The following is a 576716-nucleotide window of genomic DNA, read 5'->3' as shown; positions in this document are numbered from 1 at the left end:
TATTAACTAGAAGAAACATAATTTGAAGTGCTTAGTTAAAATAGTACTAAGAGTGGTAAGTTCTTTCTTTCTGGTTCTGTTACACTGAACTATAATGCATAGAAACATAAATCCTCACAAAATGAATATACATTGTGTTTGACCCCAATAACATTCTACTGAATAAAATGTCCTGGTGTGTAGCAATAATTTTTTATGAATAAAAGGGAAAAAATGGGTCCATTAGAACTAAAGGGAAAAAAGACACTTTCTGCCTCCCTTCCTGCTTCATTATTGTGATTGCAGGATTGGATGTGAGAAAATGGAAAGTAAACCTTTATCATTATATGAATATTCAGTAGGGGGGGGGAAGATTTCCAATAAATTGAAAAAAACGCTTTTATTTTTTGGAGTTTGTTGGTTTTTCTAACCCTTGTTACAGTGTTCCAGAGCCACTAATAGGGGAGTGACATAATTGGAGCTGTTTCCAAAAGGCAAATCTGAGAGCAGTGTAAAAAAACGGGGAGGGAAAACTGTGAGGGAGGTTTTCAGTCCTGGCATGGTCTCGGAGTGATGAGGGCTTGGCTTGCAACTGTGGCAGCTTTCGGGAGAGTTGGAGTTGTTGTCAGATGGTATGGATGATAGAGGCGGGATCAGGATTGGCAATCAAGCAGAGGCTGCAATACCTGATCTCTCTCTCTCTCTCACTCAAAACATAGACCTTTATTCAACACTCTAAGGGACTTTACCACACATGGTATCTTCCAGAAACCAAAAATCCTCACGATCTTTCTCTTGGCTCCTCCTCAGTTTATGGTTATGTTAAAATCTCCTCTTTCCTAGTAAACATTCTTTAATACTGTTTCTCTGGTAAAGTCTGGGTCTCTTTCTTGTCTCACACATGTTTAACCACAATCTTTCTTTCCTGGCTCATTGTTACAGAAGGGACACATCTGACTTAGGTGAGAAGGATGAAAGGATTATAAACATCTCCCTGACTGCATTTTAGACTTCCTTTGTCTTCTCTCTGGCCTTTTTCAAATATGAAGACGAGGCATAAGTTATTATTTGGGAGGTATATTTACCTCTGTGGCTAGAGAGGAGCCAGCACGGGGATAGAGAACCAACTTGAGCTAGTTCAAGTCCCACCCAGCTCATTAGAGAAAAAGAGAAATAAAGAATTTGAGCCAAGACTTTCTCAAAAACAAAGTATGAGGGGTCAGTGTCATGGTATAGCAGGTAAAGTCACTGCCTACAATGCCAGCATCCCATATGGGTGCTGGTTCAAAACTCAGCTGCCCTATTTCTTTTTTTTTAACATTTATTTTTATTTATTTGAAAAAGTTACAGAGAGAGGTAGAGACAGAGAGAGAGGTCTTCCACCCGCTGGTTCACTCCCCAGATGGCCACAACTGCTGGAGCTAGGCTGATCCGAAGCCAGGAGCCAGGAGCTTCTTCCAGGTCTCCCATGTGGGTGCAGGGGCTCAAGGATCCTCTACTGCCTGGATCAGAAGATACTGAGCTGGATTGGAAGAAGAGCAGCAGGAACTAGAATCAGTGCCCATATGGGATGTCGACGCTTCAGGCCAGGGCTTTAACCCACTGCACCACAGCGCCAGCCCCTGCTCCACTTCTGATCCGGCTCCCTGCTAGTGTGCCTGGGAGAGCAGAGGATGGCCCAAGTGGTCCCTGGCTTCGGCCAGGAAGTTGAAGCCATCTGGGGAGTGAACCAGCAAATGGAAGATCTCTCTTTCTCTGTCTTTCCCTCTTTCTCTAACTCTGCCTTTCAAATAAAATAAAATAAATCTTTAAAAAAAGGTGGGGGGGGGGGAGGTATGTTTGGCTGCAGCAACTCTTTGTTGTGTTTCTGAGTAAACTCGGCCTGAGAAGGCTGGGCCATTCTTAACATCTGGTGTAACTGGAAGGACTGAGCACCAACAGTTAGGAAATTTCATCACTTCCTGTCTCTGCTGATGCAATCTAGCTTCCAATTCTGTTAATTTTACAGAAACAACTCTGGAACATTGGCCTTCTGTCCTTCAATTCCTGTGGACTATCTGCTTTCTGGCTTTCTGGGCGGCTCCAAGGCACTCTTGCTTCTTTGCTTTCTGGGTTATATCTGGTTCCCTCCATCTTTTTCACTGCCCCTGTGTAGCCAGGACCTCAACCTCTTCCTCCTCACTCTTGTCCAAGCCTTTGCCTCTGTTCTGCATAATTTCTCCACTGAAAATCTTAATTCATTATAATTTCAACACCCACATCTACCAGATGAATCTTGAATCTCTAGCTCTAGTTCCAAAGTCTCACCTAAACTCCAGCCTCACATTACAAACTGTCTGCTAGGAATCTTCTGATATTTTGTGACTTTTCCAAATGAATGCACCCAAAGTGAAACTTAAAAGCCTCCCTCCCAAACCTATTATACAAAACCATGCTTCCAGACACTCATACTCAAAGTCTAATTGTTATTCATTCATTCACTGGAAAACAAAAACACTAACTGATCACCTGTCACAAACTAGGCACTATGACAGCACTGAGACAGTTGCTGTGCATATATGCACACATGACAATCACCCTTAACTCCTTTTTTTATTATTCCACCCATTGCCAAGTTCTAACAACTGTATCTTGATAGTAACTTTCAAATCTATCCCTTCCTATGTATTCTGGCTTCTACTATTCAAATCAGACATTTGTGATTGCTTAAATAGGACACTGCTATAGTCGCCTAATGAACTGCCTTCCCTTAATATATCCCTCCTTTCTAATGAATTTTACAATCTCCTTCCAGGTTAATTCTCTGAAAGCATCTTTCAGTGATCAGAAGCCAACACAGAGAGTTAGAAAGACAACTCCATTTCAACTAAATGTGTGCCCACTAACAAACCACTTTAGAGTATATAGTTTGTATTTTGAGCTTTCTGGTTTTGCTTTAAAAAAAAAAAAAGATTTATTTACCTATTTGAAAGGCAGAACAACAAGACAAAGGGAGAGACAATGACAGTGAATTTTCATCTACTGGTTCACCACCCAAATATCTGCAACAGCTGAGGTTGTACTAGACTGAATCCAGAAGCCAAGAATTCCCTCTGGGTCTCCCACATGGTTGGCACAAACTCATGCAATTCAGACATTATCTGCTGCTTCTCGGGTACATTAGCAAAAAATTGGATGGGAAGGAGAGGTAAGAACTCAATCCCAGGCACTCCATATGTGGGATGCCAGAGCCCAAGTGAGGGCCTTGCCCACTGTGTCCCAATGCCTACCCATGAACTTCCTTTCTATCCTAGTATTGCGGTATGTTATTTTAAGTAACACCTATCATTAAGGTAACAAACTTGAACTTTATAGGTAATTGGCACTTGTTCTTCCATTTTGGGTTACTTATTCACTTAATCATTAGTCAAATATTTGGACGAAGTTTCACATTAGATATTTGTTAGCATTGTTACCAGCTTTGCTTATCATGGCATAACTGCTTTGAATTATCAAATAAGTACTTCATTCAGTAAGAGCTTTGTCTCTTAAACCTCTTACCAACCTAAAGCCAAAGCTGCTTTTACTTCCACAATCTTTCCCTCTCCTGCCATAGAAGGGACTAAAGTCTCCCATCCTAGGAGCATGCTCAGCTTCTTTTCCTTTGCAGAGGGACTTAATTCAAGAATAATCATTTAGACTGCTAAGATTTAGTTTTATCTTTGTATACTGAGGCTGGGCATTGCATACATGGGATTTCGTTTTGATGTATGCAACTTCAGATAAAAAGTTGCAACTACATTTGTTATTATAAGCAAAGAATCAAGCATAGGAGTTTTGAATTGGTTCTCAGAGAGTTCCTGCATACAGAGATGGTAAATGTTAGGAGAGCTTTACAAAAATGTTGTCAACCAACCAATTAAGTATAATACAAATTATATGGAATAAAAATACACTTTGCCATATATAACTTTAAAGAATTTTAATACTTTGTTTTGGGCTTTCAATGCTCAAGACTAAATAAATAGTTGGAAGTTTGAGCACTAATGTGTTACCAATTCCTCCCTATATTATTTGTTGCTACAAGTAGAAAATGCATAAAGCTGAGCTGAATGCATTGTCTGTGTTAGAATTAATCTCTGGGCAAGCAGATGGTTCTTTTTTTTTTTTATAAATGGCTTTTTTAGTTTCATAGAATTTATGTGAATTTTTCTCATGTCTGAGGGCAGCTTCATTAAGATTTATGAGCCGTGTAAATAATTCTAAAGGTTTTTATCAAGCCTCAGAGTTACCCTTCGAAATATCCAATTCTAGGTTTTGGGAAAATGATAGATAACTTGGTCACTTCCGTGTGACCTAATAATGACAGGCTGGATCTGTCAACGTATAAGCACATCATCCTTTTTAAACATCAAGTAATTTTTAGCTTACCTAACTGCAGATGACAAGGACATTGAAGAATGAAGCATCTATATTAGTAACTCCACTAAATCCCTCTTTTTTGACTCATGAAGTCAAAGCTTGTGAAATTTTTTGAATAACAACACCCTTATTAGTGGTCAAAGCAATCATAATCCACTGCTCAAAAGCCTCTCAATGGCTCCTCATCATCCACACAATAAAATTCAAGTCCCTATAGCCTAATAAACTATGGATGGCCAGTACCCTATGATCAGTCATATCTCACATGTCCTTCTTGCAGGTATGTTGTAAACCTTAGATGCTAATTATTATTCCACGTAATCCATCCATACCCACAGCCAGCCAGGGATCCAAGTTGTTTTATATTTCTATATCTTTGCTGCTGCTTCATTCTGCCTGGAATCTCTTCTTCCTATTAGCCCAAGATACTACCTACATTTTCAAGAATTAGATTAAGTATCAACTCCCTCAGGCAGCCTCCTTAGGAATTTCTTTATATCCATCAAGAGTTGACCTCTTTCTTTCTCTCTGTCTTTCAAATAAACAAATGAATTAATTACAAAAAAGAGCTGACCTATTATTTTATGTCCCATAATACACTTCATATGTTCTTAATAGATAGGACTGACAACACTTTATAATATTGATTTATTTATACATCTATCATTCACTAAAAGATTACAAACTCCTTGAGTACAAGGATATTTTATTCAGCTTTATACACTTTGTCATTAAAACACAGCTAGGCAGGCCGGTGCCACAGCTCACTAGGCTAATCCTCTGCCTGCGGCGCCGGCACCCTGGGTTCTAGTCCTGGTTGGGGCACCGGATTCTGTCCCAGTTGCTCCTCTTCCAGTCCAGCTTTCTGTTGTGACCTGGGAAGGCAGTGGAGGATGTCCCAGGTCCTTGGGCCCTGCACCTGCATGGGAGACCAGGAGGAAGCACCTGGCTCCTGGCTTTGGATCGGAGCAGCACCGGCCATAGCGGCCATTTGGGGGGTGAACCAACGGAAGGAAGACCTTTCTCTCTGTCTCTCTCTCACTGTCTAACTCTGCCTGTCCAAAAAACACACACACACACACAAAAAAAAAAAACCCCACTAGGCAGACATTAGACAAATGGTGAGTGAATAAACAAAATATTTGAATAATTGAATAAATTTTTTTCTCTACTAAAATTACAAACTAAGGGTGGATGTTTACCCTAGCAGCTAAAATACAGGTGGACACAGGTTAAGACCGGAATACCTGGTTCTGCTTCCTGACTTCAGCTTCCTGCTAATGCAGACCCTGGGAGGCAGAGGAGATGGCTCAAGTAATTGGGCTCCTGCAATCTGCATAGGAGACCTGGATGAATTTCTGGCTCCTGGCTTTGGTCTATCCCAGTCATGTCCATAGCGAGCATTTGGGGAGGCACATGAAAAAATGTTCAAGATCACTAGCAATCAGGAAAATGCAAATCAAAACTACAATGAGGTTTCACCTCACCCCGGTTAGAATGGCTCACATGCAGAAATCTACCAACAACAGATGCTGGCGAGGATGTGGGGAAATAGGGACACTAACCCACTGTTGGTGGGAATGCAAACTCGTAAAGCCACTGTGGAAGTCAGTCTGGAGATTCCTCAGAAACCTGAATATAACCCTACCACTCAACCCAGCCATCCCACTCCTTGGAATTTACCCAAAGGAAATTAAATTGGCAAATAAAACAGCTGTCTGCACCTTAATGTTTATTGCAGCTCAATTCACAATAGCTAAGACCTGGAATCAACCTAAATGCCCATCAACAGTAGACTGGATAAAGAAATTATGGGACATGTACTCTATAGAATACTATACAGCAGTGAAAAAAAATGAAATCTGGTCATTTGCAACAAAATGGAGGAATCTGGAAAACATCATGCTGATTGAAATAAGCCAGTCCCAAAGGGACAAATATCATATATTCTCCCGAGCACCAAAACGGAAAACTTAAAGTGAAATGGAGACTATGAGAAAAAGTGACTTGATCAGCCCTTGCCCTGACCGTTGATGAACAACTTAATACTTGTTTGTTCTACTTAATACTATTGGTTGAATTCTGTAATTAATACAGTTATTCTTAAGTGTTGAAATTTAACTGAAAAGTGATCCCTGTTAAATATAAGAGTGGGAATAAGAGAGGGAAGAGATGCACAATTTGGGACATGCTCAATCGGACTTGCCCCAAACAGTAGAGTTAGAAACTTGCCAGGGGATTCCAATTCAATCCCATCAAGGTGGCATGTGGCATGTTCCAATGCCATCTCACTAGTCCAACTGATCAACTTCTGTTCCCAATTGATCATAATGATAGGACTAAGAGTCAAAGTGATCACATAAACAAGACTAGTATCTGCAATTACTAACCGATAGAATAATAAAAAAAAAAAGGGATAGAACAATCCAACATGGGAAGCGGGATGCGCGGCAGACTTATAGAATGGCAGATGTCCTAAACAGCACTCTGGCCTCAGAATCAGCCCTTAAGGCATTGGATATGGCTGAAGGGCCCATGAGAGTATTTCAGTCATGGAAAGCCAAGACACTCTGGCAAAAAAAAAAAAAAAAAAAAAAAAAAAACCCTAAATGAAAGATCTCTGCAAGTGAGATCCCAGTGGAAAGAACGAAAGAACGGGCCATCAAATAAGGAGGTACCTTTCTCTGTAGGGAGGAGAGAACTTCCACTTTGACTATGACCTTGTCTAAATATGATCAGAGTTGGCGAACTCAAAAGGCTTCCATAGCCTTGGCAACTCATGACAAGAGCCTAGGGAGATTACTGACGCCATAAACAAGAGTGTCAACTGTTAAGTCAACAATAGAAGTCACTGTGCACTTACTCCCCATGTAGGATCTCTGTCCTTAATGTGCTGTACATTGTGATTAAATGCTATAACTAGTACTCAAATGGTATTTTTTACTTTGTGTTTCTGTGTGGGTGCAAACTGTTGAAATCTTTATTTAATATATACTAAATTTATCTTCTGTAAATAAAGAGAATAGAAAATGAATCTTGATGTGAATGGAGGGGAGAGGGAGCGGGAGAGGGGAGGGTTACGGGGGGCAGGGAATTTATGGGGGGGAGCCATTGCAATCCATAAGCTGTACTTTGGAAATTTATATTCATTAAATAAAACTTAAAAAAAAGAAAAATCTATTGCACAGATGAAAGAGGGTGATCTTAGATAGCAGTATAAACAGTTCCTCTCCAGTAGGAGGAAGGAAAGCAGTCTGTGGGCACAGACGCAGCAAGGCAGGTAGATGTGGTGGAGGGAGCATTCGGAAATTCTCCTTGAAGATTCTGCTTTTTCAGTAGAGCAGGAACTAAGGGAATCAGCAGACCCAGATCAAGAATGCTTGGGGAATTTCTAGAAGGAAAAGTATGAAGTTGGGGTGAGTGGACTAGCATGATGTTGTATGATCACAACAAATTTAATATTAGTGGTAATGAATTTAAATGAGATCAATCAGCAGGAAGGGCAAGTACAAAAAAAGTAGAGAGTGAATGGATTTGGGGATGTGGAGAGCAGTGAGGAGCAATAAACAGCTAAAGAGTACCACAGAATAAAGTTGGGAAATGAAATCTGGAGGTAGTATGTGACTGCAGTATTGTAAGCCATTAGGATTTTATATTTGCATCTATAGGATAAAAGAGAGCTAACCTTCTTCAAAGGCAAGGCAAAGGCATAATTTAGTTGGTTTTCCAGTAAGTTAACTCTAGCAGATACAAATAGGGAATACTTAAAAGTTTACTAGTGAATATATGGACTTCATATTACAAAGACTCCTTATAACCAGAACATATAGTTCACTGTATAATGCTAAGCTGGCATAGAAAATATTTCCTTAGAGAATGCTGTTGAAAAACCTGAACCTGTCATGAGTCCCTGTTAAATATCTAAGCTAAGTGGCTTTCTTCACTTTCCTAGGTGCTTCATAAACATGTGCTCTGAAACAAACCAATTGTTCCTGTTCTGTCGTGAGGCCAGTAAACATGACATAAGTGAACCAAGGACATAAAAGATTGATTGATCTGTAAAATGTAAAATAACTGTTTTGGGAATATTTTCTATTTGATAACAATAAAATTAAACTTATATTGACTCATAAAATCCCAAATTTATTCTGAGAAATACCATTTTTAATGATAATTCTCTAAATATAAATGTGATTAAACTCCTGGGAGAGGTCAACAATTTTTCCTTTTTCAATTTAATGATGACTTATGTTGAAAGGATGTCAGTTTTACAAAAAGCAATGTCGCTGGCGCCGCAGCTCAATAGGCTAATCCTCCGCCTTGCGGCACACCAGATTCTAGTCCCGATCGGGGCGTCAGATTCTGTCTCAGTTGCCCCTCTTCCAGGCCAGCTCTCTGCTGTGGCCAGGGAGTGCAGTGGAGGATGGCCCAAGTGCTTGGGCCCTGCACCCCATGGGAGACCAGGAGAAGCACCTGGCTCCTGCCTTCAGATCAGTGCGGTGTGCTGGCCGCAGTGCACCAGCCGTGGCGGCCATTGGAGGGTGAACCAATGGCAAAAGGAAGACCTTTCTCTCTGCCTCTCTCTCACTGTCCACTCTACCTGTCCAAATAAATAAATAAATAAAGCAATGTCAACATATGTATTTGATATCTGAACCATGCTTTATGTGAAAACAAATACAAAAAACTTCATGGAAAACTTGAACAATTTTTAATTCCATTTTTTTCCATGAACTTTTTGAAGTCCTCTCATAAACTAAAGTTATATCATTGCCTCCAAATCACATATCATTTTCCTTTGGAATCCCAGAAACTCTTTTCTCCATAAAGATTATCCTCAAAAATGGTCTATATTTATCTTTTTTCTTTCTTCATATTGAAACTATAGCAGCTGACTTTTTCAGTCTAGCTTGACTATAAGATGATTTTATTTGTTCAAGATCATTTAACTCAATCCTGAATATCCAAATAAAGGCAATAAATCTCATTTATTCTTTGATTGTTAAATAGGTACCTAGCAAAGAAAAAAATAGGCTCATCTCTTCCATGTTACTAAAAGATCAACTGCACTCATTCATATATGGAGGGGTTCCTAAGGAAACAACAGGAATATATGCTTAAAGATTCAGACTACTTCTTTGTTTCAATTATCATTCATTGCAAATGTTTCACTAGCTACAGGTCCATTCTAGACTTATTTTAAATCCATCAACATCAAATTTCAAATGCTTTATTTAGTCTTTAGCTCATTCACAGTGTGTATTTGCTTTCAATAAACTTAAATCAATCTGGATTAAAAAAAAGCTCAGTGTCTTATTTTAAGAAGCTTACATATCTACCAAGAAATAGAAAAACTATAAACTGTCTCCCTATTATATATAGTGTAAGAGTCAGTGACAATATCATCTCTGTACTTCTACCTCCTCACACCAATTTAAAAACCACCATTAGAGACAAGCATGAAACACACTGAGTAAAGCCACCACCTGCAACACCAGCATTTCATATGGGCACTGGTTGTCGGCCTGGCCCAGGACTGGCCAGGGTAGCTGTTTGGGGAGTGAACTGGAGGGTGGAAGATTTCTATTTCTATTTCTCTTTCTCTCTCTCTCCTCTGCTTTTCAAAGAAATAAAGTGAAATGAAAAACAAACGCCACCATTAAATGGCCCTTGTCCACCACCCATAAACTCAAGAACAGTGGCTCAGAAATGCCAAAAGAGAGTCCAAGTCCAACATTTCCAAGTAATCACACTGTGACCTGTAGTATTTCCATCCAAGTATCAAAATGAAAAGTACTGACTGTTTTCCTGTCAACATAAAGATTTCACATCCAGTGGAATAAAGTTTTTAAATACATCATATATACTTTAAAGCAAAGCTCATTGTAAAGTATAAAATCTATAAAGAAAAAATTTAATTCCTATTTTAATTGTGTGTTAAATAGCTACACCTGAAGAAAGAATGATATCCACCTAACTATAAATAACTGGTTGCAAAGCCTACCATGCTTTTCACCAATAACGTGCTGGCATTTCATCAAGAACATATGTTAAATTTTCCTAACAAAAGCAATGACCTTATCCTCTGCATTTTAGAATAAAATTATAAGGTCACTGCCTTGATATTATGAATTCAGTATATAATTCTGACACCCCAATAAGGAAACAAACTTAATATTTTTAGTTAGCTAAATTTTTCAAAGGAAGAATAAATTTAGATGATCATCAAGGATGACGGAAATTGCAGCAATAAAATAATAGTTTATAAAGACCTAAATTCAATCTATGAGTATAATTATTCAGACTCTAAACTTAAGGCTAGTTTTTGAAATGTGAGAACTGCTTCGAGGGCAGCCTTGCTTACAATATAAAAGTTAGAATTGTGGTGTTCCACCATTCATCGTAATGACAGTAAAGAATAGAAGAAAGTGAGATTTTTGAGCCCATGCAATCTGAATTAAAATCAGAATGTCACTATTCACTGGTACTCTGACCTCAGAAAAATTATCTAATCTCTTTGGGCCTCAGACTGTATGTTTTTGAAATGGGAGTAATTGGACTTACATTATAGGGCAGCTATGATGCTTCAATTGAGAATATAAATCAAGGGTTAAAACAATGCCAGCAACTTAAGCATCTAGAGGTGGAAGGAAAGACAGACACTATACAAAGAAATAAATAAATACAGGGGCCAGCATTGTGTAATAAAGCTGCCACCTGCAACACAGGAATCCTAAATGGTCACTGGTTTGAGTCCCAGCAGCTCCACTTCTGATCCAGCTCCCTGCTAATGCACCTGGGAAAGCAGCAGATGACCCAAGTGCTTAGGCCCCTGCAACTTACCTGCAACTCATGTGAGACTGAGAAATTCCTGACTCCTGGCTTCAGCCTGGCCCATCCCAGGCCACTGCAGCCATTTGGGGAGTGAAACAGTGGATAGAAGATCTCTCTCCCTCTCTCTCTCTATAACTCTGCCTTTCCAATAAATAAAATAAATCTTAAAGAAAAAAGAGCTGGCACCGCGGCTCACTAGGCTAATCCTCCGCCTTGCAGTGCCAGCACACCGGGTTCTAGTCCCGGTCGGGGCGCCGGATTCTGTCCCGGTTGCCCCTCTTCCAGGCCAGCTCTCTGCTGTGGCCAGGGAGTGCAGTGGAGGATGGCCCAAGTGCTTGAGCCCTGCACCCCATGGGACACCAGGATAAGTACCTGGCTCCTGCCATCGGATCAGCACGGTGCGCCGGCCGCAGCACGCCGGCCACGGCAGCCATTGGAGGGTGAACCAACGGCAAAGGAAGACCTTTCTCTCTCTCTCTCTCTCTCTCTCACTGTCCACTCTGCCTGTCAAAAAATTAAAAAAAAAAAAAAGCAATATATGAGGGATTTTCAGAAAGTTCATGAGAAATGGAATTAATTTTTTTTAGAACTTCATGCATTGTTTTTTTCATAATATGCATTTTGCACATACTTTTTTGGAGACCCTTCAAATATTTATAAGTTAAGAGCAAAGAAGGAAATTTGTTAAGTCTTTTTTTTTTTTTTTTTTTTGACAGGTAGAGAGAGAGAAAGGTCTTCCTTCCGTTGGTTCACTCCCCAAATGGCCACCACGGCCGGCACTGCGCCGATCTGAAGCCAGGAGCCAGGTGCTTCTTCCTGGTCTCCCATGTGGGTGCAGGGCCCAAGCACTTGGGCCATCCTCCACTTCCCTCCGGGCCACAGCAGAGAGCTAGACTGGAAAAGAAGCAACCAGGACTAGAACCCGGTGTCCTTATGGGATGCCAGCACCACAGGCGGAGGATTAACCAAGTGAGCCACGGCGCCAGCCCTGGAAATTTGTTAGTCTTATGTTGAACAAACAATGGAGGTGAGGGTGCAGTGAACAGAAATAAGCCATATGAGTAAGTAATTAAATAAGTAATATTGGGAGCAACATGTTATGGGGTGAATTATGATCCTCAAAATTCATATGTTAAAGTCCTAATTCCTATTATATCAGAATGTAACTGTATTTGGAAATAAGGTAATTAAGGATTTTCTTTAAAGATTTATTTATTTTACTGGAAAGTCAGAGTTACACAGAGAAGGAGAGGCAGAGAGAGAGAGAGAGGTCTTCCATCCAATGGTTCACTCCCCAATTGGCTGCAACGGCTGGAGCTGCGCCAATCCCCAGCCAGGAGCCAGAGCTTGTTCCTGGTCTCCCACAAGGGTGCAGGGGCCCAAGGGCTAGGGCCATCTTCTACTGCTATCCCAGGCCACAGCAGAGAGCTGGATCGGAAGTGGAGCAGCCGGGACACAAAGTGGCGCCCATATGGGATACTGGCCCTGCAGGTGGCAGCTTTACCCACTACGCCACAGTGCCGGCCCCAGTAACTAAGGATTAACCATGGTTAAATGAAGTGATTAGGATGCATCTTAATCCAATATGCTTGTGTTACTATAAGAAGAGATGAGGGCAGAGGTAGACATAAAGGGCAGACAATGGGAGGACACAGGGAGAAGATGGCTATCTATAAGGCAATGAGAGAAGATTCACAAACTTGTATATATCTTTCTTGACCTTTTACTTTAAGCATTTAGAACTGTGAGCAAATAAATTTTTGTTGTTTAAGCCTCCTAGTCTATAGCACTTTTTTATGACAGCCTTAGACAATAAATAAAAACCCAAATATTCACTCATTCAACAAATAGTTGTCTTTCTATAAACTAGGCACTGTTCAGAATCTGGAGAAATAGCAGTAAACAATGTAGTTTAAATTTCTGTCCCCCATGGAGCTTACAGTCTGGCAGGGACTGTGGCAGGGGCAGGTAATAACCAAAAAAGAAAAATACATGGTCAAGTGCCAGAAAGAAAACTAAAGCAGAAAGGGAGATCAGAAGTAAGGAAGGACGAGAGGGGGCAATGTGTGATATTAGAGTATCCAGGCTAGAAGTCACTGAGGAAAGTGGTATTTGAGAAAACATCTGATGGAAGTTCGGGAGTTAAGCCTTGTGGCTCTCTGGGAGGACATTCTGGAGGGAAAGGAGGAATGTGACTGGCATAGTTAACATGAGAAGATAGTAGGATATGACATCAGTGAGGTAACAGGGGCCAGACCAATCAGGCCCTTTTGATTACTAGTGACTGGTTTTCACTGTGAATGAAATGGCTGCCATGGAGAGGATAGACTGAAATGGGGGAAAGAATGAAAGCCCTGAATCTACTTGGGAAGCCATGGTAATCATCCAGATGAGTCAGTGGTGGCTTGGACTGGAGTGGCAGCAGTGGAGGTGGTGAGAAGTGGTCAATCTCAGGATGAGGTTTGACAGAAATGACAGATTTGCTTAAGTTGTGTGTTATGTGCAAGAAAGAAATGTATGTGGAATGTGAGAGAAAAAAGGAAGATTTCAATAACTCAAGTCTGACTCACTGGAAAGATGAAGATCCACATACTGAGACAGAGGAAGACAAACGGACAGCCAATCCCAGGAAAACAAGAATGGGGGAATAAATATTAAGAACACAGGTTTCATATTATGTGTGAATTAGTTGTAGATAATAAGTGGCCATAATGAGAAGGCAGTCAAGATAATGAGTCTGGACACCAGTAAGAGGTCTGAAGAAGTATGGAAAGACGTTACATACTTAGGAGGTATCTGCATTTGGATTTTGAAGCCTAAGGCTGAGTGTGATCACCAAGGGACCGGATATGGGCAGAAAACTGATGAGTTGTCAGGACCAAGATTTGGGGAGTCCTACAGTGAGGGAAGATAAGGGAGAACCAACATGGAGACTGGAAAATAAGCAGTGCCCAAAGGGGTGGGGAGACATTCCAGACTAAAGAAGGAAAAACCAAGTAACATACAATGCTCTTGAAGCCAGAAAATAATTTTCAGGCAAAATAACCATCTGTAAAAGGCTGCTACATTAGTCAATATGGTCAGTTGAGAACTGACCATTGGCTTTAGCAATGTGAAATTCATAAATGAAATAAGAACCATTTATTTTGAGAAATAGGTGAGGTGTGACCCTAAACAGAATTATAATTAAGAGAGAATAAGAGTTGAGAGTCACTGAATATCTACATACAAAGCCATAACACTAAAGAGAAATGGGGTGGTAGCAGATGGGAATTAATTAAACACTTTAAGAGGGGAGAAAGAAACTAAGTTTTCATGCTGAAGAGAATGATCCAGTTCAGAGGAAATAATGGTGATACAGGGGGTGGTGTGCTGGAGCCCCACTTTTGAGTAGAGAATGAAGATAGGTGATTCCATGGATCATCCACAGCAATGAGATATGAATTGTGGGTACAGATGGTGGGTAATGGATAATGTGATGCTTCTGAGAATTTCTGATGACTTCAATTTGGTTAAGCACAAAGTAATGTCATCAGCAGAGAATAAATAAATGTCTGGGCATTGAGAGGACAAAGTATGAAATAGATAAGATCAGAAGAATGAATTTTACAGTAGATATACTATTGATAACCCACTTGTGACCGATTATCATGAATTTAAAGTTAAGATCAAATAGCATTTTTTTATAGTCATGTTCAGTTTTGCAGGTGCAGGCACAAAAAAAGGGAAGACAATTAGATTGCTTAGCAAAAGAGTAAGAAATGAAGGTTGTATGCAAGAAAAATATTTTAATGTTCCATCACAGAACTTAAGCTGAACTACAAAGAAAGGGAGGATATGAAGGATGAATTAAAGAATCCAGTGAGATTGGAAGATTACTGGAGTTCATGTAGTAGAAACGAGCTAAAAAATAAAAACTGGGGGAGCCGGTGCTGTGGCATAGCAGGTAAAGCCACCGCCTGCAATGCCAGCATCCCATATGGTCACTGGTTCAAGACGCAGCTGCTCCACTTCCAATCCCGCTATCTGCTATGGCCTGGGACAGCAGTAAAAGATGTCCCAAGTCCTTGGGTTCCTGAACATGTGTGGAAGACCTGGAAAAATCTCCTGGCTCCTGGCTTTGGATCAGCCTCCCTAACTCTCCTTTTCTCTCTGTGTAACTCTGACTTCCAAATAAATAATCTTTTAAAAAAAAAAAAAAAAAACTGGGAAATAGCATGAGACTGGGATGTTTGAAATGAGATTATAGAGCAGTGTAGTGATTAAAAAAAAAAACTAAAAATTGTCCATGAAACAGAGTAATATGAGTAAACTGAGGTAATATGAAGAATAAAATTGGAGGAGAGAAGACCAAGGAACAGACAGGCTAGAACACTGGGCTAATCATCTACCACCAAATTTAATGTGATGAGATTATACCAAGGCATTTGGGCACGTGTCTCTGGGATGAGAGATGACTGCAATGGGCAACCAAATGAATGAACTAAGTAGGAGAGGGAGAGTAGTCTGAAGGCGTCACCAAAATACAAGAAGAGCCCCATGCCATCTCCACATTTGTTGTACCACATCTCAGAGGACTAGAGGGGACAGGTTATCTCCAGAGAACCAGGTTTCAGTCAACAGGTAGGTGAAAGGAAAGGCAAAGAAGGTTGAGGATACAGAGTCTAGCTAATACTGTTCCTGCACTCCTGAGGCATAGTAAAAGGGTTTCACCAGATGGGGAGGGTTGGGAGATGGAATCACATATGGAACAAACCTAGAGGTTGAGGGATGGCCTGAGAATTGTGGGCTCCTATGACTGACATGGCAGGCAATGGCAAAAGGGGGCTTCAGTCTGTTCAGTGAGGAAAACAGAAACCACTCTTCTTACTTCAAATGAAAGGAATTCTTTTAATTAAGCTTTTTGGAAATAACTGTAGTCACATACAGCTGTAAAAAGTAGAAACCATTCTTAGCTAGTCTCCCCCAGTAACATCTCACCAAAAAAAGTAACATCTTCCAAAACTATAGTACAGTATCAGACCCAGTAATTTGATAGATACAACTAAAATACATATCAGCATTACCATTGCCACCAAGATCCCTCACGTTACCCTTCTAGTTACACATACCTCCCTCCCCACCACCGCCACCTTCTTTACTCTGGGGGTCACTAATCTCTCCATTTCTTCTTTTAAAGAAGGTTATACAAGTTGACTAATAAAGAAAAGTATCTTTTGGGAATTGGCTTTTTTCACCCAGCATAACTCTTAGGATATTTATCTAATCCGTCGTGTTTACCAATAGTTCATTCCTTTTATCTACTGTGTAGTATTGCATGGTTTGTACATACCAGTTTGTATAACCATTTAGCTACTGAATGACATATTGCAGTAAGCTGAATAATGTAACCCCTGGGACATTTGTATAGCAAAAGAGCTGGCAGATGTTACTTAGTTATGGTTCTAGAAATGGGAGGAGGGCCTGGATTATCTGGGTAAGCCCTATAAGCAAGCAAAAGCATCCTTCTAAGTGACAAGCACAGGAGACTGGACACACACAAAAGAGGACACAAGCCAAGGAATGAAGGCAGCCACTAAGCTGGAAGATGCAAGGAGCAGTTTCCTCCTTAAAGTAACCAGAGGGAGTACAGCTCTGATGACACCATGTTCTCTGCCTGGTAAAACAAACTTTGGATTTCTGTCGTTCAGAACTGTGAGAATAAATCTCTCTTCTTTTATGCCATGAAGTTTGTGATAATTTGTTGCTAACAGCCACAAGAAACTAATACAAATGGTCAGGGATTTTAGTTGTATTTAACAGAAGGAATAGGAGGAAAGACGTCTATTCCATCTTTCCGGAAAGGAATTTAATACAGGTAATTAGGTGTAAAACAAAACAAATTCAAAGTGAATTAAAGTTAGGTCATCTTACTTCTAGCTTTCAATGAATGATAAAAATTGTTCTTTTCACATTCATGTAAGTTCTATTCTCTGTATTAAACTCTATTCCTGGTACTTTCGTAGTGGCTTCGATTTCCTAACAGAATCCTCAAATTGGCAGCCTTAGAAGCTTTGTGGTAAGTGGATTACAGTGACGTACCAGAAAAGGCTATTTTGCCCCCCAAAATTCAAAAGCTCATCAAGGACCATACTGTGATGTTTACTGTAAGATGATGCAATTTTTCTTTTACTTTAGAGGGGATAATCCTTTATTCCCAAACCACTGGCCCTATAGAAAGTCCAGCAACATGAACTTTTATAGTATTTCTCTTCTATTTTTAAAAAATATTTATTTGAAAGGCAGAGTTACAGAGAGGAAGGGAGAGAGGGAGAAAGAAAAAGAGAGAGAGATGGATCTTCCATCTACAGTTCACTCCCCCAAATGGCTGCAATGGCCAGGACTGCATCAGGCAGAAGCTAGGATCCAGGAACTCCATTCCCATCTCCCACATGGTGGCATGGGCCCAGGCACTTTGGACATTTTCTACTGTCTTCTGAAGCACATTAGCAGAGAGCTGGACTGGAAGAGGAGCAACTAGGACTCGAACTGGTGCTCCATACAGGATGCTGATGTTGCAGGAGGTAGCTTAACCCACTGTGCCAAAATGCCTGTCTTCTATTCTTTGGCATGCATGGATCTTTCTACCAAGGTCACCAGAAAATGGAATGTCATCAGTACAATGGATTAACAACCCTCTTGATTACATGGTGATAGAAAAGATGACAGTTATAAAACACTACTACTCCGTAATTATGAAGATACATTGTTTACTGCTTCTGAGTTCCTTTGCTGACAATTTAAAAGAGCACTTGCTAAGTCAGTAGTTTTCATTATGATGCCATGGGTTATACTGACTCACTCTAGTAGTAATATCCAAAACTAGACTCTGATTAAATTGCAATCTACATTTTAAAAAACTAACGTTTTTACCAGAACCAAATCATCACTTTTACATCTCTCAAGCCTCCAATTTTAATGTCTTCAAGTGCTGCAGGGATGCAGTTTAATTCCTTAGCTGTAGGCTAGGTTGAGCAGTTCTATGAGATTCCACTTGGTCCTTCGTACCATAATTTTCATCTCGCTGGACAAGGAGCCAATGTAGGCCATCCAGTTTAGGAAGTTAGTTTTGTAAGTATTTATTCCAGATTTTATAATGGGAGAAGTAACCACATTAAGAAATTGATTTGGGCCAAGACTCCATCTATCCCTGATGTCTAGTTTCCACTCTGACAAAGCAAAACAATGGCAAAGTTGGTCTCTAGTTAGCAGCATCAATTAAGAACAAGTATCTAGGCTGGCGCCACGGCTCACTAGGCTAATCCTCTGCCTTGCAGTGCCGGCACACCGGGTTCTAATCCCGGTCGGGGCGCCGGATTCTGTCCCGGTTGCCCCTCTTCCAGGCCAGCTCTCTGCTGTGGCCAGGGAGTGCAGTGGAGGATGGCCCAAGTGCTTGAGCCCTGCACCCCATGGGAGACCAGGAAAAGCACCTGGCTCCTGCCATCGGATCAGCGCGGTGCGCCAGCCGCAGCACGCCGGCCGCGGCGGCCATTGGAGGGTGAACCAACGGCAAAGGAAGACCTTTTTCTCTGTCTCTCTCTGTCCACTCTGCCTGTCAAAAAAAAAAAAAAGAGTATTCTTATCCATTGGTTTACTGCCCAAATACCAGCAATAGCCAGGGTTAAGCTGGAGTGGAAACTAAAAACTCAATTTAGGTCTCTCATATGGGTGGTACAGACCCAACTACCTGAATTATCACCTGTTGCCTCCCAGGGTCCACATTAACAGAATTTGGAGTCAAGAGCCAGAGGTAAGAACTGAAACTAGGCACTGTGATGTTGAGACATGGTGTCTTAACTGTAAGGCTACCTATTTCCTCACCAACTTTTTGAAAGCTTCTCATATGCATGGATTTTAAAACATTTCCTATCAAAATACAACTTACCTTTTAACTCCATTTTCCACAAATTTTTTGAAGTTTCTTCCTATTTCCAAACCACTGCATGGCAGGAAGAATAAGTAAAAAATCATCCTGCTCTACTTCCCTCCCAACCAAGTCTTCAAAATGGCCCTTCTGTTTGTAGAACCCTACTGAGGAAAAGGGAGCCTGATCACCATAGTGTCCAGAAATCAGCTTCCTGTGTTATGACCAGGATGAAAGTCTCTAGTGGACTTGCAGGGGAAAAGAACAATCATCAGTAGACTTCTTATTCATGTAATTCTGGAAAAAAGCATAGAAAGGGCTTTACTGGTTGCTAAGCACCAACAGAAATCACAGGGGCCTGTCAGGACCATCAAAGTTATGTGCTTTACCTTGCCTAGTGCAGAAGGCTTTTTGGCCAGCAAAAAAGTGGCCCTGCACATAGCACACAGGCACAGTCCTGAAGGTGATTTGCAAAGGAGTTTGACAATACTGCTTAAGTACTCAATAAATGACACTTTTCTTCAAATGATATTTCTTTTCCAATTTTTTCATAGAAAAATTACCCTATAAACAAAGAAGAGTGACTCTATACGTGTAAGCAGGAAAATCACTCTTAAGCCCCAAACTTGTTTTAGTTAAAATATGGGCAAGCTTGCATTTTATTTACTGCATCTATGTGGCTTTCCTGCTAAAGATTCTTTCAAAAAAATTAGGTAAAATGAATGCCAGTAGGTGCCCAATTGCTATTTTGTGATGGAAAATGAACAATCCATTGTTTATCCATAAAAAGTATGTACTTTCCTTTGAGAAGCTTGGACTTAAATAGTTCAATTATTCTGACACTGCTGCCACTTTTAACACCAAGAGATTCCATCTTAACGCTTCAATCCTAATAGCAAAATACATAAACACAAAACACTATGCATTAATTACAGATGCACACACAAAATACTAAGAGCATAATACTACAAATATGATAGAGATTATTACTGAAAGAGTAAGTTTAAAGAAGTGGTGCCTAAGAAATGGGGAGTCTTAGCTGTACATGTTTTATTAAGTAAGTAAGTAAGAGAGAGAGAGAAAGAAACAAACAAAAAAACAAATTGAAGCAAATATGACAAGATGGAAACATGTAAAACCTGGGTGTTTTATACACATGGCATGATTTCATTTGGAATTAACAAAAGTTACAAATAAAGATTCCTGGATCCCACAATCCCTGTCCAGTATTGTTGGATGCTAAGTATTTACTAGCACATTATTATATAAAGTGTAGCATAGCAGTTGAGTTTAGGATTTGGATCTAGGTTGCCTAGGATCAAATAATAAACTCCACAATTCAATGGATATACAATCTTTAGTAAGTTGTTCAATACCTCAATACCTTATTTTTTCCATCAGTAAAATGAGGATGAAAGAACCTACTCCATAAGGTGATAAGAATTAAATAACCTGATACACATGAAGTGCTTCAGATGGAAGCTAGCTCTTATAATATAAATACTGAAAAACCTATGAAGCAACCACTTAACATTAACTGGTAACTAAACATATGACCAAAGACATTTGTCAATCCCAAATTCACAAATACTACTGGCATATTTGTTTTCTCCATAAAAATAAAAGCCATCATTAGTTCTCATCACATCTTAATGAAGAGTATTAGCAGTTAGAATTTATCAAAGAAACGTGTGTGTGTGTGTGTGTGTGTATGTGTATGTGTATAAAAATCAGATGGCAATAGTTTAACCAGTGACAGGCTACTGAGTTACTCAAACCTAATTCATCGGTTTTGGATACTAAATACTGAGAATTATATAGTGAAAAATTAAATGAAAATATATTCAAATGTATTCTATTTGATTTCTGAATCTGCTGTATCAAGGGATATACACAAATATCCATTTTTTAAAGCAATCCACCAGCGTTCCAATGTAGAAAACTTAATATGACCAACAAAGCCACACACTAGGCAGTATGGTACAATGTGAAGAATCTTTTTTTTTTTTTTTTTTTTTTTTTACAGGCAGAGTGGACAGTGAGAGAGAGACAGAGAGAAAGGTCTTCCTTTGCCATTGGTTCACCCTCCAATGGCCGCCACAGCCAGCGCGCTGCGGCCGGCGCACCGCACTAATCCGATGGCAAGAGCCAGGTACTTATCCTGGTCTCCCATGGGGTACAGGGCCCAAGCACTTGGGCCATCCTCCACTGCACTCCCTGGCCGCAGCAGAGAGCTGGCCTGGAAGAGGGGCAACCGGGACAGAATCCGGCGCCCTAACCGGGATTAGAACCCGGTGTGCTGGCACCGCAAGGCGGAGAATTAGCCTAGTGAGCCGCGGCGCCGGCCTGAAGAATCATTTTAAATCCAGCAGATATGGATATGGAAAGTACGGCTCCAGGCTCAGCATTGACAACACCAAATACTTAAAATGCAGACAAAAATATAGAGTTAACAAAGAGGGTGCTGTGTGCAAGAGGGTAAGGGGGTGATTGATGGACTAACATATAGTTACCACTTTGTGTAAGGGGACTGTCCCTTCCTTTCATAAAACTGGAGGATGTCTCTCTGTCTCTACCTCACTCTGTAACTCTGTCTTTCAAATAAATAAAATAAATCTTAAAAAAAAAAAAAGAAAAAAGTTGGGGGATGTTGAGAGCAAATATCTCCCATGTCTCCTTTCTCAGGAAGCTACTGGAAGACATGCTGCACATAAATGAGAGAGTAAATCTAAGAAAGATATAAGATAAAGGAGGTGGGGAAATAGGGAATCCAACAAAAGGGAAAGGCAAGCAATCCTCAGGATGATGGCAATGGAGCACCAGGATGACAGCTGAGTGCTAGCTTGTAGCACACAGCAAGTGCAGACTGAACAAAGCACACTACTCAAGGAGCCGTTTTCTCCAGATGAATGACATTAACAGGATTGCTAGTATGTCTGAACACACAGAAGATACTCAAGAAAATAAGAATGTACTAAAGGGTAAGAATAATACATCACAGGCCAGCGCCACGGCTCACTAGGCTAATCCTCTGCCTTGCGGTGCCGGCACACCGGCACACCGGGTTCTAGTCCCGGTCAGGGCGCCGGATTCTGTCCAGGTTGCCCCTCTTCCAGGCCAGCTCTCTGCTGTGGCCAGGGAGTGCAGTGGAGGATGGCCCAAGTGCTTGGGCCCTGCACCCCATGGGAGACCAGGATAAGTACCTGGCTCTTGCCATCGGATCAGCGTGGTGCGCCAGCCTCAGCGGCCATTGGAGGGTGAACCAACGGCAAAGGAAGACCTTTCTCTCTGTCTCTCTCTCTCTCACTGTCCACTCTGCCTGTCAAAAATAAATAAATAAATAAATAAATAAATAAATAAAATTAAAAAAAAAAAAAAGAATAATACATCACTCAGCTGTGAACAGTGGTTACATCTTAAAAATGTAAATATATTATCACAGGCAATAATGGAAACCCTCAATTAATATATAAGTGAACAGAATAGAACAGAACAGAATGGGGAATAACAGAATACATTGTGTTAAGAAGCGGGGCCAGTGTTGTGGCAAAGCTGGAAAAGCCACTGATTGTGATGCAGACATTCCACATGGCCATCAGTTAGTGTCCTGGCTGATCAACTTCCAATCCAGCTCCCAGTAATGTGCCTGGGAAAAGCAATGGAAGATGGCACAAGCCCTTGGGTAACTGCTATCCACACGGGAGACCCAGACGAAGCTCCTGGCTTCTGGCTTAGGACTGGCCCAGCCCTAGCCATTAGAGCCATCTAGGGAGTAAATCAGATGGAAGATCCCCCTCCCTGATATATATATATTACATATCCCTCTCTATTAATCTTTCAAATAAATAAATAAATAAATCTTAAAAAAGGAAGTTTTGTATTAAGAATCAAAGAAACAACTCCTAATAAATGCAATTAAGCACATTATTTGAAGATATGATAATACATAGCAAAAAATATCTGCTAAAAGATATTGAAAGTGCTTGTCCTGGGGACAGAAAATGAGGGGAGAGATGTCAAAGCAATATTTTAGTTCAGGAAAAAAAAAAACTTTATAGGTCTACTTTACTTTGAAAACTTTTAAGCACGTGGGGCTTTGAGAAAAATAAAAAAACTCAAAATCTAGCACAGTATCTGCTTCATAAACACTCCAAAATAAATGTTAAATCATTTTATTAGTACAATGACAAGACAAATTGTTTTTCATATCACCAACACATTCATGCTAGGAATAACAATACTGCCTCTCTTATAAATGCTACTTGGTATTTTCTAAATACATACTTACTATGCTTGAAATAAGGAGGCATGCTTAATAAAATTAAAAAATTATAAAACATTCCAGTTTTTTACTAAGCAAAGTATACCTAATTTTATATAATTTACACACAAATTTTAATGTTAGTAATACAAAAATGAAATCATTTTACTTCTTGATATTTAACAACAAGACTTCAATCTCCAAGACATGCACTACAACAATTTAGTAGGTGTTGTCATCAATATGATGGTCTTGGCATCTTATATATTATGTTCCCACTTTAAATTAAGTCCTATTAACTAAAACAAATAGACAAACAAAAACAAAGGCAATGAATAGAAGGCTCATAAAAAAGAAATACAGTAAATAACAATGATATACCAACCTTATTTGTAATGAAAATACAAATTTAAAAAATGACATACCATTTTTCAGTTGTAGTGGCAAAGAGTAAACACAGTGGAAAAAAATAATACCTATAGCTGACCAGGAATACATAAGTGGGGAATAGTCACTAACATACTACTATCTGGAGGTGTAAATTGCACAATCTTTTAAAGAGCAATACGGCAATACTTACCAAGCTCTAAAAATATTTAAGCACTTTGAGCCAATTATTCCACTTCTAAAAACTTTCTTAAGGACATAATTAAGCAAGTACCTCAAAATGTAAGATATTTACTGCATCACTGCTAACAGTAATAAATCACAACAACCAAATGTCTAACACAGAGGAAACTGAGTACACTGCACCACATCTTTCTTTTGGCAGGCAATGGACTTTGCCATTTCTGCCAAACCTGCCATAGCTTCTTCGTTTACAACAGTCTACTTTTAACAGAGTCTAAAAATGTTAAACATTGGCTTTCTCTGTGACTTGATGTGAGTCAGTGGAAACTGGGGGAAGTTTTCTAGGGGCTTTTGGAAGAAGTCTTCCTAAATGACAAACAAATGGGGGGAAATGGTATGTCCTGACTTCTAGATGCAGATTTATGAAGATTTAAACCAGGAAATTAAATAGCAGCTCTTGTGATTGGGAGAGGAATGAGACCAAGGTAAAAACCAATAAACTGAGGCCAAGTCAAAAAAAAAAAAAAAAAAAGAAAGAAAAGAAAAAGAAAACAAAAAACCCACATTCTTAATGACAATTTTTTGAATTGTGTGTTACATGAAATAATAATGCCAGTACATTTGTTACCTCTCCCCAAAGCACCCTGATATCAGTTGTACAAGTGAATACTTTAGAATCACTTTAAGTCATGTCACAGAGGTAAACTCAGGAACAGTTTTTGTACAGTGAAAACTAAATTATAAATCAGCATGTTCTCATTTTTTAAAAAATTTTTTAAAAAGTTAATATGGATTCATTTGCCAAGAAAAAGGTCTGGAATATACTCAAGGTCTAAGAGCAGTTATATCTAAATGATAGAATTTAAATGTTTCCTTTTTGCAAATTTGTATTTTCCATTTTTTCTATATTGAGTACAAATCACTTTTAGATTCTATTTCTAGCAATTCAACCTAATTTTAGAAAAGAGATAAATATATATTTTAGTGAGCTACTGGAACTGAAGTTTGCTTTTTAAGAAAAAAAATTTTCAATTTTCCTTAAGACCATTTTCTGCAATAAAATTTGCTACTAATAGGCATCTTTTTTTCTGTGAATATGGAAAATTATACTTTTTGTTTCCCTTTGTTAGGAAATTATATCATGACTTTGTACCATTTCGTATTGGAATTTCTTCTGTGAAACAAAAACAGTCCCAAAATGAAGGATCTTCAGGTGTCATAGGAACAGCAGATGATATTAAATCATTAAAGGTGAGAATAGTAAACTGCCTCTGGCTTGGTTTAGAATCATCTAGAGATGGAACCTAAAAGGGGAAAAAATTACCCAATTATTATAACTGTGTATCACACTCATAAATTTTAAATTATGAAATTAAGACAGACAGAAATACACTTCAATAGTATTAAATTACAACATAGTGGGATTTCTGGAATACTGTTTTTACTTCTCATGTAAGAGTTACCAATGTAACAAATAAAAATAAATGAAAGAGAAAACCTGTGGTATTTATATAACATGTAGATATACTGGGCCTCAAGTCCAGAAAAGTTAGAATCAGTAGAAAGAATTTCAAAGAGATCCCAAATCCTGTAATTTTAACTTGAGATGAGGTATTTTGATAGAGGTTTCCCATAGTGGCTCAATTCTAAGAAATACCAGAGTGGATCCATCTAAAGGGTCAATCTGAAAAAACTGCCATGACTGTACAGAGATGGAACACATTTCTTTAGGAAATTATTGAACATTAAATTTAACTGTATCTTCTACTCTGAAATAGAGCCCTTATTCATGACTCAAGAGCATAGATCTTAACATTCTATACATTGTAGTACAGAATGAACATTCCTGATCTGAAAATCTGAAACATGTAATACTACAAATTCCAAAATTTTTTGAGTGTGGACATGATGCCACAGCAAATATCCCACACCTGATCTCATGTGACATGTCTTATTCAAAAAACAGACACAACAAAAATGATGCAGAAAATTACCTTCAGGCCACGTAAATAAGATGTGTATGGAACATAAACGAAGTCAGTGATTAGACCTGGGTCCAGTCGCCAAGATACCTCATTATGCATATGCAAACATTTCAAAATTTTTTAAAACTCAAAACCTGAAACACTTCTGGTCCAAAGTACTTCAGATAAGGGATACTGAATCTGTATAGAAGTACTTAAGTTTTATACAGTACTATAACTAGGTGTACTACTTATTTAATATAATATATGTCTCATGGTTTTGCTGTAGTATGGTTATCTCAATTCTATATTTGGGGAAATTAAAGTTCAGGAATATCAAATGATTCAATTTGCTTACACAACACGGGGTAAATGGCAGACCTGTACCTGACACCTAGTCTTCCCACTATGACAATGCTGCCTAAATAGATTCTAGCCAGGAAAATAAAGTAGTACTACTGAATGGCCAAATGTTTAGAAAACTATAAACCGCCTCAAAAAATATAAGGTATCTGTAATGAGTTTAAAGCTAAGACCCAAGAACAGGTAAACTGGCTCAGAACATCTTCATAAAAGATACTAATTTTAATATGCCATCCCTTTTTAAGAAACAAAATCTATGAAGAATTTTAATACTTGAACTAATCATTCTATTTTTTTGAGAACTAATACTGCAATACACATTGATCAAGCCATATTTTTTTTTTTTTTTGACAGGCAGAGTGGACAGTGAGAGAGAGAGAGACAGAGAGAAAGGTCTTCCTTTGCCGTTGGTTCACCCTCCAATGGCCGCCACAGCCAGCGCACTGCGGCCGGCGCACTGCGCTGATCTGATGGCAGGAGCCAGGTACTTATCCTGGTCTCCCATGGGGTGCAGGGCCCAAGCACTTGGGCCATCCTCCACTGCACTCCCTGGCCATAGCAGAGAGCTGGCCTGGAAGAGGGGCAACCGGGACAGAATCTGGAGCCCTGACCGGGACTAGAACCCGGTGTGCCGGTGCCACAAGGCGGAGGATTAGCCTAGTGAGCCGCAGCGCCAGCCTCAAGCCACATTCTAAATGTAGCTGTATTCTTCAATCACTTCCAAACAATCCCAACTACTATGCAGACTGAGAGTTTTTTGACCCTAAATTGTTTGACTACTACACAGATGTGATCAAACTGAGACTGATGTTATGCTATATTATGACACAAGGTCTCTCACATTTGAAACTGTAAGTATAAAGATTGAGGGCATTCAATAATGCAGAGTAATTCATTATTCCCCAACCTTAAACTTGGTACCCTTACAGTCAGCATAGCCCCAATTCACCAGGTAATAAATTATTGTTAAAATGACTGAGTGATTGCCTTTTATGTCTATTGAAAATATGAGTACTCTAACAGTATTATCAAATTATCCTGTATAATAATTAACTGTATATGAATATAAAGATGCACTAACATAGGAGTTTTTATGAAATCTCAGATAAAGACTTGATAAACACTTCTTTGTCTACACTCTTAAAATATATAAGCTTCTAGCCTGATATAAGGCAAATGACTGTTTTTATCAATAGAGAATACTGATTTATGCTTTTCAGAATACAGAGAAATCTTAAAATCTTACATCTTGATGTCTAGATCCATCGGGTTTCCTAAGAGCTACTGCAACAAAATGATGTTCATCTATTTTGCTTTCCTGAAAAATAAAAGTAAATATGTAAATTTCAATATAGCTTTGTTTACATTTTCTAAATCTTCTCTCTCCATACACATGCATACACACATATACTCCCCCTCAGGAGCCAAGTAATGAGCAAGAGGCAGTCAAGTACTGCATCCAGTTGTCGTGTCCGATCAGCCTGTCTTTTATGCCATAGTAACTCGCTGTCCTTCACTGGTGTTGTTAATTTTGTACATGCTGAAAACATCTATTTATTAAAAAATAAAATAAAAACAACTTGTAATATTGTTTGTAGTATTTACTGAACTATATACTATAGACTATGGAAAATCAAGTAGAATCATGATAGACTTAATAAACATGCAATTTTCTATTTGATCCTGTGTGTGAGAGAAAGAGGATTGAGGCTTTAAAATATAATACATACAGGGCCAGCGCTGTGGCACAGTGGGCTAAACCCTGACCTGCAGTGCTGGCATCCCATATGGGTGCCGGTTCAAGACCCAGCTGCTCCACTTCCAATCCAGCTCTCTGCTATGGCCTGGGAAAACAGTAGAAGATGTCCCAAGTCATTGGGCCTCTGCACCCGCGTGGGAGACCCAGAAGAAGCTCCTGGCTCCTGGTTTCAGATTGGTGCAGCTCCAGCCGTTGCAGCCATCTGGGGAGTGAACTAGCAGATGAAGACCTCTCTCTGTCTCTACCTCTCTCAGTAACTCTGTCTTTCAAATAAATAAAGTATATTTATATATTTTATATATATATATAAAATACATACTGAGGCAGTTACCAGAGAAAATTATGAGCAACATTTTAAAAAGAATTCTAATTGAAAAGCCATTTTTCTGAGGCATTCTTCCAAAAAACACCAACTGAAACAGTTAACCTCAACAATCATAAATAGAACTTTGAGATCTTTCATATCTTATCCTTTCCTTCATATTTTCACATTTTAGGATATCCATATTACAAAAACTAAAATTCAGTAAGAATTAATTTAAGACAATATAAAGAGGAAAAGACGTAAGACTCAGAGTCACAAGATCTAATAAGACTAAACTTACCTTTTTTAAAAAAATTTTTTTTTATTTTATTTGAAAGGCAGAGTCACAGAGAGACAGAGAGACAGAGAGAGAGAGAGAGAGAGAGAGAGATCTTCCATCATTGGTCTATTCCCCAAATGGCTGCAACGGTGGGGGCCAGGCCAGGTCAAAGCCAGGAGCAAGGGGCCTGGAGGGTCTCCCATATAACGCAGGGGCTCAAGTCCTTGGACCATCCTCCATTGCTTTCTCGGGCACATTAAAAGGGAGCTTAATCAGAAGTGGAGCAGTGGATGGGAAGTGGAGCAGCCGGGACTCAAACCAGTGGCCATACAGGATGCCAGCACTGAAGGCAACAGCTCAACCTGCTATGCCACAACGCCAGCCCTGACTAAACTTATCTTCAAACACACAATAAACTTGAATGCATGGACCTAAAAATATCTGAAGTAATTTTTCAGAAATTTAGCATACAGTTCCTATACACATGGAATATTTCCAGAAGTAAAAATAATCTTTACATATAATTATATGTTAAGGACATCAACGAATACTACTCATGGATGTACTATTTTGAGCATTTCTTAACAGTCTAAAATACTAACAGATACTGTCACTTCCTACCCTGCTCCTAAAGAAAAATATTTTCCCATAAATCAAACACCAAGCTCACAATATTTATTACATTATTATAAACAAGATTATTTTTTGATTCAGGGTCTTCTATTCTCTATACTGAATACATTGATAACATTATGAACACAGAATTATTTTGACTATAATTATTTTTGGAAAATCACTCAGATCAGCAGTTCTGTAGTATCTGTATCAAAAAGTACCAGAAGTAATCACCCAATGGTCAGTTTTCATTCAGCCTTTTGACTAGTATGCCAGATGCCCAGTTCAATCAATCTGTTAATCTTGGAACAAGCCAAAATTCAATGAGATTCATTTCAAAGTAAAGTTTCATCATGTCTACTCAGACCTTACCAGCAAATTTAAATATGAAATTTGACACAGTGAAACTAGAAAAGCTATTTTACAACTGATGAATCAGTTATCAAACTGTGCCATATACTTTGCTATTAAGTGCTGAACCATTGGATGGAAGATTGCTCTGTCTCTTCCTCTCTATAATGCTGCCTTTCAAATAAATAAAAATCTTAAAAGTTTCAGCATTTAGTCCTTTGTTTGCCATACTATCCCAGAAGGAGTCATAAACTATTTACCTTACACTATGACAACTTCATTCTGTTCATAAGGCTCTCAGATTCCATTTCATAGATACACATTCTTCTTTATGTTATCAAAGACACTAAACATTTTTTTTAAAATCTTCATTTTCTTAATAATTTTCATATTCTTTCTTTAGCGTCTTTAGCTCTTTCTTCTCTTGGGATACAGATTTTCTCTATGGCTTATGATGACACTGTTCTTTGTTTTGTTTGAATAAGATAGTATCCTTAACCTCTGCATCATTTTACTAGGGGGCCAGTAGAAATTTCTTTCCAGATCCAGACCTAGAATTAAGGTTGTTATTTACAGTCTCAACCATGTTTCTGAGAAAGATACTGCCCTTTTCATCTCCTTCCATTCCTCACTGTTTTCTATTTTCATTCACATAGATTTTAATTTTTTCATATTTTTTAAAGATTTATTTATTTATTTGAAAGAGTTACACAGAGTAGGAGAGGCAGCAAGAGGAAAGTCTTCCATCCGCTGGTTCACTCCCCAATTGGCTGCAACAGCCGGAGTTGCACCAATCCAAAGCCAAGAGCCAGGAGCTTCTTCCAGGGCTCCTGCATGGGTGCAGGCGCCCAATGGGCCATTTTGTACTGCTTTCCCAGGCCATAGCAGAGAGCTGGATTGGAAGAGGAGCAGCTGGGACTAGAACCGCCACCCATATGGGATGTCAGCACTGCAGGCATTACCACTGCACCACAGCGCCGACCCCTCACACAGATTTTCACACGTGGCACACTGAACAGAATAAAAAAAACTGTTACAGAGTCAAAAACTTAGTTGTCTTCAATAGCTTCCTTCAAATATGTCCAGATAGATTTCCTTTCTAGTTCCTGAATAAGAACCTAGGGAAATCCTAGAACTATTCAGTCACTTTCAGCTATCAAATCCCATTTCAATCCTAAAACTAATGCACTTTCTCCTCTTTGGCATTATCCTCCTCTTCCATTCTTCCTCTTCTTCTCTGGTTTCCTTAAGTTAGGTAGCAGAGAAAGAGATTGGAAGAAACAGGCAAAGTAATAAACAGTGATATTTTAATCCAGATTCAGGAGCCCTGGTCCCTGAGGTATCCAAATGCTACCTTATCTCATGGGGTGAATATCTGTGGAATTTTTGGAGAGCCACTTCTAGTTCTTCAGTTCTGTATCATTCCCTGGAGCTAACAGTATACTTAATAACTGACTTCTTGGTCTCAGTAATAAACACACAGTAGAATCTCCAATGCCTCTTTTTGTGGTTGGGGGATTCCTTTCAGCTGGGATCCTTTGTAGATACTTTAAGCCCAGTGGCTATCAGGTTATAGAGCAGGGGCTGGCAATGTTCAGACCACAGCCACATACTGCTCACAAAATTATACGGTCCAGTCCTGCCAAGGCAACCGCAGGTAGGCTTCAAAATTTAATAAACTAATAGAAGATTAATTTTTAAGTTGGCAATTTTGTATGGCCCATGAGTGATGTTATAAATACCCAAATAGCCCTTGGCCCTGTTCTAGAGCATCTGTTTAGGCCACATGAACTCAGACACCTTCATCACCCAAAGAAGAGCTGATCGGTCTGCTGACTCTTACCTCCTTATCTGCATACTCCAGCCATTATCCTGCCCTCAAATTCCTTTGGATGAAAAGTGTGTATCTTCACACATATGCAGACACACCAAATAGTTCATGGAAAATGCATATTATGAAAACCCTATGCATGAATTACAAAATATTTTGCTCTGAAATAAACGTATCTTTCTATTCCATTTCCACAAACTTTATGAAGTACCCTCCTACCTCTAAATTCCTGGATACACAAAGTACATTTTCCTACAAACTCTCTTAATGTTCTCTACTGTATTTCAGAGGCCACAGAGACTACTAGTGTGTCATCTTACCAAGCTCACATTTCTGTCCCTATACACAAACATACTTCTCTATAAATAGGTTGGCTTGAATCTTGGTCACTACTTTTGCTACACTAGTAACTTAAACTAGCTTAAACAAAACAAAGAAAGGCTATGATCTGAAAAGTAATTCTTGCTAAAGTCAGAAATTTGGTGTTAAAAGAGTTTAACGTTCCTCTAAATCAAAAACTTTACTGCCTTCCACTGCTTCTTACTATACTCCAGAGTGTTTCCAAACAGCTTTTTTTATGTCTACGTAAATGTGTTTTCTAGCTGCAAAGATTATTTTTTACTGAATTTCAGAATATAAGCATTATGCCCATAAAAACATATCTAAGAGCTTTTTTCAGGTCAACAAAAATTACTATTAAGTATAATTAAGACTGCAGTAAAAGGTTAGCTATAGCTTGCTTCTCAATTTTCTGATTTTTTTTCAGTTACAAATTTTGAGGAAATGAGCATGCTGCTAAATAGAAAAAAATGTATAGTAAATGCTTTTTAACTAGCATGTCTGAACATAAAAGATTCCATGTAAGTGAACTTTCATCTAATTTGGTTATATTTTGAAAATCTGTATTATCTTTTCAAATATAGGATCCTAAGTAAAATTCACTATCATTGTCAGAATTAGCAGTTTCTGACAAAGCTCTTCCTCAAAATACCTTCCGCCTTTGGATCCTATTATTTCCCAATGTATCATTTTGGTCACTGTCGCTCAGTCGCCTCCATATTCTCCTTTTAGATGTTAGTATTCTGAAGTCTCTGTCCTAGGCCTTTATCTCGTCTAACTTAAGTAATCTCATGACTTCAATCTGATCTTCTCCATGGATCCAATTTATGGCTGCTCCTTAGGTACTCTTAGTTTCAACTTCAAATCCCATGGCTTTAGCAACCATGGGCATGTTAATGATAATAATTTTTTCAACCCAATCCCTCCATTCTGTACACCAATTTGATATCTACATTTAGGTATTTCTGAGGCATCTCAAACTTAACAATCCTTTCACTTTCTAGTACCATAAATCTCAATAGATCACCCTGCAAGTCAGAGAACTGCTCATAATATCTTTAAACCTCTATTTCCTTAATCTCCACATTCCAGCATAAACAGGACTTAGTCTTCTTAAAATACAAATTTAACTTTAATCACTCCCTATTTAACACTTTTTAAATCATCCTGAGAAAATTAATAAATACTTCCTCTTTTATGCAGCATCTCTAACTCCTTACTCTGAGAACTGCCTTCTTTGTACACCATTCTGGTGATTATAGCAGAAACAGAATTATAACACATTCACAATGGCCACTTCACTTTCACTGGCTACAGTAATTGGTCTGGATATAACACCTAACACAAGCAAGGTCAGGGAGACTCCTCCCCCAAGTTTGTGGGCTCAGAACAGAAAGGAGTTCAGCAGGTTTTCTTAAGCTGCTACATATAAGAGTAGTAGTACACAGCAGTATTTTCTGCCATAAAGTCCAGAGAAACTAAGAAAACTGTATGTAAGACGACAAACGAGAGTGGGGAAAAACAACCTGGGTGTTTTTAAAATGCTAGTTAAGATGCCCATGTCACATATCAAAAAATGTTTAATATCCAGTTCTGGATCCTGTGTCCAGCTTCCTTCCACTGCAGATCCTGAGAGGCAGTAGCATTGAGTTTTCAACTCCTGGCTTTGGCCTGGCCCAGGTCCAGCTGCTGCAAGCATTTGCGGAGTGAATCAGCAAATTGGAGCTGGCTCTGAGTTCTCTGATAGAAGGTGAGTGAATCAGCAGATTGGAGCTCTCTCTGTCAGGGTCTCTCTCTGAATCTCTCACAGATAGATAAACAAACAGATATAGAGACAGAGACAGACGAATGAGTGAGGGAAATGAAACAGACATATAGAGAGCCAAAAGTAAATGAAGAGCTCTGAGTACCTTGTTACCCAATTCTAGTTCACTCCAAAGTTCACTGATGAATCAATCACCTTATTAGCTTATGTCTTTTTAATTTAAGTGAGTTTGTGTTAGGTTTCTCTCACTAGTAATCAGGAATTGCTAGTAACAGAAACCAAATAAAGAAAGAGATCAAAATCTGTAATCCAACCTGTAAGGACCTTCATGAACCTCTCAATTTCCCTTGTTACAGTTCAACCAAAATGGCCACCTTTGGGCTATTTCTACACAAAAAAGCTCTATTTCAGAGCCTGTTTTCCATTCCAGTTCTCCTTAACTCACAATGATTCATCTTTTCAATATGAGCTAAAATGTAACATGCTCTTAAAAGTATCCTTGATTTCACCTTTAGTGAGCAGGATTGTAGTCTAGTTGTATCAATTTAATGATAAGCTCCCCCAAAATTAATCTCACATACATGCATAATATGTGCAAATTCTTGTTCTATTAATTCTAATAAACATCTTACCTCAAATGCCCACTCTTTTTCTTCTTCACCATCCAGGAACAAACGTGTTTCTTTATAAACTTGGCCTATATCCAAGTTTAAAGGAGATATTTCAAATTCAAGCCGCTGTAATTCAAATCCTAGTCCAACACCAATGGCTTTTATGTAGCTTTCTTTCAATGCCTAAAATAGACAAGACATTTTTCTCTTATTCATAAAGTAAAATTGTAACAGAATCTATAGGTTCAATACCTGCATTTTTAACTCCTTTATTACATTATGGTTATGTTTTTTGTTTTTTCTTTACTTTTAACATAGCAAAGAGACAAACCATCCACATGACTATTAAGAGACAAATCAATTTGAGCTCTCTGTGCCTCCATTCCCTCAGGTATAACTTGCAACAATAATAGCCCCTTTCTTATGGTCATTATGAGAATTAAATTAACTAATTTATGAAGAGCTTGAAATGATATCTTCTGGCATATAATAGGTATTACTTACGTTAAATAAGGTTCATGTGTATGAATTCCTTTAAGACAAAAATATTTCTTATAAATGGTGACAAATGAAGTATTTTTGCTTTAGTTTTAAGAATAGGTGCCTTCTAACTGAACATTACAGATCATCTTTTTCTTAAAATGTCACCATCACGTAATACTGTATGCATAAAAATCCTAAGGTTCTTATGTAATCACCCATTTACTTCAAGCACTATACGCACTATTGGGAACTCATTCTTAGTGAAGATAATAGAATACATAAAAAACAGAATTATATAGAAATTATACCCAATTCCTATAAAACATATCCAGCTGAGTCCATTCATCCTTAAAGCTTCTGATGGTTTCCCATTCCTTGTTGGTAAACTTCCTTTTCATAATATGAAAGAATTCTGGAATTGAACCGCGACCTGTTAATTGAGGAAATGAAAAATTAAAGCGCTGTGGCGTAGTAGGTAAAGCCATTGCCTGTGGTGCCAACATCCCATACGGGCATTGGTTTGAGTCCCAGCTTCTCCACTTCCGATCCAGCTCTCTGCCATGGCCTGGGAAATCAGTAGAAGATGGCCTAAAGTATTTAGGCCCTGCACCTGGTGTGGAAGCCCTGGAAGAAGCTCCTGCCTCCTGGCTTCGGATCAGCCCAGCTCTAGCCATTGCAGCTATCTGGAGAGTGAACCAGCAGATGGAAGATAACCCCCTACCCCTCTCTCTGCCTCTGCCTCTCTGTAGCTGCCTTTCAAATAAATAAATCTTTAAAACAAAACAAAACAACAAATCAATTGTTCTAACAGAGAAAAAATCACCCTAACACTGAAACTATTAAAAACCCTAGGGGCTGGCACTGTGGCATAGTGAGTAAAAGCTGCCGCCCACAGCGCCAGCATCCCATAAGCACACTAGGTTCAAGTTCTAGCTGCTCTACTTCTGATCCAGCTCTGTGCTATGGCCTGGAAAAGCAGTAGAAGATGGCCCAAGTCCTTGGGCCCCTGTACCCGCAAGGGAGACCCAGAAGAGGCTCCTGGTTCCTGGCTTTGGAGAGGCGCAGCTCTGGCCATTGTGGCCAATTGGGGAGTGAGCTAGCAGATAGAAGACCTCTCTCTCTCTCTCTGCTTCTCCTTCTCTCCCTCTGTAAATCTGACATTCAAATAAATAAATAAATCTTAAAAAAAAAAAAAAACATGAAAGAGAAAGCCATAAGCTAAACTCACTTTTGAATATAGTCACAATAATCTTAAATACTAAATCAAAGTAACTGGAAATTAAAATAGCATACAATGAAAAATAGGGGTCAGACCAGAAACAGAAGGGTAGTTTAATATAAATCAGAGAAATTCTATGAATTATTAAACAATTAAGTAGAAAAAAAACATAGCTGTATTAAGAGATATCGCAAAGAATTCTCATTAGCAGTCATATCTGTTGTGAATTCCAAATAGCTAAAAGGAAACTTCTTACACATAATACTTATCAGAAATCCACAACAAGCACTCCTAAATAGTGTTGCACTACTTTAGGGTTTACATTTTTACTATGCTATATGAGTCTAACAGAGAAAAAAAGCATAGTTCTTTCACTGCAGTTTTGTGGAAATTGGTAGCTAAAAAAATTTGTTTACGTGGTTACTGTGACTGTATATGTTGATTTCCTCCAATGTAACTTTTTAAAAAATAAGCTTACTTCTTTTTATATATTTGAGAAGCAGAGAGATATCCCCATCCACCATTTCACTCCCCAAGCGCCTGCAATGGAGATGGAATCTGGAAGCCAGAAGTTCAATCCAGTTTTCCCATGTGGGAACAGGGACTCAACAACTCAGCCCTCCTGCTGCATCCCAGGGTGCACGCCAGCTGGAAGTTATATTCAGTAGCAGAGGTGGGAATCACGTAGCTCATTACATACAGCTAAAAAAGTGTCTGATACAACAGTATTTTCATGTACTTTTGAGAGCATCTTATCTAATCCACAAAATAAGCATTTTGTCAGCAACAAAACATTTGTTTGTGAATACTCAGTCAAAGCACAATAGTGCCACACTGTGGCATGATGGTGAAAATACAGCAGGTGAATATTACATTAAGTCTATAGTTTACCTAGGAAATTAGAATATAAATCAGTAGAACAGAAAAATTTGTTGCTCCAACTATCTGTAGGTAATACAATTATTGGATACATAAGGTGGAAAATCTTCCTAATAATATGCATCACGTCTAATACTTTCTCCTATTTAAGCATACAATTTAACACTGAAAAACTTACACACATATACAAAATACAAAAACTACTGAAAAGCATACAGAATGATCAGCCAAGTTTAGAGAAACTTGACTGTTCATCTTACAGCTTAATTTTTAAGTAAAGCAGTGTTAGACATTAACAAAATAATCTATAATATCAATTAACCAAGCCCATGTAGCAACTAAAAACATTTATATCCAACATAATGGTAACCTACAACAAAACATTTATAGCCAATATTCTGAGCTACTAAGCAGGCCTGTGGAAAAAAATCTTACTAATACCAGACCCTCATAGCCCACCTGCATCTCTCTCTAAAACAAAGTCACCAATGTGATTATATAGAATAGCACCTCAGTTAAAATTTAGTATTCTTTTCAAAGAAGATGGAGGGTTTTTGTCTTTTTTTTTTTTTTTTTTGCTGGGGTTGGGGAGGCTCAGGAGGTTCCGGGGAGACAGAACTAAGTAATGTCTGTGTGCTTGCTGCCAAGTATCCAAACAGCTTTAGCTAATAAATCATACTATAGCAAATCATATTGGGAAGTCCAAATTTAATTTTCTAAGTACTTGATTACAAACAGCCAGATTACATATAGTCTCGCTTCTATGGGAGGTAACAGTCTTCTAATATTTGAGTTAATTCCACCTAATAATGCCTAACTTATCAGCTATCAATGTATCAAGATATAAACCCCATATAAACAAAAATGTCTGAGCTGCCAAAATATTTCACAAACTACAAGCTCAAATCCTCTTCCATGTGACTGATAAAGGTTATCTGGAAGTGGTCAGCATTTAACACTAGATTGAAATATGACACTAGAAAAAACATTAGATTCAAATATGACAACTGAATCTTGAGATTTACCACCTATGCAGCACTGAATATCAGTTGCTCTTACTGGGCATATTAAAATGTATGTACATCAACATGTACGGGCATTAATAGACATAAGCAATAAACAGGCCAATACAGCTGGAACTACTTGGATAGGAATGCTATCCATCAAAGATGCCTTCACAGAGCAAGGAAGAGGGCCAAGAGAGAGGTGCTGTTCCAGAGGTATCAAAGGACACAATCTGCCCCTGCTGGGTTTTGAACTTCTTTGGGAACCATGACCCCTTATTCCCTTCCATCTTCTCCCTTTTGGAACAGAAATGTCTATCCTCAGCTTCTACCACCATTAGATGACATTACTGCAAAACATTAATGGAAAATGTAGGGGCCGATGCTGTGGCATAGTAGGCTAAGCTTCCGTGTGCGGCACCGGCACTCCATATGGGCGCCATGTCTGGGCTGCCCCTTCTTCCGATCCAGCTCTCTGCTGATAGCCTGGGAAACTAGTGGAAGATGGTCCAAATGCTTGGGCCCCTGCACCCACATGGGAGATCCAGAAGAAGCTCCTGGCTCCTGGCTTCAGATCAGCTCAGCTCCAGCTGTTGTGGCAATCTGGGGAGTGAACCGGCAGATGGATGACCTTTCTTTCTGTCTCTCCCTCTCTCCGTCTGTAACTCTACCTCTCAAATAAATAAATAAATCTTAAAAAAAAAAAAAAAAAAGAAAATGTAACTAAGAAACTATGTATTTCAAAATTTCTTTACAACAAAATAAATATAATCCCACTGTTTCACGAACTCTTTGAAGTACCCTTGCATTTCAGATGATGACCTGTTTTCTGGTTTCACCAGAGATGGAGAGGAATTTTGCCCCAAGACAGACCATACTGACTTAAAATATTCACATGAGATTTGCAACTTTTTGAGATGGTATTTAGATGAGATTTTAGATACAGAGGTAAATGTGGAATAAGTAAAGAGTCAGGGATACTGAATTGGGATCAAGTTAGTTTATATGTGGGATGGGCGAAGGGGCAGAAGAGTCATTATATACTAGGTTAAAGAGTATCTTCCAAAATTCATGTCCATCCAGAACCTCATAATATGACATCGTAGAGTCCACAGATGTAATCAAGGTCTGTAAGAGGCATCACAGACAGAGGCAGGCAGGGAAGAAGGCCATGTGAAGGGAGAGGTAGAAAATGGACTAATGCAGCTACAAGCCAACAATTGCTAGTAACCACCAGAATCTAGGAAGAGGCAAGAAGAAATCTTTCTTGAAATCTTCAGAGAAAGCACAACAACCCTGCACAAACCCTAAATGACTTCTATTTCAAATGTCAGAGAATACATTTCTGTTGTTTTAAGACATGGAGACATGCCTTGGAAACTAACACATAGACACAATTTAAATTATGTATTAAGTGGATACATTCACACACTCTTTAAAAGCTTCAGAGGAGGCCAGTGCTGTGGATTAGCTCGCTGCTATGGCCTGGGAAAGCAGTAGAAGATGGCCCAACTCCTTGGGCCCCTGCATCCACATGGGAGACCCAGAAGAAGCTCCTGCCTCTTGACTTTGGATCAGCGCAGCTCCAGCCAATGTGGCCATTTGGGGAGTGAAGCAGCAGATGGAAGACCTCTATTTCTCTTTCTCTCTCTCTCTCTCTCTCTCCTTGACTCTGCCTTTCAAATAAATAAATAAATCTTTACCAAAAAAAAAAAAAAGCTTTAGTGCTTGGGCCAGTGATGCAGCACAGCAGGTTAAGCTGCAGTCTGCAGTACAAGCATTCCATGTGGGTGCCAGTTCGAGTCCCAGTTGCTCCACTTCCAATCTAGCTCACTACTGACACACCTGGCAAAGCAGTGGAGGATGGCCCAAGTGCTTGGGCTCCTGCATCTACCTGGGAGACCCAGTGGAAGCTCCTGGCTCCTGGCTTCAGCGTGGTCCAGAGCTCCAGCCACTGAAGCCATTATGTTGGATATAAATGTTTTTAGTTGCTACATGGGCTTGGTTAATTGATATTATAGATTATTTTGTTAATGTCTAACACTGCTTTACTTAAGTAAACCAGCAGATGGAAGAGCTCTCTCTCTCTGTCTCTCTTCCTCTCTCTCTGTAACCCTGGCTTTCAAATAAGTAAATAAATCCTTAAAAAAATTTAAATAAATAAAAAAACAGCTTTAGTACTAATGTTCCAAGAGTCAAGTGGTCAAATGCTGATTCTATCACTTGTTAGTTAAGTTACCCATTTAACATTTAACATTATCTAGGGACAAACTGGGGAGACTGAAGTATAAACATGTAAAATACCTGAGATCAGTACAGCTTTTCACTATAATATGTACTTATATTTTTACTTTTCAACAATTTTAATAAGTTTTCTTAAAAGAAATTAAGGAGACCAACACCCTGAACTCCTTTCTATCACATGTGTATCTAATAACCACTTACTGAGTTCCTGCTATGTGCTAGACTACTCTGCTGTGTAGGAGGTATACTGTGTAAAAAGCACAAGAAAGAATGGTTCCTAAAGAAATCTAATGAGAAGAGAAAATAAGTAACAAATAATTAAGTTATAATTACAAATGAGAAAGGCCATGAAGAAAAAGCAGATTAGGTGGTCCTGTCGAACTACTGGCTACTAACTCATCCTTCAAATTCCACGGAGTAAAGCAAAGAGTAGGGAGAACAAGCAAAAGAATCCGCTTCTGTGCAATGGCCTTGAACATGAAAATTCTCACTGGAGTCAAAGTAATAAAAGAATAGTGTGGACAGAAAACTGTGAGCAAAAAGAGTAACTACAAGCTGTAGACAGATATGAGAATGGTGACAAGATGAAGACAAGACAACAGAGCCATGTTAAAGAGGCTGATTTTTCTTCTATAATGCAATGAGAATCAACTTCTGAGTTAATAAAACTCCCACAGGTCTTTCAAAAAACTACTCCACTCCACATGAAAAATGTACTTACTGGGTGAGAATACAAGAGAAAAGGGAGAACCAATTACGAAACTATTGTGTAACAGGACAGGAGACATGGTGTGGTGGAAGGAGATAAGAAACAGGTTCTATCACCTTCCTGGCTACCATATATGAATACTTAATTTATACCCTCTGCACAGAACTTATACTTTCTATGTGATGACCATTTTAGACAGCAATTCCACAATACAATCATTTCAAATTATTTAAGTTAAAATCATTAATGTATCCTATTGTTAATACTATATCTGGCAAAGTTTTTGATAAAAGATGTAAACACAGAGGTAGGTGTCTGACCCAGCAGCTAATATGCTACATGATACACACTCATCCCACATGGGAGCACCTGGCTCTCCCACCTCCTTTGCTTTACATCCACTTCCTGCTCATGTGCACCCTGAGAGGCAGCAGGTAATGGCTGCTCCCAAGTGGGAGATCTGGTTGAGTTCTGGAGTACTGGCTTCAGCCTAATCCAGTTCTGGCTGCTGCAGGTATTTGGGTGGTGAACCAGTGGACAGATCTCTCTCTGCATTTCAAATAAAATGAAAATAAAATTTTTTAAATTAAAAAAATGTAAACAGAAAACCATAGGGAAAGACCATTACTATTTTCCCAATTTTAGAATATAATTCATACACTACATCTTGGCTACCTTATTTTGCTTTATTTTGTACATATGGCAACAAAACTGAACAATTCATTGAATTATTCCTTCTTTATAACTGCAAGTGCCTTTAATGGTAGATAAGACTCAGAAAACAAAAAGAAAAAAAAAAAGAATTCCCAACTGAGGCTGGCAACTTAGGACAATGACCAAGCAAACTCATTATGCTCATGTTGAGAAATGTACTGTACTGGTAGCAGACCAATACCTTATTCTTGAAATTGGGTTAATTCTATTGAGACTACATCAGTTCTCATGGGAGTGAGTCAAGTCTCATGGATTAGATTAGTCATGGCAAAGTGAATTGTTAATAAAAATCTCCCCTCTGTCTTTCTCTTGCACATGTGCCTCTCCTCTCCACCTACCCACTGCCTCACCATGCATTAGGCACATGAGGCCCTCACTAAATGCTGAGCAGGCTCCAGTGCCGTGCTCTAGACCTTCAGAACTGTGAGCTAAATAAAAGTTTTTATAAATTACTCAGTCTTAGACATTTTGTTATACAAACAGAAAACAAACTGCAAATAGTGGCGTTAATGGCAACAGTCTATCAATACACTAATGATGCAAACCTCCCCCTTACCAGCCCACTCCCAAGCTCTGCCTGGACAGTTGACAATAACAATGCTCAGTAAAAAGTGCAGTTCTTTCCTTGCTGCTATCCTAAGTTTTACTTTCTGCCACTTAGCAAGACACTTAAAAATATCCCTAGTTCAATTTTCTCATTTATTTGGATAAGTAGAACAATTCAAATGTACTCTCACCAAGAAATCATGCCGTTTGTATTCATACTTCAGAAATCAGAGGCACGATAACACTAGTAACAGCTAGAAAATATGTCTTCCTCTTAATGTTGCTGGGCACAGCAATAGTTTCTTGGCAATGAAGCGGTCAAAGAAAAAGAAATGGGGGCTGGCATTGTGATGTAACAGGTAAAGCCACTGCCCATGACACTAACGTCCCATATGGGTGTGGGTTGTATCCTGGCTGTTCCACTTCAGATCCAGCTCCTTGCTAATGAACTGGGAAAAAGCAGTGGAAGATGACCCAGGTGTTTGGGCCCCTGCCATCAGTGTGAGAGACTCAAAGGAAGCTCCTGGCTCCTAGCTTTGGCCTGACCCAGCCCTGGCCCAGACCCAGCAGCTGCAGCCATCTGGGGAGTGAATCAGCAGATAGAATATATATCATTCTCTCTGTAACTCTTTCAAATAAATAAACAAGAAACAGAGAGAGAGAGAAAGGCCTGGATGGTGTCATTGGTCAAATGCGATAGATCAAAAAAGGTGGTAAGTGGGGATGAAAGGTCTAAGAAAACATGTAATAGGAAACTAAGTCTTCAATTATTTGCTTAACTATTTTCCCATCATTTCTTAAAAGCTTCAATTAGTAGTTACTTGTTCATGTACTATTGACCATAAGGCGACAATGCCCACCAAGTCAACTGGTAATAAAATCAGTTTCTGAGAGACATCAATTTCAGGTAGATAGCAACCAACTCAGCTAACCTTACTACATAGTAGTGCTGATTGCAGTCTAAAGAATAATGGCCTTTCTGCTATTTTCTAATTTTAGGAAAAGTTCATGTAGAACAGCAAAAAGCTGTAAAAACACATGGGCTCATTCCCATGCTCACTCCGAGTCCTCTGTCATCAGTGGTTCTTTCAGACCCTGCTGAATACCAGAACCTTTCCTTAAAACATGCAAATGCAAAGTTCAGGAGGTCAAAAAAATAAAAGTATTAAAGTTTATCAATGCAGTCAGGGTCAAGTACCTGTGACAATATTTCTGAAATCTCCTGCTGAGCAAACTTGAGTGAGCTGTAATGGAAAGGTTTATGAACATCCAGAGACTTCACATATTCTGAAGCCTATACTACAGCAGCGCAGTATTCATTCAACACTCTTTAAGTACCATTATGTACCAGGCACCGGGATCAAACCCTGATGAGGTTAACACAAATCCTGCTCTCACGTGGCTTATAAGGACCAAGGAAAAGACAATCCATCCGCCTGATGAATAATTTTAAGTTGCAATAATTAGAATAAAGGAAACATATTTTATAAGTGCCAACAATAAAGGAACCTAGAGTGAAATTTCATAAAAGGTTCCATAAAGTAAGACTGAGGTGAAGTCAAACCAGTAAATAAATTAAGAATTATCTCTATAGAAATGGGGTTGGGTATGAAATAAACACAAGCCTTCCAGATAGAATCACATAAGCAAAGATCCTGTGGAGGCCAGGTGAAGATTAGTAAGTTGTACTGTGAAAGCAGGAGCAGTTCTCCTACCAGTTGCTTTTTTCTGTCTATTATCTTTCGGTAAAAATAACAGCATATTCATTATAGGGCAGATCGGCAGAATTAAAACAGAAAATGTTAGTAAAGTACTTAATAAAAATGCCATGACATATATACTACATGCTCACTAAAAGTTAGTGACTATGATAATTATAGGATAATTAACAGAACTGTACTTAGTGTGTAATATTAAAATAGTCTTTGGTAAACTCAATTCTACAATAAACATTAGCAGTTCCCAAAGCCACAAGTATTAAATTTCTAAGGCAATATATATACAACTTAAATATTTTGGTGAGGCTTGCTCTTCAGCTTATAAAAATGTGCTAAATCAAGCTGTATTTAGATATAGTACATATACATGTATCTCTAATAACTACAATGTGGGGCCAGTGCTATTGGGCAGTAGGCTAAGCCACCACCTGCAGTGCCAGTAACCTTTAAGGGTGCTGATTCAAATACCAGCTGTTGCACTTCTGATCCTCCGCCCTGGAAAGCAGCAAAAGATAGCCCACGTGCCTGGGCCCCTGCATTCATCTGGGAGACCTGGATAAAGCTTTTGGCTCCTGGCTTTGGCCTGGCCCAGCGCTGATGTTGCAGCCATTTGGAGAGTGAACCAGCAGATGGAAGATCCCTCTCTCTGTCTCTCCCTCTCTTTCTGTAACTCTGCCTTTCAAATAAATAAATAAATCTTAAAAAAAAAAAAAAACTACAATGTATCTTACCATTGACAGTTGTTAAATAAACAAACAACTTACATATAAACTGTGGTAAATGCTTAAGTGAAGGTATAAATCCAGATGCCATTCAAAAAGAAAATCCTTATATTTCACTTTAGGAAAAGCATTATATGAATCCCCAGTAATGGATACCTATCATTTATGTGGAAGTCTGCTAAATATTCAATGAAATATACCCCTTTCAGATATATAGTCTCTTACATACATTGCCTGGAGTATTAAGCAAAGCCACCTAAATTTGAATAGCTAGAATTTCTTTCCTAACCTGAGATTAATCAATGGATAAGAACTGAGAAATTAAGACATTAAACTTCTGTACCACAAAAATGCAACATTACCTGGAAAACTAGTCTTCATTATATCGACTCCAACTTGTAGTTCAGGTTCAGCAGCAAGCACCGCAAAGTCCCCTTGATGAGAGATGTTAAAGTTGAAATTGGGGTAAGGATTCAATGAGTCCTTTGCAAGAACTGGTTTTCCTTTTGCAGTTCTTTGCAAACGAATATTATTCCAAGGGATATTCAATTTCTCTGCAACTAATTTCCTTATCATCAGACGACCAGCCTGGTAAGTACACAAAACATTTAGTTTGTATTGATGTGTATTAAAGATACGGGTATGTGGTCTATAATTAACAAAACATATTTTTGGTGTTTCTAAAAGTTTAAGAAGTACATAATCATTAAATACACTGCATTAAGATTTAAGTAATGCTTAAGTAGACATAACATTAGAGACTTAGTTAGCACTCACCTCCATGCACGCATCCTTCCAGTTGTTTCTCTAAGTATTTAAACACATGTACATCTGCCTAAATTTTCACTAACTCTCTCAACAGAAACACAGTTATGAAGTGTTACCATATGTGGTAGTCCATCATGTATTAGCTTTTTAATTTATAAAGTATGAGTATTATCCCATGCACTTTTCTCTGTAGCACAATATTTCATAATACAGCCATGTGCCACATAACTTTCAGTCAATGACACGATTATCACCTTGTGATATCATAGCACTCTATGTTTGTACAAGTGACACATTTCTCAGACCACATCTCTGTCACTAAGTGACCTGTGACTGCTCTGAGGTACAATAAAGGTACTGACTACCTCTGTTACTGGACATTAGGCTGACTCTATACTTACAGGCCTACTGTACATATATCTGTACATATGTACCAATGATTTTTCTAGATCCTATGTACCACAGTGATCACTCAGAACAACTGACAACACACACTCTTGTTCCATTCTCCCACCATTAATTATGAAATTACTATGAATACACGAAAGAATCCAAAGGCATGACAGAAAATACATTCTTTAAAATATAAAATATCATTATACATAAAATATAAATAAAATGTAAAATAGAGTTAGGCTTTAAAATTAATTAAACAAACTCTGACAAACTATTAAAAAGTCTAAAGAACAGTCACCAACATACTTCCAAAATTATCAACTGGGCCCACATTTCAAACGGAAAGTTGTTTCAATATGGGAACACTTTCAAGAAAAGAACTGTCTTTGAAGTGATGGTAACTGGCAGTTGTTTCTAACTGCACTACGTGGCATTTATTTTGAAATCCAGTTTTCCATTTGTTGCACAAAAATATGTAACTAACATTTATCGATCTACTTAAGATACTATTTTCCAAGCTTTCCGGTCAGGAAAGTGAGCCTAGGACCGTATCCTCCCTGGGTCTCCATGGGTGAAAGCAGAGGCTGGCTTCGTGTTTCCCAGTCCCGTGGTGTACAATGCAATGAACAGTCATACGCTTTCTGGGGCCTACCACGTGTAAGGTGCCTTTGGACTGAGGTGGGATATTTAACAGGCAGACTAAGCCTGGGCTATGAACCCAATTAAAAAGAATCTGAGCGTTCTGGATATTTTATAAACTAAAAATATAAAATAGTATGAAAAACACAACGACTTGGCAATCCTTCTCTACAGTTAGGTTCTGGTTCTGTAGCGTCTCGAATTTTGAATTAGAGCGGAGGAGCTCACTTTACAGCAGATGGAGGCCTCAAAGGCGGCTACAAAGACCGAGGAGAATAGGCCGCGAGCACGCCGGGCCAGGGCCGGCCACTCCTGGTCCCGAGTACGGCGAGGACACCAGGCCAGGAGGTCTCCACAACCCGGCCCACCTCCCACCCCAACAGCTGCTTCCTGGGCTCTAAATACCAAAGACCAGTAGTACCATGGCTGCCTTAGCGTCCCGGGCAAAGACGAACTGGCCAATGCGCTCCTTCTCCTCAGGCTGGATCGACCGCACCGCCAGCAGCCATTCGGCTCGACTCGGCAGCCAGGTGCCACAGGAAAAGGCCCAGCGGACGCCCTCCATGGATGGCACCAAGCACAGCCGCTTGGCTGGGAAAACCATACACTAGGACCGGCCCTCGCCGCCACCTCCGGCCTGATGGCGCGGACGCTAACACGGCTCCACCCCCTTCTTCCCGGCGTCTGGCGCAGGGGGCGTGGCGCCGCTCTACGTAGACGGCACGTTGCCCATCCGGAGCACTCCCGGCCCCAACCCGGGCTCGGCCGCTTCCTGTCAGAGAAAGTGGCTGGGGACCAGGATGGAAATCCGCCTCTGCGCTCTGCGGCATCTGTGGCGTCACGTGGGCGTGGCTTCGGCTAGAAGAAGGGAGGGACCACGGCCGCGAGCCTGACAGTTAACGCCACTCACACTTGGGGAAGCGCTAACGGGACAGCGGTGCAAGCCAATCGCAGCCAGTTCTCTGGAGGCAGGGAGTCTGGGGTGGAGACTTCAGAGACTGCAGTTGCAGGTGGGTGAGCTCCGGGGTCTGAGGGAGGAGTGGGGTGGCAGCGCCTTAGTACTTGGGGATGAGCTGGGCTTATGTGACAGAAAAGCGGACCCCCTTGGCTTCAGCTGCTTTTGTTGCTCCTTCGTGTCTGGGTCCAGGGGGAGGTCTCCGCGGCTAGAAGGAGACTGCCGCGGTGGCCCCTGGAGTTGTGCAGTGCTGCGGCCTTGAATCGACTCCTTTCCTCCCTCCCCCCGCCACCATGTCCCCACCCGCCGTCCCCATCAGCCCAAGACCCATCCTGACCCAGGCCACTCTCTGCCTCTAGAAGCTGCCCACCCTGACACCTGCCCTAGCACAGGGCTCCGTCCCCAAGTTCGAGGCTGCCAGCGAGCAGCTAAGCTGATGCTGACTGTCTTCGGGGCGTTGGAGAGACCCAAGTGCTGCTTTGCGGTCTCCAAACCTGGGTTAGAGCCTTAGAATCTCTCTAAAACGAGATTCTGTTGTTGGGGCATCACTGTTCCCATCATAGCACACTGGTCCTTGCTCTGACAGCTACAGAACCGGGTAAATAACCAGCGGCCTTTCAGACTTGGTGCCTTTGCACAGTTTCTCAGACTTTACGAGTGGTCTTAGTGATGTATGTCTCTGTGTGTATAGTTCTGTGTACACTTCTGGTGACTGTTCTATGGGAGCCCGCGGGACCAACGTCCCCTGCAGGTTTTGGTCTATGGGAAAGTGTCTCTGCAGTGAAAGTAGTCAAATGCCTAACTTGGTATTAGATTAAGTGCCAGAAAGTGAGATTCAGCCGACTCCCGACTTCCTTTGGCTGCCAGGAACTATCAGGAAAAGGTCGACAAGAGTAACCAACACAATTGTCAGTTATGTCTGTCTTAAGAAGGATTCTGTTTTATTTTTCTCTGTATATTTTTCCATGAACTTTTCCTGTTATTCCCCTTGGAATCTTTGCAATTTGATGGGACTTTGGAAACACATACATACACCCTCCAAGGACAGCAAAATGAATTACTTGATATGTCAATTTAGCTAATACTTATACAAGCCTAGGTAAGGTACCATATTTAAGATCTACTTAACCACCTGCAGGGAGCTTACAATCTCCAAGGCAAGTGAAGGATACACATAAAAAACCTACAATAAAGCAAAATATAAAGATAATATAAAGTTAAAAGGTACTCTACATGGATCAGCAATAATCATAATTCAGTTTTCCATTTTTAACTATGTAAGCATTGTATCATAACTTTTGCTTTCCTTTTAAAATGTTCTTTTTTCTGATTTTGGTATATTTTGTGTTTCTAAAACATACCTAGGTATATTATCTTAAAACTGTTCTCTGTGGTGGTTATTATTACTGATGGAAAAACTGAGCTCAGAAACAGAATTTGTATATTTATGTAAATGCAGGTTAAGGAATTTCTATTCCATTCTTTTACCATTGAGCTGGACATCAGCGCTAAGGGGCCTAGTATTCAGGCAGATAGTGTAGTGGTTACTTTTACTTGTTTGGTCTGCCTAGAATATTCTATCCTTCCACCATCATATTTATTATTTCTCTGTATCAGGCTCAAATGTTGTACCAACAGAATTTTCCTGCCCACTCAATCTAACATAGCTCACTCTGACTGCTCCCCACCCTCAGCCCCAAACCTGGGACACTAATGAGTACTCTATATAGGTTGATTTAATCCCTTTCCATATTTACTTTTTAAAATCTTACTTGTCCTTCAAGGCTTAGCTTAAACCTTATCTTCTCTTAAGGGCTATTCCAGAGCACTTTGTTAACAATATTGTTTCTACAATTCACTGGGCCATTATCCTAGTACTGCCTTATGATAGCTTATCATACTGAATTATATACTTACCTTGTATATGATTACCTTGCAAATTAGAATGTATACTACTTGAGAAGGAATTTCATATAGACCTTAACTGTTCCAAACATTATGAATAAATGCTACAAAATTACTTTTATGATAGATTTTATTCTCACCACAGTAATACTGATTTTTATATTTTGTCTGTCTTTTTATCCTTACTTCTTTACAAGAATTATAAATATGTAATTAATGACTTCCTACCTATATTCAATAAGCCAAAAATTTTCTTAAAATATTTTTATTACATTGTCCAGGGGGAGAAAAGTAACATTAGAGAGGCTTACCCAGTTAGTGAGTGATGGTGTTCTTTCTTGATTCTAATCTGGGGATTCTTGCCAGGACTCTAAGAGACTTGTTTTCTATTTCTAGTTTTTTGTGACTTTGAGTAAATCACATTACCTCTCCTAAGTATTAATTTAATGCAAAACTATGAAGTCATCTCTAGGAATAAGTGATTTTTATGTAGTATTTACTAGCTCTTCATTGGGTCACAAATTTTATTCTATCTCTAACCTTTTTTTTCCAAGACTTCATAAATAGCTCCATAATTCTCCTAGCAACTGATGATTCTTCTCCTTCACTCCCTATATCCAACCCATCCCCAAATCATGTTGGTTCTATTTATAAAATACAGCTAAATTTATCTATTCTTTTCATCACCATTGTTAACACTGACATCTAAATCCTCATCTGAAATAAATAGTTTCCTAGCCTGCACAAAAAGAGAAGCATTGCCTTCCAATATCTGTCCTCCATGCTGTAAGCACAACCTATCTTCAGAGCTAAATCTGGAAATCCATTCTCCTAATCACTATGATAATATTGCCTCCTAATTAGACTGAGAGGAAGAGCCCAGCAAGATAGGGACTTGAAGAGTGGTGTGGCACAGAAACTAAGAGCTGAGTGTTTCAAGAATGAGGAGCTAGTTAGCTGTGAATATTCCTGAGAGGTAAAACAAGATGAGGAAAGAGAAGCGAACATTTTGACTTCCAGATAGCAATGCGAAAATATTGACAATTTTATAGGATATAAAATTTAATAGGATAAAAGAACTTCATAAACAGACATGATGCTACCACAGAGTGTTCTTTAAAGTTTTTCTGGGCTATGAAGTAGAAATGGGATCACAAGGTCAAAGGAGAGGTTTTTGTTTAAACGTGTATGGTGATGGGAAATGTCCAGGAGAGTAGGTAAAATTATTAATGTGGGAAGGGAGGGGTAGTGGTGTACAAACCGGTCTGCATGTGTTTATCACTCTAAAATGCACTTCAGAGTGGAGGACCTGGTCTGTGTTGTTTTCATCTGTGTCCTAGTATCTGGAACAATGTCTGCTAGCTCACAAACTTTTTTTTAACATTGGCTGAATAAAAAAATAAATTCTACTCTTACCTTCTTCTAGTACATTCCTCCTATATCTGATAGAAATACTTTTCTAAAAAATCAGAACATGTCAGTGTTCAATTTAAAGTCATCAGTGGATCCTGTTACACTTAGAATAAAATCCCAGTTCTTTGTGACCTTAGAATCCTACATGAGTTAGCACCTTTGGCAGCCTTGTCTCCTGACACTTGCTCTCATGAATTACACTGCAGCCACAACGGCTGTCTTTAATTTCCTAACTGAAGGACTCCTTTCTCACTTTAGGACTTCATACAATAGACTTTTAAAAGTTCATGAAAATTTTGTGAATTTTTTATTTTTTAATTTTTAATTACTTTTTAACATATTTAATGTGTTTTATAGATACAGTTCAAAGAACAAAATGATATTCCCTTCCTCCCTCCCTTCCTCTCTCCTTCCTAACCTCCATCCTCCTCCCTTTCTTCTGTTTTTTTTTTTTAGTTTCTGAAATAGCATATTTTAAATTTATATTACGATAAAAAGGCTTAATATTTTGCCAAATAAAAAGTTTAACAAATGAAAAGCAAAAAGATCCTAATTTAAGGAGACTGTAGACAATGGCTATAACCAATAATTGAATGGAACTCCACTTTTTTCCATGAACTTTTTGAAGCCCTGTTGTACATGATTGTGCTCGCCAACCCCATCTCCATCATTCATGTCTCAAATGTCAACTCAGAAAGGCTTTCCCAAATGTAATAAATAGCAGGAAGGGCTCTGAAGCCACATACCTGGGCTCATATCCTGGCTCCTGGCTTACTTGCTGTGTGGCCTTAGAAACTTACATTCTGGAAACCTCATTTTCCCTTTCTATAACTTATGGATAATAATAGTCTCTGCTTTATACAGTTGTTTGGAAGAGTAAAAGAGTATCCAAAGCATGTAGGACAGAATCTGGCACATAGACAGTACTGTATAAGTGTTCACTAATAACTATTATTATTACCTGAAGTTGAGCACCTCCCACTGTTCAATTTCATTTCCATTCACCAGTCCTATTTATAGCAACTTGTAATTTTATCAGTTATTGTCAGTCTTCCTCACTAGATGCTAAACCCAAAAAGATCAGGAATTATGTTTGCTTGTTATTCTCCATGTTATCTCTAGAGCCAAATTCAGGGCCTGTCGTATAGTTAGCACACATAATACATTTATTGAATAGGTCAGAAGTTATGCTGTATATTGAAATGTCACTGTCCAAACTCCTAATCCCAGAAAACCCAATGAAATCAGTGCCCAGATCAGTCAAAGCATAGCTTTAGTTTACTATTCTACTTCTGGCAAGTCATATATGATTTTCTTTGCCTTATTTTATACCAAAGGCTTTATTCTCATACTTTTATTAATTCAATAATTTATATCAAGTTTTAATGGAAGATATTTTTTAAAAAGAGAGAATAGTTATAGAAATTGATTCAGTGTTTTGGATAGAAAGATGTTTCATTGTAACTTACATGTGATCTGATGAAATACTATTTTATGTACTACTAGGAAAGAAAAAAATGCCAATTTATGGGACAATTTTTTTTTTAAGAATTATTTATTTGGAGTCAGTGCCATGGCTCAATAGGCTAATCCTTTACCTGCGGCGCCTGCACACCGGGTTCTATTCCCAATCGGGGCACCAGATTCTGTCCTGGTTGCTCCTCTTCCAGTCCAGCTCTCTGCTGTGGCCCAGGAGTGCAGTGGACGATGGCCCAAGTCCTTGGGCCCTGCACCCACATGGGAGACCAGGAGAAGCACCTGGCTCCTAGCTTCGGTTCAGCGCGGTGGGCTGGCCGCAGCATGCTGGCTGCAGCGGCCATTGGGGGGTGAACCAACGGAAAAGGAAGCTTTTTCTCTCTCCCTCTCTCTCTCTCTCTCTCTCTCTCACTGTCTACTCTGCCTGTCAAAAAAAAAAAAGAAAAGAATTATTATATTTGAAAGGCAGAGTTACAGAGAGGAAGAGGCAGAGAGACGTAGATATTTTCCATCCATTGGCTTACTCCCCAAATTGCTGCATCATCCAGAGCTGGGCTGATCTGAAGCCAGGAGCCTGGAGCTTCTTCCGGGTCTCTGATGTGGGTGCAAGGGCCCAAGGATGTGGGCCATCTTCTGCTAGTTTCCCAGGCATATTAACAGGGAGTTGGATCAAAAGTGAAGCATCTGGGACTAGAACCGGTACCCACATGGGATGCCAGCACTGCAGGTGGTAGCTTTACGTACTACGTCACTACACTGGCCTCAGTACAACACTTTTTCATTGCGATTTTTCATTTTTAAGAAACAATCATATAGCACCCTTGTACACATATAATAGGAAAAATGTAAGTTAAATTAATTGACTGACATGCTCCTAAGTGTCTTCCTTTTTCCATTGGTTCACACCCCAAATGGCTATTTTGGCCAGTGCTGCGCTGATCTGAAGTCAGGAGCCAGGTGCTTCTTCCTGGTCTCCCGTGCAGGTGCAGGGCCCAAGCACTTGCACCAGCCTCCACTGTACTCCCAGGCCACAGCAGAGAGCTGGACTGGAAGAGGGGCAACTGGGACTGAATCCGGTGCCCCGACCGGGACTAGAACCTGGGGTGCCGGCACCGCAGGCGGAGGATTAGCCTAGTGAGCCGCGCACCGGCCCTGATATATGATTTCTTAAGCAAGTGTCCATTATGATCTCCAGGGTTTTCTTCCAAGATATTTTGCAAAATTAATACACATGTACTGACAAATTTGTCATGACTGCTACCCACCCAAATTTATTATAATATGTCTGTCAATTTCAGGTATGTGTGCAAAAATTTGTCCTAACACCCATGGAATATCATAATCAAATTTGAAGAGTATTTGGAAAAATATGATTGCCTTACAAATGCTTTTCCAGGAACTGAGAATTGTTTAACAATACTGGTTTTAATTGTTACTATTTATATATCACTTGATAATATTAATTTAATGTTCATAATATCATTAAATATCATAATAATTCAGTGAGATAATTGTGTTCATCCTATAGATGAGGAAGCCAAAACTTCCAAATGCTGAAGTAGGAGTCACTAGTGAATGATGGGCTAGTTAGGATCCTCTTGCTTTGTTATTTGCAAAATGTACTTATACAAAGAGAGCTTTTTTCAAACCAAATATAAGAAATGGAAAATTTCAGCTTAATTGTCATTCTGTATAGAGTACACATTAGAGTATACATGTCAAGTTTTATTTTTTAATTACTTTTTTTAAAAGTTTTATTTATTTATTTGAAAGTCAGAGTTACACAGAGAGAGGAGAGGCAGAGAGAGAGAGAGAGAGAGAGAGAGAGAGAGAAAGGGATGGATGGAGAGGTCTTCCATCCTCTGGTTCACTCCCCAATTGGCCACAGCTGCTGGATCTGCGCAGATCCGAAGGCAGGAGCCAGGAACTTCTGGGTCTCCCATGTGGGTGCAGAGGCCCAAGGACTTGGGCCATCTTCTACTGCTTACCCAGGCCATAGCAGAGAGCTTGATCGGAAGTGGAGCAGCCAGGTCTTGAACCGGCACCCATATGGGATGCTGGCACTTCAGGCTGGGGTTTTAACCTGCTGAGCCATAGCACTGGCCCCAATTATATACTTTTTGTTTGGTTGGTTGGTTGGTTTTGTTTGTTTGTTTGTTTTTTATTTGACAGATAGAGTTAGTGAGAGAGAGAGACAGACAGAAAGGTCTTCCTTCCATTGGTTCACCCCCCAAATGGCTGCTACGGCCAGTGCTTCACCGATCCGAAGCCAGGAGCCAAGTGCTTCCTCCTGGTCTCCCATGCGGGTGCAGAGGCCCAAGCACTTGGGCCATCCTCCACTGCCCTCCGGTGCCACAGCAGAGAACTGGACTGGAAGAAGAGCAACTGGGACTAGAACCCAGTGCCTATATGGGATGCCGGTGCCACAGGTGGAGGATTAACCAAGTGAAACATGGTGCCGGCCCCAGTATTTGTTTTTAATGATAATACAATTAATTAAGGGTTTTGGTTGGGTTTTCTGAAATTGTTTTTCTCCATACCAATATCATTATGCATAAATATAGTTTTATCATCTTAAATCTTTGATTTGGGTACCTATTTGCTCTTTTTTTCTCTTCTCTACTTTTTAATTTTTTATTTATTTGAGCAGTAGAGAGTTAGAGACACAGACAGAGCTCCCGTTCTTTGGTATTCTTCACTCCCCAGATGTCTACAACAGCTAAGATAGTACCAAGCAGAAACCAGGAACCAGGAACTCAATTTGGGTCTCCCACATGGATTTCTGGGGTCCTAGTACTTGAACCATCACCTGCTGTCTTCCTGGGTGCTCATTAGCAGTAAGTAGAACTGAGAGTGGAGCAGGGACTGCATCCCAGGCACTCTAATATGAAATGCAGGCATCCTGGCCAGCAGATTTACCCAGTAGTTCAAGCACTCATTCTACTTATTTTTAAATGCTGAGGAATCATTTAAAACAAAAATAGAATGATGTTTTCATTATATTTCCTAAGCATTTTGAGCAAGAGCAAAACTAGAATATCAAAATAGTTTTTAAATTAAATTGACCTTTTCATTTTTATTTGGGTACAATTTATATATATATATGTACATATATATATATACAGTTGTATATATATATATATATGTATACACACACACACATACACACACACACATATATATATATACAGTTGCAAAGATAGTATACAGTTCTCATGTAGCTTTGCCCATTTTCCCAATGGTCATGTCCTATATAATTATTATCACTTTGGTAGTGTAGATTTTTGGTATGTTGGTACATGTGATTATGTAGTCCCACGTCATTTTCTCACACATGTGGATTCCTATAGCTCTCACCAACATCAAGATACAGTTCGCTATAGATCACTATAAATGTCTCTCTTGTTCATACCCACTGCCCTTCTCGCATCCTCCACCATCCTCAATCCCTAGAAACCACTAACCTGTTTTGCATGTCTATAATTTTGGCATTTCAAGAATGTTATATATGTTATTATGTGGGACCATATAACATGTAACTCAGTTGGCTGTTTTTAACTCATCACAATGCCATTGAAATTCCTCTAGGTCGTTATGTGTATTAATAGTATGTTCCATATTAAAGGTGAGTAGTGTTTCATGGATGTGCCACAGTCACCTATTGAGAAACATTTGGGTTGTTTTCAGTTTTTGACCATACAAATGAAGCTGTTGTGGAACAGCATGTACAAGATTTTGTGCATATTTAAGTTTTCATTTCTCTAGAATAAATGCCCAGGAGTATGATTATTGGATAATGTACTAGCATATTCATTTTTAAGAAATTGCCTCGACAGGCATTTGATGCAGGATTTAAAATGCCATTTGGATGTCCAAACCCCATATCTGAGTGCCCATATCTGTTGTCCTGGCTACTTCAATTCAGATCTAGCTTCCTGCCAATGCACACCCTGGGAAGCAGTTTGTGATGGCTCAAGCACTTGGGTCCCTGCCACCCATGCTGGAGCCATGGGTAGGTTTCCTAGCTCCCTTTAGGGTCTGGCCCAACCCTGCCTGTTGTGGGCATTTGGAAAGTGAACCAACATATTGAAGCTCTTTCTCTTCTACCTTTCTGTCTCTCTGCCCCTCTCTCAGTTTTTCAATTAAATTAAAATTTATAAACTGCCCAACTATTTCCACCAGCTATATATGGGTGATCCAATATCTCTGCAGCCTTTCAAGCCTTTGATATTACTATTTTTTTTTAATTTTAGCTACTCTTATAGGTGAGTAGTGATATTTCTTTGTGATCTTAATTTGTTTTGGTCCTAATAATTGCATCTTTTCTTCTGAGTTTCCCACATGGATAGCAGGGACCCAGGCCTGCTCTTCCCAAGCCATTCTCAGGGAGCTGGATAGGAAGTGAGGCAACTGGGACATGAACCAGCACCCATTTGGGATGTCAGTGTTATAGGTGGCAGCTTTACCTGCTATGCCACACCACTGTCCACCTTTTACCCATTTTTAAATGAGATTGTTTTGTTTTTATACTGGTGAGTTTTGAGAGTTCTCTGCATGTTCTACATTTATGCAACTTGTTTTACAGATATGTTGTCTTGGGTTGTAGCTTATCTGTTCATCCTCTTAACAAGATTTTTCACCGAAGAAAAAAATTTAATCCTGATGAAACCCATCATATTGTTTTTCTTTTATGAATTCTGCTTTTGATGTCATGTCTAAGAGCTCATTGACTAATAGTGATCATGATAACAAAGATTTTCTCTTGGATTTTCTTCTAAACATTTATATTTTATGTTTTTCATTTAAATTTGTGATCCATTTGAGTTAACTTTGGTCGGATGTATATTTAGATCAAGGTTTATTGTTTTGTCTGTGTATATCTATTTCCTTCAGCACTGCTTTTTGAAAAGATTTTTTTCCTCAGTTGAATTACATTTGCACCTTTGTCAAAAGTGATTGGCTATACTTGTGTGAGGGTATATCTCCATTCCCCATATTCTATTCCACTGATGTATGTGTCCATCCTTTTGCTGATATCACAGTTTTGATTACTGTAGCTGATAAATCTTAAAGTGAATAGATTAACTATGCCCATAGTATTATTTTTTTCAAAATTGTGTTATATTTTCTAGTTTCTTTACCACTCCATCTAATTTTTATAATAACCTCATCTGTATCTACCAAAAAAAAAAAAAAAAAAACTCTTGCTGGGATTTTGATAGGAGTTATATTATACCTGTATATCAACATGAGAGTAAGTGACTTCTTTACTATGATGAATTGTCCCTTTCACAGACGTGGCATGTCTAGCCATTTGTTTAGGTCTTTTTTATTTTTTTGTTGGTATTTTGTAGTTCTCATTATATAAGTCCTATTCATGTTTTGATTTATCCTATTTCCTTGCTGCCTTTTTTTAAGCTGTTGTATTACAATTTGCTTCCATGTGTTCATTGCTATAGAAATACCATTGATTTTTGTGCTTTGCTCTTCTGTCATATAAACTCTCATTCTGCGAGTTTTTTTGGTAGATTTCTTGGGATTTTCTTATAAACTACCTTGACATCTGCAAATAGAGACAGTTTTGTTTCTTCTTTTCCCCTATATATGCCTTTTATTGAATTGTCTTGCTTTAGTGTACTGGCTGAGCTTCTAGTACCATGAAGAAAGGATATCTGGGGCAGGCCCATTTGATACAGTGGTTAAGTTACTCTTTGGAAAGTCCGTATCCCATATCCAAGTGCCTTGTCTGAGTCCTGGCTTCTCCACTTCAGCTACCTGTTAATGCACATCCCAGAAGGCAGCAGATGATAGCTCAAGCACTTGGGACTCTGTCACCCACATGGGAGACCTGGAAGCAGTTTTCGCCTGGCCCAGCCCTGGCAAACTGGGGCACTGGGGAGTGAACTAGCACCTGAGAGATCTCTATCTTTCTCTCTCCAACTCAAAGAAAACGAAAAATAATTTTTTAAAAAAGAAATGAACATCCTTGGTTATTTTCTTTCTCATAATAATATAATAATGATAATCCTTTATCATTTAATATAATGTTGGCCACAGGTTTTTTCCTGCATACTCTTTACCAACTTAGGGGAGAACTTCTCCCTCTAGTCCTTTGTTGCTAGAAGTTTTTCATAGGGATGCTTCTTGCATTCTGTCAATTTTTTTCTGTGTCAATTAATATGACCCTGTAATTTTTATTCTTCAGCTTGCTAATATATATGATTCATATTCTAACGTTGAACAAGCTTTACATTTTGGATAAACTTACTTGGTTACAGTGTATAATTCCTTTTATATATTACTTAATTCCTTTTGGTAATTTTTAAAAGAATTTTTACATCTATATTCATGAGAGCTTTTTATTTGTGGCTGTAGAATTTGTTGTTGTTGTTTTAGTTTATTTGAGAGTTTTGGCTTTATCTAGAGCACCACAGTAATACTGGCTTCATCACATTATAGCCTACAATGTGTGGAATTCTAGACTTTCTATTGCACCTTTACAAATACAAGTGAGTGAAAAGCACTATTTTTTGGTGGTGTTCAGCTTTCCTGGTCTTGTGAGTAAAGAACAAGTTTTTTTCGTGGGTTTCGTTATGTGTGTGCCCACCAGTGCTTCAGGATTGCCTGCTTCTTCAGTTTCTAGTCTCTATCAGGTAAAAAGAAAACCCTAGGAACTAACCAGAGTCATTTGTTCTGCATGTCCCAGGGTCGTTCAAAGGAGTCTGCTTTGTTTTCTCTTTTTTTTTTTTTTTATGGAGGTTATATTTATAAAAATTGAAAACTGTGGACCAGTACCTTGTACATCCTACCATTTACATTCAATAAATATTAACTAGTATTGCCATATATATCTTTTTTTGTTAAGGACGATCTTGAAGGACAAGTATTTGACATTGTGCTTAAGATACTATTTGGGACACTCAAATCCCACTTCAGAATGCTGGGTCTCAGCTCCAGTTCTACTCCAGATTCCAGATCCTGCTAATGTACACTCTGGAAAACAGCTGAATGCCATGAGTTATTTAGGTCCCTGCTGTCTCCCACGAGAGACCAAGGTTGAGTTCCCAGATTTCAGCTTCAGCCTGGTCCAGTCCTGGCTATTACAAACATTTAGAGAGTGAACCAGAGAATGGTAGATCTCTATTTGTCTGTCTGCTTCTTTCTCTACCTCTCTCTTCCTTTCAAATAAAATAAAATTAACATTTTTAAAAAGATCTTAAATTGTCATGGTAACTTTGGGCCCATACATTTATGATTGGATCTTATGAGCACTAAATTTACTTTTTGGGCTTTTATTTGATATTAAAATTGAGTGTTAAAATTGTATTAAAAAGAACATGGACTTTGAGTGAAACAAGCATATGTCTATTAGTTCTGTGTTCCTAGGCAGATTATTGAATCTGAACCTCCAATTGCTATATTGGAAAAAGTCATTAGTAATACTAATCATAAAGGATTATTATAAGCATTGAATGAGATCTCTACAAAATACTTACTATTAATCCTGATACCTCTGGCTTCTTATATTATTAAACAGCTATAAAAGTTTAGAATTTCTACCCATTTGTTAGCCTATGTTTACTTGTTGACAGAAATGGGAGTTTAACTTTATACCATTGTTCTCCAATTTATTGGTTTAAAGTAAAAAAAAAAAGCTTTGTGATATGAATATATATACTGAATTAATTTCTTGAACTTTATTTGAGGCAGAGAGACAGATCCACAGATAATGCCACATCTGCTGGTTCACTCTCAAATGCCTGAAACAGCCAGGACTAGGTCAGAGTGGCAACTGGGAGCTCAGAATCCAACCCAGGTCTCCCACGTGGGTGGCAGTAGCCCAATTACATGAACCAATACTCCCAGACTCTGCATTATTGGCAGAGGCAGGCATCAAATCCACACATTTCTGTATGGGACACAAGTATCTTAAATAGCATCTGAACTATTAATCCAAATGCCTGCCCTGCACATACCAACATTAGATGTTGTAAGAATTTCCCACTTTTCTCCTCAGTGTCTTAATATGCTCAAGATTTTTCCTAAAACAAAGCATGATGTTTCCCACGTCTACATGCTCTTTAATCCCCCCACCTTGCTGAACTTCTTAAAATAATTTATTCAAATTGTGCCCACTGTGTTGTCTTTAATTTATAATCCATTCTCTCCCCACTGTAACAATAAATCATCAGTGACTTCTTTTCATCCATTACCTTACCTAATCTTTCAATACGGTGTAATAAAAAAAAAAACTATATTGTTCATCTAACCAGTCAGACCTTCAGATTACTTCAGCCACAGCTGTCATCTGACTATGGCATATGAAAGCCCCCAAGCAGGAACCGTTAGCAAAACTCTTAAGCCACTAAGTTTTGGCATGATGTCAAGGCAATAAAAAGCAGAACAGAAATGGACTAGGCAATTAATGTTCCCTATTAGCCCTAAATCCCAGTCATCTTTTCTGTTTCCCACTTCTTTGCTTTGGGTGTTGCAACTTTTATGTCTGTAGCTGAAATTTGCAGTTAGAGAAATTCATAATTATCTGGTGATTAACCATCTTGAATTCCTAACTTCATATTTAAAAAGCTTTTCTTAATAAAGTTATTGGGCCGGCGCAACAGCTCACTAGGCTAATCCTCCGCCTTGCGGCACCGGCACACCGGGTTCTAGTCCCGGTCGGGGCGCCGGATTCTGTCCCGGTTGCCCCTCTTCCAGTCCAGCTCTCTGCTGTGGCCAGGGAGTGCAGTGGAGGATGGCCCAAGTACTTGGGCCCTGCACCCCATGGGAGACCAGGAGAAGCACCTGGCTCCTGCCATCGGATCAGCGCGGTGCACTGGCCGCAGCGCGCCGGCCGCGGCGGCCATTGGAGTGTGAACCAACGGCAAAGGAAGACCTTTCTCTCTGTCTCTCTCTCTCACTATCCACTCTGCCTGTCAAAAAAATAAAAATAAAAAAATAAAGTTATTGGCTTTTCTCCTTCCTGCATTCAAATAGGCCGAGTTGGACCAGTGCTTGCCACTTTCTTCCTGGCTAATGGCCATGACTACCTAATACAACATAACAATGATCTTTTTCACCTAATTATTTTTAAAAGTATAATTTTGGAAAACATATAGTCTATGATTCTAGTTCAACATATTAACAGCTGTTTTGCTACCAAAAGAAAATTGATTATAGGAGAATGGGTGATTTGGGAATTTGTTCAAATAATAACTAGAAATATTACTTCTTATGTGAGACAGTAAGATCAGTTTTGTAGTGAGATCTTTTATGAGCAATGTATTTGTACAACTTATAGTTTGTGATTCAACACTATTATGTAGCCTTGAGTGTTAGACCTTAATAATATGATTTTTATTCTAATGAGCTAAACATTCATGTAAATTAAAGAGATTTATTATTAAATGTAATGCAAGCAAATCTTTAGAACAAGATTTACTATATTATGATTGTTCTTCATATTTTTGTAAAATTGTCACTAACAGGGCAAATTCTGGAGTTTAAGTTTTTCATTAGGTCTCTACTATTTGGTGATTTTTTTTTTCCCCTCTAGTTCTAAGAACAGATGAAACTGGCTATGGATAATTCATATGATTTCAACCAGCGAACCTCATGCAATGGAATTCCATCTGAGAAGAAAAACAACTTACTTGTGTCAGAAGATCATGGCCAGAAAATTTTAAGTGTACTACAGAATTTTAGAGAACAAAATATCTTTTATGATTTCAAAATAATCATGAAGGATGAAATAATTCCTTGTCATCGTTGTGTGTTAGCAGCATGCAGTGACTTTTTCAGGTACTTTACCTTGTCTGTGCCTCATATTTTATAATATGTTTTATAAGTACACACAATTTGCCCCCACAGCAGTATGACAGTAATTTTTAGTTCTTAAAGAAAAATCAATTGGAACCAGCAATAGCAACTTTGAAGCAGCATAATTTTTTAAAAGATTTATTTTATTTATTAGATAGAGAGGGAGAGGATGAGGGAAAGGGAGAGGGAGAGGGAGAGGGAGAGCAAGAGAATCTTCCATCCACTGGTTCACTCCCCAAATGGCCGCAATGGCTGGAGCTGAGCCAATCTGACGTCAGGAGCCAGGAGCTTCCTCTAGTTTTCCCACTTGGGTGCAGGGGCCCAAGAACTTGGGCCATCTTCTGCTGGGAAGCAGCATAATTTAAAACTGCACTTTTAAAGGCATGAGTCTCCCTAGACAATCATTTCCCAAAGTTCCATGGAACATTAGTCCTTTGAAATATTCTAGAGGAAAAATTGCTTTTGATCAGTGATTAGCTTTGCTGAAGGTGGGGTGTGGTGTCTGTACACTATATCATTTTAGAAAAAGAAGAACAAGTTGGACAAAATGCAAAAAAGAGTTTCAAAGAAAATAAGGTGGAGAGAAAATTTCAGTTAGGTACTGTACCTATTTAATATCAAAGGAGGAGGAACTCTAACCCAGATAATTTTTAAATTTCTCTCTTCTTTGACAAAGATATGTGTATGGTAAGGTAAATTTCTATAGCTAAAAATATTTCTTTAGAGCATTCAACTGTTCTGATGCTAAAGAACTTTCTTAATATAATTTAATTTCCCTTGTAGATCACCCTATAGGAAATGCTCTAGTGATGACACTGCAAGAATCCACCATGATCCAGCAAGTTTCAGATCCTACAAATTTAAAGGTCAAACACAAGACCTAATAATGCTATGGTAATTATACCAAGCTGATACCATCTTGTGAGCACGCTTGATCAGTAGACAGACAAGCCTACCTTCATGTCTCACAGGCCTTCAGTCCCCATAGTCATACTGCAATGGACCTAAATCCTAATTGCAGTATTTTGCATTATATTCAATATTGGAAGCAATTTTACATTGAAGGAAACTTGTTTTGAATCTCTAGTAATAAACTTGATAAAAACAGATAAATTCAAGTTAATTTATACTGGTTTTAATCCATAATTTAACCTCTATTGTTCTACCAAGATCTAATTATAACTTACCTTTGTTGACAATAGAATATTTCTTATACATTGGATTTCAATAAACCAACATTTGTTGATATTTACTACCTACTCAAAACCTGCCTCTGTAGGATTTCTTACATTGAATTTAGGAGCATTTGCTCAGTGTTGTACCGCAGTTTACTGGTGATACTTCAGCTACAACAGTCTTGAACTAGTTGTTTGCCTAATGAAACTATTCTTTTGTTGTCAGATAGTCTTATTCTCCTTTGAAATCCCTTTGGATCTTAAGTGTTTTTATACTCTGCCACTATCATATTCTACTTGTATCATACTTCCTCTTTTCTAAACTGATTTTTCTTCCATGTAAATCTTTCCTTCTCCTTTACCCTTCATGTCACCTCTTCTTCACAGCAAGCTATGCAATCTAATGTTTAAGGACTTGGTCTCTTAAGGTATATTCTCTAAATCTAAACACAACTCTACCATTTATTAGATATATGACCTTAGGTAAGTTACTTTACCTCTTTAGGCTACAGTTTCCTTGTCTATTAAAAAAAAGGCTAATAAATAAAAAAACTAACTCATAGGTCATTATGAAGGGCAAATGAAATAATTTATAAGTAATGATTAGCACAGTGCCCACTACATTTAATTAATATTAGCTACTATGAATATTAATAGTATTTCCTAATATAGCAAAAATGGAAATAATCTAGTGTGAATAAATAGCTGGATTTTGCTATAATGTTTTCATGCTGATAAGAGGTTCATGTGGCAGTTGGATTTGTAGACTTCTTGTTAAAGTTATTTTTAATTAATTGTATATGTACATAGTTTTTGCCCATAATAATTTGTTCAGCATAATCCTAGTTTTTTATTGGTCTGCTTTTAATTTTCAAAATTATTGTTAAAACAATGTTATTTTCTACTTGTTTTAAAGAAAAAATGGCATATCCTTTATTATCAATAGTAGTTTAGCAAATGAGTACACAGTTCACATAAAAGATATATAAATGTGGTTAGAATTTGACAAATTACATTCTTTTATGATAACTTCACTAATTTATTATATAAAATTCAGTCATTGGATAACTGGAAGGAAAATGTAAAATAAAATGTTAGAAAAGTACACAATGCATGATAAATATCCATTACTTTGTTATTTGGACAATGAAAATTATGATGGCTATATAAAATCAGTCACTGGAGATAAAACTTAAAAGATATCAAACGTATTAACTGCTTTATTATAAGATAAATTTAAAATAGATACTAACTGGATACTTTAAAGATGAAGTATAGAAATATGAACTTATATGTGCCTTCTCAAAATGTGGAAACTAATGATAAACTAAAAATACATAAATCCGATAGAAAACATTTGTTTTCTTGAAATAATAACACTAACAGCTAACACTTTATATTAGTTCACTTATTTGTTCCTTCCAACAATCCACTGAGATACTACCAGTATCCCCATTTTCAGGTGAAGAAGTTGAAGCACAATAAAACATTTCCCCAGGGTCACACAATTAATAACTGGCAGAGGCTAGATTCCTACCCAGCTTGTCAGTTCTAAAAAACCATACTCTTAATATTATGCAAAACTAACTGTAGATGCATTAATAATCTAATTGCCATCACAGGTTAATATTTTTAAATTGATATACATAACTGAAAATCCCTGCATAAGGTATCAAGTGTAATAATTTTCATAACTGCATTTGTTTTATTTTATATTAAGAAGTACTGAATAGCTGTGGGAAGGCACCTTATCATTCTTTTCTTGTGAAAGTATTTTTTATTCGATAAGCACCTCATTATTCAGGTGATCTGTGCTGTTGTAATCAATCTGGTTACCTTCTGGAGGAAACTCTGTTAGGTAAAAATTTTTCCCCCCAGAGTACTTGGGCATCTAGTGACCTTACTTACAAAGATGTCCTGAACAAATACTGGCATAAATATAAACCATTATTAACCAGAACCAACAGTAAAATACATTTTAGCCCATGCCCACACATTTTCCAGATAATCTATATTGTTGTTTACACTGAGCCAACGAAACTCCCTATTGTTTAGATTCTTTTAACTTTACTATGTGGGGATAAAATAGAACTTATTATGAAGAATTTTGAAACTAATTTCATTCAAAATTGAGGGTATATCGCTGTCTTCAAGGGCTGTTACTTATTTTTTGCCACTTGGCCTTGGTGTAATATACTGCTATTCTATGGTTTCATGAAATTATATTCCCTTCTCCCCAAGATGCTGGATGAAAAGTGGTTTTTTTCAGATGTGTGTCTTATGTGGTAGATTCATTGGAAACATCTGGCATCTCACTGTGCTCCATCTTTCATATTGCATTAGTGTCAAATCTAACATGAATTTGGAAAACATCTTAAATCCTAAACCCCAAAGCATTATATTTTGCATAATTTTAGCAGCATAGTTTATACTAATTAACCCATAAAGAAATTCTGCCATTAGAGAAATCTTTCCCTAGTTTTATGGATAATATATAAGAACAGATTAGTATATAAAATGTTTATTTTATAGTTTTATATTGAGCTAGTTGCTATACCTCAACTATAATATGTATATATATTTATTTTTAATATGGAAGTTATCTATTGGCAGTAAATAATATGGCATATTATTATACACATTAGGATAATTTATTAGAATGCTATTAAAATACAATTTTATGAATATGTTTTTAAATTAAGGGTAAAGGAAACTGCTTGAGGGTACTATTGAAAATAATTATGGAATAAAATATTCCTGTTTACTTGTTCTTTTGTGTTCTTTATTTTTACAGGGCTATGTTTGAAGTAAACATGAAAGAAAGAGATGACGGAAGTGTTACCATTACTAACTTATCCTCCAAAGCAGTGAAAGCATTTCTTGATTATGCCTATACTGGAAAAACAAAAATAACGGATGATAATGTGGAAATGTTCTTCCAGTTGTCATCATTTCTTCAAGTTTCCTTCCTATCCAAAGCTTGCAGTGACTTTTTAATAAAAAGTATTAATCTTGTCAATTGTTTACAGTTATTATCTATATCAGATAGCTATGGCTCTACTCGTCTGTTTAATCATGCATTGTACTTTGTACAACATCACTTTTCTTTATTATTTAAATCCAGTGATTTCTTAGAGATGAATTTTGGAGTACTGCAAAAATGTCTGGAATCAGATGAATTAAATGTTCCTGAAGAAGAAACTGTACTGAAGGTTGTCCTTAGCTGGACTAAGCATAACTTAGAATCAAGGCAAAAACATCTGCCTCATTTGATTAAAAAAGTAAGATTACACCAGTTATCTGAGGAGACACTTCAAGACTGTCTGCTCAATGAAGAGTGTTTGCTCAAAAGCACAAACTGTTTTGACATAATCACGGATGCAATTAAGTGTGTGCAAGGTTCTAGTGGCCTTTTTCCTGATGCTCGACCATCCACAACTGAAAAATACATATTCATTCATAAAACTGAGGAGAATGGAGAAAATCAATATACGTTTTGCTATAATATTAAAACTGATTCATGGAAAATACTGCCACAATCACACCTGATTGATTTGCCAGGATCTAGTCTGTCTAGTTATGGAGAGAAAATATTCTTGACAGGTGGTTGCAAAGGGAAGTGTTGTAGAAAGGTTCGACTTCACATTGCTGAGTCCTATCATGATGCCACCGATCAGACTTGGTGCTACTGTCCAGTCAAAAATGATTTCTTTTTGGTATCAACTATGAAAACACCAAGAACAATGCATACATCAGTTATGGCTCTCAATAGATTATTTGTCATAGGTGGAAAGACTAGAGGTTCTCAGGACATTAAAAGTCTCTTAGATGTTGAATCTTATAACCCTCTTTCCAAAGAATGGATATCTGTTAGCCCATTACCCAGAGGCATATACTATCCAGAAGCAAGTGCATGCCAAAATGTGATTTATGTTCTTGGATCAGAAGTAGAGATTACAGATGCATTTAACCCATCACTAGATTGCTTCTTTAAATATAATGCTATAACTGATCAGTGGTCTGAACTAGTAGCAGAGTTTGGGCAGTTTTTTCATGCAACATTAATTAAAGCTGTCCCAGTAAACTGCACACTATATATATGTGACCTTTCCACCTATAAGGTTTATAGTTTTTGTCCAGATACTTGTGTTTGGAAGGGTGAGGGGTCTTTTGAATGTGCAGGCTTTAATGCAGGTGCAATTGGAATTGAAGATAAAATTTATATATTAGGCGGTGATTATGCACCAGATGAAATCACAGATGAAGTGCAGGTCTACCACAGCAGCAGGTCTGAGTGGGAAGAAGTTTCACCAATGCCAAGAGCCTTAACTGAATTTTACTGCCAAGTGATTCAGTTTAATAAATACAGGGATCCGTGGTTTTCTAATCATTTCTAATACTAGTATGTTAGAATGTGCTTAGTCATTCTAAAATTATTCCAGTTCTAGTAACCTACAGTAAATTTGTTTACCATAGAATTGGTAAAAAGGTCTTTACAGCTTAATAAAGTGTTCCTGCTATTAGAAAATCACTATGTATGTTTATTGTATATGAATAAACAGTTCCCAGAAACTTTAAAATATGAAGTACATTTTACCAAAAACTATATTGAATTTAATTTAGCCTTGGAGAATCCAGAATATTTAGTGTTTCAATGTCTAAGTAAAAGTCATTCATCAGCTTTCGACACTTTGCTTTTTAACATACTTTATCCATGAAAGACTAATAAAAACAAATCAATATTTCACATATTCTGTATAGATGGGGGAAATCTTGGAATAAAAATGTGTATGCTCTATATTATATGAAGTGAAAAATCAATTAGAAATAGGTGAGAATCCTACCTTCTTACTACAGGGGAAGAGTTGCTGAATTCATTTCTTTTATGATCATTACTTTATCATTTTGGGGTAAGAAATTTTTCTAAAATGCAATATATGTATTTCCTTAGTCTTCTAAACAGCACAGTAAATGTAATTTAGTTTTTTTTTATGATGCAACTCTTCATTAAGAGCATAATGTACCATGTTATAATGCCCTAATGCCAGTGGCATTTACTTAATGTTTGTAAAATTGCTGATTCTATTAGTTTTTACTATCAGTTAGTTTCAATTTCTAGCAGAATTATCTCCTAGTTTCTGGCTCAAGCTTAATAAGTTAATATTCTAGATTTAATGAGTAGTTCTAAATTAAACCCGGCCTGAGTTTTATTGTTACATAAGTATAAACCATTGAGTGTACTACATTTTTGAATTCTGGGATGTAAACCTAAAGTACATATTCTGTTTCCTTGCCAGGTTCCAGTATAATTGAGGATGTAGAAAAATTTGACCTTTAGATAGGTAGACCATTATCAGTATATTTCTTAAACTTTGTCCAAATTGAGCTACAACAAAAAATTTCTAGGATTTATAGTGCCACATCAATGTTCTATGGTGATATATCCCAATTATAAACATCATATTAGTTCACTACTTCAGTTAAATTACAGTGAGTTACCTTCTAAATTAAAGAGAAAATGACTGGGCTTTTAGTATTGACAGTATTCACACCTCGCATTTGTTTAGATGTTTAGCCTTTAACCCAAACAATGAAAGAACATGGATTATCCTTGTTCTCAGCTAGATGATCCTGCCTGGCAAGAGAGTATGTTTCTTTAATAAGTTTAAAATATGTAGATGTTTTAAGACCCCTGATTTATATCTCAGGTAATACATACGTGGTGGTTCTCTAGAACCAAAATTAGCTTCCTATAATCCCTAACAAATGTTAATCTACATTAAATGTATTTATTCTTAAGTATGTTCCTAAGTGGAAATATGAGGGGTCTTCACAAAGTTCATGAAAAATGCATGTTATTAAACGTCTATGCATGGGTTTCAAAATGTTTTGCACCAAAGCAAATTTACCTTTTAATTCCATTTTCCATGAACTTTTGGAAGTACCCTCATGCATCTCCATGAAGATCCTTTTATTTTACTATATAATATATGCAATCATAAGTTTCAATTTTTCAAAATTAAATAGAATATGAGAGTACATTTTCATGCATTCCAAATTCAGAGATCATATCTAACCAAATGACAGTAGCATGAAGATTATTGTGTAGAATTGATGGACTTCCTATACAAGCACATGAGTTGACTCTGTCCTTCCCTCTGTGTGTTGTGTATTTAAAAAGAAAGTTCTTTAGAGGCTCTTACGTGTGAATATTACTTTGGAGGCAAATGAGAGAATGAACATAACACAGGGAGTGATATACATGTGGATTTACTGAACTGTTAAGTATATATAGGATATATTTAAAATAAATATCATTTTAATCACTGGCTCTAGGAATTGCTCATCTGTTCCAAAAACAGAACTAAAGCAAACTCGAATCCCTCCCTGATACTGTTTCATCTTGATTTCCTCCATTATTCTCATTGATTATTGATTTATGATAGTATTTCTATAAATGTCTAGCTATCAAGGCCTGGGTGGCTCCTTCTGCAGCTGATTAAATATAAAGCAGAGGTTTTCTGCCTTAGTTCCTACAATTCCTGTACTTGCTACTTAATGATTTTCACATATTGTCATTCCTTTACATCTGCATCTTTGTGTGCTTCACCTGTTACTACTACAAGAAAACAATTCAGTCTAATCAGAAAACCCCGAACTCTTCCCTTTTTTACTGTTTTTTGTTTGTTTGTTTGTTTGTTTTTATTTCCTGTTACAGCAGCAGTCTGTGCTGGGCTTGGTTCCATTAACTAATCACTCTAATTCTGCATCTTTTTGTAAAGGTGGTACTTTCATTTAATCTGTCTGCCTTACTGAGAAATAGTATCATCTTCAGAATCCTCAAGGAACCCAACAACACAGACCAAAAGAGGCTATCTCCTCTGATCTTGCCCACTATGTGGCTTCACTGTTTAATCCCACCCATCATTCTGGTCTCACACGCCATTCCGGATTTCTGACTTGAAAATCTCAGGGATCCCTCAACTCCATTCTCAGTGCCTCCAGAAGGAGCTCCTTTCCTGTCTGTAAGATTAGGTAAGAGAAAATCACCTCCTAGGCCTCTTAGTCTTTTTTTGTTGAAGTCTGTTTTCATTTCATTAAATCCTTCAACCAATGCTATAATGTAAGAAACAAAATAATTGTGTTCATTATTCAGATTGCTGTCTTTCCTGTGGAAAAATTGTTTAACATTTCTAAGTCCATTATTATCATTTTTCTTCATTACATGTGGATTATGAATGCAAAAATATTTTAATATTGTAATGTCTTCTAATATTGAAAGTAGTTGTATATGGCATTAGTAAATATAGAAAATGATTAAACTTATGAAATCAATTCAAAGTTAATGGACATTCCTTGAGTGACCCAAAAACGAGTTAGATTGTGAAGCACCTTTTGTTCATCTAAAGCCTTTGAGACTGAGTAGTATGAAGAATATATGTGTAATCAAAATTAACTATATTCCCATAATACTCAGCTCTGGTAGTGCGTGAGAAAGAAATCTTTATCACAGCAATATTCATTACATGTTACCTTGAGAGTTAGAATATTATTTGACAGTGACCATATACTGTAATATGATTCCATTTTCCCCATATACAAAGATAAGCAATTGACTTAAGTGTTCAGTGTTCATGGCTTAAAGGCATGCCTTTGAAAATCAGAGTCAAGCACAGAAGGACATATCTGTTTACACTTTGGTATTTGGAAGCAATAAATGCTTTAATGATTAAATATATAAATATATATACAATGCATGTTACTTAAAATCATTTTTAGTGTTCTGGAAACTCATGTGTAGAATTAAAGTATAAGTCTCAAAAATTTCTTCTGAGGGACAGACAGCTCCAGAGGACAACCTAGAAACAAGGGCTGGAATTTATAGAAAGCAGAGTTTTATTTAGTTTAAGAAACAACTTTACCACACTTTATAAAGTCATGCTTTAAAATAAGATGACTTATCAAAGACTGGCATGTGGCAGAGTATTATTAACATAATAATTTCCCTCACTTGATGCAAAACCAAAGATTTTTACATTCTATTTACAAAGTTTAATCTCAACCATTTTCTGGTATACTGCTAATTGCTTCCTCCAACTTATTTAGAATTTTAGGCATTCTAAGAAACTCAATTTCAATGATTCTGAATATTCAGAATTTCTAAACAGGACTTGAGTTTTGAAACTACATAATAGGAGCATTTTCATTCAAAGGAATTTCTTTATTCACTCAGGAAAAGTTTTAAATGGTGCTGACATTCCAAATGAGCTGCTAATTGGCCTTTTTCCTTCTGTTTGCCCTAAGTACATGTTTGTTTTTTAGTAAATAAAATCCAAAATATCTAAAATTTTGTCCTGAATGATTGTTCTTATTCCCTTGCAAATGTCATTATATAGCCAAATGTATAGATTTTAATTAAGTATTATTTAATTTGAAGAATATATCTTCAAAGTTTAGGTGTGGTTTATTTTGTTTGAATTTCTGAGAGAGAGCCAGACAAAGAGCTTTTTGCTCTTCCATTTGCTGTTTTGCTTCCCAAATGCCTGGAAGCTGGGAACACAATCCAGGTCTCCCATAAGAGTGGCAGGAACCAAACTACTTGAGTGATTCCGGCTACATCCCAGGATCTGTATTAGCAGGAAGCTCGAGTTAGGAGCCAGAGGCAGGAATCAAACCCAGGCATTTTATGTGGGATGTGGGCTTCTTAGACTCTAGGCTAAATGCCTTCCTTTAGATGTATTTACAAATGACATTTGATGACACTATGATATTTGACCAAATTTAATATCAAAATAGTTTAGTCACAAGATGTTATGCACTTATCAAAAATAATTTCTAAATCCTACACTCATATGCAAATTCAAAAACATTGGAATCTAATGCAGCTTCCAACCTAGTATAGAAAGTCCCTCTAGATTCTAATACATAAACTTGACAAATGATATATTTTTCTTTCTATTTTGGCAAAAAAATGGTTACTCTCTCCATTTTTTGACAGTTCTATGAGAAAGTTCTTTACAGTGAGGACAATTCTGCCTCCCTGTAATAACTTCCAGTCCTGGATGCTAGGTTACTATCTGTACATGCCAGATGTCTCATTTTCCTTCATGTTCAAATGCTTCGCATTTTAACATCTTCCACAAGGGCTGGAGTTACACTCTTTCTCCTTGTACAGTTCCTTCACAGAATTTCAGTTCTATCATTTTGGGGGGCATTGAGCCTGATCAGCATTGCAATCTGTATCATTTATGACTCTTGCTTCATTATCCATTCCCAGTGTACCTGGTAACTTAACCAGACATCTCATTCCACCACCTAGCACTCTAGCTTTCATAAATTCCACTCAGGGTAGAGTTCTCTGTGTCTTCCTCCTCTTCCCTCCCCTATCAACATAATCAAACATTATTTTGCATGTAAAAGCATAATTTTAATAAGTTGTTCATTGGGTATGTTTTTCAGAATTCTATTTTTGTGCTCCAAAAAGTTACAGAAGATAGAAATAAACCTTGGTAGTAAATGGGAGTGAAACCAGACATGACCCCCTAAAATTTATACAAAAATGTGGCCCTTTAAAATCCCCCAGAAGTGCTATCTGGGGTGCCACATATGCTACCGGAATTTGGGGTGCCATACGATTTCACCATATGCTTATTAATAAATCCCCAATATTAATAAGCCTGAGAGGGTTGTTGCCTAATATTTAGAGAAGAATTCTAAATACCGGCACAGATAAACAAGACAGCATGATACATTTTAGGCTTTATTTAGTGCGAGAGGTATTTAGGAAAGTGAAGGCTTTAGTTCAGGTTGGAGAGAGGGGAAAGTCTGGAAACTAGGGTAGCATCCATACCACTCAGCAGGCCAAAGCCATGTGCAGCAAGCACCTTGAGCTGCCATCCGCCACTTATCACCGGCAGCAAAGCAGAGAGCAGTTTAGGACGCTCCTTGCCTTTTTATATATTTTCCACAGGGGAGTGGCTTGTGTGCAGGTGGGCGCTCAGGTATGGTCAGGTAGAGCCTGATGTCGCATGGGGGCCTGGTGAGGGTATCAGGTAGGATGTGAGGTCACACAGGGGAGTGGCGAAGGTATCAGGTAGGGCGTGAAGTCGCACAGGGGCGTGGCAAAGGCGTGGTCTTCCAGCTCACAAACCTGATCATTTTTAGCCTACTTCAGGAGGACAATTTTCTCACATATCAATAGACCAGACTAATGGTAATAATAAACTAAATTTAAAGATTCATCTGAATCCAGTTGTTAAGAGTATGATATTTTCATTTTTTAAAAAGGGCCATAGTTAAATAACTCTATGAGTCAGGCAGTTTTGTTCATTTCACCAACTTTGACAACATGCCTAATCATAAAGATCTAATGAGGGCAACAAGTTATGTTATTAGTCTCAAGGGTAATAAGCTTGTTGAAATGACTTAAAGTTTAGTCTTCTGTTAATGAGTATCACTTTCTATGAATATTTCTTTACATGTCTGTCTTCTTCATTTAACAGAAAGTACATATGGTAAGGATCTATATTCATGATTTCTAGATGCAGCAATTATCACAGTGTCTGTCATCTACTTAAGATCCCATAAACTGATATTCAGCTGAGCAAATATGTGAAGCAAAAGATAGATGTTATAGTTGTATTGTTATTGAATGGGTTTAAGTTTAATACATCTGTACTTTTGGCAAACTTTTCATGTACAAAGGAAATTATTTTGTTAGAATTTTATAATTTAGAATGCTACCATATTGTATGTTAGTTATCTGTTAAAATACATGTTAATTATTTTTGCAATATTTTATGTCTTGCTTATAATCAAAGATTGAGAAAATTGCTTTTGATTGTTTATACAACTAACTTCAGGGGGTTTAATTTGGTATATGAAAAAGTTAATCAGAAACATTTTTGAGAGTGAAGTTGCATTATACAGTGTATTGTCCACTTTTGGAGAGCATGTACAGTAGATTGGTTGCTTACTGAAAGTAAAATTGTAGATTTGAAATAACTTATTCATCCAATTTTTAAGTGCTTTAGAATCATTTATTTTCAGAAGTTTAATGATAATATTTGTGGGGTTTTTTAAAGCAATAATGGATACAATTATGACTGCAAGTTTCATTATTACACATGCAGCCCTCATTTCTCCTATAAGAGTCTAATTCCTTCAGTGAAGTTCTTCCCACCTGGAAGAGGGAGGAGAGGGCTCTATGTCCTATCAACATAGGAAACTTAACTTCACTTCTCCATTTAAGGAATGTGGATTTTTGCCATATGCTATGAAAAGTCAAATCAGCATTTTTGCAGGTCCATAGTAACCAATTAACGTGTAGTAAAACATTTCAATCTGTAAAATAATTAATTTATTAAAAATGTATCAGAAAAATATATATTGTCTGTATTTCTTGTTATTAGAAATAAAAGCAATAGAGAGAGATGGATTTCAAGACTCTTGTTTTCTTGCCTCTTCCTTCTCAGATGTCTTGCATTCCTGAGTGACTCTGTTGGATCTCAGAACCACTGAGGGTATGATGGTAGAGGTGGGGAGATTCCCAGAAGGGGATTCTGTAGCTGGAACATATCCAGCAATAAAGCCCTTACACTGGACAGCCTGTTCTGAAAGGAATAGAGTAACAGCCACAGTCTTCAGGGGAGTCACAAGTGTGGAGAAACGTCCCATAACTAAGCTAAGAAAGAACAGTCCATGGCCATGACCCACAGATGATAGCAGCAGAAGCTAACCAAAGGCCCAGAGCCAGGAACTGGGCAACCCGCTTCACCAAGCACACTTCCTACCATTTATACCCAGATGCTTCATGGTGTAATCTAATCAATATAAAATACTGAACTACCAAAGGCACCCAAAGTCTGAGAAACAAAGCAGTACTATGAAAGATCCTTTTTAGTGTTTGCTTTGGACAGATGCCCTCTTTGTTCCAGGCCTTGTAATTTCTCCACTTTCTCTCTATTTTATTTATTTATTTATTTTTATTTTTATTATGACAGGCAGAGTTAGACAGTGAGAGAGAGAGAGACAGAGAGAAAGGTCTTCCTTTTTCCTCTGGTTCACCCCCCAAGTGGCCGCTATGGCTGGCGCTGCGCGGATCCAAAGACAGGAGCCAGGTGCTTCTCCTGGTCTCCCATGCAGGTGCAGGGCCCAAGCACTTGGGCCATCCTCCACTGCACTCCCGGGCCACAGCAGAGAGCTGGACTGGAACAGGAGCAACCAGGACAGAACCGGTGCCCCAACCAGGACTAGAACCCTGAGTGCCAGCGCCATGGGCAGAGGATTAGCCTAGTGAGCCATGACGCTGGCCTCTCCACTTTCTTGACAGGACTCTTTTCTGCTATATATTTTTGTTTTCCTATGTGATGAGCTGTGGTTTACTTACTAAATGACCTAGAGTCCCAAGTCCTTCTTCCAGACAATGGGCCAGGCTGAACCAGAGCTCCATTTTAGAAACCCTATCCTTGAAAAATTAACTATGCCTCCATCTCATACGACTGCACAAAGCCAATTGTCTTCTCTGAAATTCTGAAGATCGCTGATGCTCACTCATTAGTCCTGGACCAGATTTTATTGCTCCAGAATTCCTTCTTTATTACCTTCTATTTTCCTATGTGCCTCTGGTTTTCTGCAGTTGCCTTCAAACATTGACCCATTCTCTTCTTTTTAATGCCCCTGCACAGAAACCTTTAATACAGTGTATTAAAATCCTAAAGGTATCATAGGGAAATGACCTGTCATCTGGTCACTGGGAATGCTTCCAGGAAATCAGAGGTCTCCTCTCTTAGTCAACATTTTTAATATTCACAGACCCAACCAAGTGACACTTGCCTGTTAAGTCTTCAAGCAGGATGTATACTCACCAATCTGATATATGGAAGTTCTTTGCATAAATTCTGAGCCCCCCTGGACTAACCACTTTCCTCCTACTACAGGAGGAAAAAGAAACTCCTCAGTGACAAATTTCAATGTCCATTCCTTTAGAAAATAAACTGTGAAAAACCTTTAAAAGAGGAGTTTGTCTCCTTTCTAATCACTGAGTTATGTAACACTACACTACAGTCTCTTACACATTGACAACTTAAGTTACAAAATGTATTGTGTCAAAAACTGTTTATAGCAATTTAGCCAGTATACAAATATTAACTGATTTATATGTATACCTATTTTTCAGAGCAAGGAACCCTAAAAAAAGACTCTTTCCCCTATAGATCTAAAAAGAGGAAGCCTAAAAAAACTCTTTCCACCACAGATCTAAAAAGTTTCAAAATGTTTATTAAATGTTTTCAGGTGTTTCAAGCATAAAAATCATGGAATTTTGAATTAATTTGGCACTAGATCAATCTATATACTCAACATTAATTATTTAAAACTGTAGATCTAATTATTAGACATTTTATAAAACTCATGTTTCTGCAATAAAGTAGCTTTTTTTTTAAGATTTTTATTTATTTATTTGAGAGGTAGAGTTACAGACAGTGAAAGGGAGAGACAGAGAGAAGTCTTCCACCCTCTGGCTCACTCCCCAGATGGCAGCAGAGCTGTGCCAATCCAAAGCCAGAAGCCAGGTGCTTCTTCCGGGTCTCCCACACGGGTGCAGGGGCCCAAGCATTTGGGCCATCTTCTACTGCTTTGCCAGGCCATAGTAGAGAGCTGGACTGGAAGAGGAGCAACTGGGACTAGAACTGGTGCCCATATGGGATGCCAGTGCCGCAGGTGGAGGATTAACCTATTGTGCCACCGGGCCAATCCCAAGTAGCTTTATACTTATTAAATTTTGTAATTTAAAAAATATAATTTATAAAGCTTAGTAAGCCTAAAACAAGATAGCCAAGTTAATAATGTTCATGAAAAACTTGAGAAATCTGTCAGAGCTATCAAAATAAAATCTAGGCATAAAAATTAAAGAGATCATCCTATTATTTGTGGTGCTAGATTCTGCTGTACCTGATAAATATTTTTACATTGCTTCTAAGTTCAAGGCTAGTTTAACTTGATTTTACTCTGGTGGTAATTAGTAAATCTTCCACAGGAAGTTAATTACCCTTCCTTAACCCAGCCAAAATGTGTGCTGTAAAATGAGTTTAAAATTTTTAATCAAGAAAAGCCTATCCCTGTGGGCTTTTCAGATTTTAAAATCCAATTAGCTTTAATGATTTTCCTTTTAGAGATTAACCACCCTTTTATGTGGTGAAACATTAATTGGAATTCAAACTATTTATAACTCTTTTTTAAACAAATCGTTTAATGATTCAATATTTTTTTGTTTCTTTTACAAACAGTATTCACGTTGAATGTATTCCTAAAGGAGTAAAATATTACCACAATATTCTTCCATTCAAATACAGTTCACATTTCTCTTAGAAGCGCAAATTAATATATACTCTTGTTTCTAAGATTTTTAGGAAAAAATTATTCAATGGTTAAAAATAAAACACCTACTTGTTTATCAGTGAAATATTGAAAGTCTAACCAATATTTTTAAGAGAGACTGTTAACCATGAGTGTACCATGTCAAGCGGTGGTCCTCAAATGATTCAAAAATAAAATAATCATCTGAAGAGTGCGTCAGTTAAAAGTGCCAAATCTAGGACCCCGCCAGTGGAGGCTTTGACTTAATTTTAAACTTCAGGGCTGGGAAGGAAGCTGTGGAATGCATTGGGATGGAGTTTGAGAACCCACCTCTTAGGTCAGACAGAGTGTGTCTGAATCTCAGTTTTACAATGGAAAATGGTTTAGAGGCTTGAGTGAGTTAATTAAACATTCTCTGTTCATTTATTTGTCAGTAAAATTGGACTAAGAGTTGTACCTTTCACAGAAATTATAAGAATTAAATAACGTATGTGACATGTTTGACACGGTGCACAGCAAATAGGAAATGTTCAACAAATATCTCTCTCCTTCTCTTTTCCCTTGTTTGATGCTTGGACACCATTGTCCTCCAACTTTTCCAAATGCTGCCAAAGCCTCTAGTTTCACAATAAAATAAAACTTTAAATCTGAATAGTACTCACATCTGCCTTGGCAGAGGAACCTGATGTGACAAAGCAAAACTTGGTCTAATGCTCAGCTTACTTTTTAGCACTAAACACTCCCTTGTTGGCTCAACTGCGAGTTTATAATTTGTTAATTTATTCATTCAATGAGCATTTCTTGATCTCTGAGTCTCATAATATAGCAATGAGACTATATTAGGTTGGGGGTATAGTGGCAAGAAAACCAGATGTATTCCCTGTTCTCTTGGAATCACTGAGCATTCTGCTGCTTCTGTCACCCTCTTGATTTTGCCTGGTTTCTGTTGCTAACACTTTCAAATTGGCCTCATTTTTTTCCATGCTCATATTTGCTCTGCTTACATGAGGATCCCTTGTGCTCCTTAACCCACAGCTCTCAAACTCCACAAAGACACATATGACTAAAGCCAGATGAGGATTGAAGCCCAACTTGCCTACTCTCCTGTGATCAAAGGAATCCAACAGTTCACAGAGCTCCAGAGTGTTCTAAAATGGGTAGGTGATCTTAGCAATCTACAGGGAATTTCAAATCTACTGAATAATTTATTTTCACAACCTGCAATGCAGAAGAATGTATACATTTTCAAAAGAATGAAATTCAAGAAGTTTCTTCTCAGCAATCTTTCCTACAATGATATGTGCATTCAACCCTACATAGTGTTTTATTGTCAAAGCCTTATATATTAAACAGAGAACTACTTTAACATAGCTTCGCCTGATATATTGAATGAGAATACCATTTCTCATGTGTTTCCCCTTCATAAATACTCATCAAAATAATACAAACTTGAGAGAACACGCAGAGGTCAGCTTATTGATATTAAGAAATACTAAATGAGGATTGTTAGTCATGTAAAAGTTACTTTTGCACAGTGATTCCTTTCATTAATAATTTAAGAGCCTTCTTTGATCCTGAGAATATAACAAGGGAGTGAAGCACACAGATACAAATAGTACAAATTCCAGGTGACCAGGAATATAAAAGGATTTTATACAATGCAGAGTCAGGACCTCAGTAGAGAGGGGACAGTTGAAGGAAAACTACCAGCAATTCTATAAAAGGAGTTATATCAATAGGTGCTGTAGACGAGAACTTACCAGCCCTTCCCAGCTCAGCCGACACCTCTAGCCAAAAGTGTTTTATTCTTACATATGGCCAGGGATTATAGAATCTATGTCATTGGGACAGATTTGTGGGAATAGGAGGTATCTAGATTTAAAGGGTATGTTGAATCCAAAGAAGAAACACTCAAACCAGTGGCTGGGGCCCATTGTTACAAACTTTCATTCTCATAGTGATCTTTCTTTGAGCAGAAATAAGAAGGCTGTACATAAAGACCCTGATGCTTAATAGCAAAAATGTGCTTGATTTCTGACACCTGCTATGCAAGCCTCTTAATTTCTTAAATTGGGGAAGGGTGCAGTTAATTATCTGTAGAATACAATATCACAGTTTTAATGGACACATTATCTGTAAAATAGCAATATTATAGTTTGAATGGATACAAAGCAGCTATAGTTTCCTGGGAAAAACCAGTTACCTGCTTCAGACAGGCGTCATAGGATGGCAGTCACTATGTATATATCAATTACCTACTGCTGCTTAACAAACTGCCTCAAATTTAGTGACTTAAAGAAATCTTATTGCTCATTATTCTTTTTTTTTTTTTTTTGACAGAGTTAGACAGTGAGAGAGAAAGACAGAGAGAAAGGTCTTCCTTCTGTTGGTTCACCCCCCAAATGGCTGCTAGGGCCAGCACTGCGCCGATCCGAAGCCAGGAGCCAGGTGCTTCCTCCTGGTCTCCCACGTGGGTGCAGGGGCCCAACCACCTGGGCCATTCTCCACTGCCATCCCGGGCCACAGCAGGGAGCTGGACTGGAAGAGGAGCAGCAGGGACTAGAACCTGGCACCCATATGGGATGCCGGCGACGCAGGCGGATGATTAGCAAAGTGAGCCATGGCGCCGGCCATTGCTCATGATTCTATAGGTCAGATTTGAGCAGGGCTCAGCAGGGACAGCTTTTCTTTGTTTCTCTTACTATTGGCTGTAGAGAATTAACAAAGAAAAAAGTCAGTCATTGGGTGCTTTCACGCTGAAAGTTAGTTGGGACACCTTAGTTTTCAACATGGCCTCTCTTCATGTGGTCTCCTTCTATGGATTCACTTACAATATGATAAGTACTAGGCATATCTCACTATTTACACTGAAAATTGCATTAGGGGCCTGCACTGTGGCACAGCAGGTTAACGTCCTGGCCTGAAGCACCAGCATCCCATATGGACGCCGATTCGAGACCTGGCTGCTCCTCTTCCGATCTAGCTCTCTGCTGTGGCCTGCGAAAGCAGTAGAAGATGCCCCAAGTCCCTGGGCCCCTGCACCCACATGAGAAACCTGGAAGAAGCACCTGGCTCCTGGCTTCGGATCAGCGCAGCTCTGGCTGTTGTGGCCAATTGGGAAGTGAACCATCGGATGGAAGACCTCTCTCTCCTCTCTCTCTCTCTCTCTCTGTCTCTCTCTGCCTCTCCTCTCTCTGTGTAACTCTGACTTTAAAATAAATAAATCTAAAAAAAAAAGAAAGAAAATTGCATTAAACAAAATTAAATAAAGGTTGAGCTTTAGTCACAAGTAATATTTCAAGTACTCAATAACCACATACAGCTAGTGGCTAAGACACTGGACAATGTAGTATCATAGCAAGAAAAATTTGTTCTAGAAAGCACTGTCCTAGGACCTTTCTCTTTAGCAGGATAGTGTGGACTTCTTTCCATGGTGTCTGGCTTTTCCTCTGAGTGAAAACAAAACTACAGTCTCCAGCCCTGGCCTTGTAAGTCCCAGAAACCATTTCTATTGCATTCTATAGGTCAAAGCAGTTCACAAAAGATCACAGATTTCAAGGAATGGGAGATAGACTGCAAATCAAGTAGCAAAGCCATAGAGTAAAAAGTGCAGAAACAGAGAGGGACGATTCATGGGGTGCCCTTTTTTAAAAGATTTATTTATTTATTTGAAAGGGAAAGAGAGAGAGAGAGAGAGAGAGAGAGAGAGAGAGAGAGACAGCTCTTCCATCCACTTCTTCCATCCACTGGTTCACTCCCCAAATAGCCGCAATAGTGGGAACTGGGCTGATCTGAAGCCAAGGGCCAGGAGCTTCTTCTGGGCCTCCCACATGGGTGCAGGGGTCCAAGTACATGGGCCATCTTTCTCAGGCACATTAACAGGGAGCTGGATCTGAAGTGGAGCAGCTACAACTTGAACTGGCACATGTACGGGATGCCAGAGCCACAAGTCACAGCTTTGCTTTACCCACTATGCCACAGTGCGGGCCCCCGTGGGGTGCCATTTTTAACAACCTACCACCGTATCAAGTTAAACTGTGACATCATGGTAGGAAGTAAATCTCTAGAGGGTTGACTCACACTTCAAAAATTGATCTCTTTTCACCTTTATTTTTCTTTACGCTCTATCTTGCATTCTATGCATGATCTTTGTTTAGCAGCCACATTCTATCATGACATGTGCCTCCATATCCTGTCTCCTTGTCTCATCAGAGTTAAATCCTATTGCCAAACATTTTGATCATTGCATGTTTACATGAAGTCCATTGTCCCTCTCTTGCTTTGTAATACATAGTTAGCAAAATGAAAATTAAATGGGGCTGGAGCTGTAGTGTAGGGGGTAAAGCTGTCGGCTACAGTGCCAGCAACCCATATAGGTGCTGGTTCGATTGGCTGCTCCACTTCTAATCTAGCTCTCTGCTATGGCGTGGGAAAGCAGTAGAACATGGCCCAAGTCCTTGGGCCCCTGCATCCACATGGGAGACCCGGAAAAAGCTCCTGGTCACTGGTTTCAGATCAGTGCAGCTCTGGCTGTTGTAGTCAACTGGGGAGTGAACCAGCAGATGGAAGACTTCTCTCTCTGCCTTTCCTTCTCTCACTGTGTAACTCTCTGACTTTCAAGTAAATAAATAAATCTTTAAAAAATTTTGAAAAGATCTGATGAGAACTTCTATAAATTCCCACCACTAACCGCATCTATACACCTATCAGCATCTTTATCAATGCACTCTGCCCTCACATTTTTTACAATAAATGAACTGTGCTTGTGTCCACTCCAAGTGTGAATACATCACATTCCCCTTCAGTAAAGCAATTCTTTCCTATTGTTTCCTTAATCATCTATAGCCCCATTTTTGTGGCTCATTCCCTTCAGCACACAAATATGTTTAACTCTATACATCCTCCAGAATCACCCCATTTCTCAGCATGTATCCATTTCTTATCTTTTTTTTCTCTCAGGCTTTTGCCAATAATTTCACCAAACATTCTTTTGTCAAAACCACCAGTATCCTTTTGGTACTTCATTTCCTCTCCCTCAATATGATTTCCTTACGTGGCTTCCAGAAGTCAACCTGCTTCTGTATTTTCTTCTGCTTTACTCCTTCTCAATCTCTCGTGCTGGTTCCTTCTCTTTTCCCAAACTCCTAATAGAGTGAGGCAAGATCCAGTTCTTAGACTCCTTATCTTGTCTATTTATACTATCATGGTCATCTTATTCAACCTCAAGGACCTACATGCCATTTATTAGTTGATATCTCCCAAATATTTAGTTCTTTTTTTTTAAAGGAGTTTTATTGATTTTAAAGGCAGGATGACAGAAAGAGGGTCAAGACAGAGAGAGAACGAGATCATCCTTCTGCATTTCATTCCTCAAATGGCCACAGTGACCAGGGCTGAGCCAGGCCAAAGTCAGGAGTCTAGAACTCCATCCAAGTTCCCTACGTGGGTGGAAGGGGCACAAGTACTTTGCCCATCTGCTGCTGTCTTCCCAGGAACATTAGCAGGGAGATGAATCAGAAGTGGAGCAACCAGGATTCAAACTGGTGCTCAAATGTGGTATGCCAACATTGCAGGCTGCAACTTAACCCTCTGCACAACAATGCCAGCCCCACAAACAGCTAATCCATACTTTGAAGCTTATATTCCAAAATTCCTATGTGCTATCTCTAGTTGAATATGTAAGATATCAAAAGCTTAAAATTGCTAGGGCTAATCTCCTAGTATGCTGTCTTACAACCCAAACACCACTAAACAGTATCTTTGTCTTTCTGGTTTCTTAGGCCAAAAAAAATCTGTTGGCACCCTGAACTTTTTCTGCTCATCAGTCCTATTTCCATCACTCAGGAATATCTGCAGGTTTCCCACTCATAAAACGATCAGGATCATCACTTCCTCTGCCCTCACCTTGAACATCACCCTCTCTTATGAGGATTATTGTCATAGCTTCTTGACTATCCTCCCTGCTTCCACACTTGTGACACTTCTATAGTCTTATTAACACAATAGCCACAGTGTATAGGTCAGATCATGCCACTCTTCTGCTCAAAACCTTCCAATAGCTACAAATTTCTCTAAGAACAAAAAGTCACTGAACCCATTTTCCTTTTCTGTCTCTGATCTCCTCTCTTACCACCCTCCCCCTCTCTCAGTCAGCACAGGCAGTCCCTCCAAAGGGTTTTAGCACTGGCTATTGCCTTTGCTTGAAATGCTCTTCCCCCAGTTTTCCACACTGATATATTTCCTCCTGCCTGTTGACAAAGCTCAGCTTAGATGTCACCTTCTCAGTGAGTCTTACCTGATCATCCTGTTTAAACCTGCAACCATCCCTGTAGCTCTGGAACCCCCAAACCACACATTCTTCTCTTTATCCCACAGCACGATTCACGTTCTATCACATATACCATATAATCATATCTTATGTCTCTTCCTCAAAATCAGACAGGGACCTTTGTCTATTTTATTTCACTGATCTACCTCAAGTATCTAGTACTTAGAATATCAAAGGACCCCTAATATATATTTGCTGAATAACTGAATGAAAGAACTTTTAGAAATCTGTATATTTTATCTGTATTAGTATCAGGATCCATGCCAAAACCAATATAAACGCATTTTAAAGCAATTTGATAGCCAATATTTACTGTTCCAGATGATGAAATTATCTTTTGTCTGGTAATCTGAAAATAAATCATGTCTTATTTAATGCAAATTCCAGACCAGACTATCAAACTGTCAACTAAAATTAGCTTTCATTTATTTCACTAATTACCCTTTTTCTCCTCAACTAGCCTTCCCTCCTTATGTGCTACATAAACTAATTGCTGATAATATACCAGTCCATAATGGTTTAAAGTAGGAAACTTAATGAGGAAAATGGTGATAACAAAAATTTTATTTTCAAAATTTTCTTTAAAGGAGTGCTTCTGTCCTGCACTTTCATTGTCCTAAATTTACAAATATTCGTGAAATTTAAAACTCAATTTTGCAATGTAAAATTATTTTTATGTGAACAAGTCATTATTCCTTTACTCTTTATTCCTATCAGTAGGAATTTGGTATAGGAAGCCAGAGGGCTCTAACCCTAAGCTATTTTACCATCTTAGTGATTCCATTTCTTTCTCTGAAAAATACAAATAATGTTAGTGTCTTCATTATTAGGTCAATGTGAGAATTCAATCTGTTAACATATACAGAATCCTTTGGATAGTGCCAGGCTCATATTAGCATTACAGAAGTGTTCATGGTTTGTTTTGTTTTGTTTTGTTTTGTTTTACAGGCAGAGTGGACAGTGAGAGAGAGAGACAGAGAGAAAGGTCTTCCTTTGCCATTGGTTCACCCTCCAATGGCCGCGCACACACAGACACATGCATATACACACAACAAAAACGATTCGCTTTTAATATACTGTTTTTAACACAGGATGTATATTTAAATGTATAGAGAATACTGTGAAGTACAGTTTTATAAGAGTACCTTTCTTTACTCAGTGATCTAGCAAGTTTTAGATTTAATATTAAAAATTAATGTTTGTATTATACATGATGCCTCTTTCCTTATTTCATCCAAAGATTTCTAAGATTTCTGAAAAGAAAAACTGTTCCGACTAAAATTGCAGAGGTCCCAAAATACTTAATAGAGCACAGTCTATCCTGTGGATGCTTAATGAATGTTTAATGCTAATATTTCAAAAAGAGTATTTACTGTTTTGTTCTTGCATCTTTTGGTAAAGGAAATTGCATTTTTGACTATCGTCTTTTAAGCACCAGAGGCTGGGTCCAAATGGTATTTGCAAGGTTAAATCTATTTAAAACCAAGGACTCATTTAGCCTTTCCTCTGAACATTTTATCCCTTGACGATTAAATGCATTCATTAAAAACAACATAGATTTGTAGCTCTGCTGTTTCATAGCTTAATGGATTTTTGTTTGATTACTGTATTGATTTAATTTTAAAGATGCAAATATATGTGGCCTACTTGCTGAAATGTTTTTTCTTAAATGGAATAAAATTCAAGGTACTCTTTTTTTACACCCCCCCCCTTTTTCATCCTTATTCCTTTAACAGCATTAGAATTGCAAATCAAAGAAGGAACATATTTTACCTAGGCTGAATTGGCATGGTCATATGACATTCTCAAAGCAAGTCTCGCCACAGAGATGAACTCTGACTTGATGTCAGAGGTAACTTCATACAGACCAGCAGGTACAGAAGGAGGGATTGTCAGTAAAAAATCATTTACAGATAGTCCAGATCTTTAGATTGGGTATCTCAAGAGGTTTTGAGAGAGTGATTACACCTAATGATAAGTCCAACATTAAGAAAGCTAAGAGAGGCCGGTGCTGTGGCGTAGCAGGCAAAGCCGCTGCCTGCAGTGCTGGCATCCCATATGGGCACCGGTTCTAGTTCCGGCTGCTCCACTTCTGATCCAGCTCTCTGATGTGGCCTTGGGCCCCTTCCCCCGTGTGAGAGACCTGGAAGAAGCTTCTGGCTCCTGGCTTCAGATGGGTGCAGCTCTGGCTGTTGCGGCCAATTGGAGAGTAAACCAGCAGATGGAAGACCTCTCTCTCTGCCCCTCCTTCTCTCTCTGTGTAACTCTGACTTTCACATAAATAAATAAATCTTTAAAAAATAAAATAAAAAGAAAGAAAACTAAGAAACTCAGAGCCGGGCCAATATTGTGGCAAACCAGGTAAAGCCACCTCCTACAAAGTTGGCAACCCATATGGGCACCAATTTGTGTCCTGGCTGTTTCACTTCCAATCCAATTCTCTGATAAAGTACCTGGGAAAGCAGCGGAGGATGGTCCAAGTCCTTGGGTCCCTGCATCCACATGGGTGCTCCAAAAGAAGCTCCTGGTTCCTGGCTTCCATCTGACCCAGCCTTGGCTGTTGTGGCCATTTGGGGAGGGAACCAGTGGATGGAAGAGTTCTCTGTGTCTCCCTCTCTATAACTCTACCTTTCAAATAAATAAAGTAAGTGCTTAAAAAAAAGCCACCCCTTCTGGAGCTTCTGGTGAAGAGAGGGTCTGCCTCTGACCCAATAGGAGCAATAACAGGTTTGGGATTAAGGCTGACAATATTGATGATAGAAGTGACAAAGCTGATATTAGCTGCCCAGGCAGCAAGGTAGCCAGTCCTGCCTCTAAGATAGATACTGAAGTGTAAATTCCAATTATAATTCTGAGACATAAAGAAAATTAATAGGTACTTCATATGCATTTATATTTAACAATAACTATAATAATCTAGATGTAACAATCTCCATATTATGACTTAACATAATAGTAAACTGAAATTTAGATGATTATATACCTTGCTCAAGTAAGGACTATTTTTTTGAAACCACATTGCCTCTCTATGAATTTTTTTATTAACCAGATTATTAACTTGACTGGAATACTCAATTCCAAGAAACCAGTTGGTAACAGCACAGTTTTGCAACTTCATTTGGTCAGTATTTCCTATTTTATTAATGGAAGAAATACACAGTCTTTGTGCACCATTATAAGGTTATTATTGCCAGGGATTATAATTGAAAAATGAGCCCTTTATTCATTAACTAGAATGCCTCAAATTTTGAGAGTGATTGAACTACATTATCGACCCACTCTGCACATTAAGAGTCTCTCAGCTGATAGTAAATTAAAATATGCTGGCTCAGTAGAAATAAAAACAAACATCCAGTATAATTTTACTGCTCTTTTTATTTCTCCTTTGCTTTTCTATTACGTAGAGAAGCAGGATTGATTTTTATTTCCTCTTCCAAATTACCTTACTCAAGAAACAATGAACCATGGAATTCCTTTAAGTATTTGTGATTTGTTCAAATGATTGGAAAATCATCTTGATAATTTAAAAAGGTAATGATTCTTTGCAATCATATGGGATTTAAATGCAAAATATATTTGGAATAAAAATGTCAGCAATTTCTTAAAAGATTATTAGGAAACCATAATTTGGTGATTTCTATGTTTAATAAAAGACATTCTACCCCAATTTGAAATCTGCCTCAGAGTCTTTAAAGGAATATAGCCCTAATCTCAACAACAAGAATGAAAAGAACTAATTAACACATATGATTATAGGCATGCATTTTTTAAGATTTATTTATTTATTTGAAAGGCGAGCCACAGAGAGGCAAAGGCAGAGAGAGAGAGAAAGTCTTCCATCCACTGGTTCACTCTCCACAATGGCCAGAGCTTCCTCTGAGTCTCCCACACAGGTGGGAGACTTGGACCATCCTCCACTGCTTTCTCAGGCCATAGTAGAGGGCTGGATCAGAAGTGGAGCATGCCCATATGAGATGCCGGCACTGCAGGCGGCAGCCTTACCCTCTACACCACAGAGCTGGCCTGGTCATGCATATTAATATCTAAAATGTATCCATCTGGGACCAGCATCCTGACATAGCAGGTTAAGTTACTGCCTGCAGCAGACATCCCACATGAGTGCTGCTTCCAGTCCTGGTTGCTCCACTTCCAATCTAGCACCTAGGAAAGCAGTGGAAGATGGCCTAACTGCATGGGAGACTCAGAAGCAGCTCCTGGTTCCTGGCTCCTGGCATCTGCCTGGCCCAGCTCTGCAGGTTGCGGGCATTTGGGGAGTGAGCCAGCAGATGGAAGACCTTTCTCTGTCTCTCCCTATCTCTCTTTTTGTCACTCTGCCTTTCAAATAAACAAAAATCTTTTTAAAAATGTATATATCTGATTAAGTTTCTAATTCAGCTATGACTGAATTTTGGACTGTTTTTTGTAATCAAATTGAATTGTGCAGAGAAATGGACAGAACATACTTTTGACATACCCTCTGTTGTGAATCCTTGTGTCACTGTGATCCTGACAGATCTCCTAGTCTTCCAGCCTACCCCCTCTCAGATCTGCTACTCTTTCTACTGCTCCTTCACCATTTCCCACACAGACCCCTCCTCCTGAAACTCTTCCTGTAATATCCCTGAGAATTTTGCTTGTTTTTTCTGCTTGCCAGGTAGTTTCCACTGTCCTGTCTACTCTTCTGATCAACTCTCAATGATTGTTCAAGATACTATAACCTACCTTCTTGCCAAAGAGACAAGAACTCATCATTCATTAGAATGTATCCCAGCCTGAAGACAAGGGAATGCCACTATCCTCCTTTGGCTTCTCCCATAAGCAAACTATAGCTTAAAATTCCAGATAAAAGGGATAGGCAGGAGATACACAGCTGAGCTGCTGACATGAAGACAACAAAAGAAATTACCTGGTAAGGTCTCACAAGTCATAAATGATATGTTCATAGGAAAAGAACAAAAAAAATAGGAAGCAAGATAATGGATTCTGGAGGAAGAGGGTGATAAGATAGGCCCTATGCAGTGGCACCGCAGGTGAAAGCCACAGCATGCAGCCTTGCCGTCCCATATGGGTGACAGTTGAAGTCCCATCTGCTCCACTTCTGATCCAGCTCCCTGCTAATGTGCCTGGGAAAGCAGCATAGGATGGTCCAAGTGCTTGGGCACCTGTACCATATAGGAGACCTGGAAGAAGCTCCTGGCTCCTGGTCCCTGGCTTCAACCTGGCCTAGCCTTAGTCACTGCTGCCACAATCACTCTCTCTCTCTGCCTCTGCTTCTCCCTTCCTGTCACTCTGCCTTTCAAATAAAATAAATCTCAAAAAAAAAAAAAAAATGATAGGACCTATGCTACAAAATTAACATTTTGGTAGTGGAAGAGGAGATAAGATTGGAACAGAGAGATTATCTGGGGGGATCATGTATTATAGCCAAAAAATACTGAGAAGCAAATACAGGTGATGGGATGGAAAAGTCTTAATAAAGCACACATACTCTCTGAAGAAGGAAAATAAAGATTGATTCCATATAGGGGTAAAGGAGATGCCATACAACCAGTCATATCAGAATGTTGATCCTTGTTTTCATTTTATTTATGGAAAAACTCTAAATGGATTAGTTTATGTCAAATCAAATGACCTTAATATCCTTGCTTCCTGGCAGAAGTAGTGCCTCATGCTTTTGAAAAGTGCTTTGAAATAACAATTATTATTTTAGTCAGTGATGCTGCAAAACCATTTTGTTCTCTATGTAAAACAAAAAATGCTCAGATTTCTTTATGGCATAATTTAAAATAATGTCCGAAGTCCACTTGCATCAATGGAAACAAGTGTAATCAAATGGCCAAGGGAGAGTGCTAAGGGATGTGGGTTTAGCAATTGACCTCAGCAGCACACTGTTACATTTCGGCAATTAACTACAAAGCAAGGCTTGGATTTCTGCGTTTGTGCATAATTTCTTCTTCTTTTTGTATTTTTCAAACTGCTTGAAGTTAAACCTTTTAATTTTGGAGTTTTTTTTGGTAATCATTGTTGCTTTGTTTTCTAAGACACCTCACTATAATTTTATGTATTTACATTTGTTATGGTTTTTAGGAAGGAAAAGACACAGTAAATACATTTGAATTAAATAATAATAAAAATATTTCTACTTAGAGATGCATTTGTTCTAAAACCCTGGCATTCCTACATAGAGTAAGCTATAAAACCTTTAAAAATTCTCTCAGAATAGAGCAGAAATAGACACCATGTGAATAAGCAGTAGCTTATACAGGGAGCGAATCTGGCAAGAATCTGAATTAGAAGTCAATTTCAAGATAAGTTCAAGACAAATGTAGGACTTACACATTTGCAAGTCAATGATATAGGTCATAGGGTGTAAACTCCATAAAAACCAGGGATTTGTTTACAGGGTAGGCCTTCAATAAATTTTGTTGAATAAATAAATGTGGTAACCAAAAGAAATAAACAACAGGTTAATCATAGTAGACTTCATTAACAGAAGTGTAAAATTTAGAATAAGAAAAATGATGGTTTGGTTATTCTGCCATGAGATTACATTGATGATATTACTTTCATATCTAGAATACCACATACTACATTTTATCCTTCATTTAATCATTTTCAACTATTTGAAAGGCAGAACAACAGGGACAAATTGGGAGGGAGAGACAGAGACAAACCAAAAGATCTTCTTTCCGCCTGTTCACTCCCAAAATGCCCAAGACAGACCAATCTGGGCTAGGCTGGAACCAGAAGTCCAGAACTCCATCCGGTTTCCCACGTAGGTGGCAAGGGCCCAAGCAACTGAGTCATCATTTGCTGCCTCCCAGGATGTGTTAACAAGAAGCTGGGGTCAGCATTGTGCTACTGCCACTTGTAAGGCCAGCATCCCATATGGGTGCTGGTTTGTGTCCTGGCTGCTGCACTTCCAATCCAACTCCCTATTAATGCATCTGGGACAGCAGCCAAAGATGGCCCAAGTGTTTGAGCCCCTGTACCCACATGGGAGACCTGGAAGAAGCTCCAGCCTACTGGCTTTGGCCTGGCCCAGTGCTTGCCCATTGCAGCCATTTGGAGAGTGGACTAGAGGACAGATCATGCTCTCTCTTTCTCTCTCTGGCTCTCTCCCCCTCTCTCTGTAACTCTGCCTCTCAAATAAATAAATACAGTTTTAGAAAAGAAAAAAATAAATAAAAACCAGGAAGTTGGCTCAGCAGTGGAACAGCAAGAATTGGCACTTCCATATAGGATATGTGCAGTTTAACCCAAAGTGCCCTCCCCATATACTTCATTTTAAAAAAGAACACTAGAAGGACCATTGTGAAGAGCATTGAAGTCCTATTATGAGGATAATTTTTAAAAAGTGAGAAAATTTAGGTATAAAAGTTAGTGGTGCTGGGGAGATAGGATTCACATACTCAATTATTTGAGCTAGATCACCTATTAAAACCCTTCTACTCCTGTGACTCAGTGGTTCCTGACTTAATCTTTGAGACGTCTGTTGTCAGTTTTCTGTGGAGTTTTTGGAAAAATAAAGCATATAAATCACACCAAAATCACATTATATTTACCTGGAAGCGTAACTCTAAAATGAAGATTAGATTTAACAACTGTTACGTATATGAAGTGGGATAATGGTATTAGTTTCCCTTATCTTCTAGAGGTACATTTGAAGTATTTATAGATGAAATGAAAAGTGAAAGTTCAGAACAAATTGTCCCAAGGAAAATAATCAATTTATAATGATTCACACATAATGAATGGGACCATCACTGGGGAATCATTCTTTTTTTATTTTTTGATTATTTTTTTCCACTTCTCTTCTACTCTTTCTTATAGCTTTTCATGTTATTACACAAAGAAGGCTTACAAGAGAATTATTATGCACTACTTTTTAATATTTATTTATTTACTTGAAAGGCAGAGTTACAGAGAGGCAGAGGCAGAGAGAGAGAGAGAGAGAGAGAGAGAGAGAGGTCTTCCATCCACTGGTTCACTCCCCAAATGGCTACAATGGCTGGAACTGCACTGATCCAAAGCCAGGAATCAGGACCTTCTTCTGGGTCTCCTGTGTGGGTGCAGGGGCCCAAAGACTTGGGCCATCTACTGCTTTTTCAGGCCATATCAGAGAGCTGGATCAGAAGTGGAGCAGCCGGGACTTGAACCAGCGCTCATATGGGATGATGGCTCTGCAGGCAGTGGCTTTACCTGCTATGCCACAGTGCTGGCCCCCTTATGCACTATTCTTAAAATTTGGTCTCCTACTTGCCTTAGAGCTATTCTAAAACCAATGGCTAATTCTTTATTCCTAAGGATCTATTTAAAATATTTTAATTTTCAGATAGATTAGGGATAAGTTTGAGTCATCTACTAAACGAGTTCTTCAGGGTTAGTAAAATGTCATGCTCATGAACTCAAACTAGAACATCATGAGTTCACTCAGAATCTGATTGCACAAAACGCTTGACTACACAGCAAAGTTTCTCCATGCATCTGCTTGTGAAGATCACTGAAATTCCCAAAGTTTTTCAAAGGTGAAATTGTTATTATTGAATCATCTGTGTTAGTTTAACCTGGTATGGTTTTAGATTACTGTTAACTTATTAATATATTTGTAAAATTTTAATTTTTGCTTTTTTTGTCAGTTAGTTTTAGCCTCTCAATAGTTTTTGGTATCTCTTTAATACTACTGGAGTTCTTTTGCTCACTCAAAAGTAAAGGTAAACATAGTGTGAGAGCTAAAAGCTATTAACTCAATTTTCTTTTTACAGATGTATTTATTTATTTATTAGAAAGTCAGATTTACAGAGAGAGAGGGAGAGACAGAGAGAGAGACAGACCTTCCATTCATTAGTTCACTCCCCAAATGGCCACAATGTCTAGGGCTTGGGCCACACTGAAGCCAGGAGCTTCATTCAGGTCTACCACGTGGGTGCAGGGGCCCAAGCACTTGAGCCATCTTCTACTGCTTTTCCCAGGCCATTAGTAGGAAGCTGTATGAGAAGTGGAGCAGCCAGGACTCAAACTGGAGCCCATATGGGATGCCTGATTGCAGGCAGCAGCTTTACTCACTATGCCACAACACCGGACCCTTTAACCCAAAGTATATGTGCCAAATCAAAAGTATTTCAGAACCGTGCTCTTTGTAAGCTCATTTCCCTATGTAGCTGTTGAAGTTGCATCAGTATCCTATTGCTGCTGCAACAAATGAACACAAACTTGGTGGTTTAAAATAATACAAATTTTTTTGTCTTATACTTCTGAAGGTCAGAATTCCAAAACTTGAATCCCTGTGTTAAAATTAGTTTGCTTAGTATTTCCAGCTTCTATAGACTGGCTTTGTTTCTTGGCTTACTAAGCTTTTTTCAAATCCAGCAATGGCTCGTTGAGCCTTATCATGTTGACATCACTCTGACACTCACTTTTCTTACACCTCTTTTACTGAAAAGTATCCTTATCATCAAATGGAACCCTCTATTGAATAATTGAAGATTATTGAAGATTCTTAATCACATATGCAAAGTCTGTTCTGCAATGTAAGGTAACATGGTCATACATTTTTGGAAACATTAGCATCATTGAGGGAATTTTATCTTACTTATTACAATATAATCACATTACTGGTGCCATAGGAATATTTACTTTTGCCAGAGCAATGATTCTTTATGGATAGAGATAAGCTCCTGAAACCCTGAATTATAAATGGAAGTTAATTTTGAGTAATTTAAATAATTATGAAAGGAGTTTAGAATTATGAAAATATTACAGAATCCACACTGTGGCGTAGCAGGTAAAGAGGCCATCTGCAGCGCACCACGCTGATCCGCAGCCAGAAGCCAGGCGCTTCTCCTGGTCTCCCATGCGGGTGCAGGGCCCAAGCACTTGGGCCATCCTCCACTGCCTTCCCAGGCCACAGCAGAGAGCTGGACTGGAAGAGGAGTGACCAGGACAGAATCTGGCGCCCCTACCGGGACTAGAACCTGGTGTGCCGGCGCCGCAGGCGGAGTATTAGCCTAGTGAGCTGCGGCGCCGGCCAGAATAAATGCATCTTAATCTCCCAAAATCCTCCTCCCAAATGAACTGAAAATACTTGCCATTTCTAATGTAAACTGTGTTTTTTAAAAAGTGATCCATTAGGCATTGCTGCCAATTTACACATTACCTTGAATTTGACATTTCAGTTACCTGTCAAGAGTCTCCAACTAAAACAAAGGATTTTTTATGGAAGCTCATTAATTCAGCTAATATTAATTATGACTTATGATGTGTCAGTTATTTTCAAAGCTGAAAGTGAGCACTTGCACTATCCTCTCTAGGTTTTATTTGGGGGGATAATTACATGAAGAGAAAGAGATAGGTACAAAATAATGTCACTAGTAAGCTGTGTGGTAGGGATGGTCTTGATGGGTTACATCATGAGAAGTTTTGTCAGTGAGGAAAGGAGACAATCAGAGGGACCAAAATAAACTATTTCCTGCTTTAATGATTTTGTTAAGGGCCAGCACAGTTGCCTGGCAGGCATGAATCCTCAAGCGAGACTGCTTAAGAAGAACTTTCCCATTTCAATATGGCAGAATTCCTTATTTTCAGAATCTCAGAGAAAATGGCTTGAAATAGTGTGAAATGACAATACAGACATGCCTGAGACTACCTGATTCAATTTCCCTGACTGTAAGTAAGAAGAATAGTTATTGGAACAGAAACGAGAATTTCTATTTCCCTTATACCTGTGTGTGTGTGTGTGTGTGTGTGTGTGTACTACGAGTTTCTTATTAAATGATGGACAGTGAAACAAATTGCTTTCATCTCCTGAAGGGTTTCTTTCTTTCTTAAATGATTTTGAACTTTTTCTTACATTTGAGTACCCATACAGATAAGCACATTGGAAAAACTGAGCAGAATGGAATAGTAAACATACTTAGTAAAGCAACTGACTATCACTATGGCAACATTGAGTGTGTGTGACATTTAGTCTTTCCATTCTTTCCATTATTCTCTGTTGCTATAGTAATGAAAACCTGGATTCTGACACCATTTCTAAATTCTATTAAAATAAAACCTTTGTAATCCTCCAAGAAGGATGGAGGGATGTATTCTTAATGTACAAAATGTAGTGAGCACTAAGACACAAATGATATAAAACATGCCTTGCTGCACCTCAAACTGAAAAACATGCCTAAAAAGTAGAAAAATAGAGAGAGAAAAATTCAGAAAGAACAATTGTAATTTCTTTGTCGTTGAAAAATTCAACCTTTTAAGTACATATAAAAATTGCTATGTGACATTTTAAATTTAACATCCAACACTAATATATAAAGAAGAGAATCATTTTTGTTTCTTTTAGGATAAAATAACTGCAGCTAAAAGCCAAAAAATGTTTAAAAATTACTTTGCTTTTAAAGGACTTTCAAATTTATGACTAGGAAGTTAATGTTTTTACATTATTATTAAATCATTATATGAAATGGTAGGAACATATTTCAGCTTCACATTTTTTATTGATGAAGAACAACCACATAGATATTAGAAAGTATAGTCAGGGAGAGAGTAATGAGAAAGTAGTGTAGGGGCTGGTGCTGTGGCATAGTAGGCTAAGCCTCCGCCTGTGGCGCTGGCATACTGTATGAGCACTGGTTTGTTCCCCAGCTGCTCCTCTTCTGATCCAGTTCTCTGCTGATGGCTTGGCAAAGGAGTAGAGGATGACCCATGTTGGGCCCCTGCACCCATGTGGGAGACCCGGAAGAAGCTCCTAGATCCTAGTTTCAGATCAGCGCAGCTCTGCCCTTTGTAGCCATTTGGGGAGTGAACCAGTGGATGGAAGACTTTTCTCTCTCTCCATCTCTCCCTGTCTGTAACTGTGCCTCTCAAATAAATAAATAAATAAATAAATCTTAAAAATAGAGACAGTAGTTTAGAAGAATAAAGGGAAATTAAAAAGAAAAGTTAGCAATAATGCAGTAGAGATAGGGGTAGTATAAGAAGAAAGAATAAAAAAATATGGGCTGGCACCGTGGCTCACTTGGCTAATCCTCTGCCTGCAGCACCGGCATCCCATATGGGCGACGGGTTTTAGTCCCAGTTGCTCCTCTTCCAGTCCAGCTCTCTGCTGTGGCCCGGGAAGGCAGTGGAGGATGGCCCAATTATTGGGGGCCTGCACCTGCATGGGAGACCAGAAGGAAGCACCTGGCTCCTGGCTTTGGGTCAGCACAGTGCCAGCCATAGCGGCCATTTGGGGGGTGAACCAGCGGAGGGAAGACCTTTCTCTGTGTGTGTGTCTCTCTCTCTCTCTTTCACTGTCTAACTCTGTCAAATAAATAAAAAAGAAAAAAAAATGAAAAACTAGGAAGAAGGCTCTGAAAGAACGAATGAAAAATCCTGAGAGGGATGTTTTGGTGCTATATGCTTTATTAACATATTATCAATTTTTTTTTAAATTAGGTAGCTTTAAAAATTTTGAAGTAGCTGGGGGCCAGCGCCATGGCTCACTTGGTTAATCCTCTGCCTGAGGCACCGGCATCCCATATGGGCTCCAGGTTCTAGTCCCGGGTGCTCCTCTTCCAGTCCAGCTCTCTGCTGTGGCCCAGGTGCTTGGGCCCCTGCACCCACATGGGAGGCCAGGAGGAAACACCTGGCTCTTGGCTTCAGATTGGCATAGTTCCGGCCGTGGTAGCCATTTGGGGTTGAACCAACAGAAGGAAGACCTTTCTCTCTCTCTCTCTCTCACTGTCTAACTCTATCTGTCAAATAAATAAATAATTTTTTGAAGTAGTTAAGTAAAAAAAAGATGAGATTTCCTGGTAAAATCAGGATCTCATTTACATTTGTGGTTTTTTTATTATATATTGATCATAATCTCTTTTATTCCCAACAGATATATAATATGGCTAGGAAAAAATATAGAACTTTACCTAAAAACAACAGAGGCTATGATGTCTACGTGTCCATGGAAATTGGTAAAGAAGTGAAGTAAAAGCAATAGGTTACATGGGATAAAAACAGTTTTCAATGAGCTGCTAAATAATGATGACTAAAGCTACTGTATAAAGCAACTACATGATCATTGTTTATTCCACAGCCTAAAATATAAATTTATACAAGATCTGTAGTAGGTACTGTAGAAAAAATAAAGACAACTAACAAAAGCCCTGCCTTCAAAAGTTATCAACACAGTCCAAAAAATGCTAGGAAAGAGATAGTGGATTGTGAGGATAGTTTTGTTGTCTTCCAACCATAACCTTTCAAACCTTTTGGCCAACATATTTAAAGCAACCTTCCTGAAGGAATGGATTGCATCCATTTTGAGAGATGGTACATAATGACATTCTTTAAAGAATTATCTAATTATTTGAAAGGCAAAGTAACAAAGATAAAGGGAGAAACAAAGAGAGATATCTTCCATCTGCTAGTCCACTTCCCAAATGCATTTACTATATTACCCTAATCTAGTTACAGGAAATATTATAATTTCCACTTAAAATCAACATAAAAATTATCAATGAGATTTATTATAAATAAATCTTGAAATCCTCTGCATACGTTATATTTATAGTACATCTTAATTCAAGCACTATTTTTTAAAAAAATCAGAAATATTTTATCTGTATTTAGATTACAAAATATTTACAGTACAATATTGCTTTGTTACATAACCCAGCAATCCCAAAAAACAAGAAGCCATTATATCAGAGATTCTTTTTCCACAATGTTCATTGCTGCATTAGTTACAATAACTAAGACATGGAATCAATGAAGGTGTCCCTTACCAAATTCATGGATAAAGAAAATATGGTGTATACATACAATGGAATATTATTGAGCCCTAAACAAGAATGAAATCTTGTCTTTTGCAACCAAATGTATGGAAGTGGAGAACATCATGTTAAGAAAATAGCCATCTCACTGTCCACTCTGCCTGTCAAAAAAAAAAAAAAAAAGAAAGAAAGAAAGAAAATAGCTAAAGAATAAATCTTTAAAAAGGGGGGAGCAGCACTGTGGCGCAGCAGGTTAAAGCCCTGGCCTGAAGCGCCGGCATCCCATATGGGTGCCAGTTTTAGTCCCGGCTGCTCCTCTTCTGATCCAGCTCTCTGTTGTGGCCTGAGAAAGCACTGGGAGACCCAGAGGAAGCTCCTGGCTCCTGGCTTCAGATCAGTGCAACTCCGGCCTTTGTGGCCATCTGGGGAGTGAACCAGCAGATGGAAGACCTCTCTCTCTGTCTTTACCTCTCTCTGTAACTCTGTCTTTCAAATAAATAAAATAAATCTTTAAAAAAGAAAAAGAAAGTAGCCAAACACAGAAAAACAAATACTACATGTTCTCATATGTAGATACTAAAAATAATCTGAACATAGAATAGTGATTACTAGAGGTTGGGAGTGGGGGTAAGAATACAGGGAGTTTGGATAGCTAGTATCAAATCAGAGTTTAGCTAGAAGGAGTAAGTTCCTGGTGTTCCATACATCATGAGTGACTATAGTTCAGAATAACTTATCTATTTTATGAGCTAGTGGAGAAGAAGATCTCCAGGGTTCAAATCACAAAGTAATGTTGATTATCTTGGTTTGGTCAGTACACATTGTGAATGTGTACTTTTTTAATGATTTACTTATTTGAAAGATAAAGTTACAGAGACAGATGTTCCATCCACTGGTTCACTCCCCAAATGGCCACAATTGCCGGAGCTGGGCTCATCCAAAGCCAGGACCCAGGAGCTTCTTTCAGATCTCCCACATGGGTGCAGGGACCCAAGTACTTGAGACTTGAACTGGCATGTAGGTGGGATGCCAAAGCCACAGGCAGCAGCTTTACCTGCTATGCCACAGTGCAGTCCCCTTGTATACATGTACTGAAATGTTACACTGTGACCTATAAATATGTGCAATTATTAATAAAAACGTTTTGAATTTATAGTTTAGGGGCCAGCGCTTTGGGATAGCAGGTAAAGCCGCCGCCTGAAGCATTGGCATCCCATATGGGTGCCAGTTCAAGTCTCAGGTGCTCCACTTCTGATCCAGCTCTCTGCTACGGCCTGGGAAAGCAGTAGAAGATGGCCCAAGTCCTTGGGCCCCTACACCTGCATGGGAGACCCAGAAGAAGCTCCTGGCTCCTGACTTCAGATCAGCGCAGCTCTGGCCATTGCAGCCAATTGGATGCAACCAGTGGATGGAAGACCTCTGTCTCTCTGACTCTCCTCTCTCTGTTTAACTCTGACTTTCAAATAAATAAATAAATCTTTAAAAATAAATAAATAAATTTATAGTTCAAAAAGTACATTTATATAACACAAGTTTTCCAAAATACTTAGAAGTTACTTAGTAACCCAGTCAAGTGTCAGTTTTTCAATTTTAAGTAAAATTAAATACTATTAGAGTTCAGTTATATAGTTGTACAAGCCACGCTTGAAGTACTCATCTGGTCATCACAGTTGAACAGTACAGTTCTAGAATAAGTGCATGAGTACCTCTGGGTCAAAGCTCTAGTCTGAAATTAATATTACCAAAGTTCAAATCAGTGAACAGAATACCAGATTGGTAACGGGGAACTAATACTATTTGGCATTTTGGATTACCCTCAATCTTTACCTTGTTGGTCCACATCCACTTAGATAAGATACAGCTGAGAAGAACCAGAGCAAATATTTGGAAAAGATCCTGCAATAATCAAGGAGACTAAGGTTAAACAGAGGAAGCTTAGAGTTAGACATAATAGCACTGACTTCTTAGTACTGACTCATTCTAGACTTTATCCTTATTACTTAAGTAACAGATTCAATGGTGGACAGACTCAGAGATGGGACAAAGAAAAAGTGATTATAATTGGGACAGATAATTCTCTTACTTTCTTACCATACACAACTAAAAATATCATCCACTAACAAATCGTAAAATAATAAAATACAAATTCTCTATTTTTTCCAAAACAACAAGGTTTCTTTTGTTCTACTTAAGCAGAAGTGTAGACATGCTTTATAAGTACAATTCTGTAAAATTATATCGATCATTACATTTCAAAGCATATATTTCATAAAAAGTTGCTATTTTATGAGAGGAACTTCCTCCGGGAATACCTAGCAAGGATTTATCATTTACTGAGAATATTCTGTCACCACCTAATTTTTGAGTGTGTATTATATTCTAACACTGTACTGGGCAAAGAAATTACAACAGTTAACAAGGAAAATCTCACCCACTTGGAACATGTAAGAGCTGTTAGAGAAAGGATGGAGGTTTTGATAGGAGCTTATTAGAGTAGGATTTCCAGGGGGCCGGCATCGTGGCACAGTAGATTAATCCTCTGCCTGCCATGCCAGCATCCCATATTGGCGCCAGTTCTAGTCATGGCTGCTCCTCTTCCCATCCAGCTCTTTGCTGAGGCCTGGGAAGGCAGTGGAGGATGGCTCAAGTGCTTTGGCCCCTGCACCCACATGGGAGACCAGGAAGAAGCTCCTGGCTGGTGGCTTGGGATTGGCGCAGCTCTGGCCATTGTGGCCAGCTGGGGAATGAACCAACAGAGGGAAGACCTTTCTCTCTCTCTCTTTCTCTCTCTCTCTCTCTCTCTGTAATTCTACCTCTCAAATAAATAAATATCTAAAAAAGGAAGAGTAGGATTGCCAGGTTTAACAAATATTGCATAGGACATATTCATACTGAAAGTTATTTGTTGTTTATCTGAACTTCAGATTTAACTCAGAGTCCTGTCTTTTATCTGGCTCTGGAGAGAAAATTTGGAAGCAGAGTACTTCCTTCAGAGAGCAAGTCTAAAAGGAATCTTGGACATCAGGGAAAAGGTAGGGAGAAATCTTTCTGGGTGGGAAAACAGCAATGCAAACTGCGTGCCCAAGGCCAATGTAGAGCCCAGGAACTGAAAGATGCAAAGGAATTAGGGTAAAGAAGAAGGAAGGGCAGTGACGTGGAGATGAAGTCTGAGGGAAAGCAGAGGCCTTGTCTTTCAAGGTGTCCTAAGCCTCCTGAGGACTTTGTTTTTATTATTATTATTATTATTATTATTAGACAGGTAGAGTTATACACAGTGAGAGAGAGAGACAGAGAGAAAGGTCTTCCTTCCGATGGTTCACCCCCAAAATGGCCGCTATGGCCAGTGTGCTGCGCTGATCCAAAGTCAGGGGCCAGGTGCTTCCTCCTGGTCTCCCATGCAGGTGTAGGGCCCCTGCACCTGGGCCATCCTCCGCTGCACTCCCGGGCCACAGCAGACGACTGGACTGGAAGAGGAGCAACAGAGGGGACTAGAACCTGGCGCCCATGTGGGATGCCAGTGCCGCAGGCGGAGGATTAATTTAGTGAGCCACCGGCGCCGGCCCGGACTTTGTTCTTTATCACTAGATTCCACTGAACTTTCAACAATGTATTTTTGGTTCTAGTGTGAAGAACCAGCTACAGTTGGTCACACAGGATACTGGGAAACAAAGTTAGGAGATGACTGGTGTAATTCATGGGGGAGAAGGGAGAGGCCTGAGCAGAGGCAGTGGAAAGATCCATTAGCAACGCCTGAACAGGAGATGGCAAAGAGGGTAACACAGGACTAAGATTCAAGAAAACCAAGAAAAGCACATATCTAGGGAAACACTGAAGAAACGGCCAGTAAATCTAACGGCTTTTTTCTTTTCTTTTTTTGAGGAGTTGTTTAATAAGAAGTGACTCCTAGATGTGGTCATAAGGAAGTCACCGGTGACCTTTGGCAAGGACAATCTCAGAAGAACGGTTGGGGCCAAACGAGGTCGCAGTTGGTTGAGCAGCAAGTGATGCTAGCCTAGGGAGCGGCTGGAGCAACACGAGCCTCCCACTGACTCTCTGCCTTTACAGGTGAGGGTCAAGGACAGGCGAAGAGTAGGAGATGGAGCTGCCAGTGCCCCAATCAGGCGGAAAAGCGCAGCAAGCTCATCGCCAGGGGCCAATCTTTTCCTAAAGCGCACCTGACTGACAGAGCCGCGCGCCAAAGACTAGCGCACAGCGACAGGCGAATCGCGAGGGGGGCGGCATCCAGGGCACTAACCCGGAACCGGTTTGGGACTCGATTCCCATTGTGAGGCCAGGCCTGGGGCGGGCTCCCAGCCAGAATGGCAATGCCATTTGGCCCAATGCATAAGCCGCATCAAGTGAGCGGCAGCTACTTGAGCCAATGCGTGACAGCAGAGGGGGCGGGCAAAGTTAGTGGGCGGGGAATCGTTGAAGCATCTTTTTTTCTAACCCCCCTTAGGGGCGATCTTGCGGAGGTGCCGCCGGGGCTGCAGGTGAGCGGATCTGTGTGGGAGGAAGCCGCCAGAAGCGACGGGTCTGCGGACGGTGGGTGCTCTCGCAGCGGGGAAGGTCCCGGCGAGGTTAGCGGCAGGTGGCTCGCGTCACCGCTGCGGGCTTTGGCGCTGGCTTTGCGGCGTAGCGGGACTACGTCTCTCGGGAGAAGTACCACAGGCGACTGTCGCCTGACTGGGGAGGTGACGAGGCCCCACGCCGCTGAAACAACACTGTGGAAGTTTCTGGGCACTTAGGACTCTCGTTAAATATCCCGAGAGCGGAATCTCTCCCCAGTTTGCCCCGACTTTCCCCACAGCACCCTCTTCGCTGGGAACGAGTCAGGTGCGCGCCCGTGGCCTCCCGGGAATCTCGTCTTTGCTGCTTCCATGGGAGTGGGCGACGCGAGGGAAGCGGCGGGGAGGGCGTGAAAGGTGCTTTGGTAACTGGCAGCCCTTCGTAAACTTTAGTTATTTGCCTGCCGCAAGTTTTCGAGTAGCCTATTTGGCAGGGAAGTGAATTTCCTGTGGGAATGTGGGGGAGGGGCAACTTCACTTTAAAGAAGGTGGGGCGGGGGGAGTTGGCAGATTTGTGAAAACTTTTCTCTCCGAGCTACTTTAAATCCCCACCCCCCTTTCCGCCCCAATTTACTGCCTGATTTTTCTCAGCTGGCTTAATTTTAGTAACCCATGGGGTATCGAGGAACTTTGTTCTCAGATGTTAGTCCTTGTAAAAAACCGCAGGCTTATACGCTATTGGCAGTAAATCTTCACAAAGGATTCTGAAAGGAGACCACATATCTTTCCTATTTCCAACTGGTGCAGAACGTTTTTGAGATGGGATTTAAGGAAAATGGCTGTTTTCTTTGATTGGGTATGGATGGTGTCTAAGGTGTAGGTATTTCAGTTATTAATTACCTCCTGTAAAGACAGGGACAGCAAGCAGTATAAAAAGGATAGCATATGACATCTACATTTCATGAGGGGCTGTATCCCCAGCACCAAGACTAGTGCTTGGTACATTGTAGAAGTTCAGTAAATATTGTTTTGAAACAATTATTGGGGAATGAACAGCATAGGTACACTGGTATATATGACATGGTTGCATAGGTAACAAAATATAGAGGAAGCAGAGAAAGGCAACATTCTTGGAAACATAGCTCTTCTCTGTGTAAGCATAGCTACCAAATTTTGGTAATTCAAGATGCATTGGCTCTGGGGCTTTCTTGCACTTAATCAAAAAATGTCAAGTTTTCAGTCCAAGGTTTTCACATAAATAAGCCAAGATCTCTTAAGATGGACCTCCGTCTCATTTTCATTGAGGTTAAAAATGCTGAAGTGCATATAGATCAGTTAGGGACAAAGGGATAATACTTTGTAAGGTAGAGGTATGGAGTTGTTGGAGGAAAAATGGGTTTTGCCAACAGCAAAAACAACTTCCAGACTTGACAAACATATCGACTCAGTGGTAGATTTTAAAGGACCACTGTTTCTGCCATGTACCAATAAATTTACAACCCTCTAATTAGTAAATTGATCTCAGATTCCAAGAATGTCAAGATCTGATGGTGGTATCTACATAAGTTAGGATTATCTGACAACTTCAAGTATTTTTATTATATGCTTATATTTTGTTTATATACTAGAGTTTATATTGTAATAGTGCCTCCATATGAAAGAGTAACCTGCTTGAATTTCAAAAATGTGTAAACTGTCACAGATACTTGTTTCTTTCAGCACATTTTCACAAAGTATAGCTAATAATTCCTATTTTTCAGCTTTAATTCTTAACGCTTCTTCCCTTTATTTCTGTCCCTCATTAGTTTACTTGTTTTATTTTTTTTTTAAAGATTTATTTATTTATTTGAAAGAGTAACACAGACGGAAGGAGAGGCAGGAAGACAGAGAGGTCTTCCATCTGCTAGTTCACTCCCCAATTGGCTGCAACGACCGGAACTGTACCAATCTGAAACCAGGAGCTTCTTCTGGGTCTCCCATACCAGTAGACTTGTGCCATTTTCTACTGCTTTCCCAAACCATAGTAGAGACCTGGGTTGGAAGTGGAGCAGCCTGGACTTTAACCGGTGCCCATATGGGATGCCAGCACTGTGGGCAGAGGTTTTACCAGCCATGCCACAGTGTCGATCCCTCAAAGTTTACTTGTTTTATAAAATGAATATCAAATGCTAATTTCTTTCCCAAACCTCCCTTGATCCCATCAAGGATTTCTCCTTCTGAAGACTCAGGATACATTGTTAATACTTCTTTCTTGTTCTTTTTAATATATTTACATTATTCATTCAGTAAAAACTTGCTATGTTCAGGTACTGTGGTAGGGAATGGATAATAACTGACATTAGTGTGAGCTTACTATTATCTTAGGCATTATAAGCTTCTTAATTGGATTATCTTGATGATTCAGTCATCATGAGTATTATTTTTATTTCCATTTACAGATGAGGAAGTAAGTTTAAAAAGTTAAGTAATTTACTTGATCATTGAGCTAGCAAGTGGTGGAAATGGCATATAAGCCTAGGTGGTCTGATCTTAGTTTACAGAGTCCATTACAATTTTTTCATGTACTTTATTTAAAAAAATGCATCTACTAGATATTAATTATTTAATACCAGAAGTAATGTATTCACCTTCGATCCCTTATTGTTTCTAATGTAAAAATAAACCATTGTTATACAGCCTAATAGTGGAAGCATATAGCAAAGACACTGGACTTAACAGTAGACATTTAAGCCTAATGCTGAAGGCCGAATAGGCATTGGCCAGATGAAAGTGCAGATACCATCAGATTTGGGGAAATGGACTAGAAGAATACATGTGTGATAGTCCTAAGGCAGAAATCATGACAGAGCTAAGTTGTCCAATAGAGTAGCCAGTAACCACATGTTGCTGTTGAGCACTTGAAATACAACTAGTCAAAATAGAGGTGTAAAATGTAAAGTATAATATATTCACCAGGGCTGGCGCCACAGCTCACTTGGCTAATCCTTCGCCTGCAGCGCCGGCACCCTGGGTTCTAGTCCCGGTTGGGGTGCCGGATTCTGTCCTGGTGGCTCCTCTTCCATTCCAGCTCTGCTGTGGCCCAGGAAAGCAGAGGAGGATGGCCCAAGTGCTTGGGCCCTGCACCCTCATGGGAGACCAGGAGGAAGCACCTGGCTCCTGGCTTAGAATTGGCATAGCCCGCCGGCAGTTGCGGCCATTTGAGGGTGAACCAACGGAAGGAAGACCTTTCTCTCTGTCTCTCTCTTTCTCACTAACTCTGCCTGTCCAAAAAAAAAAAAAAAATCCACCAGATTTTGGAGACCATATATAAAATAAAAATGTGAAATATGTCCTTAATGTTTATATTGATTACACATTAAAATTAGAACATTTTGAGTACATTGAGTTCATTTTTACTTATTTTGCTTTACTTTTTGAATGGGGCTACTACAGGATTTAAAATTACATGCACAATTCTCATACTCCTATTTCTCTTGAATGGTGCTAATCTAGAATTTTGAGAAATTATAGAATAACTAGTAATGTTTGCACAGAGAAAAGGTAGAGTGGTGAAGTGGTGAAGTAAGTTGGAGGTTAGTGTCAAAGATGATGGATCAACTGGAAAAGGTAGATATATAGGAATATATATAGGAGTCTACAGTAGGACATATAATAGAAAGAACAGGGAGAATAAACTTCTTAAGTACAATAGAAAGTCTGTGAAATGTTTTTAAGCACTCATTACATACGAAGGTACTTTAATAGAAAATGGAATTAGATAAGCTTAGAGCAGAATGTTGGCCTAGTGGTTAAGCTACTGGTTGGGATACCAAATCCCGTATTAGAATTCTTTAATTTGATTTTTGGCTTTGCTTCTGATTCTGGCTTCTTTCTAATACTCACTGTGGGAGAGAGCAAGTGATGACTCAAATAATTGGGAGACCTGGATTGAATTGCTGACTTTGGCCTATCTTAACTCCAGTTATTGCTGGTATTTGGGCAGTGAACCAGTAGATGGTAGTCCTTTCTCTTCCCCTCTCTCCATCTCTCTCACTTCCCCTCTCGGTCTCCCCTTCTTCTCTATCCCCTCCTCTGCTACTCAATTCTTCCCCCTTCTCTCCCTCCTTTCCTTCCTTTCACATTTTTTTAAGAAGATAAGTTTATTTTGGTGCAAAATATTTTGAAATCCATGCAGATTTTTCATAATGCATTTCCAAGAACTTTTTGAAGTACCCTTGTGAAAAAAGCAATCTTAATAGTTGTTACTGATAGATATTCCTAATTCAATCCTAATTCTTTCTAATAAAGATTAGATGTTCAATAACATCATACTCTCCAGAGAGGAGTCCATTTCTTCTGGTTTTTTGTTTGTTTTGTTTTGCTCTGTGTATGTGTTTTAAGATTTATTTACTTGAGAGGCAGAGTTACAGAGAGAGAGGTAGAGACAGAGAAATCTTCCAACTGCTGATTCATTTCCCAGATGGCCACAGCGTTACCCACTATGCCATAGTGCTGGTCCCTCCATGTTTTTTTTTTTTTTTTTTTTAAGATTTATTTATTTATTTGAAAGAGTTACAGAGAGAAGGAGAGGCAGAGAGAGAGGCTCTCCATCCGCTGGTTCACTCCCCAGATGGCCGCAACCGTTGGAGCTGTGCTGATCTGAAGCCAGTAGCCGGGACCTTCTGGGTCTACCACATGGGTGCAGGGGCCTAAGGATTTGGGCCATCTTCCACTGCTTTCCCAGGCCATAGCAGAGAGCTGGATCGGAAGTGGAGCAGCCGGGTCTAGAACTGGCGCCCCTATGGGATGCCAGCACTGTAGGTGACGGCTTAACCCACTACACCACAACATCAGCCCCCGCTCCCCCAATCTTTTTAAGTCTAAATTGACTTAAGCTTGAATTTCTTTGATGGATTTCCAACAAATAGGAGTGAGAATTGGTCCTACAATCAGGCATATTTTTCTTGCATCTGAAATATCAATTTGTTGGGCATATTTTCCCCAAGTTCAACTACTTTTATTTGTACTATAAATTTTTTGTGGCAGATAGATGTTTTCTTAATGATCTCTGAAAGAAAATTTCTTAGCAGCTACAGTAGTTGCACTCTTTGTGCCTTTCTAAACACATTTGAGTAAGTAGACTTAAAGCATTGATTTTCCAACACAGTGACTCTCACTCCTGGCTTCAACTGAGTATTATCTGAAGAGCTTCTTAATCTCCCATTGCCTGGCCCTATTGCAAGGTTGCTTTAATTGGCCAGAGATTGGGACTAGTTATAGATTTTTCTTTAATCTCCTTAGGTGATTTCAATGCACTTTAAATCAGTACTATCTGATAGGTTATCCCCTAGATACATGTGCTATTGCGTTCCTGAAATGTAGACAGTACAAAATGAGATGTGTTGTAGCCGTAAAAATATACACTGGATTTTATAGATTTGGTGGAAAAACAGTAATGGAAAAATCAATCATTAATAATGTCTGTATTGATTTCATACAGTGGCACTTCAAAAAGTTTATAGAGAAATGGAATTAAAAGTTAAGTTTATTTTGTATAAGACTTTGGAAACTCATGCATTGTTTGTATGCATTTTCCACAGTTTCCCAATATCCCCAATGTGCATGCATTTCAAAATTTTTTCACACCAAAATAAACATCTGTTTTAATTTCATATTTCACAAATTTACGAAGTTCTGTCATATTACAATACTATTGAATATATAAAGTAAAATATAATTTGTGAAAATTCAATCGGTTTTGTTTTTACTGTGGATACTAGGAAATTTTAAATTATACATATAGGTACATTATATTTTCATTGGACAGTGCTGATCATCTCCACCTTGTTACAAACACCAGTAATATCAGCATCATCTGGGAGTTTGTCAGAAATGTAGAATCTCTGGTCTCACCCAGACTTGCTGAATCAGAATCTGTATTTAACAGGATCTCCAGGTGATTCCTCTACACGTTAGCTTGAGAGACTTTATGATAACATCTTCAGAATATTTTAATTTCATAATTTTTCATTGCAGAAGTGGGTATATTTGTATATTCACAATTTCCTGTTTCTTCATTTGTATTTTAAAATAAGTTACCCATATGGCTTTTCTGTTTTCAGTTGTCTTCATTTTTATAATTTTATCTCTGTTAATAGTTTCAAGTCACTGCTTTTTAAATTAATATGTGGGTGGTATTAGTATCTATGTAAGGCATGTAATATGTTTGTTAATACTTACATGCTATTATAAACATGATTGTTTTGGAAGGAATCCCACAAGTTTGTTCCTATTAGTTATGTTGACGGTAGAATGAGATTTTTACTTCATTTTGTACCTTTATTCGGGTTATTTAAATATGTTTGTATAGCTTTTTTTTAACTCAATAGATGGGAATAGTGAATTTATATGACTTAAAAAACTGTATTTCCCAAGCCGACACTATAGCATAGCAGGTAAAGTCACTGCTGCAACCGTGGTCTCCCATGCGGGTGCTGGTTAGACTCCCGTCGGCTTCATTTCCAATCCAGATCCCTACTAATGGCCTGGGAACGCTGCAGAAGGTGGCCCAAGTGGTTGGACCCCTGCTACCCACGTGGGAGACCCCAGTGAAGCTCCTGACTCCTGGCTTTGGTCTGGCCCAACTCTGGCTGCCGTTGCAGCCATTTGGAGAGTGAACTAGTGGATGGAAGATGAATCTCTCTTTTTCTCTCCCTCTCTCTGTCTCTCTCTCTCTCTCTTACTCTGCCTTTCAAATAAATAAAATAAATATTTAAAAAACATATTATTTCCTGTAATAAAAATCTCTCATGAGTAGATTTTTAATGTAATGTTAATCACCTTGAAGTGAAATAAAGCAAATGTGCTATGGGCTAATAGATAGCCACATGGTCTAGGCAGAAATGTCTTGTGTCTAAGCTTCCTATACCTAGTGATTGGTGGTAGACAGTAATAAGCTTGTCAAACATAGCATATTTTGGGTCTGGGTTTATTCCTAACTTGAGTGTATAGGTTACATGCCAAGACCTGCACATTTCCTTTCACACTTTTGTTGGCTGCCTTAATTTTGATATCTAAACAGGGATGATGATATGCAGTGATATAGCCATACTCTAATATGACATTTATTGCATATGTGTCATTGTTTAACTTATATAGTTATTTATCCAGTCTCCTGTTGATGAATATTTGTATTTTTACCATGCTTTTATGTTAAAAATATGATAATGGTTTTTAAGTGATTCAAAAAGTTATCTTTTTCACATTGTAGATACTTAATTTGATATGAAATTTGGTGTAACGTTAGTTTTCTGTTCTGTTTTTAGGGACATTTAACCTGCTTGTTCCATTTTTAAAAATTTTCTTTGATAACCTGCTTTTATGATTACTGTTGGTAGATTCTGCCTAAAAAACAGTATTGCCTATTTTCATAAAAACTTTTTATTAATATAAAGAGAACAGATTTTATACATTCTGTAAGTACAGTTCCAAGAACACAACCACAATTCCCTCCCCTGCTCTACTCCAACCCCCTTCCATCCTCTCCTGGCTTCATCAATTTTTGCAAAGACATAATTTTAATCCAGTGTACATTCACAGGTTTAATTTCCCACTAATCATAATATTTACCAAGTAAAAGTAGGCAGACCAGAGTACCACAGGAGTATAAACAAGGGCCAAAAATGAGTCATATTTGAAAATGGCCATTTTATTTCTATCCATTTTTTGTGTTGTATATTAACTGTCACATATCAGAGAGAATATATGTTATTTGTCTTTTGAGACTGGCTTATTTCACTAAGCATAATGGTTTCCAGTTGCATCCATTCTATTGCAAAAGATAGGATTTCATTGTTTCTTCTAGCTGAGTAGTAGTCCATAGTTTAAACACACCACATTTTCTTTATCCAGTTATCATTTCATGGACATCTTGGTTGATTCCATATCTTAGCTATTGTGAATTGAGCTGCAACTAACATGGGGGTAAAAATAACTTTCATATGCTGATTTCAATTCATTTGGTAAATTCCCAGGAGTGGGGTGGCTGGGTCATAGGGGCAGATGTATTTTCAGATTTTTCTCTAGTAATTTGATTGTATCAGAATGTAAAGTTGGGTTCATTTTGAGTTGATTTTTATATGAGGTGTAAGATAGCGTTCTTATTTCATACTTCTGCATTTGTAGATCCAGTTTTCCCATCACCAATTGTTGAAGTCTGTCCTTTTTCCAGGGAGTGATTTCAGCTCATTTGTCAAAAGATTAGTTCATCGTAGATGCGTGAATTAATTTCTTGGGTGTCTCTTCCATTGGTCTATATATCTGTTTTTCTGCCAGCTCCAGACTATTTTGATTAAAACTGTCATGTACTATGTCTTGAAGTCTGATACTGTGATGCCTCCAGCTTTGTTTCTGTGGTTTAAGATTGATTTAGCTATTCATGATCACTTGTGTTTCCATATAAATTTTAGCATTATTTTTTTGTAGCTCTGAAGAGAATGTCCTTGGTATTTTGATTAGGATCACTTCAAATCTAAATTGCTTCTGGTGGGATTGATAATTTGATAATATTAATTCTTCCAATCCATGAACATGAAAGATTCTTTTTTTTTTTTTTTTTGGTGTCTCCTATTTATCTCTTAATGGTTTGTTGTAGAGATCTTCCACAACCTTGGTTATATTTATTCCAATGTATTTAAGGTTTTTTTGTAGCTATTGTAAATGGGACTGATCTTATAAGTTCTTTCGCAGCCATGGCATTGTCTGTGTATGTAAAGGCTGTTGATTTTTGTGTGTTGATTTTTTATCCTTCAAATTTACCAAACTCTTTTCTGAGTTACAGTAGTCTCTTAGTGGAATCCTTTGGTTCCCTTGTAAATAGAATCATGTCATCTGTAAAAAGGGACAATTTGGCTTCCTCCTTTCCAATTTGTATCCCTTTGATTTCTTTTTCTTACCTAATGGCTCTGGATAAAATTTCAGGACTATATTGAATAGCAATGGTGAAAGTGGGCATCCTTGTTTGGATCTGGATCTTAGTGGAAATACTTCCAGCTTTTCACTATTCAATATGATGCTGGCTGTGTGTTAGTCATATATTGCCTTGATTATATTGAGGAATGTTCATACCCAATTTGCTGAAGATTCTCTTCATGAAAAAATGTTGTATTTTATCAGAGTTGAGCCAATCCAAAGTCAGGAACCAGGAGCTTCTTCTGGGTCTCCCATGCGGGTGCAGGGACCCAAGCCCTTGGACCATCTTCCACTGCTTTACCAGGTCATCGCACGGAGCTGGATAGGAAGAGGAGCAGTTGGGACATGAATGGGCACCCATATGGGATTCAGGCACTGCAGGAACAGCTTTGGCGCGCTACATCACAGCACCAGCCCCGGTGCCAATAATCTGTCTGATTGTGTGCATCTAAAACATCACCAAAAATGTGTCCATCCCACATCTTTTTGTTTCCAATCACTCAGGTGAAAAACAGAATCTATCATTTGCTGCTGAAATGGAGGTCAGAGAAAACAAAGTTCAAAACAGTAGAAGATGAACTCTAAAAAACTGTGCTGGCAGACAAGAGAAGTAGACAATTTTGAGCAATATTTAGAGCATTTTACATTTCTTTTCAAAATTATATAGCTTATTGGGTTGGCACATGTTACAAAAGTTGCAGGCCAATTGATTGATTTTACTTTTTTTCCCCTTTAGGAAGTAGCCACCCTGCCTCTGCTGCTAGATGATCGGAAAGTTCAGTGATTTGGACTAAGTGCCAACAAGGGATTTTCTGTCATTGGTTTTTGTGCTTGCGGCATTCCTCAGATTCTTTTCACGTCCACGTGTACTGTAAAAACTACATTCAGGTTTTAAACATGAAGCAATTGAAAAGGAAAAGGAAAAGCAATTTTAGCGTTCAAGAAACTCAGACACTTTTGAAAGAAATTACCAAAAGGAAAGAAGTCATTTTTTCTAAGCAGCTCAACACAACAATTAACGTGATGAAGCGAATGGCCTGGGAGGAGATTGCACAGTGTGTGAATGCTGTAGGAGAAGGAGAACAGAGGACAGGGACGGAAGTGAAAAGAAGGTACCTGGACTGGCGTGCGCTTATGAAGAGAAAGAGGATGAAGGCAAACATTAAGCTGGTTGGGTCAGGGTTTCCCCTTCCCACCTCCGATTTAGATGACTCTCTTACTGAGGACATTGATGAAAAGATTGCCTTCCGAAATGATGCAAATTTTGACTGGCAAAATGTGGCAGATTTCAGAGATGCAGGTGGATCCTTAACAGAGGTCAAAGTGGAAGAGGAAGAACGGGATCCCCAGAGTCCTGAAGTAAGTATTAACCTGTGAGCCTCTTTATGTTTTTTAGTTATAATCCAGGAGTGGTTAAATTCTCAGACTTTCTTTCTTGCTTCCATACAAGGTCATTCCATTTGTTTTCTCTTTATGTCATTAATATTTTTCTTCCCATCTGAAAACAACCTTGAGTTTAAATCGCTTTACTCTTTTCTCTCAGTTTGAAATTGAGGAGGAAGAGGAAATGTTGTCTTCTGTCATACCAGAGTCCAGGAGGGAAAATGAACTTCCTGATTTCCCCCACATTGATGAGTTTTTTACCCTGAACTCGACACCATCTAGACCTGCATATGATGAACCCCATTTGCTTGTAAACATAGAGAAACAGAAACTAGAACTGGAAAAACGACGACTGGATATTGAGGCTGAACGACTGCAGGTGGAAAAGGAACGCCTGCAGATTGAAAAGGAGAGGCTGCGGCATTTAGACATGGAGCACGAGCGGCTTCAGCTGGAGAAGGAGCGGCTGCAGATCGAAAGAGAGAAGCTGCGGTTGCAGATAGTCAATTCGGAGAAGCCATCTTTGGAAAATGAACTTGGCCAAGGGGAAAAGTCCGTACTTCAACCACAGGACATTGAAACAGAGAAATTGAAACTTGAGCGAGAACGCTTGCAACTGGAAAAGGATAGGCTGCAATTTTTGAAGTTTGAATCAGAGAAGCTGCAGATTGAGAAGGAGCGCTTACAAGTAGAGAAAGAGAGACTTCGGATTCAGAAGGAGGGACATTTACAGTGACCTTCTCAGGTCTCCTTTAGCAAATATTTCTAAATTGTAGGTTTTTCTCATACCAGGAGATAGAAAGATGGTTACTGGATTACCTGTTCTCCCCCCACTCCCTGTGTCTAATGTCAGTGTTTTCCATAGGAAAAAGATAATTATACGTGGGTAACTGTATGCTTCTGTAGTATATTATATATTAAAAAAAAAAAACCCTTTTGTGCCCCAGCATAAACAGTATAGCAGAAACTTACTGTGCTAGACTCTAAGTTAGGAATATTATAGTATTTGTGCACCCAGAGTTTACAATTATATCTATGTAAATTCTATCCCAGTGGTTCTCAACCAGGAGTGATTTGGGCCCCCAGAAAATGTTTGGAAATGTCAGGAGACATTTCTGGTTTTTAAAACTGGGGTAGAGGCAGGTTGATACTGGCATCTAGTGTGAAGAGGCCAGTGAAGTTCCTAAACGTCTTGTACACAGCACGTCTCCCTCACAGGAAAGAATTTCCCAACCCAAGATGTCATTAGTGCCAAATTTGAGAAACACTGTCCTTAGCCTAACTGCACCTCTATAGCTATGTTTTATAGTTTTAGAATATTAAAATTTCAGATATATATGTGGGTAGGTATTTAAATGGCTAGAAACTTTAAACTACGAAACACTGTAGTGTACTGAATATGGAAAGTGGTGAAAATTATAGATATTTTATTCCCATGTTTTCATCTTTAAACAGCTTTCTGAGGTTCAGAAAACGGTGTAGGGAACATCCAAAACTGCCTAAAATGATTCACTTTGAGAACCAGTTTGTTCATCTAGCTATGGATGATTTAGAAGCAGTATACGATTTTGAAGCTTTAGTTCCCTGTCTTTTTTGAATCCATTGTCTTAGTTTTAATACAAAAATTGTTATTTCAACCATGTAAGTGAGTCACTGAAGCTAGTGAAAGTGACACCAGTATAAAAATTGTACCAGTAGCCCATGAACTCAAACCTGAGTGAGTGAGTTACTTTTAAAATAAATAATAGCAGCTATTTTGGACTTTGGGGTGGGTCCGTATGTCCTCTGCATCAAATGATAATGATGTTAAAATGATCATCTCTGTAGCTGTGTTATGGATTGTTGGAAGCACTTAGCACACACAGTCTGACATGGAGTAATACATGAGAGTATTATCTTGTTATTCTTGTATTTTCTTTTTGCCCCCCCCCCCCCCTCGAGGAACAAAGTTTGTATCTTAAGTTGCTTTGGTGTTTATTCTGAAACCAAGGGCTTGCCTCACCTGGTGATTTGCCTCTTGTTCCCTGTTCTCAGCAATGCGGGTGATTCTGATGCATCCTCCAATTGACAGTGGCTGCACAAGACCATTTTCTGTTTTCTGATTTACAGGACTGATATGTAGCTTTAATAAATCTCTTCTCTTGAAAGATATTACTTTGATTCTACAGTGGTTCCTTTTTAATTTAAGAATGGCCTAAAATCACGTGTTGACATTTGAGTATACGTATGCAAGGGAAAAAATACACTTCTGCTTATTTACCCTGATGTTGAAATAGTGTTATTTTTCTATAACTGCAATAAATGCTTCTTCTGTAGAAATAAATTTGCCTGTCTGAAAGTTTATTTCATGTGATGCTCATTGTACTAAGTGTAGAGATTAACAAACCTGAGTCCTGTTTTGGTAAGTGGGGCAGGGGCTTAACATTTGTACTAGTATTCAGCTATGCATTAATACATTATTTTATTTATTCTTCGACATAATTCTTTTTTTTAAACAAAGTATATTCTTTTTATGCATTTTTTTTAAAAATATTTGAAAGGTAGAGTTATATATAGAGAGAAGAGACATAGAGAAAGGTCTTCCATCCACTGCTTCACTCCCCAGAGAGCTGCAACAGCTGGACCTGAGCCAGTTTGGAGCCAGGAGCTTCTTCCAAGGCTCCATGTGTGCAGGGGCCCAAGCACTTATGCTATTTTCGACTGCTTTCTCAGGCTATAAGTAGAGAGCTGGATTGGAAGAGGAGCAGCTGACACAAACTGTCATGGATATGGGATGCCAGTGCTGCAGGTGGGGGTTTATTCTAAGCCACAGCACTGGCCCCATCAATATAACTTGAGCTAAGCCATGTTATCCCCACCTTTTATAAGAAAGGAAACGGTGCCTCATCAATTTAATTAACTACCTGAAAAATACCACCCAAACATCAGCATTACCTGAAAAATACCACCCAAACATTAGCATAAGTGCTCAAAGGAGAAGTTGTAGTGGAAATTGATAGGTATAATTTTTTTTTTTTTTTTGACTGAGTTAAGACAGAGAGAAAGGTCTTCCTTTTTCCATTGGTTCATCCCCCAAGTGGCCACTATGGCTGGCATGTTGCGGCTGGTGAGCTGCACCAATCCGAAGCCAGGAGCCAGGTGCTTCCTCCTGGTCTCCCATGCAGGTGCAGGGCCCAAGAACCTGGGCCATCCTCCACTGAACTCCTGGGCCACAGCAGAGAACTGGACTGGAAGAGGAGCAACCAGGACAGAACTGGCACCCCAACGGGGACTAGAACCCGGGATGCCTGCACCGCAGGCAGAGGATTAGCCTAGTGAGCTGCGGCGCCGGCTGATAGGTATAATTTTAAGTATTCTAGCTTTGCTATTTGCTGCTTGTCCGTCATTGAACTTGCCCTTCCACTTGAGTTCCTCACTTGTTAAATGGGATATTGGTACTTGCTATGCTAGTGCTCTCTAATTTGTTTTGTTTGGTGTCTTTAAAGAAAACGATGGTTATAAAGTATGTAAACTGTAAAATGTTACTTAATGCAATGTGATATTAGTGTCAGGTTTTAATTTCCTAGGCAAAGCATGAAAATAACCAATAATTAATTTTCTATAGAGCACTCTAAATTTCCTGGAAGAAACTAAAGAAAACAAGCCAAAAAAGAAGCATAATGTCTACTAGGGCTTTGGCTAAAGTGCCCTGGATTTCTCACACCTGTCCAGGGCAATAGGTTAGGTTGGTTCACTACTCTAAAAAACCACGTTGCTGCATTTCTGAGGTGGTAGGTTTCCTCAAATGAGTCATGTTAGCCATTGCTGTACGTAGAATAATCCCTCCAAAATTGGCTGGAATCCGCTGTTTACTGTGCCCATGCTTTTAAAAGAAATTAGGCTGCGCTTGATGGAACAGTTTTGATCTTGACTAGGTTCTTATGGTCTATCTGCTGGCTGGCAAGTTTGCGTAGCCTCTGAGGCTTATTTGGATATCAAGTGGATGAGCAGCAGGGCTGAACTTCCTCATGATACTTAAATCCTAGCCAGGCTGGGCAGTGTTTGACCTAATGTGGATGGCAGGACTCCAAGAGGTGCTCAAGCTGTCTTGAGGTCTGATCTTAACTGGTAATTATCACACTTTAGTACTGTGTGGCCCCAAACCAATCACCGGATAAAACCAGAGTGAAGGAGCCAGGGTAATAAAATCAACTTTTTGGTAGTAGGCGTTTTGAAGTTGTGTAATATAGGTATATAGGACAGCTTAGGAATTACAGCTGCTTTTATAATCTCTCTACCATGCCTCCATTCTGGTTGGACTGGGATACTCCTGATACTGGTCCTATTTGGTTTAACATTTGTCCAACACAAAAATGCCCTGACAGAATGCTGAATTACATAGTCACCTACTTCATGGAGAACACCTCCCCTTCTCTTTTGTAAAGCTGATTGAGAAGGAAGCCTCATAAATTTTCAGAAAAAAATAATACTCTCAGCCTTTTTCTTCTATATCAAATACCTTGTAATCAAAGAGTTCCTACTTTGCTGCTTTGTCTATTTTATATTACTTTCTTTCTCTTTGTTTTTCTGCCTCTTTGCCATCTGTATCTTATCCTATCTCTGTTCTTTGTTTTTTTGTTTTTAATCAAAATTATTTTACTGTGGTTTTTTTTTTTTTTTTTAAGATTTTATTTATTTATTTGAGAGGTAGAGTTACAGACAGAGTTAATTCCCCAAATGGCCGCAACGGCTGGAACTGAACCAAACAAAAGTCAGGAGCCAGAACTTCTTCCAGGTCTCCCACGTGGATGCAGGGGCCCAAGCTCTTGGGCCATTCTACACTGCTTTCCCAGGCCATAGTAGAGAGCTGGATCAGAAGAGAAGCAGCCGGGACTAGAACCAGCGCCCATAGGGGATACCGGTGCTGCAGGCGGAGAATTAATCTGCACCACAGTGTCAACCCCTTACTGTGGTGTTCTTCATTTGCTTTAACGTTTTCCCAAAAGTACATTTAATTTTTAAAAATATTAATTTTAGGGAAGGGGAGCCTTCATTGTGGCACAGAAGATTAAGCCTCCCCCTGTGATGCTGGCATCCCAGATCAGAGTGTCAGTTCATGTCCCAGCTGCTCTGCTTCCCACCCAGCTTCCTGCTAATACACATAGGAAGACGATGGCCCAAGTACTTGGGCCCCCTGCCACCCATGTGGGAAACCTGCCTGTTACTGCCATTTGAGGAGTGAACTAGCAGATGAAAAATAATCCCTCTCTACCTCCTCTCTGTTGCTCTTTCAAATAAATCATTAAAAACACTTCTAGTACAGATTTTTTCCTCTGTTCTGTGCAGATATTTCACAGCCACCTGAAACTTAGTGCATCTAACAAACAATATTCCCAAATTTAGGAAAATAACTCACTTTTGTACCATAAAGGAAGAAATCTCCATTGTCTTGTTAATAAGTTTATTACTAATTCTTAGCATGGTTCCTAGCATGGAGGAGGTTATTTAATATTTTTAGCTGATCCATCTAAGAAGACACTGTAGTTTTTTTTTTTTTTTTAATTTTTGACAGGCAGAGTGGACAGTGAGAGAGAGAGAGACAGAGAGAAAGGTCTTCCTTTGCCATTGGTTCATCCTTCAGTGGCCGCCACGGCCGGCGCGCTGTGGCCGGTGCACCACGCTGATCCGATGGCAGGAGCCAGGTACTTCTCCTGGTCTCCCATGGGGTGCAGGGCCCAAGCACTTGGGCCATCCTCCACTGTACTCCCTGGCCACAGCAGAGAGCTGGCCTGGAAGAGGGGCACCGGGACAGAACCGGCACCCCGACCGGGACTAGAACCCGGTGTGCCGGCACCGCAAGGCGGAGGATTAGCCTAGTGAGCTGCGGCACCGGCCTGACACTGTAGTTTTTAATTTAATGCACTTCTGTTATTGAGAGTGTATTTAAACCATGGAGTTGGGGCTGGAGCTTTGGCGTAGCAGGTAAAGCCACCACGTGTAGTGCCAGCATCCCATATGGGCAGTGGTTCAAGTCCTGGCTGCTCCACTTCTGATCTAGCTTTCTGCTGTGGCCTGGGAAAGCAGTAGAAGATGGCCCAAGTCCTTGGGCCCCTGTACCCACATGGGAGACCCAAAAGAAGCTCCTGGCTCCTGGCTTTGGATCAGCGCAGCTCTGGCTGTTGCAGCCATCTGGGGAGTGAACCAGTGGATGGAAGACCTCTCTCTCTGCTTCTACCTCTCTGTAATTCCACCATTCAAATAAATAAATCCTCTAAAAAAATAAGTAAATAAACCATGGAGAAAGGACTCAGAACCCAGTGTCACAATTTTTTAAAAATTTTTTGCTTGTTTACTTGAGAGAGTTACAGAAAGAGGGAGAAAGAGAGGTCCTCTATCCTCTGGTTTACTCCCCAAAGGGCCACAAAGTCCAGAGCTTGGCCTATCTAAAGCCAGGAGCCTTATCTGGGTCTCCCATGTGGGTGCAGAGGCCCAAGCATCTGGAGCATCCTACACCACTTTTCCAGTGCACAGCAGAGAATTGGATAGGAAGAGGAGCATCCGGGACTCGAACCAGTGCCCATATAGGATGCCAGTGCTGCAGGGAGAGTGAAATGGCCTGGTGCTAGTTACATAATCTCTGTGTTTCAGTTTTCTCATCTGGGGTTATTATGGACACCAATCCAGTTATCACATGTAGGTACCTAATTCATTATTTTTAATGATTATATAATTGAATTTATTGATATTTATTAGAGAATTAAACTTTCTCTATTGCTAGGCATTTAGGAGTAGGAAAAGGAAGATTTCTATTTTAAGATAGAGCTAGTATAAAACAAACATCGAAATAAGTAAAGTTATTTATACAAAGTTAAGCTTGTATCTATAGTCCTGAAAATACAAACAGTATGTCAAAGTCCTAGAAGTAGTATTGAGGGATCATTTTAAATTTTAATTGATACTGCCAAGTGTTTGAAATTTATTCTCACTCTTGCTATATTGGCAGTCTTATATTTTTGTCACATTTTGTTGTATTTGCATCCTTTAATTATTAGACTAAGCACATTTTTGTGTTAATTGTCCAGCAAAATTATTTCTCATTTGAATTTGATTTTTTAATTGGAAGATTTTATATTTAAATTCTGTTTATTTATATAAATTATTTATATACTAGAGATTCCACCCAAAATGGCTGAAGCTGAGCTGAGAGACAAGGCTGGGAGCTGGGAATGCTATTCTGGTCTCCACATAGGTGGCAGGAATTCATCATCACTGCCCCCAGGGACTGCGTTAAAGGGAAGCTGCAGTCAGAAGGTGGAATCAGGTATTGAATCCTGGACACTGCATATGGGATTTGGGGTTTTAACTGACATCTTAATCACTAGGCTAACTGCCTACCCCTGTATTAGGTAAATTAACTGTTTTTAAGGTGTTATATTTCCTTCTCTGATAATTTTCTATGGATTTTTTTTACCACAAAAATTGTTTATAAGTTCAGATAGTTATGTAGTTATTACTGTTTGTCTTATGGATTGGAGGTTTCCTTAGAGTGATCTTGCTTCATTTCCAACCTAGACTTCCCTCCTGATTTCTCAACTTGGTTATCTAAGTGCCCATTAATCTCCATTGCCCTATTTAGTCAACAGGGCTTATATAATAGTTATTTAATTAGTAAAGTGGCAGAATTATGTTTGTGTTTTAGGAGAATCACTCTGGGATTCATGTAGAGAATGGACTAGAGGGGATATAACTGAGACAAAAAGCAAGAAGATATAAGAGACAGTGGTAGTTACAACAGTGATAAAGTAGGAGTCTCTGAACTAAATCATAGTATATATTAAAAGTATGGGACAGAGTAAGTAATGACAGAGACACAAGGAATTTAAGATGTTGATTCATATGAGAATGATTACAAAAAGCGGTTCTGGAATGACTCAATTTGGAGGCTTAGATGTAACAGGGATATAGAGTGACGGATAAGAAGTTTGGCATGTTGTAATTGGGAAGTCAAAAGATAACCATTAAAAATATGGGATGAGAATGGAAGATAGCTCTTTGTTCATAATGTATAGTTGAATGTAGATCTCTAAATGACAGAAAAGAAGGGGACAAAAAAACTCAACAACCTAGATAATAGATAATATCAACATGTAATGTTTGGAAAACTTGGAATATAAAATAGATTGAGAAAGAGCAAACAAGATTAGAGTAAAATAGTGATAATATCCATACCATCTGTGATGACATCAGTTTTTTTAGCTTTGTGTTGAAAATATTTCTTTCATATGCCTATTAGATGTTTATGGTAACTTTGGAAGGAACATTTTGTTGAAGTTATAGAGCCTAACAGGGTTTATTTATATATTGTCTTTGGAAGGAACATTTTGTTGAAGTTATAGAGCCTAACAGGGTTTATTTATATATTGTTTTTGTAGGCTTACTGCATGGCAGATTGTTTTTTCCTTCTAAAAACCTTTTATTTAAGGTATATAAACTTCATACATTTCATAAATACAACTTTAGGAGCATAGTTATTCTTCCCAACCTACCCACAATCCCACCCTTCTTCCTCCTCCCTCTCCTATTCCCATTCCTATTTTTTATTAAGATCTATTTTCAATTAACTTTTTTTGAAAAAAAAAAAAAGATTTATTTATTTGAAAGAGTTACACAGAGAGAGAAGGAGGGGCAGAGAAAAAGTGGTCTTACATCCAATGGTTCACTCCCCAGTTGGCTGCAATGGACAGAACTGTGCTGAACTGAAGCCAGGAGTCAGGAGCTTCTTCCAGGTCTTCCATGTGGGCTCAGGGACCTTAGGACTTGGACCATCTTCCACTGTTTTCCCAGGCCATAGCAGAGGGATAGATTGGAAGTGGAACAGCCAGGACTTGAACCAGTGCCCATATGGGAAGCTGGCACTGCAGGCGGTAGTTTCACTCACTATGCCACAATGCCAGCCCCTTCAATTAACTTTATACACATGTGTTTAATAATGTTAAGTAAAGAGTTCAACAAATAGTGTAAAAAAAAAAACAAAAAAAAACTGTTCCTCAACAGTCAAGACAAGGGCTATCCAAAGTCATCGATATCAAAGTGACGATTTCACTTCCATAGATTAGCTTTTAGGTGCTCTATTAGTTACCACTGATCAGTGAAAACATATGATGTTTGTCCTTTTGGGGATGACTTATATCACTAAATATGTTTTCCAGTTGCATCCATTTTGTTGCAGACATCAGGACGACTTCTTTTTTTTTTCAGCGATGTGTAGTATTCCATGGCGTACATATGCCATAATTTCTTTAGCCAGTCTTCTGTTGATGGACATACAGGTTGATTCCATAAATTAGCTATTGTGAATTGATCTGCAATAAACATGAGGGTACAGATAACTCTTTCATATGCTGATTTTATTTCCCTTGGGTAAATTCCCAGGAGTGGGATGGCTGGATCATATGGTAGGTCTTTATTAAGATTTCTAAGTTATCTCCATACTGCCTTCCACAGTGGCTTGCACCAGTTTACATTCCCACCAACAGGGGTTTGGGGTACGTTTTTCCTCCATATCCTTTCCAGCATTTGTTGTTTGTTGATTTCTGTATGAGGGCTACTCTAACTAGGGTGAGGTGAAACTTCATTGTGTTTTTAATTTGCATTTCACTGATGACCAGTGATCCTGAGCATTTTTTCATGTGTCTGTTGCCCATTTGGATTTCCTCTTTTGAAAAATGCCTATTTAAGTCCTTTGCCCATTTCTTAACTGGATGTTTGTTTTGTTGTGGAGTTTCTTAAATTCTTTATATATTCTGGATATTAATCCTTTTTCAGTTGCTTAGTTTGCAAATAATTTCTCCCTTTCTGTTGGTTTCCTCTTCGCTTTGTTAAGTGTTTCTTTTGCAGTGCAGAAGCTTCTCAATTTGATGTGATCCCATTTGTCAATTTTGACTTTGATTGTCTGTGCCTCTAGGGTCTTTTCCAAGAACTCTTTGCCTATGTCAATGTCTTACAGGGGTTTCCCAATGTTTTCTAAAAATTTGATGATATTGGGTCATAGATTTAGATATTTGATCCATTTTGAGTGGGGTCTTGCTTCATATTTGTCCATGTAGAGATCCAGTTTTCCCAGCACCATTTGTTGAAGAGACTGTCCTTGCTCCAGGGATTGATTTTTGCTCCTTTGTCAAACATAAGTTGGTTGAAGATGTGTTGATTGATTTCTGAACTTGCTATTCTGTTCCATTTGTCTACAAGTCCGTTTTTGTGCCAGTACCAGGTTGTTTTATAATAACTGCCATGTAGTATGTCTTGAAATCTGGTATTTTGATGCCTCCAGCTTTGGTTTTGTTTTATATATATTGCTTTAGCTATTTGGGGTCTCTTGTGTTTCCATATAAATTTTAGCAGTGTTTTTTTTTTTTTTCCTAGCTCTGAAGAAAATGTTTTTGGTATTTTGTTTGGGATTGCATTTTGGTAGGATCACCAGTTTGATGATACTGATTCTTCCAATCCATGGACATGGAAGATTTTTCCATTTTTTAATATCACCTTCCATTTTTTTCTTTAGTGTTTTGTAATTTTCATTGTAGAGATCTTTGACATCCTTGGTTAAATTTATTCCAAGGCATTTAATTCTTTTTTGGAGCTACTGTGAATGGAACTATTCTTTTGTTTTAACTTTTATTTAGTAAATATAAATTTCCAAAGTACAGTTTATGGATTACAATGGCTCCCCACCCATAACTTCCCTCCCACTCGCACCCCTCCCATCTCCCGCTCCCTCTCCCATTCCATTCACATCAAGAATCATTTTCAATTTTCTTTATATACAGAAGATCGATTTAGTATATATTAAGTAAATATTTCATCAGTTTGCACCCACACAGAAACACAAAGTGAAAAATACTGTTTCAGTACTAGTTATAGCATTACTTCATATTGGACAACACATTAAGGACAGATCCCACATGAGAAGTAAGTACATAGTGACTCCTGTTGTTGACTTAACAATTTGACACTCTTGTTTATGGCATCAGTAATCACCCTAGGCTCTAGTCATGAGTTGCCAAGGCTGTGGAAGCCTTTTGAGTTCGCTGACTTAGATCTTATTCAGACAAGGTCATAGTCAAAGTGGAAGTTCTCTCCTCCCTTCAGAGAAAGGTACCTCCTTCTTTGATGGCCACGTGGAACTAATCTTAGAACTTCTTTTTCAGCAATGGCATTGTTTGTGTATACAAAGGCTATTGATTTTTCTGTGTTGATTTTATATCCTGCCACTTTACCAAACTCTTTTATGAGTTCCAATAGTCTCTTGGTGGAGTCTTTTGGATCACTTATGTATTTGGAATCATGTCATTTGCAAACAGGAATAGTATGATTTCCTGCTTTCAAATTTGTATCCTTTTGATTTCTTTTTCTTGCTTAATGGCTCTGTCTAAAACGTCTAGGAATATATTAAATGGCAATGGTGAGTGTGGATATCCTTATCTGGTTCTGGTTCTTAGGGAGAATGCTTCCAGCTTTTCTTCATTCAGTAGGATGCTGGCCATGGGTTTGTCATAAATTGCCTTGATTGTGTTGAGGAATGTTCCTTCTCTACCCAGCTTGCTTAAGGTTTTCATCATGAAAGAATGTTGTATTTTATCAAATGCTTTCTCTGCATTTATTGAGATAACCATATGATTTTTGTTCTTCAGTATGTTAATGTGATTTATCACATTGATTGATTTGCAAATGTTGAACCAGACCTGCCTACTGGGATAAATCCCACTTGATGTGGGTAAATGATCTTTCTGATGTGTTGTTGGATTCTATTAGCTAATATTTTATTGAGGATTTTTTAATCTGTGTTCATCAGGGATGTTGGTCTATAGTTCTTTTTCTCTGTTTCATCTTTCTCTGTTGTATCTTTGTTGCAAGGAATAAAATGATATAGGCTACATAGAAGCCTTCATAGAAGGAGTTTGGGAGGATTCCCTCCTTTTCTATTGTTTTGAATAGCTTAAGTTGGAATTAGCTCTTCTTTAAATGTCTGGTAGAATTCAGCAGTGAAGCCATCTGGTCCTGGGCTTTTCTTTGTTGGGAAGGTCTTTATTACTGATTCAGTTATTGGTCTGTTTAGGTTTTACATATCTTCATGGCTCAATTTTGATAGATTCTATGTATCTAGGAATCTATCCATTTCTTCTAGGTTTCCCAGTTTGTTGGCATACAGATGTTTGTAGTAATTCCTGATTATTGTTTTTATTTCTGTGGTATCAGTTGTTACATTTCCTTTTTCATTTGCTTATTTGAGGGGTAGAGAGAAAGAGAGAGAGAGAATATGAGAGAATAATACACCATCTACTGTTTCATTCCTCAAATACCTGGAGCCAGGGACTGACTTTAGGGACTCATCTACTTGAGTTACCACTGCTGCACCAAGGGGCTGCATTAGACCTAACAAAGCATTTAAAAAATGGATTAAAGGCCTCTCTTTTATGTGACTAAGGTACAAAAAGAAGGAGAGAAGTGGTCATCATGTGTAAGATGAGCAGGTGAATGACCACAACATCAACTACAAGTCCACTGGGGTGGGTAAGTTCAGTAACAGAGGCAAAGGCTGATTGGAAGTCAAGGAACTACATGGAGAGGGGCTCAATGAAGCATCTCAGTTGACCTGAATATTACTCAGGATAATGATATAACTTGGGGTACACAAGAAGAATAAACCAAATGACAAAAACCATTGATGAATGGAGAGCAAAGACAAAAGTCAGCAGACAACATGGGCAAGTAGGTGGTCCCTTTTAACTGGTGGTTAATAACATCCACTTCAAAGAGGAGAGTTTTTTTTATGCCCGAAAGCAGAAGTATAATGGTGAGGGTTGCCATTCCTTTTTCTTCTAGAGAAGTGATATATAGAGTGATGGTATCAGATTGTGCAGTGCTCTGGGGGGAATTGATGATGTTGGGATTTTTCTTACTTTGCATTGAGATAATGGTGGCAAGTTCAGAAAGAGAGGAAGTCATGGGAAGATGAATGGGGAGAAGGATAAAAAGTGTGGCAGAGAATGGGAGGGGGCAGAATGTGGGAAAACACACGGAGTATTGGGATGTTTTAATATGATGAGGAGTGACACAGATGTATACTTACTGAATTGAGCCTAGAGGTTGCAAGCAATTGTCAAGGTAAAGTGTCCCTATTTCAGCATAGATCTGAGCCCCAGTGATTCTGTAGCCACATATTCTGATAATTATCTTGGGAGCTTGATAATGCTGGCAGACTTTTTGCTTTGAAACAGAGTGGGAAGTACGATTTTGAAAAAAATCTCAGGGGGACTGGTGCTGTGGCACAGTGGGTTAAAGCCCTGGCCTGAGGCACCGGCATCCCATATAGGCGCAGGTTCTGGTCCTGTCTGCTCCTCTTCTGATCCAGCTCTCTGCTATGGCCTGGGATAGCAGTGGAAATGGCCAAGTCGTTGGGCCCCTGCACCTGTGTGGGAGACCTGGAAGAAGCTCCTGGCTCCTGGCTTCAGATCGGTTCAGCTCTGGCCATTCTGGCCATCTAGGGAGGGAACCAGTGGATGGAAGACTTTTCTTTCTCTCTGTCTCTACCTCTCTCTGTAACTCTGTCTTTCAAATAAAAAAAATCAATCTTAAAAAAAAAATCTCAGATCAGATTAACTAAGTCCTTTTTTTAGAAGTTTGAGGCAGCACCAACCATTTTAGGTGGACAAAAGATTTTATAGTTCTCTAGATTGGGCCAGCTATAGGCTAAATTGTTCCAAATCCCTTTCTTGTTGAAAAAAAATTTTGAAATTTATGCTGGGAAATTAACTCCAAGGAGCTGGCAGATGTTTCTATATAGACAATAATCCCTAACTTCTTAATATCCACTCAAACATGAGATTTAGGATTTTCTCATTGATTCCCTCCTTCAGGTCAACCACGATGCCAGTATGTATGAAGTAAAAATCTTAAACTGCAGGTGCACAGGTCATGGGAGGAATACACCAAATGTTAAACATCTATGGGCTAGTGTTGTAACATAGCAGTAAGCCTACACTAGTGATGCCAGTGTCCCATACTGAAATCAAGTCCTGGCTACTATAATTCCCATCCAGCTTCCTGCTAATGTACCTGAGAAGGCAGCAGAAGATGCCCCCACGTATGTGCCCTCCACTACCCATATGGGAGACCAGGATGGAGTTCCTCCTTCTTGGCTTTGGCCTGGTCCAGATCTAGCTCTTCTGGCCATTTGGGGAGTAAATGAGTGGAGGGAAGATTCCCTGTCTCTGTCTCTTCCTCTCTCTTCTCCTCTTCCCTTCAAATAATTTTTAAATTGTGTATTAAAAATTATAAATCTACTAGTGTAAAAATCATATATCAAATACTGCTGTTCTTCTAAGTTCTTTTGGCCATACAATAGGAACCTATTAGACTTCCTACTAGTCTCCTGCTGTCTTAATATCTCCTTTCTCCATCTGTTATTTTTCTTCATTCCTCTGCCCACTCTCCACCCCACTCCCGTCACAAAAAAATAAATAAATAAAATCAAAGAGAAGTAAAAAAGCAGGTTTTTATTATTTCACAGAATGTATTTTACATCTTTGTTGTTATGTGGGATACTGTTTCTGGATCTCTTGTTCATCATAATTTATTTAAATTTCTTTTAAAGAACTAGCTGCTCAGAAAATATGTGAATTCACCACCAATTACATATTACATTTGTATTTGGTTGTCCAAGTGCTAAGAGCCTTGGCCTGCTAGACTGAAACTAAAGACTCCTTGTGAATGTGTCTGAAAGGACATACTTTTCAGAAAATATCATGTTAATAATAAAGTTAAACACAGATAAATCTGTGCATTTTCAATTTGTCTTTTCACAGACTCTCCTGGATGTCACTTATTGTTTACTTCTTATTCCTATTAGCACTTCATTGATGTTGCAAATGGGGATATTTTGTCTACTGGGAAAATTCTTTGAATATTGTTTTCACTGATAGTGACTTACTATATAAAGCGGTGTTTATGGATAACCACAACTGTGTGCTGTGCTTCAGGTGATGGAATGACTTCATAGTTGTGAGTGAGGAGTCCAAGAAGCACATAGAGAAGCATGAGGCAGTCTGAAACAAGTGCAGTAATGGTGGAATTATTGGCATTTTCAGAGGGTGGTTACTAAACTGAATGTAGCTAAGTGGTTCTCCTGAAGATTTGTTAGACTTTTCTAATGGACTAATTGTATACCTTTAACCTGCCGATACAGCTTCAAATTTATCTTCGCCTGATATGTGTAGGATCATTAAGTGTTAATCTTGGTTGTTTGGTAACTCAGCTCTTCAACTTGGTGAAACCAAATGTTTTTATTTAAGTGCTTTTTAACTTAAGTATGTTTTAAAAATAATGTTTCCTGGGGCCAGCACTGTGGCGTCGTAGGCTGCACATCTGCCTGTGGCACTGGCATCCCATATGGGTGCTGTTCCTGTCCCAACTGCTCCTCTTCCGATCCATCTCTCTGCTATGGCCTGGGAAAGCAGTGAAAGATGGCCCAAGAGCTTGGGCCCCTGCACCCATGTGGGAGACCCAGAAGAAGCTCCTGGCTCCTGGCTTTGGATCAGTCTAGCTCCAGCTGTTGTGACCTTTTGGAGGAGTAAACCAGCGAATGGAAGACCTTTCTCTCTGTCTCTCCCTCTCTTTGTAATTCTACCTCTCAAATAAAAGAAATAAATCTTTAAAAAAATCATGTTTGCAAGTTTTATAGCATTCACTAAGACTGGAATCCAGAGAGGTATCCCTTTGTATTGTACCTATGTCATATTTATAATTTTGTTTATGGCAAAATTATTTTTAGGATAAGATATATACCCTCCACCCCACTTTATATTGTAACTTTGCCATGCGACTTCTGAAGGTTATACCTGGGCAAAAAAAAAATCCTGTATGAGATTATTTAGTTTTCATAAAGCAATTTTTCTGGTCAAAGTATTCCACAGCTAAGTACACTTCTATCTGATCAGAAAACTTACCAGATCATCCTTTTTGGTTTCTTTTTAGCCACTCCTTCTACTGTCATAAACTACACCATGACATCATCAACCTTCAGTCTTCATTCAGATGCATTATATATTTAGCACATACTCTAGGAATTGTCAATGAGGAAAAATGTTGTCTTTCTGCTTTCAAATTAAATTAATTCAATTCAATTCATTCATTCAACAAATATTTATTAAGCACCTACAATATGCCAGGCACTGTGCTGGGTGCTGGGGATACAACTGTGAACAAGATAGACACAGTCCCTGCCCTCATGGAGCTTACAGTCTAGTAGTTTTACAGACAAGTACACAGGCAATTACAATGCAGTATGGTAAGTGCCGTGATGGTAAAGAAACATTAAGAATGGCACCTAACTCAGTTTCATGGGCAGGGGCTTGTGAATAGTCATGGAAATCTTTCCAGGGCAAGTAAAATTTGAATTGCATACTGAAGGATGAGTACAAGTTAGCTGGGTAGGAGGAGGCAGGAAAGAGTTATAGACTGAGGAAATAGTACACGCAGTGCTCTGTGTGCTGCCTTAGAAGTTCTTTGCTGGTGGGAGAAGTTGAGGATGCATGAGAAGTCCCAGAAGAGACAGTAAGGGCCAGATCATGAGGAACTCATTTGCTCTGCTCACGAGCTTAGAATTTTTCCTGAGGGAAGAGTGTGTGTGTTTGTGTGATTAGACTTACACTTTTTAAGATTGCTCTTAATATAGCACAGCGATTGAATGGGAAATGGGGATCTCCAGAATTGAAGGAAGGGGATTAATCTTTCACCTTTTTCAAGTTTATCTTCCACGATGTTATACTCTATGCTCTCACCTGCCCATCCAGTTGCATATGTTCCTTAAATGAGCTATTGACGTACACAGCTTTGGGCTACTATTCACCCATAAAGCTCTTAAAACCTACTCTGCCTAATAGAACTCAACTCAACTAAAACTCAACTCATCCTTCAAGCTCAGAGTTTTGAAATCATCCTAACTTGTGCTTTCTGCCAAGATCCCTAAGTACATGATTTTTATCCAAATTAGAGTACAGTCATGCATTGCTTAACAATGGGGATATGTTCTGAGAAATGGGACATTAGGCGATTTCATCATCGTGCAAATATCTTACTTATACAAATTATGATGGCTACAATGTCATCAGGTGATATAATCTTATGAGACCACCATTGTATATATGGTCCATTTTCAACCAAAGCATTGTTATGCAGTGTATGACTATACTTATTATTTCAAGTGAACCAAACCTTCTTTTGAACCATGTTAATTTAACTCACACATAAGAAAATTTTCATAAATAAACATAGATATAATTTTCTTCACAATTTCTATTTGAAAACAAGAACTAATTCTTTGTTTAATATCTACCCCAAACTATTATTAGTGCCATCAAAAGATTTAAATGGAACAATAGGAATGAGGGGAGAAGCCCAAGAAACATGTAATTTTATGCAGCAAAATACAGTCAAGTAAATTTCAACACACAATTACAGACTATGTTGCTGTTAGGACAATGATTCATTTCCCGACTCAAAAACTCCATCTTTGACAAATTAATCTGCTAATGAGTCAAAGATCTGTAAAAGATGGGTAGCTTAGTAGGCAAAAATAATAAGGGCTAGCTACATTTTCCAATATGGTCCACCACTTGACTTCTACAATCCCTCATATATTCTTGTAATTTCTCAAATAACTTTTATAAGAAAGAAAATCTTTAAGCTCTGTAGATATTGTAAGAACATTTGTTGTTTTATTCTTTTTGGTGGGTACAAAAACCACAATGTTATACACAGAACAAGATTATAAATAATATCAATAGCATGAGTGACCCGTAGTCTCTTTTGATTCTACATTGCAGACCGATGATTTAACATCAACATTTTCTTCATTTTGTTTTTGTTCTTGGTAGTGAGACAAATGCAGTATGTGAACCCACTCCTGTGACAGAGTTAAGGTCACAGCAAACAAGAAGATGACCAACAACGTTTATAAAAAAAAAAGTATCTAAAGATTATTACAGTGATGGCATTTATATCAATTATTGCAATGTATTGTTCCCTAAGATGGTTAGAAAAAAATCGTGTTGTCCTCTACTGAATTTACGTCAGTTAAAAAGCAAGCATGTTTCAGTATTTGTTTTCTCCAAAGTGTAAATACTTCCTTTAAATTTTTTTTCACAGGATTTACATGTTTGTTTATTATTTTCTTATCACAGTTTAGTGACTTGTTTTCTCAGCTGGAAATTCTTCCATTGGTTATATGGGTGTTCTGGAAACACAGGTTAGCGTGTTCATTGACTTCTATAACTATTTTATCCCTCTCAGTGAAGACCAAGGCCTTTCGGAGCAAAACTTCACAGTTTAATGAGCTAACTCTCAAGTCTGATTAGTTTTTAAGTCCACTCCAGTGAAATTTGTTGCTGTTAATGACACCCATCCCAACTCCCCCCCTCCCCGAAGAAACCTAGGTTGTGAGTTTTCCTGATATAAAATCTGAGTTTGGGATTTCGAGCTGAGCTCATGCACACATTGCTGCTGCTGATGTCCAGCGCGTTAGGGCGTACTTCCCGCTCTCAGCCAAAGGATCAGGGGAGCCAAGACTTGCGCTTGGCGTGTCCCTCGGGGCTGTGTTTCCATCAGTCACCAACACAGTTTAATTAAGGCACTCAATTATTTTTTTGGTTTTTATGGTAGGTCCGATGCAATGACAGCCAATCCTGAACTTTGTCTAATTGCAGTTCCCGCATGTACAGCCTTGGGGCAGTCGGGCGTCAAGACGCGGCCGTTTTCTCCCACACTTCCAGTGATGGATAATCTGGCTTTGTTTCTTATGGCTTCAGAAAAGGTCAACTGGGTGGCATGGAAAGGAAACAGAAAGAAGGCGGAGTGTTACAATATTTCTGTTTCTTGAGCTAGATCTGACAGGACAAACACCAAAATATCAATATTTAGACATCTGCATTTTTTCCAGATTATTTTGATCATATGAAAACTGTGTAAGCTCAGCTACCTGAAGAGTGAATCAGTCTAGAGTTTGTGGTGCTGCCGGTTAAGAACTAACCCTAAAATCATAAAACTAGGTTTTCTTTAGCAAATCTGGGCAGGAAACAGCTTTCAACTCTCTGCACTCTATATCCTAGTACTTTTTGTCAAGCTTAAAAGCTTCGCTATGACACCGTTGTTATGGTGTAGTCAGCTAAGCCGCCTCTATGTCGCTGGTATTTTACATCAGCCTGCTGTTTGGAGTCAGGGCTGCTCCCAGCTAAAGGCCTGGGAAGGCAGTGGAAGACGGACCAAGTGATTTGACCCCTTACTACCCACATAGGAAGAGACTAGGATGGAGTTCCTGGCTCCCAGCTACAGCCTGGCTCAGCCCTGGCTGTTGCAACCATTTGGGTAGTGAAGCAGTGGATGGATGATTCTCTCTCCCTCTCTCTTTCTGTCACTCTTCCTTTTAAATAAATAAATAAATAAACAAATCTCTTTTTTAAAGGCTTCTTTTTGTTTGACAACATTCTAAAATTGTATTTTCTTATTAGAATGTCTTCTTTACAGTGCAAAGATTAGACTACTAAAATTGGAATAAATTGCCTAACTACATATAAAAGTACTTAGGGCATCTTCCTGTTTTCATAACACAGACCTGTCACAGACACTTTCATTCATTCATACCAGTCATAGACATGACCCAGAACAGCACAATTAGTGACACATAGTTTGCTCTCTGCCTGTACTGGAAGCTAAAGCTCATATTTTAAGAATTGTGCTTAAACAGGATGCACTGGAAGGAGACATGTTGCAATATAACTATTGAATTGTTATCACTGGGGAATTTTCCATATTGAGGTTATGGGGTCAGGTTTCTGAAATCCTCATCAAATTCCTGTTCTCTTAGATATTAGGTAGCAGATACAGAGAGGAGAAACAGGCAGTCTTATTGGTAAGTCTAATTCTCATTCATTCACTACTTTTAAGTTCTTTCTAGGAGCTGAATTCTAATGTTAAGAGGAAAACAAAGCAAAGGGGTTATTTTCCAAGTTTGCTATGATTAGATTATAACTCTGTCACAACTCAGAATGTATCTTAACTCCCTGATGTGATTTAAGTTCATTTAAATTTTTAGGAAATTCCATCCCTGGATTACTCTGCCCTGGAACATAAGTATTAAAATAATTATACCTTAAATAATGAAATAAAAATAGGTTAAAATGCTAGAGTAAAAAAATGCTAAAGAGGTTGAGAGATCAGTTATATTGATAATTTCAGAAAGTTGAAGTCAAATTGCTAGTAATGACATATCTATGATAAAAACCAAAGTCAATCTCAGAGTTCTGTTTTAGTGAACAGTCTCAAAAATTAATACTTATCTCCATTGTCATTATACAGTTCACATAGAAACATTAATAGCTTTTATATTTAGAAATAAAGGAAATACAATGAGAACTTTAGGGAAAAGTAACACTTCTGTTATTTTCTATTAGTCCATAGAAATAAAAATATTTTTGGCTTTTACTTGGCACAAAATAGTAAATAATGGTGGAGTGGATGAATGTTCATGTATGCAAAAATACCCTTTTTCTACCTTGTATATGAAATTGATAGGATAGAATTCCAAATGAAACATTTCAAAACTTGCAGAACTGTACGGTAAAGGGGTGAATTTTACAGTTTGCAAATTGTACCTTGAAAATTCTGAATGAATATATGGGACACTGTTTTAAACTGAACAGAAACTGAATTTCAGTATACCATTGAGAAAGTAGAAATGAAACAATTCAAGTAGGAGATCCGAAAGGATCCCTCAGTTAAGGATCTCACATATTGCAGGATCTTACCAGGGAACTAGGAAATGAACATGGGTACAAGATTCTTGTTCTCTGAATAATGATAACCTCCTGGGTTATCATTATAGGAGGTTATCTTATTAGAGATGAGTATTTTCCACTCAAAATTTGAATGAACATGCTTTTGGGTATGTTGTATAAAATGGCACATCAGCACAGCAGCACTGTCTGTATCAAGAAAATCGAACTCTGAAGTGTTTCAACAATCATAGGCCAAGATTTGGTGTCAGATTTGCTGACAACCTTCTAGTATGATTTTATTTTCCAATGTTAAATGTTTCAGAGGGACTTCTGTGTGTCAGAATCCTTCAGTGAGTACTTAGCTATTTGGAATATTTTAGTTACAGCATTTGCATTTTTCATGAGCTTCGTGAGAAAGCAATTTGGGGACAGTTTAGATTAGTTAGATTAAGTCAAATGTTGAGGAAACCAAGAAAAACTGAATACTCATGAGTCTAATCCAAGTCACTCCATTAGTCCATCCTGAGACTTAAGAAATTCTGGGGTCCCAGGACGACCAGGGCTTGTCTAATAGAGGTCTTAGGGAAGATGGCTCTGGAGAACTCATAGCCATATATCCATCACTAAATTTAATGAAGCCAAGACTAAAGTGTGGATATGTGTCTACAAATTCCCTTTTAGTATTTACTATTAAGTAAAATAGATAATTATTTCTTGTCTACTTAGTTTTGTATTCCCTTTTGAATACTATAGTAAGATTAAAGGCATAGTGATTTTTTTTAAAAAAAAAAAGCATCTTCAGAGGCTGCACTATAAAATTTATTTTTATTTCTTCTCTTGACTGCCTTGTGAGGAAAGGAAAACTTCCATTGCTTGAAAAAGTTCATGTACTCTCAACCATCTCTCCTCTTTTATAAACTAATGTAACTGATTGTATTAGTGAACACATCTTTGACAGTTCCCTATTTCTCTTTAAATTTATTTGAGCATTCTTATATCCTGTATTTACATATCCTGCTTCTTCCATAAACTGTTATTTCCATTTATCTTTTGTGAACCTATTGAGCCTGTCAAACTGGAAAGCTGTCTTACAAGTTTATGTAAAGTCTGGGTTTGGTTGAACTACTCTGGCTAATGGCTGTTAACCTCAACTGCATATGTTGCTTTGAAAAATGATCACTTTTAAGTAGATCTTCTTCCATTGTAGAAGGTATCAGGTTTTTGGGGGGATTATGGGAAAATATTATCCAAATTACCAATCAATCTATTGGTAAAATTATGGCCAACAGAGTTTTTGAAAGGAAGAAGGCACTTAATTTTAGAGTAAAACAAAAGCTACTTACACTCAAGTCGTCTCTACTGGTGCAAACCATTCCTTTACACTGAATGCCACTATCTTTTAAAAAGTCAAATGCACATGAACACATTCTTTTTTTTAAAAAAAACTTACTGTCTTAAAACCTCAAATATATTCTAAAAGCAATGTGATGAAATTCAATACTAAGTTCTGATTCAGAAAGCAATACTACATATAATTTGTATATACACAACCTAAGAATTTATATTTCTTTTAAACAATCCCCCTAAACTTTGTAATGAACTATTATTTATGAGTTTTTCTAAATTTTTAAAATATTCCTTGGGGCTAATGCTGTGGCGCAGTGGGTTAGGGCCCTGGCATGAAGCAGTGGCATTCAATAGGGATGCCAGTTCTAGTCCCAGCTGCTCCTCTTCTGACCCAGTTCTCTGCTATGGCCTGGGATTGCAGTGGAAGATAACTCAAGTCCTTGGGCCCCTGCACCTGCATGGGAGACCCAGAAGAAGCTCCTGGCTCCTGGCTCCGGATTGGCACAGCTCCTGCCATTTCAGCCATCTGGGGAGTGAACCAGCAGATGGAGGACCTCTCTCTGTGTTTCTACCTCTCTCTGTAACTCTGTCTTTCAAATAAATAAAAATAAATCTTTAAAACAATAAAATAAAATATTCCTTCTTTTCTCTGCTTTCCTTGGATTTTCCTGATGGTTGGAATACTTTTGTTATGCCAAACAAAAGTCAGTTTTAATAAATCACTGAAAACAAAATATTTTATGAGTATTTTGTACAAATCATCTCAGAAGGCAGTTCAAATAACTGGCTCTAAATAATGCTCAAATACTTTCTCAGCTTGGGAAACTCTTCCACTCTGTACATACCAAGATGAAAGCATTGCCCTAATGGCTAAGATATCTTGACATCATCAGCCAGTTTGCTGTTTTGCTATTAGGAGTCAAGCTTAAAATGTATTGGGGCTGATGCTGTGGCAAAACACGTAAAGCTGCCACGTACAGTGCTGGCATCCCATATAGGGGCCGGTTAGAATCCCGACTGCTCCACTTCCCATCCAGCTCTCTGCTATGATCTGCGAAAGCAGTAGAAGATTGGGCTCCTGCACCTGTGTGGGAGACCCAAAGGAAGCTGCTAGCCCCTGGCTTCGGATCAACCAAGCACACGTCATTGCAGCCATTTGGGGAGTGAACCAGTGGATGGGAGACATCTCTCTCTCTCTCTCTGCCTCTTGTAACTCTGCCTTTCAAAAATATATTTAAAAAATTGCATTGATCTGAGTAAATTGAAATTTTAGTTCTTAATTATTTTTCAAAAAATTGGGGAAGAATCATTTTGGGATTCCTTATGTGCAGTTTTTCCCATCATTCATTTGTAGATTATGGGTGACAGCAGTTAGATGTTGATTTTTTAAAAAAAGGGTGGCTTTTGTGTTTTAAGATCATAACAATTACTTCAATAACTTTTATATAAATAAACAACAAAATCAAGCATGTTTACTTGGCATAACCTCCATTGTATATCTGATTAAAGTTAAATTTGCTTTTGACTCACAGATAAATCAAGTACTGAATGTTTCTTGGAGGTTCAAAGACTCATTTATCATTGGATCACAATGAGCAGCCTGTTCAGTAGGTTATTATATATAATTTTAGAAAATGGGTTTTAAAGACATGATTTTAGGAAGAGCAATAACAAGTCCATTTAGATCTTATTTTTCTATCATTAGAACAAAGAAATGGACATTTTAGTTCTTTAAAAAATGATCTCCATCTACTATATTTCACTGAATGCTAATTATTTTTCTTGACATGAGAGGATATGAGTAAGTGGGTCTGATGAGACTTATTTAAAATAAATTGAAATTAAAAAGTCATAACTCAGTGTGATTTTTATCTTTTACTGCATCCCCCTATAGCATATGTATACTGTATTGCTGATATCTTTGATGGAGAAACTGCTGTACTGCCTAAAATGACTACTCACTTGAGTGACACTGCAAACATAAAAGTTGAATTTCATCTAATCAATGTGAATTGTAGTCAAAATTCACATGGTCACTGTTCCTAAAGGTTAGACTCAAGGACTACTGTCATCTGAACAAACACTTGGATGATTAATGTAAAGCAAATTAGATTCAGTTAATATTCATTGAGCATATATTATGTGTCTTGGAGATCCTACGTATACTTGTGTCTTAGAAAACAATATGACCATAAAAATTAGGAAGTTGTCTAGCTTTTTGTGCTTATTAACATGTACCCCAACATTAAGCTATTACAGAGATTTGCCTGGTTTGTACACAAGGAAGCCCAGAACTAATTTCCAATTGTTTCCAAATTTCAAGAAGAATATACTGAAATCATTTAGTAGATCAATTCTGGTTTTTGTCTTTCTGACCCTTGCAATGCAGATATCTATTGGTAACATAAAGGTTCAAACAGTACATCTGCAGCCAAAGAAAATCGAACCACTTTGCACTGAAGTTTCCAAAAATATAAAGCTCTAATTATGAAGCAAGCAATACCACCACTGGACAGACAGGTCACAACACTGCGTTCACAGGATGCATCCCCCACTCACTGCCGTAGGCCCTAAGTCCTACCCCTAAATTTTAATACTTTCGGTTCCATATACGTTGTAACCTTCTCTATAGGTTGCTAAATTCTGGGTATTCTGCGAGGAAGTTGGGTTAAAAGTCTGTGCACTCTTTGCCACCTTCATTCTCTTCGCTTCTGCCCTGGACTTGTAACAGAACTCTATCAAAGCCACCAGCATTGCCAAGCCCAAGCCGCCAACCAGAATGTAGAAGACGCCTGCTACGTTGCTCAGGCTCAAGGCACTCGTCTTGTCCTGGGGGGGATAAAGATACTTCAGTTAACTGTGGAAATGTCACATCCAAAAGGTAAAAGAACATATGAAATCCAAACAGCCAATTCAAGTAAATGCTTAATTTAAACGGAAATTATTTATAAATCACTGATGTAGGTTTATAGATTAAACATAAAGCTTATAGCTCTCAGAAGTGAAATTATGATGATTACCAATAAACTGTATATAATTACATTAAGTAAAATTTGTAACATTTTATTATTGCTAAAAATGCAATAAAAACCACTACTCTTAGCCATATTTAAGCATTTAAATATTTACATAGGGTGACAGTAGTGGGCTTATTATTAAATTGGAGGAGGACATATTTAAATTGAATTGCATAGGAAAGGGGACCTCTTTTGACTTTTCTTCCTTTAAAACATACTTTTAATATTGGCAATTTCTCTTGAATAGCTAGAGCTGCACATTTCCTACTTAAGGAATTAAGAATCTTAAACTAGTTTCACATTTTGTTTATCATTACTTTACCAAATATAAGCAAATAATGTGCTAGGATACACATCATTTATTCTTTTAGTTACACCTGTATGGGAAATCTCATAAAAAATGTCACTTTTTCATATTATATACTGTTTAAGAATATTACATGCTTAGCAATCAGGTAATTTTTACTTTTTTAGATAACTTCTAAAAATAAACATATTACCATGGTCAATTGAGATGTTATGTATGGACAAATTTATAATTACTTTGATTCAAAACTATAATTCCACTTCCACTTAAAAATGTTTAATCAGTTAATACTTTAGACATACTACTCTCAAGAGTTTTAGTACACATAATAACATAATAATTCCAGCAGTAGTCACGACTATGGATGGAAGATACTGCAATTACAAGAATAATTCAGAATTTTTCATAAATTATAAACATTATATAACTTTATACCAAAAAAACATTTTGATAGATGACCTGATACAGGTTTGGTGGCCATCATCTTCTTAGAGAAGTTTTGTGCAAAATGTGAGTCAGACTGCTGCATAGTTTGATCACAACAGTGTTTAAATCAACAGATGCAGTATAATCACTGTTCACTCAGTCATGATAGTTGATGGGGCCAGAAGTTTTAGGGTGACTTCATCTTTAAATAAACACTCATCAGTTTTTATGTTTCTTTGGCTTTGTATCGGGTTTTGATACAACTATATTTGTCTTTTTTTTTTTCCTGGCCAAGTTTGCCTCATTCCACTCTGGTTCAAAGTTAGACAGAAATGATTAAAATACAGAGAAAAGCCTGAAAAGCGATCAGTTAACCTGTGTCTTTAAACTAATTGTGCACTTAGATTTAAATCAGTCACTGGTTTAATGTCAGAATAACCAATAATTTGTTTTATTTCTAGAAGAAGATATAGGGAGAAAAAGGTACTATCAAATATGGTTTTCAGGTATTGTTCCTATATGCTATTAACCTATGTAGGTATTTAGATTCACTGATAAACTTGTTACTGTTTTTTCTTTAGGGAAAAGAAAACTTACATTACTTTCCTTTGTGTCCAACAGAATTAGGCCTACAGATTCCATCATTGTTCTAAAAACAATTCATGGATAGGAGATCTTAGAAATAACATTATTTTTCATAAACACTGTTATTAAAATAGTTTCAGTTGGGAGAAGAGAACTAGAAAGTTCACTCCGTTTATCTGTCAGCACAGAAATATAATAGGGCCTCTTCAAACTAAAGTGGAATGATTGGCAGGAGAGTGACAAAAAACTGAACTTCAGAAAAAGCATTTATGTCATATTTAGGTCCTTTTTCTGGATGACTATAATCAATTTCCCATTTCTTGTTTTAAGAATGCCTCAGTTCTTGAAATAATAGATCTCATGGTCTTTGACCGAAAAAAAAAAACCAAAAACTTAACCAAGAAAATTACTTTAATTAGTGGTACGTAAGTTTGAGGGTAATAGAAGGAATTTTATTATTTTATATATTTTTGCAGTTAATTTAAATCTATTTAAAAGTCTTAATATTGGGGAGCAGGTTGCAGTCCCTGTGATTGAAATTTATGATGTTGACTTCTAATTAATTAGGCAGTGGCTGAGAGCATAGAAAAACGTTCAGTTTTCATGATTATTTCCAAATATTTTTGACAATCGCTCCCGTTTACTGCTTTGTGAACACAAGAGGAGGCCCCGAACTGCAGCGACTGACCTTGCTTCCAGAGTCCTTGGGTCCACATTCACCTTTATCGTACCACCATTTGTTTTTCAGCTTGTCTAAGACGCCTGCCTCACTGAGTTTCAAAACGGCAAGGTTTACAGGAGTTCTTCACGTGGAAAATAACATAAATAACATTATATATGTTATTTTATGTTATTCAAGTAAAACTACATTAGAATCGCATGGCAAAGTGACAGAGCAGAGGCCACAGTAGGTGCTATGTCTTGTACTGTAGGCCCAGGTTTAGAATCAGACATAAAACTGGGGCCTGCTCCATCGCTTTAGGTAACAGGCACATACTGCTAGGGAGGATTTTTAAATAAAATGTATGCAATTACTGTGAATCCAAAACTATTGGCCTGGGTTGGGTTTCTTGAGCATTCTCAATTTTCCCCCACATAAATGTGTGAGTCATTCAAATTACACAAACTTCTTTATTTCCCTCTTTCAAAATTCATGGAAGTGGCTGCAGGTTGATAGACTTAAACAGAAGCTGACAGAACTGATTTCATCTCTAGCATGCATTTTTATTCAGTTAATGGGATTTCACTTCATCATATAAAAGAATGTCTATAGTATCCCTAATTAACTGACTCCTTAACCTCTGTCAACCAAGACCTAATTGAAAGACAAGGTGAGTCCGGTTTGACAGCCCAAGGGTGCCTCATGCAAGCGAAGTTCTTCATAAGACCAATGTAGAAATAATTATTTTAAAGTAAAGTCCATGCTGATAATATCACCAGAAGCAATTTCATCTATCTGGAGTCTACCGTATTAATATACTCGGAGTAAAAGGTGAAGTGATTATAATTACTCTACAAATTCTTACCAACAAGTAAATGATACATTAGGGGTAACTGTGATTTTTCTGAATAGACAAATGGCTCTACTACAAAGTCCCTCCTTTAATTTTGATCGTTATTTACTCCAGTATTGAATATTGTATAAGGAATCTCATGAAGGAAGATGTCAGTTATCTTTTAGCCTCAGTATTTTGAGAACACTAAGAATTTGTCCTGTTTTTATTCCCACTGTTAATTGCAAAGCTAGAAGGATGGATGGCAAGCAGTAACATCTAGGTTCTTTAGCTATTTTTGCTTTTATGGTCAGTGAGTTTTTTGCTAGAGACTTGTGTTTCTCTGGATCTTTCTAAGTACCACCGTTATTTATTCTAATTATATTGCCTCTGCCTTACTTCTTTCAGAAAATGTAGAATGCATTTGGGGAATCACAGCCTGTGTCTTTTAATTACAAAGGGATTTATCGCATATATCTAGCTATACAATTAGGTAATGTATTAATAATGAGAGTGATAATATTACCTAACATTTACGGAGAACTTACTAGTTACCAGGCACCATTAAAAGCATTTTACATATTTGCTACCTTTACTCTAACTTTACAAACAAAATCAAGGCACAGAGAGCTTAATCCATGTGGTTAAACAGCTAGTCAGAAGAGGAATTAAGATTTTTGATAGTCTGACTTTGCAGCCTAAGCAATGAAAAATATAACAGAAGATTCAAGAAATGGGGTTTCTGGTTAACTGAATTCCCTTGATAACAGTTAAACTAATACCATTTTTCCACACTGATGGCGTTTGAAAACAATATCTAACATGTTTTTATTTTTGCTTATATGACTTCTGAAAGCAATTTAAATTTGGGACCAATGTTATAAAATTTAATTTGGCTTAGATTCATAGATCTATAAGAAGTAATAGGCATTGTCATGATTATTAAAATATTTTGTGTATTAAAAACCTAAATGAGCCATGATTCAACACTTTCTATTAAAAGCTGAGATTGAGGGTGGAATGAGTGGTTAATTATGGTAATTAGCACAGTTTGTATAGGTTTTACCTTCCTTACCACTTACTCCAGCCTGAATTTTTGAAGTGATTGTTACAAAACCACACCTGGAGATTGGTTGGTGAAAGGTGAACCCCTTGATAGCGCAATCCACAGCTCATTCATCTTTGTCAAATAGTATTTGCCAGTCAAATAGTATTTGACTGAGTAGATGCTCCAAAAATTGTGATGTTTAAATTATTTTCAATCAACCCAGAGCAAGCTACTGAACTGACGCTGGTGAGTTCCCAGGCTAGCTTACAAAGACTTTAACAACTGCGGAGGTAAGTTGTATTAGCCTGTATCCTGCTTCTTGAATGGGTGGGCTGGGAGGTGAGGACTTAAGAGCTGAAAGGACAAGGATGACTGAAGTTTCTTCTAGAAAAAAACAGTTGAAGGAAAACGGAGTTAAATGAAGACTGCCTTTGTTTTAAATCTTTTTCTTAAGGTAATACTCTGTCACTCTCTCTGGCTTCTTTTCCTCTTCTGCCCTCCACACCGGGGGCCTGGTTTTAGAGAGTAAGTTGAAACTGGCATTTAGAAAATAAAATATTATTAATCATACTTAATGTTCAATGATGGAGTGTCTAGCATTGGACAAAGAATTCTTTCCTGGGAGAGTCCCTTCCAAGGCTGAGCGTCCCTTAGTGGTTTTTGTTTATCACACTTTTTCTTTTCTACTTTTTTTTTTTTTTTGCTTATGAATGCACATTTTTCATATTACTCCCTTTATTTTTACATGGTTTTTCATGACTTTGGTGAAGAGAAGTAAGTCATTTGTAACTGTAAGACATATTAAAGTGAGGAATGGCCTGTATTCTTCACTGTCAAGTTAAAAACCAGGAAATTATGGAATCATATATTATCTGGCAATCACACCTACAATATGATCTTATATGAATACAGCATACGCCTCCATAAATGTCCATATTTTAATATACATAGAGAATAACAAACTACATAGAAAATATTGATAATTTTTTAGACTATTTTTTGAATTCTGGATGTTTGATGGCTATAGCCATTGCCACAATTTCCAACAGGAACTAAGATTAAACAACTCATAAAAATTGACATAAATTTGTGCATGATTTGTCTTTAGACTAAACCATATTACATTACTCAAAGATGAAAATACATTTTAGATATTACAGTTGGTATTTTTAAATTGGGTCATTGTCAACTAGCACATTTCTGTATTTTACTTACATGAATGAGTATGAATTTCTTCACTATTTTAAAAAACACATTGCAGTAATGTCAATGTTATTAAAGAAGTGAGTTTTCAAGCAAATTAATTTATACAGCATCAATTGTGCCTTTACTCTTAAACTTATTGAAATGTAGGACTCTTATCCTCATATTTTTGTTGTTTTACATTTCAGTGTGAAGCCTCTTGGGCCAAATCCTGCCTGATGAGAACATCCTACTGCTGGGAGTGGCTGTCAGATGAGGATTCTGATGCGTGGAAGTAGAGTGGCTCTGGAAGCTGTCATGGGGAATCTAAATAGTCTGGTTGTTGCTTATATGGAATCATAAGCTCCTTAAAGGAAAGAATAGTGGATAAATATCTTTTTCTCCACAGGTACTTGCACATTGCCTAGATAAAGCCAAAGTTTACTTAAATTTGCTGGAAGGAGATGTCAACTCCAGTTACAGACCCGTGACTGACAGGTTTTTGTCTTCTCACAGTAATCTTTGCACGTGTGGTGCAAGTTTCCATTTTTCCTCCTTCACTGGATGAATCACTGTTGGGGAAGTTAGTGTCCTCCGACCAAGACTCCATATTCCAAATTAGAGAAGCTAGGCACTCAGCCCGCTGGTGCTGAGTTCACTGTGTACTTTCCCTCTACTCTAAAATCAGCAGCATTTGTCTCTTCTGTTTTGGCTTTATGCATACCAAAGGCTTTGGAGCTGCACGCATTCTTCAATTCAGTATTTTCCTCCTTATTCTACCTCTTTTGAGGTCGATCAGGCCAAATGAGGTAAGTATAAGGAGAAAATCAGTCATCTGAAGAAGGTACAAAATGAAAAATGAAAAAGCAACAACCGCCTCCTGGTAATTTACTTTGATGTCAGTTGGGTCAGGCTGTTTAAAATATGACCTTTTATTACAAATCCAGAGTAGGGCATTATTAACATTTAGATTACAACAACCTATTCTCTTGGTGATGAACCTTACATCAACATACAACCTACTGGTTTTTTGTTTTTTGTTTTTCCTGAGGGAAAACAGAACAAACGATTATTTCACATGGGGAAACATTTTACATCAATCTTTAATTATATTTTGGAAAACTACTTGTCAAAATTTGAAATAATGTTTTAATTTTATAGTTCACATTTGATGAAAACTAATGTACAATATACCTAAAAATTAAACAGCTTGCTTTTGGTAACCTTAATGTTAGATCCTCATTTATTCTTTTGGACAACAAATATTTAATGAATGTCCATCAAGTTCCAAACAATGTGTTGGATACAAGCTGATTAAATCTGACTGAATTATCTAATCCTTCCTTTAAATAAATAAAATGATTTTTATTATATAAATTATTTCCAGTATACATATATTTCTGTTTTGTTTGCTTCTTTTTATCTGGAAGAAGCCTATAATGTACACTAAAATAGGATTTCATTATTTTATTTGTAGGAAGTTTTATTTGTAAATCACTGTTCTACTTCTCATATTTGATATGAAAATAAAATTCAAACAAAATTTTTCTAATGAAATAAATATCTTTTGCTATAATGGGACATTTCTAATTTCTAATTTGCATTGGGGAATGCTAGATTATGTAAACTTGGATAATTTTATACATTTGCTTACACATTTATATAAACTATCAGAAAATTCTAAAAGTTGAGGCTCCAAAAGATAGAAGTTGGTACTCCCTAACATGGCACCCTAGAATGGAGGCGAAGTTCCTATGAGTAGTCTTCGAGGAAAAGTTCATGGAAACTGTGTATTCTCTTTCAATTCCATTTTACATAAACTTTTTTGAAGTCCTCTCAAATTTCCTTTTCCTGTAAAAGGGCTGCTTATTCGATAGGAATACGCATGTGAGCTCCATTTCCAAGACTTTTAAACTGGGGTTGGAGCAAGCTGGTGGCAGCTGTTCTGACCTGTGTAGGGAGAGTGGCTAAGTGAGAGCATTTTTAGTCCAATCAACAACCTGCAACTAAGCAGGATTTCTCTTTGGGGACAATTTTCTAAATCTGAAAACAAAGCAAGAGTGTATACTTTAAATTTTTATCATTCTTACATAGAAACTGAAGTTAACAATCAGAATTTTCCTGTCAGTGGATTTTTATTAATGAAGTCTGCAAACAATGATATGCAACAGTATGGATTCTTGGGTGCTAATTACTACATTCTACTAATTGAATACATTCTTAGCAATTGCATAAAAGCATTATTTTGTGAAGCTGGAAATAAGACACAGATGAAATGAAGAAAAAACTGAGTTGCTCTTGTTTTCGCAGCCTTCTCATTTCATTATTTGATTCATTTATGGAGGGCAAAAGATATCTAGGTTAAAAGATTATCTTTGATTTGTTGTTTAATAGAAACCTGATAGTTTTCAATGGAGAAAACGTTCGGGCAGACATTCTAAATAGGTCTTGACATTGCTAGGTTATTGCTGCTTCTTAAGAATGTTTGGTAGAAGTTCTGGCCATTATGGTAAAAAAAAAAAAAATAAAATAAAAACAAAAAAACAAGACAGACTTACCCTCTCTGCCTCTCTCTGGTCTAAATTTCTCATCCAGAAATTTGCACCCCTTTCAGCTTTCCGAGAAATAGAGGTTCACAGCCTCTTCAAAGCAGAGATTTTCACTGACTGTTTTCATTAGAATTGTTACCGTGGCATCAAATTGTTAACAGTTGCAAATATTTTTGCTTTGACAGTAATTGCATACTTAAGTTTGTGAAGGGACTGAATTAGCAATTTAACTGGTAGTAGTAGAACCAAATCTGAAGTCTCCCAGCAGATGCACCTATTACTTTACATACTGTTTACCCGCTTTTGGTGACATTGAGGCTAACCTTGGAGTCACCTCCCCCGCTGCCACATTCTCCTTTGTCGTACCACCATTTGTTTTTCAATTTGTCCAAGAGGCCTTGTTCATTCAGTTTTAAAACTGCGAGGTTAACAGCATTTCTTGAAACGATAAAACATATTTTGTAAGAAACTGTACAGCTGTTAAGATGTTAGAAGGAATGAGGACTTAAGCTCGTTTATAAGCTTCTCCCAGACGCTAAATAAACCTCTCATTTTGCCATCCTGCAGTCTCTTCCACCGGAGTCCAAACCAAGGGCAATTGTAACTAATTTCAAATGTATTAAACATGCGGCATTTGGTGCTGTTCATTTTCACACTCTGTTTATTGTCACATAACTTATCACCAACCAGTCACACAGATTTTTTTTTTTTGCAAAGCAGTAATAAACTTGAATTTCCGAGTAACTGAGAAAGAATTGTGTTTTGAATTTCTTTGTCTCTAAGAATGTCAAAGAACCCAAAGAGAACAAAATGAAAATTCACTTCCATAAGGAAAAACAAAATGGCATAAAAAAACCCAACAAATCATCCACTAATTTTTGTGGACTGATTCCCTGCTAATCAAGAGTATAGCTTGATTGTTACTTCCTTTATTATTTGTGTGGGTTTCCTTTGTTCATTTAGTTAGTCTTGAAATCTGTGATTACCAGGTTGGTTCATTCTCATGTGCTGAAAGATATAGGATAGTAAAGAGATAGTAGCAGCTCCTACAGATAAGTTCCTACATCTAAATTTTGTGTTGATTCTTACAGGCATTGGATGCTATTTAGAAATTAGGAATGCATATCCAATTTGATTATCTAAATTAAGTCATTAAACCCCAGGAAGTCATGCTGCATGTGATGCAGACTGCAAGTACTCTAGATTAGATTTTCTCCATGTTATCTCTATATGGGAAAAGGAGCAGCATATTCTAATTACTTTCTAAGAGGATTTAAAAAATGTCATGGACTTTTGCTTCCCATGCATTTGATTTCTTCCCTGCTTTCAAGTTAGTTTTTCAACAACTCCCTAATTTTTTCAAGAGGTTTTTCCAGCAGTTAATGAAGCTTCTGTTAAATCTAAGGAGTGGTTTATAAATTGAGGGAATTTGGGTGCAGTTTGTGGTATGCTCTTTGAGAAATACTGAGTTCGCTGATTTCTTAATGCCAAAGGAATTATAGATAAACTGAAGCAAAATAGCCATATTAAAACAAAAAGCGTTACCTAATTTACCACTAAGTTGTGGTTTACAGTAGTTATTCTCTTAAAATGTGCTCATATTTCAAGTAAACAGTTTTCTTTTCCACAATTGTTATGGTCTGATCCACTTGGAGCGTAAACACTTCTTTTAAGTAGACCCACACTTTGAGAGAATTAACTTTTTTATGAGTTACTTTTAATTAAATAGCTAGCTTTTTCCACATTCCCTAGTAAGTGCCACATCAGTGGTGTAAAAGTTAATATATTTCCTAAAGGGAACAATATTAGGTTGTCAGCTTTTATCACCAAAAGGACCAGACTAGAAAACAGAAACAAATAAAACCTCAGTGAATATAAAGAAATTTAAGCATTCTGTCGAAAGAAATGAATTATTTAATTTTGTTTCCACAATAAACTAAATAAATTTAGCTTTTAATGAACTAAAACTGAATACTAAAATTTTCTATTTTGGAGAAAATTATTTTTATAATTCGCTTTATTTTAGCTTCAAGATTTCATAGTGTTGTTTTTTTTTTTTTAACAAGTGGTATACCAATTATTTTATATGTTGGTTTAGACCATTCCTTTGATAAAACCAAAACCATTTCATGAGAGGGTTATTTAACAGGGTTTCGAGTATTAGCCATACCCAGACAGTTTCACAGCACAATAGAAAACAAAAAAAGCAAAATAAAGGTATGGATAAGGAAAAAAAGCTTTATGTTGAGAAAACTGAATCAAGCTTTCTACAAAATTATTCTAAGACATTGTCTTACTAATATCATCTAATAGGCCATGTAAAAACAGTTTAGTTTCACACTGCTATCCATATATGTGTCTCTCTATGTATTTGTCTTATATTATGCATCTGGTCAATAGATAAATCACTGCCCAGTTCACAATCCACATGTCTTCCAGAAGCTTGTTCCTCCATAAAGACCACTTAATAGCATCATAATGAAACATAGAAGACATTTTGTGATTGATACTTGAAGTGAAGTCTTTAGTATTTCAAGATTTCTTTGCATGTTAAAAATGCTTGTTATTTTTTACAATTGTCTGACAATTCCTTATATAGTACGTGTAAGTCCAAAGCCTCCTCAGACTGCAATTCAAGTGCAGCATAAACCACTTATCTAATGACCATTTGGTCATGTGTTCTATTTTACAGAGTGAATTATTTTTATGTGGTATTATTAATGAGAATTGCAAAATATCCTTAAAATATATGTATACTACTAGGTTAAAATATTTTTTATCCAATCATAAAGAAAAAGAAACCTGAAGGAGTGATATTAACAGAGCTAAGCAAATCATAAGTCAGGGCAATAGGGGACTTGGGAAGCAGATTCTTGATGGAGCGCATTTTATTATTGCATTGGAATCCCCTTCACATATTTCAGACATTGACTTCATAAGCAATGTAAGAAACTGATATTGATTGTAAGGAATATTCTCACCCTGATTAAGCATTAGGGGAGATAAGCAGTGATCTCCCAAGCAGATAAGAGAGAAAAGAAAAATGTTGTGGGCCACTTTTTACATTAATTATTCCGCTCATTGCATTAAATGAAGTTTCTAAAAAATAAAGTCAACTGAAATGAACTCTTTTTCCATTAAAAAATCAAAGGGGAGAGGAAACAACAGTGAGTGATCATATTCTTGCTGGCTGTGTAAAGAACATTGGAGAACCCAGATGTGTTGACAATGGACTCTGACAGACTGCAATACTACCCAGGAAACATACTTATTTGCCCTTGCCTCTCATGCCTTTGGGGAACACCAGCCAAGAAAAACCTCCTTCCAAAGAGTTGTTTTCCTAGTGGTGAGATGAGGGGGAACTTGATTCAGGGCTAAAACCTAAATGTTCACCTGGTAAAATTCTAGGACCTCTGGAAACTTCCAGGGATATTTACTCCCAGAATTTCCTTCAATCAAGTTTAATATGAAGAAAATAAATACTTCATTGCATTAGCACACAGCACCCATGTTTACTAACAAAACTCTTGTTGAAGTGCCACATAAAACAAAAGTTCTAGAGACTAACATATGTAAACTTTTTTCATTTATTAATTGTGGGTAAGCTAACTTAGAGAAAAGTAAATTTTTCTTATAAAAAGCATGTTTAATACAGGCTGAACCATTTATCTCTTATCCCCTAAACTTGCATACATAATTTATCATCTACTTCTATAAATTTGGATATGCTTTTGTGCTTTACTTTATGTCTTACTTGTTATATTTACTGCTAAACCATATTTCTTGTAGTCTAATTTCTCTGTTGTTAAGATATTGTTATAAATGATGTCTATCTAAGTAAGTGGGTCAAATTTTAAAAGCTTAAGTTCAGTAAAGTTTTGTATTTTTATGATTTCCTAGATTTGTGGATGTTATAAAGGACTAATGATACAAACCTTTAGATTTAGTCAACATCTGCACACAGGATATGCAGGGCAAGTATAGTTTGCAGAAAGAATTTGCAATGTTGTTTTTAGTTTGATTAAAACAAATTATATCCCATTGCACTTAACTGGATGAATATTATATGTCAGTAGTGTATGAAGCAATACAATGTATTGCTTAACTGCTGAGTAATGGGGCTAGTGCATTACTATCCTCATAAAAAAGTATCCATTAGTTATATACACTTGAAAAATTCTACTCAGTTGTAAGCTTGTGCTGTCTTTATTGGGATATTCTTCACACCATGCTCCTTATAAAAATGTATATGCATATGTAAATATATTTTATATGTGAATATATAATATCTAAATATATGTGCATATATATAAAATGTGTAAAATATCAGGTGTAAAATGTCCAGAATATTTACCTGAATAGGTGGATTTTTTAATTGTCCTCAATAAATACTATTTTCTAAAAACATAAAAAATTGTGTGAACTAAGACTAAATTGTGTAAAGAAACAAGAAAATTCCTTTAAAATTAGCAAAAACCTTGACAGGTAATTAATACTTTTGATGTTAAATACTTTGGATGTTAAATGAAAAAAATAAATAATATGCACATTCATTTGGATCTTGATCTGAGAATAAGCTATGTATATTTAATATAAATGAATATAAAACATAATAAGTCACTATGGGGAGATTATGAATAATTTGGGTTCCATTTTGTTCTTTATATTCCCCCATCAATTCAAGATTCCCTATAATGTACAATGATACTTTGCTAATTAGCAACAGATGAAAAATCTTTCTCAATTATTGTATAATATAAATGTCTTATAGAGTTGCTAATTCAGGGAGCCAGCTATGTGGCACAGTAGGTTCAGCCACCTGCAATGCCAGAATCCCATATGGGCAACGGTTGGTGTCCCAGCTGCTCTGCTTCTGATCCAACTCCATGTTAGTGTGCCTGGGAAAGCAGCAAAAGATGGCCCAAGTATTTGGGTCCCTGCCTCCCACATGGGAGACCTAGAGGAAGTTCCAGACTTTGTCCTGGCCCAGTCCTGGCTGTTGCGGCCATTTGAGGAGTGAACCAACTGATGGTAGATCTCTCTCTCTCTCTTTATGACTCTGCCTTTCACATAAATAAATAAATCTTTAAACAATTGTTATTAAATCCAAAATATATATTCTACGTTGGATGAAATACAATTTGAGGAAGAGGCAGAATCTAGAAGTTATTCTTAGGGATCAGAGAGACATCATTGTTTCTGATTATTTGGATTGCTTTGGTCCATTTGGTTTTGTCCTCTGGTCACAGGCTGGAGAACATGTGCTGTATTTGGCTCCTACACAGGTTCTGTCTTACTTGAGGGAACAGGTCAGGCAGAGAAGCATGAGTAACGCATCAATTAGAAGGTCTAACTCATCAGATAGAACTTGCAGGAAGTTTATAGAACTCTCAGTGATCTAGAGAGGAAACTTACTGTTTCACACATATTTACATAGATAAGGTGAGTCTTTTTCCCAGATTGCATTAAATAAATGTGACTGTGAATAGTCTTGAGTCCTCTTAAATGGTACATTTTTAAAGAAAAGTTTGTATATAGCTTTGTGCTTTTTAAAAAGGATTCCATTGCTGGCAACTATGTTGTTTTTCAAACAAGTATTAGAGACCTTAAGAAAAGTCATTTTTGGATTTTTTGCAAGAATAGAAAAATATTATTTTTTAATCTTCCACAATACTACATATTTACTATATCATTTTCTTAGAATCAAGCAAATTCCAGATTGGAAAATTCATTTGCTTTAAACTTTATATCATCCTAATAAATAATACTTTCATGAAAAATAAGAAATAACTCTCATTCCATTATTCAGTGATAGCTGCATTTTCAGTATTGTCACAAGAGTTGCATGCATGAAAGTTTGTTCCACCTAAGATGAGATAGGTAGAGAGGAACAAATATCATAGGGGATTTGCTTTTGTAATTTAGTTAATGTCTTCCAGATAATGGTGAATAGAGCACATTAGCAAAAAGAAACAAGAATTTACAACAAACTCCAGAACTTTGTGTAAAGCCAATTAATAATCTGCTGAGAAAAAATACTTATTTTATCAATCAGAAAAATGTGAAAAGTAAATAAAAATCAATAGGCTGTCAAATTATAAAGAGTTCAGAGCTGAGTTTGTCTGATCCTAAAGAAAGACATTTGCATTCATGGTTCTACCTTCTATCTGCTATTTAGGCCTGGAAGAGTAACCAGTTCTCAGCATTATCAATGCTCCACTAAGTTTTCAATTTAACTTGTAGCCATGCTATTACTTTTCTTTCTAAATTATTCCTTCCAGTAGACAAGCACAAGGCTCTTTTTGCTCCATTGGATTTGAGCACTCATTTCCAGTGGCAGAATTTGGGCTAAATTGCTCTCTCTCTTTATATATGTAAAAGTTTTTGGAAAAGGTATTAAGTTTTCACTCCATTTTGCTAATGCAATTGTAAGATTTGCATAAAATGGCACTGGTGATCGATAACAATATCAAACTTCGAAGGGAAAAATTTTCTGTAAGTGGAAAGAAATTCAGATACAGCTTGATTCATAATGAGAATCTGAAAACCCCTTTGATGGATTTAGTGTCTGCTTCAGGATTTGGATGGCATGCCTGCTATTAAGTTAGTATGGAGGTCTGCATTTCATATCTCAAGTGAGCAAGGAGAACTGAATAAATTCACTATGTACTGGACTAGCTTCCACTAATTGTCTCTAAGTTGCATCTTCTTTGGAAATTCCATGACAAATTCCTATTTGCGAACTGGGTCTGAGGAATGTGATTATTTGAAGAAGTATTGTAATTTTCCTGAGGATATCTGTCAATAACTGTTAAAGCATGGAAAATGTAATTATATTTTAATGTTAAGTGTTTTTTAGGTAATACAAATACTTCAGGCAATTTGGTTTTATTATTTTATCAATTTTAGATCATAGACAAGAATTTTCTAACCTGTTTTGGATAATAGACCTCTTTTAGAATCCAATAAAAATTACAGTTACTTTTTCAGGAGAAAGGCACAAATACACAAAATTACAGATTGGCATATAATTTCTGGGGATTCTTAGACCTTAGAGGGGCAAACGTGAATATGAATTAAAAAAAATTTGTTCTAGATTCTACATTTATTTTAAAATTAATTACTGATTATTTTAAGTATATTCATTAAAGGTAAGAGAAATGAAAACATTTCTGAAGGCATGATGGCTCCAGAATTTTCATAGAGAACTCTTAAGACTGCGAATTGGTGAGAAGAGACTTCCAAGATACCAGCTTCAATGTGTGATCATTCTGCAAACACATCCTGTGTAAAACCTTTTAGAAGACCATGTAAAATCAATAAAGAATTTATCTACATAGTCAAAAGATACTTTTGATTATTATTATATAATACTATGTTGGGGAAATATCAATTATTCATATTAAATAAATTATTTAATTTATATGTGGTGACCTTTTGGGGTCCTGTTTTCAAATGTATGAGGTGAAATTCCTGCTCCAAGCCACCTCCTTCTTGTTGTCACTATCTCTGATCAAGTCATATAAAAGTTAGCCTTGTTTCAAGATGAGACCACAGCTACCTAGAATGTGAAGTTCTTTAGTTTATGTGGTATCTCTGAATGTTAGTCATTTTTCAAGTTATTATTCTCAAGTATAATTTCAATAATATAGGAACTGGTTGCCATCATGCTCCCAGCCTGGAATTGTGCAACAATGCTGGGCCTGTCAAGCAGGTGCCTTGGCTGGACCATCAGGCACTTGGTGGACTCAGCCCCATCCCTGACTGGATTCCTGCATCATCTAGACCATGATGCTTATTCTCCTTCTACCAGTTCCAGAATTCTAAGCCATTCCACGGATCATGTTTACTTTTCCATCATGTTAGCTTCTAAAGATGTTTACCGATTGCTTTAAAAGTAAAGCATCCTAGAATGTTTCAGTGAAAACGTGGGTTAGAAATCACCTTAAATCTTCTCCTTTTCCAGATGTGGTCACTGGGCCTAATGAAAGTTAGGTGACTTGTCCATCAAGCCCAGCTGGCAGCAGGTCTTCTGCCTTCTGGTCCAGTGCTCTTTCCCATAGTGCTATAATACACTTTACTTCCTTTCAGTCCCTTTCCTGAGTAGTTAAAAGTGTTATTCATCCCTCCTATGTTGTTTTTCCCAAGAAGTTTGTCAAGTCTGGGGATTATCCCTCATTAAGCATTGTGAACCCTCTCACTCACGTATTACCTGTTTAAGTCAGTTGGCAACTTCTGTTCTCTCATGCTAAATACCCCTTGAGTTGAGATAAAATTTGAAAGACAGGTGATCTTGTTAACTGAATGGATAGTTTCCAAATATCCAAGAATGAAGTGCAGTAGATAGTTTTCTTCAAAAAGCAATATCAATAATGTATATGCTGTCTTGATTTACCTAGATGATGATATTTATTTTCTCTCAAGGTGACGGATTTCTACTTTAATATACATGGAATTCTTAATGATTTTAGCTTTAATATTTTAAGGTATATGATCTTGAATCCCCAACAAGAGCATCACAAGAAAGTTCCAGAATAGCATATCAGAAACTTTTACATAGAAATAATAAAACTTTGAAAACAAATTATAAAATAACAAGACTCGGCCGGTGCCACGGCTTACTAGGCTAATCCTCTGCCTTGTGGCGCCGGCACACCGGGTTCTAGTCCCGGTCGGGGCGCCGGATTCTGTCCCGGTTGCCCCTCTTCCAGGCCAGCTCTCTGCTGTGGCCAGGGAGTGCAGTGGAGGATGGCCCAGGTGCTTGGGCCCTGCACCCCATGGGGAGACCAGGAAAAGCACCTGGCTCCTGGCTCCTGCCATCGGATCAGCGCGGTGCGCCGGCTGCAGTGCGCCGGCCGTGGTGGCCATTGGAGGGTGAACCAACGGCAAAAGGAAGACCTTTCTCTCTCTCTCTCTCTCTCACTGTCCACTCTGCCTGTCAAAAAATAAAATAAAATAAAAATAAAAATAATAATGCTTAAAAAAAAAAAAGACTCAACCACAAAAACTCAATCTCATTCTTGAATTTTCCTTTCCTTTAACAAATTACCCATAAATAACTTTTTCTGAATAATGTCTCCCAAGTTTATATTTTCGTTTCTATTCTACTGGCATCATATCAGTTAAAGTCTTTATCTCCAGAAGACAGAGTCACTGGCTATCACCCTGTTCTTTGCTACTCAGAGTAACCTTCTTCTTGCTGGTTTATAGCGCATGGCAGGAGCCTTCTTGATTCACGACTGCCTCTGAGACATCGTTCTAACTTTTCAGACATTCAAGGCTGAAATCACATCAACTCACTTTGCACTTCTAAAAGTGAAATTTCATTATGTTTTATTGTGGTAGACATCATGTCAAGATGTTAATATTCTCTGTGAACTCTGTTAAAATTCTCACTGGGGACTACTCTGCATTTTGTGAAAGAAGAAAGTAAGGCCTCAAGTTGCCAGGCCAGTGAATGGCAAAGGTGGATCTGCAGTTAGACCTGAGTTAGACCTGCAGCTGGGCTCAGTTAGACCTGAGTCGGTCTACCACTGATGTCTATTCAGCACCAAAGATACTTTATTCACAACTGACTGCAAACTCATGATAGAAAATTCACTTGGAGTTCCTTTTTTCACCTCATCTTGGCCTTAGTAAATTTCTTATTTTCCAGTAATCATTCACTGATTTATTCATTCAAATAATATTTATAAACCTGATAAACTCGAACCTTCTTAATGAGGTCTTTCCCAGATTCTCCAAATCCTATTTATCTCCTGCTTTTGCAAGTATAACATCTCCTATCTGAAGCACTCATATTTGCTTTGAGTTATTTGACACTTTACAAAGTTATCTGTATATAGCTTTTTTCCCATCTTGGAAGTTATCAACTATGTCTTATGAATGATAATTTTTATTATTCTCAGTCCTAACACAGGGAGAGAAATATAGTTGCTATGTGGTAACCACATGTAGTATTGATATCACAGTGAATTAGTTTGAGGTGCTATTTTGTAAGCAATGCATTCTAGTGAAAAAAATAGCATGCTTTAGCTATGAACCTAACAGAAATGCCATGGTGTGCATTTTAAAACAAAATAAAACAAATAGTTCAAAAATATTAAATGTTGGTAAGAGGGATATAAAATATTGATACTGGATATCTTTATGAATAATGACAGGCAAAATTAGGTTCATTGTATGAATAATATAATCTCAGAAGGTATTTCCATGAGATCATAAGTGGTTAAAATAAAGGGGTCACCAATTCTCTTTGTATAGCCAGACAAGGAAAGAACACTAAATGAAAAAAAAAAAGTTCAACTTTGTTGTTAATATCAAGGAAAATATATTCCAAACTAAACTTAAAGATGAAAATCCCAGACAATTAGGTTTTTATAGGTCAATTTTAAACAAATTAAATTTAACAAATAAGACTTATTGCCTTTAGATATATTTCTTCTGTTATTGAATTTGTAATTCAGCTCAATTAAAAAGTAAAAATCACATTTATTATCATCACATACTAAATGCCAACTTTATGGTTTAATTTGATTTATTTACCATATATTTTAATAGGCATTCAACTGATTTGATAGGTTTAGTTAAACTTCATACACAAATATTTTAGATTTGCTATCAAGTGCTTGAGAGTAAAAAAAAATCACAGCTTCAAATTTCTTCTCGTATTTAAGGTTTCAGGTTCTTTAGTAGTAGGCCAATATTTGCATGTTACTTTTATGATCTTATTTCACCTATCTTATCTTTTAGCATGCATTTTGGTTAGGTAGAAGAACAGTACAAATAGAAAAAGGAACTTAATTGATAAAAAAATAGTGCTTCTTATAGAAGCAGGGATAATAAACTAATAGTGCTTATAGAAATATAGATTACAAGCTCCATCAAAGTTCAAGACTACATGGGGAGCTCATAACCAGGAGTCCACGCGGCTTTTCTGTTATCCTGAAAATGGCTGATGCCTAAGAATTCTAAGCTCTTAGATATCTAAAGGTTTTAAGTTTATGAATTCTAAGTGAAGACATAAAGCTGCTTATCTTTGAGAGCAACAGGGCTCATATTAATTCAAAACATGTATACTACAGTTCATTTATTTTATTAAACAACTCAGAAAAAAAGTTTAAAGTCTTAAAACAATCTAACCAATGTATGCTTCTGTTGGTGTTAATGCTAAAACATATCATATTGTCTTTCAGTTACATGTTCTTTATCAGAAGTTCAATATGTCTTATGCTACCAATTGGGATACTTCTGTGAGGTATTTTTAATATGCCTAATAAATTGAGTGACATTAATAGAAAAATCAGTATTTTTCACTTTGCTAAGCAACAAAACTAAAAAAAAAGTTAGCTTCTCAATTTTAGGTTATCCAAAGAGCTAAGTAATCATAGAACTACCACCAAGTCTCTCCATTAATGACATCACAATTATATATTTCATAAAAATTCAAAGTATACAGCAAATCTTCTGACATAACTAATGTGTATGTAGATATCAAATTCTAAGTAGTACTAACATAAACAGTACTAACACTAAAATATTGTGACAATTTTGCTTATTTCATGTGATTGCTTAAGCAGACATTCCATATACCTGACATTTTAAAATCCAGGAATGAATAAATCAGGAATGCATAATGCGATTCAAATATATCCTGGGCTTTTTACTAAAAGAGTCAGTGAGTAAGTCAAAACTAAGTTTTATCTGATAATATGACAACAAAAATGTGTATGTGCTAAAAGTTCAATTCTTAGGTTTCTGGATTTGTTGAGTATTGCAATATGACTATATAAATAGCATGCTTCAGTATTAAAAGTCAAATTCTTATTTTGCATGTGTCCTTTCCTGTATGTTCCTAATTGCATGATTACTATTATTCCTGCCAAAGAGACTAGTCTTGAACAAAAATATATCCCAACATTGCAACTTTAAGGTTTTTCCAGGCTTCTACACATTTGAAAGAAAATGGCAGAAGGGGGCCGGCGCTGAGGTGTAGCAGGTAAAGCCGCTGCCTGCAGTGCCAGCATCCCATATGGGTGCCGGTTTGAGTCCTGGCAGCTCCACTTCTGATGGTTATCTGCTATGGCCTGAGAAAGCAGTAGAAGATGGCCCACATCCTTGGGCCCCTGCACCTATGTGGGAGACCTGTAATAAGCTCTTGGTTCCTGGCTTCAGATTGGCGCAGCTCTGGCCATTGCAGTCAATTGGGGAGTGAACCAGGAAGACCTCTCTCTCTGCCTCTCCTTCTCTCTCTGTGTAACTCTTTCAAAAAAGTAAATAAATCTTAAAAAAAAGGATGCTGCCTCTTTTGACTTAAAAAAAAAAAAAAGAGAATGGTAGGAGTATATTTCTGAAAGTTGATGACTATTTTCTTACAACAAATTGGCTGAAGCATTATTTTTTCTGTATACTTCTTCTCCCAAACTAACATATTCTTCTTGAGTCCAAGGGTCTCAGCTACCTGATATTAAGACTTCTTTTTTCAGTTAGAAACATTTTACTTATATTTTATGTACAATATTTACATTTTACCTATAAGATGCTTTGAAATATGGATATACATATTGACAATGAATCACTCCCTGAAAGCATATTTGCATATAGACATTTGCTAATAAATGGTGTGTCAGTGCTTCAAATTTTATTTTTCTGATTGTACCAAATGGAAAAGCTTGGATAATGCTGAATCGGGGGAGTTCTTCAGCTGTCAGCTTCCTGCAAGTTGTGACCTCTCCTGAACTTGTTCAGCTCTCTCTGGGATCCCTTCCTCTGTGCCCTTGATAGCAGGAGTGTCGACAACCGCAGAGGATCTCTTGTGCCAGAAGCTGTGAGCACTGGATACAGAACCAAGATTTTTCCAACATCTAATTAAGTCATACAAGCTCTGGCCTCTTTGGAGGGCACTGATAAGAATTATTGCTGAACAGGATCTGGAAGCTAGTCCCTTTCATAATCCATATGGTCTATCTTTCTTATAAATTCTAGATGCCTTTCAAATTCTCTCACTTGTTCTGCTTGGGTTCTCAACTATGGAAGGACCAATTTAAAAGAATACCAAAGCTAGGGCATACTGATGTCCATGGACAGCAACATAAAAATGAGATGTTACATCAGAAACCATTAAAAGCAGAACCAAAGAGAGCTGGGTGTATAATCATGAAGAAACAATGTGTAAGAGAGTATTTCTTCCTTTTCCTTTTGTTTTTCTAACCACAGTTTTCATATGGTACTTTAATAATCTTACTAAGTCTATACTACTTCTTACCAAAAGTCCAGCTTTACCATATTTCAAAATATATACCATTAAAATTATATCAGCAGCTTATTAAAGCATTTCTTCATGACATATTTCTGTAGGAATGCTTTAGATTTAATTTCAATATTTTGTGACTTCTCACCCATTAGAATTTGATTTATAATAACTGCAGATATTCTGCATAAGGAGAAATTAGCAGCTGAAAACAATTTCCTGAGGCCTAGGTAGGAATCTCAATCTTAATGGAAAACTTGAACTAATCATTAATGATGATGGAAAACGTAAATGCATTAGCAAATAACTAGTATGACTTATGTAAAGGTTTTACTTTTTTTCCTGCTATCACATTTATAAGTGAATGTTCAAATAACTATTAGGCACGGATTGCAAGCTGGTTTCCTAATGCTGGTGGGTTAAAAAATATAAATGTAAAAAGGAAAAGGGATTAAAAAATTGGTGGGGGAGGGGTTTCCTTCAAACGGATGGAACCCATTCTTTTGAAAGAAAACTCCCCTCTTACCTTGGTCCTGGAGCTCGTTAGTTCTCCTCTGTCCTCCTCCTAGGGGAGAAATACCCAAAGTTAAACAATAATAGAACATGGTCTTGTATTAAAGTCAAGTTCAGTTCTGGCCAACCCCTTCCTTAGGTCTCACAAGACACTACCAACTGTCTGATATACTGGGGCTTTCACTGAACTTGTTTCAAAACCCATTTAAGGATTAAGCCAAAGGGGAATGAATGCTAGCTCTGCAAGAGGGAAATTCTGTCTTAGTTGGTCTGTTTTGTCAGAGAGCTCTAGGAAGATTGTCTTAGAGCAGGGAATTCACGGAAGGCCACTTGAGCACCTAGAGTTCCTTAGGGAGAAGGGGTTTGCTGTAGTGCTCAGTCGGTTTCCCTAATGCTCTTCATGTCCTTTGAGAGGAAAATGACAGTGCTCTATGCGACACCAGTTTTGGAGCAGTACTAAATCCGTTATGAACCATAATTATTGTAAAAAATTTAAAAATTAATGTGTCTTTGGGTGAGAAATTTAGGAAAAAGTCTGGGAAATAGTTATTATCAGAAACCATGCACTTATTTTTTTTTTCAAAACATGGAATCTCAAGTAGGAAAAGGATGGGATTTTTTTGTTCTCCCTCAGTCCAAGAAATAATTAGGCCTGATCCTGCTTAACATTCAAGATCAGATGAGATTGGGAGTTTACTGGCTGATATGGCCATAGATGGATTTTTTTTTTCCTTCATGTGTTTCTGTTAAACTAGGACTCCAGATGTCTTTGGAGAGAAACAAAGTAGCACAGTGAAAGGAGTGTGGATTTGGGAATTAGACAGCAACTAGCTCCAATTCAACCTCTGTTTGATCTGTTTCAGCAGCATTAACTGTCCAGATGAAGATAACAGCACCAACTTCAAGGAGCTGTGGGTCAGGTTAGAAAAATGAGTACTTTGTAAATATATATGTGTGTATGTGTGTGTATGTATGCTTGGTACATAGTAATTACTAATTTTTTAATTCCTTTCCATTGAATAGTCTGATATAGTCTTGTTTGAAATACCTTATTCAATAACTTTCTAATTAACAAAGCTTAGAGTCGGATTCTTGTTACCCTTTGGCATAATTTCAGAGATGGTGGGTGAATGGCTCCCATTAAAAAAATCAAATACCAGACAATTGATTGCATTTCGTGAGACATGAAGGACAGTGGAGACCAAGAATGAGCCTGAACCCATACAAGATCATGTGCTATTGTTATTTAACTTTGGGTAACTTATTAAAATTCTTCATCAAGTAAAATGACATCAGGTGAGAAAATGGATGTACTTTGGAACCTCAGTTTGTCCCAATGTTTTCCAGAGACATCAAAATGAGGAATGTTATAATCGTCATTCTAATGGCTGTTATGAAAATGTGCAGGGAAAAAACACTATCTGGCAGAATCTATGTTATACATGATACCTTGTCTGCATCTGTTACTGTTACCATTTTTTTGGTGTTGGATTCATACTATGAACTTTAATAACCTTACAGTTTCATGATATAAACACAGCATAATAAAATTCTTCCAGTTACAACATGCATGTCTTCCCTGTATTTTTCCTTGGGAATTTTAACTTCATTCATTTTCCTTAAAGATTATTTTTACAATGACTATTTTGGCAAATCAGCCTTTTATCCTCTTAGCATACTAATTTCTAAAAAATATCCATGGAAAGAGACCATTCCTTTTTTCTTGAAAAAATACAATTGGAAATTTTAAAACTGCACTTAAAATGGAAAAAAGAACATATTATATGTTACCTTCATCCATAAAAGTCACTTATATGACAGAGCTTTGAAGGAAATATTTTTATATTGAGAAATTATTTGGGAATCCATGAATAAGAATAACTATAGGTATTCTGGCTAGTGTGAGTCAAATTACAGTGGTGTGCGATCTTCATGCTTCAGGGCATAAACTGACTGTCATTTGAGATGAAGAAAAAAATGAGAAAGAAATTAAGTAGTACTGAAGTTGTTAGGGTTATTGCAGTGCCCTAAAATTACCCTTCTCAAGCATTTCATATTGAAATACCACAAGACAACCTTACGTGTATCAATTTTTATCATCTAGATATGGAAACAGAAGTTTTACACTGCAAAAATCAAAATAAGTCCTTCTATGTGTGTGGGCTGTTTTATTTCTCCTTTTATATAATCTAGCGAATATTTGAACCTTGCCAAAAGTTTCATGTTGATATATTATTTTAAATGTACATATATCTAGGTGTACAAAACCTGTGTCTATCTGTGTAACTCTGCTGGTTTTTATGGAGAAGTGAATTCCTTAAATATCTTTCCGTTTCACATTGAGGACTGCAGTAGAAGAGGCTATTTACCAAAGAAGGGACTTCTTTAATTCCAAAACTGCATGAGCTTCTAAGACTGAATTTTCCTTCATTCTTATTATGTGTCTGCAATTTCCAAGAGAATGCTTAGTTGTTCTGTTAGATAGTCCAGTGCATGACTCCAAACCTGACCCTTGAAAGTGGGAAGGAATCCAGTTGTCAGGATCACATCTCTCTGAGATGTGAGATGCAAGGATCTTCTACTTTACTTCAACAAATGTGATATTCGGGATCTCACACCATTTTCTACATTTGTGGGGGAAGAGATTTAATTCTTGCCCAAACATTTTTTCTGCTGACCTAAAATCCACCTTTGTATAATTCCCTCTGCTCAGTAAGTTTATGTATTTTTAACATATTAAAAATTATGGAACTTAATTTCTCTGTAGATAATTTCAATATTCTGTGTATTTATCAATGTTGACAAAACTGCCCTGTGGAAGAATCACAGAAACTCCTTAATACATTTTCAGAGTAAATTGCATTTATATAAAAAAATTCCACTTTTGTTCTTTCCCATAAGAGCACTGGAATGAGTCAGAAGAGCTCAGTTCTAATGTCAGCTGTGGAACTGTGGGCAAGTCACTTAACATCTCTGAATAGCTGTCTTTCTTCATAATAAAACGACATCGTAAGAGCAAAGAGCAAGTAAAAAATATGTGTGAGTGGTTTGAAAAGTCTGACATTGTATTGTTACTATTTTTTTCAGCTAAAGAACATAAGTTCAGTGATTTTTAGTGTTCTGTATGAACCAAATGCAAGCTTCATCTTTTAGGAGTGAACATATTTTTAAAAATTACATGTTAACTAATTCTTTGACTAATGCAGTATTATCATTATTATAGCACTTAATAGAAAACTTTTTTTTTTTGTTTATGATCTTTACTTTTTATTTGGTTAGGAGACAGTCTGACACCAGCTTTCTTGGATTTTTTTTTTTTTTACTTCTATTTACATTTGACTAGCTTCAAATATAAGCCAAAGATTAGGGTGCTCCTTTAGGACTTTGGATGCTGGCTTCATCTTACTTTTTTAAGTCTTTAAAAATACTTTTTATGCTCCAGGCACCAACAAAGTAAGGCAGTTGTAATTGCTGATAATGTGTTTAAGATTTATGTATATGTGTGGTTCTAGTTGCAAACGCCTTAGAATAATGGCAACTAAGAGGGGGGGCAGATTCAGACTTCATGCTAATGCACACCCTGGGAGGTGACAGGTGATGTTTAAATGTTGGCTCCCTGCCACCACATTGGTAGACCCAGATTAAGTTCTTGGCTCCTGGCTTTGCCCTGGCCCAACCCGGGCTGTTGTGGGCTTTTGAGGACAGAACCAATGGGTAGAGGATCTCTCTCTCCTTCTCCCCTTCTGTGTCTTTCAAACAAGTAAATAAATAAGTGAATAATTTAAAGGAAACTGCTTTCAATTATGAAAAGGACTTGTTTAAATCGAGGAGGATAATCAACATGTTCACAATATTCCCAATTTCTGTTATTTACAAAATGCTCTTATAAGCAATTTAATGCTTGTTTTTGAGAAGGTTTGAGGCCAGAGCAAATTATTTCAGAGAGCTGAATGCTTATCTTTCAATTCAGGTGTTTCTAGGTGTGACTGATAATGTATATTTGTGGCACAATTATCTCAGATGTATGCTGTTTCATTCTGAAAATAAGTTATAGAATTAACTCTCTGGGAAAACAAACACAAAATAATTGGGCTGTCATTTCTTATTCCAGCTAAATCAAAATGGAATATAATTCTAAAACAGAATCATTACTATTTCAAGCTCATTTTAAATGATTGCTAAACTATTTTATGTTCCTTTCTTATATATGAATCATAAGCTAAGATTATGTTGGTGACTTTATCTTTAGAGATACAATGAAGTTAAAATGGTCTAAACTTGCAGATGAGTGGTATATAAACTCTCTTGAAGCAAACAGCTGCATTTCCATTTTTGTCAAATAATGCTATTTAGGTATGATGTAGTAAGTAGATGTTTATTCTTAGTATAAAACTTCATTAAAGCAGCATTTTATCGAATTCTAACTTGAAGAATGGATTCTATCTCCACACCAAAGTGAGATTTATAGTATTTTATTATAGGCATTTTGGAATTTTATGGTAATCCAGATTACTATCTTTCCTTCTCAATGTATGTTTTGTGTGTCTAAAAATATTCTTTATGTATCTGATTATTGCAATAATAAAGAGCCCACTTTTCCCTCTCTTTTTCAGATCCTCTCCACTCTACTTTTAAACTCTTAGCTAAGAGGGCTCTTGGACAACAAGGAGTAGGAATCCACTGATGCATGATTATAGAACTTTGCTTCTTGACCTTCCCAAACTGTTCAGAGTTGTAAACATTACGTAAGACCTATGAACTCTCAAAATGCTCATGATTCCTCCTTCTGCAGCTGCCTGTGATGCTGCTGCTGTAGTTGTCATCTTCCTGAAATGGTTTCCTACAGAAAGGTAAGTCTGGAGAATAGAATTCAACACAAATGATGTGCAAATGACAACAAAACTTGTGAGACATGACATCTGCTGATATTCTGAGGGTAAATTAAGAGCCACTCATACAACTTTATAGTTTCAAACTTCAGTACTGTTTGCTATCAGTAGAATTCATGATCCTATAGACTGGAATCCCATGGCAGAGAAAATCAATCAGACACATTTTTCTTAATAATTGAATATAGTCAGGACTAAAGTGCAACTTTGTAGTCATGGTCAAAAACTATATTATGTACAACAGGAACAACAACAACAAAACCTTCTTTTCGAGGGTATTTAAGTGTTGATCCAGAGGAGTGTATGAAGGGAGGTTCAATAGAAATGGAATACCACTGACATTTGATACACGCAGATCCTCTTTTGGCTATTTTCTCCCACCAGCACCATGCAAACATTCACTCTTTGCCATTGATCTTGGTATGCCGTCATGATGACACGGCCTTCGTGCTCCCTCCTGTCATGGAGACTTCTGTCTGCACATCCTGTTCACTTGTGAGTATCAGGCAAGCCTGGAGGGCCTTGAAAGCCTCATATAGATAATTTCTCAGAATGTCTGTCCTGTTACTGAGACTTAAACGCAAGCAGCATAGCCACCCCTTGGGCCACAACCAAAATATTGGATTATATATAAAAGTGAAAATAGCAACTTCAGGTGCACTAATATCTGCAGCTCCTCTTGTTTTTCCTAGCTCTGGGATTCCTGGTCCTACATAGTTCCCTTCCATTACTTCTTTCACTTCTTATTCTTTTGTTAAGATATGCCTTCTGATATTTTTTTGAGTGGCAGGTCTTTATTTGCTCACTCGGGGATCTTAACTGTGGGGAGCAACTGAGACTAGACTAAGTTACTGGAATTAAGACTTATTCTATGCATCTGCTCTCCCACAATATGGCGCTGGGGAGGAGTAAACTTCTACACAGCTGCCTCTCGCCAATTTGACTGATAAGCTGCAGGAGCTGATCCTGCTTCTGATTGGAGGAGAGCAGCGTGCTTGGCGTGTGGGCAGCAGAGTTGGGATTGGTGGAAGAGGACTATAAAGGAAGAGAGAGACAACATGCACCAGGAACATCTGAAGGAACACCTGAGCAGCGCCCCCCCCCCCCCCCCCCCAGGAGAGAGCCGGCCGGCGGTGTGCCGCTCCTCTGCGGAAGTGGGGAAAGAGGCAGGGGGTGCCGCCCCCTCCACGGAGGTGGAGGGGCCGGCAGCCAACCCGGGAAGGACCAGCAGCAAACCCGGGGAGGGCCGAGCAGACAAAAGAACAGCGCAGGGTCCTGTGTCGTTCCTCCACGAATGGGGGAGCGACATAATGGTGCTGTGACTAGGATATGAAGCCTGGGAGGCATACTTAACTATGCCTTTTCCTAGGTTTGTAGCATTGCCAGTATCCCTGGAGGTGTCCCCCTTCCAGCACTGGGGCTTTACAGTTTTCATTCCAGAGAACCCCAGTCTACCACCACAGGTAGAAGCCTACCACTACAGAAAGGGGAATGCAAACTCACAGGAACCTTTATGCATGCGCTTTGTTCTTAGGCATCTTCTAGGCCTGATCACTAGTGGGGCAACTGCTTTCAGAGATCATTCCTTACAGAGAAATGACCTGAAAAGATGAATGAAATAGTATGGAAACCATATGGGTACTTGACATGGAAGTAATTAACTATGCTACTGATGTAGGGGTGAAATCCACAGATTTTTAGCACTTTTACCAAGTATCAGCTTAGGAGCTTTGATCTTATCCATAACTCTGTTTCCAAAATATAGTTAGCCTGTGTAGGTCAAAGGTGCCTGACTTGGGTGGCTCTGTGTTCTGTACTCATGTTAGCTGTATGTTTCCAATAAATTGATTTAAATCCTATGAGATATAGATACTTTTAGAGATTTTTTATACTTGTACTAATAGAATTTGCCTATGAGGCAACTGTGTTGGATAAATGAGTAACAGTTTGGAATTCTGGATTCTTTTAGAACTGTCAGAATTGAGATCTATTGTTAAGTCTCTCATCACACCATGTTGTGAAGACTTAATAGGCTGCTAAACTTTGTAGTGGATCTATTTCATCAATTAGTTCCTCTTTCAAATGGTAGAAATTAAGATGGCCACAAATTATCTATTTTCTTAGAAAATTGCTAGAATACAACTTTTAAATGTGGTAATGAGGAGAGCTATGGACTAAAAGTTGAATTTACAATTAGACAGAAGCACTACATTTCACAGATGTGTAGCACAGTAGGGTGACTAGGAGGTGGAAACATTAGCTATTCTTATTTTTTATCAGTATACATTTATTTAAATATCACACTGTACCACACAAATATGTACAATTATAAAGTCCTAGTCAAAAATATTTAACAATGTGTTTAAGGAGAAGGAAATGCTAACTAATCATTTTTGATCAATACACACTTAAACACATATTGGATTATCATGCTATATCCCATAAAAATGTAAAATTTAATTAAAATAAGATTAATATCTATTAAAATATTATTAAAACAATAATTGAAAAATAAACTCCCAGTTGAAATCCAGCAACCATTTATTGAATGGACTGTCAAAAGATTGAGATCAGAAGCCAGTCTTGTGCAGTGGGTTAGGCTGCTGCTTGAAACAAATGCATCCAATAGTGGAGTGTTGGTTTGAATCCCAGCTGCTCCATTTCAGTTACAGCTTCCTACTAACACACCTGGGAAGGCAGCAGATTATGGCTCAAGGGCTTGGGCCTCTGCCACACATGTGGAAAACCAGAATGGAGTTCCTGATACTGGCTTTGGCTTGGCTCAGACCTGGCATTTGGGTCCATTTGGGGAGTGAACAAGCAGATGGAAGATGTCTCTCTCTCTTCCTCTCTCCCCCCTCCCTCTTGCTATACTCTTTCAAGTAAGTAAATTTTTAAAAAATAACTGAAAGCACATGATTTTAGCAATTAAAAATCTAATTGGAAGAATGGCAAAAATATATAAATGGTTAATGAAATGCAGAAAAAACCCACTTATTTCCTTTTCATGGAGAGCTGTAATTTTAGCTATATGATTTAGATATAGGAAAAAGATAAGTAAAAAAATCCAGAATGTCAAATGGTAGCAAAAGTTTTAGGCTTCCTGTTGTACTCAACATCCAGTAAAGGAAAGGTGAATTACAAGCATTCTACCCTACAAGTGTTTTCCCTTGGGACACATGTAACATTGTAGCTCTACCATAAGCCATCTCAGTTTGTGAGCACAAAATATTTGGTTCCCATAGTAAACATCAGCATCTCTTAACATCATACTAGATATCTGTTTAAGCACATTACAGTAATGGAAGTGTGTGTGTATTTGTGTGTTGAGAAGTGCAATTGATTTTTGTTGTGTGTGTATGTCTATTCCCTGGACTGATAGACTACATTCCAAAACATAATGGGATCATAAAAACGAAGTTATCTGTAGTGTATTTTAATGACACTAAGAAATAATAAAGTACCTCCATAAGAAAAAATATATTTCTTTCTATAATAGTTTTCAAAACACATGTGGTTACTAATGTATTTCAACTCATTTCCAGAAGACATGATAAATGTTTATTCATTTCAGGCAAAGTAATACTCAGTAGTATTAAGTAGTCAGCCTTGAATTTCTGTACTTTCGTGGTTTTCCAGTGTCTACCTAAGATGATTTATTTCTAACGCTAAAGAAGATTACATCTTTATTCTCATACACAATATCCAACAAATTTGTTTATTTTTAAAAAGGCTAACTACACCTGAATTGATGCTAGGTATATCTCACAAATTTTATATGAGTAAATGATCCCTTAGGATAACAGCTTTTTCATATGTGAATTTGAATCGTAAGTTTTAACACATTAGCCCTGGAAAATGTCAAAGTGGAAGAAACATAATTTGCTCTATAGAGAGTTCTGCCTACCCTGATAAAGATCTAGACATGGAGCTGAGTACTTTGTCAGGCTAAAGACTGTTAAATACTGAGAGAGAAAGTCCAGTGAAGGATGTGCGATTCTAATTCCCATTCTTAGGACTTCCTGCCCCTGTTATGTTATTCCTGCAGGGTTCTGGGTTGTCTGTTGTAAACTAACCATGATGGCTTGGATGTAAAGGACCAGCTCTCCTTGCTGTGGGTTCTGCATTAGGGCATCTCCAAGTCCAACTGGGCCTCATTTTTTTTTTTCAGTTCTCACCCACTGGTAAAGTTCTGTTGGAAGTGCTTTCTCCTGGAACATGATTTTTTTTTTTTTCATGACAAGGCATTTGTTTTATTTTATGCATAGGTCTACAAACATCTTTAGAGAAGGCAAAGTCTGAGTGGGAAGAATCACTGTTGAATGATAAAATTATAGGAGACTAAAGCTTTTTAACTGGGCTCCAAACACTAAGTTCAAGTATACAAATCCTTAGAAGGATTGGGGAAAGTCTTCGGATATGATCTTTATTCTCTGGAGGTACTTAGAGATGCTAGGCATTATGAATGCATTTTGAAAAGGTATTCTCTTCTCACATCTATCTAAGTCAATCTATATTTAAAAAATTAGGATTCCCTCTAAACAACTATGGTACAGTGAAGTCAATAGTATAATAACTAGTATAATGCAGATATGGTAGTACAGGTGACAGTAGTTTAGTGGAAACAACTTTATTATACCATCAATATTATAGTGTAGTAGATATCTATACTACAGTAAATTTGTATAGTAAAGTTGATAGTGTAGACAGTAAAAATAAATATACTTCCTCTTTCATCTAAACTTTAACATTCTACTGCAATGCCATCTAAAGTGTATATTTTAAAACAATCTTTAAAAATTGCTCTGCCAGAGAAAGGCTTTCACACTTGTTTTGCATTGTCAAGGGTGCTTGAAAAGGAATGCAGAGGAAAGCCATGATATTCACAGAAACATAAACAGCTTGGGCATGCAGGAGAAATTACAAGATCAACTTATCTGGCATTAACTGTTATCTAAAATTTGGAGAATCTATGTTAAAGTAGAGTAAACCAACAATTTCTGGGCATTGTTGTTGGCTATCTGTAAGTGACGGTGTAGATCAAAGGCTGTGAATTTCAATGTGTATATCCAGAAAACACCAGTCAGAAATAAAGTCTCTGAATAACAAACACCCCTATATTTCATTCTCTACCGTAAAAATGGGAACTCATCTTCACTGTTACATTTTTGTCAAGTCATATAGGCTCTGTGATAATCCTGATTGCTTTGTTTTGAAGTCCACTTCCCATCCTGACTATATGTTATATTTATCTTTTCTGTGACATTTATTCTGAAGCATTTGGATAAACAACAAAGCCTGGAAACTGAAAACTCCCCAGATCAAAATAACATTGCTAGTCCTTTGCGTTTTCTGGTTTAAACTCACATAGAAGGAAAACTTACTGTTTTAAAGTTTCATGTTGCCTAATGAAACACAACAGCACAGTTTCTAAGAAAGCCATAGTCAATGACAATGAAATTCAGAAGTCTCACTATATCTGAAGCTACTATTAAAAAAATCTAGTTAAAAGATAGATTGTAGAGCAAAACAGTTAAGTCTCTACTGAACTGATTAAGAGAAAGAGTTCAAAGACAGCTGATGCAAATATGCTCTCTGGACCTTGCTCTGATAAAAGCAATTATTTTAAATTTACTTCGACAAACTGAATCATTTATACAAAAGCTGCCTATTTGTCAATATCTAGATTGATTTGTCTCTTTTGACACAGAAGAAACCTAGTGGAATAAGAATGAGGATTTAATCCTAATGAGCCTCCTTCTTAGATGGGTGGAGGTGGGAGAGTAAGAACGTACGGATAAGGTGAATGTTGGTTAGCTTACAGTGCCCTTCCAATGTTCTCAAAGACTGGACAAAATAACTGGTTTTGGCATGCAGAGGCCAGCTTGCTCAGGAAATTATGGCATATATAAAACAAAGCACATAAACAAACTCTCCATCCAGGAAGCTGTGTTTAACAATTGCCTCATTAACAAGATTCAGGCAAGGACAGGAAAAGAGGGGGAAGCCAGTGGCTGATTATTATACAGTTCTAGACAGATGAAGCCCTTCAGCTTCTCCCCAAACAATCCCTGTAGTGTGGATTTGACAAAGTGGTACATTTAAGAGGAACTCTTCTTGCCATCAATGGGAGTCAAACACACCCGTATCTGAGGGCCAAATTTACTCCCTGGAGCTTGACTTTATCTGTAGACACAAGACAGAGGACAAAGCAGCTACATCCACAGAGAATTAATTAAGAGCAAAAGAGACATCCAGTGAATGTAATCAATAGTCTGAACACTGATCTACATATCAGCCACTATTGCTTTTCCCCCTTTTATTTCTTCTAAACAACTTACTCCCAGGTGATCTTATAACTACTACTTCAACAGAGATTTATTTGCCACTTGGTCTCTCTGAATATTTCTCATACTGTATCACACAAAATATTAAGACCAAATATCCTGAGGCCAGTATAAGTTTCTCAGTGGCTAAAATCATTTTGGGCAGAATTTAATTATGGATAATTTATTAGTTTGGCTTTCTCCCTGCACATTTCTCCAGTTTCTTATGGAATGTATGTTCAAAAAAACCCTGACTTCAGAATTGCTAAAGTCTACTCCCAAATTTATCTTTACCCATTAGTTTTGTTCTGTCTCCTTTTAAAATTGTCACTTTTGTAGCATATCATAAACCTCCTCACTACTTATTACAATGCTGCTAGCAAACACAAAATATTTGTTTAACACCATTCTTTCCAGTACTGGAATTTGTTTCTTAGATCTCTTTTCATCCCTATCCCACCCAACATATACATCAAAACACATTGCAGTTCCCTTTTTGAAACCAACAAAAACAATCATATATGTTTTATACTGCATTCCCTTGTGCTGGGTGACAGTAGAGGTCTCATTACCTTCGTTTATTCAGTGGCTTACCAGAGACATCATTTTTCAAGACCAGGTTCTTGGGTAAGTCCTTTAGCAAAGATCCTGCTTTCTTCTTGAATTTGAGCTTTGTGTGAATCTCTCCCAAGCAGCACTGATGCCAGAGTAATCTGTCAGTCATCACTCTTGATGGGCTCTAGCCCCTTAAATTTCACAGAAACCTCTATTGCTTAAGGAAATTAGGAAATTCTGCCTCCTGGACATAAACATGTGAATTCTGTATGTCCAGGACCAAAAGGATAAAAAGGGCAGATTTGACCAATATTTCCCTAAGAATGAAAGTCTCACTTTTACTTCACACTTCTAATGCTTTGTTCATCGGGGTGCATCTGCAAACATTTTGGATGGTCATCGGGTCTAATTTTACAGATCTTACTTACACCATACTCCCTTTGAAATAAGTGGGAGTGTGACTTGAGTAAGCACTATAAAACCAGAGTCCACTTTTCCCTTTGATCATAATTGCTTTTGTAAATAGATGTGATTCACACTTAGCACCAATACAAGCTGAGGATAATCTAAAATATAATGATGCCATAATAAATGAAACATTGAAATGGGAAAAAATGTGGTTTGCTAGAAAGATGTCAATCTCTTTCTACTCGGCAACTAGTGGCCAGGCATAATTTAAAAAAGAAAAATAATGATAAAATGTAGAATCATTACTGACAACAATAGCATACATTTTGGTGGCCAAAAAAAGTTGATGAGATACAAAAGCATCTAATACCCATGTTTTAGGCCCACTGGAAGCAGCTAGTGTTCAACCAGTTTGGTTTTTATATGGCCTTCAAATATTGATGTCAACTATGATCAATTATTGTAAAATTAAAAATATTACCTGATTGTTGATCAAAACAATGAAATGGAGAAAAAGAAAACAAACAAACAAACAAACATACCATGGTTACACAGAAAACAAAATAATCTCTCAGGGACATCAGGGAAGGTGGAATACTATAACAACACATGTTATATTGTTATACTATTCCACCCACCTTAATGAGGAACCCTTGGGCGTTGCTACTCCATAGCCTTTTGAATCCAGATTTCCTCCCACTTTCATCGTGTCACATGGCTTTCGCTGCTCAATGTATTCATTCATAGTGGACTCCAGGAGAAAGGCAAATTTGCCCTTGGATTTGCGGACACGAGCTACTCCCTCAGCTGTAGTCCTAGTGAACACTGACGGTTCTGCTGATCGCATGTAGGTCCACATCTTTTCATACACTGCTATTTTTGATCTCTGGAGGAAATTAAAATAAAATTAAATACAGGAAAGAAAGGAACAACGTGTTAATATTGACTGAACCAAGATAAGGATAAGGCCTCCTAGTACTTTCCCATTGCCCTTTAACTCCAATTTGCAACATGGTAACAGAATAGTAACACGATTCTTCTCAAATTAGGTAAAGGCGCTTTACAACTACTTAAGGAAAATCTTTGAAATGACAGACATTTAAAAGTGATAATTAAAGAGACACTTGAGTCTCCAGCCATAATATTAACGATATTCAACTGCTTAACTAGCAAGTTATTACTTTTTAAATGTAGCATGCCATGAAGAGCACTAAGCATTTAAAATTGTGTTTTCTATCACATTTATAGTTTATATCACATTCATGATTTGCTTGAAAAGGATCACCAGAGATGTAAACTTGGATGCAGAGGTCATAACACTACTTTCCATGCTGTGTTTGAGTTGTAACAAATAGGGAGATTTATTGCGTTATGATTTTTTCCATGCCTCAGTGTTTAAATGAAAATCATCCAAATAAGATGTACAGAAAAGTGCAGTCCATATTACGTCAGTAGTTGAACATAAAAAGAGGAGGAAAAATCTGCAACAGTTATTAAGCCAAGTATCTCTAAGAATCAAACTCTAGGTTGATCAAAACATTTGTAGGCTTTTTTTCTGACAAAAATCTCCAAACATATACTGACTTTGAAGAGAGGTGATTACTGTTTTCCCATTTTATACTTTGAAGAGGTGTTCATTCTAATCCCCTGACTCAAACCAAGAACTTTATCTGTTTTTATATTTTATTTTTCTGTATCTAAGTTGTATCAACATTACTCCCACTACTTAATTTACCTGTCCATTTGCTTGGATCTGCACTCACATTACATTCTTCATTCACACAGGAATTTTTTAATGTGAAAATATATCCAGGGACTGAAGCTGTGGTGTAGTAGGTTAAATCTCTGTCTGTGGTGCCAGCATTCTATATGGGCCCTGTTTGAATCCTGGCTGCTCCACTTTCGATCTAGCTCCCTGCTAATGGCCTGGGAAAGCAGTAGAAGATGGCTCAAGTGCTTGGGCCCCTGCACTTGCATGGGAGACCCAGAAGAAGCTCTTGGCTCCTGGCTTCGGATCAGCCCGGCTCTAGCTTTTGCAGCCACTTGGGGAGTGAACAAGCAAATGGAAGACAGCTGTCTCTCTTTTTCTCTCTAACTCTGCCTCTGAAATAAATAAATAAATCTTAAGAAAAAAGAAAGAAAATCTATCCACATGAACTCAAATGTTTCCCAAAGATATATTTAGTAGGTTAAGAAAATTGGACTCCTGTTTGAGACTTGATAATACAGTTGTACACACAGATGTTTATCTGGTGCAATTGCACTTATTCCATAACAAGATGCTAAAGTTTTGTATCTGCATCAAAAAAAAAAAAAGTAATGGAGACTTAATCTAGATTTAAGTTTACATGTAAATATAATATTGAGTAGTATGTTTATTTATTTCTATTGAACCTCATTTGTTTACCAGAATCTAGACTCCAACAAGAAATAATTCTTTAATCACCAAAAAGTATCTGGAACAGCAAACTTCAAAACTCATATTTTGGGTTAAAAGAAAATTATTCAGGTAGACAAAGAAAAAGCTAATTAAGTGGAATTCAAAATGCTGATTTTATTAGATGAGAAATTACTAATTAATAAACCTAAATAATAAACCACACAATAACTGATTCACATACTTGAATACCAAAGGAAATGATATTTTATGTTAATATATATTTATGTTAAAGTATATTCCCAGTATTAACAAGGGAATAGATATCCTGTAGTGTGCTATGAAATGTTTTAATGCTGTTAACACTTGACATGGTGATTGTGATGTATATGCATGTGTTTAGTTAGTAACTGACTACTTCTAACTATAGAAATTCCTGTATCAAAAAATCCCATTGTAAAACTTCAATTGAATTGCAAATATTCTATGTGCTTCCAGGAAAGAGAATTTCCTGGCTTCAGAACCCAGAGCTATGGGAATGCCATATTGCCAGGCTTCATTCATCCCATCTCTCAAAATAGAATTCTGTTCCAGAGAATGAACTTTCCCATTTTATAATGAGTTTAGAAAAATACAAACTCTCTGGATTACTGGATGCAGATTATCCTTAAATATCTGTTCTGATATTTAGAGAAATGATGGTAAACACATTCTTTAACATTTAGTCACCTTCTTACATATTTATATAAGCTTCACCCAAAAAGGGGTAGGGCTCCATAAATATACACTTCATTATGTATAGTATATTGAAAATAGAAATAAATTCACCCAAGTATTGTTTTAATTGAAATATTTTAAAACATCTCAAGTACTTGAAAATTTTCAGTTCTGATTAAATACTTTATTAAAGGAACAGATCAGTTAAATAAAAACAACATGGCTAAATGGGGTATTTTTAGGGTTTGGTCCTTTTAGGCCATTATTATTTTTCTGCTGCTGAATTTACTTAAATTTATTAAATTGTATAAATAGTAGGTGGAAGAAGGGTTGAATTAATCACTTTCAAATCCTGAAGAAAAGAAAACCCATTGTTATTAGGCTGAATTTCATAGGTTGTAGGCACAATAGAAATTGTAGAATACAAACTCCCAGTCCCAAAAATAGAGGAAAGATGAAAGCAACATATTTGGTAAAAAAAAAAAATAGCCCTGTATATCACTATGTTAATGTTTACAAGTTCTCTGCTTCTGATTTAAAAGGTCATGATTTAGATAAGATCACCTGCACTTGGCAAAGGGATGAGAAGGAATCAAGAGGCAAAGGGCTGGAAGTAATTTCTCTATGCTTGATTTGTGACTGCAGAGAATGTTTGCTAAGGAGTAGGCATGAGCAAATATTTATTTATAAATTTGATGAGACAGGCTAAAATGAGGAAATTTCTGCAAACCCAGCATACTCATAAATGTACTTGACCATGGCAGTTTTAAGTCTCTGAAATATTCAACTGTAGTATTTACTTAATAATTAAGTGTGGGAAGTGAATATGCTCAGGATAATAAGCAACAATATTTAAGTCTTCATTTTTTGGAAATTAGAAAATTTATCTAGATCTGCGTTTGTTTCATTTTTATTGTGAAACTCAGTGCACTGGAAATTATCTGATTTAATGCACTAATCTATTATTCAAAATAATTCTTGGAGTTTTAAAAATGTGCTGTCCTCCTTTTTCAACAAGAATGCATTACAGTGAATGTTTACATTGCCACCAGGTGAATTATTTACCCCCTCTAGTAGGTTTTATGGCAAGACTGATGATTTACTGAGAGTTCATCAATGCATTATTTAATAATATTACAAATTGCAAGTAAATAATCTACCTCATTCATGCATTCACGATTTTACTAAGGACTGAAACAGGCACAAGATGAAAATCTGCATTGAAATGAAAATCAGTGTGTTTGAATCAGGTGTATAATAAAGTAAAAAATCCCTAGGCACTGAGGAGGCTGTCATTAAGAGAAAAGTACAGATATTCTTTAAATGCCTCTGTGTTTCTGCCTAACAAGGTACAAAGGACGTGAATCAAATGAAGTTTCATGATGGGACAGACCCAAGGCGTCAGTCAAGTTCAGATGTAATTTTTCCCCATGGCCTAATTCTTTTTCCAGTTGATTATAAGGGTGACGTTTTTTGAAGTGCTGAGGATTGTTCAGTGCCTGAGGTGGCTTAGTGGAGTTGATAGATGTGCAATTACCATGTTCCTAGGAGAAAACATTTTTGACAAGTCCAAAAATACCCTTCACGTGCTGTTTCCTCAATCCATCAGACAAAAGGTTTATTTAAACCAGGTCATTGTGAACAGGGGAGAAGAGAGGCACCCAGGGCAGGAAATGAATGAGATTCTTATCAGAGAATCCAAAGTTATGCATTCTTGAAAGTGTGCTGCTAGGGCAAATTATTTTCTTGTCCCATTAGGGTTCAGAGCATTCTGCAACAATAAATATCTACACTTACAAAAATATTCCAATATTAAAACTGAAGTTGGATGAGAGAGAAAGAAACCAAGGTGTGGTACTTGTACAGCCTGTATACAAGACTATAAATCTTGGAAGCAGCTTTCCTTATTCCTGTATTTCTTATCACTATACTACCTTATCTACCTCACCAGTGCTTTGAAATTGAAAAGTTAAAAAAAAAAACCCGTAACTTTTAAAAGGTCAAAAATGTATCTTTTCATTGTGCTTGATGCTGAAGAACTTTCCAGTGAATTATTTTTGAAGCTTTTTCAGGGAATCCAAATGACATTTCTTTTTTCCTTTATCACTCAAGGCAGAATGGAGCTCTGCAAATATTTTCTTTCTTTAAATGACAATCAGTCATCACTTGTCAGTAAAATGCAAGGGATAGCACAAATCTGTTCTCTATTTTGATGCATTTACATAATAGTTTCTAGGCAAACATTAAATTTTACCTACTTTTGGGAGGTGCAATTGCAAACTAACACTTGCAGTGAACTACTGAAATTATGATAAAATGCATGATGAGCAGTATGTTTCTATTACTAAGCTTTAGAAATGGAGATGAGTTCCATAAGTTAAAAAACGTGTATTAATTAAATTTATCCATAGGATGCAGTTAATAAAATCTATCATGACTATTTGTAGTTTTAAAATTGGTATGCTTTTTGATTTACTTATGTTTTGTTTTGTCTGATAACAATGCTCCAAGTTGACAATCACATTGTTTCATTGTCTGATTTATTTTTTAATTAATGTTCATAGATGAGTTTCACTGAGTTTTGAGTGATTTGTTCTTGATTTAACATTATGTAAATATCAGTGGTGTATTAGAATATTACAATCAAATCTTTGTTAAAAATAATAACTATCCTACTGAAATTCAAGTATATTAGAGTGAAAGTTGGCTTAAGGAGTAGCACATTTTGTTGTTTAATTTTCAAGCCATGAGAAAATTATATGTATAAGTTTAAAATGAAAATGTAATCAGTCAAATATTATATATAAGCATGAATAAAGATTTGCTATTTTTACATAAAAGCTTAGAAAATAATGAAATATGTTCTCCCTTCTAGGCTTTAAATATTCTAGTCTCCACAAATGGCATTAAATATAAAATATACTAATTATTGCTTAGTTTCATGTGAAAATGCCTCTATAGTTACTTTCAAAGTTCTTTTGCTTTTGCTTCTGAAGTCATAAAAATGAACCCTCATTTGTGATCAGATATTACCAAGTGTATATCTCTGGATTTAAGTAGACCAGGAGGGGAAGAGGGTTCAGTATGCAAAAACTAGGGATTAAGAGGTTATTAAAATGCCTAAATTCTGTATTAGTGTGCTAACATTTGAATCCTGTCTACTATTCCTAATTCCAGGTTTCTACTAATTCAGGCACTAGAAGGTAGCAGGTGATGGCTCAAATACATGGATCCTTCCTGGCCACTTGGGAAGCCTGGATTGAGATCCCAGCCCCTGGTTTCTGCCTGGCCCAGGGCCCGCCTGTTATGTGCATTTGGAGCATGAGCCAGTAGAAGGGAACTCTTTTTAGGTCTGTTTCAAATAATTAAAAAAAAATTCAAGCCCATAATGGAACAAACAGCTGAAACAAAGACCCTTTACTATCTTGATGGAAAGTGAAAAACAGCATATTCATATGTGAATATGTAATGCAATTATACCAGTTTGGGAAATTTTAAATGCAAAGCAGAGAAATCAACACAAACTAAATGCCATACAATGTTTTACAGAGGTGCTCAGAACTCAATAGTTCTTACCAATAGGTTGTTTTGAAATTCATTGTTACAAAATAGATTGTATAATAATACTACATCTAGTTTTAGTAAAATCTGCAATTCAGCTTGTGAGTTTCAAATGCAGCAAGTTAAATGTATTCTTTGAAAGTAAAACTTGCTTTCACTTTCATGTTCTTAGCTCTAAAGCATACATAAAACCAATCTTGCCAGATCTAGTAGCATTATAGCATTATCAATATTGAATATTTTAGATGAATTATGTAATAAACTTTCTTAAACTACGTTTTCACTGTTACCATTCCTTAGGGAAAGTTCTTGTAACATAAGGAAATCAACTTATTTTTGCAAATTAAAGTGATTATAAAATGCAAGAATTATTAGCATTTAACATAGCCACTAAAACTATATTTGCAAAAACTATAAAAGCAACAGCTCGTAATGTGACTATTGGAAAAACTGCCTAGATTTCATAGAGATAAACATTTCATGGTGAGTTTTACCCTCAACTTACTCTGAAGAATTCTTTTGTCGACCCTGAATCCAGCGTTCCATAGGCAATCTCTGTCTGTTTGGCCAAGTCTTCTGCACTTTCTATAGGGGAGACCATTCGCTCAACCGTCAGGAAAGCAGCCAGGTTAGCAGTGTAAGATGATATAATGATGAGTGTAAAAAACCACCACACACCTCCAACGATTCGACCTGAGAGGGATCTAAACATGAATAAGATAATGCACATTTTCCTTTCTCTAGCCAACAGAAAAGGATAAGAAATACCATCAATTAATTAAAAATAATTACGGTAAATATCATTTTATTTTCCAATAGGCTACTCACAAAATGATTTTAGTATATCTGTATAATATTGTTTTCATGCTACATTTAATATTTAAGTGCCTTTGAAAATTGGAAAAAAATTTCTATGTATTGTTTTATTAGCAGAATTGTAGAACTTAATGCAACTCCCTCAGATAGAGACGAAGAATACTTACTTAAATTTATTAATACCATCTTTCTGTATATTTTAGCTTCTCTAAAATTAGGAGTCAGCCTATGGTTGGTGAGATCAAATATAGACTTATGGTTTAATTTGCAGTGTTTTTTTTTTTTCTCTTAGTGGTATAGAAAACAGCAATATATCTGGACCATAGGTGGGGTCATATATTTGACCCATGAAAGCTGTAGAGACAAACTTGGCAGAGACTGAAGATAGAACTCATTTTCAGCTTCAGTGAGAATCTTGCCAGGACGGATGAGACAGGCCAAGGTGAGACTGTACTGCATGAGGCTCTAGGGTTGATCTCCAAGTGAGCATAGTTGAGTTTTTAATTTCTGAACTGCATAGAGGTTGAGCCACATCACAAACTATCTTTACATACTGGTGTAAACATTTTCTTTCTTCATTCTTTCTTGAGTTACCAGAGATGTGTGGGTGAAGTATGAAAAATGAGGAGGGAATGAAAAAAAAATCCAGGAACTATTAATAGTTGATTTCATTCATTGGAACTATGAAACTATCTAAAATTCTTGTGGCAAATTTTCTGAAACATATATTTTTTCATTGTAAAGAATCATTTCATATTTTGGTGGCATTTTCAACTCTGAAAGGCTCCCCTAATATTTGTTGTCATTAAAGTGACACCTACTGCTTTAACTTAATGTTTATTTAATACTGGCTTTTAAAGTTCATTGTTTGACTTGCTTTGGTTTCTTCTCATTACATTAACTGAAAATTATCAATCCAATTCCCTGTGTTACTAGAATTTAAACACATCAGTAGTTTTCCTGGATCTTAAAAAACATCAAGTGTATTGTAGCCAAAGTGCCTCTTTTTTGAGAAATCAGACATTTCTAAAAAAGAACAAAAGCATATATTTATGATGCCAATATACAGTCAATAATTCAACACTTTGTTTCTCATTCTTTTAGCTACTTTCTCAATGGGAGAAATCACGCATTTTTCTTGAAATAGGAGTTTAGCTGCATTTGTGGTGAATATTGTAGCTTAATAATGTCTTCCAGGTATTCAAAGGAGGGAAACCATGACTACACAGGTCGTGCAAAAGCCTCCCTAAAACTAACTTATTTACACTGTTGGCTCTTTTCCTACTGTTTAGGCAACAAATCAAGAATAGCAACCACATCTGTTTATGAAAAGCTGACGAAAAATGAATTCCTGTTCTACAATTTAGATTCTAGTTTGCATTTGTCAAACCACTGAATGAAATATTAGTACTAAATGACTTTTTGAGAGCTCTGATGAGTTACTTACTTTTATATTGAGAAAGTTAATCTTTATGCTATATCTAGTTGTTGTACTTAACTGGAAGGAACTATGAATATACTTGGGCTAATTTATAAGCTGAAATATTTCTCTGTGATTCTGCCTTTAGGAAAACATGTAGAAACACTGCACAGCATCTAGAAGTACTGGGAAATTGTGTTTTGAAACTAACCTGGGTGAAATGTCACATCCTTGCTGCATAAAAGCACCCAGGGAAAACCACAGGCTGTTAAAGATGCCAAACTCATTGGGAGGCTGGTCGCTGGGTCCTTCCTTTCCATCCTCTGGCTCTTCTGTGTGCCACTCATAGGGGCTGAACCTACTAACTAGGAACAAGACCACGCTGACACCAATGTAGGCGAAGACTATGCACATCCAAATCTCATATGCCAGAGGATCCAAGAAGGAAAACACTCCCGGTTTTGATTTTTGAGGCTTTTTGATCATGATAGATATGCCCAAACTCATGAAGGGCTTAGAGAAGTCAATGACCTCCTCTCGTACCAAAGTGATTGTCAGAGGGGCAATAGCAATTTCTGCTTTCTGTAAGAGAAAAGACACAGGGAAACACGTAGGTTAATGCATTTCATAGAGCAATCAGCCCGGAGTGATCCATTCACAGCTAACCAGTCATGCATTCATTCTACATTTTGGGGCAATGTTAACAATGAGTAAAGCCAGTGAAAGATCAAACATGAATAGTGTTTTTTTTTTAAAGTATTGTTTAAATTGTACAAAATGTTTTTATTAGTGATAATAATTACATAAAAGGAAGAAAAAAGAGAAAGTGGGTAAGCAAAATAATTTGGACTCAACTATATTTGTCTTTCAGAATCTGAGACAGTGCAGAAAAGGAGACTTAGTTGTCTTTCCATATGGCTGAATTTCTAAATTTCTTGGCCAGGATTGCTACTATGTTGCAGTCGTTTCTGTTTCATTTGAAATGTTGCCACTGATTTATTATTTGACTCTCTCTTAATGTTATGAATTGCAAATTGGAAAGAGTTCTTTGTTATTCCTTTTCAGCTATGAGAAAACTGATCATAAAGTCTGTGTTTGTATGATAAAAGAAAACCCATTATTTGACCACAATTTCCAATTCAATGCACACACACAAAAATCTAGATATTAGCATTTATTTCTTGCTGTTCACATACTTTGATCTTCTACTTTCAATTTTTAAAAGGGAATTTGGAAAACAGTAGACTCAATTTCAGTTATTATGATTAGAAAACAACAATTCCATTTTCAGAGTTCTGTGATTTTGAGCAAATTTTTTGAAACTGTTTTTGTAGCTCTAAATGAGGATGCTCTCTTGATTACCTTATAGTTTTAATGTGGTTATGTATTGAAAACCTGAACATGAGAATAGTGAACACCTGTAGAAGGATTCTCTTTCTGATACTGATAGAACCATTGTAATGGCCTCCTGTAGATGCTGAAACAGAGTCAGAGAGGAGTTTTACATATCACAGCAGCTCTGGGATTTGAGTCTGGGATTCATTCAATTATGTAACCTCTCAAACAAAATGAAATATATGGAGGTATAAAAACTATCTACAAATGAAAAGGGGGTTTGATTACGTATTTCAAAAGAAAATTATTTGGCATCAACATGGACTCAGAAGCATAGCTGGACATTTGTGTGCTTACAAAGTGGCTGTCACTCAGCCCCTGGTTTGGTACAATGACCTGCAGCTTGATGCAAGGGCAAGTGGTTTGTTAAGATAGGGGAGGTATCTTGTGATCATGCTCTCCACCCAGTTGCTTAGAATTGACTCTATATGCCTTTACATGGGAATAAACTTCGCTTGCATAATAAATGCCCACACAAATAACAGACAGAACCATCGCTGATGCATTGTTATTTTCCCTAGTTATTATTTGTATAATTTTCCTTAAACAAGTGATAAAAGAACTAGCTATAAATTAGTTTATAAAAACAGACACAGCAAAACAGGAAAAGTTATCTTATTTTGACCACTTATTCTTTCTATATGCCTTATTAGACTTTGCTCTGTGAATATTATTTTTCTTTTTTCAATGCAATAAACAGAATATTTTATTTTATTTTATTTTATTTTTGACAGGCAGAGTGGACAGTGAGAGAGAGAGAGACAGAGAAAAGCTCTTCCTTTTTGCCATTGGTTCACCCTCCAATGGCCTCTGCGGCTGGTGCGCTGCGGCCGGCGCATCGCGCTGATCCAAAGCCAGGAGCCAGGTGCTTATCATGGTCTCCCATGCGGGTGCAGGGTCCAAGGACTTGGGCCATCCTCCACTGCACTCCCGGGCCACAGCAGAGAGCTGGCCTGGAAGAGGGGCAACCGGGACAGAATCCGGCGCCCCGACCGGGACTAGAACCCGGTGTGCTGGCGCCGCAAGGCGGAGGATTAGCCTAGTGAGCCATGGCGCCGGCCAAGAACATGATATTTTATAATTCCTTTTCTCAAAAGAATATGATAAGCACTTCTTCATTTCAACATACAAGTTTCAATGGTTGCAAATATTCTATCATGTGAAAATCAGTCTGCATACATATCTCAGTTATTTAAGATAAATTTCTAGAAGTAGAATTATTGTTCTAATGACCATTTTAATGCTATTAATATATTTTGTCCAACTTTTCTTGAGGAAGATGATGCAAAATTCTACTGTCACCAGCACTATGTGAAAGTATGTGCAACTCTGAACCTTGTAGAACATCCGTTTATCTTTATTCTTATTTTTTGTTACCAATTTTTTGTATGGAAACTTAAATCCCATTGAATTAATTTGAATTTGTTTTTTATAAACAGCTACTTTTACTTCTTTATATATTACCCATCATAATTTTCTCATATGGCCTATTACTTTTATTTCCTAATTTGTAAGTGCTTATCAATATATTAGCAATACCAACCTTTATTTCCCATAAATGAACAAGTCTTTTCCCTATTCATCAATTGTCTCATTTCCATAACTTAGTTCAGATGTTTTATTATAACATATATATATTTTAAATTTTGTTGTTGCCTTATAAGATCATGTTATTTTTTTCAGCTTTCAGTTTCATGGTTTAGAAAAATCTTTCCAATATCAGTATTACATACTTATATTTCATTTTAGTACCTATAATCCCTGTGAAATTTATTTGGTATATTTCATGATTAAATGTTACAGAATTAATTTTCCATTTTTTTGGTGTTTCAACAGCGGTAAATAAATACTGCATCCTGTCATCAACTTGAAATGCTGCCTTTCACATATTACATTACTCTGTGTAGTGTATCTTGTATGCAAGTTACCCCTCATGAGAGTCTTAAAGGAAAGACACATAAGGGGAGATGAAGTGTGCCGAGCTCAGAAAACTACAGTGGAAGGATACATTGGATGATGGTGGTGACAACACTGTTTGGTTAGGGACACTTTTGAAGTCTGAGATTTTCCCAAGAGACCACTAAACAGGATATATATATATATATATATATATATTCTCTGTGCATGCCATTTTTCATTACTAGTGATTCCCAAAATTAAGTGCATAAAATATGTCTTTGAAGAACTGGATGCGATTTGGGTTCTTGAGCATCATTGGAGTGAGGCTCATGAATCTATGCAGAAGCGCTAGTGGGCCAACGGAATAACCGTGAGGAACATTCTGTCAGACTGAAATAGCACTCCCCCTTCACCCCAACACACAAACACATCACGGAAGGCAGGGTTCAGGAGAAGGCCCTGGAACATCACACACAGGAAGTCAGGGTGAACCTGCTGCAGTGCATAGTGTGACTGCAGAAAGACCTGAGAAGCTAAAAGCGGTCTTTGCTTCTCGGTCCCCTTGTGGTGGTGTGCTGGCTATCAGGAGAGTATTTCACAATCTACTCATAGCAATTATAGTGACAAAGCTTGCAAAGACTAAACAAAACAGATTCAAAATGAATCACTTTGCCTTATAATAGTCTTTGTCTGCTAGAAGAGAATGGATTGAGTTTACCTAGCATCCTGGGACCCCAATATTCATGTATGTGTTAGCAGTAAGAAAGAGAGTAGTAAGAATTGAGAAGCAGAAGAGGAAAGTATTAAATCTGTGGGAAGAATAAGAGATGTGGAGGAAGATCCCTTTGGGAACAAAAGTGGTCAGCTCAATTGATGACACAAAGATTTTAAATACTCACACACTGGCTGATGAGTGAGCATGATAATGATGTCTTGCTCTCCTTGAGAACTTGACTGTGAGACTTTTAGTTATTGTTACATGTGTATTACTGATACAATATTTTGTCGCTAATGATGCTTCTTTTTCTTTTTTAAATTTCTCTCTACATCTATTAGATCCTTAGTTGATGTTTCTCTTTTCATATCATCTGTTTTCTTTATTTGAACAATTCCTCCCAAATTAAACATGACCAGAATACTTGAAAAGGGATAGGCCTGGGCTGACTGGTGGGTAAGAACATTATAGGGGAAATATATAAAAAAAAGTCCCAGAAAGTAACTCAGGTTAGTTATGCTGCCGATAACTAACTGCTAATCCAATTATGTTTTCTTGGGATGAAACACTCAATAGTGTTTTCTAAAGGAAATTAATTACTGTACAGGTTGGAAATCCCTAATTTGGAAACCTCCAAAATCTGAAATTCTTTGAACACGGACATGAAACCACAAATTACAAAATCCATATCTGATCTCATGTGGTAGGTTGTAGTCAAAACCCACTAATGTCCACAAATTTTTTTATGGAAAAGTATTAAAAATATTTATTAAATTTCCTCTGGTTACATGCATATGGTATGCAAGAAACATAAATGAGCATCATGTTTAGCTTTGAGTGTCATCCCCAAGCTACATTTTCATGTATATGCAAATCTTAAAATATGAAAAAAAAGGCAAAATCTGAAAAACTTCTGGTTCCAAGCATTTTGGATAAGGGATGACTGATCCATAGTTCTAATAACTTTGATAACATTATATCTAAAATGTTCTTACTGTATCAAATGTTAAAAATATTAACCATAGAAGAAATGCTTTAGGAACTCTTTTTCTTTGCAACAAAAAGTCTACATGAAACTATCAATGAATCCTGTGGTAAACTATGTTTTGCTTTTTTTAAAAAATGCATTTTCCCCTTCATCTGGGGTCACCTAAGCAGTCAGCAGTTCTTTCCTATGGATATAAAACTAACTGATTGCTTTATAATGTCAAACAATTTCCTCTTTCTGCTGAGGTTTTAGCTACTATACTGTACTGTGCGGAAAATGTTCATTGCTTCACGGTCTGAAAAGCAGGATGCAGAATCATGAAATTATTGAATTGCAGCTCAGGCTGGGGAAGTGAGTCCCTCAGTGGATTTGCATTATGTTCAGAATCTATCTAGACTTCTTCTGGACGAAGATGGCTCTCTGTGTAATTCTTCATTTCAAAGGAGTCTTGTGAGAATTAATCAGACTGAATATGCTTTGAAGGTGAAATCTGTGAAATATGAATTGACTTTTAGGAAATCTGAGAATGCATTTCATGTGTATGTTACTTTTACTGGTTACAAGATGGATAGAGCTTACCGTCAATTGCAGTTTTGGTTTCTAGACTTTTGAAATATCATACCAACAACAGCATTTGATAACAGTGTTTGATTTTAACACTTCACAGTGATAGCTGAAGAGACTGACCTTGGCCTTGTTCATTCAGGCAAGAACATCTATGCTGTACTTGCCCTTGGCTATGAATGTGTACCCTCACTATCTGCTGTACTCAAGGGAAGGGCATGGTGTGCTTCATTGCGATCTGCTCGAGGATAAATTCTAGCTTTTGCTTTGCTGTGTGTAAGCTACTTTAAAAATGATGGAATTACATAAGGTTTAAATTTATTGAGCTCAGTAGAATTACAAGAATCTTCTAATAGAAGCCACAGTAGTGAGTGTTTCATTAATTACTCAAAAATGCTTAAGAGAAATTATAAACAATAGGGATATAAAGAACTTGACAAAATAATGAGAAACTTTATACTATTACATGAAATCTCTTCCTGCAATTAATATCAGCATCAACCTTAAGGGTACAGTCACCATGTATCCTGAAGTCATTTTTTTTAAAAGGACAGCATATTCTGAATTTTTACCTCTTTGCTAATTTTGAAGTTACCAAGTGTCAGTTTATTTCATTGTTTGTGAATTGCATTATTAATGGAATAGAGAAACACTTGAAAATGCCTCTTTGAAAGAAGCTGCAAATTAAAATATAACAGTAATAGACATTTAAATGTTGGTGTGTGTCCATGTGAAAAGAAATTACAGGTTTATGTAAGTAAATTCTTCAATAAATGGATTTGCTTACCCCATAAACAAGTTCTCCTACCATCCCATTCCAGATTTTTGTGTCTGCATCCCTTGCTCCATATTTTCCATCAGGGACAATGGCAATTTTATACTTGATACCAATATGTTTTGCAATTTCAGATGCCAAATCTACACAGTATCCTTCATACTTGTCATTTCCTTCAAACATTTCATGATTTTTCTTGTACATAACATATGGGGATTCCTATAATGAGAGAAGTAGAACTGTAAAGGAGAAATTACAGAACATTCACAAGCCTTTATGTAACGCTCCAATTTCAAAATTTAACAAAAAGTTTATTTAGTATTGGCACACATATTGATTTTGTGTGGCTAGACATCAATAAAAAACAGGTAAATATGTAAGGATACTTATAAGTATATTAAATTGCTTTACATTGTATAATGAAAGTAAAATCTTACAAAATAATTTTCTATAGAATATTATTACATACCTAGCATTGTGATTGTGATAGGGAAAATGTTCATTACTAATATTCTGAAGAAGCTTGTTACCTTCTTTGACAATGAAATTAATATTCCCAAAACATCTTATGAAATTAAAGACTATTTAGTAGTCATGTTCATGTAGCGAAAGATTCACGGAGGTCAAATATGTCAGTATTCTGCTTCTTGTTTAGCCACACTTAATAGTACCTTCTTTCAGGAAAAGGGCTCTATGATTTGTACTGGATCGCTAGTGTTTTGCAAAATGCTCTCTCAGACTAGGCATCTGCTACATAATTAGTCAAGAAGAAATGAATTTAACATTTTTTAAAGTTAGTTACTTGCCTTAAATGTGCTTTCCTAATGTCTAGTATAGGTTTTGTGAATTATGAATTTTAACTATATTATAAAATATGTCCCTAATGGACACTAATAATCTTCCTCCAGTTGTGATGAGTTTACGCTTTAAGTGATAGTCCCATTTAGTTTTCTAAACAAATGAGACAGAAAACAGAATAAAGAATTATTACGAAAATCCATATACAATGAAAGAGCTTGCCATTGGCTAGAATTTCTTCGATGGTTTTCAGTTAAAACACACACAACTTACAGGTGTGAGCTAAACAGACATGTTAGCAATAAAGCACTTGATTTTGTAAGTGATGCATGACACCACCAACCAATGGATAGGCCTGATGAACATGTGATATGAAGAGATCTGCTGATCACATCTCAGTTTTTCCAATCATTTAGAGACAAGGAATGGCCTCCTTTGGCTACTGTATTACTAGGATGATGTATTTACAATTTAAAAAAACTGTATGTTTTACAAAACATTCCTGTAGTAAGCTCTTTGAAGAATCTTTTTTTCCCCAGAAAATTCATAATTGGAAAAGCTGAATTTGCTCTTGGAACTCTGGATTAGGTCTTTTACACTGTACAACATGGAGGTCTACATTAATTCTGATTTTGCTTGTAAGTACTTGTAAATGTAAAAAGTCATTTAAAAATTAATAAAAATGTAAATTATGTGATATTTTATTTTCCATTATAGATGACCTCAATAATTCTAGAGTGGGAAACTGGCCAGGAATGAGCCGTGAACTCTTCTTCAATCCTGCAGGGCCAAGTGACTTAGCAGTCTCTGATTTCTTTGAATTTGATGAATATTCTAACAGTGGAATTGGGAAAGAGAGTTTCTTCATCTACAAAATTAAAATAATTAGTTATCTCTGCTGTAAAGACAGAAGAATTGTTAGCTTATGGAAAATGGTTTGTAAATATAAAGAGTTTTGGAAATTATGTGATCATGAAGATTGGCAAGTTGATGGAAAGTACTGTTAATTTCTAAAATCTACTACAACATGTACATCATTGTGAAGTAATTCATTTTCTACTTTTATAATAGGATAATTACAATTTGGAAGATCATGTGAAAAAAAGCAAGTGCCACATTATCTGTGAAATGCCTAACATTCAAATTGAAATGTCTCTACAGCTCTCATCTGAAAAGATAACAAGCTTAGGAGTTATTCAAAAGGAGTCTAGCTAAGACTCCCATTTATTAATAAGGTTGAAAGTAAGTTCTAAAGTATCTGGAATATTAGAACACTTAAGTGTCTTAGCCCTTAAATATAGACATTACTTAATTATTTTGTATGTAGAAGTTTCTCTAGGTAGAAAATAATCTAGTTTGCTAAATTTCATCTACTTTGTTTAGTGAACAATTTGTTTAACTAAGAGTCATCAATTTATTTTTTTAAAAATTTGCTAAAGAGCTACTGCATACCAAGAAGTTTTCTGAGAGAGAGAGAGATACACAAAAATAAGTAAGGTATACCCCTAGTCTTCTTAGGGTCAATATCACCATATATTCTTTGTAATAAGTGTGAAGGAGTATGAGTGGTGGGGAATAATAACACAATCTAAGATGAAAGACAATAATAGCTCTGACTTAATTACTGCCTACACTTTGAGGTACAAGGCTCAGTTCTTTAAGTGTGAACTTTTATTTACTTTTCACGTTAACATTGTGAGGTGGACATTTCCCAATCTGCAGATGGAAAAATTAAGACACAGAGAAGTTAAGCAAATTGTTCCATTTTACAGAGATAACAAGTGACAGACGTGTGAGCTGAACCTACATATGAAAATATCTGGACATTTTTGAAGATGTTGCCCATCAAAACAGGTGAAACTTATTGAGATTTTAGACAAGTTAACAATAGAGGGAACAAGATTCAATAAATGCATTTCTGAATTTTTAGTGAATTGATTTTTTTTTTGAATTACGCAATGTTGGAAGCAACTTTCCATTTATCTTCATCATATGCACATAGAAAGCACTCAATAACTATAAAGAGGCTCTGGTTTTTAGTGTTACATGAGAATATCAATGTAAGTGGTCATACTAGAATTTCTGATTTGGTCTTCAAAAGGGAAGTAAATATAAGTAAATACTAGGTCATCCTCTTCTGAAGCAGAATTATGTAAATATGAGTAAAATATTTATGTATTTATTGTTTTTTCTATTTTCCTCTTGGACAACAGAGACCCATCAGTTCTTTGTTTCCTTCCAAGCAAACCAATCAAGATCAGGAAGACCTTTAGCTTACTGAAGTTGGTGATTAGATATTAAGCTTGGATTTTCACACTAGCAGATAAGTAATTGTTGAGATTTCAGGATAAGTGATGCATGGTGCATGGAAAAATATGGTGACTGCACTCTGGGAGGCAGGAGGAGCAAAGGCAGAGCAAGGCTAGGCTCTTCCTGACCAAAGGATTTCATGGCAGCTCAGCTCTAGCTGCCCAGTTCCTTTGAGTGTCTCTCATTTTGCTTTTCTTTCACATCAAATCTAAAAGAGTAGCACATCCTCATCAGTCTTCTAACTGCCTCATCTGCCCCGATCTGATAAGCTGCCTGAGGGCATCCTGGGGATATTTAACATGAAGTTTGGTGTCTACTATAGGTAAAGAAAATACCAAATCTTTTCAAGGTATTAAAAGTGGATTCTAGGATTCTAGGGATTTGTGGGGTATCTTTTACAGTAGATTAGAGAGTCCCAAGTGTTTAACTTTTTTTTTTTTTTTTGACAGGCAGAGTGGACAGTGAGAGAGAGAGAGACGGAGAAAAGGTCTTCCTTTTTGCTGTTGGTTCACCCTCCAATGGCCGCCGCGGCTGGTGCGCTGCGGCCAGCGCATCGCGCTGATCTGAAGGCAGGAGCCAGGTGCTTCTCCTGGTCTCCCCTGGGGTGCAGGGCCCAAGCACTTGGGCCATCCTCCACTGCACTCCCGGGCCATAGCAGAGAGCTGGCCTGGAAGGGGGGCAACCGGGACAGAATCCGGCGCCCCGACCGGGACTAGAACCCGGTGTTTTGGCCGCAAGGCGGAGGATTAGCCTGTTGAGCCGCGGCGCCGGCCCACGTGTTTAATTGTTAACAAAAATGGAAGGATCAGAGAAGCAGTACAGTGAGAACTCCTTACTTCTGCCTCAAGAGTATAACTTCCATCTTTAGTATCAACTACTGTGCTCCATGGAACAATGATTCCTTAAAAGTTATTTTAAAGGCATTACTTCTCAGAGACTATGAGTTCAGCAAGACAACTTCCACAATGGATGGTGTTCTACATATACTCTACTATTTCAGGAAAGAAATAACTCAGAGGCTGCTACATTAGGTTTTGCTTATGAAAATGTTTGTGTAAATGAATTAAGATGATTTTTAATTAATAAAGTATGCTTTTCCACTGAGAATTTTTTGTATTATGTGTGTTTATCAAAAGTGAAACCATTGAAACAAGATATTTACTAGAAAGACTTCAAGATTTCCAAAACATCAAGAATATAATAATTGCCATTACTATTACAAACAGTTAAAATGAAATTAATAACATCAAACTTATTTTCTATGTGGATAGTTGTTTTTCTCCAAAGAGTCCTGAAGATAGTTTATATCATGGGTAAAATTCTTAAAGGTAGAAATTAAGATGTTATTATTCAATGATTAAAAAATGAGTAAATTTAGCAGATACAGAATTTTGAGTTTGACTTAAACAATTTTACTTAAAAGCTAATTGAGCTATAAGTCCCTTGGTGGGAGAGATTTTATATTGTGGAAGAGATTTACTACAAGGAAGAAAATAAGTACATTTTTATTTTTTTAATATGCACACATATACATATATTTGGATGTACATGTATTGTATGTTATATATGCACCTTTATATATAGAATGCATGTACAAAATTTTATAGATATAAAATTTCAAAAATCTCACTAGAAACTAAAATGCGTGGGGCTGCATGTGATGCCAGTATCCCACTGGGTGCCAGTTTGAGTCCAAGCTGCAATCCAGCTCCCTACTGTTACACCTGGGAAAGAAGTGGAAGACAGCCCAAGTGCTTGAGCCCCTGTATCCATGTGGGAGACCTGGATGAAGTTCCTGGCTCCTTGTTTCAGCCTGGCCCAGCCCTGGCTGTTGTGGCCATGTGGTTGTGAACCAGTAGATGAAAGATATTCTATCTCTCTCTCTCTCTCTCTCTTTCTCTCCTTGTCTGTCTCTCCTTCTCTCTATCTGTAACTCTAACTTTCAAATACATAAATGAATCTTTAAAAAATTATGAAAAGTAACTTCTTGAAAGGTCATGTGAAATAAATAAAATTGCTTTTAGATTTCTAATGTAATTCCAATGCTTTAGAGAACAAATTGGCTTTTTCAAAAATTTTCCTAAAGGATTGTTATAAGATGGTAAGAAATACTTTCTTAGATGAGTAATGTGTTATTAGCATCATTTAAACTCAGTTGTAAAGCTTTGAGGAAAAAAAGGCTTGTCTGAAATTCATTGCCTCTCTCCTTGAGAGAATGCAATGACCAAAGAACATAGTGAGATTACAAAAGAAACTGCTTCCTTCTTCCCTCTGGAATATCTACTCTCTGCTATTTCACCCTTTATTGCTACACTTACCCAAATATCATGGCAGATTTGACTTTCTTAGGCTGTTTACAGGAATCATTCCTCTGAATGCAAAAAGTACATTCAGTATGGTCATGAATATTACAAATTTTAGAAAAATTTTAGTTAATAAGGCTTAAAAAGATATTTCTAATTTTATTTCTATCTAAATTTAGTTACATTCAGAATGACTACATTCAGGTAGAATAAATTCATCATTAAAGTTAAGGTCACATTATAAATATACCACACTATTTTAAGAAAAAACTCAACAGCATAAAAAGCTAATGCCACATGGTATTAAGAGTGATAGCTAATATAATCATTAATTAGTTTTCTTATCTGCTTTCTCTCACTTGAACATTAACTTCCACTGAATGCTGGCTTTTTGTCTGTTTTCTTCCCTGACACCCCCAGGGCCAGTAACTGTCCCTAGCACATAGCAGACGCTCAATAAATATTTATGAGTGAATAACTGAATTTCTCAATCAATTTTATTTAAGAATAGTATATATCATTACAGTGTATCAACATGTCAGTAACAGCATACACAAAAGAACAACAAATTGAACAATAACACCATATCATTTTCTATCAAAATGAATGATTTCCAGTGCTCACTCTCAGCTTTTTTTTTTTGAATATAGATATCTGCATTGCACATATTACAATGTTTATCCATCTCCATCTGTATTGGGAGTTTTCAATTGAATTTGAGGAATTATTACATGCAGGTGCCAATATGTCATTCATCTACAAAGAATCTTATTTCTTTCAAAAATGAATGAAGTGGTAGAAATGTCATACGTCCTGCGCTACCATTTTCAATAAAAGCAAATACGAAGAACACTTTCAAGCAAAAGACTTTGGTATGTCTTTTTGAATTGATGATTAATTATCCAGTTGCAAATACTAGAGGTATTATGTATTTACACTTTTATACAAAAAGACAGATACTAGTATTACACTATTTTGATAGCAAAAATACTAATGGCATGACTTTCAAACAACAGATAACTTTACAGAATATTCTTCAAATATATAAAGGAGACAGTTGGATTTTTCAGGCATTCTTAGTTATTTTTTGATAGCATGCTTCCTGAAAATTAGCCATGCTTGCAGAATTTAATATTTCAATTTTATGAATTATATGTCCAGCCTCTTCAATAAGAGGGATGGAGAAGAGATTTTTTACACTGTATCTATAAAGTACATTAACATACTTTATTTCACAAACAGGCAAACTTAAAAAAAAAATAAGAAAACAATTGAATATGTATCCAGAAAACAAGCACACAAATTCAGATATTTGCCTTTAGAAAACCTATCCTTGGAAATCGGAGTGATAGAATTCCATCCTTCACGTACAACGAGCTCATTTCAAGATAGGGGAATTGATATCTCAGAATTGCTAAGTGATTTTTTTTTTCAAAATCTCTTTTCTTGAGAAAGATGAGAATTAATTCTTCTTTTGTTCTAGTTTCTCAGAAAAGTCACAGAATTTTTAAAAAATTGTTTTTGGTAGTCCAGAGTTGATCATCCAAGAAGAATCCCACAGAAAAATAAGCTTAAATTTACTACACTGGAGAACAATACTGGAGCCTTAGTTAGGAATGGTCGAACAGCGTGGAACTCTTTCCTTTCTTGATCAATTTCTTAAAATAGGATTCTTCATCAGAGGCTGAAAAGAGGAGGACTGTACTGAAGTATGACTTTCCATGACTGTGTCTTTTTTTTTTTTTAGGAAAAGAAATATATATATATTGCTTTTCAAGTCCCATGCAAATATTACACAATTAAGTAAGAAAGTTTACACAAAACTGTTGTTGGTTGCTTTGCATTCTAAAATCATAAACTTCCCATCAAGGCTTGACAGATTACATGAGGCTGCTAACTGGTGATGCAACACAGACATAGCTAATGGCAACATACGAAAGTTGTTCCTTGGTATTTTCATTTTTTTTGACCTCAATGTCATTTTTGGGAACAATTCAATATTATTAAAAGCCTAAAACTAAAGTTATATAAGCTAAAAGCTAAAATTACATAAAATGGTACCATGTTATTTAGAGTAATGGTTTCCATAAATAATTAAAGATATGTTTTGCTTGGAGAGACAGTGAGCTGAGCATATATAACTTTAAGTTAGATAGAAAAGGTCACCGATTGTTGATCTCTTTTGACTAGCATTGACTCTAAAGGGCATGTTTGGCTTCAAAAGAGAAAGATGCATAAGGTTTTCTATTATTTAAAAGGTAATTTCAAGAAAAGCTCTGAAAAAAGTCTTAAAATTTAATTATTTTTCATTTTATGATGTAACTGAGTGAAGCATTCATATTTTTCTTAATTTCTAGAATTCTAATAAATTATATTCTGTATTCCTCATGGGTCAGTGAGAAAAATAATCGGTGTGAAAAGTCCTTTTCACATAAAAAATAAATATGAAATGAATTTATAAAGTATTCAGTTATATAAACCATGCTCATTAAAATCTTCACATTCACATCTCCACTGTTGTAAACAGACAATGCGAATCATTATTCAATGACTAAACTACTCAAAAATTATAAATACTATCAAATACTATTACATTGATGTTTTAAAAAACAACATGTTAACAACAATAATATGGTGTTTACTACTGGATATTTTTATGTGATTGCTTGTTGATCTTTTTCATGTTCACTGTTTTTTGTCTTTTGGGGTCTCAGCATTCATACATTTCCAACTAGAGTTTGACAGTCTCTCTTTTTTTTTTTTTTTTTTAACATCTGAGCATTTTTCCCAAGAACAATGCAAAAAAAAAAAGATAATTCAAATAAAAGTACTGAAGTACTCAAGCTCAGGATAGCCCTATTCAAAGCCTCAGTAGACTTTGGTGGATCAGAGCACCCATGACACCATGCTAAGATTCAGCTTTTACCCTGCCTGTTCATGTGAGCTGGGGAGCTAAAATTGCCTGTGGACAAAGTGGAATACCATAAAACATATACCAAAACTTACCATAATTGTGGTTACAACCACTGTTCTGTTCTCAATAGCTGCTGTGTCATTCCCAAGAGTGGGTACATCTTGAATCAAGACTAATTTATCCATATCATTCCAGTAACCAACCTGCCAAATAGAGAAAATACTTGAAAACGTATTTTAAAAGTTTACTCTAGTTCTTTTTGGGATGAAAGGAGTACAAATGAATAAGTAATGAAGACAAGTTTTAAATGAAAATAAAAAAAGTGGAACTTTCATTATTTGATGATGAGCTAATTTTCCAGATACTCAAAGTGATGCCCTATCACACACTTGGCAATTTGTAATTTACAGTCATGGAGTATCCAAGACATTGGAAATTATGTTGCTGCTCCCTGTAGTGAGGTGGATTGGCATTCTATAATATTAGCTATATGAGTTTATCAATGTAGTTATAAGGTATATGGTAAAGGGGATTTATAAAAGGAAATACACAGTACGTTTTCAAGGAAAAGAACTTAGATATTTTTAAAGCAATATAGAAATGGTTTGTTCTAACCTATTTACAAGATAACAAGCTTACCATTTCTAAAATGCTAACTACATTAGTGATTAATATTAATAAATAATATTTTCATGTTCAAAATTATATTTACATTTTTAAATTTTAAAATCATTGTTATTCTTTCATGTAGAGGTGAAACATTTTTCCATACAATAAGGGAAATAATTAAACATTTTAAAAAGTAGGAAACCACAATGGAATTTTAATAAAAATTTAGGATTCTTTGATCCAGGCAGACCATTAAGCTAAAACAATGGCTACCAAATACTGAATGCTTGCTGTGAGCAGGCATTACACTCTGTGCTCTTTTAAAATAAGCAACCTAAAGTTAAAACATAGAGTGAATTTAGAGGTTAGTGCTGTAATTATCCATATTTTAGAGATGAGAACCAATTTTGGAAAGTTAATAAATTATAAAAGGTTATATTTTAATGGGACCAAAATTTAAAACTCTAGTCAATGTGACCTCAAATCCACATAATATGCTACACAGCCTCTCCAAAGGGATGTTCACTTAATTTTGCTAAACCTCTTGAATTTCTTGATGCACTTGTTTAATTGATGACTCCAATAACATGCCTGTATTTGTGCAATGATCTGTTTTCACTACTTGTTCCAACACGTTTTCAAAGTCTGTCTTTCCTCCCCTAAGTTTTAACTTTCATTTTATTATTTATGGGCACATTAAAATAAAATAAACCTTAATATTTTAGAGATGGGCACTGTGTTATGCACAAGTATTGCATATGTGATTCAATAACAGAATAGATACAGAGAAGAGATCTTCATTAATGTAGCTGCTATACTTCTTGGTTTGATCCAAAATTATAGTACATATAAATGTAACAATTATTTTCAATTGTGCATGTGAATCCATTTGTAATTGGTATCTATATGATATTTAACATGAAAAAATAATTTAGAAATTTAGTGTATCAGGGCTGATGCTGCTGGCATTCTATATATGGGTGCCGGTTCAAGTAATGATTGCTCCATTTCCAATCCAGCTACCTGCTAATGTGCCTGGGAAACCAGCAGGGAAACCAAGTGCTTGGGCCCCTGCACCCACAAGGAAGACCTGGATCAAGATTCTTGCTCCTGGCTTTGGCTTGGCCCAGCTCCAGTCATTGAGGCCATTTGGGGAATGAACCAGTGGATGGAATCTCTCTCTCTTTCTCTCTCTCTAACTCGGCCTTTCAAATAAAATAAATCTTAAAAAAAAAAAAAAGAAACCCAAGTATACCTGCGGGATCCACTCTCTTTCCAATTACTATGTACTCAAAAAATATCCGTTGCTTCCTGTAATCCTCTCCTTTCCACACGACAGCTAAATGACAGGAAAATGGGTTTTACAGTTTCGCATTCCATCAATGCACAGCCACCCTGCAGATCTCAACAGCCCATTTTCCGGAAAGACACTTTTTCTTTATGAATGAATCCCATGACAGAAAAAATAAAATCACACATCTGGGATACATTTTGGAGAGTCCTCAGATACTGCCTTGAAATTCTGCATTTAAGCTGTGGGTTGACAGTGATCCCCCGAACACACATCCCCCAAAGATTAATGATTCAGAAGTATCGACAAATGAAAATAATAGTATTGGCTATCTATATGCAATTCTGACAAAAAAATAAAGCTGTACTTTGTGATGATGGGCTCTATTAATGGTAGATTTCACACGGGCCATGATTTTTCTGGGAACTAAGATCATAGAAGGGATCACTTCCTACAGAAAGGAATTCTGCAGTTGGACCTAGAACCTCATGTGAGATGAAGTTTGTCTCTTGTTCTTTACAACTTAAAATTTCCAAGAACATTTTCCATGCATGGCCTCTTTAATCAAATATAGAAACAGTCATTTACCCTAGAGATACAAAGTGGATGAAAAGTGATTTTGTAATGTGACAACAACTGCTGGAAGTATTTAAGTCATTAAACTGGGGCTGGCATTATGCTGTAGTGTTTTAAGCTACTGCTTACAACTGTAGGATACATATGAGTGCAAGTTCAAGTCCAGGGTACTCTACTTCTGATCCAGCTTCTTGCTAATGCAACTGAGAAGACAACAGAAAATGGCCCAAGTAGTTGCCTCTGCTACCCAAGTAGGAGACCAGGATGGAGTTCCTTTCTTCTGGCTTTGGTCTGGCCCAGTGATGGCTGTTGGTAGTCTTTTGGAGAATGAATCAATGGATGGATGATCTCTCTCTCTCTCTCTCTGTTTCTACCTTTCAATTAAATAAATAAATCCTTAAAAAAAACCCTAAACTGACAAAGGATGTCAGAAAAATAATGATTCTCTTTGGACTCCATAAGAATTATGTGCAAACATAACCCTAATAAAAGATGTTGGCAACATCTCTTGATCTGCAACATAGGGATTGGGTATGGAATGATGAGCTATGAGGAGCTCCTATTCTGCTCAAAGTTGTTATTTTGGAGAGTCATTTTGACTAGGCCTGTTCTGGAAAATGTGGTTTAATTCTTACACCAGCCCTAAACAGAACTCTAAGCAGTGGGGCTGATGATGTTCAGAGCAGCAAGGGAGTGCGCTCTGGAGCGCCAGGGATTTCGATTTTGACTCTGGCTCCACCTTTTTTAACTGAACATGGATGAGCATCCCTGAGCCTTTGTTTTCTGTTCTATAAAGTGAGAAAAAAAATTCAACTTATTTTCTATTTGTCCCGAGGATATAAATAAAAAAGCACATCTGTTTTCCATGACAGTGTCTGGCAGATAACTTGCTCTCAATAATATTTTTACAGCAAAGAAAACTTGAAACTATGCAAGTCTCATCCTGGACCACTCCCTCTGGAGCCAAGGGGCGTAGAGGAGGGGTCGCAGGGATGGTTGAGAAGATTCCAGGACTTCAGAAAGGGCTTTGTGGCTTATGCCTAATGAGACTCTCAGTCAGTCCTCCTATTCCAGAAGTGAGACAAACTGATGGGTTGAATCTTTGATCTATTTTCAAAGATAACTCCCTTGCCAGCATGTGTTCAATTTACAAGAATGATTGCTCACTTCTCAGACATATTGCCTGGTCTCACCAGCACAGTGTTTCTCATGGCAGCTCGTTTTTAGGTTTAATATTCCTGACAGAGTGCCCAAGTTGATCGTTGCCACAGGAAAACGAAGACAGATGATTCTACATCATTTTACACTTCATATTTCTTTAAAGAGTCTTGGATGAATGTCAGCTGGTGAGAAGAAATTCTCTTCATCACTCTCCCAACTTACTCTTAAACTTTCTCCTTGAAAACCTTATTCTTGTTACCATCAAGCCTCAAAAGGCCATGAAAAGATTCAGTGCTATAAATAGGCCACTTTATTTTACTGCTGAGTTCCATAAGCTTCCTTTTTCCATTATTCTTTGTTTTACAGGGAGTCATTTCATTTTTGGTACTTACCATTTTATAAAATATGGAATGCCTGCATTTTAAAAATCTTCAGCCTCAACAGCTAAGTTTGCAAGGTCTGATGTACACTGGAAGCTGGGCCTGTCTCGCCTTTGCCCACCCATCAGCCAACATTTTCCCCAGCCTCTGGAGTAATCTGTCTGCTCCACAGCTTAAATTGGCCTATTTCTGGTTGCTGGCTGTTCTGCTAGAGTGGGTGAAGTGGGTGTTGACATGGAATCCTCTGCATTTCCCTCTTTTTTGGGAAATTATTTTGTTCCCTTGCTTTGGGTAGTCTCCTTAGAGACTGGGTTCTTCAGGTGTCAACCAGCTCCTGCCCTTCCTGAGCTGGATCAGGTAGGCTTCAACCTACGATGTTGGCCAGCAGTCTGCACACAAGGAAATGCCACTAAGAGGCTAAAAAGAGAGGACTTTCTTGGCAGCTACAAAGTTATCCTTCTCATACAGATACATGTATATGGGAGACTGAAATACAACCTGGGAAGCCTTTGCCACTCTCCATATATGATCTTAACTGTTCTGTCTCCATGACATTGTCCAGGTTGTTGCCTTGTCTATTGCTACCTTTCCAAACTCTGAATTTATGGCTAACTTTAAATCCCACCTCCTGCATGCAGCCTTCATTGATTTGGCTTCTTCCCTCCAGAATGATCTCTTTTGCATGCTTTAGAAATTCCACTAGTCTCCTCTTTGTCAAATGAAAGCCATTATATCTCTATTCAACTAGAAAATAAAAGCTTCCACAGGGTCTTCTCAGACAAAGTATGACATGGGAAGGTTCTGGCACATACATGTCTTAATTACAATCTTTGTTTTTTCACTGACTGGCTTTAAATAAGTAACTGTAACTTACTGGGCTATAATTTTCCCATATAAAAAAGGGAGACAATAACACTCAAATTACAGATTTTCTGTGAAGATTAAACATGCAAACACTAGGTCCAGTGCTTGGGACACAACAGGAATTTTATAAATGATAGCTAGGATTATTTTAGTAAAGCAGGAAAGTATATTTTGGAAAGATATTTTTAAGCAACTAAGTGTTGAAGGAGCATTGTAGATATGGCAAACTTGAACATCTCTTTCCTTTTGAATACAAACTAATTCTAGTGACAGGTATGCTAAAATCACATGTGTTGACTAGAAGATGCTTAGAATCAATTACTGTAATGGAGTTGTGTGTTTCCTTACATTAAGTACTTTTTGTTATTCCATAGAGTAATTTGAGAAGATCGCTGATATGCCTTAACCAGCAGTTGCTTTTCCAAATCCAAGTATCTGAAAGCAGCACCATCCTGAATAACGCAAGTATTTGTTTCCTTCTTCAGCCTACTGATAACCTTAATAATCTTATCTTCTGTCAGCTTTCTTTTGCTCTACCTGTCTACTTAAAGAATGTCCAGTCTGTTCTAATTATACCCACCTGACAGAAGTAGTTGCTCTTGCATTCTCTGTAATAATTTCATAAAGGACTACATGGAGGCACTAGAGTTGTTTTAATGCATTGTATTCTTTCCTGTAGAGTAGATTTTATTCTAGTTTTTTGCTAAGCTCTGCCCCCAATACCCATATTGTTTCCATGTTGGAGAAAGGATATAAAGGGTACATACATTGGTTTGTTTCAGCTTTGGTACACCATTAAATATTAAACTATTATAACACAAAAATTCATTTTAGCACAGGTTACTAAGACAGTACTTTTCTAAGTACCACATTTAAAAAGAAAAGGAGGTGTAGAATATCCACCAATCTTTCCTTGATAAGCCCTTGAAAGTGTGAAATACAAGTGAACATGACAGAATGTTCTTTTCTCAGTTCCTTTGTGGCTCACCTTTCTAGGTCCTGTGCTCTTCAGCTCAAACACATCCATTGTGTAATTGACTCTGCGTCCATAGTGGTCAAATTGAACATTCCCTGTCAGCCCTTGAATTCGAACCTATGTTTGAAAAACAAATCCCACACATGTATCAATTTGCCAATAATAGAAATCTCTATGTCATCTACTACACTTACAACTATAAGGATATGGAACTATAAACTAAAACCAATTCGTTAAAATGCCATTTGGCTGGGTATTTGAGTTGAAAGCTTAGAATCTGAAAAAGGAGGCCAGCGCCTTGGCTCAGTTGGTTAATCCTCCACCTGCGGCACCGGCGTCCCATGTAGGCACCGGGTTCCAGTCCCAGTTGCTCCTCTTCCACAGCTCTCTGCTGTGGCTTGGGAAGGCAGTGGAGGATGGCCTAGGTGCTTGGGCCCCTGCACCTGTGTGGGAGACCAGGAGGAAGCACCTGGCTCCTGGCTTCGGATCAGTGCAGCGCTGGCTTTAGTGGCCATTTGGGGGGTGAACCAACGGAAGGAAGACCTTTTTTTCTGTCTCTCTCTCACTGTCTAACTCTATCCGTAAAAAAAAAAAATCTGAAAAAGGAATATTAAAGGCAAATACAAGTATTCTGTTGGAAGACAAATATGTTTATATGTTTTGTATATTATACACTTTCAATTTTAATTAACGTATTTCTTCTTTAATATTGAAATATTCTTTATAGGAATGAAAATAAGATTTGTTCAGTTACTTTTCAGTGTCATCTATATGTCCATATAATGATACTCACACCATCTTATCCTTGCTAGTGTTAAAATTAAGATATAAGAAGCTAAGAAATATCAACACATATTTGAAGATATTCAAGTATATTTCATTCTAAATTTACTATAAATTGACTTTTCCTATGTTTATGTTTTGAAGCCAGGGTATTTTGGAACACTTAAAACTAGACTAGTGTCATTACAGAGCCATGACTTTTAATTGCTAATTTAAAATCTTCCCACAATAATCTATTTCCCCTTGTAGCATTCAAGATGGTTCTCCAGTGAATATAATAAGAATGTCCTTGTTAGTGAGTGAGTGAGCAAAGCTTCTTTATTGTTCTAAACCACTATGAGTTGGAGTTGCTTATTACCACAGCGTATTTCTAGCTTATCCTGACTATGTATTGAACTAAAGGCAAACGTAAGGATTCTACTTTATATTCTCTTTAGAGATACTCCAAAATGATGATGGCTCAACTTACTGAACCGCAATATTTGTTCATGTTCAAATTGGTCTGCTTTTCGACCATTTCACTTAAACAAAACCATGAGATAACATGAACTTGAATAAAAGTGTGAGTTACCTGTTTGAGTGTCCTCTCCATGTCGATTCCCTGACCCCACGGAGCAGCAGGATTTGCCAGACAATCTCCAGCATTTCCTCTCCTTGAAATATCAATTTTCTGCTTTCTAAGATTTCGGAAAGTTTCAGCCATTACAAGGACTCCGTCATAAGTTAGAGCAGAAGTGTACTAAACAAACAAACAAAATGATAATGGCAAATGTTAAAGTCTTATCAAGCACCAGGAATGGTCTGGAGGTGTGTGGATTTATGACATAAAACACCCTTCTGTCTGAAGGACAGTTAAGTTACTGATAACTAACTCTGAACTGAGAAACATTTATACTCTCTTAAATAAAAAGACTGTATACCAGATCTTATCATCCTGATTCTAAAAGGAAAAAACACACCTGGAACATAGGAAATCTGACAAACTGTTTTCCAACAATTTGGACAAGCAAGGTCTTTCTGTTATGTCCAAGTACAAACAGGCAGCATATAAAACGTTAAGTGCAGTGTTCTCACAGTCTGCCTTTATGGTTGCTGTGGTTGAGTCCCAAGAATGCTGTGACGTCTTACTCTTATTTATTCCTCCAAAATACCTAGAAAGTTTATCAGACATTTAACATGCTGACTGACTTGAAGTGCATATCCTTGTTAAATATCAAGAAAGAAGGAGTGGATGGTTTATTCTTATTCAGAAATACAAGAATTATTATTTTCTTTTCTACAAATATGCATGCAGCAGTCTCTATGCTAAGTAGAAAAGAATATTGTTACACTCCAATAAAGTTTAGATGGGGCCGGCGCTGTGGCATAGCGGGTTAAAACCCTCGCCTGAAGCACCGGCATCACATTCGGGCACTGGTTCTAGTCCTGGCTGCTCCTCTTCCAATCCAGCTCTCTGTGATGGCCTGGGATAGCAGTGGAAGATGTCCCAAGTCCTTGGGCCCCTGTACCCATATGGGAGATCGGGAAGAAGCATGTGGCTCCTGGCTTCGGATCGGCACAGCTCCAGTCATTGCAGCCATTTGGGGAGTGAACCAGTGGATGGAAGATCTCTCTCTCTCTCTCTCTGCCTCTCTCTGTAACTCTGTCTTTCAAATAAATAAAAATAACCTTTAAAATAAATAATAAAGTTTAGAACACCTGCTTTCTTATGGTTATCCTATGTTTCTCTTTGAGAAAAATGAGCTGTTTGAAAAAGTTTTTAAGGTTAAGAGAGGAAGTGAAGAAAGAATGAGATGAAAATGTGATTTGTTGAAACTGAAAATAAAAGAGTAAGAGATCGCTTTTGGTAAAGTTTGATTTAAGAATTACTAACAATATGGAAAATAGGGCACAATTTTCTTGTAGCATTCTAGCACATCAACTGCTAACCACAGGAGAAGCAACATTAACTCCTTCAGGAATACTATATGGTCAATTCCATAGGTTTAACACATTCCACTCCTGTGAGAATGGTAGGTTTTTCTGTGGCAAGTAGAGGATAATCTTGATTTTCTGATAGAAAAATTAAAGAAAAATTGTTTCAAATTCTAATTGTGGAAAGTGAATACAGGTAACATGATCATTAGGCATAGCAGCCAGCATTCCAGGGACTAGAAAAACTAAACCATGGATTAAATAAGGAATATTGTATAAATTCTCAGAAAGAACCTTTCAATTGTAGAGGACCTAATTACAAAAATTGTATTGGAAGGACGTATAAGAGTTGTGTAAATGAAGACCTTTGTTATATGTTCTTCCAGGATAATATGATAAAATGTGCCTATGGCTAGGTATGTCCCTCAATATGAGGGTGGGGTAGCTGAAGGAAATTGGGGTTGTTAAGCCAGATAATGAATCAAAAATGAATATTTCTCCTCCCCTGCCTGAATTGATACTTCACTGAGTAGAGAAAGCCATCATGTCATTTTTTTTTTTTTTTTGGTAAGGAAAGAAAATAAAAACAGTAATAAAGTGAAATTTTTTAAAGACTCGAAGTGCAAGAGAAGCATTTCAGGCTCAAGAGAGAAAAAAGAGAAATATGCTGCTTTTTCAGTAGGGAGAAAAGAGCTGAAAAGAGATGGCACCAAAGAGCAAATGCATTTGCTGTGCTTTATAAAGTCTATCCAATTTTATAAAACAAGTGAGCTAGAAAAAGAACAGATATCACAAAAGTGTTACAGAGCAAGGGAAACATTCACCCAGAATAGCCAAGGCCCAGGATTTGACAGGTCATAGAGCTAATAGGTGGAGAGAGGCAATAGCTTAAAGGGATTTCACTGTTCAAACAATATTATTGTTTTCCATGTGCCTTATTGTGTTACAGTTTAGGTAATCATATTTATGGGCACACAGGTTTGGAGATGGCACCTAGAAAATCTTTTATTAACTGGCCATTTTACCTTATTATTGTTTATTTAAGATAAAAAACTTCATGCATTTCATATGAAATTTAGGAACATAGTGATTTTTCCCACCCTATTCCCCACTCCCATCCACACTCCCACCCTTCTTCCTCCTCCCTCTTCTATTCCCATTATTATTTTTCAAAGATCTATTTTTAGCTAACTTTATACTCATAGGATTAACCTACACTAAGTAAGGAGGTCAACAAATAGTATGAAGAAAAAAAAAAAAACTGCTCCTCAACAGTTGATACAAGGGCTGTCCAAAATCATTACATCTCAAAGTGTCAATTTCACTTCCATAGATTACCTTTTAGGTACTTTGTTAGTTACCACAGATCAGGGAGAACATATGTTATTTGTCTTTTGGGGACTGGCTTATTTCACCAAATATAATGGTTGTTAAATAAACATTCCCATTGAGGGCAGGGTAAGTAGGGGCCTGTAATTGTTGACTGCTCTGGCCAGTGATCAGAATTGGTGGCATGAGTTCTGAGTTGTGGAAAACAAGTTGGTACTGGGCAGAATCACATTGGAAAAAGTATGAACTTGAAGCAGAAAGAACGGGGATGAATTTTAATTCTGCTCCTCATAGGTTTATGGGAAAGTAGGGCACATTCTTTGGCTGTGGAACACAAAACAGCAAAACCAAAGAAAACAAGATAATACTAATGTCTCAGTACCCTTTGAAAAATGTACTAGACATAGGGAATACAATTATAAGTAAAAGAGGGTTCCCTCACCAAAGGAGTTTATAGGAGTGATACAATAATTGTACAAATATCTCTGCTTGATGAGAATAAGACAATCAAATTCAGGTAGAGCATTCCTAATCCAAAACTCCAAAAGACTCCAAAATCTGAAAATTTCTGAGCACCAACATGATATTACAAGGGGAAAATTCCACGCCGTGAAACTTTGCTTCAAAAGCAAAAATCATTAAAAATACTCTATAAAATTATCTTCAGCTTTGATGAAACATTAACGAGTTTCATGTTTAGGAGTGGCTCCCAAGATATATCATTATGCATATGCAAATGCTAAAAAGTAAGAAATCTGAAACACTTCTGATCACAAACATTTCAGATAAGTGATGTCTGAGCTGTAGTACAAAGCTTGAAGAAGGAATCATATTTAAAAGAGGAATGAGAGAAAGTGGAATTTAAGATAATATATTGGAAGATGGTTAGATTTGCATAGGTAGAAATGAATATGGAGGAGTATGGGAGTGGAAGGAGAAGTTCAGGGACTGATAGGGAGTGGGAAAATGCCGGGTAGTTCAGTCTGGCTGGAGCATCAGAAAGGGAGCGGGGCTCATGCAACTGGAAGGACTTGCCAGGCGTCTATGATAGAAGAGCTTTATTCCAGATGTTCTCTAAAGCTACAGAAGTAACAAGATCAGAAATCGTGCTTTTAATCTTGGTTGAAATAGTAAAGAATTTCAATTTAAAGTAAAATTTAATTAACTATGATCAATCCTCAACATGTATAGGTTCTATGTTTTCAAATTTGCCTACTTCTGTTTGTGACTACCAAATCAATACATGTGATACTTTTGTGGTCATTTGTGGACATCTATAGAGTGGTAAAAACTTATGCCATCTGTGGGGAGCAACTCGGACTAGACTAAGTTACTGGAATTAAGACTTATTCTATGCATCTGCTCTCCCACAATATGGCGCTGGGAGAGGAGGAAACAGCTTCTACTCAGCTGACTCCAGTTCAACAAATAAGCAGCAGGACCTGCTCCTGATTGGAGGAGAGCAGCATACTCGGCGTGTGGGTAGCAGAGTTGGGATTGGTGGAAGAGGACTATAAAGGAGGAGAGAGACAACATGCACCAGGAACATCTATCTGAAGGAACACCTGAGCAGCCCCCGAGAGAGCCGGCCGGCGGTGTGCCGCTCCCCCGCGGAAGTGGGGAAAGTGGCAGGGGGAACCGCCCTTCCACGGAGGTGGAAGGGACGGTAGCCAACCCGGGAAGAACCAGCAGCAAACCCGGGGAGGGCCAAGCAGACGAAAGAACAGCGCAGGGTCCTGTGTCGTTCCTCCACGAAGAGGGGGAGCGACAACCATCCAACATTCAAGATCCCAGTAACAGTTGAACAACAAAACACTCTGATTCTTTTTCTTTTTATTCTTTTTTATAGATTTATTTATTTATTTGAAAGGCAGAGATAGAAAGAGAAGGAGAGAGAGACAGAGATAGATCTTCCATCCACTGGTTCACTCCGCAAATGGCTTCAGTGGTCGGTGCTGGGCCAGGTGCAGGGGCCCAAGCACTTGGGCCATCCTCTTCTGGTTTCCCAGACTCATTAGTAGGGAGCTGGGTCAGAAGTGGGGCAGCCAGGACCTGAACCCATGTAAGATGCTGATATTGCAGGTGGAGGCTTAACCATAGCACTGGCCCCAAACATTCTGTTTTCTTATTTCTGTTCTCATGTTGTAGAGAAATGTTGTAGATAGAATACTATCTATTTAGTAATCTAAAATGGATCTACATTTTTGTGTATTTGCTGATGATTTCACTGTAAAATGGCCTAAAAGTGCCAAGTTGAAGAGCTGTCTAGTGTTCCTAAGTGCAAGAAAGTTGTGATGGGCCTTCTAGAAAAAATATACACATTTCATAAGCTTCATTCAGGCATGAGTCATAGTGTTACTGGCCACAAGTTCACTGTTAATGAATCATCAATATATCAAGTTGGGATTCTACATAGAGAAACATACCAGACAGGGTTATGTATTGATTGGTCGACAAAAAGATTATAACAGGAGAATCATAACACTTAACCTTGTATTCCCCCCAGGAGCCAAGATTCAGTTCTGCTCATTCAATACTTGAAGAGATTTATAGAACAAAACTCTAGGGAATAAGGAGAATTAACTGTATATACTTATTAAATGGTTAGTGAGTGCCTGACATTATATTAAAAGCTGTGACAGAATCATATATATTTATAACAAAATGCTGGAAGCTACAGCATAGAAAAGACTAGTTGGACTTCAAACAGGAGACATTAAAATGAGCCAATCCCGGGTGTTCTGTGAACCTGGTAGCTGACTCAGTGACAGCTGATTAACATATCCACTGAATATCTTGCATGCCTTCATCTCTAAGCTCAGAGGGAAGGAATACAGTGCTTACCACACAGTGAACACATAATAAGCGCTCCATTTTGAGATTCATGATTCTTGTAGGACAGTGGAGATGATATGGCTACATAGTCAAATCCCCATATTTCAGAGGGAAATGACATAGCCTTATGAGAAGTTTTATAATTAGAAAATGGAAGAACATATAACCTTTACCCCTATATGTTAGGTTTTTTTTACATTGAATTTTCCAGTTATCCATTAAAACTTTTTAGTGGAAGACACTGGTCAGTGAGAGATTAGCAAACAGTGCCTTAAAAAGAAACTTTAACTCTTTAGATTAGAATATTTAAGAAATATTATGCCCACTACTTACATGAAACCTAAGAAAGTTATCTTTCCAGGTGAGAAAAAGATGTACTTATGATCAGCAATTTACAAGCTTCATTTCCAAATACTAACATCTTTCTGCAATATTTGTCAGTGAAAAATCAAACAACCTCACCTTTGAGTGTGAATTTCAAAGAGAAGCTTTGCAGAAAGTATGCATGTTACATTCCTACCATTTTTGTAACTTACTCTCTAATTAGAAATTGCTTTGCAAACACAGATTTTTACTGGGTAGAAAAGTTACTGATGCCCATTCTGACCTATTTAGTTAACAAACATTGAAAAAAATACATGCAGTTTCTTCAAAACAAATCATATATAGAGTAATAATCATAGTGAATGGCTTCAGCTATTATTTAACAACTGTACTCTTCAATATACAGATTTCTAAGTCATTAAGTCTTGTGAAGTGCGGTGACTGTGACAAACTGCTTCTTTCCTGTGCCACACTGTGTCTGACAAAACAGTACTGGAAGAATTGCATCATAAACTTTCAACTTTAGATCTTAAAATGCTAGCAACATATTATATGAGACCAAATACCTTTGGAGGAGTCTCAGATCCTGGATACTCTCTTTGATCTAGTTTCTTCCAGCGGTCCATTAGTTTGGTTACCATTGGCGTATTAAAATCTACCAACTGGAATCCTGTAACATTGGCTCCACCGTGTATAAACCTCTCAAGAGAAATATCTTTGAATCCCTATGAAAACCAATATGAAAGACTGTTAAATTTAAATTTAGTTCACTATTATACATTTCAGCTCTTCAATAATGACATAATTTTATGACCAATATGAGTATGTACATCCAAATAGATGTCTAATAAAGCAATGGGTAGAAAGAAGTGAAAAATCTAATTATGTCAATTTAACTGTGAAATTTTGTCATTCAAAATTCAATTCATCAGAAAAGGCTATAAATGTTTTCAGTTCTGTTCAACTCAATTATTTCTTGAATGCCTTTTATGAAGCATGGAACGGGATATAAGAGATGAATATGATAGCACTAAAAGTCTCCTGTTGAGGACATAATTGCCCTCTGATAGAGATATGTATAAATGGGCATTATGTGAAGGTAATATCAAGGTATTATAGTCCTCTGAGTATAATGACGTAATGCATTTTAAGGAGTTTGATTACAAAGTGGTCTAAAAGAAGACAGAGCTGGTGATTCAATTACAGCAGTTAAAGGCTGTGAGTACATCAGTCACTACAGACTTCAGAGTTAGGGAAAGGAGGAAGACATGTCATTCACGGGCTCCTGTATAGTGAGGAAAAGATGGTGTCTACCAGGTGGAATGCAGAGACTGGGAGGGAAGATTGACATCTCTTTTGGCCTATGGACAGTTATCTGCATTTCAACAATTCTGGAGAGTTATTAATTTATTTTCTATCTATCCATCAATGTATGTTTTCTAAGAGGACCCTTTTCCCCATTACAAAAACAAATACTATAATAAAATACATAAACATTTGTAAGAACAGAAGCATACTGAGGCAATGAATTAATAAAACACAGATACTAGCTCAGATAACCCTTCCTTTCACAGAAACACGAGTTTATAGAATATTTACTGTATTATTTTAAATTAATTATGTTGAGTAATTGAAGGGAAAATGCTTTGTCTGTTGGCAGTAGAATGTGCATTAGTAACACTGTAGTGATAGTAGACATCAATAAAAACTTAGGGTTGCTTGTCCTCCTCAGTGTGCCTTGGTCATGCTTTTGGAACTTCAAAAAATTGTTATTGTACAATGCAGCACTTATCTTCTTAGCCTATATATGCACACATTACTGTTTGGTTATCCAAGAAGAAATATATAAGTCCATTTGCAGCTATGCAAAAGTGTTGTTTAGACTCAGGACCAAATATGTGAACTCATAGCTGATATTATGTGTCAGGTACTGTGCTAAACTCATATTGTGTTATCTATCTACAGGTGTGCTGACAGGAGGACTATGATATAAATTCTATGATTAACTTTATCTTACAGATATGACAACTGAAGCTCAATGGGATGAAGAGAAAGTATTCAAGGTCACCAGCAAAGAAATGGTAGACAAATCCACTTTTGAATGTGGCCTTTTCAGCTGTGCTCCTGAGTATTCTTAGAAAGGTGTGTGTTTTTAATTTTGTTAATTGTCACAATGTTCCTGGGAGAGGCAAGGTGATACGGTGCAAAGAAAACACAGGCGTTGACTCTCACCTCTGTTACCATCTCACCTTAGATTTCCCACATACAAAATGAGAATGAGGGTGTTAGGATCTAGCACATATGGTTTGAATTAACTCAGTGATAGCTATTAATCAATTCACTCAACAAATATTTATTTCATGTCCATTATGTGTGAACTAATTTGACAGTTCATTAGTAACATTCTCATTTCATTGAGAAAGAAATTAGACACCAGAAAGCAAATCTACGTTTTTGAAATGGAGAAAACACTGTCCATCAATCTCCAGCTAGCAAAATGTCAGTTCAACATTTGTTTGCTTCTGTCAGAGTACAGGGCAGACCCACGGGCTGGCAAATAATTTCAGTGTTTTGTAAAAGCCATAGTAATTCAAATAGTGCATTAGTTTGTAATTGATGGCATTATTATTTTCTATCAGCCATGGCTGAAATAGGAGGTCTGCCAACCTTCTTGTATAGCATTATCCACAGCTGCAAACATGCGGGCAAAGCTGCAGCCTTCACAAAATCATCAGACGTAAAATCTAACGGATAAATAGCAGTCCGCACTTCTCTGATTCCATCTGGTTGCTATGCTCAAGGTAAAGGGAAAGAATTACCACGTTTTATTATAAACTCCTTTCAGTTATGATTGGAATGAATGCTGGGTGGTTCAGTTAATTTTAGCTGTCTGTGTGTGTGTGGGTGCGAGCACAGGAAATATTTTTCCTTTTATATTCATTATGATTTTTTGTAGAACATTGATAGTATCTAGACTGTGAAGCAGTCTCCTACTAAAGTTATTTGGTGGCCATTTTGTTTCACTTTTTATTCAGAGAATATTACATAGCTGAAAGCTGTAGGGTAGCATTGTAATAAAATGGGTTACCAACAGTTGGCGTTGGGGAGAAATAAAATAACTAAGTGAATGATTCCCCTCCTCCCCCAAGTCAGAGGGCACAGGAGATCAGGGTAAAGACTTTCTACTTGTTGAAATGGGCAACTATGTTGCTTGTATTTCATAACAGTTAAGGACCGCCCCAGATTAACTTCCAATTGATTTTTTTCTTTTTTTTAATTCAAAATACAAATTTTTAAATTAAGCAGTAGCTAGAGAGATAAACAGCAAGAGCTTCCACCCACTGGTCTACTCCCCAAATGGCTGCAATGGCTGGAACCTCTGGGTTGAAGCTAGAATTCTTTTAATCTCTAGATGTTTGTAATTCTCTGGGGGAAAAAGAAATGTTTAAAATTAGAGGTCTCATATATCATGATTACTATTTATGCGGATGTATAAATTCATCAATCATTATCAGTATTCAATAAATGCATATCCTTTAGGGCTTATCTAATTTAGGTAATCTGCTGTGTTTTGCATTCCAGGATCACAGGTTGACTAAATCATATTGAGATAGTTCTGGTGCAGTTAACAGAAGGAACAGCAAATAGGTTGGGGGAATATTCCTTGTCACTATCTTTTAAAAATTAGTTGCTCAGATAATGTACTTTTTTTTTTTTAAGATTTATCACTTATTTTATTTGAAAGACAGAGTTACAGAGAGAGGTAGAGACACACACAGAGAGAGTGATGTCTTCCACCCAGTGGTTCACTTCTCAAATGGCTGAAAAAACAGCCAGAGCTGAGCTGATCTGAAGCCAGGAGCCAGAAGCCAGAAGCCAGGAGCTTCTTCCAGGTCTCCCACCTGGCTGCAGGGGCCCAAGGACTTGGGCCATCTTCCACTGCTTTGTCAGGTGCATTAGCAGGGAGCTGGATCGGAAGTGGAGCAACCAGGACTTGAACCAGTGCCCATATGGGATGTTGGTGCTGCAGGCTATGGCTTTAACCTGCTGCACCACAGCACCAGTCCTCAGAAAATGTACTTTTGATGCACAAGTAGAAAGGTGGCAGAACCAGATATAGTCATTGCAGAAAAGCTGAAGAACATAGGAAGCAGAAAGGAAAACATAAAATAATATTCTACCAAATTGGTAGAATTTGAGGTCATTGCCCTTGAATAAAACTGCTAGATTGCAAATTTTAACTGTGTCTAGTCCTCATTCTGAAACTAACCAGACACCTAAAGTCAGATAAGCTGCTTTATGCCCTGTATGTTACTTTAACTTCTGAATAAGGAAAGAATGGGGCACTGGGTATGCCTGTGTGTTCACATGGTGCTTGTGGTGTGGTAGGGGATAGGTAAGGAATAGACGCAGTTTGTCTTTATATATCCTGAACATTTCAAATAATTTCATACTTTTTTATGACAGAGCCAGATGTTTTCCTAGATGTAAACTGAATATATTTTTAAAAATTAATCATATAAGAGCAGATAGTAAGACTTTGATTTGCAGGTGGAACAAATGAGTAGAGCTCCTGTTGCTGTCGGTGGCCACATTTTGGTTATCTGACTGCTGAAAAACGAGTGAATACAGATACACAGCAATGTGTCCGGGGTCAGATTCCTCTTTAAGGTGCTGTGAGGAATGGTTCAGTGAATTTTTTTTTTTGGTGACATTACTACTACTTGTGTGACAATACTTATCTATAATTAATTTATTTATGAATTTATTGTTTTAATCAGAATGAACAGTGCTTCAAATGTGCTTTTAGGATCTATAACCTTGGGGCTGGCACTGTTGTATAGTGGGTAAAGCCATCATCTGCAACCCTGACTTCCCATATGGGCACCAATCAAATCCCGGCTGCTCCACTTTCTATCCAGCTCCCTGCTAATGTGCCTGGGAAAGCAGCAGGGGATGGCCCAAGTTCTTGGCCCCCCAAAAAAGAGTCCTAGAAGAAGCTCCTGTCTCCTGACTTCAGAAGGGCCCAACTCCAGCTGTTGAGGTCATTTGGGGAGTGAACCAGTGGATGGAAGATCCCCTGCTCCCTCCCCCCTTCCCTCTCCCAACTCTTTCAAATACATAAACAAATCTTTAAAGAAAAAAAGAGTTACAATCTTTGTGATCCTGGGTTACAATGAACCTCATTTTCCAGTCTATAAAATAAGCACATCTGGGCCGGCGCCGTGGCTCACTTGGTTAATCCTCCACCTGCAGGGCCGGCATCCCATTTGGGCACTGGGTTCTAGTCCCGGTTGCTCCTCTTCCAGTCCAGCTCTCGGCTGTGGCCCGGGAAGACAGTGGAGGATGACCAAGGTGCTTGGGCCCTGCACCCACATTGGGGACCAGGAGAAAGCACCTGGCTCCTGGCTTCGGATGGGCGCAGTGCCAGCCTTAGTGGCCATTTGGGGAGTGAACCAACAGAAGGAAGACCTTTGTCTCTGTCTCTCTCTCTCATTGTCTATATCTCTATCTGTCAAGTAAATTAAAAAAAAAGCACATCTAATTTTTTAAGAGTGTAGTAAAACAGTTATAGTAACACAGCAAATGTAAGACCAAATCCAGGTGCAAGAGAAGGAGCATAAATTCAACAAATAAAGAGTGGGAATAAAGATTAGTTTTACAAGGGAGAAAAAGACACCACTCCTGTCTTTAATGGGATTGCATTGTGTTAACATCTTACTTGCAGCGGTGCCACAGTATGTTGGATGACACTTGGTACAAAGGAATTATAGAATAATGATTTTACGAAAGCCCCCACCATGGATTCTACACTATCAGTACACAAAATGATGTGCAAACCCAGAAGAGGCCATTTAACATCACAAGTGGCAATTTAAAGAAGACTTTCTGAAAGTAGTGCCTGAATTCATCAGTTAGGACTGGCAGGGGTAAAAACCTCTAGGTGGAGAAAGCAACCTAAGCAAAAGCTGGCAAGAGAAAAATAGTACTAGGTGTCTGGGAGTCTTTTTGGTTTGGAAAAGGGGCACATGGGGGTGGAATGGGAAAGAGACTTGGGGTGATGTGCAGGTAAACTCTTAAAGCATCTTAAGTTAAGTTAAATGGTCTAAGTAGTTGATCCTGAAGAATGTCAGTAGAACAGGGCTTAGCTTTAGAATGCTTACTTTGGTAGAAGATGATAAACACTTGGGAAATGACTCAGGGTTGGGACAGTATTGATTGCAAGAAAATTGCAAATTTTGCAAGAGAGGTGAGACAAGTATTAGCAGATAGGGCTGCAAAGCCCACAGGGGATCAGATCAGAGAGACTGATTTCTTTTCCTGCGTTTGCAGCCTGAGGCCAGTAAAAAAATTTAAGCAGGAAAATGAAATAATCATACCTGTCTTTAAAAACTAACTGGTAGCAAAATGAAAGAACTGGAAAAGAGAAATTCTTGGGTGAAAGTAGGAAAGCTATTTTCTTAGTTAACTCTCTGAAAAATAGATGAAAATAAACGAGGATAAATTCAACTTATTGGTAATGTCAATAAGCATTCACAAGCCATGTGCACTTTTTCTGAGAAAAAAACTCAATATTATTTTATATAAATAAATGAAATCTGCTTTCTGATTCTTAGCCAAAGAATTTAAGGACCACTAGGAAGCTAATATTTCTGCAATTTTATTTCTTGGTTTAGAGGACTATAATTTTAAAAGATTATAAAGAATACTCATAGTTAATCCTAGTTTCTTTAGACAGTTAATTTTTTTTTAAAGATTCACTTATTTCTTTGAAGTTCAGAATTATTTGAGGAGAGAGAAAGAGAGAGAGAGAGAGTCTTCCATCTGCTGGTTCACCCTTCAAATGGCCACAAATGGGCAAGGCCGAACCAGGAGTTTCGTCTTGTCTCCCATGTGGGTACAGGGGCCCAAGGACTTGGACTATCTTTCACTGCTTTCCCAAGCACATTATGAGACCCAAACCAGTGCCCATATGGGATGCTGGTGCTGCAGATGGTGGCTTAACCCACTGTGCCACAGCACTGACCCCAGAGAGTTAATTTTGTTTAAATAAGACTTTTGCAAAAATGAATGCTTATAAATTCATTATACAACTTTATATATCACATACTAATGTTCATTTAGTTTCGTTCTTTTCTTATTAGTGAACATAGGTTGTACTTCATGCTTTCTGCTTTAGTTTTCAACACTGTTTTTATTTATTTATTTGGAAGGCAGAGTTATAGAGAGGCAGAGGCAGAGAGAGAGAGAGAGAGAGAGAGAGAGAATCTTCCATCTGCTGGTTCCCTCCCCAGAAGGCCACAATGGCCAGAGCTGTGCTGATCCGAATCCAGGAGCCAGGACAGTCTTCCAGGTATCTCTCGTGGGTGCAGGGGCCCAAGGTTTTGGGCCATCTTCTACTGCTTTCCCAGGTCATAGCAGTGAGCTGGATCTGAAGTGGAGCAGCTGGGACTTGAGCAGGTGCCCATATGGGATGCCAGCACTATAGTTGGCGGCTTTACATGATACACCACAATGCCGGCCATTAAATCAGTTTTAATGAATTTGTAAGTACTAGCCTCTATTAGTAATAAATTATAACAATAAATTAATTATTTTGGGCCTGGCATTGTGGCATAACGGGTTAAGCCACTGCTTCTGATGTCAAAATCCCATTTGGGCCCAGTTTGAGTCCTGGCTCTTCCACTTCTGATCCTGCTCCCTTGCTAATGCACCTGAGAAAAGCAGCAGACAATGGCCCAAGTGTTTGAGCCACTGCCACCCACATGAGATAACTGGATGAAGCTCCTGGGTCTGGTTTTGGCAGGTCACTGTAGCCATCTGGGGAGTCAGAGAATGGAAGATATCGCTCTCTCTCTTTTCTCTCTCTATTTCTTTCTTTCTTTCTTTCTCTCCCTCTCTCTCTCTAATGCTGACTTTTCAAATAAATCCATTTTAAAAAATTAATTATTTTCTTCATTTTTTTCAGAAAGTTTGTTGCTGGTATATAGAAATATACTGCTTTTTATTGTGGACCTTATATCTTGCAACACTGCTTAACTTAACATATCTATAATTACTTTTGATTATTTATGATTTTTGTTTATTCAGTCTTTTTCCTTCTCAATCTTGGAGCCATATTTTTTCTTGTCTAATTGCCGTTGCTAAAACCTTAAGTACGGTATTCGGTATAAGGGGTGAGGGAATCGACTCTCATTTCTGATCTTAGGAGAAAATTATTCAGTCCTTTAACATTAAGTGTAATGTTAATAAAATTTTCATTTTGATTCTGTGTTCACATTGGAAATGTTATGCACATAGCTTTCAAGAAATAGTTGTTCACTGGCCAAGTGAAACAAAAACCATCCTGGTGTTACAGACAACAGCCCTCTAATGGTAAGTGAATATACCAACAGAACCGTATTAATATACTATTTTAGAAGGTAGACACGTGCAAGTCAACTGGCCTAATTCTGTTACAAAAGTATAAACTACATATGAAAAAGCTTGCTGTTTTTAGGGAGATTGATGGTTTTGTTCCTTAATACAAGCAAAAATGTTTTCCAGTTCATGTATCAGTACTTTAGCTAAGGTAAGTATGCTGTCATCCACTAGGGCTATGATAGCAGGCTATGGTACCCACTCATGTGTTACATAATCAATTGTTTTCCATTTTGTTTTGGTTCATTCATTCTAGTTGCCCATATCACCAATTCATTTCTGGAATGATAGTTCTAAGATATTACTGTTTTCCCCTCAATTCTCTTGTTTACATAGAATTGATGTGAAAATTATATATATTTGCTCTAAAAGTAATTAGAATCTCATTGTATAATACATTGTGAATACAGACATCTCATAATCATAAGCTCTTTTCTCTCATAGTGACTAAGACTGGTACATACTCCTCTTAAGATTTACATTTTTAGAGAAAAATACTAAAACACCCCACTAAAAGCAATGGGAAAGACAAGTCAAAATTTCTCACTATTCTCATGATAAACAATTAAGTTGCAAAATTATACTTTGTCTCAGGAACAACACACAATGACTCACAGTCCATGTTTGTATTTTCTTATCTCAGCTCCACAGTGTAGTTCACTAAAGACTGAAAATTTCTCTCTAAGATGTGATGATCTACTTGCCACATGGAAAGATCTGACACATTGGACGTCCTTTAGCTCTTTTCCTGCTTCAAGCACAGGATACTCATGATAGAAATGTGAAGTAGGAATAAACAGAGAAAGAAGAAAACAACCTGAACTTCCTTAGGATAAAGCACTTTGAGGATCAAAACCTTAGGGCAGATGGTACTCCAATAAAATGAAAAGGGTGTCCCTCCTCAGCTAGTTTTCCTCTACATTACAAGGTTAACAAATATTTAGTAGGTCTTGCAAAAAAAAAATCTAAAAGGAATTGTCCCAGGACTTTAAGGATTTCATAAAAATGCATATATCTTTTTCACTAGGCATCTGTGTGCAGTATGTGTAAAGTCAACAAATTAAAATAATTTGTATTGTTCCTATTAGAAAGACTTGTTTAAGCAGCAGTTTTATTCTGTTACTCTTAAAATTGGAGGATGTAACTCATCATTTTACCCAAGTATTGGCAATAATTATGCATGCAGTACCATTTATCATTGAGATAGAAAAAAATCATTTTTTGATAACAGTGGTATCATACCAAAGTAAACATTACAATTAGTTTTAAAGATCTCTGGCAGGTATTGAGGTATTCTGCATAAAAACATAGTCTTATAAATAAGATGATCATTAGAATAAAATATTCTGAGTTACAAAAAGCTTAGTAAGTAATGCGGTCTTATCATTTCCTGGAGTGTTATTTTAAGGCACAGTTAAATAATCTTGAATGCTTAAGTAATTCTTATGAAAAGTAGAAAACGAAGAGTTCTTACCAAGTTTGCAATGATATAATGGTAGCCTTTAACATGCTTTCCAACGCTGACAATCTGTGAAGATATAAGAAAACAGAGGGAAATCAATGTAACCTTATTGGAATATTATTTTTAAAAAAATATAATTCTGGCATGATTCCATGTGAAATTTTGAGGGAAAAATGATAAAGTTTTCCTTATAAAAGTGATAAATTCTAATTAAGAGGCTAAAAATAGTTAAACTCGAAAAAACTGTCTCAGTCATACTTAAAACATGACCAATTATTTCACTATACCTACTTTAGAAAATACTTGGATGAATGTTGGGATCCTTGGATAATCTGCTGCTTACAAAACCCACATCTTATGTCAGGGTGCCTGGGTTCAAGTCCCAGATCTACTCTTGATTTCTTTTTTTTAAAAAATATTTTATTAATATAAAGAGAACAGAATTCATGTACTTCATAGATACAATTCTAAGAAGATAGCCATACTTTTCTCCCTCCCTCAATCCCCCTCCTTCCTTCTGTTCTTTTTTGTTTTCTTTAATTTTTGAAAAACATTATTTCAATTTATAATCACAGGCTTAATGCACCACTAACCATAATATTTAACAAGTAAAAAGTAGAAAGATCACTGTTCCATAGGAATATAACAAAGGCTAAAAACATACATCCTGGGGAGTAGCAGGTGACAGCAGGTGATAGTACATGGGTCCCTGCCAATCTACATGGGGGACCCAGATTGAGTCCCTGGCTCCTGGCTTTTGCTTGGCTTAACCCCAAGTGATTGCAGGCAATTTGAGATATGAATCAGTAAATGAGAGATCTCTGTGTCTTTGTTTCTCTGTGTTTCAAATACAAATCAGTCAATTTTAATTGCAGTTACTAAGGAGCAGCTTTGCTCATTGGTGCCCTGAAAGGAAATAAAGCAATTTAAGATTTTCATGCACTTTCATTATCCAAGAAGAAATTAAATTGTTTTTAGCATTTTACTATCACCTAAAAATTATTCTTTTTACTAGAATAACTCTAAAAGGGAAATCCCTTTTAAAATCAGAACAGAGGAATTGCACTATAAAGCTATTTTGTATACCTGGATATACTGGTGAAGTGAAATTTCTGCTCATTTTATCTTTGTGTTTTGATTTCACATAAGCCCACCTCTTTGTCTTCAAAATTTGCAGTTTCATTGAAGTTAGTTTGGAATTTTACTTTTTGCTCTAAAATTACTGTTCAGGATCTTTTATAGTTCCTGACTATCAGGATTGAGCTTTAACAGTTCTAGGACAATCTCAGCCAATATTCCTCCAATGATATTTTGTGTCTGCACCTAACAGATGCTACAATGTTGGGATCACTGGTCTAGGGACCCTTTACCGATGATTTCTCAGCTTCTAGGTTCTCATTTGACAGTGCGTGAATAAATTCAAAATACAATCTGCATAAAGAAGGCTGCGATCATAAAATCTCAGGGGAGATACTTTCCTCACCACACAAAGCCCAGGCCAAGATAAAAAACACTTAACTGACTTCCTGCACAAACAACAGATTTTTTTTCTACTCTTGTCTTTTATTGTGTTGTTACCCTGCTGATCTAGATTTATGTGGGATCTAAGGTTGAATCTGAAGCCTTGATGGAGTTCAAAACTCCTGCCCTTAGGTGCATATTTGATCTTATATTAAGCTACTCAATCTGGCCACTTCTTCATACCCACCTTTTATTCTTGGCCCCTGAATATTTTCTTTACTTCTTAGAAGTTTAGCTATAAATTTGTGGTATTTTACATAGCATCACTGCATGTTTTTGTATTGCCAGATTCACTTAATCCACATTTGATCTAAAACTAAATTTACTTGAGAACATCACCATGACGTTAAGGGCAGAGAATAAATAGATGAGATTATAAAGAAAGTTCAGCAAAGAGATAGATTAAACAAGTCATCACATCGGGTCATCCAAATCTGAGGATTTCCCATGAACTGAACAGGCTGGAGCCATTTAATTCTCTGGGAACCTTGGAGGTAGCTTGTGCAAACGACAGTTATCAGAGATGCTTGATGGTACTTTGTCAGGAAACTGTGCACTGTTATTGAGTCTGCTATAGATCCCTGCTTTTTGGCCTCAGCAGGGATAATTTCCATTCAGCAAGCCATTATTTATCACTTCTTGATTCACCATAACCTTCTCTGGTATGGCTACATAAGCCTTTTTGCACTAGCTTTAAGCATATATACCCATCCTCATGATTGTGATTTTTGTGTGACTGCAATCAAAAACCTATGCCAACTAGATAAATTTATTTTTAAAGAGTGAGCACTGTACACGTTTTAAAAATGTGCAACTAGAGGAAATTTTGCATTGGTATCTCCATAAAGAAAGAATTGTCAGTTTTAGGTTCTCTAGTAAGGAGCTATAATAATGCAATATGTTTTCAAAGGGCAAAAACTGACAAAGCCACAAAGAAGTAAAATGGGCAAAAAATTCTGCTAGAAAAGGTTTTGCAGAGCTCAATGTGAAGGACCTGGTGGGGCAGGGATCTGAAGATTTATTTACCTAGCTGATGATGCCGGAGAAATCAACAACTTTATTGAGCCAGATCCTGGCTGGGTAAAAAATAAATGTAGTGCACAATCTGCCATGACAGCTTCATTGCCTTTAAGAATAGAGAATTCATTCACCACTGCTCCATGAGGTGGCCATGGTTTAAAACCAGATCTTGGTCTCTCTGCCAAGAATTTACAACTAGATGGACCTTTCTTTGTGAAAAAAATCCAATTTACACCTTATATTATAGTGTGTTATAAACACGGTGTTAAGTTTCTTTAAGTGGCTATGTAAAACTGACAATGTCATGGTTGTGGTTTTACATGGCTTTCATCATCTCAACCAAAGTGAAGAATTTCTCCTGTAAAAATGAATCTGAATGACTTGACTTTGAAGGCAGAACGAACCTCACATCTCTATGTATTTGAATTTACAATTTTATAAACAAGGTAGAAACAAGGTAGAGAAAGTTAGAGATGAAAGATATAAATATGAATTTATATTTTCACACAAATGTGGCTGGCCAAGTTGTCATGGAGAAACACTGCCTGGAGTGAAGGCCTCATTGCAAAAATTAATTAAGGCCTTTTATAAAGACAGGGCACTACAGCAGTAGAGAACGTGTATCTTTTATCTTTTTAGGAGAAACTGAGAATAATGTTAAAGAATAAAGATAGATAAAGAATAATAACCAAGCATCTGTTCAAAGTCCATTTGCTAGGGAGAACACAACTTACAGTAATCATCATTTTTAAAGGAATTCATCTTAACAAGAATACACCCTTAGAAGAAGTGACTAATTTATTCCTTTAATTACTTTTTCTTGTTTTTTTTTTTTTTTTTTTTTTTTGTAAGGAGATAAACAGTTGTTTAGAAATATCTATGGTGGTATCAGACAATTCAGTTTTCAAATTATGCCTGTTTATATTGATAAAGCAAAGAACTTTAGACCTATGTATATTGATAAAGGTGCAATCAATGACTGTGTTTTATTAACAAACTACGGCATAACCAATCTTGACAACTATCACTTTAAAATCTTTATTTGTTAACTGATGTTGGGTAACATTGAATTCACAAAAGTTTTCTATCTTGATTCCTGATTTCCATTCAATCTAGCTCAACAAAAGTCATGAGTAAGCTCAGGCCAAGGATATAGAAAGATTATGATGGTAAGTAAGTCAATATTGCTTTTACAAGGGTGTTTATTATCCCATAAAGGGATAAGACTCAAGTAGAAATTTCTAAATACAGAATAGAGCAAGGGAAATGCTCTATCTTTCAAGGAGCAGTGATATCACTTGCTGTAACAAAGTAGAATTTAAGAGTGAATAGACACTAAATAAATATTTATTAACGCATTTGAAAGACACAGAGAGACAGACACAGAGAGAGGATGCTCCCATTCACAGGTTCACTCCTGATGCCTCCAACAGCTAGGGCTGAGCATAGGCTGAAGCAGGGAGCTTCAATTCAGGTCTCCCACATGGGTGACAGGAACTCAATTACTTGAGCCATCATTGCTGCCTCCTGGGGCCTATCCAACTGCAGCTGCAGTCAGGAGATGTTGTGGGACATCAAACTCAGGTACTCTGATATGGAATTCAGGTGCTTTAACGGCTAGGCTAAACGTCACAAACATGGGTACGTTAAGGTCAATGAAACATTTTCAAGTGAATGCAAGCTTGGCTTTCAATCCACAATCATACTTTATATTCATCCTTTATATATCAATGGTTTATGGAATACTCAGGGGTCCTTTTATTAGGGTTGTTTTACATTACCCCAAACTATTAAGAAAGAATGCTCATTTTAGTCTGCACTATCTTCTAGGAAAGCCACATAATGGCACATGGGAGTATGAGTGATTTTGCTTTCTCTTTTAATTTGTAAATTCCTCTCAGCTGTTATCATGTTCCAGAAAATTCAGTAATGAAGAAAATGCTAAACACATTTGATGGTGTTAGGGCTGCGATGCTGGTAGATGTTGGAACTGTCATGACAGCAGTCACTCTCACTCATCTTCTATATGAAACCCAAACTCCCAGATATGCCCTGAATGAGTATGTTCAAAGTGCTTCAAAACATTTTACTGCATATACAAGCAAAACTGTTAGCTTTATTTCAATTCTATCAAAAGAAAAATACTTGTATAAGGTGAGGGGCTTTTGCAAGTAAGCTGCTGCCTTAAACTACAACCCTGTAAGGTAATAGTGGGACTTCAGTTCCAGGAGTAGGGAGGATAAAGCACCCCAGACCAAGATAACTTAAAGCTGTGCAGTATGAGAAAAGATTTAGAATGAGGATAGAGAATGTGAACTCCCATTAAATATTATAAAAGAAAGATACATACAAACACACAAACATATACATACAAACTTGTGTTTATGAATATGCATGTGTATGTATATCTGTATATTTTTTATGTCTTCTATGCTTGGAGACGTTAGAGATTATAAAATGTTCCAATTAGGAATCACTTTTTTTGGGAGGAAGGGAATAAAAGGAGTTTCCCATAAAGGAAAATGAATGTGTTTTTTTTTTAAGTCTCACTGATTTCCAGTTGGGGTAGGACCCTTTCTGAGCTATGAGTCTTGTACAGATGTAAAATCCTAAGTCTCTACATATGGTGCACCTACACTTTTGCCCTTTACCATTTCAACACATACCAGCTCACCCTCTGACTGTCAGCATCAGAATTCTCTTGTCTTGGAGCTTTCTCTGGTCTTTCCAGTCCACTAGGCTCTTGGAGGGGGAGAAAATAGGAAGCAATAGAGCATTAATACCTACTTCTGCCAAAGCCCTCAGTGACTGGCAGGAGGGGTGTGTCAGGACTCCAGCTCCCTAGCTCCACAGGTGAGGTGATTCCTATGTGTGTGTCCTACCCTAGCTTCGTCCAATAATTAGTTTATACTCATTAGAAATGGAATTAAACTTCTGTTACCCACATACTAATTCACTTGATAACTGCAACTTTTATTGACTACATTTCTCAACTCTCCTTCCATTCTGTTCCTTACTTCCCAAACAAACAGTATGCACACAAACATTGTTTAAAGCACAGCTTCTTTGGAAAATCAAAATATGATGGTTTCCAAATAAAGTCATGAGATAGTAGAATCAATGATGTAAAAAACATTTTTTTTTCAGCTAACTGTCCCAAGTTTTTTATCTCTACATAGGTAAGTGGGAATGATTCATTGTTTTTATTTAAAACAAAATTTTTATACTCTCAACACAGGATTTCCCCCTTCATAGTGTCTCATGTATGATAACTACTCAATATTCTTAGTACTGGTTGTTCTTGTTTCTTTCTTTGATTTTATTCCAAATGTTAAAAACATTATTGGGGTGTGTATTTATTGCAGTAACAAGCTGCTTCCTAAGATGTCTGCATCCTATATGACCGTGCTTGGGTTTGACTTCCATCTTTGCTTTCTATTCTATTTTCCTGCTAATGCACACTCAGGTGATAACTCACATACTGGGGACCCTTTTAAACACACAGGAGACCTGGATTGAGTCTGTGGCTCCTGGCTTTTCAGCTCCTGGCTTTGGCCTGGCCCAGCCCCAGAAGTTGTGGGCATTAACCAGTTTGGGAAGTTAACCAGAAGATGGGAGATCTCTGTCTGTCTCTATCTCCCCGCCTTTCAAATTAAAAAAAATTCCCCCCCCCCCAGAAAAAAACACCCTAAATGAAAGATCTCTGTGAGTGAGATCCCAGTGGAAAGAACAGGTCTTCAAAGAAGGAGGTACCTTTCTCTGAAGGGAGGAGAGAACCTTCACTTTGACTATGACCTTGTCTAAACAAGATAAGAGTCGGAGAACTCAAGGGGCTTCCATAGCCTTGGAAACTCATGACTGGTGCATAGGGAGATTACTGATGCCATAAACAGGAGTGTCAATTTGTAAAGTCAACAACAGGAGTCACTGTGCACTTACTCCTCATGTAGGATCTCTGTCCTTAATGTGCTGTACATTGAGGCTTAATGCTATAACGAGTACTCAAACAGTATATTTCACTTTGTGTTTCTATGTGGGTGCAAACTGTTGAAATCTTTACTCAATGTATACTAAACTGATCTTCTGTAAAAAAAAAAAAAAAAAAAAAAGAAGAAGAAATTATCAATTCCCAACTTGACTCTCACTGGGATTAAACATGACAATAGGTCTGCTCTGATTTCATCATCATTTAAAAAATCATCTATTATTTTTCACTTTATGTTTCTGTGTGGGAGCAAACTGTTGAAATCTTTACTTAATGTATGTTAAATTGATCTTCTGTATATAAAGAGATTCGAAAATGAATCTTGATGTGAATGGAAGGGGAGAGGGAGTGGGAAAGGGGAGGGATGCGGGTGGGAGGGACGTTATGGGGGGGAAGCCATTGTAATCCATAAGCTGTACTTTGGAAATTTATATTCATTAAATAAAAGTTAAAAAAAAATTCCCTTAGTTTCATCCTTTCAATTTACAGATTTTAGGTCATTCTATGCACAGGTCTCTCCTAATTCTACTGATTAGCTAACCGAAGACCTTACAAGTGATATAGTTTAAAAAGGGTCCTAGAACCACAGAGTGAAAAGCAAATTCTGAAATTCAGGTATTTAAATCTCCTTCTTGTGTTCTTTCCATGATCCCATCACAGTAGCTGCCAATGGCTGCAGAAAAATATATTGTGGAGGATATCCTTCTCTGTCAATTATGGTAGTCCTAAAATTCTGCATCAACCAAGCTTGGATAATATGGTTCTCATCATGTTAACTATGAATGTCTTTTACCAGTGCTCCATTGTTATTTAATAACATTTTAATTTAGTGGTTTAAAATATTTGCAAAAGGAGATAAAAGATTCTATGACATTTGTGATTATGAATTTGAAGCACATATAACAGCTTAAAAGAACCAGTTGGAAGTATGCTCTTTTTAAATTAAAGAGATACTTTGTAAGGAACAATATAAAAATAATTCTATTTAGCTGTAGATGGAGGGGGTTATTCTCTGCTTTCATAAACAAACATATTAATTAAATACAGTCATTAAGGGATGAAGTTGGGACTGAATCCCAGGTCTGTTGACAAAATTGCTATACTCCTTTCATTTCACCCTGTTCCCTTCTTTAGATTATAGCAATTCAGCAAACTGACTTAAGTTTTGGCTAATATGAATATACCCTTCCTAAGAGGAAAATGAATAAAACATATCCTTCTGAGTATGACATTCTCTGCTACATTAGATATTTAATTAACACCAAACTTGTTAATGGTAAAAATCAGCTTTCTCATAATGAAACAAGGACATAATTCCTTTTCTTGCAAATAATCTCCTACCTGATCACACTTTTTGTTTGAATAACAGCATAGACACAAGGTGTTCCTAATTCTGTTATGCAAGGTATTGGAATAGGGATACACAGATGGAGATATATCAGGTAAAATTTCATTCATTTAAGTCTAGATCTGCAATTTCTTCATCTACCCATAATAAAGCTAATTAGTATACAAGCTTAAATATCTTGGATTTGGTTTTGCATCATTTCTACTTTACCAGGTGTTTATTTAAAAAGACAGTTCAAATTTATATTTATTAAATAAAATCTTTCTATAAAAAAAGAAACATAAAAAAGGCAATTCAAGTATGTATGTGTGCATGTGTGTATTATAAATATAATACAAATACAACTCAATCTAATAGATAATCCTATTTGAGTGTGATAAACCAAAGTAATCAATTAAGGGGTAAACTAGGTATAATATAAAATACATTTTAGAATATTCTCTATGAATTCAAGAATTTCACAAATAGCACTATATATATGTAGGAATAAATGTATTAGAACATAATTATGTATCTCATTTCCTGATATGTCCCTGATTGGACATATCATCAATAAGTAAATTCCAGGACTGGTATTGTGGTTCAGTGTGTTCGGCCACCACTTGTGATGCTGGCATTCCATGTTGGAGTGCCAATTTGAGTCCTGGCTGCTCCACTTCTGATGCAGATCGCTGATGATAGGCCTGGGAAAGTAGTGGAAGATGGCTCAGGTACTTTGACCCTACCGCCCATGTGCGAGTCATGAATGAAGTTGCTGGCTCCTGGTTTTTGTCTGACGCAGCTCTAGCCATTGTAGCCTTTTAGAGAATGAAACAACGAATGGAAAACTGATTTCTCTCTCTCTCTCTCTCTCTCTCTCTCTCTCTCTCTGCCACTCTGGCTTTCAAATAAATAAATCAATGTTAAAAAAATGAGTAAATACCTGTTTTTGATTTCTAAAGAAAATATGAGGGGACCAGTGGTGATGGGAATAAAATCTATCTTCAAATGTCATATATGTTTTTAAGGGACATAAAATTATGAAAAGCTATTTTTCTAGTTATTATGGTCAAATGTGCTCTCAGTGGGACCCAACTGTTTGAACACGTGAACATGAATGGTACAAACATGACATGAAGACCTTGTTGATGGGGTGGTTGGCGCTATGACCCAGCCAACCTGAGAGTGTGTGGTTCCCTGTCTCAGGGCAGAGGACCATGGAGGCCGTTAGTGGGGGCTGGTGTTAACATACCATAACTACATTTTATTCCCTTGTTTTTATAGTCCTTTTCTTTAGCATACATGAAGCATCATCTGAACCATATTACTCCTCTCTCTCTCTCTCTCTCTCTCTCTTTTGTTGATCAAAATTTCTCTATCAGGCAAATAAAATGTCAACGGATGGCTGTAAAGAAAAAAAATGTTCTGTGGCCAATTTTGCAAGGAACACTGGGTTGAACAAGGTTTAAGAGATTTCTTTGCTATAGCAATTTTGGGAAACTTTAATATGCTAATGTACACTGGCATCTCAGGAGCCAGATACAGTATGCAGTTCTGTAGAACATTAATAGGTTATTTTAGGACATGCTTCCTATAGCATTATTTTCCACTCCCCTTCTTCCTTAACTTTCACATACATTTCAAACTTTATGTTGCTTAAATCTAAACATAAATGCTACTTTAATTGTCTTTTTCCATTCATTATGGTTACCTTTTTAAATGTTAATTAATTTATCTTCACCTGCTTGAAGGGCAGACGATGAGAGAGAAGCAAGAGAAAGGTATTCACAGGATTACTCCTAAATACCTACAAAAGCCAGTGCTGGGCCAGGCCCACGCCAGGAGCCCAGAACTCAATCTGGGTCTCCCACATGAGTGACAGAGCCCAAGAAGCAGAGCCATGACCTGCTACCTCCTAAGATGTTGATTGTCCTTACCATAATAACAACTTAAATAAACCACTTCAAAAATATTCAAAATAAGTTCTGCTTGTAACTTTTGGGACAGTCCTCTCTCAATATCTAAGAATTTCAGCTAATAATGTTTTGGTCATAGATTTCAAAATTTGCATCTATGCAATAATAGTCAATAGATGAAATATGTAAGACATAAGATCCCAGAGTTATTCTCTTTGCTTCTATTTCGGCGGAATTTGCTCTTTGCATTTGACCTTGGGATTCATCATACTATATTTAAAATAGGAAATAAGAGACTCAGTTTCCTTTGAAGTAGATTCACAGAGAGGACAGAGACATAAGCAGATACCTTGTCTTAATAAACAGTAAGGATTTTCTAAATAAACATATAACTTGTTCAAATGATTAACTACAATGCTGTTTTTTTTTTGCAATGCTATTTTTTTTATTTTTTATTTTTTTTTATTTTTTTGACAGGCAGAGTGGACAGTGAGAGAGAGAGAGACAGAGAGAAAGGTCTTCCTTTGCCGTTGGTTCACCCTCCAATGGCCGCCGCGGCCGGCGCGCTGCGGCCGGCGCACCGCGCTGATCCGATGGCAGGAGCCAGGAGCCAGGTGCTTTTCCTGGTCTCCCATGGGGTGCAGGGCCCAAGCACCTGGGCCATCCTCCACTGCACTCCCTGACCACAGCAGAGAGCTGGCCTGGAAGAGGGGCAACCGGGACAGAATCCGGTGCCCCGACCGGGACTAGAACCCGGTGTGCCGGCGCCGCTAGGCGGAGGATTAGCCTAGTGAGCCGCGGCGCCGGCCTGCAATGCTATTTTTAAAACAAACAAAATAACTATAAACAGAAAAGGAAGACAAAAACTGCCTGTCCCTAATAAAGTAGATTGATACTTTGTAAATATGTAATATTTGTTTAGCAAGCTCAATGAGGATGTATTTTGCCTATATTTTATTTGAGTGAGTAAAATCTTTAAAGACCATTACCCATATTGATTAACTATACTGTTGAAGTTATTTTAGAAATTCACAATTTTTAATAATATTAGCTCAGTTATAGTTCCAAAAATAAAGAATAATGAAAATAATGAATCCATAAATTACGTGTATATCATGGCAAAGTAAAAAATTGATAATTTTAAGAAATTAAACTTTTCATCATCACTACTTGGCATCACTTTTTTTTTTATTGTGTGGCTCTACCAAATATAAGCTCCATGGGTCAGAGACTTTTATTGAGCCTAGGACACTGCCTGGCCTATAACAGATGCTCAGTAGTTAAGTAGATGTCACATAAATGAAGTTACATATGTGACCATGAAAGGTAAAGTATAAAGATTAAGTCTCATTGCTTGTTTGCTATATTTTCTACATAGGCACTAGGCGCACTACTTGGTCACTAGGCTGTATACCTTCCAGCCTCCACTCATGTTGTCATCAAAAAGAATTACAGTTCTATAACACAAGTTGATCATGTTTTGAAACATCCCATGACATCTATGACGTGTGATGAACTTAAAACCACTTAGCAAAGTCTTTGAGGCTTTGCCACAATTTGCCCTCAATTTGCCTTGACCATCTCCCTAATTCACCTGCACTTAACGCTGCAACCACACTCACCTGCTGGATGTGCAGCTCTTTCCCACTGCTTTGCTCTCACACACGACAGCTACCTTGAATGCCCTTTCCCAACTTCTCTTCCTGGGAAATTCTAACTCATCTTTCAACAATCTGTGATGCATTATTTACTTATGTTTCTTTGTTTTCCTTCTTGATATGGATTGAAGTTGACAAATGGTTATATACAGCACTTGGAAGTTAGTGGCATTGGTAAATGTGTCAAATAAATGAGCAAATATTTTGGTGTTGTGTACACATATAAGAAAGGAAAATAACAAGGTGGGGTGTGCAGAAACAAGAAAATCTGATTCACTTGTGTTGTTCTCAGGTATTTATATTATTATATCATAAAACTAGTTCTAAAAATGGAATATATACATAGTATATTCCTTCTCCCCATCTCCTGCCAGTATGGTTTTGTTGTTTACAATGGAATGTCAGAAGCAAGTACAGAGACTATTTAAACCTAGACTTTGGAAGAATATAACAGTTGTTTGGTTTATGTGGCCATGGGAGAAAAATCTTTAAAAAGGGAGAAAATGTTACTTCTATCTATCTTGATGTTTCTTCCATTTTTTTCATGTGCTAGTGACTATGTCAACCTTACTATTTTCTGCTTTTCAATTCTTTGCTATTTTTTTTTTGGTCAAAATGACACTACTCTAATTTCCTCTATAATTTAATATTAAGCTTGGCACTGTATTATAAGAAAGAAAACCTCATTCTGTATAGAAGTAGGCCCAATTATGTGGTTATTCTTAAGGGGAGGATTAGGAGTAATTCTGTTCTATTGCCTTTTTGACTGAATAAAAATGATTAAAATGATACATCACTTCATTTACTGGCAAGTAGTTCAATTTGTTACTGAACTGTTTAATATAAGTACTCTATAATTTATAAAAATATAGTTATATTTATGATGTTTACAACACTCAGAAAAGAGTTCTCAAATGTACTGTTGATTTGTTTTGCTTTTTTTATGAATCTCACTTTCTTTTAAACATTTTGAAGAGTAGATAACATTATTGAAATAAATTATGAAGTTAGCTCTATTTTCTGCCTAATGAGGAATCTTATTTAATTTACCTTAAACCATAGCAGATACTTCTATGCAGCTGCGTTCGACTGAAGGCTAGAAAAAGCTAATTCATTTTATATCTCTGAAGTTATCAAGCAGACTTTCCTTTCTCAAGCTTAAAGAAGCCAAATTTCTGGATTTTCATATTAAAAGTAACAATATAAATTATTCTAACAAGTGTTTTTGTAGCATCAACTAAAACAAGTTTTGTTGAACATAACCTAATGCTAGAATTTGCAAATCTTCCAAGAGAAAGGCACTTGCCTTCTGACAATCATATTTTTCTTCTTTCTTGGAAAAAAGTATGTCCTTTGCTTTCTTTACTTTTCCTTTTATTTTATCCTTTTATAAACTTCATGAGGTATGGCTGGAACCATGGTAACAGTTGCTAGGAGACAGACACCCCTTTCTAACCTGCACCAATTCCATTTGCGCTCCTCTGAGATCTGTAAAGAGGTTTCTGTTTTCTATGAAAAAACAGAACTAGGCCAATATAATCATACTTACCCATTCAAATCAATTCAGCCAAAAAGTAAGATTAAAGAAGTCAAAATACCTTCTTAGAATAGCCTCCTGTCTTTTGAGTTTCTTCCTACTTTGTTGCGGATCCTGCCGGAGCAAAGCTTTTCATGTAAAAGGGGCTTCGTAATGAGGCGAAGGCATAAAGCTCTGCTGGTAGTGCAGTGTGGGAAATCGCTGATATGATTTATTTGCTGCAGTAATTTCTTTTGGTGCCTGATTTTCTCACGTCACATCTCATTCATTGTTACTTTAATACATGGAAATAAAATTCTTGTGCTATTTCTCAGCCTATACAACAAACTCTAAAATACGTAGGTTTCCCACCATCTTTGAGAGGTGACAGGTAAGAAAGCCTTCCAGGTAATTGAGGGCTTCCCTTCAGGAGCTCAAGTTCTACTGGGCACTCTTACTTAAACGTGTACAAGATAGCTCCTGCCTATGTCTTCAAGTGAGGCTCATTCAGATTTTTCACTTACTCAACAATCAGCTTTTTGAGCCTCTACTAAACCACTGGGGATATGCTAGTAAGTGATTAATGTAGACTCTGCTCTGCTGGAGTAGGATTTCAACAGGGGAAACTGCTAACTGAGCTGATCCAACATAAGGAACCCACATTTCCATCACCTCTAATCTTTACAGAGGTAGAGAGGGTTTAAAGCTTCATCTTTGCTGATGCTTTGTGCCAATATTTACACAAAGACCAAGTCTCCACCTTCTCAGCTTTTTAGATCCTTGTTTTGCTCCTCCCTCCCTTTTTTTCTTCCTTCCTATTGGACTACTTTTACCCCTTTTCTGTGCTTGGGAAAGTCTAGTGTCACATCAATGTCTGTTTTCTCTGTGAAACGCTCCTGACTGCCTAGTGTATACTCACTCACCCCATCTTTTGGGTTCTTGATATACTGTGTAGCATCACAGTTTATAGTCACTACATTTTCATAGAGTTATTTACTCATGTTTTTGCATTCCTAGGCTGAGTGCCAACATTCTGTGTAGGAACCATGCTTTGCTCATCGTGGACAGCCCTGCTCTTCCTGGAACAGTGTCTGGCATATAGAAATAGAATGAGAGAGTGAAGTATTGCCTACTGCTGTTGGCTGTAGCGAGGACCCTTCCTCATAAGTGTAGCCAGCTTTTCACTTCTCTTTATGTTTCTTTGTGTCTCTTATACTTGCTATACTTTTGCTTTTGAGTTTTTTGTTTTTGGCTTTGGGTAAAAAAACTTTTTTTTTTATGGGTATTAGCTAAAATGACTCAATCAGTTTTAAGATACAGAGGCAGGCTTTTTAAGCCTTTGGCTCTTTTTTTTTTAACTTTTATTTAATGAATGTAGATTTCCAAAGTACAGCTTATGGATTACATTGGCTTCCCCCACCGCCCAATGATTTCCCTCCCACCCGCAACCCTCCCCTTTCCTGCTCTCTCTCCCCTTCCATTCTTATCAAGATTCATTTTCAATTTTCTTTATATACAGCAGATCAGTTTAGTATACATTAAGTAAAGATTTCAACAGTTTGCACCCACATAGAAACACAAAGTGAAAAATACTGTTTGAGTACTCGTTATAGCATTAAATCACAATGTACAGCACATTAAGGACAGAGATCCTACATGAGGAGTAAGTGCACAGTGACTCCTGTTGTTGACTTTACAAATTGACACTCCTGTTTATGGCATCAGTAATCTCCCTATGCTCCAGTCATGAGTTTCCAAGGCTATGGAAGCCCCTTGAGTTCTCTGACTCTTATCTTATTTAGACAAGGTCATAGTCAAAGAGGAAGTTCTCTCCTCCCTTCAGAGAAAGGTACCTCCTTCTTTGAAGACCTGTTCTTTCCACTGGGATCTCACTCACAGAGATCTCTCATTTAGTTTTGTTTTTTTTTTTTTTTTTTTTTTTTTTTTGCCAGAGTGTCAGTTTGGCTTTCCATGCCTTTGGCTCTTTTTAATACTTCATTCAATGTTCAAGATTTTGGGGGGAATGAGAGCAGATCTGATACAATTTTAGATTAGTACAATTCCTAATGTTTGAGAGCTGCCCAAATTTGTTAAGTGTAGACTCTAAATAAACAGGCTTATCTTTTCATCAGTGTTGCCATGAACTTGACAATTTGCTAAAAATTCAGTCTGTGACTTGACCTTGCACTAAGGTGGTGCTAGACAGGCTAGGCAGCCTGGGGCTTAGAATAAGCTAACTCTGACTGTGCCCACATTTCACCTCTTAAGTGCAAATGGCCCCATTTATGTTTGTGAGGAATTTTCCTCTCTTCCTAATTGATCTTGCCCTGAGGTAGGATTATTGGCTCCCTTGGGTGATGCAGTAAGCCTCTGAGGGTTGAATCATGGCTTTTGGGCTTTTTTGATTGATTTGCAAACACTGTGGGAAGGTCACTGGTTTTGCCAATTATCTGAGATTCACAATGTGTCTAATGGGACATTGAATTTCCTTTTCATATAATGAAAGTGGCAATATTGCTGAAAGGGGGAGCCAATTAAATCTGAGGTATGTGATAAAGAGGCAGTTGAGATACCTGTGAGCCAATTGTAGAGCCATTTTTCTCCTTCCTTTTGTTAAACATCTATTTCATACTGTAAGGTCAGTCCCTACTACCTTTTCCTGATAAATACTTGGTCAGACTCCTTTAATACATGCGTAGTATATCCTGGAGTCAGTAAAGCTCCACTATTCTATCTAATGCCATTGATATCATCATCCATTCAATAGAACTGGGATTCATAATGAAATCCCTGCGGTAGTATGAGCTCCTTGGTTACTTTCCACAGACTACATTTAAAAGGTAGAACATATTTTAGTTGGATTCTAGCAAACACTTTGAGTTTAAACCTTAGTTAACTGGGTGAGAGTTACTGGGTAGAAGAAAAAACGTTTTACTTTTGCTTAGCATTTTATCTATAGCAGAGAACTGTGCCTGACCTGACTATACACATGGACACTTAAATCAGTTCATGAAAAATGCACATTATCTTTGAATTACATTGTCTACAAGCTTTCTGAAAGAACAAGGCAGATCTATATCTATCCGTATAAACATACATATACCTATATATGGATATAGTTATAATGAACACTCAACAGGTATTTGTAGAGTGTGTCCAGAAAAAGCCAACTGGGCGAAGTTTTACTTTACACCTCTTATGGAGGCATATCCCACATGCAAATTCTATATTCCTTCACAATCAAGCACAATATCAGAAAGTCTTCATTGGAAACAGCATTAATTGTTTTTGGAGCAAGTAGTGTTTTCCATTATCATCTCAACTCTGCTTTTTTAAAGTGAGGAGAGTAATAATAGGTGTTAAGTGATTCCATTTACTGTTTTTTTTTTTAATATTTATTTATTTGAAAGAGTTTCAGAGAGAGGGAGAGAGATCCTCCATCCGCTGGTTTACTCCTCAAATGGCCGCAACAGTCAGGGCTGGCCATGCCAAAGTCAGAAGCCAGAAGCCAGGAGCCAGGAGCTTCTTCCAGGTCTCCCAGGTGAGTGCACGGGCCCAAGCATTTGGACCATCTTCCCCTGCTTTCCCAGGTGCATTAACTAAGAGCTGGATCAGAGGTGGAGCAGCTGATACTCAAACTGGCGCTCATATTGGATGCTGGCCCTGCAGAAGGCAGCTTAACTACCTGTACCACGCACCGGCTGGCCCTCCATTTACATTTAAAAAATCAGTGATTAGAGACTTCTTACCCATTTCTCAGAGACTGAAAGCTGAAAACACACCTTTTTTGGTACCACAATAATTTGGGGGATATATCACCTGACTAAAGAAAGAGACAGAAGAGAAGACAAGGCATCCACTGCCAGTGTGATAATTCTGTCCCGGAGGATCAGAGTAGGGTTATTGTGAGAGGAAAGTCGGTGGACAATAAAAACATGAAGAACAAGTTGCAGAATCTTGAGTTTTTCATGATGGTGGAAAATATTTGACTAGCCACTAGCCATAGTGCCATTTTGCTCAAGTAATTTTTGATGGCAGAAAGATAGTTAAGATCAAGTTTGTGGTTGCTTTTTTGTTATTGGAGTAACAAATTGTAGTGCTTCAGTCTGAGACCTGGCTCCACCGACGTTCCATTTTCCTGCTAGTTTGCTCCCTGAGAAGCAGGTGTTGGGTCTCTGCCTCCCATTTGGGAGAACTGGGTTCAGTTTCCAGCTCCCAGGTTCCACCTGTTCTACTACTGGCTGCTATGGACATTTAGGGAGTGAACTAGTAGATGGGAGTTACGTCCCTCTAACTCTCAGATATAACTAATTAAAGAAGGTTCCCACTAGAACTCACTTATTTTGCTTTTAATGCAGCTTATTTTATTCTACCTGTATTAAGCCAGTGCAAACTGTTTCACAAGGTAACTGATGCATTGTAGAGAAAGAAAATTGAGATAAATAACACTAGTGTTCAAAATTGTCATTTATAATATCTTTCAATTAAATTCACAATTTAAATTTAAATTTAAAACGGAGACTACTAATAGTCATAAGTTCAGCAAATATTTAAAACATACTTTTTGTTTTGCTTCTTTTCAAAGTTTTTTTTATGGTAAATGAGTGGAACAAATTTACAATTGAATTTAGAAAGCCAAAAATGCGATTTGTTTGATTGTAGTTGATAGAAACAAAATGACAGTAAATATCACTCGGTAGTGCTGTTATGTTTTTATTGCCTTAAGTGGCTCAGTGGGTGTTATTTACATAATTTCTTTGTTTTTATGGGGGTAATTTAGGGTGGAAAACCAAAATACCTTACATGACATTTTCAAATACTTGTTCTTGTCCAAAGATGACATTACAATAAATGTAGTTTAAATTTTTGAATTGGCTTTTGTTCATGAACCTAGAAACGGGAAACTTTCAGAACCAGAAGAGGCACAAAGAACTCTGGGACTGCAGTGTGGTCAGACAGAACGCATGGACAGAAAACAGAAGTGACACACAGACATGACTCACTTGGTTACAGCTCTGTGTTCTTCCTTATTAGAATCAGCAGGCTGCCTGTCACAGACTGATGCTCAGCTGGTGGACTAAGACTCAGCTGTTTGTATCAAGTTAGGGTGTAGCTCGTTGTGCAGGGATTCAAATACAGAGGTATCCCCAGGCCTTAAAGTAATTTAATGTCCTGAAGCTGATGTTTTGAAATGTTTGAATGAAGCACATGGTTAACTGCTATTTTAAATGGTAATATATTTATAAGAGCTAATTAACACATGTCATAAAATAATCTGGAAAACATGCACAGAAGATGAAATGCTGTGCTAACCACAGTTGTCCATTAACATATTTTGAGGGGTGAGTGTGTGAGCTATTTCCATTATGTTTTTGCAAATTGACACAAATGAAAATGTCAGCAGAGTAATTATTTACAGCAAGCCACCATCCTAGGAATTGTGCCCATCCTTCTAAAATTTTCCAGTGCACATCCTTATCTCGAGGCCATTAACTTCATCATCTTCTGAGAGGAGGCAACGTTTTAAAAGGCATTTTTTCCCTGGTCAAGTTTAGCTAGCATTTCACTTTTTACTTTTTTTTTATTTAAAAAACTTTTATTGAAAGATAAGAATTATTCATTTTTATGGCTTCAGTGTGATACTCTGGTACACTGACACTTGTGTTTTGGTCAACACAGGCTATTTAGGTGATCCATCACTTGAACATTTATTTCTCTTTGTGATGAAGAAACTCAAAATCCTTTCTTTTCGCTGCTTTGAATTATACCTTATAATGCTGTTAGGGGCCATCACATTTCTGGCATAATTAGAACACCAGGAGTTATTCCTCCTATCTGGCCATGATTTTGTATCGATTAACCCATCTCTCCCTGTCACCTTCTCTCCTTCTACTCTTCTCAGTCTCTTCAAAAATGCTTTTGTTGATTCTCTGAAGTTGTTTTCTATTGTTGCCTTCTAAAAGAGTATGTTAGAACACAGAAGTATTGAGGTACCTGTGCAAAGTCTTCACCAAGAAATTCAACTCTTACACTTGAATGAATCAAGAGTAGACCCAAGAAACACTAAAAGTGAATGTGCTTAGAGCTTCGGGAATTGCAACACAGATAGCGTAAAAAAATCAGTGTCAGAATCGAAAGGTATTTTTTGTGGGGGTGAGATTTTATAGGACAACTGAGAAGACATTATATTCTCACAACATTGTAGACTTTGTTCCAATTTATAAAGCTTCTACCAGAGAAGTATTTTAAAGGGACAAATGTCTATTATTATTCTCAATATTACTGTACAGTCATAATAGAAAACAAAACCTTCAGAAATCAGGGAAAAGAATAGATAAGGTACACTCTCGAAATGTTCAAAAAAAATAAGTTGTCCAGCTCCCTTAGCAAGCGCTCACTTAAGGCTTATTCAGAGTTTATCCAAAGTGCCCGGGTGTGCGGATTTTCTTCTTAGAAACCAGCTAAGCCTCTGAAATGGGTCAGTGTGCTTTGGGCACTCAATTGCCTCCTCTAGACGCAGTCTTTTAAGCACAGGTGCTAAGTGGAGGGTCTTTCTGAGCCTTACTCACCCTCTGACAGGAACTTGGCAATCCAGGCGGTCCTTAGAATTGGCTGCTCTGTGGGATTCATCAGGAGTTATTTACAAAGCTCCAGTTGTTCAGGTCAAACACTCAAACCCTCAATACAGGGGCAGGAGTGGGAGGGAAGGAGAATGGGAATTGGAGCTGAAGTCACTGCATTGCTTAAGAAAGTTTTTTGCTGGAATCTATAAATACTCAATAAAAACTTCGTATTTCTTATGGTTACAACCTTACTAATTTGTGTATTCCTACAGGGATACAAAACCCGAGTGAAGTGTAGACATAATGAATATTTTCCAAAAAAAAAAAAACAAAAAAAAAAAACAAAACCGTGTATGTTTTTCTTCAGTTAAGTGTTTTCTATTATATTTAAAATTTTTCTTCTGTATAAGAATAACAGGAGGTAGACACTCTGTCATTCTCTTTTATAGTCTGACTTGAATAGACTTTAGAAACACAGCATTTTTTTTTAACTTTCATATACTGCTAATGCAGTTGAGGAAGTAAACCAGAAATCTAGGTTAGTGACTTTAGATATTAATGAAGAGTCTTGGAAATATATTCTAGTTTTTATTTTTATACATGAGTACTAAAGTCTTTATTATAAATCGTCCTCCAAATTGTTACACTTAATACTACAGATACAAATAAATATGTTGCAAGGGACAAACCACCCAAAAATTATGGCACAGTATTGTCTAGCCAGCCTAACAAATCATAGAAAAACAGGAGCAAGAACTTTCAGCACCACTAGATGGCATTCATTCACTGCAGTTTTGACTGAAGATAGTCTTTGAAAGCATTATCAAGATATGCCGGGTTAGGGGAAGGCAAATGTTATCCATTATTTGATGCTATTTTCCTATCACTTAACACAATGACAAAGCTCAGTTTTATCTTTCCCTGCCAGCTTCAAATCAAATCAGCAAATATTTATTGAAAACTTTGTTCAAGGATTCTTCCTTTGCAAGGAGGGCAAAAAACTATCTTCACTGTAGTGGTAATGCGTTTACAACATCTGGCAGAATTCCATGTCATTTTCTTTTATTTCATTGCAATCCCAATTTATGTTGCTATTTTTCATGTAGTTACTTTTCTAAATGTTGAGAAAGCACACAATACCTGAAATTTGCTAATATTTTAGTTGGTATTAATCTTTAAAATTAGTATTTCTGAAAACAGAAGCAGTTTTTCATTGTTTATACCTTAAAAATGTGTGATAAATGGTGTTCCTAACTGCATTGAGATCTAAGATCCCAAATGGCTTCTGGTGATGAAGAATTATTCACTCCTGAGATAAAGTCTGGAGTGAAAACCCCACACTTTTCACTGCAAACTAAAAGATCGGGAGAGGATATTGATGGAGACAAGTCAATCAAAGGCCAACTTTTTTGGCATATTGTATCAGTTAATAATGATGTAAAATTTTTCACTTACCTGTTCTAGTATGTTTTGAAGCCTCTCTATTTCACAGTCTATTACAAATTTCTTCTCCTGTCTTCTATCAAGTTCCTCTAAAAGTTGCCTATAGCTGACATCATTAAAATTTTCCACACATATAGCACTGACATGCCAACCATTTTGTCCTGCTTTTTCCATAATAGCTTGGAGTATTGAGTATCCTACGAGAGAAAAAAAAAAAAGAGAGTCACTAAAAATATGCTTTTACTTTCCTTTAAAGACTTATGCAAGCACTGCATCTATATCAACATTTTTATGCTCCAAAATACATGGAGAATGCTCAGATACTTAAAAACCTGAATAGTTATTTCTGAGTCATTTGCTCTTGGTTTCTTTACTTGGGGCAACAAAATCTCTTAAACTATTGATGAAATAAAGTAGCAACACCTTATCTTGTGTAAGCTCTCACAATCTCTCTATTGGAGACTATTCTACTGCTCTAGACACATTTTTGACGAGATAACCCAGAAACGAATTCCACCACCACTTGTAGTCAATAACAATTTCATAAACCCATTTTGTCGTTTTACTCACTAGCCAGAATTCATTTTGAACACAATTTTTATTCTTCCCTTGAGCAAAGCAGTGACACTTGTGGTTCAACTATGGAAGAGAAGATGTAAAAGAAATAGGACGGCCGGCGCCGCGGCTCACTAGGCTAATCCTCCGCCTAGCGGCGCCGGCACACCGGGTTCTAGTCCCGGTTGGGGCACCGGATTCTGTCCCGGTTGCCCCTCTTCCAGGCCAGCTCTCTGCTGTGGCCTGGGAGTGCAGTGGAGGATGGCCCAAGTGCTTGGGCCCTGCACCCCATGGGAGACCAGGAAAAGCACCTGGCTCCTGGCTCCTGCCATCGGATCAGCGCGGTGCGCCGGCCGCGGCGGCCATTGGAGGGTGAACCAACGGCAAAGGAAGACCTTTCTCTCTGTCTCTCTCTCTCACTGTCCACTCTGCCTGTCAAAAAAAAAAAAAAAAAAAAAAAAAGGACAATGGTACTTATGAGGATCCATTATTGTTCTTCCTTATTTGGTTATGTGGGAAGATGTACATCGGAGGGGTATTGTTTATTTAACTTCCTCTCTTGGCGGGGAAACGGTTTAGTTTGAGGGGTAAGTCATATAACCACTAGGGTAAGGCCCTGGGTACTCATACACACACTCTAGTAGAGGAGACAGACATTCAAATGAACAAACAAAATTTAGTTTTATAAAGGGTAATGATAACAGCACTCCAGGAAAAGTGTTGGCCCAAGGGAAGGCTTGGTTAAATCTGCCAGGATGGGACGAGGGAAAAGAGCACAGAGGAGAAATGAATTGCATCTTGAATGCAGAGCAGGTGTGTGCAAGCTTTCTGGAGGTGGGAGTGTTTATTAGATGAAAACAGCCTTGCACGAGAGGATGAGATGTTTCCTCCCTATTCCCACCCAGATTTCTCTGCATGTGGAGGGGAAGTCATCTGGTCTAAGCACCCAAATTAAGAAAGCAGCTGTGAACTTGGATTCCCAGAACAGGGAATAGGTCTTTACACCCTCACTGTCTTAGAAACTTCCTGCTTTCTCTAGGTCTCAGTTTTGAAAGGTAATGTGAAAGAAGGGGAAAAAAAGCATCTTTGAATCTATCAGTAGCCCGTAAAAGGACTGATTAGCATTGCAGCCTGTTACCTAGTAATTGTTTCACTTTATGGTGAGGTATAAATAAAATTTTCAAGGCTTATTTTTAAAGAATTAATACTTATTGAGTTCAATCTATAAGAGGCACCCAGTTTTTCTATCCTTTGGTTCTAGAGTTAGGATACAGAGCTAGATGGATTGAAATGGAAGATTTAAAATGAATACATAGCACTTGCATGATAAGAACATATTTATTCAGTTTTCTGGTTAATATGTGAGTCTCATGGATTCAGGGATTTTGACTTCTGGGTGTGTTTTCTATGTTACAGTTTCAAACATTCCTGATGCTAGGGTTATAACAAATGGAACTGATGAAGAGATCATATTTGAAATATAAATTACCTGATACCCCTGATACCCTGCCAAATGAAATACGTGGCAGTTGATTCATTTTTATTTAAAGGACAAAAAAATTCCCCAAAGAGAGAGAAAGAGGGCATGTTAATTTCTATATAATTATTCTGATATGTCTATTGCTCCATTTAGTCTTTAGTTTGTAATGCATGCCAGCAATTATCTTTCCAAATCTTGCCTAGATTCCCCTCTGCGCAGAAACCCAGTGCTCTTTCTCTTGTTTCCTACTCAATGAATATGTATCTTGATGGTATGAAACCTTTCTTTTTCTTTTTTTGTCCAATGATCCACTTTATCTGTTAGAGAGGCAGAGTTACAGAGAGAGTGGGAGAGAAAGAGACATCTTCCATCTTTCTGCTGGTTCACTCCTCAAATGGCTGCAAAGGCCAGGCATGGGCCAAGCCGAAGCTAGGAGACAGGAGCCTCCTCCGGGTCTCCCACGTGGGTGGCAGGGGCCCAAGGACTTGGGTCATCTTCTGCTGCTTTCCTAGGCACATTAGCAGGAATCTGGATTGGAAGTGGAACAGCCGAGACGTGAACTAGCACCCATATGAGATGCTGCTACAGGTGGCAGTGCAGCCTGCTTCACCACAACACCAGCCCCGGTATGAAAGCTTTCTTAGTGTTCCTGCCTCATTTATTTTGTTACTGGGACTTGTTCTCTGATGGTAACAGGAAAACTCCTTTTTACTAATTTTTGATACCTTTGAACGTGTTCTTATGCTCAAAGTGGATACTTTAAAATATCTATTGCTATCTTACTTTTCCTTTTTCCTCCTTTCATTTGTCATCATTCACAAATAACTCCAAGATATTTTGTTTGTTTGATTGAGTGTTGTAAAATGACAAATATGGGTCGCACTCACTGAAGTGGGCTTCCTGCTCCCTGGGATCAATTCACAACTTGGCAGTTTTCTAGACATTGCTGCTTTGTTGGCATCGAGTGGCCGTCAGGCCTCATGTCACTGTTGGGCAGCCCTGTTGTTAATCTCCTGCTGACATAACTTTACAGAATGTACAACCACAGTAGTTCTGATGAAAGTTATGTATGTTCCTACTTACCTTATGGTATTGAAAGATTTACACTAATAAAAATATAATTAAAGTCCAGCATTTCATTATTTGCTTCTGCAGATTTACAAATGATTCTATAATTGAAACAAGACAAAGCCTTAGGACACAAACTCTGTTAAATGCCAAAGGAAATTGGCCACCTAAAAAGCTCCATTAATCATAGTCAGAAATAAATGGCATCTTTTCAAAGCAGTACAAAGGACAAGCAGCTACAGTTTCAGAGTGTAGCTGAAACTTATATTCTTTACAAGCTGCATTTGATTTTAATATGCTCTTTTATTATTCATTGCAACTCAGATATGTGTGTATTATTTATTGTGTCAAGATAGCTGGGAATATATTGTAACTATCAGAAAATACTGCTGTTGAATCTATGATTATGTAACTTAGTTGTTATATAAACTAGAAAATCACAAGTCAAGTCACATTATTGCTATATCTGGCTGTGATTTGTATCTTCTAGCTATTAGAAAATTGGTAACATAACATTGGTCAAAATACGAGTGCTACAATTTTAGGTAAATATCAGATTCCTAACTGAAAATTTACTACTGTAAAGGGTATTTTAAGTCTTGCTTCTTCTCCACAAAGATGTCTAACATTTTAATTCAACATAATTTACTGAAAACCTGATACATGTGAGATTCCATAAGGTAGATCAAGAGAAACCAAAAATGATTCTTATCTTTATGTGGAATTTACTACGTAGCAGAACTGAGAGGTATCCTTATGCAAAGTTACAGCATTGCATACTATATGATTTCAAAGGAATCCAGATAAATTTTTAGAATAGAGGGGAGAGGGATATGGTACATAATAGGCTTATAATAAAAAAATCAAAACCTTTTTCATAGTTATTAAAGAATACTGTATGTTGCACATAGTTTTAAAAATGTTATATTAAATATGATATTGTCAATTCTGTTAAATAGAATCACAGGGAGGTAAGTAGTCCTAAGCTACGGAAGCCTTGCACATCAGTATCTTCCTTACCATCCAGAGAGAATGACCTATTTTGGATGAGTAGCACCTCAGAGATATTGCTGCTAATAACACACGCTGAGTTTATTCATTTATTCTATGTTCTGTTTTTCTAGAATTATTTGATTCAGCTGTCTATATACAGTACAGCAGAAAAAAAGACAGGAGAAATTTATGGCAGAGAGGAGATAGTTTCAGAAAGACAGGAGTTTTCTCTATACTACAAAAAAACTTCACTTGGATAAGCACTGCCCAGAGCCTACTGTGCGTTTCAGTGGGAAGAGGTTGGTGTAGTCAAAATGAGCAGTGTGAATGGGGTTCTGGATATGGAAGTCATATTTCAGAGGCATGAGAAATTGAGGACAAAGTAGGAAGAGATGAGAATGAGACATATCAAAGGGTATCATCAGAGTAATGGATTGTTGAGAGAAGGCACAGGGGGTAGAGAAAAATCTGACTGCTCTTTTCTATGAGGTGTAGTTGAGCTTGAAAAGGAGAAGTAACCAGAGGAGATAGCAGCAGCTTGTATTTACTAAAATTAAAGCCTCCCTCATTAGTCATTTAGGCCATATGCAGGTACCTGCTAGTACCCCATCAATTTCTGGCACAAGTGCCAGTATCGAAAACTCACGGTTTTGAGGATAAAGGTGTGTGTGCTTGGAGGTCTACTCAATGCTGCTTCTCTACCTGACTCAGAGACAGGAATACAATTCTGCAATCCTCACCGCATTTAATGACACCACGCTGCAACCGTGGAGCAGATTTAGTAACCATTTAGTTTGGATTCTTTCCAAAGCAGCTTAGTACTGAAATAACATGTTCAAAGGCCGTACTCTGGACTCCAAGGTCTCAGCTCACAGAAGGAGTAGCCAGAGTTGTAGTTTGGTTAAATTATCTGCAGCTGTGACTGTAGCATTTATTTATGCTGTAGTTTAAGAAGGGCATGGTAAAAAACAGTAAAAATTTCCCCACTTACACAGTTTGAAGCTATAATCATACATGTACATCTGAGATAAGATGCAATATCCTGCATTTTCCTTTTCTACAAAAACCCAAGAACACAAATTGAAAATCTGTCTTCAAAGATGGATTGAAAATGACCCTTTTCAACAAGGTAGTAATTCTGGGTCCCAGGTTTTTCCAAAGGCCTCTTATGTTTTTGGAAAATAACATTTATTGTCTCTGACTCCTACATTAGAGTGTTCCTACTTAGTTCAGAGGATGCCTTACAACCTGTAAAGTTGAAGCACTGTAGAGGAATCAGAAAGTTGTTTTCTACTATGAATTCTTTTCATCCACAGCAATGGAATTTTCGTGTTGGCATGTGGATCATCAGAGTAAACACATTTCCTGACCCCTCTTTTAGCCAGAAATGGCTCTGTGAATGTATTTTGAACAACAGGGTATGGGTAGAAGTGCCTAGTGGAAGTTTCAGAACACTCTCCTCGACAGACTGTATGACGGTGCTTTTTATCCCGCCTACCTGAGCCTTTATCTTGCAGCCTAAATCGGAATGCCGCCCCCTCTCTGTTCATAGTCAAGGCTGTGAGTAATGGAATGACTGGACAGATGGAACTTGGGCCTCTGCCTTATTGAAATAATTTTTTTTTTTAAAGAAAAGAAGTGGGGACTTCACTGCACAGAAAGGGACTTGGATTGTGATGTGGTTCTCAGAGGATGGAGAGGGCTTGAGGGATAGAGAAGGAAGGAGCTACTGCATTACAAGGCAAGGGCACAGAGGCAGAAAACTGGAGGAATGCTTAGATTAGTAGTAGTTGATAGTTAATAGACATGTGAGTTAATAGACTAGTTTGCTGGCACAGTGGATTCCCAAGTTACATTATGTTCTACTAGCATTTTAAAATACAATTGGATCTCAGAACAGCCCTGTGAAGTAGGTACTATCCTCACTATGGAGGTGAAGGTGTGTATATAACTTCTATTAACTCACAACCCCACTAAGTGGCAGAATTGTGAATTGAACTCAGGTCTTCCATTCTCAAGCTGAGAGACTTTTCACTGTACTTTCACAGGGAGAGCAGGTAGGATTAGCAGGGAAGGGTGAGGCTGTGTTGTAAAGGTTTTAAAATGATAGGTATGAACCCTTCTTTCCTTATTTTCTTCTCCCTGCCCTGCCCTGCCCTTCCTCCTTCCCTTCCTCCTTCCTTCCCTCCCTCCTGTTTCTTTCCTTCTCTCTCTCTCTGTCTCACACACACACACAATCTTATAATCTGTGCTATCTTAAAATTTATTAAGAATCTGACCCTTTCTCTCTTCTTCCTCTGCCTCCACCTAGGTCCAGTCCTCTTCCCAGAATTACTGCAGTAGCCTCTGCATGGGTTTCCTTGCTCTGCCTTTGTTCTCTCCACACTATGCATAGCAGAACTTCAAAAATGAAACTTAAAAAAAAAAAAAAAAACAAGCCAGATCACACCAATTATTAGTGAAAATTCTCCAATTGCTTCTCTACATTGGCCTACAAGTCTCCACATCTCTGGCCATCTCTCTTTCTCTCTGATGCTCAAAAATCATGAACAAATTGACCAATTTTCTAGGTGTGCTCTTGCCTCAGGCACCCCACTGGAGTGCTGTTACCAAGATGGGTCTACAGGATTTACCCTTTCACTTCCTTTAGGGTTTCAGTAACACTATCCGAGGCTAAGTGATTTTTTTTTTGACAGGCAGAGTGGACAGTGAGAGAGAGAGAGAGAGAGAAAGGTCTTCCTTTTTCCGTTGGTTCATCCCCCAGTGGCTGGCGCACCACGCTGATCCGAAGCCAGGAGCCAGGTGCTTCTCCTGGTCTCCCACGCAGGTGCAGGGCCCAAGGACTTGAGCCATCCTCCACTGCACTCCCAGGCCACAGCAGAGAGCTGGCCTGGAAGAGGAGCAACCGGGACAGAATCCAGCACTCCTACCAGGACTAGAGCCCGGGATGCCGGCGCCTCAGGTGGAGGATTAGCCTATTGAGCCACAGTGCCGGCCGGCTAAGTGATCTAACATGTCAACTCCTTCATCCTGAGAACACCTGCCACCATCTAACATATGCTGTATTTTACTCACTTATTTTGTTTACTGTCCATCTTCCCTACTTGAAAGTAAATTTGCTCAGTTACAGACTTGTTTTGTACACTGCCTAGAAGAATACATGGCATCTAGAAGATGCAGTACTTTTGAATACATAATAAATAATTAAATGTTGATAATAGTGAAACATTGGAAGATTTCCAGCAGGAAAGACACAAATTTATAAATCTGCTATTATATGTTAGCCTGTTATAGTATAAATTACCAGTGAGAGTGGAAAGAGTAAGAAGAAGCAGAATCCAAATAAGAAGCTACTAAAATTCACACAGGTTTAATGGAATGATTCCTCTCATCTAGACTAATTACAAAAAAGGGAAAGAAAGGGTCATTTTCTTGCTTTTTACAAAATTCTACACTTATTCCCTCTTTCTGTATTTATCCATATAAAAAGGAAAACATTTTTCATTGTGTCAGGTGGCACCATATGAAATTACCATTTCTGTTGGTCAAAACTAGTCAAATATCATCAATGTCTTATGGTTTAACTGATAGTTTCAGAATTAATGATAAATAATATTAAACAGTAATAAAGTGACTTAAAATGTCTTAATTTATGATTTATACATTTAGGCCCTAAGAGAACATGGCAGGTAAATGCAAAAACTCCCAAACTGTGCATAGGGAAATTCTGAATGGAGGAGCCAAGAGCCATGCACATCTCAGCAGGGATATCTTATAGTATCCTTGAATGTCATTCTGCAGTTTTCATTATCAATAGATGTTCATAGCAGCCATCCCCAGTCACTAGAAAAGCTAAAATAAACTTCAAAAAAAGAGTCAGAATTAAAGTAGATGTAAAATCCATTTCAGAAAGATCTCCATTCTAAATGATTAAAACAGAAATATTTTTGGTTCATAAAGACAAATCCTGAGCTAAGCCTGAACTGGTGGCTCATTGTTTGAAGATACAAGATAGCCAGTGATTTCCATCAAATTCTGTTTCTTAAAAGACCAATTAATTTATTCTACCCTATGTTGAAACTCGAGTCCAACAGATCTCATTAATGAATCATGAAAGCACCCACTAGCAACAAGCCACAGAAGTGTTACACAACATATTAAATATCAGTTTTCTATATTCACATTCCAAGCTGTGTACTGTAAATAATATTAATTTGTATCTGGCTTTTATACACAAAACCAAACCACTCATTTTGGCTGATTTGAAAGTGATGTTTTAAAATGTTACTTTTGTTTTTTTCTTTGGAGCAGGAGGAGCAGTGCATAATTTTTCCTGATGATTCTGGTGAAAGGATTTGCATACAATTACAGAGACAATTTCTGTTCCTAGCAGGAAAAAATACAGGATGAAGTAAGTATTCACCATATGATTAGCCTAATTTTTATATCCTACTGAGGCTAGCTCAGTTCCAACCAGTCATTGTAAACTGTGTCAGTGACTGAGAGTGAATGCATTTGATTACTCACTATTAAATCTCTTTAGTGAGGAAATGACACTGAGGTGGCCATCTAAATACAGAGTGATTTCTTGAGCAGCATGCCAGGTGACAAATGATGGCTTCAGTGGTAGACTCAGCTGTTTTCAACTGCAAATGTTGTGTTTCTCATTTTCAGCTCTGTGGTTCTAAGGCAGGTTATTTGAATTCCTTAACTTTCCACTTTTAACCTTCTATTTAATGAAGGTGATTATTACAGGATTTTAATCAGTCATGATACCTTTTTCCATAGCTGCTAATAAAAATCAGCTTCATTCCCCATAGCTAAGAGACTCTAGGGGGTTACTATCTATTTGAAGGGGGACTTCATACATTTCTTGGGAGAATCACAACATATAACTTTGTATCCTCCTCTCCACCCTGCACCCCACCCCCCCACCCAAACAAAGGACTGGGTTGGGTATGGTGGCACAGTAGATTGAGCTGGGATACCTGCCTCGAAGACTGAAGTGTCTGGTTTCGAGTTCTACCTCTGCTTTCAATCCAGCTTCCTGCTAATGCACCTGTGAGGCAGAAGATTATGGCCCACTATTTGGGTTCCTGTTACCCCATGGGAGACATGGATAGAGTTCCTGGCTCCTGGCTTCAGCCTGGCCCAGACCCAGCTGTTGGCATTTTTGTGAGTGGTCCAGCTGATGGAGATATCTCCCTCTCCCACTTCCTCTCTCTCTGTCAGTCTGTCTTTAAAATCAACCAATCAATCGATCAATGTTCACCAAAAGAAATCCAAAGCCTAGCTTTTATTCCTGAATGCTGTATTTGGATATTAGACATTCCCTCACTTAGAAACCCAAAAGATAATCTCAGATTTGTCGCTATCCTCCACTCTAGTCCCAGTCCAGTGCTGATTATTTCTTCCTAAATATATTTAAGATATTTGTGAACAAGTCCCTACTTATCAGATTTTTCAATTTTCTTTCACTGAATACTTACTGAGTGTTGACTGTATGTCAGAAACAGCTCTAAGGGCTGCACATATAGAAACAGATCAGTGAGAGGTGCATACGTGCATGAAGCCCATACACCACTGGCTGAGGCAGACAATAGCAAACATACAAGCACTTAGAGTACCAGGAGCAGTAGGGATAAGTGCTACGACAATAAAATAAAGGAAAGAAGAGATAGAAATGACTGGGGTGGTGGCGGGAGAGAGGTCTTTATCTTCCCAAACCAATATCTTCTGTCTTTCTTGGATGTGAATCTGTCAACTCTCACCAACACGTGGTATCTCTTTGGAGAAAACAGATTCTTTCGTGCCTTCAATGACTTGCAATGGCTGCTTCCGGTGCTAAGAAAGTCTGTATTCTCCACACTCACTGGCAATGTCTTTGATTAAACCTCAGTTTGAGCCTACTTTAGGAGCTTTCTCTGACCTCTACCTTGCTGAATGTTTGTTTTTCTTTTATGTTTCCCTTGCTGTTTGTACAGTGATTACAGCTCATGCTACCCTAATTAACATAATTATTTATGATGTAAGTCCTATATGGTACATTTGAAAGTGCTAGGTAAACAGTGGGCCAGTGTGGGTCTTGAGGATGTTCAGTTATAACAATTGTAATCACCTGTCCAGTTCCTTTCAAGTATGAGACTAGCTCTTTTTCATTTTCATTTCCCTACAAATACGAGAAAGGATAAGACCAATAACAGTCAATTAGAGCAAACTGAATGACAAAGGTAAAAGTCCTTCTTTTTTATATACTCCCATCTGATCAAGCTTGATAATAATAACAAAATAGTGAACAAAAATTTATTTAAGAAGGCCTGCTTATTCCATGGCTGATACAGTAAGTGCTTTGTGGGCATGTTACTTTTGTTATCTTCATTTTATATAGGAAAATGGATGATAGAGAAGATAAATTCTTGTTCAAGATCACTTAGCTATTAATTGGTAGAGCCACCTTCTGCCTTTTTTTTTTTTTCCATTCTCCTCTACAGTGTGGTCTATGATACAATGAAAACTCAGTTCCATTCTGTTGGGGTTAATTATATTCCCATGCTACGGGCTCGTTTTTGACCCAGGAACGTCTCTAGCCATGGTGCACTCCTGACTAAGTGCTATGGCTTTGGCTCTTCACATTGTGGATATGGTTTCTGCTTTCACTTGAAGTTCACAGGGAAGCAAAGTCCCCTCCCCAGCCTGTCTGGCAGGTCTGGCCTGACTGTTACAACCTCTGCAAAGATTACAATAATGAACAAAGTTTCTTTCTTCAGGACAGCCTGTGAATTCTGCCCTGTGGTCCAGTTAGTTAATGATGTTGCCCCTGGCAGGTTCAGGAGCATCACCTGCCTTCTCTCTGAAAGGACATCAAACATTAAATTGTAGAATTAGGTCAACTTCGCTCAAAAAGCTTTTGAGTTACTACTTAGATCTATCTATATACTTGCCCAACTTCTTTTTTTAAAAACTCACAAAACTCCATAGGACTATTTCATAAATTAAACTGAATCACAATGTGGAATGACTTTTGTTAATGAAGGGATTAATCAAGGCACATTTTCTGAACAGGCATTATGATAGTAAATTTAAAAAGTACTTGTAATTTTAATTGGAATAAATTTGACAAAATTTTAATGGATATAAAACATTTGGTCATGATTTTGTTAAGTGTAACAAACTTGAGTTAAGTATTATCAGGATGAAAAGTCAAATCAAGCAGTTTTTTTTTTTTTTTATTAAAAAGGTACCATGTGTCAATGAGTCAGTAAGTTCAGGTATGTTTTACTTTCTGAATCAACAATCTATGCTATGCATCTTGGGTATCTTAGCCGAAATTCACTGACATTTTCAAGGTTCATTTGGATGAAACCAACACATCATCATCAAATTAATTATGAATATGGGTATTACATATGGGCAAACATTGTTATGATCTCTCTAAAACTACTAAGTTTATTGAAGCAGCATCCTTTAGAACACAGGAAAAATACAGAATGGTTTATTAGATTCAAATCTTTTTAGAAACTTCGGGTTTGTTTGTTTGTTTGTTTGTTTTTAAAACATTTTCTTCCCCCAGAAACCTTTTATTTAAGGAACATAAACTTCATGTATTTCATAATAAAACTTTAGGAATACAGTGATTCTTTCATCCTACCTATCCTCCCACTCCTCTTTTCCCCTCTCTCCTATTCCCATTCTTATTTTTTACTAAGATCTATTTTCAATTAACTTTATACTCATATGATTAACTCTATACTAAGTAAAGACTCTACAAATAGTATGGGGAAAAAACTGTTCCACACTGACCCATGAATTCCAGTATGAAGAATGAAGATTTGTTTGTAGCACTGATTACGACCTGAAGTTTAGGATATTACTGTCTATTATATATCTTTGGTAGTCAAGGTTATAGAAGAAATCATCAGTACTCTATGAAGTTCTGTTTGTGCTTAATTGTTCTGTGACAGCTACTTCCAAGTCTACACAGCTGCACTCTGCTTATTTGGGGTTTGTACACTGGTCCTGCCTCATTTGTTCCATCTACATACAGTAAAAGCTACTTTGGCTGTGCTGCTCATGCTAATCTGTTTAAACAGGTAGTCCAGCTTCAATGCCAAATTAACTACTCAAAACTGACTCCTCAATTAGCTATTCATTTTACAAAAGGCAAACATATAAAACCATAGACTTATTGTTATGCCAGTGATAGTCACTCAGAGGGGATTCTCAGTGTCTTCTTAGGAACTGTGCTGGAACTGCTCATCTAGATCCATTTTTCATTTGCTCCACCTGTCTTGTGTTGAGGTACAGGATATTGATCAGTATGGCCTGCACTCCTGATTTTGGGATTTCAGTTAAATTGATGAAGAGAAGTCATGTGTAGCATATCATAGGGACCAGAATGAAATCCATATGTTATTTCCATGATTGTTTTCCAGACAAGTCAATGTAGGGGTGGCTGCATCCCTTAAATAAAGGCCACAGTCTCTGCTATTCAGCCTTTTTCATCTAGCTACCCTCTGTACAACCACATGCTCTCCTTCCTTGCCTTGTCAGGCTCATGGTGGTAAAGGCTTCCTGGGGTTGCTGCTGCTTGGTTAAGAACATCCATCCTTTTGGGATTGATATCTCTAAGCTCTGCCTGCACCTCTTTAAGAAATTCCATTAGTAAGCACTTCTGGATTACCTACTTAGAGGACACCATTTGTTCTCATCAGGGTAGCAAACTTAGTGAAGTGTCTTATAGTCCAAAGCAGGACACATTTGGTAGGAAGAATACATAAGTACAATTTTTCTATGCATCCTATTATAGTCTCACTTTTATGTACATTCCAAGAGTTGCAGAAATAACATAATTTTTATCATGCTTTCATTTCTTTCTGGGATCAGAAAATGATTATGCTCTAACCTTATCTTCTCAGACATCCTCTCTCTACATAAGCTACATTTTAATATTACCTCAAACATAAGAATAAACATGAATCATCATGTTGTTTACCTGAATATATACAGTCTTTATTTATCAATTAAATATTTTTAATTAAGTAAACTCTAGCACAGTAGTAAAGAGTTGCATTCTTTCCCTTTGTCTTTTAAGAGTAGATTTAATGATCTAATATTCATTTCATAATAAATAATAAGCAATCTTTTCCATTATGCTATTGATATATCATTTTACTGAACTAGACATGGCCAGGAAACACAAAGGCACTGCCAGCCAACTGCTGCCATAATTAATAGCTTAATTGACACAAAATATGTCAAAATTAAAATTACTTTTTGGTGAGCATCATTGCAAATTAAATTAGTTAATTATAAAAAATCTACCTAGCAAATATTCTGATTAAATTCCAGAGAGTATACTTTTCAGTTCCTGCAAGTAGGTAGTCCACACCAGATGTTTACCTAGTATCCAAACAGATATTCCATAAAGGCACCCAAAAGGAATTGTCAGAGGTTCAAATGGGTAGTTTTAATGCCTGTTATTAACTTTTCAAATCTAAATATTATTCCATTATAATGTAGGACATTAGGGTCACAATCAAGCAATTATATAAATGTTTGATCTAATAGATCCAAAGTTATTTTGTGGGAAAAGTTCTGGTTTGTCTAAAAATAATTTTTCACAAAGAGGTGAGAACAAGTTTTCTATAAGTTTTTTCACAGTCAAAATAAAATGTCTTACCCTGCCACCTCACCATCTGGTTGATGTGGATTTTGATTCAGTAGGTAATTTTAAAAAAATCAGTGTCTTTTTTTTATTTAGTAAATATAAATTTCAAAGTACAGTTTATGGATTACAATGGCTCCCTCCCCCCATAATTTCCCTCTCACTCGCACCCCTCCCATCTCCCGCTCCCTCTCCCATTCCATTCACATCAAGATTCATTTTCAATTCTCTTTATATACAGAAGATCAATTTAGTATATATTAAGTAAAGATTTCATCAGTTTGCACCCACACAGAAACACAAAGTGCAAAATACTGTTTCAGTACTAGTTATAGCATTACTTCACATTGGACAACACATTAAGGACAGATCCCACATGAGAAGTAAGTACACAGTGACTCCTGTTGTTGACTTAACAAATTGACACTCTTGTTTATGGCGTCAGTAATCTCCCTAGGCTCTAGTCATGAGTTGCCAAGGCTATGGAAGCCTTTTGAGTTCGCTGACTTTGATCTTATTCTGACAGGGTCATAGTCAAAGTGGAAGTTCTCTCCTCCCTTCAGAGAAAGGTACCTCCTTCTTTGATGGCCCTGTTCTTTCTACTGGGATCTCACTCGCAGAGATTTTTTTTCATTTAGGTCTTTTTTTTTTTTCTTCCCAGAGTGTCTTGGCTTTCCATGCTTAAAATACTCTCATGGGCTCTTCAGCCAGATCTGAATGCCTTAAGGGCTGATTCTGAGGCCTGAGTGCTGTTTAGGACATCTGCCATTCTATGAGTCTGCTGTGTATCCTGCTTCCCATGATAGATCGTTCTCTCCCTTTTTTATTCTATCAGTGAGTATTAGCAGACACTAGTCTTGTTTGTGTGATCCCTTTGACTCTTAGACCTATCAGTGTGATCAATTGTGAACTGAAATTGATCACTTGGACTGGTGAGATGGCATTGGTACATGCCACCTTGATGGGATTGTATTGGAATCCCCTGGCACTCCACCATTTGCAGCAAGTCCGATTGAGCATGTCCCAAATTGTACATCTCCTCCCTCTCTTATTCCCTCTCTTATATTTAACAGGGATCACTTTTCAGTTAAAATTTAAACACATAAGAATAATTGTGTGTTAATTACAGAGTTCAACCAATAGTACTAGAACAAAACAAAAAAATACTAAAATGGATAAAGTATTACATTGTACATCAACAGGAGAAGAGCTGATCAAGTCACTGTTTCTCATAGTGTCCATTTCACTTCAACAGGTTTCCCCTTTGGTGCAAAAAATCAGCGTCTTAAGCCCTCATTAATATACCATTAAATTACATGTTATCTTAATTTCAAGTGGTGACAGAGAAACTAGTCATGGAATATGTTTCCCCTTTAGTTGTGCACATGTATTACACACTTGCCTGTGCCTAAGTTGAGTCATTAGATGGCAGAATCTGATTTCACCATTAATTTACAAATACATATAATAATTTACAATTAATGATCAGTTATTTTTCTGTTTTTCTTTGACAAATGAAAAATTAGTATTTCTTTAAGAAGGAATTGCAAGAACCATACTTACTATTTAATGAGTGCTTACTATGTACTATGCTAAGGGTTTCCCATGGATGGTTCTCATTTTTTTTAAACTCTACAGGATAAGCATTGAAACATTTATTAATTTTAACAGACATAAAATTCTACAGTGGTGCTCAATACATGTATACACTGTGTAATATCAAATAAGGGTAAATATTTGCATTTCCTCTAGTATCTAACATTTATTTATGTAAAAATATTCAAAATCCTATATTCTGATTTTTAAAGCACAGAAATAATCTATACATTAACTTTACCTATAGTAACCCTAGTGTATAATAGTACTCCAGAACTCCTTAGTCTTAGTAGCTATAACTTAGTACCCATTAATCAACCTTTACCCACCTCTCCCTGTCCACTTCCCTCCATAGTCTCTGGAAAATACAGACTTGTAATTTCTATGAAGTTTTCTTTCTTTCTTTTTTTAGAATCTACTTATGAATGAGACCATGTTACTGTCTCTTTGTTCTTGGCTTTTTCTTTTTTTCATTTAAATAATGGCCTTCAGTTTCACTTATGTTGCTTCAAATGACAAGATTTCAACCATTTTTAGTGGATAAGCAGTATGCCGTTTGTATACGTGCCACATGTTCTTTACTTGTTCATCAGCGGATAGACACATGGGTAGCTTTCATTTCTTGGCTATTATGAATAGTGTGGCAATAAATGTGGGAGTGACAGACTGATTTTCTTTGGATATATATCCAATAGTGGGATTGCTGGATTATATAGTAGTTCTATTTTCAGTTTTTTGAGGTACTGTCACACTGTTTTCTACATGGTTATGCTAATTCACATTCCCACAGTACACAAGTGTTATCCTCATCAACTCTTGCTCTCTTTTGTCTTTTTGACAATAACCACTCTAACCAGAGTGAACTAACATCTCATTGTAATTCTGATTTACATTTCCTCAATGATTATTGATGCTGAGCATTTTTCATGTACCTGTTGGTGGGGTAGTTAATTTCATCATACTTTTTTCATATAGAAAAGCATAAACTTGCAAACTGAGTGGGAGATTGCATTTTCTAAAACAGCTACAACAAAATCTCCCTTTCTACTTACCCTTCATCATGCATTGACCCTCCTCCCACTGTGGAGGTCAAGAGTCTAGGCAGGCTAGTGACTACTGAGAAGTGATGCTATGTGATGTCCAAGGCTAGATCATAATAGCCAATATGGCATTTTCCTGTTCCTTTTAGGATGATTGGTTTTGGAACTGAATACTATAGTATAAGGAAGCTTAAGCAGACAGAGCAAAGGATACTTGTTAGTGTTAATAGCTGGCAATCTGTGAAACTCCAGCTGATAGTTATGATCAACCTCTAGACACATACATGAGAATTCCTTGAGATCATTCAGCCTTAATAACATCTTACCGAAATTTTATGAGAAACTCTTGAGTGAGCTAAGCCAACTCACTTTCAGAATCATGGGAGGTGGTAACAAAGTGATGACTATTGTTTAAAGCAATAAATATGAGCACGAATATTTTAAAGCAATGTGTTCAGAACACTGTCCAAAGCCACACAGCTAGTAAGCTGAACCTGGAGATGGGCATAGGTAGTCCTATTCCACAACCTACACTTCCACTAAACCCTACTGTATCCTACTTACTGTCCTCTAGATACAGTAGGATGTATACAGGTTTATATGCATAAGTGCTTAGAATAATGTTAGTGTGTTTATGCTTGTGTGCATGGGTATGTATGCAACAGTAGTAGCAGTAGTAACAGTAGCAGTATCAGAAGCAGAAGTATATATAAATAGTGGCATTAGCAGTGGTAGTACAAGTGGTCATAGTAGCATCAGTAGTAGTATTAATAGTAGAAGCAAAATCAATAGTTGTAATAAAAATAGAATTACAGCAGTAGCAGCTCCAACAGTTCTACTAACTTTAGCCATAGTATTAATATCATAGCTGCAGCTGTAATAGTATTAGCAGTTATAGCAGCAGATACAGTATTAATAGTAGCAACAACAGCAGTATTAATAATCATAATGACATTAGTAATAGTATTAATAGTAGAAGCAGAAGTAGTATTAATAGTCATAGTAAGAGCAGCAGTGGTATTAATAGTAATAGCAACAGTACTAGTAGCAGTAACTGATAGCATCAATAGTAATAAAAGTAGTATTCTCTAGATAGTACCAAAGTGTACATTCTTTAAAAAATTTAGTAGATAGAATTATTTCATGGAATAATTTAACTTCTAGGATATTTGGTGAAATATGTATATTCTTAACATATTTTCTCAGTAACATAAATCTTAGAAATGCAACAAATCTACAATATGCTGTGGATATAGTTACCCTAATAAAATTCCTACTGAATACTTTGTTTGTAATGCAAGTTTTATGATTTATTTTCAATTCATTAATTTTCATTTTACTCCCTGCAAGGGCATTTAGGGTCTGGGTTATGTAATTGTAAAACAAACCTCTCACTAGAATTCATAATTTTCTAAGCCTCAATATTCCATTTGAAGAGGTTCTTGGAACATGATGAGGTCAGAGGATAATAGAAAAGTAAACCATTAGGTATGTTTAATAATAGGCTATTTGTCCACAAAATAATCTGAAATCTTTTCAAGCATGATTGAAGGTGACTTTTGTCTCAAACTCATTCAGACAGGATTGGCCAATATACAGGATTTGGAAGGGGAGATAATATATGCCTCACTAAATTTTTATCTCAATGATATTTAATTTTGAAAGCTTATAACTTGTAGGTGGTTATACACTTCATTAGAGACATTTTTTAGAGTCAAAGGAAATACTTTTAATATTACACTAGAATATCAGTTGTAATCCAAGACAGTGGGCCAGTGACTAAGCTTGGATAAATAAGACCCTGCCCTCAAGCAGTTTATAATCTTCAAATTTCTCCTTATTGTGATTGAGATCTAGCAAAAAAAAATCACAGAAAAAATGACCAATGGAAGAAGTCATGTGAAAGTATTGAGTCTTAGGTATTCAATTGGTCCTAGGGTCTCTCTTGTTCATCTCTAGCCCAAGGGCAATACCCATGAATCTGAGGAGTTGCATGTAATTCTTTTATCACTTTTATTATCTTAGAAACATGACATTAGTAGAAGTTTTTTGAGGTGTCTAGAGCTAAGGGGCAGGAACTGGAATTTAGTATTTTAGACTAGAGAATTCTGGATCCCCATTGTTTGAAGGATATTGAGACCAAGATTATTAGAACTGTGGTGGCATTCCTGTGTGTAGCAACGCAGGCTTATTTTAGTTTGAGAAGATATTGAAAAGGGTGACACGTTTGGACTGACAGAATATACTCATTAGATTTTATTTCTGAAAAGCTAAATTACATTTTAATATATGAGTATTCAAACATAGGCTCTAATAATTTCTGTATTGAATAAACAACTTTGGTATTTATTGTATGATATATTTTGTATTCAAATCAATTTAAACATGTTAACAAATAAACATATAGTATCTTACAAAACAACAAAACAACCTGATTTGAAGATCAAGTGGCATTATTAGGCAAGTGAATTCACTTCCGATTCTATTTCATATTGAATCAAAGCATTTTTCAGCTGGGAGGAATCATAGTGACAATTTAATCAAACCCCTGATGTGGACACAAAGGATGAGCCAGAGTGGCTACATGCCTTGCCTAAGGTAGAGAGCTAGTTCTGGGAAGAGCTAGTTGGTGGTAGAGAAAGATCTTAAAAATAAAAATTTCTTCTTGGCTCTGAGGACATTATCCTTGTTCTTGGGGAAATCCAGAGAGGAAAAAGTTGAGAGAAAATTGGTATTCTTCAGTAGGATTTGAGCTATTTGGTATGGTTAATGTAAACTCTCTTAGTTTTGGACAGAATAGAGAAAAAGGAAAAATGAACAACAAAAGAAGAACATGCCTATTAAGTTACTATGAAAACATATCATTTAAAAAGGAATTTAAAGGTTAGCTGAGTCTGGTTCTCTTTTCCCTTGGCATCATATTCTTATAGAAACAGATTAGCATCATGAATTCTTAAATTTTTTTTAACTTTTATTTAATGAATATAAATTTCCAAAGTATGGCTTATGGATTACAATGGCTTCCCCCCCCCATATCGTCTCTCCCACCCGCATCCCTCCCCTTTCCCACTCCCTCTCCCCTTCCATTCACATGAGGATTCATTTTCGATTCTCTTTATATACAGAAGATCAGTTTAGCATACATTAAGTAAAGATTTCAACAGTTTGCTCCCACACAAACATAAAGTGAAAAATAATAGATGATTTTTTAAATGATGATGAAATCAGATCAGACCTATTGTCATGTTTAATCCCAGTGAGAGTCAAGTTGGGAATTGATAATTTCTTTCTTTCTTTCTTTCTTTTTTTTTTTTTTTTACAGAAGATTAGTTTAGTATACATTAAGTAAAGATTTCAACAGTTTGCACCCACATAGAAACACAAAGTGAAATATATTGTTTGAGTACTCGTTATAGCATTAAGTCTCAATGTACAGCACATTAAGGACAGAGATCCTACATGAGGAGTAAGTGCACAGTGACTCCTGTTGTTGACTTTACAAACTGACACTCCTGTTTATGGCATCAGTAATCTCCCTATGCACCAGTCATGAGTTTCCAAGGCTATGGAAGCCTTTTGAGTTCACCGACTCTTATCTTGTTTAGACAAGGTCATAGTCAAAGTGGAGGTTCTCTCCTCCCTTCAGAGAAAGGTACCTCCTTCTTTGAAGACCTGTTCTTTCCACTGGGATCTCACTCACAGAGATCTTTTTCCAGAGTGTCTTGGCTTTCCATGCCTGAAATACTCTCATGGGCTTTTCAGCCAGATCCGAATGCCTTTAGGGCTGATTCTGAGGCCAGAGTGCTGTTTAGGACATCTGCCATTCTATGAGTCTGCTGAGTATCTCGCTTCCCATGTTGGATCACTCTCCCCTTTATTTATTCTATCAGTTAGTATTAGCAGGTACTAGACTTGTTTATGTGCTTCCTTTGACTCTTAGTCCTTTCATTATGATCAATTGTGAACTGAAATTGATCACTTGGACTAGTGAGATGGCATTGGTACATGCCACCTTGATGGGATTAAATTGGAGTCCCCTGGTATGTTTCTAACTCTACCATTTGGGGCAAGTCAGCTTGAGCATGTCCCAAATTGTGCATCTCTTCCCTCTTATTCCTACTCTTATGTTTAACAGGGATCACATTTCAGTTAAATTTCAACACTTAAGAATAACTGTGTATTAATGAATTCTTAAATTTTTCAGTGATTGGCTCATCCTAGCCTGAGTAGCCCTGAAATTCTACTTCCTGTGTGTTTCAGGGAAGGAGCAATCTTATGGTATCTTACTGCTTAACATTTCTTTCATTCTCCCCTTAAAATTAGTGGTGGCCACATCTTTGGAAGAGATAAGAAGATAAGGGCCAAGAATTATGTAATTGACTCATAACCCGCTATAAGCAAACAGACAGTTAAAGTATCAGCTGGTAGAGTGACCTAGAAAGTGGTCAATTATCCATTGGTGCCAGGAAAGTACCATCTAATCTTGTCAGCCATTCCTCTTGGTTCTACTTTCAAAGTATGTCTGAAAACTTCTCAACAGTTCTGGTCCACATCACATCATGTCATCTCTCACCTCACTTACTGCTCTTGGACACTTTCAGTCTGTCCTCATCACAGGGGTCAGCAGATCCTGTTAAATTGGATAACATCCTGCATCTCTGCCCAAAGTCTCTAATAGCTTTCTGTTATTTAGGGCAAAAGAAATCTCCTTACAATGTCATTTTGCCTTTACACTCTTATTCTTGAACTACCACTCCCTTCCTTGTCAGCTTCCTCACTCTGCAGTAGTTGGACTTGGTTCGTTGTTATTCGCCAGTCAGATAAGGCACACCCTGCTCAGGGCTTTGCAATGCTGGTCCCTTCTCCTCTTTCCACAGAAAGCTACTTGGCCCCATCACCTCTCTCAAGTTTCACTCAAATGGTACCTTTTCAAGGAAATCTTATCTGAGAATGTAACTAAACCAATGGCAAAAGGAAGACCTTTCTGTCTCTCTCTCTCTCTCACTGTCCACTCTGCCTGTCAAATAAATAAATAAATAAATAAAAGTTCAAAAATTCAAAAATTTCACACTCCTTTATCCCCAGTGCTTAGTACACCATAGGCACTCAATAGGTAGTAATTCGGTGAGTGAAACACAGTTAAGTTGCTACTGCTCTTTATTAGCTATGACATTCACAGATACTATTACAAGGCATCTCCTAAAATGTCTCTAGCTTTTCTTTGGGGAGAATGAGATAAATTGTTTAGTTCTGAGGGCTCTAAGTTCAGAACTGGAGTCAGATCTCAGTGTGATTTTGGAACAAGAGTAACAACAAAAATGGAGGCACTCACTTGCATTGACTTGGCCAAATTTTTATTCTTAGAAGAAAGAATATTTCTTAAAATTGAAAAAAAATTAACTTCACAAAAACTGTATACTCTATTTTCTCTCAATCATCTCTGGAAGGTGGGTGTGAAGGAAACATGGGCATTGGTCTTTGGACCCAGAGTCCTCCTGTAAGTCCCAACCATCCACAGGATAAGGTAGCTCCTCCTGCCTACTGGGCCACAGATAGAATTGTGGTTGTTTCTCAATTTTGTCATCAAAATTCAAAATTAAGGGAATACAAAAAGGTGTTGGGACTAAGATATTGATGTAGAAACAAGGGTGAAAATATTCTTGAAAGACTCAAGAATTTTTCTTAAAAAATCTTACTTTGCATTTGTCTTCAGTTTAGGTATCAATTGACATATTTGACTTTACCAGGGAGAAATAGTTTTAGAGGGAAATGATGGTTGAAAAGAAACCACTAAATATATAAAGGAAGATTCAGCATCTGAATTTTGCCATGCAGCAAAATGCTTAAAGAAATCTGAAGTGGAATTCAAATTTTGTGGCTTCTTAATAAACAGGTAGCAATGTTTATGTAAGCTAAGTTGTTTGCTTGCTTTCATAGCTTTCCATAAGTCATACAGGACAAAAGTCGATTTTTTTTTTGAGGATTTAGAATGGTTGATTATGAAAAGGTCTAGAAGGGTAAGGAAAGGTCAAAATAACTTGGTTAATAATAGATGAAAAGGAACAATTTATGAAACCACAGGAACACCAAAATGGAGGAGCAGTTAAGATTCCATTTTTTATCAGACTGTAGCTTTCTAGCACATGCACAATTTTTCACCATGTTTTGAGTCTGTGAGGTATATGTACTATTTTGAGTTTAATAAAAGGCAAACTTAAAGAGAGCATCTTTGAAGTAATTTTGGAGAATTTCACAATATAGAAAAGAAGTAGCATTGTCCAAGCTTTCTAAGTATGAAAGGGCATGGCTCCCCATCACCCATATTATAGCGCACAACAGGGTGCATCCTAAAAGGCTGTACACATATGCTTCAGGTATATTTGAACACTTCTGTCAAAACAAATCATTTCGTGTTCCCCTACCATATTACCCTTATTAAGTTTCCATGAGTTATGCTGTCAATTTTGAGAGACAGCTGTGGAATTCTAAACAAAAATAAACTACTTGAGAGCATTTATTAGAGGTTCATCCAGTGCAGTAGAATAAATAGGTTCTGGTGCCAACATGACTTACTTTGTTGTGAGTAACAGATTGGTTACTGAAGATTTTAAATAGTGTCAATAAGAAAAGGCCCATGTCTAAGATTTTACAATGGTAGAAAATTTTAGTTCAATTTATAAAAAAAAAAAATGTATTGCCTAATAATGAATAAAAGTCCCAAGGGATTTTAACCTACTTTTCAAAAGAAATAAGAATTATTGGAAATACAATGCCATCATCTGTGATAACTTTTCAAATATTAGCAAAATTGTTTTAAAATATATTTTTACTTTCGTAATAATAGTATGAATATTTTCAAAGATATTATGGACCTGACCTACTCAACATGTGTGAAAAATCTAAATAAGGTAGGCTCAAGTTTAATTTTCCTTTATTTATAAATGAAATTCAAAAAAATTAATAAAATAAATTAATAAAAAGTTATTGGGTTCCTGCTACTCTCATGGGACATGTGGACTGCATTCCTGGCTCCTGGTTCCCGCCCTAGTCTGGCTCCAGATGTTGCAAGCATTTAGAGAATGAATCAGTAAACTGAGCTTTCTTTGTCTTTCTGTCTGCACATTTCTCTGCCTTTTAAGTAAATAAATTAATTAATTAATTAAAATAAATAGCATCAATGAGAAAAGACTTGTGTCCAAAAGTTAATAATGTCAGAAAACTTTAGTTAAATTTACAAAAAGAAAAAAATGTATTGCTCACAAAAAGTATAAAAGATGCCAGGGATTTAAACAATATTTAAAGGAAGCAAGAATCGTCTGAAGTATAGTAATATAGACTCTAATGATTTGTCAAATATTAGTTGAACTTTTTAAAAAACATATAATTTCACATAATTTTTCAGATAATTACATAGGGCCGTAACTGGAACTGCATTCAGGAATTTACTTAGGAGCTTTGAGATTATAAGGAGTGGACTACAAAACAGGGGAAACTCTGTTACTTTATATAGAATGAAATAGGTCAATGGTGCTAAGTAGGCTCATGTGCTACATCATCATATAGAAATAGGCTGATATTACTGCTTAATTTGTAAGAATGGAACTTCCTAAAATGTATAACATTTTTCCACTAATAAATACATATATAAATAAGAAAGAACAAATATTTGTCTCAATATTTAGGCTGCTACCCGGGATGCCCATATCCTATATCTGAATGTCTGGTTCAAGTCCAGGCTCCACTTTTGATTCAGCTTTCTGTTACTGCATATCCTGAGAGACAACAGGTGATGACCCACTTACTTAGGTCCCTACTAGTCACACAGGAGACCTGGATTGGGTTTCAGGCTCCTGGCTTTGGCTTGACTCAGTTCAGCCCCAGCTGTTGTAGACATTTGGGTAGTGAACCAGTAGATGGAAGATCTCTCTCTGTCTCTGTCTTTGTCTATCTCCCTATTGTTCTGGTCTATCTGCCTTTCAAGTAAAATGAAAATAAATTAAAAAATTAAAAGTTAAAAATAGAGAAAAAAGAACTATAAGTATCAAAATAGCTGGGGTTTAAAAATAATTTTGATGTTCTAACATAGCATAGAAAAGTAAATATATCTTCAGAGAATTTATATACATCCCAATTATCCATCACAGAATTAGATTGACTTTGGCAAACCCTTTAAAAAAAAAAAAGTATGTAAGCACGAACTCTGTATTGAAACAGCATCTCAGGACCATTTTCTGGATTGAATTGAAGCCACAGAATATTAATGAATTTCTGGAAAATTGTAGCTCACCTGTAAGATTTTGCTTCTATAGTATATCTGGAAACAAGATGTTTCTTGGAAGAATGAATCTATATTCAGCCCAGATCCACCACCCTTGAGCCATCTGTGTCATATTCCCATCTGCCTCAGATTAACTTTGGTTAGGTGGGTATAGAAAGAAGATTCTACTGTGATGTTAAAGTCCTACTTTGGGGAGCTTTGGTGGAAACTGGAGATAAACTTCACTGGGGACATGATTTTCCTCTTGGGCCTTATCCCACTCTATGGAAATTACTTTAAAAGGCTCAGTGAGCTCATGCCAAGTAGGACCATTGCCCTGTTTCCACCTTTACTGGGAGGAAAACAGACATATACACACAGACATTATTCCACAGCAGACGTACAATGGGGTTTGTTCTTGAAAGGGTGGGAGAAAAACCTTACAGAATTGTAATTCACAAAAAGAGAACCATAATTATTTGATTAGATGGTTTCTACTTATTAGGAAATATTGCTATTGTTGAATATTTTATTTTTACCTTTGTCTTCTGTACAAAACAAGCTGTAATCAGCTTCCTATAATCTTAATTTATTTTAGTGATCAAAACCTTAGTATGAACATGAAAATTGCTAGAAATAGATCAAGAATTTTGAAACCAATCTAAATACAATGTCTTCAGAGGAAAGATGCAGAGTGGGTTTTATCTCTCCAGTCCCATTATGAGTGTTTTGGAAAGATAAGTGATTGTAATAAGAACAATTAATCATTTTGTCATGTTTTCTCACCTAGCAGTGCAAGACACAGTAATAGTTCCTATTTATAATTATAATATGGCAACACAAATTCTTAATATTTTTACTTAATTAAAAGATAGTAAGTACCACATTAGAGCTTAAAATCATATGAAATTCAGGATTCTTGACTTAAAAAAAAAAACAGTTTGTCACATTAGAAGAACCTGCTTCCAATTCAATCCCATCGAGGTGGCATGTACCAATGCCATCTCACTGTTCCAGGTGATCAGTTTCAGTTCACAGTTGGTCATGGTGAAGGGACTGGGAGTCAAAGGGAACACATAGACAAGTCTAGTACCTGCTAACGCTAACCGATGGAGTAAATAAAGGGGAGAGTGATCCAACATGGGAAGTGAGATACTCAGCAGACTCATAGAATGGCAGATGTCCTAAATAGCACTCTGGCCTCAGAATCAGCCCTAAAGGCATTCGGAGCTGGCTGAAAAGCTCATGAGAGTATTTCAGGCATGGAAAGCCAAGACACTCTGGCAAAAGATCTCTGTGAGTGAGATCCCAGTGGAAAGAACAGGTCATCAAAGAAGGAGGTACCTTTCTCTGAAGGGAGGAGAGAACCTCCACTTTGACTATGACCTTGTCTAAACAAGATAAGAGTCGGAGAACTCAGAGGGCTTCCATAGCCTTGGAAACTCATGACTGGAGCATAGGGAGATTACTGATGCCATAGACAGGAGTGTCAATTGGTAAAGTCAACAACAGGAGTCACTGTGCACTTACTCCTCATGTAGGATCTCTATCCTTAATGTGCTGTACATTGAGATTTAATGCTATAACGAGTACTCAAACAATATATTTCACTTTGTGTTTCTATGGGGGTGCAAACTGTTGAAATCCTTACTTAATGCATACTAAACTGATCCTCTGTAAAAAAAAAAAAAAAGAAAAGAAAAAAAAAAAGAAATTATCAATTCCCAACTTGACTCTCACTGGGATTAAACATGACAATAGGTCTGCTCTGATTTCATCATCATTTAAAAAAATCATCTATTATTTTTCACTTTATGTTTCTGTGTGGGAGCAAACTGTTGAAATCCATACTTAATGTATACTAAGCTGATCTTCTGTATATTAAGATAATCGAAAATGAATCATGATGTGAATGGAAGGGGAGAGGGAGTGGGAAAGGGGAGGGTTGTGGGTGGGAGGGACGGTATGGGGGGGAAGCCATTGTAATCCATAAGTCGTACTTTGGAAAATTATATGCATTAAATAAAAGTTTTAAAAAAAATAAAAAAAAAAAAAAAGAAGTATGGAAGGATCTTAATGATTATTGGGTCCTACATGGTGCTTCTCATTTCCCTTTTAATGTTCAAATCTACTCTCCCTCTGTCCTCTCCTAATCCTTTTTTATGATGCTAATTACTCCAGCTGTGGTCTTGGATCCAGCATGTGAAGACCCAATGTGGTTCTGAGGTGTTTGTGGGAACACTGACTAATGGGAAGGACTAATTTTAACTACACCACATGAGTCATCCTGCTGCTTGCTCAAGATTACTATGGAAGGATTGTTTGGAGTATGAATTATCATATGCAGAAAATAAAAAATCAAAGTCTGCATTAGAAGTCATGCACATATAATAAACTCCTCCTTATAATTTAAGACTATTTCTCCAAGTGTGACTTTTAGAATAGTGTAGAATTATTTACTCTGTTAAAAAGAACATCCCTGGGGCTCTGCAACAGACTTACTGAATCAGGATCTCTGGGTTTAGGACTCACAAGCGCCCCAAGTGGCTGTTATGGAAAATAAAGTTTGAGATTGGCTGAATATGATGACAGAGATAGTATCATCTATGAATTGAAGCTTAAGGTAGAGAAAAGTGTCAGTGATGTGAAGGATAAACACCTGTCAAGGCAGGGAACCAAAGTAAAAGGGAATTGATGGTTTGACTGAGAGGATAAGGGTCCACCTATTAGCTTCTCTATGATCTTTGTATTACTGTATCATCTCACGATTATTCCCAGCTGAATGGCAAAAACTTTGTAACCTACACCAAAATGAGGACATCTTTACAGACAGCCTTCATATTGAGCCTTAAGTAGTTATGGTGATCACTCTAACAGCTCCATACTGATTCCTCGTAACCCAGCAAGATATATGAGCCAAGTCAGTATCCAGGAATTTCTTCTTCCAACCTGCCCCTACCCCTACTGTTCTCTGAGGAGGAAAGAAAGTGGAATATAGTAAAATGCTACCTTAAGAACCTCCTGGGGCTGGTGCCATGGCACAGTGGGTTAATCCTCCACCTGTGGTGCCAGCATCCCATATGGGTACTGCTTCCAGTACCGGTTGCCCTTCTTCCAATCCAGCTCTCTGCTATGGCCTGGAAAAGCAGCGGAAGATGGCCCAGGTGCTTGGACCCCTGCACCCACATGGGAGACCAGGAAGAAGCTCCTGGTTCCTGGCTTCGGATTGGCACAGCTCTGGCTGCAATATATATATATAGAAAAGAAACAAATCTCCCATTCACTGGTTTACTTTACAAATACTTGCAACAGCCAGCCCTGGGCCAATCTGAATTTGGGAGCCCAGAATTCCATCCAGGTCTGCCCTGTGGGTGTCAGGGAAGCAATCACCTGATTACCACCTGCAGCCTTCCAGGGTGTGCATTGGCAGGAAGCTGGAATTGGAAGTGGGGCTGAGTTACAAACCCACTCTGAATTGGGATGTGAGTGCCCTAAGCAGCATCTGACTGCCAGACTGTGGGGAGCAACCCGGACTGGACTGAGTTACTGGAATTAAGACTTATTCTATGCATCTGCTCTCCCACAATATGGTGCTGGGAGAGGAGAAAACAGCTTCTACGCAGCTGCCTCTTGCCAACTTGAGTGATGACCTCCAGGAGCTGATCCTGCTCCTGATTGGAGGAGAGCAGCGTACTCGGCGTGTGGGCAGCCGAGTTGGGATTGGCGGAGGAGGACTATAAAGGAGGAGAGAGACAACATGCACCAGGAACATCTATCTGAAGGAACACCTGTGCAGCCCCCGAGAGAGCCGGCCGGCGGTGTGCCGCTCCCCCGCGGAAGTGGGGAAAGTGGCCAGGGGGAACCGCCCTTCCACGGAGGTGGAAGGGACGGTAGCCAACCCGGGAAGAACCAGCAGCAAACCCGGGGAGGGCCGAGCAGACAAAAGAACAGCGCAGGGTTTTGTGTCGTTCCTCCACGAAGACGGGGAGCGACACCAGACCAAACACACAACTTACAATACATTCTTGTTATCACTTTTATCAATCAATGATGTTCCAAATCCTCTTTCATTGGCTGTTTCTACCCTCAAACATACTGAAACTTCTATCTTGGTAAACTTCAACTTCTTTTGCTTCTAACCTTGTTTATTATTGTCTTTTTATGCTGCTTTTATAAAATCAATTTTCTCAAAATAATTTGTGTATACCCATTAAATTCATTTTCTTAAAACCTACTTTAATTCTAACTCCCACATCACACTCTCACATATCACCAATGGTTTCTGCTTTTCCAAATGTACTTTAACTCTTTTTCATGTTGATTAAAAGGCATAAAAGGGGTAGGCTAATCCTCCGCCTGCGGCGCCAGCCCCCAGGGTTCTAATCCCGGTTGGGGCACCAGATTCTGTCCCGGTTGCTCCTCTTCCAGTCCAGCTCTCTGCTGTGGCCCAGGAATGCAGTGAAGGATGGCCCAAGTCCTTGGGCCCTGCACCTGCATGGAAGACAAGGAGGAAACACCTGGTTCCTGTCTTCAGATCGGCACAATGCGCTGGCCTTAGCGGCCATTTTGGGGGTGAACCAACAGAAGGAAGAGCTTTCTCTCTGTCTCTCTATCTCACTGGCTAACTCTGCCTGTCAAAAAAAAAAAAGGGGGTGGGGGAGTAGGTGTTGTGGCATGCTGGTTAAGCCCAGCTCTGATGCCCACATCCCATGTTGGAATGCCTGAGTTTGAATCTGGGTTCTGCTTCTGTTCCAGCTCCCTGCTAATTCACACCCTGGGATGCAACAGATGATAGCTCAAGTACTCAGGGCTTTGCCATTCATGCCCAGACCCAGATTGAGTTCCTTGCTCTTCGCTTTAGCCTGATGCATTCCTGACTGTTGTAGACATTTAGGGAGTGAACCAGTAGATGGAAGACCTCAGTCTCTCTGTTTCTCTCTCTCTCTCTCTCTCTCTCTCTCTCTCTCTCTCTGTGCCTTTTAAACAAAAATAAATAATAAGTAAATTTTTTAAAAGGCATAGCAATATGGAGTTTATTATATGATATGTGGAATCCAACTAACTAAATTGCCAATTGATTACAGGTTTTAGGGCGATAATCATTTACTAGAAGCCCATGGATTTGCAGATCTTTACTTGGACATGCATGGTTGCAATTCATTACCGTGTGCCTCTGCACACAACTGCACTCTTGTCCTAATTTATTATCCTAGAGGATGAGAAAGGAAAACCATGCAGGTATAATTTAAATATAAATCACATCACATAGAACCATGTTTTCAAGAATGTGGACTCACGTACAATATATAATATAATTTTAAGATCATGCCATGCAATATATGTATCACTCATATGTCTACTAAATTTTGTACCTCTGATGCTAGGATATTTTAGCTGATGAAGAAATTCTCTATTTAAAAGTTGGTAATATAATGAGCTTTTTCATTTGTTTTGCACAGATTTTAAATACATATAACCTTTAATAAGAAAAATAAATAAACTTAAACAAACTGTTAAATTGAAAAGGGCATGGGATAAGGGTTAATGTATTTCAGGCCCTTGGAACTTTGAATTTAATATTTTTTAAAAGATTTATTTATTTGAAAGTTAGAGTTACACAGAGAGAGGAGAGGCGCAGAGAGAGAGGTTCTCCATCCAATGGTTCATTCACCAATTGGCTGCAATGGACAGAGCTGCGCTGATCCGAAGCCAGGAGCCAGGTGCTTCTTCTGGGTCTCCCACGTATGTGTAGGGGCCCAAGGACTTGGGACATCTTGTATTGCTTTCCCAGGCCACAGCAGAGAACTGGATGGGAAATGGAGCAGCTGGGACTAGAACCGGCGCCCATATGGTCTGTCGGCGCTTCAGGCCAGGGCGTTAACCCACTGCGCCACAGCGCTGGCCCCTCAATTTAATATTAACACTTCTAGAAAGTAAGGCATATTTTGTATTTTATAACAACACATAAATAATTGGAAGTTTTCATTGTATCCTGATCTTATACATATTTATCAGAAACTCTTAAGTCAAATACATTATACTAATGAAACATATTTACCAGAATGATGTTCAAATTTATTGAAGACTATTTGTGGCAGGCTGACAGTTAGACAGCCATCCTGAATATGCTTTCTCTTCATTAGTACATCAACTTGCTGTAGGCATGCTCAAGGCCTGCATGTCTGCTTGAACCTACAGGGAACTGAAATTCTCAGCTCATGCTCCACAGCATGGTAGTTAAAAAGGTCTATATGTAGCAGGACAGTAATACTGACATCTGAAAAACCTCTTTAAATATCCTTTTATGTTTCATTGCTTATTTCTAGGTAAACACTGTATTTTCCATAACTTCTTGGCTTCAATCAAAACTTTTTCTATCCTCTTATTTCCCATGTTTCCCACAGAGAACGCTAGCATTGTTGTCCCAAACCATATTTTGTTAGAGAAGTAAAAGTGTAGCAGCGTGCCACAAGTCACATTCTGCTGAGTGACACACTACTCATGCCGATGCCGAGCTGCTTTTTTAACACAGAGTGGTGAGAGCTGTGTAATGTGTACAGTCAGATGCACTGGCAGTGTGTATATGGTAATTTGGGCCCCAAGTCTTTACTTACTCTTAAATCCATTCTTTTTAACCTTCTACTGTATTCATATTATTGTATCAATAAGTATCTTATTTCATTAAGTCAATCACTGTATTAATAATTATCTTAAGTATTTAAATTTAATTATATTAAAATTATTATGTTGTTATTGCATTAATAACTATATTAAGTGCTATTGTTAAAATATTGTATTAATAATTATCTGAAATGATTTAGATTTTACAAGGAGATTAAAGGATTGAGATATGGACTAGGGAGATACATTTGTAAATAGAAATATATACTACATATATTTTAGCTTGAAGATATAAAGACAACTGCTTCTGATATAGTGTCAATTCCTCTTTTCTTCCTCTCAATTTACATAATTGCAATGTACACAGCAAATACCACGTATTTCCAAAGTCATGGCCATTAACACACTTTAGTAAGTTTCTCTTTTTTTTTTTTGAAGATTTTATTTATTTATTTGAAAGGTAGAGTTACAGACAGAGAAAGGGAGAGACAAAGGAACAGGTCTGCCATCTGTTGTTTCACTCCCCAAATGGCTCCAATGGCCAGAGCTGAGCAAATCCGAAGCCAGTAGCTTTTCTGGGGTCTCCCATGAAGGTGCAGGGGCCCAAACACTTGGGCCATCTTTCACTGGTTTCCCAGGCCACAAGCAGAGAGCTAGATCAGAAGAGGAGCAGCCTGGAAATGAACTGGTACTCCTATGGGGTGCTAGCACTGCAGGCAGAGGCTTAGCCCACTACACCACAGCTGGCTCAGTAAGTTTCTTTACATTGACTATCTTGACAGAATCCAAACAATTAATGTATGAATTAAGATAAAATATGTAAAAATTCAAAGGCACAGTAAAACAACTGCTAGTGAACACCAATTCCACCTAAATGAACAATTGAGACTTAGCCAAGAATTATGGCTAAAGAAAAGCAATAGAAATGAAACAAATACTGATTATATAACAGTAATAATATAACATGGAAGATGATTGGGTACAGATAGAAGAAAATGTAAGCACTTTATATTCCACCTCTTTGACAGCACAGAACCAATTAACACTTTTTAAAACAGAAACACGTAGCTAAGCAAAGCAAAAACAGCTATAACGCCACTAGCCTCTTAATATCATTCAGCCTTTTTTCTAAGTATTAGAAGGATCTTGTGGGAGGCAATATGTTTTGTCACAATTTATTTGAAGTTCATCATTGCTAAAAGTTTTTCCTGGTTTCCCTTTCTTCTAATGAATTTAAGTAAAATGATTATTTATTTTGTATATAGAAAAAGCATTATTGTTTAAATTCAATGTTTTAAAACTACTTTCATCCTATAACCTAAACCTGTATCTACATATGTATCTCTATCTACATCTACATCTCTCATTATATTTTCACAGATTGATTTCCAGGATGATAACTATTATTTTGCCTATTTGAGATACTACCTAGAGATGGAAGATTTGAGATATGGAATTGGTATATGTACACATATCTGTATGAGGGAGAGAGAGAGAGAGAGAGAGAGAGAGAGTGAGAAAGAGAAAGAAAGAGAGAGAGAGGGAGAGGGAGAGAGATAGAGAGATATGAAATAATGTTCACCAGATACTAATACTGGTTGATTTTAGATAATAACCTTACCATGACAAAATAGTTTGACATAATGTCTGATACCTGGGAAACATTCAGTAAATATTTGTTGTGTGAATGATGAGAAAGGGAAACTCTACTTAGAAATGTTGGATGGCGCTGGCGATTGTGGCACAGCAGTTTAAGCTGCGACATGGGACACTCACATCCCATACCAGCATTGCAGGGACCTTGTATCACTTCTGTTTCTCATCCAGCTTCCTTCCAATAAGCGTGGGAGGCAGCAAATGATGGTCCAAGTACTCAGATTCTTGCCACCCATGTGGGAGACTTGGATGGGGTTCCTGGCTCTTAGCTTTGACCCAGCGCAGCCTGGCTGTTGTGGCGGTTGGGGGAATGAACCAGCTGATGGAAGATCTCTCACTCACTGTATCTCTCTCTTTCTCCCTCTCTACTCCCTCTCTAAAATTTTGCTTCTAAAATAAAATACAATACTCTGAGAAGTGGTGGAAGCCCTCACAATAAAATATGACAGTGGAATGATGAGAGAGGGCTGCAGAAAGACGGGGGAATTTGAGGAAAACAATGTTGTTAAAGGACAAAGAATTATGTTTTGTAATTACATAAATTTGAAGCTGAAAAGAGTGGTCCCTATCAACAACAAATGCATGTTCGATTCCCCTGTAATAATCTATATTCTTCAACATATCAAAGGCAGAGATCAACAATTAAGTTTCTTAATTGTATTAGAGAAAGTCACCCAAAGCCCTGAAATTCATGCCGCAAAAACACAGGAAATGGAACGCACAGCAGTGGAAGCACAGTACAGGTGTCAGCCACCTTCACATCCCGGTTCCTGCCACATCTTCTAAACCAGGACTAAACCACAAGACCGGAAACTCCCAGTTTAGATAACCCAGGATTCTGCATGGCCAAATGAAAAGCAAGGACTTGAGCCTTAGCACAATTGAGCGACTCAGAGGAAAGAATACCGAATTGGGAGTCAGAGGACAATTCCACTTTGTTTCCACTTGCTCATCTGTAAAATGAAGATACTAATACCTGGCCTGTGTACTGCGGGGGGTTGTGGTAGAGAAAAAAATTAGATAAAATAACTGTACATGGTCTGTAACCTGTATAGCACTGCACAAGGTAAACATAACCACCACTGAAGGTCATCCCTCATGCTCTGAAGCAGGGAAAAGGAGGAAAGAAAAAGCGGTTTTTCTGTCAAGAAACACCTTGTCTCTGGGAGGCCATCAGAGAGCTTGTGTAAAGCAGCAAGAGAAAGTTAATTGCCCCTGTTTGAAGCAGAGATCTTTACTTTCATTTAAGGAAATGGCTTTTACCGATCTGTCTCGTTCTAGCTGATAGAGGTCAAGTTGCTTTAGCTTTCTGCTGCTCTTTCTCAGAACTCTTCTCTGGCTCCCCACTTTCTGTGTCATCATTCCAGGGTTGCTACTGAAGGCTCTTTTTCTGCTTCTTCCCGAAACACTCTTCCCTTGATGACCTCATTCATTCCCTTGCCTTACTCAGTTCCAAATTAACATTTTCCACCATCCATCACACAGCCAGATCTGGTTGTTGCTCAGGCCCCTCAAACTTAGCAGGTCCTAAATGGAATTTATTTCTACTATATTTACTTCTCTTGAGCTTTTACATTGCTGTTTATCCAGTTTCCCAGTTTGGAAACTCAGACCCAAGGATATGGTAGGTGTTTTTGCCTTGCCCAATGCTCACCGAATCCATTCATACGCAGTGTATTACTGTGTGCATCACTTGAGACAGCACACAATAAACAGCAGCTATTGTTGTTAGGTAGTTCTGTAACTCTTGCCTATTCCAAGTCCATCTGGCAACACCAGGAGCTCTTTCTTGTCCCCATGCTCAAGCCTTCAATTTGTAGTATCAGCAAGCCAGTCTCTGCAGTAAGGCTGAAAATTTTTTGTGAACATTTATAGTGCTTTATGTATCTGAATAATAGGAAGGTCATGTCAAGAAACAGTTATTGGGAGAACACGTGAAATAAAAGATAGTTCTCAAAGCTATAAAATAAGACTATAACACTTCTAGTTAAATAGTTCCTCAAGAGTTGTATTATTAACCTTTTGAAAAGTTAGATCATGGAGTACTAAAAACTTAAGCATCTGACAACTACACACTCTTTTAATGAAAACACTGGCATTTGTTTCATCAGTCTTTCATCTTCTAGAAAGCCTTCTGACTGGTAAAATGTCCTCATTTTGCATTGTGACTAAGAACCTCAGTTTTTCCTAAATATGAATTTTATCCATTTTGGTAGGTTTAGATATCAGTCTTTATTAGCCATCTCAGATAGGATCTGTCAACAGGACTTTGGATGCGTTTGCAACATATGGAATTATCTGGGTACATCCACACAGGGTCAGTGGTGGCTATGGTGTCAACTGCAGTTTTTCATGCTTGGCTGTGTCATTTGTCTGCCTTTAAAAATCTTCTGGGCTCAGCAAGAATACAATGATTTTTATATAGAATAAAGCAGCTTGGAAGATTTTATTTTACCTCTACACATGCCCAGAGGCACTAGTTCACTTAAGGAACAAATTAAATTGTGAAAGGGAAACAGTAACATGTTTAAAATATCCAGAGTTGTCCTCCCTCCATCCCCCTCACCCCGCCTGTATTTAAAAGTGGCTACACTGATTAAATTCACATTTGTGATGCCAATTGTCAGGTCTGAGTAAGATTTTGTGGGCCTATCTTTAATGATTAAAAATAGTGTGGCAATAAAAGTTCTACTGAAAAAGTTGCCCAAGACTACGGATAGTATCTTAACAAAACTTTACAGGTAAAATATTTACCACCTGGTATTTTAATGCTATACCCTAAAATCTTTCCTTACACCAGAAACAAACCAAGTTGCTTGGCAAACCTGTTATTTAATCCTGCATCCAAGAAAGCAAATTTAGTTAATACTCTATTGGTTTAACTAGAAATTGGTGATTTAAAAATATTTATATAATCTAATAAAATAAAAGGTTTAATAAAAGCTTATTTTCCCTTTTGATATCTCTATTCATTTCTTTTCTGTTCCTTTGAAGATGAAATCATAAAATAATGAGCAGTAATAGCGAGTCGCTCGCTTTCTTCTCCAGCTCTGTAACATTGATGAATGGAAGAAATTTTCAACAATTTTTTTCTCTCATTATCTTTTCCGTTTATGAAAGGCAGTGGTACCAGAATAGCAATGCCAATCTATTCTGTATCATCCTCTGACTGTAAAATAAAATTAGAGAACATTTTGGCAAGTCCGTGAAGTAAAAACATATTCAAAGGTTGCTTTGTCATGAGAAAATTTTTTGAAATAGAAAATCGACTTAGATTATTTTTGCAGTTTGCTCATTATTTCTTCCAAATATTTTCTATTCTGCTTAGTAAAAATCAGTCAGCCACATAATTTGACAGTTACTACTAAAGCAATACCACGGATATTAGTATCTTGTCATTTATAACAAATATTCAGAATTTTACTATCACAACATTTCATAAATCCTTGGTTTGTGTGAATATTTTTGGAATTTGTTCAGATTTCAAGCAGAGACTCTGGAATTATACAAGCCTGAAAACCATTTTCATCTCATGTGTTCAAGTACAGGCCGGATATCCTCCTCCTATTGCTAACAGTATTTGGAGCTTCAAAAATGGTAATGTATGAGTAACATTTGATGCTCTATTTCACCTATGGAACCTTGGAGTCCTTTCCTGTTTTCCTTCTTTGTGTCTCCAAGGTTTCTTTCCTGCCTTATGTGACTATTGTTATTCTGGTAAACACGGAAGACTAAAGACAAATGTTTATTTTTGCTTTCTCCTGAAATCCAAATGAAATAACTGTGTTAAGGGACAAAACTAATGTAAAAACCCATAGAAGAAAGGAAAATTAGAGGGAATACAAGAGCACATTAGAGATGTCAACAAAATATTGTAAGCAGATGTACAATATTGATCTATTTATACAAGCTGAGAAAGCTGAAAGTGATGTGTGTCAATGGGGGAAGCTAGAGTCAAGGAAAAAAAAGTCTGCAGAATACAAAGACGCAGGAGTTGGAGGTGTCAGATCCTTCTAAAGGCTGAAGAATTGTAGGGTCACATAGGAGACGTGAATTGGTCAAGCCTCCAGAATCTGTCTTGAATCCTGACAGAAGACAGGTCATTTTCTTGGGGAGGACACCAAACAGGGCCGAGGTTGGATGCCATAGTGAATAAAGGGGTAAGGTGAAGGCCTATCTACTAAAGGATATGTACAATGAACAGGAGATTGATGGTTTCTCTCTGGTGATATTGATTAGCCAAAGAGGAAAGACCCAGGACCAGCTAAGTCACTAGCTCATTATACCAAAGTAAGGCCAAGCTCTTGATAAGTTCCAGTCATTTCTACAGGTCTTTTTGTTTGTTTGTTTGTTTTTGTTTTTTGGTATCTCAATCCTAAATAACAAGGTTAAACAGACTCAAAACAGCATACATTTTAAGAAAGCTTAAATAAACAATGAACATAAAGGAAACTGGGAATTTAAGGAGCAAGAGGAGACTTGGAAAAAAAGCAAAACAAAAATGATATTTTTTCCATTTAGAGAACTAGGAAAAAATACTATACCCATAAAATACGTGGGTGCAGAATCAAAAAATAGATGTGAACACTTTTTTCAGTGGGCAGAGTGCAAGGCTGTGCTCACAGCTGTGGCCAATACTCCTCTTGATGAATTTTGTTATTATTATTTTTTTTACTCCTGAGTGATTAGCAATGGTCTATTTTTTTAATTTATTATCTTACACTTGAAAAATTGCAGAAATATCAATGACAAACCTGCTTGAGTCCACGCATTGTGGAAGCAAATTGTAACTGCTAACTGAACTCTTTTGAGTTGCTTACTGGCCTCAGTGACTATCAATGGGAAACAGACTGTTCTTTGATGAAACTGATTGGAATCAAGGGCTGATGGAGCCTGTACTGCCGGGAATGCCACCATTGTTCCGTGGATGTCTCATCGCAGTGGCAATGGCAATGCATCCACAATTGAAGACTGGGCACATAGCAAAGAGCCTCATGAGTTTATGGAATCTCCAGCTGGAGATCATGTAGCCTTCACATGACTGACTTGTTATTGAGGCATACTCTTTGAGGCAGTTATTAACTACAGGGGAAACAAAATATTGCACAGATATAATTATAGTGTTCTATATGGCCCAACTGTGAGTAATATTTAAACAGACATAGAAATGAAAGGCCCAAATATTGTGACAGAACTATGTTGAAAAAAACCAAAGAAACAATATGTGTATGTGGATATGTTTCAGATAGTGAAATAAGCTACTGAAAAACTACAATCCATTCTATAATGAGAAGTCATTAGAAATTGTCCAGTAATATTTTAAGAAATGGAATACACACTATTTAAGAATAAGAACACATAAACCCAAAGAAACAACTCAAAGAGCTGAAACTGACTGCCTTCATGTGATGAAGGCTGGGACAAACAGCAGGTAGAACAAGAGACTGTGGGGTGTTTTTAAGCCTAAATAAACTATTTGACATTTAAAATTGAATAAAGATACTTCAAAAAGCTCATGGAAAAATAAAAATTAAATGACCATGACCCTTTTGAAGTATCCTTGTATGTATATGGTATTAGTTTGCTAGTGCTGCAAAAATGTAGTTACATAGACTGGCTGTCTTAAACAGCTCAAATGTATTGTTTGATTGTTCTGGAGACCTATAATAGTCTAAGGTCATGGTGTTGGCAGATGTTTCTCCTGAGGCCTTTCTCCTTGGCAAGCAGTTGACCACCAGGTCTCTGTATTCTCACGTGGTCTTTCCTCTCCGTGCACACGACTGGTGTCTCTAAATTTCCTGTAAAATGACCCCAGCCACATGAGACTAGGGTCTACCCTAATGGCTTCACTTTAACTTAATTTCATCTTTAAAGGCTTATCTACAAATATGGCTACATTCTGAGATACTAGGGGTTCAGACTTCAACGTACTTCTGAATTTTTTGTGTGACACAACGCATCCCATTACACAGACATTATTCACAATTTAAAAATCCTAACTCTAAAACATCCTTTAGATTTCAGCTTTGTAGACCTTTATAGTTATCTGGAGCTTCAAACTCCATTATCAGCTCCAATTGCAATATTTAAGACATTAATATATTTTGGAAAGTATGCCAGGATTTGGAAATTAGTATCTCACTTTAGATTCATATATCATGTTTTAAGCAGGATAGCAGTAATAACAATATCTTTTGAAAGAACGCTACACCCCTATTTTCTTCAGTTTTTTCCACTCAAACATCCTTTGTACCAGCTTCTTTTTCAAGTTCAGAGCAGCTGTTCTTCAAGTTTCTTATCTATGCTTAATTCCATCATAACTCCCATTTTATTAAAACTCTCTTCTCTTTTTGGCTTTGTGCTTTACTTTTTCACAATAATTGAACCACTAAATTCTTGTCTGTTCTTGTAGAAGAAATTGGTTGTTTATAACAAGAAGAAAAAAATATATATCTTTACAGTCTGTAACTAGTTACTTCTGTAATTCAAGCTGTATTCTATAATAAATCAAAACTAGCTCTGACTAAATCCCTTGGAAGACATCTGTGAATCTGTCAACAAAACCTGTGATTCCAAATGAAGTTTTGTAAGCAGTGATAAGAATCCTGCTTTATCACAATGCATTTGAGAAGTTCCTGACAGAAATCCTGAACAATATTAATGAGGAACATAAAATGGGATTTAACTGAGAAAGAGCTTAGATATTGCTTAGCACCACAGTCATTCTGAAATAACAGAAAGTGTTTGAGGAGACAATAAATCCTGAAAATAACTGAATATTTACAATGCTGTGGAAGAAGAAATGTTTAGAAGTATACATTTCATTAAAGATAGACGAATGGAAATGATCAACAAAAATACATTTATTCAATATTTACATTGTATTCAGACCTTGTAAATAATCTTCCGAGCACAGCACAGGGACCACTGTCAAATATGCAGGACATCATTGACAAAGTGTTGTTAACTGTCACATGACAGTATTGTACATCCTCATAAAAAATCAGGTTTTGTTATATATTTTTGTGACATATTAAGCCCTATCTTCTTTTCCCAGATGGGCTTCCATCTCTTCACTGGCATCATACTATTATTATGTTAAGACCACATTTAATTAAGATGTATCTCAAGGCTAATTAAATCCCAGTTCACTATACTTTATTTTAATTAATTACTCCATTACCAAAAACACAAAATTTAAATAAACTTACAAGAACATATACTAGAAGAGGCACAAGAGCAAATATACTAAAAGGAAATTTTGTTAGAAAAAGCAGTGCATTCTCTGAGCACCGTACAATTTGCCAGACATTATCCTACATATCATATACAAGGAAAGGTGATTAAAACCTATTTCCTTCCCAAGAATTTACAATCTACTTGGTTACATCGGACCTTGACCTACATAGACATGAATACTTACACAAAGTATCTGACATTCCCTTACTTGCAAATAATTCTCTGAAATCAAACGAAAAGAAAACAGAAAGGCCTATGAACTTCATCTTTCTTTCTTTCTTTCTTTGACAGGCAGAGTGGACAGTGAGAGAGACAGAGAGAAAGGTCTTCCTTTGCCATTGGTTCACCCTCCAATGGCCGTCGTGGCCGGCGCGCTGCGGCCAGTGCACTGCGCTGATCCGAAGGCAGGAGCCAGGTGCTTCTCCTGGTCTCCCATGCGGGTGCAGGGCTAAAGGACTTGGGCCATCCTCCACTGCACTCCCTGGCCACAGCAGAGAGCTGGCCTGGAAGAGGGGCAACCGGGACAGAATCCGGCGCCCCGACCGGGACTAGAACCCAGTGTGCTGGCACCGCAAGGCGGAGGATTAGCCTATTGAGCCGTGGTGCCGGCTTGAACTTCGTATTTCTTTGCTAAAAGACACACTTGGCTTTCCTTTGGGGTAAGCCTCAGGCAGCACTACCAGCAATGCCTTCTGGTTGGCATTTAAACTTTGTCTTGGTTATTATTGCTTACTGGTCATAAAATTATATTTATATTATTTGTCAAGCCTTATTACTTTGAAGAATGAAAGATGCTTCAGGAGTTAAAATAACATTATGTCTACAAAGGGATGGCCTGGCTTAAAGCTAAGCATTTCAGTTCCACTTAAGCTTTAGGTATTACTATCTCTTTGTAATGCAAATTGTTCTACAACACAAGGATTTTCCCTGTTCTGGAAACCTTCACAGCAATGTGCAAGACTAGCTCATCTGCAGCATGCAAGGGTTCTGCTGCTTGGTGTGGCTATTTCAGAGCAGCCCTGAAATTAGCCTGCCTCTGCTTAATGTGATAAGTCATGGTGGGTGTTAGCCACTGGCCTAATGTGTGAAGAATTATTTTTAGCATAACTTTTATGGACACATTACAAATAAGAAATGAGATTTATAGAAATCAAATTATTTAGTCTGTTTCACAATTTGTGCAGAATGAGCAATACTGCCTAAATCAAATTGCTCAATACAACTGCAATTTCATCATTCAGATTTTGACTTCTTTATTTTTCCTGCATATATTCTTTTTTTTTTTTTTTAATTTGTGAGGTAGAAAGAGAGAGGGAAAGAGACAGAGACAGAGAGATCAAACAAGTGAGACAGTACCTCCTACCTGCTGGATCACTCCCACATGCCCACACAGCCAGGGATGGGCCAGCCAAAAGCCAGGAGCTGGGGACTCAATTCAGGTTTCTCACATGAGTGGCAGGGACTTAATTACTTGAACCATCACCTCTTCTTCCTATGGTCCCCATTAGCAGGAAGCTGGAGTCAGGAGCTACAGCCAGATACTGGGCTCAGTTACTCCCACACAGGATCTAGGTATGTTAACCACTATCTTAACTGTTTTGTTAAATGCCTGCTCCGTGCTTATTATTCCCATAAGCTTTTTTAAAATGCAACTTATGGGTCTAAGTGTTCATTTTACCATTTTATTTAATATTGAGACTAGGTAGGCTCTCAGTTCTGGATCTTTTAAATATTTGATGAAATTTCAAATTTAACAGAAGATACGAGATTGAGAAAGTGGGGGCAATAATGATGTCAATAGAGAAACAAAAACACAGTAACAGCAAAAACTACTGAAATTGCAGGCCTCATCTATTGTTGTGGAAGTCTCCATTTTTTCCTTCTGATAGCCAGCTGGTTATGTACAGTTTATGCAAATCATCAAAAGTTACATTTCAGATTTGTGGGATCTAAATAAGATTTCCAGCGCATTTGCCTATTTCTCCTATTGTTACATACGTATTCGTGATACTGTCTCTAAGGAACTTAAAATCCAGTGACGTTGACAGAGTATTACAGAGCTAGCTGCCTATAAACACAATGAATGAAACTGGGGATAAATGGCACAATACATGACAGGATTTGGAAGCCAACAGGAAAGAAGGAACAATTCTGACTGGTCAGATGAAAAACCATGGATTTGGAGTGGTTGGCTTGATAGTTGAGGATAAGAATTTTCATGCAGAAAAAATGGCAAAGCCTCTTTTCAGGTTAACAGAATGCAACATTGGAAAGTTACAGTCTGCTATCAGACACGGGGGAGTCAGTTAATAAATAGATTTTTCTCTCTACGACCAAAGTCAAGGTATGCCCATGTCTGGTATGTCTGAAGTAGGATTAGTTTAAGAGCATTGCAGGAATGAACCATGTGTCAAAACACACCTGGAAGACATAAGGTGCCACATGGACGGTACTGAGTTAAGAATCCAGAAATAGGTTCGTTTACATCCTTGGTTGTGTGATTTTGGATACATTTCTTACTCTCTAAATCTGAAACTCCTATTTGTGAAACAGGTAATATTTTAGATTCCTAGACCTGCAGTCACAAACGACCACAAAAAACAATATACATGAATTGTCTCGCTGTTCTGGACACCAGGAAACTGAAATCAAGATGTCTTCAGGGTCAAAGTTACCATGAAGCCTGTAGAGGAATCCTCCCTATCTCTTCACAGCTTCTGGTGTTTCCTGGCCATCTCTGATGTTTTCTTTGCTTGAAGCTGCATAACTCCACACCCTGCTTTCTTGGTCACATGGTACTCCCTTTGTCTGTTTTCACCTGTCCATTTTCTTATAAAGATGTGTTAGATTAGAGTATTAGAGGCAATATGACCTCATCTTTATTTTATTTTATTTTATTTTATTTTATTTTATTGTTATTTATTCAAATGGCAGTCAGAGAGACAAAGATAGAGAGAGAAGTCTTTCATTTGTTGGTTTACTCTCCAAATGGCTCAAACAGCTGAGGCTGGGCCAGTCCTAAGGCAGAACTGGAACTCAATCCAAGTCTCCCTTGTGTGTGGCAGGGACCCAAGTACTTGAGTCAACATCCACTGCCTCCTAGGTTGTGCAACAGCACAAACTGGAAGCAGATCTGGGACTTGAGCTCAGGCACTCTTACATGAAATGCAAGCATCATGACATTAACCACTGCACCAAACGCCCACCCCAACAGCTATATACAACAAGGTAATATCCTAAAGTACTAGGAATTAAGACTTCAACATTTCTTTTTTGAGAGGGACACAATCCAACCCACAGTAGGGATGATGATATCTACTTATTTCATTGTTTAAATGTGAGTATGTATGCATATTATAAAATAAAAGTTGCCTTACAATTACATCTACTCTTATACCTACCTAAGAGGGTTTTATGTGTGCATCACCTCCTTAGCCTATACACCCCTCAGAAAGGAAAGAACCTCCCACAAATTTTATATTTGAAATATAAATATGAAATATAATTATTCCTCCAATGATTTTTTGGTCACAGTCAAGAATACTTAATATAGTATTTTTCAGTAATATAATTTTCTAATGTCTTGTAAAGAAGTAATTAAAGAGAGTTAAAATCAATTGAGTGTACTCTACAGACTGTGCAGGGCTACAAGTGATTTATGAGAATTAATTGTCACCCAAACAGGTCCATGATCTTTCACGTTTTAATAGATGAGGAAGTGGAGGTATAGAGATGTTAACTGCCCTGCACATGTTCATATAAATGGTAAGAGAGCCAGAAATCAAAATCAGACAGCATAGTTTTAACCCACATTTTCAAATTCTACCCTTTATGTCTCTCAACCATAGCATGTAAGTAAATAAGGATGATAAGCCATTTCCACTTTTCTACCCTTGGATGCCCTAGTTCTTCCCCAAATCATGAAATGTTTCACCATGCCTCAAGGGACAAATTATACACTAAAATAAACTGACAGTGCCCAAACTCAAATGGCTGCTTTTAGGTCCTTAATCCATGTACTTTGGAAAGATGAAGGGAACAATTTCTTCCATTGTCCTGATTTCCTTGTCTAAAATTCAGTCATGAAAGTTAACCCAATTCTTACAGCTTGACTTTGTTATACAATCATAAAAAATTGAATTAAATACAGGGGAAGAATTTAGATTTGAAACATATGACTTCTAATATCATATTAAACTTACAGCAATTTTTGGAGACCTAAATTAAATGCACGTTAACATTATGGAGTAAAGGTCACTTATAGAAGGCTATTAGCTCAAGCCCTTATGTGCCTGTCTTTTATTTCTTGCTGCTTGCCTTTTGGCCATTTGGTTCCCATTATGCCCTCTTCAGTGCACGTGAAAGGAAGATGTCAGTATGTGAAAGCTGCATTTGTCATGTAATTGCTCTAGGCAGGAATTTTGTGCTCTGAGGTGATGACAGCTTCACTAAGAGGATATTTGTGAATATTATGAGAATGTTACTCGTCTGAGTTATCTCTGTCACTGTTATTATGTGTAATAAAATATTAATCGAATTTTTGGGGAAAAATAATGTGGTAAACAAGGGAGATTAGCTTTTTACCTGTAAGTATTAGTGTTTATAAGATAAGAATTATCGCTAAAGTTGCATTTATCTCTCACCTGAGTAACAGACCTGCACTTTTAACTCTATGGGACTTGTCCATACTAGGGAGGAACAGATGATTCAAACCCATTATATCCAAAACCAAATACTGGTTTTCTGAACTAACCGTTGGGACTCTAATGATGAATTGCCTGGATCTTTTTCACACCTGCAAAGGCTATGTAACCTTTTAAAAGTCTTTAACTCTCTGTCTTATTTCATTCACTTTTTATGTTCACTTTCTTAAAAAGATTTTTTTAAAAATTTATTTTAAAGGAAGAATTAGAGAGAGAGGAGGAGAAACAGGGAGAGACATTTTCCATATACTGGCTGAGCTTTTAACTACTCCACTCTACTACTGATGAAAGTAATCTAGTACAGTATATAAGATCCTATCAGATCACATACATATACTATTATTTAAAATAACTTCACAGGATTAGTATCACTTTCCTTATGAGGAAACCAATGATCAGAGGAGTGAAATGTCTGGCCTATTGTCATAGACCTAGCATGAGCGAGCAGGGATTGTTATACCATGCTGCCTCTTGCTGCATAATAATATCTCACACACACTCAGAATGTGAGTTGGGGTCAAAGTGTGGTATGCATGACATTGGGAAGGATACTGGGCACTAAGGAGAAGTGGTACCTTGATTAACCCATTATTAGAAATGGATAGCCTTACCGTCTTGATAAATGAATGAATACCTTGACATACTATTATACTTCAAAGTGACTGGGAGATTTCAAAAGAAGGTAAGACTAAATTATATGCTCCTTGAAGCTATCTGACTTGCTAAAATATTTATTGAGAATTTAGATATGACAGGAATTATTCCCAAATTCTACCAGCCCTACTAATGCTTTAGAAGTGAAAAAGAAGAAATCCTCTTAGGACTCATCCAGACAATTATTTTTGTCATTTTCCATTTATATACATGCTTTAAACATATCTGACAGAGTACATAGAAGTTTCCTACTCAGCTTTAACAGTAACTGCTGCCATGACATCAATATGAGATAGGCTGGGCAGTTGAAAGGTCCTAGGGAATTCTGAGAACTGGAGGTGACCTGACAGGTGAGGGAGGCCAGGAGGCAGGTGAGAGAACAGATGCAGACTGTGAAGAACAGCAGAGCTCTGAGAAGGGAAACATTCCCATCTACTTTTCTGTGAGATGCAATACTTAAGAGCTATACTTCTTGTCATACCTGATGCCATTTCTAGGTTGGTTTTTCCAAACTAAGTAAAGGATTTGCTTTGTGTTACAGTGAATTTGTGCCCAAAATGGACAAATGGAATTATTGAACTGATCGTGAATTGTGTTGTTCTATCAGACAGGAATCTTTGTTTTGTCATACTGGATTTGTTCATAACTGAACATGTTCAGTAGAAAGGCTGGCTTTAGGTGTTGTTTGAATTTAGAACCTTAAACACTGTCATCAGGATTCTGTCTCTCCATATATGTAAAGGACTGGTGGTATCCCCAGACTCAATTTACCCACATCTCCACTCTAGCAAAATGATGGACCTTTCCGCTGAGGCACAAAAGTCCCTGGTTGGGTACTGACTGGGCAAGCTTCGGTCATTTGCCCATTCCTGAATCAAATCACTATAGCTTGGTGAAAAGGCATTCTCGTTTGTCCCATTCTGAGTCATTCATTCACCTCTATGGTGAAAGGCAAGTAAGGTCTACCCCATTCTCAGTAGGGGATATCTGTTAATTAAGAGTATAGGATTTAAGCAAGAAGGGATGAAGAATTACTGGATTGAGCTTGTTTTTCAGAGGATTTTCCAGGGAAGTTCACATTGTAACATTGTCCTCCAAGTGGGCTGGACCATCACAAACAAGAGAAGCAGCAAGAAAAGTCTCTAAATCTGATTTTGAACACACAATGTATATAGAAATATATTGCAAGCAGGAGGGGCTTCCCTCTTCCTCTTTTCGACATCCTGAGCCTCTTCTAAACCTTGCCATAAAAGCCATGACAAACTACTTCTGAGGAAGGCAGTTTCTTTAGGGAAATACACATTCCTACTGTCTCCTTCACTTGTCACAAGTAAATAAAGCTGCCCTCCGAGGCCACTTGAGGCTAATTATTTCATGACACCCCAAGTGAATGGATGCCTGTGTCCACTATCAAGATTCTCTATGCCAAGAGGAAAAAGAGGAAAAGCTGTGCAGGGACATAGGACAATAAATGCTTACACTAATTAGTATGCATTTATTTCTGTAAATATTTCAAGAACTTAAGAGTCTGAAGCTGAAAAATGTATTTAATTACGTTTTTTCTTTGTGCATACATTTAAAGTAGTAATAATGGGTAGCATTTGTTAGTTGCTTCTATCTACCTCCTTCTAAGCATTTTATATAAAAATGTTTTCTCATTTGAATCGTACAACAGCCTTATCACTATTATCATTTGGCAAACCAAGAAATTGAAGTTAAGAGAGGTTAACATACTTGAGGCTACACACACAGCAACATTTGCTGTAAAAGAATTCATCCTACTGGCTGGTAGTTACCATGTCATTTTGATTTTTACAATGTCCGAGTTCGAGACATCAGCGGCAGACTCAACACACCAGCGCTGGAACGCGAGGTGAGCCGAACCTCAATAACCCGAGACACCGGCAGGCAAGCGGAGAGAGGAGACTAGAGGGAACGACCCCCGGGGCGGGGGGGACTTCACCAAGCTAACTGGAAGAGAGAGAGGGAAAAAAAAAAAAAGGTGACTGGTATGGACACGGGTTTCTCTCTCTCCGCTCACCTCTCAAGGGCGAGCAAGACAAAGAGCAGGCGCCATCTTGGACATACGTCATAAGCAGAGCGACCTCAGGTCTGCACCGGCCCTGAGCCTAGCAGTAAAACCTGACTCTGGGTGGGGCGAATTAACAGGAGATTAGGACTTAGTAAATTTATGGTGCTACTGAACTGAGACTGTGAAAAAAGAGACGGTGGGGGAGAGAACTCACGGAATTCATGTGAGCACTCTCCAGAGACGCTACAATTCCGTAACTTTGGCAACCCAGTGGGAGACTGAAGGAGAATTTGAGCCCACTCTAAGGGCCGAACAGATTCCCTGTGTGGTCCTTGGGAAAGAGCTTCTGATCTCTGGCTCCTGTGGGTATATCATTTGCCTGCTAACTACCTCCAACTTTGTTCAGCTGTGCAGAATAACTTCCCTGTTGAATCAAAAAAAAAAAGAGAGAGAGAGAGAGAGAGGTTTACCACGCCTAACCTGGGAGTGTCACCTTTGGCACACCAAACAGAGCTCTCAGGCCACACCCATCTCAAGCCCTAAGGCTCCATCAAAAACAGATAGTCCACTTAATCTAGAGTCATAGTATAACAAGAAAAAGCACCACAGTGAAGAAACCAAATATCTCCAATATGACAAATAACAAACGCAAAAACCAAGGTAATAAAAACAAGGAAGTCACCATGAAGCCCTCAAATGAAAAAGACACCCCAATTCAAGATAATGAGGATGATGACATAGAAGAAATGCAAGAAGCAGATCTCAAAAAATTGATAAGAACATTAAGAAGTTCTCAAAAACAAATTCTTGAACTACAGAAATCCTTAATGGACAAGATAGAAAATCTCTCTCGTGAAAATGAAATATTAAGGAGGAATCAAAATGAAACGAAACAACTAGTACAACAGGAAACTGGGATAGTGACTGAAGTGAAGATTTTTACAATGTCCATCATAGGGATGACATTGGCATTCATATTCTGGGTATAGATCCACAGTAGTATCAACAATAGTGATTAGCCAAGGTATCATTCAGTAAATAGTAACATACTAACATTTATTTGGCACTATGTACCAGACGCTAATATCTGCTTTCTCCACAGCAGCCAAAATGATTTTTCAAAGCTATAAATCAAACGAGGTCATCCCATATTTAAAAATCTCCATCGACTCACTTTGCACTTCAAATGAAGCCTGAACTTCTTCCCATGGGCAAAAAGGCTGCTCTTCTCTCACTAACCTCAACTCACACCCCTCCTCCCCTTGCTCATTTTGCAACACATCAAGTTCTTTTTCAGTTCAGCACATTTGCACTTGCTGTTTCATCCTTTGGAAAGTTTTTGCCCTTTTTTTTTTTTTTTTTTTTTTTGCATTGTTGTTGTCCTTTGCAGGGCTGATTCTCTCTTATACTTCAGATCTCAGCTGAACAATCACCAGAAGGAAAAGCTTTCCAGAACCAGCTTTTAAAGTTGCACCCAACCTTCTCTCATCAGTGTCTCTCTCAAGTCATCTTGTATGTTTCCTTCATGCTGTTTATGGTCTGTAATGATCTGTATTGCCTTGAAACATGATAGAAGCAGGACTCAAAATATCAAACCCCTCTCGAGCTGAAATGTTTCTACCTCCTGGTCCAAATCAACCTGGAGAAAGAAGCACCCACACCCTAATCACAAAAGACTCCCTACTGCCTGTGCACATGCCTAGAGTAGCCTAATGCAATCAATATCTGACTTTCCTAGAGTGATAGCAGCGAGCAGCTCTATAATTTTGAGAAGGAAAAAAATAACAGCTTCTGTGCAGAGCACAGGACCAGGTACGGTAGAAATACTATGTTCTGATAGACTATGGCTGTGCCTCCCAATCCAATAAAAATCCCAGTACAGCAGCAACTGCACTGAGGTTCCAGTGTGTGGAACCTCTTCCCATAGTGCTGTCTCCTTTGTGTATGAGCACAAACCCCCAATAAACCTCTGCTGGGCTACATGTTGACCTTGTTTCAATTTCAAAGAACCTGGGGTCAGTAGCAGTCCTGTTCATGTGTCCTTGGCATTTTGAGTACACAGCTAGGCACACATAAGGCACATTATATTTTCTGAGACAGTCTGTCCACAGTGTCCTATGAACTGTGCACCACAGCAGTCCTAGTTTACACCAATAAGGGAATGAGGAGTTAGAGGTCCTTAGGGAAAGTGTCCTTGGCTTTGATATCTAGTGAATAGCAGAGTGACTATTCAGAGACTTATTACCTAACCTAGAACTTTATTATCCTACTTCCTAGTTAGAATGGAAACTAAATAATTGAGCAGTGTCCCAATACCATCTTACTAGCAGAAAATATTGATAGTTTATTCAGGTAGAGTAATTTATAAAATATAAGGCAGGGATGGTTCTAGAAATGTTCTTTAGCACCTTCTAGAAATGTTCTTTACTTTGCAGAAATATTCTTGGAACCTTAATGACTCAGTATCAACAACATGAATTTTATTACAACTGTTCAATTCCTGGAAATATTTCATGCTCTACATAGCATTGCTAAATAAGAAACAAATTATATAATGAATGGAACCTTTTCTACTGCAGATCTTCAATTAATACATTATCTGAATATGAATAGACCAGATGTGGTTTTATGACTCCTCCTCCTTCCCCCATTCCCTTCTACTCTTATAAAAACCGCTTGTCTCACTCCTAATTCAGGCGTTTATTTCCTAACCAGAGGAAGACATCAGCTAGTCATTCCTAATTTTTTTTTGGAATCATCTTTTAAGTAAGTACCAAAGCACTTTCCCCTAATCTTGTCCCAAATCTGTAAAATTATCTCCATTTTAGTCAGCAGAATGATTTGGAGAGGGTAGAATCAGAAGACCAGAGTTCTAATTGGGAGTACAGCATTATCTGGCTGTGATAATGTCCACATAGAAGAAGAGGGGGGCAAGAATAGAACATTGAGGTACCATTCTGTGTTAGTCACTAGATACTATTCTTATTTAATTTACTCCAAAATCTAATGAGCTCTCAAGTACAACTATTTCAAGGATGAGGAAATAGGCTCATAAGTTATTTTATGAGCAAGTGTATGGCCTAGTGCTTAAGACACACATGTATCTGTATAAGAGTTCCCAAGTTTGAGCACAACTCTGGCTCTTTATTCTAGCTTCTTATTAATACGGACCCTAGGAAGTAGCAGTAATGACTCAAGGATTTGGGTTCCTGCCTCCTACATATGAGACCTGGATTAAATTCCAAGTTCCTTCTTCTTCTTTTTTAAAGATTTTATTTTATTTATTTATTTGAAAGGCAGAATGATACAGAGATAAGGAGAAAGAGAGAGAGAAAGACAGATCTTCCATCCACTAATTCACTCTCAAATGCCTACAACATCCAAGGCTAGGTCACACTGAAGCCAGGAGCTCAAAACACCCATCTGTATCTCTTGTATGGGTGACAGGGACTCAAGTACATCAGTCATTATCTGCTGCCTTCCAAGGTACATGAGCAGGAAGCTGGATTGGAAACGGAGTACCTGGGACTCCAACTGGTGCAGACCTTTCTATCTCAATAGATGGAGGCACCACGTGGTGAAAAGGATCAGCCCACACTTGCCTGTGTCTCAGTGTTTCAATCTGGATAATGAGATGGTGGAACAGCTTTTAAATATTCCATTTTAAAAAGCTTATATAATTCTCCAATCCAATTATTTACTACTTATCTAAGAAATATGGTTTATCCACAAATCCTAATCAAGTAACTCTGAAAGAATCCCTTTATGTGGATTGGGGAAGGGCAGAGGGATACAGTTAACAACTGAGAGGAGACTGTGCCAGCCAAGTAGCTAACAATGTGGAGAAAACAAAGGAATTCTGGCCCTGTGCTTGTCAATGAGTAAGTCCCAACCCGGGCAAACTGAGGTACTGAGAGTTTGCTCTGGCTGTCTCTTCCTCAGCACTTGCCCAGGCTCCCAGGGACTCTGTGGGTGCAGCAGTGGATTGTCTTCCTCTGCAATCGCAGGCTACTGTTTCCCTTCCTGAAATGCTTGAGAAGGGGAATGGGAAATGAAGCCAAGGAGTATGGACCAAAGAGCACAAGGATGATGGTCTCTGAATTCTAGTCTACAGGAAACAGTGTGGGGCTACTTTTACTTACTGCCTACTTTGTGATATTGCCTGAGTCTAGGTTCACCAGAATGAAATAGGAGAAATTCAGGATACTAAGTTAAACTTGAATTTCAGAAAAATTTCAAAAAGATTTTTAGTATGTCTCAGGCAATATTAAAAAAGTCATTTATTATGTATCTGAAGTTCAAATTTAACTGAGTGTCCTATATTTTATCAGGCAGCCCAATCTGAGTGTCATTTAAAAAAAAAACAATAAAGCATACAGATGATGTGACTCTCATTCATAGGTGGCTATGATGAAGTCCCCAAGCTGAGCAATTCCAATCAGCCCTTTGTTCACTGCCAGGTAGGGGCTCAGAAGTTGCTGCTAGCAGAGCCTGCCTCTGGGGATGTGACATTTGGGACTTGGCACACTAAAAGAATACAGGAGACTGAGTGAGAGAAAAAGAAAAGGAAAGGGAGGATTAAAGGTCTCTTTCTGCCTCTGTCTTCCAGATAGGCTGCAGCAAGAATTTTCATTTCTATCTCTTTTAGAGTCTAAGACTGGTGAAGGAAATCTGAAAGTCACAATGTGTCTTTAATGCACTTCACCTTTAACTCTTTGGGTTGTGCTGCTTTCTTCCCTGCAGCCACTGACCATAAAGTGGCTTTTTTTTTTTTTAACTCTCTTCTAAACACTGGAAGAATTTCTGTGTGTTTAATTTTATGATTGGGGACAGGGAGGAGAGATTGCATTCTGGCAAAAATGCAACTCATCACTCTCAAATAACTCGGTCCTGCCTCCCATCCCAAATCTACAAGATCTCATTTTGCATATAATTTGCTAAAAATTGTAGCCTTGCAATCAGATTGCAGTGCCTACTAGACAGCTTCGGAAATGTAGCTGTAAAAGAAAGTAAGCAGCAATCAATAATAATTTAAAAGATGCTTAAACACAGCTGCAGATGTTGCATTTTCTCATAACACAATTCTGGTAAAGGCAGCCTGAAACACCTGCATTTTTTCCTTATTGTGACTCAGTGCAAGCAGGTCTGCTTACCCTTCTTCTCCACGTTGTGAAATTCTGAAGGCTGCTAGGGTGGGTGAGTGGGGTTCATTAGAACATTTAGACAGGTTTTAAAATTGATATAAGTGGGTGCTTCAAAAAGTACATAGAAAAATGGAATTAGAAGATGTTTACTTTGGTGCAAAAATGTTTTAGACCCATGTGTAGTTTATTCATAATGTACATTCTCCACAAGTTTTCTCAAGTATCCTCATACAACCTCTTTTTCAAGGGTGGGAGTAAGGTACATTTTGAAAAAGCTCCCTGGGGAATTCCCTTTCCTGCTCCCCTAACTCTTTCTCTGAAGAAGCTGCCTAGTTAATGCTGGCACTGACAGGAATGGTCCCCATTTCAGTGTCTGTCACCTGCAGGACCTCAAGGGGGTAACCTTTTAAAGGTGGGCTTTCACTGTGGCAGGTTCACTAACCCGACTTGTAAGGCAGGTGCCATTGAATAGAGTCCTCGAGGTCACCTCGGAAGTGGCCATGTGGCTAAGTGACAGCAGCAGTCATCCTGGCTTTTAGGTAGAGGTTTTTTCTCCCATTCTCATCCTTCCGCCTCAGTGGAAAGGAATTGGGTCACGATTGGCAAACTGACTGCAACAGCCACCCACAACAAGGCTGTCACGACTAGTAATTCATCAGTCAATAGTGCAGTAACAAACAAAATATGTTCTTTTGTGAAGGACAAGTGTTTCTCTTGAATTGCCTTTATGTTTAATTTTTTTAAGAAATGCTTTAGTGACAATTGAATAGTACTTCACACTTATCATGTGTCTGTTTTCTTCTAGGAATCTATCCCCATCCCATAATAGTCATGGTTATTACTATGGTTATTGTTGAAGGTAAAAAATAGAAACGTATTTGTGTTATTTGTTTGAGTTAGAGACAACACGATGTTCTCATCTGGAGAACTCAAGCTAAATTCCATGCTGGACCAATGAAAGCTGTGATCCAAACAAATTGAAAGCCATTTCTACCCTCATAGGTCAGCAGAGATAGATCAGTGGACTAGACTGAGAAAAAGTGGAAATCAATGAGTTACACTTTCCTGTGACAGATAACAAATCTTATCCTTAAGTCCTTGCAATCACTTTACAACTATCAGGAATGGGGCTGACCTAGCTTCAGTTTTATTGGATCATGAGAATAAAAACATTACAATATATATATGTATTCTATATATATATGTATTCTATAAATTTGTGAAGGTATTAGTTATTCTTAGAATTCATTATTTTCACTTGCTGTTATATTATGAATTTAGCTACAGATTTTTGTTGCCAATTTGTCATTAATATTTTATATTTTAATTATCAGCCTCTCAAATGAGCAGTTATTTGAAATTTCAGAGGATTTACAGATTGAATCTGCAATTTCCTACTTAGATAGACCAGAGACATATAGTTATTAATGTTTAGATAGAAGATGGACTTAAATATATACGTATTTTTTTATCCAAAACTCCTATCAACTTTGTTTAAATTTGTTTGTCTGTTAATCTGCCAGCTATCTGATTTTATAATTCCTGGAAAAAAGAGGTTTGTTATGTTCAGAGACCTTGTCATTCCTTAAATACTTTATCATAATTAAAATCTTTTAAATCTAGCAAGAAGAATGGAAAAGGATAAGGACTGTAATAAATCCTGAAAGGATTTAATATCATAACTTTCCAGTAGAAATGGATCTCCACTTGTATTTTCTCCTATTCCACCTTCCCACTTGGGTACAAGGAGAAAGGACACTGAGGGAAGAGAATAATTGAGAATCGCCTCCCTTTTTGTGTACCTTGTTTTTTCCATTCTGGTCTTAGACATAGGTTGAATTTTCTATTTCTACCTGGACCCTGAGTGTGGGGTTTAACGTAGTTTTTTAAAATTCACTGAAACTCAGAATAAAGACCAACAGATCAAAACAATGGATAAATAAGTAGAGAACAATGATATTATATCCACAGAAAAGATTTTTAGTACATTCACAAAAAATGAACAGCACTGTAAAATTTAGAGGAGGATCTATCCTTAAATTTAATATATTATAAAGAACAAAACTTCAGAAATAGGTATTTTCTATCAAATAGAACAAAACTGATCAAAAGAAAGAACTAAGATATGAAATTGAAATACATAGACCAAATAAAACTAATACTGAAAACAACATAGACATAAAAGCATTAGAGTTTATTTGAAGCTAAACAGAAGATAAAAGTGAAAAAAAATCAGGACTATAAGAGGAGTAAGGAAAGAATGAGCCAAGATTAACAGAGTAGAGGATAGAATTAGGAGAGCTATTGTAGGAATAGTTGGAATTTCTGAGCAATGATCAACAGAGTGAGAGTAAATAATTAGTGATAGTGTAGGACAAAAAAAAAAAAAAACCAAGCATCTTTTCAGAACTGGAAGAAGATATTACTAAAATTGAATACGTATCTCACTGAACTCTAAAAAAAAGCAGAAACTAACATCAAAACACACCGCTAATTAAAATAAATCAAAGTTGTACATGCATCCAGTTTAATAAGACAATGCACTTCACAAGAAATAAAAAAAACATTTTCCTCTCTAACTTTAATTTTCATTCCTCAAAGGTAAACACTTGACTCTCTTAGAAGTTTCTGGTGATTTTTGACTTGATTATATATTCCTAAATATACAAGTCCTAAATATATTTGTACTACTACTTTTTGACCCTTTTTCAGTGTTAAAGTATTGATTTCCTGCCATGAACAAGGAGGACTGAGTTACTTGATCCTCTCCAGTTCACACCCACTTGCCTTCCTCCATTCTCCTCCTTTTAAGAAAATTGTTCCAATTTAAGATAGCTCACAGAACACTGTCATTGTACTCCAAATTATGATTCCCGATTTTGGTATCAGACCATTCTGTTACCTTCTCTCGACGCACTCACAGTCTGCTCTTCATTCTAAGGTTATGAAACTACACAACACGAATAAGATCCCCACCAACCTGCCCCATTCCTTGTGCTGAGTATGGTGTACATTTGTTCAGTATGAAAATTCTTATCCTTAGAGTCTGTGAAATGTTTAGTTTCTTTGTTCCTTTTTGGTAATTCCTATCACTTAGATGTTGCATGACGTGGGATGATTCTCAAAATTTCTTGCTTTTCACTCCTGTTTTTCCCTTAGTTGCACTTTCTAATAGATTTTGTCAGTGCCATATTTCAATTATTTTTTCTTTTAATTTTTGTTATCTTATTTTTAACTTTCAGGAGCTCTTTTAAATTGTTCTGTGAATATTCATTCTTATCAGCTCCTGTTCTTGTTTCACAACACACACACACACATCATTCTCATTTACCTCTTCGAACAAAAGCCTGTTGACATTTCTTCCTGCATGGAAATATTTTCATTTCAAAATTATTCCCCATGTTTTGTTTATTTGGATAAAAAAAACTTTCGAAAATGAATCTTGATGTGAATGGAAGGGGAGAGGGAGTGGGAAAGGGGAGGGTTGCGGGTGGGAGGGACGTTATGGGGAGGGGGAAGCCATTGTAATCCATAAGCTGTACTTTGGAAATTTATATTCATTATATAAAAGTTAAAAAAAAAGAAAAAAAACTTTCCAAATGGAGTTTTTTCTCAAATTTCTCAGGGAATACGTACTAATATTTATAAGTAAGGTACTAAAGACACCATTGCATATGCAAAATTTCAGTGCACAGCCTGTTTTCATCAGGGTGCACCTTCCCTAAACCTTGCTTCATGTTCGCGAGTTTAGAATATCATTCCTTTATTCTCTTCAGAAAATACAATCAGATTCCCATGGAATGGGAGACTGGCAAATCCCAATTACCTGATTTAAGAAAAGAATAGAGAATTCGAATTTATTTTTAATAGACTTTCAACTAGTATATCTGTTTCCAGCCCCAAGAGTATTACTTTGTCAAGGAAACTGATTCCTTTGTCCTTGAAATTTTCTTGGTGATTTCTGTGATTCTAACTTTCCCTCTTTTGGTCCATCTCCCTATTCTGAGCTAGGCTTCCTTTGTTCTGCCATATCAAATATCTCTATGCTTTCAAGTTTCCCTAACATTGTTCTTCCATGTTTTGTAAAGATTTATTTATTTATTTGAAAGGCAGAGTTACAGAGAGACAGAGACAGAGGCAGAGAGAGAGAGAGAGAGAGATAAAGAGAGAGGTCTTCTATTCACTGGTTCACTCCCCAAATGGCCGCAAGTGCCAGAGCTGGGACAATCTAAAGCCAGGAGCCAGGAGGTTTTTCCGGGTCTCTCACGTGGGTGCAGGGGCCAAGGACTTGAGCCATCTTCCACTGCTTTCCTAGGCCATTGTGGAGAGTTGGATCAGAAGTGGAGCAGCCAGGACTAGAACTGGCGCCCATATGGGATGCCGGTGCTGCAGGCAGGGCTTTACTTGCTATGCCACAGTGCTGGCCCTGTTCTTCCATTTCTATCAGCTTCATCATTTACTTAACTTTTCACTGTCAGTTTAGTAGAGTAGTAAAGATAAGAATTCAGCTCATTTTTATTTAGATGGAAATTTGGTGCAGTGGGGTTAAGCTTCTGGGCTTCCATTGAGGACTGGATCAGGTCCAGGATGCTCCACTTCTAATTAAGTTCACTGAACCTGGGAAACCTGCAGAAGATGGCTCAAGTATTTGGGCCCTTGCTACCCACATGGGAGACCTGAATGGAGTTCAGGTTCCTGGCTTCGGCCTGGCCAAGCCTTAGTCATTGTGGCCATTTGGGGAGTGAAATAGAAGATGTAAGCTCTCTCTTTCACTCTCTTTCTCTCTCCCTCTCTCTCTCCTTCTCTCTTTGTAAATCACCTTTCTAATAAATACATAAATAATTTTAAAAATTAACTGTTTAACTTAGAAAACACAGAAGCTTACAATTATTGGTCTAAAGAGAACAAGGAAATAGGAGATACAGATTACTTTTATTGGATTAAAAATTCAGGTTAGCTTTGAATTTCTCTTCTGCAATTACAAATTACTTTGATTCTGTGCTGTTTTAATGTTTCTCTAATGCTTTACTTCTCATCTTTGCTTCTTAGGTAATGTGGAGTAGGATTCTTGGGTCAGGTCCGTGGTTTCCAGTTAGACCACATTTATGCGCTTCTAAGGAGGCTCCTTCACAAAATAACCTTCGCAGAGTCTGACATTCTGTCATTTCATAATGGAATATACATTTTGTGTCTAGAAGGCTTTTAAAATTTCACAAATCCTTATTAAAATGTAAATGTCTATGGATGGAATAACCTCCTAAGCTATTAGCAATTACTGTGGTCAAGAAAGTCCAGAGCCAGAGGGAGCTGTAGCTGATCACATACTCTGACCTTTAGCATTTTAGCATTAAAATTTTTTTTGGCTTTTATGTTATATTGCTTTAATTCAGTCATTTATTTTATGGCAATGCTTTGACTTTGGCTATTGCTTTTTGCTTCAATTATTCCAAACTTTGGCTTCTGATCTAGGTTTCTTTTTGAGCTCTTTCCCTTTGCTTTTGTTATTTCTTCCTCTCCCCCTGTACTTCACATTATTTGTACATCTTGGGGATCTTGATTGATTCGAAGGCTGTTTTAGAGACTCAATTGTTCATGTTTTACTTCTTAACCAGCAGTTACTAGTAAGTGGGCTGTCTTATTAGAACATCAGTAATCTCTTCACTCTATTTCTATTCCCTGATCAATCTTTTCAGTCAGGCACACGAATAAATTAATACCAATTGTTTGTAGAACAGTACTCTGATTCCCTCTTATCTTACTCATTCCCAAATAAATATATTATAAGATCAATACTGCAGGAATGAAATAGAGAATGTTACCTTAAAATAACCAATGTAATAAAGTAATAATTTAAAATATTGTTAGCAACCAAATTCTCAATCCAAAATAATATGCTTTGGAGGGATAATCCCAGAGATCAGTTGCTTTGGCATATGAGGACAAGGTTTCTGAAGTTTTTTTTTTTCCTATTATATACTCATAGGTATCATCGTGGTTTTTCGTTTTTGGCATAATTCTTTTACGTTCTCCTTGGAAAAGGGCAAACTTCTATGGTCAAGCCATTTAACTGAAAAAGTCTTTACAATAATGTTCATATCTAATACATTTCTTTAGTGGTTTTAATATAGGAATAGTTTTCAAGTAAAGCATAGTTTTCAACCATTCAAAAAGGAGGAGAATAGTTAGATACAAAATGAAGGTCATTAATTTACCACCAGCTACTACCATGCTCTCAGAATTTCAAATTTGTAAAACCATCCAAATAACATTTATTTATTTTTTGAGTAATTTTCTCTTTCACTCAAACCAATTGTCATTAGCTATGACTTATTTATCTTCTTGGCATCTTTAGCAAACTTTATCAAGGCATCTTCATGTCTACTGAAATATCTCTGTGCTAGAGTACACAACCTAACCAGAATTCATTTTATCTTTTTGCAAGTCACAGTTTAATAATACATTATGAAGGAAATTCTGCTTTCTGTCCTTTAAATTGGAAACAAGTGTCATTTACTAAGGATGATCTGTGTGTGTATGTATGTGTAAACATTTGTATGTTCTAAGGAAATTGAATCAAGAATATTTATATTTACTTATTAGAGAAAATTGAAGAGATTTAAATCAGAATATGTTTTTACTAATTAAGTTTACATTCTTCAATGGCTAGGGGAAATTATTATGAGAGGCATTGTGTGCCTCCATTAATTAGGATGCTTAGTTAATATTTCCTGTGTGTTTAATATAGTGTGACCTACTAGATTACCAACCTATACCTTAAAAATACATATATGAGGTCCTTACTCCTCATGTATAATATCTGTCCTTAATGTGCTGTACACTGTGATTTAATGCTATAACTAGTACTCAAACAGTATTTTACACTTTGTGTTTCTGTGTGGGTGCAAACTGATGAAATCTTTACTTAATATATGCTAAATTGATCTTCTGTATATAAAGAGAATTGAAAGTGAATCTTGATGCGAATGGAAGGGGAGAGGGAGCAAGAGAGGGGAGGGTTGTGGGTGGGAGGGAAGTTATGGGGGTGGGGAAAGCCATTGTACTCCATAAGCTGTACTTTGGAAATTCATATTCATTAAATACAAGTTAAAAAAAAAGAAAAAACAAAAATACAAAAATGAGCCAGTGCTGTTGCTCACTAGGCTAATCCTCCACCTGCAGCGCCGGCACCCTGGGTTCTAGTCCCGGTTGGGGCGCCGGATTCTGTCCCGGTTGCTCCTCTTCCAGTCCAGCTCTCTGCTGTGGCCTGGGAGTGCAGCGGAGGATGGCCCAAGTGCATGGGATACCAGGAGGAAGCACCCAGCTCCTGGCTTCGGATGGGCACTGAGCTGGCAGCAGCGGCCATTAGGGGAGTGAACCAACGGAAGGAAGACTTTCTCTCTGTCTCTCTCTCACTGTCTATAACTGTCTCTCTCTCACTGTGTAACTCTGCCTGTCAAAAAAAAAAAAAAAAACATATATGAGTCACAGGTAGGCAATGAATTCTATAATAAAATTTCAATCTATTTAGCAAAAAAGGTTTGTTACTTTTCTATGCCAAATTCCTTCCAATTTATGCTTTTCAGACCAAAGAAAGTCAAACATACAAGAAAGCTCTTTTTCATTGTAACTATCAAGATATTAATAACCACGCCTCTCTTTTTTTGGTGTAGAGACAATTAGAATCATCTATGCATCCAACTTACTAACTGTATCATCAGCTTACTTTGATGTTAAGGTCACATTTTCTACATTGTTGAGGCCTACAAACAAAGCTCCTTTGGTGCCCATGAAGTGTTCTTTATGTGGAAGATACACAATGTGTGTTGCTTAACTAATTAAAAATGCAATTATGGTGGAAAGTAGCACTTCAATTTATTTAGCTGTTTATGAGCATTGATTTTAAATATTGCACAGAAAAACCCATTGATTTAATTACTTCAAATATGCCTTAATGAGGGTAAAACAAATAATTAACTGTTCAGTGTAATTTATGTCACATTAACTTTTGTTCCACTTAAGGAATCATAAGAGAATCACCCACAAGACTCTCATATATACAAAATATGGTATGTACACATATATTTGTTTTATACTCAAGATGTATTTATTTATACATATGGATACAAGTATTACATTAACCAAAAAATACATAGGCTTCCCAGTGGATAACCTAGTCTCAGAACCTCTGTTGTAATTTCTATTAACATAGATTAGTTATATCTTCTGTGTCTCTTACAAGAACTTACTAATAATATTCAGTATTAGAATTAGGCTATCAGAACAGTGTAAGAAATAAATGAAAAAGTCTCATTAAACAGTTTTTTTACTCAAACACTGTGCTATGCTAAATATGTACTTAAACATACAGATATTAATATATTAAAATTCAAATAGACATATCAATTTTTATTGTGACCTGGTAGGTGGTTTTTCTTTTTAGCTGAAAAGATTTGACTGAAAATTTCAAATTTTATTCATTGTGATGTAAGGTCAGAGATAAACTTAAAATAGGCTTAATTAGGGCCAGCACTGTGGCGCAGTGGGTAAAGCCACCATCCGCATACCGTACGAACATAGGCTCAAGTCCAGGTTGCTCCACTTCCAATTCAGCTCACTGCTAATGCACCTGGGAAAGCAGCTGAGGATGGCCCAACTGCTTGGGTCCCTGAACCCACATAGGAGGCCCAGAGGAAGCTCCTAGCTTCTGGGTTTGGCCTGGCTCAGCACTGCTCATTGAAGCCATTTGGGGTGTGAAACAGAGGATAGAAGATCTCTCTCTCTGCCTCTCCTTCTGTCTGTAACTCTGCCTTTATTCCTTTCAAATAAATAAATAAATATATAAATCTTTTAAAAAAATGCCTAATTCCATGGAAAGCCAAGACACTGAGGGAAAAAATGTCCTATATGAAGGATCTTGGTGGGTGAGATCCCAGTGAAAGGAAGTGGTCATCAAAGAAGGACGTACTTTTCTCTGTAGGGAGGAGAGAACTTCTACTTTGCTTATGGCCTTGTCTAAATAAATACTGATGAAGTTTGTGGATTCCAAAGTCTTCCACAGCCTAGGCAGCTCATGTCAAGAGCCTTGGATGATCACTGACATCATACATAAGACTGTTAATTATTAAATTAATAACAGGAGTCACTGTGCACTAACTTCCCATGTAGGACCTCTGTCCTCAAAGAGCGGTTTTATAACTATGTCTAAGTGCTCCCAAAAGATATATCATTCTTGGGTGCTTTGTTAAAGTTAATTAAGTTTCTAAAAAAAAAAATAGAAGTGAAATCAAATTCAAGATGCAATAACTTTGAATAATCCTTATCTTGACTGTTAAGGGACAGTTTTTTGTTTTTTTTTTTTTTTTAAACCATGCAAATTGTTGAACTCTTTACTTGGTATAGAATTGGTCTTCTGTGTATAAAGTTAATCGAAAATGGATCTTAGTGGAGAATGAGACTGGGAATGGGAGAGGGAAGAGGAAGCGTGGTGGGAGGGCGGATATGGTGGGAAGAATCACTATATTCCTAAAGTTGTAGTTATGAAATGCATGAAGTCTATATTCCTTAAATAAAAGGTCTCTTTGGGAGAAAGATAATTAAAAAGTAAATTAAAAAATGCCCAATTCTATAATTAATACTACTATTATAAGATTTTACTATGTGTGAGTGATGTGTTGTATGTGGTGTGTATATAATACTATGTAATCGCTATAATATTTGCCTTCTTAATGTGAGTATAATAAATTTAATGTGAATTAATATAGCTATTAATTAATAATGTAGAAAGAATAAAATAAAAAGTAAATATTGATTTTTCAATGATATAAGTTTTCAACTTACTGACTTGTAGGATATATTTTAGTAAAAAATGTATTTAATACAGTTGTAAATAAAAAAACAATCTAGGTAAACATTAAAGAAGTACTCCATATATTTATTCATAAGAATTTCAATTTAAATTATTGTTTAGAGAAACTTTCAATAGATTTACTAAATTGTTGAGCTGAAAAGAAAATATAAATTTTAATAGACTGTGAAATAGTAATGGTTAGAAATTATCTTTTTGAAAGTCTTCATCATGTCTCAAATCAATTTTCCTCACTTTTGGTCTAGAGTTCAGTTGGCTACTGCTTTCTACATCTTGACAATTACATTTGATAAAGAGGCCAATGAGTCAAGTACCTTGGATTTTAGTTGTTATTTAGGTATGCTTTTTCATCTTATTTTATAAGTACCTAACTATTTCAGGTCATACTAATTCTAAGACAGACTGACTCTGCTTTAAAACAGAAATGCACTGAAGAAGCTCTATTCCAGAATCTTCTTGTCCAGTCCTACGATTCTGACTTTACTTTTGGTGTTCTACCTAAAGGTGGATTCTTGCTCCTGAGCCCTAACCTCCCTTTGAGTTATTTTGATTCTTAGGTTCCATTCTTCTACTGCCAGACTTTTAAACTCAAATGCCCTACGTTTGTTAATTTTGTTTGGGTCATTCGCTAAACTGATGAGTCTCCCTGATGTGGTTGCATCTGCCTATCTGGGTCTTTTTGAATCATCCCCTTCCCAGGATCTCCCTTAAGCCCTTCAGGTTCTAAAATTGGAATCCCAGATGCTGAACTTTTTTTCAACCCTGCCATTATGATATTGCTATTTTGCATGTCTTTTCCTGTGTGACTCATCTCTAGGTATCGCACTCAGTATTATAGAGTATTTTAGTTTAGGTATCATGAAATCTTTACTTAAATACTCGTAGTGATCAGTAGCACAGTATCTACCAAGGAGTACAATTCCATTCCCATTACAAAGCTTCTTACCAGGAAACCCTTTCTTGAGTTTAAGTTAGCTTACCCATGTTTCTCGTCCCCTACTTTGTCCTCACCAACAATAAGCACAGTGCTAGTTCAATGTAGTCAATATATGGTAATAACTGGTAGTGATTATTATTTATAAGTAAAAGTTTTCAAATGAAATATTTTTATACCAATTAAAAGTAATATAGTAGAAATAAAAATCGATTGTTTCTCTAATTTTAATGGAACTCACTTATGCTCTAAAGGTAGAGATTTTTGCATATCTTTAAAATTTCATATTCTTTCATTCAAAAATAAACATTACATATAAATACTATTTTCTAAATTTCCCTGTTAAATTGTTCATCCTCTATTTGCAGATAAACATATTATTTTCTAAATTTCCCTGTAAAATGCTCATCTTCTCTCTGTTCTCTAATCTCTTTTTAAGTAAAAGTCAAATTCATATAATCCCATTTTGCTTCAATTTTATTTTAAGATTTGTTGTCATGGAATTTATTGAAACAATATTAGAATCCTATTACTCATAAAGTCCTAAGTACTCTTTATCATTTTAAAACTTGAATATTTAATTTTAATACTTTCTTCCTCTTTGTACCTCCCTTTTCAAAACATGTTTATTGTTTACTTATTTTTATTTGAAAGGCACAGTAGTAGAAAGAGAGAGAGATCTTCCATTGGCTAGTTCAACCACCTCCCCTAATTCCCCCAACAGCTGAGCCTGGAACTCAATATGGGACTCTGTGGGTGGCAGGAACCCAAGTACTTAAGCCAATATATACTGTCTCCCAGGGTGTACTTTAGCAAGAAGCTGGGTCTGAAGCAGAGTCAAGACTGAAACCCAAGCACTCTGAAATGCAATGCAGGTGACCCAGGGAGAGGCTTACCACATTATACCACAACATCCACCCTTTGTTTTCCTTTTTTTTTTTTTTTTTTTGGACAGGCAGAGTTAGACAGTGAGAGAGAGACAGAGACAGAAGAGACAGAGACAGAGAGAGGGAGAGAGGTCTTCCTTTCATTGGTTCACCCCCCAAATGGCCAGGAGCCAGGTGCTTCCTCCTGGTCTCCCATGCTGGTGCAGGGCCCAAGCACTTGGACCATCCTCCACTGTCTTCCCAGGCCACAGCAGAGAGTGGACTGGAAGAGGAGCAATCCGGCGCCCCAACCGGGACTAGAACCCGAAGTACTGGCGCCGCGGGTGGAGGATTAGCCAAGTGAGCTGTGGCGCTGGCCCACCCTTTGGTTTTAAGAAATAAGACTTTGTGCTTTTCACATTTTGATTTTATTGCTAATCTCATTCTACAATATTTCCATTTTTAGAAATTGAATAGCACAATTTTATTAGGACTTAAAGTTTCTATTGTAAGTAAATTACTGGGAAAATTAAATTTCTGCTATATGTTTATGCCACTTTTTTAGTTAGTAAATTAATAATTGATGTTAACTAATTGAGGTCCCAGATTTATTACATGTACATTCTCTATGTACTGAAACGTGCTTACCCTATATTTTAATATGTGTTCTCTGATTCTAGACCAAAAATTTGAAACTAATTTATGGAAGAAGCATCTGTTAATTTACTCATTTGTATTTTGGAATTCATTTTTAAAATCAATAAATTTTAATATGGCAGAAATAGTTAGTGACATAGGTGAGGTACATGTGGTATACAATTAAAATAAGATTGGACAATTTGCTTGCTAATAATGAAGAAGGAGATTTAGGAATAACTATTTGACATCTTATTCATCCAGGATACATTACTTATTTTAAATTGATTAGCCATGTTTAAACTTAAATATGCTGAAATGATTAATTCTTAATATTTATATTATATTAATTTCTATATACTCCTACGTAGACGGAATCCTTGCTCTCTAATTGAAATTGTAGATCCTTGGGACATGTAGACTCAGCATCTGAAGACATGTGTACCTCAGCATGTTATCACTTGAAATCTTCCCATCCTCATCTTCAGCTGGATATTATCTTTCTTATTCTAACTATAAGAAAGCTGCAGTTGGGCCGGCGCCACGTATCACTAGGCCTGCAGCGCCGGCACCCTGGATTCCAGTCTTGGTTGGGGCGCTGGATTCTGTCCCAGTTACTCCTCTTCCAGTCCAGCTTTCTGCTGTGGCCCGGGAAGGCAGTGGAGAATGACCCAAGTGCTTGGGCCCTGCACCCGCATGGGAGACCAGGAGGAAGCACCTGGCTCCTGACTTCAGATCAGCACGGTGCGCCAGCCACAACACACTGGCGGTAGCAGCTACTTGGGGGGTGAACCAACGGAAAAGGTAGACCTTTCTCTCTGTCTCTGTCTCTCTCTCACTGTCTAACTCTGTCTATCAAAAAAAAAAAAAAAAAAAAAAAAAAAAAGGAAAGCTGCAGCTCAGAAAGTTTAACTAACTTGCCAAATTTACAGTTAGAAATTGGTGATCCCAAGATTCATGCAGACAAGCTTAGTTTTGCAATTTCTCATTTTCTTGTGATCTTACTCTCAACCTTTCACACCATAGCCATTCACTCCCATGGCTATATTCTTGATGTTGTCCAAAACTCGAACACCTCCATAAGCTCAGTTTTAGTCAGTCACCCTCTAAATCTTATTTCCTGTCTATCAGTTTAATTTCCTCAAAACTCCAACAGAACTTTGACCTCACTAGAATCAGAAGTCCATTGGTCCTACTGTTTTTGTTGTCTCTCTCTATCCTTATGATGTCTTACATCCTATCTCAGCTTAAAATTTATGATCATAACCATGCTTCCACATGACTCCTTTTCTCCTATTTTGCAATATTAATTGGGCAAAATTCCAACTCAGATTAATCCAATTCTTCCTTACTCTGTATTCTTACAGTTGAATGTGGTTAGAAAAAAAAAAAAAAAGCATAGCCATACCACCCTCCCTTAAAAATCTAAAAGGTGTCTATTTTAAATGGTAATAATGCACTATTTTCCTCATTTATTTTCTTTCTCTTCTAGATAATTTTTTTAAATCTATTTCTCTTTCCTTAACTTTTCCACATCTACAAGCCTGCTTTACTTTTTGAAGACTCCACAGAAGTCCTTTATGTGTACACTGAATCCCATCTGCTGCTGCCTACCTAAGGACATCTGCACACTTCTTCCCCTCTCACCTTCATCACCACTCTTTTCTTCTGTAGTGATCACTGTATTAGCTTATTAGCACGCTGTAATTTCTACCTATCTTGATCTTATTTTCCCTCCAGCTAGTAGCCACTTTTCTGTGTTTTCTTTACAGTAAAATTCCTTGAAATAATTCTCTACTTGCTGTCTTCAATTTCTTTCCTTTAACTTTTTTCTTGAATACTCTCAAATTAGGTTTAATTCCCATTCAGTGAAACTGCTCCTGTAAAGGACAACAGTGAGCACCATACTGATAAATCTAACGGGAACTTCCTAGTCTTGGCTCAAGCATTTGGCCAAGTTTGATAACTTTTATTGAAATCATCTGATACTTGGCATCTTAGCCATAATACTGATTTAGTGTTCCTTGTGTATTTGTAACTACTCTTTTCTCAGTCTCTTTGCTGGTTCCTTTTCATTGGAACAAGGATCAGAATGCTCCAGGACTGAGTTTATTACTTGGATTTCTTATTTTTCTCTCCTAATTTTTGTGAACTGACACTCTCTAGAGATGTGTTAAATACCATCTTATACTAATAACTCACAAATTTATGTTTTCATCATGGTCTTACCTTCTGAATTCCAGACTAGCATATCTAACTGCCTACTTGATATTTTCAATGGAATGTTTAACAAAAAGCATATTCATATTTATTTTTTGTCTTTTTTATTTTATTTTTTGACAAGCAGAGTTAGACAGTGAGAGAGAGAGACAGAGAGAAAGGTCTTCCTTTTTGCCGTTGGTTCACCCTCCAATGTCTGCCGCGGCTGGCGCATCGCGCTGATCCGAAGCCACAAGCCAGGTGCTTTTCCTGGTCTCCCATGCGGGTGCAGGGCCCAAGCATTTGGGCCATCCTCCACTGCACTCCCGGGCCATAGCAGAGAGCTGGCCTGGAAGAGGGGCAACCGGGACAGAATCCGGCGCCCCGACCGGGACTAGAACCCGGTGTGCCGGCGCCGCAAGGCGGAGGATTAGCCTAGTGAGCCATGGCGCCGGCCTATATTTATTTTTTAAAGATTTATTTTATTCATTTGAAAGGCAAAGTTACACACACACACAGAGAGAGAGAGGTCTTCCATCCACTGGTTCATTCCCCAAATGGCTGCAACCACTGGGGCTGGACCAGGCAGAAGCCAGCAGCCAATAATTCCACCCAGGTCTCCCACATGGGTGGCTGGGCCCAAGTACCTGAACCATCCTCTGCTGCTTTCCCAGGCACATTAGCATGGAACTAGATTGGAAGTGGAGCTGCTGGGATTCGAACTGGTGTCTATACTCGATGCTAGCATTACAGGCAGCAGCTTTACCTACTAAGCCACAATGTCAACCCCATTCATATTTAGTATGTTTTGGTACTGACTGCTGGGCTCAATGGGTTAAACTGCCACCTGCAATGTCAGCATTCCATAGGAGTATGGATTTGAGTCTTGGCAACTCCACTTCTGATTCAACTTCCTGCTACTGTGCCTGGGAAGGCAGCAGAAGATGGTCCAAATATTGAGTCTCTGCCACTCACGTGGGAGGCCTGAATGGAGTTCCTGGCTCCTGTCTTCAGACTGGCCCATCTCTATCTAGCCATTGTGGCCACTTGGGAAGTGAGCCAGCAGACAGAAGTGAATGCACACGCTCTCTCTCTCTTTCCCCTCTCTTTGTAACTCTGCCTTTCAAATAAATAAAACAAGTCTTTAAAAAAATTAATGTTAAAATCTTAGCTTTGAGATGGGAATTTTGGTGAGTGGTTGGATGCCACTTGGGGCATTCACATCCCATATTGAAGTAAGACTATCTTGGTTTGAGTTGTGACTCTACCCCTGAGTTCGGCTTCTCAGTAATGCGTACCCTGGAAGGCAGCAGGAGATTGCTCAAGTTCTTGGCTCCCTGCTACCCACCTGGGAGACCTGAAGTGAGTTCTAGTCTCCTGGGCTTGGTTTGGTTCAGCTCTAGCTTTTATGGGAATTTGAGGAATGAACCAGGGGATGTGAGTGCTTCTTTCTCTCTCAAATAAATTAAAAAATTAATTTAAAACTCTGATATCTACCTCTCTGTAAGTATTCTTTCCTCTGTACACATCTCAGTAATGACATTAGTGACATTTCCATTTTCTGATTGCTGGAGCCCAAGCGTTCAGTGTCACTCTTAACTCCTTTCTTTCTGGCACACTTCTCAATAGTGAATCCTATTGGCTCTTACTTCAAAATGTATCCTGAATTCAACTAATTCTCACTGCTGCCAGAACCAGTATGAACATCCTGCAAATGTAAATCAGATTGTGCCACTTGTTTTCTCAGTTCAAGATGAAATCCTTACTATCACCTGCAAAATTCCATGCCACATGCTATCCATTACCTCCCTGAGATAACTGCCTTCTCTTTTCCCCTTGTTCCCTCTTCCAAGCCTCTCTGGCTTCCAGTTTTCAAACAAGCTAAGGAAGCTGCTTCCTGACTGAGAGCACCTGCATTTGGTATCCTTCCTGCCTGACAAGCTGCACCACAGATGTTCTCCAGATCTCCTCAGGACTTTCCTCGGTTACCTCCTCATGCGATTCAATCTTCATTTCCTCTGATACTTTATTTCCCTGTTGCCTGCCTTCTTTCTTATTTTTCCCCTTTGTTAATCTAATATCTTACTCATCCTTTTTATTGTCCACTTCAACTCGAATATAAGCTCCGTGGTTATACTAAAGGATATATTGTAATATGTGTGTGTGCATTTTATATTCATGTAAATTGCAGAATCTAGAATCATTTCAGGAAGTTATGGGCTATCCAGTAAATATTTAACAAATAAATGAATCTGAAAATAGATAAAATTCGAATATAACATTCTCCAGTTTCAACATCTGTAATATCTGTTTAAAATTGCTCAATGTTACTATTTGAATACAATTTGTACTTTTTAAGCCCTAAAGTCATAAATTAATGGTACTAAGAGGGTGGAAACAATACAATTATGGTGTTTAGGAGGTGAACCTGGTAGGAGGTTTTCAGGTTACTGGGGGTGTGTTTCTGGAAGGTAGTTCTTGTGAGAGGGTTGGTTCTGAAGGCCTGAGTTGGTCCAGCCTTTCTCTCTACTTCCTGGAAAGCATGTGACCATTCCTTCCTGTGCTCCATGTTCCAGGATCACTATTGTCATCAGAGGCCAAACCACAGGACTTGATTCATGGACTTGAACCTCCAAAACTGTGGACTAAATACAAATTTTCCCTTTATAAAGTTAAATTCCTCAGGTATTTAACTGTAGTGACATTTTAAAAAGGTGACTAATAAAATCATCAACAAGCTAAATAAATGCATTCAGCCCTGTGCTGATTATAAGTCCTGTGAAGAGCAAATGAATGAGATATAAAGGAATGAAGTATAGTTTCAAAAATATTGCATGGAAAAGGTGACATAAATGATAAGGTGATGGTTAGCCAGATTATAGAAAAAAAGCATTAGGTACATTGGAAGGATACTGGGGTTAGGACTGACTAGAATGCACTAATGGTGAAATTGGGGAATATATTTCAATATGGCAGGTGATATTCCATAAAAAATATGGAGGAACTGAGACTTTATGCAGGGGTAATTTGAGAGCCAAAGTATAACCATAGATGCCAAAACTCCCTAGATAATCAGGCCCCCTGATTATGTGTGTAAAACCAAAATACTTGGATTTTTTTTATAGTTATACATACATCACAGTTCTTTTCTAAAAGAAGTACAGTGTTCTTTGAATCTTTATTTTACAATTCTGTGTTGTTAGTGGACTTGGTTTCTAACATTTTTTCTCTTCTAAACACAAATTATTTAGCATTTCATTTTATGACAGTTCTTCTAACAGAGTGGTTTCTGTATCGTCTCTGGATGTTTTCCCTCTCATTGCAAAATAAAACATTAAATTTGCACTGTAAGAAAAAGACAGGCTAATGACAAAACTTTCATGAGATCTTTACAAAACAAAATTTTATAGTTATGAAAAATCCATCTATTACTTAGCACACATTCAGTATGAATATTTTATAAATATTCAGATTAAAACAGATTTTCTTTGATTTACTTAATATGCCAATTAATTTATGGTAAAAAATCATCCTTAGTGTTATATTCCTAGTTTCCCATGTGTTTATACTCTAGATAACTACCAGCTATCTACTATCTAGTTGTCTTTTCTTTAAAAAGATTTATTTATTTATTTGAGAGGCACAGTTACAGAAAGAGAGAGAGAGATAGTCTTCCATCCATTTGTTCACTCTCCAAATGGCCACAATGGCTGGAGCTGAGCCAGTCCGATGCTAGTAGCCAGGAGTTTCTTCCAAGTCTCCCAAGCAGATGCAGGGGCCCAAGCACTTGGGCCATATTTCACTGCTTTCCCAGGCCATCAGCAGGGAGCTGGACTGGAAATGGAGCATCCAGGAATCAAACAGGTGCTATATGGGATCCCGGCACCACAGCCAGATGCTTAACTTACTATGCCACACTGCTGGCCCCTAGTTGTCTTTTCTTGAACCTGGCAAGATGATGGAAGACCCACAACATCGATAAAAATCACCTAATACAAAAGGCTGAAGGGAAAGGAGTGGTGACATAATGTTTATCAAACTCTGGAAATATGCGACTCAAATGAGCATTGGTATCCATTGATATCTAGTTACAGTGGAAACTAGATGCTCTGAGCCTAGTTCACACGATTTCCAAATCTCCCACATTTGCTGCCAACATACTTATGTAATAAATATCAAAGTCAGGGATAGCATGTTTGTGCAGCCAGATTAAGATGTCCCCTGCAAAGCTGGCATCCCATTTGAGCACTGGTTTGAGTCCTGGCTGCTCCACTTTCAACTCATTTCCCTGTTAACGCACCTGGGAAAACAATGAAGATGGCTCAAGTGCTTGTACCCTTGCCACCCTCATGGGAGACCTGGATGGAGTTCCAGGTTTTGGCTGGACCAGCCCTGGCTGTTGCAGCACTGGAGGAATGAATCACAGGTGGAAGATATCTTTCTTTCTTTCTGTGTCTCTCCTCCTTTATCTCTTTAAATTCTGTCTTTCAAATAAATAAATAAATCTTTAAAAAATTAAAGTTTATCCTATTTCAATAGGTTCAGAAAGAAAAACAGATTAAATATTTGATTAGTCAAAAGAACCCAAATAAATGAACACATAATGGGAAGAGCAAAAAATTTAAACAGTTTTGTTAAATGTATCATGTTTTATTTGAGGATACTTGGTGAGTTTGATAGTGAAAATATTTAGCTGTATCCTGGAAAAAAAAAAAACAGTAAACAAAAGAGAATTTGGTTCAAGATAAAATTAAAATAGAACTAAAATGAATATCCTTAAAAAATTGTAGAGATTACCAAGAAGTCAGTACATCCAAGTTGGAAGCTTAGGATAAGGACTGGAAATTGGTCTCACTGAAGGGAGTCTGTGCCTGGGACTCTTTGCTGCACAGATTCTCAGTTAAAATGCCTCTTGCCATTTGTGGAAATACCCACCTTGCTTCCTCTCTCTCTGGCTTTGAATTACTAAGTCACTGAAAGAAACATAATTGGGCAGCACTTACACAATTTATGCCAATAATAGCAAGAATAAACTTGCATATTAATGCATAGTAAGTACTGAGGTTCTAACACTTTGTTGATTTTCTTTCTTCATTTCTGTACGTTTCTAATGACATTGCAGGTCTCACATCATCTTTCAAAATTCACTTTTGCAAAACCTATTCCTATCCCTGATTTCTAACTTGCCTCTCCCCAAATCTTTTCTCTCCAGAGTGATATATGTTGTCAGTTCTCAAAAGTTATCAATAGATTCCTATTATCCCTAGAATAAATAAAGTGCAAAGTCTTGTAAGTTTTAGGTAACTTTCTCTACGTGATTTCTTTAGCAACATCTCTTATCCTCTAAACATTGGTGTCTTCCACTCACAAGCTCATGCTGCAGTTTTTTTTCCCGTTAATACACTTCTTTCAGTTCCTTGAATATGTCATACTCTGCCACTAATTTTTTGGAAGAAGACCAGGCATAAGTTCTATGAGAGTCCTTACAAGACCACTTCCTTTACCTTAGGTATGTGTCCTGATAACATCTTACTCTTCCTCTATCAGTGCACTTGTCACATCATTGAATAATAATAACTTATTTATTTATTTATTTGACAGATAGAGTTAGACAGTGAGAGAGAGACAGAGAGAAAGGTCTTCCTTCTGTTGGTTCACCCACCAAATGGCTGTCATGGCCGATGCTGCGCCGATCTGAAGCCAGCAGCCAGGTGCTTCCTCCTGGTCTCCCATGAGGTGCAGGGGCCCAAGCACTTGGGCCATCCTCCACTGTCCTCCCAGGCCACAGCAGAGAGCTGGACTGGAAGAGGAGCAGCTGGGACTAGAACCTGGCGCCCATATGGGATGTCGGCACCGCAGGCGGAGGATTAGCCAAGTGAGCCACGGCGCTGGCCCCATAATCACTTATTTTAATTAGTTTCTTTTCTCCCTCTAGACTAGAGTTCTTAACTTCTGGAATCATGTGGGGCCGGCTGTGGCACAATGGGTTAAAGCCCTGGCCTGAGCGCTGGCATCCCATATGGGCGTCAGTTCTAGTCCCGGCTGCTCGTCTTCCGATCCAGTTCTCTGCTATAACCTGGGAAAGCAGTGCAAAATGGCCCAAGTCCTTGGGCCCCTGCACCCACATAGGAGACCTGGAAGAGGCTCCTGGCTCCTGGCTTTGGAACGGCTCAGCTCCAGCTGTTGTGGCCATCTGGGGAGTGAACCAGTGGATGGAAGACCTCTCTCTGTCTCTACCTCTCTGTGTAACTCTGTCTTTCAAATAAATCTTTAAAAAAATTTCTGGAATCATGTATCTATTTAGTATTCTATTGAGGTCTGTAGCTCTTTTCTTTTTTTAAACTTTTATTTAGTAGATATAAATTTCCGAAGTACAGTTTATGGATTACAATGGATTCCCCCCCCCCATACTTTCCTCCCATTTCCCTCTCCTTCTCCCATTCCATTCACATCAAGATTCATTTTCAATTATCTTTATATACAGAAGATCAATTTAGTATATATTAAGTAAAGATTTCATCAGTTTGCACCCACACAGAACACAAAGTGCAAAATATTGTTTGAGCACTAGTCATAGCATTAATTCACATTGAACTACACATTAAGGACAGAGATCCTACATGAGGAGTAAGTGCACAGTAACTCCTGTTGTTGACTTAACAAAGTGACACTCTTGTTTAAGGTGTCAGCAATCTCCCCAGGCTCTAGTCATGATTTGTCAAGGACACAGAAGGCCCCTGAGCTCACCAAATTTAATCTTATTTCGACAAGGCCATAGTCAAAGTGGAAGTTCTCTCCTCCCTTCAGAGAAAGGTACCTCCTTCTTTGATGGCCCCGTTCTTTCTACTGGGATCTCACTCACAGAGAACTTTCATTTAGTTTTTTTTTTTTGCCAGAATGTCTTGGCTTTCCACGCCTAAAATACTCTCATGGGCTCTTCAGCCAGATCTGAATGCCTTAAGGGCTGATTCTAAGGCCAGAGTGCTGTTTAGGACATCTGTCATTCTATGAGACTGCTGTGTATCCCACTTCCCATGTTGGATTGGATCGTTCTCTCCCTTTTTTATTCTATCAGTTAGTATTAGCAGATGCTAGTCTTGTTCATGTGATCCCTTTGACTCTTAGACCTATCAGTGTGATCAATTGTGAACTGAAATTGATCACTTGGACTAGTGAGATGGCATTGGTACATGCAACCTTGATGGGATTGTATTGGAATCCCCTGGCACATTTCTAACTCCACCACTTGGGACAAGTCAGCTTAAGCATGTCCAAAATTGTACATCTCCTCCCTCTCTTATTCCCTCTCTTATATTTAACAGAGATCACTTTTCAGTTAACTTTAAACACCTAAGAATAATTGTGTGTTAATTACTGAGTTCAACCAATAGTATTAAGTAGAACAAAAAAAATACTAAAATGGATAAAGTATTAAATTGTACATCAACAGTCAGGACAAGGGCTGATCAAGTCACTGTTTCTCATATTGTCCATTTCACTTCACCAGTTTTCCTTTTTAATGCTCAGTTAGTTGTCACTGATCAGGGAGAACATATAATATTTGCCCTTTTGGGACTTGCTTATTTCACTCAGCATGATGTTTCCCAGATTCCTCCATTTTATTGAAAATGACCAGATTTCATTGTTTTTGACTGCTGTATAGTATTCTATAGAGTACATGTCCCATAATTTCTTTATCCAGTCTACTGTTGATGGGCATATTGGTTGATTCCAGGTCTTAGCTATTGTGAATTAAGTGTCTCTCTTTTCTTAGAACAATGCTTTTGAACATATAAGATGAAATACACAAGATTACAAAAGAAGCAGTTTTACTGAAATTCATTTTCAAAGTATTAAAAATAAGTCTAGGATATAATAACTCACTTGCTTTAAAATTAATGCATTAAATTAAATGCATATCAATAACAACTTAAAAATCATGATGAAAGAATCATTAATTTTAGACACCTAGAACACTGAAATATGAAATTAAATTATCTGTGACTGCCAAGGTTTAACAAAGGCATAGTACTGCTAATACTATCTTGTGCTATATATTCATAATTCACTTTTATGCTAAATTGCAGTGACAGGTTAGGAAACATAAATGTGTAATTAAGACAAACATTTTTTCCTATGCAAGTTTACAATGTTTCTCCCCACATCCTAGGCATAAACTCAGCTCTAAATGACTAATGTCATAAAGACAGGCATCAGTTCCTTCTGTTTATTATAGAATTCATATTTATTACTATATAATCACATAACTATATGTAACTGTTATAGTTTCTGTTGTAGGTGTCAGAGACAGAGATATGAATAATAAGACAAAAGCCCTCTATCTTGGGGCTTTCCATGGCATTCCAGTGGGAGAGGGAAGCTGGTCTATTCTCCTTATGAACTGGAACATTTCTCATTCTCCTTGTTATGTTTAAAAATAAATAATTGCCTACAAATACTAGCATCAGTTTTAACCAGATATCAAAATTCTGAATTAACTGAGAAAGAGATCATCTCAAAAACCGAGAGTGATTGTTATTATCTTCTACATAAGCCTTGTCATAACTGGTGGCTACATTTATGTTTCTTTGATATACACAATTATAATCCCTGCATGTCTGTCCCTGCTGCTCCAGTTCCTCCACTCTCAGATGTCTACTGCTCCTGGCTAAGTATGAACTTTCCAGATTGAGGTCACTGACTGTGGGAAGCATTCTCTCATTTTTCCCCACTCCAGTTAGGAATCCTCCTTTGGTTTTCAAATGGCACATCGGGCATACATCTATTTTGGGACAGCTGACATACAGGAGTGGTATTATCTGTCTGTATTCATGTCCCCATTTTCCCTGTAAGCTCCGTGTTGCTGTGTCTGCTGGAGCTACAAGCAGACAACGCTCTACCTACTGAAGCACCGCTGCTCAATTCCTGCAGGATGACAACCTCACAGGAGGCTTTCAAATCTGAGCACATCCATTCTTGCTTTATTTAGAATGTTTAAAGGTCCATTTTAAGAGAGGCTGCCGAGTCTTGCAGTTTAAAATATATGCCTTTTGTTGGGCTCCCTCCTGTGGGATTCCATGGGACTCTGTCTCTGAAGGAGCAGGAGACAGACTCAGCGGAGACTAGGTCTAGTTGTGATGATCCTGGTACTTGACTTGCCTTATTTCTCCTCCCCATTACGCACGGGAGAGTGGTAAAACATTCTCTGTGTGGTATGCTTGCCACTTTCTATATCTTCAAACATAACAGAAATGACACAGATCAGTTATATGTTGAGGAGATTGTGCTGGACCCCTCTTGCATCTGCTGTGTCTAACCTGGGATTCCCATGGAGCGGGAGCCTGGTCTTAACTTCTATTGTCAGGTGTCAGCACAGTGCCCAGCACAGGTTAGTTCTCTATAAATATTTCACAAACTGAACTAAAGCGTTCTCAATTAAATAATGAATTTACTAGCCTGCAGACACGCATACTTTTTTTTTTCCTCTTAGCATTGTACATTTTTCCTTAAATAAGAGAATAAAAGGAAATTTTGAGACTATGATTACTTTGAGTCTATTCAAAAACTTCAATAATTCATTTTCTGAGTAGACAATAGGGATAATACACAGCCTATCTTTCACATATGACAAATCTGACTGCCAAATGGCGTAAAGCAGATCAAGTGCTCAGTGACAATATTAAATATTCACTTACTGTCTATTTCTTGCTCTAAAGTATAAATGAACTCAACATCTTAACTGATTGAGTTATAGTTATTGAACTGAACAGTTTAGATAAAAAATTTTAATTAGAAATTAAAATTAAGCTGATAGATCCAAGAATATGTACAGTGATTAAGTGCCTTTCCTCTCACTGATAATTATAGTATAAGGAAATATCTTCACGTTATAAATATGTGTCACTAATTTTAAAACTCACATCTCCAAAATAGAGGTAATTCACACAGTTTTGTTTTGGAGATTGAACATGTATATAATTGTGATTAAGAGTCTTGCTACTTTGCCATAATGAAAATATTTAATTTAGTAGTGATGAGAAATGTCCAGGGGTAGGCATTTGGTGCAGCAATTAAGATATTGCTTGGGATAATGGCCTCCCTCGTGAAAGTGCCTAGATTTGTGTTCTGGCTGTGCTCTCTATTCCAACTTCCTGCTAATGCTGAGAAGCATCACGTGATGGTCTGAGTACCTGGGTCTCTGGGTCCCTGACACTCTTGTGAGAGACCCAGATTGAGTTCCTGGCTCCTGGCTTTGCCCTGACTCAGCCCAGCTGTTGCCAGCATTTGGGTGGTGAACCAGCAGATGGAAGACCTCTGTCTCTTTGTCTTTCAAATAAAAAATAATAAGTAAAAATTAAATATAAACTATTAGGGCATAAATATATAAAAACTTTAATTGTAAGGTGTGAGGACTGTGTTTCTACTGTTAAGGTCAAAAATTATGCCTGTGAGAAGAACTCTCTTATATAAACTTAGGCAAAATAAATCACACATTCAACTATGGCCATTCCTGTTGAAAATCTCTTTTAAGTTCTAGGGCTTGATGTTGGTATGTCCCCTCTTGTACATGTTCATAGTCTAATGCTGGCCTTTATCCTACAAATGTAATTGCCATATGAAGTTAATATCACTATTTTGTTTATTTTCCACTTTTCAAATGAGATGAACCAAACACATCTCAAAAAATGATGTTTCTATTGCTATTTGAATTTTAGCCAACATTAGGTCAGTTCCATGCAAACTACTGTTTTACAGGATGTTTCCTGAGAATCTTTGTAGCCTTCTACATCTTCTATTGGTCATCCAGGGATAAAATCTCTTACTAAGCTTTAATGCTTAGTAAGTGTAACAGTGAAGTGTAACATGCTTTGGTCTACATTTGCACCTGTTAGTACTGACACACATCTAAACACATATCTCAGTTTTTTCCTGTTTATCACATGGGAAATATATTTACTGATGATTGCCTTTTTTTTAAGCAGCTCTTTAACTTAGTTAATTTTTTTGTGGTTGGCTCCGATCGCAATGCCTCTGATAAATCCTGTATTAAATGAGCCAACTTAGGGGAAAAAAGCAAGAACAAAATAACCCTTAGACATGATCAGCAAGAAGGCCATCTGGGCTGGAAGCTCCCTCAGCACTTTCAGGGATAGATCAGTCGAGCTCATCATCCGCCCAGTGGGAGGGCAATGCTCAGAGAGACCATTGGAAGTGCTGACACAGACTCTGCATGATGATAAGTAGAGTGGAATGCTGTCAATATAAAAGCATTCTGCAATGGACAGCCAACACTCCTCAGAGCATAAAGGCAAGTAATTGATCAGGCCACATGAAAAGAAAATGGAAGTATATACAGTACCTAATGCAGTGACCCGTTATTTTAACTTGCATTTTCGGGACTTAGCTCTTCTCATTACCTTTGGGTCTCAGAAAAGTTGTTCTTACACATCAAAATATCAAATCTAAGGTGTAGTTACATGATAATTCTCCTATATCTGGAAAACCTATACTAAGGCCTCCATGGACTGTCATATGTTTTAATTTATAGCATTATATTTAATCCTTTTAGTTCCATGATTTGAGACAGAAAAGTGAAAAAGAATGGAAGAGTGGCACACAAGGGCATTAAGGTTATATTAGGGAGGCTTCATTTTTTTTTATTAATTCTCTGAGCTTGACAGGGTAGTTTAAAAACTGGCAAGGGAACAATAGTGGTAGCATGTCATTTTAGTAGCATGGGAAGAAATAACTCAGCTCATAGATCACCTGCTACCAGTGTCTGAAGTTGAGAGGTGGGCAACACACATAGCTGTAATGATTGACAGAGATAAAGAGTTTTCAGACAAAGCTTAGTGGAAGGATTTGTCCCAGAGTGTTGGCACTGCATAACTAACACATGACACACACCGATGTGCATTGGCTTCTACAAAGGTAACAGATGTCTCTCTGACAGGATAGCTAGAGAAATCAGTTTGTATCATAAAAGAAAATGAAAAGGAGGACAGAATAAAGAAATCTGGAGGAGTTCCCACCCAGCTTGCTGGTACTTACCAATGCAGGTGGAAAGAAAGAATGGATTACCTTCTCTAGGATTTTGGTAGGCAGTTCTGCATTTTGAATTGCTAGCATAATTTCATCATTGTGTAAGAGTGATATAAAAAAATTCTACATTTTCCTCCTCACTTGCAGAAGCATAAAGTCCCCTTGTGTGAGTCAGACTGCCTCGATCATCCATCAATGTTGCTGTCCACTCCGTTTTAAATAGGAGTGCTCCAGAAGAAGCGGCCTATTCTTCAAATTGACATTTAGGACTGTTAAGAATACCACAATGACTTCACTTAGCAATTTTTTTTGGTGCTATTTCTTTTGATCAGGAAAGTCACCCTGAGCAACAATGAAATTAAAGGCATTCATTTAAGAATCTGCTTATGTAAGCCTAAATTTCACTTCAACAGGTCAGAATATTATCTTTTGTGTGTGTGTGTGTGTGTTTAGCAGTGTCAACAGAAATAAGATAACAGAATTTCGATTGTTGGAGCTATAATAGGCAGGGGTATTATTGACTAATAATTTTTCAGTTGAAAAAAACCAGTGCCCAAAGAGAGCTGCTCTCGGTCACATGGCAAGTTAATTAACAGCCCTTAGGATTCAGCACCAAGGAAGCAGATTATGTTCCAAGAACAAAACAGAAACAGTAAGACACACACACCCTGTCTCTGTATACTTTGAACATTTGTTTAAATTTGCATTTTGGTTGGTGTATATAAGCGCTACAGTTGGTGTTATATTTTTCATGTTCTAAATGAATTCAGAGTAGGTAAAAATCAACAGGACTTTGAATTGTCATGGAAAGCTTCCTTGCCAGTCCAGTATACCTTAAATCATCAGTAAGATTTTACTTTTGAAGGCCTCTTATAGTTATAATTCCACCAGATTGAAAAAGAAACTAGTATTTTTGTAGACCTATATTTCATATCAAGGAAATAACATTTTAATGTTTCTTGCATGCATTTTAGGCTTCTTTTTGGTCTTTATCAGTTCTATATATAATGCTACACAATGTTCTCTGCTCTGAAAAATATTTATTTAAGTTTTGGTCAGTCTTTAATCTTCAGAATGAAGGAAGAACCCATTGAATACTTTCATTTACCTATCTGTCTCTAGAAATGTCTAACTTCTATTTGTGGGTGTAGACATTTTAATTCTAAATCCTAATTCCCTTTGGCTCAAGAATTCTGGCATTAATTATTTAATTCTTAATATGATCTTCATGGCACTGTCTATATTTTATTAGAACTTTAAGATTTTTTTTAAAGGAACAGCTGATATATATAATTTGTATTTCAGTATTAATTTCTGGGTTTTCATCCAACAGTCCTGGAGATATTGGCTAAGAGTGGAAAACTACTCCCCCCCCCCCATTTATTTGAATGGATATATGCAGCTGCTAATCAAAGGTATCAATAATATCATTGCACAATGCTTTATTCTCTTAATTTAAAACCTTCAATGCAGTCTTATGGGGTGGTTTAGAAGATTTGAAAATTATTTGGTAATACAGCTTACTGCAAAAAATGAATAGTTTGAAGATGTGGTTGCTCAGCTTCAAGTTTTAATTGAACATCATTTTATGGTCAATGATAGTAGCTAATCTTCAATTTAGGAATAAGCATAGACTAACTGAATCCCATCTTTACTTCATTTAGGGGGAAAAGCTTTACTCTGTAACAGACAATCTACCCTACTCACTGGATAGGGGCAAGTTCTATTAAAGACACATTTTCAGTGTTAATCCTAACAAAACAAGTAACTCAAACTAGGGAAATGATTCATCCTTTTATTCTGAAGCAGCATTTTGAATATTACATGTGTGTGATATTGACAATACTTAAATGAGTCTCCCAGTCTACAACAGCTCTGTTTCTGATCTTGTAGAACAGAATTTTTATATATAGTTCTTCAACCCTTACACACTGTTCAGTGTTGTTTACAGTCTTAGACCTCTTTAAACTCTGAGACTGACTACAGGAACAATGTCTCACATTTTCTGAATACTTTAGAAGTTATAACACATTTCAACTCAAACAGTAGAGCTTTAATTGGGGAAAATAATTATTGCTCATTTACTGTGCTGCTCAAATTTACATAAGTGTTTACACAATAATTAATTAATTATTTTGATTATGCATTTATCAAAGAACAAGATACCTTTAGACTCCTTTATATGCAGAACAATTGATTTTGAGTTGCAGAATTAAATGTAAGTCAGTATTCTATTAATTGTCTTTCATTTGGCCTACCAGATGACAGTCTCTGTTTCTTTCACCAGAATGGCACCTATGAAGTTTAAAATGTATACTAAGGAAAAGCATACTTTTCACCTCTACTTTCTGAGGAGAAGCGGGGAGAGTTAGAAAAACAATGCCTCTGTCTCCATGGGGTGAGTGTTGGCTCTAAGAGCTTTCACTGAAAGAGATTTCTGCCTTTGCTTGTGGGAGTCCATTTCTCTTTTCTGAGAGCCCAAGATGCACCATAACAGCATGTGTGCTGTCTAATTCACATTGGAATTGCTGCTGTTTCAATTAGAACTGCTGTTCTGTAGATTAAAGATTCTAACAGAGTTTCTCCTACAGAGCAACAGCAACATTACTTTAAAGCTTACCTTACAAAAATGGGGAGGGAAACTACATTTAATAAAAGACATTCCCTGGGGGCAAAATTCCCTCCATGCACCCTTCCCCCAATTACAAGAGGAAGATTAGCGTATGCATTATATTACACTTATCTTTTAACCTCCAGATCCAACACACTACATGATGTAACATCAACACATGACTATTTTGCATTGAATGAATCACTAATCATTCTCCAGTCTCACATTCTAAATTTGCAAAGCATTGTCATAAATTGCTGATCAACAGCAGATATTTCATTCTAGGAAAAAAAAAGTGCCTTTTTTTTCTAGTCGATTGGTATCACTGGCAGTTTATACAGATTAAATCAGTAATTTTCCCCCATCCTGTTGTTTTATATTTTAGTACCAGCTTAAATAGCGATAACAGCAGTTAAGAGATGCTTGGCCCGGGGAAGGCAGTGGAGGATGGACCAAGTGCTTGGGCCCCTGCACCCCCATCGGAGACCAGGAGGAAGCACCTGGCTTCTGGCTTCGGATCGGCACAGCACACTGGCCTTAGCAGCCATTTGTGGGGGTGAACCAACAGAATGAAGACCTTTCTCTCTGTCTCTCTCTCTCACTAACTCTGCCTGTCAAGTAAAAAAATGATATAGATAACTCTTTTTGTCACCTAACCTTAAAGATATCATGACTTGATGTATAATTTAAATTTCCTAAGGGAAGACCATGATTTGAAAAATACTAAAAGTTCAAGATAGAGCAACACATGCATAGTTCATGCTTTAGAAAGGTGTAATTGTGGTGATTAGTCATGACTAATCCTAAAAAACAATTGATATCCTTTGGTACTTTTTTTGACAATCATTTAAATAATTCTTAATTAGGGCTCTATTTATTCATCGTTTTTTGATTCTTAACTTTTTGTAATATTTTTCTTAGTCCCCATTGGAAACTGGAAACAAAATATATTGCCTTTCAGGCTGAAAAACTGATCAATGTATGTGCAAAATTTCATTCATTTCCCATCCTAAATGAATAAATTTTGAATTTGTAAATAATGAAATTAAAGTTCCAAAAGGCTAAGCACATTTTTTTCTGATTTTTCTGATTCCCAATGTCTTACTATATGCATTACGAAAATATTGATCTTTGGAGGCAGATTCCCCCAGGTTTCAATTCTGGCATAGAATTGAATTAAACCCTTATTTGCAAAAGTGACTTTTGAATAGTTATTGGTCAACCTTTAGGCACATTTCAATGATGATGAGATATCTATAGGATAAAATTTTAAAAGTGTTCAATACAACCATGTGGGGAGGGTACTACTGTTATCTCAATTTGATCTGCAATGCTAGGATACAGAGCCCTTAATCAATCAAAGATTACATGGGTGTAAGAAGCAAAGTCAGGAAATAAATGCAGGTAGGCTTGTACTCAGGTCTACTGTTCTCTAATAACTGTCAAATTTAAGCCAGCAATTACATGATTAATCTGTTTTGATGTAGATTCATACAATTTAGTAATATAAACTAGAAGACTGTATATTTTCTCAAATTCTTTCTTTTGCCCTTATAGATGCAATTATAAAATAGACCAATAAGATTTTGAATATGTATGCTCACACATGCACACACACTCACAGCAGAAACTATTTTATTTCTTCTTATAGCAAGTTCTCCCATTTTTTGAGTAGCACAGTTCATCAAATGTTTTAATGTAAGAAACATCTAATATAATTTGAAGTTTCAACTGTGTTGGAAGGAAACATATGGATGATAAAGACAGCTTTGCAGCATTTCTGATGAGCAGCTGTCCTACTTGGTTGAATTCTTCCTTAGGATGACCATTATTGGGTCTTTATACTTCTGCACTGGCATTATGCTTCCTCTGAAAGGAATTCAGAATTATCCGAATGAATGGAAAGAGATCTATCTGTGTGCTATTGGATAATTCCCAGTGTAACAGCTGTGTCGGGCTAAGACTGGAAGTGACTCTGGAAATGAGATTATGTTACTTTGTGTTCCCTTCATTTTGTATTTCAACTTTCCTAAGTGTTTGGGAAGTGCACACAAGGGTATTAAATTGTTCCAATTCCATGAGCTCAACATGCCTCAAAATCCCCTGCAATGATAAAGCTAACACATACACTTTCTTTTCTTCATTGACAGTTATATATTTGTGAGGAAAATAGATTAAAAAAGGACATTTCTCCCTGAATTATTTTACTCTTGATTTCCTTCAAGAAAATCTAGTGCAGTACAGAATCATATGAGTAAAAATGTAAGATTTCGTGTCAGAAGATTCTGAGTAGAGTGGGCACAGCTTTGTTAAGCAGCTATTAGTGAGTCAGGTATTGAGTTGTGTTTTGATCAAACTTCACATTTATCATTTCATTCAATCCTCAACTCTTCCTGAGGTTTGAAAAGTCAAGTAACTATTCAGTACTAAGTGCTGAAGACAGATTACAAACTTCAGCAATGTCCGTTAGAACCCAAATCCCATGACCTTCCTGTACCACAAAGATGCTCCTAAATCTTTTGCAATTAGTCAAGCTGGAGTCACCCAGATGGGAGTGGTCAGTTCCTTGTGAGATCTGTCTATAATACTGATGAAATCCTCACCTTTGTCCAATTCCGTGTCTAGGATAATTTGAGAAATCACAGATGCCCCCAAATGTCTTCTGACTTCCAGGGGTCTGGAGTAAAAACTGACCCCTATAATTTTGCTCTGTTTTGATGCAATGTAATGCAAAATAAAAATTCACACATGGACAGCAATACTGAAATCAGGCATTACTTAAAGTAAGAGGATCCCTAATAAGCCTTTCTTCATTTTATATTCTCATGAAGAAAATGAAAGCATATGTTTTAAAATCCTTAATGAACTTCTTGTTATGAAAATTTTGGAATATGGAATTTTGTGTCTAAGACATTATTAACATCAAACATTCAAGTTTATTTTGGGGGGTTGCACCTTTGCTCTGAATAAACAATCTGATGGGATGATGCACAGGTCAGATAGATTTCTCTGAGGGAAAGGAGTTTGAACAGTGTGGGGCAATGGCTATTGCTAGGGAAAGGATAAGGAAATTCAGACCCAGGCTCAGATTCAGCACGAGGAGCAGGCTGCAAGTTTTCATCTGTGCTTTGGAAAGCAAGATGCATTTTGCTAGGCATGCTCTTCTGCTGCAGATTTGTTTATTTTGCATTTAACAAAGGGATACTGTCTTCCCTGAATCCTTAAGCAAAAAATTCTCAAAAAGCCCAATACCCTTTTGTTAATTGTAAAATAAACAGATCTGCAGTGAAGACATAAATGCTTCCCCTTTTTCTGTGGTGGGTGATTGATTTTTAGCCACTCTTTTCAGACCACCTGGTTATGATTTGCTCTCGAGTTTACCAGAACTTTAAAAGTAAGCAGAAATTTCCCTGCATATTTTTGCATATCTAATTCTTGTAGAATTTGTAAGTGATTTTTAAAAGAAATGTTAGTCCAATGAAACCCCAGCTAAAACTAAAGAATGCCAAATAACTTACATTTTTTTTCTGTAGGAACTGAAACTAATGTTAGATAGAGGCATTAACATTACCATTAAGAGCAAGATTATCAGCAATATAAATGTAATGTATCCCAGAAATTGTGAATTCAAAATCAAAAAGAAATAGGTCTGCAATTTAATTAGGTACAGACTTCATCTATGATGAAAAGGAAATTTAGACACCAGATTGTAGAAGAGCAAAGAAGCAGAGCATTTATGGATGAACAGAGGTAGTAGAACAACTAGGAGAGCCACAGCTGAAATGTCTCCCTTGGAGTCTTGGTACACAACAACAGGTGCATTGCGTGAGATTTCAGGTTGTGATATGTTCCTAGGGAAACAACGCCAGAAACGGATCCTTGGAGAAAACATACATCATATCTGACTCATGGTAATATTTTCAAAGGGTTTTGTGGCAAATGCTAAATCGGGAGAGACAAATGTAATTTTTCAAGTTCCTATAATTAAATCAGTACAAATAAAGATCAGTAGTTATTAGCCATGTGAATACAAGATCAGTTTTGAAACCAATTCAAATATCAAATCATTAGCTTTTGTCTTCAACGGTTTTAATTTGAATAAGATCTTAATGAGGACTGATAAGATGAATTAGATAATGTCAATATGAATTAGAGGTCAAACCACTTCAGTTGTGAAGTGAGGTGTAAGAGAAAGTATCACAGAGTAGGATTCTGCTATTTTTGACTCTTTATGATGTTCTAAACTGTAGAAATAAGATCGGTGGATTTGGAAGCAATCAAGAAATACTAGTGTTCCGAGTGTTGCCAAGGCCCTACAGAGGAATGTATACAATGTTTCATTGTTGAATTATGGTTATACTTATTTTATTTAATTTCATCTTCTGAAACATGTAATATGAGTTCACATATCATTTCAGAAAAAAGAGCTAAAAAGAGGTCATTTCTCCTAGTGAGGCTTAAACTTCCAACAATAATTTTTTCCCTTTGGTTTGCATCTAATTAAATTTTTCATCTTGGAGCAATTATGTATAATTTTATCTTATATACAACACCTAAAAATGAACTAGAAATGGAAATACCTTTATGGACAACATTTGAAGTAGAATTTCAAGTGTGGGTCAAATTTCACTTGCAGTAGGTCAACACCAATGAGCTCATCTGACTGCAGATCTTACAGACAAAAAAAGGTACTTTACAGTTTGTGATGTTGAGCAATGATTTCATTTTATAAATTAGAAATTGAAATTCCATTTCATTTATCAGAGCAGCAATACTGTGGACTCCTTGATTATCTCAAGCTTCTATTATTCAAGCCTGCATTTCCCACTGTTACTGGTAGCTGGTATTGTGTATGTTCTCATTCATGAAATAATGCTGGATAATAAAAATAAGAAAGACTTAAAAGCATGGGGAAAGATTACACACAAGAATACCACAGCTGAAGGCAGTCAGTGCACATCTGAGGCTCAGTGTGTTCATCTTTTTGTGAACTACCCAGTGCTCTATAATCCCACTATCCTGATGGCATTCACTCTTTTAAGCAATTCCTCCAGCCAGTGAGATATGCCCCACTGAAAGAAACCATTTTCAAATAACTACTATTGAATGGAAATGACTTATTTTTTAGTAGTCTATAAACATGAGTTACTGCATATAAATAGATGTTTCATCCTTCTACCGTCAGGCAATTACCATAATATATATGGAGCATAAGCTAAGATCTGTTTTACACTTCACTAATCTGGTTTTTAATAATATATACCTATGCTTAATTGGTATTCTTTTTTTTAAAGCTTCTTACAATTATATTATAAAAGTGAACCTAAACAAGAGATCATACATGGAATGGTTCTTAGAAGAGCCTCTCAAATGTTTAAAATAATTAAATTTTGATATTATTTAACAGTTATACTTTTACATATTTCCTAATGTAATCTAGTTAATTCCGGGTCCGTTATCCCACACTTTCAATTCATACCAAGAATCAGAAAGAAATTGCTGCCATTATTCATATACTCTCAGATTGGAAGCATATAAATAAAAAAACCAGTTTTCTTGTTAAGTAGAAATGTCATTAAATAAGGAGATAAACTAGATAACTAATACACTTTGGAAAATAAAAATTATCTTGCTACTAAGAATTTTTCTATAAAAGGTCTTCTCAGTGTATCTTAAGCAAGTTACTGAAACAACATTTTATTATCAATATTTACCACAGTAAACAATACCCCAAATGACTGGATATTGACTTAATGAAAGGCTATAATATTTTCTTTTCTTTGAGAACAAGTTTTATCATTAATTAAAGAAGCACTTAAGAGAACAAGCAATGGAGTTGGACACTTTGGCATAACTAGAATTTATGAGAAATAAGAATATCCTCCACTTAAGACAGTAAAATGAAATCTTTGAAAACAAATTTTACTGTTAACTCTCATAATACAAGTCTTTGAGGACAGAGGTCCTGCACGGGAAGTTAGTGCACAGTGACTCCTGTTGTTTAATTTAGCAGTTAATACTCTTATATATGATATCAGTGATCACCTAAGGCTCTTGACATGAGCTGCTTTGGCTATGGAAGCCTTTAGAATCCACAAACTCCATCAGTACTTAGACAAGGCAAAAGCAAACTAGAAGTTCTCTCTACCCTTCAGAGAAAGGTACATCCTTCTTTGATAACCACTTTTTTCCACTGGGGTCTCACCCACGGAATTCCTTCTTGTAGGACATTTTTTGCCACAGTGTCTTGGCTTTCTCTGCCTGGAATGCTCTTTTGGGTTTTTCTGCAAGACTAGAATACCTTAAGGGCTGATTCTGAGGTTAGAGTGCTACTTAAAGCAATTGTCATTCTATGAGTCTGATTTATGGGCTGCTTCCCATGTTGGAGTATTCACTCCTTTTTATTTCTATCTATTATTAATACCAAACATGTAATCCTATTTATATGATCACTTTAACACCTAATCCTATCTATATGATAACTCTAACAATCCTATCCATATGATCACTTTAACACTTAAAATGTTATTTTCACTATAATTGGTATTCTTAAATAGCTTGCCTTTTACTCAGTGTTCTTTTTAAAAAAAATTTTATTATGCCGGCACCGTGGCTCACTTGGTTAATCCTCTGCCTGCAGCGCTGGCATCCCATATGGTCACCGGGTTCTAGTCCCCATTGCTCCTCTTCCAGTCCAGCTCTCTGCTGTGGCCCGGGAGGGCAGTGGAAGACGGCCCAAGTGCTTGGGTCCCTGCACCCACATGGGAGAGCAGGAAGAAGCATCTGGCTCCTGGTGTCGGGTCGGTGCAGTGCCGGCCATAGAGGCCATCTGGGGAGTGAACCAATGGAAGACCTTTCTCTCTCTCTCTCTCTCTCTCTCTCTCACTGTCTAACTCTGTCAAAAAATTTTTTTTTATTTATATAAAGGGAACATATTTTGTATATTTCATAGATACAGTTTTAAGAGCATAATACTTCCCACCCTGCCCTGTTTCCCTCCCTCCCTTATACCACCCTACCTCTTCTTTCCTTTCTTATTTTTCTTTTAATTTTTACAGTGACATACTTTGAATTTACTCTATAATTACAAGCTTAATCCTCCACTAAATAAAGAATTCAACAAGTAGAACGTAGAAGAACCACTGTTCCTCAAGAGTATAAAGTGCTATACACAATAATCAAATTTCAAAATGTCAGTTACAGTCTTGTACATTACCTTTTTCTGGTTTCTGTATATTAGTTACCACAAATCAGGGAAAACATATGATATGTGTCTGTTTGAGACTGGCTTATTTCACTAAGCATAATGGTCTCCAATTGAATCCATTTAATATTTAGTTCATACTTATTTAATAAAACTGGAGGGGCCAGTGCTGTGGTGCAGTGGGTTAAAGCCGTGGTCTGCAGTGCTGGCATCCCACATGGGCGCCAGTTCAAGTCTCGGCTGCTCCACTTCTGATCCAACCCTCTGCTATGGCCTGGGAAAGCAGTAGAAGATGGTGCAAGGGTGTGGGCCCCCTTGGGAGACCTGGAAGAAGCTCCTGGCTCCTGGCTTCAGATCAGCTTAACTCTGGCTGTTATGGTCATTTGAGGAGTGAACCAGCAGATGGAAGACCTCTCTCTCTCTCTTCCTGCCTCTACGTCTCTATGTAACTCTGTCTTTCAAATAAATAAACTAAATCTTGAAAAAAATAAAACTAGAAAATCAGTTGTCTAAGTTCTGTTTAGGAATTAGCTCATAACATACCATGATACCCTTTCCCAGCTGTCTCACCCATTAAACTAAATTGTTTAGTTTACAATGAAACAGTGTTAGGTGACAGAAATAAAAGTCTTTAAAAGCATGATGAAAACTATATGTAAGAAACTCACTGTCTTCAGTTGTATGCAAAAGGAGAATTCCTTACTAAATCTGGGCCAAATTTTCTGTTCTAGAATTAATTTTTTAGATTTATTTTATTTATTTGAGAGGCACAGTTGGAGAGAAAGAGAAAGAGAAAGAGAAAGAGAGAGAGAGAGAGAGAGAGAGAGAGAGAGAGAGAGAGAAATTGTCCTTGGTTCATTCCTAGAATGGTTACAACCTCCAGAGCTGATTCAGGCCTAAGCTAGGGGGCTGGAACACCATCTGGGTCTCCCAAGTGGGTGACAGGGACCCAAGTACTTGTGCCATCGCTGCTGGTTTCCTAGGTGCTTTAGCAGTGAGTTAGATCAGAAGTGGAGTAGCTGGGACTCAGAAATCAAATTGTTCCCCATAGTGGCAGCTTAACCCACATGCCATGACACTGGCCATAAATAATTTCTAATTGTTATGGGGTAAATCCTTCCTTCCATGTGGGGGGCTGGCATCAAAGTTGGTGGCTTAACTTGCTATGCCCCAACACCAGCCCCTCTTTTCTAGAAATTTAGAATAAAAATACTAGGACCTAACAGTTCAGTCTGGGTTAGTCTCAGTATCTAAATCAGTATTTGTTGTGTGGTTGTCTTTGAGCCTCTCTTGGAACACAGGGAAGCTGAACTGTGTGAAAAAGATGAAGAAGAGTGGGACAGAAGAGTCGCACTATCTGGCCCTGATGTTTTTCAGTTCTGGGACTCTTTCCTAGGCCTCTGTTTCTCCTAGACCTAGACCTTACTGGATTCTTGAACTTAAGCTGTATGATGCACTCCTGTATGTAGCAATAGTTGGTTCATGTTGCTTTCCACTAAAGATTTCTTAAGAATATGTTTTTGTGGTTGCTATTGTCTACCTATTATTGCCATGATCAAAATGGTTTGAGATGGAATGTTGTCACTTTAGTATGTGGAATGGAAGCAGCTCACGGCTCCTAGCTTTGGCCTAGCTCAGCCCTGGCTGTTGCAGCCATGTAGGGAGTGAACCAGCCAAAGGAAAATCAATTCTCTCTCTCTCTCCCTCCCCTCCCCTCTTTCTCCATTACTCTGACTTTCTTTTCTCTTTTTTTAACTTTTATTTAATGAATATAAATTTCCAAAGTACAGAATATGGATTACAATGGCTTCCCCCCCATAACGTCCCTCCAACCCACAACCCTCCCCTTATCCACTCCCTCTCCCCTTCAATTCACATCAAGATTCATTTTCGATTCTCTTTATATACAGAAGATCAGTTTAGCATACATTAAGATTTCAACAGTTTGCTCCCACACAGAAACATAAAGTGAAAAATACTGTTTGAGTACTAGTTATAGCATTAAATCTCAATGTACAGCACACTAAGGACAAAGATCCTACACGAGGAGTAAGTGCACAGTGACTCCCGTTGTTCACTTAACAAATTGAAACTCTTGTTTATGGCATCAGTAATCAACCTAGGCTCTTGTCATAAGCTGCCAAGGCTATGGAAGCCCCCTGAGTTCACTGACTCTGATAATTTTTAGACAAGGCCATGGTCAAAGTGGAAATTCTTTCCTCCCTTCAGAGAAAGGTACCTCCTTCTTTGATGACCCATTCTTTCCACTGGGATCTCACTCGCGGAGATCTTTCATTTAGTTTTTTTTTTTTTTTTTCCAGAGTGTCTTGGCTTTCCATGCCTGAAATAGTCTCCTGGGCTTTTCAGCCAGATCCGCATGCCTTAAGGGTTGATTCTGAGGCCAGAGTGCTGTTTAGGACATCTGCCATTCTATGGGTCTCCTAAGTGTATCTCACTTCCCATGTTGGATCATTCTCTCCCTTTTTGATTCTATCAGCTAGTATTTGCAGACACTATTCTTGTTTATGTGATCCCTTTGGTTCTTATTCCTATCATTATGATCAATTGTGAACAGAAATTGATCACTGGGACTAGTGAAATGGCATTGGTACATGCCACCTTGATGGGATTGAATTGGAATCCCCTGGTATGTTTCTAACTCTACCGTTTGAGGTAATGCAAATCAAAACCACAATGAGGTTTCACCTCACCCCAGTTAGAATGGCTCACATTCAGAAATCTACCAACAATAGATGCTGGCGAGGATGTGGGGAAAAAGGGACACTAACCCACTGTTGGTGGGAATGCAAATTGGTTAAGCCACTATGGAAGTCAGTCTGGAGATTCCTCAGAAACCTGAATATAATCCTACCATTCAACCCAGCCATCCCACTCCTTGGAATTTACCCAAAGGAAATGAAATTGGCAAACAAGCTGTCTGCACATTAATATTTATTGCAGCTCAATTCACAATAGCTAAGACCTGGAACCAACCCAAATGCCCATCAACAGTAGACTGGATAAAGAAATTATGGGACATGTACTCTATAGAATACTATACAGCAGTCAAAAACAATGAAACCTGGTTATTTGCAACAAGATGGAGGAATTTGGAAAACATTATGCTGAGTGAATTAAGCCAGTCCCAAAGGACAAATATCATACGTTCTCCCTGATCGATGACAATTAACTGAGCACCAAAGGGGAAACTTGTTGAAATGAAATGGACACTAAGAGAAACAGTGACTTGATCAGCTCTTGTCCTGACGGTTGATATACAATGTAATACTTTATCCATTTTAGTATTTTTTTTGTTCTAGTACCGTTGGTTGAACTCTGTAATTAACACACAATTATTCTTAGGTGTTTAAATTTTAACTGAAAAGTGATCCCTGTTAGGAATTTGGAAAACATTATGCTGAGTGAAATAAGCCAATCCCAAAGGGACAAATACCACTTATTCTCCTTGATAGGTGACAACTAACTGAGCACCAAAAAGGAAACCTGTTAAAGAGAAATGAACACTATGAGAAACGGTGACTTGATCCTCCCTCACCCTGACTGTTGATGAGCAACTTGGTATGTTATCCCTCTTAGTATTTTTTGTTTGTTTGTTGTACTTAATACTTTTGGTTGAATACTGTAATCAATACACAATTCTTCTTAAGTGCTGAAACTTAACTGAAAAGTGATCGTTGTTAAATATAAGAGTGGGAATAAGAGAGGGAAGAGATGTGCAATTCGGGACATGCTCAAGCTGACTTACCTCAAACGGCAGAGTTAGAAACATACTCTGACTTTCAAATAAATAAATAATAAATAAATAAAAACATCCTTGGTAGCTTCCACGCTGTACTTCTAGTGGTTCAAAGTACTTAAATCCAGCTCTCAAAGACCACAGATTCTCCAGCTGACATCCAAGATGTTTGTCTTTGTTGTGCATTGCCATAGGTCTGGCATCCTGCTAAACAGTTTATGTGAATTATCCACTTAATAGCTATAAAAATCATATGTGGCTAGTGGTAGACTTGGGATTCAAATGTAGGTCATCTGGTTTATGAATCAATCTATCACATGTTTTCTGACTGTTCATAAGGATAACACAAAGGAGGTGCTATTGTGGCAATTTTATTCCTATTATCATTGTTGAGAAATGTTTGGTATAATTTTTGAAACTGATTACTCATTTCTATAGTCAATATGGATACAAAATGATCTTTAAATCCTATATTGTATATTTAAGTAGCTCACTTTTTATGCTGTTAACAGCATGGCAGTATAGTGAATATCCTTTTTTTTTTTTTTTTTTTGACAGAGTGGACAGTGAGAGAGAGAGAGAAAAGTCTTCCTTTTTTCCGTTGGTTCACCCCACAATGGCTGCTGTGGCCAGCGCACTGCGCTGATCCAAAGCCAGGAGCCAGGTGCTTCTCCTGGTCTTCCAGGAGGGTCAGGGCCCAAGCACTTGGGCCATCCTCCACTGCACTCCCGGGCCACAGCAGAGAGCTAGCCTGGAAGAGGAGCAACCAAGACATAATCCGGCACCCCGACCGGGACTAGAACCCGGTGTGCCAGTGCTGCAGGCGGAGGATTAGCTTATTGAGCTGTGGTGCCAGCATGAATATCTTAATATTGTGATCGAGTAGGCTTTTTTTCTAAACCTGTACAAGTCTAAGATCCTTGACTCATCTTTTAGTAGCTTTATGATGTGGAGCAACTTTTAGTCTGAGTTTCATTTTTTTTTAATCTTTAAAAAGAGAAAATTAGGTTTTGATAATTTGCAAATTACTATTAATAAGATGTTAAACTAGCATATTTTATAATAAGAAATCACTATTTGCTTATTAAATTATTACAAATATATTTTAATTTTATAGTATTTAATTAAGTTGTAGTGTTAGTTTTTAAATAAATTTTATAGCATTAGTTTTTATGTAAATTTGAGATTAATTTCTTGGAAAAATTTTGACAAGTGGAAGGTCTGAGTGTAGGCTTTCATATCCATTTGCCAAACTTTCTCAAGAAAATCTGTACAGTAAAGTTTGTGCCAACGAATACTACTGTAGTGAAGAGGGCTTATTCCTTAATCTCCTTACTTGGTAAATGTGTAGGAATTCATTCTGATTGATCAACATGAAGTTGAAAATATTTCATGTATCTGTTGACTCACCACAGATTTTTGTCTAATTTTATAATTTGATTTATTTACCCATATTTACTTATATACATAATTGTATTAATTCATAATTACATATGATGAAATACATTTTCCTAGTCATCATTTGTCTGTTGCTCCTATTGTTGAAATTTTATTTACTCATTTTTATTTATTTAGGTGGGAGAGATTGGAGGAGAGAGAGAGAGAGCATGCCTTGTGTCACTGGTTTACACCCAAATGCCTGCCAGTGCCAAGGCTGGGCCAAGCTGAAGCTGTGAGTTCGGAACTCAGTCTAGATCTCCCATGTGGATAGCAAGAATCTGATTAGTTATCATCTACTGCCTCCCAGGTTGCACAATAGCAGGAAGCTGGGATCAGAAGCAGAGCCAATACTCAAATTCAAGCACACTGAAATTGGATATGGGTGTCCCAAGCAGAGTCCCTAACCGCTTAACTGCTAAGCCAAATGCTCACCCCAGTTCTGTCTCTTTTGTTTTGTTTTGTTTTTATTGCTATATTTCCTTTGAGCAAAATATATAGTATCTCATGACCTCAGGTTTTTCTTTCTTTTTTTTTAATTTGTTTGAAAGTCAGAATTACACACATAGAGAGAAGGAGAGGCAGAGAGAGAGTCTTCCATCCACTGGTTCACTTCCCAATTGGCCACAATGGCCAGAGCTGCACCAATCCGAAGCCAGGAGTCAGGAGCTTCTTCTGGGTCTCCCACGTGGGTGCAGGGGCCCAGGCCATCTTCCACTGCTTTCCCAGGCCATATCAGAGAGCTGGATTGGAAGTGGAACAGCAGGGTCTTGAACCGGTACCAATATGGATGCCGGCACTGCAGTGGCGGCTTTACCTGCTAAGCCACAGCACCAGCCCCTCAGGTTTTACACTTACATTATTTACCATATTATTTGGAAGGTTAAATAATAGTTCCCAAAGATATCCAGATACTAATCCACAGAAACTGTGAATGTTATCTTATATTTAAAAAAAGTTTTTGCAGATGTGATTAAATGAGGGCTTTTTAGACAGGGAGACAATCCTAGATTATCCAAGTTGCTATAACTGTAATCACAAGCATCCTCAGAGTAGGGGCAATGGTACACAGATAGAGAGGGTCAGTGATGTGAAGATGCAGCAGAGAGTGATGTAAAGATGCTGTGATGCTGAACTTGAAGATGCAGGAAGAGGCCAAGTGTGAAAGAATGCAAAGACTGTTTCATTCCCCAAATGTCCAATACAGCCAGGGCTAAGCCAGAACTCCTTCAGGATGTCTCATATGGATGGCAGGAAACTAAACACTTGGGCCATCACTGCTATCCACAGATACAACAGGAAGCAGGATTGGAAGGGTGAAGCATCAGGGGCTCCAATCAGGTACTTCAATAGGGGATGCAGGAATCCCAAGTGCTAGCCTAACCAGTTGTACCACAATGTCCACCCCAACATCATGACTTGGATTCTAATCATGATTTTAATTTTTATAAGGCTGGGTCATTAAGATAATCAGAATCTACTGCTTTCTTATATGATTTATATATTTTATATAATATATACCTAGCTATATTTAATATAAATATATTTAATTAATATGAAATGTTAATTTTATTATTTATATAGTGTACATCTATTTTTTATGGATTTTAAAAATACTTGCTTTACCACTTTTTATGACACTGCTATTTCTCCTTTTAAATTTATCTATTTTTCTCTCAGATCCACTTTGTAAGAATGTGCATTCCAATAGATAAACATGGAGGAAAGCATATTTAATGCATAAAATCAATCATTTAAAAAAAAGCAGGAATAAAGAGGAGTAGAGGAAGGTGGAGGTTGGGGTGGTGACTATTTAGCAGTGAAATGAGTAGCTTAAAATTCTCTGAAACCTTACTAATCATAGATGAGCTCAAACAGAATTATGGATATTGGTACCATTAATATAAAAATCATAGTTACAATTATAGCTAAAATACCATTGACCTCAGAAAGCATGTTGAGAGGGCAGATTTGAGTAGTAAATGTCAAATGTAGAGGACACATATGCTTGAAATCAAAAATATAAGGAAGAGACAGTGCAATATTGTAAGTTACCATAGGAACATAATGTCTCAAAAAAAAAGGTGCAAAATAATGTTGGATATAAGAGTAGGTTAAGAAGGTCAAGAATAAGAGACATTTAAGAAGTATAAAATATCAGGAATATTTTTGCTGAGTAGTTGCAAGTTAATTTTTGAAGAAGTTAAATTCTGCAGAGTGAGGATGGACAGAACCCAAACTGCAAAGCACTACGCAGTGAAGATATAGGAAAAGCTTTGTAGAACAAGCCTTCAATGATTGTGATGATGAAAGTGTGTAATAACTGATGAACGTGATGATGAGCACAGGTCGAGAGAATACTGATTACAAAGGGATTTGATTAAAGGTTGAGGGAACTTGGTCATGTGTTTAGGCAGAGTGGAGGAGAAGCTAAGTCAAAGAAGAGATATAAATAATTGAGTAGATAGCTTTGAGTATGAGAGAGAATGTGACTCATTTGAAAGATGAGCCTTGGATGAAGGGAAGGATTACTTCTTGATGGAAGAAAGAACCTGGGAAGGAATGGATGAGTAAACATTCAAAGCACTTTGGTGTTGATAGAATGTTGAGGGACTCATGTTACATAGTCTCAGTGATAGCAGGCCAATCTGTAGGTAACTAAACAAGTAGGAAAAATCTGGCTTGATTTTTGGGAAGTTTAAGTAAGCAATTTCTTTCTGTCTGTCTTTCTTTCTTTCTTTTCTTTTTTTTTTTTTTGACAGGCAGAGTGGACAGTGAGAGAGAGAGAGAGACAGAGCGAAAGGTCTTCCTTTGCCGTTGGTTCACCCTCCAATGACCGCCGCGGCCAGCATGCTGCAGCCTGCGCACTGCGCTGATCTGAATCCAGGAGCCAGGTGCTTCTCCTGGTCTCCAATGTGGGTGGTGCAGGGCCCAAGCACTTGAGCCATCCTCCACTGCACTCCCTGGCCACAGCAGAGAGCTGGCCTGGAAGAGGGGCAACTAGGATAGAATGTGGCTCCCCAACCGGGACTAGAACCCGGTGTGCCGGCGCTGCAGGTGGAGGCTTAGCCTATTGAGCTGTGGCGCTGGCCTGGGTAAGCAATTTCAATAAGGGCTGGTAGAAAGTAGTAGGGTTTTAACTAGGAATATGTTGAAGAATTGCTCAACAGAAAATAAGAGCCTCAGTCAGTTTGTTCTTGCTATTTTTCTCCATGATTACTTGGCAACCTGAGAATAGAAAGATATTAGATGATTTGGTTTATTTAAAAACTAATATTCAATCGGAAGATGCTCTAAAATCTTGTATTGAAATGCTCAAAACAAATTTTTGATGAGAGGGAGATTAAGAAAATTCGGCCAAGTACTGAAATTTATTTAAATAAATTTAGGCAAATTAAAAGAAAATATACAAAATTTGATTAAAGCATGCATTAGTAAATGGAAAAGGATATTAATCAATAGTTTATATATTAAACAAATGCTTCTAAGAATAAAATGTATTTTTCTCTGTAAACTTGCAAAATTCTAGTTTAAAAATCACATAATTTTTTGCACATTTAAAACTATTCTGAATAATTTTTTGAAAAGCAAAAAAGCATATGCTTTTCAATTGTACATCAATAAAACTGTTAAAAAGATTATGACAAGCGGCTGACATTGTTGTACAGCAGGTTAAGCCACCATCCAAATTGGAGGGCCAGTTGAAGTCTGGACTGATACACTTCTAATCCAACTCTGTGCTAAGGCACCTGGGAGGGCAGTGGAAGATGACCCAAGTCCCCGGGTCCCTGCCACCCATATAGGAAACCTGGATGGACTTCCTGACTCTTGGTTTTAGCTTGGCCCAGCCCTGGTTGTTGTGGCCCTTTGGGGAGTGAACCAGTGGTTGGAAGATCTGTCTCTCTTTCTCCCTCTGTCTCCCTATAACTGCCTTTCAGATAAATTAATTTTAAAAATACAAGTTTTATAAAAAATCAAATCAGAAAAATACAGCCACAATTGAAGTTGATCTTTAAATAGTGACGTTAAGACGCAAGCAACATGACACCATATTGGGCCTGGCCTTGTGGTGCTGTGGGTAAAGCTGCTTCCTGTGATGCTGGAAATACGGGAGCAGTTCATGTGCCAGCTGTTCCACTTCTGATCCAGCTCCCTGCTACTGGCCTGGGAAAAGCAGAGGGAGACGGCCCAAGCGTTTGGATCCCTGTCACCCACATGGGAGACCCATATGAAGTTCCTGGCTCTTGGCTTTCTTCTAGCCCAGCCCTGGCCACTGTGGTCATCTGGGGAGCAAATCAGTGGATGGAAAACCTCTCTCTTTGTCTTTCTCTCTCTCTCTAACTCTTTCAAATAAATTTTTTAAATAAGATGTCACCCTGTTAGATGCAGTATAAAGTTGTAGCAATTATGTGTCATGCATATTCTGTATGTGTATTATGTAAATACACCAAATAATAATGCAAATTATGTATTATGACATATAGAAAATATATTGTTATTTTCACTCAAATCTTCAGTATAAATTAAAACATGTAGTAGATAAAGGAATCTAATAATTGAAATAGCTTGTATTTTGTATCTTATTTCTGTTACTTTTAAATTAAGCTAGAAGAAAAAAATCAAGATCTGGCTCCAAATACAAATGATAAACTAACTAAAGCCGGCCTACTCTGATGACTCATGTACTTGACACATTCTTAACATTTACGTATGTAGGCTTTACTATGCTCATTTTTACTTGTTCATGTGACTTTGCTGGTTGATTTTCTAACCTGCGGAATCTTTCCGCCTCCAGTTCATCCTCCATATGCTTCAGTGATATATATTCTGAAGCATAAACTCTGATCATGCCACTACTTTAAAATAACTGTTGGTATTCCTTTATTTAGGGTGCAGAATACAAATTTTCAAGTAGGTCATTCAGAATCCAATATTATCTCTTTTTTTTCTGTCCCAAACAACCTCATCAGCCTCATTGTTCCTGCCATTATTTCCCAACCCACACCCTGTCTTCTTCAGCCATACTTAGTTACTATTTGCTTACCATTTCATACTTTTGTACACATTGCTCTAAGAAACACCCTTCTTCCTCCATTTAATCTAGAAATCGCTAAGCCATTCTTTAAGATCTCCCTTGACCTTCCTTCTCTATAGATCTGCACAGTCTTGGATGCATCTCAATTAGAGTGTGGTTTTACACTGTAGTACACAGAACCCATAGACACCTGCAGCCATATCATTTCTCCAAACATCAACCAAACACCTACTATATGCCAGTCACTGACTTAGGTCTGGGGCATGTCAGAAGATGACCCAGTCCTTGTCCTGTGGCTTATTGTTCCCTTACTAGAACCTAGATTTCTCGTATTTCTGAGCTTGTTCCCTAGAAAATGTGGGCTGCTCCCATTTGCATCTATCCTTAACCTTCTCACTACTTCCTCTCTACTCATTTGATTTCCTCATCCTGGAATGCCTTCCCTCTTGTTGGACTTCTACAGTGACCTCTTAGGTCTCAGTTCAAACTCCATCTCCTACTTAGAACCTATATTAGTTCCAAATCTGATGTGAGATCTTTCTTTGAATTCCAATATTTTCTTTGAACTTATACAGATGTGATATCCGTAGAATACTTTATATTACAAGAATTTGTGTCAGGGCCAGTGCTGTGGTGTAGCGGGTAAAGCCGCTGCCTACAGTGCCAGCATCCCATATGGGCACCAGTTCGAGTCCCGGTGCTCCTCTTCCAATCCAGCTCTCTGCTATGGCCTGGGGAAGCAGTAGGAAATGGCTGAAGTCCTTGGGCCCCTGCACCTGCGTGGGAGACCTGGAAGAAGCTCCTGGCTCCTGGCTTTGGATCAGCACAGCTCCGACTGTTGCGGCCTTTTAGGGAGTGAACCAATGGAAGGAAGACCTTTCTCTCTGTCTTTCCCTCTGATTGTCTGTAACTCTACTTCTCAAATAAATAAATAAATAAATAAATAAATCTTTTTTAAAAAAGAGAATCTGTGTCTTTTAGTCTCTTTGTTATCTGAATCTACACTTTATACATAGTTTCACTCGCATGGTACACATGGCAGATCATCCACAGACATTTGTTTAACTCAATTAAATGAATTAAATCATAGTATGAAGGATCTAGGCTCTTTCTACCAAGTAGCCCTTATTCATAGTGATTCCTACAAACATCTATTCATGGAAAGCACCAGGTGTGTTCTTTTTTTTTTTTTTTTTAAGATACTAGGTGTGATTATTCTCTTTTATTTTTTAGAATTTTTTTTAACACAAAACTTAGACTTCCTAATATCAGAATATGTAGATTTTGACTGTCCTTTAGTTCATCTCCAATGGTCACTACTTGATGTAACTGACTTTATCACTTTGTCTTCTAAAGCTTTTAACCAAATTAAATATTTTAAGCATTTATGCCAATATCATTCTTTCTCCATCCACAGATGATGTATTTTAGAATACAAGTTTATTTTTCTTCAATAAAAATGCATTTAGAAGAAAATTGGCACATGCATATGTTTTACTTCAGTATTAAACTTGGCATTACCTCCCAGGGCTGGCAGTCCCCACTATGCTTGCCTTGTCGCCTGCCACTATGTGCTCTAGTCCGACAGCCAACACCTGTGACCACACAAAAGACCATACACAGCAGCTGCAGGACTCAGATGTCCATGCTGATGTAAATTTCTAAGGCTGAAATATTTGGATCTGTGACTGGTTCTCTTTTTTGGGCTTTTGGGAACTGTAGGGATTGTCAGTGTTGCACAGTATTTTGCATCAACTCTCCAGGACCTGTTTACTCTTCTGTTTTCTTTGGCAAGCTGTGATTCAAATTAGAGGAGGAGGTCCTCATTGGCAGCATAGTGGAGTGATTAAGAGTACAGATTTTGAGTGCAAATGTCTATGTGTGAAGCCTCGATTTACCACTGACTTCCTGTGTGACCTTGGACAAGTTAGTGAACCTCAATGGACCTCAATTTTCCAATCTGTAAAATGGAAATGGTTATCACCCCTGTCATTAGAATGATGTGAAGATTAGATGAATTTATACATGTAAACCTTTTAGAATAATGCTGCACATGGTAAGTACTATGTAAATACTTGCTATTATTATTGGTTTATAAATTCATAACCTCAGATACCACTCAAAAATCCTTGTTTTTAATATCTATGATAAGCCTTTTCCTTTGTTCATAGTTTTATTTTTCCATTCAGTTTTTTTGGGTTATATGATTATTGTTTATCCAAAAATGCATTAAGTTCATCCAAACATTGGATTTATGTCCAATACTGGTGAATTTAGAACAGAAAATGTTAGAGTGCCCACTCTGCCTTTATAAACTTTTAAGAACATAATATGGAACTTATTATATGGATAACAACTGTTAAGTGCTAAAATAAAAAAAATCAGGTATATATACTCCTTATTCAATTACAGACAGCTTTGGAAATGACAGGTATATCATATTCTTCATGAATTCCATACATGTCCTAGCTGCTGAGGCCCTCCTGAGCCTAGGAGCTATGATTGCCCTCCACTGTAGTAACTATTGAGTGAGTATGCATGCCTCTGTCTTTTCAATATTATTATTTTACCACTTTAATTTATTTATCAAATTTCATTTGACAAATATTTATTAGGCAACTTCTATGAGCCAAGCATAATTCTCAACCCTGAGAAATGAGCAGTGAATAAATAAACAAAATTCTGGGTTTTTGCTGGAGCCTACAATAAGTAAGATATATAAAACATAGAGTGGAGAAATATGCTATGGAGAAAAATGAATCAGGTAAGGATGGGAAATATTCGGGTAAAGAAGGAAGGTGCTCAAAGAGATTTACCATGAGAAGACGACATTAAGCAGACTTGAAGGAGGAGAGAAAGTTTACCGTGGCAAATGTATTCTAAGCAGAAAAAACATACCTAAAGTCTCTGAGAATGGCGTGCCTTGAATGCAACCATAACAATTTTAGTTTTCACCCTGAATGAGACAGGAAATCACTGGAGAGCTCCAGACAGAGGGGCGGTTAATCTGTCCATTTTACACAGTTCACTCTGGTTGTTATGATAAAAAGATAAAGCTCTGTGTAAGGGCAGTACCTGTGAGATCAGTTAGGATACTCTTTTCACAATTCAACCCACAGATGATAGTGTCTCTACCTTTGGTCTATTTCTTAATTGGATTAGTATGTAACTAAAAGAAAGACTTGCCTGTTGTTAATACAGTTTTGTCAAATTTTGCTGCATATCTTTGTCAAACCAATGGTTAAGAATGATATATTGTTTTTTTTTTATTTAATGAATATAAATTTCCAAAGTACAGCTTATGGATTACAATGGCTTCCTCCCCATAACGTCCCTCCCACCCACAACCCTCCCCTTTCCCACTCCCTCTCCCCTTCTATTCACATCAAGATTCATTTTCGTTTTAGTTTTAATGATCTGTAATTGTTTTAAAAACTTTATAGGACCCTGTGGTCATCTTTTCATTTGATTATTGTCTATAGCCCTTGCCTTTGTTCTCCCTGAACTAGGGTCTTTTTACTTGTTGAACTCTTTTCTTAGTTGAGCATTAAGCCTTTGACTATGACGTAAATTTAAAAATATTATCTCAAAAACTAAGAAAGGAAGAGAGAATGAAAGAAAGGGAAAGAAAAAAGGAGAAAAAAAGGGAGAAAGAAAAAGGGAGAAGGAGGGCAAGATAGAAGGAGGGAGGGATGGAGGGAGTACCATTATATTCTTAGAACTGCATCTGTAGACTACACTGAATCTGTCCTTTTGCATTAATATCACAATAATGACGGCGCCGCGGCTCAACAGGCTAATCCTCCCCCTAGTGCGCCGGCACACCAGGTTCTAGTCCCGGTCGGGGTGTCGGATTCTGTCCCAGTTGCCCCTATTCCAGGCCAGCTCTCTGCTATGGCCCGGGAGTGCAGTGGAGGATGGCCCAAGTGCTTGGGCCCTGCACCCCATGGGAGACCAGGATAAGAACCTGGCTCCTGGCTTCAGATCAGCGTGATGTGCTGGCCGCAGTGCACTGGCTGCGGCGGCCATTGGAGGGTGAACCAACGGCAAAGGAAGACCTTTCTCTCTGTCTCTCTCTCACTGTCCACTCTTCCTGTCAAAAAAAAAAAAAAAAAAAGTAAAAGTAATAAACAAACAACCCCAATCAGGATTTTAGAAATAAATCTAAATTCATTTTAAAGAAGAGCATTGTTACTGCAATGGTTCCAATTTAATTTTCAAAGTCCACATTGATAATAACAAAATACAAAGTATAATATAAATAAAAACTAAATACAACCTGAGGTAAGTGAAAACAATATTTTACATATAGTTTTACTTTAACTGTTAAGTATTCTTTTGTTAATTTTTATTTATGTATTTTTTTGACAGGCAGAGTGGACAGTGAGAGAGAGAGACAGAGAGAAAGGTCTTCCTTTTCCGTTGGTTCACCCCGCAATGGCCACTGCGGCCAGCGTGCTGTGGCCAGTGCACTGCGCTGATCCAAACAAGAGCCAGGTGCTTCTCCTGGTCTCCCATGCAGGTGCAGGCCCAAGCACTTGGCCCATCCTCCACTGCACTCCCGGGCCACAGCAGAGACCAGGATAGAATCCGGTGCCCCGACCGGGACTAGAACCTGGTGTGCCGGTGCCGCAGACGGAGGATTGGCCTAGTGAGCTGCGGCTCACTGCTATGTATTCTTAAATAGGAGAACTGTCTAAATGCCTGAAATGCCTTTGAGAAACAGTCTTTTAAAGAGACATATCTCATACATAAGTGCAAACAACCAAGTGGCATTTAGCTTAATCTCTATTTTGACGTTTTACACTAGAGTCTTTGATCAGGCCTACGATTCTATCCAGAAAAATAGGAAATGCATTCTTTCAATGGCAAGGTTTGAGTTCTATTTATCTAGTCATCAAAAGAAATATTTCATTATATTGTGATAGAAATTAAAATGGAAACACTGTTAGGTAAGGAATGTAATATATCAGGTTAAAGCACTTATGTTTATGATATTGTGAATTTTAAATACTGTTTTCATGACACGTATAATTATACCCTTGCATATCTCTTAAAATAGTTTTCAAATATTCATGGAGTTACTTTTATGAATATTTTTAAAGTTTTTTTGTGTTATGCACCAACCACAAAAAAGGAAACCTGTTGAAGTGAAAGGGACACTATGAGAAACAGTGACTTGATCAGCCCTGTCCTGACTGTTGATGTACAATTTAATACTTTATCCCTTTTAGTATTTTTTTTTTTGTTCTAGTTAATACTATTGGTTGAACTCTATAATCAACACACATTTATTCTTAGGTGTTGAAATTTAACTGAAAAGTTATCCCTGTTAAATATAAGAGTGGGAATAAGAGAGAGAGGAGATGTACAATTTGGGACATGCTCAATCGGACTTGCCCCAAATGGCGGAGTTAGAAATGTGCCAGGGGATTCCAATACAGTCCCACCAAGATTGCATGTACCAATGCCATCTCACTAGGCTAAGTGATCAATTTCAATTCACAATTGATCACACTGATAGGTCTAAGAGTCAAAGGAATCACACAAACAAGACTAGTGTCTGAGAATACTAACTGATAGAATAAAAAAGGGAGAGAATGATCCAACATGGGAAATGGGATACACAGCAGACTTGTAGAATGGCAGATGTCCTAAACAGCACTCTGGCCTCTGAATCAGCCCTTAAGGCACTCGGATCTGGCTGAAGAGCCCATGAGAGTATTTTAGGCATGGAAATCCAAGACACTCTGGAAAACAAAAAACAAAAAACAAAAAACAAAAAACAAAACCCTACATGAAAATCTCTGCGAGTGAGATCCCAGTAGAAAGAATGGGCCATCAAAGAAGGAGGTAACTTTCTCTGATGGGAGGAGAGAACTGAACTACCACTTTGACTATGACCTTGTCTAAATAAGATCGAAGTCAGCGAACTCAAGAGGTTTCCATAGCCTTGGAAACTCATGTCTAGAGCCTAGGGAGATTACTGACGCCATAAACAAGAGTGCCCAATTGTTAAGTCAACAACAGGAGTCACTGTGTACTTACTTCTCATGTGGGATCTGTCCTTAATGTGTTGTCCAATGTGAAATAAAGCTATAACTAGTACTGGAACAGTATTTTACACTTCGTGTTTCTGTGTGGGTGCAAACTTTTGAAATCTTTACTTAATATATACTAAATCGATCTTCTGTATATAAAGAGAATTGAAAATGAATCTTGATGTGAATGGAATGGGAGAGGGAGCGGGAGATGGGAGGGGTACTTTGGAAAATTATATTTACTAAATAAAAGTTTTAAAAAAAGTTTTTTGCATTATGCAAAGAAAAACTTAAGTATCTTTTTCATATAAGATAATACAATTGTAGTAAATAATTTCCAATGAAAGCTGCAAGTTAAGGTTTGGAAAATCTCTCTAAAGAGTCAGCTGGTAAATATTTCAGCCTTTACGGGCCATAGAGGCTCTGCTGTATTTACTTAGCTCTGCCAGTGTTGTGGGAAAATATCACAGATGATATGTGAATAAGTGTGGATGTGTGTCAATAAAACTTTATTTACAACTATATGTTTTATTGGTCCTTTGGATCTAGTAAGGGGAAACTTACCTTGTTCTTGTGTTTATAGACAAGAAACACTCATTCTTAGTACAGGTGTTAGCAAGGTTTTTCTAAAAATATTGAAATTTCCTTTCCTTAGTATTTTTTGTTGCTGTTGATCATTTCAAAAAATACCTGCCTTTGCTTGAATTCAGCAATATGAAGGCAAGATGTACTTAATATGGAATAATACAACTGACTCTCAAACTGGTGATGAGATGTGGTTCATCGGCAGTAGTTTCTGATATCTGTTCTCGAGGTTAGAAGTGAAAAGCTTCAGACTCAAGAATTGTAGGTAATAGTAAATTCTAGCTGTTCTATGTGTCTCAGGGCATAATCTCAGACTGGGTCCTGTCTTTGAGCTTCAGCAACCTCCACTCCACATTTGTACCCACTGATCTGCTAACTTTCTCTCCAATGATTTCTTCACCAACATGCTGGCTTCAGGGTTTCTTCAAACTTGCTCAGATTTGTCTAATGTATGTGATTTTTCAGTACTCATGCTATTGTTCTTGATACAGTTATATTATTGTTATTTTTGAAATATTATTCTATGTCTTTCAACTGAAATATCTGTGTACAGAATTACAGTACTTAAAAAGGGATATTTTACTATCTCTAATCAGAAAATTCTTGGCAATTCAGTTATCCATTCTATCTACTACACTGTGTCAATTGATTGAGTTAAGATTCATAATGGCTTTTGCTAACTTGGGCTGCTCCTGGAGTCTACCTTACATGATCATACTGCACAGTGGTCCTCTCCCTCTGAGGACATACAGTCCCTGTGCAGACAAATGGCTGAAGTTATCTATGGTCATACACATGTGGGTATGTTGAACTCCCTGGCTAGAGTAACGTCTGGCCCAATGGGTAGTACTGCCTTCATTGTGGCAACTACATATCTTTAATTGGTCCCTTGGATCTAGTAAAGGCAAGACTACTTTGTTCCATAAGTTTAGACAAAAAAACAGTAATTTCTAGTCCAGCTGCTACCAGGATGACTGTTTCTAAAAAAATAATAAAAGTCCCTTTCTTCAGTATTTTTGTTGTTATCTTTTCAAAAATGACCTCCATTTTCCTGACTAGAGTAATGTGAAGGCAACATACATTTAATATGGAAGGACACAACCGGCTCTCTAACTGAACATTCCGGACATAATAAAACTTGCTAATTCCTGTTATACTACATGTGATTCCTATGTAAATTGATACATTCTTTTGAGTGGGAATGATATTTCTAAAATAAATTTAGACGGGTATTTCTTAGATTTGCTAAGCATGCAGGGGCAAACTTCTGGTGGAGTGATTAAAACACCACTTGGCATAACTTTTATCATATTGGAATGTCTGGGTTTGAGTCCCAATTCTGTTTCCTATTCCATTTTTCTGTTGACAGTAACCTGGGAGGCAGCAGGTGATGGCTCAAGTACTTCAGTCCCTGTCATCCACATTGGAGACCTTGATTCAGTTCCAGCTCCTGGCTTTGTTCTGGTCTAGCTCTGGATGTTGCAGGCATTTGGAGAGTGGACTAACAGATGGAAAATCTCTTTCTCTCTCTCTCTGTATTTAATGTAAATAAAAATTTAAAAATGGCTTATGATTTTGGTAGTTCCATTTATCATTTATTTCCTATGTAATTGAGCAAAAACTTAGATAATATAATGCAGATAATATAAAAATTAAATTTAAAATTTAAAGTACCTGAAATGCTCCAAATAACATATATTTCACTTAAAAATGTCCACAAGAGTTAACATAATGCATCAAGTTTAATTTCAAACTACAGAAAAAAAATCTCTCAAGAATATATCAGTGACCAAATGCTAGTGTTAATTAGAGAATCTACTTATTGTCTATTTCTGAATTGGTCACTAAAAATTGCATTTGTATATTTTAGAGACATACAAATACAAGATATTTTTATTTATTATTTTTAAAATTTATTTTAATTTTGGAGAGAGTGAGGGACCCAATAATTTTATCCATCACTACTGCCTCCAAGTGTGTGCTGTTGCAAGACAATGGACTTGAGAGTGAAACTGTCGCTCCCCCTCTTCGCGGAGGAATGACACAGGACCCTGCGCTGTTCTTTCGTCTGCTCGGCCCTCCCCGGGTTTGCTGCTGGTTCTTCCCGGGTTGGCTACCGACCCTTCCACCTCCGTGGAAGGGCGGTTCCCCCTAGCCACTTTCCCCACTTCCGCGGGGGAGCGGCACACCGCCGGCCGGCTCTCTCGGGGGCTGCTCAGATGTTCCTCAGGTGTTCCCCTTAGATGTTCCTGGTGCATGTTGTCTCTCTCCTCCTTTATAGTCCTCTTCCACCAATCCCAACTCTGCTACCCACACGCCGAGCACGCTGCTCTCCTCCAATCAGGAACGGGATCAGCTCCTGCAGGTTACTGGTTGAACTGGAGGCAGCTGTGTAGAAGCTGTTTACTCCTCTCCCAGCGCCATATTGTGGGAGAGCAGATGCATAGAATAAGTCTTAATTCGAGTAACTTGGTCTAGTCCGAGTTGCTCCCCAAAGTTCCCCCTTTCTTTTTATTTTTTGGCGTTGATACGCGCCTGTCTTCGGTGCCCCGTGGCACACACTCTGCTCTGCTTGCTAGAGTTGCCCACAGGTGCTTACAAGCCCTACCAATCAGGCAAACCGAATCCGGGTCCTCTCTTCGCCATGTTGTGAGGAGGTTTTTAGGTGCTGATGCGTGCCTGTGTTCGGTGCCCTGCAGCGCATGCTCTGCTCTGCTAGAACTGCCTGCAGGTGCTTACAAGCCCTACCAATCAGGCAAACCGAATCCAAGCCTTCTCATTGCCGTATTGTGGGGAGACTTATTGATGCTGATTCGTGTCTTTCTTCGGTGACCTGCAGCTCATACTCTGCCTGCAGTTGCTTACCGCCTCACTAATCAGGCAGACCGAATCCAAGCTCTCTCATTGCCGTGTTGTGGGGAGGCCTTATTTTTCTCTATTTCTCTATCTCCAGGCATTCCTATTTCTCCTATTTTACTTCTATCTACCAGCATTCCTATTTCTCTCATTTTACTTCTGATCTTCTATTTCTCTTATCCCCGCGGCTTCTCGGCGCCTCTCCCCGCGGCGGCTTCCCGGCTTCGCGTGCTCCGCGCCCTTTGTGCCCGCACCATGGCCTTCGCGCCAGCCCCGCGTTCTCTCTCTACTCACGCCTCGGAGCGCTCTCCCCGTTCGTGCCCCACGCTCTCTCTCTGCACGCGGCGGCTTCTGCGAGTCACACAGCCTAGCTCACGTTTCCGCCACCGGTATTCAGTCTAAGTTCCCCGGGCTAACCTGGCGAATTCAACCTAGCTTATGTCTCCACTTGGGTTTGGCTTCCCGTCTTTTGCTCCCCGGGCTAATCTGATGGATTCCAACCTAGCTTACGCATCTCCGCCTCTGGTTTTAGCTTTTTGCCTTTTGCTCCCCGGGCTGACTTGACGAATCCCAAGCTAGCTTACGTCTCCGCTTCAGCCTGCCCCCGCGGCTTCATTTTCCCTAACATATTTTTCTCTACCCGGTATGTTTCCTAACTTTTCTTCCAACAATATTCCTCCCTCATTTCTCCTGGCTTCTCCCCATAGTCCGTATCCGAGTCTGTTTGTTCTAGCTTTCACTTTCGCTTTCAATCTCCTAGCTTCCCCGCCATAGTCCGTATAGGAGTCTAAATTTCTTCTTGCTTTCACTTTCACTTTCAACCCTAGCTTTCAATCCTAACTTCTTTCCCACAGTCCGTATCCGAGTCTATGCCTAGGGTTTTGATAGCTTCTTCCAGCACCTTTTCCGTCCGGCTTTCCCCTAGGCTCTTTGCTAGTCTCTCTCTCTGGTATTTTCCCGCTTCTTCCCGCTTCTTCCCTCCTGGGTTTCCTATCCCAGTCACGGCACCATTATGTCGCTCCCCCTCTTCTCAGAGGAACGACACAAGACCCTGCCTAGGTTTCCTATCCGAGTCACGGCACCATTATGCCTCCTAGGCTTCCTATCCGAGTCACGGCACCATTATGTCGCTCCCCCTCTTCGCGGAGGAATGACACAGGACCCTGCGCTGTTCTTTCGTCTGCTCGGCCCTCCCCGGGTTTGCTGCTGGTTCTTCCCGGGTTGGCTACCGACCCTTCCACCTCCGTGGAAGGGCGGTTCCCCCTGGCCACTTTCCCCACTTCCGCGGGGGAGCGGCACACCGCTGGCCGGCTCTCTCGGGGGCTGCACAGGTGTTCCTCTTAGATGTTCCTGGTGCATGTTGTCTCTCTCCTCCTTTATAGTCCTCTTCCACCAATCCCAACTCTGCTACCCACACACCGAGTACGCTGCTCTCCTCCAATCAGGAGCAGGATCAGCTCCTGCAGGTTATTGGTTGAACTGGAGGCAGCTGTGTAGAAGCTGTTTACTCATCTCCCAGCGCCATATTGTGGGAGAGCAGATACATAGAATAAGTCTTAATTCGAGTAACTTAGTCTAGTCCGAGTTGCTCCCCACAGAAACCAGGACCTGAACCTAGGCATTCCAGTATGGGATAGTGGTATCTTAACTGTTATGCCGAGCTCTTGCCTCTCAAGGAGTTTTGAAAGTGACTTTAAAAAACATTCAGCTGCACAGGGCCAACACATAACCTAGGTGAAATATTAATGAAACTTTGTCATCACTACCATGTTGTCAGCTTCAACTTCTCCTTCACTATAAATTCCATCTGCCAATGATTTTAATAAAAATGAATTCTTACCTTCTGTACAACTCCATGAATATTTTCATCTTTTTTCTTTGTGCTACTTATTTTTTTCTTCTCTTTTCTTACTTGCATTTTTTCAAGAATATTCTATTTGGATAGACCCTTGGATCTTCTCACAAAGAATATCAAGCTCACTTACTACTTTGAACCTGATAGTTACCTTTTTCTCCTCTTATTTTGTGTCTGTGCCCTTTAGTCAACTTGGTACAGCACCATGCATATACCAATCACTGAAACAAGGTCACAAAATCAGATTCAACAACTGCTTTTCTAAAATTGATCTCAAATATTTCCTTATGCAACTTTTGTTTGTTGTTCTGCAATTATTAGGATGTAATATACAGTTGAGTTAATGAAAAAAACCTCAAAGCTAACAAAAATGTTAATGCACTTATATATTTTAAAAATGAGTAAATATAGGCTAGAGATTTTGCTAATGCGATAGATTAGGAGAGTATTCTGTTCATTGACTAGTTAGAGACAGAATCATCCAGAAAGTAATTGTCAGAAAAGTTATTACCCAGATTCTAAAAAAAAGTTTAAAAATCTAGTGTTCAAATATTAAGACATCCCAAAGGCATATGAATAAAAGCTATCTTGGGTAGGTCTGTACATGCTCACACATATGGACTACACTTCATTTAGCCATGTAATTAGGCAACTGCTTGAAATATGTCAGAGAATTCCCAACTTATCACAGTTTAACCATTTTTAATAACAAAATATTTAAAGATTATAGTATTTCTTGTGAATCTGTATATATACTGAAGGCTGCTGACCACAAGCAAATCCAGCCCACTCCCTGTCTTTACAGTATTAAATATTTAAGGAGAGAACAAAAGAAAAACAACATGTTATGACGGGTTAAAAACCTTTTAAAATTCAAATTTCAATGTCCATGTGTAGACTTTTATTAAACCATGGGCATGCTCATTCATTTATATATTGTCAATAACTTGTTTTCACTACATCAGAATTATTTGTGACAGAAACTATATAGTCTGTAAGAACTAAAATATCTACGTTTGGCCCTTTAAAGAAAAAGTTTGTTATCCTTTCTGGTTAAGTAAAGCAAAATTAATATATGTAAAGTTTTGTTGGTAGCTAGAATAGTATCTTGGTTAAAGGCAAGAGTTGGTCAATTGACAGAGGTAATTTAACTTGCGCTCTATTAACTGACTGCTATGTGAGTGTGTAAATTATTTAAACTCACTAAGTCCTACTTGTACCAGGGGTAAAGTAGAATAATAATTCTATTTATTTTTAGGTTATGGGGAGAATTAAATATATAACATGCTTAGTAAATTACCCAGTGCATAATGGCTATTGTAGTGCCAACCAGATATTTCTAAAACAAAGATATGGAATGTTGAAGATAAAAAGAAGGCAAAAGATACAGTTACCAAATATAAAACCAAAAGAAAGCTTGACTATTTCATATTGAAGAAAAATAGACTTCAAGACAAAAAACATTACTAGGGACAGAGGACTTCATTGCACAGTATGAAAGTGGTTGAATCTATAAGAAGATACTAAAATATTACAGTGTTATAAAAAGAAAACTTTGCAGTAAGAAATTGAGAAATCTGTGACCAAGGTAGTAGATTTCCATGACCTTTCTCAATTAGGTCAGTAGTCAGAAATTTACTAAAAGATGTAGAAGATTTGAACAAGCATATAATAATTACATGGAAACTTATAATTAAATAGACATTCTTTTTAAGCTGCTATGGAATATTATTAAAAGTGACCAGGCACTAGGACATGAAGAAAATCTTCAAAACTTTCAAAGAATTAGTGTCCTCAAGAAAATATTTTCTGGCTAAAATCTATTGAGTATTTTATAGCAATGTATTTCATGTGCCTTAACAAATGTTACATAAAGAAAAATTAAAAGAATGAAAAAAGAAAAATAAAAAAATAAAATAAGTTGAAGCATTGCTTAAAAGGCACTTACAGACTTCCTGGCCAAATATTTTAAGCCATGTTTTCCTAAACTCTTGAAGAAAAGCTAATTTAAACATTATACAAACTCATCCAGAAGACTAAAATATATGTCACATTCGGCAGCACTTTCTAGAAGACCATTACAGCCTTGCTACACAACTGTCAAGTATATTAAAAGTAAAATTATAGGTCACTAAGGAACAACCTTCCAAGAAAAAATATCAGCAGATGGTTCACTTTGGCAAGTGTGTGGAAGATGGATTTGAGGTAGGTAGTACAGGAGCCAAAGATTAGAGTTGGTTGATGTGGGAGAGGGAAGGATCCTAAGGAAGGGCAGCAATAGGTAGCGTGGAGGTGGGGGATGCATTAGGATATTTTCAGGTTAAATACATTTGGCAGGACAGATGACTTATTATTGAGTATGACTACATGAGGGAGGAAAAATAAAACAGTAAAGAAAGTGCTTGCATTTCTGGCTTGAAGGCAGAATGCCAAACTCTAGGGCAGAGAATATACCAAGGAAGGCAAGTTTAAAGAGGCAGGTAATTATTTCATTCTAGAAATGTGGAGCCTTGAGATACAAATGGAACATACAATAACTGCTGTTAAATGTGTAAGTCTCAGGGGAGTTTTAAATATAGATTTTGAAGTCATTGTAATACAAGTGAGATTGAGGCCATGTGATTCATTCATTCCTATTTATTAAGTGTAACTACAACAGGTATTATTCAAGGACACTCAATGAGCAAGAGAGACTTTCTTCAATGACAAAATTTAAAGAAGGTGATGATGAAGGCATAATATTGAGCAAATAGTTAGGATGAGGTATTTGAAAGAGACATTGTCCATACTATGGAGCACCCAGAAGGGTGTTTAGCTCACTTGAGTGCCAATGTGTGGAAAAGGACTTTTGAAGGGAAGTTATATACACCTGAAGAATGAATAGCAGTAGTCAATGCAAAAAAGTAAAGGTAGAAAAATTATTGAATCAAAATACCAATGACATTTTTCTCAGATCTAGAAAAAATGATGTTAAAATTCATATGGAAACACAAGAGACCCTGAATAGCTAAAGCACTCTATAAAGCAAAAGCAAAATCTAGAGGCATCATAATACCAGATTTCAAGATATACTACAGGGCAGTTATAATCAGAACAGCCTGGAACTGGCACAAAAACAGATGTGTAGACCAATGGAACAGAATAGAAACTCCAGAAATCAATCCACGCATCTACAACCAACTTATATTTGACAATGCAACTAAAATCAATCCCTGGAGCAAGGAGTCTATTCAACAAAGGGTGCTAGGAAAACTGGATCTTGACATGCAGAAGTATGAAACTAGACCCCTACCTTACACCTTACATAGAAATCCACTCAAAATGGACCAAAGACCTATATCTATGACCCAATACCATCAAATTCCTAGAGAACATTTGGGAAACTCTGTAAGACATTGGCATAGGCAAAAACTTCTGGGAAAAGACCCCAGAAGCACAGTCAATCAAAGCCAAAATTATCAAATGGGATTGTATCAAGCTGAGAAGCTTCTGCACTGCAAAAGAAACACTCAGGAAAGTGAAAAGGCAACCTTCACTTGCAAACTACGCAAGTGATAAAGGATTAATATCCAGAATCTATAAAGAGCTTTAGAAATTCAAAACTGCTCCAGATCACTAGCCATCAGGGAAAAGCAAATTGAAACCATAACGTGGTTTCACCTCACTCCAATTAGAATGGCTATCATACAGAAATCAACAAACAACAAATACTGGTGAGGATGTGGGGAAAAGGTACCCTAATTCACTGTTGGTGGTAATGTAAATTGGTGCAGCCACTGTGGAAGACATACTTCAGAAATCTGAATATCAACCTATCATATTATCCAGCCATCCCACTCCTGGGAATTTGCCCAAACCAAAAGAAATCAGGACATGAAAGAGATATCTGTAGCCTCATGTTCATTGCAACACATTTCACAATAGCTAAGATATGAAATCAACCCAGATATCCATGAGCTGTTTATTGGATTAAAAAATTATTGTATATATGCACTACGGAGTACAACTCAGCTGTAAAAAAAAAAAATGAAATCCTGTCTTTTACAATAAAATGGATGCAACTGGAAACCTTTATACTTAGTGAAATAAGCCAGTCCCAAAAATGACTGATACCATATGTTTTCCATGGTCTGAGGTAACTAATAGAGTACCTAAAATGTCATGTATTGGAGTGAAATGGATGTTTTGAGATTCAATGATTGTTCACAGTCATTGTCTCTTCAGTTGAGGAACAGTGCTTTTTTTTTTCCTTCATACTATTTGTTGAACTCTTTTACTTAGTGTGGGGTTAACTTTAGGATTATTAAATGAATTGAAAGTAGCTCTTTGCAAAAATTAAGAGCAGGAACTGGAGAGGGAGGAGGAAGAAGGGTTGGAGCATGGGTGGGAGGGATGTGGGTGGAAAGTATCACGGTGTTCCTAAATCTGTATATACAAAATACATGAAACTTTTGTAACTTAAATAAAATTTTAAAAATTATTGAAGTTGAAGGAATGACATTTACGGTGAAATCAAGGTAAGGGAAAGAACCTAGGATGTTCAAAATCTTTAGAATGACCATTTTCACTGGGACTTGGTATCTTGGAAAATGGGCCATGTAATGAGATGAGAGAGACAATCAGGAGACAGATCATGGAGCATTATTTTAAGAAATTTGAACTTCCAGTGAAGGGTATAGAAAAGTCAGGATATCATTCTAATCAGAAATGTAATGTGACATAGGTAGCTTTGAGAGGCAAAGCAGCTGAGATCAGAACCCAAAGAGAACGCCAGTACTTTAGGAGCAGACAGAGGAAGGGAAGACTAGTAAGAGAAAAGGAGCATAAGCAATCACAATTTTAGGCTTTGGTTTGTTTCTTCATCAATTTAATATTTATAGTTGGAAGTGTCCATGTTTTATGAACATTCATGTTTCTTGATATAAAATATGAACCAAACACCTTTGATTTATGAGTAAGAATATTAAAATGATAAATATTTACTGGGGTGTAAGCATAAATTGTTATAGTTTTAGCTCATTAATAATGATAGCAATAATAGCTATAAAATATGTAATGTTTACTCTATGCTATTAACTTTATAATTCATTTGTATTTAACTCATAATGAGCCAACAGGTTTATTAATACAATTCTGAGACTAGAAAAACAGGATCCAGCAATGCAGTGAGGCTGATAGCTGAATGTGTAAATTCTGGCCTTTACAATTATGGTCTTGTGGCTGTCCTCCATTGACAACATCTGTAATAGAGAACTGGAAGAATTCTGAAGCCATTTCTGTTAGGACATCCAAAATATTAGCAAGGCTGTCAGAACTTCAATTAAAAGGAGTTTGTATATTGTATCTAAAAACTCTTCCATTGTGACTAATAGTAGACTACTGCTTTCTGCAGTCCTGATACCATATCTGTGGCAACACGATGAATAACTAACAAAGCCTATCTGTCTATTAAATCTTTCTTCGGACACAGGCTTTGCACCGCATTTAAACCCTAATTATGCATTATCATTTGTTCTTATTTTCTTTACTTTTATAATACAAGGAAAAGCTCATCAAGCCAATGTAAATGATCTTGAGGCAATGTGTTCAGAGTTCCACAGACATTTTCTCCATATCTTCAGATAAGCAGCATTTTTTTAAACAAACAAGTTGTCAGAAATCATAATTCATTTGCACACTTGAAAGCTGTGGATCACTGAAAAGATGGAACTGGTGAAAAAGGCCTGCATAGCTTTGTCCTTTCTGGATAGGAAAATTGCTGAAGCATTACCCTTAACATTCCAACAGTGTAAGGATTCTAAAGAAATACGTTTCCTCTCTTTGGTCCTAACATCTGGTTGAATAACTCAGCTGATAGGTTCAGAATATATTCAAGGAACTATCAAAACAAAGATTTTTTTTAAATAAACATTTAGTAGTTCAAAAAAACCTCATTAAAATAGTCACCATGGGGGAAAACCAGAACTCTGCTGGGACGACTCATGTACATCTATTTTTATAACTTATGTGTTGAAATGTTTAATTTTCAAAGGATAGGGCACATTTACCTCTGCAGTGAGTAGGGCCTCCAAATTTCCTAGCCATATCCACTTTGAGCTCTTACCCAGTGAATGAATACTGACAGTGGGAATGAAATATATAGGAAAGAACAGCAATTATGTACATTTTTAAACTGGCCCAGCACAAACAGTCATGGAGGACTACATTTTGATTTTCTCTGACATCCCATTGAGGTCTTTTAAACATTTCTAATGAAGCTGCGGAAGGCCGCTGGCACCACAAAAGCAACTCAAGGCTTCTCTGCTCAGTCCCCAGAATTCCTCTCTTCTGTCAGCACTGCCCTGCCTATTTTGTTATTTGTTGTGTTCTCTTCTTCCTCTGAATACCCTTGTTGTGTGTCCTGTCATTATTCTTGCCGACGTCCCCGTGTTTGACGGTGCTGTTCTGATTCACTCTCAGATGTCAGCACTCCTTCAGGTGGACCTCCGGCATTTGTCCCTGGTCCTTCCTTCTGTAACCAGGAACCATGGGAAGTGATAGGCATGTGCCTTCCTTTGCCTCTTTTCACCAGGGAAAAGGTATGAGATGCACAGCCTTCTTTACAAAAACATACACTTGTGTACCATTATCCCATCCAACCCTTAGCCCACGGCTCCTCATCCAAACCTGAAGTGGTTATAGTCTGCCGAATCTGGGTTAGTGAGGGCAGGGGATAAATACTGCAGTGACTCGACTGGAGATGATATGAAGGGATCCAGGACTGCCTATCTGTTTCTGATTACTACTTTCCCCTCGTTTACAAGTGAGAACCTGTGGGAAGTGCCATTGCTATTTTTCTACCTGTCTCTCTGCTCTCCTCCCTGGCCAGGCTCCAGCAGGAAGGCAGTGACAGCTCAAAGGGTGCTGTTCCATGTGGGCCTTCTCCTAGTGGATTAGGGGCATTCTGATGCTTGCCAGCTGGCAACAAGTAAGTAACTGACTTGTCAGTCTGGCCATAAATGTAATAGAAATTTATAAACAAATATATTTGGATGAATTGTAAAAAAAAAAAAAAAATGAAGTCCTGATGGGTCCACTATAAATAGTTAATTGCCTGAAAGTTTTCAAGGGAAGGTTACAAAAAGGGATGAGAGTTTTAGACTTGAAATATTTTATTTCTGGATTAGAATTTTTTTCCGGGTTAACAAAATAGAATTTAATATCATTAGCTATTAAAGATAAATTATGTATTCCTTGTTGGATAACACTAGGTTAGAATACAATCTTACACCTCTTGAATTAATATGTCAACTAACTCTGTTTTGTTATTTTTTCTTTTTTTCATAATAAAATTGGGCTTGAGGAATTTGAATTTCAAAGTCACTGATATGTGAGTTGTCATAGTGTAAGCATGGGTGACTGTCGCTCCCCCTCTTCGTGGAGGAACGACACAAAACCCTGCCTAGGCTTCATATCCGAGTCACGGCACCATTATGTCGCTCCCCCTCTTCGTGGAGGAACGACACTAAACCCTGCCTAGGCTTCATATCCGAGTCACGGCACCATTATGTCGCTCCCCCTCTTCGTGGAGGAACGACACAGGACCCTGCGCTGTTCTTTTGTCTGCTCGGCCCTCCCCGGGTTTGCTGCTGGTTCTTCCCGGGTTGGCTACCGTCCCTTCCACCTCCGTGGAAGGGCGGCTCCCCCTGGCCACTTTCCCCACTTCCGCGGGGGAGCGGCACACCGCCGGTCGGCTCTCTCGGGGGCTGCTCAGGTGTTCCTCTTAGATGTTCCCCTTAGATGTTCCTGGTGCATGTTGTCTCTCTCCTCCTTTATAGTCCTCTTCCGCCAATCCCAACTCGGCTGCCCACACGCCGGGTGCGCAGCTCTCCTCCAATCAGGAGCGGCTCCTGAAGCTTGTCAAGTTGGCAAGAGGCAGCTGCGTAGAAGCTGTTTTCTCCTCTCCCAGCGCCATATTGTGGGAGAGCAGATGCATAGAATAAGTCTTAATTCCAGTAACTTAGTCTAGTCCGGGTTGCTCCCCACAGGTGACAATTTGAATTGTAGACAGGTTGACTGAGGAAAAGAACAATGCTTGTGATTTGCACTGCTGACACTGAATACTGCTTCCTGGATTGCCGCCAGGTGATTTTAGAGGAGTATGGCTACCCCTGTGCACAGGGGATTTCAAAGAAGGAGCTAATATCTGTAATTTTACTTTGGCGATGTATTCCCTAGAGTTATCTGCTGTGACATTCCTTTCTATTATTTATGGGTTATTTTGAGGAGTTCCTAGATATCTTATTATTCAGAACTCTTCAGAGAAATAGAACAATAGGAGATAGATGATAGATACATAGAGATACAAAGGAAAAGATTTATTATTGGATAGGTTCATGTGATTAAGGAAGCTGAGAGTTCTAACACTCTGCCATCCTCAAGCTTGAAACCCAGTGAAGCCACTGTTGAAGTTCTAGTCCAGCCTGAAGGCTTGGACACCAGGGGCACCGGTGGTAGAGGCTGTAGTCCAAGTACTAAGGCTTGAGAATTAGGGATGGAGAGGGTAGTCACCGGTTCAGGTAAAAAGGTCTGGCAAACATGGGTGCCAAAATGTAAGGACAGAAGATAGGAGACCCAGTTCAAACAGTGAGTAATTTTCTCCTCCTCTGCTTTTTTGTTCTATTAAGGCCCTCAGTGGACTGGATGATGCCCTTCAAAGACTGTTGAGGGTGATCTTATTTCAGTCTAGCAATGTAATGTGCAAAGAGAGAGAAGGAAAGACAAAGAGAGATCGTCCATCTGCCAATTCACTCCCCAGATGACTGTGATGGCCAGTGCTGGGCCAGCTGATACTAGCAGCCAGGAGTTCTAGATTATCTAGGTCTTCCACGTGGGTGGCAGAGGCCCAAGGACTTAGGACATCCTCTGGTGCCTTCGCAGGTGCATCAGCAGGGAGTCTGATTGGAAACAGAGCAGCCGGAACTCAAATGGGCACCCACATGGAATACTCACTCTGCAGGTGGTGGCTTAGTGCACTGCTCCACAGCACTGGCCCTGACACCTAAAATTAATCATCAGAGTATCCTTATCTGACAACAGAGGAGAGGAGGATTAAGGTCCCATTATAAATGAAATCCCTCAGTCCATCTACCCATTACTCTAGTTCCCTAGGGAAGGAAGAAAAATAGCAAAAGCATGTAATGCCATGAAAACAAATGGAAAGGAAGAGAACTGGGGTTGAGAATCCTAAGGGAAACAGAAGTGTCTTGGGAGCAATATATACAGTTTTATTTAGTGGGAAATGATAAAGATATTTAAAGGTATCTCATGCCTTTCCTCTACATTTGCTCCTTTTCTGTTACTTGGATCCTGACTTATTTTGCAAAAGGATTTTAACATAGCTTTTTAAAATAAAAGACAAATGTACAATAAACCTGAAAATTAGAAATAAAATAAAATCTAACTTCATCCCAGACAAACTTGCTTAACATTCCCTTATCACCTCTTGTACAAGTTTCAATGTGTAACAGATAGCAGTATATATTTATGTCATTCAGGGCATCATTTTCTAGGCTTTGAAAACATGTTATGCAATGTATAGAACACATTTTTTTAAGAAAAAAAATGCTAAGAAGAAACAAAAAAGACCCAAGGAAACAAGCCAAGAGAAAAATTCCTGCTTTCTGCTTTGCCAAAAAGTCTCTCTCTTGGGAACAATTTGCATACATTATAATATTTATGAAGAAACTGCATGCAAGATATTTAGCGACCCCTGAAATAATTCTATAGGCTTTGAACGCACAAATCCAAGTAAAATGGTGAACAGTAAGCATTAAAGAGCACAAGATAATTTTAAAACAGTTGCTGTCAGCTACTGCACACTCTGGATGTAAGAGCAAGAATGCTAACTATCACACAGCTTTGAAAAATATCAATTCTGGGCATTATCATTTAAAAAAATTATGATTGTTTATTCTCATCTCTCCTTTATTCATAAATCCACCTAATATTATAGGGAGTGTTGGAAATGGCCACAAATATACCATAAGCATTTAAAATTTTGGGCAGTGACATAGTTAAAAAAAATTTCTGTTTTGCTAGTACCATTTATTAAAAAGACTCCCACAATGTCCTTTGCACCTCTGTCAAAAATCAATTGGTTTTATGTGTTCTCTCTTCTATTTATTTGTAGGTTGTCTCTTTTGTTCTGTTGACATATGTGTCAGTTTTTATGCAAATACTATACTGTTTTAATTACCATAACTTTGTAAAATGCTTTGACATCAGGTATTGTGATACCACAGCTCAATTTATTTATTTATTTAGCTTAGGGTCAATTTGGCTATTCTGGGTTTTTTGTGGCTCCACATGAATTTTGGAATTTTTTCCCTAATTCTGTAAAGAATGTTATTGGTATTTTGATAATGATTTCATTGAATCTGTAGATTACTTTAAGTAGTATGGGCTTTTGGATGATTTTAATTCTTCCAATCTCTGAACAAGGAATAGTTTTCCATTTTTTTGTGTGTGTCCTCAATGATTTCTTTCATTAGTGTTGTATAAGCAAGTTTCATACTTGGTTGAAAGCATGATATATAATTATATGCCCAGTACCTCAGAAGAAGCCCCCTGGGCTTATGATCTTAATATGATAAAATTAACAAAATAATTTTCAAGGGAGAAAAAATATTCTTTTCCTTTGATAGCAGCTAATTAAGAGACAAAATAATAGGAAACATGATATCATGGAAAACAAAGCCATCTGAACACCAAGAAATAGCCATGAAGCTAATGTGTTAATAAAAAATTTAAATTGATACATATATATTGGACATATGAGATGCAGTGTGATGTTCTGACACATGGATGCATTGCATAATATATAAATGAAGGTAAAAACATACCTATCTCTTCAAACACATCATTTTTTAAGGGTAAAATCATTCAAAATCCTTTCTTCTAGCTTTTTTGGAAGCATATTATCATTATCCCGTATCCAACAAAGCATCAGAAGTTATTTCTCCTGTCTAACTATGACTTTAGTACCCATTAATTAACTTTTCCTCACTCCTTTCTTCCTCTTACTCTCCCCAGCCCCAGAGAGGCATAATTCTATTTACAACTTCTATAAGATCATATTTTCCACATATAAATGAGATCATGTTTCCACTTTTGACACGTTATTTTTACTCAGGCCATTATGTTTTGAAGTTGGGTTGAGATATTATAAAAGGAGATAATATAAAGGACTAGCTATTCCTTCTGAAGCAACTATTAAAAAGAACCAAGAAATTCTACATAACTATGGTTGGATGTAGAACAGTTAAATTTTAGGATGACTAACTGGAAAAGGTAGACTTTGCGTAATAAATCATTAGGTAGATTAAAGGTTACCAAATGCCATTACTAGAAGGAATTGTGCCTAAACCATGTTTGGTTTAAGCCTTTGAAGAATATAAGTTATCTGAGGGAAAGATTCTTTAAATCACGAAAGATATGACTGCTTAAGAATAGACAACATCACTATGTTCCTAAATCTGTATATATGAATTACATGAAATCTGTTTACCATAAATAAAAACAGCTAAAAAATAAAATAAAGAACAGACAGATCCTATGGCCAGAAATAATGGTGAATGGCTTATGGTTGGAGCAACTGACTTGATATACAGGAGTGAGAACTCAGGAAAGTATAAAATGATACAAAAGGAAGGTGTCATTTTAAATCCCTCTTTTGCTGGGAGGCTAATCATGAATGCTTAAAACTCTCTCCTTAAGAGATTGATTTATGCAGGGGCAGAGAGGAAAAGTGACACACAGGTCTCACTGGTATTACTGTGATGCCAAGATGTTCTAAACTAACCACGTTTTGTCCAAAATGGAGACTGAGTTACGACATAATGATGCAAAGCTGTTATCTATACCCTGGTATATATTTCTTGGCATTATGATTCAGTTTCAGTTTCTTCATTTCTCTAATATGTAATTCATTCTGTAGGATGCTCTGGATTGCTAATTAATATAAAGTAATACCATGAGATATGAGTAGATTCTCATATTTCCACCTAGAATTGGAATAGGCTGTAACCATAGAGAAAATACATCAAACACGTTCAGTTTCAGAAATAAAAGTTTACAAAGAATTCCAACAAAAGTGATGGACTAGGAATATCATTGGTGTGACATCTTAAATAAGATAATATTGCCATTTAATTAATTTGTGAATTTTACAGATAAAGATGAATTTATTTAGTGAATTTTCATCTCCAACTATAAAAAACTATACTTGTGGACATTTTGAACACAGATTATATCTTTAAAACATTTATTTTGTTTATTTTTATGTGGTAAAGAATATATCTATTGTCCTGACTCATTTCACAGAGTTATATTCAAGACTGTTCTTAAAATATTTGTTTCAAACTTCAGTCTAACTTCTTTTTGTAACTTTAAACTTTGAGAAAAAAAGAACTGAAGACAAAACATACAAGTTGGTCCCTAATTTTTTTTTTCTTTTTGAAATACAATATATTGCTAGGATTCTAGTTTCTAAACAAAATACAGAACTGAAAAATAATATATGTAAACTTCTTTAATTATGCTTCCACTGAAAAATTAAATTATATTAAACATTTATAAAATGTATGGATTTTTAATAACGTAATTTATTAGTTATTTACCTCAACTCTCCAACACATGGGGAGGTCACACGGGTTCACTTATCAATCTTTAGAGTCTGGTAGGTAAAGATAAAGTAAAAGCTTGCCCAGGAAACAGCAGCATTCTGCTAACTATCTATCATCATTGTCATGGCCATTTAATTACTCATTTAAAGTTTTATATTTCAAACTCAACAATATATTTCAAATTGCTATTAAGATGTCCCAAAACATCAACTCATTTGCACTTAAGTTAAATGACATATTGATGTTACGATTGCACCTGAACTATAATCATGGCAATTTTTAAAGATGTACTACTGTGAAATTGTAACATATTTACATTTCCTGACATAAAGCTCCTTGGTATCTTTGGAGTTGATAGGAGTTGCCTTTTGTATGCTTCTAAATGGCTGGTTACTGGGGTTCCCCAGAGAACTTCTGGATAGAGTTTGTCACGGGAAAGACAAAACTACAAATTTAGAGGGTTGGGACTTTGAGCCTCACCTCCTCAACCTCTGGGCAAGGGAGAAAAGCTGAGGATTAAACTGATCACCAATAAATGGTCAATGATGCAATCAATGATGCCTGCATAATGAAGTATTCATAAAACTGAAAAGGTCAGGTTTTGGAGGACTTCTGGGTAGCTAAACTTTCCATGGAGGTTCTGGCGAGGAACTGAAAATCCTGTGCCCCTTCCCCTACGCACTGCCATGTTCTTGGTTTCCATTTGTCTGTTCATTTGCATCCTTTTATAACAAATGAGAAAGTGACAATTAGTTTTGCTGATGTAGATGAGGAATCAGGACTTACCCCTGTCTGTGTCATACAGGAAGACAAAACAGTTCCACTCATAGTGATCCAGCAGACTCAAGAGTGCTCCTCGTAAGGAGGGCCTTAGCTGCAGCACAAACTGGCTCTCTCCCTCTGTAGGGAAACTTGGTGTGATGAGGGAGATGTGCAAGGCGCTGCAGAATGAGGTCAAAGTATGCACTGACCTCTTGTCATAGAGTCCAAAAATGGCAAAGACTCCTCTGGAATACTGGGAACAGACTGCAAAAAAAGGAAGAAACATCAAGCATTAGACATTTAAATGTATTGACTTTAAAATCTACATACTATGCAATTAAGAAACAATTACTGATTTTTTAATGATTCAGGAATATGAGACAAAGGGTAAGTGAAGTATGATCATTCATGAATTCTTGCTTGTATTTAAAATCCTGCATTGAGTCAAGGTGATTTGAATTAAAGTCCTGCAATAAGAAACTGATTTGAGGGACTGGCATTGCCGCGTAGCAGGTAAAGCCACCTCCTGCAATGCCTGCATCCCATATGGGCACCAGTTCATGTACTGGCTACTCCACTTCCAGTCCAGCTGTTAGCCATTGGACTGGGAAAAGCAGCAGAAGATGATCCAAGTACTTGGGCCTCTGCCACCCATGTGGGAGACCAGGAAGAAGCTCCTGGCTTTGGCCTGATCCAGCCCTGGCTGTTGGGGCCATCTGGGAAAGTGTACCAGCAAATGAAAGATCTTTTCTGTCTCTCCTTCTCTCTCTCTAGCTCTGACTTTCAAATAAATAAGTAAATCCTAATAAAAGGAAACCTGATTTGAGTCAAGAGAAAATTTGACTCAAATTAAGTAATATCTTGTCTTCCATGGTAATGTGGTGAATCCCATTCTACAGGATAAGTGTCACAAATCTAAATTTTTTTCTTTATCTTTTTTACTTACATGCAAAAATGTAATATGCTTTTTTTTCAATGTACTTTATTTTTAATTTCTGATTGAAAGGCAGAGAGATAGCTGCCTAGACCCTCCATCTACTGGTTCACTACCCAAATGCCTGCAATAGCTCAGACTGGGCCAGGCCCAAACCAGGAGCCAGGATCCAGGTGCCAGAAAATCAATCCATATCTCCCATTTGGTTGGCAGGGGCCCAGGTATTTGTGGTATCATCTGCTGCTTCTCAGGATGCATATTACCAGGAATTTGGACTTAAAAGCAGGACTCAAACCTAGGCATTCCAATACAGCTTCCAATACAGGCAGTATTTCAATATTAATTGAAGGAACACTTAAATTACATTGATACCACCCTTTCTAAGTTATATGCATCTGCTTTCTATTCTTGAATTGGATTACATTTGTTGTCCAACATAAAAAAAGCTACCTCTTCTTCTAAATGAAGTTTTGTTTTTTATCACAACTTTAGTGCCATCATGAATCATATTGGAAAGCAGAAATTAAGCTGTCTAAAAAATAATTATTGGACTCAGAGTCTTAGTAAATTGGGGCCAGTATGTAAGACAAAGCAATTCCAAAACCCAATATTATTAAGACTACCAGAAGTAACAGGGCCCTAGGGAAACAAGTACATAGTCTCCCATTGTTTTTCTTTCTCTGTACTCCCAGTTGTTAGAAGGATGACAAGGCAATATCACAAAGAAAAAAAAATGATTCTTTTTAAAATTCTTTCCCAATGATATTTTATTAACTCTTCACATTACTTATTTCTGGTCTCAATTGCATGACTCTTCCTAAGTTACATTAGGAAATTTACATTAGTAAAGAACATAAACCTGCAATAGAGAAGTTTTTTGTTTACACCATAAAGTATGTCTGTCTGAATTCCAAATTCTTTTAGCTTATCATGTGTGACTATGGTCCTATTTCTCCTTGGTTTATATTGTGAGTTTAATGAGTGTTTAGGCCCATAAAATTTTTGTTTTCTGATTTTATTTATTAATTTTAACTATTAAGTTCATTAATAAGCCAGGAGTACTGAATAACCTAGGTGTATTTATCTTAGGAGTAGTTTATTGTGTTACAAAGAAATTTATTTAGCTTCATTAAAACATTGCTAGACACTGGAAAAATTGATTATCTTAATAATAGTTGTGTATTCTACAGGATCTAGTTTTAGGAAATCATGAAACAATTCAATATGATAATTCAATAAAACATGGAGATTTTTCTTTGGTTCTTGTTTATCATGTCTCTTGAAATTGGGAATAGAGTCTAAGCAATGCAATTACAAGTGCAGAAGGTAAAGATCAACAGAAAATGAAGCTGCCAGTTATCATTAGATTATGTGTTCTAAGAAATATACAAGTTTTTCAAAACTTAAGCCTAACTAAGGAACCAGAATCAATATTCAAATGGGCAATACTTGGATAGAATTAACATTAAGATACAGAGGAAAGACAACAATCTTTGCTAACAAATTAAAAAATTTAGTATTTTTAGCTATTAGCCAAGTGACCTGGGTTGATTTTATCTTATTTTCATTAAACATAAATATATCAATGGCAAGGATTGAGATATTGTATGTAAAATTGCTATTCTATGAGATGTGAGGCAATTAGTAAAAGGCAAACTTTAAACTTTCTGTATGCATGTATATAGTTGAAATATATTATTTCTTAGGATTAGAAGACAAAATAGAAGGAGGTATTCATATTCTACATTAAAATGATACTTATTTTGATAGATAATATATTCAGGTTCAATAAAAATTTCAATTAATTCAGGTACTTGGATTTTATCACTTGAATACTTTGAGCAACAAGGAAGACTTGTTCTGACAATGTGAGTTTCTGTCATTTCCTCGCAATATATGAAGAAGATCAAAATTTAACCTTTGGAAATCTTGAGTTTTAATCTAATTCAAGCCCTTTAACTTAGGCAATCTGATAAATCAAATCAAGTTTCTGGATAGGCCCTTCAGCTTGTGGATGTTCCACCAAGGATTGGGATATAGGTGTTTAACTGCTATCTTGATTTTCATGCAAATGATGGATGGCACTCAATCTTTACATGGCACATAATCTGGTTCAATTACTTTTTATTTTAATTCCACTGAAAAAATAAAGTTGAAGAGCTTTAGAATCCAGACATAAGGTAGATCCTGGGGCCAGCATTGTAGCTGCTGCCTGGGACACCTGCATCCCATATGGGCGCCAATTTGTGTTCTGGCTGTTCCATTTCTGATCCAGCTCCTTGTTAAGACCTAGGAAAAGCAGTGGAAGATGACCCAAGTGCGTGGACCCCTGCCACCCATGTGGAAGACCCCTTGAAGCTCCTCGCTCCTGGTTCCAGTCTGGTCCACCCTTGGCCATTGCAGCCATTTGAGGAAGTATACCAGTGAATGGATGATCTCTGTTTTCCCATATCTCTCTGTAACTCTCTCTAATAAATAAATAAATAATCATTTTTTAAAAATCTTATTTTTCAGCATAAGGATGAAACTACACATAACTTTAGTGCTTGTTCAAGCAAATATAAACAAACGGCATCTATAAGTCATGCACTACAACTTGTTCATGCATATAATGATCTTTCATAATACTGCCTGTTGTAGCACTTTAAAACCATACAGTCTTCAAGCTTTAGTCTTTAAATTATGTGTTTTTTTTAGGAACTCTTGGATTTCCCTATGAAGACTTGTATAAGTTTCTTTGGGAACCTTTGGTGAGACAGCTTAAGTAGATGCTGGCTCCTTCACCTGGTGTCCTTCTCAGCACCCTTTTCCCAAAAATCCCACAGCAATTCTGCCATCATCTACTTCAAATACCGATCTACTTCTACCATAAAATTTATGTGCAAAATGTATTACACTGTTAACTAAAGTTCAAAAACAACTAGTGGTCTTTTGCACAAAACCGCTCTACTGCTTATTCCTTCTTTATGGTTTTAAATGTAATTGTTACAACTCCTTACTATTCTGATGCTCACCATACCATGTAACTTATTTACATTTATTTTACTGGGCCTTAATAGTTTTCTGATGTTTAATCACCTGTTATCAGCTTTCATTCATTTGCATTATTATATATATTCCTTTCTTTTCTCCTTTTCTGTCTTCATCAGCTGTCTGCTGTTCTGCCTCTATTCTGTGTATATATTTTGAAACTATAGTAGGTCTCAGACTAACAACTTGCCTCTGGAAATATTCTGTCAGTCATATTTTAGAGACTTCCAATTGTAGTATTATCTTTTTAAGTCTATTTTTCCTATTTAATCTAGATCGCAGGCTTGGCAGGGGAGGGTTATTTGATTTTCTGTGTATGGAGATTGGCTGTCAGTCAAATGTTTAATGTTATTTTATCAGTGTGATACCTTGGGCAGCATTTTATTTAGTCCAGTAGATTCAAATTTTAAAATATAATTATTTCCATATTTAGAATTACTCTCTAGCTTTGGAAGCACTCTAAAATCACAAGTATGCTTGGCAATAACATTACATCTGTGGTTACTTAGTATACAAATAATTACGCAAACAGTGGGACTTCTTAAACACATAATGCAGACATAAATTAATGGTAGTAAGCTAAGGTGAGTATGAATGTGGTGCAGTGGGTTAAAGCCCTGGCCTGAAGCACTGGCATCCCATATGGGCACCGGTTTGAGACACGGCTACTCCACTTCCAATCCAGCTCTCTGCTGTGGCCTGGGAAAGCAATAGAAGATGGTCCAAGTCATTGGGTTCCTGCAATCACATGGGAGACCCAGAAGAAACTCCTGGCTCTTGGCTTCGGATCAGCGCAGGACCGGCCGTTGTGGCCATCTGGGGAGTAAACAGGCGGATGGAAGACCTTTCTGTCAGTCTTTACCTCTCTTTGTAGCTCTGTCTTTCAAATAAATAAAATAAATCTTTAAAAAAAAGAGAATACATAAAAGAGAAACAAACTGAACTTTAATGTTCTCCTATAGTTACAAAATATAACAGACAAGAATTAATGCCTAGTCACTAAGTAGATGTAATGATATTAGATTGAAATATATGTGTAATGAAATATATATATAATTGAAATATATATGTAATGATATTAGATTGAGATACAAACACTAATCAGGGTAAGACTTCGAATGAAAGAATTGAATTGTAATTTAAAGTGCATATTCTATATTCTGCTTCACTAATCAGATCATTTTGATCATGTATTGTGTAAATAAACACATAATACAAACACATGGTCATACTTCATTCAAATTTTACCTGATATCAATTATATATGTTTGCTCATCAGGTGATCACCTAGTTTCTTTCCAGATGCCACATTCCAGATGTCAAATTAAGTCAAATTATTACATAATTAGTAATGATGTGTAGCCCCATAACACTACAAATCAAATGACTGACATGGCCTTAGTTCACTGTTTCTCAGAGGTGGTAGGTAAATCTAAGAGGGGTAATGAATGTAGCATGATCACTGCAGTGTAGTTAGAACGCATGGTCTGCATTTTTGTCTATTGTGATTCTCTGTCTCCTGTATCTTCAGTTCTCCTCCTTATAAGGGCTTCTCCTAACTACTTTTAAACAAGCTCATTTTTTTTGGAGAGAAGGAGAGGCACAGAGAGAGAGAGGTCTTCATCCTCTGGTTCACTCCCCAAAAGGCCCCAATGGCAGGAGCTGTGCTAATCCAAAGCCAGGAGCCAGGAATTTCTTCTGGGTCTCCCACACAGGTGCAGGGGCCCAAGGACTTGGGCCATCTTCTACTGCTTTCCCAGGCCATAGCAGAGGGCTGGATTGGAATTGGGGGTACTGGGACTCAAACCAGCACCCATATGGGATGCCAGCACTGCAGGTGGTAGCTTTTCACCACAGCGCTGGCCCCCAAGCTCATTTCTTTTTTCATTTTACAAAGCAAAGAACTTTCTTTAGTCCATGATTCCTATCTCTTGTCATCTTGTCACAACCACCAGTAATTATGTAAGTTTGTTTATTTTTATTTATTTGAAACACAGAGTGACAGAGACAGACATCCAACTGCTGGTTCACTTCTCAAATGCCTGCAACAGCCAGGGTTGGGCCAGTGAGGATCCTGGAACTCCATTCGGGTCTCTTTCATGGTGGTGGGGACCCAAGTGCTCAAGCCATCAACTGCTGCCTCCCAAAATGCTTATTGGAAAGAAGTTGGGTCAGGATCGGAGGCAGGACTTGGTCCCAGTTACACACAATCTTGAAGGAGTTTTCTACTTACGTTCTTTCCAACTCATCTTCCTAGCCACCACTCTCATCAACTTTGCTAATGGCTAACGACCTCCTAAGTCTTACATTTTCGCTGATATTTACTGGAATCCTCTGCTGTGTTGGTACTTTTGGGTACTTCTTTCAAATATTTCCTTGATGTTCATTCCTAACACCACAGCTATGTTCTCTTTGAGCCCTCTGGGCATTTCTTAGTGTTTTTGAATACTTCTTTTCCTCTGCTCCTTTAAAGTCAGTGCACCTTAATGTTTTCCTCTCTGCTTGCTTCCTTACTTTAAATATATTTCCTAGGTGAATATACATGGAGATTGAGTATCACAATTAAGTTTTGGAGAAAATGTTAAATCATATAGCTACAGAGTGTAACATTGATTGGCATCTTGGAAATAGGATGAGGTATACAAACATACTTGTCAAGTTTAAATTCTAGCTGCAGTTAGACATTGACATTAAAAAATGTAAAAGTAAAACATTTCTTACAGAACGAGAGTGTCTGTAAAACACATGAGCAGGGTTCTAGAAGTAACATACACCTCAGCAGCCTATATCAGATGCATTCTACCTCTCTTGTTAACATGGAATTCTCCAGAAGGCACCTAGTTGCTAATTTAATCACCATTCGTTTAGTCATGGTCCCTCAAATTGTTGCATTCACTTCAAATCTTTCTCTAGAACACCAGAACCATGTAAATTTTCTTTTGCCACTTTTGTATCACAGTGAATTTTCAGAAATTGGTTGCAACAGTATTTCCTGTCTCTTTTTCCCTTTCTTTCTTTCTCCTTTGTCTCTCAAAGAATACAATTTTAAAAGTAACTAAAAATTCTTTTTAATAATTATTTTTATGTTATAATTGGAAATTTCTGGAATAGTCTATGCTCCCTGTGTTCCTAAGATGATGTGGTCTAAGGTTGGAATTTCACCCAATTTTGTGCTTGGCATAACTCCTAAAACATCTTTGCCTTTCTATGAATTACCAATCCTAATGGTGCAGAAATTTCACTTTCTGTAAACTTTCTCTGATTACCTTTCACCAAATTAGTAATCTCTCTTCTTTTGTGCTTTAATAGTCTATGCATTTATAGAAAACTGAATTTTTTGTATTTAGTATAATTATTTCTAATATTATTTGTGTCTGGAAATGAGCTAGCCATGAGCTTCTTAGGATTCTTATTCATGTTATATTTCTGAGGAATATATTCTCTGAAAGAACAAATGAATAAATCAATAACAACACTTATAGTAAAAGTGTCATTTTATACAACTTCATGCAGTATTATTCTCTCAGGAACTTTATTCCTTCATTAGCTTATATTTAATGCAATTATTTATTTCTTACCAACTAGGTTTATACAATTATGATCAGACCTCACATGTGGCAAATATATCACATAAATGTTTACAAACATGTTAAACTTATTATAACAACAATTGTTGGGTGGTACTAACCAAAAATCTTGTCTATTAATATTGGAGGAGGCAGCTGTATTCATCTCAGTTACAGAAATAGAATGTGATGAGTCAGTAAGTTCTTGGGAAAAGAATGGTCAGCAAACCATTGAGGGAAAACAAGCAAGTGGAAAAACAGGAGGAGACAGAATGTTTATTTTGTTAAGACCACAACAGTGATGTAAGCTAAGAGCAAGGTTGGAACTAGGCCAGGTAGGATAAAAGTCTCAAAATGGATTAAATTCTACAGGCCCCATTAGTGATTGCCATGTTTTTGAGAGTCTCATATTAACAGTATTTTACTCATGAAAACAATGTAAGTAATAATTAGAACAACATAAGAATTAGCAACTATGATTTACAGATAGAACTAGGAAGCAGTTTGAGATGAGTTTGTACGCAGGCAAAGGTGATCTAATGAGGATTGTCAATTAAAGACATTGTGCTGGCTCTCCTAGCTTGGGACTGAAGAGCCATTGGTTCTTCCCTGTCATGGATTAGTCAGTATAAACATACATTTTGTGCTTATCTACTATCTTACCTATTCTACCTGGAGTTCATAAGTACATGGGTGGAAACTCAATAACTAGACATGTTCTCTTTCTCTGACGACTTTGTAAAATTGGCTCAAGTTGAGAATCTAAAGCCTTGAATAATCCTCCTAGCCCTTGGATTCAACAAGAACTGATAGGTTAAACAGAAGACTGAAAAAATAACAATGCCATTATCTTCCTTTATGTAGATACTTATCATTTACAAAGAACTTTTTCATATACAACTTCATTCATTATTACTATTATGTTGTTACTGTTATCAACCACGTTTTGTAAGAAAGAAAATTACAGCTGTAACTTAAAGGAAATATATATTACAGTCATTTTTCTAGCATTGCACATTTCTTTTTGGAGCTCTATTTTCTTCCTATTTAGTCAGTAACATTGGAGTCTAGAAAAAATTTTTAAAGTTTTTCTTGTATTAAAAGGCTTAATGATTTACCCCAATTTGAAACCCACTATATCCATAGCAACAGAAACATGAATGAGCCTGCAGCTGGAAAATGTGTCCATTATGGTGGAATCAATAAAACTGGAAGCACTATGAGAAAGTTGACCCAGAATCAGTGTAACATACTGCATGTGATCACTAGTCCTGGAAAACAGGAAAAGAGCATATCAGAAAAGAGAAAGATATTTAAACTATTTAAATTGCCTCTTATTTTACCCAATTTGTATATTATGTGTAGGGCACATTGGTTAAAGCATTGCTAGTTTTTGAGCTAAGATAACAGGAGTTATGATTTTACAGTGTATCTGTGGCAGGTATCAACAACTTGAAACCTTTTTCTACAGGATTTACTTATTCAATAACGTGTATGTATGTACGTATGTGTATATACATATTTATTTATTTGAGAAGCAGATAAAGACACACACACACAGAATTTCATTTGTTGGTTGACCCTCAGATGTCTGCAACTGCCAGGCTTTGGTCAGGGTTGAAGTTGGGAGCTAGAAACTCAATCCAGGTCTCTTCTGTTGATGGTATGAACCCAGTTACTTGAGCCATCAGCATTGACTCCCAGGGTCTGCATTACCAGGAGACAGAGCCATGGCATTGTTAATGTGTAGGCTAAACAACTATGTGTATCCCTCACCTTTTTTTTCAATCAAATATGAATATTTTGATGTGAGGTATGCATTCCTCAGTAAGTCACAGGATCCATAACTCCCTGTTATTACTACTACGTCACTTCAGGTATTTATGCTAACTGTAAGATTTAATAGATATTTGAATTTGTTTTTTATTTATTTTTTGACAGGCAGAGTGGACAGTGAGAGAGAGACAGAGAGAAAGGTCCTCCTTTGGATAACTAGTCTACACATTTTCAACATAAACATAACCATTTTATTGCTTTTGAGAAATTGTATAAAGTAGTGTAAAATGTATTTTTATTGGTATTTTCTCCTGTAATAGAATGCACTGCAGGAAAAAAAGGTAGATTTAACACTGCCACTAATTCTTTTATTCTTTGTTCTGTCTAGTTAATTTCAGTCATTGTGTTAAATCTTTTAAATAAAATGCATTAATACAATTAACACAGCACTTCCACAGAGTCACAGTATGGTGCACAAGACAGAGATATAAAGCAATGCTTCAAGATGGTGAACATAATACAGGCCAAGCAGAAGGCAGTAGGAAGCACTGAAGAGGAGTGCTTAGCAGAGGACATAGGGCAGGTGGACAGGAGCGAGTAATAGCTGTCTGGTGAGGGTGGGTTGAAAAAGTAACTGAAGACATAGAAGTTAATAAGTCGATAATGTAGTAGACCAAGAAGGAGAACATAAGGAAGAAAAATAGGGTAGATACAATAAGCATAAAGTACAGAGATCATATCTGGTAAATACTTAGGAGTTAAATAGAATCTATTAAACTATGGGATGAGGAGGATAAAGAAGAGATAGGGCAAGGAGGAAAAAAAGACTGAAAGATGCCTTTTGGTCTTCATCTTGTGTGAAAGGGTGGATAAAGGTGGGATCACCTGGGAACAGCTTAAATAGCTTCAAAAGATTCTGCTTAGATAGTATGGAAGAAATCCAATTTTTCATGGAAAACGCTGGATTCTGTTGTAGAAATGTGCATTTGCAGTGTAAAAGGTGAAGCATTAGCCACACAGAAGAGTATGTACAGCAACAAGAAGGAATGGGTTAAATGTACCACTTTTAAAGTAAGTGGTTGTAAAAGTCAATATGAGTTTCTTTTGGAAGAATTTTCAGTGAAGTTCTGGTCTGAGGATAAAACTTTGGGAAACAAATCATTTCAAAAATTATAACAGCCATTATCAGAAGAGCTTGAACTCTGGTAGACGCAACCAAAGTGGAATTTTTCAAGGAATAAAAGCTCAAAGGTATCAAATGTTATGAAGAAAAATTCTGCAAATTTGCAATTAATGACTTATCTTTACAAGTCTATAGTTCTCTGTGAGACTTTATAAAATTGCTATTAACATTATAGTATTTATTTAAAAGCAGAATAAACATATGCTGTATCATATGGATGATGTCCTTGAAATAGAGAAAGGTCATGGAACTTCATTTCCTGAATTTCAATTTTTTATTAAAATCACATTAAACTCCTCAAGAACAATGATATCTAGAAGTGTTAGGCAAATAAATGTATATCAATTTCTTGAATGAAAACATAGAGGTAGGAAGATGAAGCCATGACATAGACACCTGGGTTAGGTACATGAAATACAAAACCCTGTCACCAGAGCAGTCAAAACTCTTTGTACTTTGCAAACATATACAAAGACCCTCTCATAGTACACACTGACTTCTAAGACATAATAAACAACGTGAGTCATAGTAAATTCCTACAATACATTCTTGGGTCTACTGTTGTAGCAACAACTGGATAAGATATCAGTCAATCATGGCCTTCAATAATGGTGCATGCTAAACTGTCTTCAAAGTACAGGGTATCAAGCAAAATCACATTTTTGCATAGGATAAATTAGAGCATATTCATAGGCTGAGTGATTAGACACAGTAGAGATGGAGCTAGGATACAGAAGAGAGAAAGGTTATTCATTGAGCAAGATTCCAGAAAAATAGAATTTATGGGGTTAAGGAGAGATATACGATTGATCTTGAATAGGATGTGCAAGTATATCAAGGATTCCTCTTTCATAGTTTTCATAAATCAAAAGAATACATACCATGTATAAGGGTTCATAGCTTATGATAGTGTTGATGCAAGAGAAAATAGTATAGCTATGAGATTTGACAAGGGTGTTTAATGTCACATAAGTGTCAAATAGTGGTAGACTTTAGAAGAAGAAACTGATCAGGAACATATGAAGTGACTTACAGACTCTGTTATGATAAGACACTAGATCTATTTTTTTTTCACAATTACATCCAACACAACACAAAATAGAGTAACTGGCACATGGTAAATGCCCTGTAAATCTTCAATGAATGAATAACAAAATTAGCAACATTAATGATTTTTTTTTGTGGTAAGATCACCTAAAATCTACTCTCTTAGCATTTGCAATGTACAATACCATATTATCAACTATAGTCCTTATGCCATACAAGGATTTATTCTTATACCCTCTGACCCACTTCTCCTCATTTCTGTCTCTGATTTCCCTCTGGTAACCATCATTCTTGTTTCCTGACTGTAGTAATATCGTAATATGTATATAAAATAAATTATACAATTTAAATATATACAATAAAATGAAATTAATTCTTCAATGAATATTGGCACATAAGAAGATAGAAAACTGAATAGGATGTGACAGCAATTTAGAAAGTCATGGTGAGCACAAGAAGTAATTAAGAGGAACTGATTGATGTCTAGGACCTCACCAATTTTTTTTTTCTTAAAACACACTCTTCTAACAGTACACTTTCCTGAGTTTCCTCTTATTGACAGCTCATCCTCAATTTACTTTGCTTGCTTCTCCACATTTTATCAAACTTTAAATACTTAAACAGAATTTATCCTATTCTTTCTTTAGATAATCTCATCGATTTTCATATCATCCATATCCAAAGCTTTCACAGTTAATATCTTCAGTCTTGTCCTTTTCTTTCCTATGAGTGTCAGACTGAATATCAATAGTTCACTTGGCATTTCTTTTTGGTTATCTGTTTGGAACCCAAAACCCAGATGGGCCTAAATAGAATACTTCATTTATTTTTTCAAAATCTTTTTTGGTTTTATCTATACCAATGAGGAAAACGACCATATACCATATTCTTAATTCTTCCTTTACCCTATTTGTCATGAGCAAACCTTAACAGTTTTACCTCCAAAATACCTAAAATACATAGAAATCCATTCACTCCTCTATATCTTCACTATGCTGTCTTGCCCAGTGGACTATAAAAGTCTCCTCACTATATCCTGTTCCCAGTTTTCTTCCTCCTCGATTACTTTCCATGGTGCAGAGTATGCAAATAAGATTGCATTTCATTCTTACTTAAATTCCAGTGGCTTTTCATCATATTTAGAGTATTAGCCATGTAGCCTAAGTAAACTGTAATGACTTTTTGCCTTTACTAAACTCAGTCATCATTGTGCTTGCTCATTAAAATGTTTTCTGTTCTTTTTTTTAAAAAAAGATTTATTTATTTATTAATTTGAAAGGCAGAGTTAACAGAGAGAGAGAGAGAGGCAGAGGCAGAGAGAGAGAGAGATCTTCCATCTACTGGTTTACTCCCCAGCTGCACTGATTCGAAGCCAGGAGATTCTTCCAGGTCTCCCATGCGGGTGCAGGGGCCCAATGACTTGGGCCATCTTCTACTGCTTTCCCAGGCACAGCAGAGAGCTGGATGGGAAGTGGAGCAAGCACCATATGAAATGCTGACACAGCAGGCGGTAGCTTCACCTGATAAGTCACGGCGCTGGCTTCACATTTTCTGTTCTTATAAACTCATCTTCTCATCCATATCAGGACCTTTTCAGGAGCTACTTCCTCTTGCTGGCATTCATAATGTTGGACTTCGCAGCATTCTTTTCTGAACAAAAATGCCAATTCCTTAGAGTCTCCCTGACTTGTCTACGGAATGATGTTCCCATAGCTCCAGTCATTCTCTACCACATGACCTAGTTTATATTCTTCATGGCCCTTACTATTGCATGAAATTACCTTACACATTTGCCTACTTATTTATGCCTTCTCTAGGATAATATAAGCTCCAGAAGAAGAGGTAAGTGGGCTGTTTTTGAATCAGGGTAAAAAAAAAAAAAAAAAAAAAAAGGAGGGAACGGAAAGATTAGAAGGGTGTGGAAGGTCTAGCTGAAAAATCACAAAAGTCTACTTGTAGGCAACTGAGTTGACTTGTGGCAGTGAAGTTTCTGTTTCCACAATGTTTTGACAGTTTTCTCTCGTTCATTGTGTGCTTCCCTCCTCCCCTTTCAATCATGCATGAACTCACCACTAGTTTTTAATTAAAGCTCAGTTTCTGAAAACTGAAGTGATTATGACATAGAAATTTAATATTTCCTTGTGAGGAAAGCAATTATAATCATAGCTATGTATTAATTGCCTAACAATTTAAACTCACATAATGAGATAATTTTCTTCTTCACAAGTGACAAAAAACATGGCTATACATTTTATATTTTTATCAGGGTGCTTTTATATTGTTATTTTCCTACATTCAGTTTTCATTAGCTAGAATATGATGAGCCTGTCAGTGTTTCCAGCATTCAGAGACCAGAGCTGAGGGTGAAATGCTATCAATTTCAGGTCTTGCAGCTTCTCTCCAATCCCTCACTGCAAAGCCCCTGGTTCTGGACTGTCTCGATTGTTGTTTCCATTCAATATTTACCCAAATTCTGTCTGTTAGTTTTCAGAATCTTGCCTTTTATCTATATTTTAAAATCCATTTTATTATCCATCTGGGTTTTTCATATAATTTCTCTTAAAACTGTTTATTTGAAAATTTTATAAAGTCAGACTGTATTAGTTAACTATATTCCTTCTTTCTCTGATTACTTGATGTTAAAATGATAAGCTCCTCGTGTTCAGATTTGAAAAGACTCAATCAGATGGTAGATAGTTCATGCTGGGCCAGAATTCATTAATTTATGCCCTTAAGGCATTATCATAGGTTATTAATATGTAAATGCTAATTTTGTCAGAATTCTAAATGGTGGTTAGCTACAGTACATAAAGTTACTGAAGTTAATCACTATGAAAGACAAGTTGAAATGCAAATTACACAAAAATATTTCACTTTAATTATATCACAATTAAGCACTTCTAGCTTCTCAGATGTCATCTCCAAAGCCGCTTCTGGACAACGCCATTAGAGATCACAATGAGGGGTAATCACGGGCTGCACTTGTGCAGCCCCACACATGCTTCCCTTCGTTTTCTGACATCTCAGCTAGAAAGCACATTTAAATTCTAAATTAAACTAATTGAGAGCTCAGTAAAAATATACGGCTTGTTTGCACATTTCTTTCCGGAGTCAGGCCATCATAATGGAAACACATGGCTCATTTTGCTTCCAATGCCTATAAAGGAATCAGCAGAAGGCCATTTGCAACACTCAGCACGAGGAACAAGATTCCATTCAGTGTAAAGATGGCTTCCTTGGCAGTAATTTGGAGGCTGCAAAGATCATATCATTATTTTATTCTACTAATATAGAACCAAAGGCTCCAACAAGTGAGTCCTTGGAAGGAAAGATGAGAGCAAGAAACTAATTTCTAAAAAGCACCTAAACCAAAATAGATGGGTTTGTTTCTTTACCTGTCGACTTCTAATCAGGAAGAAACAAAGTATAGTATATAGGAAAAGATACCAAGTGATTTCTAGCATTCAAGAATTCAAAATAGCTTTAAGTAGATGCTTAAATGGGAACATTTGATCCATTATCTATATTTTATCCTCTATAACCGAGTTGTATAATTGCAATAATATTCTTTTTGTGGTAGAGAATTATTTTTAAGGGTCTAAATAATATGTTGAAAGCTATCCTTCATTGGAGGACATCCAGCTGTCTTCCTGAAAAGCATTTAGATGCTTTTTTGGAAGTGGATAACATCAAATAAAAATGAAATAATATTTGGGTATATATTAGAGTGGGTTTTAGAAACAATATTAAACTTCTTGAATAACTGAATAGTCATCACTAATTGTAAATGCAAGATTTTGTGACATTTGTTTACTATATATTTGCATCACCAGAGATAGCTCTGTGACAGCAAGGACTGTAACTTCTTTTTTTTTTTTTTTTTTTTTGACAGGTGAAGTTAGTGAGAGAGAGAGAGACAGAGAGAAAGGTCTTCCTTCCATTGGTTCACCCCCTAAGTGGCTACTACGGCCGGCGCGCTGCACTGATCTGAAGCCAGGAACCAGGTGCTTCCTCCTGGTCTCCCATGCGGGTGCAAGGCCCACGCATTTGGGCCATCCTCCACTGCCTTCCCGGGCCACAGCAGAGAGCTGGACTGGAAGAGGAGCAACCGGGACAGAATCCGGCGCCCCAACCGGGACTAGAACCCAGGGTGCTGGTGCCGCAGGCAGAGGATTAGCCAAGTGAGCCGTGGCGCCAGCCAACTGTAACTTTTTTAATCATCATTTTTTTTTCCTTCAGTTTCCAGGATAAAGCTTGTCATGTAGTTGGTAGTCAATGCATATTTGCTGAATAGAGGCAAAGAGGAGGTCATGTGTGAAAGGTATGAGACTCATGAAGATATCTGGTCTAAGTAACCTACTTAGTGAAGAGTACTTTACTGTATTTAAGATGACACAAGTCACCAAAATTAATTTAGATGCAATTCATTTGGAGTCACAACTTACACAATTTCTAAAAATAATTATTTTACATTTTTTTAACATGTTGCCACATTGACTTCAAATGTACGCATTATATACTCATGTACTCTAGCTCCCTTGAAAACAGATATTAATATCACAAAGTGAGAGATTGATTCATGACAATGATCATAAAGTGGGGACAGAAGAATATATCATCATTTACAGGGTATGATTCAGTGAAGCAATATTTATAACTAAATACCAGATGATATGACAGTCACATCATTTTTACACCAGATAATAACTTCCACAAATAACAGAAAACATGGTATTTGTTTTTCTGGATCTGGTTTATTCAACTTAGCATAATGCGACTGCTTCCATTGTGCCTCATCCAAATGCTCTAGCGTCATATCTAGAATATGAAAGGGAGCCTCTCAAGCCACTAGTCGGAGAAGGGAAAGGAACTGAAAGTTGACAGTTATTATATGAGTATACATCTGAAAGTTTGTGGGCAAATGGAATTAAAAATGATTTTTTTTGGTGTAGAAACTATTTTTCACATCTAAAGGAAAATTATAAAAAAACTATGAATGGATTTCAAAAAATTTTTGCACCCAAATAAATTCATATTTTGAATCCTCTTTTTTCCATGAACTTTCTGAAGTACCATACACCCACTGTGAAACAGGCTCCGTGACAATCACTTACATTCTTTCTCAATAGCACCATAGCCTCTATGATAGGTATTATTCTCCTCGTTTTTCCTTTTGTTAAAAAATGAAATTTGGGGGGCCACCACTGTGGCACGAGAGGTTAAGCCTCTGCCTGCAATGTCCAAAATCCATATGGGCACCTGCTGGTATCCTGGCTGCTCCACTTCTGATCCAGCTCTCTTCTAATGTGCCTGGGAAAGCAATGGAAGATGACTCAAGTACTTGGGCCCCTGCACCCACACAGGAGACCTAGAAGTTCATAGCTCCTGGCTTCGGCCTGGCCCAGCCTTGGCTGTTGTAACCATTTTGGGTGTGAACTAGTGGCTGAAAGATCTTTCTGTCTATCTTCTCTCTAACTCTGCCTCTCAAATAAATAAATAAAATGTACCTTTAAGAAAAATCAAATTTGGTGAATTATGCAACTAAAAGTTTATACATCTATGTTCTGAAAGGATTTTTTTAAACAGATCTACTTTGGAAGTTCAGGTACAAACCACTTCACCACTTAAAAAGAAAACCACGGGCTAAGTACTTCTTCCATCCTGCATTGCTGAAGGAATATTTGCCATTATACTTTTGCTGTTACTGGAAGAGGCACCATGAGAATACTTACTGTTCATGGAAACAGCAGTAAGTCTTAAGGGATTATGGAAAATGGGTTTATTGTTAAAAGGCTCTTCTTAAAACAAACAGTTTTCATTCTCAATTTTAAAAAGGATGGGGCCTGCGCTATGGTGCAGGAGGTTAATACTCCGCCTGCAGTGCTGGCATCCCATATGGGTGTCGGTTCTAGTCCCAGCTGCTCCTCTGCTGATCCAGCTCTCCGCTATGTCCTGGGAAAGCAGTAGAAAATAGCCCAAGTGCTTGGGCCCCTGCACCCACGTGGGAGACACAGAAGAAGCTCCTGGCTTCTGGCTTCAGATCAGCTTAGCTCCAGCCATTGCAGCCATTTGGGGAGTAAACCAGAGGATGGAAGACCTTTCACTCTGTCTCTCCCTCTCACTGTCTGTAACTCTACCTTTCAAATAATAAAAAAAAAAAAATAAAAAAGACAAACATGTATACTCGTGCAGCTCAGAGGAAACTGATAAGATGGGATAAGTGGAGCAGAAGATGCAGCATGGACCTCGATCAGCTGCTTACAGCGCCTGCACAAGGCCAAGAGGGAGGCTATAATGGTGCAACTTAATCTAGGGTTAACTGGGAGTATGCCAGTCACAAAGCGGGGAAGACATATTTTAGCTATAACAAATGAAATTGCAAAGTGCTCCACAGAAGCTGAACAAATCTGCCTAGTGCTTTGAAAGGAGGAGAAATGATGAATTATGAGGCTACAAAGGAAGTAGAATACCAGGTCTCAGAGAAAAGTGTAAGGAACCATGTGGCATTTGGACTTCATTCCAAGGGCATTGGGAAGCCACTCTCTGGTTCTGAAGCAGGGCAGCAAAATGGTTTGATTTGTGTTTTTAGAATGCTAGCTTCTGTGTAAAAAATAATTAAACAAGACAAATTACAAATTTTGGGAAACTTCGATGGCTGGTGTTGCAACCATCCAGGCAAAGTTGTTTGTAGTTTAGAACAGTGACCATGAAGATGGAGAGAAGCACATGAACCCAAGGCATATTTAGCTAGTAGTAATAAAATAGATTTTGCTGATAAATCACAATACACATGGGTGTTAGGCAAAATTTATGTGTCAATATATGGCTGAATCAACTGGAAAAATACTGATGTGTTCACCATTTACTGAGTGTAGCAGGTGCAGAAGTCGGTGAGTTAATATTGAGTTATCAATGCTTGGAGAAATTCTAGTTAGTCATTTGAATACATCTATCTGAATCTGGAGATAGATATTTGGGAAATACAAAAGATAAATGACCAGTTAAATTATAGGAGCAGAAATAAACAGGAAAAAATGTCTAGAATGAGCTGAGCAAAGTACCTTAGCCAGAAATGTATGAGAGTGTAAAAAACAACATAGTGTGATATCATGGAATCAATGTTAAGTCTTTCAAAATGGAAGTAGTGGGTATTTGTATCAACTACTCCTAGGATAGGATTATCAGGCAGGGTTAAGAACAGAAGTCCTCGGAAAGCAGAGGATCCAAAGAATAAAGAAAACAAATCCTTAAAGATTTAAAGAATACACAAATTACATGTCATGTGGGAGTCTTTTTTTTTTTTTTTACATACTATCTTTGAGTATCAGCTGCTCAATTTATCCAGCTCCCTGCTAATGTTAATGTGCCTAGGAAAGCAGTGGAAGATGACCCAAGTACTTGGGCTCCTGCCACCCATGTGTGAAACCAGGATAAAGCTCCCAGCTCCTGGCTTTGCCTTGGTCCAGCCCTGGCTGTGGCGGTTTTTTAGGGTGTGAACCAGCAGATGGAAGATCCCTCTGTCTCTCCTTCTCTCTCTGTAACTCTTTCAAATAAATGAATAAATCTTTAAAAAGAAAAAGATGTTGCATGACTTATGCTGGGCTAAAAGCAAACAATGACATTCATTGACCACTCATTTTTGCATTGTAAATTTGGGTGATATTCATGTTTTCTTCTCATAGACCTAGTTATCCAGTCCTCTTGGAAATTTTAGGAACACTTAGTAACTTTTTAATAAATTAATTTTTTAATTAAGTGAGCCAGAATTAGTTGCTTTGAACGTTGTTAGTAATAGCTAATATTGGGCACTTGAAATGTTTTAAGAACTGTTCTAAATACTGTATATGTATCATCATGTTTAATAGGAAAATATTAATTAAACCTTATACATATCATATGACGTTTTGAGTATCCTCATTATTAAATGGGAAAAACTAAAGCTCAGAGAGATTCAGATGTGTCCAAAACAAAATAGAAGAGTGTAGATTCAAATTCAGTTGTTGATTTCTAAATCGGTTGCTCTGACTGCACATACAGATCCAACTCATTATTGCTGTGACAACAATGTGATCAAACACAGAACCAGCAGTCCTACAAAAGTTCGTGGAAGGTGTACATGTTTGGCCTGCTAGTTATTCACCACTTGAGACACCTGCTTGCTACATCACAGTGCCTGGATTTAAGTCCTAGCTCCTCTAGACCTGATTCCAACTTCCTATCTAGTATTATATTTTCCCTGGCAACATAAGTATTATATTTGTCAATCTAGAAGAAAAAAATCTAATCTGTATCATTACTTATTCCCAGAGCTCAACATTTATTGAGCCTTAGGGCCAAACTGAATCAGCCATTTCCCTAGGATTTTTGTTCTGATCATTACTATTTTTTAATATTTCCACACAAAAAAACCCTGATTGTTGTTAAGTCTGAATAAGGCAATTATTAGGTCTCTATCCAGTGAAAAGTTTGGATCAGAGAAGAGGAATGAATTGGGGTTAAGTTTAATTCCTACTAAAAAGAAAGAAAACAAATTAATGGGGAAGTGAGGATTGTAAATAATGTCTTCCTCATAGTCTGAACAATTTTTCTCCCTAAATTTAGACACCTCACTTCTTTAATTTGTCCTCTGGGACATTACTTATCATCTTACAATAAATATCAGCCAATTATTATCTTTTCAATAGATATGCTCATATCTTACATTTTGTGCAAAATATACAATTTATATTTTATCTTAAACATGTAATGATCTAATTACTAAGTCATTACTTAAGAGTATTGGTTCAAAAGACAGCATAAAGCAGCAAAATGCTCAGTTTCTGGATCATTTTAGAAAAAAGCCATGTTTTAAACAATTTAAAGAGCCCATTGCACTCAGCTATGTTTTAAAAATTGCATAATTTGATTAAATTGACATTTAAATGTCAAGTACTTTTTCAGCATTTCCTTTCTCATGATTGCTCACTGCTGAGACATTTGTGTGTAATTAGGAGGGCTTTCTCCCCCTGTCTCCTTTTTAATCCATTCTCTTTCCCAAACACATGCCCAGATGGCTTCTAGGACCAGCCATCTTTTCCTTGGTGTTGATATGGGGGGGGGGGGGTACTAAATCTGACTGGTGTTAATGTTTAATTAAGTAAAAAGAAAATCATTTCAAAGGAGAATATTCATTTAAATAATTTGATTGATAGAAGTGACAAAGTTTAAGTGTATAATTATAATATTAGTTTGGTGGTAATGTGATTTCACTAGAAAACTCCTTTGAGCATGTAATTTTGATTTGGTTGAAGAATTTAAATTTTAAATATTTACTTATTTTTTACTTTATATTTTTAATGTAATCCAATGGACATGGAATATAGTTATAACCTATTTATAAAATATCTATAGTATATCTCTGTCCTTAATGTGTTTTATTATGTGAATTAATGCTATAACTAGTACTCAAAGAGTACTTTACACTTTGTGTTTCTGTGTGGGTGCAAACTGTTGAAATCTTTACTTAATATAAGCTAAATTGATCTTCTGTATATAAAGATAATTGAAAATGAATCTTGATGTGAAGGGAATGGGAGAGGGAGCAGGAGATGGGGGGTTACAGGTGGGAGGGAAGTTATGGGGAGGGAAAAGACACTGTAATCCAAAAGTTGTAAGTTGGAAATTTATATTTATTAAATAAAAGTTAAAAAAAGAAAAAAAAATATCTGTAGTATATCTCTATCTATCTATATATATGGTTACTCAAAATATCCATGGACCAATGGAATTAAAAGATAATTCACTTCTTCCAAAACCCATTGATGTTTTATTCATAATACACATTTTCCATGACCTTTCTGAAGAACCCTCATATGCATGGATTTCAAAAAAAAATTTTTGTTTAATTAATTAATTAATTAATTTGAAAAGTAGAGTGACAGAGACAAAAGAGACAGAGAATCTTCTATCCCTTGGTTCACTCCCAAATGGCTGCAATGGCTGGGACTGACCAGACCAAAGCCAGGAGCATGGAACACCATCTGGGCTTCCCACTAGAGTGGCAAGGACCCAAAGCATCTCTGCCGCTTTCCCAGGCACATTAGCAGGGAGCTGGACTGGAAATGGAGCAGCTGAAACTAGAATTAAAGCTTTGATATGGGATGACAATGCTGCATGCCATGGCTGAACCTGCTACATCACAACACCGACCCCTCAGATTTCAAAAAATTTTTGTATCAAGGTAAATTATTCTTTTCTTGCCACTTTTTTATGAACTTTGTGAAGTATGCTCATGCATATATAGATATAGCTGAAATATAATTGCCAGGAAATGTAAATTAAGTTCTATCATTTTAACTTTACAAATTAGAGAAGATTTAAAAGCAACAATAAGCAACATTTATAAATGCATGTTGAGATGGGTACATTTGCTGCTGAAATAAACATATGTGGTATAACCATGAAGGAGCACAATTTATTATGACTTGTAGAAGCACTAACTACTGGAAAATGATCCTAAAACACTAGTACACCAAGACGTTCTCATCTCAATAATATAGCAGTGAAGGGAAATTGGAAACAACATAATTTCTCAATATTGAAAGGTTTCAATTTCAGTTACATATACAGTGATTTCAAATTAGGAGAGTGTCAAACATGTGTCACAATATCAGGAAAATTTGTCACTGAGAGATAAGTGTATTGATCTTCATATATTCTTTTATAATTTCTGTTTTATATCAGATTTATTATAATTGATAGTCACTACCTTTAAGAAAAAGGCCTTATTCTGAGTGCAGGATAAAAATGACTTGTTCCACAAGGGTAAACATTGTGGAGGGTAAGACCAAAGAAGTCCCCTCAGCACCCCCTTCCCTGTCAGCATCTCTACTACATGTGTCATGGCTACTTCTGCTCTTCACACTCAGTATTGATGATTGGGAGGACGAGGTTCAAGCTGTCAGAATAACTGAGGGAAGACTGTTCTAGGCAGAAAAGAGAAAATATAAAAGTAAAGATTAATAATTGTACAAGTAATTTGTAAGATTACTTGTTTTATTAAGTTTTTCTCTTCTCTTTGTAAACCCCACGAAGGCAGGAACTTCTGCAGGAATAGGTCTTCAGCATTTTGTACTAGGCTTTGCACAATTAATAAATATTTGTAGAATCAATGAAACAAATCCAATTACAGAATATTTCTTAATGTATCTGGTTGAGTCCAGGTTCATAGATTATTTTTGTAAACAACAAATCATGTTCCCAGACATTATGCTGAGAATAGAAATTAAACTGTAAGAGTCCTTGAATGTGATTATTTCCCTAGCCAGTCTGAGAGAATGAAGGAGAAAGGGGAGAGCGAAATGAAAATTGAAGCAGAAGAGAACAGGAGGAGGAGGGGCTGCTCAGAATTAAATGTAAGCCACAAATAGAAAAAGTGGAATTCTCCCCCTCTTCAAAACCTTTCAATATGCAGTATTGAGTGACCAGTTCTTAAAAATGGTTATTTTAACAAGAGATATCAAGGGGTACTTTAATGAGCAATGGAGATTTTCTAAACACAGACCCAAATTACAATGTGATCAGCTATATGAAGAACAGGGAGCAGGCTGAAATTCCAGAACAAGGCTCTCATTCCAGCAGGAAAGACCCAAACAGCATAGTACAGTCTATGGAAAGTTCTTCAACTCTGACTGCCCCATTCAGCTTCACTTCTGGGAACAAACATCTCTTTCTATTTAAAACATGCAATAAAATCTCTGCACTGTTGAGCACTGAATAACTCAAATCCAGGTAATACCAAATATACTTTATCTCTGCTATTTCTATGGGGATTCAGACTCTATTCCAAAAGAGCAGTCAATTAGTCTGCAGGCTGAATCTGTGATGTTGCACAATTCTGCAGGTCCTCTGAAATAGGATGGAGATTTACCTACCTAAACCCATTTACACACTTTTATAAATGAATGGTAATTTGACTATGAACAAACCTAGACAGGATCTAATGCATTAGTTGGAAACATAAAACAGATGTTTTAAGTTAATATGAGTGAATGAAGCAGTTTGATTTTAAGTCAAGAAGTAGCCCACTTCATACTGTGTTTTGTATTGAATGACATGGTACACTGTACTCTTTAGCTATGGAAACACTTTGTTTACACAATCTTCATTTCCAGCAGGAAATAAACTTGTTCTTATTTTTAAAAGAACATAATTTCATTGGTTTTGTACTTTTGCAGGTTAGATATAAACATAGATTCAAGAAACATTTCATTTTTCCTCTAGATCTACCATCTACCTTCAACAATGATGAAGGCCAGCAGCGGCTTCTGGCAAACTGGCAAGAGCTTGGCTGTCAGAGTTGGTTTTCTGCTGCTCTGCCAGTCACTGCTATTCACACATGTGGGCCTGGCAAGGGGAATCTTAAATGTTCTGGGAAAATCCCAAAATCTGGACTTTAATTGTAAAATATTATTCCAGAATTGAAAGAATTCTCTGTTTATTAAAAGAAAAATACTGGTCTTATTGACACCTTTGGTGTAGAAATTCAGAAGTTCTTATTACAGATGGTAGGTAAATACACTTTGCATCACATTAAAGTACAGTAGTACTACCGCTGAGAAATCTTTGGATGAAATATATTGAGTGAAAAATAATTGGCAGGTCTTTTTGGAGTCATGTAAGTTAATGCAATTTTAGAGAACATTGGTTGCTGTGAAAAATAAAATATAGAACAGGGAATCTTCCACATTTTTAATTTCAATAGTCATTGTTCAGAAAATTATCCCTGCCAACTTGGACTGTTTTTCTTCAGTGCTTTCCCTATTCTGCATAGCCAATGCCCATACAAGTGACTTGTAAATGAAAAGGTGAGTGCCACATTGATCATACATGCTTATGTGTCTTTATTTGGGAACCTCAAGAGTCATGAGGCCTTCCTTGTTAGATTTCAGAACAAACTGATCGTTCATATTTATTTAAACCATAAGCTCTGTCTTGAGTAGCTGTTATGTTCTGCTGTCTTCTGGGCCATGTCTCATGGATGGCAAAAATTCAGCTCCTGCTCCAAAGTGGTTAACAATTACACATAAGACTTGTCTGCTCAGATTTCTCCAATGATCTGTTTCTAATATTTACAGAACTTGAAAGCATACAAATGCACAAAGAACGATTACTGTTTTGATGAGAGGAATGGGAACCAAAGATCAGGAATCCTAAAAGCAGCTCCATAAACAGTTCTACCACTGTTATGAAGTTATTCTGGTGGTTCTTAATGCCAATCTGAATCCCATCTGGAAAACACTATAAGTGACAGGGAAACTAGAGAATTCTAATTGTCATTGCTACCCTTTGGGTGAGAACTAGAGCTTTCTGTAGTACCTGGCAAACTCAGAATTTCAAAACTGAGTGCCAAGACCAGGTACCAATGCCTGAAGTTCAGTTTGTCTATTCTAGAAATCAATACCAGACAGTTAAACCTGTCATCAGCCAGATTTTAAATTAAAAGAAAAATCATATTTTAAAGAATAGGGTCTGCATGAAACATAGGGCTCAAACCTGGAGCTCCGTGATGCACCTGTGATACAAACTCACTGATGCCAAATGTTCTACTTCGTGTCTCCTGGCTGGCTCCGAACTCCCAAGTAGGCAGCTGATTGAAATGGACAAGAATTCTGCTCAAGGAGCTTCAGCAAGCACAAATCTTTTCCATTTTAATACTCTGGTAGCTAAAAGAAATGAACTGCCAAGGGAGCAAGGGAATGGAAAGACACACATGCCTGCCTTCATTCCTTCTCCTCCCACAGCACCCAGGTTCGCAGTACATCAGGCCTCTACAGAGCTCCTTCTGAAAAAAGTGTTATTTCACTAGGTGAAAAACAACTACTACCAGCACAAAATTAAAAAGTGACTCAATGCAGGTGTTAGGTAATTGTTCCACCTACAATAAACCAAAAAAAACAAAAACAACAACAACAAAAAAGATTTCCTTATTCTTTTCTACTTTTCTACATATGTTAACATAGGACAGCAATTGTTTCCTGTTGTCATTTATATTGGCTTCAGGATCTTTAGAATCTTCATCTGCCTCAACTGCCTTTTTGCTCATGGATACAGTTATTCATCCCACTATCCACATTTGTTGACCTTTCCCTTTGGAAAAGCATCACAAAAACTGAAGTGGGAGAGGTATTGTGCTTCCTGTGTTTTATTATTGGTACTGCTTCTTGGGCTACAAAAAAAGCATAAATTGTTCATGAATTATGTCGTCAATAGCCATATCCCCCGCAAATAATTACACCAGTGAAACCTTGGCAAAGATCAACTGATTGTTCCTCAATCAGTGCTTTACGTGTATAACATAAATAGCTGTGTGATGACACTGAATTTTGTACACTACTTTTACAGGGACTTCTGTAATATTGAGACTTAATATTTATTTTTCCATATAGTGGGCATATATATATATTTTTGACAGGCAGAGTGGACAGTGAGAGAGAGAGACAGAGAGAAAGGTCTTCCTTTGCCGTTCGTTCACCCTCCAATGGCTGCCGTGGCCGGCTCACCGCGCTGATCCGATGGCAGGAGCCAGGTACTTATCCTGGTCTCCCATGGGGTGCAGGGCCCAAGGACTTGCGCCATCCTCCACTGCACTCCCGGGCCACAGCAGAGAGCTGGCCTGGAAGAGGGGCAACCAGGACAGAATCCGGCGCCCCGACTGGGATTAGAACCCGGTGTGCCGGCGCTGCAAGGCGGAGGATTAGTCAAGTGAGCCGCAGTGCCGGCTTGGGGCATATGTTTGAGCTGAGCCACATTACATAAATTTGGTTGTGGTTTTACTAGACATTTAACCCATAATCCCTGTCTTTTTAAGAGAACAAACTCTGCACTTGAAAATCTTAGTTTGACTCCATTTTCTATTTCTCTGTCACAGGTCCTTACAAGATGACTTGCAAGGAGGAAAATATACTGTCCTTGAGATTTGTGTTTCTCTCCCTAAGGATGAGTACTCTTCCCTTCCAAGAAAAGAAACTAATTTATAATGATATCTTTTTAGGGTTTTGGAAACATATGTCATTGGATTAATTAAAGAGAGTCTCACTTAGGCAGAATCTTGATTTAGGAGAGAAAGTAAGATTTAGCTTTGGTTTCATTCTCTAAAGGCATATAATTAAGAGTCCTCTAAGAAGATAACTGCTGGAGTAGCTAAGATGAGAGCATAATTCTCTTCTAGATTTTTTTTCTTTTCACCTTTTGTTGGGTAAATATGCCATAGCTGTAGTCATATAGAAAAATTACCTGCCACAGAGCTTGCCGTATTATGAAATGGAAGAATGAATTAATAAAGGTGAATGAGGCAACTGGACATGTTTAGACTGACATTTCAGGAATTCTGAGCTCCAATTCTCCTCGAGTGTCTCATTCTATCAGGTTAAATATAATGTCAACCTCATTTTCAAAATAAGGGGAAAATATTCAGTTGTCTTAGGTATTCTGCAGATTAATGAATAAATTATCACAGAGGATTTTGCTAAACTAAACATCTATATAAAACTGAAGAGTAAGGATTGGAGAGAGTAGGAAAAGGCAAAGATTCAGTTTCTTCTTTTATGGATTAAAGCGGGTGCCTATCAAATTGCAGAAAGTGAGAACAATTTGTTCCTTTGAAAGTAAGGTATCAAGGTAATTTACATTATAATATGGTAGCTTCTCTAGTTAAGAGCTGAATTACAGACCATCTGAGTGTGAATTTTTCAATCATCTCACATTTTTACATAATTTTTGCCCTTTGCTACATACAGATATTTCTGCTAAGTTAGGAAGTTTTATAATAGGACATGAATAGAGGAAGTCATATTGATGTTCAAGTAGTCTTCTCTTCGGGGTTGTACCAAGGTGCCCTGATATACTGGTAATGGTGTATATGGCTCCATGTACAGTGATGGTATACAATTCAGGGTTTTCTCAGAAACTGTCTAAATGCTTTCTCACCAGAGTCATTAGAAATAGGACATTGTATTCTGTTACAGTACAGATAGTTTAGGTCTTCAGTAATTATGATAAATTTTAACTTAGGAAACCACATTTTCTATTTTGGTTTAACCACTGTATCAGCATTTAAAGTAATTAAAATTAAGGAAGTTGATAGTCCAGTTACAAATAAAAATCACTAAAAGTCATTTGAAATGTATACATTATCACATGTAGCATAAATAAGTAAATTGTTTTATCATGTAAGAATGTCTTCCATTATCTTTCTTTCTGTTGTCATAAAATTTACATTTAATCAGAGCTAAAATATATTCCATAGTACAGAATGGTGTCCTATCAATCTGGAACCTCTGCAAAGACAGCTAACATCTCTGCATATATGACAAGAGTTGGTTGTCATGGATAAGAAATTTACAGAGAAATTATGTTTGTTGTACAACAGAAAAATATGCTTCTTACAATTCCTAAGACTATTTTAATTTATTATTTTTATATTGTGACAGTCCTCTAACATCTATTTTCCTTTTCTTCCTGGCACTCAGTTCCATTGCATTTCTGGGTCCTACATTCAGTTAGTTGTGGCTGAATGATTAAGTACTTCCCTATATAAGTGGAGTAGAGATGATGTGTGCTACTTTCAGGATCAACACATTTCACTTCCCGCATGTATTTTGTATTTCCTGCCAGCTGAAGGCAGGTGACAGAGACGCATTACAGCATCCATTCTATATTTAAAGGATGAAAGGATCCTGGGTCACTAAAGACAAAGAGGGAAGAAGCGCCTTCCTCACTGACTTGGAAACTCTGTAAAATTTTGATTTCTCTTTTATTGATCCTTAAGCAATTGAATCTTTTTGTTATTGTGGCTTAGCCTGTAATTACTAATATAGAATTACATCCTTTTGAAACTTTTATGCCTAATATCCAAATCCAGTCGTTCCCAATTATCTCTGACTTTGCTTTCTGTTGTGTCAGTTACGTGGGGTCTCTACAGCCTGAAACTACATATTGCTCTAGTACAATGAGGAATTAAGGTATGGAGAGACAAAGAGATAAAGAGTGAGCACATTTATATAGTTTTATTTTAGTATATTATTATAATTGTTCTATTTTTAGTATGCTTGTTGTTCATCTTTTATTATACCCAATTTATAAATTAACTTTACTGTAGGTATATACGTATTTATAGGGAGAAAAACATAGACAATAAAGAGTCTGGAGCTATTCATGGTTTCAGGCTTCCTTTGAGGGTCTGACAACACATGTCCTATGGATAAAAGGGGGCTACTATATATTTTATACTCTTAAAGCTGGCTCAAATCTGGTATTTTCCGTACAGCTTCCTTTGACCTTTTTGTCTCTTCCTTATCACATTTCTTGTACTAATCAGTGGACTGTTAATGAAAGGGAAATATCTACCTGTAGGCTTACTATGAAAACCAAAAAGAAACATGGGCAGTTTTATATTCCTATTTCAAATAGGACACAACATACCAGTTATCTGGTTGAAGGAAAACTTTCTTAGTGCTAAATTCTAAAAATATGTTTCAAACATGTTTGGTAATAAAACAGAAAGTTTCCTTAGCAACATGCCTAGCACACATATAATTAATAGTTGTAATGGTATGATGTGGGAAAGAGAGTGGGAGAGAGAAGGAGAGCTAGAGAGATAGTAACAGAGAGAGTCAGGGAGAGAAAGAGACAGACATACATCTACTGGTTCACTCCCCAAAAGGCAGTGATGGCTGGAGCTGGGCAGATCTGAAGGCAGGACCCAGGAGCTTCTTCCAGGTCTCCTGTCGCTCCCCTATTCGCGGAGGAACGACACCAGACCCTGCGCTGTTCTTTTTGCCTGGCCCTTCCCGGGTTAGCTGCCGTTCCCTCACTCGTGGAGGAATGACGCTGTCCCGGGTTAGCTGCCGCCCCTCCTCCCCCACGGAGGGGCAGCACCCCTGCCACTTTCCCCACTTCCGCGGAGGAGCAGCACACCGCCAGCCAGCTCTTTCAGGGGTTGCTCAGATGTTCCTCAGATGTTTCCCGGTGCATGCTGTCTCTCTCCTCCTTTATAGTCCTCTTCCACCAATCCCAACTCTGCTGCCCACACGCGGAGCAAGCTGCTCTCCTCCAATCAGGAGCAGGATCAGCTCCTGCAGTTTATCAGTCGAATTAGCGAGGCAGCTGTGTAGAAGTTGTTTGCTCTCTCTCAGCGCCATATTGTGGGAGATCAGATGCATAGAATTAGTCCTAGCAGTTCCAGTAATTTAGTCTAGTCTCAGTTGCTCCCCACCGTCTCCAATGCGAGTGCAGGGGCCCAAAGACTTGGGCCATCTTCTACTGCTTTCCCAGGCCATAGAAGAGAGCTGGATCTGAAGAGGAGCAGCCAGGACTAGAACGGATGCGGGCACCGTAGGTGGAGGATTAACCTCCTGCGCCACAGCAAAGGCCCCAAAATGTAGTATTTATCTATCTTTTTCAAATAAGAATTATATTACAATCAATTGTGATTGTGACTGCTAGCAAGGCTGGCCCTAGTGACAGCAGGTTCTGAGTCATTGTCTGAACACAAACCTATTACACTGAAAAGCAGACAGGCACGTGGTTTAATTTTAATCCTTTTGTGAACATTAGATTAGGGAACTTAATCTAGGCTCTTTCCTAAAAGAGAACCCTCAAAGATGCTTGCAGAAACAACCAGAGAAACCACACACCCACACCCACACACACTTAGCAGTCTGTCCCAATTTAATTCCTAAAATCTGCTTAAAATTAATGAGTTTTCTGTGCAGAATAATAGTTCTATATGTTTAAAACAAATGTTATCATCACAGTTCAATAAATATTTGTGTTGACTGTCTAGATTGAGCAACGGAAGTTACTGGTGAATCTGAATGGAATAATTATTTGGAAAATATATCTTCTTAGATGGGTTTATTAGGTAGGAATCAATTACATTTCATACGATAACATGTTGTTTTGTAACAGATTTTACAAAAAGACTTATGTCTAAAAATATGTAGGGAGCAGGATCAGTAACTTACTGAGCTCATGGTTACTTTGAGATAGAAAGGTCATATTATTTTATGATGGTGATTTGTCCAACTATTTCTTATTGGGAAGCTGTTACCCAGATTATCCAAAAAGTGATATCAGATCTTTAAAATATTATGAACTAACATCCCTTAAGATTAATGGAATGGAGTCTGTGAGGAGGGAATGTTGTAGGACAAAACTGAATAGGTTTGTGTGCTGGAAGACTATGCCTTCACCACACCCTTGTGTGATCTCATGCCCCTAGCTGACCACGACCTCTATGCCACCTGCCAGGGTAATTAACCACTCCCCTTTGGAAGTGGACTAAAGGCCTAGAACACGGTGGTCCTTGGCCCTTTTTTCTCTTTTGCCTCTTTCGCCACTGTGGGCCCTTGCTGCCCTGTGCCGTCGGGCGCGTGGCCTTCGGGCCACCCTGACAGTGCTTCCTGGCCTGCATGCTCCCCATGCGCTGGCTCCTGGTGCTCAGTATGAATCCAGATTTCCCTTCCTCTTTTAGATAGAGCCCTCACTCTCCTATGCATTTCTCTCACTGAATAAAAAACTTAAAACTTAAGAAAAAATTAAGAACTGAATACAGTAAAATTCTATGACACATCTTCTCTAGAATAATTTCTTTTTCTTTTATTTTTGCTATCAGTCTCTTAAAAGTTGCTTTAAAATTTTGGATTAGCATTTAAAATTTGTACATTTTTTATAAAGTACAGTGCAATATTTCAACACATATATACAGCATAAAGTGATCACAGCAGGCCACAAGCCTTTCCATTTCCTTTTCCTTTCTTAGTGTGTGAAGCCCATCAGTCCCTCTTTTCCAGTTCTTTCCACATTATATAACACATTATTGTGAACCACAGTCAACCCATTGTGCTGTGGAATGCCAGATCCTATTATCTTTACCTTGTTGCATTTTGGTATCCTTTATTCAACCACCACCCATCCCGCCTCTCCACACTCACCCCAGCCTCCTATAATCACCGTTTATGGTTAGGATGAACTATACTTCTTTTATAGAAAAGTGGCACCAAACTCAGAGTCTCAATCATATCTGAGCTGTTTTGTTTTTAAAGATTTGATGTATTTATTTGAAAGGCAGAGTGACAGAGAGGGAGAGGCAGAGAGAGAAACACACACACACACACACACACACACAGATCACTCTTGCATATGCTGTTACTCTCCAAATGGCTGGGACAGCAGGGGCTGAGACAGGCTGAAACTAAGAGTCAGGAACTCCACCTGGGCCTCCCGTGTAGGTGGTAGGGACCCAACTACCTGATCCATCCTCTGCTGCGTTCCCACGTGCATAAGCAGGGAACTGGATCTGAAGCAAAACAGCCAGGGTTCGAAAGGGCACTGTGAAATGGAATGCCAGCACTCTGACCTGTAGCTTAACCTGCTGTGGCACAACACTGGCACCATATATCTTTGAATTTTTTCTCTTAAAATTTTTTAAATTTCTCAGTTAGTTTTGAAATATTTTAGTTTAAAAATTATTAAAATAATCATAAACCATGAATTCCAGGGAAGCAAATAATAATAATTTTAATATCATAGAAGCCTCTAAATAAAAATATTTCCATAAATCTAAATTTGGAAGTTGAGATATAAATTCCACAACTGTTACACAGAAGAAGCCCCCCATATATTTTGTGAAGCCTAAATTATGTAGGACTGGCACTTGATGCAGTGGTTAGGACACCAAGTAGGTGTTTCATTAATTGTGACAAAGGTACTGATATGAAATATTAATAGGGCATGTGGGGTGGGGGTTATTGGGAGCTCTTTGTATTACTACTTCACAATTTTTGTCTTGTAAATTTAAAACTATTCTTAAATAAAATATCTTTTTAAAACGACGTGATTTGGGATGCCTTCATCCCTTATTAGAGTGCCTGGGTTGGTGTCCTGGCTCTACTCCTGATTCCAGCTTCCTTCTAACATGCAGCCTGGGAAGCAGCAGGTGATGACTCAAGTACTTGGGTTGCTGTCACTCACAAGGGAAACTGGGATTAGGTTTCTGGCTTCCGGTTTTGGCCTGGCCCAGTCTTTGCTATTGCAGGCATTTGAGTAGTGAACCAACATACTGAAGATTTCTATTTGTCTGTCTCTCCAACTCTCTCCCTTTTTATTTGTTATATGGTTAGTGGTACATCAAGCCTGTGATTATAGAGTGGACTGAAATTGTGTTTCTGCAAAAATTAAAGAAAGTAAAAGAAAGGGTGGTTGAGGAAGGGGAAGTGAAGGGGAGGGGATTGTGGCTATCTACTTGGAGTTGTACTTATGAAACACATGAAATATATTCTCTTTATGCTAATAAAAATCTATTCTCTTTATGTTAATAAAAGAAAAAAAACAAATCTCGTAGACTTTGTCTCAACACTTCTCTAAGTTGCTATTTTTTATTATTGTGGTAACAAACACAATTCTTAGCACAGTTACACTCACTAAATAACCAAAGAAGGTCCAAAGCCTGCCAGGACACAGGTGATTCTTTCCCTGCTGTGGCACCCACTGCCTTTCCTCTGGGTTTGTTGTTAATGATTCTTAAGTTGTCCTTTAGTTACTTCATTGTCCTCAGGCTCATTTAAATTCCCATTCTTGTTCTGTTTCTTCATTTTTAAAATATTTTGTGCTGTTAATTAGCATATGTTAATTAATAACTCCTGAACTATTTTCCCTGAGTAATTTAACAATAATCTCAAATTAAAAAGCTTCTCATACACAACAGACATGTGGCAGTTTAAAAAATGAAAAAATTTATTCTCTTACATATCATGCAGGAAAAATAAAAAAAAATACATTTAAAATTGGAATGTACAATGCATGATGGCATTTTAAAAGATTTATTTATTGGAAAGGCAGAGAGTCAGTGAGAGGAGGGAAACAAAGACAAAGAAATATCTTCCATCTGGTGAATCACTTCCTGAATGCCTGCAACAGCCAGACAGCCAGGAATTCCACCTGGTCTTTCACCTGGGTGGTAGGAACCCAAGTCCTTGGACCATCATCTGCTGCCTTCCCAGGTGCATCAGCAGCAAGGTGGATTGGAAGCCCGTAGCCAGGACTTGAACCAGTATTTCAATATGGGATGTGGGTGTCCCAAGCAGTGGTTTAACCTGCTGCACCACAATCTCTGCTCCTATTTTTTTCAAAATATTTATTTATTTATTTATTTACTTTAAAGTCAGAGCTACAGACACAGAGAAGTACGGTATGGGAGAGGGGAGAAAGAGAGAGACAGAGTGAGAGAGAGAAAAAAAAAAACTTTCATCCATTGGTTTACTCCCCAGACGGCCACACTGGCTGGTGCTGGGCCAAGCTAGTCAGGAGCCAGGAGCTTCTTCCAGGTCTCCCATGTGAGTGGTGGGGCCCAAGCACTTGGTTCATTTTCCCTTGCATTCCCTAGGCCATAGCAGAGAGCTGGATTGGAAGTGGAGCAGCTGGGACACCAACCAGCACCCATATGGGATGCCAGCATCACGGTTGGTAGCGTCACAATTATGCTGCAGTGCCAGACCCCATCTCTATCTTTTAAATTAAGTGTTTCTGTCACTTATAAACATATTAGAGAAAAATTTGGCAAAATTTTTCAAAATTCTGTCATTTTAACAAAGGGTTTTCATCTATGAATTTCCTTTGAGTACAGGTCCACATGTACAAAATTAAATGTATTTAGAATGTCTTTTCTATGTTGTATTATAATACAAACCCACTATTACTTAGTAAAAGAGTTTTATTGAGTTCTAAAAATAAATATAAATTTTTATAACTCCACTGTGATACTCAATATCTCATAAATATTTTTGATTGCCAAGCAATACAATTTTTTATAGAAGATACTTTGAAGACAATTTCTATCTTGTTAGTGAATTTGCCACCGTCCGTATATCCGAGACAAGTTTTTTAGAGTATAAAGACTAATGCAGTAGTGCTGAATTAAGTAACATTTACTATCTGGACACCATTTTGTTCCAAGAAGTTCCTTGAGTGTCAACATCAGCACGCAGCATGTGAAGCTTCTCTAGAAACAGCAAAGGCTGTACTGTGACAGCTGCTTTTTAAAAAAGAAGAAAAGCACATTCCATGCACATTGATGAACTTAAAGTAATGGATGCAAGCAGATAAGAGGTTTGATTTTTATAACAACAAGCTAATTTTTGTGTTAGTTTACTCATATTTGATCTGAGATCATGCTAAAGTGAGAAAAATATCCTCAAACTACAATTTATTACATTGGGAAAAAAATCTGAAAATAGAAATTCTAGCTGCTGTCATTAGATCACCTTTGTAATGTGTTATGGGTCCATTTTTCCTAGAAAAGCTTAAACTGAAGCAGTTTCCCCTATTTTTTGGAAGTATTGTAGTTAATTGTAATGTTGGCAATTGTTTGGAAAAGATGGACTGTCCGTGTACATATTAATTATAGTTTTTCCATAATATATATGCTTAATTTGTATTAAAAATACCCCTGTACTTGTTTTATACCATTTGTATACATATGGTGATGTTAATGCTGAACTCTAAAACTCAGGGATTAAAATGTGGACCCTGATTTATTGGCAAATAAAAGAGCTGTCTGCACCTTAATGTTTACTGTAGCTCAATTCACAATAGCTAAGACCTGGAATCAACCTAAATGTCCATCAACAGTAGACTGGATAAAGAAATTATGGGACATGTACTCTATAGAATACTATACAGCAGTCAAAAACAATGAAATCTGGTCATTTGCAACAAAATGGAGGAATCTAGGAAACATCATGCTGAGTGAATTAAGCCAGTCCCAAAGGAACAAATAACATATGTTCACCCTGATCAGTGACAACTAACCGAGTACCTAAAAGAAAACCTGTTGAAGTGAAATGGACACTATGAGAAACAATGACTTGACCAGCCCTTGTCCTGACTGTCGAGGAACAACTTCATACTTTATCCCTTTTAGTATTTTTTTGTTCTACTTAATAATATTGGTTGAACACTTTAATTACCACACAATTATTCTTAGGTGTTTAAATTTAATTGAAAAGTGATCCCTGTTAAATATAAGAGTGGGAATAAGAGAGGGAGGAGATGTACAATTTGGCACATGCTCAATCAGACTTGCCCCTAACGGTAGAGTTAGAATCTTGCCAGGGAATTCCAATTCAATCCCATCAAGGTGGCATGTACCAATGCCATCTCACTAGTCCAAGTGATCAGTCTCAGTTCATAATTGATCATAATGATAGGATTGAGAGTCAAAGGGATCACATAAACAAGGCTAGTGTCTGCTAATACTAACTGATGGAATTAAAAAGGAGAGAACATTCCAAAATGGGAAGAGGGATACACAACAGACTCATAGAATGGCAGATGTCCTAAACAGCACTCTGGCCTCAGAATCAGCCCTTAAGGAATTCGGATCTGGCTGAAGAGCCCATGAGAGTATTTTAGGCATGGAAAGCCAAGACACTCTGACAAAAAAAAGAAAAAATGACCTAAACAAAGGATCTCTGTGAGTGAGATCCCAGTGGAAAGAACGTGCCATCAAAGAAGTAGGTACCTTTCTCTGAAGGGAGGAGAGAACTTCCACTTTGACTATGACCTTGTCTAAATAAGATCGGAGTTGGCAAACTCAAAATGCTTCCATAGCCTTGGCAACTCAGGACAAGAGCCTCGGGTGATTACTGACGCCATAAACCAAAGTGTCAATTGTTAAGTCAACACAGGAATCACTGTGCACTTACTCCCCATGTAGGATCTCTGTCCTTAATGTGCTGTACTATGTGAATTAACAGTATAACTAGTACTCAAACAGTACTTTATACTTTGTGTTTCTGTGTGGGTGCAAACTGTTGAAATCTTTATTTATTGTATACTAAGTTGATCTTCTGCATATAAAGATATTTGAAAATGAATTTTGATGTGAATGGGATGGGAGAGGGAGCGGGAGATGGGATGATTGCGGGTGGGAGGGAGGTTATGGGGTGAAAAAGCCGCTATAATGCAAAAGTTGTACTTTGGAAATTTATATTTATTAAATAAAAGATAAAAAAAAGAAAATGTTAATATTGGACAAATTTAGGTGAGGGATATATTATTGTTCATTGTATTATTTTTCAACTTTTCATAGGTTTAAAATATTTAAAAATGAAAGAATTGCAGTAAAATAAATAAAGGACAGTGATTGATGAGAGTGAAAAAAATGAAATAAAATTAAAAAGTACTGGATAGTATTTAGTTTTTCTAAGAGATATATAAGTTTAATCCTCTATTAAATAATTTTTCAGTGCTTTTTATATAAAAATTTATTTTTAACATTGTGGCTATGTTTTCAACGGTTATGAGGAATTAGTGAGGACAAATGTACTTTTCAATTTGGACTGCAATGATTTATTCATAGTTAATTCAATCAGAGCTCCTTAATGTTAAAGAAAAGTGTGCATTCACACACATGCACCCACACCCACAGAAAACTTACATGAAAAAGGATATGGTAAAGGGAACAGGAAATAAGATTTTAAAATTATGTACCCCATGTCAATCGAAACACTTGTGACAACAGCCAAGTTATAGAATCAACCGAAGTGTCCATCAACAGATTAATGTAAAAGAAAATGTGGTATTTACATACAATATATTATTTCAACCTTAAAAAGGAGTTCTTTCATTTGTAGAAACATGGAAGGAAATGGAGAATGTTACAAGTGAAATAAATTCGTTTCAGAAAGACAAATACTGCACAGTCTCAGTGTGGAATCTAAAATGGTGGAACTAATAGAAACAGAGTACATTTGCAGAGGCTGGGAGTGATGGAGTGAGAAGATGATAAAAGGGAACAAAATGTGACTGGGGAGGTTAATTTTTTTTTTTTTTGGTTCAGTTGTACCTTGTGGTGAATATAGTTACAGTAAAGGTATGGAACATTTCAAAATTGCTGAGAATAAAGTTCAAATGTGCGCACCACAAAAAATGTAAATATTTGAGATGAAGGATATGTCAAGTAGCTTGATTTAATTTTTACACATTGTATTCACTAGTCATAACATATTTTCTGTTACATAACTTTTTACAATTAAGATTGATCAATTTGCATTTGAAAAATGAAATTACATATAACTTTTTACAATTAAGATTGATCAATTTGCATTTGAAAAATGAAATTATGCACAAAAAGAAGAGAGGCTGAAAGTTGGGATGATCTTTTTATGGAGAAGTAAATTTGCATTATCTGTAATTTTCATATGTGGGAAAGGAACTTTTATTATTTTAATCTTTTTCTATTTCTACAATAACTTCTCATTCTAAATAATATTTAATAAGTATTAATTAAAGGATTGACAAATATAAACAGAATAAAACTATAGGTCCTGTTACTTCCTTTCAGTTTATTATCTGACCAGGTAACACCAAATTTTTCTTGTTATACCCGCAGATTCCATTTTGGACAATTTCATTTAAGTAGGTAGATCACTTCTTTATCAAAGGAGAAAAAAGTCATCTACTTTTCAGTATCTTACAGATTTTGGCTGTGCAGGTTTATATGTCAAAACATGTATTCACTGAATTAAGTTGGGCTTTTAGACAAAGAAGAATAGACTGAGTCTACTTTTTTCTTTATTCATAATTATAATTTCTTATGTCTAGACTATAAGTTTACTTCAAAAAAGTTCATGTAAAATCAAATTAAAAGATATTTATTTTAAGAGTGGGAATAAGAGAGGGAGGAGGAAGAGTGGTGAGAGTGTGAGTGACAGGGCGGGCACGGTGAGAAGAGTCACCAAGTTCCTAAAGTGGTAATTATAAAGTGTCTGAAGTTTGTAACTGTAAAGCTGTATACATTCCTACATATCTACTTCTAAGGGTACAGTTTAAAAACTTGCCATGGGTCTCCAAATCCCCATAAGCAAGGTGGTAAAAAAAGCATTTTAAGTGCTGAAGTGATCATAGGGGTAGGGTTAAGCATTAAAGTGATCATATAGGTAGGATTAAGGGTTAAAGTGATCATATAAATAGGATTAAGTGTTTGGTAATAATAATAGATAGAATTAAAAAGGTGTGAACGCTCCAACATGGGAAGCAGTCCACACAGCAGACTCAGAAAGACAAGTGCTTAAAGTAGTACTCTGACCTCAGAATCAGACCTTAAGGCATTCTGGTCTGGCTGAAAAGCCCGCAAGAGCATTTTAAGCATGGAAAGCCAAGACAAAGTAGTAAAAAGTGTCCTACATGAAGGAAATCTGGGGTGAGACTCCAGTAGAAAGAAGTGGCCATCAAAGAAGGATGTACTTTTCTCTGAAGGGTGAAGAGAACTTCTACTTTGCTTTTGCCCTTGTCTAAGTACTGATGGAGTTTGTGGATTCTAAAGGCTTCCATAGCCTAGGAAGCTCATGTCAAGAGCCCCTGGTGATCACTGATGTCATACTTAAGAGTGTTAATTATTAATTATCAACAGGAGTCACTGTGCATTAATTTTCCATGCAGGGCCTCTGTCCTTAAAGAGCTGGATTATGAGAGTTAATATTAAAACATGTTCTCAAAGATTTACTTCTCATTAGTGTATTCTTTTTTTTTTTTTTTTTTGACAGGCAGAGTGGACAGTGAGAGAGAGAGACAGAGAGAAAGGTCTTCCTTTTGCCGTTGGTTCACCCTCCAATGGCCACCGCGGCCAGCGCGCTGTGGCCGGCGCACCGCGCTGATCTGATGACAGGAGCCAGGTGCTTCTCCTGGTCTCCCATGGCGTGCAGGGCCCAAGCACTTGGGCCATCCTCCACTGCACTCCCGGGCCACAGCAGAGAGCTGGCCTGGAAGAGGGGCAACAGGGACAGAATCTGGCGCCTCGACTGGGACTAGAACCCGGTGTGCCAGCGCCGCAAGGCAGAGGATTAGCCTAGTGAGCCATGGCACCAGCAGGAGGATATTCTTATGTCTCATAAGTTTTAGATAAGCTTAAGTGCCCAACCCTATTGCTTGTTTCCTTAGGTGCTTCTTCAATTCAAGATAAAACTTTTTCTCAAAGAAAAAAAAAGTATATTATCCCAAAAATTAAAAGAAAAATAAGAAAAGATGTAGGAGGAAGGGTGGCAGTGAGGGAGGGAGGGAGGATGGGGTGGTAAGTGTCATTATGTTCTTAAAACTGTATGTATGAGATACATGAAATTTGTTCCATTTATATAAATACAAAATTAATAAAAATGTTTATTTTGGTGTAAAAGTTTTTGAAATCCATGCACAGTTTTTTCAAACACATTTCCATGAACTTTTGGGAGATGTCTCATATGATGGTGTTTAAGCTTTAATGTAAACTGCTTTTAAAATTTAATTTTCTCTAAAACTCTGTGATGAAAAGAAAGGGAATGAATGACAACTGACATTTATTTCCTGCTTATTATTGTCACAGTATTTTATATTTTAATTCCTACAACTTTGCTAGGAAAGTGTTGTGGTATCTCTAGTCAGAGGGGAGGCAATGGTTTAGAGAAACTTTAATCATTTGCATAATATCATTATTTTGGTAAACTGTCAAGCCAGAATGGAACTGACCTTCAAGTCCTATAATGGTTTAGAACCTCACAGACAGATCCCAGGATTTAACGGGTGCCCAGTGGGAGCTGCATACCACCCTTTCCATTTCTACTTCTCTATACCTGCTGCTCTGTGTGAAGAAATCAGAAGTCACTCCTACAAGGCTAGCAGCTACAGCCAAGAGAGCAGCTGCTGCATTCAGGTGTGGTTCTTCCTGGCCCAGGGCAACCCCAGTGAGGAGATGGTGAGGTTCTATGCTGAGGCCATGAATGAGGCTGGGTTCCCTGGGGCCTGTCCTCTCCTGCCCAGTCTGGCCTCATTGCTGCTTTCTGCTCAGCTGAGCACCTTGCGTATCTCATAGTTGGACATCCCTCCCCTGTTCAGCACCATGGCTCCGAACTGTTGGGTTCCTACTCCATTGCTGGGCTGCTGACAGCCAGTTCAAATAAACTAGAAACTCCAAAATAACATATATCATAGTTACTCTGCTATCTTTAATATCTGGGACATGGGACGTGATTAATCAACGTGTGTGTAACTGGGAAGATCTCTCTCCACTTCCCTTTATCATTGTCCACATAATTTCTTCTTAAAGTTGCTCATAGAAATAAGGTTCCACGTAAGAGTATTTTATTTTCAAAGATCAGCCACTGCTATTTTGCTCATTTACAGGTTATTTCCCCAGAAGGAGTGTGTAAGTGAAATCCATATAGACCATGTTTTATGGCATGAGTAACAGTTTGTGCAATCTAAAACACAATTATATTGAAGCATATGAAGGAATAATTTTTTTCTTCTCAATAATTTTGTCTTTGAAAACTAGATTAAGGTTAGAAAGAGGAATAAACGAGTTACACAGGTGACAAATATAATGTCTATATTTCACAATAAATATGCCTGGCACATCAAGGATTCTGACCATGTTGGGATTTATGATCTTCTCTAAGTAAATAAATTAATTGAATGTTGCTTAATAACTTGGCCAAGAAAAAAATTTACAAAAATTCTGAGATTTCAGCACTGCTTACTTTATTTGCTTTTTGCTTTTAAGTAAACCAAAGATAAACAAAATAAAATGTAATTCCATTGTGTGTTTTGTATCAGGTAAATTTCCTTCATTCATTAAAATATATGCTACATATTCTACTTAGAGATGCAACTGGTTCAATTAATTAGCCATAAACCTAATGAGTTTAGCTTTTTATTCAATTTTATACCCTAGCAAGATGAGGATAATATGCTAAGTGAAACAGACCAGACACAAAAATAAGTCCTGCACAATACCATTTATAGTGGGTACCCCAAAGAGGTAGATTCACACAAAGACTGGGATGGTCGTTACCAGGGGCTGGGAGGAGGGAGAGATTGGTAGTTACAACCTGAAAGGCATGAACTTTCAGTTGAGCAGGTGAATAAACTCTAGAGGGCTGTACCACTTTGTACCTACTGGCACCAATGGTGTGTTATACAGTTATACTCTGTTAATATCTTAGTAAAAAAGTAAGGATGGGAATAGCAGAGGGAGGAGGAAGAGGGTGTGAGTGAATGTGCGAGGGAGGGTAGGGTGGGAGGAATCACTATGTTCCTAAAATTGTATTTATGAAATTCATGAAGTTGGTATATCTTAAATAAAGGGTTTCTCATTAAAAAAATAAAGATTGGATCTCAAGTTAAGTGTTCTTACCAGAATAAAATAAAAATGAAAAGGAGAAGCAAGCAGAAATACTTGAGCTGGCATTATTTTAAATAATGAATTTAGTCTATAGTCAATGTTATTAATATGTACAATTTCTCCAATAATTCCATAATTTTCTCCAGTAGATCAATGCTCAGGCTTGGGAGTAAGAACAGTGAAGGAAAAGAAATTAAAACAGAAACTGTTGAAAACAATGTTTTCATTTTAAAAATATGAGTTATCATTTTAAACGGTATGCAAGGTTGTTAAGAACATCCTTTCAAGTTTAAAAAACTGTTAAACAACAAACTCCATACTGTTTTTTTTTTGTTTGTTTTTAAAAATCATATATATTCTTTTAAAGGGACTTAGTTATTATTTTTTCCTGTTTTCTTTTTCTTTTTTTTTTTAGTAAGTATAAATTTTCAAATTATAGTTAATGGATTACAATGGCTTCCCCCCCCCCCCATAATTTCCCTCCCACTCACACCCCTCCCATCTCCCGCTCCCTCTCCCATTCCATTTACATCAAGATTCATTTTCAATTCTCTTTATATACAGAAGATCAATTCAGTATATATTAAGTAAAGATTTCATCAGTTTGCACCCACACAGAAACACAAAGTGTAAAATACTGTTTCAGTACTAGTTATAGCATTCCTTCACACAGGACAAAACACTAAGGACAGATCCCACATGAGAAGTAAGTACACAGTGACTCCTGTTGTTGACTTAACAATTTGACACTCTTGTTTATGGCGTCAGTAATCTCCCTAGGCTCTAGTCATGAGTTGCCAAGGTTATGGAAGCCTTGCTTCCGTACTGTTTTTTTTAATAAGAAATATATAATACTCATTTTCTTTGCTGTCTCTTCATATCTTTACTAAGTTGCGCAGTAATCTAATGTCTGAGCTTAATGATCTCATATTATTACAGAGTATAATTATTGGGTAGTATTAATTTATTTGTGGAGTTATTTATCTTTTATGTTCAACATAACATCATTCTCTTCAAGCAGTTTACTAAAACAGAAAAGATTTATGTGAATGTGCTTTCAAGTCTGAAGAAATCTGGCAAATGTACAAACAGAGAAATCAATTTAAAACATAGAGAAGAAAAATCGTGGATCATCATTACCCAAATATATCAGACTTGCCAAGAAGGTGTGCTGAGTTGAGAGGATATTGATTATTTTATCGGTATAAACCCTAGCATGATCAGTATTTGGGAATACATACAAGAATACTTCACAAAGCTTAGGGAAGAGTTGGCATTTGGCGCAGCAGTCAAGATGCTGCCTGGAATGCCCACATCCTGTGTGGGATGCCTGGGTTCAGGTTCTGGATTGGCTGCTTAGTCCTGCTTCCTACTAATGCACTCAGAAAGACAGGTAATCACTCAAGTGCTTGAGTCCCTGCAACTCCTGACTTCAACCAGGCCTTGGCCCAACTATTGTTGGCATTTAGGAATGAACCAATGGATGGGGGATTTTTCTCTTTCTTTCTCTCTTCCTCCCTGTGTGTGCCTTTCAAATAAATAAAGTAATAACTAAAAGTGTTTCAAAATTCATGGAACAGTGGAATTAATAGATAAGTTTATTTTGGCACAAAAAATTTGTGAGGAGGTGTCTTCAGAACTTCACCGAAAAATACATACTATGAAAAATGCACAAATTTCAAAAATCTATATTTATACAACTATATGTAGCTATGTATATATAAAATATTTTATTATTTTAATATAGATTCATTATCTATAAGATTATTTTGAAGTGCAATATTAGGATATTTTGTGGATACTTAGATACATAAGCATAGATTTAATTGGCTAGAAATAATATATATGTAACACATATAATTAAAATTTATGATATGAAAATGTGCAACTTCCATAGAGTAAAGCAGTTTTCTTTTTTCATAATACATTAATTCTATTTTATGTATCAGATATTTAGAAAGTAACCAGGAATAAAAAGAAACTTCATAATCAGAGTTCACAATGTGTAGGCATTCCATATTTATCATTTCAAAATGAAAAATTTTGCATGCTTCTTGTTTACAAATTAATATTCAATGAGTCCCTAAAACTTCAAACACGAACCCTGAAGTTTAAATCTAATATTTCCAGGCCCGGCATTGTGGGGTAGTGAGTAAAGCCACCACCTACTATTGTATCGTCACTGGTTTGAGTCCCAGCTGCTCCACTTCCAATCCAGCTCCCTGCTAATGTCCTGGGAAAAGCAGCTGAGAATGGTCTGTGTTTGGGGCCCCTGCACCCATGTGGGAGACCCGGATGAAGTATCTGGTTCCGGGTTTCTGCCTGGTTCAGTGTTAGCTGTTGCGGCTATCTAGGGAGTAAACTGATGGATGGAAGTGAACCAGCGGATGAAGATCCCTCTCTGTCTCTCCCTCTGCCTGTAACTCTTTCTTTCTCTTGCCCTCTCTCTGTAATTCTGACTTTCAAAATAAATAATAAATACTGAAAAAAAATTTAGTATTTCACATCTGAAATACTCATCTAATTTTTTAACATTTAAATACAATATAGGTGTGACAATGATGGCTATTCTTTTTAATGCTTCTAATAGAGTGCTTTCTATGCTTTCGGGCTGGGCACCAGGGACTTTTCTAATGTTATACTGTGAGACTACTACTCATTTAATAGGTTTCTTTCTCAACATACTACCTACTGCATCTCATTGAGGTTACAAAGACAAATCCAACGAGGTAGAAAGAAGTACTTCTTTTCAATACAAAGACTAAAACCAGGGTGAATAAGACTTCTTACACATTGGCCCTTGATCTCATGAAGTCAGATGTTACAAAGTATGCTCACCTGCCAGCATGAACTTTGCCTCTCAATTGGATTATCCAGCCCTCATGATGAAATAAATGATAAAATAACAAAAGGCCAGTAAGGATATGTTAATGGTTGGGATGGCAGCACCAGTGAGTTAACAATCTTTCCAAAACTCGTCTCTTCCAATGTACCCTGTTGTTGATAAATGGCAAGACCCACCTTTTATGCAGCCCACCAATCTGGCTGCCTTCCTTTAAACTTCATTTACTCTCTCTATAACCCACTGCCTCACATCCCATATTAATCTTCAGGTTCTGTTGACATTCTTGCCACCCACCCCCACTATGTCTCTTTCTCTCTGGCCGTTGTCTCCGTTTTAAGGTAATGATGTCAAACCACCAACCACAGCTATCCTTTTTCCATCCCTTTCTCTCTCTCTCTGCTACCTTCCACCACTACATATCTGGTAATTTTGCTTGTGGCAGAAACACCACACAAATGATGCTGTGCCTCAGTGTGGAGGCACATGACATTGTCTTATTATTCATGATGTCAATCACTTCTTTAAGGCAGTGTCTTCCAGGTTTTTCTGCAGTAAAGTTACTATTTTTCTCTAACAATTAAGAACAGTTTTGTGGAAAAATACATGGAGACTTCAAAATTCTGGGTCTCAAGGTACTTTCACCTACAAATTTTAGCACGCTTTGTGAATTTTTTCAATGACAAATGTTACTGTGCTGTTTGTCTATTGATGATTTTCTGTATTCATCTTTCCTTCTCCACTATTCATTGGCATTTTATTATAAGGAAGTTGTCTCTTCTCCTTCATGAATTTATTTATCCAATTATTCACTTACTTGACCCATGGATATTTATTTTACTCTAAGGCTATAACAGATTTTTAACATTATTCATTTTTCTATCTCATTGTCTCAGATTTAGCCATTGGTAGCTCCTTCAAACTGGCTCATGAATCCTTTCCATATGCCTCTCTCAATTCTTCAGGAATATTTCCTTAAATTTATGATGCCACAAGATGATCACTTTTCATGGTAGATTTTTCTTTCCCCAGAGCCATGATCAGCTGTTTTTCTAAGCAGATCTGGCTCCTGTAATTGCAGAATGGTATTCAGAAATTGAGATTTGGGTGTCAAGGATGTTCCTTGCTACTGCGATAGTCTTGTGTCTTGGCCACGTCAGAGTATACAGTTAGGAAATGAATGTATGTACGGGCACGTGCGCGTGTGCACACACACATAACTACACTTTTTTTTATTTATTTGACAGGTAAAGTTATAGACAGTGAGAGAGAGAGAGACAGAGAGAAAGGTCTTCCTTCCGTTGGTTCACTCCCCACATGGCTGCTATGGCCGGCACTGCGCCGATACGAAGCCAGGAGCCAGGTGCTTCTTCCTGGTCTCCCATGCAGGTGCAGAGGCCCAAGCACCTAGGCCATCCTCCACTGCTTTCCCAGGCCACAGCAGAGAGCTGGACTGGAAGAGGAGCAACCGGGACTAGAACCCATCACCCATATGGGATGCTGGCGCCACAGGTGGAGGATTAACTAAGTGAGCCATGTATACTTTTTTCAACATCCAAAATTATATATTTACTCTGTTTATATTTTAAAAATTGTATAAATTGAAAAAACATTTTTAAAACTCTAAGTTAACATCTATACTTCTGATTTCAATCCAATACCAGAGAGCTCATTCTAGTCTTTCTTCTTTGTAAATTCTTGGTCCCACAGTGGGAAACCTTGCTCTTTTTATCCAGTAGGTTTACTTGCTGTATCCTGGTACACATATAAAGTAGCTTCAAAACTGCTAGCCAATACTCTTCTAAGAAATATTTACCAACTAGAGTATAATATTTGCACATAATAAATGAAGCGGTATTCTCCAAAATTACTTTGGTGTGGTTGTGTCATTCTTTTGTTGTACAGTTAAGTCAATATGCTATTATTTGTTTCTTATCTGGAGTTTCCCCTATACTCTGGTTTTACTTATATTTGAGATGATGTCTTAAAGAACAGTATGATACAGAAAAGTATATTTAAAGATTATCACTCATTTCTTATTCTTTCTTTTCCATTCTATTGTACCCAATCTGGGTAACCAATCTTCGTTCTTTCTTGCATTTTTTTTCCAAGAGATAAATGTCATTTCTTAAATTTGCCTGAAGTTACCTTTACCTCATAAGAGCATGGGATCACCCTTAATCATGATCTTGCTCCAACTTTTCCTGCATTGTAAGGCTGAACATCTTTAAGATTTTTTCCCCAAATTTTGAACCACCAGTAACAATAGGTATATTTTTAATATTTTTTTCTAACAAAATTTATTTAACAGACTGTTTGAGAGAGAAAGGGGGTGGGGAGAAGGAGGGAAGGGAGAGAGAGAGAGAGGGAGCACACAATGAGCAGGGCTTGACAGAAAGTCTCTATCCTTATTGATAAAGATCAAAGTCCTAATTATGCCCACCAAGGCCTCCATGTTGTAGTACACGTAGTCCCTTCTCTAGCTGTTCTATTTTCTCTGTGGACTTAAGTCACACTGGCCAGTTTCCTGTCTATTGGGCCCTTGCATGTCTTACTCCCTCAGGGGAGGAAATGCTCTGGTACTTAACCACTACTCTCCTACCTAGTAAATTCTTGTCATCTTTCAAGAATCAGATCAAGGTCACTGTCACCAGGATATCTTCCTTGATCCCTAAAGTCAGCAATCCTTTTATAAATAAACATAGAAACTACACGTTTTAGCACTCCCACAACAGGAATTTACTGATTATGATTTAACTGGATTAACTAAAGCTTTATGAGGGAAAGGGTCATGTGTGTGGTGGCTGCCATAGAGCTTTGCATTTTGTGTGACGTCACTGAATGCAGAAAGCATGCTCTTCCTTCTTTTAACTCTCATTGAATAGCATCTATTATATTTATAGAACTAGAAGAATCAAGAATAAGATATGAAATACACATATATAATTGTAATATATCAATGGGTTTTAATGTCCTGTTTGCTATCTATATTTTTTGCAAAAATCAGTATTTTTAGTACAGGAAAGCATTACAAAGCACTGTATTTGATTGTAATATGGATAAACAGTGAGATGAGGGTGTGAGTGTTTAGCATATCATTAAGGTACCTACTTCTCAAGTCAGAGTAACCCTCATCTCAGCTCCTGACTCCAGCTTCCTGCTAACAGAGACCTTGGGAGTCTGTGACGGTGGAAAGTAATTGGGTTCCCGCTTCTTTTATGGGAGAGCTGGACTACTTTAGTCAAACTCTGGCACTGACTGATGTGTTGTGTGCATTGAGGGAGTAAATCAGCAGATGGGAATTCTCTTTCTACCTATCTCTCTCTAAATACAGTTCCTTGTCTTTCTGCCTCTCAAATACATAAATGCAAAAAAACTTGTAAAACTCTTATGAAAATACACAAGAACCTGTCTATTCCTTCTTTATCCCATTAGGCTTTGAGATTTAATGCTGAAAGGGCACAAGTCATGAATTTGCCACCTTCACAAATTAAAAATCAACCACAGAATTATTTTTTCTGTTTTTAGAAGTGTATTACATAATTTTATTTTAGTATGAATTTTAAGTATTAAAAAGAAAACATTGAAATTTAATTATAGTTTTTGTGGAATAATCACTGTCATCTACATTTAATATGTATTAGTCAGTTTATACAGCTTTAGCACAATTGTAATAAGAATGTATTTAAACACTGTATTTTGCCCTTCACTTAATATGATTTTATAAATGCTTTTCAGAACTGTTTTATATTTTTGAAACCCATAGTTTTTACAGTAATAACAAACTTGTTACATTGACATCTCCAATCTTTTTAATAATTTCTCAATTGTTTAAGATAGTTTTAATGAATTTACAAATATCCACCCATAATATACTTAGCTTCAACATTCACACATGATGTAATGTATTTTCCCAAATTTTAAAAATTTTTGAATACCTCTATTCTAAATTATAAGGAATAGGATTATAAATCAGAGAATACAATAAATTTATTTTATCAAAGAGAACAATGACAAGTTATTGTTTATAAGGTTAATGATGTCTCCTTGTCTTATTGCTTCTTAACATTAGTACAATTTGATTTTTTTTAGTTTAAATACATAATTGGGTGTGAAAAAGAATTCATGCCTCCTTTCAATCTAGATTCTGTCATTTTCTTACTATTTAACACTAAGTAAGCTGATTATCCTCTCTGTTTCTTAGGTTCCTTATTTTTATTTACTTTTTAAAATTTAAACTTAAAATTTTTTATTTATTTAAAAGGCAGAGAGACAGGAGGGGAGGAGATGGGAGAGAGAGAAGAGAGGCAGAGAGAATGAGTTAGTGCTCCCTTCTGCTGGCTTGCTTTCCAGATGCCTGCAATGGTGGGGTGAGTCAGATGGAAACCATGAGCCAGGAATTCAGTCTGGCTCTCCCTTGTCAGTGGCAGAGACCCAACTACTTGAGCCTCCCAGGGTATGCATTCGCAAGAAGCTGGAATTTGGGGCCGAGCTCAGACTTAAGCACATGCACTCTAATGAGGGATGTAGGTGTCTTGTATCTTAACTTCTAGGCCAAACCTCTTGCTCCCAGTTTACTTACCTTTAAATAGAGATAATAATATCATAAACATTACAAGTTTAATGTGCTAATATGTGAAAAACGCTTACAACATTTCCTGGCACACATCAAATGCCATCTGTGTTATTCATTGTTACTACTGTAACTTGTGAATGGTTTTAAAATATTTTTATTACACGAATTTCTTTCCATTCCCTTTCCCATTTCAGTGCCATTAGTTGTATATTTCTAATTTTCTGTTTTCCCAATATGTTCATTAACACTACCTGGTTTTCTATTTAGGAATGTATGTGTTTAATATATCATAAGTTATGTTTATCATTTTACCTTTACATTTTCTTGATCTGGATTCATCTCAATGACTTGGATATTTAATTCTATTTTCTTAAAAATTAAAAAAAGAGAAACAGAAAGACAGTGATATACCATCTGCTGCTTCACTCCCAAAATACCCAAGAACCCAGAATGTAATCCAGGTCTTCAACCTGGGTGGCAAGGATCCAACCACTTGAGCCACGACGTATGCTTCCGGGATGTGCCTTAACAGGAAGCAGGAATGCAGTCAGGGCCTGGACCCAGGAACTCTGACTTAGGCTGGACCCAGTTATCCCAGTGGATTTCCTAACGTTAGAAAATTATTTTATTTTATTTTTGATTAATTAGAACGTACTATGTTTTCTAACTGAGGGCATAGATGGAGATAAGTTAACTTTCTTCAACAATTAAAAATAGACATATATACAAGAATGTAAACGAGAAATCAGTAAACCACTATGTTTAAATATTTCCTCCTTCTCAAAGAATATAAATCAAAGATTTTGCAGTTTTAAATCTCATACACAACTTAAAGGGAAGTCATTTAAACATTTCATTGTATCAGATCTAAATGTGTATTATGTTTATTAATTTGTTTTTCTTTTCTGGTTTTGTCACACATCCAACAATTAACACTTTTCAGGTGAAGGTGGCAAAGTGAAGGTGCAATCTTAATCAATGATTTCCCTACACTATTTAATTGCACTTAAGGTGGTTAAATTTATGTTTGCTTCACACCTGCTGAAAGGAACAGCCAAGACCTTAAATAAGCCTCATTTCATATTCCTGTGAATATACACTCTCATTATAATGTAATTGAATTCTTGATCAACATGTAATGGGTACACTTTGCTTTGAAACAAAGAAAGCACCTTAAAATCATGCAGCTTTATACATATATAGCCATATCTATCTATATCTAATCTATATCTATATAAAGCTTCTTGATTGCCTTGAGGGATCTGTGATCTTCCAAGAGTAACTTCTAAGTAGATGTAATATGGAGACATAGCCTATCCTGTATCATCCCCATCCATGTAAATGCTCTTTCATTGCAGTTAAGAATTTAATTATTCAACACATACTCATAATGCTGAATGTTTACTATATGACTAATTTAATTATTCAACAAATACTCATAATGCTGATCATTTACCATATGAGCAGTGCTGTGTTAAGCACAGAGTATATATATGTCTAGGCTATGGGTTAAAATAAGTGAGTAATTTCAACTCTATGTGCTGAGTCCTATAATGGGGGTAGTCACATTATAAATGGCTACAGTTGAAAAATGACTAATTTATTTTTAGAAGATCAAGAAAATCGCTCTGGATATGATAGTCTTTAATGTGAAACCATAAAGGGGAATAAACCTCACCAAAGTGAGAGAATGGCATGGACCAGGTCCAGAGTCAGAAAAGAAGACAACTGCCCAGGTTACTCAGAACTCAAAGGGATGGGGAGTAGCTGGGAAGCTGGAGAACAAGCCAGGTGTCTATTCATGAATGGTCTTTCATGACAGGAAGAATCTGATATTATTCAAGAAAAAAGATAAGTCAATATAGATTAGAATTTTTTCAAGAGCGTTTTGTAGGCACATGAGTCAGAATGGAACAAGACCAGAGGCAGGAGCACTGGAGAGGAGGAAATGCATTTGTGTACAGAAGAGTTGATGTTGGCTAAAATAATTTGTCCATTGGAATGAATGGAATAGGCAAGTTTCAATATAGAGCTCATCTACCATGTCGGATGCTTGTCAAGGTTGAAATTCCAGCATCAGGCCTGAGCATCTAGATAAAGGTATGCTATCATCAGTGTGTAGACATATGCTGACAATTATGGGAAAAGGAGAAGAGAGATTGAATGCATGATTATATAGATTCATTGAAACTTTGCCAGCATCTGTCTAACTAATTGTCACATGGGATTTCAGCACTTTTGTTGGCAGTGAGGCTTAAATATGGAAGAAAGTAATTGGACCACATGGGATTGGAACTACTAATAGGAATGATATACTCTGGTTTAGCAAGATATGCCTGACATCAGCGTGCAATTTCCAAAGCAACTGTCTCATTAATTAAAGAAGAGGAGCATGATATGGTAGAATTCTGGAAATATGTTAATCTGAGGTTCAAGTCTTATGCCAGAAATGAGTTGACTCATTCTCCTCTCTCTACGGTTATGCAATTAATGTGTTACATTGATTCAAAGGTTGTTGAAAATGTTTCTGCTACTATTAGTTATATCATCACCCCAGAGGAATACTTATTGTAGCATTGATGTGCAATCTTCACTTATCACCAGTATCATATAATAAAACATCACATCTCTAAGCTTTGCTAGGCAGTTTGTGATAATCACAGATTAACAACAGATATTCATACATTCAATAAATATTTTCTGAAGGTCCCACTAGATTTTAGGCATTGTTCCAGGAACTGGGGATAAAATTGTGAATCAGGCAATGTTCCACTTTTATGGGTGTTTTTAGTGGTTGAAGGCAAATCATAAGCAAATGAGCATGCCAGATGATGACAAATGTTATGAAGAAAAATGTAGCACAATGAGAATGAGGAATATGAGTGGTGCAGGGATAGGAGGGTTGTGTTGTAATTTAATTATGGGTGTATGGTAAGCCTCTTTGACATACTGATGTTGGAGCCTATTGAAGGAGGGGAGCAGACAGCCATGTGGATATCAACTGGAGCAGTGATTTAGGCAGATAAGGCACATGTGTAACACCCTGCTAGATGTAAAAAGGGAAACAAAGAAAAGTCAAAACATAACAACCCTCTAGGAACCTACATTTTGATAGAAGAAATAAAAGGTTATGGTATTTCTTCAGGCAGAATGGGTTGGGAAGCAAAAGTCTAATTAAGAATTCAGCAACCTGTGACGTCAATGTTGGATCCATCTTCAAATGAACAGAGATTGATAGTTCCTGCAGTTATAGCTTTGTTCCAATTTCAAGATGGGCATGTGGCATGATTTTGCCCTAGGGAGCAAAACTGATTTGCTGAGCAATTCTATCAACCCCATCCACAGATAATATATGAGTGAAACTGACATCTTGAGATGTGACTATTGTTTGTAGTCCTCGTCTATATGCCTGTGCAACACTGGTCTTTCAAATTTCTACTTATTGAATTCATTATTTAGTGGAGGATTAAGACTGTGATTGTCAAGTAAATTGAAAGTATGTTGTTTCAAAATTAAAAGGGGAAAAAAAGGAAAGGAGGAGGAAGGAGAGTGGAAAATACCATTATGTGCTTAAAATTTATATATATATATATATATATACACATATATATATATATGCAATCTGTTCTCTTTATAAAAATAAATTAAAAAAAAAAACAAATATGGAGTTTGGAGCATCTGAAAAAGGATCCTGGGAAAGGGTTTATTTTCTTGATCCATCTTCAGCATTTGGCACAGGGGTAGGTTCTCAATAAATATTTTCTTTATGAATGGATAATCGCATAAATAGAAAATAAATGCCTAGCATTTAAATGATATTCATGATAATGTTTGTGTCAGTAAGAGCACAAAGGGTAAAGTTCTGTATATATTCTCAAGCAATGTGATGTGGTTAAGGGAAGTTAGGGTAACAGCACAGGCAGACCAGACTGACATGGCATATTCAGAAATTGGATCTCTGTCTGTCTCTCTCTCTCCCTCCCTCTCTCTCTCTCTCTTTCTCTCTCTCTCTCAGATTTATTTATTTATTTGAAAGGAAGAGCTACAGAGAGGCAGAGGCAGAGGCAGAGAGAAAGGTCTTCCATCCGCTGGTTCATTCCTCAAATGGCCACAACAGCCGGAGCTGCTTACCCAAAGTTAGGAGCCGTAACTTCTTTGAGGTCTCACGTGGGTGCAGGGGCCCAAGGACTTGGGCCATCTCTACTGCTTTCTCAGGCCATAGCAAAGAACTGGATCAGAAGAGGAGCAGCCGGGACTCTAACCAGTGCCCATATGGGATGCTGGCACTTCAGGCAGCGGCTTTACATGCTACGCCACATCGTTGGCCCATGGCTGGCTCTTTAGTGCAAAGATTTGACACTGACTCCACATATGCATGGCTACCCCTTAAGCAGTAGCAAGTCTGCGAATAGCAATTGCAGCTGCAAAACTAAGGTACCATAATGGCATGTGCAGAGTGAAAAGATCTGTTGTTCATAAATAGGTCTTTCAGCCACACCTGCACATGGATCATAGTTAGATCAGTGTCATTACTAAATATGACAGATGACAATTTTTGGTTCTACGTCCTCATTTTCAAGGTGACTACATTTGAACATTCTCTCTTGTTTTCTCATAGATTAATACAAGAAATTTTCAATGTTTCCATTGCAGTTTAGTTGAGGCGATAGTTACTTTTATACTGGTATGATTAAATGCACCCCTTCTGTCTCACTGGAAAATAACTTTTATTTTCTTAAAAAAGTTTTATTTATTTGTTTGAAAGGAAGAGAGAACTTCCATCTGCTGGTTCACTCTGGAAATTGCTGCGATGGCTGGAAATGGGTCAGTCCAAAGCCAGGAGCCTGGAACTCCATCTGGCTCTTTGATATGTAGAACAGGAACCCAAGTACTTGGACAATGCTATGCTGCTTTACCAGGCACATTAGCAGGGAGCTGGATAGGAAGCAGAACCTCTGGAACTTGAACTGCAGCTCCAATATGTGATGCTGGCATTGCAGGTGGTAAATTAACCCACAATCCTACAATACCAGCCCCACAAAATAGTTTTATGTTTCTAGGGAAACAGATTCAAGTCTGAGAGTTCATGAGTGGCCAAGAAAATTAAAATATCTCTAACTCCACCTGAGCTCAACTGAAGCTAAAAGACCACTATCTTGAGACTGCATGATGTACCAAAATAATTTAAAAAGAATTAAGAGCTGGGGCCGGCGCTGTGTCACAGTGGATTAATGCCCTGGCCTGAAGCACTGGCATCCCATATGGGCACCAGTTCGAGACCTGGCTGCTCCACTTCCTGTCCAGCTTTTTGCTATGGCGTGGGAAAGCAGAAGATGGCCTAAGTCCTTGGGCCCCTGCACCCACGTGGGAGACTTGGAAGAAGCTCCTGGCTCCTGGCTTTGGATCAACACAGCTCCAGCCATTGCGGCCATCTGGGGAGTAAACCATCGGATGGAAGACCTCTCTCTCTCTCTCTCTCTTTCTCTGCCTCTCCTCTCTCTGTGTAACTTTGACTTTCAAAGAAATAAATAAATCTTTTAAAAAAAATAATTAAGAGCTGCCGTGTTTTCCATTAAATTTCTATAAAAGTATTAGTCCTACTTCAGGCATTATTATAATGTCTGAAACCATGACAACTGAACACTATTATTGCATTAATTATATGTCACATTAATACTATATATTATATTATACCATATTAATATAATTAAATAATATTTTATGGTTTTAGACATCATTAAAAACTTTATTTAAAAAGCTGGCATCATGGGGCCAGTGCTGAGGCGCAGCGAGTTAATACCCTGGCCTGAAGCGCTGGTATCTCATATGGGCGCCGGTTCTAGTCCCAACTGCTCCTCTTTCAATCAAGCTCTCTGCTGTGGCTGGGAAAGCAGTGGAAGATGGCCCAAGCCCTTGGGCTCTTGCACCCATGTGGGAGACCAGGAAGAAGCTCCTGGCTTTGGATCGGTACAGCTCCAGCCATTGTGGCCAATTGGGAAGTGAACCATCATATGGAAGATCTTTCTCTCTCTCTCTGCCTCTCCTTTCTCTGTGTAACTCTGACTTTCAAATAAATAAATAAATCTTTAGGAAAAAAAGAGGCTGGCATTGTGGTGTAACAGGTTGTCAGCATCCTACATGGGCAATGATTCCTGTCCCAGCTGCTCCACTTCTGATTCAGCTCTCTGCTAATGTGCTTGGGAAAGCAGTGGAAGATGGGTCAAGTGCTTGGGACCCTGGGCCCAAAGAGAATACCTGGAAGAAGTGCCTGGCTCTTGGCTTTGGCCTGGCCTAGCCTGAGATGTTGTGGCCATTTAGGGGTGAACCAGCAGATGGAAGATCTCTTTCTCTTTTTCTCTCTCTCAGTAACTCTGCCTTTCAAATTAATCAATAAATCTTGAAAAAAACTTTATCTGTTTGTACATAATATCAATTGTAATGATAAATGAAAAAATGGTTACGGGGTATAAAACCAGTGCCATAGTTAGCAGAAATAGCAACAAGAGTGTCAAATTGTTAAGTCAACAACAGGAGTCACTGTGTACTTACTTCTCAAGTGGGATCTGTCCTTAATGTGTTGTCCAATGTGAAGTAATGCTATAACTAGTACTGAAACAGTATTTTACACTTTGTGTTTCTGTGTGGGTGCAAACTGATGAAATCTTTACTTAATATATACTAAATCGATCTTCTGTATATAAAGAGAATTGAAAATGAATCTTGATGTGAATGGAATGGGAGAGGGAGCGGGAGATGGGAGGGGTGTGAGTGGGAGGGAAATTATGGGGGAAGGGGAAGCCATTGTAATCCATTAACTGTACTTTGAAAATTTATATTTACTAAATAAAAAATTAAAAAAAGAAATAGCAAATATTCCTTTTCCTTATTTCTGACAAAACATGGTAGTATACTCATATGTGAGTATACTCATAAGTATACTTAAAATAAAACTCCTCTTTCACAATGGTGCCACTGTTTCCCTATTCACACAGTCCCTAGCATATTTCTTGGCACACAATGCAACCAGATGAAAGTCTTAATTGAATGAGCGAAGGGGTGTTTGAATGAATGGGTGTTACAATGAATGGTTTTCATTGTAAACCATTAAAGTCATCTTGTTAGGCAGCACCCTAGATAGGGAGTATTTCTAAAGATTTATTTATCTATAAATTTATTTGAAAGGCAGAGTTACTGGGGGATGGGAGAGAGAGAGAATCTTCCATCTGCTGCTTCACACCCCAGAGACCCACAATTGCCAGCACTTGGCCAGGCTGAAATCAAAAGCCCGGAACCCCATCCCAGTCCCTCCGTGGGTAGAAGGGACCCAGGTTCTTGGGCCATCATCCACTGGCTTTTCAGGCACATTAACAGGAAACTGGATTGGAAGCAGTTGAGTTGGGACTCTAATCTTTACTCAATTATGGAATGTGGGAGTCTCAAGATAAGGCTTAAAGTGCTGTGCCACAATGCCCTCCCTCTCCAGGTAGGTAGTATTTCATGCAGGTTGTCAAGCATTGGGTCCTTCTCCTCTGAGCGCTTGCATCTTACCTATCATCAGAGCCCTCTTGTCTTTGCACCTCTTTCCCTCCTCTCAGCTCTGCCAATGTTCTTTTTAGACTGATTTTAGCCTTAGCTTTTTTTTTGTGGCTATAAGTTGAGAGTCCTAATGTTGTAGGCAACATTGATGAGTATGTGTGTTGCATTTGGGCATTTTTTCTGGAGAAAGAAAGCGGGTTGGGGGGAGAGGGAGAGAAACAGAAGTGAAAGTGAGCATGCCTATAGCTTTTAGCAGCTTTTCAAAGGCAGGTTAAGAATCACCTTTGGTGTGGCCAAGATTGCAGTATAGCAACAGGATGTTCAAAGTCATGGGGGAAAATAGATAGTTAATAAGAAAAGGGGATATGAATGGGTGACAGAGCTGTGGGAGTTTCGCACAGAGAAGCCCAGGAGTCCAGCAGAGACTGAGCGGGTCCATGCAGAGGGAGCAAAGAGTGACAGCGGTGCAACAGAGGTGTGGTGGAGAAGCCCAACGGTGTCACAACCCCTCTTCCCCCAGTGGACCGGGTGAGAGACAAGATCATGAGTCCATGGAGCTGTGGTTAATAGTGGCTGGGTGAGCTGGGTCTACTGTGTTTGAAGTTCCAAGGGGGAAGAACAAGGGAATAGACACAGAAGTTGGGCATATCCCTGTCCATCCATGTCTCCCCACTTCCTCCTAACTGGACCTGTAGCCAAATGGGAGAAGCCATATTGTCTGTTTACATCTATGAATGTAAATAGGGTGCTATAGCATTTGCCTCCTGTGCACATGTCCATCAATTGCGGGGGCCACTTCACAAAACCCCCCACCTGGGAATGAGGATCACAACATTTCATAGTAATTTCCCCCCACCACCATGCAAGCTGTACAACAGGGAGAAGTTCTAAACATTGAATTCTCTGGCTCATTTGACACACCAGAGCATGGCCCAAGTAGACAGGGCTTAACACACCAGAGTTTTCCTATCTGGCCCCATCACCATTCAGAAGTGAGCAGGACTCTGAGAGGTGGGGCTGCCTGTTTCCACTGGCAATGTACAGACACATAGCAGCTCATAGCAGAGGAAATCTCGCCACAAGTGCCAAGATACATATTAAAGATAAAAGCAACCAGAAATGCCAAAAAACAAAGGAAAAAACCTTGACAAGAGTAAGGAAGACAGTAAGAGCCCCAGAAAGGAACACTACATTTCCTCTTCAATAGTAGAAGCTGGGGCCAGCGCCCTGGCTCATTTGGCTAATCCTGCGCCTGTGGCTCTGGCACCCTGGGCTCCAGTCCCAGTTGGGGCTCCAGGTACTAGTCCCGGTTGCTCCTCTTCCAGTCCAGCTCTCTGCTGTGGTCCGGAAAAGCAGTGGAGGATGGTCCAAGTGCTTGGGTCCTCGCACCTGCATGGGAGCCCAGGAGGAAGTACCTGGCTCCTGGCTTTGGATTGGTGCAGCGCCGGCCGTGGCGGCCACTGGGGGAGTGAACCAATGGAAGGAAGACCTTTCTCTCTGTTTCTCTCTCACTGTCTATAATTTTCTCTCTGTCTCTCTCTCATTGTCTAACTCTGCCTGTCAAAAAAGAAATAATAATAGAAGCTAAAGAAGAGATCGAGGATGTGCCAGAAACAGAATTGAGAAAATAAGTCGTCAGATTACTTAGAAGCAATCAGAAATAAATTCATGATCTAAATGAAAAAAAGAACTAGAAGACAATATCTGTAAATAACAGAGTCAGATCAAACACAAGAAGAAGATCAGGTAACTGAAAAACACGGGTGGAGATCTGCAAGATTCTATCAAACGACCCAATATACAAAGCCTAGAAATTCCAGAAGGCATCAAAACAGAGAAAGGATTAGAAGGCCTTCTTAATGAAATAATAACAGAGAACTTACTCAGTCTGGAGAAAGAAAGAGACATCCAAGTACAGGAAATACATAGAACTCCCAATAGAAATGACCAAAAAAGATCCTCACCTTGACACACAGTGGCAAAGCTTTCCTCAGTAACATATAAAGAAAAGATCCTCAAATGTGCACAAAAGAAACGACAAATTACATTCAGAGGAAACCCAATTAAACTCACCCCGGACTTCTGATCAGAAACCCTACAGGCAAGGAGAGGATGGCAAGACATTCTCCAAGTCCTAAAAGAAAAAAACTGTCAACCCAGAATACTGTACTCTGCAAAACATTCATTTATGAATGAAGGAGAAATAAGGATCTTTCACAACAAATAGAAATTGAAAGAATTTGTAACTATTTGCCTAGCCCTACAAAAGATGCTCAAAGATGTGCTACACAAGAAACACAGAAATAGAAGCATTACTACAAAAGTAGATGAATACAGAAAATTATTCAGCAAAAGAACAAATGAAATCCAAAGTACATAAACAGAACTATTTATGGAAACATGGCAGGTCAAAGTTGGTACTTAATAATAGTCACACGGAATGTAAATGGTCTCAGCTTCCCAGTTAAAAGACACAGACTGACTGAATAGATTTAAAAATACAACCCATCTATTTGCTGCCTACAAGAAACACATCTCACCAACAAAGATGCAAGCAGACTGAAAGTGAAAGGATGGAAAAAGATAATATCCATGCTAACAGAAACCAAAGAAGAGCTGGTGTGGCCATCCTAATATCAGACAAAATAGACTTTAACATAAAAACCATTAAGAAAAACAATGAAGGACACTATATAATGATCAAAGGATCAATTCAACAGGAAGATGTGACTATTATAAATGTAAATGCACCTAACTACAGGGCACCTATATACAGAATTGTTAAAAAAATTTAAAGGGAGATATAAACTCAAATACAGTAGTAATAGGGGACTTCAATACCCTACTTTCAGCAATGGAAAGATCAATGAGACAGAAAATCAACAAGGAAACAACAGAGTTAATTGACACTATAGACCAAATAGACGTGGCCGTTATCTACAGAACCTTCCACCCTACAGCCAAAGAGTATACATATTTCTTTCCAGTACATGGAACTTTCTCTAGAATTGAACACATGCTAGGCCATAAAGCAAGTCTCAGCAAATTCAAAAAAAAAATCAAAGTCATACCATGCATCTTCTCAGACCACAATGCAATGAAGCTGAAAATGAACAACTCAAGAATCTCTAAATCATATATAAACACACAGAGAATGAACAATATGTTCCTGAATGAACAGTAGGTCACAGAAGAAATCAACAGAGAAATCAAAAAATTTCTGGAACCAAATGAGGAAGAAAATACAACACACCAAAATTTGTGAGATACAGCAAAAGCAGTGTTAAGAGGAAAGTTTATAGCAACTGAAGAAACTGGAAAGAATCAAGAAATCAAGAAACTGGAAAGGCACCAAATAAATGAACTATCTATGCACCTCAAGGATCTAGAAAAACAACAGCAAACCAAACCCAAAATTCTTCTTCCAATTCTTCTCAACTATTCAAAACAATTGAAAGAGAGGGAATCCTCCCAAATTCTTTCTATGAAGCCACCATCATTTTAATTCCTAAATCCAGAAAAGATGCAACAGAAAGAGAAAACTACAGACCAATTTCCCTGATGAACATAGACAAAAAATGCCTTAACAAAATTTTGGCCAATCGAACTCAGCATCACATCAGGAAGATCACTCACCAGGACCAAATGGAATTTATCCCTGGTATGCAGGGATGATTCAACATTTGCAAATCAACGTGATACATCACATTAACAAACTGCAGAACAAAAACCATATGATTACCACAATAGATGCAGAGAAAGCATTTGATAAGATACAACACCCTTTCATGATGAAAACTCTAAGCAAATTGGGTATAGAAGGAACACTCCTCAACATAATCAAGGCAGTTAATGACAAATCCATGGCCAGTGTCCTATTGAGTGGGGAAAAGTTGGAAGCATTCCCACTAAGATCTGGAATCAGACAAGGATGCCTACGCTCACCACTGTATTCAACATAGTCCTGGAAGTTTTATCCAGATCCATCAGGCAGGAAAAAGAAATCAAAGGGATTCAAATTGGTAAGGATGAAGTCAAACTATCCTTATTTGCAGATGATATGATTATATATGTAGGGGACCCAAAAGACTGCACTAGGAGACTAGTGGAACTCATATAAGAGTTTAGTAAAATAGCAGGATATAAAATCAACACACAAAACACAACAGCCTTTGTATACATAGATAATGCCACGGCTGAGAAAGAACTTCTAAGATCAATCCCATTCACAATAGCTACAAAACAAATTAAATACCTTGGAATAAATTTTTAACCAAGAATGTCAAAGATCTCTATGATGAGAACTACAAAATTTTAAAGAAAGAAATAGAAGAAGACACAAAAAACGGAAAAAACCTTCCATGTTCATGGACTGGAAGAATCAATATCATCAAAATATCCATTCTACAAAAAATAATTTACAGATTCAATGCAATATCGATCAAAATACCAAAGACATTCTTCTCAGATCTAGAAAAAATAATGCTGAAATTCATTTGGAAACACAAGAGATCTTGGATAAGCTAACGATCCTATACAACAAAAACAAAGGCATCACAATACCAGATTTCAAGACATACTCAAGGCTGTTATAATCAAAACAGCCTGATACTGGTTACAAAAATAGGTGGATAGACCAATAGAACAGAACAGAAATACCATAAATCAATCCAAGCATCTACAGCCAACTTATATTAGACCAAGGAGCTAAAAACATTCCCCGGAGCCAGGACAGTCTCTTCAACAAATAGTGTTGGAAACAATGGATTTCCACATGCAGAAATATGAAGCAGGATCCCTACCTTACACCTTACACAAAAATCCATTCAAAATGGACTAAAGACAGAAATCTATGACTGAATACCATCAAATTATTAGACAGCATTGGGGAAACCCTGCAAGACATTGGCACAGGCAAAGTTCCTGGAAAAGACCCCAAGGCACAGACAATTAAAAAAAAATTAACAAATGGGATTACACCAAATTGAGAAGCTTCTGTACAGCAAAAAACAGCCAGGAAAGTACAGAGGTAAATGACAGACTGGGAGAAATTATTTGCAGATCATGCAACTGATAAAGGATTAATAACCAGAATATATAAAGTGATCAAAAAACTCAACAACAGCAACACAAACAACCAAGTCAAGAAATGGGCAAAGGACTTAAAGAGATATTTCTCAGATGAGGAAATCCAAGTGGCCAACAGACACTGAAGAAATGTTCAGATCACTAGCCATCAGGGAATGCAAATCAAAACCACAATGAGGTTTCACCTCACCCTAGTTCGAATGGCTTTCATACAGAAATCAACAAACAACAAATGCTAATGAGGAGGTTGGGAGAAAGATACTCTAATCCACTGTTGGTGGGAATGTAAACTGGTAAAACCATTATGGAAGATAGTTTGGAGATACCTCACAAATCTGTATATAGACGTACCATATGACCCAGCCATCCCACTCATTGGAATTTACCTGAGGGAAATTAAATTAGCAAATAAATGAATTATTTGCACTCACATGTTTATTGCAGCTCAATTCACAATAGCTAAGAGTCATGGAATTAGTCTAAATGCCTGTCAATGGAGGCCAGGATAAAGAAACTATGGGAAATGTACTCTATGGAATACTACACAATGGTTAAAAAAATCCAATCATTTGCAACAAAATAGATGAATCTAGAAACATCACACTTAGTGAAATAAGCCATTTCCAAAGGAACAAATTCTGTATATCCTCCCTGATCTGTGATGACTAAAAGTGCATCTAAAAGGAAACCTGTAGAACTGAAATGGACACTACAAGAAGCAATTCCTTGAATAGCCCTTGTCTTGACTGTCGAGGAACAGTTTATTATTTCATTTTTTAATTTATCTTTTTTTTCTACTTAATACCATTGGTTGAACTCTTTACTTAACATAGAATTAATCATAGGTGTATTAAGTCAATTGAAAATAGATCCCAGTTAAAAATAAGAGTGGGAATGAGAGATGGAGGAACTGTACAGTTTGGCATACATTCACAGGGACTTACCCCTAAGCATAAAGCTAAAAACTTGCCATGGTACTCCAAATCCCATTAAGCAAGGTGGTACTTAATCCCATCTTAGGTGATAAAGTGATAATATTAAGTGTGGAATTGATGATATAGATATGATTATGTGTCAAAGGGATCACATAAATAAGACCAAGTGTCTGGTAATAACAATAGATAGAATTAAAAAGGAGAGAAAGTTCAAACATGGGAAGCAGTCCACACAACAGACTCATAGAGTGACAAACAGCACTAACAGCACTCTGACCTCAGAATCAGCCTCTAAGGCATTCTGGTCTGGTTGAAAATCCAAGAGCATTTCAGGCATGGAAAGCTGAGACATAGTGGCAAAAAATGTTCTGCATGAAGGATCTCTATGAGATGCAGTGGAAAGAAGGGTCTATCAAAGAAGGATGTACTTTCCTTTGAAGGGAGGAGAGAACATCCAATTTGTATATGGCCCTGTCTAGATTAAGATGGAATTTGTGGACTCAAAAGGCTTCTATAGCCTTGGCAGCTCATGTCAAAAGCCTTGGGTGGTCATTACCGTCCAAAAAAAGGTGTTAATTGTTAAATCAACAAAAAGAGTCACTGTGCACTTACTCCCCATGTAGGACGTTTGTCCTTAATGTGTTGTACTATGAGAAATATTTGTAAAACTTGCTCTCAATCAGTACCTTATACCTGGTGTGTGTGTGGGGGGGGTGCAAATGTTTGAAATCTTTACTTAGTATAGAGTTGGTCTTCTGTATGTAAAGTTAATTAGAAACAAACCTTGATGAAAAATGGGATGGGAGAGGGTATAGGAGGTAGGATGGGAGTGGGGGAGGGAGGGATGGAATGGGGGAGCGAACCACTATATTCCTAAAAGCTGTACCTATAAAATTTGTATTCATTAAATAAAAGCCTTTTGCAAAAAAAAAAAAAAAAAAAGAACCACCTTTAAGTTCCTTTACTCACCTGACCAAAAAAGTCACTAATTGTTCACTTTAAGCACCTTTTTTCATTTATTTAGTAGAATATAAGGTAACAATTATACTAGAAAATAGGAACAATAGCTATTTTAGAATGTGAAATATGTTATGAATGAAATTCTATTATCTCTTGGATACTGCAGTTTGTGCAGAATAAACTTTAAAAACTTTTATTGTGTGTAAACACTTCAATTAATTAAATTTTAACAAGAAGTGGTATCCAGCAAGCTATATAGTGCTAGTTATAGTGCTTACTATATTATATAAAATACTATTGTTAAATTTTAAACTCTTTTTTTTTTTTTTTTTTTTGACAGGCAGAGTGGACAGTGAGAGAGAGAGACAGAGAGAAAGGTCTTCCTTTGCCGTTGGTTCACCCTCCAATGGCCGCCGCTGCAGCCGGCGCACCGCGCTGATCCTGGCAGGAGCCAGGAGACAGGTGCTTTTCCTGGTCTCCCATGGGGTGCAGGGCCCAAGCACCTGGGCCATCCTCCACTGCACTCCCTGGCCATAGCAGAGAGCTGGCCTGGAAGAGGGGCAACCGGGACAGAATCCGGCGCCCCAACCGGGACTAGAACCCGGTGTGCCGGCGCCGCAAGGTGGAGGATTAGCCTATTGAGCCACGGCGCCGGCTCAAATTTTAAACTCTTTTAATAGACAATTTATGTTAATGCTTACCGAATGTGTTTAGGAAGCCCATAAATATAATAACTATATACAACAGAGCTTTATTTATTTTATTTGCATATTTACAATAAATGGTTAATTTATCTGATAACTAGGCACAAAGGCTTTGTTGTTGTTGTTGTTGTTGTTGTTGTTGTTGTTATGCTACGTGGTATATGTTAGACTAGAGATATAATTAGAACTGCCCTTGTCCTTAAGGTCATGATCCAATGAAGAGATAGGCAATGGCAATACAGAGTGAGAAATCTTCCTCTGAAGGCAATTCTGAGTCACTGTGTGAGCCATGCTTAAGTGCCTTACATGTACGGGGGGGACTATGGAAAGCTTCAGAGCAGATGTAATTTCTCTGTTGACCAGTATGATTAAATCAGACTCACAGGCGTTAGGATGGAATGGATGTGGCCAGGTGTGGAGGCAGCTGATACAAATGTCCAGAGATGATGGAAAGGTAAATGCCTTCAGGAAATTGAAGAGTGCTCAGGGAGAACTGAAATTTGCTTGGGGATAAACTGAAATCCCAAAGCATTGTCTTTCATGCCATTTAAAAGAGTTTTCTTGTCCCTTACTCAGAAGGCAATGGGGATCTACTGAAGACTTAGACAAGGAGATGAAAACTGACTGTTCGACAAATAATAATACAATACCTGAAGTATTTGTATGTCAGTATCTTGCTGAAATTAGTCTGAATGCTCAGGGCACTAGAATTTGGTTTTCATAATCTTCAGATTTAAGGAATGACTTCTGGCCAAGAAGTAAGTTTAAATAAAAAACTAAATTCTCATTTTTTGTCAAATAAACATTCCCCTAGCAAACAAATATGGCAGTAAAGAATAAAGCACGTTAAGACTGTTCTCCAAACACAGTCATAGATGGGTTCTTTTCAGGTTAGGAAAGAAACAAGGATTGACTAATATTGTTTAGAAAAGGCCACCCTTTCCAAATCAGAATGATGGGACGCTGAGTAGCAGACACTGACAAAACGGAGAAATGACTGAGTGGATTGCAGATATAAAAGCTTTAGAGTAGATCTTCTCAAAAAGAAAACCAAACCAACACATAAAACTGAAGAGGTCAAATACAGGCTCTGCAAGGACAATATACAAGTAGCGAATGTTTAGTTAATTTTTTTCTAAAGCTTTTCTGTTCAAATCAAACAGTGCTTTGGCATATTAAAGGTGAACTAGAGTCTGCAGGGAATGATAGTGGAAAAAAGGTGTGAAGTTAGGCAAGATCTTGGGTTCAGATCTTTTATTTAACTAGCTAGGTATGCTTGGGCAAGTTGCATTGTTAAGTTTAGTTCCCAATTTCCAGATTTCCTTACAGGCAAGTTCTCCATCACTGGTAATTATTTCTATTGTTATTAACCAAAATAATAAAATCACATTACCTTTCTCTCTGTCTCTCTCTCTCACTATCCACTCTGCCTGTCAAAAAAAAAAAAAAAAAAAAAAAAAAGAAGATGGCCCAAGTCCTCGGGCCCCTGCACCATGTGGGAGACCTGGAAGAAGTGCCTGGTTCCTGGCTTCGGATTGGCACAGCTCCAGCCGTTGCAGCCATTTGGGGAGTGAACCAGCAGATGGAATACCCCTCTCTGTCTTTCCCTCTCACTGTCTCTAACTGTACATCTCAAATAAAATAAGTAAAAAAAATTTATTTTCAGAAATCCCAAATCTCTACCAATGTTTTCCACTTCCCATAGCAAGATGCCATGTGAAACATGTATTAAGCATGAATATTAAACAGATGCAGGAATGGAATCTTAGATGTGAATTAAACAGGTGCAGGAATGGAATCTTAGATAAGAATTATTTCCTGACATGCACAGAATTCAGTTTGCAAGAAAGAAAATTGCAAACCTTATCATTAGTCATAGTTTTATTCTACTTTTTTAAAATTAGGGCTTGATTTGACCTTGGTTCTTTATTTTTATAACATCTTACTACTGTTTCAAAATATTAAAAGTAACAATCTACTAATAACAGAAAAAGGTGTGGACAAAATTGAGGCTTTTTATGACAAACTCTCAGTGAGGTCTGAAATACTGATCAAGTTATTTAATAGCAGACTGACAAGAATCCAGACTCTTGTGTATTTTTTTCTGAAAATAGCAATATGCAAAATGTCATAATTTTCTTTGCATTCTTCAGGCCTATTTACATCACTGATGCTCAAAAGTTGCATCATTTAACTGAAATAGAAAATACAAAAACCTTTTAGTAATTTATATTAAATTGTTTGCATTACTTCATATATGAAAAAATTATCCAATGTGTATCAATTTTGAGATCACTGTATTTTTCATAAATGCAAACCATATATGATTCCAATGTCTCCATTTTCAGAATGCCATGAGTTACTAAAGAGTTGTATGAAATCATATTTAGAAAATGGCTATCTTTTAAATTTTTTTTTATTTTGAAAGTCACAGTTAGGGAGAGGGAGATACAGAGTGAGAGAGAGAACTTCATTGGCTGGTTTACTCCCCAGATGACCACAATGGCCAGTGGGGGCCAGGCTGAAGCCAGGAGCTATGAGCTTCATTTGGGTCCCCCATGTGGGTTTCAGGGGTCCAAAACTTGGGCCATTGTCTGTGGCTTTTCCCAGGCCACTAGCAGGAAGCTGGATGCACAGTGGAACAGCCAGGACACAAACCAACACCTACATGGGATGCCAGCATCACAGACAGTGTCATGATGCTGGCCCCACAAAAAGGCTATTTTGGGCTTAACAATTAAATGAATATAGTGTAATCTATCCTTTTTATGTAAGTATCAAGGAGAGTATGCTCAGATAACTTATTCTCCTGTCTGATTATATAACTTGTTCATTTTAGAAAACGTTACTTCCCTCCAGTCACAGGGGTGGAACAACAGAAGTGTGGAGCGGTGGCACATGTTTTCTTGGTACTTAACTTGTCCCAGGTCGTATCACATCTTTTTAGTACTAAGTTCCGTGATAGGAGCTCCACTGGAGTCTGAGTGTTCCTGGTAATGTTTGTTCTGTTGCTTGAAAATTCAGAAATAATTAAAAAATTCTCATTGTAGTTTATGGGTTTTATATTTTAAAGAGTAAGTGAATACATTTTGTACTTTATAGATCTGACACATGGGAGGTACTCAGTAAACATAGATTATTTTTCAATATATTTTCATCATTGTCATCAATGTGATCATCAACAGCATCAAATTTATATATTCCCTAAAGCCAGTTATATCCTGAAGATCATGCATCTATCAAATAGGTCTGCACCATAGGATTCATGTATTATTCAGTTTGTATTGACTTTAGTTACTCTCTTTAATGTATGATTTTATAACCTAGCAATATGTATTTCTGTATTTAATATTTCATAAGTGTTGGCTTTTAAAAATGTACTTTAGTGGTGGGCACTGGAGAATAAGTTAAACTGCTGCTTGGGATGCCTGCATTCCTTATCAGAGTGTCCGTTCAAGTCCTAGCTCCCCAGCTGCTGATACACTTTCCTGCTACTGTGCCTGGGAGGTAGTTTCTAATGATTCTCTAATAACTTCACTTTATTAAAAGTTAGTGCTATCTGAGTTTTTTAAAAATCTCTGCAAAACATCATACAGATCTCCAGCTTTGGTAAGAAAATGGATACCATGGTGTATGAGTGAATAGTCTCAAAGATCAGAGATATACAGGAACATACCTTTGCATTTCAAATATTCACATGTCCCTGCTATTTAAGCATTTTAATCACAGAATTAATGAGACTATTGGGAGGTAAGCTTTACCTACACCCCTAGTCCCTTCATTTTCAGTGCCTATTCTAGTCATATCTTTTCTGTTAACAGGCCAGGGCAGATATTCTCTCTGACAGTTATTAAAAGTGACACTATCAGTGATACTTAATTTCTACCAGGATGTAAGTGACTGGTTAACACTTAAAATATTGAGCCATACATAGCAAACTTAATCACATATGTTTTGTAAACCACTAGATTATTCAATCTGTCCACTGTTAGCTCCTTAAAAATTAGAGAAACTTTCATAAGTAAGTGGTCAAGAGCTAGGTTAAGAAAAATGATATGAACTCTGAAACATAAGGGAGAGGTAAGAATAAGCTTACTTATGTAGAAGCAGTTGAAGCTGCCCTGGAAATCAAGGTATATTTCCTTTCTGTTTGGCAGAAAAGTCATCAGATCAAGAGGGATGGAGACATTGCAATTCTTCTTTCCCTCTTTCTTACTTAAAAGGAAGAGAGATTAAAGTACAGATACAAATAGGAAATTGTAATAAAATGATTTTTGTGGCCTTCCAGGACTAGCAGAAAGTTGTCCTAGATAAGGGAGCTAGCTAAGATATAAGAATAAACACTAATTAAAAACTTGTGACCCAGGAGCTGCTGGCAGGAGATGGCTTTTCAGTGGAAATGGGCTAAGCTTCAAAGTAAGAAGTATTTGGGCTTCCCAGTATCTGCTGGTTCCAACATCATGAGTTCCAATTCCTAGAGAGGCTGGACTTTGAACTACAATGTTTTGCATTGACTGTTCTAAATGGATTATATTACACGGTTTGCTGACGCTGAGGAAAACGAGAGGGAATAAAACTCTACAAAGATGCAGCTACACCTGTCATTTTCATTGGAAATCTAAATGCCTTGTCCAAAACTTTTTTTTAACTTACTCTTATAAATGTGGTCCCATTTTGCTATCTAAAAATATAATCTACTTCTGTAAAGGATAGTAATGCCTGGCTAATAAAATTTGCAATCTCCTTAAGAAAATAATTATGACATGATAATTTTAGAGGTGTGCTTATAGAAAGTGAAGCACACTGCTGGGTTTAACTTGTACAAAATTCACTTCAATTCACAATCAAGTGATTTTACAGCAGAACTAAGTCTCCAAGTTCTGGATCATAAAAATGGTCAGAAGGAATGTATACAACTCACCATACTTTCCTGCTCCACTGAAAAAAGACTGAGGAGGATAGACTTTTGCTGTTACATTACTTACCCTACATTTACTCAAAGAAGAAAACTAATGTGTTTTGTTTACCTAAAATAATGTATCATTCATATGATTTTATTTCATCAGTTGAAATGAAGCAAATTCTTTCATCTAAACCAATGTCTGAGACAGAACGTTAGGATTACATAGTTGCTACTGACACATGGTGTAACCAAGAGCAGATGATGCTATCTTTGTGTTCTTCATATGCTTAATATTATTGATAAAACTAATAATCAAATAACATCTTGGAGTCACAAAACTTATCATATTCTCATGTTAGTCTCCTCCTAAACATTCTGTTCAGCATTTCCTCACTCCAAGAATATGGATGCATTTCCATTTCTTCTCTATCTTTTGCTTTCCCAGTTTTTCTCTTTCCACTAAACCTTTATGATTTCATTTTCTCTCTGTTGTGTTTTTAATAAGGATATGGTAGTGAATAACTTTGTAAGGTCTAAAATTCTACTCAAAAGTGAGTAGTTTGCGAAGGATTGTGGTAATCACTCAAGGATTTTTAAAAAATATTTTATTATTCACAGCACAAATGTAGTAGGAAATGATACCAAATATTCTCATGAACAGCAAATAAAATAGAATAATTTATATATAAAAGATAATTTGATAAAAATATTCCATAATTGATTTACAAATTAATATTTGAGGAAGTGTCTAGAAAGTCATATATTCTTTCATATTGGAAAGTAGCATTTCTTTGACTTTCAGAAGTCTTGGTTTTATTCTTAGATTTGATTTTAAGTAAATTTTATCTATTAACATCTACTTATCAAAAATAAATTTTTCAGATTTTAAGACACCAAAAATACTAGTCATTTGCTGCCTCAGATTAACATTAGCTATGCCAAGAGGAACATGAGATTCTTTCAAAAAACTCATAGAAAAATCTGTATTATGAAACACTGCATAAATTTCAAAATTTATACCAAAATAAAACTAGTATTTCCTCATGTATTAATTTTTATTAACACTGCATTGTTTGAAGGAGGATCATACATATGACATGCTAAAAAATCAAGTTTTATGCAAATTTAAAATATATTATTAAATATAGTTGAATTAATACATGAAAAATTCACACATATTTAATGCATACAGAGAAAACACTGGATTTTCTCATTCCTTTTACTAGCACTGTATCTTAAATGCTACAACCTTAGGTTAGCAATTTAATTCCTTAGAATTTGAAGACTAGAAAAATCTAGGACTACCATTATTATAAATTGGTTATAGATTCCTAAAATTATTAATATTATAAGATATATTTTTCTCCTCTGAGGAGAATGTATTTGACCTATCAAAGATAATGGATGGCTCATGGGATATGTCTATATAATGAGTGAAGGTTTTGTCACTGCTCACACCAAGAGTATACATCATCCCTTCAAGCATCTGGCTTCTGCTAAAGACAACTACATCTCTGGTTCAGATCATTCATTATTATGAAGGTAACTGTCATTTCCTAGAGATTCGTATTGGGGTTCCAAGTTCTGCTCTTTAAGTTGAAGGGTTGCTTAATTAATCATTGGAGTCAACTACTGCACTGGGTTAAAATAAGACTGTGAAACAGCAAGAATCTAAGTATGACTGCTTTTCTTACACAAGGTTAAGTAATGTCCACAGCTGGAATTTTAAATAAGCAAGGCTGACCATACCTTTATCCAACAAATGAGCTGGTGGCTATCTGCTTAAATTACACTGCTAAATACTAAAATACTGCCTTCTTGAAACAATGAAAGAACAGAGCTTGCTCACATACTTGAAAATTTATGTTATCTAAATTCTGATTTCAATCATCATATTTTCAGGAGCAATAATAGATCAATGATCTATAAGAAAGATAATTATTCTTTACTTCAACAAATATTTACTGAGAATATTCTGTTTGCTTAGACCAGTACTATCCAACAGAAACGTAATGTGAAACACATATGTAATTTCTAGTATATAAACACATATGTAATGTCTAATAGCCATATTAAACAAAAAGTAGATGAAATAGCTTTTAATCACTTTATATATAACCAAATATATCCAAAATATTGCCATATAACATGTAAACAATAAAAATTATTAATGATATATTTTCCATTTTTTTTCAAGCTAACTCCTCAAAATTTGCTGTGTATTTTACACATTTCAATTCAGGTTGGTCACATTTCAAGTGCTCAGTATTTACATGTGGCTCATATAGCTAGCACATTTTGGATGTAATGTGATTTAATAATGAACCAAAGTACTTGACCTCATAGAACTTTTGTTTTAGACACACAGATGTTTGGTCATTGCGTGATACAAACATCCATGTTTTGTAGAAGCTTCTAACTGAACCAAATTTCATCTTGATCTTCTCTAAGTCCTGGTTCCCAAAGGTTTAAAAGGAAATATCATAAATAGAGGAAAATAGTAAACAATTCACACTATTTCATCTCCTATCTCTTTCCAGATTTAAGGCCACATCCCTCTGTAAATAGAAAATCAGAATTTTACTGAAGTCTCTAATGTTAGAGATAAGCATACACAAAAGCACAATTTCACAACATAAAAATTCTATTTGCTTTACAATACTGTGATTGCAATTACTCAACTATTGAGTCACATGAATTCAAGGATCACATTCTGTTCTTTTTATATCACATTTTAAATAATTCTGGTCTGTTGGAACCTTCATTGTACACAATGTGGCTCTAGAAGTAGTAGTACTGTGAGGGGAAAATTTGGGTTTCAGGATTTTATAAACCTCTCTGGAGGGAGCTTCCTTGACATGTGAAATCCACAGTAGTTGGAATGTTTTTGTGTAGGACTTTGTAGAGTAATAGCAAGAATGACCATGGATGCCTCAGAAAAGAACTTTCCTTGTAAGGGACTGGGTTTGTGGCTACTTATGTACTCCAAGATGGGTACTTGTAAAATAGGACAAAATGACAGAAATCACTCCCTAGAATCTCTTAGGGAAACAATATTTACTCCCGGAGACTCATCTGAGCTCAGTAGAAGAGGAGGGAGGTTAAGTACAGAACCGAATCCCAGTCACTACTTAACTTCTACTTGCAGGAGATTTCTAAAATTACAGAGTTCCAGGATACCAGTTCAGAGCCACAACAATGACTGTTATTCTAAGGAACTTTTGAAGATTTAGGTACGGTACCATGCCAGGCATAAGACAATACTGCAAAGTTGGGACAAACTTCCCTAGGAGGGTGTTTGGAATTAGCATCCAATATATGATACTGTTTCCCCTACAACCGTGATTCTTGAGTTCAGGAACCAAGGAATGGAACTGGGAGTAATACCACTCAGTAGCATCCTGAAGACCCACTAGCAAAATTTAGATTCTTCTTTCCCAGTCCATAGGTTCTACAGGCATAGAGGTCTTAGTTTTGTTTTTTTTTAACTTTTATTTAATGAATATAAATTTCCAAAGTACGATTTATGGATTACAATGGCTTCCCCCACATACCGTCCCTCCCACCCACTACCCTCCCCTTTCCCACTCCCTCTCCCCTCCATTCACATCAAGATTCATTTTCGATTATCTTAATATACAGAAGATCAGCTTAGTATACATTAAGTAAGGATTTCAACAGTTTGCTCTCACACAGAAACATAAAGTGAAAAATAATAGATGATTTTTTTTTAATGATGATGAAATCAGATCAGACCTATTGTCATGTTTAATCCCAGTGAGAGTCAAGTTGGGAGTTGATAATTTCTTTCTTTTTTTTTTTTACAGAGGATCAGTTTAGTATACATTAAGTAAAGATTTCAACAGTTTGCACCCCCATAGAAACACAAAGTGAAATATATTGTTTGAGTACTCGTTATAGCATTAAATCTCAATACACAGCACATTAAGGACAGAGATCCTACATGAGGAGTAAGTGCACAGTGACTCCTGTTGTTGACTTTACCAATTGACACTCCTGTCTATGGCATCAGTAATCTCCCTATGCTCCAGTCATGAGTTTCTAAGGCTATGGAAGCCCTCTGAGTTCTCCGACTCTTATCTTGTTTAGACAAGGTCATAGTCAAAGTGGAGGTTCTCTCCTCCCTTCAGAGAAAGGTACCTCCTTCTTTGAAGACCTGTTCTTTCCACTGGGATCTCACTCGCAGAGATCTTTTGCCAGAGTGTCTTGGCTTTCCATGCCTGAAATACTCTCATGGGCTTTTCAGCCAGATCCGAATGCCTTTAGGGCTGATTCTGAGGCCAGAGTGCTATTTAGGACATCTGCCATTCTATGAGTCTGCTGAGTATCTCACTTCCCATGTTGGATTACTCTCCCCTTTATTTATTCCATCGGTTAGTTTTAGCAGGTACTAGACTTGTGGCATAGAGGTCTTAGTTTTAAAGGGAAGAATGCTTCCATTGGGAAACACAAAACTTCCATTTGGCCACATCAGACTCATCAGGTTTCATGATCAACAGGAAAAGAAAGAAATTCTTGTGTGAGCTGGGATGATTGATTCTGATTACCCAGGGGACACTGGACTATTTTACAATGGAGGTGGAAAGGAATAGGTCTGGAATACAAGAGGCCCCTTAGAGAGTCTTTTAGTATTATACCATGCTCTGCAATTCAACTCAATGGAAAATTATAACATAATACAGCATGATGCTAATGGCCCAATGTGTTTAGAAATAAAAGTTTGAATCACCACATCAGGTGAAGAACCATAACTAGCAAAAGGAATATGAGAGCAAAAGGAATATGCAAAGCATAGTCAAAGAGATTGGTTATAATTTCTACTTACAACAAGTGACTATAATTGTCATGAGTATTTTTTCCTTACTTTGTGATGAATATGCTTATATTTGTGTATCTTTGCTTTTGCTTTCTCTTATTTTTTAACATGTAACATAAGATGTATTAACTCACATTAATATTTAATTTATATTATGCAATTTATAATATATCAAGAAGAAGAGTAAACACCCACCAAGAACTTTGCAGCCTCTTCTGGGGAAAGGATTACTAAATTGCACGAAGAATAACTAGGTAAAAGTATGAGCTTGTTACTGTCTTTATTTGGAGAATTAGTATGGTTAAGGAAAATTGTATGAATGCCAGAGGGTGAACTTGTGATGGTTAATTTTATGTCAACATGGCTAGGCCAAGGTACCCAGATATTTGGTCAGATATTAATTTGGATATTGCTATGAGGGTGTCTATTGGATGAGATTAACATTTAAAAAGTTGGATTTTGAGAGAGGAAGATTGCCTTGCATAATGAACTTGGTCCTCATTTAATTAACTGAAGACCTTACTAGAACAAAAGCTGATTTTCCCAAGCAAGAAGGGAATCTTTCAGCTGAACGACTTTGGATTTGAACTGCAATATAGGCCATTACCTTCACTCCAGGCCCACTCTGCAGATTTTGGACTTGTTAGCCTTCATAAGCATGTGAACCGATTCCTTAACAGAAATTTCTCTTTATGTATACATGTGGATGTAAATGCTAATGTATACTTGCATACATACATACATTTGGGAGTATATAACTACATATCAATATATACAATCAATATACATTGATTGTTCCTCTCAAGAACACTGATGACATCTACTGAATCAGAATATTCTTACTGGAACATTCAAATTTTTTCATGTGTTTTCTAAGGCACCATGTTTCATATTTAGAAACTGTTCTACAATTCTCTCTTTACTTATGACCCCTCTATCCTTAAAAAAATGTATTTCTCTTCATGATTAACTATGAACTTCATTTTATTTGTTTCTTCATGTAGTATGCTTTTAACTTAAAGACTTGTGAGGAAATTATCCTAGAATGACTTATTCGGAGTTTCATGTCATCACAATTTCTTGAAATATTTCATTGATATGAGTATGACTGGAAAATTAAATGACAGGTTTCTATGGAAAAACATTAAGAAGTTAATTTCAAAAGCTAAAATTCAGAGGCAAATTTTGGAGGCCACAGAGAGAGTTTATTCATGTAGCAACAGGTTGTGAGAGTTACTTTAGTAAATGCAGAGCACAAACTGAACAGTGTCAGAAACCATACTGTATTTATGAAGCAATGATTATGAATGTAAGTCTGATATAGAAAAACATTAGTTTCCCCAAACAGATACAGAATTAGAATGAATAAAACAAATGAGAACAATTTTCAGTTATTACCATTCTCTTTAATCTTCTGAAATTCCTGCTTGCTAACAATCAAGATGATGGGTAAAGTTCTAAGTGAGAAGGGAAACATAATCAATGCTAAAAAAAAAGATTTATCTTAGAGTATGGGCTTTCCCGGGCACCTGTGGGAACTTCATGTATACACAGAGAGGAAGTTGTTCTTCCTTCTGGTGACCCAGTCCTGTCTTAAAGACAGCTTAAGCCAAAGCCATGAAATACATCCTGTACAGAGTCCCTAATCTGAAATGCTTTAAAATCTGAACCTTTGAGCACTGACATCACACCACAGTGAAAAATTCCTCATCTGACCTCATGCTAATGGGTCACGGAAAAAAATGTAGGCATCTTACAAAACATGCATAAAACTTCCTCCAGGTTATGTGTATAAGGTATAACATAATTTCATTTTAGACCCAATTCCCAACCCCAAGATATCTCATTAAATATATGGAAATGGTCCAAGACAGAGAAAATCTGAGATCCAAAACATGTCTGGTCCCAAGCATTTCAAGTAAGACACCTGTACAGAATTTTTAAAGTGCATACTTGAATTGGCATTGTATATGAAAGTATAAGTTAAACACAATAGGTTGCTCTTTTATTATTTTATACAACAAATATTTAATGAGTGGAGGCAGTATGTAAAACATCAGTGATACACTGGGAGGAATGGAAGTAGTCTCTGTCTGCCCTCATGAAACAAATAGACAGGCTTATTGTAGAACTACCAAATTAATGGGATCATAATGCAATGCAGTCAAATTCCTTATCATGACCTACAAGTCCTTGGACAGTTTCTTAGCCTCTGTGGCTTAATTATTTAAAAATTTGCAATTTGGTGCACACTAGTCAAACTAGCCTTTGCAACTGCTGTTTCTTGAACCTAGAATTCTCTTTCTACATATCTTTACATGGCTAGTTCCTTTCCTAATTCAAGTCTCAATTAAATATTACCTTCAGAAGAAAATTAAATTTCTGGGGCCAGGGCTGTGGCGCAGTGGGTTAGAGCCCTGGCCTGAGGTGCCAGCATCCCATGTGGGTGCCGGTTCTAGTCCCGGCTGCTCCTCTTCCGATCCAGCTCTCTGATATGGTCTGGGAAAGCAGTGGAAGATGGCCCAATTCCTTGGGCTCCTGCACCCACGTGGGAGACCCAGAAGAAGCTCCTGGTTCCTGTCTTCGGATCAGTGCAACTCCGGCCATTGCGGCCATCTGGGGAGTGAACCAGCGGATGGAAGACCTCTCTCTCTGTCTTTACCTCTCTCTCTGTTACTCTGTCTTTCAAATAAATAAAATAAATCTTTAAGAAAAAGAAAATTAAATTTCTGCATTGCTGTGCTTAATTTCAAAGGAAATACTAGGTATGAAAGACAAGGAATGGGAGAGGTGGTAAACTATATTACTTAAAAGAGATAATGATGTTGGCCAGTGCCGCAGCTCACAAGGCTAATTCTCTTCCTGCAGTGCGGGCACCCCAGGTTCTAGTCCCGGTTGGGGCGCTGGTTCTCTCCGGTTGCTCCTCTTGCAGTCCAGCTCTCTCCTGTGGCCCGGGAGGGCAGTGGAGGATGGCCCAAGTGCTTGGGCCTTGCACCCACATGGGAGACCAGGAGGAAGCACCTGGCTCCTGGCTTCGGATCGGCAGTGTGCCAGCCGCAGCAGCCATTTGGGGGGGGGGGTGAACCAATGGAAGGAAGACCTTTTTCTCTGTCTCTCTCCCTCACTGTCTAACTCTGCCTGTCAAAAAAAAAAAAAAAAAAAAAAAAGATAATGATGTTGCGGTACAGTGGGTTAAATTCCACATCAGAGCAGCAGTTCAATTTTGAGCTGCATTGTTTCCAATACAACTGCCTGCTAATGCACCTGGAAAAGCAGTTCCTGGAAGATGGCCCAAGCATGTGGGCCCTTGGCCTCAGTGTGGGAGATCCACATGGAGTTCCAGGCTCCTGGCTTCAGCCAAGCCAGTCAGGGCCATGGTGGCCATTTGGAGAGTGAACCAGGGGCTGGAAAAATCTCTATCTTTCTCTGGCTCTCTTTCTGCCTTTAAAATATAAAAATACAGTTTTTTTTCAATAAAGAATGATAACTGCAATACCAAGGCTTTCCTCAATTTCTGATTTACAATTTTGTTCTGTTTTTGTTTAGGAAGGGATTGGATGAACAAACTACTTCTTTATTTGAATTTTTAAGATTCCTTTTGAAAAAAACTGCTACTTCTATTACATTGCATAGTCCCTATTTTAGGCATCCTCCTAATTTGTTGGTATGTTATTAAGGATCATGTAATTTATTAGCAATGTTTACTGGTGCAGGAAAATTAGAAGAATCTTACTTCAATTTGTTTTTAACTGTTAACCATTTGCTTAGTTAATGTTACAAGAGTACATTGCTTGGCTGTGGTTATCATTTTGAGTTTCTCTTTAATTGACCAGAAGACACAGCAGAGTTACAATGTGCAATGGTAATATGTCCATGCAATTTTATAGCTTAACCATGAACTTTCCAACTATTTTCAAGATAAAAAAAAATTAGAAAAAGACTGTGTTACTTGGATGCCACTTTTAGAAACAGTGAAAGCAGGCCGGCGCCGCGGCTCACTAGGCTAATCCTCCGCCTGGCGGCGCCGGCACACCGGGTTCTAGTCCCGGTTGGGGCGCCGGATTCTGTCCCGGTTGCCCCTCTTCCAGGCCAGCTCTCTGCTGTGGCCAGGGAGTGCAGTGGAGGATGGCCCAGGTGCTTGGGCCCTGCACCCCATGGGAGACCAGGAAAAGCACCTGGCTCCTGGCTCCTGCCATCGGATCAGCGCGGTGCGCTGGCCGCAGCGCGCCAGCCGCGGCGGCCATTGGAGGGTGAACCAACGGCAAAGGAAGACCTTTCTCTCTGTCTCTCTCTCTCACTGTCCACTCTGCCTGTCAAAAAAAAAAAAAAAAAAAAAGAAAGAAACAGTGAAAGCAATAATTTTAGCTTAACAATATTTTCATTTTTTGTAATCACATCATATAAGACTACTTCTGTAACTAAATTATGAGAATAAAACACATGCTTTCTTATTAAAAATATGGTTTCTGCAGTCTACTTATAATCACACATACTGACCAATACCCACTAGCAGATATGCAGAAAGAAAAGACACCTCCCCCTTACTGTCTCCAACATTTGTTTATTTATTTATTTATTTATTTTTTTTGACAGGCAGAGTGGACAGTGAGAGAGAGAGACAGAGAGAAAGGTCTTCCTTTGCCGTTGGTTCACCCTCCAATGGCCGCCGCGGCCGGCGCACCGCGCTGATCCGATGGCAGGAGCCAGGAGCCAGGTGCTTTTCCTGGTCTCCCATGGGGTGCAGGGCCCAAGCACCTGGGCCATCCTCCACTGCACTCCCTGGCCACAGCAGAGGGCTGGCCTGGAAGAGGGGCAACCGGGACAGAATCCGGCGCCCCGACCGGGACTAGAACCCGGTGTGCCGGCGCCGCTAGGCGGAGGATTAGCCTAGTGAGCCGCGGCGCCGGCCTTGTCTCCAACATTTGTGAAGTGTGTGGATATTCCTTGGCTGTTAGAATGCCTTCTCTTGAGCTGATCTGCTCTGTTTATTCTTCAAGACTCAGAAAAAAAAAAAAAAAACATTTGCATATCCCTGTCTCCCAGTTTAATCAGCTTAGTATATTTCTTGGTCAATGTGTCTCTCTCCTTCCCCTAGAATTTAACTCTCTTCAAGAAGAGATTGTATCTGACACATGTCGTATCCACTGAACCTAGTAAACTGCTTAGCAGGCACAGTAGAAAACAAGATGAAGAGTGTTGATGCCCAGAATTCCAGATATCCAAATTCACAATTATGCTGTGGCAGAATGTTCATGAATTGCATCTATTAGCATCTGATAGTAGAGGATGCATGAGATTTGGAGGATGTAATGGAGGCAGCAAGGAGAAAGCCATATAAGGCAGTGTAGGGGTCTGTATAGGAACGGAAGGTAGATTTTAGCCACTTTTCTATGAAACTGGAGGATAAACAACATCTAAAAGAAGGTATTTGTGCAGATATTTTTCTGGAGTAGGTACCAAGTGTTTGTTCATAAGAAATGTGCATGCATTTTAAACGATATTTGCTATTTCAATAAATTGCCTATAATAATCTCTGTATCCATAAGCAAAGTTAGCATTCACCTAGTTCCCAGTATTGTTTCCAAAATTTTATATTCCTTATTATACATTACATTTTTAAAATAACATTTTCTATTTATTAACATATCCTGTGTCTAATGGATCTTATAAGATTCATAGGTGTTCACTATTTTTTGAATAAATTAAATTTATAATTGTAAGATTAACATGAAAAGATCAAAGATTATTGATAATGATTTGCATATAAGCTTTAATTATATCCTTATGAATAGACAAAAGAACTCAAGATATCTGGAATGTGTCTACATTTCTTATTTGTTAAGCTAATAATTGAAGCAGCATAAATATAACAATATGTAACTTAGGAGATGTTCTTATTTGACCCCAGTATTTAGGAAAAGGAATTGGATTCTGAAATAATAAAAGACAGTACCTGGTAAGCAATTCCTACCAGTTAGTTTAGGCAATCAAGCATTAAAAAAGATACAGATTTTCTGAGTTCAAGGTTATGGGGAACAGTGAGATTAATTGGGTAGTGATTCTAGTGTTTGATGATTCTTAAAAGTCTTGTTCATAATAGGTCAAGAACACTAAATTGAAATCAAATTAAGGAAGAATATGACACAAGACAGAATTTTTTAAAAGATTTATTTATTTATTTGAAAGTCAGAGTTACACAGAGAGGAGAGGCAGAGAGAGAGAGAGAGAGAGAGAGACCTCCATCTGATGGTTCACTCCCCAATTGGCCACAACAGCCCGAGCTGCACCCATCTGGAGCCAGGAGCCAGGAGCCTCCTCCAGGTATCCCATGCGGGTACAGGGGCCCAAGGGCTTGGGCCATCTTCCACTGCTTCCCCAGGCCACAGCAGAGAGCTGGATTGGAAGTGGAACAGCCGTGTCTCAAGAACTGGTGCCCATATGGGATTTCGGCGCCTCAGGCCAGGGTGTTAACCCGCTGTCCCTCAAGACAGAATTTTTAAAGTGTCAAGTTATATTACCTCAAATTGTTGTATTAAAAATTAAGCAACAGGGGCCAACGCTGTGATGTAGTGGGTTAAGCCACCGTCTGCAGCGCTGGCATCCCATATGAGCAAAGGTTCAAGTTCCAGCTGCTTCACTTCAGTTCCAGCTTCCTGCTAATGTGCCTGGGAAAGCAGTAGAAGATGGCTCAAGTCCTGGGGCCCAAGTGGGAGACCCGGAGGACGTTCCTTGCTCCTGGCTTCAGTCTGACCCAGCTCTGGCCATTGAAGCCATTTGGGAGCGAAACAGCAGTGAACCAGGGAAGATTCTCTCTCTCTCTCTCTCTCTCTCTCTCTCTCTCTCACACACACACACACACACACCCTCTCTGTGACTCTGCATTTCAAATAAAATAAATATTAAAAAAAAAAGAAGAAAAACAACACTTGAAGTTTTAAAAAATAGTAAAGAAAAGAACTCTAAAAATGGCAATTAACTTATTAAATCTAGTGGCCAAAAAAACTGTGCTTTGAATGCTAAATATTTGGCACTGGTATTCTTTGGCCTTGGCATTGTACAAATGACTCAAACAATTAGATCTTTATGGGATTCAAGCATACACTGGGTCACAAAAATGTCTGTTTTTTTCCTGTAAGTAAACATGAGAGATTTTTACAAAGACAACGCCAGCACAAGGGGGACACAATTTTTATTGGGAACATGCTCAATATCACCATGAGTTCACACCTAATTATCTAAAGGTGAAAACCAACTCAATATATGTGCCATTAACTGACTATCATTCCTGAGTTTCAGCTATAACGAAAAATTTTGAAAAAAACATGAACTCTCTGCCTGTCAGCTACTCTAAGAACATATCCCCTAAGGAGCTCTTTTAGTGCTTAAAAATGGTCTCCATGAAGAGATTTCTGTTTTTCACATAGGCACTTATAGCTTCAAGTCTTCAGAAGTCTCTGAAGATTACAGAGGGAAGGTTAATACTTTCATGTTAAGATGATGGCCTAATGCTACTGAGGTTTTGATTTTACAACTAAAATTCTTGCTTGAATCAGCATTTGTTTTATTTTTCATAAAGTACAAGATTTGTTTTATAGTGCCAGATAGTGATACTAAAGTAAATTTCCATTTTTACTCGCAATGCTCCTTTTTAAACTTGGAAATTATGTATCCTTTGGATACACACTTTTAATTCCTAATAGTAATAACTATGATAATACAATGTATGTAGGCATCCTTAGCAGCACACACATCTTAATGAAAATACTAGAATAACTGAGTTTACTGCTTATGCAGACAATTTCAAATTTGCTGGCAAATTGAAGCTTTGTGGTCCAACTACATAGAAATTCATAATTTTTGCTAATGACTATTTTTTAATATAGCCTATACCTGGTCACATGATACTATTTTTCCATAGATTCTTTGTCCTTACTTTTCCTCTCAACTATCAATAAAAAATCATCCAAAACATGTGAGTTTTTAAATTATATAGTAGCTTTTTAAGTTATAGAGACCTAAACTTGGCTACCTGAATAGACTTAAAAATCACACCTTCCAATAAAAATCACACATCTATGTTATGTACTTCGCTGAATTCATCCTTAATCAAAAATTGTGAAATTCACTGAAAAACTGGTTTACTTGCATAGCAAAATGTTAAGACAGCATGAACACTCAGGCAATCAAAATAAAATATATAGACATTTCATAAATTTGATGGACAAAAATGGGAAGAATGGTTTACTATTAAATAGAAAAAATATTTAAATTTCTCACTGTCCAAATGCACATAGGTTTATACATTCTCCATGCTTTATACATCTGTCAGGTAAGCAATAAATTCTACTTCAAACATAAAGTGTGGCTTCAAATTGATGGCATCTGTAGGTGGTTGTTAAGAAGTCCTGTCTTTGAATTTCAGTGAATTAAAAAAATTCAGGAACACATGAAAATTCATTTGCATTTAACAAACATTAGGAAAAAAAAACAAACACTAGATATAATTCTCCTAATAACAGTTTTTTGTCTTTGATATCTTTTGCCATTATTTTGAAAGATTTTGGAGTCAGTTATCTGGTCTCAGTTACATTTCAATCCCCCAAATAGCACTTTCTTCACTTATTTTATTCAAATTTTCTTTTTTAAATGTTATTTATTTATTTCCATTTTATTTTAAAGGCAGAGAGATAGAAAGACAGGGAGAGGAAGAGACAGAACGATGTAGAGAGCTCTTACATCCTCTGATTCATTCCCAAAAATAAATATACAGGGCTGGGCCAGGTTTAAGCTAGGGACCAGAAACTCATTTTGGTCTCCAGAGGGGGTGATCTTTACCTAAGTGCTTGAACCACCATCTGCTAACACCTAGTATGTGCGTTAGCAAGAGCTAAATTTGAAGCAGAGCTAGAACTCAAACCTGGCATTCTAATGTGGAATGTGGGTATCTTTTGTAATGTCTTAATCACTTTGCCAAACACTCACATATATTTTTTCGCATTTTAGACTATCAGCAATAAGTATAAAGGTTTATGAGCTACTGTGTAATATTTCAACACACATATGCAATATATATTGACCCAATGAGATATATAATTAGCGTTTCTATTTACAATCTTTAAACTTGGAGCCTTTTACCCATCTGTCTTTCAGTTAGTCATAAAATATTTATGGTGGTGTTATGAACTATAGTCAGCTTTTTTTGCATGGAGCACTGGAACTTATTCCTTCTGTCTACCTGTGTTTTGGAATTCATTATCAACCTTCCCTTTCTTCCAAATTTGTTCACAGTGTAGACAAGTATAATACAGTAAGATGGGTAAGACTTTAGGCTGTATTGAGGTCATGAGAACAGTATTTCAGGTCTCTTACCTGGATTTTATGTGCAAGGAATGATTTATTTTTTAAGGAAATAAAGTAGAGACCCGAAGACAAGTAGCAATATTCAAGCAAGACATACAGAAATAGTTGTGTTGTTAACATAGAAAAGGCATGCTAGTAGCTTCAGAAAAGGGACAGCTCACATGGCTTACAGAAACTGATTTATAGTAGCTAGATATCAGGTGGAGGGCTGGTGCTGTGGCACAGCGGGTTAAAGGCCTGGCCTGAGGTGCCAGCATCCCTTGTGGGCGCCGGTTCTAGTCCTGGATGTGCCTCTTCCAGTCCAGCTCTCTGCTATGGCCTGGGAAAGAAGTACAAGATGGCCCAAGTCCTTGGGCCCCTGCACCCACATGGGAGACCCGGAGGAAGCTCCTGGCTCCTATCTTCGGATCTGCACAGCTCCAGCCATTGCGGCCATCTGGGGAGTGAACCAGCGGATGGAAGACCTCTCTGTCTCTACCTCTCTCTGTAACTCTTTCAAAAAAAAAAAAAAAAAAAAAGATATCAGGTGTGTGTAGATAGGAAGCATCAGGGAAACTGGAGAGATGAATAACAGTTGTAGACTTTTTCAGCCACATACAGGACTTTAGAGTTCACACTAACAATATCACGTTAAATTAGAATGGTTTAATCAGAGAAGTTAATTGAACTATCCAAAGCAATTATCAATTAGGAAAGTTTAATTTGGTTAAAAGGAACTATGTGATATATTCTAAAAATAAACTGTAGAGTTAGTGCTGATATTTAGTAAGTAACATAATCTGTAATTTTAATAAAACTAGGATAATTTCATTTTTCAAATAATTAGTCCTTAAATTAACTTTCACATTATTTTTATACTGCTCATAGGTGAACTCAGGAGGCTTATATATGGGTTAAAATGAGGGATGTTAATGCAATAAAACAAAATTATAACCAATTTGGCTTGGAAGATGCCATTATGGTTGGCAATACAGATCAATATTGATTTCTTCATTGAAAAATCGCTCTCAATTTTATGTTAATCTATTTCTTTTGAGACTACTGGACCTGTTTGTGAAAGTTTAATAATTGTGTTTTAACTTTAGCATTAGAAAATCTCCTTTGTTTTTATATTACATATGTAGCAAACTGGCTATAGTAATAGTAAAACAATGTTTTGGGTAATTCATCAGTTATATTTTTATTTTCTCAGTAACATGAAGAGCTTAATTTCTCCTTAGCTTGGAACAGACTGAAAATGATAAAGGTGTGACTACTGAGAATACCCATTTGATTCTCCCACAGCACTTGAAAAAATTTTATGTGAATATGGGCAGTCAATGATTGTCTTTTGTAGAAAAGAAAATACGTATGATTATTCCATTTATTTTAATTGGCCCAGTCCTGAAATGGCAAAAGAGTTGCAATAACTGGTTTTGAAAATATATTTTTTCATAATCCCCAATCATTCTATTCAGATTTTGTTTTGTGACATCTCATACTAAATGTAAATTTTGAAGAGTAAATGCTCTCCATAGTGAGGTGTTCCAATAGCAAGGAGCATGTTAAGCCATTCTGTCTCTAAGTGGTGAGGAAAAATCTACTATAACAGTGTTCCCCAAAGTGTGACAGTGAATGGACGCCTCCGTCAGAATCACCTGATTTTGTTAGAAAGCAGATTTGTAAGTACCATCAAAGACCTTCTAGACCATCATAAGAGGTAAGTGGAGTCTGGGAATTTACACTTAAATATATTATTTATTTATTTAATTTATTTGAAAGGCAGAGACAGAGACAGACAGACATAGAGAGAGAGTTTCCATCAGCTGCCTTACTTCCCAAATGTCACAAAAACTGGAGCTTCACCTAACTAAAGTCAGGGGTTGAGAACTTAATATGGTTCTCCCATATGATTAGAAGGGAATCAGGTTCTTGGGCCACTATATGCAGTCTCCCAGAGGCTACATTAGCAGGAATCTGAAATCAAAAGTGGAGTCAGGACTGAAACCCAAACACTCAGATATGGGATGATAGTATCCCAAGAAGCATGATACCTGCTGTGCTAAATACCCACTCCCAGGAATGTTTACGTGTGTGTGTGTGTGTGTGTGTGTGTTTTACAAGTAAATGGGGGCAGCTTTTTCATACACATTTTCAGGAGTCAAGAGTTGTACAAGATGAATATCCAGCAAAATGAATGACAGATTATCTGTAATCCATACTTGGATTTTCAATATGACATAATTAAGGACACAAATAACTCTAGGTTACCCAGACTAGTGAATGGAAGAGTAAGAGATAACACAAAGTACATCTGACTTTAGAAATAAACCACATTATGATCAAAATTAACGAATATCTAAAGTATATGATCATCTCTATAATACAGCTTTATGTCCCAAATTACAGCTTGATTCAGACTAATATAATTTTCAAGAGAGCAGGCCATGTGGTGTAAGAGATCAGGACTTTTAAAATCTGCATTGAATAATAGACTCATTATCGTTTTTCATCAGTAGAAAATGCAACATAACACATTCATATCAGTTCTATAAGAAATAACCAAGAAACAAAAAAGTACACTTAAATTCTAACTGCATACTACAACCAGGTTAGCACCTTGATGTTTCCGTTAATCCAACCAATCAATGGATAATCAAGAGATAAAAACACACACACACAGAAAGCTCACACATTGGTAACCAAGCACTTACAAAATAAAAAATTTCATAAGACAGAGAATAGAAAATGGAGCAAGAGGTGAGGTCACCTACCACTTCAGTTCTATTGAAAGAAAAGTTCTTATGTGCTCTCCCCAAACATCAGGTAGCCTCCAAAAACAACACACACACACACACACACACACACACATACTGTTGTCTGGTACTGTCACGAGTTGGGTAACCTAGGGAAGGCCTTTGAAATGCGGTATATCAGCCCAGAAAGAATTAGATTTTACAACACCACAGAAAAGCAAATAAATAAAAAAGGATAAAAATAGCAACTAGATGGGCAATTTTTAAAAAAAATACAAATTGTCATTAGAGTTGCTTTCCAAGACCCTGTACAATTAAGTGTTAGGACAAGATGTTAAGTTCTTACGGCTAAGCCTCACTTGCTAAAAATGCCCTCACCACAAGGCTGTTACCAATTTTTGTGTTTGCCACAACAGCGCTAAATAGCGTTGTTATGCATCCCGCTCACAAAACTGCACGTGGCGCTTAATACACCAGACCAGAATCACCAACGTTGGCTTTAGAACTAGCAGATAATCCAAAAAGGACACTGCGGCACTGCCCGGTCCAGGTTACCGACATCCCGTGTGAAGACATGAGGTTTAGAGAAACTGGCACACTCCGAACCAGTGCACGCCGATCGGTCCGCGCAAGCCGCAGGTGAGGCATGCGCCTTGCAGCTTCAGGAAGTTGACTAAGGGGAAAGCTCCACGCCCGCCTCTCTGAGAGGCAGCATGTGGCTGGCAGAACCAAAAGTAAACACGCAAAAGCCACTCAAAAATCTCCTGAAGGCCTACCGGAAGCAGGTAAGGAAGGGGAAAGCAGAGCACTCACACCTGCTCTGTGGCGCTCAGGCAGAAGGCACTTCCCCAACAGCCCTTTCGGGCAGGCCTGGGGCTGCTAAGTTCCACCCTTGCACATGGTTTCTGGAGGGCGACCCCCAGGCCGCCCTGAGGCCACGCGTCTGTGGCCCCAGGGTGTCAGAACCCAGCACATGGTCAAGACACGCAACCAGAGCACAGGAGGCGCTGGAGGAAATCCAGACAGTGGGATGCTGGGGGCACAAGACTCACTTCCTCTGGGCTTGTCCTTCTTGTCCTTGGTCCTTTTCTTTCAGGCCTGGAACTCAAGCACTTTCTGCTCCAGGGCGAGACCACCAGGTGCCTGCACACTTGAGTGGCGGCGACTCCGGCTCCCGCAGCAGCCCAAAATGGAGCCTGCACACTCCCCCAGGAATGTATATTTTTATAAGACTATAAATGTCAGTTGTATGAATGGAATAGAAATTCAGTAATATTATAGACTTCCTTATGAGTAGATGTTATTACAATGACTATCTTATACATGAGTGTTCTTTTCCTAATATGATATTGATGATACAATTAATTCCAAACTTACAGCCAGTTTCAACCTCATGTGATTTATTTTCAAAGTCAAAAGTTAAGTCTCTGTTGACTACCTCATCTATATGGTGTTTTCAATTCTTCTTCCTTTCTGAAGCCATTTCTCACTCTATTTTGATAAGAAAGCAGAATGTAGAATAATAGTCCCACAAAGACATTCCTGTAGTAATCCTGGGAACCTGTTAATATGGAAGAGTAATGAAACAGATTCTCCCCTTAGAGCCACTAGGATGGAGCACAGTCCTACTGATACAATGATTTGTAGCCCAGTGAGCACCCTGCAGACTTCCAGCCTCCATAACTCCATGGTCATAAATTGGTGTTGTTTTAAGTCGCTACATTTGCGGCAATTTTTCATGGCAGCTGTGGAAAACTAATCAAGAGGGCATTGGCTTTATCCCACCCATATTTCTTTTATTTAGAATACAAGCGCTGAGATAGGACTGACAGATGCCATGAGAAAAGATATCCTACTTATTACTCATTCAGCTTTTTAAACTTTAGCTAAAAGTGGCAAAGAGTAATGATAAATACAAGTACATAAGTAATAAAGTATTCAGAACTAAGGGTTTATTACATAGCTTTTATTCAAGATTTATTTATTTGAAAGGCAGAGAGACACAAAGAGAGGAAAACATACATACACGGGGGAGGGCAGGGTGGGGAAAGAAAGAGATCTTTGATTTGCTCCTTACCTTTCCAAATGGCCAAAAGAGCCAGGGCTTGTCAGGCTTAAGACAGGAACCAGGAACCCCACACTGGTCTCCCCACAAGGGTGGCAAAGCCTCAAGTATTTAAACCATCCTCCACTACCTTCCCAGACACATTAGTGGGAATATGGGTAGAAGCAGAGGGACTCAAACTGGCACTCCAGTGTGGCATGCCAGCCTTGCAAACAACGGCTTAACCTGCTGAACCACAACGCTGACCCATGCATTCACTCTTAACTGCTGAGAAATCAATGTAATTCAGTTAAGTGAACTAACCTTATACTAGACCTAGATTGTCTGCCGCTATTTAGCTCTGGTGATTTTAGAGAACAATTCCACTTTTCTGCACACTTGATCCTTCCTCAGAAAAATGGGTATGACAATGCTTGGCTTTCTTCCCCCAGCTCTCTGTTTTATTAAAATGAGACAATAGGAGTATGTGGTTGGCACAGAGGCCAAGATGCCACTTGTAATGGTCACATCCCATACTTTAGTGCCTGGGCTGGAGTCCTGGTTCTGCTGAATTGCTTTTTGCTTATGTGTACCATGTGCAGGAACAGGTGATGGCCCACATGGTTAGTTCCCTAGAAGCCATGTGGAAGATCTGTATGGAGATCTAGGCCCCTGCCTGGCCAAGCCCAAGCCTTTGGGGAGTGAACCAACAGAAAGAAAATTTCTCTTTGTCTTCCTCTGTCTCTATGCTATTCAAAAATAAATAAATAAATAGAGAAAGTATGTACAAAGACACCTGTGAACCTCAAAATGTTCTAACAATGTAAGATTTTTAAAATACAGTAAAGCATCCATAGAAATTATGTTACCTTAAAATAAGTCAACCAAAAAGGAAACAACAGAAGGGTTTATGTATATGCTATTCTTGAACAGCAGGCAGAATACATCTTCAGAATTTTGGTTGCTTTCCCAGAATCTAGAAGCAAATTTACCCTGAAGTGGCACATCACAAATGAATGGTAAGTACTCGTTTATTCTGGATTGTCCTAATTTTTTATTGCACCTCACATTTACTTTACCCATGTTATCTAAAGGGAAGAACAGGGGATGGTTTGGTGGTCTACATTTTATATGCACATCTTTGTTCCTCTAGTCAATGTTATGGTCTGAACAATTCAAAACTGGGTATAGTAACATGGATATCTATATGAAATAGATGTCTGTTTTACACATATGTCCATCCATGGTTAGCTGCGTGAAGAAACAACTTTCAAAATTTTCACCTCTGGTCTCCTTTAGGGGATTCTTTAAAAATGACTAAGATTAGCAATATAAAATTGTCTGATACACAGAATTTTTTGACCTGTAACATTTGCCTACCCAATTTGAATTGTCAGGCTGCTGTTTGCTTGAGACACAGAAACAAATTCATATGCAGGTGCAAAGTTTCTGGCATGCAGGTCTGGTAGGAGAATAGGGTCAGGGAGACTAACAAGTAAACCATAAAACATGATCCACTATGACTAGTTCCCATGACAGAGGATTGGATCAGAGCTGTAAGAACATATGGCACAACATGGTATAGTCTGTGTGGAAAGTGAACTTGGTCTCACAAAGGAGACTATGGCCTTTTGTTTATCTGTATAAAATTTGACTAAAATATTTCCAGTCAGGAACAACAGCATGGATAAAGAGGTGTGATTGTGTAGCCTCACTGGATGAACTCAAAGGTGATGGGGAAAGAATTTTAGAAGTTATACTATGGAAGATATATTGTTTTTAAGCAAAAAGATATATAGATAAAATAAATGGCATGACATATTTATGATATATATGTATGTTTGTGTATAAATAACTTAGACATATTTTTACTTCATTGTGAAAAGACTAAAGTCCGGAGAGAGTAGTGAAAAACTGGTACGTATAGAAAGGTTACTGTAATAGTCCACAGAGAAGAAAATGGTCCAAGTTAGTACAGCAACTGTAAGAGTGGAAAAGAGCAGACAGCATAAAAGAGAAACTGTGAGAGTATCAGGGTAGGAGTACAGTATGTGATGAATTATTTAATATAGCAAGTATGGGAGACACTATAACAGTGACTGGAAGTTTCCTGCATACATGGCTGAAAGGTACATGCTCCCAGAGGAGCCGTGAGTGGTATAGGGTAATGTTTTTTTGGAACATCATGGTGTCTGTGGCATCTAGATGGCAGTGTATAGCAAATGGTTGAAAGCAAATCATTGAAACTCAGTAAACAGTATTAGAGCAATTGATTTGAAATTAGTCTTATTCATCTTTCTAAGTACCATTGGCTAGCAAAGGAAGAAAACAGCCAAGGATAGATGAATGATGAGATTACATCAAACTAAAAACATGATCAGTACAATGAAATGTCAACCTATGGAATGGTAGAAATATTTGCAAATGATATACCTGATTTGGAGTTAATACTCAAGATACTCAAACAAAGGGAATTCATACAACTTAATAAGAAACACCCAATAATCTGATTTTTAAAACATAAAATATCTGAATAGACATTTCTAAAAAAAGTACACACAGATGACCAAGAGGTTAATACAATGATGCTCAGCATCACTAACCATAATGAAAATGCAAATCAAAACCACAATGAGATCCTCACACCTTTTAGGATGCTTATTGTCAAAAAAGAAAACAAGTGTTGGTGAGGATGTGAACAAAAGGGAGCCCTTGTACACTGTCGGGAATGTAAATTGGTATAGACATTATGGTATAACATGATGTTCCTTTAAACATTGAAAACAGAGCTACATACATGATCTAATAACAATCCTACATGTGGATGTGTGCCCAATGATAACTGAATCACACCCTTGCAGAGATATTTACACTATATGTTCTTTGTGGCATAATTCACAAGAATCAAAACATGGAATTACATTTGTACTCATTGATAGCTAAATAATTGGAAAAATATATAAATATTATGCATCCATAAAATAGAAGAAAATCCTGCAGCTTTCCACAATGTGATGTATTTGGAATGCAAGAACCAGATATAAAAAGGCAAATACTTCATGATTTCACTTACATGTAGAATACAAAGTAGTCAAACTCATAGAAGCAGAGAACAGAGTGGTGTTACCAGAGGCTGAGAAGAAAGGGAAAAGGGGGATATTGTTCAATGGTACAGTGTCTTAGTTAGGCAAGTTGAATAAGTTCTGGAGATATATGTACATTGTGGTGATTATGTCAACCATAATATGGACCAGTGTTGTGGCACAGCAGGTTAAGCCACTGTTTGCAATGCCAGCATCCCAAATGAGTACTGGTTCAAGTCTAGGCAGCTCCAGTTCTGATCCATCTCCCTGTAGTACCGGTTCAAGTCTAGGCAGCTCCAGTTCTGATCCATCTCCCTGTTAATGCAGGGAGCAGTGGAAGATGGCCCAAGTGCTTGGGCCCTTCCTACCCACGTGGAATACCTGGTTGTAGTTCCAGGCTCCTAGCATTGGCTTGGCCCAGCACTGACCCTTGTGACAATTTGAGTAGTGAACCAGTGGATTGAAGATATCTCTTTCTCTCTCTCTCTTTTTCTGTCTCTGTAATTCTACCTTTCAAATGGATCAATGAATCTGTAAAAATAATAACATTCTGTATGCTTAAAACTTTCTGAGAAGGTAGACCTTAATTTTTCTCATACCCTGCACCCAAGTAAAAAAGAAAATGGCAATTGTCTGTGGTGATGGATTTGTTGATTAACTTGATTGTGGTGATGCTGATCATTTCACAACATATATCAAAATGTCAAGCTATGTATATAATTTTTATTTACCAATTATAACTCAGTAACACTAAAAAAGATGGGTGAGTAAGATGGACATAAATTGTGGATTAATATACATTTTTAAAAAGCTATGCTTCTACTAAGTTTGTTTATGAGACACTTCTTTCTTAAACATTGAAGTAAATATAGTAGGGAGGCACAGAGCTAATTAGAATGGAGTAGAACTGAAGGGAGAGTAAGTTTTCTTTACTATTTTTAAGTTTTATGAATATCAATTTTGTAATAAAATGCTACAAATAAACCAGTTAATTTATTTCAAGCTATTTTTCATTTTTTAAAAAAGATTTATTTATTTATTTGAAAGTCAGAGTTGCACAGAGAGAGAGAGAGAGAGAGAGAGAAAGGTCTTCCATCCACTGATTCACTCCCCAGTTGGCTGCAATGGCTGGAGCTACACTGACCCAAAGCCAGGAGCCAGGAGCCTCCTCTGGATCTTCCTCGTGGATTCAGGGGCCCAAGGACTTGGGCCGTCTTCCACTGCTTTCCCAGGCATAGCAGAGAGCTGGATCGGAAGGGGAACAGCCGGGTCTCAAATCAGCATCCATATGGGATGCCAGTACTGCAGGCCATGGCTTTGTCCAATATGGCACAGCGCTGGCCCCTCAAGCTATTTTTCAATACTTTGTCCTCAAATGATATGGATCAGGCTGGTCCTTCACATCGTCCTTTTCATCTCCTCAGTGTACACTACTTGGATTCCCAGATGTCCACCACCATTTTTTAACTATCATCTCTCACTGTGTTGGTCACCATAGCACTTTATATCATAGCCTATAATAAACATTATACCCAGAGAAGATTGAAATACAGTAGCTTCTTAAATGGTACTTTGTCATAAAATTTCTTTTTCTTTGCTGGGTACAAATAACATCCAACATAAGGTACACAATTGCTTGGATGTGTCTTAATAAAAAAGTTTTGAATTGAATTACCCTGTCTAGAATATTTATATTGTAAGTGGCTAGGAAGATGTGTGCCATATTATGTGACTTTAAAATGATTTATACATAAAATTAGAGAAGTCTTTGTAGGAACCACATCATGCCTTTTGTTCATACTTCCACATTAATGGATGAAGGGACTGAATGACAAATAAAGGAAATTAAATAAATGAATCATGTTTCATGGAAAGCACAAAGATTATGAGCTAAAGATGAGAGCGAGACAAAGAAAGCTAACATAATTTAAGGAAGGTAATCATAACATTTGCTTAGCTCTCTCTTTATGGATAACTAATTCAAAAGAGATGAAAACAACACATCACCAGATATTAAAATTCTTTTTAGTAACTTAATTATGCAATTATAATAATACCATAAAGAAAGTAACAACAAACATTTACTCATAGTTGACTTTATTCCAAACACTGCTTCAGTTAGATGTAAGCATTACCTCAATTCTTAAAAAAGAGATTCTGTTTTTCAGACTATCTCTTAAAACCAGGCAACTCATCAATCATGAAGGAATAAACTCATTTTAATACAATAAATATCTTTTTTTCTCAGTTTTCCATTGATAGTTAAGAAAGGACATAAAAGTTTAAGGAAATATATTTTAGTATAAAATATATATTATCTGGCACATAATAGATATTTAAAATATATTATTTGAATGGATTAATATAATGCATTAATCAATAAAAGCTTAAGTTGTGTTTTTAAATTTATTTTCAACTAAAATGGTTTCAATCACTTTTTCTCTTGAAAGTAATTAATATTTACATTTTTAAAAATTCTCAGGTCAAGGTTCAATGTTAATTCCATACACAGCTCACCTAGTCATAGTTATCACTTTATCACTATATGAAAAAAGCTTTAAAAATACACATTCAAAAATAAGATGAAAAGGCACTTGGTTTGGTGAGTAACTGAATTTTACTTGACTGATAACTAGGTATTTCCTTTCTAGCTAAAAGTTATGACTAGGATCCTACTTGGGCAAAAACATCCATCCATCATGTGCATATGCACAAGCAAGCAAAAATGTCTCTTTATAAATGGTATGGAGACCATACTTCGTATTTATTTCTGTAAAAATGTTTTATAAGCATTAAATTCATTGAATGAAGTACCTCACAATTAAATGTGATATATCCTTGTATCTGAATGCTCTTGGGGTCATTTTGACACAAATTATCCTCTAAAAGAAAGGTTTTTTTTAATTTCTCATGATAATTAAGAAATTAGCAGTGCTTAGTATATTTTATTTTGGCTCTGTTTAAATTAATGAATTGTTTTGTTTAAATATTAAACTCCATCCACTCATTTTACATTTGAGCTTCCACTTTCTGGGTTCCTTTCATTTTTAACTCCTGGTGCCAATATTAGGTGCTGGCTCCCTGTAGAGTTCTATCTGGTCTTGCAGCAATACCCAATAGAAACTCAGTATAAAATCATGGTTAAAAACTAGGAATCACAGCGAGGCTAACTGGGTCCAAATCTTGGCTCTCTCAGTGTGTATGTGTGTATTTAGAACAAGTCCTTTAATCTCTCAGGGGCTCAATTTTGGTTATGCAAAATTGTAATAAAACATCTATCTGATAAGATAGTTATGTGTCTTAAATTGATATCTGAGAAACATTTAATAATGATGTTTAGTATGCAGTAAAAACAGTGTACTCATCAGACATTAAGATTATCTCATATTCAAATCATTTATTCCTGTTATGCCACTGAGCAACAACTCATCAAAGTACTCAGATAAATAAATAAAACTAAGGTATCTTAGCGATTCAGATATATAAAAGAGAGCATGTCTGCTACTTTCCTTGAGTTAAAGGGACATATTTCTAGTAGTAAAATTCATGAGTCATAGGCCAGAGGCCTTCCTTTTAATTCCTTCAAATCACACTGCAAGGGTTGTCAACTACTACGTCTTGTAAGTCTCTAGTACTAGTATTTGGTCTTGTAGTTAATGCTAAAAAAAGATTGTGGCAGCAAATCAGCAATTTGCAATATTGATGAATTAGAAAGGAACAGATGGAAGAAAATATTGAGGTACTCCAAAAGTTCATGGTTTTCTATGATAATGCTAAGATAGTATTTTTTAGTGCTGAAAGATGAAATGAAAAGTTAAATAAACAGTATTACTATGTATACTATAGCTTAGCTCTCAAGAAATCAATTTAGTATTTTAATAGTAACCAATTAAAAAAGATGGTAAGGAAATTCCAAACATTTCTTTTCATAAAAGTAGTATATTTCCCTTCAAGAAACTGCTAGATAAGACTAAAATATTTGGTTAATCAGAATATGGGCAGGTACTATGTCATTATCCCAAATCAATCCTTTTGGAATTATCTCCAAAATATTGCCAAATTAACTCGCCAATAGTGCCAGTTTGAATTTGAATAAATTAATTGAAAATGCTTCTTATAATTGCTTGTTCTTTTTGAAAGGGAATCAAATGTTTAGATCCTTGGGGCATCATTAAACAAAATGAAAATCAGCAACTGATTCCTTTATTGTACACATATTAGAAAAAACAAAAAAAGATTAAAGCTAAGCTTATTTCTCAACCTGCAAAAACAATTGTAATTGAGATCTTGTGACATTTTATCTGATTTAAGTACTTGGCCCCGCAATGAGTTCCCTTTAGAAGAATGGCCAAAATATTTCTCTCTTTCACAAGTGGCTAATGAAATCACACTGATTTAATAAGCTAAGATTATTAATTGGCTACTTTAGCAAGTTATGTTACAAATGGAAATGACTACTGCTTCTGCAGAGAAAAAAGTTGCAATATGTGTTAAAGCAACAAAACAAGGATAATAGATAACAGGCCCTGTGTCTATGAAATCCCTTTCAAAGGTTTCAGTTACCTATGATCAGTCACAGTATGCAAATAGTAATATTTGTCCCAACTCTTTAAGATGCAGAGACCACATTCACATCATTTTTATTATAATACATTGTTATAATTTGCCTATTTTGTTGAGTTATTGTAGGTAATCTCTATTGTGCCTACTTTATAAATTAAACTTTATCATAGATTTATGTAGGAAAACAAACATAGTACAATTGACCATCTGCATCTGCAGATTTAAAACCTGAGTCACCTGCGGATTTAAAATATTTGAAACACAAGAATTCAATCTTTACTGAATGTACAGACTTTTTTCCCCTCTCATTTTCCCCTAAGCAATACACAATGACAGTAATTTATATAACATTTATATTTTTAGGTACCATAATTAAGAGATGATTTAAAGTATACGAGAGGATGTGCACAGATTAAAGGACATGAGAATCTGCATGTTCTGGTATCTGTGAAGGATCCTGGAACCGATCTTCTTTGGAAACTAAGAGACAAATGTATGTATAGGGTTCTGTATTGTTTGAGGTTTCAGCATTCAATAGGGTCTTGGAATGTATCCCTTGCTAATAAGGGCATGTGTATGTGTAGCCAAAGTTATCTTTTTAATGTAAATATGAAATTATGTCAATTTTTCCTCTTTATCTCTACTTGGAGTAGTAATCAAAACTCCTTAATCTTGTTTGCAAATCTGTGCAACTGGTTACATGCCCATACTCTTTGGATATCATGTTGGGTCATTAATTGATTTGTTCATCATCCTGTCATCCCGCTGGCTACATTTTGGCTATCCTTTTTTTCTCAAACTATACAAGTTCATTTTGATTTTAGACCATTTTGTAATATTTTCTCACGATGTTCACTTGTATGGTTCTCAGTCATTCACATCACAGCTAAACAATGTGACTTAATACAAGAGACCGTTCCTAACCACCAACATTACTAGAATCAATAACTGGATTTCAACACCAAGAAATCAACCCTTGGCTATCTTGTATTCACCATGGTATCCCCAATATCATTATACACTGGAGGTACTGAGCACATTATTTGTTGAGCAATGCAATAAACACATACCACATGATAGCTCTATTCTGTAAGCTTTTCCTTCCATTTTTCTTATAACCTTGCAAGGTAAATCTTATTACCATGGTTTTATATCCAGTAAGGGCCTCGACTAACGGGATGTGTATGGCTCCAAATCTCTTTGTTTGCACTTACCAGAAAAGATAAATATGAATAAATACTTGAGCACTCGCAGTCCATTTCTCACTTTTTTACACTCTGAAAGGTATACTCTATGTATCAGGAATATTTTTATGATTTATAATTTCAGTCTTGTCTCCTAAATAGACCGTTATTTTCAACCACATGGAACATTGGAGGGTTTCCTACATTCATGTCATTTTTCCTTATAAATGCTGCTTCTTTTTCTTAGAAGCTGTTCTCTGTGTATATCCACATCATCTTGAATTATGCCTCCTCAAGACCCATCTCAAAAGGCAAAGCCTCTCCCTGAACCCTTGGTAAATGTGGTCCTCTTGCTGTTTGATGTAAATATCATGCTATAATACTTCTATGGTAGCGCTGAGCAGTTACTAAGTAGAATGGATATTCATGCCAAGTGTCAATTATCAGGTCTAATATTCAGTTGTAAACTTCTGTTTGTGTTGTTCACCCATCATAGTGTTTAATTCATTAGTCATTTTTTCCATAGCTGCCATTTTGTTTTAATCATTGAAGGTAAGATTTCACCATGAAGGAAAAAGAGTTTTACAAGAGCAACTGACAAATAGATTCTAGTAGTTCTAAGAATGCGACGTATGTGTTTTGTGTTTCCAGTCATTCATTGCTTCTTGCTTGTTGTTGGCATGTACTCTGTGCTTATCCAAAACTCATGCAAGTATTATGATATAGGTTTTATAAAGTAAGTGACTATCAGTGAAATCTATGAGGTAAAATATCAGGATTACAAATAACACAAGGATTAAGTTTTTGTAAAACTTTCCTTTCCAAATACAGACATAAATCCAGGAAAAAAGTTGCTTTGTGTTAAAAAGGACAAAAAATATTCAACGAAAATTTTTTTCTTTACTGAAGAAAGTAATTCCTCTTTGTACGAGACAAGAAGTGAAATGGATTTTCTCTAATTTTAGTTCTTTAGTTCACTTAGCTATTTAGGGGTCACCATTCCATTATTCTGATGCAAAATAAAACTATTTTTGAGTGGAATCAGTGTACTAATTTTCCTAAATTACTAAATTGCTCTTAGTGGGAAGCCTCCAGAATATATCAAAGTTGTAATATGCAAACATTTTTAAAGATGAATGATACTTGAAAAGTGAAAGCAAACAATGGGATGCAATTCTTCTCATCCTAGAATATCATCTTACCATGCAAACAAATTGTCAAGGTCAAAATTTGAAGACAGCTGACTCTTAGAGGTTCAAAACACAGTACTGTCAAATTGGTTGATAACAGTAAAGAAAGCACAGAAATTTTTTTAAATATTTATTTTTATTTATTTGAAAGGCAGAGTTACAGACAGAGAGAGGGAGACAGCGAGAGAAGTAAAGAAATAGATCTTCAGTTAGGCCAGGCTGAAGCCAGGAGTCAGGAGCTTCATCTGGATCTCTCAACTGTGTGCAGGGGCCCAAGAACTTGAACCATCTTTCACTGCTCTCCAGGAACATTAGCACAGATCTGGATTGTAAGTGGAGCAGCCAGGACTTGAACTGGTGGCCATATGGGATGCCAGCATTGCAGGTTAGGGACTTTTTCTGCTACGCCACAACACCGGCCCCAGAAAATATTCCAAGTATGTACTGGCTAACATGGGAAGCAGTACACACAGCAGATGCTTAGAATGATAATCGCTTTATGTAACACTGTGACCTCGGAATAAGCCCTTAAGGCATTCTGATGTGGCTGAAAAACCCATGAGAGCAATTTAGGCATGGAAAGCCAAGACACTGTGGCAAAAAGTATCCTACATGAAACATCTCTATGAATGAGACCCCAGTGGAAAGAAGGGGCCATCAAAGAAGGATGTACTTTTCTCTGAAGGGAGGAGAGAACCTCCACTTTGCTTATGGCCTTGTCTAAATACTGACAGAGTTTGTGGTCACAAAAGGCTTCCATATCCTTGGCAGCCCATGGCAAGAGCCTCGGGTGATCACCAACGTCATAACTAAGAGTGTTAATTGTTAAACTGACAACAGAAGTCACTGCGCACTTACTCCTCATGTAGGACCTTAATGAGTTGTACTATGAGAATTAACTGCAAAATTTGTTCTCAAACAGTACTTTTTACGTTGTGTGTGTGCGCATGTTTGTGTGTGTGCAAACTGTTGAAATATTTACTTAGCATAGAGTTGGTCTTCTATATATAAATAAAAATGAATCTTGGGGCCTGCACTGTTGTATAGCAGGTGAGGCTGCTACCTGCAGTGCCAGCATCCCATATGGGTGCCAGTTCGAGTCCCAGCTGCTCTACTTCGTATAAGCTCTCTGCTATTTCCTGGGAAAGCAGTAGAAGATGGCCCAAGTCTTGGGCCCTTGGACCAGCGTGGGAGACCCAGAAGAAGCTCCTGACTCCTGGCTTCAGATCGGTGCAGCTCCAGCTGTTGCGGCCATCTCAGGAGTGAAGCAGTGGGTGGAAGACTCTCTCTCTCTCTGTCTCTCCTTCTCTCTGTGTGTAATTCTGACTTTCAAATAAATAATAAACCTTTAGAAAATGAATACTAATGAAGAATGGGATGGGAGAGGAAGTAGGAGGTGGGACAGGAGTGGGGGTGGGAGAGTGGGTATGGGGGGGAAACCACTAAATTCCTAAAGTTGTACCTATGAAAACTGCATCCATTAAATAAAAGCTTTAAAATTAAATATATATATATATATATATATATATATGTACTGGCTAAATAAAATCTGTTTTTGAACTTTTATACTTACGGATAAGAATCTACTAATCACTTGGGAAACAATAGTGTCCTTTCACTATGAAATGGCACATATTCAAAGAAGTCCTACACTGTTCCTTTAATTTGATTTTTTTTTTAAAAAAAGACTTATCTATTTATTTGAAAGTCAGAGTTACACAGAGACAGAAGGAGAGACAGAGAGAGAGAGAGAGGTCTTCCATCCACTGGTTCACTCCCCATTTGGCCGCAGTAGCCAGAGCTGTGCAGATCCAAAGCCAGGAGCTTCTTCCGCATCTTCCCATGTGGGTGCTGGGGCCCAAGGACTTGGGCCATCTTCCACTGCTTTCCCAGGCCATAGCAGAGAGCTGGATCAGAAGTGGAGTGGCTGGGTCTTGAACCAGCACCCATATGAGATGCTGACACTGCAGGTGGCAGCTTTACTGCTATGCCACAGTGCGAACCCCTCCTTTAATTTGATTTTTAGACTGCTGTGTATATTTGGTAAATTTCTGAATAGTCTCTTATCATGAAGCTGATGTGTTAGACAACATAATAGTTGAACATACTATCACTGTTTTATGAAAATTAGAAACAGTGATGATTATAAACCTGAGAGGTGTTATGGCAATCATAGACATATCTGAGTTGATTTTTCAAGAGATTTGTAAACACAGTTTAGAATAAAAAGGTCTTAATCATGGCTTAACTGATAATATTTTAGATCAGTACTTATCTCTGGTCTCCAGAGTTTGTGATCATTTCCGCCACTAAGGTTATCAGTTTTCAACCTATTACACTAATGGGAAATCAACAGAAGACGAAGTATAGATTTAAGAATACTGCATTTTCTTTGTTAGCTAGGGAAAATAGTCTATCCAAATAATTATAAAATAATTTGAATAATATGTTGAGCAGCTTTTGAAAGGCTTGACTGTTACAATGTGAGAGGAGTACACACGTATGTTAATTAACAATTGCTTTTTTCTTAGTTCAGACTTGTTGATTTTGGAGTTATGAAGTGGAACTCAGAATTACCACATCCACCAATGTTTCCCTACTTCCCATTGTAAGTCCAAGTTGCTTCCTCTTAGGATAATTATTCATATAAAAACAAATACTTGTTTTTTTAAGGAAAACATTGCTGAAAAATAATAAACAAATACTTATTTCTGATTACTGCAATGAGAATTCCCAATAACAACATTAACTAGAAATACTATAACCTTGAGAGAAATATTATTCAAATTTTAAAAACCTGAAAGCATTAAATTATGTCTGTGTACAAAAATGAGAGATAAAATTCAGTCTTAGAAATACAAAATATTCCTATGTAACAATGCCACTTACACAGTTATTACCCTTAAGAAATTATATTCAAAACTCAAGAGAAGAAATCTGTATTAAGATAGCAATAGTCATGGTTAAAGTTTAAATAGAAAACTATCCTATAAGTTATAATTTTTCTATTTCAAAAGAAACGATATAGAAAGGGAATTGAGGGTACTGTTATTGTGGATGGAATACCTGAAGAATATGTTATGTCAGTATTGGCCAGGTGGTAATTAGGAAAAAGACCACTACAAAGATTTAATTGCACAAGCCTCCTCCTGTTTACCATACTCAAACTCTCACTCTTTTATTAATAATGGTAGAAATAGAAAAGCAGAAGCAAATTGAGTAAATAGAAATCAAGGGTGGGAGTATATTTGACCTAAGTAGTTTTGTTAATTATAGGAGGTGTTTGAGAGGGGTTTAAGAGCACAAAGGATAGGGCCTATGATCATTGGGTCTGAGGTTACATTTAAGAGTCAATATAATGAGCCTTGCTTCTCAGAGACTGACTAGACACTCAGATTTCTTTCATACCCTAAAAACTCAGTTATTGAAGAAATGTAGGTATTTAATTCTTCTGTTCTATCTATTGCTCACTTGTGATAGAAGGAAACTCTGGATTAGGACATTAACAGACTAATAGCCATGTGACTATTGTGAATTGAGTGGCTATGAATTATACCAGATTATCAGGAATTGCTTTCCTTCCTTCTTACAACAGAATTCACCACAAAGCTAGGATAACTAAACAGAAAGCTAACATTTTATGTGTAGAGGTGTGTGTGGGTTTGTGCAGTTCATAATGTTAATAGTATAATAATAACAATATATTATACAGATGATATTGCTTTGAATCTTTTTTCGTTAATATTGATTGACAAAAATTGTATAGATTGATCATTATCTATATGTTTTAAAGTATATATACTTTGTGGAACTGCAAAATTGGTCTAACACATGCAATACATCACACTTATTTTTCGTGGTGAGAACACTTAAAGCTTACTCTTAGCAATTTTCAAGAGTACAATATATTGGCCAGTGCCGCAGCTCAGTAGGCTAATCCTCTGCCTGCAGCGCTGGCACCGCGGGTTCTAGTCCCGGTCGGGGCGCCAGATTCTGTCCCGGTTGCCCCTCTTCCAGGCCAGCTCTCTGCTGTGGCCCAGGAGTACAGTGGAGGATGGCCCAAGTGCTTGGGGCCTGCACCCGCTTGGGAGACCAGGAGAAGCACCTGGTTCTTGGCTTCGGATCAGCGTGGTGCGCCGGCTGCAGCGGCCATTGGAGGGTGAACCAACGGCAAAGGAAGACCTTTCTCTCTGTCTCTTTCTCTCACTGTCTAACTCTGCCTGTCAAAAAAAAAAAATACAATATATATTATTAGGTTACTATATATTATATAGTAAACAGGCTGTGCAACAGATCTTTAGAACTTCATTTATTTTGGCCGGCGCTGCAGCTCACTTAGCTAATCCTCCGCCTGCGGTGCCGGCACCCCAGGTTCTAGTCCTGGTTGGGGTGCCGGATTCTGTCCCATTTGCCCCTCTTCCAGTCCAGCTCTCTGCTGTGGCCTGGGAAGGCAGTGGAGGATGGCCCAAGTCCTTGGGTCCCTGCATCCGCATGGGAGACCAGGAGGAAACACCTGGCTCCTGGCTTCCGTTCAGCGCAGTGTGCCGGCCGTTGTGGCCATTTGAGGGGTGAACCAACGGAAGGAAGACCTTTTTCTCTGTCTCTCTCTAACTCTGCCTGTCAATAAATAAATAAATTAATTAATTAATGAACTTCATTTATTTCACTTTTATTTTACTCCTTACCCAGCCTGTGATAATCAGAGCCATCTATTAAATGAACTAAACTAATTTCAGATTCTACATGAGTAAGATCACGCAGCATTTGCCTTTCTGTGCCTGGTTTATTTCACTCAACATAATATCAGTAAGTTTGTCCGTGTTTTTATAAATAATATTTCCTTCTTTTTAAAGTCTGTATATTATTGAGTTGTGCATATATATATATCATAAACACAGTACATACTTTTTATTTTTTCTTATTGCTCTTAGCTTTTTTTAGGTCACATTTTCCCCCTACAATCTCATTGCATTTTTCTAGATGTATTTATTTGAGAGGCAGAGTAACAGAATGATGGAGAGCTGGAGATTCTCTTCCATTTACTGTTTCACTTTCCAAACAGCTGTAATACACAGGGTTGGCCAGGTCAAAGCCAGGAACCAGGAACTCCATCATTGTCTCCCACATGGGTAACAGGGCCCAAGTACTGGAGCTATCTTCTACTGTCTTCCCAGATATTAGTAAGGAGCTGTGCTGAAAGTGGGAGCAACCAGGACTCAAATCAGAACTCCAATATGGGATGCTGGCACGACAGGTGGCAGCTAAACTTGGTGCATCACAACACCAAACCCAACTCTTTTTATTTTGGAACAAAAACAAAGTCCAACTCAAAACACTTCTCTCCCACTACCTTCCCAAATCACCTGCTTTTACTCATTTTTCAAGACTTAAGTCAGCCTTACTGGTAGGATGGCTTCCTTGACCCCAGGTTTCCTGATTTCCCTCCTCCAGCCAAGCATTTTCATATACCACCTAGATTTCTTTCACTACCCTTGACCTTACTGTGTTTGACCAGAAGAGCATATAACCTGATTGTTTGGTCAGCCTAGCAAAAAATTTGTTTGACTAAATACTTACATACATATATGAACAAACATAATCTAATATTGTCATAAAAATAATCCCATTTTTTTCTTTTGCAGAAAAAGACTAGAACTTCCATGAAATGAACAGGCAGAAAATTCCAGCTGTCAGATTCTCATTACTTGAGAACCAAGTCTTAAAATTGTTGGATGGTTAATCAGTCTATTCTCATCATCCAAATTAACCACCAGTAAAGGAACATCTGTTTTAAAAATCCCTGAGTATTAATGGTGGATGTTTTCATCTTATTGCTGACACTGTAAGCCTATGATAAAATGGAAATCTTGTCAGTCCATTCCACTATGGGTTGAGCCTCAATGGCTTTGGTGACATTCTCACAGCTGTCCCTCTTTAACCAGTATGTTCTTGAGCTTTCTAATTTTCCATCAACCTGTTTTTCTCCTTTACTTCAACTTAAAATCATTTTGAATCTGGTGCCGCTGTTGTGGCATAGTGGATAAAGCCACCGCCTGAGATGCTGGCATCCCTTCTGAGTGTCTGCTCAACTTCTGATCCAGCTCCCTGCTAATGTGTCTGGGAAAGCAGACGAAGATGGCCCAAGTGCTTGGGCCCCTGCACCCACCTAGGAGACCCAAAAGAAGCTCCTGGCTTTTGTCCTGAGTCCATCTGGGGAGTAAACCAGTGAATGTCTGTCTTTCCGTCTCTCTGTAACTCTGCCTTTCAAATAAATAAAATAAATCTTTCAAAAATTATCTTGAATCTGATCCTATTTTATTTGCTCATTATTTGTTGATAAAAAGTGATTGAATCTTACTACAATGAGAATGTTGAATGTTTTTATGAAAATATCAAATTTCAATTCTCCTTGATGGGCATGGGATTTTTAGTGACTGTATTAAAGTCCCCTTATAGAGAAAAACATTTATACCAATAATATGTATAAAATATCAAGAAAGTTAACCTTGCCTTTGTGGAACATGCAACTATGACATTAATATTATATAAAGCCCCAAATTAAACCAAAGGTCTCTAAAATAGCTCATTTTGTACATGGATTTGGACCTATTTCGCCAGCAATACTTAATTACTATGTCAGACAAGAAGTGACAAAGTCACATTAATTAACTCAGACACTGGTATTATTCATTCTTTTGATGTTGAAGCAGCTCCTATTTCAATGAGACTGATATAGCAACTACAATTATTAGTATAGTTTGAACCAAACTAGTGCAACCTTAGATAGAAGTGGGAAGAAGAAAACACTGCACTGATATAAAGAAAATGTAAAGTGTTATCAAAGTGTCATCAACATTTTGAATGTATTTGCAAAACACTTTTATTCACTGAAGCCAAAAGAAAGGTCTTCCATAGGAAGATTCCATTAGTTCAAGTATAACTCAATCGAGTATGTCTAAAATAATACAAATGATCATCAGAATTATCTGAAAAAAATTTTAATAGAGATTCCTGTGTCCATCCCTCTCCACTCCCATTACCTCATCAGTTTATGAGTCAATATATCTGTGCATTTTCATAAATATCCCACATGATGTTGGTGCACACTGGAGAACCACAGATTTAGAATGCAAATGCACAAATGCTTTTGTTCACCCAATTCTGCTGTAAATAGGTAGTCTATTCAGTCAAAGTATGGTGGTCTTTGAGGAAGAAAGTGTTTGAAAAAAAGTATTCCTATTGACTGCTATTTCTTAATAGCATTCTCATGCATGAAAATCAATTCAGGCATGAAAGTTGATCTTTTTTGAATTTCTATGTTTACCAAAGTGGTATTTATTTTTTCTACCTGGATCTAATCAGTTATTTGAAAATTAATAAGAACTATCTATCTATCATGAGGTACTGACCTGCCTGAAATTTGACTTTTTAAATCTAAAAGTTATAAGATTTGAATTTGCTATAAATCACATATTTCAAGTGATTGCAACAAAATGCTGAAGAAATCACTGCTTTAATAGGCTGAGGTCTACCCTATTAATTGATGTGATCTTGCTGTGTGAGGTGCCTGTTTGACATAATTTATATATTTTTCATCGAATGTCTAATTTTAATGAAAATATTTATGAATAATCTTCTTTATCTGAGATTTCTTAAAGGAAAGAAAAATGGCTTGTCATTTGAAAGTCTACAGTGAATGTGCTTTGTAGACCACTATTTAATAGCCTGAGGATGTTCACAAACAATTCTATTCCATGTGTCCTACCTTAGACCAAGTCAATTAGAATTTTAGACATTCAAATCTAGTTAATAAGTGTTTCCGCATTCTAAGCACAGTTTCATATGTACACTAAAGGTTAAAACCCTCTGGTTAGAGTCTAACTTTTTTCTTGAATTGATGTTTCAGAGATTTATATTGTTGTCAAGTCTTCTTCAATCACAGGAAGAATTTTCTAGCTTTTCAGTTGTTACATAATAAAATATTTAAATCTCACACATTGTCATAACTGGTGTCCTAATTTCCATTCTCAGGAAGTTGCTTTAAGAATAACAAAGGTGGGGGGATTGTGGGAGGAAGGGAGTGGAGAAGTATGGTTATTTTAGAATTGTGTCTATGAAATACATGAAACTTGTTCTCTTTATATTAATAAGAATTTTTAAAAATTCAACATAAAAAAGAACAAGGAAATCTAAAGGGCAGTGTACACATTGGAAATTCCCACTGCATGGAAATGGGCAAGCTGCTTTATTCTGCCTGGCAGTTACTCTCTTCTGGGGAAACTTTCTTTGAGATCTATAATCTTCAAGGTTTCCACTAGAAGAGGAAAATGGATAAGCCCCTGAAGAAGAGAGACTTGCAAAAACAAAAGGAAGCATTTCCACCATTTTCAATTAGATTGGTAGGACCACAGACATTTCAAAGTTCTTGATAAATATAATACACTTACTTTGCAGAACAATTAAGTCAATTTAAATTCCCACTATTGGTGTCTGACAATGTCCATGTAGGAAACCTCACAGGATTAAAATTTTTTCCTTTGAAAAATTTACTGAATTTGTTATGGAATAGGCAGGTTGCTTTTGGATAGGTTATTTTTAGTTATACAACAGGAAAAAAGGTCACATTCATGGGCCAATACTCATGCCAACAAAGAGACAGTCAAAGTGCTTCATTTCTACTTTAAACCTTGTCTGTCAAATCCAATAACTGTCAGGCCAACAGAATGTTAAAAACATTATTATGATAAAACTGAAGTTCAAGAATCGGATGAAATAATTTTATGCACTTTTTTTCTAAGTGAATTCAAATTCTATTCCAAAGTATTGAAAGACTTTATATGTGAAAATGTAGAAATATTCTTATAGATATTTAGCTGAGATAACTGTATAATTAATTATATGTTTAAATATATTACAACTTCATTTTTAACTCTGATTTACTATGGTCTGTTACTACTGATGCATCTCTATTGATTTCTTCCTAACACGTTGGTTATTTCTGCTTTATATATGTCAACAGTACAGTGTTTGATAGCCAAAGATCTATGAGAAGTTCGTTGTGACTCATAATTTATAGAGTTCTAAGTAGCAGCTGACCTTTCTGATTCTGTTTACTGTTTTCGTTGTTGTTTTTGTTTTTAAACATTGGCTTTGCTGATAGGTGCAAGAATGTAAGCATGGTAGGGAAATTCATGGGCTGTGAGCCAGACTGCCTGAACTGAGACCTTAGTCCTACCACTCATGAGCTGGAGTACCCAGTGTGAATCAATTAGCTTCTTTATTCCACAGTCTATGGAATGACAAGGACAACAGTGAGAACTGAGGGATTGCTGAAGGATTAAACAAATTGTCAGAACAGGCTGGATGCTTAGAAGAGTGGCACATCTATGTTGGATTTTATGAATGTAAATTTCTTTTTCCCATAGTCTCTCCTTCTTTCCCTCTCAAGACTGTTTTTCTTCTTCATTCCTACTATCTTTTTTTGAACATCTTGATATATCTGCAAGTATTTTATCTTTAAACTTTCTGAAGCATTTGAATAAGTTCTGTATTCTTAAGTATACAAAGTATTATTTTTATACATAAAATATTATTTTAATATTTGAGGCTATCCAATTATATTTATTTTTATATTGCTATTCAGTTTACCTAATCTTATTGTCCACTTTTACTCTTTATTTTACCTTTATGTTTTCTTTGTTTTCTATTATTTGTTATACAGTTAGTATATTTTTTGGCCTTTTCCCTTCTTATAATTTTGAGTGAATATACTGCACTTGGCTTTATAACTCTGAATGATATGTATATTTCTCAATGTACCCACTTTGGATGTTCACAACATCAATTATATCTCTACCACTTTGTCATTTAACTTTCAGTTTCCAATTTTGAAATATCATTGTAGCATTGTATCACATTTAATTTAATATTATTTTAGACTTTATTACTTTTATTTCAAGAATTAAATCTGGCTCTTATGACTGTTTATAATTTAAATAATTATGTTTGTCTCTAGATCTTCCAATGTCCAAGTAATAAGTTTTAAGTATTTGACTAAAATTATTTATTACACTACATTTTCTTTTTCTTTTTCTAAGACTTATTTATTTATTTGAAAGTAAGAGTTATATAGAGAGAAGAAGATCAAGAGGGAGAAAGATCTTCCATTCCCTGGTTCCTTCCCCAGAGTTGCAACAGCCAGGGCTAGACCAGACTGAAGCTAGAAGCCAGAAGCCAGGAGCTTCATCTAGATCCTCCCTGTGGGTGGCAGGGGCCCAAACATCTAAGACCATCTTCCACTGTTTTCCCAAGCCATTAACAGGGTGCTGGATTGGAAGTGGAGTAACTGGGACACAAACTGTTGTCCATATGAGATGCCAGCGACACAGATAGTGACTTAACCTGCTGTGCCCCTTGAATACATTTTGTAGTTTTACTTACTGGGTGATTCTAACCATTCTTGTTAACCGACCCAAAGTAGTGTTGCTGAGGGATTTGTTCTTTCTGCTTATTTTCTTTCCAAGTCAGTTGGCTCCCCTGCCAGAAAACATATCTATATTTTGTCAGTTTTCAGCTTAGGCATAAGCAGCTTAATCTGGAAAGGTGTTTATTATGTCACAAAACCCCTTTTAGCTGGACTTGTGCAAAGCCTTTTTTATAGCTACAAACTTTATTCCTTTACTTCTTTTATGCCGTCTCTTTTCTGGTGTAGCTTTGCCTTCATACAACCCATTCTGATCATGAAACTGAATCTGCAAACCAATATGGCACAAACAAAATGCCCCATTGAACCCTGCTACATCTTTTATTGTCAGGCTGGGAGTTTCTTATTTCCCTATGAGCTGTGGATTGCCCCATGACCCCACATTTCCAACAGACAGCCTGCTAGTGGGGCCTTCTAGAAACTTCTTACCTACTTCTTTTTTTTTTTTTTTTTTTCACAGAGTGAACAGTGAGAGAGAGCGAGACAGACAGAAAGATCTTCCTTTTCCGTTGGTTCACCCTCCAATGGCCGCCAAGGCCGGTGAGCTGCAGCCAGCGCACTGCGCTGATCTGAAGCCAGGAGCCAGGTGCTTCCCCTGGTCTCCCATGTGGGTGCAGGGCCCAAGGACTTGGGCCATCCTCCACTGCCTTCCCGGGCCACAGCAGAGAGCTGGACTGGAAGAGGAGCAACCGGGACAGGGACAGAATCTGGCGCCCTGACCGGGACTAGAAGCTGGGTTCCGGCGCCACAGGCAGAGGATTAGCCTATTGAGCTTTGGCGCTGGCCCTTACCTACTTCTTACACGCTGCACCTTACCATCCATTCTGGAGCACATATTTTAAAGGTCAGCACATATTCTCTTTTGTCTGGGTAAAGTAACTACTATTATTGTAAATCATATGTTATAATTTAGAGGTCTGAGCTATCATTTCCTTATACGCAATATGAATAAAAATAATACATCTAGGATTTATTTTATGCTAGTACACCCTTAACATATTTTCTCCTTTTCAACTATGCAAATATCACTTTGATTTTTCTAAAACATAAAAATATAGTCCCCAGAATTACAGTCCAGCAAACGAGGTTGATTTGAGACAGCAGAGGGAAATGTGATCTTACAGCATGACAGTCACAGTCTCAAAAACAAAAACAAAACCTTTCAATGATCCTTTTTTCTTTTGTCACACTCTGTCTTCCCTTTTAAGAAGTTGTACATTTTCAAAATCGGGTTCTCATTAATTTCCTTTGAAAATCTTTATATACAGATTTTTTCTTGTATGTACTTTGCTGTATTATGTTAATTATATTGAGTACTGAAGTAAAACTGAGGCAGGAATAGCTGCTGTACACAAAGAACTATTACCTCCACTGCTATAAGCACTAGCAGTACTTATGCCCATCTCCCCTTCCCCCCTCACCCCCAAACACCGACCCACAGCCGGCTGGGAGAAGCCATCTTGTTTGTTTACATTCTTGAATATAAGCAGGGCACTACCATGTTTCCCTTCTATGCATATGCCCATCAATTACAAGGGCCATCTCACCATACCCTCCACCCAGGAACAAAGATAACAACTTTTCAGAATTTCTTCAGCACCACACAAGCTATACAAAAAGGAGAAGCCCTAAATATCGAAAACTCGAGCTTGTTTCACCCACCATTGAGAAGTGAGCTGGGCTCCAGTAGGTGGGGCTCCATTCTTCCACTTGCAATGCACACATAGCAACTCATAACAGAGCAACCTCACCACAAGAAAATCTCCACAGATTAGAGGTGCAGTTTGTTAATCAAGGTGATATAACCCTAAATACACCACAGACTATAACCAGGGCATCCCGCAACTTTGAGGAAAAGGGAGGCTTACTTCAACAGAAGTGAACAACCTCCTCTAACCAAAATACCAGACAAAAGATACAAAGTCCTACGGGGGCCTTACATTGGATACTTCATCCACTCTGGAATACTGAACAGAGCACCCAGGCCACATATAGCTCACGCCTCTTGGAACTCACTAAAAGTATAGATGTCCCATTAAATCACAAAGACACAAATTAAAGAGAAAAGCAATCAGACAAAAAAGAAAAAAAAAATACACAAAGGCAAAAAGTAAGAATAAAGAAGACACTATGAGCCTCCCAAAGGAACACCACAACTCTTCAATAATAGAAGGTAAAGATGAAGAGATTAAAGATATGCGAAAAAATGGAATTCAGAAAATGAACTCTCTGATTAATTAACTGCCACAATCTAAATGAAAACTTCTCCCAAGAAACTGAGAAATTAACGAGAAGTGAGAATGAAATACTAGAAATGAAGAATTCAATAGATCAAATAAAAATGCAGTGAAAAGCCTTAACAACAGAATAGGTGAGACAGAAGAAAGAATATCATAACTAGAAGATAAGTTTCTGGAAATATTACAGTTATACCAAAAAAAATTAGAAAAACTAAAACAAAATTAGAAAACTAAAAAACATGGTTGGAGATCTATAAGATACTATCAAACAACCCAACATACAGATCCTAGGAGTTCTGGCAGACATGGAAAGAGAAAGGATTAAAAAACCTGCTTAATGAAATAATAACAGAACTTCACCAATCTGAAGAAAGAGATTCAAATACAGGAAGTTGACAGAACTCCCAATAGACAAAACCAGAAAAGATCTTCACCATGACACATTGTAGTAAAACTCTCCACAGTAAAACATAAAGAAAAGATCCTAAAGTGTGCAAGAGAGAACTGCCAAATCACATTCAGAGGAAACCCAATTAGACTCACTACAGAGTTCTCATCAGAAACCCTACAAGCAAGGAGAGAATGGCGAGAGACATTCCAAGTCCAAGAGAAAAAACCTGCCAACCCAGAATATTGTACCCTGCAAAGCTCTCATTTATGAATGAAAGAGAAAAAAAATTGAAAGAATTTGTAACTACTTGCTCAACCCGACAAAAGATGTGCAAGGATGTGCTACACACAGAAACAGGAACATCACTACAAAAGAAGAAGAATGCAGAAAATAATTAAAAGGGCAAAGGAAACTCAAAGTACAAAATAAGGACTATTTACGGAAACATGGCAGGGCCATGTCAGTACTTAACAATAGTCACCCTTAATGTAAATGGTCTCAACTCCCCAGTAAAAAACACAAACTAGTTGAATGAATTAAAAAAGAAAACTCATCTATTTGTTGCTTACAAGAAGCACATCTTACCAACAAAGATGCATGCAGAATGAAAATGAAAGGATGGAGAAAGATATTCCATGCTAGCAGAAATCAAAAATGAGCTCATGTAGCCATCCTAATATCAGACAAAATAGACTTTAACAAAAAAAAAACAAAACAAAACAAAACTAGAGCCATTAGGCAAGAGAAAAAAATCAAAGGGATTCAAATCAGGAAAGAAGAAGCCAAACTATCTGTATTTGCAGATGACATGATTTTATATAGAATATAGAGAGGATCCAAAAGACTCCACCAAGAGACTATTGGAAATCGTAGAAGAGTTTGGTAAAGTAGCAAGTATAAAATCAATGCACAAAAAATGAACAGCCTTCATAAACATAGAAAATACCATGGCTGAGAAAGAAATTATAAAATCAGTCCCATTCACAATAGCTACAAAAAATCAAATACCTTGGAATAAATTTAACCAAGGATGTCAGAGATCTCTAAGATGAATATTACAAAACATTAAAGAAAGAAATAGAAAAGATACAAAAAAAAATGGAAAAAACTTCCATGTTCATGGATTGGAAGAATCGATATCATCAGAATGTCCGTTCTTACAAAAGCAATTTACAGATTCAGTGCAATACCAATAAAAGTACCAAAAACATTCTTTTCAGATCTAGAAAAAATGATGCTGAAAATCATATGGAAACACAGGAGACCTCAAATAGCTAAAGCAACCTTATACAACAAAAACAAAGCTGATGGTATCATAGTACCAGATTTCAAGACATACTAGAAGGCAGTTATAATCAAAACAACCTGGTACTGGTCACAAAAACACATGGATAGACCAATGGAACAGAATATAAATGCCAGAAGTTAATCCAAGCATCTACAACTACTTTTTATTCAAACAAAGAGCTAAAACCAAACCCTGGAGCAAGGACAGTCTCTTTAACAAATTGTGCTGGGAAAACTGGATTTCCACATGCAGAAGTATGAAGTAGGACCCCTACTTTACACCGCTACTTTACACATTTTTCAAAAATCCATTCAAAACAGATTAAAGATCTAAATCTATGACTTGATATCATCAAATTATTAGAGAAAATTGGGGAAATCCTGTAGGACATTGGCATGGGCAAAGAGTTCCTGGAAAAGACCCCAAGGCATAGGCAATCAAAGCCAAAATTAACAAATCAGATTATAGCAAATTGAGAAGCTTCTGTGCTGCAAAAGAAACAGTCAGGGAAGTGAAGAGGCAACAGACAGAATGGGAAAAATTATTTGCAAACTAAGCAATGAATAAAGAATTAATAAATAGAATATACCAAGAGATCATGAAAAATCACAACAACAAAACAAACAACCCTGTCAAGAAATGGGCAAAGGACTTAAACAGACATTTTTCAAAAGAGGAAATCCAAATGGCCAAAAGACACTTTAAAAAATGGGCAGGATCACTGGCCATCAGGATATGCAAATCAAAACCACAATGAGGTTTCACCTCACCCCAGTTAGAATGGCTTTCATACAGAAATTAACAAACAACAAATGCTGATGAGGAGGTTGGGAGAAAGGTACCCTAATGCACTGTTGGTGGGTATGTAAACTGGTAAAACCACTATGGAAGACAGTTTGGAGATACCTCACAAATCTGTATATAGTCATACCATATGACCCAGCCATCCCACTCCTTGGAGTGTACCCAAGGGAAATGAAATTAGCAAATAAATGAATTATTTGCACTCCCATGTTTATTGCAGCGCAATTCACAGTAGTTAAGACATGGAATCAATCTAAATGCCTGTCAACTGAAGACTGCATAAAAAAATTATGGTTCTCCATGCAATACTAGATAGCAGTAAAAAAAATGAAATCTGATCATTTGCAAGAAAATGGATTTACCTGGAAAGCATCAAACTTAGTGAAATAAGCCAGTCCCAGAGGGACAAATCCCATAGTTTTCCCTGATCTGTGATAACTGAACACTGAAAAGGAAACCTCTAGAAGTGAAATTGACACTTTGAGAAACAATGACTTAAACATCTCTTATCTTGACTGTTGAGGAACAGTTTGTGTTTTTTTTTTTGTTTGTTTGTCTTTTCTTCTTAATACCATTAGTTGAACTCTTTACTTAACATATATTAATCATACGTTTATAAATTCAATTAAAAATAGATTCCACTAAAAAATAAAAGTGAGAATAAGAAAGTGGGGAGGAAGTTTGTAACTGTAAAGCTGTATAATTCTGCATACATTCCTATGGACATACTTCTAAGGGTACAGTTAAAAACTGTAAAAATCCCATTAAGCTGGATGATAACAATGCCATCTTAAATGACAAAGTGATCATATTAAGTGTTAAATTGATCATATAGCTAGGAGTAAGTGTTAAAGGGATTATATTATTAAGATCAAGTGTCTGTTAATAATAATAGATAGAATTAAAAAAAGAGAGAATGGCCCAATGCGAGAAGCAGTCCACACAGCAGACTCACAGAATGATAATCTCTCTAAATAGCACTCTGACCTCAGAATCAGCCCTTAAAGCATTCTGGTCTGGCTAAAAAGCCCATGAGAGCATTTCAAGCATGGAAATCCAAGACACTGTGGGAAAAAATGTCCTACATGAACAATCTTTGTGAGTGAGATCCCAGTGGAAAGAAGGGTTAATCAAAGAAAGATATACTTTTCTCTGAAGAGAGGAGAGAACTTCCACTTTGCTTATAGTATAGTGTTGTCTGAATACTGACAGAGATTGTGGACTCAAAAAGGCTTCCATAGCCTTGGCAGCTCATGTCAAGAGCCTTGAATGATCACTGACTTCATACATAAGAGTGTTTATTGTTAAATTAACAACAGGAGGCACTCTACACTTATTCCCCATGCAAGACCTCTGTCCTCAGTGATTTGTATTATGAGAATTAACTGTAAAACTTGTTCTCAGGATTTTATATTGTGTGTGTGTGTGTGCAAACTGTTCAAATCTACTTAATATAGGATTGGTCTTCTATGTACAAAGTTAATTGAAAATGAATCTTAATGGAGAATGGGACTGGAATGGGAGAGGGAAGAGGAGATGGGGGAGAGTGGGAGAGTGGGGGTGGGAGGGCAGGTATGGTGGGAAGAATCACCATATTCCTAATGTTGTACTTATGAAATTTGTACTCATTAAATAAAAAATTTCTTTGAAAAAAGAAAGACTTAATAATGATTAAAAAATCATATGGAAACAGCATAAAAACAGATGAAAGAAGGGCATTTATAAGTGCTAAATAATTGTACTAAGAGATGCTTATAATTGACAGATGTCAATCTTTTTCAAAGGTAGGCTTTTCAAAGAATCCTATGGATTCCTGTCCTTTTTTTCTATTTGGCCCTGTATAATCATGAAAATACTCCCTTGAATGTTTGTAATACTTGAGGTAAGCAAATGTAGATAGATCGTTGACTACATAAGTCTCACTTGATTGAATTACAGTCTATTAGCAAATCAAAAGTCATAAAGATGTGATACTGTTTACTTTAAAACATTTATTTGAATAGTTATAGATTGTAAGGCTTTCTACCACAATTAAAATTAAAATTTTAATCTATATATTTGATTCATTCATTAATATGATTATAATGCAAACTTACTCATATTTTGTTTTATTACAACTGAAGGTCCAAATTAATGATCTACATCATGAGTTCTAGAACTTTGATGGATCAGTAGGTAGGAAGGAGAACATGTACTAGTTATCTTCCATAAAAGTTGAGAACTTTGACTTTCAAATGAATAAATACATTTTTTAAAAAGTTGAGAATGTTTATTTTATGATATAATTAAGCAATACTTTATATGATTACTGACATTTAGGCCCTTACTTTTGAGCAAAGGTCACCCCTTAAGCTTCCATGTGCTTCCATGGATATATGACCCATGCAATGGTTGAAATCACACCACAACATTTCACAGATGAAAATGTACAAGCTTGTTTTATGGATAATGCTTTTCTGCCAGAATTTGTGGATTCCATAGCTTAATGGAGTGTGTATTATCAGCTTGTGTTCTGATCACATCTTCTCCTTTAAATATGGATTTCTGTGAAAGCACAGAAGAAATGTTGCAAAAGGTGGTTAGGTGAAAAGTATGTCCCATAAAATTCAAATATGGGGCCGGCGCCTTGGTTCACTTGGTTAATCCTCTGCCTGTGGCACCAGCATCCCATATGGGTGCTGGGTTCTAGTCCCGGTTGCTCCTCTTCCAGTCCAGCTTTTTGCTGTGGCCTGGGATAGCAGTAGAAGATGGGCCCAACTGCTTGGGCCCCTGCACCATCATGGGAGACCAGGAGGAAGCACTTGGCTCCTGGCTTCAGATCAGTGTAGTTCCGGCCGTAGCAGCCATTTGGGGGTGAACCAACAGAAGGAAGATTTTTCTCTCTGTCTCTCTCTCTCTCGCATTGTCTAACTCTATCTGTCAAATAAAAAAAAAATTCAAATATGGAAGTCCTCTTCCCTAACATTTCAGTAAGTGACTATATTTGGAGATAGGGTTTTAAAAGAGGTAGCTGACTTAATATGAGGTCATTAACGACAGGCCCTAATGCAATCTCACTGGTGCCCTTAAGTAAGAAGAAATTAAAGAACAGATGTCCATCTACAAACCAAAGAAAGAGCCCTCAAAATAAATCAGCTCTACCAACACCTTAATTTCTGACTTCCAGACTCCAGAATTATAGAACATATAGTCTGTGGTCCTTTTTTGGGGGCAGCCTTCAGAAAATAATACAAAGGAAGTTTTGTGTGTTTTAAGAACTGGACTACAAGCAACATTGATCTGTACTAACACAGCATAGACTGGAGAACAACTCACTACAAGGTAGTGAAGAATAGGAAGGTGACTAACTTGAGATTGATGGGAACTGAAATTTGGTGGATCTGATGACATCACCACGAGGTCCTTAGGATTCACGTGACCAAAACTGAGAGTGATGTAGAATGATGCCAGAGGTTACCTGTATGTCTTTAAGATATGCTCTAACTTGTTAGTTGACAAAGATTTTTGTCAGTTAAAAAAAAAAAAAAACCCTAAATCAGAGATGTCTTGCCTGCTAAGGCTGTCTCAGCTAAGTCATCAAGAAGAAAAATTATTCCCACATTTTCATTCAAATAACCACTAAAAGGAAAATCAGTAACCAGAATGAATTGGGAAGCAGTATTAAAAGAAAGAAGAAAGGCTGCGGTGTAGACAGAGCAAAAAGTGAATCTTATAGAATGACTTATTAAACTGCCACTAAGTCTAATTTCTATAATCCTCTGATTAGAACTTAGTATACCCAATTTTATTAAACATATGGAGGGTAATAATTATTTTTATTAGTTACTCATTAAATGCCAATAAATTTCTAGATTTACATGATAACTGATATTACAAATTTATTTTAACTTCCTCCAAAATTAATATGACAGCTACTGGATAATAAACACATACATAACATTATACATGCTCATTCAAAGCTATAAAGCAATGTTTGACAAAATGATAAGAAAAATTATTAAAGACCTTTGTACAAATTAAGAGTGAGAATAGAAGAATTATGAAGAAGAAGGGTGGGAGCATGGGTAGGTGGGAGGGGAGGGTGAGAAGTATCACTATGTTCCTAAATCTGTATATATTAAATACATGAAATTTGTGTACCTTAAATAAAATCTAAAAAAAAAAGAATATTATAAAACATTCTACTTGTGACTTCAATACATAAAGTTATTCTAATTTTTTTTTTAATTTTTTTTTTGGCAGGCAGAGTGGACAGTGAGAGAGAGAGAGACAGAGAGAAAGGTCTTCCTTTGCCGTTCGTTCACCCTCCAATGGCCGCCGTGGCTGGCGCGCTGCGGCCAGTGCACTGCGCTGATCCGAAGGCAGGAGCCAGGTGCTTCTCCTGGTCTCCCATGGGGTGCAGGGCCCAAGCACTTGGGCCATCCTCCACTGCACTCCCGGGCCACAGCAGAGAGCTGGCATGGAGGAGGGGCAACCGGGACAGAATTCGGCACTCCGACCGGGACTAGAACCTGTACCGGGACAGAATTCGGCACTCCGACCGGGACTAGAACCTGGTGTGCCAGGGCCGCAAGGTGGAGGATTAGCCTAGTGAGCCGCGGCGCCAGCCTAATTTGTTTTTACATATTAAATGAGTTGCAAAGTAAAAAACATAAGCAAAAGAAATGGAATTTAGGGAAATGCATTAACAGAAGGCAAAACAATGAAAATAATTAACTATGGCCATTCATTTATCTAAGCAAAAAATGAGCAACAATGAATAACAAATGTGATGAAAAGGGTATTATACACTCCAGATGGACACAATGTCCATTGGAAAGCAATTTCCCAGCATATATCAAGAAACTTTAAATGATTTTTTAAAGTTTTATTAATTTGTGGGGCCAGTGCTGTGGTGTAGTGGTGAAGCCTCTGCCTCCAGTGCAGTCATCCCATATGGGTGCCCATTCTAGTCCTGGTTGCACCTCCTCTGATCCAGCTCTCTGCTATGGCCTGGGAAAGCAGAAGCTGGTCCACGTGCTTGGCCACTGCACCCGTGTGGTAGACCAAGAAGATGTTCCTGGCTCCTGGCTCTGGATTGGCTCAGCTCCAGCCATTGCAGCCAGATGAAGACCTTTCTCTCTCTCTCTCTCTCTAACTCTACCTCTAAAATTAATAAATGAAATCTTTCAAAAGTTTTATTTGAAAGGCAAAGTGACAGAGAAGGAGAGACAGAGATCTTCTGGTTCACTCCCCAAACGGCTAAAGGACTGGACTGCCAGGGCTGGACCATTCTGAAGTCAGGCACAAGAAATTCCATCCTGGTCTCCTACTTAGGTGTAGTAGCCCAAGTACTTAGGCCATCATCTGCTGCCTTCCCAGGCACATTAACAGGAAGCTGGCTTGGAAGCAGAGCAGCTGGGACATTAACAGGCACTCTGATATGAGATAACAGCATCACAAACATTAGCTTAATCCACTGAGCAACAACACTGGCCCCTATCCATTACCTTTAAAATATGTGTGGTCCTTCATTCTATTATTCCACTTCTAGAGACATATTCAAAATAAATAATTACAAATATCTTCATAATTCATTAGACAACATGGGGGAAACTCTACATTGGCACAGGAAACGACTTCTTGAAAAAGACCCCAGAAGCACAGGCCATCAGAGCCAAAACTGACAAATGGGATTACATCAAGCTGAGAGCTTCTGCACTGCAAAGTAAACACTCAGTAAAATGAAAAGGCAACTGACAGAATGGAAGAAAGTATTTATGAACTGTGTAACTGATGAAGAGTTAACATCCAGAATATATAAAGAGCTCAATAAATTCAACAAAGCAAACAATCCAGTAAAGAAATAAGCAAAGCACTCAAACAGGCATTTTTCAAGAGAGGAAATTCAAATGGCCAGCAGACACTTGAGAAAATGCCCAGGATCACTAGCCATCAGGGAAATGCAAATCAAAACCACAATGAGGTTTCACCTCATTTCAGTTAGAATGGCTCACATACAGAAATTACAAACAACAAATGTTGGTGAGCAATTTGGGAAAAAAGTACCCTGATCCATTGCTGGTGGGAATGTAAACTAGTGCAACCACTGTGGAAGATAGTATGGAGATACCTCAGAAATCTGTATATAGACCTACCATATGATCCAGCCATCCCATTCCTGGAATTTACTGAAACCAAAAGAAATCAGTATATGAAAGATTTATCTGTACCCCCATGTTCATTGCAGAACAATTCAAAATAGCTAAGATATGGAATCAACCCATATGTCCATCAACTATTGACTATATATACACCATGGAGTACTACTCAGCTGTAAAATAAATAAATAAATTATTACGAAACCCTGTCTTTTGCAACAAGATGGTCACAACTGGAAACCATTATATTTAGTGAAATAATCCCGAAAGACAAATATCATATGTTTTCCCTAATCAGATGAAACTAATAGAATACCTGAAATGTAATGTATTGGAGAGAAATGGACATTTGGAGAATGATTGTTTATAGCCCTTGTCTCTTCCATTGAGGAACAATATTTTGTTTAGTTTTATTTTGTTTTGTTTTCTTTCTCTTCATATTATTTGCTGAACTCTTTTACTTAGAGTAGGGTTAACTATATGATCACTAAAAAAACTGATAATAGATCATTATAAAAATTAAGACTGGGAATCTGAAAGGCAGTGGGGGGAGGGTTGGAATGTGGGCAGGAGGGAGGGGAAGTCCCACTTTATTCCTAAATCTGTATACGTGAAATATATGAAACTTATATAACATAAATAAAATTTTAAAAAATGGTGACATTGTTTCTTATATTATACAAATAAAACAAACAATAAATATATACATTTAGTTTTATAGAATTTAATCATATCCATCAATTAAATGCTTATTTGCATATTAGGATAATTTTCTAATAATATTTAATGGGAAAATGCTTAGAATAAATGTTAATCCCAAATAGAACAACGTATAATGTAAAAAACTGTTTTTAAAATATTAAACCTAGTATGTATATTTTTATTATCTGGTAGTAGGATTATTATTTTAATTGTCTTCTTCCTTGTAACTGTAGTTTCCAAATTGTCCACCACATGACCATTAATTTTACAATTTAAAATATTTTTTGGAAGAAGGCACCAAGTGTTAACATGCTGCTAAGCAATTCTGACTAAAAGGAAAAGATAAGGTTTCAATTTGTTTTTAGTTTTTGTATTTTGTGGTTTTGGAATTCATATGGAACATTCTACTTCTTAAGTTAGAAAATATCTTCTTTGTACTATCTTTTTTTTAAAGATTTATTTTATTTATTTGAAAGACATAGTTACAGAGAGAAAGAGAGAGAGAGAGAGGTCTTCCATCCACTGGTTCACTCCCCATATGACCACAACAGCCAGAGCTGAGCTGATCTGAAGCCAGAAGCCAGGAGCTTCTTCCGCATCTTCCCATGTGGGTGCTGGGGCCCAAGGACTTGGGCCATCTTCCACTGCTTTCCCAGGCCATAGCAGAGAGCTGGATCAGAAGTGGAGCAGCTGGGACTTGAACTGGTGCCCATATGAGATGCCAGCGCTGCGGGCTGGGGCTTTACCGGCCCCTTTTTACTATCTTTTTCTGGAAGCATTTTCATTAGAACTTTAGAAGTAAACTCTAGATTATTTGTATTTCAAAAGCTCAAACACAACTATTCCCTAATATAAATGTTGATGCTTCCATCATAATAAACATTTTTATTTTCTTGTGTTCTCCATTAATAATTTAGTATAATACTTGTAATGAATTTTTAAAATCTTGATGAAAAAGACATGCAATAGTAGTTTCAACTACATCAAAAATGAGTCATCTGACTTTAGCCAAGTCATTTAATTTTCCTGGTAAAAGGAACTACATTATTTAATGGGTGCTTTCCAATTTAACAGTCTGTCATTATCATGGTCATATTTTAAATGTGAGCAGTATAATGGCAATATCATTGTAAATTAAAAACACTCATATATGCTATATGATTTAGAAGTAAAATGTTACTTTGCATCTTTAAGATGTCCTCTACTTTTCTACAATGAAATTCTTTGAATTTTTATTCAATGTTATTTCTTTTACTTTCATAAATATTGTGAATCAGAACAAATGGCTGACTCTGGTCATAAAAACAAGATGTAATGGTGAAGTCTTCATTGGCAAGATGCCTCAGTTCTCCTTTCAGCTATTATTCATAGAGTGTCATAAATATAGCTTATTCATAAGACTGATTTCATCTGCTTAAGAAGAATTTTTAAATGTATTTTGCACTTCTCCACATACTTGGCCCTTCACTAAACATGATGTTTTAAAGAACTGTTCCAAAAACAAATCAGTGGACCTAAATGAATACAGAAATGCTTAATTCAGAATTGGAAAGAGGAGGAACATAAAATTAGATCTGACATAGCATAAATATTTCCTTTCCCCATGGAGTTAACATGATTAAATATGTATTTCCTTTCCGAGTATAAGAGAGATAAGATGTATTTGTTTTGTGAATGTTTAGTTGTTTAGTTCCTTTACTGGTTCATTGACTTAACAGAAAATGAGAATATGCCACTGGAATATTGAGTATTTAAGTAAATATTTGCTATCTGCTTAACATGTGTAGTACACTGATTTGAAAACTGAGATTATTTAATAGAAAAAAGTTTTGTGGATAACTTCACTAGAAAAAGCAAATTATGATAGTGAAGGGGAAGAAGGAATAAATGTTCACCTGAGAAAGCTACAGGAAGGAAGAGTATGCCTTGATAATTAAATAAAAGGATATAGAAATGAAGCCATCCCCTCAAATGTTGCCAATAAACATTAAGAGTGGCAGTGAGGTTGAAGTATGCAAAGGAGGCAACAGTGTGAAAACTGGCATCAATGAAGAGACTTTGAAATAAGGTGAACAGTAGCATATTTAATAAGAATAAATGTTAAATAATGAAGCTATTATTTTAAAAGATGTGTAAATAATATACACTAATAAAGTATGGAGGTGGGGGAAACACCTGTTAAGGTGCATATTCCTGATGAGAAAATCTGTATTTGAGAGTAACACTGTTTTGTACTGGTCACGTTTGCTTAAAAATAATTGAGTACCCTTTATAAATAAAGTAGTATGATTTAGAGCAACAAGTGTTCAGCAGATTCTGGGAGGCTGGTATACACTCTGCTTGTTGGGTATTGTTTGTTGATACCCCAAGCCTCACTGATCTCTAGCTAGTGCAGTGTTTCTGATCCATATATTTTATTGTCTCTCTCCCTGCTCCTATCAACATGAGCTTTCTGCTGCTTTATTTGCACAGCAATCCCCATGTGTGGCTTCCATTAGTGTTCCAAGGCACAACTTCAACATTTCCTTGGATAGAGTTTTATATACCTAATTCGTACAATTCACAGCATAAGAACTCAGCCTGTGTCAGCTCAGATGTCTTAATGAAATTAGTTTAACTATACATTATGAGTATGGTGAGCAAATATATATCTTTATAAGAATTTAGAAAACATCATGTTGTAAATGCTAAAAATATATAGTTTTTTGTTTTCCAAATGAAAACAACTTATTTTTAAATAGCTTTTTTAAGCAAGAAGGATTTAGAACATCAAATATCTCTGTTTACATGGAACTGATGGTTCATTGGAAATAAACATTTTCTTCCATGTTTGTTCTCATCTGGGTTGACTTTAAGACTCTTCATCTTCAAATTGCATTTTCTTTGGTCTACCTTCCAAAATATAACAACACACTGCAATAAACCTCAAATATGAGTTATGAGAAATCTGCTTAGGAATAGGCACTGTGACCTCATCCCATATCTGAGCACCAGTTTGTGTATTAGCTACTCTATGCTGCCAATCCAGCTTCCTGCTAATGCACCTGAGAGGTTGTGGATGAGCATCCAAGTACTTGGATTCCTGTCACCCATGCAGAAGATTATCTCCCTCTCTTTCAAATAAGTAAATGAATATTTTAAAAATTGCTTAGAAAATGGCCGGCGCCACGGCTCACTTGGCTAATCCTCCGCCTGCGGCACCAGCACCCTGGGTTCTAGTCCCGGTTGGAGCGCCGGATTCTGTCCCAGTTACTCCTCTTCCAGTCCAGCTCTCTGCTGTGGCCCGGGAAGGCAGTGGAGGATGGCCCAAGTGCTTGGGCCCTGCACCCCATGGGAGACCAGGAGGAAGCACCTGGCTCCTGGCTTCGGATCGGCGCACTGTGCTGGCCACAGTGCGCTGGCTGTAGCAGCCATTTGGGAGGTGAACCAACAAAAAAAAGGAAGACCTTTCTCTGTCTCTTTCTCTCACTGTCTAACTCTGCCTGTCAAAAAAAATTGCTTAGAATTAATATGCAGTACCATATTCTCCTGGCTTGGAAAATTTCATGTCCTTGGAGCATGCAGAGCACACTGTGGTACTTACCATGATTTAGTTTACAATATATTTATTTGTATATCTTATTTCTCCTACTAGACTTCGAACTGCATGAGGGCAGAGCACTTACCTGGCTTTTAGTTGAATCCCTTACAATGCTTAATGTAGTATCATGCTTGGTAAACATTTACAATAATTGTGTTAACAAATGCTAATGTTTCTGGGATGAGTCATATTGTACACTGTGCACTAAATCCAAAGAAACTATTCCTCAGAAAAAATCAGTCTAGGAAAATAGCATTACTTTAAAAACATGATAGTACAATAAAATTGAATAAGGCTATTGTAAGCAAAATAATTGTTTTAAGATGACAGACATATAATTATATTGTTAATATCATGATATGTATTAAAACTAATTATGTGTTTCCATTTCTAGTGTTAAGGTTAACAAAGGTTCTGTGCATACCTCATATCATTAAAATTACTTAATATCATAAAAATCTTTTCAAATGATTATTATCTCAATTATAATGATGAGCACAAAATATCTAAGTTAAACTGCAGTGTTTAGAGTTTCAATCTTATGAATGTTCTAAATTCTCCTTCCTGATACTAAACTTTTTAGATTAACAAGTCATAACTGTTTTGTATTACAATATGCTTAGTAATAAGCCAAAAGGAAAGTCATGAAATTGGATGATTGTTTAGTAAATTTCACACACAGCAGATGAGGAGAACTGGGTAGTTTGATTAGCAACAGAAATGTCACTAATTCCCTTCTAGTCAAGTACAGTAAGAAGTGAGCATTTTTGGCCTAATAGTTTATTTGAAATAATTCATTGTTGAGGGATATTGCCACTCTGTGCCATTGTTTTAGGATTTATCTTTCAACAGTGCTCATGGATTAAATAAGCATCCTCTTCCCAAAGCATATGTTTACAATGACCTTGTCACACCAGTGAGGAAGTATCACCATATGGCTGCACTAAATGAAGCTAGACTTTAAACAATGGACTTCCGAAACCTGGGAACACTAGAGAAAATGGGGTGGAGGTGGCATACTTTTTCATTCTAGTCCTGGCATTGTAGAGGTAATTTGTGTTATCAAGTCTGCAAAGCAAGTGAAAGGGTGTCAACATAGGATGTTTTGATTGGTATATGTCAGGTGAGGTAAGAAAAGTAAATGAAATTTTGAATAAAAGGTCACTTTAAACTTTAAAAGAGTCTGACCCTGAAGAAAATGTAAAATGATAAAGTACTCTTAAGGGATAAAATGAAAGGAGTGGCAAATTATAAGGAAAAGTACAAAAAAATTACACTATTCACCTGACTTTAATTTTTGTTCACCATCACTTTAAAATGTTCAATTCTTGAGCAATACCTGCCTTTAATAAACATGAACATTTTATGTAATTAGACACCCCATTTGGGAGATAATCTAATAAAAATGGAAATGTTGAAATGAAAAAAAAATTATTTATTCTCTTTGCATTAGAAGCTGCTCATTTTATATTCCAAAACTGTCTGCTTCATGTTCATGGTTAACAAATACATTTAACAATTAAAAGCAAGTGTTCTGACTTTTTACTATATGTGTGGTCAGAGACCAAGAGCAAAGTAGCCTCTGGGTCAAATGAAACACTCTGTTCTTTTCTTCTGGCAGGCCTCCAGGTCCAAAACACAGAGATTGTCTTCCATAACTTCCTGTTTCTAAACTGCATTCCTTTTCTTTTTCCATCAGAATTTGGGTTTATGTAAATGGTTCAAATAAATAAGGTTAGGCTTATACCGTAATATGTTAGATTTTATTTAAAAACGTGTGACTTAGTTCATATTGCTCCAGGCCAAAATCTTTCTGTAGCCACTAACACAGTTTCCAGTGCAATGATGGTGAGGCTCACTCAAGATGCCATTTGGCTGGGATGCTCCAAGCTGGAGCTCTGTGTGGACTGATGCTTCAGCCCTGGCAGGCAGGAAGGAGCCACCTCTGCTCCCGCTTTTAATGATCCGTGAAATGGCACGAATCCAAGATGAAACAGCCTCATGAGTTCCACAGAAATTAAAAGATGCCCTTCACCGTGTTTCCCTTTGTTAAAATATAATTCCACAATTCCCATTTTCAGTTTTATTTAGCCACTTCCACTAGAGTAAAACCAATGAAATATGTAATATATACTTTTATGCCTGACACTTACTGGGGACCATCAATTATCAGCACTATGACAGATCATCTTTATATTGTCTTCCCCTTCAAATTACTAGCTTTTTCTTCTAAGTCACAAATTATATACTTAAAAGATTCTTAGTGTGGTTGTAATTCAAAGAATGACATTTTATTTTACTTTTAAGAAGTTAATTTCCTAGAGAGAGGTAATTTCCCCAGTTCTATTTTGTGTTATAAAGAAAACTAAAGGTAATTTAAATTCTCTAATATCATGACTTTCTAGAGTATATAGTTGATCCTAGGTATCTAAGAAAGGAATGATATACAAATCACAGCTTTAACTGTCTATAAACTTATTAAAGAACTGTGTATCACCTAATTTCTTGATGTCTCACATTTGGAAAACTGTGAAATTGTGTGTGTGTGTGTGTGTATATATATATATATATATATATCTGTGTGTGTGAATTGTAGTCGTAGGTACATATACAGAATTCATGTTTTTAATTCTTACCCCCAAGTTGCATATACACTGAAATCATTCAACAAAATATTGATGGAAGTTCTACAGAATACATACTTCTTATAACAAATGTTTCTAAAACTTTTCTTATATTCACTAGAATTACAATATAACCTACAATATTTCATTTTCACAATCATTCAGCAAGTTAGAAAATGCTTTGCCACATGTTATATAGTAAGTCCATCCAGGCAATTGAGGAAGTTTGGATCTGTGAGAAGCCAGTGTTTTAGAAAGTGGCAGTGCTAAGCACATGTAGTCTTTTGGGAACTAGGGAAGACAACATGTGATGTAGATTTAGAAGCCTTCTTTTGGAGTTTTGCTTTCCAGGTGAGGGACTTTGGACTAGTAAAATGCTCATAGTAAAACAGTGAAATTAAACTTTAGTAGTAAAGTGCTAACATGGTGAAATTATGAGATGGGCACATTCAGTAAGTACTATGTAAAAGCAGATTCGCAGAAAACTCACAGACGTCCTTAAGGTTACTACTATTGTACCTGTTTGGCAGATCAGAAAACATCAAGAAAGGTTGTGCCACCCGCCTAAGGTCCTAACGTAACAAAGGGACAGAAACCACCTTCAGCCTAAGAGCACTCAGCACCAGGCTAGTTCTAAGAGCCTTGGTTTCTAGTCATATATTTCTAGTTGTTTATCAGCATTATTTTGAGAAACAATTGGGATACCTGAAAGATTTGGCAAATGATAAATTGATTTTCATTTAAGTGATCTCAAAAAGAATCTTCTAGATCTGTTATGATTTTCATCTTGAACTAAGTCTGAAATAGTTTTTTTTTTCTTACAGAATCTGGGATTCTGTGGTGAGAGATTTGCAAACTTGGCTTCAATTATTTTAATGAGTTATATCTAGAGACTCTTTGAAAGAAAGCATAGCCATGGCAGATAGGTTTGTTTATCTTTAATAGTCTCTAAACTCTACTGCAATTACACTTGATCTGTGGGTTCATAGCTTGAATAATAATGCAAATTTACATTCAGAATAGTTATTGCAAGTTCACCACAATTCAGACACCGAGTTATGTACTCTGCTCATAAAATGTAATAAAAAATAGATGTTGGAGGCCGGTGCTGAGGCCGCCTACAGTGTCGGCATCCCACATAGGCACCGGTTCGAGTACTGGCTGCTCAACATCAATCCAGCTCTCTGCTATGGCCTGGGAAAGCAGTAGAAGATGGCCCAAGTGCTTGGGCTCCTACACCCATGTGGGAGACCTGGAAGAAGCTCCTGGCTCCTGTCTCCTGGCTTCAGATTGGCACAGCTCCAGCCATTACGGCCAACTGGGGGAGTAAACCAGTGGATGGAAGACCTCTTTCTCTCTCTTTGCCTCTCCTTCTGCATAACTGTGACTTTCAAGTAAATAAATAAATCTTTGAAAAAAAAAAAAAGAAAAACAGATGCAAATTCTACCCTCAAGAAGTTCACAATCTATAGAACACATTTTAAACTTCCAATCTCTAAATTTACATTTCAGAATTAATTCCTTTTAGTTTGACAACCAGAAAAGTAAATACTTAACATAGAAATGTGTAAAGACATCTAAGAAACACCAGCATTGCAACTTTAAAATTCATGCACTTGAAGGACCCAAGATAGCTGAATAGGGTATAGGCACAATAACTTTAGCTGCTGTGGGATATGAAAATAACAAAGGAAGGACTATTTTTTCCAGAGGTCTGTCTCATGGAAATTTTCAGTGAAGAAGCAGAAAAAAAGTGACAAAGACTCCATGGGACAAGAGATGCTGCTTCAGCCAGCTGCATGGCACAGCCATTTGCTGGTTATGAGCTGCCATGTTATCACCTTGAGGTAGGAAGAAATTGCTGAGCCTTGCCAGTGCAGTTTTAGCTGAGAGGGAATTCCACGGTCACCCGCTGACTTTGACTTTAGCCTGAAGAGCTGACTGGTTTCTGAGCAACTGCTGGGCCTGGAGCAGGGAAGCCACATTGCTTTCCTTTCTTCCTCTCCTCCACACATACAGAGCACTATACTTGACAGTGAAAAGCCATGCTGTGTGCCTCTGTTCTGCTCCTACCAGTACTGTAGTCCGACTCAGAGCAACGTGTGGGGCAAAGGACAGATCCACCTGCATTCTGCAACAGTGGGAGTTTGGGGAATTAGCCCCAGAACTCTGCTCATGCACTCTACATGAGGAAGGGGATTCACCAAAGCTCTTGGAGGCTGACACCAGAAACAGCCAATTAGAAAAAAATCCACTTTGGAAGAACTGGGTAATGACCCCACTATACCCTGTAACACCAGGACTGTACCAGTTCATTCTAAAATTTTTAGTGCCACTGAAATCTACCTGGTGGACATAGGAAAGAAGCTACCTGCATTCTACCTCTCTGGACTCATACCATCCACCGTAATATCTTTATACCTTTGAGTCATGCTGTAGGACTGGAACAGAGTTCATTTCACATCCTCTAATGCTAGGACTAGGACTATTGGTGTTATAAGCCAAAATACCAGTTGGACTCTCCTAGCAGGACCTGAGAAAGGGTCCTTAGGCTACAGCAATTGGTGCTACAATCCCCAGCATTACACATGCTTGCCAGTAGGACAAGGGGCAGCCACCCTTGTCTCCTTCAGCACCAGGAACAGGGCCCTGGCTATCACATTCACCAAGGAGACTGAAACCAAACTCTCTGTGGATCTAAGACCCACACCCAAGACTGACACGCAAGGAAGACTGAAACCCAAGGAAATCCTCATTCATCTCAAAGCCACACTTCTATATCTGTGAACCGCAGCACACTAGACTACTGTGTGACATATAAACACATATGATATTGATTAGGACAAAAGAACTCACTCAGAGACTATACTACTGGGCTCACTTAGAACCAAAGCCAAAGTTACAAGACAAGTGATACCCTGCATTCCAGGTAAACCATAAACCCTTTTCCAATAAATCCTACTACATAAAGAAGAAGGGATGAGTATACCAGATGGGCAGATATCAACATAGGGACACAGGACACATTAAGAAACAAGACGGGAGCCGGAGCTGTGGTGCAGTGGGTTAAAGCCCTGGCCTGAAGCGCCGGCATCCCATATGGGCGCCAGTTCGAGTCCTGGCTGCGCCTCTTCCGATCCAGCTCTCTGCTATGGCCTGGGAAAGCAGTGGAAGATGGCCCAAGTCCTTGGGCCCCTGCACCCACATGGGAGACCCAGAAGAAGCTCCTGGCTTCTGGCTTCAGACTGGTACAGCTCCGGCCATTGCAGCCATCTGGGGAGTGAACCAGAGGATGGAAGACACCTACCTCTTTGTGTCTCTACCTCTCTCTGTAACTCTTTCAAATAAATAAAATAAATCTTAAAAAAAAAAAGATGGCATGACACCTCCAAAAAAACAATTATTTTTCAGAATTAGATCCTGAACTGAAGGAAATTATGAAATGACAAATATAGAGTTCAAAAATAATGATTATAATGAAGCTCAATGAAATGCAAGAGAATACAGATAAACAGATTAATGAAAGGAGGAAATCAATGATTGACATAAGTGAATATATTACTAAGAAGATAGATCTCATTAAGAAGAACCAAACAGAAATTTTGGGAATGAAATCAGTGAAATAAAAAATAAGATTGATAGTTTTTTTTGTAAATTTATTTGAGAGAGAGAGACAGAGAGAAAGATCTTCCTTCCATTGGTTCACTCGCCAAATGGCTGCTATGGCTGGCACTGTGCCGATCCGAAGCCAGGAGCCAAGTGCTTCCTCCTGGTCTCCCATGTGGGTTCAGGGGCCCAAGCACTTGGGCCATCCTCCACTGCCCTCCTGGGCCACATCAGAGAGCTGGACTGGAAGAGGAGCAACTGGGACTGGAACCCGGCATCCACACGGGATGCCGGCACTGCAGGCAGAAGATTAACTAAGTGAGCCATGGCACCAGCCCAAGATTGATAGCTTTAACAGCAGAATAGACCAAGTGGGAGAAAGAATTTCTGACCTGAAACATAAGTATTTTGAAATAACCCAATCAGACAAAAATCAAGAGAATGAATTAAAAGGAAGATGAAAGTCTATGAGAAATATGGGATACCATTAAATGATTGTATCTATATTATAGGTATTCTTGAATGAGAAGAAAAGGAAAGAAGTACTGAGAACCTGCTAAATGAAATAATAGCTGAAAATATCTCAGGGTTTGAAAGAGGCATGGACATCCAGATATAAGAAGCTCAAAGAACCCCAAGAGGACCCAATTAAAAAATGTCTTTTCCAAGACATATTGTCATTAAATTGTCAAAAGTTAGACAAGGAAAGAATCCTAAAGACAGTAAGAGAAAAGTGACAAGTTACATATATAGGAAAACCAGTTAGATTTACATTAGACTTCTCAGCAGAATCCCCACAGGCCAAAAGAGAGTGGGATGATAAATTCAAGGTCTTGAAAGAAAAAAAAAAACACTTCTAACCAAGAATATTATATCCAGTGAAGTTATCCTTCAAAAATGAGGAGAAATAAAGAATTTTCTAGATAAATAAAATCTGGGAGAATTCACCACCAGAGAAGCCTTACAAGAAATTCTGAAGGGAGTCCTGCATTAGAAAGTAAACATGAAACACATTGTCACCACCAAATTCACTAACAGAGCAGGTAGAACCATTATCCAATCAGCAAAATGACAGTTCTTAGTTCTTATCTATCAATATTAAACTTGAATATAAGTGGATTAAACTCACCAACCAAAAGACTTAGGTTGGCTGAATGGATAAAAAAAAAAGCAGGATCCAAGTATATGCTGCCTACCAGAAACTCACTTCACAAAGATATACACAGACTGAAAGTGAAGGGTTGGAAAAAGATATACCAGGCACATGGAAACCAAAAGCAAGCGTGTGTAGCTCTCCTAATATCAGATAAAGCAGAATTTAAATCAAAAACTATAAAAAGACATATTTTGATATGTTTTATTCAACAAAAAGACATAACAATTATAAATATATATGCACCCAACACAAGACCACCCAGATATATACAGCAAATGTGGCTAGATCCAAAGAGAGATATATTCCAATATAATAATATTGGGTGACTTCAACACCCTATTCTTATCAATGGACAGGTCATCTACATAGAAAATCAATAAAGATACATCAGAATTGAAACATACTATTGAGCAAATGATCCTAACAGATATTTACAGGACATTTCACCCAACATCTACAGAATACTTATTCATCTCACCAGCGCATGGAACATTTTCTATGACAGACCACATATGAGGCCACAAATCGAGTATCAGCACATTTGAAAACATTGAAATCATACCATGTATCTTCCCAGACCATAAAGGAATAAATATGTAAATCAACAACAAGAACAATAGAACACTCAGAAATGCTTGGAAAATAAACAACACACTACTGAATTATCAATGGGTGATTGAATAAATTAAAAAGGAAATAAAAAACTGTCTTTAAATAAATTTAAATGAAAGCTCAATGTACCAAAACCTGTGGGATACAGCAAAAGCAGTATTAGGAAGGACATTTATAGTATTAAGAGCTTACATTAAAAAAAAAGAGACAGAAATGTCTCAAATTAAAGATTTAATGATGCATCTTAATGACTTAAAAAAACAAGAACAAACCGAACTCCAAATAAGCAGGAGGTGAGAAATAATAAGGGTAAGAGTAAAAATGAATGAAATACAAACAAAGAATACAAAAAATCAACAAAAAGTTCGGTTTTGAGGAGATAAACAAAATAGATAAACCTCCAGCCAGACCAGCAAAAAAAAAAAAAAAAGAGAGAGAGAGAGAAAAAACTCAAAATAAGAAAATTAGAGATGAAAAAAGCGACATTACAACTGACACCACTGAAATGCAAAGGATCATGAGAATCTACTATGAAGATCCATATGCTAATAAGCTGGAAAACCTCAAAGAAATGGATAGATTCCTGGATTATTATAACTTAGCAATATTAAATCAAGAAGATATAGGCAACTTAAATAGACCCATAACAAGCAGTGACATTGAAACAATAATCCAAAGTCTTCCATGAAGGAAAAGTCTGGGACCTGATGGCTTTACTACTGAATTCTACAAAACATACAAAGAGGAAGTTACTCCAATTCTCTTCAAACTATTTCAAAATATCCAACAAGATGGAACTCTGCCAAACTCTTTTTTTATGAGGCCAGCATTACTTTTATGCCAAAACCAAACAAAGACACTACAGGAGAAAAAAAAATCAAAACAAAACTGTAGGCCTATATCCTTAATGAACATAGATGCAAAGATCCTCAAAAAAATACTAGCAAATTGCATCCAAAAACACAGCGAAAAGGTCATACATCGCTGTCAACTGGGATTTATCCCAGAAATGCAACGGTGGTTCAACATTCACAAATCAATAAATGCCATAAATCACATAAAGAGAAGGAAGAAAAAAAAGCATACAGTCAGCTGGTACCATGGCTCACTTGGCTAATCCTCCACCTGTGGCGCTGGCACCCCGGGTTCTATTCCTGGTTGGGGTGCCGGATACTAGTCCCGGTGCTCCTCTTCCAGTCCAGCACTCTGCTGTGGCCTGGGAGGGAAGTGGAGGATGGCCCAAGTACTTGGGTCCCTGCATCCGCATGGGAGACCAAGAGGAAGTACCTGACTCCTGGCTTCAGATCGGTGCAGCGCCGGCCATAGCAGCCATTAGGAGAGTGAAGCAACTGAAGGAAGACCTTTCTCCCTGTCCTTCTCTCACTGTCTATAATTCTTTCTCTGTCTCTGTCTCTCTCTCACTGTCTAACTCTGCCTTGCAAAAAAGCAAAAAACAAAAACAAAAAAACCATATAGTCATCTCAGTAGGTGCAGAGAAAGCATTTAATAAGATTCAACACCCCGTCATGATAAAAAAAAAAAAAAAAAACCTCCACAAATTAAATATAGAGGGAACATTCATCAAAATTATAAAGTCAGTTAGTATTATTTGGAATTGGAAAAAGCTGAAAGCATTCCCCTCAGATCTGGAACAAGACAAGGATGTCCACTTTCACCACTCTTATTCATGGAAAGTTTTAGCAATGGCAATTAGAGAGGAGAAAGAAATAAACAGCATCAAAATTGGAAAAGAAGAATTCAGATCATCCATGTTTGCAGATAGCATGGTATTGTACATGGAAAAACCTAAAGACTCCTCCAAAAAGCTGTTAGAACTGATAAACCAATTCAACAAAGTTGCAGGTTACAAAATAAACATACAAAAAACAGTAGCTTATTTGATGATGATCTCACAAGAAGAAAAGAAGAAAGAAATCCCATTCACAATAGCCACAAAAATCAAATATTTAGGCATAAATTTAACCAAAGATGTGAAATATCTCTACAATGAAAATTATCAAACATTGATGAAAGAAATCATCAAAGACACAAAAGTGAAAAGATATTCCTTACTCATGGATCTGAAGAATCAATATCATTTAAATGTCTATACCACCTAAAACAATCTATAGATTCAGGGCAATCCCTATCAAAATATCAATGACATTCTTTAGAGAACTAGAAAAAGCAATCCTAAAATTCATTTGGAATCACAAAAGAACCAGAATAGCTAAGCAATCCTCAACAAGAAAAAGCAATCTGGAGGCACCACAATATGTGATTTCCAAGCATATTAGAAAGCTACTGTAATTAAAACAGCATGGTACTGGCATAAAAACTGATATATAGAACAATGGAACAGAATAAAGAGCCCAGAGATTAATCTGCATACATACAGCCAGAGGGTTTTTCACAAATGTGCTCAGACCATACAGTGGTTAAGAATGTAGTACTACTATAGTTTTAGTGATCTTTGATTACTTTAAAATTCACCGTATATGGGTGAAATGATCATTTTTCCATTCAATTATTGTTTATAGCTATTGTCTATATACCCATTAAACTAGAGTCTTTTTGCTTTGTATTTGTTAAAGTTCTTGTTCAAGAAAGTTTTATTGTAATGTAAATTTAAAATATGTCATCTCAAAAACTTAAAAAAAAAAGAGAGACAAATAGGGTAGGAGGGAAAAATGGGGGAGGAGGAAGTGATAGGGGAAGGGAATATCATTGTGTTCTACACTTGATCTTAGCCAAAAGGCCGAGAAGTGATCATCATTATGTTCTTAGAATTGTATGTACAAAGCACATTGAATCTGTTAAAAACTAATTAAAAATTAAAACAAAATATACGATTCATTTTATGTCAGTTATATGTCAATAAAAGCATTTAAAATTCCATTTTAAAAAATGGAAGAGACAAAAAATGGAATGATACCTTCAAACGATACCTTCAAAAAGAAAATACAGGCCAACCTAGAATTCAATATTTAGTTAAAAATATCTTTCAAGAAGAAATGTTAGGAACTGGCTAAGCCTCTGCCTGTGGCACTGTCCTGGTGGCTCCTCTGATCCAGCTGTCTGCTTATGGCCTGAGAGAGCAGTGAAATATGGCCCAAGTGCTTGGGCCCCTGCATCCATGTGGGAGAACCAGAAGAAGCTCCTGGTTCTTGGCTTCAGATCTGCTCAGCTCTGGCCACTGCATCCAACTGGGGAGTGATCCAGAGAATGGAAGACCTTTCTATCTTTCTATCTCTCTGTAACTCTATTTCTCAATTAAATAAATTAAAAAAAGAAGAAAGGTGAATATGACATTTTCAGACCAGTAAGAACTAAATGAGCTTAAAAAAAGAAATTGATGTGTATATAAAAGCTATTTGTTGCATTTAAGGTGAGTTTTCAAACAAAAATTCTTATAAATGGAATAGAACAGTTCATCTTTTGGAGTTTAATTCATTCATGAAGAGTCATTAAGTACTAACAGATATGCTGACAAGTCCTGATATTGACTTATGTATCTAAAGATTTCCATTGTTTAGCTATTCTATTTGGAAACAGCAAGATCAATTCAATATTCAGCGATAAGACACTAAATTTTCTGTTAGATAGTGTTAATCAGAACAAGTATATTCCCATCCAGCTCTCTGCTACGGCCTGGGAAAGCAGTATAAGATGGCTCAAGTCTTTGGGTCCCTGCACCCACATGGGAGACCCGGAGGAAGGTCCTGGCTCCTGGCTTCGGATCAGCGCAACTCTGGCTGTTGTGGCCAATTGGGGAGTGAACCATCGCATGGAAGACCTCTCTCTCCCCCTCTCTCTCTGCCTTTCCTCTCTCTTTGTAACTCTTTCAAATAAATAAATAAATCTTTTAAAAAATCAGAATAAGTGTAAACATACACTTTTTGTGAACACATTAAAAATCTTAGAAATATGTAAGTTAAAACATGGAAATTCTTCATAGTTCCACTAAAGAAAAATAACTACCAACATTTTGGTGTGTTTTTTTTTTTTTCAGTGTCTTCTATATATTATGGTTCTTATGAAACTGCAATAAAAGGAGACCTTCCTTTTCAATTCACCATTATATATATATATCATTATATCAGATTTATCATATATTAAAATCTATAAATCATGATGTTTAGTAAATATATATCATTTTGTTGAATAGCAAGCACATTGTAGTCTTAGAATTTTAAAGCGCTTGAGTACTATTATCACTAAATTGAAAATTTTCCATTGAAATAAAGTGTAAAGTGTAGGAATCTTTAAGATCTTGCATACTTTGAAAATATGTCAGCCGGTGTCGTGGCTCACTAAGCTAATCCTCTGCCTGCGGCGCCGGCACCCCAGGTTCTAGTCCCAGTCACTCCTCTTCCTGTCTAGCTCTCTGCTGTGGCCCGGGAATGCAGTGGAATATGGCCCAAGTCCTTGGGCCCTGCACCCGCATGGGAGACCAGGAGAAGCACCTGGCTCCTGGCTTCAGATCAGCGTGGTGTGTAGGCCGCAGCGGCCATTGGAGGGAGAACCAACGGAAAAGGAAGACCTTTCTGTCTCTTTCTCTCACTGTCCACTCTGCCAGTCAAAAAAAAAAAGAAGAAAAGAAAAGAAAATATGCCAATTCACAACAGTTCCCTCTCATTAAGAATATTCACATTTGGTTTCTAATTTGTGAAATTTTTTTGACAGGCAGAGTTAGACAGTGAGAGAGAGACAGAGACAGAGAGAAAGGTCTTCCTTTTTTCCGTTGGTTCACCCCCCAAGTGGCTGTTATGGCTGGCGCATTGCAGCCGGCGCGCTGCGCTGATCTGAAGCCAGGAGCCAGGTCCTTCCTCCTGGTCTTCCATGTGGGTGCAGGGCCCAAGCATTTGGGCCATCCTCCACTGCCCTTCCGGGCCACAGCAGAGAGCTGGACTGGAAGAGGAGCAACCAGGACAGAATCCAGCACCCCGACCAGGACTAGAACCTGGAGTGCCAGCGCCACAGGTGGAGGATTAGCTTAGTGAGCAGCGGTGCCAGCCTAATTGGTGATTTTATCATTTCTATAAAACATGGCTTATCTTCACAGTTACTTATATGTTCATAACATATATTCATTACCAAGTTATTTGAAAGCAAGAACCCAATGCTGAAAGCATGTATACATTCTATATATAAAACAGTTCTCACATGTTTTAAATATATACAAAATCTAAAGTTATTCTGAAAACATATATACATAAGTGTATACATGTTTTTTATTTTTTTATTTTCAAGAAGTAAATTCATAAGTAATGTTGGGTAAAAGTGTGCTCCTGAAAGCCATAATGCAGTTTGTCGATGGGAATAAGCTAAGTATGCATGTATGCATATACATATATAAATATATTATTGTATTGTGCCACTATTATAATTTTTAAATGTCGATTTATTTTTATTTATTTGAAAGGGAGAAAGAGAGAGGAAAGAGGAGAGAGAGAGAGATCTTTCACCAATAGATTCACTCCCCAAAAGTGTACAACAAACAGGGCTGGGGAAGTTGAAGCCAGGAGTCTGGAACTAATCACAGATTTTTCTTATGCACTCAAAACCTGAGCCATCGTCTCTTGCCTTCCAGGGTGCACATTAGGAGGAACCCAGATATGACATGAAAGCACAGGCAGGATTCGATCCCAGAAACCCCGATTAGGGATGCCGGCTTTCCAAGTGGCAACTCAACCTACTTCACCACAATACCTGCCCTATCTTTTATGAGTTTAGTCTGATAATTGTACAGTTAATTTTTAAAAGCCCATTCCTACTACTGTATAGTATGTGATCAAATGGCAAGTCACTATATTATAGGTCCTTATTTGTGTCAACTGAAATAATTAACAAGAACAGTAACTTTGAAGGAGGGTACTCTGAAATGTAATCAGAAATGAACTGATTGATGTATCCCATCTATATCACTAATCTATAAGATTTAGTTGCCTCTATGCATACAGTAAATGATACTTTTTTTTCTCCCATGAATGCTAGCTATTTTCCAACTTGCTCAATACATTACAAGACTGGTTTGCAGTTCTGAAGATACCTGGTTGAGATGATAAGCTAACTGTTACTGGAAGCAGCAATTCTTGCTGCACAATGCTGAGAAGAACATGTACAATGATGGATCTACAAGTAATAACTGAAATAGCAAACTAGACTTCTTATCTAGGAAATGGTTTCTTAGTGTAGTATTTGCTACGAGAAAGAAACCATGTTTTCTCATATACATGAATAATGAACAGGGTTGCTAGAAGTCTTTCTGAAACACAAATTTCATTACATTATACATGGCTAAATATAATGCTGGCTGTCTTATGTCCCAGAATAAAGAATAACATCCTCTTCTGGCCTACAGGGCAGTCTGCAAGTGCCCTTCTTGACTCTATGGAGTGCTCTCTAGCCATACCCTCTGCCCCTGTACCTCTCATTCCACCATCAGACAAAGCCCTCAGGCACCACTCCATATCCAGACACATTAGTGTTCCCCAAAGCTGTCCATGCACCTTTATATTTTTCCCATGACATTGTTTTTTTATATGTAGAACATTTTTAGCTCTCTTCATAGCATGGCAAAATTTTGTGCATCTTTCAAGGCCTGAGGAGACTGTCACATAATTTCTGAAATTTTCTGCTACATTTTATGTGCTTGGGAGATTAAGATATGAGGGGAAGAGAAAAGATAACAAGTTGAAACAAAATCAACAATAGTGATTTCCCATTTCATTTATTGTCTAAAATTTCAAAATATCTGCACAAAACCTGGAGGTACACTGGCTCCAGGACAAGCAATGTACCTGTCTTTACCTAGATATCAACAAGAACTGGTGTGGAAGACCTAAACTATAATAAACAACTGATGCTTTTAACAGAAATCTTTCAACTAGCGTTGTCAACTCTTTGTAAATCATTGTTACATTTTAAGTCATCCTTTTGTGTCTATGATGAAAACACTTTCATTCCTATCATGATACTAATCCCTTCTCTTATAATCATCAATCTTGGTTGTTTAGTCTGGCTGGATCTTCATTTAGCTATTTTCATCTACATATTACTGTCTAATGCTATAATGAACATTTTCATGTCTAGAGATTTTCCTGTTTGAGGGGTCAAATGATGCACAATTTTAATAATTTTTATAAATTGTGACAAATTGATTTTCAAAAGCTTTTTATCAATTTTAAATGCCTTAGTTATCTTGAGCTGCTTAAAAATTTTTATGTTTCCCACTAAAATTAGCTAATTTATTATGTGAAACTGTATACCTCTTTCAATTTGTTTTGCTCTATTAAGGTTAAATATGTTTTATAGGTTTTTTCCTAGACTTATTTATTTATTAAATAAGTAAACATCACTCTGCTGGTTCATGTGAAGTTACAATGCAAATTATCTATAATATCAGAATCATTGCATGCAATATTTTCCCAGGGTTTGATGTACTTTTTGTTTGTTTTAATGTTAAAACAGTACAAGTGCAGTGAAATGACCCTCTTAATGGACAATCAAATTCACATTCAACTGCTCACATATAATTAAAAGTGTTGCTGCATGTCCTGTAACCATCCTATATTTCTCTGTCCTACATCTCAGCCTGTTCTGAATTTTATTCATCAGTGTAAGTAACAATATATTAAAGAGACACTGAATTTAAAATATCTTATAGCTAACTGAATTGAGTATGGTCTTAATGTTCCCAAACATATTGAAATTTAGGACTATAGTTATAACATCCATTGTGAAATTTTAAAAAATGCTCTATGAGGAGTTTAGTTTGTAGCATTTTGTTGGAGGGGGGAGAATGTGAAGGGCTTTTTATTTTTTTGTTTTTATTTGAAAGTTAGAGTCACATGAGTGAAGGAAAGACAGAGAGACATCTGCTGGTTCACTTCCCTAGATGGCTGCAATAACCGGAACTTGGACAGGGTAAAGCCAGAAGCCAGCAGCTTTCTCTGGGTCTTCCACATGGGTGGCACTGGCCCAAGCATCGGGACCTTCCAGTCCCTCCCCAAGCCACCAGCAAGGAGCTGGATCAAAAGTGGAGCAGTGGGGCTGGTGCTGTGGTGTAGCCGGTAAAGCCGCTGCCTGCAGTGCTGGCATCCCATATGGGCGTCAGTTTGAGTCCTAGCTGCTCCTCTTCCGATCCAGTTCTCTGCTATGGCCTGAGAAAGCAGTAGAAAGTGGCTTAACTCCTTGGGTCCCTGCAACCATGTGGGAGACCTGGAAGAATCTCCTGTCTCCTGGCTTCAGATTGGCCCAGCTCTGGCCAATTGTGGCTATTTGGGGAATGAACCACTGGATGGAAGACTCTCTCTCTGCCTCTGCCTCTCTGGAACTCCTCCTTTCAAATAAATAAATAAATCTAAAACAAAAAAATAAATAAATAAATCTAAAAAAAGGAGTGGAACAGTTCAGACATGAGCCACCTGCTTGCAGGTGGTAGTTCCACCAGCCAACATGCCACAACGCCAACCTCCAGAATGTGAAGTTTTAATGATCACAGACTTCACAGGAACCAACAGAATGATGTAACATATTCCTTATTGTATAATGCCCAGGTATTTACAATTCCTTTTCTTACCTGGACAGATCATGTCAAATCATAATCATGAGTTTCAAGAATGCAAAGTTTAATCCAAGAAAGATGACAAGACTGAGTGGGATAGGAACACAGTGGTCGTATGTTACATAAATAAATGTTATTTAGCTTGATAAAGTACTAAAAGAGAATGCGATATTTGTTTTTAAAAAATGTGAATGGTATGAATCATAAAGAAACTAGATTTGTTTTCATACGATTGAATTTTGGTTAAGAATTAGTTATCAATATCCAATCAAGAAAGGGGTTTCCTCCCTCCCTTACTTCCTCTCACAACAGTCCCAAAACATTTACTGATTATGCAACATTTATATATCAGGTACCTTATCAACTTCTCATTTAGAGGTATTAATAAAGTATCATCTTTGTTATCAAGGATCTCACAATCTGGGTTGACAGATCTCTCTCTCTCTCTCTCTCTCTCTATATATATATATATATATCACCTATATATTTTTGAGGAATATGTGAGATACAGAGAGTACTAAACAGGAAATCTGACTATTCAAAGCAAAATCTGACCAACATCTATGATGAATAGGATAATATCTGAACTTTTTAATTTATAGCCATACGGCCTTCTAAAGATGAAGTAGTCTTATAAGTTTTATATATATATATATATTTATGTGTGTGTGTGTGTTTATAATATTAATTTTAGAAATTTAAGGATCTAGAAAAAACAAAAATATTCAAAAAGGGAATGCATATTGTTACTGAACAGAAAAGTAGAATTGAGTTTCCTAGTTGTCTTAGCAAAAAAAGGAAACATTTTCACTCACTGGCTTTCCAATAAGGAAGAAGGAAGCATACACATTTTTCAAGAAAAAAAAATCTCCTTTCCTTGGCTGTAAAATGCTGGGTCCAAGAAGAAGTGAAATGCTTTTTAACCTTACTTAGGCAATGCTGTCCACATAGTTGAAAATTAAGTATTTAGCAAAGGATAAGCTAATTTCAAACAAGGGAGAAACAAAGTATTATGGAAACTTGCAAATTGTGAAATCTACTAGATGAGGTGCAATGGAGATTATCAAGAACTGGCAAGAGAAAACACTATACATTTGATTCCAACCCTCTTTTTCAAAAGTCTTCTGGTTCTATGAACTTTAAGAACTGCTGAGAAAGCAGCTAATGTCTGAGCAGATGGGATTCTCCTGAGTGTGCTTACTAGTTCACCTGGGCTTCCCAAATGGGTTTTCTCCTATTTTCAAAGTGGTTTATATCAGCACTTTCAAGTTCTTCTGTCAGCATACACCAAATGCTATAAGTATCCAGAAATTCTCTTATAGCAGATTTAAATTTATCAAAGTGCTATCTGGCCAGCACAATATACATTCATTTGCATTAACAGTCCCCACTCCCTACCTCCTCCCATGATTTATTTTCCTTCTTACTCATCACATAAATTGAGTATAATTGAAACAACTGAAAAAAATGCTTAAGGTAATGAAAATATGCAACATTTTTGGATCTACTACCTCATTGTCTTCTTAGCCTCTGCTTGATGTTCTCTGAGATAACACACGAGTAAATGTAAACTATCTTAAGGATGCCTGAAATGAGTGAAAAATCATAATATATCATTCATTCACTTATGTATAGATATTTACTGCTTCCTACCTTGTTCCAGGCATTGCATGAGATTATGAGGACAAATCATTCCACATGTCAGACACCATCCATCATTCTGAAAATTTTTATACTAGTGGGAAATATAGATGATAGATGAATATAATACAATGAATACAAAATATGACAAAAGTGAAGATGATCATTGGGCTATTATTGTTGTATAGAACAACTGAGGGTTTAGAGTGAGAGGGCTAATGTAACAGACGTAAGACAGGAAGGTAGCTCTCAACCTCAAAGTTTTGGAAAAATATAGTCAAGCAAATAACTGGATTAAAGGATTCGAATAAAAAGAGTTGCAAGTAAAAAAAATGGAGGTCTGAAGCCCAGAGTAAGCACCAGTATGGTGAACAAGGCAAAGAGGTAGGCAGGCGTTAGAATATCCAAGTCAGAACATGGTTGAATTGAGATTTTATTTTAAGAGAATGAAAAACTTAAAACTCAAATTAGGGAGCTTTAAGTCAGGAAGAGACAGTCTCCAACTTAATTTGACCATCAAAGGTAGGTGGGACAAAGAAGGCGGTACCTTTCTCTGAAAGGAGGAGAGAACTTCCACTTTGACTATGACCTTGTCTAAATAAGGTCAGAGTTTGTAAACTCAAGAGGCTTCCATAGCCTTGGCAGCTCATGACAAGAGCCTCGGGTGATTACTGACGTCATAAATAAGAGTGTCAACTGTTAAATCAACAGCGGGATTCACTGTGCACTTACTCCCCGTGTAGGACCTCTGTCCTTAATGTGTTGTACTTTGCGAATTCATGGTATAACTAGTACTCAAACAGTACTTTATACTTTGTGTTTCTGTGTGGGTGCAGTCTGTTGAAATCTTTACTTAGTATATACTAAGATGATCTTCTGTATGTAAAGGTAATTAAAAATGAATCATAATGAATAATGGGATGGGAGAGGGAGTAGATGTGATGGTTTACAGGTGGGAGGGTGGTTATGGGGGGAAAAGCTGCTGTAATCCACAAGTTGTACTTTGGAAATTTATATGTATTAAATAAAAGTTTTAAAAAAAGGTAGATGGGAAAACAGCATACAGAAGAACATCAGAAGAGATAAAATGCAGAATTTTGGGGCAAGCATTGTGACACAGTAGGTTAAGTTGCCTCTTGCATTGCCTGTAAGTAGTATCAAAGTGCCAGTTCAAGTCCTAGCTGCTCTGTTTCTGATTCAGTGATCTATTAATGTGCTTAGGAAGCAGCCGAGGGTGGCTCAAGTACCTGAGACCTTGCCAACAACATGGGAAATCCAGATTTAGCTCCTAGTTCCTTGCTTTGGCCTTCTTAGCCCTAGCTATACCAATTGAGGAGTGAATCAGCAGAAGGAAGATAAATCTCTCTCTCCTTTCTCCCTCTCTCTCCTCTCTTCCTCCCCCTCACTCTACCTTTCCTTCTTGTTTCTTTAAAAGATTAATTAATTTATTTGAAATGAAGAGGTACAGAGAAGAGAGAGAGAGAGAGAGAGCACTTTCATTTGCTGGTTCACTACCCATTTGGGTCACAACAGCTAGTGCTGAGCCAGACCAAAGTCAGGAGCACTGAACTTTATCTGGGCCTTCTATATGAATGAGGGCAGGGGCCCAAGGGGCCATCTTCCAGTGATTTTTGCAAGCACTTTAGTAGGGAGCTGGATCAGAAGTGGAACAGAGAAACTTGAATTGGTGCTCATACATGGTGCAAATATCACAGGCAACAGCTTAATCTACTGTGCCACAATGTTGGCTCCTGTCACTCTACCTTTCAAATAATTACATTTTCAAAATGCTTAATTGTTGCTCAAACTCCACTTCAGTCAAGAAATGACATCAGTTTTGCACAAATGTAATAGCTTGAAAAACTTGCAGAACAGCTATTGAAAAAAGTGCAGAAAAACAAAGATTGGGCCCATATTGTGGCACAGCAGGTAAAGCCACTCTCTGCAATTCCAGCACCCCATATGGGTCTGGCTTGTGTCATGGTTGCTCCACTTCAGATCCAGCTCCCTGCTGTTGGCCTGGGAAATCAGTGGAAGATGGTATAAACACCTGATCACCTGCCATCCACATGGGAGAACCAGAAGAAGCTCCTGGCTCCTGGATTCATCTTGGTCCAGCTCTGGCTATTGTGGCTATTTAGGGGAGTGAATCAGCTGATTAAAGATTTCAGTCTTTCCCTTTCTTTCTCTGCAAGTTTCATTTTCAAAATAAATAGATCTTAAATAAAAGAAAAATGTCACTCTGGGAGGCAGCAGGTGACTGATCAAGTAGTTGAGCACCTGTCACTCACGTGGAGTCCTTGCACAACCTGCCCAGTTATTGTGGGCATATGGGGGAGTGAACCAGCAGATGGGAGATATTTCTCTCTTCCTTTCAAATAAAATATTTAAAATGTATAAAAACAAACATAAAATTTATGATCATGAAGATATTAGAAAATATGTGTAGTATTTTTACAGTTTGAAGAACAAGAATGATTTTGTAAGCATAACACAAAACCCAAAAGTCACAAAAATGAATCATGGATTTGACTAAATACAAACTTAAAATGTTGGTTATTCAAAAGACAAGATAAATGAAGATGGAAGCTAAAGGCAAAGTGAAAAAAATCTGCCAAATCCTTGTACAGGTCTCCTAAGAAACTCCTTAGCCTTACTGTTAATCAGAAATATGCAAAACAGAGCAGCAATTAGATGTCATTTTCACCAACTAGGGCAAATGAAGATTTAAGAGACTGATAATAGCTAGTGTTGTCAGGTCATAAAAAAATAATTATCTTCACATACTGGTGGTTGCTCTTTTATTTGTTTTTAAGAATTATTTTATTTATTTGAAAGACAGAGTTACAGAAAGAGGTAGAGCTAGAGAGAGGTCTTCCATTCTGCTAGTTCATTCCCCAAATGACCGCAATGGCCAGGGCTGAGCTGATCCGAAGCCAGGAGCCAGGAGCTTCTTCCAGGTCTCCCACACAGGTGCAGGGCTCAAGGACTTGGGCCATCTTCTACTGCTTTCCCAGGCCACAGAGGAGAGCTGGATCAGAAGAGGAGCAGCCGGTACTTGAACTGGGGCCCATATGGGTTGCCAGCACTGCAGGCTGGGGCTTTAGCCTACTGTACCACAGCACTGGCCCCTGGTTGCTCTTTTCTTGAGAAGACATGATATTATCTATTAAAACCAAAAACCTACACTATTCAATACAGTAATTTCATCCCAGGAGTTGATCCTATAGTAATATTTGTATAGGTACACAAAGAATTTTATTGCTATTTTGTTTGTAATACTAAAAATGTGGAAGCAACCTGAATGTTGAACCAGAGGGGATTCATCATATTAACTTCATAAAGTGGTGTTTTATGTAGTAGCAAAAGAAAATTAGCACGTATCCTTGTATACTCATAAAAGCTTTTTTGGGGCAGAAGACGTGGCACAGCAGGTTAAGCTGCTACCTGCAACACTGACATCCCACACTGGTGCCAGTTTGAATTCTGGCTGCTCCATTTCTGATGCAGTTCCCTGCTAATGTGGCTGAGAAAGCAGTGCAAGATGGCTCCTGCCCCCCACATGGGAGACACAGATGGTGTTCTAGGCCCCTGGCTTCGGCCTGACCTACCCCCAGCGGTTGGAACCATTTGGGGAGTGAACAAGTACATGAATATCTTTGTGTCTCTTCTCTTTTTGTGACTGTACCTTTCAAATAAGTAAAATATATCCTTAAAAAACCTTTTTTATGATTAACTAAAATGAACCATTAATAAAATTTGGGTGTAGAGTGATTATACTTATCAAATACTTATACTTCTAGATATATATTAGAAATTTATGTTTAATCTTGAATTCTATTCAGAAATAAAATAAATCTGGAAAGATCTACAACAAATCATTTACACTGATTATTGTGAAGTGGTGGGATTAAGGGATGTTTTAACTTTTTAAGATTTTCAATTTATTTGAAATTTTAAAAACTACATGTTAGTCAAAAAATAAATATGTGAAAACTGAAATAACACATGGTGTTATATATATACAGTCACAGTTAGAAAACTCCTGATTTTGTAACAAGCAGATAAGCAACAAAAGAAAGCAGCCACTGATTATAGCTTATGTTGTCATTTTTGCTATACCTGGAAAAATATAGTGGCCTATTGAAAAGAAATATGTCTCAAATATGCTTTACTTCTTATTTCTAATATTCGAACTTTTTCCTGAAAGGGATAGTTTTATTGAGTTGGAGGCAAGTGATGATGCTACATAGATTGGAGCAATTTTGACTTAATGTTACACTCTTTAAGACAGTAATTACCATGTTTTTTTGAAATTCCAAATCTGACAAAGAAAACCTGATAAATGCCTGTTAGTTAATAAATCTTAAAGCAATGCATTCAGAAAAATGGTAGTTTTGAATCTGTGATTTTCTGAAATCAAATTATGTTCCTACCTGTTTGCATAACAACTAAAGGTTAATTCATCATTTTTATACATGGGAGTATTTATAAAACGAATTTGACAATATCAATTACTAGGAGTGTCAACATTTGGGATTCTGAAATTTGGAGGCTGCATCAGAGACAAATAAATGTTCAATATAAAATGCTATATATATTCTTTGAGGTAAATGGAAGTTGTCAAAAGGTGGCTTTGAGAAAAACATCTTGATAGTTTAATTAAAAGTTATCTAGCTACAGTCACACTGAGAGATAATCAATTTGTGGATGCCGTAATATGAACAACAAATATTGTATTGGTTAATAGAATTGAGTTTAAGATCTGATGTCCTGAATACTTCATAGTTAGGCAAATTTTATTAGCCAAATCATGTTTCTCCACTTAAGAATTGAAGTAACACAAAGCCTTGGCATATAGTCAGTATTCAATTAAAGTAGCTTTTAGCATTCATATTATTATCTGAGTATGAATGAGTTTCAAAGAATAGCAAGTTGTTAGAAATGTCAAATTCTGCAAGCTATTCCCAGACAATGAGAACTAAGAAACAATTGGATTTTTGCTAATTTGTAAATCAGTTAGGACCTTCAGGAACACAATGTCCCAGTATGGGTAGTGGTAAAGGAAAAGGTGACTAATGATAGAAATAGGAGCTGCTGTAGAAAAGGTAGCACTCTAATGGAAAGAGCAGGAACAACACTGTCATAATAAGATGACAGCTTGGGGCACAGAGGACCAAGTCAAGGATTTTTCTAGCTAAAACATGCTGATCAGTTTTGTTTTTGTTTTACAGAAGAACCTGTGAGATGGATTTTATGGAAAAACTCTTGGTAGTTTGAAGATTCTACTTCTAAAATGTCAAAGATAGGGAATGAAGAACTGTTTATCTAACTCACATATGGCTCCTTTAGGGTTGTAGCCCTAGGCTTTTTCTGTAACAAACTCATTGAAAAGTTAATATTAAAACTGAAGAGCAACTTTCTGTAAATACACACATACACTATACACAAGAATAAGTAATTTTGCATAAAATAAGGAACATTCATTGAGCTCCTTTAATCCATCAGTGATATAATCCCCTCTCTGGTCCATAGAGCCCAGATAAAATTATCCTTTCAGTATTTGGAAATAATTTTGACTAGAATTTTGTGTATAAATAAGAAATGAGCAATTCAGTGAGAGGTCAAAAGAGTATATATGAAAGATCAACAAAATATATGTATTAAAACATAAATGTCTTTTCAAAATATAAAATACAAGTTCTGGAAATGTTAAAATTGACTCAGAAATAAATGGTCCATGTGATGGAAAATGTACTACGTCTAATATTTTGTTCTAAGTATATGTGGAATATTTTCCAAATACTTTTCTAATATTTATAAAATTTACAAATGGTAGGTGTAATTTCACTGTTTTAACAGATGTTGAAACAAAGGCTCCAATGTATTAAGTAACTTACTCACTATGAGGTTGAAAATACAAATCTAGATAAGACTATCTCTCCCTATCTCTAAATAAAAGATAAGAATATTCGAAATCAAAAGTTTATGTATTAGTAGAATCTATGTGGGATTAATAAAGGTTATTTTCCCCTGGAAAAATGCAAAAGAACAATCTAAGGGGAAGAGATAAACAGGAACAAAAAGACCTACATTCAAGATATTACACTTATTATTATATAATAGATGCATATTGTATATATGTTATCCTTGCATTTCATTATTTATATTTTTCAGTCTTTGACAAATTTGATCATTATTTACTTGAAATGTTTCCCATCCCCTGGATCTTATGAAATTATTCTTGCTTCATTTTCCTCTGAACTCTCTGACCTATTTTCCTTCAGTCTCCTTCATTCTCCCCAGTGATTTTCTTTGTCCCCCACGTATTAGTACTTCCTCCAGTTTGGTGCTCAGCAGTCTTACTACTCATACCCTCTGAATGATCTCATTCACTCCCATCGCTCCAATCAACACCAATCATCTGCCTTCAGCTCCTTTAGAATCCATGAGCCCCAGACCCATATGCCCAGCTTTCTACTGTGTATCTCTCTACTGTACAAGTCTATTTATCACCACAGAATCAGTATGTCCACTGTAAACTCACCTTCCCCACCCAAATCTGCTCTTTCTCCTCTTTATCCCTTCCTTATATTAGATGGTACCACTATCTCGCCAGTCCAGAAATCGGAAACCCCATCTTTTTTCCATAACACACTTTCTCTGTATCCTCTCATATGGAGAGCCAATCAATTATCATGTTCTGTCAAGATTCTGTGGTTTTGAATTCAGGTGCTTTTCTCTCTCCTCAATGCTTCTACATTTACCCAAGAATCCATCACTCTAAGTTATATAACAACATTTAATGAACAGATCTTTTCCTTTTTGTTTTGTCCCTTTCCCATTCATTCTCCCTCTTGAAAACAGTTTTTTTCTTTGTAAAAGATAAATCTGATCATGTCATTATTGTGCTCAAATGAGCTATGGGTCCCCTTCTTATCTAAAAGAGTATCTTACAACAGGCTGGTATCCTCTATAGATCTGCAAAGTTTCCCCCCATTAACACACCTTTGCTCCTCATACTCAATGCCAACAGTCAGACTAAACCATATTTAGGGGCTCAAACACACCTGGTGCTCCTCATCTCACGGCTTCCTCATGCACTTTAGCCAAATATGCCCTCCTTCTATCGCCATTTCCAAATGACTCAACTCGAGCCTTAGCACACCGACAAGCAGACATCATCCTTAGGATGCCATCCCAGGTTCAGTGTGATTATCCTTCCTGTGCCCCTCTCTGTCTTAGCACTTTATCTTACTACACTTTAATCTGTGCTACAATATACTGACTTGTCTATCTTCTCCACTAGACTGTATACTTTGTATTCTCCATTTCTAGCAGATAGTCATGAATAAAGTTCCTCTTGATAAATGTTTAATGAATAAATGAATATACTCATTATCTAATCTAACGAATAAATAGCATCACTACGTAATATGACTTCAGCCTTTGTTATATCACTCACCACCATGTGATTGATGAATAAGTTGCCCAGAACTGTCTTGTCCTATTTTCTTCAGTGTTGCAATTAAATTAAAGACAAATGGCAATTCTTTTTTTTTTTCAATTCAAATAATCTCCATGGAGATATTATATTTTTCTATATATTATATTTTTCTAATTCTATGCCTCCTGGTAAAAGTGCTAGGATAGTAGTTAGAAGATTTGGTTCAGAGTCTGGCTTTGCAGTCAATTACTATATAGTCTTTGGCAAGTCAAATAACTCCTTTGAGCCAAAGCTGGCTTAACTACAAAATAATGACTGTCTTATCAGACTGTCTCACTGTGAGATTAGCTGGAGGTCAAACAAAGTCAAATATATGAAAGTAGCTTTAAAATGCTATGTTTTTGTATAATGTAAGGTGTATTGTATTTATTCTTCATTTTGAAATTCAGAACAATAAAATTACTATGTAAGCACACACACACACGCACACATACATGGACACGTATATATCTACAATGACTGGGAGTAAAATGCTTTCTCTTTGGGAAATAAACAACACTTAGAAGAACTCCGTTGAAAAGAAATTAAGAAATTGTTCTGACAGTTTTGTGAAAGCTTAATCCTTTGACAACTCTGAAATACATCAATGAAAATTACACTTCATTTTATCATTTATGAAAGGATCACATCATAGAAATATAGGTTATTTCTTTGTCATTAATTTTAGAATGGAAAATTAAGGAAAAGAGAAAATTATGAAACTAAAGAATTTTTTCAAATCAGCAGAGAATCTTAATAAATTCAAAATAAGGAAACTTAATGAGAGTGACAGTAGAGTTCCATCCTTCATTTTCCTAAAAATAAGCAAAAAGTCAAATAGTATTTAATTCAACAATATCATTACTAACAACTTTGCAGGTCAAACCACTAGAGTTTTATCTTGTACCATTTATCACAGATATTTATATTTGACAAGTAAATCAGCCACAAACAACTAATACCTAACTTTAAAAGGCATTTTCATCATCACTAGGGTATAGTATCCATTCTATTTGTGATTATTATGTCTTCTCAATATATCATCTTTTAGACAATTGGATAGAAAGATTTTAGATGGAACAGGAGATCAAGACAAACACATAATTAAAAAAGAAAAGAAAGGAAAAAATACTCACTAACTGATTCTTCCTATCTGAGTTTTGAAAGTTGGAAATATTCTATAGTTATTTTATTATTTCACCAAGTGGCATGCATGGGCTCTTGATTTGTTTCATTATACAATTTTGATTGTCCATCTGAAATTCAAAACGGTCTTTTCTGAAACTGAATATTTGTGGATTGCATTGTATAGAGATGGCCTAATTAAAAGACTGCCTCTTTTATAGGATTTATGCTGGAGAAAATTAATAATCAAGATGTGTCCAATCAATTTAACTTCTTGAAAATTTGATGGTAAACTTATTTAACATTTTGGTTATTACTTTTGATAAAATTTGACAGACATCATCCTTCAAACCAAAATATGTCTACTGGAAAAATATAAAAGAGCCTACTGGTAGGTTGCCTCCAATGCTCTCCAAAGGACATATCCAATTTAACTGGCAAGTTTCTTTGTATAAGTATCTATTTCGGTATCCACCAGAAAGACAACTGTATGATATTTTAGATAAAAAAAATTGCTCATATTGAATTTATTTTTAAAGCATCCATTATGTCATCCTCCATACTACATTTTAAAATCTGACTACAAATACTACTATTTACATCTATTTTGTTTTCATTATTGAAATAAGTTATGGCTTTATATTACCTGTATTTCTATAATTTTAGCTTAATATTCAGCAAAGTGTAATTTTCCAACAAGGTGACTGTTAAAAAAAATAAAAACAACATTTTAAGTTAATGTCATACAAATCGTATTGAAAACAAAATTATAAGATGACATTATTCCCTCCTGCCAGGAATTTGAAATTTAACCCAAAAATTCTAAGTTTGAGTTAATGGGGTTTAGATCTATCAATACATAAAGTCTACACGTAGAATAGTTTAGATTGCCTAAAGTATTCTTAAAGCATTGATGTAATTTTGAGGCAGGAAAATAGCATTATTATATCTGTCTACGAGATGACTAAATACTTTCATTTCATCTGTCTTTTTCTTTTTGAAGTATACATTTCATAAAATAATCCCATTCCCTGCTTAATGGCACATATTCACAGACTAGACTCTGTAGTTTTACAAGGAGCCAGTGTAGGAAAATCATAATTTCAAAAAAATCTACCTACCCACATGTTCTATTTTTTAGACTTAATCCCACATGACAAAAGTTAAAATCCAGTCATTATCTGTTGAGGAATAAATTCTATGTTAATTCTCCAGAAATACTAAGATTATATACCTATTTTTATCTTTTTGTAATCTACTGAAAGATGTGGATTTTGATATATGATGTTGCCTTAAACTTACTGCTTACATTTCACTTTTAATTAGACTGGAAACTCATGCCTGTGTATGTGCTTGGTCAGTTCATTCAACAAACACCAATCATCTGACCCACAATCTCTGACGATTGATTTTTCCCAAATTCTGCTTAGATTTGCCCTAAGGACACTTAACACACTCATTTGTCAAAATTATTTTCCAACTTTGCACTAGAGTTTTTTCCTTATTTATATGTTTTTAAAAAATATAGTTTTGAACACAAAAAATCAATTTATTTGTTATTATGAAAACTACTGGATCACTAACATTGTGTTATTTGTACTTGAATTCAAAATACACAGATGAAAAATTTACTTGTTTTAATATTCTTAATCCTAATGTATTTCCTACTTTTTCTACTTTCATATTCTTTATGCAGCTGCCTATAAATTTATCATGTTTGCAGGTATTTTGGAAAATTAAGTCAAAGAGAGAAAATTATGAAACTAAAGAATTATTTCAAATCAGCATAGAATTTAACTTTGTTTGAAGTATATTTTATTACATAGATAAAATGATACTATTTCAACTGATCCCATATAAGGTTAACAAATAATATGGAGGAGAAGATTAACACCTTGGAGTTTACATAGCTGGAAATCCTAACACATACTTTAGAATATTTAAGATCTTAATTTCTTAAATGAAAATGAAATAAAATTGAAACATCGGTCACTTTAAAATAATCCTTCAAAATTTAATAACAATAACAATATTTTGAAAGTATTTTGCTATTGACTAAGTATCTTCACATATATTTGGATCATGGATTAGTTTCAAAGCTAGGCTCATTTGTGTTTATGGGGTGTAAGGAAAGACAAGAAAAATACTTAAATCAACAAATATTATTTTTATATTAAGGAGAATGTTTTCCTTAAAAGTATCTGAAATGATGACACATCTTATAAAACTTTTATTACAAAGCTAATAACATAAAATTACAAAATGATTGTCTACAAACCTAGCTAATTTATATTCATTTCTGTTTCAAAATAACTATCTTCTGCTTTAATGTCATATTAATTTTATCATCAAACAAGTGTTTTTCAAATTAAGTAGTGCACATAAGATCTACCGTAATTCTGCAAAACCATATAATTGTGACATTTTGAAAAACTGCCAAATGCTTCCATCTCCTTAGGAAACTAAACTCTAAAATGAAGTAACAGTTAGACACCAAAAATTAAAGAAAAGTGATTCTGTTATCTGTTAAGCTAATGGTAAATAAAGATGAATTTAAGTTAATGAAATAAATATATTCCAAACATTTAAAAGCTCTTTGTTTTTCAATTTTAGTTGTTCCTTTGCTCAGTATACTTTCTTGAACTAGCAGAATTTTTTAAAAATAAAATATATCTACATTGATGCCATAAAACTCTATTACTCAGCCTTAACATTTTATTATTGCTGTGAAAACATGCAAAAATTTATATAGAAAAACCCTATGTCTCTTACATAATCTATAATCACTACCTTAATATATAAATTTCAAACAGTGATAAATTAGTGTACAAAACTCCAGAGGAATTTGAACTATGCACTTCCTTCAAGAAAGAAAGTCAATACAAGTGCTATCGACTCATCATGATGTACAGTGCTTTAAATTAACTCATAGTTGGTTGTATCTTTTCCTTGAAGTCCTACAGTGTCTTGATGGGGGAGTACTGAACAAATGTTTCTTATAACATTAGGTGAGGTCACCCATTTAGTTTCATTGTGTGGGATAATAGACCCTGTGGAATTGGTCTGTGGATGCAGGTGGATGGGAGACTAACGTGATTTGGCACCCAGGCAAGGATTCACGAAGTTACATCCACAGGATATATGCATTACGTGATAGTAAGAGACATTTATAACCTAGAATATAAGAGCAGGGCAGCCTCAAGTGACATCACCAGATCATCTGCAGCGTCAACCAACCGACTCAAATATATGTCCTCCACACCACCACTCCCCTCACTGTCTCACTCTCAGCAGATCTTCTCCTGCCTTTAACAGTGTAAAGGAGCAGGTGTCTTCTTTAAAAGCAAGACATTTGCTTACTCAAGTGAAAAGCAACTAAGAAAAACCAAAAGCACAGAACTAGATTGAGTACAATTGTCATCAAATTCATGTTCAGGTATTAAGAACAACACGAAAATGTTAAAGGAGAATTTAACTTGAGTCATCCAGACAAGAAGTGAAGAAAAAAGAAAGGAAGCCTGGATGGACAGAAGGAAGAAGGAGGAAGGAGGGAGGAAGGAGGTGGAGGAGGGAGGGAGAGAAAGAGACTGGCAGAGTATCCCTGAGACTAAATCTTGATTTAATTGGGATTTGTTTGGGAGCCAGGCAACTATGGGAATCCTGAATTTCTTTCTAAAATAGTAATACTAACAATAATAATCTGGAAAGGGACTCCTTTTCATTGTCTTCCAATTTACCCATAACTTATGTCTTACTTACAGGCATTTGTTACAGCAAAACTGTTGGCTGTCTCAATGTTGTCCACATGAGGTACCAAATTAAAAGGAGCTTCCGACGCATTGGGGCTGGTGTTATGAAGAAAAATTGCTAGTCGGAAAGCAGTGTATTCCTGATCTGTGTTTCGGATGAAGAGACCACCTATTAAAAACAGCAGGAAAAGCACTTTCAATGTTTCCTCCTGTAAATGTTATGCCCATCCAAGCACTGTCAAATCTACTGTCAGTCACAAGCACATACATATAATTAAAGATCTATCCCTGCCAGATCTTTAGAGACTGCCCTTTGTCCCTAAGGTTCATGCTTAGTATTTGAGTCTTTAGGACAGCTCAGCTTTTTCTTCTCCCAATTTGTCACTATCACAATGACCTCAGAGACCATTTAGTGTGTTTTCCGTTCTCTTTCTTGCCCTCCCCAAGATTCTCCGCACACTGCCACATCAGCCAGTTCTGAGCATCTCTAAGATGCATGCAGATGAACGGAAAAGAGATTCACATTGAAACCCAGAATCGAGGGGATGCAGTGACACGCAAGAAAAGGGATATGGGAAAGGGGAGAAGAACTTTGTTTTTCTGCAGATTGTGAACTCAGCCTAATTAGCCCCGTTTTGTGCACAGTCTGCGAGAAATGATGCAGTGTTGAGGCTGGGCTTAGCTGGAAGAAATTCAATAGCTGCGTCCCATTATAATACAGGAGAGAATAGCAAGAGAAGCCAAGGCTAGAGGGGGGTCCCTGGAAACAGAGTCTAGGTGGAGGTAGGAAGCCAAAAGCTTCCAGAGGAAAACACATTAAAAAGATAGAAGGTTCCTGGAAAGGAATCTAACTTTGAAACCTGCTAACCCATGGCAAGAAAAAGCAGGTGGTGCTGGTGGAAACGCTTTTTAGTCCAAATAGTGTCTTTCTGTAAAAGCCAGAGAGAGCTGCGGCGTCCAGCATGGGAAGAGTGGGCTTTTAAAAAGAATAAACTTGACAGCCCTTTATGTTCATAAAAAAAAATAATCGTATAAAATACAAGCAAGCCCCACGTTCTTCCCCGCCCCCAACTTACTCCAATACGACTTAAGCGACTTGAACGGAAGGTGGAAAGGGGGGAAGGGGCTGCGAAGGACGGGCTGTTCTGTGCACATTCCCAAGGCACCTGCACCTAAGGGACATCTTTTGTAAAAGGGAGAAGAGGAGAGGAAGGAAGCAAAGGGGCAGCAGACAGCTGAAGCTCTCCCTGAATTGCTCACCAGCAACTCATTAACTCACTTTCGGATATCTGTTACAGCCAGCCACATGCACACCCCGCCGGAGCAGAGCTTACCTATTTGCACGCTGCTCGGAAAGGCTCCCATGGCGAGTCCCCAAAATCCGGAAAATAACAAGACAATCTGTCTGCAAATAATCCTCATCTTCTTTTTTCCTCTCCCTGGCGCGCGCTCTCTCCTCTCTCTTTCGCTCACACTCTTCCTCAAGGCTGTTCAGAGAGGCATTGAAGACGATGGCGCTAAAATTAAAAACAATCAAAGGGAAAAATGGGGGTGGGGGGGAGAGGTTGGGATGTTTGGCTAGTATGCCTCTTTCCCGTTAGCAATCCATCGCGAGCTGCCAGATTTTTCCCGCAGCCTCCATAGCCCTGGGAGCGGTTTTCTGTCCGGCTGTCAATGTTGCACATGCAAAAGATGGTGGTGGGGCGTCTAGTGGCTGCTCGCAGGGATGAGACATGCGCTCTCTCTTTGCCTCCCTCGCACTCGCGCTCGCCCCTCGCTTGCTCACATACACACAAACACCGGCGCCGCGGCAGCCGCACGCGCTCCCCGGCTCGCACCCGCCGGCGCCCCCCAGACTGCGCCAGCCGGGAGCGGCGGTGCCCTGCTCGCCTCGCCTCTCCTCCCCTCCCCAAGCGCGCACTCCCGTCGCACGCCCCTAGCCCACCTCCCGGCCGCCTTCGCCCCTCGCGCGCTCACCCGAGCGCCCTGGTCTCTCCGACGCTCCCCAGCCAGACTGGAGACAGGTTTTTCCTTCTCCTCACCACTCACGGACTCCCTCCTCTCTTCTTCCCCGATTCGCAGAGGAACCGACTCTGGGGATGGGCACCCCCTGCGCCCCTCTCGTGGCTTTCCAGGCGCCTCTGCTGCTTGGCTGCACTTGGCAGGAAATTGGCCCGCGCACCGGATCGGCAAGCCCGGATCAGGGGCTCGGGGGGTTAGTGCCTCCCCATGCCCCCGGTCCGCTGCCGCATCCTTGCAGGCTCGCGGGGAGGACGGGCTGCCTCCCTCCTCTCCAGTCCTCTCCTTCCCTCTCAGCCTAGCCCTCTTCTGCCACTGGGCTGCGCGCGGGGGACTCCTGTCCTCGCTGCAGCAAAGATTTCTCACCAGCACACAGCCCGGGAATCTGGAGAGCCTGACAGGAGAATGGACGAGGTGAAGGATCTCAGCCAGGGCAAGCAGGGGGAAGGGGCGAAAAGGGCGGCCTTGGCGGCTCTAAGAAGCTGGGGCCAAGAAGAGGGGAGACTCGGAGGAGATCAGGCAGGAAAAAACATCCAGAGAAGTTGAAACATCCTAGGAAGGAGCAGGTTAGTTTAAACAGCAAAGTTCAGGGGGAATAAAGAGGATGGTGAAGAGACTGAGAAATGAAATCGGAGCTGATCCTCTGAGATGTGCTTTGAAAAGCCTAAGGCCAAACTAGATTAAAGAACTGTGTGAAGAGAAAGTAGGGAAAGTGGTTAAGGACTGGACTCCTTTCTTTCCTGTAGCCCGATCCCTGGCGACCCTTTTCCTCACCATGGCCCACTTGAACAGCAGGAGGGACATGCTACCCAGCTGATATAAGAAGAAGGAGCGTGCGTGAGTAGTGGGCATAGTTATCTCATAGAAACACGGAGGGTCTTTCAGGCATGTATCTTCTTTGCTGGGGCTCTAGAATGCTCACTCAACCCAAGAAGTCCGCTGAACCCACCTCCAGGAAGACTTAAGCACTTGGTGGATGATAGGGTACCAATGATTGTTCTGACCGTATAATGAAAATAATTGATCCTACAAAGTTTTAAAAGCTGTGGTGTCACTTTGTCCCCAGAGGCACTGGCATTTCACCTGGCTGTCATGGGTGGGGCCTTTGCTACCCACAGGCAGAGACTGTATTAGTGGGAAATGACAGGGTTCTAATTTCCCCTGTATGATTTGAAGTCTCCTAATCAAGGCAGTGAATGAAGTCCCCTAATTCCAACAAATTAGAATAAAATCAGGGGAGGGAGAGGGAGAGAAAGAAAGGTTGAGATTCTCCTTCAAGGTTAAGGAGCCTAAGATTGTGTCTCCCACTAGATTTTCAAAAAGAATATAGCAAGTACTTATATTTGCCTGATATAACGATGTTTGGGAAAAGACAATGGAATAGTTAAAGAGATTTTTTTAAAAAGATTTCTTTCTTTATTTGAAAGGCAAAGTTACACACATACACACACACAGAGAGAAAGAGAGAGAGAGAGAGAGAGTCTTCCACCCACTAGTTCACTCCCCAAATGGCCACAATGGCTGAGGCTGGGCTGATCCAAAGCCAGGAGCCAGGAGCTTTTTCTGGGTCTCCCACCCGAGTACAGGGTCCCAAGGACTTGGGCCATCTTCTGCAGCTTTCCCAGGCTATAGCAGAGAGCTGGATCAGATGTGGAGCAGGCGGGACTCAAACTGGTGCCCATATGGAATGCCAGCACTGCAGGCGGCAGCTTTACCTGCTATGGCCCCAGTGTGAGATTGTTTTAAGTGTCCCACTGGTAAAGACCTTTGAATTACATATTACCTTTACTTCTTCAAGTCTCCTGTAAATTTTTTCAAATTGTAGATTGACAAATTACAGTTGCATAAATTAATAGAGTACAAAGTGATGTTATGATTTATGAACACAATGTGGAATAATTAAATCTGGTTAATTAACATATCCATCACCTAAAATACTTACCGTTTTGTGAGGTGAGAACATTTCACATTTACTCTCCCAGTGATTTTGAATTGAAAAGGTTGTGGGAAAAGAAGACCCCTCATACACTGTTATTGGGAATGTGAATTGATATAATCTTCATGGAAAACTGTATGTCTTCCCCACAAAGCTAAAAATAGAATTACCATGTGAACCACCAATCCCACTTCTGGGTGTTTTACATGCAAAATAAATTGGAAATCAGTATTTTCTAGAGATGTTTGCACTCCCATGTTCATTGAGTTGTTTACAAGTCTTTTACTAGGTTCACCAATTTCCTGTATTTGTAGTTCATAGATGACATTTAAAAATTCTTATTAAGGGGTACAAACCTGCATCCCATAGCAGAGCAATGTTTGATTCCCTGCTACTATGCTTCCAATCCAGCTCTCTGCTGATACATCCGGGAGGCAGCAGATGCTGGCTCAAGTACATGAGTCCCTGCCACCCACATGGGTGACCCAAATGGAGTTCCTGGCTCCTGGCTTCAGCATGGCCCAACCCCGGCTATTGCAGCCATTTGGGAAGTGAACCGGTAGACAGAATTTAGCTCGCTCTCACTCACTCTCCTATCTCTCTCGCTTTCTCTTTCTCTCTCATCCTCTTCGTGACTCCACCTTTAAAATAAAAAATAAATAAATCTTTAAAAAACATTTCAGAATGCTTTTCTATTTCCTAGGTTATGAATTTTGCTTTTTAAAATGACTTTTTTATTTACCCACTTTTCTGTTACATCTCATTATAGGCTGTGATGACAAAACATAATTATGAGTAATTGGATTACACAAATAATATATTTGTCATTTTCAGTTTATGAGGTTTTAGTCTGGTAAGCTGAGTGGGATTTAGAATGTTTTTCTTTTTGTCTTTTCTGTCTGTAAAAACAAAGGCTGTAAATAATAGCATTTGGTTTTGTCTTAGAATAAGAAAATAAAATAGGCCATGTAAAATTTCACGATATACAAAACTATTAAGCCCATTACCTACTGGGATAACTAGTGAAGCTCTCTCTGGTGTACAGAGATAATTATTAACTTTCGTTCTTCTTCAAATTAAGAGATTTGTGCTTTCATATGATGTAGTAGCACCACTGACCTATATGCAGGGTCACTCATTTTCCAACTAGCTGCCTTGATGATATCTGCCCTAATATAACCACAGGTGACATAACTACATTTTCCTAAAATAGTGATCTTTTTTTAATTTCTATTTTTCCTTAATTAAAATCTCCATTTTACTTTCTGTGTGTATCTTATCCTTCTCTATATGATGTATGTCAGTATCATGTCGAGCACCTACCATGTGCTTACTGTCCATGTGCTTATAAAGATGAACAAAATAAAATCCCTGTTATTTTTGCAAGATTTTGAATGTTTGTTAATGATTACTGTGGCAGGTGTTATACTAAGGGCCAACAATAACCACTTGATCTATAGAAAACTTTAGGTATCACTTTATTCATTAGGAAGCCCAGTGAAGTTTTTGAAACCTTCTTGTATACGGTGACTCTTGATGTAACTAGGTAAATTTGAAAGCTGTAGAAATAATCTAAACAAGATACGAATGTGCGGACAGAACAAATAACAGTAGCATTTACCATTTGACCTTGAGATTATGTTATTAGATTTAGATTCAAAATATTCAGCAGCCGAATTACGGATTTTCATACACAAAGATATTTATCACAGCACTATTTGTGATAGTAAAATACAAAGCAACTGACATGGCTGTTGATAGGAAGTTATCTTACTAAGTTTTGGTACAATGGTTTGCCATACAAAGGTACTTCAAAAAGTTTGTGGGAAGTGGAATCAAAAGGTGTTTATTTTGGTGAAAAAATGCATAATCATTGCTGAAAGTACAGTTATAAACAGAAAAATGAGTGATCTCAAGGATATATTGTTACACCATAAAAAGCAACATGGAGGTGAGTGTGTAGTACACTTGCATTTATCTATAAGGAAGACTGTTTCCTTTAAGGACAGAGAGAATGGAATAAAATGACAGTAAACCTTCCACAGCTACTCAGGTTATGTATTTCAATTTATTTTAAAATGTGTCATTTTCACTTACCTTCTTCAGTAGAATATCTCCTACAGACGAAGTCACTGAAAAAAATTCTTACAGTGACTTCACTAGTCATATTGTGGATGTTAGTATTGAGATAGCTATCCTGAGAATGTTGTGTGTATGTTGTTCCACAAAGAAAATGAATTATTATGCTAGCATGAGTGGAAAATATTGGAAATTTCAGTATGAATTGCTGGTTTTTAAAAATAAAGTATTCATTTTCAACTTTTACACAGTAAAAAGGGCTTAAAAATAATGACCAAACTATTAAAAATTACCAGTCAGGCACACAATTTTTGATGTCTAATATCTTTCCCATTCAGAGATAGAAGAACTTCTTTGAGAAAGAATTCATTCTAACTCTAGGGAAAGAACTGTAAAAGATGGACCTGGACACCTTGTAACAGAAAGAAAGGAAGCTATAATAATCACCTAGTTGAAGACAAAAATTTTGAGAGCTAACTGAAGAATATTCCAGTTGACTGAAGATGGAAAAATTTAGACCTCAAAAAGAAATAATGAATATTTTGTGACATTTCAGTGTTAAACTCATGAGATCATAAGGATGATTTTAAAAATGGTGTTAGAAGCCTGAATGATCTTCTTTATATGATGTTAGGAAACCAGCACATACTTTTTTTTTCTTCTTTTTAAATAAGGTTCTTAGGAACCGCATTGTCACATAATGGGTTTAGCAGTCATCTGCAATGCTGGTATCCTATAAGGGGACTGGTTTGAGTCCCATTTCCTTTATTTCCAATCCAGTCCCCTGCTAATGTGCCTGGGAAAGCAGCAAAAGATGACCCAAAAATTTAGACCCCTGTACTCATATGGGAGACCTGGATAAACTCTTAGCTTCTGGCATCAGCCTGGCCTGGCTCCAGCCACTGTGGCCATTTGAGGAGTTAACCAGTGGATGGAAGATCTTTTTATATCTCCCTCTTTTGCTCTCTGTAACTCTTTCAAATAAATAAAATAAATCTAAAAAAATAAGCTTCTAATTTAGGAATAAGCTTTGATTTGCAAAAGAATTACAAAGATACAACACAGAGTTGCTCTTTACCCTTCACCTAGCTTATGTTTTCCTTAATACTATTATATTACATTAATTTGGTACATTTGTCAAAACTAAAAGACCAACACTGGTCTATTAATTAAACTCTGGACCTTATGTGTATTTTGTCAGTTTTTACATTACTATATCTTTGTGTTCTGTGATCCAATTCAAGACACCTCATTGGGTTTTCTTGTTGTATTTCCCTGTTCTCTTTGATTCCATGACAATTTCATCTTTCTTTTTCATAACCTCAACTCTTTGATGAGTACTGGTCCAGTGTTTCATAGACTGTCCCTCAACGTGGATTTGTCTGATACTTCTCTCATTACTACTCTAATATGGAGCCTCTATGGAATCAAAGAGGTGAAGTGTTCTTCTTATCACTTAGTATTGAGGAATCTGATATTCTCAAGCTATCGTTGATATAATCTTCATCATTTTGTTAAAATGTTTTGAAACTTTTCTCCATTTTGAGAAACTATTTTCCCATTCTCACTTGGAGATTAGTCACTAAGATGGCCTACACTCCAGAAAGGGAGAGTATGTAAAAATTTTATTTGGAATTTCTGCAGTGAGGACTTGTTTTTTCTCCCCTACTTTTTTATGTAAATATTTCCTTACATCAGCATAGATATATATAGTTGTTTTATATTTGGCACTATAATTTAATGTTACATTTTTAAAATTTATATTGTTGCTTAAATTATTTCAGCTTTGAACATTGAGAACTACTGATATGCCCTCATCCTTTTGTCATTTGAATATTTACATTGTTACTACAACATATTACAGAATTGCCTGTTATATTACCTGTAAGGATAGGCTTTAATATTAGCTATTCCTTTAAAAAGTCTTCTTTCTTTATGTGTACAATGATATATAAAAGCCAATATCTGAGCAATGGGTTTGCTCAGTGTTACTGGGTTGTCATTGCTTCCAGAGAGTAATATAAGACAGTAGTAGGTTATATCTTATATATTCTATCTATCATCTGTCTAGGGTCATGTGCCACCTATGGTGGTTTGATAAACAGTGGAGTACATATAAGGAAGTGGTCCCATAGAAATTATATCATCTAATCACATAGTCATTTTAGTTTATGTTAAGTACATTTTATATTTGTACAATGACAAAATTGCCTAAGGACACATTTCTCAGAACATATTGCCATTATTAAGCAAGATATGACTCTATTTATCTACCTACCTATCTGTATACCAACCCACTTATATATGTCTATCTATAATTGATTCTCTGTATGTATGAAACTAAACAAGAGCTCATATTTATATTCCCAACTCAAATGCATTACTACAGTATTCATTCTAGTTACCCTTTTTGCTTATCTGTAACTTCTATCTCCAACATTAAGAAATCTGGTTCTCCCAATCAAATAAAATATATATACATATGATACTGAACTTAAATTTAAGTTCTTCAAAAATAATTGAATTTTTGATACTGTATTTTTGTTTTCAGCCAATGGTGATTACTGTAAACCCATGTCAATTAAATATTAATTATCTGCATTCCTGGAAAACATTAAATTTCCTAGACGTTAATATAAAAAGAGGACATTGTTTATAATATTTTTAGTTATAAGAGGCCAGTGCATTATCCAAACTAATACAGATAATTTAATAAATTTATTTATATATTTAATAGCTAACTCATTTCTTGGCAGGGCCTGGTTATTTTCACTGTGTATATACTTTTCTCCAAGTGAGCTAATCCATTTTGATTTTCATATATTTTGCTGCTGTCATTTTCCAGCAATAGGAATAGTACTCTTATGCCTCATGGACTGCTTTGCTTTACTTTTTTATCTATCTGTCAACCTTGCTTGAAATCAGCACACTAATCTTGCCCTATAGCAGTTGCTTGATTAATCTTTTGTCGTCTATCTACCTCACATGGGCTCTCCATGAAACTGATTGACATTGTGTGCGACTTTAATGCTGATAAATTATCTCTGTTCCAGGACCATGGAATCCTCATTAAACCAAAAAGATTACTTTTCTTGTCTTATATTCGTCATTCCTCTCCTGAGCCCTTGTAATTGAAAGGGGTCACTTAGAAGAACTTGGCAGTCTTTCTCTCTTTCACTCATTCATCTACTATGCACATTTTCTAGAACACTTCCCATGGACCACTGTATCTTAGGGAATATAGAAATGCTTTAACCATTATGGCTTTTGTTCCTAATAGTTAAAGGGTCCCAAACACAGGAACATGTTAAATGCACACAAACAGGTGAATGCAATGAAATATGTTGGAAACTTTACTTTAGTGGTTAAAACCTGGTGTGATCTCTTAATGGCAGATATCATGTTATGTTAAATATAAATCTAAATCTACTCCTAACTCATTGTTAGGTACTCATTTCAATACCTATTCCAGGATAGGAATGGTCATAGGAAAATTAATTTATGAACTTAATAATAAAAGACTGCAAGTTTTTTATTTAACTAAGGAAAAGGGGAACAGTTCAGATAGAGTGAAAAGTTGAGTATTTTTTTGAAGAACAATTAGTGCCACAGTCAGAAAGCAGGATGAGCATTAGTAGCTAATAAGGCTCAGGAGTTTGATTAAAGCCAGACTCTGCAGATCCTAGAATGTGGCAGACACTAAAAAACCAATAGGTATATAAATTGACAAGTGACTAAATGGAGCTTTGAGCAAAACATTTTCCCCCTAACTAGGTAAAAGTATTTCTCCTAGTAAGTCTCAGGCCATTTGCTTAACTTGATTCAAATTCAGGCAGTTGATGGAAAATTAATGAATTATTAATTAATGAATAATTATTTGGATAATCAAACATTTCCAAATGATATTTCACATGAATAAAATGAATATTAAAGTGAAGTTTGCAGTTTAAAAGCTCATAAAATATATGTTCAATATTTTGTTTTACTGTGAACAATGTAACAGTGATGATTGTCATTACCTTTTATGAAACAACTACTTTGACCTATGAATAGAGTTTTTAATTTTAGTTCTTAAAACAATTTAAGTAACATTAGCTTTGTTTTAGAAATAAAAAAATCAAAGCTTAGATGGGTTAAGTAACCAGCCCAGCTATTGATACAGCTGGATTCAAAACAACATCTTTATGTCTTATCCACTTGGTCTTCGAATGACCAAGTTGAAGTATGTACAACATTAAGGAAAGAAAAAATGCACTTCTGTGTTTTTGTAGAAATTTTACTCACAACTGAGACAACACAGATAGCATGGTAAGAATGTTAGATCAATAATATTTAATTTCAGCTTACCAAATGTAAATATTTGCCTTGTTGGGAAGGAGAAAAGATAAAGAAGGGGCTATAAAGGTAAGTATTCTAGTGTAGAATCATCCTTGCACTTAAAACAACTCAAATGACTGGTTTATAGTATAGTCATTCCTTCATTCCCAAGAGTTCATTATTAATTCAATGCATTCCAGTTGGTTTGGTTTAAGTCTTATACTGAAATTCCTTCTCTTGTTCTCTGATTCTTTTTCTCCTTTCCTTTTTTTTAGCACCTAAGAAGATTGAGTTGTGTGTATTTAGTCACATCCAGTCCTACTGCCTTCTCCTGAAAATATCCTTGGCTGTGACTGAATATATTTTGCATAGCATTTTAAACAGAAATAACATGGAACCATAATGATTTCGCTTTCAAGATTTTTCTGCACACAAATCTCTAGAGTTCCTGACTATTAGGACAGCCTTGTGCAATTTTTTTTCCACACATGCCTATGAGTTCTTAGAACCATTTATGAAAAAGTCTCACAGCTCTCCTCTCTAGATATTCCTATTGAAATCTGAATATCATTTCAATATCTATTTTATTCTAGAAGAAAATGAAAAATACAGTGTGAATAAAAAAGTATATCATAAAATTTTATGGATTATAATTCTGCATATATTATCATATGAGTATCAAAGAGCATTATTAGTGATTACTTCAGGAATGTCAGATCATGGGTATTTTTCATTTTCTTTTGTACATTTTTGTCCCAACAAGATCAATCTTATTAATTGCTTATTTTCCTGTGAGTGAAGGTGGTCTTATTGATTTATGTGATTTTTAAAATTATCACAATAACTTATTAAAGCAGATTTTTTAAAAAAGGCTGGTAAATTATATAATGTTGCACATGAATACAAAATAAAATCACTGCATATTTATATTTTGTTATTAAAGAATGCATTAATAATATCTACTACTTGTTGTCTGTCTGAATAGTGAGTAGGATGTAGCTAAAGATCAAATTGGCAAGTAGATCCCTCCTAAGAACTGTATGGATGGGGTATGTATTATACATAAGTAAAATATTTGTACTGTATAAATATACTATATTACTTGAGACATCTTTGAATAAATCCACAATTACATAATGATTAAAATATCTTAAAAATAAACATAATGCATGTAGTAAGGGAAATGACTTTCACACCAAATGGAAAGGGTCACATACTGATAGAGAAAACAAGCTAAGAAAATGTCCTGGACAAGCAAAAAAGCACGAGGATTGCATTGGTTGAAAGTAGAGTTCATAGCAAATAAGTGAAAACTCTGGTAAGATATGAGACAGAAGGAATATTTCAAAAGGGTAGAGAAGTTTGAGCATTAGACATTCTATAAAAATGCACTAAAAAGTGATTAGATGTTTTATAATAGTAGACTTTGTGTGCATTCTTAGATTGTTTATTCTAGAATCAAAGAGTAAACTACAATGTCAGTGAGATAGATTATAGGCAAAGAAAACACAACACGTACCTCTTTCTTATGAAAGATTATTAAGATGCATAGTTGTGGGGAGCAATCCGGACTGGACTAAGTTACTGGAATTAAGACTTATTCTATGCATCTGCTCTCCCACAATATGGCGCTGGGAGAGGAGAAAACAGCTTCTACGCAGCTGCCTCCAGTTCAAGCAATAAACAGCAGGACCTACTCCTGATTAGAGGAGAGCAGCGTACTCGGCGTGTGGGCAGCCGAGTTAGGATTGGCGGAGGAGGACTATAAAGGAGGAGAGAGACGGCATTCACCAGGAACATCTAAGGGGAACATAAGGGGAACATGTAGCTGAAGGAACACCTGTGCAGCCCCCGAGAGAACCGGCCGGCGGTGTGCCGCTCCCCCGCGGAAGTGGGGAATGTGGCAGGGGGAACCGCCCTTCCACGGAAGTGGAAGGGATAGTAGCCAACCCGGGAAGAACCAGCAGCAAACCCGGGGAGGGCCGAGCAGACGAAAGAACAGCGCAGGGTTCAGTGTTGCTCCTCCACGAAGAGGGGGAGCGACATAATGGTGCCGTGACTCGGATATGAAGCCTAGGCAGGGCTTAGTGTCGTTCCTCCACGAAGAGGGGGAGCGACACATAGTCATAACAGTAACACCTATATTTTATTACACTATTAGTAAAAGAAAAATGAGCAGCAGTTTATATATACTTGTCAGTATTTAAAATTATATATATACATATTATGAACACATTAATATATTTTAACATGAAACAACACAAATATGGACATTAAAAGCAGGAAATAAAATATTTTACATGTATTTTGTATCTTGATGACTAAAATCTTTGATTTTCCTAATATATTATTTTTTTCATAATCTGTAAGGTATAAACATGTTTTATGATAGTATTTTTTTTTATTTTTTGACAGGCAGAGTGGACAGTGAGAGAGAGAGACAGAGAGGAAGGTCTTCCTTTGCCATTGGTTCACCCTCCAATGGCCGCCACAGCCGGCGCACTGCGCTGATCTGATGGCAGGAGCCAGGTACTTATCCTGGTTTCCCATGGGGTGCAGGGCCCAAGGACTTGGGCCATCCTCCTCTGCACTCCCGGGCCATAGCAGAGAGCTGGCCTGGAAGAGGGGCAACCGGGACAGAATCTGGCACCCCGACTGGGACTAGAACCTGGTGTGCTGGCGCCGCAAGGCGGAGGATTAGCCTAGTGAGCTGCGGTGCCAGCCATGATAGTATATTTTTATTTACTGATGTTTTGTGAGAACAATGTGCTCAACATACTTCATAGTGTTAAAGTTTTGCTTTAATACTTTATTATACAAACATTTGAAGATCAAGTGATTATTTCAGTTCGCTTTGGTACTAGGCTTAATGGCTGTCAAATTAAGAAATATATACTATAAAGATATATAGTTCGGGGCTGGCGCTCTGGCTCAGCGGGTTAACGCCCTGGCCTGAAGTGCCATCATCCCATTTGGGCACCGGTTTGAGACCTGGCTGCTCCACTTACAATCCAGCACTCTGTTATGGCCTGGGAAAGCAGTAGAAGATGGCCCAAGTCCTTGGGCCCCTGCACCTGCGTGGGAGATCCAGAAGAAACTCCTTGCTCCTGGATTTGGATCCGCGCAGCTCTGGGCATTGCGGCCAATTGGGGAGTGAGCCAGTGGATGGAAGACCTCTCTCTCTCTCTCTCTCTCTCTCTGCCTCTCCCTCTCTCTCTGTGTAACTCTGACTTTCAAATAAATAAATCTTAAAAAAAATTATATATAGTTCGAAATGAAATAAGTTTGCAATGCTGTGTTTAGTCATTATATATCTTTTAAAATCCTCTATACTAGCTATTCAAAGTTAATATGTGGAAAGTTTTTTTTTTCAATTGCCCTTATCAAAACTCTTATTTTAATAATAGGTTTAAAACATATGTCAATTATTCATTTGAATATTATATTCTTGAGTTTTTCAAGGGTGTGGATTTGTTTCATAGAAGACCCATGTACATTTTTGTCAACAAGAAAATCACATAGTGGTGGAAACTCCCAAGCATCTATTTTTGGAATGATTTTTCCATGACACGTATCATTTTTCCAAAAATCCATATTTTTTTTCTGATGGATAAAATGTCTTCTGGGGTAGACCTTGTAGTGCAGCTGTTTGGAACGCCCATATTCCATATCAGAGTGCCTTAGTTCAAGTTGTGCCTTCATTTCTGATCCAGTTTCTGTTGTCACTGTTTTCCAGGGTCTGCATTAGCAGAAACGTGGGGTCAGAAGCTAGAGCTACCTATCAAATGTGGGGCATGGTTGTCCTAACTGTTCTCTTAAACACTACACCAAACACCTGCCTGGACATCTATACTTTAAAGGGACAAATTAACTGTGTCTAAATACCTGCTACAAAAATATATACAAATATAAATCATCTGTTGTTTAACAACTTACTGGCAACTACCTACTTAACAGATAAGCATTTTTGGAACACTATCTTTTTTAAATTTGACAATTATTTTAATTAATTTGCCCTACATAAACACATAATGCAACATAGACATTAAAAATGAAAATATTTGGTGTAGAAATGAATTTAATTTGTGGTTTGTTGATTACCTGAGGGTTACACTATGTAGATGTTCAGTTGGGCACAGACTATGTGGTGCCAAGGCTCAGACGGGATGAATGTAATCCAGGAAATGTCAGCCTAGCTTGGTAAATCACACCATGGAAATTACAGGAAACTCAGATAGAAAGAGTGTGGGTCTACGACTTACTCTACAAAAGTATGGTGATCCGTGAAGGATGAAGGAAGTCAGAGGAAAAGGATGGCCAGGAGAAAACAGTGTATGGGATTTTAACTGAAAAATATAATATCCAGAAGAGAAAATAATGACCATGTAAATGCAAGAGAGATCAAGCAAAATGGTCTGAAAATTGGTCATTAGCCTTAAAAAAAACTATTACTTAAGTTTTAAAAGCAATTTCAGCTTATTAGTGATTGATAGAAATCAGTTGTAGTGGGTTGAGAGATAACATAAATGACATGATCATCAAAGAAAATGAATATCTTACTTGTATGTTTTGCATGTACTGTTCTATCCATTTGAAACACAGTTCCCTTTCTTTTTGTATCTCTGTGAAATCTTAAGCTTTTCTCATTTTTACCCTTTCTCTGAACTCTAGCTAAATGCAATCGCACGGTGTTCTGCATCTCTCTAGCATCCACATGCTGCTAGCTTTTTACAGAATGCTTTTGAGTTTACATTATTCTAACTCAGAGGAGGTGAAGCTCCTTTCGAGCAAGCAGTGCATCTGCACTTGAATCCTGTCTTGTTGAAGCAGAGCTTCCCACCTTTTCCAAATCATGACACAATGGATGCAAACTGGAACAGATTTGAAGACATCTGTCTATATCTGTCTTGGTGAAAAGCCTAACCGTCTGTTCAGTACATAAAATAATATCGACAAGAATAATTACCTTCAAAGTGGTAAGGAAAATACTAAGTGGTAAATTTGTATTAATCCACAAAGCATTTTTTTTTCTGATTTTTAAAAAGAAACTGAGAAAAATGTCTTTAAATCAAGTTTCATGCTTTGAATGGATAAAATTCTTCATGACTTTCTACTTATTATCTCTGAATTTTTATTAGTTTTCATCTTTGAGAAACTTTATGCATACAAGTTCATGATAAAAATGTCAACTGCTTATTTGATAATCATTTAACACATTTCCAGAGTTGAGGTTATTAAATAATTTTTCTTCTTGAACTGACAACCTCAAATTGAACTTTCTTTTAACAATGGGCATGCATTTTGGATATAATCAAAGTTTTTCACATTAAGTATTCAGAAACAATGATCCTTCACTTTCTGAATTCATCTGTGTCACTGGGGCTGTCACCCCTGAGCCAATGTGAAGTTAGTGCGAGACACATTAACTGCAAAGGGCACGCAGTACTTCACATCTGTGAAGATAAAATTTGGGGGCTACCTGAAGAGACATTTGTGAAGAGCACCACTCAACGTCCCTGTTTTCTGGTCCCCAGTTGACAACAGCTTGGGCTAAATGACATGCACAATAGCTCCTCTGTAATGGGCAGCGTATGTTTTGTTGCTCACTGCTGAGGTAGGCAGTCATGTAGTAGTTCACTTCTGTAACTGTCCTCAGAATCCCATGGAGGAGCAGTGAGTGCTCATTATCTTTTAATGTATCCACTGAAGCAATGGACAAATCTACTTTAATCTACAGGTGACTGGCCAAATAGTGTCTTCTAACTCTTTTAGTTACTAATATGTTTTCTAAGATCAGTATCTCTCACTATATAATCTGATACAATGGGGTACTTCTTTCTGTGGGTACTTCCATTGTATTCAATTGCTGCATACTATTATATATGACCTTTAACTTTAATAGATGCAACCAAATCCTTATTGAAAATGAATGAAATGATGCTTGATTTCACAGTTAACACAGGGTTTTAATTATTGTCAATCTGTTGAATTTGAATGTTACCCTATAAAGTCACATTTCATTCTTCTTTTAAGTTTTGTTTGTCCAAACACTAGACAATAGAGCACATCACTGTAAATTTTGGTACCATTTTGTTAATTCTTTCCTGAATTTTCTATTCATCCCATTTTCCTGTTACTCCATAGGAAGTGCCAATTGTAAAACTTTTTGATTATTATAGATACCAGCCCTTTAATTGCATTTATTTGTGAACATTTTATGAACTTTTATGGATTATCATTTTTTTAAATTTTGCCATCATAACTGTTTGCTGTATACATAAAATTTCCTATATTTTACAGTTTTGCATTTAGATTGCTGTCTCAGTCTGAAGTTCTTCCTAAACTGTAAGCGATAAAATAGTGTTTCATAATTATACTTTGATAAAAATATACCAGTTATAGACGGAAGTTTTCAGAGTACATAAATAAAACAAAGCGGAGCCGGCGCCGCAGCTCACTTAGCTAATCCTCCGCCTGCGGCACCAGCACCCTGGGTTCTAGTCCCGGTCAGGGCGCCGGATTCTGTCCCGGTTGCCCCTCTTCCAGGCCAGCTCTCTGCTGTGGCCCGGGAAGGCAGTGGAGGATGGCCCAAGTGCTTGGACCCTGCACCCGCATGGGAGACCAGTAGGAGGCACCTGGCTCCTGGCTTCCGATCAGCACAGTGCGCCGGCCGTAGTGGCCATTTAGGGGGTGAACCAACGGGAAGGAAGACCTTTCTCTCTGTTTCTCTCTCACTGTCTAACTCTGCCTGTCAAAAAAAAAAAAACAACAAAAACACAAACAAACAAAAAAGCTAAATAAAACTATTTATTTAACATAAAGACAGAGAAATGGGTGGAATAAAAGAAGGAAACATGGAAGATCTATGAGGAATAAATAAATGGTTGCACAAATCATGGCACACTTATCCCATGAAATATTATGCAAACAGTGTGAAGAAAAATATGGAAGGGTTTCTGGTCTGTTTGTAAAATAATAAAAACAAGATGTGGAGACATATATGCCTTTTCTGTAATACAACTAAATAAAATATCTATATGTTTATATTATGTGTATGTGAGTATACATTATGCATATACACATTCAAATCTATTATATATATGCATGTTTGTTATTGAATGCATATTTTAAAAGAGGTATACAAGGATGCACATCAGGTTATTAACAGTGGTTAGATCAGGGTAGGGAGTTGATAGGGTAGAACCAAGGTAAGTAAGGAGGAAGGGGAGAGAACTGCAAAATTTAAGTGTCTGTGATAGAAGCAGCATATAAATATATATTTAGAATTATGTTTTATGTAATTCATAAAAATATTTATGAAATAATATTCAGCAAAGCACTGATTATTGTCTCAGGTGTAGTCTAACTTCAGATGATTTTAAATTGTTTCTTAAATTTTCATATATTGTGTAAATCATTACAAAATTATACTGTTCTTATAATGTTTAAAAAAGGTAATTTTAATGATAAAATAATAAATATAATGACCATATTTTAATCCATTTGCTATTAATGCTATTAAATTCTGTTGTACTTTGCTTTTACTGACACGGGAAACTTTTTTAAACTTTAAATAATATGGCCGATTTATTTTGTTCTTATTGATTATATGGAATAGTTGTTTTGTGACTAATGAAATAAATACCCTTGTATTTACTGACTATTTGGGTTCCTCTACCTATTCAGCAACATTATAGCATTCTGTTATGGATTTTTTTAGGTTTAAACAATGAATTTCCAATTTTTATAATGCTGTAGATATTTCTAGATGTGGACTTCTTATTAACTCTGCTTTAATAATTGTATATTTTAAAGATTTGGGGCGGGGGGAGAGGCACTGTGGTGCACTGGATTAACGTCCCGGCCTGCAGTGTTGGCATCCCATCTGGCGCTTCAAGTTCCGGCTGCTCCTCTTCCAATCCAGCTCTCTGCTGTTGCCTGGGAAGGCAATAGAAGATGGCCCAAGTCCTTGGGCCCTTGGGCCCCTGTGGGAGACCCAGAGAAAGCTCCTGGCTCCTGGCTTTGGATCAGCTGAGCTCTGGCTGTTGAGGTTATCTGGGGAGTGAACCAGTGGATGGAAGACCTTTCTCTCTGTCTCTACTTCTCTCTGTAACTCTTTCAAATAAATAAAATAAATCTTTAAAAAAAAGATTCAGGGGAAAAAATAGTAAAATTAATGATTATCTGCAAAGCTTAAAATGAGTAAAATGACTCTCTGTAGCTTAAATGCGCTGACATTAAGCAAGTTGTGCTTTATAGTATATTTCAGTATTATAATTCATAGAGAAAATAACCTTAAAAATGTTTTCAAACTTTAATATCTAAAATCAGGATACAGGATACATAGACACTATCTTTTGGAATAGAAGGTGCATATGAAAATATGATTGGCTTTTTTCTGTCTAGTTCTGGTTCTCTACTTTTACATGTTGGATAGTGTTTAACCAATGGACAAATGCTATCACTAGAGTCATGATTTTGATTGCTAATATCTCATTTATCCATATCCTTTAAAATTCTGCTCCTAAGTCACCCTGTTGACAATGGTATATTTCAAAAATCTTCCACCTTTTTTAGTTAAACAGTATTGCTGAAAGAGGTAAAATGATGGCTTTGTATTTTGGAAGGTAGATAGAATAATTATTATAATTATTATGACATTAGATCTTTTCAATGTTAGAATTTAGTGCCCATACCATCATAACTGGCACTACAGAACAAAACATTGTGATATAAAAATGATTTAAACTAATTAACCAACTGAAAGTGGTCTGCAGTGTTGATGCTGTGGCATTCCATCTTAGAATCTGACACCTTTACATGAAAACGATGATCAGTTTACTGGGCATTTTCAGTCCCACAGTGACCAAAGCTCAATCACTGTTGTTGAATTATTCAGGGATTCACTAGAGACCCTGTAGTGTAGAGAACAATTAAGAAATGGATAAATGTAAGGAAAAAAAAAATAAAGAGCACTAGGTATCAAGGATAAAAATGACATGGTGTTAGTAAATGCCAAGTACTAAAGCCCTCTTCATTTTATCCCAGCTTCCTTATCCATTTTCACTTAAAATGAAGTCTGCTAATACCTACTTATGCCTTCAAAATTAACAGCAACTGCTGCTATTATTTACTGTTTTTGTTGCTTTTTTGAATGCCAGAGATTTTTACGTTCTCTAAATCAATTAAACTCATGTGAATACCCAATAGAGAGGGATTGGTATAGCTATTTTGCTTGTGCATGCTGCAACTCTGATGTCATAATCTTTTATTCTGGAAATGGAAATCACCCATGTTTACTCTCTGTATATCAAAATGCTTTTCATCCTTTCATATTATTTTTCAGTCTTTCTCTTTGTTTAGCTAAAATTACTGTAACCATTGTCATCTAAAAATACTGACTGTCAGTATTTTGAATTTCTATGTTTTTTTAAGAGTTGGTATTTGTTATATTTGCTCAATATGAATGGGATCCTAAGGAGATACATGTAACATAAGGATATGGAATACCAGCTAGAAAAAAAATGGCACAAAAAGTCTGCACTGCACACCTAAACATAGCTCGTTTTTCAATTCCATTCTCAAAGTTTTTGATTAATACTCATGGGACCATTTCCTGGCTAATGAAATGGTATAGTAAACTGTTTATTTCCTAAGAGGCAGCCGAATATGATGTGTATGATCACATATGCATCGAAGTATCATCTCTGGTTAGTCTGCACTGCTTTTCTCCAACTAATTCAACAAATCAGAAGGTAGTGCTATAGTTAAAGGAAATTAAGTAGAAACAATACAATAGAGGTTCATTGGAATATGTGAATATAATTTTTGAGTGCTAAGTTTGGATTGCTCTTAGGCTTGAGGAAATTTACAGAGATAGTAAAAGGACGTGTGTGTGTATGTGTATGTGTGTGTGTGTCTGCGTAACTATTTTTCTTACAGTGTTTATTACTTGCAAATCCTTGTAAAGATTGCTTGCGCTTATAACTGGGTCAAGGGTGACTTCTGATCATATATGGAAAATTGAGCCTTTGTTAAGATCTGTAAGCCCTATTGTTACTACTAATTAATTGCTTTTGATGTGGTTTTCAGATTGTATAAAATTGCTTTCTTTGTACACTAATAAGTATCACATATTTCTTTCTCTTACTGTCCTCAATTTCTTTCATGCAACAAGTACACTTTTCAAATTCCAATATCTATTAGTGTATTTAATGATTTATAAGTATAAATAAAATTGATTCCACTTAATATTCTGATAGGATTTTACAAATACTGTATAAATCCAACAGAGATCCAAATTTCAAGAAAACTATTTTTGAATAAAATCCCAGAAGAAAATTCTTTAATATGTGCAGAGAAAAATAATTGTTTTTCATTTTGATTTGAGAAGTAAAGTTCTATTTCCATCCTTAAAAAAGTTTCCTCAGTTGACTTTTCAGTTTTTAATTTTGTTTTTACTTAGCTCAATAAAATTGTACTGGTTATGGTTCACAAATATGAAATATTGAGCATTTAAAGCAACACTATAGTCTTAAAAATACTATGTAATGCTGATCTGAGGCTTGAACATTATATCTAAAATTCTATCAAAGTAAAATTGATTTAAAAATCATTTTTTTTCTTTTTCAACTTTTCATTCTGTAGGTCTACAACTTAAATGTCTTTTTTAACCTGTTTTGTTTAATGATTCTTCCAGTTATATTCCTTAGATGATTTTATAAATGTATAATCACAGGGTGGGAGTTTTATTTACTTGTTAGGAATCTTGACTCTGTTTCAGATTCCAGCTTCCAGCTAATGCCCACTCTGGGAGGCAGCAGTGATGTATCAAGTATATGGGTTTTTGCCATTGGGGAATGAACCAATGAATGGGACATTTTCTCTCTCTCCCTCTCCCTCTCCATCTCTCCCTCTCTCTCCCTCTCTCCCTCTACTTCTCTCCCCTTCTCCCTCTCTCCCTCCCTCTCAAATAATTAAAATAAATATATAAAAATTAAAAGTAAGGTTCATTTGACTATACCTAAAAAACACAGTGAGATGATATAGGTTTGTGTGCTGGTTGGGCTTAGTTAGACATATGTAAAACTTTGCATGTCATCTTGAGGTTTTAAGTAAGGACAACGAGTAATATTTATAAAAGGCATTAAGAAGACCCCAAGGCACAGACAACAAAAGTAAAATTAGATAAATGTGATTATATGAAATTTAGAAGCTTCTGCACAGCAAAGGAAACAATCAGTGGAGTGAAGGGACATTCAACAAAATGTGAAAAAATATTTGAAAGTTACTCATCCAACAAAGGATTAATACCTAGCATGTATAAGCAATTCAAACAACTCAACAACAATGAACAACCAATCCAGTAAAGAAATGACCTCAATAAACAGTTCTCAAAGAAGAAAAACAAATGGCCAACAAATATATTAAAAAATGCTTGACATCACTAGCCATCAAGGAAATGCAAGTCAGAACCACAATGAGACATCACCTCACCCCTGTCAGAATAGCTATTATCCAAAAGACAGAGAGTAATAAATGCTGGCAAGGATGTGGAGAAAGAACACTAATACACTGCTGATGGGAACGGAAATTAGGGTAGTCACTGTGGAAAATAGCATGGATATTTCTTTATAAAGCAGAAAGAGATTTGCCATATGATCCAGCAATACCACTACTGTGTATATACCCAGAAGACATGAGCACATTGTATCAAAGAGATACCTGAGCTACCATGTTTATAGCAGCACTGTTCACAATAGCCAAAATACAAAATCAATCAAATGAATGGACAAAGAAAATGTAGTGTGTGTGTGTGTGTGTGTGTGTGTATCTATACCTATAAACAATGGAATATTTTTCAGCTATTAAAAAGAATGAAATTCTATCATTTGCATCAAAATGGTTGCAACTGGAGGCCATCATGTTGCATAAATAAGCTAACACAGAAAGACAAATACCACCAGTATTCCTATATGTGTGTGAGCTAAAATTTAAAAAATAGCAAAAGCAAAAAAAGAATAAATATATGTACAATTTTGCTGCAAATGTAGTTTTGTCAAACTTTATTTTATATCTTTGTCATACAGATAGTTAAGAATGCTATATTACTGAACTTTTAATGATCTATGATTTTATTAAAATTTACATCTTTGCATTTGATAACTCTTTATGGTCTTTGCCTATATTCCTTCTGAACTATGGTCTTTTTAATTGTCAAACTCTTTATCAATACATTTACTCTTTATAATGGAAGTTAAAATTACACTATAAATTTTTTTTAAAAAAATGAAAACTTCGGCGGGCACCTTGGTTCACTAGGCTAATCCTCCGCCTGCGGCGCCGGCACCCCGGGTTCTAGTCCCGGTTGGGGCGCTGGATTCTGTCCTGGTTGCTCCTCTTCCAGTCCAGCTCTCTGCTGCGGCCCGGGAGTGCAATAGAGGAGGGCCCAGGTCCTTGGGCCCTGCACTAGCAAGGGCGACAAGGAGGAAGCACCTGGCTCCTGACTTCGGATCAACACAACGCGGCAGCCTTAGCGGCCACTTGGTGGGTGAACCAATAGAAAAAAGAAGACCTTTCTCTCTGTCTCTCTCTCACTGTCTAACTCTGCTATCAAAAAAAAATGATTTCCATTAAAGTTGGTGCAAATTAAAAAAAAAAAGTAAAAGAAAAATTCAGGAGCTAAAAATATGCTATTTGCATTTAAAAATATATTCTAGCTGCAACATGAAAAACAGACTAGGAATTAAATGTGAAAATGTGGAGACCTGGTGCAAGGTTATTTAATTTGCCTAAATGAGAAAATGATGTTTAGAAGAGAGTACCACTTCTGGGATAACGTTTAGGAGGCCAAAAAAAAAAAAAAAATTACTGGGTGACTGGAGTAGATATGAAGACTGAACCCAAGATATCGTAGATTGCCAAACTGGATGGTTCATTGATGTGAAACAACGAGATTGGAAATAATTAAGCATCAGGATTAGGGGTTGTATTCTAAATAATGTTTTTTGTTTGATTCTGCTGATTGATCCAACACTAAAGCAAACTGTACCCCAATTCCAACAAGTATGTAGACCAAGGGCATGCATTTTGTGTACTGACTTCATTCCTTAGTCCATCTGCTTTTGCAAATGTTTTTCCTTTGCCTTATTTCTCTTATTTATTTTAAATGTATATTGTATCATTCTGAATTTTTGTTATTCTTGTAAACCATCTTAATCATTCTTAAATAATATGAAGCACAAAATAATTAATGTATATAATTTAATTTTTCAAATCTTAATAAATTCATAGTTTGTAAAAGAGAATATGTTTTAGAATATTAACTACACTGATCAATAAAAGAGGTAACTCAATATACTTATAAAACAATTGGCGGCCGGTGCCGCGGCTCACTAGGCTAATCCTCCGCCTGCGGAGGCCAGCTCTTCCAGGCCAGCTCTCTGCTGTGGCTGGGAGTGCAATGGAGGATGACCCAAGTCCTTGGGCCCTCCACCCGCATGGGAGACCAGGAGAAGCACCTGGCTCCTGGCTTCGGAGCAGCGCGATGCGCTGGCTGCGGCAGCCATTGGAGGGTGAACCAATGGCAAAAGGAAGACCTTTCTCTCTGTCTCTCGCATTGTCTACTCTGCCTGTCAAAAAAATAAATAAATAAAAATAAAAAATAAAACAATTGGCACTGCCATCCCACCACTACTGTATATATTTTATTAATAAATATTGGCTTGTCCCTAACATATGCTGATAAAACACTTTAAAGGTGCCTAAAAATAAGCAGAATTACTAAGACCTATAGTTTTCATATCATAATCATATAATCATATGGGAAATGCAAATCAGTACCACAAAGAGAGATCACTTCAGAAATTTAAGAATGGATATTATCAATGAGTCAAAGATAACAAATATTGGCAAGGACGTGTTCAAAAGGAAACTCTTATATTTGTTGGTGGAAGTGTAAATTGATTCAGCTAATATGGGAAACAGCATAGAGGATCCTCAAAGCAGAACTTTCATATGATCCAACAATCCCTCTGAAATCCACAGGAAATAGCGCTTTCTAGAGGTACCTGTGATGATATGTTCATTGCAGACATTTTTCACAATAGCTGAGATTCAGAAATAACTTAAGAGATCAGCCACAGATGAATGGAGTATTGAATATATATAATATATATATAATGAATATTATATGTATGTATTGAATATATGTGCATATATATATTCATTAAATGGAGCATCTAAAAATAGTCAAATAAGTAAAACAGAGAATAGAATGGTGGTTACCAAGAGTAAAGCAAGGAGCATGCAAGGAAAAGCAAAGTCAAAGGACCCAAATCTGCAGTAACATAGGATGAATAAGTCTAGAGGCGTAAGGTACTGCATGAACACTATAGTTAATATGGTTATACTAGAAATTTGCAAAGTGAAAAGATTTTAAGCTTTCTTAATACACACCGTAGAAGATGATAGATATGTTACTTATTGGCTATATAATTGTTTCATTATGTATGTGTACATCAAAACTTCATTCTGTACACCTTAAATCTATAAATTAAATTTTAAACTTGTATTTGGGGTTGTATTACATGAGGGGCTGCTTCCAGTTGCATGCATTTTAAGATATATGTAGGTGATCTAGATGTGTCTAGAAGAGAGCAACTGAGATTGCTGTTTGTCTAACAATTGTTTCCAAGAAATAGTAACAAATGTGGAACAATACTTAGTTGTAGTCTAAAAAAAATGATGGTTATGGAGGAGGAAAAGCAGAAGATTCAGATAGTTTATCATAAGGAAAAGGGAATTGTATTGAATCACTCCACCATGGTCTAACAAAATTATCAGTGTGTCAAATGCTTCAGGGGGACTGTTTTCATTGAATACAGCCTTGTTCATTGTAATCTGCAGAGTCATCCAAAGAAAAAATTCCTGCCTTGAGAAGCACTGCCATTACAATAATTGAGATATTACTTTGTGTGAATCATTTTTTTAAACTTTTATTTAATGAATATAAATTTCCAAAGTACAGCTTATGGATTACAATGGCTTCCCCACCCCCATAATTTCCCTCCCACCCGCAACCCTCCCCTTTCCCTCTCCCTCACCACTTCCATTCATATCAAGATTCATTTTCATTTCTCTTTATATACAGAAGATCAGTTTAGCATATATTAAGTAAAGATTTCAACAGTTTGCACCCACATAGAAACATAAAGTGAAAAATACTGTTTGAGTACTAGTTATAGTATTAAATCACAATGTATAGCACATTAAGGACAGAGATCCCACATGAGGAATAAGTGCACAGTGACTCCTGTTGTTGACTTAACAAATTGACACTCCTGTTTATGGCATCAGTAATCACCCTAGGCTCTTGTCATGAGTTGCCAAGCCTTTTGAGTTCACCGACTCTGATCATATTTAGACAAGGTCGTAGTCAAAGTGGAAGTTCTCTCCTCCCTTCAGAGAAAGGTACCTCCTTCTTTGATGACTTGTTCTTTCCACTGGGATTTTTAAAAGGCTATTTATTTACTTATTTATTTGAAAGGCAGAGTTACACGGGGCGGTGGGGGGGAGGGAGAGAAAGAGAAAGAGAGAGAGAGAATCTTCCATTTGTTGTCTCCCTTCCCCAAATAGCCAGAAGGAACAAGGTTGGGCCTGGCCCAAGCTGGGAGCCTGAAACTCCATCCCGGACTCCTACATGAGTGGCCAGGTCCCCATTTCTTGTGCCATATTTCTCTACCTTCCAAGGAACATTAGCAGGGAGCTAATGTTACTGGAAGCCCAATAACTGGGAATCAAAGTGTACTCATATGGGGTGCCAATATTGGAGGCAGTGGCTCCAACCACTGTACCACAACACTGGCCCCAATTTTGTGAAAAAACATTTAATGAGATTTAAATATGGAAGAAAATCAGTATATTTTCATGTTTTGCCTCTTAATGCTAGTTTGTAATTATTAATATGCTTGAAATTTTGCATCTGAGCTATCTATAGTTTTATACCTTTCTAGGATACACTGGAGTTTCTGTCATACGTATATGGGCATATTTCATTCAAAAATTCATTTGCAGATGAATTGAGTTGAATTTTTAATTGGTGAGTTAATTAAAAGAAAGCAACCTAAAACAACATTTTATTGAATCTAAAAATACTAAACTACTTCAAAATAAGATTTCTTTCCAAATTGTTTAGAGAATTTAATCAAATTTTTCATGAAATTTGAAGTGCTTTCTTTCAATTTATTTCCTCAGAAATTTGACAATAGTGACATTTTAAATTAGTATTTCATTTTTCAAACATTTTAAAACAAAATGATTCAATGAATTAAACATGGTCTTGATTTGATGTAGAAAGAGATTAATGGCTAGAGAGTGCAATTTCGTTTATATGTTTCTCCTTAATATGCATTTTAAATGAAGCTGGAAATAAAATGGTTTTAAATATTTAGGGGTATAAGACTTGATCTTTATTCTGTGAAACATAGTAGGGGGAACAAGAAGGAGGTAAACCAATTCTGAGATGATGAATTTAAATGTTCATATAGAAACAGACTTATTTTGTACAGTATACTTTATCTAAAAATATTTAGATGCAAATAGCACAGAGAATTGACAGAAACATAGCTTATTCTTCCTATGTATAGGTCACGTGCTAAAATCGTCATCTAGTAATAAGTAAATCAAACTATATGTCTTTTATATCTTGCTCCTATTATTTATGTGTTGTTTTATAGGTATTAGTCTAATTCAATGTATTGAGAGACATAATTACAAATGTTTCTTACATTTTTATTAGGAATATACATTATAGTGATTGTAGTACATTTGTAATGGCATATGTGTAAGAAAGTGTGACAGAGGCAGATTGGATTGAAATTACACAATTTGATTAAATTGAAAAGAGAATCAGTTGTTTCAATAAGCCAATCAAAATATGTATTAGGAGTCTATTATAATAAGTTCTTAGAATACTTTAATTCATTTCCTGACAGTGGAATTCAATTTGAAAACATGTTCAGGAAATATCTCTGTATGAATTATGGAAGATAAACATCTTCCACATCATCAGCATACTATAGATGAAATCAATTAATCATATACAAAGCCATCCTCTTAAGAAATAGTTATCTGGGATAAATATTTGCAACTCTAACACAAGAAATTGAAATTTATAGAAATAACAAAAATATATTGCCCCATATGCATAATTAATATGATTATATCCAAATACATACATAAAATGCTTCATTTCACTAGTAATAAAAGAAATGCAAATCAAATTCACATGGACTCCTGTTCGTGTCTTAGCTCTTCCACTTCTGATCCAGCTCTAAGATAATGCACCTGAGAAAGCAGTGGAGGATGGCCCAAATGTATGACCTGCTACACCCACATGGGACACCTGGATGAAGTTCTTGGCTCCTGGCTTCAGCCTGGCCGAGCGCTGGCCATTGGAGGTATATAGGGAGTGAAACAGCAAATGGAAAAATCTCTTTCTCTTTGTGTGTCTCCCTTTCTCTCTCTAACACTGACTTTCAACACAAGTAAAATAAAATATTTTTTTTTTAAATCTGCTAACTAATTGTATATAGTATAGTTCAATTTCAAGTATAAACATATTTGTTATTCCTTTATTTTCTGAAGAAGGAAAAAAAACTTCAATAATTTTTAAGTTTTTTGGTGATGGTTAAAACACACTTAGGAAAGAAAAATTTTCCCATCCTTATTTAGTTTCCTAGAATTTTCCATAAAGCAATATAAATGTTGATTTCAGAAGAATGAAGTGCACAAAATTGAAGAAACTTATATATAAAAAGTGAATATTTGAAAGCTATTTCTGATTATTCTATAATAGATTTCAAACAAATTTATATTTTATTCTATATCATAATTTCCAAAAAATGAAAAGTCTAGTATCCTATCATATGATCAAGCTTAATACAAGATGATATTAAAGATTGTATTAATTCCAGGCTATACATAGTGAAATAAAAAATACACTCTTTTCCTTTTTATAACAGAAGTAATACATTTAGAGGAAAAACTAAAACAAGGCTTTAGAAAAATAATGTACCTCTCATCCCATCCTTAAATGGTAAGAGTTTTATTTTTATGCTCTCAATAAATTAAAACTTATTCAAATAAGAATCAATGACAAAGAAAATTTAATATACAGATTAAGTCCATATATGTTTCAGGCTATCTGAAAAGATTGTGATTTAGTTGTTACTATCTCATCATTACTGTTAGTCAAGTGAGCCATGAAGAGGTAGATCTGGAAGCCACCTGTCAACCCAGTTCTGGTCTCCTTGTCCTTGGAAGCCCTCCATTGTCGATGTAAACTGAGCTGGGGTGATGTTTGCCTTACCCTTCCAGAACATGGCAGGACAGACTTGAACCCTTAAAGAAGCCGTCTGCGGTCTAAGAGCTCTTGCCTGGCAAGGGATGCACAAGCTGCCAGAGATCCTGGGGATGGGTCTGGGGCAGCAGCAGTTCTGGAGAGACCAAGTGAGTGATCACTAAGGGTTTCCTAACTCCTCTTTGGTAAAGAGGCAAATGGGGCAGGGCTGCTCTGAAAAGAACGAGTTTAAGAGGGAACCACTTCCTTAGTAGGAAGACTCCTAGCCATGTTGGGCTTCCTGATATCTCCACAATATGACGGCTGTTTTCCCTGTTACTAACAAGTACCAGGTGGTGTTGATACCTATTATGGTTAGGTACTGGGATTGATGAAGCCTAACCTGTACTTGTGTTAATGAGGCCGAGTGAGCCGAGTGAACATGTTGTCTTTCACTAAAATCACTCATCCTGAGGGATTCTTACTTCCTGGAGTGCATGAACTCACATTGTGGGGGTTGAAATTCCTTGTTCTCCCTTACTGCGCGATCAGGGACAGACTGCTTAACCATTCTGGGCTTCTTTTCTCTTTTATACAGTGAGGGTGTTAACAGTGTCCCTCTCTGAAAGACTTGGAGTGGGAACACATTTAAAGACAATAAAACAGCTGCTGGCAAGTACTCCATAAATGTTAATATTAATTTGGTATTAATTATCCCTTTTACTATGAAATAACCTACTGCCCAAAGGTGATGGGTAGTGAAATGAAGACAAGACTTCAGAAAATATTTCAGTTACATGTGTGTTTATGTTTTTATTATAATTAGACATGGTTTTCTAAAGATATGTACACACATGGAAGAGTTTCTGTTAGGCATTTTACTAATTTATTTAAAGATTTATTTATTTACTTGAAAGTCAGTTACACAGAGAGAGGAGAGACAGAAAGAGAGAGAGAGAGAGAGAGAGAGAGAGAGAGAGAGTCTTCCATCCGCTGGTTCACTCCCCAGTTGGCCGCAACAGCTGGAGCTGTGCCGATCCAAAGACAGGAGCCAGGAGCTTCTTCCAGGTCTCCCATGCGAGTTCAGAGGCCCAAGGACTTGGTCCATCTTCCACTGCTTTCCCAGGTCATAGCAGAGAGCTGGATTGGAAGTGGAACAGTCGGGACTTGAACCGGCACCCATATGGGGTGCTAGCATTGCAGGCGGCAGCTTTACCCACTACATCACAGCACCGGCTCTGTTTACTAATATTTTTAAAACATGCATTGATATCTGCCCTGAGGATTTTTTATCAATGTTTCCAGAGAATCAATTGGAAATACCTAGCATGATGTGACAGGCATTCATTCTGTCATAATTATGATATATTATAAAAGACAGTATAAATTTTGAATCCTAAAATATTTCACATCCATCTATATTTATTATTCTCATCTAGATATTTATTCTTCCAGCATTATTCAAGAACTTACATAGTGATTCTTAAATATATTTGAGATAGTTTTCTTAAATATAATCTAAATGTAATCGGAGAATGATTTTTATCAATGTTTAAGAATATTTTAATATATCTCATAGAGTAATTTTAGTTATATTCACTTGAAATCTTCTTTTACTATTAAAGAGATTTTACCTTCTCACATTTGCTTCGATTAAATGGGAAAAAGAAAATAGGTTACTATCCACAGATCTTTTTTATGCTGCTGTTTCTAGGATAAAATATTCTAGAAATACAGGCACACAAAAGAAATTTCTATCTGTATTTGTGTTCTATATCTCTATATTTATACCTCTGTCTTTATCTTTCTATGTATTATTTATCTAGAAATGTAAATTTATATTTACCTAATATGTTATATCAGGTAAAGATGAATACAATGAGAAAAAAGAGGTTTATAGTAGAATGCTAGGGTAGTGTAATAACACTTGGAAGAACTCTTTCTTTTTCTTTTTTTTCTTGGACAGGCAGAGTAGACAGTGAGAGAGAGAGAGACGAGAGAAAGTTCTCCCTTTTCCGTAGGTTCACCCCTCAATGGCCGCTGTGGCAGGCGCGCTGCTGCCAGCATACCGCACTGATCCGAAGCTAGGAGCCAGGTGCTTCTTCCTGGTCTCCCATGCAGGTGCAGGGCCCAAGGACTTTGGGCTATCCTCCACTGCACTCCTGGGCCACAGCAGAGAGCTGGACTGGAAGAGGAGCGACCGGGACAGAACCGGTGCCCCAATCAGGACTAGAACCCGGTGTGCTGGCTCCGCAGGTGGAGAATTAGCCTATTGAGCCACGGCACCGGCCAGAACAACTCTTTCCAGTTTTGTCAATATCTATAATTTATCTACATTCACACATTCATTAACAAATATCTTTGAACACTTACCACATTCCTGGCCCCTGTCTATATATTGTAATGGTGAGAAAAACATGATCTGTACTCCCAAGTATCTTAAAGTCTAGTAAAATATAAAACACTTGAAATATCACTGAGTGACTAACACACAGCAAATATTATACATGCATTTAACATGTATAGTGAAAGACATACAATCTCATACTAAGGCATTTTTTTAAAAGATTTATTTCTTTACTTGAAAGGTAGAATGACAAAGAAAAAGGGACAAACAGGGAGAGAGAAAGAGAGATCTTCCACCTCCTGGTTCACACCCCCAATCGACACAAAAGCCAGGGCTGGGCCAGGCCAAAGCCGGGAGCCTAGAACTGCATCTGGTTCTCTCACCTGGGTGGCAGGGACCCACATTTTTGAGCTATATCCTGCTGCTTTCCCAGGCTCATTAGCAGGGAACTGGATGAGAACCGGAGAAGCCGGGACTCCAACCAACATACCAATATGGGATGCTGGCATCGCAAGTAGCAAATTAACTGCTGTGCCACAATGCCAGAACCAAAAGTTTAAAAATAATAAGATTCAAAAATACTTGGGCTGATAAAAGCCAGTACTGCTCCAATTTATAAAGAGCATTTCTAGGAGCAAAAGAACAGAAGGCGCAATGCTTTCCTAAAACTTGCCTAGGGATCCAGGTATTGAAACTTCTTCCAATAATTACACCCTAATTGTGTCTCACTTGGAGAAGCCTCTCAGCCATTCATTCACTGTACTTCTAGATGAATGCAGTGAAAATGGCAGCAACAAACAACAGTCATCTAAACTGAAAATTCTAGTGACTCTATGCTCTTCACAACTCTAAAATTAATTCAAACTAAAACACTGCTTTAAAATGTCAAAATATTTGTGTTTATTTGAAAGAATTACAGACACACACACACACAGAGAGAGAGAGAGAGAGAGAGAGAGAGAGAGAGAAGGGGAGGAGGTCTTCCATCTGCTGGTTCACTCCCCAGATGGTCACAATAACCAAGGCTGGGCCAGGTTGGAACCACCAGCAAGGAATTCCATCTAAGTCTTCTGTTTGGGTGGTAGGGACCTAGCATTTATTTTTCCCCTGTCCTTTGCTTTATTCTCATTTGCAGGCCTAACCATCATTTATTGTATTGTTCCACTAACATATTTTGCATTCCAAGCATTTGATTTATAGTAATCTTCAAAGTTCAGTATTCTAGTGCATTACTTGGAGATGACCTATAATAAAATCGTACCCTCCCAACACACACAAACTTTTGCTGAAAATTGGAGTTAAAAGTTTTTACCTACAAAAATATGAGCTATCTTCCAAAAATTTACGAGGAACCTGTTTGGTACATTGGTTGTGGATGTCACTTGTGTCACCAGTATCCCATTATCAGTTTCTTGCTGACATGCACCATATGAGGTGGCAGTTGGCTCAGATACTTCAGTGCCAGCCAACCTGCCACCAGATTGAGTTCTGGGTTCTTGACTTCATTTTGGTCCAGCTGTGGTGGTTGTTGTCATTTGGGGAGTGAATTAGTGGATGGAGGATAGCTCTTTGTCTATCTCTCTCTGCCTTTCAAATAAAAACATACAAACAAATCAAAATGATTTTTAAATTTATGGAAAATGCATGTTTTGAAAAATGCATGACTTTCAAAAATTCTTGCACCAAATAAATTTTGTATTTCAATTATATTTTCTATGATCTTTCAGAAGTACCCTTTCTTTTTATTATTGAGTTGAATTCTGCATACACATGTTTTTAAATGTGCGATTTTTAAATGTTTTCTCCAAGTCTGAAATGTATCCTTCACTTTCTTAGTGGTGTCAGGAAAAACACTTAATTTTTAAAATTCAAATAAATATCCTTTGTTAAAGAAAAAAGGAATATTGCTAAGCACCAAAACTGTATGTTGTTACATTGCAAGTACATAAGAGGAAAGTGATCATGACGCTTGGTGTACAAGTACTTAATGCTGAAGTCATGAGTGTAGAAGACAGGAAATACAAAGCAATTACAAGGCCACAGAGTTGCACTAAAGAACAAAAGGCAACAGTCAAAACAATTACTGGGGATTTCATGGTATTGCACTAAATGCTTGCTTAGTTTTTTGTTTGTACTCAGTGTTAGCTGAGCATATTTAAGTACTGGAAACAAGTGCTCGCTGGCGGTCCCAGGACAGCGTGCAGTGTCTGCCTGGTGCTAATGGCCTTCACGCCGCCCTCAGCGGCCATGCAATCCTCACTCACTCACACATCTAGAGTATTGTCAGTTCTCACGCAAAATGGCCAACAGCCTTCTGTCTCTTGCCCGCTACATGTCATGATTTCACCAGGGGGAAGGTTTGGGGCACAGCGGGGACTCCACCAACGCTGAAGAGGCCACAAGTCACAGCAGAGACTGTGTCGTCTACCCTCGTGGGTCACAAGCGAAGGAAAAACACAACGGGAAAACATGAAGTCACAGAAAGGACCGGGCTACATCCCACACGGCCCCCAGTGCCCACACTCCCGCTTCCCTTGGCGCAGCACTGTCCTGCGCACCCTCACTGCGCCCACTCTTAGGTGTTCCTGAATTAAAAAAGACACAATCGCCCCTCACTCTGAAAACAAATGACTGCTTTGAGACTTGGTGTGAGATAACAACACTGAACATGAGCCTTGGCGGTATTTCTTGTCCATGCACTTGACAGGAATGGAATGAATGTTTTGAAAGGGGAGAAGTGTGGGTAGATGTGGAATTCTATCAGTTCTACAAATGCCAAGTGGTACATTTACTGTGGGCAGCACAGAACATTCTAGAATAAACATCTCTGACTCAGTGGGCATACACCTTGTGCTCACACACACACTCTCACATTCTGAATCCTGACATATAACCAAATTTTTAAAGGCAGTATTTGGTCCAAGAACAAGCTTGCTTTTATGCTAAAAGCATTGCCCCGTGCATACACAGAGCAAGCGGATGAAGCTGGAGCCCAGGAAAGGTGTGAAAAAGCACTTCCTGCGCACATGGGCCGCAACCAGTCCCACTCTGGTTCCTGTTCCGCTGGTTAAATCCTTAATGCCTGCTATGGCTGGAGGGTGCTTTACAACTTAACACATTGTGTGGCAAAGGGCCATGCCACTGGTTTACAAATATGGCTACATAGGCCCAGGAAGGCAGTGGAGGATGGCCCCTGCACCCGCATAGGAGACCAGGAGGAAGCACCTGGCTCCTGGCTTTGGATCCGCGGCAGCGCGCTGGCTATGGCGGCCATTTGGGGAGTGAACCAATAGAAGGAAGACCTTTCTCTCTGTCGCTCACTGTCTAACTCTGCCTGTCAAATAAAAGAAAAAAAATATGGCTACATCAGTCAACTTTGCAGAAACAAGGGATTCTCCCCTTATGACAGAGATTAAATGAAAGTGTGGGGAACTTTCTGTGGTTTCCTACAACGGGAAAGCTCCGGCCTCCCTCTGTGAAAGCACAGCTGTGCCAGGAAGTGTCTGTGAAACGCACTGGGGAGCCAGGATTTAGTTCTCCAAGGAAGAACCACGGAATGAGCGTTTTTGTGCTGCTCACAAACTCGGTGATCCTCTAAAATAAACTGCAGATGAGCAGGACGATCGCTGGACTCTGAGCCCTCGTGGGCCAGGCGGTCACGCAGGCAGCTGCACTGCAGATGACTGCTCTGTCTGCATTGGCCACAAAACGGTTTGCAAGAATTTGGGTTGCAGAAATAGAAGAAATGTTTGAAACTGAGTTCAAGTGAGCAGTCAGAGTCATCTCTAAACATCTCCAAGTCATCATCTTCTTGCTTTTCTTAAACATTTTCCCACAGCAAATGGATTGGGAAATAAGCTCTTAAAAAGGAAAACACTTAAAGAATGTTCAGTTAATCATTTTTCATTTGAAGGATTGTGCTTTCCATGTTATAGCTTAGAAGTTATTGCTGAACTTAATATTGCACATATTTTCTACTATGTTTTCTTCTGAAAGTTTTCAAAATCTGTTCAAAAGGTATATTTAAGAAACTTGTAGGTTGATATATATTTTTCAACAACAAAATTATGCAAATAGACATGCTTTTAAATTATTCTGCTTCCGGGGCCAGCGCTGTGGTGTGGCGGATAAAGCCGCCACCCGTGGTGCTGGCATCCCATATGGTTCAACACCGGCTGCTCCACTTCCCATCCAGCTCTCTGCTGTGGCCTGGGAAAGCAGTAGAAGATGGCCCCTGCACACGCGTGGGAGACCCAGAAGAAGCTCCTGGTTCCTGGCTTTGGATCTGGCAGCTCTGGCCATTGCGGCCAACTGGGGAGTGAACCAGTAGATGGAAGACCTCTCTCTCTCTCTGTCACTCTGCCTCTCCTTCTCTGTGTTAACTCTATCAAAGTAAAAAAAAAAAAAAAATTCTTCCAAAATTTAAAAGTTACATATGTGCTCCCACATGTTTTTTTAAATTTATTTATTTATTTGAAAGTCAGAGTTACACAGAGAGAAGAGAAGCAGACAGAGAGAGAGGTCTTCCATTAACTGGTTCACTCCACAATTGGCCGCAATGGCCCCAAGCTGTGCTGATCTGAAGCCAGGAGCTTCTTCCCACATGGGTGCAGGGGCCCAAGGACTTGGGCCATCCTCCACCGCTTTCCCAGGCCACAGCAGAGAGCTGGATGGGAAGTGGAGCAGCCGGGTCTCACATCGGCACCCATAAGGGATGCCGGCGCTTCAGGCCAGGGCATTAACCCACTGTGCCACAGTGCCGGCCCCAGCTCCCACATGTTTTAAAAGTAGTATTTATTTAAAGGAAATGTTTACATTAATTACTTATTTGGTTTTCTGAAGTCACCAAGTGGCATGCTCTTGTCATCCAGTGATTATCATAAAAGTTAAACAACTGTGCCGGCGCCGCAGCTCACTAGGCTAATCCTCCGCCTTGTGGCGCCAGCACACCGGGTTCTAGTCTCGGTTGGGGCACCGGATTCTGTCCCGGTTGCCCCTCTTCCAGGCCGGCTCTCTGCTGTGGCCACGGAGTGCAGTGGAGGATGGCCCAAAGTACTTGGGCCCTGCACCCCATGGGAGTCCACGAAAAGTACCTTGCTCCTGCCATCAGATCAGCGTGGTGTGCCGGCCGCAGCGTGCCAGCCACAGTGGCCATTGGAGGGTGAACCTACAGCAAAAGGAAGACCTTTCTCTCTGTCTCTCTCACTGTCCACTCTGCCTGTCAAAAAATAAAATAAAAAAAAAGTTAAACAACTTCAAATGTTTTTTTTTTTCTGAAGACAAGTACATTACCAATACTCAGAAGTATCTGCAGCAAGCGATCCAGAAAATCTTTCTATTGCTGAAGATAACATATAATCAGTGTTTATCTCATTAGAAAGATGTGCTAACATTCGCTTGTTTGCTTAATCATATAAAAATATGATTTGTAATGACTTAACTGACAGCACAGTAACTTAATCACTCATGTGATTGCCGCAGAGATTGAAAGGAGAAGAGTCAAAAGATGCTAAGTTTTTCACTTGGACCAGTTTTAACTCCAGCTAAACAGGGAGCTTGTCAATGGAGAAAACGAAAGGTTCCTTGTAAGATACTTCTATGCAAATTAACCAAGATACTTCCTGTGGAGTACCTCCTATTGAGTATATGTTCCCCATAAATTTTTCCTCTTGGAACCTGCATATTGGCATAGTGGATAGAGCTGCTGCCTATGAACACCAGCATCCCAAATGGGCACTGGTTTGAGTTTCAGCTGTTTGGCTTCTGATCCAGCTCCCTGGCAGTGTGCCTGAGAAAGCAGCAGAAGATGGCCCAAGTGCTTGAGCTCCTGCTCCCATGTGGTAGACATGGAGGAAACTCTAGCCCTTGTGGCCATTTAGGGGTGGGGGAGGGAACCAGTGGATGAAAGTTCTCTGTCTCTCTTTCTCTCTCAACTCTGCCTTTCAAATAAATAAATAAAAATTTTAAAAATGCCTCCTGTGGCATTCAAGAGTAAAGTTAATGTATCTCTAATCGTAACCTTGCCTGCTGGCCTCTCAAGAGAAGTTACCCTGTTATTTAGCAGGATTGCCTGTGAGCCTACATCTTCTCCATTAAAACTGGCTATAACTAGGTCTTGAGAAAATCTGTCCTAATAAAATGATGAAGTAGTGGGTCATGGCTGGAGATCATGGATTCACTATATTATCCATCTTCATTCAGAATCTAACAATACCATTAGAGGGGTTGATGGACCCTCAACTGATAATGTTCAAGTGGCAAATGAGTCTGATGACCTCACTGATCGGTTTGATTATGCAGAAGGATGTGTGCAATGGATCCTAGTCCCTCATTATTGCCAGAAGATGGCCTAATGCGTCTCCAACCACAGATCATAAGTTACATAGCATAAAGATGAGAGCCCTTTCTCTAAAATCTGATGCCAGCTTTATTAAATTCACTTTTTAAAAATTTACTCATTTATTTTGAAAGTCAGAGTTATAGAGAGGGAGAAACAGAGAGCGAGAGAGAGAGTGAGAGCGAGAGAGAGAGAAAGAGAGGAGAGAGAATATCTTTCATCCACTGGTTCATGTCCCAGATGGTCCCAATGGCCAGTGCTGGATGGGTCAGACTGAAGCCAGGAGCCAGGAGCTTCATCTGGGTCTCCCACGTGGGCTCAGGGACCCAAACCCTCCGGCCATCCTCTGTTGCTCTTTCCAGGGCATTATCAAGGAACTGGCTAAGTAGTGGAGCAGCGGAACACAAATCAGCACCCATGTATGATGTCAGTGTTGGAGGCAGTGGCTTCACCTGCTACATCACAACACCAGTCCCAGAACTCCTTCTTGTTTTACCCCTCAATAATGTGGGGAGCAGGGTAATTCTGTTCCAGCTGCTTCTCTTGCCTTCATGTGATTTTCTAAGGAAATGCTGTTTTGAAACTGGTATATGTAGTACTTGGTGAGTGCCAGAGGGTCTGATATGCTTGGCAGGCTTACAACCACATGGCATTTGTTCTTACTCTGTTTCATTGTTGAAAAATGTTAGTAAATACAGTGAAAACTATTATAAATACTTGTAATTCATCCAATTATATTGCAATACTTGATATTCCGTTTTTTTCTAATACTTATACTGAGATTTTCCCAGTGAGATTCTGAGGAAAACAAAGCATTGTTTTCTGTTTTATTTTTTCATTGTATTATTTCAGTCATTTTTTATTGTGGCAGAAAAATGTTTATTTTTCTAATGGTATGTGGCTATTTACCTCTCAATTTTTAAGTAATAAAGCCTATGAAAGGGTTCTAAACAGCTATCACTAAGTGTATTGGAACTACAACAGACTAGCTTGAATTGTATATGACTTTAAGCATGGAAGTAAAAAATGCAGATTTTTGTATCACTCTGGATACTGTTTACTTACTAATAATATCCTGGGTAATTAAAGTTTCAAATACATTGCGGTGTGCAATGTTACTGATTCTTATTTTATACCAATGTGATAAAATCTCGCAATCCTTATTATAGCTACCTGTATATGTGGCTATATCTGTATCTATGTCTACATTGACATCTCTATCTATCTATCTATCTATCTATCCATCTGTCTGTCTGTATGCTATCTATATTTCATCCCTTTTTGGCATGTAGCACACTTTTCTATTTGGGCTGCACTGGATCTTATTCTCATTAAGGGTGAAACCAGAAGAGAATCAATGTTTTCTTATAAGGAAAATGACCCAAGTAAATTCATTGTCAAATTTTTATGGAAGGGAAGATTAATTCTGTCAGTATAAGGAAGAGTTGCTTCTGACAGAAAAGTAGGTTCAGAAAATTTAAGAGCTTCAGAAATTTTAGTCTCCTTGTGTTTGCAAAATCTCCAGCTCAAGGTCCCACTAATTCCCAGCTAATGCTCTTAATTGATTGTAAGATACATGGCAAGACAGTGCTTGACATGTTGTGGCAACCATACATCATGAAATCAAGTTTTGATCTGATAGTCAGCTATGATTATACAAACAGGTGATGACCATGGAAAAACTCAAGAATCAGTATGTTGTTTTTATCAACAAAGCACGCCCTTGACAGTGATTTCTGACATACTCTGTAGAACTTTGAGGCTTGAAATGCATTGCTGATATTTTACTCCGAATTGACATAAAAATTATTCATATTAACCTTATTTGATAATTTTTGAATTGAAAGGTGAACCCAAGTACATTATCCCACTGAGTCCTCATAATCATTCAATGAGAAAGATGTTCCATTTTTACAGGGGAGGGAAACTTGGCTAAGATACAGCGACAAATCAGAACAGGCATAGCTTTAAGTTATGCCTGAGGTTCCAGGTTTTTGCTTTCTCATATTTTCTGAAAGTCGCTTAATTGTTTGTAAATCAGAATCAAATGCTACTTCTACATTGTGAGAAACAGATTTATGTGTGTCCCAAGGAGTACTACTTCAATGACTCGGATGATTATTTCAAGTAAATAGCTGCAGAGGAGAAAAGTGTGTATTCTTTTGAATATGTAAGTGATTGATAGAGAAATTATGCATCTTGTTGCTGTAGCATTTTGTACAGTGTTGTGTCCCTAAACAGATTACATAAGATATCAATGACTCAGCTTTTTCCCCAAGCTTTATACATTTTTTGGAACAGCAAGCACTTTTAATAGATGCATATGCACTTTTCAATTTACTATGTCTGTGATATTTTTGGGACTTTAATAACAACCATTTTGTGATCTGAGCATTCCAGAATTGATGTGTCATAGGAGCATAAAGTAAGTAATCATCATTTGATTTTAGATATAAATTATTTAAGTGAATGCATTATAACTTCTTTTATTAAAAACTTATAAATGATAAATCTGGAATTTTATGTATAATTTGGATTCCTATTAATTAATAATCACTAAAGCCTAATTTTTCCCCTATAAACTTTCTTAGAACAATTTAAATTCAGAGAAAGCCTTTGGAAACAACATTAGTCATTATATTTAAGTATGATAATTAGCTTACTTAATTTTGTTGGCGGATTTGCCTCTTAGGAAATCATTTATTTATTTGGCTAGTAGTTTTGTCAACATCACTTAAAAATTGAACAACACTCATACTGATTGATTAATGCATAATTTCAAGAACATACATAGGTATCTCTAAATCTAATTTTAGGATATTTCTGTCATAGTAGAATACAAACTAGGTTATTCTAGTAAGTATTTTTCCTCATCATATGCATTTCCTCTGGTAAATTTTCCTCTAGGCTCAGGGAAGTGATGCCACTAAGAGAGAAGTTATAGGAGCTGGTGTTGTGGTGCAGTGGGTTTTGCTGCCACTCGAGACACCATATCCCATATCAGAGTTCCTGGTTCAAGTCCAGGCTACTCCACACTTCTAATTCAGTTTCCAGTTAATAGAACTGGAAGGCAGCAGATGTATGGCACAGGTACTTGGGACCTTGCTACCCATGTGGGAGACCTGGATGGAGTTCTTGACTCCTGGCTTTGTCTTGGCCCACTATAGCTATTGTAGGCATTTGAAGAGTGAACCAGGAGCTGGAAGTGGAAGATATCTCTGACTTGGTCCCTTCCTCTTTCTCTATTATTCTGCCTTTCAAATAAATAAATAAATAAATGACTTTTAAAAATAGAAAACAATGAGGAACAAAAGCAGATAAAAGTGAATTCTTACATATTGTCTCAGATTTCTTTGCTGCACAATGGTGCAAGCTCTAATCCTTGAAATTACAATAGAAGATAGTTTTATGAAAACTTATTCAGTCACCCATGGTGTGTCCAGTTGCTGGGGATTCAGATGCTATAGAGAGCCAAAGGGAAAAAACTGATATGCTTCTAGTGCTTCTCCAGATAGTTTTGTCAGGATATCCAGGAATTCCTAAAGCAATTGAAATCATAACTAGCAACAACATTTTTTTGCTGAGCTCCTACACTAGACTCAATAATTCAGCTAAAATGGAGTCACTCATGTTGAAGTTCCATTGTACCCAAGGGAAGCTAATTTGTTTATCCTACCTTCCAAGAAATTGAGAGGAGAGAGCAACAGAGTGAAAGGGGAGGGAGGGAGGGAGGGAGGGAGAGGAGGATGGGCAGGGGCAGGGGCAGGGAGAGGGGAAAGGAAGGGAAAATAGCCAAATGCCCCACAGGCCAGCTGCTGGGATGACAATAAAGTCCCCTTTGCTTTGACCTTTACTAGGAAGACAACTCAGAAACAACCAATCTACTTTTATTCTGTTTCTGCTTTCTGCAGCCCTTTCCTGCCTATAAACATTTATTTCCTTTTATAGAATGAATTGGTGCCCAAATGTAGAATCACAAATAAAAGCCAACAAAGATCTTTAAATTAAATTTGTTGTAATTTTGTCTCTTGACACCTGAATGCTCTAAATCTGCCATTGTAACCTCTTTATTCAAGATGAATTACTTGCTTTGTAAAATGGATTAATTAATTCTCTGGTTTGTTTTCAAAAGCTCAGCTTTTTGACTCAATGAATTTGAGCAATGCGTGAATTCTTATATTCAGAAAGGAGAAGGTGCAAGTTTTAAAATATTTGTGTTGGAAATTTTTAAATGGGCTTACAGATAGGACTGATCACAGGGTGGCTTTTTTGAAGTAAAATATTTCATGTTCTGTTACTGGCTATAAACATTCACATTCAAAACTTACTCTGCTCAGGAAAGTATGTCCTATATTAAAGAAATAGTAACCGTTTGAGAATAAAGCCAGTGCTGCTATTTGTGGCTTGGTTCTCCTCTGGCAGGTGATTTCCAGGCCTCTGTGCTGTCTTTAGAGCAGGCTTCACTTTTAACCTTTTCTATGGGAACTTCCCTGGCACTTTTATTTCTTATTACAAAGTCCACGATTTCCAATTGCCCCAGTTAAATTAATTTTAGCATTGCAGGAAAAGAACCTTTTCATCAAATTACTCCCGCTCACACAGTTGTCACAATGTTGAGGTCACTACATATTTGAGTTCCAAATTTAACTTCCGCAAATTAGAAATGGGAAATCCCCTGTCTCAGGCCGCAGCTCCCTGGCCTCTCCCAGCACTGAATGGTTTCTAGTCATTTCCTGCTTCTTTATTCAGTTTAAATTTAAAAAATGAGCACAGATTTAATCACAAAAGCAACCTAGATTAATTCACTATCAATTAATTACCTCAACTTTGGTATTAAACTGTTTCCTAAGGAACAAATAGAACGCTGTATCTTTTCAGGGTAGAATAAAGCATATTTAACTGTATCATTTCATATTTTTATATGAAATATCCTACTATCAATATGCTTTATTAGGTAACTTTCAAGTTTCTCTTTTTATCTATTAAAATGCTAGTGTAGAGATCCCAGTGGAAAGAACAGGTCATCAAAGAAGGAGGTACCTTTCTCTGAAGGGAGGAAAGAACTTCCACTTTGACCATGGCCTTGTCTAAAAATTATCAGAGTCAGTGAACTCAGGGGGCTTCCATAGCCTTGGCAGCTCATGACAAGAGCCTAGGGTAATTACTGAGGCCATAAACAAGAGTGTCAATTTGTTAAGTCAACAACAGGAGTCACTGTGCACTTACTCCTCATGTAGGATCGTTGTCCTTAATGTGCTGTACATTGTGATTTAATGCTATAACTAGTACTCAAACAGTATTTTTCACTTTATGTTTCTGTGTGGGAGCAAACTGTTGAAATCTTTACTTAATGTATGCCAAACTGATCTTCTGTATATAAAGAGAAATGAAAATGAATCTTGATGTGAATGGAAGGGGAGAGGGAGTAGATAAGGGGAGGGTTGCGGGTGGGAGGGACGTTATGGGGGGGAAGCCATTGTAATCCATAAGCTGTACTTTGGAAATCTATATTCATTAAATAAAAGTTTAAAAAAAAATGCTAGTGTAGGGCCAGAGCCGCGGCTCACTAGGCTAATTCTCCGCTTGTGGCGCCGGTACCCTGAGTTCTAGTCCCTGTTGGGGCGTTGGATTCTGTCCCGTTGCTGCTTTTCCAGGCCAGCTCTCTGCTGTGGCCCGGGAGTGCAGTGGAGGATGGCCCAAGTGCTTGGGCCCTGCACCCGCATGGGAGACCAGGAGGAAGCACCTGGCTCCTGGCTTCTAGTCGGCGCAGTGCACTGGCCTTAGCGGCCATTTCGGGGTGAACCAACAGAAGGAAGACCTTTCTCTCTGTCTCTCTCTCACTGTCTAACTCTGCCTGTCAAAAAAAAAAAAAAAATGCTATTGTAGGAGATAATGGTACAGAGAGCTCCAATCTGCAAGTTTTGACATTTTTGAAACAAAAGCAACTTATAACATTCAATTATAATAAAATGCCTTCAACATTATTTTATTTTGAATACATTGTTGTAATTAAGTGTGGACTAATTTTAAGATAGCTTCTGAACACAGGTAAGACATATATTAAAGTTTCTAAAACTGTATTAGAAATAAGACCTCTCTTTTATGATAAAGTTTAGATTTCCATAGAAACCTTACCCCTTTAAAAAGCAAGTATCAGGTTGGAGGGAAAATTCCCAGCTGTAGTTTATAAATAAGTTTTGGAGTATGCTCAATTGAAGAGATTTTTTTTCTTTAACTTGTTATTGAAGTAGCTATTAAATAAGATTTTTCTATATTGCAATTGTTTTTAATTTTCAGGATCCTTATTGTACAGATTGATTAAAATTGTATTTTCTGGTATTTGTACAACATATTTCTTCATTTTGGCTATCTGGGAAACTCTCATTTAGGGAGACATTTACTTCTACTGATACTCTCCTCTGAAACCTTCCACGGGTAATAACCTCATACAGAAAGGCTTCAAAAAGTTCATGGAAAATGCTTATTATGAACGTTATAGATTTGAATTTCTTGCATGAAAAATAAGCTTATCTTTTAAATGTGTTTTTCCATGAACTTTTTGAGGTACTCTCACCACCTTTGGAGACACCAAATGTGACCCAAACTGCTTCTATCCCATCCAAAATCCGTTTTCCTCTTCTAGAGCAAGCAAATAGACTGCATTTTTCCAGACTCCTCTAGAACCAGGTGTGGTGATGTAACTACATTCTTCATCATGGGGCAAGTATGGAAGTAGTAGGTACCCTTCCAAATATGAGGCTTAAGGCACTGAACTTGTGCTGCTCTTGTACTGTTTTCTTCTAGCCAGCTGGAGCATAGCCATGTCTATGACCCATTCTGACTTTGCAGGCAAAAACAAAACCCTCACAAGTGGCAAAGCACATGATGAAAAGCCCTTGGGTCCCTGAATGTCCTGACCAGCTGGGATCACTCACCTTGGTAAAGATGTATGGAAAAGAATTAAAATTTATGTCTTCTAAGCCACAATATTATTCAGGCTCTTTGTTTCTGTAACTTTGTTATCTGAATGGGTTCACAAAATAATAGCTACTATTTATCATTTATTGAGCACTTACTTTGTGAAAGAACTATCATATTGTGCAATTGTTTTTTAAGTGGTCTATATTTATTAGATTTCTTAATTTTCCTCTGAACACCTAGAGGTGTGATCTCCTTTTCATACATCAATTAATCTAGACATAGAGATGTTAATTCACCCAATATCTTGCAAGGAGGAAGTGGTGGAGGTGGGATTCACAAGAAAAATGAAAACAAACATGTAACTACACAAAATATATACATGATCTCACAGTATAATTATTCACGGTAGTCAAAAAGTAGAAATAACCCAAATTGGTAGTCCATTAACTAAAGAATAAATAAAATCTGATATAAACATACAATGGAATGCATTCTGTCATACAAAGAAATGAAGTACTGAGATATACTACAACATGGATAAACCTTAAAAATACTATGCTAAGTGAAGGAAAGGGATCACAAAGGGCCATTTATTATTTTATTTGATTTGAAGGAAATGTGCTAGTTAATAAACACAATGATAGATCAGTATTTTTCTTTGGGTGGGTAGGGATTTAGAATGACTGCTAATTGGCGTAACAAAGAAGTTCTATAATTAGATGGGATGATAGTAACATAACTTTGTGAATATAACACACACTTATGCACTTTAAATTGATGATCTTTATGGTAATTAAATTATATTTCAACAAAGCAGTTAAAATCAAAGTAGGAATGTAGAATAGACAGGACAATACTTACTTGCTGCTGATTTTTTTTCAACAACTAGGTGACATGACTATTTTTAGTGAATCAAACCCCGAGTCAGATGAAATAAAAGCTATACCCTGTGAATGGGCCAACAATTATTGCATTTAATGTTGATTTATAAGATGTAACAAACTGATAGAAGTTAACTGTGGTTACATGTAAACAAGCCCATGCTGACAATTTAAATGTTTATAAATAAACATATCGTTTTATCTAAAGTCCAATGTTAGTGATTTGTTCATTATATTTTGAGTGTTGTAAGAGACTATTAATTGAGAGGCAAAACTAAACTCTAAATAAGCCTTGAAGGATATTTTCATGCTAATGCATTGATTAGATGAACAGAGTTTTAAATGGGAAGAACATCTTGTTTACAGGTGTGGTGATGACGAAATAAAAAGTTCTTTGAGTGGTGAAGCTTTGTGTGGATGAAGAGTTTATATTGATCAATCACAGAACCACTCTGTGCTAGGAACTGACTTGTATAAGAGACCCTTTAGTAATTTATTATAAATATTTTCTGCTTTTTTATAAAATGTCCTATAAAACTGCAAAATCATTAGTAAAAAGGGTAATGCTTTTCATCTCTATATCCTTCCCTGCAGGAAATAGGGATTCATATAGAAAGAAATAAGCTAAAATCAATATTTTGAAAATATATTTTGAAGCTAACAAGACGAAGAACAGAAAGCAGACTGGAGGCAGTAAATCCAGGTAGGAAGGAAGGTTACTGCAGTGGAGTAGAAGCAAAGAGGCTGACATGAAATCCCATGGAAGAAGAACCAAACAACTACATGCAGACAGACCAACAGCAAAAAATAACCAGAAAAGTGATTCCCAATCCACATGAAAAGATGCATATTTGTTTTGTTCATAGAACTTGAAAGGAACATCCTCTTACCATGAGATACTATCTACCACAGTGTTTTAAAATTTCTACCATCAATATATTATAATTTGTAATCATAGCCTTACTTTCCATTGTCTAATATTGGCCCTCTACATGGCATTTTCACTGATCACTCCAGTCCCATTGATTCCTTATGCTCCCAGGGCATTGAGAGCCATTGACACATTTTTGAGTAATGACTGTCTGATGGCTTTTTGTGAATTACTAATGTGAAAGCTGTCAGTAGCAAAATGGAGTTGAATTGGGCCAAAATGAACCTTGATTAATGGATAGAAAGAGTTTATTATTGTTGTCATACCAAACTATAGGTACTCCTAAAGCTTCTTAAATTTTAACTTGAAATCTAAGTGACATAAACACTTAGAAATGCTAGCTTTACTGAATTTGCCAAGTGTTCTCTGAGTTCCTAATTATAGCTAATGTTCACTTCATCATCCAATTTGTTTTCTGCTGCAGCTAACCTAAATGTAATCTCTTGAGTGATTGCAATTTGGGTGCCTTTCCATTGAAGTATAAAATTCAAAGAACTGGGTTTTTAAAACATAATAAAAGCCCATCTGAAGCTAGCTTAAATAATGTAGAAATGCATTACCTTGTAAGAAAATACATAGAGGTCAATTAGGCCCCTGGTCCACATATTAGTCCACAATCTTCCTCTACTGGGTGTGAAACACACACACACACACACACACACACACACACACACACACTATTTTGGTCGATATTCATAGCATTTCTTATACCTGATATGTATGATCTTTCCCAGACCAAATAATTCTCCAGTTCTCTATGGATAACACAATTCAATTAAAGTCTGGTACTATCTATTATAGTTAGTTCAGATTCTAGAAGTTCAATGCTCAGTCCCAGAACACTGTTGCCCTCTGCTCTTCAACCTCCCACTTAGATACCAATCACAAGTCTAGTTTGTCAGTTGTGCTTCTAACCAATGGGCCATATGTTAGGAGTTCACTAACCCTCTCTTTGGGTTTCATCTTTTGTTAGAATGATTCACAGAGGGGCCAGCGCTCTGGCACAGTGGGTTAATCCTCCTCCTGCAGCGACAGCATCCCATATGGACGCCAGCTCTATTCCTGGCTGCTCCTCTTCAAATCCAGCACTCTGCTCTGGCCTGGGAAAGCAGTAGAAGATGGCCCAAATCCTTGGGTCCCTGCACCCACATGGGACACCAGGAGGAGGCACCTGGCTCCTGGCTTTGGATCGGTGTGGCTCGGGTCATTGTGGCCAGCTGGGGATTAAACCAAGGGACGGAAGACCTTTCTCTCTGTCTCTACCTCTCTATGTAACTCTCTCTCTCAAATAAATAAATAAAATTTAAAAAAACGATGGTTCACAGAACTAAGCAAGACAGCTTACTTACTATATTGCCAATTAATTTTAAAAGGATACAATTCAGGACCAGCCAGATGGAAGAGATGCATAGGGCATGGTGTGTGGGAAGGAGCATGGAGCATCCATGTTCTTTCCAGGCACACCATGACTATATGCTCACCTATACAGAAGTCCACCAAACCCCATTCTTTGTAGATTTGGTGGAGACTTCCGTACATAGACACAATTCATTAAATCATTGACTACTGATGATTCAGTCAACCACTAGCCCTCAGATGCTGGAGGATGGGTTTGAAGCTCCAACTCTCTAATCATGTAGTTGATTCCTGTGGTTATGTCAGGCTTTCATAAAACCACCTTATTAACATAAAGCGAGGTGTGCTTGAAAAACAGCTTGTTATGAATAACAAAGACAGTTTTCTCACCTTTGTCACTTTTATAATTTAGAAAATTCCAAGGGTTTTAGTAGCCCTGGACAGAAATGGGGACAAGTTATATATACATATACACATATATATGTGTGTGTGTGTGTGTACATATATATACACATATATAATAAATCACAGTATCATAGACTGACTTTACTTTTAACTGATTTCAGCAACTGCAGGTGTAATATTTATATAGAACAATGACCAAAGTATGAAGATGAATTATCTCTTCCTTTTCATCAGATTTGACCTTATGTTTCTTTGGTAAGAATCAAATATTCAACTCAAACCACGTATTGCTGGAGCAAATAAAAATATTATCTCATATATATGATTGGATAAGACCAGAATATGCCACTCCAAAATATATCTCTTTGACGTAAGGATTATTTTGAGTGAATTATGGTGAGAAACAGCAGACACAAGAGGAGTTCTGAAAATAGAGAACTTACCCTTTTATATGCGAAATTTTCAGCTATAAAGAAAATCTCCAGTTGCAATGGTGTCTTCATCTGTCTCTGGACCTGGAAGAGAAGCATGAATCTAAATTGCTAGAGATATTTATCAATGGAGAAGACACCAACTTAAATATCCATAAAAACCTTCTCTTGTTTACTGATCTTTCTCCCATAGTTGAGCTTGCTCATATTCTTCTTTCATTGTTTCAGTTGAATGTGAATTTTGAACCTCAACTCAAAATCACCTCTTTGAGTTACTCATTACTCTGAGTATCTCACATATATACATGATGTATTCTTGTCATTAAGCTTCAGTTTGCTTTTCTCTCAATGATCTTTTTTTTTTTTTTTTTTACAGGGGTTGGTTCCATCTCAGAACTATAAAGGATAGAGAGAAAATACTATTTTTTCCTCTCTCCTACACTGCAGGAGACCAGGAACACCATAATTGTCTTAACTTATTTTGATGCATTGCCTTTTGTTTGAAATGGTATCCTTTTCTTCTTATTCATGTGGATGAAATAGTAGCTGAGTAAAATCCAGAAACTTTTAGAAAGCAGGGGGAAAACATGGACTTATGGTAAGTATCCAGAAGAGGAACTCTAGGAATTCTATAATATTATTGCTCAAAAGGAAGAATGTTATTTGAGGGAAAAGTCAACTTATTTTGTAAGGGTTTATTTTTTTCTGTGTATCATGGGTAATAAAATCTTTATATAATAAAGAAACAATACAAATCATTAACATTCCCCTAAGAGAAACACTCAAATACCACCTGCTAGTTACTATGTATAATGTATTTAGAACCATGTTAGAGTATCACATAATATTCTGGGGTATTCTTTGAAAGATTGAACTTTTTAAAGATTTATTTATTTGAAAGGCAGACAGAGAGGGACACACCCCCCCACACACACACAGAAAGAGAAAGAGAGGTCTTCCACCCACTGGTTCACCTCCCAAATCGCTGCAATAGCCAAGACTGCTCCATCTGGATCTCCTATGTGGGTAGCAGGAACCCAAACACTTGGGTCATCATCTGTTACTTTCCCAGGTGCATTAATAGGGAGTTGGAACAGAAGTAGAGTAGCCAGGACTCCAACTGGTACTCCAGTAAGGGATGCTGATGTTGTGAATGGTGACCTTGGTAGCTTCGGCATCAGCAGGAGAGAAGGCCCACACTTCCAGGAACGAAGAGTCTCTACTCACACTTTGGGAAATGAAAAGTCCTTGCCAATGTCCCCACGGGTGCCTAAAGGTCAACCAATGAGGATCAGACATGCTTCAACCTTTAACCCCCATGCCCCATATCTATAAAAGGAGCCCTCCCAATCTCTGACTCTCGACTTCCCTGGCCCCTGCCCTGTTAGGACTGGGGAACTTTGCCTGGGAGCGGAATCCCAATAAAAGCCTGTTAATTGATTAATCTGGCTGGGAAGGTTTGTTACAAGCCAGACGCCTTGCAGACCTAAGGGGTCATAATGCTATCCTTTCTAAAAGATTGAAATTTGTACACATTATTAATTTTATTTTGTGACTGTTATGGAAAATTTGCAGAAACCTTGAGAGTTTCCAGGTTGTAACTAACTTTAAAATAGTTTTTCAAGTTTGTTCATCAGTAGGATTTTCATTTAAATAGTAATAGTAATGACATTGATATGTAAATTTCTGTTTTGAAAATTCTTTTCAATAATTTATTTAAAAGTCACATACATAGAGGGAAAATTTCAAATATTTTAATAATAATTATGTATATACCTATATTATATTATTTGTCATCTAGATATAAATCTATAATTTCATCTATATGTTAATCCCATAACCATATACACAATCTACAGTATTTTTTAAGATTGAATGGGCACCGGGTTCTAGTCCCAGTTGCTCCTCTTCCAGTCCAGCTCTCTGCTGTGGCCTGGGAAGGCAGTGGAGGATGACCCAGGTGCTTGGGCCCCTGCACCCGCATGGGAGACCAGGAGGAGGCACCTGGCTTCTGGCTTTGGATTGGCATAGCTCCTGCCGTAGCAGCCATATGGGGGGGGGTGTGAACCAATGGAAGGAAGACCTTTCTCTCTGTCTCTCTCTCCCTCTCACTGTCTAACTGTACCTGTCAGATAATGAAAAAAAAGATTGAAATCCATTATTTATCTTTTCCACCCAATCTTTTCCCTGGCATTGTGTTTCACAGAAAACATAAATGTTCTCAGATCCTTGATGACAAGCACAGAAAGTCTTGGGAAACACACTAATTGATAGTTTTGGGGCTCAGAGAACAGTGCCCCAAAGAGAAGGTTTCTGAAGTCAATGTTTGGGATGCCCACATCCCATGTCAGAATGCCTGGTTTGAATCCTGGCTACTCTACTTCAGATCCAACTTCCTGCTAACATGTATCCTGGGAGGCAGTAGGTGATAACAAAATTACTTGGTTCCCTGCCAAACACACTGGGGATCTGAACTGAGTTGAATGTGGGCTTACTGACTTCAGCCTGTTCAGTTGGGTTCTTCAGGGCATTTGGGGAATGAAGCAACAGGTAGATCTTTCAACATTCTTTCTCTTTGTTTCTCTGTCTCTGTCTCTCTCCTTTATCTCTGCCTTTCAAATAAGATAAAAAAAAGAAATAACTCTCTAAACAGCAGCATCAGTCGTAAAGTTGCTCCCAAGCACTCTTCTGCCCACTTAAAGATAGATATTAAGGACAGCCTCGACAGTAGATGTTCAAGCAATTGGACAGTGATCACTTGGAATTCCAAGGGGTTACATGGTTACCAAGTCTGACAGAGAGGTCTTGCTGGATGAGAAAGGGAACTATGAGTGTCATCAGGTCTGACTGCTGTTTACATGATGATTAGCTGATTTTCTCAATACCTGAATTCCTGATATTTGAAGGAGCATCAGTGTAAGCACAGACAGCCACTTTGGGCTAGTGAAGTCCAATCAGACTATGACAGATCTATAACAGCAGGTGCTCCCTCAGAAGGCTTAATAAGAAAAATCACTGTTTTGATGTTGTGGGAAGGGCATGGACATTTTTGCTTCTGGAAACCCTGGCCACCATCATAATCAGCACACCCAACAAGGCCCAAAGAGGGCTCAGTATGAAAGGAGAGAGAGAAAATTCCAAGTTATAGCTGCAGGGGACTAAAGGACTCCAGAGTCCAAGCATAAAATATGTGCACTTAAGTTTAGAAGAAGAAAATCTTATTCTGAGCCAGCATCTAAATCCATTGAAATAAATTTTAACAGCGAAGAATTTAAAAATTAGTACAATTTATTGAGTTCATAGTGTCAAGAATTGAATTAAGAATCTTGGTACATCTTCTTTCACATTGTGTCCTTGACTGGATAATTACAGTAGCTACAATTCACTGAGAACTTACTGTCTAACAGTCATTATGCTAAGTGATTGATAGGTATCATTACATTTAAGCTTTAAGCAGCCCAAAGAGGTATATTCAAGTTATTCCCAATTTGAATATAGCAAAACTAAGGCTCAGATAGGTTAAGAATCTTGTCTAAGGTCACAAAACTTGACAAGATATGTAGCTAGAATTGTCCATGGCTAACTCCAGAGCTGACAAACTTAACTAGTTTGTTACATGCTCTACTAGTTTAAGGAAATAATAACGTTAAATTGAGTTAGATTTGTTTGCTCAAACATGTGAACTATTTTCTCTTTCAATTCCCATGGAAATTCTCTAATAAGCTTCTAAAAATCTGCATTTACATGGGATTCAGATTCAAATGTAATGCAGTGGTCATGCTACTTGACAGCAATCTTGCCAATTAAGCAGCAGTCCTAATTGCAAGAATTTTGTTCTGTGCATACACATTTGCTATGTTCTCAGTGAGCTTGCAGCTGCTGGCATAGACATCATTAGAATCTAGGAAAACAACTATTTCCAAGTGAATGTCAACATAATGCAAAACATGATATGTTAGGAAGTGAATAAATTTGAATAAAAGTTAGCGAATAGGAAAACAGACTGTAACAAAGTGAAGTGGAATCCTGCTTGAGATCCAATGTCAATATTGTTCATGAAAAAGAAGTTGGATTTTTAACTGAAATGGATAGTCAGAACTTTTATGTTCATTTTTCCTGACAAAAATTATAAATGTAATGCCTATTTTACTTTGTTCTTTGTTCAAAGTTGTTAATTATGTATATTTTAGTTTTGAGACAATAGAAGTCTGGTGTAATGTTTCATGGGTCTTCCTAACTTCTCTTGGATAGTATATCACTTGATGGGCACTGTGTCTAAACTTCTAATTTTTTTCCAAAGTAACACTTCCATAATTCTATTTTGGATGACAAGGTTATTGATTTTATAGGTGAGAATTCATGAAAATATATATTGAAAAGAACACTTTGATGTTTATCATCCATTTAAAGTATAAATATCTCTCTTTTCATTTCATGCTATTATTCTGCAGAAATTATGTAGGCACAAAGTGGTATTTAATTTGAGTTTATATACACATAAACTGTATGCACACAGAGTGTAACACATTCTGTTTGCTGATATTTATTGCTGCAAAGAAGACAAACTACATCCTTCTCTTCCTCCTTATTCATCTTCCTTTATCCTTCCCCTATTGTGATTAATCTAAAAAAAAATCCAATCCTGTTTCCTGTGAGTGGTGGTCAAGATGGTGTGCATTTTCTACCACTTTGCTAATTGCAGATTTTAAATATCCTATTCATTTTTTATCTCACTCCCTCTAAAAATTCCCAGCCTATTCCATGGAGACCGGTTTTTGGTTTCTCCTGACTTTCTTCCAGCTGTAACAGGGTCTCTTCCAATCACCTTGCTTTCTCCCTTTTCTTGTATTGTAATTCGAAGTCTTGAAGAGCAGTGGGAATTCCCTGCCTCCTCTTCTTCAGCTTCTATTCATTTCTCAGCCTCCTGCAGTTTTGGTTTCTTTCCTCAACCAGGCAGGCAAAGCTGCTCTTGTAAAGCTCAACAGTGGCCTCTATCTAAAGGCAACTTTTCAATATCTATATTTATATTTTCAGGCTTCCCTCACCATTCGACTCTGTTGAACACTACACCTATTGACATTTTCCATTCACCTGCTGACAATATTCCGGTGCACTGTTTTTGTTCTCCGTTACATCTGATCACTTACCAGGTTTCCATAGTGGAATTCTCTCCCCACTCTGTGTTTGTGGCTGCTCCTGTGTTTCTATACTTTTCTACTTTTCTATCTTTATATTCTCCTTTTAAAATAATATCCATTCTTATGTTTTTTGTACTTAACATTCTTCAAAAAATACATAATTAAGTCCTATTCCTAACCTTATCATCGTTCTATCAACCTCACCATGTATATTAAGCTCCCATTACATGTAGGGTGCATTCTTGGCACCAACAAAGTTCTATTGCTAATTGTTTATTATTTTCTGGACACCATATTAATCTCATTAAATCTTTGTTACAAACTTCAAAGAAAGGCTCTATTTTTCCTTGTTATAAAAAATCTAATCACAATGTTGGTAAATTTTCCAGATAATATTATTGATTATTTCAAAGACATTGATAATCAGGTGTTTCCACTCCAAAATCAATGACCTTTCCATTATACAAGCCATCTTCCTGATCTTTATGCTCAAGGTTTTTACACGATTGTTGTGCAGGTGAAACATGAAAGTCTGGCATTCAACGGCTTCCTAAGGTATAAGCTATCTCTTCACTGATCACAACCGTGTTGACCCCAATCTTCAAATATTACTTTGCCTCAAAAATGGTCATGAATTCCAAGGAAGCTTCAAAATAGTTGTGGAAATTTGAATTGATATATATTTTTATTTAAGTGTAAAATAATTTTGAAATCCATGCATAAGCTTTTTTTCAGACATGTGTTTCCTGTGAACTTTTTGGACATCTCTTTTATTCAAATCTTAGGTCAGTTTTTGTGTCCAGCTCTATCGGTAAACCTTCTCCACCTTTTCCTACTAATATTCAGGGCTATCACCCAACTCTGAATTCTTGTACCTATTTTCCTTCAACCTAAATCCTACAATGCCCTGATTTCACTTTCACCATTTTGAGGGGTAAGGGGTAAAGACATCTCATAAAATTAGAAGCTTTCATTGGTTGAAGATTTTGGCTTTGCGGCAGTATTTTTAAAAAGTTCACAGAAAGAAATACTGGTCAATAAATATGTTACTAATTTTACTAAATTCAAAATTGAACTGAATTGCTTCTTGACCTCTTTTAATGCTAGAAAGTGGGAGGAAAGCTTAGTAATGTAAAACTAGTGTTGATGCGCCAAGGAAAGCAACAAATGTTTGATTATGCAAGTCTGTAAGAGGAAGTGTTCTTGCAGCTATTCCTAGCACAGTAAATTAAAAATAGCTTGCCAGATGTGACTCTCAGTTTTCTATAAAATTGATCATTTTCTTTATACATTTAAAAAAAAGAGAAAGAATTTTATAGATAGCATCATTCAAATAAAATTAGGCCAGTCAGCCTTCCTCTACCCTTCTTTCTTTTATTCCTCCCTTCCTATCTGATCATTTGGTCAAATCTACTTGAGTATGGAACTGAGTTTGGCAAATTCAAATCGTTGAACAAATAAACTTCAATATACAAGATTTGTAATGTTGACTCAATAACAATAAAGGTTGAATTTGGTGAATTTTAAGGTCCCCTCCAGTTCTCTGGTTTTATAATTCTGGTGATGTAATATTTCAAATAACCATATGCTAAACACCCAGTGAAATCTAAATTCCAATTTGAACCTGATTGGCTCTCAGAATTAGCAAGCTCTTCCTTGCAGCTTGCTTGTCATTTCAGAATCTCCATGTTAACTGACTTTTATTTCATCTCAGTTGTTCATTAAAATCTCTAAAAAAGTAATATTTTTTTATTTTGGATCATCCATAAAATAATGTCAGTTCTTTCCATTTCCTTATGAACATGGTCATATGAATCAAGTTTAGAGCACTCATTGCTCAATGATCTCATATATTGTCCCAAGCTGAATTTTATTACAGTGAGCTTCAAAACTTTGGTGTTTGTTACATTCATTTGGGGTATTTGCAAAAAGACATGTTCCTAGGCTGTACCCAGATATTCTTATGTAACAATTGTTAGGAAGAGCTAAGATATCCTCAATTTTACTGAAAACCCTGTGTAATTCTGATCTTGGCAATATGGTTTTCTCTGGAACAAACTGAGAAATTCTAGTTCTTTTTTTTTTTTTTTAAAGATGTACTTATTTATTTGAAAATCAGAGTTAAAGAGAGTGGAAGAGACAGAGAAAAGTTCCCTTCCTTGTTCATCCCCCAAATGGCTGCAATGGCCAGTGCTGGGCCAGGCTGAAACCAGGAGCCAGGAGCTTCATCTGGTTTCCCACATGCGTGGCAGACAAAAGCACTTGGGCCATCTTCTATTGCTTTTCCAGGCCATTAGCAAAGAAGCTGTATTGGAAGCAGAGCTGCTGGGAGATGAACTGACACCCATATGGGATGCTATTGTTGTAGGTGGTAGCTTTACCTATTATGCCATAATAGCAGCCATAAAATTTTGATTCTTAACATTTACTCTTAAAAACCCTTTGCATTCTGTTAATGAAGTTTCATTTTAAATACCACAAAAATATCAAATATCACAATTGTAGTTATAACTTTTGAGATTTTCCCCATGTGTGTGGCCAGGATATGCAGATGAGTGTAAAAATTCTCTATATAAGTCTCAAATTATATGTTGAAATGCACATTGAGAGATCATATTAGAGTAATAATAACATTCTCACAATCTTACATAGCATATTTTTATTATTAATAACTTACCTGTTATGCAAGTTATAATGATATTACTTATTTACCAATTAGTCTGCTTATTTATAACACATTCTTTGAGATTTTGATGTCAACAAAGATGAACACTCATTCTGGAAACCTACTTTACAAGATGAAAAACTTCATATCATGGTCATTTTCACAATTTAGGATCTAAGTGTCATTGACTGGGTTCCAGGACAGGAATATTTCCACATAGTGAATTCTAAGAACAGACATACAAGGAAAAAAGAAAATTTTCACAGAAATTCTGTATAGGCAAGCCATGTGGTATGTTGCAATGCCTGAGGTCCTCATCAAAACTCATACTGAAGTTTAATCTCTGTTGTGAGTTATTAGGACTTGGAACCAGATGGACCTTTGAGAGCTGATTAGGTCACAAAGGCTACTTAATCCATTCTTGGATTAATGAATTATCTGCACTGCAACAATCTGTTATAAAAGTTGATTTGACTATCTCTTTATGCATCTCTCTCTCTGTTTTTTAAAGGTTTATTTTGTTTATTTGAAAGACAGTTACAGAGAGAGGTAGAGACAGAGAGAGAGAGAGAGAGAGGTCTTCCATCCACTGGTTCACTCCCCAGATGGCTGTAACGGCTGGAACTGGGCCGATCCGAAGCCAGGAGCCAGGAGCCAGGAGCTTCTTTTGGGTCTCCCACGTGGGTGCAGGGGCCCAAAGACTTGGGCCATCTTCTACTGCTTTCCCAGGTCATAGCAGAGAGCTGGATCGGAAGAGGAGCAGCCGGGACTAGAACCAGTGCTCATATGGGATGCTGGCGCTTCAGGCAGGGCTTTAACCCATTGTGCCACAGCGCCGGCCCCTTGTATGTGCCTATCTTTCTATGTGATGTTTTACATCACCTCAGGACTCTATAGAGTCCCTGATAGCAAGAAGTACCTCACCAAATGTAGCCTCCCGAAATTGTAAGATTCAACGTCCTGAACTACAGGTTGAATGAAAATCTTGTTTTATACATCATTCCATCTCAGGTAGTTTGTTACGACACAAAATAGACTAAGACACTAGCTCAGCAAGTAATTGTAGTTTACTGCAGCAATAGAGACACATGATAAAGTATTTATCTAGTTTTGGGGTTTGGATAAAACTTCCTGAAGGAGCTTCCAAGTAGGCTCAGGCCCATATAATGAGTGACAGTTAATCTAGTATCATCTGGAGAGGACTTATCTTCTAGAGAGTAAGATGTGTGAAGACTGGAGAATGAAAGCATTGAGGGATGTTGAAGAGATAATCAGAGCCCAGTATGGCTGCAGCAGATAGAGTGAAGAGGCAGGGGTGGGACAAAAGGAAGTCAACTGAAATAGGAAAAATGGAAATCATGCAGGACCAATGAGTAACCTTGATGGGTTTGAAATAGGGATTATTTCTCCATCGATAGGGGCCTACTTTATTTCCAGAGTTGATGCAAGTTGAGAGGTGAAGAATTCCAATAAAGTAGATATATTGTTTTTGACCCAGCCAGAAACATGATCAGCCTAAGGGAGGAATTGCCCACTTGAGAGCCACGCTTAGTGGGTGGCCTTTAATAGTTTTGTTTTTTCAATGAATATTGGGTTTCCTTTCTTTTGAAAGGAGTAACATAATTCTAGTGTGCACATTTTTACTATCTGGCTACATCTCTATTTGCTGCATACATGCTTTTTCAGTCTGTGAAATGTTTGTCTTAATGAACGGCTGTTCTTCCCGCAGCTCTGGTTTCTCAGCAATTATTTCACTCAACAATTGGCTTTTAAAGTTCAATAATTCTCATTTGCACAGCATGTGTTTAAGAAGCAAATCACACTCTCATGCTGCATCTTTCTAGCAGTGTTGGGCCAGCCAGCAATCTTGCTCAGCACATATGCTAAATGCTTGCCTGGCAGCAGGGCACAACACTGTCATACAGTAAACAGTGAAGTGCTTTGGCATGCATTTCTCTCAGTATCGGTCTCTCTCCCAATGTCTCTTTGCTTGTTGATATTCCTACTAGAATACAATGCTTATCAATATTTTAAGATATTATTTACTTCAGAATAACCATAAGAATCACAAAAATGGGCGCTGACACTGTGGCATAGCAGGTAAAGCCGCCACCTGCAGTGCCAGCATCCCATATGGGCGCCGGTTCAAGTCCCGACTGCTCCACTTCTGATCCAGCTCTCTGCTATGGCCTGGGAAAGCAGTGGAGGATGGCCCAAGCCCTTGGGCCCCTGCACCTATGTGGGAGACCCGGAAGAAGCTCCTGACTCCTGGCTTCACATCGGCTCAGCTTTGGCCATTGCAGCCAATTGGGGAGTGAACCAGAGGATGGAAGATCTCTCTCTCTCTCTCTCTCTCTCTCTCTCTCTCTCTCTGCCTCTTCTCTCTGTGTAACTTTGACTTTCAAATAAATAGGTAAATCTTTAAAAATAAATTTAAAAAAAGAATCACAGAAATGGGAATAGAGGAAATGACTTTATTTGGAGTTATGGTTGTTGCAGGTATAAGTAGACAAGATAAAGCCATGCTATAGGAAGGTGGAGCCCTAAGCAAATATGATTAGAGTCTTTAAAAAAAGTAGAAACTTGTAGATAGACACAGGTAGAGAGAAGACCATCTGAAGAGACACATGTAGAAGACAGTCATGGACCAGAGAGAGAGAAAAAAAATCATTCTTCTAAAGGTTTCAAAAGGAACCAACATTGTGGACACCTTCAATTTGGACTCCAGTCCCTGGCTTTGTGAGAAAAGAAATTCCTACTGGTTAAGCCATGCAAATTGTGATACTTTGTTACAAACTCACATCACAATTTTTCCCACAGGTATCCAATGATTTACACCACTAGAACTTCTCATTTCAGAAAAATAATCAATGGGCTGCTAATTTATACCAAAGGGTATACTAATTTATAAAATGTGACATTTTTAAAAGATCCTTTGGAATACATTGTTTTTAAGAATTGTGGATGTCAGTGAATTATAATAATTTTTTGGAATAGAGATTCCTGGTATTTCTTACTCAACTCAAATCACAATTTTTGTGCAATATTGAGTTTTATCATATCTCAATTTTGAAGGAAACTTTTATGACGAAGTGCGCAAGGCCAAAGCAATCATTTCCAATACATAATTGGTGCTAGCATGTTTATATAAAACATGTCCAGTTGGAATAGACTACAGAACAAATTAATTCCAATTCCCCCCCCTGAAAAAAATCCAATTTGTAGCTAATTGTAAAAACAATTGACAGAAAGATTGTTCAGCCTGCTGCTCTCACATAAACAGTGAAATTAGCTCGACTATCACAACTAAACCATAAGAAAACAGTAACTCTAATTAGCATTTGGGCATTTTTACATTATGGAAAACCCTGAGAATAATAGAATGTTCTAATAAGATGTATTTTGGATTACTCTTATTTCAAATTATCAAGTACTAGTTATTTGCCTAATAGCTTCATTGTCATTGTCACATTAATTTATAGGTAAGAGTCAAAGTACACATAACTCATTAAGTGCATGTTACAAGATTCTGAAAATATCTTCTCATCAACTGTCAAGAATCAAAACATTCATGACAAAAAGCATATTATGAAAAAATATGCATAGATTTCAAAAATTTTGCCCCAAAATGAATTTGTTTCTTTATTTTCTATTCTTCAACTTTTCTTCTCCAGATACACTTCTGATTTATGCATGGACACCTGTACAGGTAGAGATTCCACAATGCTCCTCGGTGCTGGAATTAGTAACTTTGAAGTTCAATCAAGAGAAGTCTCTTGGATCTTTGCCT

General features: G+C 37.4%; 4 protein-coding genes across 14 annotated transcripts; 2 read left to right on the top strand and 2 right to left on the bottom strand.

The window, feature by feature from the left end:
• Positions 1 to 23273: 23273 nt before the first annotated feature.
• AASDHPPT (aminoadipate-semialdehyde dehydrogenase-phosphopantetheinyl transferase) lies at positions 23274 to 46836 on the bottom strand. The gene is made up of 6 exons (XM_002708513.6): positions 46593 to 46836; positions 44731 to 44956; positions 34922 to 35043; positions 34152 to 34313; positions 27522 to 27593; positions 23274 to 25252 (listed from the first exon to the last, which is right to left on the bottom strand). The coding sequence occupies exons 1-6, from the start codon at positions 46773 to 46775 to the stop codon at positions 25088 to 25090; spliced, it is 930 nt and encodes a 309-aa protein (XP_002708559.1). The 5' UTR covers positions 46776 to 46836; the 3' UTR covers positions 23274 to 25087.
• A 73-nt stretch (positions 46837 to 46909) lies between these two features.
• Positions 46910 to 74348, top strand: KBTBD3 (kelch repeat and BTB domain containing 3). Of its 2 annotated transcripts, XM_008261949.5 has the most exons (4): positions 46929 to 47181; positions 61474 to 61718; positions 62520 to 62630; positions 65706 to 74348. In XM_008261949.5, exons 2-4 carry the CDS (start codon positions 61486 to 61488, stop codon positions 67306 to 67308), a joined length of 1947 nt encoding a protein of 648 aa, XP_008260171.2. In that variant the 5' UTR covers positions 46929 to 47181; positions 61474 to 61485; the 3' UTR covers positions 67309 to 74348. The 2 variants fall into 2 exon arrangements, with proteins under 2 accessions (XP_002708561.2, XP_008260171.2); XM_002708515.6 differs by lacking the exon at positions 62520 to 62630 and having other exon boundaries at positions 46910 to 47181.
• A 27254-nt stretch (positions 74349 to 101602) lies between these two features.
• On the top strand, positions 101603 to 114502 carry MSANTD4 (Myb/SANT DNA binding domain containing 4 with coiled-coils). Of its 3 annotated transcripts, none has more exons than XM_008261977.5 (3): positions 101603 to 101832; positions 111533 to 112155; positions 112340 to 114502. In XM_008261977.5, the coding sequence occupies exons 2-3, from the start codon at positions 111694 to 111696 to the stop codon at positions 112913 to 112915; spliced, it is 1038 nt and encodes a 345-aa protein (XP_008260199.1). In that variant the 5' UTR covers positions 101603 to 101832; positions 111533 to 111693; the 3' UTR covers positions 112916 to 114502. The 3 variants fall into 3 exon arrangements, with proteins under 3 accessions (XP_008260199.1, XP_017199104.1, XP_017199105.1); XM_017343615.4 differs by having other exon boundaries at positions 101603 to 101884; XM_017343616.4 differs by having other exon boundaries at positions 101778 to 102175.
• Positions 114503 to 128326: 13824 nt separating this feature from the next.
• Positions 128327 to 519249, bottom strand: GRIA4 (glutamate ionotropic receptor AMPA type subunit 4). 8 transcript variants are annotated; one of them, XM_070077585.2, is made up of 17 exons: positions 518801 to 519249; positions 518158 to 518340; positions 516834 to 516992; positions 362383 to 362622; positions 238319 to 238503; positions 217370 to 217423; positions 208041 to 208199; positions 201644 to 201811; positions 200302 to 200406; positions 194525 to 194635; positions 186120 to 186326; positions 179983 to 180353; positions 178041 to 178239; positions 171519 to 171766; positions 145264 to 145378; positions 136915 to 137162; positions 128327 to 131031 (listed from the first exon to the last, which is right to left on the bottom strand). In XM_070077585.2, the coding sequence occupies exons 2-16, from the start codon at positions 518243 to 518245 to the stop codon at positions 136917 to 136919; spliced, it is 2655 nt and encodes an 884-aa protein (XP_069933686.1). In that variant the 5' UTR covers positions 518246 to 518340; positions 518801 to 519249; the 3' UTR covers positions 128327 to 131031; positions 136915 to 136916. The 8 variants fall into 8 exon arrangements, 7 of the variants coding, with proteins under 7 accessions (XP_069933686.1, XP_069933678.1, XP_051675951.1 ...); XM_051819991.3 differs by lacking the exon at positions 145264 to 145378 and adding an exon at positions 139357 to 139471 and having other exon boundaries at positions 128328 to 131031; positions 137028 to 137162; positions 518801 to 519243; XM_070077577.2 differs by lacking the exon at positions 518801 to 519249 and having other exon boundaries at positions 137028 to 137162; positions 518158 to 518706.
• Positions 519250 to 576716: the final 57467 nt, after the last annotated feature.

Source organism: Oryctolagus cuniculus, chromosome 1 (assembly GCF_051225735.1).
Source record: "Oryctolagus cuniculus isolate XC-2025 breed Fujian yellow rabbit chromosome 1, ASM5122573v1, whole genome shotgun sequence".
NCBI lineage: Eukaryota > Metazoa > Chordata > Mammalia > Lagomorpha > Leporidae > Oryctolagus > Oryctolagus cuniculus.
Note: the sequence above shows the minus strand (reverse complement) of the source record. Positions and strands in the feature narration are given on the sequence as shown.

Excerpts from the sequence above, each read along its gene's own strand:
- MSANTD4 (XM_008261977.5), top strand. The coding sequence starts at position 111,694 with ATGAAGCAATTGAAAAGGAAAAGGAAAAGCAATTTTAGCGTTCAAGAA. Across the intron at positions 112,156-112,339 it reads GGGATCCCCAGAGTCCTGAA|TTTGAAATTGAGGAGGAAGA; the intron begins GTAAGTATTAAC and ends CTTTTCTCTCAG.
- AASDHPPT (XM_002708513.6), bottom strand. The coding sequence starts at position 46,775 with ATGGTTTTCCCAGCCAAGCGGCTGTGCTTGGTGCCATCCATGGAGGGC. Across the intron at positions 35,044-44,730 it reads AATGAAGACTAGTTTTCCAG|GTCGCGGTTCAATTCCAGAA; the intron begins GTAATGTTGCAT and ends CTCAATTAACAG. Across the intron at positions 27,594-34,151 it reads AAAAAGAGTGGGCATTTGAG|GAAAGCAAAATAGATGAACA; the intron begins GTAAGATGTTTA and ends TTTATTTTTCAG.
- KBTBD3 (XM_008261949.5), top strand. The coding sequence starts at position 61,486 with ATGAAACTGGCTATGGATAATTCATATGATTTCAACCAGCGAACCTCA. Across the intron at positions 61,719-62,519 it reads GCATGCAGTGACTTTTTCAG|ATCACCCTATAGGAAATGCT; the intron begins GTACTTTACCTT and ends TTTCCCTTGTAG. Across the intron at positions 62,631-65,705 it reads CAAGACCTAATAATGCTATG|GGCTATGTTTGAAGTAAACA; the intron begins GTAATTATACCA and ends TTATTTTTACAG.
- GRIA4 (XM_051819991.3), bottom strand. The coding sequence starts at position 518,245 with ATGAGGATTATTTGCAGACAGATTGTCTTGTTATTTTCCGGATTTTGG. Across the intron at positions 208,200-217,369 it reads ATTATATCATTGCAAACTTG|GGATTCAAAGATATTTCTCT; the intron begins GTAAGAACTCTT and ends TGGTTTTCATAG. Across the intron at positions 131,032-137,027 it reads CAGAAGCGAAGAGAATGAAG|TTGACCTTTTCTGAAGCCAT; the intron begins GTGGCAAAGAGT and ends CATGCCACCCAG.